Below are 497125 nucleotides of genomic sequence, written 5' to 3' on the forward strand. Positions count from 1 at the left end.
TATAACTGATTTTAGAAAATTGCAATTTATGTCTGTCTTTTTTAAAATGTAGTTTGTTTGTCTCAAACTTTATTATCTTTATTATTATATTATTTCTCATAATATACAAGTATAATTTATGAATCAAAGTTAAGCATTTCTCACATGATTTTAAATTCAATTTGGACTTAAACCTGTACTGAAATTCCCTGAGGTGAGCCGCGTCACTGACCCCGCCTCCTGGGCTCTGATTGGCTGCCGTGCTCCGTGCGCTCCTCCTATTGGCCAGAGCAGCTGCCAGTCAGCCAACTTGACGTGCGGGACAAGTTTACAACTGTATCCACGTGCCGCTGGTGGAGGTGAGGAGAGACCGGACCGCCGGAGGAGGAGGACCGTCCGCTCCGCGCTCTGCTGGAGGTGTGTTTCTGTGTTTGCGGGTGTTGTCCTCGTGCGCGCGGCAGGTCGTCCATCCAGGTGTGCGTCCGCCGCTCCGTGCTGCTCCAGCTCCTTCATGGCCAGAAGACCCGCAGATGTGCGCCTAGGATGGGTCCCGCACCGACCCCCCGCGGACCGCCATGGCTTTTAGCCGCGTGCGTAAAGTGGACATCCTCCGGACGGCGGCGGTCATGCTGGGCTCCCTGCTCGCCTCCCTGCTCCTGCTGCACCTCCTCACCGGCCGCTGCACCTCCGCCGGGCCGCTGAGGACCCGGCGGCTGGTGTCCGGGTCGGACCCGGGCGGGTACGGCGCGGGGAGACGCGCGTCTCGGGTCCTGGCGGACGAGCGCGCACGGCGCGTCATGGAGGCGCCCCCTCCGGGGGTGGAGGCGGCCCGGAAAGTGTCGCCCAGGTTCGCAGGTAAAGTGAGCCCGCTCGGGGAGGGCAGCAAGCAGCTGCCGCAGGCGCTGATCATCGGGGTGAAGAAAGGAGGAACCCGGGCTCTGCTGGAGTTCCTGCGCGTGCACCCGGACATCAGGGCCGTGGGCGCGGAGCCGCACTTCTTCGACCGCAACTACGACAACGGCCTGGACTGGTACAGGTAACAGATAAACACACCGGAAGAACTCTCCTCACGCTTTTATTTAATCATCTCCTCAAAATATTTAAAGTTTAAACAGCTCTGGATTAATTAAAGAAACGTCTTGCGTCAAACCGAAGCCCCGCCTGAGTTCAGTCATTAAATTGTCAGGATGATAGATTGTGTTTTTCCACCTCTTTTTTTCATCACTGATAAAGATTAGTCAACATAATCCAGAAATCTTCACTTCACATCTGGACTTTGATAGAACTGGTCTAATTACTGCAGAAATGCGCGCTGTGGACAGCTCGGTGATTTATTGACGCTCTTTAAGGCCCGTTTTCATTAGATCTTATCTGCATGCTCGTTTTGTTTTACATTTTAGGGTTGACTGACTTTATTTTGCCTTGCTTGGAATCACAGCGTGATTATGCTGGGAAATAAAACAAGAAAACATTTGACTTCATCCTGTGGTTTACAGCTTCCAGTAGAACAGAATAGAACAGCCTTAATTATCTTTACACAGTGGAACACGGAGAGCTGCTGCTCTCAGTGCAAAAGAACAAGATGCACGTAAAAATAGTGTAATGTATAAAAATAATATGTTGGTCGGTTGACAGTAGATGGTTTGGGTTGTTGTGTGTGAATCAGTGAGTGTGTGAATTAAATTCAAATCAACTTGACATCAGGATGAAACTCAAAGTTTTAAAGTGTTTCATGCCTGCTGCAAGTGTCAGAGGAACAAATAACCTTTAAAAAAGGATGAAATGTTCAAATTAAATGGCAATACCTTTTACTGTCACAAGTTTGAATCCTACACATTCAAACTGATGGTCGATTAAAGGAAAAGCTTTGACTGCAGAACAAAGTAGAAAAATGAGTTTTAGCAGATATTAAACTGAAAAGTACAAACTTTGGTCAACAAAAGTAGGAATAAGAATGATTTACTGAGATAAGCTCCTGCCGACATGAGTGCTTTAATATTTTTTCTAATAATTTGGATCGAAAAACTTTAACTCAATTGTTGAATTTGAATTTCAGAGTTCATAAATGTGTTGCTCCAGTTTTTTCCTGAGAAAAGAGAAAGTGTCTGCTCCCCCCTCTTTAGTTTCTCCACTTCTTTACTTCCCTGCATTTTTCTCACTCGAATCGAATTTGTGATTGATTTCATCCGTCACTGCGAGTGTGTGTGTGTGTGTGTGTGTGTGTGTGTGTGTGTGTGTGTGTTTTCCGCAGGCCTGTGGGGAATAATGGCTCTTCCTCTCACTGGCTCTCTGTCTAATGGGGCAACGCCGACATCGCAGCTCTGTTATTAAGAAGGATTAGGGCCATAATGAAAGGTTACCTGAGTGTCTCAGGAGGTATAATTCACCTTTTGATTGAGTTAGCGCCGCACACAGCACCCTCTAAAAGCCCCGAGACAAAACTTTTCCTCTCCCTCGCCAGCAGCTCCCCGCCGGCCCCCGCCTTCCTCCCCCGAGCGCTCTGGCTTCCTCCCATCTCCCGCTCGCTCTCCTCCCTCTTTGTGCCTCTCTGAGAGCGAACATTCTCTTTTCGCCATCACTCTTTCACACCCTTCTGTTTACCTATTCATCCATTGTGGGGTTTTATATCCATGAGGGTCCCATCTATCCCGGGGAGTTGCCAAGATTCCGTGGAATTTGGACCCGGCCTCCGAGGACGGAGCTCAGTGCCGGCTCGCCTCAACGCCGTCCATTTAAAACACGAGTACCCTCCAAGTGAAAGCAGGGATAAATAACTGTTGCGGCTCGGCGGGGGTTCACCTCCTCAGCTCTCCTCCGCCTCGTCTGAGAGCCTCCTGATTGAGCACCGCTCCTCTCCAGTCGTCGTTTTCTTGTTTACCAATCAGCCTGATTGAATCGCGAAAAGTCAAGAGATCTTGGAAATGGACCCGGCGTCCGTGGCGCCGAGTCATCCCGGGTCGTTTCAAAGATGTGAGAAGACTCAGAACTTGATGAAGGAGGATTGAAGTGGAGAGAAGTAGATGGGGAGCTTTAATCATTTCCATTAGACTGGATGAAAAGTTGCTAATTATTTTTAATTTACTCCCTTAGTTATTATTGTTACATAATGTCTTTCATGAGCAACAAGTGAAAACAGGAAAGTTTCTGCCTCTTTTGTCTCATTTCTCTCTGTAAAATTACAACACACCTCTAAGCCGACCACATCTCCTCCTCTCATTTTCCAGCTTTCACAGAATTAGACGTGTCTGCGCAGTTGTAGGAATTTTCCTCCGAAAAATCTATAAAAGTTGAAATTCTCCATAACCGTGTGAACTCCAAGCCTCGCCCCGGTGCGCTGTGGATAAATTCCAGCCCGCTGTCGCACGGCGAGCCGACACCGGGTCGCTCGGTGTTACATTTCTCTACAACCTGTTCGGCTTTTGTTGAGGAAATGGACACTCGGAGTGAACAAGGGGGTCAAGCAGGAGCGCGGCGGCGGCGGCGGCGGCGGTCCGCGCCGCAGGGCGGCCACCACTGCGTTTTCCCGGCCTCCTCCGGTTACTGAACAGCCAGCGTTCACCTGTCTAGACGCCGTTTGAGGGCCGAGGCCGGCTGGATTAGGCTTCACCTGATCTCTTAATGGGTTAATTACCCCGCATAAAAACACGTGTGACCCAATAAAGACGAGGGCCTCCGCCGCCGCCACACACGAATTTACAAGACGGACGAACACAAGTGCAGAAGACACGCCGACTAGAAAACAACACGCTCAAGAAGAGCAGCTAAAAGGGAAGAAGTCACATTAAATTCGGGGTTTCCCTCTTCATAAAACTGGCCCTTTTTAAAAGGAAGTTGGGTAATGGCCATAAAAAAGAGGCTTTTAATGCTGAAAGAGTTGACCCAGTGAGACTTGTGTTGAAAACCGCCGCACTTTAGTGTCCCGGCTGGTATTTCTGTGCCGTACGGCGAGACGGCTTCTGATGTGGATAATTAGACGAGAAATAAAAAGTTTTGTTTGTGCGTCTGTCTAAATTCCATGAATACAAACTTTTGTCTGAGAACTCTTGAGCGTTTCTTTCCTACGTTGGGTTGCCTCACTTGACGGGATTTTATTGAAAAAGCACTCTTGTAGTCGTATTTTAAACGACCTCCAAGTGTCTCGTCTGTTTTCTGAGCGTCGATTAGCTGGTGGTGACATAGTGTTGAAGGTTCGGTCGTTGGGTTTTTTTTGTGATATTTGACTCGAGTGGAGGACGGCGAATGGAAACGGTGACACCGCTCCAGATGGGAGAGGTTCGACCTGAACAGCAGACCTCTTGTTTGTTGTGCGTCGGGTTCGTAAAACTGCAAAGTCGTTACTTGAAGTCAAGCTAACGGAGCCGGGCGAACGTCTGACACGAAACCAGCGGCTGAAAGGCCTTCGCTGTGTGCAACACCTCCACTGCATCCACTTATCGCCCGTGTTTATGCACTGGAACACAGGAATAACGTGTTTCAGAATTTTAGGCAGAGTTTATATTTTCATGAGAAAATGAAATTTTAGTTGTTTTTGGTTCTTCGGAGTCATTGAAAAATCCAACTCTGTCTCTGTGGAAACGTTGTAAAATGCAGCTTCTGTGAAAGGCCGCTGTTCAGCCTGTGTGCCACAGTAAGCGAAAACACAAAAACAATGCATGTTTATTTAAAATGTTGTCGTGTAAACGTAAAGAGAGCTAAATTCATTCTCTTCTCTCTTTGCCCATATTTATAGCTTTGCACGTCATCTAAAACACAAGAAACACCAAAATAGACTTTTGAATGAAGCTCTTACAGGAGTGATTCTTGAGTTTGTTCTAAATTTTAAGAATAAATTGAAGCCATTTCTTTGGATTGAGTTGTATTTTCGTCTCACTGTGTTGATAAATACAGAACATGTTGTGTTGTTTTTTCAATTCGACATGCGTTTTAAAACGCAGCTTCGCCGTTCAGCTTGAGATGAAACGGATGAGTACAGTTTCCTTCCATGATTAGCGCGCGAGGCGGAGGCGGGTCTGTGCAGAGCAGGTGGAGTGCAGGGCACAGGTGGAGGTGCAGGGTTCAGGCTGGGTTTGGGGAGGTCACGCTCTCGGCGGATGTAACGTGATCGGAGCTCCGGCCGGCCTTTGGATTGTGAAAGTGATTATGGTGGGTGTGATTGTAAAACCGGGACGTCCACCTCCTGCTGAAGGCGTGCGGCCCACGAAGACAGCCCCCCCCCCCCCCCCCCCCCCCCCCCGCCCCGCTGAGGCCAACAACTCCTTGACCTCCGACATCGTTGCGTGCCCTCGGCAGCTGACCCCAGGAGGCCCCGTGCAGGGGAGGTCGGTGGAGGCGAGGGGAATATCCAAAGCGGCGGCTGTCAGCAGCTGCCCTGCGGCATCCTGGGAATCTGCCCTCCGATGGGCGGGTGAGGACAGGCGGCAGGTGCGGGGCGGCGTGCAGACACCACCTGGATCCCCGTCAGACGCTCACACCTGATGCGCTCACCTGACGCGGCTAAAATAAGAACCGCCCCCGCCGCGGCGAGGGGAGCGCGGCGGCGGCGGAGCTTTCAGGTGTCGGGGATCAGGGCCTCCCGCCGCTCTGATGAACATGTGCAGAAAGGGAGTGTGATTGATCGCAGGCGGCGGGGTCGTCGCAGAAATGCGCCACTCTCAGGGTTCAGCGTGCCGACAGACGGGACTGCAACTTTGGGCTCGGGTTACATTGTTTCTGGGATTCTGTTGTTTATTCACTTCGGGGTTGATGTGTACTCTGGCCGGCGACCTGCTCGACCCCGCCGTGTCCCCGCCCCGCGCGGCTTCAGCAGCTGCTGGCCTTTTACGAGGCATTAGACTTAACGTTACGAGACGTTTACTCGTCGATTCGTGTTTCAGACGGAGCGCGCGAGGCAGCGTCTTCGCCGCCGAGGCCACCACGCTACTTTATGTCGTCTGGAGACGGGACGTTTGACCTTTAACAAAACATTTGTTTCGCGTCCGAAACTCAGCCCGTTCCATTTTCAGGCAATAAAGCCGAAGCCCTCGACCGGTTCGATGCCTTCCAAGCCGTGCCCATGAATGTCAGTGACGTTTATTTTCCCCCAACTCTGTGGAAACCTGCCAGGTAAGGTTTTCCAGCGTCACAGCGGATCTGCCTCCAGGCACAAAAATAATAATAAAAAAACTCTCATGTTTGCAATTTTCTTCCTGTACGATATTTATGTTTTTTCCCCTCCTTGGCAGTCCAGGCTTGGTGGAAGTTAAGTGTTACCCTTCTTCAAACAAAGAGAGACTGTAACCCTATCATTTGGCACCGGAGAGTCAAGGGGCTTTAGACGAGACTGTTTGAACTCACAAACCACAAAACAACCCCCACAATTCATGCATATTAAGACTCTGACAGCGTTTGCCAGAGCGCTTTAGGATTTCACAGACCTGCAGCCAAAGCCCTGCTATTTGGGCACAGACGGGCTCGGTAAATGATGCATGGACGGAGCATGTACGTTAACGGCCCTCAACGGTGCGGATTGGCAGGGTAAGACCACCGCCTCGGCGTGATGGATCTCCCGCTCCCGTCGCACAGGCTACAGCTTTATCACAGGACGGGGAGACGCGCACATTTTCCACCAGAGAGAGGGAGACGCATCGCGGCGGAAAGCCTGGGAACCAATAAAAAAGAGGAAGCTCTCCCCTCCCGGGTCCTCCGCTTTCCGCTCCAACTGTACTGTTTTCTTTAAAATACTTCTGCCACATATATATTTTGTTGTTTGTTTCTGGCGCGCTTCTCAGTGTTTCAAGTGTGTGCAATTAAAAAACACTGAAGTGTTTACTGCTTGTGGAAGTTTGTCTTCCCAGCCGTTTGTCTGTTCACTCACCAGGAAAACCCTTTTTCTGTGTTTTCAAGAGTTTTTTTTTTTTTTTTCCTGTTAAGCTTTTCCTCTCTGTTTCTGTGCTTAAAGGCATGGGCGCCGTCGCACTTGCCATGTGTGCTATCTGCAGCTGCCTGTGTGGCGATAGCGTGGCACCAAACAACCTTTTTCCTCCTGTTCCATCGGGGGCATGGCTGCTGCCAGCCGCCTTGGCAGAGCGCGGCCTGCAGGCATGGGCGGCAGCCCTGCCAGCTCTGCCCAACCCCTCTGCATGAAAAACACTGAAAACTACCGCACTGGGGTGTGTGTGTGCGTGTGTGTGGCCTCCTATCGTGGTGGGAACGTCAGCCGGATTGAGCTCCTTGACTCTTGCATGTTTTCGGCCGGGCTACGATGTCTTGTCACTTGGTGGTTTGGCGGACCGGAATGGCGCCTCTTTTGGCCGGTCTTTAGTCCACGGGCCTAGTGTTTCACCCCGCTGTACTGACGCCTTGCGAGGATGAAAAGTGACTAAAAGCGTGGAAGCCGGTCTACTGTCGGTCGTACTCGATACGACCCGGCGAGTATCGCGTGTAGATGTCTGTCGGCAACGTCCGATAACGAGAACGAGCGATATCTGGCGGTTGGAGGTTCTTTAATATCGATTACAAAAGTAAAACAGACTATAAATGATGTCAAAATATAAACTGAAGGCAAAACTTAGTTTGTGCCACAGCAGCAACTTAATCACCAGAGACATTCGGACCAACAGAGTTAGCCGATGTTGCTCATTTGCATATTTTTTGCATATATAGTATAACTAAGGCTTAATAAGTTGTGTCATAGGTGCTCTATAGGCCAGGTTATTATTCATACTCACCCTTTAAAAACATATCAGTGTATTGTATTTATGCTTGCCCCTTAAATTGATGAAAACACAGCTGTGTGTAATTAGGTTGAGGTTATGGTGAAGAACTCAGTTGTGATGGTTGAAGGTAGAGAACGTGTTTTCTCAGTGTGTGTGTGTGTGTGTGTGTGTGTGTGTTGGTTTGAAATGGGCATGTTTTTGGCATGGCCAGCACAGAGGCCAACACAGGACGGCCCTCAGATGTGATTTTCAAGCTTTCACCACTTCCAGGGTATCCTGTATATTCTTTCTTTACGGAGAACAAAGAGTCGCGCGGCGGCGATGAGTGAAATAAAACATGCTGAAGATTAGGGTTTGGCAGTACGACACAGGCGGGACCTGAAATACTGAGCAATTTAAAAAAAAAAAAAAACGCTAATAATGGAGGTGGTGAATGGAGGGAGAATGACAGAGTGGCATTTAATCTGCCCTGAGAGGTATTTTATTCAAACAGGAGCGCCACGCATTCACGTGTGGTTTTGAAAAGCTACCTGGTCCTGAAGTAGGAATCCAGCTGTTCAAACAAACGCTGAAGTCAATTGTACTTCAAATATAGAGGGTTACAAGGCACAATGGAACGATTCTCTGGGTTTTAAAACGCGGGGTATCTTTACAAACTATCAAATATAATGTGTCACAAGTGCTTCAGTTCACATTTCATCCAATTGGAGAAAAGATGGCACAAAGATTTCACTTAGCTACCCCCCAAATGTCTGGCGGCGTGATTAAAGACAGGACTGTGTTAGAAAATGAGCGTGCCAGCCCAGACCTGTTTATTGATAGATGGAGTGCAACAGCACAACCTGCGTCTTTTTCCATAAAGATGGAGGAGGGTGATAAAGGGCCGGCGAGGCGGAGGGCCCCTGATGGATGTGCCCACCGGAGGAGAGCAGAGAAGCCACACAGTAATTCAATTAATCTTAACCTGAACACTAGTAATTGCTCCTGTAACTAGTTCTGACTGTACATTAGACAGGAGGGAGATCGCTGTCAGAGGAACACGTCCGGCTAATAGACGGAGGAGAAGGAACATCCTCGCCGCTCTGCAGTTTCACAAAAGAGCTTCCTCTTTTCTCTTTTTTTTTCCCCCCATCATCATCCCTTTTTCAAAAGATGAGGATTTGCATGTTAATGAGAGGAGCATGAAACAGATTTCCTCAGTTGAGGAGCAGTGAGAGATCAGCCGTGGCAGGAAAAATGTGGACGCTGAGGGAAGCTGCTTGTTGCTGCGAGTTTCTGCTGCTCGCTGCTACTTGTCGCTGCTCGACGCCGCTTGCTGCTAGTTTCTTCTGCTAGCTGCTGCTGCTAGCTGCTGCTACTTCTCGCTGCTGCTAGCTGCTGTTGCTAGCTGCCGCTGCTAGTTGCTGCTACTTCTCGCTGCTGCCGCTTCTACGTCTTCGAATGAAGCTACATCATTATCTTTTGTTCTTCTCAATGTTCATATAATCCCAGTCTTTGTGAAACTCCAGTTTCCAGTTAGGAGAAGATAAAAGGATGAAATGATTCTCATTTCTCCTCAACAGGAAGCTGAAACCAGGAACAGATTATCTTCATTTTATGGATAGAGCTGAAAAGTGTTAGAAACCATTTGCCTGGCTCTGTCCTAATAAAATAATATTCATTATGATAAAAAAAAAAAGTCCCACCTTCCAGCTTCTTTGTTCTCTGCTGGTGTTCGATGACCGAACCAGTTCGCTGTTTTTCTGTTCGTTTGTTTCCGGCTCCGATTAAACTCTTCATTAAACTCTTTCTGTCAGAAATCCTCTGAACACACCCTGAGATATTGATCCCATTGTTTCCTGGAGGAGCGCAGGAGTGGTGTGAGGGTGTCCGCCCACAGAGACAGGAAGACAAGACTCCTTTATGGGCCAGTTTTATGCGTCCTCTGGAAACTGGATGCCTTCAGAACGGCAGATAAATCAAGTTTACAGGAAAATCTATTCTTCCTGCCCTCATCTGTCTTTCTGTTTTCCTACACCTCCCTCTTCTCATGTCCATCCCGTATTCGTCGCTGTTACCAACTGAACGGTCTCCAGCCATTTTTTAAAAACCTGACCGTCTTATATCAATAACCTGTGTGTAATTTCGCCGTCGCTACAGAGCGTCTTGTATTCGCAGCTGCTTAGCTCCGGGTCAGCCGCGGTCAGTTTGGACTGAGGGTGGAACAACACTGCGAAGCCTGTGGGACTCGACTTGAGCCCGACTCATTTTAACCGTCAAACATGCGGCGGGGGCCGGGGGTCATTATATCATTATGTTGTCAGGGTGATTGTTTACTCTGACATCTCCGTCTCACACGGACACTTCCTCTCCAGCAGCCGCGCTATCGATACGCCGAGGGAAACCGGCCATTTCGAGCCCGAGCCCGGCCCAGACAGATGTACCAGATACACCCGCTCGCCATCTTCCCCTTGTTCTTTATCCACTGCAGATCTCGCTACCAGCTCCTCGCGCAGGCGCTCATCAATTATTGATGCAGCCAATTAGCATGGCTGCATTATTCACCAGGAAGCTGTGATCACATCCATTAACTGCACTGTCTTTCCTCGTTGTGGCGCTCCCATGTGACGCTTCCACGGCCCACAATTCCCAAACCCGGAGTCCATATTTGACCACAAAGTCCTGCCTCCATCGTACAGAGCACTGTCACTGCAGCGTTTTCCCATCAGCCACTGCAAATACCGTCTTCTGAAGTAGAGAAGGTATATTAAACATCTGGAATTATGGAATCTAAACACGTGAATATATAATGCAGAAGAATGAAAATAAAGAATATTATGCAGCTGTTCGATTTAAAAAAGTGCATGTATTTTATTATGTATTATATGTATTTTAAAATGGGATCCCTGAGTTACCAGTCCATTAAAAATAGTTGCTTGATTGTACAGTTGCAGTATTTAAAGCCATGTTTTTCTGAAACTAAACATGAAAATTCAACTAAAAAAGAAATTAAGAAAAAGATTGCCTTCAATTTAGACATTAATAAAAAGTTAGTTAACTAATTATTGTGTTTTAAAAGGATATATTGGATATACCGGGTCAGTGTTTTAGCTCCTTTTTTTTTTTTTGCAAGAACTAATTTTCAGCTGAATGCAGGACTTATGTTTTTTATGTTGTAAGAAGTCATTTTTAACATGCCATCAGCATCTATCTGCCTTTTCAGGATGTTTTCATGCTGTACAGTTAAAATTTCTGCTTCTTTCTATGCTGTCTGCATCTGAAATAGCCGTTAAGTTCGATGGTGCCTCAATTTGCTTCAAAAACATTCAAATGAAATATATTAAGCTGGTCAAAGGAAAGATTCTTCCTGCTTGTAACGGCTGGTAATGCTTTACCTGCCGATATTATAATAATTTAGTCGTTTTTCAGTGTTACAAAGCCCATCACGTAATAATTTTCCACGAGTGTAATAAGATACTTGTTCCATTATCGTAATTACATTTTTAATTAGAAGGTCCCATATAATACAGTTTTTCACATCAGACTGAAAGATCCATCAACATTCTATTCAAACTGTGTTGTTCCAGCTCTACATCGGCCCTTTATGGGGTCTGTCGCCACACTTTGATAACCACTAATCCAGATGTTTGCAGTCAGACTTTTACCACAGGGATGCAAGCTTTGAGATCTTCATTCAGAGGAAAATCTATTCCATCTAAAGCAGGACTTTGAGGCTAACGCTAGCTTGTTGCTTTCATGGCAGCATCACTGATATCTAAACTCGGGTCTCGGTGTTGTGTTGTGTCCACGACTCGGAAGAACTCTGTTTAAAAGAATCAATGTTTTCTATGTAGTTTTACAATTTGCTTGGTGGTTTGTTGGGCCGGATTGGAGCTTCTTGCGCGCCGGTTTTAGCCCACCAGCCTTATGTTTGACACCTATTAAAGGTGAGACAGTAAAGCTTCTCTACAATAGTCTGTGCAAATCGCAGCAATATTAACATAAGAGGATCACCTTCCTGGATTAAGCAGCCACAGTTGGAGCAGCGGCAGCTGGAAAAGAGTGAGATAATTCACGGATATGGGAGTTTCAGAAAAGGTTTGAGCGAAGGTGAGTCCAGACGAAAACAAACACTCATGAAAACACCACATTGTGAGCATTACTTTAAAAATAAGCGTGTATCATTTCCATCGTCTGTCCTCTGATTCCCACAGCAGCTCTGATGTCCTGTCACGGCGATTTATGGGCCCACAGATTACCGAAGAAAACCACTTCCTGTTTTCCTCTGTGTTCGCCGGACACACAAGCAGGCAGGCGTACATTTGATAAAAGTGATTCATTTTCATCCGCTTATCTGCCTAATTGATGCGTCCCAGACCTCCCTGACAGCCATAATTTCATTACACAAACAACTCAGAGAAGTTTGATTAACTGAGACGAGAGTTCAGGGCGCTGCCGGTCGACGTGTTGCTCTGCTCGCTGTGGCGCAGCCCTTCACCTCGCTCATCAATAACCACTTCTTATCGTAATAAACAGTAGCAAAAGGATTTTAATCACCGCTCTATAGATCACAAAGAAGAACATCCGTCTTGTTTTAATCACCGTACTGTAATTTAGCCTGCGCTCTACACCTTGTTGAGGGTTCAGGACAGATGATGGAGCCCATGTGTGATTTAAAATCTCCTACATTCTCATTACGGCGATTGAGATGCATCTGTATTGATTTTGTTGTTCTGGATTCACAACAAGCATCGATTTACGGCTCTTCTGAGACAACGGAGTAATTAGGCTCATATCGTCGAGGCTTCACCCGACTATCGGTCCTCGTGGTCGAGCCTCCCAGCTCCTCTGCTCCAGCCAGCGGCAGTGTGAGAACTGCTGGAGGGGCTGAAACACTCAACGTGCACGTGGGCAGGTCGGTTTCTGGCCTGACATTCATTGCATATTATTTTCCACTCAGCCCAGCAGCAGTGAATATTCTCCTGCACCGCCCTGGTTTTGCGTCGGTGTTTTTTCTCTGGCGTTAACCAGCGAGCTTTAAAACACGCTCGGCTCTGGCGAGGCGTAAATCCAGCAGGAGGGATTTCCCCCTCACCCACAGAGCTTTTAGTCCAGGCAGTTAAAAACCGGCGTGCACAATTCTGAACTCTGAATGAACACTAAAACTAAAATAAATGGATCCCTGGAAGAGATTTGTGTGTGTGTGTGTGTGTGTGTGTGTGTGTGTGTGGGTGCATATGGAAACATTATGAAGACGTAACATGTTTGCGCTCCACATCCACTCACTGGCATCAGGGATCCATGCTGAATGACTCGTTAATCAGCCGATCAGGTTGCAGAAAGGCTTTTCTGTCCTGGCTGACTCTGGGTCAGGGACACTGGTTGTACTGATGATGGGACGAGGCTAAAACCACCTGAAGACATCCCGACTGTGCTTTCAGAGAACCGAACCCGGGTCATCTGACAGCCAGACCACACTCCCACCGTTCATTTCCCAGGTCCATGATGGCCCTCCAGACCTGTAATGTGTATGCAAATGTGATTGAACAGCGCTGATAATAGCCTCCATTCAGCTGTCATCGATATGAATGGGATTAATACGCGTTCGGTTTTGGTTCTCTTCTTCTCCCCATGAATATCTACGTGTGAATGATCGCGCACGTTCAGCCCCTCCTCATTATTGTCTTTACAATTTATTTATTTTGTAATTGTGATTTGGACAGACTGTATTTATTCAGGGAGCGGCCTCCATCTGTATGTGAGGCACATCCGTCATTCAAGGCTGGGAGAGTTTGACTCAATAACGGTGCAAATATCCCGCCATTATCTCTCTGCCGAGCACTCTCTCAATGTTAATGTGTTTTGAGGACGATTACATCAACGTGAAGTATTGAAAAATATCCTCCTGATTGATAACATGAATCATCAAGCGAGTGTCCCCTCCCCCTCCAACACCTCATTTACCACCGCCCTGGAACAGCGCTGCGGTTGTGGCTTCGCAATCAGCTGGATATTGGAAACATAATTAACGTCCGTTTGAGTGAATATATCAAAAAAAAAGGATTGACCATGACCCCGAGGTGCAGGCGTGGGCGGGGCATGTGACGTTTGTTTTGCAGCCCGCAAGACTATTTCTAAAAAAATGGTGATACAAGGAAGAAGATCAGTTAAACACTTTAAAACCCATTATCATACACTATTAACAATTTTCTAATGTGACAGAGAGGAAGGTATTTTTATTGCCATTAAATTCAATTTAATTTTATTTCTATATTCCCATATATTTTAACCCCGATTCTTATTGAACTTTTCCCTCTGTCCTCTTGTTGACACCAGATAGATTAATGTCAGATCATCCAGTATCTTGTTCTGTATTCCTGTTTTGCTGAGGAAATCCTAATGATTTCAAACATCCCATGTTCACGTTGGAAACACCTGGACTGAATCTAGCGAGCTGTGAGGAGCACTACTGGTTTCTATTGGAAGTGATTTCATGTGTTTGAGTTGGTGTCTTGAAGCATAATGACCAATAATGACTGTCAGCACAGGCTGGATGAAGAAAAATCTATTATTTCCATTTCTGCTGCATGTAAATACACTGATGCTCCAACCAGACGACCAGAGGACGACTGTCAGGCTCTGAATGTTTCTCTCAGCTGCTTCCTGGCTTCAGGCACAAAAGAATCAAATGCATTATTGTCATTTTGCACTCACGTATTTATGCACCACAGTCGGCAGTCCTTATCGGCTGGTCTGAGAACAAGATAAACGCTTTCATCAGGTTTCCCCGGTCGGCTCACCGAGCTGATTGGTTGAGTTGGTCTCAACAAACGAGGAAATAACAGAGAAGCTGAAAAAATGATCGCTGTGTATATATATTTTTTTAAAGCGGTGATATTATTTGTGTTGGCGGTTTCGTGTCAGTTTCATCTCAGTTCACAGAATCACATTTGATTTTCAGCAGAGCAGCGAGGAAGCAGAAACCTCCACTACACTGTGCGCATTGTCCCAACCCCTGCCCTGTAATTACCTTCTATTTCTAAAACCATCCGTCTCTGCCGGCGCGGAGCTGACAGGCTCAAACATTAGCACGTTGTCGGCGCCGCAGCTCTCCGTTACACTTCGGATTATCTTGCGTCCCGGACTCAGCAGGCCGGGGAGGGAGAGGAGGCCTTTTCCTGCTGGTCTCTCGCCGGGGGTCTGCTGAATTCTGGGTCACAGCCCAGCCCCGGGCAACCGCTGGCCCCGCTTTAGCCACGCCGTGTCGTTTCGGCTCCGGTGACATTCCGCAGCCGGTCATTTTTCACCTTTTCTTCCAACGACAACCTGTTAGCGCGGCGGCCCCACGCACCTCAGCCTCACCTGTTCGCCGTGCATGACGCTGCTGCCTCCGCGGGAACGAGCTGCGTGGCGTTCCATTCGGCCCGGGCGATTTGTTTAATGGATAATGCGAGGAACGCAAAATGGAAATCAGGCGCTGGACCGTGTCTTTAACCCCGGCTCCTCCCCGCATGCCCTCCCCAGCCACCTTCACTCAGCATAAATCACCTCGGTAACTTGTTATTACCGAGCTCATTATTTATTCTGCGGGAATGTTTGAGGAGAAGAAAGAAAAAAAGAAAAAAGAAAAATCTCCTGTAAAATATTTAAAGCTGCGAGATGCGAGCGGGGAAACGTAATCTTCATCTGCGTCTCGCTGGCACCGCCGTCCAGGAACGGAGAGATTGCTCGGGCGCGTTTGTAATGAGTTTATGTCAGAGGAGGCGATAAGGGGGAGCATTCATCGGCGCTAATCTCCGCCCCGCTCTGCGTCTCCCGCGGTGGCAGGACGGCGAGGCTTCGCCGGTGTGCTCCGGCTGCGGCTTGGCAGCGAGGCCAGGGGAAGCGCCGTGGCGTGCCAGGCACTTTGTATTCCCAGCCCGGGAGGAGAAGGATGGAGGGAGGCGGGAGGAGGGAGGAGGGAGAGGAGCAGAGCTCAGAGACAGTGGAATCATTTTTACTCTCTGCGATACGACGGTCCGCCGGACAATCGACTCTTATCCTGCGTTCTCCTCCACAGTATCTCACAGCGTCTGTCTCCTGTCTGTTCCCTCTGTCCACCTCAGTCTCAGTAGAAACTGCAGAACCATGTATTTTCAAGAGCTTCTGCCTCTGAGCAAGGCTGTTTTTGAGTCTTGTTAAGTTTTTTTTTTTTTCTCTCAGCCCTCTGATGCCATGCGCTCCTAAAACTGTTTAAAGTTAACCGTCAAATATTTGGGTTTCGTTATTTTACAGCTATCGGGTTTCATATGGAAGTGAGGTTTTACTGCCTGGTGCCCTCCTCCCGTTAGAGGCCCCGAGACAAAGTGAAAACCTGCGAGCGGTTCGGGGCGACGGCGGCGGAACGGAACCCGACACCGGCGCTCCGCCGCGGGGTCGTCCGCCATGACGGTCCGAGACCGTCCGCCAGCCGGCCGGCCGGCTCCAGCTCCGCTGGCGAAGACACTACCTGACTAATTCTGGCTGCGCTGTACGCTCCAACAGAACAATGACTCCTTTTCAGAAGTCGTTCTATTTTAGAAAATCCCAGGCGGTTTACAGTCAGAGCTTCAGAAGTCTGCCAAAAAGAAAAGTTGGGTTTTCAACCTGTCAAGTTCTTGCTTTAATTGTGCGTGTGTGTGTGTGTGCGTGTGTGCGTGTGTGTGTGTGTGTGTGTGTGTGTGTGTGTGTGTGTGTGTGTGTGTGTGTGCAGTACAGCATGATTCTGAGTGCAGATATCACTGTTTTATTATAATTCATTGATATTCTTAGTCGTGAGACGGAAACGCTGCTGGAGATTAAAGCACGACGCAGGCAGTGAGGATGAGCGTGGCGTCAGCTCGGCCGGCTTTTTTTCATGAAGGGACAAACACTTTGATTTTGATAGCAACACACACACACACACACACACACACACACACACACACACAGACCGGATGTAACACCTCGCGCCATCCTTCGATCCATTACCTGCTCTTATTGAGGTTAGTGTCGTGAAAAGCAGCGAACACTCCAGACCAGTCGTCTGTCCATCACGATGTAAATCCACACAACAAATAACCTATTTGAATCATGGGATATTCTGGGATGCTCCTGGATGCACAGTGGGAACATGGAAATTCCACACGGACACCCATCGAACTCCAGTGGAACCAGGGTGTGGCCATAATGGGGTCCTGATAATTCTCTGTAATTTAAACTCATTCACAGGGTCTGATTTCCAGGATGAAGAAGCTCTTTTCCAGTCGGATCACGTTTCCTGACACTGATAACTTCTAATGAAACTCCGATCTCGCAGCGAGCATTTAGAAATACTTATTAAATGATAAAAGACGGCCCAAAGGCCACGGCAGCGCCGGCACATCTTCAGAAATCGAGTGTGGAAGAGTAAATGTCCTCATTGGCGATGCGCACCATCAGTTGGTTACATGATTAACTCCAGAAATATAAGTCAGTTCAGATCTCGTTTACTCGAAACACAGCTCAGTATGACAGTCACCTCGAAAATCTGCTTCTGCGTTCTATTTTTTTAAGGTAAAGATCAATGAATATGTTGAGTTTGAGCACGCTAAAACAAGCTGACAGTTTTCTGAGCTCATTCCATTTCTAAATGTGTCAAATCGTTTCAGGTTTTCATTTTGTTTTAATCAGTTTCCACGAACACTGAAGTAAAAAAAAAAAGAACAGATTGACAGTAAGAACAATTAAAACCACGACGCCCTGACATGCACAAGAGGAATGTCTTGGAGAGTTTTATAGCAGTAAATACATAAATAAATTGCAAAGTGACTGCTGGGTTAAATTTTCAAAGTGCTTCTGCCAGAGTATCAACCCCTGCAAAGAGGAGGAGGAGGAAGAGGAGGAAGAGGAGGAGGAGGATTGTCTTTTTTTTTGCCAGCCCGTCATATTTGCAGCTGTGCACACAGTCGGCTTTTTGTTATCAGAGTTTAGCTTTATTTTTTATTATTTTTGTGAAGTTGAAATCACAAGCTTTCATGGCGTTTCTGTGTGTGCTGGTGTTTGAGTTCCTTCTCCTTTGGACCGGAGCAGCAGCAGCAGCAGCAGCGTGAATAATGTCAGGCAGCAGAAATGTCCCATAACTGATATCTTTTCACTGACAGCCTATGTGGCATATTCAACAGCCTGAAATGTTTATATTGAATGTTTCAGCAGCTTGAAAATCACCATGGCAATGGTCCCAAAGACAAAAGCCGCAGCCTTTTGTCATGGGTAATTATCACAGAGTAGGCCCCTTAAAGCCTCTCATTTGGCTCCCAAGAAATCCACTTTTAATTTTGCTCTCAAGCTTTTGACACAGGGCTTTTATTTTTTTTAAGTTTTTTTTTTTTCTTTTTTGTTTTCAGATCAGGCGTGAATGTGTGATTTAAATATTCATTGAAATGACTTCCATTCGGTTTGACTTTCCCCAGATTATTCCAGCAGCAGGAAGCAGAGAGACGACGATGAGCCGAGGTTTTAGAGCGGCCGCTTCGAATTCCCTAATGAAGAACATTCAAAACACAATACCTTGAAAATGAGCTTTGGTATTAAACCCAAGTTTAGGTGTCTTATCTCTCACAAGCTTCTGAGTCCTTAAAAAAACTGACTTGGCAGAATAAAAAAAAAAAAAAAATAGCACTGAGCTTTTCGCCAAAGCCGATCAGGCTCAAGCGTCGTCTTCACAGGCTGAACAACTCTGAACAAGTGGGTCAGGAAAATATGAAAAAGTAATGCTAGCAGTGTGTGAGAGCCGTGTGAGGCTACGGACACGTCAGACGCTGTGGGAGCTGTATTTAGCAGTTTGGGTTGCAGTAATTTGGTTCGATGGCACGTGAATAGATGGTTGCTCCCTTTTCTGTGGCTTTTTCATGAAACTTCTGACTGAAACAGGAAACAGTAGTAAACACTGTGCTTCTTCTGCACATGCTCAGTAGCGTGACAACAACGATGGCCGCCTCCAGAGTGTCGAGCCGGGATCCGTTGATATTTCCTGAGTTTCTTTCCATTTTCAGACCAATCTTGAATAAATATTAGATAAAGCCAGCATGGAGGATGAATGGATGGATGGCTTCGCTCTCTGTCCTCTGTCACTCTCACCTTCCTCTCCGCCGCCGGTAGAGCTGCCGGAGAGCGTCTTCCCGTCTAAAAGCCTTCGGACGGCCCGGATGCTCCCTGCAGCCTCTCTGCCTCCTTCAGCCGGCCGTCCAGCACAGTTAGGCAGATTAAATAATTCACAAGTCAGTCGCAAGCTTATTTTTTCCCGACCCCTTATGCAATAAACACTCAGCAGCGAAGGAAAGAAAAGGCTCTGTTAAAAATACTGCTGACAAATTTATAAGAACATACTGCAAAGCTAACTCCATAAATTTTTCACTAAATCGCATAGCGGTTGTTGTATGGAAAGGAAAAAAAATGTAGGAGGAAGCCCTGAAAGCTCAGTGGTCAGGCAAGTGTCCAGCGGGAAGATTTATTTACAAGATTTTCAGAGAAAGAATGTTTTCACTGGAGTTGAATGTATAATATTATTCTTATCCTCCTCTTTATAATCAGTAAGAAAATGTAAAGGTTCGGTGTTTTTCTTCTCTCCAGACATTATTTATGGGCTGAATAATGTTCAAGCATGTGTGTAAAAGAAACCAAAAAAAGATTTTCCAAGAGTAACTAGACAGCACTGAGATCAGCCGCATTGGCAACAGGTCGACGTGTATTTTTCACCAGTTGTCTTAATAAGCGTGTGTTTCGGGTGTTTTCAGTCGTCGCCGCTGGACCGTCAGGCGGATGGAACAAGACCGCGCAATCTGCCGCTTTTTTCCGTTAATCTCAGAGAGAAATGGCGGACAGGAAGTTTCATTCTGCGCTGGTTTTGGCTCACGTTTGTCGTTTAATAAGTTTTTAATGATCAGCATTAATTTGACTTGTGATCCTCGAGTTTAACACTGAGCAGTCTTTTCCATCCTCACCTTTATAAACGGAGCTGAACTGAAACTCGTTCATGTTCTGTTCAGTCCGCTGAACTTCCTGTCATTCAGAGGCTTTTTTCTGTCACGTTGAAGTTGTTATCTCATGTATCTGTGGTGTCACGCAGGGTTTCTTTTCCGGCTCTTTATCGTCATTTCCCCGGAGAACGCACGTCCTCCCATTTTGTTTTCCAAGAATAGATGACCCTCTTATCGGGAAATTGCATTTATCTCCGGACTGCTTCCGACCCCCTGAAGTTCCCAGGCACCACTTAGGTTTCTATTCTGGATTTCCAGCAGGACAGTTTCTATAGAACTCGGAATTCACGTCATGTCAACAGAATGTACTTGTATAGTTGTTTACTTGAAAGCAAGGGTGTCCAACATAAAGCCCGTGGGCCAAAACTGGCTCGCAATGGACTCCAGTCGAGTAAGTTTAAGGTCCAGCCTTAAAATCATCGGGTTCTAAAGACGGGACACAGTGCAGCTCAGTGTCTGCCAGCTGGAATACGGTGGTTCAATTCCACGCCAGGGCTTGCTGCATGGCGTCAAACAGGGTTGAACCCAACAGGAAGACCTCACTTAAATACCTTCAGTTGAGAAAGTCAGTGTGTTTGCATTCGGCCTGTAATACACTGGTGACCTGTAGAAGACTCTTCCCTTTGCACGATGTTTGGAAAGACTGGCTTCATTCCATGCGACCTTAATTTGGAAAGAATGGGGACAGAAGACAGATATATGGACAAACTTTTCCTCTGGTCCTCTTTAAAATTATACTTTGATTTGACATGCAGATGCACTCCCCTACAGATTCACCTCAGTCTTTTTTAAAGTGATTTATTCTTTCCTTAAAGAAACCTGTTTAAGTAATTTCGCAATAATTTCTGTATTTTATTTGCAATCCATCCATCTTCTAAAGCCACTTCATCCAGACTGGGGCTGCTGGGAGCTGGAGCCTTTCCCAGCAGCCACCGGGGGGAAAGGCAGACATCCTGGACAGATCAGCAGTCACACACACACAAGCATGGTCCTACACACACACACGCATTCGCCAGTAAAACCCGTGAAAAGTCACAAAACCTTAAAAGAAAAAAGTTTTTGTCCACAGTTCATTTAATATCCTAATGCATGTGAAACAAACAAGAGCTGTGGAATCTATTGTCATTTCGGACGGTTGTAATCCGGAGCAGACATGATGGAGGAGCGCTTGTCTCTCCGGGACGGAGAAGGATTTGAGGCTGTAAAGTGCAGGTGCACAGGCGGAGGTGACACCGTGTGTGAGAACGATAAATCAGCAGAAGAGAAGAAGAAGAAGGAGGTCAGGTCTGCTCATCCTTCAGGGCTGAGGCTCAAGAGAAAACACAAAACCGTCGCAGTGTTTGGGTTGTTCGTTTACACGACAACGCAACACTCCGACTCCGTATCCATGGAGACGGAGAGAAATACAACTTATTGAAAACGGCTCTCAAAGTGGAACTTTTTGAAAGCGTTCCGTCTCTGTGTGGACGGCAGGAACGCAACTTTTCTGAAGACGCTGCTGCTGTTGGAGTAAATGTTTCCAAAACGCCGCTGTGTAAACCCAAACTGAACATTAATTTACTTCATCTGTCCTGATCAGACCTCGCCGTGAAGCTCGCAGGTCGTTTTCTCTGTTTACCCCCGGTCCGGTGAAGCGTGGCATCGCCGCTGCACGCCGTCCCGCCTCCTGCACGCAGAGCGGAACGGCCTGCTGGGCCGGTAAAGGCCTGTGTTGTGGCTGCAGGTTGACAGAGCAGTAAAGCTCTGAGCTGCGAGGATCAGGCTTTCCACACAGCAGCCATTACTCTAAATCACCCCCCCCCCCCCCCCCCCCCCCCCCTGCTTCTTTTCCCCATGACCTCCGCTGGCGTCCACTGACCTGGAAAATATCTGGCGAGGTCCAAGCCACCGAGAGCGGCCCTGGCCCTCGCTCCGCCGGCGAACAGCAGAAATATTGAGCCAATTACAAGATTATTATCTGGTGGCGGTGGCAGGGGAACACTGTGGGAGTGTATTTATGCCTGCCGGGGCTCCCTGCTGGAGGAGGAAGAATGAATCAAAGGCTCTGGGGGAGAAGTGGACAGCACTCATGCCCACTTGCCTCTACGTCTTCACAACTTACGTCAATTGACAGACCCTGGCTCCGCTCCAGACTCCTCTCCGAAAGGTCAAGGATAACGCCGGGAAACGGCCCATTTGGAGCCGGTCGCCTGTTAGCTTTTTTCACTCCCGTCCATACATCATGCTGTCATATTGTGTGCACACCTGATTCACAGTAAATAGGAGCTCATGCCGCATTCAGGCTTCCTTGAGGAATTTTATATAATGTTCAGACATGAGTCACGGCTTGTATGGTTGGATTGGCTCGCAAGTCAAACTTGTAGCCGGGAAAGGAAAGCAGTGATGTATCGGGCTCAGTATTTCAGACCGGTTGGTTTATAGACAGGCCTACAAAAGGCTCATTGAGTGATGTACTGCCTGTTTCTGTGTACATTGGATTTGGCTTTTTTTAATAGAGCAGCCTGAAAAGCTCCTGGCATCCTTTTCTTTCTAGTTAGTTCCATATGAGCGGAATGACGCACAGTTACAACATGTGTTGGGTTCTGTCATACGCACAAACAGTTTGTTGGTTTTATTCAGAGACGTTTTAGTCATCCTTAATTTTTCATTCTTGTTTGTCTTAAGTACTAAAATGCTTGCCAGAGCAGTGAATTGGATTTGAAAGGGAGGCCAGGGTTCATGCGTTGTGCTTCTTGTTGGGTTTCGGGTCTGTGTCTCGTTTCATGAGTGGATCCCGATGTCTTGTGTTTCATGCATCAGTGTGCCCGGGGACCCGTATTTTACCAGCACGATGAAGACATCAAAGAGGAATCTGCAACTGCAGTAAATCTCCGGCGCTCGGGCAGTTTGTCGTCTGTTACGTCGCCCACCGCTGCCTGGAAAGTTTCATTAGCCAGCGCCGAACGCTCCTGCTGTAGAAGAGCCCCAGAATGGTTCACTTACAGGAAAACAGAAATGCCCATTGCTGCTTTCACCAAGAAAAAAAGTGTATTGTTCACTTTCTAATATTTAAACTTTGAAGTTTTTTCATTAGAGGTCAGCATCAGTCCAAATTAAAGATAAATCACTGGAAAAGCTTCAAATATAATAATCATCTTTAGCATGAAACCGTATCAGTCAGTCAGTGGGGAAGTCAAGGCCAGAGGTTTTACCACTGTAAAGCTAGACGGCCACCATTTGTGAAAAATGTCATTTCTTTAAAAGAAAGCAGAAACTGATGGTAAACTCACCTCTCCAGGGAACACACCCCACTGCATTGTGGTCCTGTAATGTTCAAACCGGCGAACATTTGAACTGTTTGGGTAAACGAACGCCTGCGCCGTCTGGTTCGTGTCTGCCCTCCTCAGAAGCACCTGAAACCATCTTCCCTTTAAAATTCACATCAGCCTGAATACGCGAGTGCCGCATGACTTCTGTTTTACTGCCTCCTTCATCGCACCGCACCACACACCTCGCTGACCCTGAAACCCCGCCCCTCCTCCCCCCGAGCGCCTTCGCACCGCCACACCACGGCGGAGAGTGCGTCGACCACACGACCAGCTCCACACTCGCCATCAAATATGGATGCTTCCTTTCGCACAGCCTCATTTCTTTTTCATAGCACAATAATGTCGTCTTTTGCGTCCCGCGGTGGCGGAGCTGCTGTCAGGGCTGCTTGGGAAGTCGAGTCGGTCCCAAATCAGCGTGTTCCCGGTGTCAGCAGGAAGTCCACCTGCCTGCCAGCGTCTTGGATTCCGCCGTTTATCAATATTTAGTCTCTTGCGCTTTTCACCACCGGCTGGTCAGCTCCGCCGCCGCTGACATGAGCCAGCTGTCATTGATTTTGTTTTCAGGCCCGATGGCAGCGCCTCGCTCTGGACTCCCGGAGCGATGGGGCGGAGCTAATGCGAGAGGAAGGGACACTTGTCCCAGCTCCTCTTTACACAGCTGTGAGCGAGGTCGCGGACACCGAGAGGACTCTGGGGGTCAGGTGACGGTCAGCGGTGCCGGCAAATGTCGAGACATCATTGCACCTGTGTTGACACTGTTGCATTTATCGACCGCTTCCTGCTGGTCGCCGCTTGTGCTGACCTTGTGATCTGCTCCTCCAAGAGAAGAGCCACTCAGGAAACCGCGCAGACGGGATGTGTTTTGACATTGGCCTGGAGGTATTGACTTCTGGCTCTTAGCTCGGTCTCACTTCGCACACTGAGCCTGAGCTCCAGCCGGAAACAAACCGCGAGCAAAGCTGACAGAGACGCGCCTTCATTTTAATATTCATGACTCTAAAGCTGGTTGGGAAACTTCAACCAAACTAAAAATAGTCTCAACCTAATGCGTCTATTCTCGTAGGAGTGAAAAATAACATTAACGATAGCAACACAACAGCATCAATTGATTCAGCAACCGCCAAAAACAACACATTTACATTAAAGTGACACGGCGCTTTGATGACCGGAGGAATTTTTTCCATCGGGAGCAGAAAAAAGAGCCGCGCGATGTTTTTCAGAGCCACAAACTCCTCAGACGAAGGTTGAGTGGTTAGAAGGATCAGGAAAACTTTGGACTTTGGCACAGGAGACGACTGGTTGCGCCAATTATAGCATCAAACCATGATCGTCCTCGAAACGAAAAGCGCTATTTTCATGTGTTAGTGTAACTGAGATTAAGCTCAGCGTCCGACTCATTCAGCGTCCTGCTGCCAGCGAAGGCCGAGGCTGCGCTCACCGTGACAGCTAGCATGTCAGAGAGACGCACACTTGTTTGTGTGAAGCAGACGTCTCGGTGCCTTCGGCCTCATTTCGTTCTGTGTGAGTTAAACGGAGCGTGGCTGTTCACCGGCAAGGCAGACGGAGAGCCTGGAAGAGGCTTCGATCCCGGCGCTGTCGGCATTCAGATCGAAGAGCTTCTTCCAGATCGCGGCCCTCCTGCGGGGTCGCGGTGCGTCCGTCACAGGTGGCAGATTCCCTCCGTCCCGGGAGCCGCCCGGGCCACTTCCTGCCGGCCCGTCCTCAAGCAGCTCCAGCCAAGCAATAAATAATTGACACTTGCGTTCTGTACTTTAGTGAATTTTAAAGCTGTATTCTGCAGAGACTCTAAATGGTGGAGGGAAGCCTCGTTAATCATTCATGGGCTGCTTTTACTTGCTCTTCTTAAGGTCACTGTCCTGGAGGCGGCCGGGCAGAAGGGAAGCGGCGACAGCGGGAGTGGAGGGTGCTTGAAAAGAAAGCAGCAAAAAAAATTACTATTTTAATCCACAAACAGATGTCATCTCAGGGCTGAACTCTGGTTCGCTTTAAACAGTCGGGGTAAAGTGTGTTTATATCGCTCTTAATGTCCACAAGTAAAGTAATTCAACCAGCTTGTGTTTAAAACTACAGGCTAAAGTTTGTTCCCCCCAAAAAAATGGTTATTTTTCACTATATGCTGCAAGAAAATAATATTTTTCTGTCATCAATTACACTGAGCGAAAGGCAAGAAGGTATGCCTGCTGAGAAACCCTCAACTATCAATATTTTAAAACCGGCCCTGCCATTGCACACATTAAGACTGACTTCATATCGGAGTGACTAATACCCCCCCCCTCCTCTCAAATGCCCCGCAGGGAAAGCCCTTCTTGATTTCACTGCTGAACCAAAACTGCCAATCAGCGTTCGGTTCCACGTGACAGAAATCAAATAAACCTCTGCAAACAAATAGTTTCTGGGCCGATTCTTGATTGATTGGATTCTACATATTTGATGACACAGCCGAGAGTTCGTCCGCCTGCTGTGTTTATTGTACGAAGCGCGGCTGTGTAACCCTGACAGTTTCTCAGTACAGTCAAATAAATATCGCACTTTTCTTTTCCTCTCTGATTTAACGGTTTTTCTTCTCTCAGGGAGCTGATGCCGAAGACCCTGGAGGGCCAGATCACCATGGAGAAGACCCCCAGCTACTTCGTGACCAGGGAGGCTCCGGCCAGGATCTCGGCCATGTCCCGGGACACCAAGGTGATCGTGGTGGTGAGGGACCCGGTCACCAGAGCCATCTCGGACTACACGCAGACGCTGTCCAAGAAGCCCGACATCCCCTCTTTCGAGAGCCTCACCTTCAAAAACAGGACTACGGGGCTCATCGACACCTCGTGGAGCGCCATCCAGATCGGCATCTACGCCAAGCACCTGGACAACTGGCTGCAGTACTTCCCCATGGAGCAGATCCTGTTCGTGAGCGGCGAGCGCCTGATCAGCGACCCGGCCGGAGAGCTGGGCCGCGTGCAGGACTTCCTGGGGCTCAAGAGGATCATCACGGACAAACACTTCTACTTCAACCAGACCAAGGGATTCCCGTGCCTCAAGAAAGCGGAAGGCAGCAGCAAGCCCCACTGCCTGGGGAAAACCAAAGGACGGACCCACCCAGACATCGACCCGGAGGTGGTGCAGAGGCTGCGGGACTTCTACCGGCCCTTCAACATGAAGTTCTACCAGATGACGGGACGCTTCTTCGGCTGGGATGATTGAACGTTTCCTCATCTTCCACAGAAGAGACGCTCCGTCGCGCCGCGGCAGACTCCCGGAGTCTCACTCCGCTGAACGGAAAGCTCCGAGTTTGGGAATAAAGTTGTTCACTGTTATGAAAATAGAGTCAACATTCAGTTTTATAGACCAGGAGTGTCCAACTGATTTCACTTCAGGGCCACATACGGTGGGATTTGAGCTCAAGTGGGTCAGAATGATAAATAATAGCATAAAAATATGGAAATAACTACAACTACGAATATGTATTAAATACATATTGATATATTATTAAATTCTGATTTATTGAACCATCCAGTCAGAATAACTTTAACGTCATATTTTCTGACATCCAACAAATTTCATTTTATGGCCCGTACTAGGCTCTCTGGTGGGCCGGTTCTGGTCCACAGGCTGTATGTTTGACACCCCTGGTCTTTTGAGAATACAACTGGAAATAAGTCACACTATTCAAATGGCTCTGGAATATTTGGGAAAAAAGTTTAATCTTCATGAATAACCTCAACTTGCCAGTAAAATGTAATCAGGAATAGTTTGAACAAATATACCTCATTTAATCTAAGTAATGTCATATTTTAGAACTATTGATCTATTGTGTTATCATAAAAAAATACTCATTACATTAAGAGTAATTATTGTAAATAAATGACGTTTTATTTATTTTGTTGTATATCTTTGTTGAATTTTACATAAAGGAAGTTTATCTCAAAGATAGGTATACTTTTGTACATAAGAATTATATTATGCTACACCTGAAGCATTGTAAAATAGAAAAAAAAAGATTTTTTTCCACCAATATTTAAATTTTATTACTTTTCTCTTTTGAAAGTATTCATTTGGAAGAGTTTTGACTTATCCTAGAAGAAATGACAAAGAGAAAACTTTATTTTCATAACACTGAGACTTTCTGCTCAAACTTTCAACATTTTCCTCGTTCACCTGTTTTCCTCCTGAACAGTGTTCCTGCATCTCCGTCACCAGTCCGCAGCATTATGCAGCTTTTTACAGGAAGATATGCAATATTTCTCTGGTTTACTCACACAGTGTCGCCTGCGTTCTGTCTCGATGCTGTCCTTGGGGAAACGTCGGCCTCGGGTCTGCCTGCACCGTCTGTGTCGAGTCGGTCGAAGTAAAGATTGCGTTCCGTTTCTCTCCACGAGGCTGAAGTCACACTGTGTCCGGCGGATTTTGATAAAAACTTGTTGATGCCATATTCCAAACGGACGCGGCTGCTTTTAAATCCAACCTTTTTCTAGTGGAGAAAAACCATGAAAAGATGAGAAATTTATGTATTTTTGAAATGTATTTATTCAAGAAGTATGCAAGCAGGTGCGTGTTTGCATCTGGACGAGTTTGTTTTCTGTTCGTTTTAATGTTGAAACGTGCGTCGCGGGAAGACTCGTCTCCGCTTTCGGCTCCAGAGCCGGTGGCTGTTATTTCAGGGGTCGTTTCCCCCAAAACCGCCGGCTAATGAAGCCGGAGGTAAAGACGGCGCTCGCCGTGATCCGGGCAGCGTGGAGCGAAACATGAAAAGGCCTTCCTGAACCGGGACTCAGATTTCCTCAACATGCCTCCTTGTGAACTGAACACACTCCGTGTCACCGGCCTTCCTTTGCCTCCGGCAGCGTGTGTGTGTGTGTGTGTGTGTGTGTGCGGACGTTTGTTTTCAAACCCAGGGAGCATGAGAACAATGTCGGAGTTGTCTTCCTAATTTCTGCCTCCTTGTGTCGTTAAGCCACTTTCTGAAAGCAGATGTGCCTCGAAAGATACACAATCAAGTGTTTTATTGCTTTGAGCATCAGAAAAGAACCTTTTTTTTCTTTTGTTTGGCGGGGGTTTATGTAACCGATCTAACGATGCTGTTCTGACTGTTTGCTTTCTTATAGATGTTGAGGTTTTTAAATCACTTCTTGAATAAAAAAAAGATGTTCTATGAAAACATGTTTGATTTTCTTTCAGTGATTCAACCTTAAAAAAATGGAGTATTGCCTCTGCGTATCTCCGTCCAGCCTCCAGGCCAGGCCGAGCGTTTCTACAAGACACTCCCCAGCATGAAAACCTCATTTCTGGCTGTGATGGCGACTCGGAGCGGCGTGCTCCTCGGATTCTGAAACGTGTGTGAAACCAAATTAAAACAGCGCATAGATGAACTGCAAGAACCGAAGTCGTCAGAAGAGCGCAGACGGATGGGGGCAGGAGGCTCGAACCAACAACCTCCTTTTCCACTGTCTATTCTGCAGGAAAGAGAAAAGAGGGAGTTCCTCCTCCGTTCCTGATGAAAGGTTCCTATGAGGGAGCCATGCAGTCAGAGTTTGAGGTGCTTATCTGTCTCTAAGATAAATTACACTCAGTTCCAAACACTTCTTTGAGCAGGACCCACAGGTGGCTGAACGACACAGAAAAAACTCGGAAAACTGACTTGAACGGTAAAATATGTTCCTTCACTCTGTTGTACTGTTGGGATTTGAATTTGAATTTTACTCATGAAGATCCTGACAAAGCAAAACACAGAACACTTTTCCTCTCTGCACAGACATCAAGCTTCCAGTCGGACAGAAGTCTCCTGTGCATCCAGCAGCCGAACTGATGCGATCGAGCAATCACCATAAATTATCTCCGCCGCTTCCTGACGATGGTTTTATAGCAAAACTGAAAGCTTGAAACATTAACATGCTTCTGTGGCTCCGACTGGAGTCGACCCTAATGTAATAATGTATAAACAGCATATCCATCACAGCCTGCGTCTGAGGACACGGTCACCCTCCTCTACTCCATCATAATCTCTTTTCTCTCTCACCGCGCCCACTGCTTTCTGCTTTTTTTTTTTTTTTTTTTTTCCCTCCCTCAGATGAGCCGTGGCGGGAGGAGGAGACCTGTTGAAAGTCGACACGTCTCTGAAGCCTCCTTATGCCGATTGTCAGCGCGCTGAAACGATGTTATGACTTGGAGGGAAAGCGGAGTCTGATGTGTGTTTGTTGACTCGCAGGGTTTGCTTGTTATTCCTCTCTGAGTGGGTCGGCGGGGCCTCTTCAGCGCCCGCTCCTCTCCGGTAATAAACTCCGACAGCTCTCGTCCCGGCGCCGGAGTCTCTGAAGGGCAGCTCGCTTTGAAAGGGGAAGGGGAAGAGGGAACGGTAACATCTGCTGCGGGGAGGACGCGCAGACCACCCCTGTCAGAGCGCATTCGCCTCAATATCGGCGGCACGATCCTGGGAAGCCGTGGAAGTCCGTCTATTGGAAAGCAACTGACCGCATGTGGGGCTGTTCTCTGTTTTCTGCTGCTGCTGCAGAAAGAGGCCTTTCTGGTAGCTTTACAGACCTCTTTGATCCTCTTTTATGTTCTTATATTTTACGCCTTTATGCCTATTTTACTCATTTCACACACCTGTGTAGAGTCACCTGTTTACAGTTTAACCTCATTCAACCAACAGCGTTTCAGAGAAGTTTCTCTTTTTACAACAGATCCTTTTTTTTTTTTATAAAAGAAACTGTTTGTTTACGCTAAAACAGCAGAAATACTAGAAATAATACTACTAAAGTGTTGTTTTCACCAGCGACAGAGGCCGAGCACTGCGGTGTAAGCAGCCTAAGCTCCCCTCATCCACATCCCTCTCTCCACACGTGACTCCGGGCCTGTTCTTGCAGACAGGATCACGACGTCGCACGGCCGGACTGTAGAACAACAGCTCTCCCCGGCTTTAGAAAAACAAGGCTCCGCTCGTGTTGCACGTCAAGCGCCTGTAGCGTCGCGCCGATGAAGCGATGCAGTGAAGGGATCAGAGCGATCGCTTTGAAGAGGAAAGCTCCTGCACGCCCGGAATAGCCTGAGCATCTTTCTCCGCCGTCTCACACACACACACGCATACACACCGTCCAGACGTGACTACACACTGTGTCATTCACATATGAAATCACTCTAACACACACACACACACACACACACACACGCTGACCTTCCGATTTCCAGGCAGGAGCGCAGCCGCCACCCACCGGTGCCCTGCAGAGGGACACGCAGGGGATCAGACCTCTGTTTTCTCTGGTTCCCAGAAGAGAAGCCCTTAATCCCCGGCCTAGTCTGAGCAAATATCTGCGCCAGGCACGCTCCACACACACAGCTTTCATCAAAACAGCGGCGGCGGAGTCGTCTTTTCAGTTTCAACTTCACTTTTAACTGTCTCGAGCTGTATCTGAAAGAGAGATCTTCAAACTTCAAAACAGAGGATTTAAAGTGGCATCAGGTGCAGCACGGATGGATGGAACCAAGGGAGCTGTTTCTAATTGGCTGCCTGCAGACGGGCGGCCGCATTCAGGGAAAAACTGTGAAAACGGAAAACTTTAGTTGCGTTTAGAGGAAAACAGAACCGGGATTCATGTAAACAGGCTTCAGTCTGGATCCTGTACAACATGGCGCTCCTCGTTTCCACTGAAGTTCTCTCTGAGTATGGGAAGTATTCAGAAATGCTCTTCATCAGATCAGCAGCCGTTTCCAGCTTAACTTTTCATCTGGAACCACAGATGCAGATTTTCCTCGCCGTGACAGAGCGGAGACCGCGGGCTGCAGGAGGCGTGCAGACAGAACCGTTCAGCCACGCTCCGGCAGAAATGTTGGTTTTAAGTCGGGAGATGTTCTCATGAAAATGACCAATTGTTTGCTCCTGATGAAAAAAGGCATTTTACCAACGGGTTGCATGCTAGTAATAAAGCAGGGAGCCACTCTTTGAACTGTCACTTCTGTGCCCGGAGTACAGCAGACAAAACACAAAATTAGCAATTAAGATTGTCTGGGAGCGGGACTCTTTCCAGACATGTGTGTTTTGACTTGGACGTTTTCACGCATCCCTCCTTCACAGACGGTTCTTCAGAAAGGGCTGCTGTTCGTCAAGGCCTGATAATCGATCCTGACACATGACTAAAGATGTGTTCATGTTAAGCTCAAATTTTCCTCCTGCTGGAAGAAGAAGCAGGGTGACAGAACTTTAAAGACGGCGGCCAGCTCGTCTGACGGGCAGAGCCCGGCGTGCCGTGGAGGGAGGGGGGCGCTTCGCCCTCTCTCAGTCACAGAGACGGCGTCGAGCGTTCGGGGGTCTTGGACCGCCTTGTTCATTTATTTGCATGCGTAAACACAGATGCCGCGCTTCTAATCATCTGAAACACTGATTGAGTGGCTTCTGAATAAACTGCAGCGGAGACGAGTAAGGAAAAAGTTCCTCCTCGGTCCTTGGATCGGTGAAGTGCTCTCATTCGACTGCTGCACATGTGCTGCTTTTAGACACTAATCCATCTAGAAAACCGGTTTCTGAGCTGCGTTTGATTCCAGACATGAGTGTTTTTTCCCCTCTGCCATGCCGGCGCTCTCACCGTGAAGCTGTGGAATGGGTGCAGTGTGTTGTGGAGGCTGGATCCGGGCCACGGCGACTGCTGGCTCCGGCCGCCGCTGAAAAGCCCCCGCTCCAGCGGCGCCAGGGCTCACTCGGGGTGTGTTCACACTCGGTGGGGCTGGACTGATTAAAGCAAACCCTTCTTGTGCCATCGTTTCGTGCGATGCAGTTGTGGAGGTAAACTCCGACAACTCCGTGCAAACTCCGACCGGAGCGGTTCTGAAATATAACCAGAGACGAACGACGTCTCAGCACACCAAACACGGACTCCGATACACACAGCAACGACTGTGCACATGCACAGTGGCAGCGTTTCACAATAGTAGTTTTCCCAGTTTCCATGGAAACAGAGTCGAAGCATTTTAAAAAAGTTCCACCTTCCGTTTTCAAAACTTTCAGCTGCTCCAAGCATCAGTGTCATGTAAACAGACATTTAAAATGCAGGGAAGTTTTGCATTTTTCACAGCAGGGAGTGAACACGGCGCCCTCTGGTGGATCGAATGCTAAACGCTCATTCCCACAGCAGTCTGAAGGTGTAAAAACAGAAGAGCATGTGTCTGTTTTCAGAGCACAAATGTCCTAATAAAGCTACAGTCTAATAAAGAGTCGAACAACAAACAAGAGAAGCGCTTTCCTGCGTTCTAACTACCTGCTGCTCATGTAAGACTCGGTTTAATATGTTTCTGTAGTTAAATGAAGATCAGTCAACCAAGTTATTTACCAACATTTTTCATTTGTATTTGCAGCAAATCCCAATTAAAAGATTAAAATGTTTGTAAAATGTTTAATATGCGTAACACTGGAGCTCCTGACAGACGCGGCTGTGAAGTTTATTGTTGAAACAAAGACAGGATCCACCGAACACCAGCCGCCTCGCATAGCTTCTACGTTCAAGGTCTGATGCCCGTCAGGCTCAAGAAATGTGTTTGGCTGGGTTGGAGAGAAGATTATACATTTGTTTTGGCAACAGTTGTCAGCCCTCCGCCCACCCTCGTCCTCCCGCACGCACGCCGCTCGCTCGCACGTAAACACACACGAGTGGCGTCCCGGTCGGGTTTAATTGCTGATGCTGTCATTCTTCTCTGGAGGAAGGTCGCTAAGTGATGTAATTGTGGTTTACGCACCAAACTGCTGCGAGGCTGAGAACTTTAATCCGGCAGAAAGCGTTTAATGCAGCACTTTTTCCGAGCAGCCGGCAGCCGAAGTGGGGACTTCCAGAAACGCTCGTCTCCTCCTCTGCTCGCTTCTCCCCTCGTCGACTGACTTCTTAGGTTGTGATGCAGCAATTATTCCTGCATTAAAATATGAAAGCGGCCGTACAAATTGCTGTGTTTGTTACTTTAAGAACGGAGACGTAGCCGGGGGCAGAGAGGGCAGAGCGGGATGCGCAAGCCAGCGCTCCTCGTTTTAGATGGAAATTAGCCTGTGTGGCCTGAAACAAATAGCGCTAAATAAATCATTCCACACTTATTCCCAGTCAGTGCACTGCCTCTGTTTGGCTTATGAATAAATGAGAACGCGCCCCTGTTTACCTCCTGCTCATTACAGACAGTGGCCCATCACACTTAGAGGTCCCTCACACACACACTCACACACACACACACACACACACACACGGTTTTGCAGAAAAGCATCCTCTGCTTCAAACCGCTTCCTGCTGACAATGACACAAAAACTCTCCAAACCTGAACATAATGATCCATCAGCGCCACATAAACGCGCGCATCCTTAAAGGTTTAGCTGGTTTTTATGGAATCCACACACACACAAAAAAAAAAAAAAAAAAAAATCCCAAAGCGCAGAAAGTACACAGCGAGGCAGGAGGAGCCGGTTAATAATTGAAGCTGTCAGAGTGCCACGGTGCAGAGTGAGGGGACAGCATGCAAACACCACGCAAGTAAAGTCAAGGCTCCTCTCAGTAATTATTTATCACCCGAGGCCAAAGCCGTGGAGGCGAAGTGTGACTGGAGGGAGCCGATGTGATGAAGACGCCTGGAGGAGCTGCAGCCGATACAGTATTATCTTCCAGACGGTGTGTTTTGGTGCAGCAGGTCAGGGCGCACCCGGGAGCTTATTTCATAATAATAATAATAACAAGAGGGATGTGATGGGAGTTCTCCTCATCCGCTGGGAAATGCAGTCGACTACGGTTCTGTTTACGCTCAAGGATTTCAAGTGAAAACAGAAAATGTTTGTTGCAATTTGGGGGTCGGAGGTCGAGGCCACTGGAAACGCAGCTTTTTGAGAACGGCTCACATTGTTCAGCATCCTGTTCTCTTGTACTGTTCGATGCCATGTAATTATGAAACCTTTCTGATACGTTTGCACCTGAAATGTCGCGTAAACGCAGCCTTGAGAAACTTTAGAAAGCATTTATTAAGCCTCTTTCTGCCTTGGCTGCAGTTTGTCTTTTTTTTCCAGACAAAGGAGAGGTCAAAGTGTGAAGCGGGCCTGCTGCAGACCTCCGCTCTCCGGAATATGACGGGCTACAGCAGCCCGGTCCCGCTGCCCGTGGCTGTAACCACATGATGGATCTGTTCCTGGGGATGCCAGAGTAATCAGCGAGGGCGCGCGGAGGATCGTTTACACACCGCTGTCGAGCATTTCACCACACGCTGCCTGTTGTAAGGTGGGTTTGAGTGTGATGTATTGCTGCACATAACGCACGCCCGGCCACTTAAAAACACACATAAAACTTGTGGACGTTTCCTAACATAGTTCTGCGTCGTCGGCATGATTTGTGGTGCTGCTGGAAAATGGTGTTTTAACCTCGTGTTTACCGAGAAAAGCCTCAGTTTAGAGCCGCCCCCGACCAACAGCACTGAGTTACTGACAAGCGTGAAAAGTGCAAAAAGCGAAAGAATCAGCTGGAGGCAGGAAGACCTGTTCGGTTCTGCTTCTGTCCAGTCCGGTAGCGAAAGAAACATTCTGATGGACGCATGGAACAGAAACTGAGTCTGCTGATCGTTTTTAAAGGGACAGATTTGACCTAAAGCAGGCTGCTTCTCTCAGGCCTGACACTTGAATGATCTTTACTTAAACAGCACTTTTTCACTGCTTGTGCAGACTCGATGCATTTTGCATGATGGGTCTCCGTCACACGCCCAGCTGACACGCCACATGCTCACACACGAAGGGTCCGGCGTCCTCCCCGGTGTGTGTGACCGGGAGGAGCTTCAGATTCAGTCCTGCAGAGGGACGGGCGAGACTGAAGACATCAACAACTCCTCAAAACCTCAAAAGATTAACACTTTCTGACTGTTTCAGATTTTTCTGTGAATGAAATCCTTTCTCTTCATCCATCCATCAAGCCATCGATTTATCTGGGTGTGCTGGACTGAACTGCAGCGCCAGTGAAGAACGGGATGCTGTTGGCATCTGCATCTGGATCTGCCGACATGTGCAGGCAAGGCCGTGTGTGTGTGAGAGTGTGTGTGTGTGTGTCAGGTAAGCGATCCAGGTGGACGGGGGCTCGGGTGTCCAGTTTCAGGGAGCAGCTGGTGAGCGGGGCCCGGCCGGGTCACCCTCAGGGAGCTTCGTCCCCCCCCCCCCCCGACACTCGTCCTGTCACCGTCATCTGATCCGGTCCCCTGCATGCCTGGGAACGGCGTGACAATGGAGCTCTTTTAATTATCGGGGACGGCGTCCTCGCCCGAGCGATGACAGTGAAAATACATTTTCCCCGGCGGTGAGACGAGCAGTCCAGGCATCCAGGCATCCGGGCGCGCGGCGTCGGAGGCACGGCGATAATTGATCACGCTGTAGAACTGCGGAGGCAACACAAAGGCCATGTCGGTGCACGGCGAGTTCGAGCTCGGATTACCGCGTTGTCAAAGCATCATCCAGCAGGCATATTTAAATAACTACAGATACATTACAGGCTGTGGACAACGGCTATTCTCCTCCTCTGCGTCCAGCTGTGTCCTGATTCGACCTCCAGATTCACGGCTTAGTTCTTTAGAGAGACATTAAAAACACGTTTTGTTGTTTCAGAAAAGTCACGACACTCTGGAAGCCGCCGTTGTCGCCATAGTCCATCCACTGAGCATGTGCAGAAGAGCTGCTCTGGTGCACATGCTCAGTAGGAGCGTTTCAGAAAAGTTTGTGTTTTCCACCTTGGAAGCCGAGGAAGCGTCTTCTCTGGCCTCCCTCGCCGCTTCGGGAGCGCGCAGCAGTTGGAGAGCTGCCACATTAAACACTGAACACGGTGCAGCTGCTAATAAGAACCCAGGTCCATTTGTTTGGCCTCGTTTCCTTTTGCCCACAATTCTTCCACATTAACAGCATAAAGACAGACGGGCGGAAGAATGAAAGGAGACGGAGAGCGCCGTTATGACAGTTACATAAGGTCAGGCCTTTAAAAACGCTCCCCGGACCCGATCAGGGCCCGGCAGCACCGGAGGGAGCGGCTCAGGCGGATCCCGTATGTGGGACAAATTAAACAGGCTTTATGCTGGGGGTTTTAAAGCATGGCCTCTTCAGCTCACCAAGGAAATTGAGTTTGTGACCGAAAAAATGCACTTTCCTCTTAACCCCCTGACCAGCCGTCACAGACACACAAACTTTCCCTTTGAAGGCTAAACGGGCAGAAACGAGGGAGGATTGGCTGTTCTGGGGAGTTATGGAAGCCCTGATCCTATTACCCGCCCCCCTGAAAAATGTGTCTGCAGGCCCCAGGAGCTTTTAACCTTTCGCTGCTCTGCGCTTTGATTCGCGGGGGCGGCGGCGCTCTCATGCGAGCCTTGCTTTTTTGTCACGATCGCGCCGGACGCTGACGGCGTGGAGCCTGAGGTGAGTCTGCTGCAGGCGTCGGAGGAATCCCGAAGAGGGGGAGACTTACAGAGAACGAAGGAATAAACCGGCATCTGCAGCGGCATCAACCACTCAACCCCGGTCAGAGCGGCGCATCCGACCAGCTCGTAATGAGACATCATTTCGAGAGGAACCCAGGTCTCAGTCCAAATAAATTCTGTAGCGAGAGGAGAAATACACACAGGTATACGTTCAGACGCCGCTCATGGAACAGGCATGTTTATTTAATAGGATTACTCCACGGCTGGTTTCACGCGGCGAGCGCAGGAGTTTGTTTCCAAACACAAACGTCTCGTCAGTCGGTCTTCTGGCTCACGAAACACGCCGCGTTTGTCTGAGTGGCTCCGCTCAGTCAAATCAGGGCCGATGGCAGACAGAAGCTCGATTCCCCGACGGTCGATTTCACTCAACATGTAGCTTTTCTAGCATTTTGGGGATCCGCTTACACGACGACAGAGCCTGGAGCCACTGAAAACAAAACTTATTGAAAACAGTTGGGCGTTGTCGTGTAAATAGACTAAAACAAGACTTTCTGGAAACGCTCAGATTCAAGTACTGCTACTGCGCATATGACCGAGTGTTTTGAACCTCCCATCTCATCTCGCCTCGGCCTCGTCGACGTCGACTTGTGTGGCGGCTCGCGACTCGCCGTGCACCTCGGCTGACGTGTCGGTTCAAATACCACAGAGAAGCTCTGAAAACAGGCATTAAAGTAGCCTAAATCCCCCGAGTAGCTGCGCGCTTAGCGTGGTCTCTGAAAGGTATCCAGCCGTTTATGTGAAACCTAAGCACTTCTTGATCAAAGGCTTTCAGGAGGCTGCGAGGTGAATGCCGAGCCTTGTACAACTCTCCCTTGATTAGCTTTTTTTCAGTCAGCGCAAGAGACAGAGCGTGTGTGTGTGTGTGTGTGTGTGTGTGTGTGTATTTAGTGTCTCTAAAGACAGGAATCTTTCACCAGGGAGAGCGGATTAACACATCAAATCCAGCCCTTCAATCAATAGCGAGGTAATGGAGCGATAGAAAACGTCTTGCCACTGCTTGCCTGTGCGGCAGATTTAAGCAGCTTTCTCTCTTTTTTCTTTTTTTTTTTTTTTTTCCACAACCAAACACACACCGTACTTCATTCTGACAAAATGAGACCAGAAAGGCTTACTGTATGTTTTATTCAAGAATAAGGAGCGTGGCGGCAGATCGTCGTCGGTGATGGTGGGATGAAAAGATGACAAATCGCAGGAACTGGTTCCTCAGCTAATTTTTTCACAACTCGTCAACTGAATCCACTCGTCGCGTTATGAGATATTAAAGAAATGAAGTCAATGCCATATTATTCTGAATAAAAGCTCTGGAACTAAGCCTTAAAACAGAGGTGTGTGGTTCAGTGGACACATCCAGCCCATTTTCCTCCTGACCGGTAAAATAGACCCATAGAAACTTCGAACTTCAGCTGATTCATAAATCACATCAGCATTTCATCCACAAAAATTCTCGAACAGCTTCGAACCTGCTCAGTGCGACCAAACGTTTCATAACCTGCAGGATTTTAAGCCTTTATTGGGAGACAATGGGGCTCTTTCAGGAGGCAATACTGTGGTTAATCTGTCACCGATCAAACACTGGAATCAAACTGTCAAATGTAATCAGATTATCTAATATTTGGTGAAAATTGCAGATGCTGCAGTTTTTTTGTTTTTTTTCTGTTAAATAAGATTTAATCCTCCAAACCTTTTTCTAAATATGAACCTTCCAGAAACTCGACGTCGTCCTGGGATCGTTCTTCCCTCATGTGGATCAATACCGTCCCTCTCGGTTGTTTCTCTGGGCTGAGAGCGCTGATCCTTCACCAGTAGCTCCGACGCCGAGAGTTTGTGTTTGTTTAAACTTGACCTCTGCCCTCCTCCCGCCGGCTGCTGACCCCTGTCTCTGACCCATCAACGAACCAATTTGTCGGCCGTGACCTTTCCGGCCGCCGCCGCTCCGTCCTGCCTCTGCAGATCGTGTGTCTCCCGCCGATCGATGCCACAACTTTGGAAACAGTTAAAGAGCGGAGCGGGCGCGAGCGCCGGGCCATAAATATTTATGCGCACACCGCTTTCATTTCTGACTTGTTTTTGTCCCAAAAAGCTAATGTGCTGTTTAGCATTAGCTTGTGCTGCGGTCAGCACTTCGCGATCTTCTGCCGCGCTCTGAGTATTGACTCGTGTACTTTCTCTTATGAATTTTTTCCGCGGTGTTTCTCTGCGAGAATCCAGGAAATTCAAGCCCTGTAGTGCACCGGCAGATGAGCATTATTTTCTAATTACTGGATCCGTGCACAAAATGAATAATTCAACCCGCTGCTGGACGCCTTGCAGGAGAAAATCCCTCAAAACATTTTGCACGAGTCTGTGAAGTACCTGAGATAGAGGATGAGACTGAGAATAAATGATCATGAATTTAATCTTTTCTTATCATTTTATGAGCAACAAAACACCAGAACTCATTGATATGTTTGAAAAAAGACTTACACATTGTGCTAATTTTACAAGAACAAAACCTTCTGTCTCAAAATGGCCAAAGAGGAGGGATTTACGCAGACAAATGTCTTTATTCTGCACTAAACTTCGACTTGACTTTGAGTTTGAGGGACCCAGGGTTCAAGTCCTGGTTGTGAAATGAAGAGTAAACCAGAAAACTCACCAGTGCATGTTGCAGTGATCTGCTGTGGCAGCCATGTCAGAGGCAGCAGGTCTTTACTCGTGTTTATGATACTTTATTAAAATACGTCTCAGTTTGCAGGAAAACCACTAATGAAGGCCGCAGAACACTGACAGGACTTCAAGATGGCGCCCCAGTTCACTCTGGTTTAGTTTACCGTTTTCTTTCTGCAGTCGGTTCCCATAAAGCATGGGTGTCAAACATAGGGCCCGTGAACCAAAGCCGGGCCCTCGTGAGGCTCCGATCCGGCCGACCAAACCACCAAACAAATGTTAAAAGAAAAGATTTTCAAGGAAAATATTGATTTTTTTTTAAACAAATTGGGGACAACAGCCTGAGCCGTTATGTGCTCACACACACTCACACACACTCACACACACACAGAGGCAGAAAAACATGCAACTGGCCGTGCAGCAGGTTAATGTGGCGCCGGTGCCTCCTTGGCAGCGTCCCGGCGCTCTCCAGCAGGAGCGTGCCTGCATTAACGCTGATGGCGCCGCACGTCTCGGAGGGCTCTCTCCGCCCGTTCTCTCTTTCCGAGCTCTACAGGAAATAAAAAGGCAGCGTTTCAAAACTGCCAGAGCTGCAGAGGGCACCGTGTGAGAATGTGATAAGGCAAAAAAAACAACTGCGCCGAGCGCCGCGGCACCAGGCGAGACTCTGGGAGGTAGAGAAGCAGACCAACGTGAATTTAACTGTCAAGACTCTTTCTGTGTTTGGAGGAAGTCAGGATAGAAAATATAATGTGCATTTTAAAACACTGCCTTCAAAAAAGGGATTTAAATCTGTTCTTTTGAAGGGTGCGTCAAATTTAATGGAATATAAATCCATCATCCTTGGACATGGACAAAATTAGAGTAAGAAGTGAGAGGATTCAGCTTTTCTTTCATTTCTAAAGTCCTGTTTACGTAACCTTTTCTAGCATTTAGGTGTCCGTTTACATGACGATGGCGTTTCGTTGATGAGACGCTGCCTGAATCTGAGGTAAAGACCAGAGAACAATGAAACAGTTTGAAAGTTGTCAAAGTGAGCATATGGCCACGGAGGTCAAGAAGAACATTAAGCGGCGTTAAAAGGTGCAGCTTTGTGTGCGACGCTGGAAGGACGAGTCCAGCAGCAGGCGGGGAGGCCGGGTGCTGGCACCGCCGCTCCGTCCATTTGCTCGCGGCTCGGCCCGTTAACGGCCGGGCAGCTCCCGGCCAAAAAACATCAGGGAGCGCTTTAATCAAAACCCGCATGCATTACCTCGGCAGACGTCTGCGGAGGGGCGGGAGGCGAGCGAGCGAGCGAGCAAGCGAGCGGCGAGGCGAGCTCCGGGGTCCCCGGCCGAGGACCACATGCGCCGCTGGGGGGGCGAGGAGCGAGCAGGGGTCTGAACGCTGAGGTGGGATTAGGCCTGTCAATGGAGCACAGTGTGGCTGATCCTGTCAGGGGTTAAAGACCAGGAAATCACTCACACACACACACACACACGCACACACACACTCACTGAATTAAGGCTCTTACTGACTTTCCTCTGGTGGCTGATGAGGTGTCTTAGCTGATTAATGCCACACAGAAGTTTGGAGGTCATTTCCAGGACTTTAATTAGGCCAGGCACTAACTAAATCACACTTACACAATTGAGTTCTCAGTAGAGTATCTTCAATTAAGCCCGGCAGAAGGCCGGGAAACCTGATTACCGTGCTTACCAGAAGAGTAGTCTCAAATTTAAAGGTCAAGGGGGAATAATGGAATATTGGTTACCTACAGAAAATACTGGAAATTCAGATAAAATGAAAAGTTATGCAGCCTCTTTAGGGCGGTTACAAATGGAGCAGCTGTTTGGGAGACTCACGCGAAGGCCAGACACACCCAAATCAGGTTAACAAGCCAAATATAAGCAATTCTGCAAACTCTATGGAGAGGTTGATCCCATTAGAAGGGAGAGCCGTCCTCTCTGAAGCCTGCAGGAACTGCCTTTTTTATGGCCTCTAATTAATTGAGCATCAAACCTGCCCACCAGCACATCTGTGACAAGTTATCCTATTTGCCGATCCGCGGCTCTTCCTGTTTGCAGAACTTTGTTCAAACAAACCGGGTTTTGTGTTCAATTATGTTCGGCGGCAGAAGCGAGGGAGCTGTCACGCCCGAGGGCAGCGGGAGGGAGCCGCTCTCAACGTCTAAAGTTTCAGTTTGAGGAACAGGGATGGAGGCTGGAGAAAGAATTTACATTTCACCAAAGCCGTTCAGATCTCTAGTTATCGCCTCAAAAAAAAAGCGGCCATGATGGCGATTAGCTAAGCTAACAACGTGAGGTTAATTCTTGATGTTTAAACACGCAATTCTTTAAATTCCTGTCTGTGTACAGGATCCACACACACAAAAATTAAATAAATTAAGAATTAATGTGCTTGTGATACAATTACCAAGACGAAGCCAATATAAGGAGTTCAAGGTCAACTCAAAAAGTGGGATATCCAAACGTTCAGTATGTTTTGTCTTATTTATTAAAAAGTGTAAAACAAAAAGAAAAGATTTGTTATACATTAACATACAAAATGAACGAAATATACTCTGGAATTATGTAATTGATCTGATTGGACGCTACAAACTCCCCAAAAACTAAACTAAACTCATAAGTCAGAGAGATTTTAAACTGGTGATTTTAACACACATCATTGAAACTGGGACCGATGTTCACATGAAAGTCCAGTTTGGTTAAAACACTCTTCTTTAATAATATCTCTGTGGAAAAAGCTCAGTGATTTATGTCTGCAGATCCCATAAATAATTAAAACCCTCCAACAAATGCAACAAGTACCTCCTCTTCATTCTGCATCACCTTATTATTGACTTTATCAAGTCGGGTTAAAAATGTCACATTCTCAGGCTGATGGCGATTTGAGGCGCATTTCAAAGCTTTGACAGCTACGAGGAGAAAGAGTGGGACAGTCTCCATGTTGCTGCTTGCTGCTGATAGCTTGTGTTCGTCGTGTGTTTTTCTCTTGCGCCCGGCTAAAAGCCCAATGATGAATGGAAACTGCCGCCCAGATGCGCGGCGGATTAGACGGTGTGGGTGATGAATCTGGCCAGAAGTCCTTGCGGTGCCTACCTCTGGTAGCCTCTCTGTCTCTGTCTCAGGCCACGCCCACATACCAAAGTTCATCAAGCCCCATCAAAGCCCGCTGCGGTCGGGGGGAGCATGTTTTCTTTCCTGCTTTCACCATTTTACGAGCAACCGCAACGTATTTCCTATGTCTAATCCCTCCGCCTGTGACTCCTCCCTGTCTCATTCTTCTTCTTTTTTCTCTACTTGACTCTATCAGCCTCCGTCACTGGAATAATGCCCCAAGAGTTTCCTAATGTTCAGTTGAATACCGGCATTGTGGTTGAAACAGTCGCTCTTGGGGAGAAGGGATTTGTTATTTACACGGAGAAGGGATCAGGGAGGAAACCAGGAGGAGTGAAGACAGCAAAACATTAGTGCGATCACGGAGGGGTCGTCCGTCTTTCCGAGCAGCAGCGCTTCGCAATGCGTCATGTTGGGACGTTTTAATGAAACTCAGAGGAAAAGCAGAAAACTTAGATTCAATAAATCGTAACGAGTTGGGGAAACATGAAATCTTACTAATACAAGTGAAACCAATAAACGGTAGCGTCACAAATATTTAGAAATATTAAAATTAGCGCTGCAGCCAAGAATGGAAAACACGAATGTTTCTGTGACTCATGTCCTCATAGTGGACGGTAAATAGACCTGTTCTTTAATCACACTATTATTGAGCAACTGTTACAGAAATCTGGATCATCTCTTCCAAACTGACCAAAATCCAAATCACCTTTTAGAGTTCAGAAAGAAACATCAGCCTATTTAACCAATCCGGCCTGGTCTTCATAAAGTAAACTCTACAGAAAGTCTTTCATTCAAAACGTAATGTTTGATGGCAGCGGGTTCTGGAGAGCGCTCGGTTCTGGTTCTACTGGATCTCCTCTGTCTCAGATCGTGTCCAGACAGGATCAAGATCAACAGGCTTTGTTTGGATGACATAGATTACATCCTGTCTACTGAACCCAGCTAACCCGGCCTGTGGGGGACCTCAGGGATCTGTTCTGGTCCCGTTCCATTGTTGCTGTTCTAATGTCTTGCTTAAGGGCACTTCAGCACAGCCAGGTATTCATGGATGGATCTCACTCTGCTGCACAGTCATTAATGAAAACACACCGCGACCCTTCCTGACCCTGAATAACTTCTGATTTTCCTGTTTGATACATAAACTCAGAGCCGACTTATACAATTAAGAAAGGTCCAGAACTGCCAAAGCAAAGAGAAAAAGCCCAGTCACAGAACTCAAACAAAATTAAATAAAAAAAGTTTAATCTTCATCTGGAAGGAAATTTAATAGACAGTAATTCCAGTCTGAAAAATACTTGTCACTTTTTCAAATCTTGTCTTTGCCAGGAGCCCAAGAATACGATGACTCGATGTTTCCAGTAACGACATTAATCACTCATTAGAGGGATGGCAGGAGATCATTTTCCATCTCTCTGATGATGATTGGATCCAACGACCGTCCGGAGCCAGAGATGATCTGCAGAGTCGCCGGCCGGTGAGAGGAGTCAGCCACGAGCAGGTGGAATGAGGAGTGACCGGGCGCCACACTTTGACGAGCGAGGTGTTGAAATCGGACAAACACAAGGTCGAGACGAAGACGACAAAACGTCTTGCAACACTCCGCCTTGTAAAAGTGTTTTCTTGCTCCTTCCAGTCGAAGGTTAACGGCCACATGCCTGTTTTCCTGCCGCCTCCTGGAATTCCAATAAAAAGATAGTTGCATTTGTGTCTGCGCTCGGTCTGGACGGAGGACCCGCTGAGATCTCTCTCACCAGCAGATGGGAACTTGTGGGTCCATTAGGCTTGAGAAGCACGCTTCAGCAGCTCCCGTCAGGAACGCCGCGGATTCTATTGATTCTCCGGCCAAAAGAAAATTACAATCCAGCGTAGACGTCTAGTTCGGGATTCTTGGGGAGCTCGCTGGAGAAGGAGGACTTTAACTCATTGGTAAATACCGCGTGTGGCTTAAAGGCAGAAATGTGACAGATGCGTCGCACATTCAGCCACCTGCGATTCCACAAACACAACAGTGTTGACACGGATCAGGCCTCCATCCATTCAAACACACGCAATTAAACACGCTTGATCCACGCGTCCTGTTGAGCGCCCCGGCAGGCGGCGGCCTCACGCTCGGCTCCTGCAGCAGGGGCAACGGGGCAGAGAGGGAGCGTATCTGGATATCGCAACAGGCCTGTGCAAAGAACTGATTCCCTGACGTGTGCTAAAATAGCTCCCAGAAGAACTCCCAGAGGGCACGATACGGCTAACCACATCAAGCAGCCCCTCTCGGCCCGTTCCTTTCTAAATATTTGTCAACATTTGTATACGTTTGAGTGTGCAGACTGCTAAATGCGCTCGCAAACCCCACATGTATACAGCTCGCAGGTTTTGTGTACGTTGGAAGTTCATGCGTCCATGCTAGCACGAGCGCGCTGGAACGGCTCCCGGCTGTGTGGGGCGGAGAGCCGGAGGCGTCACCGAGCCCGGAGACGTCAGGAGACAACGCCGCAAACAAAGGAGCGGTGCAAAGGCTGAAGATGAGGGTGAACAGACCGAAGTCTGCAGGAACGGTCCCCATCTGGGTAAACCTGTCCCTGAAGATGTCTCTGATTCTGATACTGAACTGGAAAATGATCGATAGGCACAACTTTAGTCGATCATTAAACTCAAAACAGTCATGAAGAAACAACATCTTTACAAGGAAAAGATGCTTTTCGGACCCGTGTTTCTCTACGACAGGAAACACTGAGACTGAGGTCGACTGCATCTCTTTGTGGTTTCTCTTCAAAGTTGTTTTGTAACTCTGGGTCACTTTATGCTATTTTTAATCTCTCTGTGGCTGAATTTTGGGCCAACTTTAGACATTAACCTCCGATTCATGTTGCATTTCTCCTTTATACTCATCTTAGAAACAGTTACTCTCTTGTGTCATTTTTAAGTATCTTCGTATTTTGAAATTTATGACCATTTTTCGTACTTTTTTGGGCGTCTTTACGTCAGTTTATTAATATTATTCTCAACATTTTGCTGGATTATTTCAGTCAAACTGTCTGAAACTGAGGCGTTTGATATATTTCATTTCAGCCTGATGTGATCACAACTGGACTGGTAAAGCATTGACCCTTCTGGGCCACCATAGGGCCACCTTTATTCATCCCCCAAAAGATATGTGTTTGAGAAATATCTGTTTTATTGTCTCACTGTTTCCTGCCCTGCCGATTCTTCTCCTCAGACCACAGAGGAAGAGAAGACTTTTCCATGTTTCCTCACATCTCCTGGGAAAGAAACAGGCGGTGCAGCCGGCCGTGTGGACGAGCAGGAAGAAGTCCAGCACAGTGGGACACGCTGGACGGAGCGGGGACGGACCGGGGGACAATCTGAGAGGACAGCAGCGTGTCCGAGCTGCTGCTGCGACTGAGATAATGGTTTTGTCCGTCCTCCAGGCTCCCTGTCTGCGGAGGGAAACTGGCTGAAGAGAGAGAAGGACGGATGAAAAGATTGGACGGGAGGCGCTGAGCTCCAGGCCTCGGGCGGCGAGCGGCCTCGCGCTGCCTTGATTCAGGCGCTGGCAGCCGAACGCCGGTGTTTCACTCCATGTTCTGCGGTGGAGGGAGTCGAAGTTTTTTGCACGTGTTGTGTATGGATGTTGATGGTGTGCATGCAGGTGTGTGTGTGTGTGTGTGTGTGTGTGCCCGTGCCAGCTCGGCGGTTACCTTTCTATGGCGAACAGCAGTTATAAACCACAGTTCGCTCTCGGCCCGTAAGTCTAGAAACGCTGTGGTGGAGCCTCAGGAGTAAAGAATAATAAATAATTGAAGGGAAAAAAAAAAAGGTTCAATGTGGTTCTGAGTGTTGAAAGTCCATCAAAATCATGAGGAGGTCGCCCATCCATCACAGGGTCACAGCGGTTCAAATAATTAAAAGTTTGTGGAAAATGTGCTTCGGGGTAAAATAAACTTCTGAGGCACAATACGTAGCGTTGACATAAGAAAACATATAGTTTTGATTACAGGAAAATGGAGAGTTGGAAAAAGCATTATGTGTGGAACAAGCACCTTGTAACTTGATCAGAAGTTCAGCTCTTTGAAAAACTCCAGTGGAACAAAAGTCAGTATCACTTAGATGCAACTGTTCCAGTTAAATCCTCCAAAAATAAAGAGAGAGACTTCCATCACTCCCTCCAGAGATGGGCTCAGGAAGGAGCACGTCCACTATTTGGAGGAAATGTGAGAAAAAAAATCCATATTTTCTTGGAAAGTTTTCAAATTTGCTTGTTGGTTTCACCTGACTGGAGCATCTTGCGGGCCAGTTTTTGGCCCACGGGCCTTATGTTTGACACATTGATTTTGAGTATCCTGTATTTTGTCTGATTTTACCAAAAACCAGAAATTGTTGTGAGTTCTCAGATGACCTCTGGTCCCTAGAGGTCACTCTGAACTTGACCGAGGCTTTTCTGTCCTCTGGTCCTGCAGCCTGGAACAACCTGAACGACGCGACACGAACCGATCCCCGTCAGGAAGGCCCAGAACATTCAGACCGATTCGACTGGCGTGTCTAACTGCTTTCCCTTCCAGCCAGTTTGTGATGTTTCGGCCTCCCTTTGTGAAATTATTACTGTATATTTTATAATGTATGTGCTTCATAATGCATGTGTTTTTATAATGTATGTGTTTTTTTGAATGTTTTGAAGTTTGCTCCATGTATGTGTAACTTGGCCAGAGCTCCCTTGAAAAAGAGATCCTGCAACATTAATGGGACTCACCTGGTTCAATAAAGGTTAGATAAAATAAATTAAATACTGTATGATATCACATCGTACTGCATCACTTTATATATTATCAGCCTCTCTGCAGTGCTATTTAACAGCATGCGATTCATTAGAAATGGAGCAGTGACCCGTCCTTACGGAGTCCGGGAGACCCGATCGCCTTCAGCGGAGTGTTTGGGTCTCAGCACTGGCGCAGGCCGGAGCTGCTGGGTGTGGGGAGGAACTGCACAGTGGCCAACGTGCAGCATGCCTGTGGTGTTTCTTCTCACTGACAGAGTACTGGGTGGCGCAGCTGCTCCAAAACAGAGAGGTTACAGCAGGCTGCAGTCCAAAACTGAGGCTAACTCTTACTCTGGCACCAGGCTTTGGATTTCTAGTACAGCATGTGGAAGTGCTTTTGGCTTGGAGGAGATGGAGCCACGAAGAAGAAGAAGAAGAAAAAAAGAAAAAAGAATAGAGCGCCGGCAAAAACAGCCTCTTGCAGAGGGATAAAGGAGCTGGGACAAAGCACATTACTCTTCATTTTTGTCACATCCAGGCTGCCAGCAGCCATACGGTGGAAAAACAACACACCGCAGAATTATGATGAATGCAGTCAGGAGGAGCGAACCCGGCTGCTCGCTCCGAGCAAGCTGCTCGTGTCCAATCCTCAAACTCGCTTTGATTCGGCAGAACAAAGCTTTTGGTGTTCAATCAAGGCACTGCTGCGGTCGGATTAATTAAATGTCCTTCAGTATTTCCCCTGCATGCTGAATGAGACATAAAAACTTGATTTGGCATTTCCCTGGAACAGTTCTGACCTTTGCGGCGGCCGCCCCTCCTGTGGTCAGCGTGACGGGCTTTCAGCAGGCTCAGGGTTATCATCAAGTCCATCCAGCAAGTCTCAAGGCTAATATCAGTGTCTCCGGGGTGTGCAGATAACCATCATTTTCCTCCCTCTAAAGCCCGCCGTCGGTCCCCGGAGTGGAGGCTCCGCCGCCTCCTGGAGCCTGTTTTTACTTCACCCCTCTGCTGTTGTCACAACATTTTCATTACATCTCGGCTTAAAGCCCATAATGACCCCTTCCGAGACTAAACACGGGGTCAGAGCGGCTGCTCCCGCTGCAGAGGCCTCGGCGCTGCGAGCACAACTGACTCCATCCCACGTTTCATTCTGGAAACGCAGCGTCTGAGTCTTTTCACTGCATTTCAACAAATTGTTGATCGAACATGACAGAATGACACTAATAACCACAAAGCTGACTTACTGACTTATCAGGAAATTGGCGGAAAAACAGAATAAGAAGAATTGGAGTCTCAGTTCTTCAGCATTTAGTTCCACACTCATCCTCGTGTGTCCAGTAGACACAAGCTGTAAAAACCTGCCGATGAAAAATGAAAAAACTCTCCAGAATATAGAACTTTAGGAAACATTTGCTAATTGAATCCACTAAATGATGCATTTTACAAATTTCATCTGACTTCAGTGCAGTTTAGTTTCATTACAATCACCAGAAATTTGTTCACTAAATGAAATATCAAGACAAGAATATTAAAATGTTATAAGAGGCTTATCAAATTTTTTTTTTTATTATTGTGGCACAAGGTTGCTAATCCATGGTAGTAATGCTGACGTTCATTCATCAGTTTTGCATCAATTCGACCCTTTGATGGAGCCCAAAAATATTGATTTTCAATTTTTTTTTTCCTATGGATTTGTTGCATCAGTCAAACAAAGACTCGTGCAAAGTTTTAGATACTTTTGGCTTCATGAAATCACCCTGAACTGGTTAATTTCTACCACCTTGGAGGAAATGTTCCAGTTTCAGTTACTGTAAAAAGGTGAAATATGCAGGATTATGTGTCTAAACGCTTGCTTGAATGAAGATTTATCGCAGGCATTTCTCCTGTTTTGGAGGCTTTGAAAAGTTGAGAAACTTTCTCAGAATACTCAGATGTGGGAACGGATCCAGTCGGGGAAAAAAAATGATCCTGTTGAATTATCACAAGTAATCAGGCTCAGTTCGGATTTTTTTGGCCGCGTCGCGAACAAATCTGTCCTGAATTATTTTTGTTTGGAGATCTGTGGTAAATAGGCAGTCCGAACAGAAAAATCTCAACAATTTTTAAAAAAAGGAGATCCCACAACCGCTGTGAGCGCCGGCTGCTCCGCGTTTACCCACGATTCCTTCCAGGGATTGTTTAGAGCGACGCGAACACGAGGCGATCTCAGCTGATTAAACCTCGGAGGTGACCGAACCGGGACCCCCCTCATCAGAAGCGTAATAATCCCCCCGGTGAAGGAGCCCAGCAGCGTCGGTTCGGGCCTCGGCGCTGCTGGTTCCGCCGCCAGCCCTGCGGTTCCGGGTTCAGCAGAGGCGCGAGGAAACCGAGCCCCGGCCGGGTGCGAGTTCTGTCACGTTCGCTCGTTTTCCCACCACGACTCCAAATGTGATGATTAAAAACCGCCAAGGCCGCGAGTTTCATGAACTTGTTTACATTGATGGTGCAGGAATGGGTGGAGGCTGACGGAGAGACACGGAGAAACCGAAAAGGTCTTCATGTCCAGAGGCTGTTTAAGGTAACAGAACGACGAAAGGATTTGGGAGAATGGAACAGAGAAGTGGGAAATATTCCAAAATCAGCGGACGAGTGAGAAGTTCTGTGGGAATTTCACTGATGAACCGTTAACCAGACCCAGAGAAACACATCCGCTGCACTTCTTCTCACCGATGTTTGTTACAAAATGCAAAAAATGCATCTTTTCTATCATAATGTTTCAATTTACAACAGTCAGTTCCATCAAAATATGTTCTAAAAGTTGTATTTTAGTGCAAAAAAAGGTCACTTTTCCACACAAACCCTCCAGGTGTCTTCACATTGTTGGTAAAGTTGTGTTTTTTTCTTCACAGTTCAGAATTTCTGCAGCTCTCAGAGAGTTTTCACAACCTCCGCATCTCAGCGAGGATGTGAGGACTTCCTGTTACCGGAGGCCCAGTTTAACCATCGCTTTTCAAGTGAAAACGCAAAGCTTTGGTAGTTTTCTGGGTGTCTATTTACACGACAACAGTATTCAGTGTCACCGCAACAGCAAGGTTTTGACAACGCTCTAAATCCATCTCTGTGTAAACGGGAGAAAACGCAACTTTTCTAAAACGCTGCTGCCTCTCATGCACACCACTCCTGTAGTAAACAGTTTTTCGACACCTGCTCAGTAGACGAATAATGACAATAATGCTAAAAACCAAAAATATCAACTTGTGAGACATTCATGCTCCGTCGTTTTCAGGATTTCTGCCTCTTTCCTGGAAACGAAAACGCAAAAACTGCGTCCATCACTTGGAACGTCGGCTCCATCCGCTGTTTTCTGTCTCTGTCTGATCATTTGTGTTTTGTCAGGTTGATTCTCCCTCCTGCCTGAATTCACCGTTCACCGCCGTCCTCTGGACGTGGCGCTCGGCGCTCTCGTGCTGACAGCTGACGCCTGCTGTCAGACGTTCCTGCGCCGTCTCTGTTCCTGGATCAGTGTTTTCTGTGGTCCGGGAGACGAAGCAAACAATGCAACCACAAAATCAAAGCTGCCTCTCGCATTTCTCTCATCCTCTCTCTCCGTTTCTGGACAATTTACAGCCCAAACGGAACTTATTAAGGCGACACAGCGGGCCGGACGGCGGGAGGCGGAGTTCAATATGGCTTCCCGTCACTGGACCTGGGCGTGAGGCGAATCCCTCAGAGTTACGGCGCTCCGCGGTGACATTAGCACAGGCATTTTAACAACTTCCAAACAGCTTCAAAACTGCACGCGGCGTTGTAACTGCTTCTATTAATAGAGCTCTTTATGGCGACGGCGCATTTTTTAAACAGCAGAATTCCAGCATCTCCTTTTATTGCGCTCGAATATAACTCCTGGGAGATTTACTGCAATGCCTCTGAGCATTTCCTCCTGCAGATAAGAATTCTTCTCTGGCATTAGGAAGATAAGGAATACTTCAGGGCACCTGCTCTTTGGGTTGGTGGGGGTGGGGGGGGTTTCTGAATCGCCTCTCGTACCTGTGGACTCCCTCCTCCCTTCCTCGGCCCGCCGGCCCGGGCAGCAGATGTTCCGCTGGCCCGCTGACGCAGACGGGCTTGATCCGAGATGATTGGCTGTAATTATCGGCTGTAAGGCGATAGCGGGGGAATAGGGAGCCCATTGACGTGTCAGCGTTTATCAATGCACTCAGGCAGCGTCTCGGACGGCCCGCGAGCTGACGGAGTGACGGGAGGCTCTTAATGGGAACACCTGGAGAGGCGAGGCGGGCCGAACACTGAGAGGCCTGTGGCCGTCGGACGGGGATGGTTCCAGCTGCTGTATGTGCACGGGAACCGCCACAGGTCTGCGTCTGTGGTTTTATTCATGAATCTAAACCGAAGCTGCCAGTCGATACTGTCAGTGTCATTCACTGATGCAGGGTTGTAAAAAGCATCAGCTGATGTTGTCAATTTTAACCTCTTCAAGGTTTTCATTTAAGGACAAAATTATATTGATTATGGACACTGGCAAAAAACTAGCTAAAAATTAAAGAAGAGTGGAGTACAACTCAAATCTACAAATGAGGCCAGATACAGCAGTGTGGAAGTTTCACATCTGTGTAGAAATGCTCCGAAAACTATGTCTGTTTACACAGAAACGGCAGAAAGACTGAAAACACTCTGGTTAGCATGAAGGGCCACGAGTTGGAACTGTGGTTGTTTCTCTAATGAAACCAGACACACATGCTGCAGAGGACACTGGGAGAACACACACATTCATATGGACAGACGACCGAGTCTAAAGCTACCAGGAGAACCTGGGAATTCTGACACTCAGGAGGAAAACACTGTTAGCGTCTACATCTCTTCAGAACTGCTGGAGCGACTGAAGTCGAGCCCAATATAAGGAGCAGGCAGCAGGTGAAGACAATCACACACTCACACACAGGTGAAACGCATCCAGACTGGAGAGACGGCCTGACAGTTTTCCCGCACATCGGTCTCATGTAAACAGAGTCTTCATTTACTCCAAACCGTCGCTTCTATACTGCTATTTGCACGTTACATTGCTGACGCCCCGTTTACACACGTTTCTGAGTCAAAATACAAAACTTTCAAACCATTTTGGGTTCGTTTACATGAGAACGCTGCTGCTGATAGAACAAGTTCTTTAAATGGAAAACATGCTGTGGCAACCGGGATTAAACTTCCAACAGCAGCAGTGACGGCCTCCATGTGAACGATCATCAGCTCCCATTGTTACTGTTCATAGCACCCCCTAGTGGCTCTGCATGCTGACTACATCGTTTTCTCTCTTAAAGTTGTAAGTGGGGCGTAACACACCAACAAATACACACACTGAATCACACGTTATGAATACTCTTCATAACTCAGTGTCTTTTTTCTAATTTTAACAGACTCTTCCCGTGGGGTGACTTTTCTTCACTTCACATGCAGCCCAGTCACCTGTTTCGTTCCGTCCTGTTTCCTGTCTGTATCTTCATTTAAAAGCACAAAGTTTTCACATCAAGGCTCTGCTGTAACAAAGGATGCGCCCGGCCCCGCACGTCATCCTCGTCCTTTCATTTATCTGACGACAGATCCGGTTGGATCGAGACTTTGGCAAACATGACCAGAAATGTCATTTATTTTAATGAGGTTTTTTGGCCCCAGCAGAAAACGGAAGAGTTTAAAAACCTGCTGCAGGGAGCCATCAAGAATCCGCTGCTGGATGAATCATCGGCTCGTCTCCTCGGACTCAAACAAACACGTTCAAGCAAATGATTCGGGGAAGTTTGTGTGGAAGGAAAGGAGAGGACGGCGAGGGAGGGAGGGAGGGAGGAAGGGGGCGCTGTAGGTTGGGAGGCACCTAATTGTCTACTGCAGCATGTAATGACAAGCTTACTTCGCATCAATCTTTCATTATTAAGAGCTATTTCTGTCTTGATGCAGAAGGCAAACAGATTCATCCTCAGGACGGCCGCTCGCCGCTGCAACCAGGAATTAAACAGATGGAAGACAGGAGTGGATTGGTGGAGGGCACTCAGCAGACAAATGTGTAAATTGAACATTTTAGGTGTTTTTTATGATCCAAGGTGGAATGAAACAACCAAATCTGGTGCAAAATGACAGAAAACTTCACCACTTCATCATTTATGCTGGAGAATAAGCTGAAATGACCGCAGGCGTCCTTGGAGATTGCCTGATTATTTTATGCATGTGTTAAATGTGAACATCTAGTTTCCAATGAAACAGGCATCAGGCTGGAAGGAAAGATAAATCCATCAATAAGAAAAAAAATAGAGTGAAGAAATGGGCAGAATTTGACCTGAATGCATCTTTTGTGATGAAAAACTGTTGAATGAAAAGATGTGGCTGAGACAGACTGGAGGAAATAAACAGCATAAACAAATAAATGGAGGGGTTGGTCCTTTTAATCAAGACAAATCAGGCAATTTATGTCAAAATGTGAAACTGAAGGAAAGATATTGACTTTTTTTCCCCTCAATTTAGAGGTACACAGTAAAAACTATTTTTCTTGCATTTGTTTTGATTGAACTAAAATTACACATTAAGATGAAATAGCACCAATATATTAACAAAACAATACAGATTAAATACATTACACCTGCATAAATATACTTATGAATATTTAAAAGAATAAATATACAAAAATAATGATAAAAGAGTGAAAACAGCTCTCACACATTTTCAAATTTGTACCAATGAAATCAACTAATTTGCCAGTAGAAACTACAGAAGCGGTTATTGATGCTGGAAGTTTGAATCAGAACATTAACGAGATGGAGCTCAGAAAAATATTTCTTTACTGTGGCAGCTCTGCACTTTGGCAACAAACACATTAAATACAGATTGAACACAATGACTGACTGGCTGGGAATCACTGATCGAAATAATCAGCACAGAATTTCTATTATTTCCTTCCGTTTACCGGATAGAGGCACTTTCATGTAATGGGTTTATGGAAAGAGGATTTTCAGGATTTTCTCCCGTGGAGATTAAAGTGAGATTTCAAACCGTGAAAGAATTTCAGAATGAAAACCCAAAACAGAAATGAAGGTATTGATCTCACTCCTTATTGAAGACCTGCTGATATGTAAAACCAGATGATGAAATCAAACAATATCTTGATTTTCCTGTGTTTCTGGAGGGACTTTAGCTTTGTGAACACCGCCCCCTGTCTTTAAAAACTGTACAACTTCTCCTCTGCTGCAGAGCAGATGTGGCAGATGAGAGGAGGACGAGAGGGAAGCTTCAGAGAAGCTTCACGCTGCTGCATTCTGCATGTGCTGCACTGCTGCTGCTGTGAAACACTGAAACAGGCAGAGGATGGATGAGACTGAGCGAGCTGGGAGCCAAGCCAAGGCAGGTCGGACGAGGAGATGAAGAGGGAGAGAGAGAGAGAGAGAGAGAGAGAGAGAGAGAGAGAGAGAGAGAGAGAGGGACGCCTGTGTGGATTTGACTCATCTCCATCCTCCTAATAACCCCACTGGATAAAATATGCTTTGAGTGGAGATGATTACCTCTTTATCACTGTTCTCTATATTTATCCCCCCCCCCCCTCCTCTGTGCAGCTTGTCCCCCTCTCCTCCTCCTCCTCCTCCTCCTCATCCTCCTCATCCTCTCTGTGCTCTGAAAATAAGCCTCCGTCTCAGCGACGCTGTTCGCTCCTCTAAAGTCCTGAAGAGATTAGCACTTTGAACTCGTGTGGCTCCGTTCAAACTTTATTAACTTTTTTTTTTTTTTTTTTTTTTTTGAGGTAAAGTACATCAGATGACACAGAAGTGTGCTTCAAAGAGCCAACATCTCATGGTATGGGTTACAAAGCAAACCCCCTCCCCCCCCCAAAAAAAAAAAAAAAAAACTGAAGCCGGAACCGATTCAGTTTGATCAATAAAATGCTAAATCACTGTGAGGATTAACTCCAGGCTGAGGACCAACTCTTCAGCAGATGTGAGGCGCTTTTCTCCGTCATCCAAAACTTTGTGATGAAAATAACTTAGAACTTAGAATTCCTGCAAAAAAATGACTACAATCTCAACATAAAGCCATTTTTTATGAAATGCTCTGGTGTAGAATACCAACAAACATCTCCTTTAGCGGTTGCATTGTGCATATTTTTGCAAACTCACTCTGACAGCGCGGTTTTGAGGCTAATGCTAGGTAGCTAGCTTTCACAGCAGCAGCACCGATTTCTCAGCTCGGCTCTCAGTGTTGTGTTGTGTTTGCTACTAGGAATTATTGTACTACTAAGGAATACTACTAAGGAATTTGTTGTATTTTGTTTTTTTCAAAGATCAGTGTTTGAGTAGAAATTTTTACAGTTCACTTGGTGGGTTGCTGGGCCGGATTGGAGCCTCTTCCTTTTACTTCCTGTTACTTTTCTCAAACCTTGCAGTCCGAGCCGTGCCGTTAGTGCCGTTATTCGGGCACTACTGTAAAAGCGCCTCCGTGGCCTGACTTCCTCGCTGGGCAGGGACTGTTTTCCCAGCTGTCTCAGGCACGCCAGGCATGGGGGAACGATGGAGGAGTGACGGATCCGTATCCCCGAGGATTAGCATGCAGAAGACATCCTGGTGTCGAGCAGCAGCGGATTTAAAAGCACTTTGCTGATAATAATGCAACTCTTAAGTTGGCAGAGCGGCGAGGAGGACTCGCAGGACGAGACCCCCTTCGGAGGGAGGGGGGGGCAGTGCACTGCTGGAGAAAAGAAAACACAACCTCATCCCTGCACTCTTTGAACTGGGAACCACCTGCTCGCTCTTAAAACAACTCGTCTGGGTTTTTATTATTTTTCTGCTGGAACATGCGGCTGCATGGCGGATCGCTTCATCTGCCGCTCAAAGGAAGTTTGTGGGACTTTATTTTCAAAATGTTTTATATTCAAGGCATTTCACTTTCTTATTATGACAAGTGAAATCCATCTTGGTATTTTTCTGTTTTGGAGCTTGGGCGTCACGTGGGTTTCTTTTTTAGTTTTGCATAAATAGACATTTTCATCATGTATTCTCTGCACCTCAATAAATGGCCACGACCAACAACTAAAACAATCTGAGCATAAAGCCACGTTTAATGAAACCTTCTGGTTTGTGGTCTGAAATGTAATGCTAGCCTGCTAGCTCTCATGGCAGCATCACTGAAGTCTGTGTTGTGTTCTGTCCACTACTGTCAAGAAATTGAAGAAATGAATGTTTTCTCTGCTCATTTGGCCGGATTGGAGCCTTTTGCGAGCCGGTTTGGGACCACAGACCTTATGTTTGACACTCGGGCATCAATATTTGCTGAGCTAAACTCGAAGATCTGCTCTGAACTGAAAATGCAAACGGGCATTTTTCGCTCTGGCTCTGCATTCAGTATCTCATGCAATTATTTGCAACTTTTTCTTTTCCCGGTCTTCCACACAAACATCGGCCTGCAGAGGTTGGCGGTGGCCGCTCGCCGCTGTGGGAGTCTAGACGTCTCAATCAGCAGCAGCTCGGCTGCTGTCGGCCAGAGATATGTTCATCCGCCGCATTCATCTCGGCGGGCATCAGAAGCCTCCGTCACGCCACAGGTGGAGGACACGCTGTGAAATGGCACCATTGTCATCTCTCTGTACCATCTGCCTCCCTCTCCCCGCCTCCCCCTCCTCCCCCCTCCCGCCGCTGCCACTTGTTGTCGTCACGGAGCAGCCACAATAGGCTGTCACCTTATAATGAACCCTGTGGGTGCGAGGCGCTGATTTAAAGTCCCATTACCGTCACAATGCCGGGGCACTGCAGGAATGATGGCCGAGCGGCGGCGCTTTCTGCCGGCTCCGAGCACAGATGGTGCTTTTTCACACACTTAAATGTTACAGGGGTAAACTGTGCTGAGGCGACTGGACAATAAAGGTGAAAGCGTGCATGCGCTGCAGCACATTTCTGCTTCTGCTTTTTTTTTTTTTTTTTTTCCGGTCAGTAAAAACACAAGTGGAATTGCAATAATCTGCACCATTGGAGTGGGAAATGAAAAGCAGCATTAGAATTAATTCATAACCGAGCGGCAGGTACGTTGTCGTCGGGCGTGAAGCCTTTGAAAAGAAAAACAAGAACTGGGCTTCTGTTGGTGTGACTGTTGACTCTTGTTGGCCGAGCTGCCCCGAGTCTCCGCTCCCGCCATGTGAGCCGTGTCTGAAAAGGCAGCGAGCAGCGTGAGGCCGGAGCGGCGCTGTCTGCTGCTGTCACATGGCTCCTTTCATCTCTCCGTGCCGCCATTATGGAGGGTCACGGGGTGAAGGGCGCTGCGGTGGCAAGGCATGCTGGGAAACATGGGCTGCGAGGCGCTCTGGGCGGGCCGATGGTGCGGGTTGCCGGGGTACGCTGGCAGCTGCCCCGGCCCGCGGGGCTTTAGTTCTGCTCAGACCCCTGGAGGATGTTTCTCTGCACCTGCATTTCAAGTCTTCATCTGTTTTCACAGCGACGACTCCTGCCGACTCAGATATTACACCCCTGCAATTTGTCTGGACAAGAGACAACTGCTTCAGCAGGACATGTTGGAGTTTTGTTGCTGAATAAACCTCTGAGGGCACGGCCAAGTGGCAAAGGTTTGTTTTTCTTGAAGTGCTGGTTCATTACTTTTGCCGATTTTGAATTTAGAAATAGTTAAAAATGGTCTTGAACTGACAAAATTATAGCTTAATGCTCAAAAAACGTGAAGGTAAACACTGAGCATGTGCAGAAAAAAGCTATTTACTAGTTACAGTCTCTCAGACCAGTTGCACGTTCCCCCGTTACCATGGAGACGGAGTCCGAGTCCGAACACTTTAGAATCATCTGAAATTATTTGAATTCATCAACATTCTTTCTTTAACTCAATACTGACCCCCAATGGACAGAAGTGGAGTTACTTCAAGTTTGCGTACTGGCCCTTTAAAAGATATTTAAGCAGTTTAATTTCTAAAATATTCTGTAAACGTATAAATATGAGGTTGAATAATGACGGTTGGTCCATTTATTTTACCTCAAATTGAAACAACTCGAACTATTTGACTTTCTGTGATGGGATGCCTGCATTTACATATGTGCAGCCATTCAGTCTCTCTTCTTTAGCACCTGTAAGAAACCAATTAAAAATACTGAAAAAGCTATTAAATATTCTGAATAAACTTTTTTTAGTATCTTTGATACAACAGTTTGCATTAGTAATCATACACATCTGTAAATGCGCCAGAATTTGATCAAACTGATGAGTTTTTTTCTGTTTTTTAATTCTGTTCTTAATCAAATGATCATTTTGACACTATATCCTTTATTTTCAACAGTTTAGTTTGTATGGAAGCAACTATTTTTTACTTATGATACATTTTTTAACTTTACTGATGTTTTCTTTTAAAAGACATACTGAACATGATTAAAAATATTCAACTATTCTGTCAGACTTCCGCTCAGTGGTTTTATTCGGCCGATTTTAATCTTCTTTGATCACTTCAAATTCATGTAAAATATAGTAACTAAGTACAAATATTTTGTTTTCATCCATTTCTGGAGGTTTTAAAGCGGCTCACTGGAGAATAGCTTTTGCTTAACTCTGAGTTCGACTCCTGATATAACAGTGAGGAACAAAATTTTAAAAACTGCTTGGAAAAATGTGAGTTTTTGCCTAAAGCTGGGGGGATTTGAGCCCCTCTTTGATGGACATGCTACGTGTGGATTTCCACATAAAAACAGCCGAGGATTACAGAGGCTGAGCTTGTCCCATCACTCAGACTTCCAGCTCCAGCAAACACTTGGATCAAGAACAAACTTCTCTCAGTCATTCCCGGGAAGGACGGAGCGGGAATGACGGAGGGCGTCTCCGCCGATCTGTTCCTGAGCCTGATGATTTACAGTCAACACCCTGATTGGTTGATCTAATGGTCAAACCTGCCGGGTTTCTGTGGGCAGCGTCTGTTTTCAGAATGAAACCACAAACATGATGTGCAGAGAGCAATACCCTGTGAACATTATCAATGGCAGGGACATGAGCAGCAATCCAAGGCCCAGGAGGATATCAAATCACATCAAATCAAATCACATCAAATCAAATCAAATCAAATCAAATCAAATAAATCTTTATTTATAACGCACTTTTCATTTTACAAAGACAAAAGGATTAAATATTAAAATAATAAAACAAAAATCAATATATAATAAGAATATGGACTGGGAGCCATGACACCCTGGAGGGAAACGTTGTTATTGTTCATCCCATTCATGTGGATGAGCTATTTACGACTGTAGGAAAGAGGAAACGAAGTCAAATCATTTTCAGAATAACACGTTTAACCCTGTTTCTACAGAAACAGAGCCAGAGCATTTTCAAAAAGTTGCATTTTTCCTCAGTTTCCACAGTAACAGTCAGAGCATTTTCAAAAAGTTGTGTTTTTCCTCTGTTTCTGTGGAAACAGAGCAAGAGAATTTTCCAAAAGTTTCATTTTCCTCCACTTCCGCAGCAACAGAGTCACAGAATTTTCAAAAAGTTGCATTCCCCTCCATTTCCACAGAAACGTATTTGGAGAGTTTTTTCAAAAAGTTGCTTTATGCGTCATTTCCACGGAGAACGATTCAGTGTGTTTTCAAAAAGTTCCACGTTGGAGGTTGCATTTTCATGAAGTTGCATTTTCAGAGTTTGTCATGTGAACCGTCGCCCAAAACGCAACAAAACTTTCTCGTTTTCCCTGAAACGCTGTCGTGTAAACAGGACTGTTACATCAAATCACACACCTCAGACACTTGAAATGTGGATGTTTCCATGTGGATGTGGATAAATATATGAACTAGAAACTGTTTCAGTCCTGTTTTTGACACAAATTAAAATCTATCTCACACTCAAGATCTGAGCTCTCCTCTTGGTAGCCAGATTTTCTGCGGCTGCTTCCTGGCCGGCGGTTCGACCTTTACTCAGACAAAGCGATAATCTCTGGACAGCGATCCGGGCCGCGTCCACGCTGCGAAGCGAGCGGAGATAAAGAGCGGCGCATCCCCTCCGACGGTAGCAGCTCATCAAGCATGCGGTCCCAGCTGGCACGGAGGCAATATGAAACACATAAACCCTTCTGATATTAATGACTCTGTCGAGCTGAAAGCCTCCGATGCTATTTGGAGATAGGCGCTAAATGTCCCTGAGTACTGGGAGCACAACATTATAAGCATTCATATAAATATCCTCTCATCTCGGCACAACACTCCCTGTCCTTGAGTTCCCATGAAAATAATAAGAGGTGGGCCTCCTGTAACTCAATACCCAGATATTGCCTGCAGTGGTGGCGCCGAGAGATGAAATGAAATCAGAACAAGGTGATGACAATGATGCCACTTGTGGCGGAGTCGGGAGACTTAAGGATTCATTCCCCCTCGTATTTCAGTGCCCCCTTTTAAACTCCACTTTCCCCCTTCGGTCTCCTCCCCTGTCAATACCGCCGTGATCAAAAACAACTTGAAAATCACCTCCAGGAAGCAATCAGAGCAAATATAAAGGCAAACTTTCCCTGGAATCTTAACGTTTCATGTGAAAATTGCATCGTTTTTACATTTTCGGTTCAGTAAAGTTGAGACGCCAGCATTTTAAAAACACGGCAACAGCTGGGAAAGTGTAGTGTGCATATTGGTCACTAGTGGGTGCTGCTGAGCACAGAGAACAAGGCAAAGCATTTCTTTAGAGCAATGCCTGGAAGAGTGTGTTGATCATCATGGTAAATAGAGAATTCTTTAAAAGTGAGAGTTGATGGATAAAAGCGTCGATAAAACCACTGAGCTAAACTTTAGCACTGAAGTGTTTTTTTGCAGGTGTTTTCTTTCTCAGCAGTTCCTAATAGAAATTTCACATCTTAACCATTTCAGAAGTAGTTTCAAAGAATGTTTGGTCAAATCAACAAAGAACTTCTAGAGACTCAATCAAGAAGAAGATGTTGCCTTTTATTTGGACTTTAAATTTAAACTTTCAGGTTTGTCTTTGTCGTGGTGGAATTTATTGCTCATTATAAGTTTAACTTCTTTGTTATTTTCTCTGCTTTTTTTCCTGTGAAGAGCTTCATCGCAAGAATTTACATCTGGGATGAATAAAGCATTTCTATTCTATATTTGGTGAAAATGTCTATAGTTTAACAAAACCAAACAGTTACTACCAGAAATGACTACAATCTCAATATGAAGCCAGTTTTAATAAAACCTTCTGGTGCAAAATACAGTGAAATGTGAAAGTAAATAAAACTGTTGCTTTCTGCATGTTTTTCCGAACGGCCCCTGACAGCTGGGTTTGGAGGATGATGCTGGTTTTCATGGCAGCATCACTGAAATCTCCGCTCGGTTTGTTGTGTCCACCACTGTGAAGAATTTATTTTAGAAATTTGGTTAAAAATAATGGTTTCTTTGAAATCCTTACAGTTTGCTTGGTGGGCTGGCTCCCGGTTTTGTCCCACGGGCCTTATGTTTGACAACCTTAAGCCACACGGAGCAAATATATATCTGTTTTTAATGGAGGAAATATTTCCTCAACTTCAAAAACCAAAAAAAAAACCTCTGGTAGAAGAGACTCTGGGGTATTCCCTAATCAGTTCCTGAGACGGGCCAAGAGGCTGTCATCTCTGGGGGGTCCCGAACGTCCTTTAGCGCCCGGATCTGTCACACAGCTGCCACTGTCTTTTATCGGGGCCGAGAGGCGGCTCGCACACTGGGTCTGTGCCGATGAGACCGGTTATCAGCCCCTCCTGCAGCTCTTCAATAACAACGCCAGTGTCAGGTTCCCCCTCTGCACATGGACTGGGGGCTGAGGGGGGGGCAATCAAAGGCCACTGTTCAACATGAGGGACCGCTGGCCCGGAGTTAACCCTCGCCTGTCCATCTCTGGAGAGCCTGGAAGCTCACGGCAGGCCGGTGTCCGATTTCCCTGCCGGTTTACCCCGTGAACTGTGAGGACGGGCGGGGGCCGAGCCTGTTACCCACACCCCCGGGGGCGGGGGGACCGGGATCTGGACGGGCTCAAGAGATGCTCTGTTTTATGAAACGCCTGTTAGGAGGTGGATTTTATCGTCTCCCTGATGCCCACAGCAGAAGAGCTCCTTCATTTATCTGATCAAGAATCTGATGCACCTGGACCAAAAATAAAAATGAACAAAATGTAATGTCTGTCATCTTATATGATCACAATTTTATAATTATTTTCACAGAGAATAGTTTCTCAGACGCTACAGTGGTTGCTGAGGCCCAAAACTGGTCCACAAGTGACTCCAATCAGGCCCACACCACAAGCAAGTGGTTAAAAAGTCAAATAAAATTGAACTTTTTTTCCTCTAGTAGAAAGCAAAAGACTAAAACCTGACCTGAGATATTAGGTATGCTAACATGAAGGCTAGATACCTGATTGCTCACAAACTAGCATTAGTTTCAAAGCCAAGAGTTTCGAGAAACATGCATGATATAACAGCTAAATACGTTTTTTTGACATTTCACTGTATTTTGCAACAGAAGGTTTCATTGAAATTGGCTTTATGCTGAGATTCTAGTAATTTTCTGATATAGACATAACCCAACCAGATAATGTCACTTTTTAAGTTCCTTATAGTTTGATTATAAAGATCTATGGTTGCACCCACAAGTCCAGCCTCTGGGTGTGACTGACAGATGATGCACACTTGCCCTATTTTTAGAACTGCAATGTTTGAAAAAAACAAAATTACATAATTTGCTGAGGTTTGGCTTCTTTTCCCATCCTGCTTCACCCTTTATTTACTCACATGGTGACAACATGACGATGAAACGTTCATTCTGTGTTTAAGACACACAGCGAACTCACAAAACTCAAGTCCACATTCCAGCGGCGATGCCGAGAGAAGAGGAAAAAAACCCCAGATGGGGTCAGGTTGGGTGGATGGCGAAGGAAACCGCCGCCGCCGCCTCCTGTTGCCCACGGTGCCGCGCCACGGCCCGTCATTAACACGCCGCGCTGCCAACACGTCCCGCTGCCCACCAAGCACAACATCCATCCCCTGGCTTCCAGCCTGCGGTTCCACATTGCTGAGAGGCCGACCAGTCACTTTCCTCACCCACGTACCTGTTTTCCTTCCATCATGAGAGAGGAGAGGAGGAACTGCGGGATGTTTCTCTAACGGCAAGCCTTAAACCGTGGGATTCAGATATCGGCCAGATTTCGGTGTTTTAACTGGACTCTTCAGCCGTTCATGAGACCAAGGCCTTTTCAGGAACACTGGCTGCTCCCGCCTCTGATCGCTGTAATAACCCACCCGGGCGATGAATAAAAAAATCCCCATGTACCACTTGTCCAGGACTATTGCCATACTGAGGCGACTGTGACTGCCAATTCAACTCAATATTAGCCACTTCTGGAAATGTCAAACAAGGTATAATCTTCTCCGCACTGACAAATAATTCCAAGGTTTCCGTTTAGTAATTGGATTACTCCCGCTTGCTATAACAACTTTTACACCCACGCTGGCCCAACAAATCCACGGAATTCAGTTCCGTCGGTGCAGATTGAGAAGAAATTGATGCTCTGCTTGGTTTGTTCTCGGTGACTTCTGTACAATCAGGTAATTCATCTGCTCTCTTTCAGCCCCGAACCCACTTGGCTGAGGTCCGCTGACCAAACCGCAGTCAGACTTAATTCGTGTTATTCTACCATCTCACTCTGCCGAAAGCAGCCCGGCTTCGCAGTTACAGAGCCGGTTTCTACAGTTTCTTTATGCTCTGGCTGAACTTATCCACCACATGCGCTGGTGGCGGAGCGTACGAGGCTGTTATTGACTCAATCTTGCGTCATTTGTGTACATGTGTGTTGCTCACCGGGTTTTTTTTGGGTGAATTTTTATCCCGTGCACAGTGTTGAGAAGCCCTCAGCCTTCATTTCAAAGTGTGTTTTCACTGTCAGCCAGTGCGGCGGGAGCGGAGATATAATTCATAACTCATTTACAGCCTGTCTCATAAGATCAGGATGACTCAAAATTTATGGCGGGCCATTATTCTTATTAGGCTTGTAAAAAGAGGCATTAGCCCGCACCAGGCATTAGTAAAATTCACTTTACCTAACAAGAGGGGCATGCAGGGGTGAGAGAACAGTCATACTCCATCAGAGCTCTAAGAGGTGATGGCCGAATGCCCGTCTTTATGCCCGGCATAAATATTCTAAATTGAGGAATATGACAGATTGTAGTTGGCGGCTGCATAAACGCTACAGGGACGAGTTCAGTGAGGAGACGAATGGAAGGTGGGAACTGTCGAATTTCAATTCGGAGGACCGTCCTCGTGTTCAGCTCGGACAGCATGAGCAGCTGATGGCGTGCGAAGTCCGACAAGCGGTCAAGCCGTATCTTCCACTCACGATATACTAATGCAAGGCAAAATAAAACAAACAGACCCAGAGAGCCCCGATCCGCCACTCGGAGGTCCCACACAGAGCCCGATTCTGCATGGCGGCTTTGGGGAGGACATCTGTCCCCGGGCCGTCAAATCCCACACCCGGGGTCCAGCGGGAGCGGCCCGCGCTTCGCTTTTTCCTCCATGCGACACGGTTCTCACATGACCAGAGAAGCTCGCGGCCTCCGCCGGACAGCTGAGGCGAAGCCGGCCGTCCCGGGGAGGGAACAGGTGGGGGGAGGAGGATGTTCTGGACGGGCGGCTGCCGTATCTGTGTTTGAGGTAATATTAGATTGGTAAAACATTGAGAATGACGCTCAGTCATCTACTCGTGTGTGCACAGAAGCACTGGTTCAGAAAAGCTGCGTTTTCTCTCGTTTCCATGGAGACGGAGTTGGGAGTGTTCCACCTTGGAAGCCATTTTCCAAAAGTTGCACTTCAAGTGGCTCAAACCACCGCTGTCATGTGAACAGACTCCAAACCGTGACCAGAGTTTAACGTTTTCACTTGATAATGTGTCTTCATGCACAGCCACAGAAAATCAACCATCCAGCTCTCAGTAATTATCTTTTTAGAAATAAGAGAGGCCTGTTCGAAGCTTAGACCTTCAAAAATGCATCTATGATCCATCTGAAGTCCCCCTATTTCTTCCCACATCCCTAATGGGTTAAAGCGCCATCATAACCAATAGCAATGACACAGAAATATGAGATTATTACCATCCATTTGGCAAATAACTGTTTTAATTGTGTCTCTTTAAGTGCACGCTTGAACTATAAACCCTCTGGGGAGCTATTAACAACCAGATATTAGACTCCAACAAAAGCAATTAATTAGCATGTTTTGTGTCATGCGTCTGCCTAACCTCCGGGCCGGCGCTTTAAATTCGCGACGACTGCAGCTATCAAATGCATCAGTTCCCCTGCAACTTAATATGATGGGCTCACAGGCAGCGAGAGAGATCCGGTTTCCCCTCGGCTCCCCACGGCTGCAAACGCCATTAAGGAGCATGAATCCATCCCTCTCATGCCATCATCAAATCCACTAAGACTCAAATTAACATCTGTTGTTGTTTTACTCCCATTCGCCCGTGCTATAAAAGCCTCGTAAAATCCAGAAGGATGTAAATATTTTTCCCCTGGAAAATGTAAAATTAAAGCGGCGCGAGCGCTGCGCCGTGATGGCTTCTCCCGCCGACGGTTTCTGATGGCTTCGCGGTTCGACGTCAGTCCATCATCCCCAGCCGCGGATCTCCTCATTGATCCCGCACAAAACAAATGGCAATCTCTGACAGCAGGACACAATGCTTCATCCGGCCCAATCCATTAACCTCCATCACAAAGCCCTCGCTCGCAGAGCCGGAGCGCGGCGGCGTCCCGCCGACAGACGGGCGGAGGCAGAGGACGGCGGGTAAGTGATGAGAGTTCGGCGAGGGGAGAGGGAGAAAACAGGAGCGCTGCGAGTGTAGGTGGATGGAAGAGGGATGGGGGTAACGGATTGAGCTGCCACCGGGGCAAATAAATGAAGGGACTTCCGCCGCGCGACTTGTTTTATCCTGATGCAGTTGTATCACCTTCAGCAGGGATCATCAGTTAGAGCCCAGCTGTGGAATCCAGCTCCGCCTCCTCACTGCAGCGAGGAATGAGGAAATATGTCTAAAATAAGGGGCGGGAAGCAAATTCATTCCGTCCCTGCTTGGTAAGGACCGTGCATTTGTGGGATGAGCGGCAGAGTTCGAGGTATCGTGGGAGGTCTGGTGACATTTAGTCGTGTTTTCACTTGATCCCGAGGTGCGTTTGTCCACAGTGACCTGATGCTCACAGCAGAGGAGGCGGTCGGACTGGGGCTGTCGTGGAAGACGGCGGCGCCGGCAGCCGCCGCGGACGCCGGCAGGCTGTGGAGGACTCGGCGGGTCTTCATTAGAGCCGAGCCGCGGCGGGGCGGAGGTGGAGGGTGGGAGGTGGGACGTGTTTCAACCCCCCCCCACCACCACCCCGTCCCCTCCCCGGCTTTGTCAGCCTTTCTTTGTAATTAGAACAGACCTCCTCCTCCTCCCTCTGTAATTAACAGCAATAGGAAGCAGGCTGCGCCGCGGCCTCCTGCTTTGTCATGCTGATGTGTTCCTGGACCCGGGCTGATACTGGGTGGGCCACATCTCACGCTGCCGCCGCGCTAAATTATGGATCTATTTAACACAACAACCTTTTTTTTTTTTTTTTAATTCCCCGGGGAAATCAAAAAAATATTATATGCAATTATATAAAGGGAAACATTAGTCAGGGATCACAGATTATTACCCAGACTGGGGCAATAGATTAGGGAATACAGGGGGAACTTTGTGTTTAAGAGGGGCTTACGATCTCCGGCGACCCCGTTGTGGTAAACTCATAAAATCTGATGCAATCCAGTGCAAAAGCACAGCTTCCTAATCCACCTTCACCAAACCATAACGGTCAGAGCGAGGCGGTAATTCTCCCGTCAGCCCTTCGCCGCTCGGACTCATAAACTGGAATAAACAACAGAAATACCCTGAACAACGCAGCGGACTCCTGAATGCTGTGTCTGAGTAGTTTTCTCAGGATTACAGTGTATTGATCACGTTCAGTGCAGTTTCAGTTATTCTCTTCGACTGACGCCTCAAACCTGTTGGACCTGGTTTCTCCGTCACAGTCCTGCCGGCGGCGAACGTTCTGACACACCGAGGCTCAATAACACCATCTGAAGAATCCCTTCCAAGCGATCATAAGGGGTGTATCTATTTATTTTCAACTGATGGCTGCGAACAAATGTTCCTCAGTGATTCGGCGCTGACATGTCAGACACAGACGGGCAGGCGGGTATCGAACGCTCCTGTTTGTTCTCCGGAAGGCCAGATTGTCCCAGAGAGACGCCGCTCTCGCGGCAGGCCGGGTGTGTTTGTGAGGTCTTCGTCTCCACGCTCTGCAGATGAAGCATTCGCTCCCGCTTCGCCCGCTCAATCTTCCCTCTCCTAACAAGACCGTGATTGGATGATATTTTTAACCTGTTTGTCCAAAGGTCCTTGGCATATTGAGGGGAGGGGGAAAAAAAGAGAGAGAGAGAGACTGAGAGATGACTGGGAAGAAAGATGAGCCTTCATGGGAACACATTTGTGTCGGGCCATGCAGGACGTGTTGCAGTAATCTATGGCAGCACTTATGTCTGTGACGAGAAGGAGGCATTCATCACGGTCCTCCACGCCGCCAGGAGAATTCCAATGTGACACTCGGACGATGCACATTACTGCGCAAAGGTTTGCGCTTCCGCCGTGCAAAAGAACCCTGGCTCCGGTGCACACGCAGAAAGCAGATCCACAGACTTTCAAACAAATGCATTCATTGATTGACCCGATGAAAGAAGCCGCAGGTCGGAGGCTGCGAACCGTCTCGCTAAACATTAACCGGCACTCACGACTTGGTCCGAGCCGGTCAAGGACTGGGGAAGTACTCATCTCTTCAAATGGCACCGGATCATTTTCACCGGTCGGCGACGTTTTATTACAGCTGAGAGACTCTGAGGTGCAAATTAAATTCTTTTCCTCGAACACGTCTCAGTTTTAAATCCCATCAAAGCGATACACCTGAGAAATCGTCCATCTTTTCCTGATTGAACCATGATTAAAAATAAAAACTAATGTGAAAATGCATGTATCACATCAGTTCTGTGGGAAATGTTTTTAACATGTAAAACATTTTAATTACACTTTATACCATCAGCGTTTCTGCTTAAACAGACATCGTTTTTAAAATGTAAATGTAAAATATTTATAAAACAGAAGTATAAAAAATGATTAGTTTTCAGTTGTGTGAACAAAGTCTGTTAGGAAGAAATCAATAACATAAAGAAGAGAATCCTTCACAGGTGGATTCCCATCAAAACTTTATCAGAACTGAAATCTCGCCCATTAATCGCACAGCAAGATAAAGTTTCTATTTAGCGATAAAGCTGTGAAGATAAAGCAACTATTGCAGTAAATTCGGCTTCTTGAAACTCTCTTCATTTCTCTTCATTTGGGTCCAGATGTTGCAGGCTGGACGCGTTTGGAGAAAATCTCTGGCCGAGTCAAAAAACAGGTTTTCAGGCCGCTAATGTGTGGCGCTACTTGTCTCTGGAGTACGAAAAGTAACCGCTTTTCTCCCGCTTCCACTACTAAGTGGTCAGAGTTATTGCAGGTTTTAAGGAAAGTATGAAGTTTTCATCAAAGACCAATCCCATAATCCCTTTTGGTGGGGATTGTTTTATTAAGAAGTCTGTGTTTCTGGACTATTGGAGTTAACTTTCAAATTTCCCAGCCTCCATAAATTTGCTCTATTCCTCCTGAGACTGCAATAAGTTCTTGTGAGAAGAAAAACTTTTAAAAAAAGAAGCTTATTTAATCACTGTTTTTGAAAATGCACTCAGTGAAACACTGACAGCGGTTCGAGCTTTCAGAACGCCACTGTCGTGTGTTTGAGAGTCTGAAGTCTCTTTCCCTGAAAATAATCAGGTAAAGAGACAAAGTTCTTATAAATGACTCAAAGTTTGACTTATCATTCAAAATAAGCGTCAAATTTAATTTACCTTTATAAAGTCTGATCAAACGCATCTGGAGTGTCTAAAAGTAACTCAGGATTGTTCAACCTTCATGACTATAAGAGACATTTCTGTGATTCCCCACTGAATCAAATTTATCTAAAAACGTGTTTAAAAAAACTACCTTATGTTGCATTTGAGAAGTTTCAGTTACACTTGAGGAAGGTAAACATTTGATTTACTTTCAGCTGATTTTAGCAGTTTCATCCTTCTTTTCAAACATTTTTCAGACAATATTGACAGAATAGAATAAAAAAATTGACTCTCGAGTGTAACTAAAATAACAATAAGATCAAATGTTTATTTCAGGGAGGGCCAAAGAGCCAGAAACAGCTAATAAATAGAGCAGTAATGATTACAAAGTGTCAGTAAAGTAACTTCTCCCTGGAATCCTGGGGATGAGGTCAAGGTGTGATTTGTGGAATTGGTGTTTCAGTACGGCTCTGGGTTATTTGTTCACGCTGCAGCTGAGAGATAGTGCAGCTCGCACTAGACGCAGAGACGATCCGGGGCCGGGCGGAGGACGGCGGAGCGACGAGGGCGACGGCAGGAAAGGCTGCTTCCTGTCCAGACAGTGTGGAAAGAGCCAGAGGCGGATCCCCGCCCCTCCGCACGCCCATCGGGTACAAAGCAGCCCCGCTATGGCGAGCATTTCCTGCTTCCAGGTACGAACGCCACGTCCCACTGCAGCCCAGCTGGAGGATGAAGAGCGTCTCGCTGGGCTGCGGCCTGCAGCTTTACTGCAGGAAGCATTGTTAAAGAACAAAGCTGCTCTGAACTCCGCGGCGAATATTCCTCAACGCTTTCTCGTCATTAGCTTACGTTTGAGTTTCTGCCCTGTATAAATGAGGGATTTCACTTCCACTCATCCATACTTGGCTCCTGCTGATATTAAATCAATGAAAGGTCCATCAGGCGAAACCTGAAGCCAAGCTGAGACAGCACCGATTGAAGAGCGTTAACAAACGGTGACGGAAAATCACAAAAAAACAGATTAGAGTTCATATTGAGTTCAGTTCAACACCGTCTTTCTGTGTTGAGTTTGCATGTTCTCTGGTTTCCTGTGGCTCTAGACTGACCCTTCATGTTCATGTCTACTGTCTTCACATGGCGGCGTGTTCAAGCTTTCATTCTACGCACAAGGTTCCTGTCAGCTGCTAGTTACTGTAACCTCGTCGTTACTGAGTTCAGTTTTATTCAGACGGTGCTGTATAGAACTCAGACATCTCAATTTTTACAGAAAAGCAAAAAAACCAACAACTTTGTTTTTCATTTTTTCCAACTAACACAAACAGTCGTGAATGGTAAACCAATGAAGAAAAATAATTTAAAAAAGTTGGGTAAAAATGTATGGGGAAAAAAACTGTGAAAAAAGAAATATTAAAAATCATTGCATTAGTCTATGGAAACATGAGGAACACTGAACTTTTCGGAAACTCGGCTTCTACACATGCATTCCTTGGTCATAATAAACAGGTGTTCTGCACATGCTCAGTGGAATAACAACAATAACTCCCTCCAGAGTGTCAAGACTTGAATCCATTTTCTCCTCGGGCGTGCATTCTGTCTTGGAACGTTCTCATGTAAACACGCTCCAAAGCTTTTCATTAACACAACACTTTATGGGACAATGTTGAAGAAACCTCACTAATTATACTGCAACATTTCCTCTTTTGTTGACTCAAGCAATTTAAAACGAATGATTAGTTGAACTAAAAGATGCAGTAAATTCAACCTATTTCATCACAATGCGTTTTGTCCTTTATATTCATCTATTTATTTCTGATCCAGACTGCCACACATCCTGAAGGTTTCCCAGGTTTTTCCCCGGAGCTTCAGGTGACTCGACTCCACCGCGGAGGCAAAACAAAGCGGACGGGCTGCCAGAAAGAAAAATGCAAAAACAACCACTGTGTTTAAACACTCTGCGGAAAGCACGTCTCTCTCAAATGCACAGCTTGGGCCGCAGCAAAACATTCTTCTTTTCATGCATGTGACACTGCCGCCCGTCTGCCGCTCGGCTCGGCTTAGCTTGATGCATCTGCTGGTGGGGGGGGCGGGAAACGCACCTGCATATCTCCCTCCCCGCTGAATCGCTCAGAAGTGCTGCCAAGTAGAACCGGACAGATGTGGGGACTGGATCGGCAGCAGACGACTCCATCACTCTCCCCGCTCATCCCCAAGGATAAATCTCTGTCTATCACGGCGGCTGCAGTCGTCCTCCGAACGCCATCAGTTCCTGTCTGCAGCAGAGGGCGTTGGGAAGGGCGCCGGGGAGGGAGCTCGGGAATGTGAAATAGCGCGGGAACGAAAGGGCTGCGACGGTTCGGCGTGCCGAGCGACGCAGGTGAGAGGGCGACTCGGCGGCGGCGGCGGCGTGTTGCCGTCGACGCTCCGGGCTAATGATGTGTGTACTCCGAAAAATGAGCTCTCTTTCAGCAGGGAGTCACTGAAGGAGTCAACGAGGACGAGCTATCATTTCCTTAAAATAAAAAAAAAAAACACCCCCACCTCCTCCGATACGCTGTGTCTCTCTGAAAAGTGGTGCCGACAACATCTTCAGGTGAAAACATAAAACTTGCGTTGCATTTTGGGAGTCTGTTTACACGACAACGGTGCTCAGAGCCACTGAGAACACTCGGATTGTCTTTCTGTGTAGAAGCTGCTTCAACTGAGCACTAAATATCTCTACTGCACATGTTCAGATGCAAAACTGTACTATTCTAGATCCATTCTCATCAGCTCCATTTTACATTTTCCAACTACTAATTCTCCTGTTTTAATGATCTTTTAGCTGTGAGGCAGTTTAAATTGCTTTGTGTGTGAATAAACCCGCCTGTCCTGGTGGTTCATCCTCACATACATGAATGTTTTATTCCTTCTCATGAGAGCTGAATGTCGAGCCGTGTGCTGCATGCAAAACGGCCTCTTAACAATCATCGCCCTCCTCTTCCATCTGTCACGTTTTGTTTGTGACGTACGTCACACACCTGAAGCACAGGCCCGTCTTCATGAAATGATGCTTTTACCACACTTTCTGTGGATTGTAACTCTGTAAACACCAGCATCATTACTCTGATGTGAACCACAGACAGCAGGGGAACCGTTTAGCCTCCAAATCAGGTTTGCTCCTGACTGACGTCGATCATTGTGTAAAGTTGCCACCTTTCATTGTATTATAAATATGCAATAAAACCCAAATCTAAAAGTAATTTGAGCACTAAGTGTAGAAATGGGCTTATTTTGCTGATGTGGCCTCCTAGGAATCTGTTCAGTCTCTGACTGACTGCACAGAAGAAGCAGATGTTCATGTAACCGAGGGGACACGTCTCAAAGTAAAGTTGGGAAATGAAGAATTGCATCGCAGCCTTTTCATGACAGGAGAGTTTTCACATTGTTTCAGGAAGCTTTTTACACGAAGAAAGAAAGATTTGTATTCTGTGTGGATTTCTTCATTGTATCTTTGTTGCATTGTGACTGCTTCGTATGGAAAACACAGTTTCCTGTAATTAAAACCAACTTGTGTGCACATGAAGCATCTGTGGAAATGTTTTTTTGTAATTTCAGAGACACTAAAGACTCCAACAGTAATGAATTAAGCTGTCGGTGGAGATATTTCGAGACGTGACGACAGATAATAATCTTGTGTTTTGGATTTTACTGGCAGAGAAGCGTTCCCGTTCTGGAAAGGGGAGAAGCGACGGCTGGTTTGATCATGTGAACCAGATGTGTGAGATGGGAACACGCCGCCGCTAACGCGCCTGCTCTCCCGCTCTGGTAACGAGGTGATGCTTTTCACATTTTCTGTTTCACAGCCTGTTTGTGAGTCAGTAGGTTCGACTTTTCTCTCTCTGGTAAAAACGCACTTTGGCACTAACAGGGTCCCGTCGGGATAATAGAGGAGGCCGGGTTTCTTGTTAGAGTCTTGTGAATTTGACAATGACATTCTTCACATTACTGCGCTCCGTTAAAGACTCGGTCACTTCTCAGGAGTCTGGCTTTAAGTGGACGATCCTTTGACCCTGATATTGGTTCTGGGGGCCAATAACCTGTGTGTTACATTCCTGCTCACTTCCTTGGCTTGTCACTTGGTACGTATTAAATATTACTGCTGAAGGGTGTGTGTGTGTGTGTGTTTGACTACAAAGATATCTCTGTGAGACAGAAAGTGAATGAAATCCAGATTGGACAGAACCAAAAACAGCAGCAGATGAAAGCTTCGCGTGTCCGGAGAGAAGAGCCTTTCTGGAACGATGAAACGATGCAGCGAAGGTTCTGGGCGCGGCGTTCGGCTCTGGCCATGGTGACGTTAGCAATGGGAGAACTGTTTCCATGGAGACAGAGTCGAAGCGTTTTCCAAAAGTTCCACCTTGGGTTGCGTTTTCAGCAGCTCCAATCACCGTTGTCTTGTAAAGAAACCCCAAAATGCAACAAAAGTTTTTCAGTTTTCACCTGAAACACCTGAGAGGGAAACGTAAGGTCAAGCTTCACAAGCAAATTTTTTTTACTTTATTTTACTTCAAACAAGTCCAAAAAGTGGTATGGTCTCAATATAAAGTGAATTTAAAAGGTGCTTTCTCCCTTGAAACACAGTGAAATGTTCAAAAAGTGGTTCTATAAAAAAGCAGCACTGATTTGAGACTGTTTGCTGTCTTTCATGGCGGAATCACTGATATCTGCGTTGTGTCCCCTACTCCAAGGAAAGTTTAGAAATAATAATAATTTAGCATTTGCTTGATTTGGCGGCCAGATTGGAGCCTCTTGGAATCCACTTTTGGCCCACAGGCCTTATGTTTGACACTCCTGGTTTCACAGCCGTCTTTCAAATAAAAAAATTGCATTTGTAGGGAACGGTCTTAATGGACATTTATGGAATTAATAAGTGTTTCCAGAAGCCCGCGATTGCATGTTTGTGGGATTTAGAGAGGAGAATCACATCCAGCACTTGTTGTTTGATTAATGCGTATTTACACTTACTGTGCAGAAAACACTTCTGTAAATCAATAATCATATTTTCAAATTAACTTTTGTAACACTGCAAAATTGCAATTAAAGAATCCCTTTTCACCCGTTTTTGCAGAGTGTGAAGTGTATGTACAGCAGAGCAGGACCCGGGTCCAGAGAGCATCTGCAGCTGTATATCCGTACGTCCGAGTCGCGCAATTACTAAATTATGAATGTGAAATTAATCAGAAAAAGGGCTCGGTGTTTGTGTGAGGGGGATTAATCTTGTCCTTGTTGAGCCAATGGCTAGGGGTATTATTCATGAATAGCCCCCCTCCCTCTTCCCGCCGTTCCCCTCCTGGAATGAGAAATGTAACTCCACGCCAACAGAAAGCCTTCTCTGTCCAACTGCACCGACCCTGACAAAACACAGTTGTAATTATGTGAAATTATTGATATAAACTAACTGATTAATGGCCACCGCTCTTTCCTTATTTTGCATGAGGAAAACAAAAATAAAAGGGAGTTTTGGTTCAGATTTGGGTGTAGTTCATTTTCCAAATCAATACTGGATAAATATTATTTCATACCGTGAGTATTATTAGGCGAGCAGCGGAGGGGGGAGTGACTGTTAGTCATCGGATGAAGAAGGCTGAAAACGCTGCGGTCAGGAGGCTCTCAGAACTGGTAGCAGCTCTTAATTGAAAGCGTACTGTTCTCGGGAGGAAAAGCGTCTGTGCCAAACGCAGATCTGCTTGGCAGCGAGCGGGAACAGTTAGGGAATCTTTAACGGGCCGCAATCCATTACGGGGAGCCATAAACGTCCCGGGGAATATACACATCATTGCAGAGTGGGATGGGGCCGGACCCTCGCGCAGACTCATCCACATTTATGTGGCCATTAGCTGAGCTTTTATGAGGACTTTGTATAAGTTTGTGAAAGTAAAGCTGAGGCAGGATTATGAGATTTCAAACGTCCGTGGATCATGTCGTGCACGTTCGGCCCGGCACCAGTAAGGACAGCCTCTGCTCTTTCTCCTCTTTAGCATTTAGCATTTAGCTAGGGCCTTTGACTGTTGAACAAACAGACTTCTTTTTGAGTTGGGACTTTGAAAACCTGCCTTCCAAAGCAGTTCAGTGAATCCAGCGAGCTGTTTTGTTTCAGTGTGCATGAATCCCACAGTCCATATAAACCTGAGAGCGCTGCCGTCGATCCCGCTGATATATTCAGACCGGTAACAAATGACTCCCCCAGCGGTGGAGGATGACAGAGGCGTCCTCCCTCTGATTGGTGGGCTTCACTCTCATTTGTCTTTGACGCCCGGCGCTGGTCAGCCGGCAGCGCCATTCATCTCATGTGTCAGCAGTCAGCAGTGTGAAGGGAGACGCCTGGTCCAGCCTACAAACCAGCGGGCGGGTCAGGTGCTTTCTTTTGTGTGGAAATTATGAAATATATTTGCCTTTTTTTGGTTTGTTTAGTCTTTTTGCAGTGCGCCATCACGCTGCACAGCATCCACTGATGCTGATGTTGTGGACTGACTGATTCGGAGTCGGTCTTTTCTCCTCTGTCGGCTCTCGCTGATGCATGAGATCTCTGAGGCAACATATTAACAGAGCACACACACTGCGTGACGGACAGAGGTGTCCATGTGACAAGCCGGAGATTTAGTGAGGCATCTCCTGCCAGTAGATCAGAACCCGGACTGAGACGTGCGTGAACACAAATGTCATAAGTGGCAGCGTCTGTGTTCAGAAATGGTGTCTGGATGGATTCTTTAAGAAGGATAGACTGGCTAGAAGCTAATATTTTCTTGTTTTTGAGGCACATAAATGAAGAACAATGCTTGTTATGCACAAACATTTCGCCAAAATATTAGTAGAAGTGTGTCATATTGTGTTTGTTGCAGCTCAATCTGGTTATAATTTCACAGAAGACTTCTTCCAAGAGATCACTACTTACTGCACTCCAACATGACAGGGGGATTTTTTTAAAATATGAAGTCTGTTGATATTTTCTTGGTTATTTCCCTCACCTCACTGTAAAACTTCATCCTTGCAGCTGTCGCTTTCACTACTGTTTGACCCAGTTGATATAAAACACAGAGTCTTAAAGGAAATGAGAGATGACACCCTGGTGTCTCTGAGAAATGAAAAGTTCAATCTTTTTGAATCACATGTAGGATTTTGTGCTAATTTTGAACCTAGGTACTGTTTACATGACTGTGTTTCAAGTGAGCGTGTGCAGAAGCAGCGTTTAAAAGCAGTTCTGTCTTCTCCGTTTAGAGGTGGAATCGATTTTCTTAAAAGTTGCTTTTCTCCCGTTTTCACAACGACAAGCTCACAGCAATTCAGAAATTAGCTTGGAATGCTAACTGCATCATGAGGGTCAGGGTGGGTCCAGGATGATATGAAATTTCAGCTTCAGTAAATCTCCAAGCAAACGAGTCAAATCTCCTGAAGACACTGTTTCACGAAGCTGGAAGAGAAGAAGAGCTCATCGTTCTGCTGGCATGAAAAATAATGTTCTTCAAAAGGACCACCTTCAGAGCGTCGCTTCTCTTCTTGCATTGCATTCCACTGAGCTGGGGACACAATAGTTCACCACTTTGTGTAAAATCTCTTGAACTCACAGCGATGAAAAAAGCTTTTAAAGGCTTTACAAGGCGATGGCTCGGCTTCAGACATTTGAGCTGATTTTTCACATTAAATTCTGTTAAAACCAAACACTTGCCTTTTCTGTTATTCATCAAAACCTTCTTTGATCCGTTCCTGCAGCTGAACTCCACTTTCACAAAAGCATATTCTGGATTTTACAGGCTCTTTTATAGGCGCACCTGGAAATTGAACCGTATGGGTCACAAATTGGAATATTACAAGATTACAAATCTGCTCAGCACGTTTCGGTCCCGTTGAATAATAAACACTTTTACTTAATTTTGCGCCTGATGTGGATGTGTGAAACACAAAACTTTGTTTTACCTCCTCCAATATCTGCAGTTTTTGTCTCTAATTCTCTCGTATATTTTTCTGTATACTATTAAAAAACAACCTAGCTATCTGTGCTTCTAGTTGAGCCGGAGCAGTTTATGATTGTCTGGATCTCTGCCTGAAAGGCTGCAGTAACTTTTACAGAGTGAAACCAAAAGAGAGAAAAAAAAGCACGTCTTGTTTTTTGAAACCACTTGTTGATTCAGATGCAGGAACCGTCCGTATATATTTGTAAAAAATGTGTCAAATACATCAAATTGTAATATTTACAGCCCGGAAAACAGTCCAAATAAACATGTCCAGCATGAATTAGAGTCCTAATGGCTGCGGCATTAATCTGCGCGGCCGGCAGCTCCATTCATCTGCGGCTTGTTGTCATCGCCCTGTGTGTACTGTATCAGAGGAGGCTCTGGTGTCGCGCCGCCGCCGAGCCGCTGATGGCTGAGGAATGATAAGTAGAGGGATAAACCTTTGTGGGGGTACACAACTGCAAACAGAGCCCCCAACCATTAGGAAGCATCCAGTTTCAGGTCTTCACAGAGTCGCATTCAAAAAGCTCTTTTCTGGCAGACAATCTGGGAACGGGTCAATCACACAGATTTAAACGCACTTTTAGCTCAAGTAAGTTGATCTTTTTATTAACTCTTGAAAGAGTTCCTTTTTTAAATTAAATCAATTAATGTACTCATCTGTTGCTTTGTAAACATCAAACTTTTACCAAGCAAAAACCAAAAAACAATGTCGTGTTAACAGAGCCTTAAACTATTTAATCATTTCTTCAGTGAAAAAAATCTGTCATGGTTCAGCGGAAGAGGGACAGGAAAACCGACACACAACACAGACAAACCAACCACCAGAACACACAGACGACGGCCAGCATGCACCGCAGCCACCAGCTGACGACGATCACACACCCAGGTGAAACACATCAGGGCGTGGAGGAGCAATCAGACACGAGGAACCTGAAACCAACACAGTCAAATCGTTAACACGTGGATCTCTGAAGCTTTATCTTCCAAATAAAATCAATCAGACGGATGTCAACACATACAGTATAATCACTGACCAACAAAGGAAGGAAATCAAAGTTTAAAATCCACAGATTTATCTTAATAAATAAGACGAGAAAACTGTGTTTGACTGCAGCTCTGTCCAAAAAGAGGTCACAAATTTTATTTGTCAGCTGGTGGCTGCTGATAAGAAAGTGATAGATCACAGTGAGCCACATTAAAGCATATTAAATCTGCCTCCTTCATGGATTTTCTCTGGAGTTCTGTTTGCTCTGCTAAAGGCTTGGAGCCATATTTATGTACAATATCTCCAGGCGACTGAGCGCGATGCCCAAATCTGAACGCCGCCGCCCTGACACATGCAAATAATAATTATGTAAACAAAAAAACACGGCTTTCAAGTATCTTTTGAGCAGCAGAGGAGCGGGAAAGCAGAGCGGCAGAGCGAAGGGACGACCTGAGTTTGGGTTTATCCAGGGAAAGTGATCGTCTTCCAGGTCTGACTCCTCATCAGTCACACACCTCCAGGCTCTGCAGCTCACAGGAGTCTGGAAACAAGATCCCTCACCTCCTTTTTATGCTTTATCCATTCAAACCTCACGGTGCGGCAAACAAAAGCGGCACGAGAAGCGTGTCATTGGTATTGTCAGCCGGAGGAAGTACGAGACAATCACTTAATTGGCATTCACTCTCCAGCTTTCCATTTCCTGCTCTTCGCTGTTTGTTTGTGCTGCTCGGAGGAGCCGCGTTTCCATGGCACCTATCTGCATTTTTCATTTGCTGCTTTATCGTGCGGCCGCTCTCCACTTTGTGGGTCTGCAGATATAATTTCCTTTTATGCAGTTGATTTTACGGTTGGCTTTGCTCTCGGGTTTGCCCAGAGGGGCTGTTTCCTCAGAAAGTGACTGTGACTCTGTTTGTCAGCTGGCTATCTCTAAAGGAACCGCGGGCCAGGAAACACTTAAACGATTATTCTGGTTAAGTGTTTTATTAGACGTGCGGATCCAGTCCATCTTTTCGCAACTGTGATCTTGGTGATCATAACAAGAAATGTGAGATTAAAAAAAAAAGAAAAAAAACACCATGTGGAGAACTCACGTGAGCTTCTCTCAAATCCGGTTTTTACTGCCCACCTATGATTTTTCTGTTTGTTTTTTGTTTTTTTTTTTAGTTAATTTGGTTCACATCAAGAAAATAAACAATTGTCTTAGCATACAGGTTGTGTATTGTTGTGTATGTTTCCATTGTCATACCGTTTGAATGGACCATACACACTTCTGGTCCTGCAGGGTTCTGCACTGTTTCCCTGATCTGATGTACCTGGTTGTAATAAGAGACTCATTATTAGGATTTTTGCTTATATCTTCATAATGACACATTTCATGAGATCCAATGATTTAAAGTGAAAATGTATAAATGATGAGCCTTCGATGAAGTTTGTGTGACTCTGATGACAGGTTCAACAACAGAGATGAAAAGACAAAATGTATTTAAAAAAAACTGTTCTGAGAGGTGTTGAATTGCTGGACAATCCCCGGAATATTAGACCCTTTTTGACCATCAAGTGCTTCGGTTTCAACGGCCTAAGAACCGTTCTCCAGCCAGGAAAGTGAGTGCAGAGCTGGCACTGCCCCTACGGTAAAGTACTGACTGCGTCAGCGGGACAGTTATCCAGAACGTAGAACAGTGATCGCCAAGCTTTTCCCCAGAAGATTGCCTATTAGGAAGACTCTGGAAGCCATTTCTTCCCCGCCTGAACATTCCAGTGAAGCCAAACGCTGGTGGACACACCGATACGCAGACCAAAGCAGGAACCTTCACTTCAGCGCTCCAGTTTCAGAAAGCGTCTGATCCAGTTTCTCGTTGAGGTCAATCTAATTTAGACGACCTCGGAGGACACAACGCCTCAGGTCCTGCCTGGGGTCTCCTCAAAGGTGTCAGATTGTTTCACTGTGTGCAGGTCCGACCAAAACGATCATCTCTGCTCCTGAACGGCAGAAAGTCTCCGACTCTGAGTCTGGTTCTGCTGAAAAAAAATACTCCCTTCATCTCATAAGAAGAAGAATGTTGTAACTGCATTCAGCGAAATGTCCATTTAGCGCAGACACATTATCATCACGAATGTTGGTTTCATTTTTAAAAAACCATGAGAACCCTTGTAAATAACTCTTAAACAAATACACACATTTCTGTTGAGCATGAGATTAAACCATTCAGCGTAGCAGCAGACTTTTGTAATGTGTGTATATCCATCCATCCATCCATTATCAGCCGCTATCGTGTGTATAGTGCGTGTTTGTTTTCTAATGGACGGAGACCACTTCCTTTGTGTTTCTCTATCTTGCCTCACAGATCTGAGGTCTGATGTTTGCGCAGATAAAAAATGCCACATTGGTTTGTTCTGCTCTGTCTTCAGGCTCGCGTCTTCCTCGTCGTCTGAAGAGTGTTTATACGTGCTGTTAAAGCGCGAGCGCTGCAGCCACTGACCTACAGCGGATTGTTTATATTTCTGAATGGGAATGATAAGTGATTTTTATCCTTCACTCCAGTCTTGTATATTACTCGCTGCGGCTTGATATGTGTTATTCTTTGGAAGGATGAAATGCCAGCGGGCGATGGTAAAATAAATTCAAAATGATAAGATTGTAAAAAATAATTAAAAACCCCGGGTTTTATTTCTGTTGGCTCCCGGCGAGGGCGTATGGTTTGAGGAGCCATATGGAGGTGAATGGCATGCGTGGCATGCGGGGCTGATCAACAGCCTGGGATCTGGTCCTGCCGCCCAGCTTTCAGGATGTATCGCTCTTAACTCCGCGAGAGGAACGAAAACCACAAGCATCACATCGGAGAGAGAGCAGGAGCTCGCTGCGGTTCCTGAGGAGGATGGAAGCCAGGTACCGGTTTAATAAATCCTGCATCAAGAACAGCGAATCGAACCGGAAAGATTGACGCCGAGCCAATCCCACGTCTGCGAGAGCAGAGCTTCTGCAGATATGCCTTCAGAATGGCGAGAAAACGGATGAACTGTGGACGGAGCAGTCATGTTTGTGCATTTCCATAAAACCCAGACGACTGACCGTTAAGTCCATGGCACCCTCCACACCGGCTCGGTCCAGCAGGAGGATCCAGGCCAAGGCGCCGTATCGCCGCTCAGATCTCAGGTTTGACGGCTGAGTCGGCGCCAGCACTCCTCCCACTGCCTTTCCCTCCGTGTGGGAAAACTTTCCCTCGCAGGGTTTTCGAGGCGTATTTGTTTTCACCTTCTGTCACTTTGACGTCTGGATCAAACCGCACGCCAGAATCCGCCGTCACGTCTCCGTGCCACTCCAGAGCAGATATTTCCAGAGGTAAACGCCGAACGGCGTGGAGCCGAGTACGGAACATTCCCTGTTTGGAGAAATAAAACCGGGCGCTTGTTTGTGTGGCTATCTCCACATCTCCCCCAGATCCCAGATGTGGCCTTTGAGTCGTGGTCCAGCCCGGCACTCTGCTTCTAACCCACTTGGGACCGGCGCCACCGTTTGGGTGCCTGCGCCTCGCGGCCCCCCTTTCTGAGGCAACGCTCTGTTTACACGGGCTTCGCCAACTGGAGCCGTGATCGCAGGCCGCCGGTTTATTTTAATCAGCCGTGGAGAGCAGTTCCGATGGATCCCAGAGTGACTCACCCCCTTTTTTTCAAAACACTCGTCTCCGCCGAGTCCCGCTCTTCCCCTCTGAGGCGCCGCTGGCGACACGGTGCCACGGACGCTTCCTGTCTGCGTGAAAACAAAGCGTTACGGCTACCGGTCAGTTCAGACTCTCTAAATCAAAATCAAGGAAGAAAGCGTCGGCTGAATGCATGATGAGACACGTCCACAGAAACACGTCCAGACTTGAACCCACTATCCTCTCGCCGTGAGGTCGCGGTGCTGAACCGCCACACCGGCGTACCGCGCTACAGACGTCCTAAATATCTCCTTTTTTTTCAGTTTTAACTGTTGCAGAGATCCTCTGGACCCGTGAAGCTTTGAACAAACGGCGGGTATTAGAAACCGGAGCTTCGGTTTCACTCGGCGTTGGACCGAAATGAAAGACTGCGGCGACCGTTAAGTCGACTCAGCGGTATTTGCTTCCATCTCAAAATCCTCACAATCATGTCAAAATGTCGACGGTTTATTTGTGTTTTTCTGCGAGGATTAAAGCTGGTATGACAGTGATTCCCGAGAGAAGACCCAAACGGCTCAAATGTGTTTTAAACGGTTATTTTTCCGTTTTGTTGACATTGTCTTGGTGTCACGGTCGGTCTAGCTCGCGAATATTAGAATAACAAAGGAATTATTTGCCCTGTTTCTTTGTGGAAAACGTTGCTCTAACGATCAATAGACCATCACAATCCCAGAGCATCTCAGCGCAGCTCCGGTTTCCAAATCAGAACTCCAGAAAGGCTGATTCCGTCTCATTATTCTTCCTGTCGTTTGCGATTTGAAACTGAATTTTAGAGACAATAAAACGTTGAAAGCTCCACAAATTGTTTTGCTGTGCTTAAAGGTCGAAGGTTAAGCGGGTGACCGATGGCCGAGCGCTGTCCCGCGCGTCCCGGTGCCTCTCTGGCCCGGCGTCTCCAACGAGATCCAGCTTATCCGAAACACATGGCGGAGCGTGAAACGTCTGATGTGGCCCACGTCGGCGCGCCGAGTACACGAACCCAGACACTCGCAGCGGAGGAAAAGTGCGGTCTGACATTTCCAACTTATCACATCAGGTATCGGCTTTCCCGTCGCGTACACACGCCGTGGCTCGCCGTTTGGAAAGAGCTTAGCGGAATCGTCATGGACTCCGCTTTGATTCCATCAGCCGGGAGATTACACGCGATGGCCGCCGTTCCCGATGCTGCTTTCATTTTTTCGTTGCCTCTCCACGACCTTCGGCGTGTTGTTTCCTTCACACACATGCGCACACACACACACACACACACACACACACACTGGTTACAGAATGTGAGATATGGTGCGCTGACCGTGTGGGAAAGACAACGCCGCCGTGTCGCTCCGACTCCACGCCTTTATTGTTGAAGGAAAACAGCACTCCGGCCTGAGCAGAGCACCTTTTACACACTCGTAACTGTTCAAAAGCCGCAGCTGCAGTGTGTGTGGATCGCTTTACACTCTTTATCTCACCTTATGCAGGTTTCCCGAGCGAGGACTATAAATTTCTCCGCTCAGACGGATCCCTTCTTCCAGACTTTAATTTTCTTGCAGCTGTGAACAGATGTTTAAAAGGGGAGGGGTGGGGGGGGGTGTAATTATTGAAACTCCACAGAGGGAGGTTACATACAACACTTAGGTAGAGAGAGAACAGCCAAGAAGTGCTGAGTTATTTTCCTCCAGAGAGGGAAAACCACTGGCAGAGAAACCGCCGAGATTTCTCTGGTCGAAGCGTTAAATCTCATTTAATCATTAGCTAACATAAACACCTTTCCAGAGATGTAAGAAAACACTCATTAGTGCTTAATATGCATCCAAGTTGGCCAAAAAAATTGAAGGATTTCTAAAAGAAAAGACGAAACTTTGATGTGTGAGCTACAACGCGGCCTCCCGTTACAATTAGAAGCGAATTCTTGGTGGACTTGCTCATGCTGTTTCAAATCGAGCCATAAAATTTCCATCATTTTCTGCTCGGAGTCGCCCGCTAACATCATTTCCCTGCTTCAATATCTATTTCACACTTTCCGAATGCAAATCAGACTCATCGAGCAGGAAGAAGCAGATGTATCTCAGTGTTTCTTACTGCAGAGAGGAAAGAAAATAAAACACTGGAGGACCGTTGAACAGCATGCAGTTAATTCCAGGTCGGCCAGGCAGCGAATGCAGGCGTCCGAAACGTCCGACTCCACAGAAGAATGTCGGTAGTCAGAAAATACTTGACTTTGGTACCACAACAGTTTTCGGTCCCTGACTCATCCAGCCTGGCACGTTGAAATAACAGCCCCACACTGAAACAATTATGGGAATAATACGGGGTGTTTTAACAGCTGTAGACTGGGGGGAGGGCGGGGTGGGGGGGCCGGGCCGGACCGGGCCCATCGCAGTGTTTACTGGTCACAGACGCCAAGGAAGGTTCATTTTCGCCGCTGAAAGATTCTGTTAAAATTCGAAATCCCTGTATTTTTAGGCTCTTTGGGCAAATAAATAGTGAAGCAGGTATTTATGAAGTGTTTTCACGTGTCTATAGAGACTTTCATAGCTCTTTTGAAATGCTTCAGAAGGCCGGAGTTTGATTTCCTCTTGGCAGAAGAAGAAAGAGTGTAGTAATGTGTTGGTGTTTTACTCAATTAAAAGAAAAACTCAACTTCTAGAGGTTGTTTCCTTCTTATCTCTGGCTTGCCTACAAGTATTAAAAACATTACAGATACTTAATAAATATAAAGTAACATGAATGTTGCAGATCACTCTTTTTAAACTTTTCCTTTTCCTTGCTTTGTCTGGATTCTCTTCTCCGCTCCCTCGTGCCTCCAGAGCAGCTGCTCACCTCATCTTCCTCAGCTGATCTTCGTCACTTCGTTCCTTCCTGCTTGTGTTGCCGAGTCTGGCTCACAGTCTGGTTTTCAGTCCCTCTCTGTTTTGTTTTCCCGTCTGTCTTTTGTAAGTAAAGCTCAGGGTTCGGTTTTTCTTTTCTTTTTTTTCTGTGCTTTTACAGCCTGCCCCCGGAGTCACGCTCTCAGGCCCTCTGAGCAGAACTGTAATAAGATTATTATTTTGTTTTATTGTCACCACTCTGGAAGCGGGGCTTTTACTTGCGGAAGGCGGCTGTTCTTGCAGAAAAGGTCTGCAGAACTCACTTCCATGATGAATGGACGGCGGAAGCTACAAGCTGCTGAACACAGAGGAAGGGATTCCTGTAGATTTTATAAAGGTGGAGACACAACACTGTAAAGCTGCTTTATGTAGTGTGACCGAGAGTTTCTCAACTAATAATTTATCTGCACCAGCATTCTTAAAAAAGAAAAATTTCAAGAAAATTTCGATTTAAAATAACCTATTTTTGCATTTTGCTTCATATTCTTTGTCTTCTACATCAGAGCAGCTGGTAACAACTTGCAATTAAAGAAAGATCCAATAATTTGGAGCTCTTACAGCATCTTCTGCCTGTAATTTGACCCCAGCCTCATCCTCATCTGAGGGGAAAACCATGCATTTTAAAATAAATCTGTGGTAGGATTATATAAACATGCAAAAGCGTTTCAAAATAGACTGAAAATGGTGTTACACTCTTCAGATGTGTGAAAAACATGAAAAAAAAAAACTATAATGACTCAGTTTCCTTTGAGTACATTCAAAGAAAGGTTTTGTAAGAGCAATACACCAGCGTTCAAATGCTCATGAGGGAGACGTGGGTCTGGAATCAGCTTCAGAGAGCTGGGAATGTTCTGTTAGGTATCAGCAGAAGTCACTCTTACTTACTTTCCACATTAACGTCAATGACGTTGGATGTTTTGGCTCTGTGTGTTTCAGTTGCTGATAAAAAGCATTTTTTTTTTTCCTTTTTGACCACTTGATAGCTTAAACTCTGTCTGAGCAAACGCCCGTGCCAGACATGTTGCAAATGCTCTTTTTCATCAAACAGCTCGCCGCCTTGTGGCCGCCGTCCCCCCGTCACGCCGCCCGGCCCCGGGAAGAGAGACGCTCCACTCCCTGACCCAAAACATCTGCCGCTAATACGGGTCAGTTTCATCCCGGGAAGGAAACCCTGCGCTCGACAAGCCGGCGAAAAACACCAACGGGATGGATGTGAATCGAGCAGGCGGCGTGTTTTTTCCCCACCACTTGTGTCAACATACACAGACACCTGCTGAGCTGTGAAATATCTAGACCAGGACGCCCGGTGGGCGCCGTCTTCTCCAAAAAAGGCTCTTCCTGATCCGGGGTCACGCAGGGGGAGCTTAAATCCACAGATTATTTACTGTACAAACAGCAGTCGAGCTGTCGTGGCTGGGTTGTGTTATTTGTTGTGGCTGGAATTTAATGGAATATAAAATGATGAGGCTGAAATGACGCGTTGGGGAACTCGGACCCGATGCCGCTCCGGCCGCATCGTCGCACTCGTTCTCAAGCTCCTCAAATAAAAGTGCTTTCACCACGAGCCTTTTCTTATCGGGCGACACGAGCTCTCCAAACGGAAAGAGCGCCGCTGATAGCAGGACTCAGAGGAGAGCAAACATCTGTACCAGACAAGAGGGAGCTCCGGCTCTTTGTCTGCCAGACTTTGACGAAGTGCCCGAGTCCGAGAATGAGGAGGCCGCTGATAGAGGCGTCCATTAGTCGTCCCGATCCGTCATTAAGTTGCTAAAACCCGGAGCTTTAAATAGAAACACTTGTTCTTATCGGCGCTCGCTATCTTCAGAACGTGGCAGAAGATGTCCATGTAGGAAAAGAGCTGCTATTTGAGTCTTTCTACATGCGAGCCTCCGCTGCAGCTCCGGCCTCACTCTGTGACTTCTCCTTCTTCTGGGGCCACGAGGACCTTTTCGTCGTCACGTTTCCATTAACTTTCTGTTCATATGGCGGCAGGACGTCGACTCAGATGCATTTTGTCCTCTCTTTTCCCCCGTCAATTGCCCTCTTGTTCCAAGGTGCCACACTTCGCCCCCCCTGCAGACGGTGCGGGTCCGCTGACCTCCGAATGAGGAAGTTTTATGCGGCTGACCTTTTGGCTCTCGCGTCTCCGCATTTATGTCTGAGAAAATAGTGAGATTGTGACGCTTGAGGCCGTGGCCTGCGTGCGTCTGGAGCGGCGGCGGCGAGACTGTGCGCCGTTCAGACTGCGGGTCAGTTCGTGACACTCGTCTCTCCGGTTTTATAGCTGAGCGCTGAAACAGTAAAAATCTGAGAAATAACACATTCAGATGGGCTGTAAAGCCGCTGCAGTGGCTCCACCCCAGAGTAGGAGGAATCCTGGGTAATTCTCTCATTAATTATGAGGTTACCTCACTAAACATTTGAATGTTCATTTCTAACCAACATCCTGGAGACTGACATTTGAGCCAAGAAACCTACAGAAGGTGTGTTTTCTGTATTTGGCCGTGACATGCCAGCAGGTCTGCAGGTTTCATTCGGCGGTGATAGTTGGCCCCCCAGAGGACGAGAGCTGAACAACCGTGGCAAAGAAAAGACTGACCTCCATGAGCCGTGGCCCTGGTGTGAAAGCAGCGCGCCTCATTTCTGTTTCCCACTGTTTTTGTGTCGGTGGAATGGGTCCCGTGATGGAAAATAATCTCTTTGTAATTATCAAAATACATTCCAGATGCCTCGCTGTGAAAACAGACGGACCCTTGGTGCAATCGGTCAGTTCATAAATGAAAGAGGAAGAAAAAAAATTCAACTTAATTAGTGGAGCACAAACAAAATCAGAAGTGGAGGGAAATGCGAGGGGAAAAGTGCGAACCTCTCCAGTCTGATTACACAAAGAGTCTTTATGGAGCGTTTACACAACTGAATCAGGTGTCGTCTTTTACAGTACGCACCGCCGCTCTGCGACGCCACACACACACACACACACACACACACATCTGAATGTAACGCCCCTGCACAGTCATCGGCTGGGCCCGAGCCTCGAGGCCGGGCGGTTTGCCTTTCATGCTCCTCCAGATGTGCGGTCACAGTGGTTTTCGCTCGGCTCTTTTAGGCTTCATCAAGGAGCCTTGATCCGCTGAGGTCCAGCTCCAGAACGCCGGCGTGCGCCTCTCAGTGAGCAGTCGGGTCCCTTCTTATCTATCTGGACCGGCTGCGTAATGATGCTAATCAGTCCCATATCTCAGTAATGGTGTTCCTGTTAATTGCCTGCCTCGGTTGTGGCCGTATCCTCTTTCACTTATGATCTCTATCTCCAAATGAGGTCAGAAAGGCATATGGATCCTGTTTCCAGACGGCGTCGTGACGGGATGGTTGGAGGGGCGCTGGCCGTGCGGCCTGGCGCTCAGAGCTGTCCTCGGATCGGGGCACTTGTTGTGGCTTGACGTCAGGCTTTGAACTTATTTATTGAAGTCCTCGTTCAACCCGGGATTACCTCCTCTGACGGTTCCTCAGATTGCAGCTTGGTGCCGTGTTTTCCACAGTGGGAACACGTGGAAACCATTTTTCAAGTGACTCAGTTCCCCCCGGAGAACGCCGCCATTTGCATATTCATGGAGCATCTGATGCTGGTGCTGTTAGACCTGGCAACGGTGCGATATCTGGATGGCTTCAGGACAAGTCAAGCACCCGTCTGAGACACATGCAAATCCAGAAGCGATGCAGGATTTGGTTAATCACATTCTGTACCATGACTGGACGGGGTTGACCCGGTTTGGGAGGATGCTGCTGACACAGCATGACAAAAACTGAAAAATTAAATTGACAAATGAACTATGATGCAAATGTGCTTGGGTAGGTGGAGATCTCTGCAGAGCAGAGGTCACTTGGGACAAACTCAATTGTCTTTTGTTGCTTTCTTCCCCACCTCCAACCCTTAAAACCTTTCTTTTTTTTTTTTTTTCCTTTCAGGCCCCTCCTCATGCATAAGTAAAGCGGCGCCCTCCTCTCTTCAGCCAACAGGGAGCAGAAGGTCCAGGAGCATTCCTGCATGGGGACTTTCTCTTTTTTCAAACTTAGCTTTGATTTTACGCTCTTTGTGGAGAGCGACTCCATACCTGACGGAACAATGGGGGGAGCTGTGCTGCCCGGTGTGGCTAAACTGAGCGTGGGGGGGTGCGGGAGGGGGCGGCATTGTCTCCCTGCGCCACGCCACCACAGCAGAGACAGGGGAGACGCCGCTCCATCCAGTCTTCTGCAGACCGAATCAAATTAGCCGCTTGTGAAAGAAAGTGTCTCCGAAGTGGGATGTCTTAACCCAGTCCCAGCTGCCGGGCCGCTGCAGTCAAAGCAGAGGACCTTCTCCCCCTGATCTTCAACCTCCTCACTCCTAATGATGCCCTCAGGCACAAGGGTAAGAAGGGCAGGTGGCGGGGTCAAAGGTCTCTGAGGGGAGGACAAAGTCTTCTCGCTCTGAGGCGACACTTCACTGAGATCTGTCCCTGGATTTACTCTGACTCTGCTGTTTGGGTTTATAGAGAACCGAAAAACAATGTGGCACTGAAAAAGATGTAGCCTCAGGAGAACGTGGACCGGGAGTCCGCTGTGTGAAATTCAACAAAGCCCAAGCTTTTTAAAAATTCCACCTTGGGAAATGTTTTCAAAAAGTTGAGTTTTCAGTGGCTCCCGTAAAGAAACACCCAGAATGCAAAGAGAGTTTTACGTTTTCACCAGAATGACTGATGGTAACTCACCGCTCTGCAAGATGAACTTTCACCCAGAATTTAGAAATAAAAACTCTGATAACAAAGCATAAACCTAAATATAAGTAAATCCATTTAAACAACTAGTATTTAACTTGAGCATTGAATTTTTATTTATTTGTTAAAATACTGAAACTAAACTGTTGTCAAATAAAAATCACATCCTTGAAGCAGACAGTCAAACTCCTGTCTATAGGAAGGGTTCCCAACCAGGGGAGAGGGACCCAATGAAGGGACACTAAAGATAGTTGGAGGGAGACAAAGGCTGTACCTGCTCTGAGGAGATTAAATTTGCAAGTCAAAGGCAGCAGCTGGTGAAACTGCTTGTTTTTTATTTTGATCATTTGGCTTCACTTTGACTTTGAGTCAGAAAGCTGTGGAGACGCTCTGAGAACACTCTGAGGAAAAAAGTTGTGACTCTCATGTCTCAAGGGCCTTTTATTAATCACAAAACATATGATCCAACACTGACCTCTAGTGTACATTTCAGGATAAAACAGCTTCACGTGAAGCTTGATCATAATGATCATTATTTCCTGTGTTGGCATCAAACCTGAATCATCGATGCATTTTTGACAGTCCTCCGAACACCATGGGATTCCTCCTGGACGGTTTCAGCTCGGAGTGCTCGGTCTTCCCCGGCCTGGCGCCTCGCTGCTCTCCTGCTGTGTCTGGAGAGGAAACGCTGGGGAAGATCGGACTGAATCTCAACAGGCACGGATTAGACAGAGATCTGTGAAGCTGGTGCTCGCGCCTCCTCGGCTCCGCGGTGCCGCCCGGCCTCTGGATCGTCTTGGCGGTTTGGACGCACGTGGAGGAGACGCTGCGTTTCGATGCGTTGTCTGGCTTCAGACCTGGCACGCAGGTGGAGGCCCTGACGGCTCGACCTCCGGGGCGTGGGGAGTCCTGAGCGGTGCGGGGAGCCCACGAATCCCGCAGCCTGGCGTTGCTCTCCATGTTGACGCTGGCTTCGTCCACACACTGCGTCTTCTGGACGGCGTTGACCTTGAGCGCGATGCAATCGCGCGTCAGCGGATGGTGAAGACCTCTCTTCTTGATCCGCTGAGACGCCGCCCTCTCGCTCAGCCTCACCGACTCTTTCACTGCTGGGGGGGAGGAAATGAGAACGAGGATCAACTCACTTCAAATCATCTCTCTTCCTCTGAGAAACACTCGCTCGCTCTGACCGTGCGCTTGGCGTTTGGCGGAGGCGGACCGGCCGTGGATCTGCGAGAGCCGCTCAGCTCCATCTGGTTTCACGACGCTGCCGCCGGGAATCCAAACCGGTTCTGAACCGTCTGGCCCGACAGACGGGAGCTCTCTCAATGGAGCCGCAGATTTCTTTGAAACCGACTCGTCCCGAGCGACGACGTGGCCCTGGCCGCCCTGCACGGCGTCGGCGTAGTCCCAGAAGACGTGGGCAAACTGGTAGAGCTTCACACTGGACTGAGCATTCACCAGGATACTTCAGGAATCACACAAAAAAAGACTCTGATAAGCAATCAAAGATTAATAAAACTATAATTGTAAGTGAAAGTCAAGTCACTCACCTGTTATCATGGAAGTGCACGGACAGTATGAGGCCTGCTTCAGCCTCTGCTGTTATGTCTTTTAGACACTCCCCAGTGAGAAAATTAAATATGCGGATCTTTCCATCCACGCAGCCGGTGACGACGCGAAGGTAGGCCAGAGTCAGGGCTTTAACCTCCCTGGGAATTCACCCCAACACACAGCGTTAAAGGACTTTCCTCATTCAGTGCAGCCGCTTCAGAGGTGTCTGTGCTCACTTCGGGTGCCTGAAGGTGACCAGACGCTCTTTGGCTTCGCTGTCGACGCTCCACGCCATGACGGTGCCGCCGGCGTCCCCAGAGAGAAGATGCCTCTCGTCCAAGAACAGACACCTGACCGAGCTCCTGTGGGCGTCGATCACCTGTGAAAACATGGAAACGTTTTATCATCTGCATATAGAGATCACTGAAGAAAGACCTTGCAGCTTGCACTCTCACCCGGAGCAGCGATCCCTTCTCCAGGCTCCACATCTTGACCAGACCGCGATCGCAGCTGCTGAACACCGCCGTTCTGGAGATTTTCACACAGCGGACGGGCCTGGGGTGCTTGAACTTAAGACCCTCGAAACGTTCTCCTGTGGTTAGACTCCATACTGAGAAAACAAATCCATCCGCTTTCAGCTTACCAACAAGTGTTGGTAAACTAAAACATAAGGCCTGTGGGCCAAAACCGGCCCACAAGCGGCTCCAAGAATAGCGGATACAACGAGCTGAGATATCAGTATTGCTCAATTCAAAATGAATCAGGATCACTAAAGCACCCAAAGAAAAACAACACATCCACAAGGAGAACATGCAAACCACAAAATTGGGACTTTTTGAAATGCAAAACTATGAAAAAGAATTGAAAAGGATTTATGTCAATGAGATTTTTGATAAATAACTCCCATCTTCAAAGGTAGATTAGAGTACCTTTGACGAAGCAGTCCCCCGACCCCGAAACGAGTCTGTCCTCGTAGACGTCGAGGCAGTTGACGCTGCCGCTGTGACCGTACAGCATCCTCTCACATCTGTCTGTCATCAAACTCCAGCATCTGCAGGAGAAAGACAGTAAGCAGCGTTTAATAGCAGTGGCTCATTCGCCAGCAGGACTTCGAGGCCTCTGTTCACACGACGCAGTTTTCGGGTGAAAACACAAAAGGGAATGCTGAACCTGATGCTGGCGTCACGGCTGGCGGTGATCAGCAGGCCCCTGTCCGGACAGAGCAGCACGGCGTGGACGCTGCCGACGTGTCCCTTCAGCACGGACACCTCTCTGACGTCCGACGCCACGCGGAGCACACACACCCGGCAGTCCTTGGAGCCCGTGGCCATCAGCGACCCCCCTCTGTAGTCCACCACCCGGTGAGGATCCTCCCTGCAGCAGCGGCACTACGGTAACCTCATTCCAGTGCGATGGGAGGAGTTAGATCAGGGGCGTCAAACACGGCAAGGTTTTCAAGTGAAAATGGTTTTGTGTTTCCGTTGCTTTAAAAACAATGTCTGTTCCCTCTGAAGAAAACTGAGTTTAAAAGTTAGTTTTATTAGAATGTCGTGGATTGGCACACCGGATTGGAGCCTCTTCCAGGCCAGTTTTGGCCCAGTGGCCTTATGTTTGACCTCCCTGAGTTAGAACCAAGTGAAGAAAGGGAGCACACTAACTTGGCGAGCAGCACTTTGGTGAAAAAGGCGCCGCAGTACACATTCCGCTCCTCCACGTGCTCGGTTCTGGTTCTGATGTTCTCGTACGCAGACTGAAACGGCATCGCCTGGAAACACAGTGACAAATGTTCAACATAACGAAGATTCCAGAAAGAAAGCGTCTACTTTAACCAGCCTGACCTTATGGATCGGAGAATGAACACTCTCTTCCTCATCGTCCTTTATGGGGACGAGCACTTCAACGATGTTGGCATAAGTGGGACTGATTCTCCTTTTGCAACTCTAGAAGAGGAAAGAAAAAATGCCATCACAGCAAATTATATTTCTGTATGAATTGCTGAATTTCACCACCACATCATAAAGCCTGGATTTCCGACTCTTCAGAGAAAATACGCTGGGATTATCATGTAATCATCTGGAGTTTCAACCTTCATCATGGCCTTCATTTGATCCTGAAAAACTCTTCTGAACTTCATCTCTTCCAGGGTCTCGTGTGCCGTTTGCTGCCAGGACCGACAGACCTTCTTGCAGTCGTTCAGAGTGTGCTCGTCTAACAGACCTGGCAGACGACAGAAACTCGTCCCAGTAAAAAACTAGAAACATGCTGAATGAATAAATCCAGGACTGGAGTCTTTTGCTTTTGGGCATAAAGCCTTTGGAAGCCTTGGATATTTACTCCGGCCTGTTGTCACAGCACGGCTTGCTTGACGGGGCTTTTTTGATCTTCTATCCAAAGACCGTCCATTTAAATATGGAGGACTTAACAGTGGAGATTAACTGACATCCTCACTGTACTGTTAACTTGTCTCGGCTCTTTCATGTAATCGGTTTTCGGACATGTCGTGACTTCGAGCGCTCAGTGGAAACTCGCCTAAAATCCTCTTGGCCAGATGAACGGGCAGGCCAGCGACGAAGTCTCGGTATCGGCCGACCCCAGACACGGACTTCGATGATCCGGGGACGACCATCAGTGCAGGATCCTCTGAGTCTTCGTCCTGTTGACTCCCATGGTGGCTACTCACTGGAAAGACATCATTGCACTGAAGTATTGGAACAAAAGTCTAAGAAAATGGTTGAAATCATCCAACAGCCGTATCACCAAGCTTTATACTTTATAAATGAAGCTTTCCAGAGAGGATCGAACTGATTCCGGTCTGCATGTTCTTCATGTACTTGTGTGAATGGGTTTTCACAGGTTCACCTGTTCTTTTGACTCAGACGTGTGTGAATGTGAGTGTGTGATACATAAACGACGCAGTCGGCCTTCACTCATGGACAGCGGGGTTGGAAAAGTCGTATCAGCAGTAATCCAGTGAAAAGAATTCTATCAAACTAGCCTCAAAGCCATGCTGTCAGGGGGAGTTTTTAAAAACATGCATCGTGCAACAACTATAGGAGAAGTTATTTTCACATTTCACTGACGGCCTGGTCACAGTCAACATTGACTCCAGGTGGACAGCAGACTAAAAAATTCAGCCTCAACAAACTGTGCCAATTTTTATTTTCACTATACTACAGTTTTCGAGCAATCAGATGCAAAAAAATTCATCCAGTAATCTTATTTGGTAGTAAAATGGTGATCAGTTAAAGATGTCGAGGTAAAATGGGGTATGGACTCTACATTAGCATGACTTGGATAGCATAACAAGACTTAAAACAGATGAAGAGCATCACTACAACTTAATAAACTCAGTTGTTTGTTTAATTTAGTAAAATATATGAACAGAACTCTGCTTTATTGCCCATCAAATGACCACAAAAGACTCTATAACGTGCAAATGTGATGAAATATGTGGAAAATAAATTATCTTTTCTGCAAACTTAATATAAATGTCTGCACATACAATTTGCACATTGCTGGATTGCTGTAATTTATGTTTCTTAACTGATTTGTATCAAATGAACAACAACAACTGCATTATTTCTGAAATCTTGACACTCAGAAGTTTGTAAAACGTCCTATCGGGCCGATGAATCGGCCAATCCGATGAATCGGTCGACCTCTAACTGGTAGTGCAGTGAAATAACATAAAGTCACTGAAATTGTTGTTTAAATTATCTGGCAATTACCATTACCAAATTTACCAAAAGAGAATTTTCCCGTAGCATTATGCGAGTTATTCAAAAAGAGGAATTTTGGAATTCAAAGTCCTTGCTTCGATTCTCTGCGTTAGTTTTCTGTGGGTAAAAGATGTACTTTTAGGCAAATATGTTGTCTTGAGAGTTGTAGATAAATACACCCCTTTTCAACATGCTCACATGTTCCAATAATATCAAGAATTTCAACTTCTAAGTGGAATAACAAAATGCGAGGGTATGGACACTACATGGGGTACGGACACTACAATTGCAAACAACAGATCCCATTTGCAACTGTTGTAATATTAATTGTGTGCACTATATCCACAACATATCATCATTCAAATAGTGCTACCCAGGTATATAAAATAGAACATTCAGCTCAAGCCAAATACATAGTAGGAATGAGGAACTGGATAGGGGTACGGACACTACCGGAAATTCTGGACATCGAGATACTATATTAGTTCAGCCTTTGTAACTTCATAGATAGTATATTGCTGATGCTATTTTTGGTCAGAAACTGATCCAATACCATAATAGATATATTTTAGACATGGCCTTGGCTTATATTGTGCTTATTTAAAAAAATAAGTCTCTATTAAGTCAAAAATCAGCTGAAATAGAGAAATATATAACGAGTTGAGCTTCCAGCTTCGCGGAACACAGCTCGGCCCCCACAGCTCGAATTTGCACGAAACAACCTGCAAAATAAAAGTAATCACATCCATTATCAAAAAACATCACAGTATTTCAATATATTTCTGATTTCCTTTGAAAATGAAGCTCCTAAAATTCAAACAATCTTGTTTTGACCAGATATAACACCCTTTTCCTACAAAAAACCTTACATCAAATCGTCTTGGCGAAGATGATCAATGAAACATGCAGAAATAAATGCATGTTGTTGTTTCAGTAAGCCATTGGCTGTCCAAACACACTCTCAAATGCATTCAAACACTAGCCTACACCACATTAGAAGACAATAACAACACACACAATACATTTCACAGGAAGATTGTGACCAGGCCATGTCCCTTGCACCGTAAGGTTTTGGCTTTATGTTGAGGTTGCAATAATTTTCTCTCAGAATTGTTTAGTTCGTGCAAAAACATAGAAATTTTCATCACATATACTCTTAAAGAAAACCCTGAAAGTTTAGATTTCAAGCTTATTATGGAGAAGTAGGTCGATATGTGGTCCCTCATGAAGGCCTCAGTATACTCCCCCGTCGCCGCCACGGCGTTCCTACGCCGACAACCCTACGCCGCTACTGAACATATCTTGCTCCTGCGTCAAGGGAACGCCCTCCTCTGCCAAGCCGCGAGCAGTCACAACAACAATGCGGCTTCCGTAGCTCCGGCTTTACCTAGACATAGATCTATAGAAATAGATTTCTAGACGTACGTATCTAGACACGCGTGCATTTACCGAACATATATCTGCATATATGACATATCTGGCGACACCGAGCTGTCGTGGAGGAGAGGCATGAGCGGACTGTGATGAAATATTGGTGAAACTAATGAGCTTTTGGACGATTAAAGCCGTTTGAGGAGCGGCTATACACATAGCCCCGTCTGCTAACAGTGCTAACACTGCTAACAGTATAGGGATGTGCGCCGCTCAATTTTGGATCTAAATTTCTCCCGAAGCACTGTTCGGATCAGAAAAGCATTTCGGGTGAGTTCTACTTTATTCTATAAAGAACGCGAAAGCGGACCAATCACAGCCCTCGACGTTCACGTCACCACGCGTCGAAACGATGCGAAGTCACAATTTTCGGGAGGCGCACGTCAAGCCCCGACGTAGCCCGACGTAAGGCCTCAGTATACTTCAGGCCTCAGTATACTCCCCCGTCGCCGCCACGGCGTTCCTACGCCGGCAACCCTACGCCGCTACTGAACATATCTTGCTCCTGCGTCAAGGGAACGCCCTCCTCTGCCAAGCCGCTAGCAGTCACAACAACAATGCGGCTTCCGTAGCTCCGGCTTTACCTAGACATAGATCTATAGACATAGATTTCTAGACATACGTATCTAGACACGCGTGCATTTACCGAACATATATCTGCATATATGACATATCTGGTGACACCGGGCTGTGGTGGAGGAGAGGCTGAGCAGACCGTGATGAAATATTGGTGAAACTAATGAGCTTTTGGACGATTAAAGCCGTTTTCGGAGCGGCTATACACGTAGCCCCGTCTGCTAACAGTGCTAACACTGCTAACAATATGGGGATGTGCGCCGCTCAATTTTGGATCTCAATTTCTCCCGAAGCACTGTTCGGATCAGAAAAGCATTTCGGGTGAGTTCTACTTTATTCTATAAACAACGCGAAAGCGGACCAATCACAGCCCTCGACGTTCACGTCACCACGCGTCGAAACGACGCAAAGTCACAATTTTCGGGAGGCGCACGTCAAGCCCCGACGTAGCCCGACGTAGCCCGTCGTAGGGCTACGACGTCTACGTCGTAGGAACGACGTAGCGGCGACGGGGAAGTATACTGAGGCCTTTCCCCGTCGCCGCTACGTCGTTCCTACGACGTAGACGTCGTAGCCCTACGTCGGGCTACGTCGGGGCTTGACGTGCGCCTCCCGAAAATTGTGACTTCGCGTCGTTTCGACGCGTGGTGACGTGAACGTCGAGGGCTGTGATTGGTCCGCTTTCGCGTTGTTTATAGAATAAAGTAGAACTCACCCGGAAAACTTTTCTGGCCCGAACAGTGCTTCGGGAGAAATATAGATCCAAAATTGAGCGGCGCACATCCCTATACTGTTATAGCAGTGTTAGCACTGTTAGCAGACGGGGCTATGTGTATAGCCGCTCCTCAAACGGCTTTAATCGTCCAAAAGCTCATTAGTTTCACCAATATTTCATCACGGTCCGCTCAGCCTCTCCTCCACGACAGCTCGGTGTCGCCAGATATGTCATATATGCAGATATATGTTCGGTAAATGCACGCGTGTCTAGATACGTACGTCTAGAAATCTATTTCTATAGATCTATGTCTAGGTAAAGCCGGAGCTACGGAAGCCGCATTGTTGTTGTGACTGCCAGCGGCTTGGCAGAGGAGGGCGTTCCCTTGACGCAGGAGCAAGATATGTTCAGTAGCGGCGTAGGGTTGTCGGCGTAGGAACGCCGTGGCGGCGACGGGGGAGTATACTGAGGCCTGTAGCCCGTCGTAGGGCTACGACGTCTACGTCGTAGGAACGACGTAGCGGCGATGGGGAAGTATACTGAGGCCTTGAGTTTGACACCCTGCTTGAGATGAGTGGAAAAAGTGAGCATCAGCCGCTGGATGCTCCTCTGTCGCCCTCTACTGGCTGATAGTGGAAATTGCACTCCCATTGCAAAGATAAATTAAATTCTCATTGGATGTTTCTTTATTCCTTACCACCAGGTTGCAGAAATCCTTGTTTTTTCCGGACCAGGAGGACACTGGCTAAGTTGGAGGCCATGCGTAAAAGCTCGAAGTCGCACAGTGTGAATATGCGGCAGAGATAACCGGATTTGACCCAGTCTGGACTCCTGCTGAACCACTCCCTGATCTCCGGCTCGCGCACACCTGATGGCTTTCCCTCCATCGCTCGGTGGGAGCCTCGACGAGGAAAGTCTGCCGGTGAACAGGGTCTTCTGGACCTGGCGTACGTGCACAGAGTCCACGAGGCGACGTCCAGCGCGCTCTGGATGCTTTCCAGCAGCCGGATGCTTCTGCAGCGTAACAGCAGCGCCATGAGGAACCTCCTCCTGAACTCCTCCGACGCCCTCCACACGCGCTGAACGGCTCCCGGTGGCTTCGGAGCGAACACGCACGACGGACACATCCCGCACCGACTCCCGCATCCCGGCTGCGCTAAAGACGCGGGCTGCATGTCGACCGCGCCGAGAGATGTCCGCGCCGGTTTCACGTCTCTGGCTGCGGGGCAACAAATGTTTTAAAGTTTTTCTTTTCTTTTTTCATTCAACAGTGCTAGAAAAACAACCCAAGTCAGCGCGTTGCCAGGCAACAGGCACGACGCGGCAGCGAGGAACGAGCGCGTGTGATTAGATTACACAAACTGGATTTCATCACTTCGTTCATTTTAAACTATTGTGCTTGAGATGACAATGCTCCACTCCCCCTTCCAGCTCGTGAAGTATTGTGTATATATTTTTCAAACACATATGAAATGAAATTAAATGAAATTAAATTAAATTAAATTAAATTAAATTAAATTAAATTAAATTAAATTAAATTAAACAAAAATTACCAATCTAATATTTTCGCAACACCGTAAAGAGACTGTGTCCATCATGAAAAAGCACCGGACAAACACACATATTAACGCATTTCTACATGAAGCTCGTGGGTTCAGATAACCCACTCAGTAACCAGATCTTGTGGAAGCATCTATTGAAAAACAGCTTATACAAACATTTTAGAGTAAATACTAATTAAAAACAGAAGACATGATAAAAGAACCTCGTGCGCCGCCCGGGAATCGAACCCGGGTCGCAAGAATGGGAATCTTGCATGATACCACTACACCAGCGGCGCCGATGAGATAAGCTCTCGTTAACATCTAATTTAAACACGCTATAGCTGGTTACAGCTGGTTATTGGTGCGATTATTGATTAAATGTGTGATTTTCAAACCGTTTGAAAATTTTGGGGACAACATGTGGCCATTTGATGTTCGCGAACTGAGTTGAAGAACGACGGGGATTCTAGCTAGCTATTTATTTCTTTTTTATTTTTTTTTCCCCGCTCTAACTGTGAGACGAGCTGCATTCACTTCCGGGTCAGCGACCTGGCTGTCTGTCAGATTTGTTTGGATTTTCTAACCTGAACCTCTGAACTAACAGCCGAATATTTACTATCTGGAACAATCGCTACCAAACCCTGTGAGAAAAGCCATCGTTTCACCAGCCGGAAGACGAGAAGCAGATATGCTGAGCGGGTTTAATCCGCGGTTGCCTTGTGGAGCTAGCTTAGCGTGCTAACGTTAGCCGAAGAAACCTAATGTTGTAAGTGGTAATTTACACCACAATCTTTTTAGTTTGTCTTTTTTTTTTTGTCGTCATGTCTGGTGTGGAGTGGGTTGAGGCGACAGAGGAGGTGGTTGTAACGGAGGATCGTCTTCCTCCTGAAAGAATCGCCCACACAGGTAAAGCACCACAACCCTTCAGTTTTTCACATTATGATCAAGTCTTTTGAACTGTGGAAGCTTTATGTTTGTACCTGCTGCCTTTTTCCTTTTTTATATGACTTCATCCTCTCCCCCAGATAGTCACGTTACTGGATTTTCACATATTTATCGGGGCCTTTTATTAAACTTATTTTCTGGCACCGCCACCCACCAGTCTTTCAATATATCAGATCTTTGCAGATGTTTGACTCTTTGCTGTTTCTGTTATTTGAAACATTTCTTAGCATGTGATTTTTCGCAGTCACTATTCATTTTGTGCATTTTGTCGAAGGTGTAACATTGTTGCACTGCATCGTAGCGTTCTTCCCCTTCTCCCCCCTCCGGAAACGTGCAGAACGTCTCCGTGAAAGAATGCAGTTTGACACCCCTGGTCCAGACACTTGAGGGGCTGCGCAGAGATAAAATACGGAATGCTGCGCTGCTTGTTTGGAAGCCTGGAGAACTCGCATATGATTGGCTCTGGACCCCGGAAGTTGAGATGGGCTAGCACCGACCACCGAAGTTGTTCTGCTCAGTTTGGAAGGAAAAAACTTCACCAAGACACTTGATGGAGAAGACGGATTGTTTGAAGCGGTTCAGGGAAACAGCCTGCACCCACTGGGTCCAGGCTGTCTCCTTCAGTCAGTGGATCAGCTGTTTTGATTGATGCCCAGTTAGAAACTGTTTGCACCCATTGAGTCCAGGTTGTCTCATTAGATCAATGGATCAGCTGCAATTGATGATCTGTTTGTAATCCCTCAATCACGGCTCTAGTTCACCGAAGAGACAAACCAGTCCTGACTGTAAGCTTTATTAAAAAGAAAGGTCTTAAGCCTAGCCTTGAAAGCAGAGACTGTGTCAGCTTCCCTAACAGAAACTGGGAGCTGGTTCCACTTGATAGGAGCCTGGTAGCTGAAATCTCTGCTTCCTGTTCTACTTTTAGAGAACCTAGGAACCTCCAGTAGACCAGCACTCTGAGAACGAAGCATTCTCCTGGGACAGTATGGGACTAAAAGCTCTTTGAGATATGTTGGGGCCTGGTTTATCAGAGCTTTCTAGGTTAAGAGAAGGATTTTAAATTCTATTCTAAATTAAACAGACAGTGAAGAGAAGCTGGTGTTATTCTGATGTGTTCTCTCCTATTGGTTCTTGTCAGAACTCTTGCTGCAGCATTTTGAACCATTTGGAGACTTTTTAGCCAGTTGTTGGGCCCCCTGATAACAGGGAATTACAGTAGTCTGCTCTGGAGGTGACACATGCGTGGATTAATTTCTCAGCATCGCTTTGAGTCAACATATTCCTGATTTTAGAAATATTACGCAGGTATAGGAATTCAACTATAGTGTGCCTTTCAGTTAAATAAATCACCTAAAATCAAGTTGAATTGTGTGTCATTTATGTGAAATTGTAAGCCTTTGCAGAATTCCTTTAGTTTTTGTCAATATCTCACTGGCTAATAACAGTTTTGAAATATGCCTGTGCAGTAAAGTCCACTGAGGTCTTTCAGGAAAAAAAGCTTCTTTTTTTATGGTTCTTGTCGATTGTCGGTTGTATTTAAAAGCTTTAAAGTTGACTGAATTATCAAGCATGATTCAGGATTTCATGGTGCTTCTAAATGAGGATTACTGTTTTTGCAGTGATTCACGTTTTGGAGGCAGAAACAACACCAATCCAGAAGCTGCTGGACTCTGTAGGGCAGGGAGAAGCGCCACAGTTTTGTAAGTAAAACTCCTTCCAGTGGTTACAGCCAGTGGAAATGATAAAACGATGCGTGTCCACTTGAAACTTTGTGTAAACGAAGCCTCAGCTGCATGACTTCACATCCTGCTTATTGAACCACGTCACATCCATCATGCGCTCCTTCGTTCTTCTCGTTGCTTGTGTATTATGTGTAACATGTGGGATCGCCTCACCAACATCCAACTCTGTTTTCCAGGTTGTGAGGAGTGTGTGAGTCTCTTCCAGGACCAGAATGATTCTGAAAACATCAGCGGCCCGTCTTTTGTTCTCGACTTTCCAACCAGCCTGGGCGTCCCACAAAGAGCCCTGCTGACGTTACCCTACGGCCTCATGATCGGCAGGTCCAGCATTCCCGACGCCGGCGTCGGAGTCATCAATCACGGACCAGTCGTGTCTCCTGGAATGCATTTTGGACCATTCGAGGGTGAAGTAACAACCAGGGAAAATGCCAGTGAGTTCTCCTGGGAGGTGAGCGAAGAGATCCCCAATTAAAAAAATCTGTATAATAACTCTTTATCCCAATTTAAAAATGAATCTTATCTTTTTTCCTGCAGATTTACAAAGACAAAGATCAATATGAATATATAGATGCAGCCAAAGAGTCACAGTCAAACTGGATGCGGTAGGGAAATGTCCAGTGTTCTTGATTTTGTTTGAAGTTTTTTAACGTACTAAAAGAGGGAAAGACATTAACTGTTTCTGTCATTAGTTGACGTTAAAGCCTGAGCTGCTCGTATCCCCTGCTGCCAAGGATCCAATAAAAGTCAAGTTATAAATGAAAAAAGTCACAGTTTTATTTTATTTATCGAGATGAGCAATGTCAACAAAGCTACTGAGCCAAAAATTAAGAGGTAGAAAGAAAGTAGACCCGTCTGTGTGTGAAGGTTTGAGCTCTCTTGGTTTTTATTCATCCTCTTCTCCGACTCAGGTACATCAACTGTGCTCGTAGTAAAGCCGAGAGCAACCTGTTGGCGGTGCAGTACAAAGGCAGCATCCTGTTCCACTGCTGTCGCAGCATCAGTCCTGGAGACGAGCTCATGGTTTGGCCCAGCGGCAAACTGCTGTCGCAGTGCAGCGAGGCGTGGAGTCAGCGGTGGATCAATGCAGCAGGTAGCTTCACTAATGAGTGTTCATCGTCTGTTTGTCTGACGAGAGCCTGGGTGATTTGACTGCGTGTCGATGTTTGTGGTTTGCAGACAGCGGCATGTCTGTGGCGCCTGCGATGTTCCCGTGCGCCGACTGCCAGCTCACCTTCACCACCGAGGCTTTTCTCCAGAAACACACAGAAGCCTCTCACACGCAGCCCGAAGCGGCCGACGGCCAGAACACTCCCGTGGACGTCGCGGACCAGCCCGCGACGTCTCAGCCTCCGGCCGTGGCGTCCGTCGCTTCAGATGAGTCCAAAACCTGCGGAGACTGCGGGAAGGTCTTCAAGAAGATCCCTCACCTGAGGAGGCACAGGCTCTGCGTGCATTCCAACAAGCGTCCCTACTGCTGCCCGCACTGCAGGCGGGGCTTCAGCCAGGCGTCCGGCCTCATCCGGCACCAGCTGGTTCACCGGAAGCACGTCCTGATCAAAGAGTATATCCCCAGCAAGGCGCCAAGTGAAGCATCCAGCGTCACAAGATTTTCTGAACCCTCGAAAGCTAAAGAGCCGGAGAAAGCCGCGATCGCCGAAGGCTCCCAAGGCGCAGAAGCGGCGCCGACCAACTGCGTAGACTGCGGGAAGACCTTCTCAAACGAAGCCTCCCTCAAAAAGCACAGGATGTTCGTCCATGAGAACCTGCGGCCGTACGTCTGCACGGTGTGCCAGAAGTGCTTCGGTCAGTGCCACGATCTCACCAGGCACCTGTCCAGCCACGAGAAGCAGAAGAAAAATGCAGAACCTGTAAGCCAGGAGAACAACAACTCAGTCACGTTAGCCTTCACCTGCGCCCAGTGTCCGCAGACGTTTCCCTCCGTGGACGTCCTTCAGCAGCACATGAAGGTCGATCACGGACTGGACTCCGCCTTGGCGGAAAATCAGGATTCCAACCCGATAATCGTGGTGGAAATCGTCCAGAATGTTCCCTCCCAGAGGCCCCAGCGGTCCGGGGCCGGATCCAAACTCTCGGCCATAACCAAGCTCCTGTCGCCCAAACGAAGGGCGTCCAGTTCCGGTCAGAGCGGGAAGGGCGCCGCCGAACCAGAAGCAGCCGCGGACGCCAACGGCAACTCCGCCAATTCCAAGTGGTTCTGCTGCACCCGCTGCAAGCAGACGTACAGAAACGCCGCCGACCTTCAGGAACACCGGTGCTCTGCCAAAGTCCACAGGTGCGGGCAGTGCGGCGCCTCCTTCAGCAAGGCGGGCTTCCTGAAGCGACACGAGGTCCTGGTGCACGAGAACGCCAAGTCGCACAGCTGCGAGCACTGCGGGAAGTTCTTCGCCACCTACGGCAACCTGAAGCAGCACCAGAAGCTCAACACCTGCAAGAAGTACCACTGCTCGTCCGACGTGTTCCCCTGCTCCTACTGCCAGTTCTCCTTCACCGCCAAGAGCTACCTGCTGAAGCACGTCAAGCGGCACCACCCGGTGGAGTACCTGACCCTCTGCGACTCCGACCCCGACCCCTTCGGCCCCGAGCCCGTGGAGGAGGTGGTGGAGGAGGAGGTGGAGGTGGAGGAGGAGGAGGAGGGGGAGGGCGCGGATAAAGAGCACGTCTGCCAGCAGTGCGAGAAGCGCTGCGCCAACGCCAAGGCCTTGAAGTCCCACAAGTGTCCGACGCAGGTCAAGCTGCTGTACCTGTGCACCGACTGCGGGAAGGGCTTCAGCAACCAGTACGGCCTGAAGCAGCACCAGCGCATCCACACGGGCGAGAAGCCCTACAGCTGCCAGCACTGCGCCAAGAGCTTCTCCTACGTGGGCCAGCTCAACGTGCACCTGCGCACGCACACCGGCGAGAAGCCCTACCTGTGCACGCACTGCGGCGAGAGCTTCCGGCAGTCCGGCGACCTGAAGCGCCACGAGCGGAAGCATACCGGCGTGCGGCCGTACAGCTGCCAAGAGTGCGGCAAGAGCTTCAGCCGGCCGCAGAGCCTGAAGGCGCACCAGATGCTGCACCGCGGCCAGCGCATGTTCAAGTGCACGCAGTGCGGCAAGAGCTTCTCCAGGAACTACCACCTCCGGCGGCACCACCAGAAGATGCACTCCTAGAGCGCGTCCGGGAGAGAAGGTCTGTGGAAGCATATTGCATTCACATCGAAAAGAAAAAAACTCTTCCAACAAGAGATTATGTATTAACAAGAACTCTGAACTTCACACTCGGAGTCACGAGGAATCAGAAACACTCAAACTGAAGCAGATCAGTTTTTGCTACTGCTTTTTTTTTTTTCCTTTCTTCTAATTTTCAGTGTAAACACAAAAATATCTGCTTAATTCAAAAATGCATAGCTTATTATTTCTGTTTTGACATGTTTTTCTCCACTCAATGAATCGTCCTTTTGTATTTGAATCGCATGAAGAAAGAAAATCTTTCGGTAAGAAGTTAAAACTGTTTTTGTCACAAAACACCATTATTTCACAAGTTACCTGCTCTAATCCGTTATTTTGAATAAATGAGGTCAACCTGAACAGAATCACCAACTGTCTAATTTTTTAGCTTATACTCCCAGTTTTAGGCTTTCTCTCACTTTAAAACAAAACATTATTAGAGGTTTTCTGTAAATGAAACCAAGTCACTTCATATGGAAACCATCGGGTTAATTCAGTGTAAAATGAATGTCTCAGTTCCCTCAGTTAAGAGAAATTAAACTTATTCTTTTGAGATGGAAGAAAAACCTAAATATGGCAGAAAATCAAGTTTAAAAAAAAGTTCCACCGAAAGGTGTTAAATTCGTGATTTAAAAAAACATACGGCCAGGTTAGAGCTTCTCGAGGGCCAGTTTTGACCCACGGTCCTTATGTTTGACACCCCTGCACTAAATGTGTGTCGGCTTGTTGAAAGATCAAAAAAGGAAAAAAAAAAAGAAGCATCTTCAGCACCACTGTTGACCATTTATTCCACAAAACATACAATGCAAAGCATGTGCACTGTACAAGCCTTAATATTATGAAAATACTCATAACCATGCCCATTTTTTTCAATTAATTCATAAATTTTGTTTTTGTAGTCATCCAGATCTACGTTTTCTCTTCTTTTTTTTTTTCTCAACATGACACAGAATAACTTAAGTCTATTGGACGTTACGTTTTGCATTGCTTCTGTCAGTTTTTGTCCTTCTGTTAGCTCATAATTTCCCAACTCGACTATATTATAAATATTAAGTAAAATTCAAATATTTCAGTCCGAGCTGAACTATACAAACATACTGGTATGACCGTTGACACAAGTAGACTTTTTTTTTTCTTTTTTTTTCTTTTTTTACTTTTTTTAAAGTGTGCGTAAACTGAATCAGGTAGAAACCTGGCAGTGTTTGTCCGTGTGCAGCTGCTGGTTGGAGCTGGACGAGCTGGTCCTGCTGCTGGTAGCGTCCCAGTCGTTCCTCAGTAGTCCTCACTAAGACCGGCCCTAACCGTTCTCCGGCGTCCCTTTTCCGGGGGGGGGGGGGGCTGAGGGGCAGGGTTTGGAACCCGGAGGTGTAAAAAAAACACACAAAACACTTCTGAAAGGTAGGCAGCAGGTGGTTCTCAAGGTTACGTGATAAGATCCCTAACGGAGTGGATTCAGTCCGAGCGGATCCTCCAGGTCATCTCCACCACCTCAAATGTACAGCGACCCGCAGCGCTCGCCACTTTTATATTATGTTAAATGTTATACACATTAAAACTTTTTTTTTTTTTTTTTTTTACAAACCGAAGCAATTGTTAAAACCACACAGTTTCACATCTGTACAAAGTCAGAAAAGAAAGAAGGTCACCAAACGGAGAAAAAGGGGGGGGGGGGGGGGGGGAAAGGAGTTCGGGTTTTTTGGCAATTAAAAAAAAAAACCAAAGCAGAGAGCTCGGTCCGACACAAGTCACAAATTAGGGGATTAAATACTGAAAAAAGAAACGGGAAGAGTAACATCTAGAGCTCCACAGTCTTGTTTGTAATGAGAAAACTCTTCATGTTCTCATAAATGTTAAAAAAAAAAAACAACAGAAAGAAATAAAAGCTGTAAAAATGGGATTAGGAGGCTGAGATACAGAAAGCAGACATGAGACTCGTCCTACTGTTAGACTCCATCAGGACAGGTTTTGGATGTAAAACAGGGGAAAAAAAGGCTTATAAAGGTTCAGATTTCAGCTCCTCCACCCGACACTCCAGATCAGCCACCTGAGAGACAGAAGACGCCCCGTCACTGTGAGTTCACCCAGATTTTATCACAACAATCTGTTAATTCCAGACAATAAACCTGTATTTTACACCCAATGAACACACAATGATGGAATGATGTGCCTCAGGATCAATATGTGAAAAGAGACGGAGGATTGAAATGTCTGTAAGAAATCTCTGATTGATTCTGATTCAGATTTACGGCTCAGAAATTCGGCTTTAGCTCAGGTTTGACGTGGTTTCTTCGCTGGCAGGTTGCTCGGTTTATTGAAGTGTGTTTTGCTGTTGCGCGGTTTGGACACATGGTGGCGGTATTTGGACACGGGCTGTTTATATTAGAGGGCAAAGGTCACAGGAAGAGGAGAAAGCAGACTGTTTCTGGTGTGTGTGTTTTGCTGCATCTTACTGATGAAATGATGAATAAATGAAGTTTGGCTGATTTGAACCTCTGTTTTCAGCTTGACGCTCTGAAATGTGGCGGTGGGGGAGAGAAAGCTGCAGAAAGTGTGTGTTCATCTGCCCCACCTGCTCCTGCAGCTGCCCCGACTCCTCCTTCAGCAGCGTGGCCTCCGCCCCCACCTGAGCGCAGCGCTGCGTCTCCTTCTTCAGATACTCGATCTCCCTGCAGAGAGAGAGGAGACACCGCTGAGCTCCTCTTCCTCCTCCTCCTCCTCCTCCTCCTCCTCCGACGGGAGCTGAACCTACTTCTGCTGGTACTCCTTGATGAGCCGCTTGGCCTTGCTGTACTTGCGCTCCAGCGCCTGGTACTGCGCCTGCGTCTCCTTCAGGTGCTCGTCCACCGCCTGGCACAGGCTCTGCGCCTCCATCCAGTAGCCCTCCAGCTTCTCCATGCGCTCCTTGTTCTCCTGCAGGGTGTGCTCCAGCTGGGCCTTGTCCATCCGCCAGCGCTGCTTCTCCTGCTCGGCGTGGTGCAGCTGCAGACGGGCGGCGTTCGTCACTGCTCCCGCTCTGACGGCGGCGGCGTGGCGCCGGGGCGGGGCTTACCTTTCGCTTCAGCTGCTGGATCTCGGCCTGCGTCACGGCGTGCTTGATCTGCAGCTGCGGGGCGGAGACGTGAGGCGCGTGAGCGTCGGGCCGCGGCGGCGGGGCGCGCCCGGCCGCCCGGCGGACTCACCTCCTTGTATTTGTGGGCCAGCTTCTCGGGGTCGGCCTCCAGAGGGGACAGGTCCTCGTTCTCCGCCAGCTCGAACACCTCGATGGCGCTGGGATACGGCGGGCTGGCCTCCTCGTCCTCGTCCTCCTCCTCGTCCGTGCCGTACTCGCCGCCCTGCGGGGGGAAAGGTGATCCGTCAACGCCTGACGCACTGAAGGGGCTTTCAGAGTACTTCTAATGAAGAAGAGAAAATCTGAAATAAAATTAGCAGAGCTGGATTTATGTTATTCTATTTTTACTTTTAATCCCTACGTTTCAGTAAAATACAAGAAATTTCATTTATTTTGTTTGAATGAGGATCATTGCTGATGTTGAAACCAGGATTTATTCATTTCTTCAACGTTTAAATGTATCAACACCTCTGGACCGTGACACTGAACAGACACTAGATGGCGCTGAGCACACACAATCACACACACGCCCTCCTTCAGTTCCACCTCCTGCATGTGAGGAGCCTTCAGTCTGCTCATGAATGGATCATCTTCCTCTCTGACGATGAAGATGAAGATGAGAGCAGTTTCTGAACACACACTCCGGTTTAACGGAGTCGACGAACGAGTGACGAAGCAAAAAGCCGCATCGGGCCGCAGAAAGAGGAAAACAGTCATCCTGATCTGCCCTCATTTCAGAGCTTATTGCAGTGCGGCTTTTTGCTAGGAGTACACACACACACACACACACACACACGTTTCTACACACACACACACCACAACAAAGACGCTCACGACTATACACAATGATCCTCTGATATATTCTGTAATCCTGAAGTGTGTGTGTGTGTGTGTGTGTGTGTGTGTGTGTGTGTGTGTGTGTGTGTGTGTCACCTCCTGCTCCTCCATGTACTGGCTGTATCTCTGCTCCATCATCTCCCTCTGCCAGCGCTCCTGCTCCAGCGTCTGCTGGATCAGCTGAGCCACCTCGCTCTGCTCGCCCGGCTTCTCTCTCCCGATCACGAACCTGCCGACACGCCGGGAGCACAGAGTGTGTGTTTGTGTGTGTGTGTGTGTGTTTGTGATCATTCTGGATTACACACATCGGCGTTTTCCTCTCCTCCTGAGAGTCGTTCATTAAAGCTCTCTGCAGACGACACGCACTTCCTGTTTAGACCTGAACACACTTTCAGAATCAAATCTCACTTCTCCTTGAGCGACAGCGGCTCTGTGTGTGTGTGTGTGTGTGTGTGTGTGTGTATGTGTGTGTGTGAGAGACACACAGCCACAGACGGTTATGACTGCAGCCTTTCAATTTCTGCTGCCCTGAAGGGTAATTAAATGCTCACACACACACACACACACACACACACACACACACACACACACACACTGTCCTGCTCGGACGCTCTTTAACACTCGGTCAGCCGATTCATAATGCAGGAGCTGTCAGGGAGGCGGCCGATCGCCACAAATCACACAACACTAACAATTAGGCCAGCGGCGCCGGCCCCCGGGTTATGAACGAGCGAGGATGACGAAAGGCGCTCGGAGGAGCCGCCGCCGCCGCCAAAACGCCAGAGAGCTGCAAATAGCGCTCTGGCGTTTCAGGAGGACTGCGCTCGATCTTCTCCAGAGCGTCTGGGAAGCGAAGGCTGTAATCACGACCCGTGAGTGCGGAGTCTGGTGGCGTGCACGGGCAGGATGTGGTGGAGCGCCGTGCGCGCGCTCACTGCAGAACACATGTTCTGGTCTTACTTTCTTAATTTACTTAAAAACTGGATTAAGTGACTTTTACTGTTCTCTGATTTAGAACCTTTTTCCTTTGATTTCTTCTCTGCGTGTTGGGAAATACGAGTGGTTTTATTCACTTTCTTCATCCAATCTGACTCTCACTTTACATTTTTGCAGAGTTTATATCAGGCGTGTTCAACCTGCGGCTCTGGACCCACATGTGGCCCTTCAGCAGAACAACTGTGTACTGGGTTATGTGACTCCAGACTAATTCATTTAATGGAAACTCATGAAAATGTCTGTTTTGGTCGTAAAGGTTGCAGGTGTGAAGGCCAACTCTTGTCCTTCCCTGCAGAGAGAGGGCCTGGAAGGATCCGTGTGATTTCTCTGCGGAACAGGAAGCGGCGCCGCTTACTTGACGGTCCCTGAGGTGTTCCTGAGAACGGAGGCGGCGAAGCTCTGCGTCACACCCACCAGGCTGGTCCCGTCCACCTCCACGATCAGATCGTTCACCTGGATTCTGGAGGAGACGGTTCAGGGATCAGCGCCAGCTCCAGGTGAGCCCCGCCTTCCTCCTCCTCCTCCTCCTCCTCCTCCTCCGCTCGACTCACCGGCCGTCCCTGTGCGCCGCGCCTCCTTCTGTCACCGTCTTGACGAAGATGCCCAGTTTCTCCAGGCCCATGTCGGCCCCGGCTCCCATCCCGATGATGCTGATGCCCAGCCCGTCTCCGTCTGACAGAGAGAGGACGTCCAGCGGTCAGCAGAGACGGACTCAACGTCTCACTATGACATAAACCTTGTTAAAAAGCTTCGACGTATCACAAACACGACCAAAATCCAAAAATACAGTTTAAGACGGAAAATATTCAATTAATGTAAATTCTAGGGCGAAACGCACACTAAAGAACTTTAAAATAAGACGTCTGACCTTTGATTTCATCCTTTTGCCATTTTTACTTACACTCAGTTAAAAATAGAAAAACAAACGGAGCAACCTGACACACACCGCATGCATGTTCTCCTGTTTTTGTGTTTTCAAAACAAAAGCAAAAGAGAACAATCTGTCTACAAGGATAAAAACATGATTTCTGATGTTTTAATCCAGAATGAAAATCTGTTCCAGTCAGATTCAGCCTGAAACGCTCAGTACAGTTTGTCAAAGAGGTGCATTTAAATCAAACACGTGGTCCAGAAAAAACGATCTGTAAAATAGTTTTAGGATCTGAAATCAATCCTGAACCCTCCTGGAGGCCGTCTGAGGATCAGGGGTGAATTCTGGGAGCTTCTTTACCCACGGAGCTCAGACCTTGTGGTGAGGAGGAAGAGGAGGATGAGGATGTGACGCCTCCTTCATCCTCCTCATGGTCACAGATGCTCTCCCGTGTAACCTGCCCTGTACACAGCTCTAAATATAGCAGCTCCTCTTATATTAATGCAGCGTAACGGGGAGGGGAAGGCGCGCTGGAAGGACTGGGGGCGAAAGCAGCACTTCTGGGAGGGGGGGGGGCTCACCTTTCTCCAGCTCCACGGGGAACAGGTCCAGCCGCTCCACCCTCTTCTCCAGCTCGTACTCGGCCGACGCCGCCATCGGGTCCACGTCCTCATTGCGCCTGTCGTAGTCCTCGTTGGGGTAGGTGGCGAAAACCTGGAGGGGGGGGCCACAGACCGACGGTCAATACAGACACTATAACGCAAAATACTGTTATCATACCATGAAATACTTTATTTAGGAAAATTCCTCTCAGCATTGCTCCACACAGAATAGAGCTGAATATATATTATATTTTATAATTCGGTGATTTCAGGAGGGAAGGCCGCAGAGCGAGTTCCCTGGAGGTTCTCGGGGGTTTCGTGGGGCCGAACCCTCGGTGGGTCGGCCGGAATCAATCGCAGCTCTCATGGAGGCAGACAGAGGCCGTTTTCAGGGCTCAACTTCCCACATTCAGTCCAGTCTGACAGCGTGAGCGTTTACATAACCGCCTCCAGCATGCTAATGGAGGGCCTGCGCAGCTGCTGCACACACACACACACACACACACACACACACACACACACACACACACACTCACACAGAGTAAGCTGAATCTCTAAAAGCCTCACTTTCAGTCTTCCAAGGTGATTATGTATGCAGCACCTTGCTCGCTCCACTCGCTGCTCTCATTCAGAGCCGGACCTTCTCCTTTTCACACATTCCTTAGATTTAATTTCTAAACTTCTTCTGCTGGAACGCTCTCACACTCTCTCCTCGAGCTTTTACTCCGTGCGCCTTCTCACATCTCCGTGCATTTTTCCTCCATCTCTGGCAGAGAAAATAAAAGTGGCGTTCCGTCGCCTCGCCGCCGCTCAGCGGTTGATACAGTACGGGCCCCGTCTCCATGGCAACCACACAGTGAAGAGCCTGTCAGTCCTGACAGTCGCTCGAAAAAGGAAACAAGCCCCTCCTTCCTCTCATGTATTCGGGATCATTTGTATTTTCGTGCTTCGCTGAGCGCTGAACACACTCCTGCTTCTACTTTTAGGCTGACCGAACCCAAAGTAATGGACTCCGGTGTGAAACACTCCGCTCATCACAGGCTGGAAAACAGCAACGCAGAGCGGAACACGCCGCTCCCGGTTCAGACTGGCCTTTACTGGTTCAGCCGGCGAGACGGCACGATGCCGTCTCAGCAGATCCGGCAGAGACCTGGATCAGACCGGACAGGATGTTCACCGACTGGAGGAATGCAGCCGTTTCTGTGCAGTTGATCTTAGCTTAGCATCGAGGCTAAACAGATAAACAGAAATACAAAATGAGCATAATCACATTGTGTGATGAAAATGAAGACATTTTCACCAAAATAAATCAGTTACTGCAGAAAAATAAAAACTTTCTGGTGCAAAATACAGTGAAATATCCCCAAAAAAACCTCTCCTGTGACTGTTATATTGAGCATGTTTTTAAAACCTTGCCAGAATGTGAGACTAATGCTAATTTGACAGCGACGAGGCGGCTCGCTCCCTGATTTAAAGTGAGACCTCTCGGATGATGTGGATTCACATATATATGTATCTAATGTAGAAAAAAAAAAAAAAAAACAATCCCAGAGGACCTAAATAAGGCAGGAGGCAGAGAGCAGGAAGTCTAATGGCTTTTGATTTAGGTTACCTTTGTATTTAGAGGGATTAACTGAATGTGGATTACACTGTTTGCATCGTGCATAAAACAGCAGCCCTGCGGCGGCAGCGGCGGCGACGCTCTCACGTGGCCGCCTCCTTCAGATGAACGACGAAGGGCCGCAGCTGCCGGTTCAATTCCCCCACGTTTGATTTGTTTGTTTGTAACCCCGCGATGCCTCACCAGATCAAACATGTCGAACCAAACCGCCGTGGGAAAGTTCGACACATCCGGTGTCCTGAACCGGAAACCACCACTTTCTGCCTCCTCACAGACGGGGATGACCTCCGACCCCGCCGGGCGGTAGGTGAACTCCACGAGCAGTGAGCGGCTGTCTTTGGAAGACAAACATTGGGATTAAAGGCAGTGCGGCGGGGTGGGTGGGGCGGGTGGGGGTGAAGCGCTGCTCCAGTTGTGGCAGATAGTAGGTCAGAGGAGCTAACAGATGGTCAGGAAATACCGCCCCCCCCCTTCTGCTGGGACGTCCTACTAAAGCTGTGTGGGCAGCTCGCTGCAGCCACTCTCGCCCATCGGGACTGGAAAAGGCTTCGAACAGCAGCCAGAGAGTCACAGCGACCATGTGACAACGTCACAGCGGCGTGGCTCCGTCTGAACCCCCCCTCCGGCCCCACGCTCCCCCCCACAGCATCCACCGCTGCCTCTCTTTCCCTCCTCACCCCCAAAAAAACACATCTAATTCTGGCCTCGGCCGACGGGACGTGGGGAGGAGGTTTTCCACTCGCCCGGCGTTCTGCTGCAGCCACACTGCTTCCTCCTGTCGCTTCGACCGGTCGACGCTCTGAAGTCCGACCACACGACGCTCTGCACGCGCAAAACAGATGCGACGTTGCACACAGGCGCTGAGGAAGCTGACCCAGGAACAGGAAGCACTGAAGATCGAAGCTGAATAACACATACTGTCTGTTTAGCTTCATGATTGTATAGAACATTTCTCCCATTAGATCCTACAAAACAGCTTGAACATGCACATATGAAGTGTCCCAACGAGTCGACTTATCCAGTTATCCAATGGTGTTGATGGACTTTCCATGTAAAAAGAGTCGATTGTCAAACAAATTTCTGTTCGGTTCCCATAAATAACCCAGTTTCATCCAGAAAGGTAAAAAGGTGCCATAATAACCTTCAGATTTGAACTTTTCTTTGTTGTGAAACTTTAGTGTGAGCGTGCAGTTCTGTGCAGGATCTCGGTAAATCAGATGAGAGATTTAAGGTTTGAGAAAAAACTGCTGGATGCCAGCACTTTTACTTTTAACGACATTAACTGTGTTTGCCGGCCGGCCACGGTTGAACGAGTGGCAGGTAAACTGTTTCCAAATCCTCCTGAAATTGGGAGTTAATCCAGATCCAGATGTGCGGCAGGCGGACGGACGGACAGCCGTGACGCTCGTCCCCGAGCCAATAAAGTGGATATGAGTTCATCTTTCCAAAGCCTCTCTGTTTTGGCAGGACAGTCTTGGTCAGCAGTCCTGTTGGGGCTTAGCGCCGACCGGGGTGGTGGGGGGGCGAGGGCCGGGACCAGAACCAGAACAGGGTCAGAAGGTTCAACTGCACGACCTTAATTATTATGCAGCATCTGAGACATATAAACCAAGCCGGGGGTCTGAAACTCAGTGTGGTTACATGGTGTTTTTAATTCGGAATCGGTTCATTCTGAATTAAGTAATTCAGAGTTCTACTCATGAGCGTCATGTTTACATGAGAAAAACGTAGGATTAAATCCTTTCTCAGGCTAGGGTCTGCGAAGCGTTCTGATTGGACAGGATGGCCGTGACGTAACGTCTCCCGGAAGTAAAGAGCGCTTTTCTCGTCTTTCTTTCTCGATTAACTTTGACGCTCCAGCTTTGAAAATGTCCGCGTTGTTAAGCACCATTCGCTCGTTTCATTATATCCGATTCTTCTAAAACTGCCGTTAAATAAATTGTATCCATACAAGTAGAAACGCGGATTGCGGGCCGCCATCTTGGAAAATTGCGTCATCACGACGGAGCATGCGCAGAATGACCAGAATGAAGTCGCGCCTAATTAGCATATAATGCTGCTTCCAAAGGAGAATAAACCCGCCGGTCTGTGTGGATTTAAACTTAATTCTGAATAAAGTTTTCGGGCGTTTCCATGGTCATTTTAGAGCGGAATTAGGCTTCATTTGGATTTATAGAGGAATGAAAAGCTCCATGTAAACACACGGAATATGTTCTGTTAATGGAAATATGGTACAATAATACAAAAACCTTTCAATTTGAAGGTGTTCTTTGTTGTGGGACTATATTTTCACAAAATCAAACACTTATCAAAATTATCTATTCTATTGTTGTTTCTCACTGTAAGTCTAATTGAGTTGAATCTCAGTTTCTGGCCTCTGAGATTTCTGGAAATTCATACAAGGATGTGAATTTATCTATTTCCTAATGTACTGACTTCAATGGAGAGAAAATGTAGGTTTCCTCCATACACTAGCATATTGTGACAAATGACAGGGTCAGAAACGTATCCTCAGTCTTCCTGCATATTTAAAGCTTTAACCAAACATAAGAGAGAACAGAGTAAGAGAAGTGTGTTTGGCGGTTAACGGTTCCCACAGGAGCGCTGCTGCTGCTCATCCCACAAATGCACACTTCTTAAATATGTGGCACAATTTGAAAATATGTCACAACACAAATCTACCTTAATTACTAACAGTGTCCCTACTTGTTATATCTTGTTCATAACGTCTATAATACTTATCATGTTATAATCAGTATATATGATTATAAATCAGTGCAATAACTAAAATGCAAACATAACAAATAAATCTGGTGAAAATGACACTGAGTTTTGAGAAGAGGAGATATTCAACTAAAATGCTGTGCAGCTGAATGTGTGAGACGCTCTGCTTTACTTGGTTTACTTTAACCTGACAGTGTTTGCATTAAATCTGCAGGGAAGATGAAATTCATCTCGACCTCCTCCTCGGCAAATCCCACCTTTCCATTTCCAATATTTGTCTTCATTTCATTTGATTTTACACAATTTTATTGATGTAGGTCCTTTTAGATCAGGGGTGTAAAAACATGAGGTCCGAGGGCCGAAAGTTGATTCTGCCCTCAGGCTGCTGGACGTTAAGTGTATTGATGAACTGATCTGTCTTTGGTGTTTGCAGCTCGTTCTGGTGAAGGCATGGTTACGACAGAAACACTCGCGTTCAGGAAGGAACACCAACTGTTCATTCAGTTGCATCACATGATATCAGGAAGAACTGAGTTCACTTTAAAGCTCGGCGCACCTCTGTCTCGCTGGCTGACCGCTAAGGTGCAGTTTGAGGTAAAAGCCGCAGTTTCTCCTCTGAAAGTGATCAAAAATTCAACAGTTTCAGCTCACGGTGACGTGAGGACAGTCGGTGTTTGTGGTAATAACACACCGAGAAAGAAAATCATAGGTGTCTGTGAGCTGGCTGCCAGCACTCAAGCAGTGTGTGTGAGTGTGTGTTCGTGGCAAAGGGGGGTAGAAGAAGTGTAAGTGATGAGTGAGCAAGGTGATTCTGCCGCATGAAAAATAAATCAGATTATTTCTGGTTTGGAGGGAACAGAGCGCAAATCCAGCAGAGATTACGTTTTTTTTTTTTTTTCTTTCTTTTTTTGGAGGAGGGACGGTTTTATCACGAAAAGCTCTCCTTCCACAATGGGGTAAATAATTAAAAATCACAACATGCCACGAGGCACCATTACGAACGACACCAGGACGAAGCCAAAACAAACAAGCGAAAGGACTAAATAAGACATGAGAGGCGGCTTCCTGCGCTCGACGAGGAGGCAGGCTGAGGGAACGCAGGACGTCTGCGACCAGAACAATGCCGCTGCTATTTTTACTGACAGCGGCACGACGACAGAAGAGCGCGTCGGGAGCAGCAAAAACAAAAGAGCGCGGTGTCAACTCCACCCAGAGACAGACAGAGGAGCTCCACTGCAGCAAGCCTCAGCTGTGGTCGAAATGTTGCTCAGAGGCGAAATATGCACTAAAAATGGACACTTCCTGTTTGGGAAAAGCAAAAAGAGACTGTGTGCAACTTCAGAGCGTCCACAGATACAGTGGCATGACATTTGAGCTGCATAATGACGCCCCTCCCGTTTGACCTCGAGCCCCCCTCCACCCCTCCTTTCACTCTCATCCACTCCATCCATCTCCATAACAAAGGCCTCACTGATGCTGAGCGACGGCGCTCCGGAGGAGCTGCTCTCAGACCCAGCTCCATCACAGCAGATGAACTGTGACGGAACAGCACGGCGTTTCCTCCTCGTTTCCACCTCGCGAGGATAAAATCACGCGTTCTTCGTGTTGTTCCTGTTTGACATCGATCCTAAACTGACGATGAAAACTCAAAAATGATGCATTTTCACTGGAAACATTGTCGTGCCAACAGGTCCTTAAAGTTTGCACAGCTGTTGCATAACTTACCTAAAGCGACATTAGTGCTGTTGAATAAAGTACCAACGGGCGGTGATTCACTGCACTCATCCAGACACCGCTGTAAACCACACCGATCTGAGCTTTATTTAGTCTCAGTGTGAATAATGTGTCGCTCACGAACACGTTCACCTCAGAACATGCTTTAATCAGGATCCTACGTGAGGTATTTCTGTTTTATCTGCACTTTTGTGACTTAATATTCTTGTTTTTCCATATTGCAAAACCCTGTGCCGTGCAGTTACTTTAAACTAAGAATGTAAATATTTATTGAAAACACTGGTTGTGTGATTTAATGCAGGAGGAATACAGCCGTCAGAGGGATCTGGGCCATTGTACCGTTAATCCTACCTAACCTTAACTCTGTCATGTTTCAACCAGGAAAAACAGTTTCACGCTAAGATTAGCAGTTAACTGCTGCACTAAACACATTCTGCCTTTTAATCTTTTTAAAAATCAAGGTTTTTGATGAGTATTTAAATTATAGCGATCCACTGTTTTGAAGTCTAATCTTATGAGAAGAAAATATAGAATTAACATAGGTGATAACTCAGTTGTTTTATTGTCCGCTTTACTGTTATTTCAAATTGTAACCCATTATTTAATTATTGTATTCAACTACGACTTGTTTTTTCATATCAACAGGTCTTAACCTCAGAATATTCAACATGTTGTCACAATAAGCTAAAACGTATCGAGTGTCAAAAGGGTTTTAACCCCATATAATCAAAATTATATCCGCTGATGTGTGTAATTTTTCAGATTTTTGCTAAACATGAAATTGATATAATCTCAAACAATCATCAGAATAAGACAAGATGGCAGTTATAATAGGTTAGGGGGGTTTTTTGTGCTTAAATTGAGAAGGTCAAAACCTGGCTTCTTCTTGGTTTTCAGTATCGGGGCGTCACAATCCTTCTGACGCTCTGGGTTTCAGGCAGAAGGCGTCAGAAACGTTAACGGGGGCGAGAACTGGCCTGTGGGGTAGTTTCATTCCAAAAACAAACAACAGCCCCCACTAGTGGCCCAACATGCTCACTGACAGACATCATTTAGAAACATTACCGTGTAAACGCCAAACGTTTCTGGAACGATAGCAGGCATTTTTTTTTTAAGAAAATGTGAAATATTGTTAATATTCACTGAAGGAATGAGAAGGTATTTTCCATCTGAAGCTGTCAAACTGTGATTTTGAAGTGTTATTTTGCTCTATTTATCGTCGGTATCTGTCATAACTCTGAGAGAGCGCTTTCAGGAGTTTTTGCTGGAATGCTTTTTGAGCATCCTGCCTTATTTTTAGCTCTGGATGTTGAATTGTCGAACGGCGTCACCAAAGCGCTTGTGGGCGATGTGCAGGAAATAAAAGGGAGCCGTGGCAGCTTGAGTCTGGACTCTCTGGATGTGGGACAGGAGCTGGAAGAGCTTTCAGGGAGATGTGTGTGATGCCCGGTGTCGGGGCTGGAGGCAGAGCGGCGGCGGCGCTGAGCTGGAGAGGATCTGATGCTCTCCTCCGGATCATTACACAAGCCCCAGACTCTTCACATCCCCTCCTCCTCCTCCTCCTCCTCCTCGCCTTCGTCTGTCCTGTTCTCTTATCTCCCCGGCCCGGGAGGAGATCACAGTCGTGTCACACTTCCTCTGTCGTTCTCTCACACACACACACACACACAAACACACGCCATCCCTCACCCATGCACTGCCTGCTGGCCTTTCATTTTCTGAAGCAGAGAATCCACGGCTCTCAAACCGGGGATCATCACGCAGGCTGCGTTGTGATTTTTTTATCTTTTGTCCCTCCACCCCCTGCAGTTATTTACAGAAGCAGCCCCCACAGCGTTCTCAGATAAGCATCTACGCCGTGTCAGCCGCACAGAGGAATGCAGGAGCATCCATTAGCAGGAGGCTAACTGGGAGGGAAGGGGGGAGGAGGGGGGGGCACGGCAGTGTGCAAAGCCTTCTGTTAAAGCTGGGTAAAATCAAAATGTCAGCATGAGTCTGACACCGGCACAAGCTGACGGAGTTCATTAGCAGAAAGCTGACAGTCGCACCACCTCCGACTGCAGCCGGGATAAGCTTGAAGGTCACGTTCAGCCTCCAAACGCAGAACGGGAAACAGAAAGGACTGATGCCTAATCGGTATTCAGGAGCCACACCTCTGCACGGTTATCAAGGCGGCGTTTCCAGACGCACCCTCTCGAGGTGTTCCCGTGCCTCACCTTGATGGGCTCTGCACTGAAGCGGATCTTCCTGGAAGGGGGCGGGTCCTCCTCCGCGGGCAGCGCGGCGATCTCCACGCAGCTGGACTCGGGCTCGTAGCGGTCGTCCTCCTCGTCCTCCTCCTCCTCCTCGTCCTTCTGGCTCCCTCCGAAGTCGTCGCCCACCGCGCTGTAGGTACTGATATCCACAGAGTCTCGGCCCGACAGGTCGTCTCTGAGCGTCCTGTCGTCCTCGTCCTCGGCGTCCTTCTCGCCGCCCTGTGGAGAGCCTTGCTTCTGGGCGGCCGAGTCGCCGTTCTCCACCGAGATGCGGATGTGCTCCTGCTGCGTTGTGCTTCTGGGCTCCTTGGTCCCATAATACTCTTCGGGTTGGACCTCGGCTTTGGCCTCGACGCCCGCATCCGAGACAGTCTTTTCTGTTTTCTGGTTGGACTCTCCGACATTACTGGAGAGTCCAGAGGAGAGCAGGACACCCTGATCCCCGTTGATGCTTTCGGATGGGGGGGTCCCCCTCCCCCGGGGACCCTTCTGATTGCTCATCTCTTCATCCTGGTGGCCCGACGCGAAGGCACTGACCCTCTTGGTGATTATCTTGGAGTTCAACACCCCCACCTTGGCGCTGACGCCCCGGGAGGGCAGCGGCGGCGTGGAGGACAGCCGGTGGAGGTTGTTCCGGAGCTCGGCCGCCCTCTCGAAGACGGCGCTGAGCTGGCTGACCGTCGGGGACACGGCCTCGCTGGTGTCCAGGCTGTCCAGGGACTCGGTGCTGCCGTTGAAGCGGGCCACCACGTCCAGCCGGCCGTCCTGGAAGCCGGAGGCCTTGTCGGTCTTCAGCAGCACCCTGGTGGTGCTCAGCTTCTCCTGCTGCTGCCGCTCCTGCTGCTGCTCGAAGATGCGGCGCGTCTCCTGCAGCTTGGAGTAGCTGGGCGACGAGGCCCGCTGGTGGCCGTTCTCGGCCTTGGGGTCGAACTTGCTGACCCGCTCGGACACCGTGGACCCCAGCTTGAGCAGCGCGCTGTGGTCCACGTTCTCGTTCAGGCTGCCGGCTCTGGGCAGGGACAGGCGCACCGACTTGTCCCCGGTCCTGGCCGCGTCCTCCCCCTCCGCCTCGGCCGGGGACGTGGTCTGCATCTGCTGGAACATGTTCTTGATCCGGTGCACGTTGGAGCCGTACCTGCGGCCCCGGGGCCCCTCCTGCACGTCCCCGTTGGCGGCATTGTCTTTGACGGGCTTCAGGGCCTGCATCCCCGCCTCGTACGCGTTCCTGTGCGGGGATGGGCTCCGGAGCGTGGAGCCGGAGCCGGTGCTCTTGGATGTGGATTCGGTCTTCATCATGGTCGGTCAGGCGTCGCGACGGATGCTCAGCGGCGGCATGTCTGCTTTTCCCGAACCGGCGCTATCCCGGCAGGCGGAGCGCAACAACAACAAAAATAAGAAAAAAAAAAAAAAAAAAAAGCAGCAGATCGCATTAAAGGCCCGCCTGCTGCATCCGCTGCAAAGCTCGTCTGGTGCGGCGGAGAGAGTCAGCGGCACGATGCATCTGTCATGAGCGCGCTGCAAAGCTCCAAAGACGCGGACCTCGCCCGTGCGCGTCCCTCCCCGGCGCTCATTGAGGAAACAGGCGGATTTAGCGCAGATTGCTGACGATTAATCCCTTTTTCCAGGCAGCATCATTTTCATCTCCTCGTTCTGGGAGCTGCAGATTTCTGGTCCTCCGCTCCGTATCGCGGCGGACGCTGCTGCTGCTGCGGCTGCACGGAGCCGCGAGCCCCGGGTCCTAGTGCCCGCCCGCCGCCTGGCTCAACGGCGGCGGCAGCGCCAACATCTGCGATCAGCGCAGATGTTTCTATTTCTGAGGCGATTCTCACAGCTCGCATTTCCGATTCTTGCATTTTTCTGTTTCTTTCACACATTTCCGTCTCAGCCTCAGATCAAAGCAAGGCAAAAATAAATCAGGAGCATTTCTGAGTTCAGCTCCATGACTGAAAAGGAACCAGAAGAAGAAAATCTTATGATACCTGCCCATGTTTTTAACATACATACACAGATAGATAATCTATTAGTCAATTATCAGCACTAAATAGCACGAAGAATCATCTTCATGCACATATTTACAATCTACATGACAGCCATGTTCATCAAGTTCATTCACTCTAAATATTCTATTTGCACAGATGTTCAACCATACAATGAATTCCACAATCTGACACCACATATTGCTCTTTTCCTGACCTCCAGCACAAAAAACAACATTTCTCCACACATTCTGGTAACTCTTTACTTGTTGCTTTGTGCATAACTAATAATCTTGAAGTTTTATAAGTCTTGAAACTGTGTGCTCTCTTTGATCCGCTTTGTGAATAATTCTTACTTCTCTGTGAAATAAACATCCCTCATTTTGTTTCTTATCTGCAATAATCACATCCCTCATTTAATTTTCTGATCTAATATAATCACTTTCCTCATTTGTGTATCTCATCTGTGATAATCACATTCCTGATATTGTTTGGCTTTACAGCACCTTAGAAGAAATTACAATATCCTGAGAGGTCTGTCAGACAATAATCCATAAAAGAAGTTTGAATTCCGTCAGTGGATGGATCCAGTGTAGAGCAGCTGTTGGGTTTGTTGTAGATGATGCAGCAGCCTCACTTGCAAAAGAAGCAAAAGAAAAAAAGCTTTATTTCAGAGGAGGGTAGCTCCATGGTGTCATGGAAAACTCCTGAAATTAAAGAAATCAGCTTGAAAACGGGAGAAGAAATGGCATCAACTCCATCAAGCATGTCATGCGGCCTGGAGAGAATGTTAATATTGCTTGAAACAATCTATAACTAGCATTCTGTTCACAAGTGTGTGTGTGTGTGTGTGTGTGTGTGTGTGTGTGTGTGTGTGTGTGTGTGTGTGATCTTTAACTGTTTTTTTTCTCAAAAGTCAAAAGGAATATCACATTTATTTATTTATTTATTTATTTATTTATTTATTTATTTATTTATGCAGCTCTAGCCACCTCCCGTAGGGCTGTACTGATAACAATAAATGTTAATGTAAAAAATATAATCCATTGAGTGAGGACTAAGCTGTGGATACACGGCGGGCTCGAGGACCCAGCGGCGCCTAATGACGTCAAACCCCGCCGACCAATAAGACACTTCCGCTCCTCACGGGCTACTGTAGCAACTTCCTGCTTCTGCATCTCATGTACAGACTGTGAAGATTAGAAAGTAGACAAAGCATTTCCCTTTTTGAGGAGGTCAGCCTGAACCCACAGGCCGGGCTCCGTCTGCAAGGTCACAGCTGCTGCAGCCGCGGAGGGCGGAGCGCCTCACCCTGCCTCGGTGCTGGCTGTCTCCTCCTCGTACCAGAGGTTTATACTGAAGGACGAGCAGATCAGGCCTGAGCAAGGTGCAAAGGATTAGTCTGGCCTTGTCATTTTATTGTGAGCTCCATTTGCATATAAACACCTCCAGTTGAGCTAAGAGTGGAGAAAAAGGTACATTTCATTAAATCGCAAACAAAAACACAAACACCATCATATGATCTTTCTAAAATTCATGGTGAAGTGCTCTTTACCAAGTCGTGTCTGACTGTATGACTTATGGTTTGCAAGATGTGACCAGATATGGTTAATCAGATCTATTCATTTCAAACATTTAAGAATGCCCTTATATGGTTCCATTTTGTTTATCCAAGCATTAAAATAATTAAACCATGAATGGAGGCTGGACAAACACACAGTTACAATCCAAACTCAAACCCCTGCAGTCCAGGATTGGGGCCTTCCTGTGAGCTTGCATGTTCTCCCTGTGCGTCTCTGGATACTCTAATTTTCAACATTCCAGAAAGGTGTTGGGGTGAATGAGCGATTCTGAAATTACCTGTCAGTGCGAATGTGTGTTTTCCTGAGAAAAGTCCTTTAAACGTGGATATTTTACTCAGATAAATTGAATCTGAAAGCTGATGTTGACAATACAGTTAAATTATTTTAAAATCATCAGCTTAGACAGTAGTTGCACTGGAGTAGATTTTCACTGCTTTCATTTCTGTCCGATCAGCTGAGAGAGCATGAATTCCCAGACTGGGCCACCAGTCCGGATGTTATTGGGTGAGAGAGGTAAAAATAACCGTGACAGCCTCTCGCCACTTGGTCGCGTCAATCACAGGCCCAAACAAGATGGCAGGCTGCGGGAGCGGGCTCTTCTTCTTAACAGGCAAGTTTGCTGCTGAAATGATCCAGATTGAATCGGTCTGACAGCCGTCGGTGGATGTTCTATTCGATCGATAAGGCCCGCATGACTGAGGCCAAACTTTTCTGGTTGATTTCAGATTAAAACAACCGGCCGTGTGTTGAGGGACCTTCTTGTCAGATTTGAGACTCTGCCTGCTGTTCTTTCACTTCATCTGCTGGGTTTCCTCCTGCAGTTTGTGCTGCCAGCTTGTTTGGGGCCAATGCAGAGATCAAGTTCACCATTCCTGTGGGGAAGTTTTTCACGTACGAGCTGATGAGAGAGACTTTCCAGAATGACTTTGAGCCTCTGTCAAAACTTTACGGTGAGTTGGACGCCCCTGGGGGAAGGCAAAGAACACATTCTGATGGTTTTGATAATGTCTCTTGGATTTTCTTCCAGCTGGGTTCCTGTACGACGACCCCATGACTTTTAAGTGCAACCAGCAGGGTTTCCCCGACCTGCCAGAGTGGCTGCGCTTCACCCAGCGCCATCCCTACGACAACGGCTTCCTGTACGGCACGCCAACGTCTCCCGGAAAGAGCGTCATCGAGGTGGGTCACCGCCTGATGCGGACGTTCTTTCTCTTGTGTGACGTGTGTTAATTACGGTCACTTAATCACAGTTAATGCATGAATTAAAAACCTTCCAGAAACCTGAAATATGGACAGAAGAAAAAGACAAAAACACAGGATTAATCCTGAAAAATATAATATTTGAAACAAAAGTCAGCAGTCAGGACAAAAAGTAAAAAATAAAAATGAAAAGTTAAAAAAAAAAATTGAGAGGATTTTCTTTTCTAAAAATTAAATTTTAATAAATGTCTCCAAAAAGTAAAAAAAAATATATATAAAAGTTTGTTGAATGATATCCAAACTCATTTTATTCTACTTTACCCCTTGGTTTGAATTTGGAAATTTACCAACTGATTGTTTTTTTGTTTTTTGTTTTTTTTTCTGTTTTGGAGGCGTGGGGATTGATTCTGCAGTTCTGAACATTCTTCACTTCTGATTGTTTCCTTATTATCCTGATCTTTTATCCCTGTTTAATTTAATCCAGATCAACACTCATTTTGACAAGGAGCAAGTTTCATTTGTGTTTGTTTTGCTTCATTTGAAGCAGAAACTTCGTACTGTGATTTACACAGTGCAACCTGAAGGTGTAAGAAATTGCAAAAACAATTTTTTTGGGGGGGAAAAGAAAAATACCACATTGTTTTACAGAGTAAATGTAATTCCCTTGGAAACCTAAAATACGTTTTTGAAATGAGAAGAGTCACATTGCTAATGTTCATATCCTTCTTATTGTTAGATTGTAAGATAATATGAAAAAAAACACATTTAGTAAGTCTGTTGGCATGCAGTTCAATGTTATAAATTATTCAGTACATTTTTCTTTAAATTGCACATTTAATTATAGTTTGCTCCATTCTGTTAAATGCAGTAGACATGGGTAACACCATTTCTATTAGATCAGTGAATTTCCTTGAAAATGCACGAATAAGCATGAGCTGTGTGTGATTCTTTCTTTTCTTTCACAGATCTTTGCCGTGAACAAACGCAGCTATGAGACAGCCAGACACATCCTGGTGCTCAAAATCACCGCAGGTACAGTGAGAGCTGAGCGGAGCCAGCTGTGAGGCTGTGCTGCAGGTAACCAGCCGGATCATGTCTCTCCAGAGAAGATGCTGCCTTATCAGGCCGAGTTCTTCATCCAGCTGCGGGAGATCGAGAAGGTGCTGCCCCCTCCTGTCCAGGACGAGATCAAGCAGGACCTGCAGAAGCTGTGGGACACTGAAGCCCTGGAGATAGTCAACATGTCCAACGCTCTGGACCGCGGCGGCAGAGTCCCTCTTCCTCTGGCGGGGCACTTTGAGGGGTAAACAGTGTGTGTGTGTGTGTGTGTGTGTGTGTGTCTGCTTCATGCAGGGTCAGCAGCTGGGCCGTAAGTGTGTGTGTGTGTGTGTGTGTGTGTGTGTGTCAGTGTGTACGTGAAGGTGGGGTCCGAGGAGTACTTCTCCGAGTGTCTGCTGAGCGTCTTGACTCCAGAGCACCAGAGGCAGTGTGCGGCCGGGTCAAAGGTCAAGGTCCCCGGAGAATGCAACTTCTGCAACATTCCCAGCAACTGTATCACCTGGTGCAGCACGGAGCTGGTGAGCCGCGCTGCAGAGCCGCCTTCTCCTCCATTTCAAAGTCTGGATCAAACCGATCGATGGTTTCTCTCTCTCTCTCGCCGTCAGATCGACCTGACCCAGCGGGAGCCGGAGCCGCCTGCTCCCACGGTGGGCTCGGGGATTTTGGAGGCCGGAGAGGACTTCAGCCCCCCGGAGTCCCCCCCCAGCAGGGACTACTTCCCGGACTACATGGTGACGGTGATCGTGCCGCTGATCCTGGCCGTCGTGCTGTGCCTGCTGCTGGCCTACATCATGTTCGGCAGACGGGAGGGACTGTGGGTATCAGGGCAGCAGTGCGCCGCGTTGATCCAGCTGAGCAGTAAATCTGAGTCTGTTTGTTTTGTTTTGTTTCTTTTTCCAGTGCAAAACGGAACGCAAGAACGGACCAGTGAGTACACGGAGCTGCTGGATGCTTTATTTTTAATAAAGAACATAACCAACAAATTATGAAACTAATCTTTCCCGTTTCCAGGATTCAGCTGTACCACCACCAGACCATCCACGGGAACACGGATGAGCTGCGGGGAATGGCGGCGAACCGCGGCGTCCCGCCGCCGCTCTCCACGCTGCCCATGTTCAACAGCCGCACCGGGCAGCGGGCGTCGCCGCTGCAGTCGGACAGTCCCAGCATCCCCCTCATCCTGGCCCAGCAGTAAGCCTCACGTGTCCATCACAGATTTCATCTCGCGGGCCCGACTGGACTCTGTGGCGATCAATTTCTGGGCCGCAGGCCGTAGGTTTGACACACAGGCTCAGACCTGATGGTGTGTTCTGTTCTCCACAGTGACCCCTACAGCGACACGCTGCCCAGGTAAACCGGACGGAGGACACACCTGCACCACGGCTTTGGCCACGGTCAGGAAGCGGGAGCAGCGATGGATTCACGGAGTGGAATTCAGTTTGTATCTGCAGTGAGACGAGATGTGTTTGGATTTCCTTTATAGTGTGCTCTGTCTCACACTCGTCTTTGAAACTCTGTTTTCTTTTGTCTTTCATCTCAAATAATAATGTTCACAACCAAAGAATCTGTGAAGGCTCTCATTTAAGTCTCCGTTTCTTCACTCCTGGCTTTGTTAACTTCTGCAACGCTAAATCAAGTTAAAAAAACAAAAAACAAGCCAGTTTAAAGAACATGAAGACACTAGTACAGACACTTTTCTTCACACAGTAAAAATCATAAAAAAGATAAGAACAGATAAAAGAAAATCTACTGAAGTAGAGTAACAAAGTGCAGTTTTTTCCCCTTTACCTGTGACATGGACTTTATGCTTTGACCCCAAAGCAGTTCTCTGATTTTATCACAATCTTTTTTTTAAAGGTCTGGGTTTTTTTTTTTTTTTTTATAAGTTTGCATGTTCTTCCTGAGGTCTTGTGGATTTTCTCTAGATTCCTCCTGCAGGCCAGGGCCTACACCCAGGCCTTCCCAATCACAGCAAGGAATATTTTTTTATGTTTTACTTTAAAATCCAAGATCTACGGATAAATGTTGTTATAAAACGTGTCCACAAGGGGGCGGTGCTGAACAGTCTAGTGCCACAAACTGATCTTGGTGCCTATTTTTCAATGTAATAGGTGTAGTAGGACCAGTTTTCATCTTTTTTTTTTTTCTGTGCACATTTCATAGTGTTATCAGTGTAATTTGTAAAGGAACCCTACAATGATTCTCCAGCTTTGGCCTTGTTTTCACTGCTGCTTTCACTGAAACGTTCAGTGCAACTGTTGTGGAACAGTTGATTCCTAAATGCATGCTTGAAAAACAAAATGTGTGGAGTAAGTCAGATTGTCAGAAGCTTTGCTCTCGTTTTTCATTTAAAAGAAAAATGGTAACATGCAGCTTCAATGGAAATTTCCTGAGTAATGAAAGTTTCACAACAGTTGCAAAACAGGACAGTGAAAACTCTGCCACTGAGTAGACCACTTCACATGCTTTATTTCAGCACCCAAAATAATTAAAAACATCTTGATTTATTATACATGTACAAAATAAGTACAGAATCTCTCTTTTAAACCATGAAAGTGGGTCTGCTTCAAATTCTTTTTTAAGAAACCCTTCGCGAAAAGACATCAACAAACAACATAAACAACAGAGTGGGAGATGTGTGCTGTTCTTTTTTTCTTTTAGTGAAGAGGAGTTTGTTTTGTTTTTTTTTTCCACAGGGGCAAACAGACAGAAGGATGAACACTGAACAAACGGGCAGGGAACCGATATTGAACCAGAGTCACTTGCTTTTATCTACAAAAGACATGATTGCATGCATAACATCTGCAGTGATCACCTCCGTCATCAAACCAGCACTAAAGAAAGAAAACAATTGCACTGCATAGACAACAAGACATGGAGTCAATTGAGTAGCACCAAAGGTTCTGCAGGCATTAGTGGCAAAAATTACAGTATGACAATGAATGTTTCACCATCAAACACCAAATGGACCTTTTCGAACTGGTAAATAGCACCTTTGAATGTTTTAAATTTCCCCCAATTCATGTGAACTTTGTCATAATAGACCGTTTTTGTTGGTTTCGACATGTTGTTATGAGGTAGCCATCACATTTTGCAATGAAGGTGAGCTTCTTTGTCGGGTCTTTGCATCGTCTGACCAATGTTCAGGTGTTTTTTTTTTTCTTTTCTTTCTTCTTTAATGAATTTAGAACAAGAAGACACTTCACACTTTTTACAATTTATTTAACACCAGAAAAATGGTACATATCACTTGTTGTTTTCAATGTCCTTCTGCAGTGGTGGAAAAACGGTCAGAGTCACCTGTGTTTCATTGCGTGAGCAGATCTTTTTGTTTCTCAATCTCCGGGGGAAATTTTACACAAGTATATATTATTTTCTTGTTGCCAGTGGAAACAATAGATTCTTTTTAAAGTGTCCTTGTGGTTGGTTTCGGTCGAAGTTGCAGTCCCAGAAACGTCTCAAACACCGTCTTCAGTAGAGTGGTTTTAAGCATGTGGACCAATGGCAGCCGAATGAGTTTTGAATGCATAGAAAAAAAGGTTTAGAGATGACTGCTAGAAAAAAAAACAACAATGTCATGTCCATATTTCTTTCATTTTTACAAGAAGCAAACAGGGCCAACTTCGACGCCAAATTCCTGATCAGGTGCACCAACATCCATAGGAGCAATATCAATGATGGGAAGGCGGGATGTTTTTGATGTCTTGACGCCCAGGACTGTCTTGCCCCATGAGCCAGTGTGTGACTGTGGAGGGAAGCAACAGGGGTAAAGTTTAGAGACCGCTCGGTGGAAGTGGCGCCGGATGGTATCGGGGTCTCTGAATGCGGGCGACTCACCGTGCAGCCATCCTCACTGACGATGTACGTGAAGCGGCTGTTGCCCTCGGCTCTGATCTCGACGTCGTTGGAGCCCTGGAGCAGCAGGGCCTTCTTCAGGTTGCCGGTGGCAGAGTCCATGTAGGCAATGCTGTTCTTGCAGTGGTATGTGACGTTCTGAGAGGCCTGGTTGGACATCAGGCGCATGAAGGTCATCTGGATGTTGACGTCCTCAGGATCGGCTGCGGTGCTGCCATACTGGAACTGCGGGACGGAGGGGAGGAAAATGTGGAAATCGTCACTAAATGGCGAGAGCGAAGCAGGAAAACCCGGTTTCCGTCTCCTCGCTGCCTCCTCACCTGGAATCCACCGGTCATGGACTCGCTGAACCAGACGTGCTTCTTCTCTCTGGAGTTCTTGCTGAGGTACCAGTTCTTCATTGGGACGGACTCGGTGGGGTAGATGCAAGTCTCACCAGTCTCCATGTTGCAGTGGGCCTGGATGGCGTCCAGACGAGAGCCCTGGTTGGGGTCGACCCAGTACAGGCCTGTAACGCAAGAAATGGATGGGATCAGCTCGTCGTTGGGTCACGTCTGCCCTCTGGAGAACCGGGCTCCGTACGCACCGCTCTTCCACTTGGGGTGGCTCATCTTCAGGTCGCGGCACATGCGGATGGGGCTCTTCTCGCTGCCGTCGGGGCTGCGGATCTTCTCCACCTTCTGGGTCAGGGTCTTGAGGGTGCTGTCGACCTCGTTGTCGCGGTCGCGCATCATGCTGGGCTCGTCGGCGCGGTAGCCTCCGCGCAGGGGATCGGGGGCCTTCTCCTGGAGAGGCTGGCTGACGAAATCGAATCCGCTTCCGGGGGCGCCGGGGATTCCAGGGGGTCCAGGAGGTCCAGGAGGTCCCTGATTTCAAACACGGGCAGTTTTTAAAAAAACACAGTCTACCTCAAAGTGAAGTGCGGGAGGAGAAAATCAAGATTTGGTTGTGTGACTTACAGCAGGTCCCATGTCTCCATTGCGACCGCGAGGTCCAGGGGGTCCGATGGGTCCGGGCAGGCCATTCATGCCGTCCTTACCAGGGGAGCCGTTAGATCCAGAAGGTCCCTGTGGAGAAGACAAACGGCCACTTGAAGGAAAACAGCTGGTGAGGCTCCAGTCATGGTCTCCATCAAGTCATCCTCTAATGCCTGGAGTCAGGTCTGACCAGGAAGGGTTCTGGAAAGGTCTCTTTGGGTCTGTTCAAAGCAGCAGATAGTAAGAGGTGTCCTTACTCTGGGTCCAGCAGGTCCGTTGGCACCAGCAGGTCCTCGCTCTCCAGCAGATCCCTGGAGGAAGACAGGTGACATTGTTCCGTACTGTGTTTCACAGCATTTCAGATCCCTTCCATGTGGAGTGTGATTAGCCTCTGGACGTCTGGCAATGAACTCAACTGTGCATCTTTCATGTCACACCAAACACTAAAGAAAAACCATATGATCCAGGTATTCAGTTGCAAACGACATCCTGCTTACAGGATGTTTGTGAAGGTGCTACTCACGGCAGGTCCGGGCAGACCCTGCATGCCGGTGAATCCTCTGTGTCCCTTGTGGCCTCTGTCTCCAGCCTCGCCAGCCTCTCCTCTGTCTCCCTTAGCTCCAGCAGGGCCCTGAGGACAGGTAGCGAAAGGTCAAGGGTCATGTCTCCTGTGATCAGACAACAGTCTGTCCTCGAGTGAAGAGTAAACTCACAGCAGGACCACGCTGACCAGCGGGGCCAGTAGAACCAGCAGGACCGGCGGGACCCTACGAGGTCAGAAAAGGTTAAAAATTACCCTCAGAAGTTACAAACGTTGAGTAATTCGGACTGATTAAACTTAGGGAAAAGGAGACTTACAGACTCTCCACGGTCACCAGTCTTTCCTGAGGGGCCAACAGCACCGGGGGCTCCAGGAGCACCAGGAGATCCAGGGGGTCCAGCCACGCCGCTCTCACCACGGTCTCCCTACAGGAGCGAGATTACAGCGGGTCGTTTTGAAGAGTCTAAATCTGGTGAAATTTGAAGTTGATATGATGCATTAAGTCAAGTAAGAAGATGTCCACCTTGGGTCCAGTAGCTCCGTCGCGACCGGGGGCACCATCGTGACCCTGGGATCCCTGTGGGAGAGCCATGGGGATCAGTCATCAGAGATTACCAGTGGATTACCAGTGGATTATCAGCGAACGCTGGATTCATCTCAGATAGTGGATGGATGGACAAGAGTCAGAGCGAGAGCTCGTACCTCACGACCAGCCTCTCCAGGAGCACCAGACAGTCCAGGGGGTCCAGCGGGTCCAGGGGGTCCACGCTCGCCAACAACTCCAGGAGCGCCCTGCTTTCCAGGCTCGCCCTGATGGAAGGTCGCTTGTCTTTTAGCAGGTGAATCAAGAATCGATCCATAATTGCTAGCACTGTGAGTGTCTGAACGAGATACTCACTCCAGGTCCAGGCAGACCAGTGAAACCACGTTCTCCACGCTGTCCGGGGAGACCGACCACACCACGCTGTCCAGCAATACCTTGGGGTCCGGGGATACCAGAGGCACCCTGCAGAGCAGGACACGGCAGTCAGTTAGCATGGACAGTTAGCTACAGAGAAAGAGTCTCAAAGGACGTTTTCTGAAACATTAAAAAAAAAAAAAAAAACTCACAGGGGATCCATCAGAACCAGGAGATCCCTTCTCTCCAGGGGGTCCGGCCAGGCCAACGGCACCAGCCTCACCGGGGCGACCGGCAGCACCGGTCTCACCACGAGCTCCGCGGGCGCCGTCTTTACCGACGGGTCCGATGGGTCCGGGAGGTCCAGCAGGGCCCTGGACAGGTTGAAGGGAGTTAAAGCAGCGTTCAGGACGAGCGGCCGGGGGGGGAGGGGGGGGGGGGGGGGGGGGGGTTGTCACACAGGTCCTGGTACTCACAGAGGGGCCAGGGGGTCCAACTCTACCAGCAGGTCCAGGGAAACCAGTAGCACCCTACAGAATCACACAAGAACATCCAAACAGTTCAGAGGAGTGAATTTTAAAAGGGATCAGAGGAAAATACTCCTGGATTCGGGATACTTACAGGAGATCCAGCACCACCACGAGCACCTTTGGCTCCGGGAGGACCAGCAGGTCCCTGTCCACAGAAATTTCATCAATCGTACACAGTTTTGTGTAATAACTAACTAAAAGCTCTGTACATGAACATGTGGGACCATCTACCTGAGGACCAGCAGCTCCAACGGGTCCAGCAGGTCCGGGAGCACCAGCGTCTCCCTTGGGTCCAGTGTCACCAGTCTCTCCCTTGGCACCGGGCTGACCATCAGCACCCTGAGATCACGGAGACAAGACGAAATGTTCCTCAGTGGAAGCTCCAGCCTCTCTGGAAGGTCTTAAGTCTTCAGGGTTCTTACAGCAGGTCCGGCAAATCCAGCAGGTCCGGGGGGTCCGCTCTCTCCTCGCTCGCCCTGTCGGAGACACGGACGTGTTTAATGAAAACCTGCATAACCCGCCTGGTCTGGATCGGTTTGTGTTGCAGGTGCTTTGTTTGGTGGAGGACTCACAGGGGCACCGCGGGGTCCGGTGGGTCCGGCGACTCCGACAGCGCCGCCCTCGCCCTGAAAGCAGCGGCAGAGCAGGTAAGGATTAAGATATTGGTGCAAGACTTTCTATTCAAGGGTTAGAGATCGAACGAGTGCATGAAAGCAAGTTTTTAGGTGTTTTAATTGATGAACATTTAACATGGAAATCACACATAGAACATGCTAAAACAAAATGATCCCGAACTATTGCTGTGCTACACGAGGTTAAAGAGTCTCTCAATAAGAATGCTTTGTTACTGTTGTAGAATTCCTTAATTATTCCACATTTGACTTATTGTATAGAAGTGTGGGGAAATGCATGTAAAACCTATACTGATCCAATTTGCATTTTACAGAAACGCGCTCTTCGTGTTGTAAATGGAAGTGGATGCAGAGCTCATACAAATCCAATTTTTATACAATTAAGAACATTAAAATTTAATGAACTGGTTGAATTTAACGTTCTCAAATGTACGTATAAAGCTCACCAGAAAATATTACCAGAAAACCTGCAAAATAGATTCAAAAAGAGGGAAAGTAAGTATAATTTAAGAGGAACTGATTTTTTTTTTTTTTTTTTTTTTTGTAAACCAAAGTTTAGAACCAAACTAAAGGAAAGGTGTGTCTCAGTCCAGGGTGTTAATCTGTGGGACAGCCTCGAGTGTGAAATCAAAACCTCAAAATCCATCCATTCTTTTAAAAAGAGTGTGAAACTCGGTTTGATGAATAGATACAGAGCGCCATGTAGGACAACTTTGAAATTTGTGTTGTATGAAGACAGCTTGTTTCGTTGTTATGTATCGTATGCAGCGCGCACACGGGAAGTGTACAGGACTCTGAATTGATAAGGGGCAGCCATGACAAGCTTTTGCTTCTTTCTGACACTTTTCATTCATCTTATCTGTGCTGAAGTATGTAGACGCAAGTATGCTGCATTCACCTTTTGTTTTATTTCAATGAATGAAATAAAAATAAAATAAATCAAATCAAGCAGAGACGGAGGGGTCGGATCATCAACGGTTTCCCACGGGTTAACGAACCCGCAGAACTTCCTCTGTTCTTACCTTCTCACCCTGAGCACCAGGAGGTCCGGGGGGTCCAATAGCACCAGTCAGACCACGAACGCCGTCTTTGCCGGGGGCACCATCGCCTCCCTTGGCTCCACCATCGCCCTAGGTGAAGGTTTTGAAGAGTTTCTGGTCAGTTTTTTTTTTTTTTTTTTTTTTACTTTCCACTGAGTGTCACTGAGGGAAAACGTTAAAAGACAAACTCACTCTCTCTCCCTTGAGTCCGGGCAGACCGCCAGCTCCACGCTCACCGGGCAGTCCCTGCATGCCGGGGGCTCCGACACCACCGGGGGCTCCAGCGGCGCCGGGCTCTCCCTGCACAAGATCCACAAAGCTTCATCATCATCATCATCATCATCATCATCATCATCATCATCGTCCAGGAACAGTGAGTCTTTCAGCAGAACTCTTCTCGGTAACACTTTACTTGAAGCCCCCTGTAGAACACATAAGTACATTATAGCTCTGTATAACTGCAGTTATAAACACTCATAAATGATCACAAAGCTGTGATCGTTTATGAGTGTTTATAACTACTTATAATGTGTTGTACCGGGTGCTTCAAGTAAAGTGTTCTCATTTACAGCGACGGACAGTTAATCCGGTCTTGTACTGGGACGACTCTTCAGTTAGGAAGTGTCACAGTGGAGCAGTGTTCAGCACTGGAATCCAAAGCTCTGGATCTTGTCTGTGTGGAGACTTCATGTTCTTCCTTGTGCCACTAAAGAGTCAAAAAGGGGAGTGGATGTATGTGAAGAAGAGAGTCGGGAGGCACGTTTACATGGACCCGTATAATCCGCTTATATGGCGGCGCGGGATTGTAAATGCGTCATGTAAACGCCCGAGTGGATCCGCTTCACTCGATGTGGATTGTATTTCGGAGCCGACCCTAACCCTAACCCCGAATGACTGACTTTCCACTAAATGTGTTACGAATCATGAAATATCAAACCCTGAAAATACTCCAGAAAAGTCTCGTTTGCAACAAAATCTCCCGGTATTGGAGGTTACTTCTCTTCCACTTTGTAGAATTAAGTTGGATTTAAGGAGCCTGAATGGAATCTGGTTTGCGAGTCTTGTCTTGGATGTGTTTTCAGCGTGTCTGGATGGGATCAGTGGGATTTTACTGCACTGACCTTGGCTCCATCGTTGCCGGAGGCTCCGGGGGCACCACGGGCTCCAGCTGGGCCGACGGCGCCGGGAGCTCCGCGCTCGCCGGGGAATCCTCTCTCACCCTGAACGGGAGACGGAACGTCGCATCACTCACGGAACACTGTTTTTTGTTCTTTTTTAAAACCAGGCTGGAAAAGCTTCGGAGACTCACTCTGGGTCCAGACGGGCCGCTGGGTCCAACCTCTCCAGGAACGCCCTGACCAGAGGGAGAGACGGTGAGATGACGGGTGTTTCTTTAATCTACTGCTCAGATTCGGACGATCTGTCTCCAGTTCATACCTGCTCACCGGGCTTGCCAGTCTCGCCAGTAGCACCTTGGGGTCCGGGAGGACCCTGCACACCGATTCGAGGAAAAAGATTAAAGATTAAAGATTCGGCAACAAATATAGAAGAAAATTTGAAGAAAATAGAGAAAAAACTGCAGTATACCTGGAATCCGGGAGGACCGGCAGGTCCCTGCTCTCCCTTCTCTCCAGCGGCTCCCTGAACAGAAACAGGAGTGATGAGAAAGCTACGGCGCGCGTCCCCCCGAGGGGTCGGGACGTTTCTCAGACTTGTGGGATACGTACGGCAGGGCCAGAAGGTCCAGGAGCGCCAACATCTCCGTCTTTACCAGGAGCGCCCTGTGAGCAACATCATCATCATCATCATCATCATCATCATCTTCATCATCATCATCATCTTCATCCTCAGTATTCATCTTTAAGATGTGAAAGTGAAGGGGTACTTACGACAGCGCCGACAGCTCCAGCAGGTCCTCTCTCACCGGGCTTTCCACCCTCACCCTGAACAAAAATTTTTTAAAAATCAGGCATCCGCACGTCAATCTGCTCGAAAAGAGACTTTTCTTTATCGCTGTCTTCAGTTTTTATAACAAAATCAATCTTCTTTACAAACTGATCCTCAATATGTCCACTTTAACTTAGTTTATGGACGGTTTTTGCTATGAATGGGTTAAAAATGTCAGTTTTCACAGATCACTTCTGGCTTTCAACATCTATCATTTATTATTAATTTACTGAATATCTTAAAAGTACAATGACAGTTTTTTTTAAAAAAAAAGGGGGGGGGGGGTAAATATACAGGCTCAGAGGATAAAACAGAAACTGAATGAGAGTGAAAAATATAAGTTTTTGCATTTATATTTTTATCAAATTAAAAGTCCTAATCCTCTGCTTTGCTTGATTGAAGGCAGATAACCTTTCCATTCCCTCCTGTCTTTTTCAAAACCAGTGTTAGAATATTAAAATAATCATGAAAATATGAGAAAAATGACAGCACTGATAAACGTCTGATTGCATGTCAGACATATCTTTGGTTAAACTGACTTGGGGAAAATGCTGGATTTCCATGTCGTTGAGCGTAAAGGGTTAAATCTGTGTGACTCACAGCAGCTCCCTTTGATCCGGGGAATCCCATCACTCCGGGCTGTCCTCTGGATCCGGCGGGTCCAGGGGGTCCGGGGCGGCCATCTTGTCCAGTAGCGCCCTAAACAGTCATCAGATGTATCGATAGAGTCCGTCCGGTCTTGACGCTCGCCCCCCCGGTTTGTGTGTAGATAGAGAATCGTACTCACAGCAGGTCCGGCTTTGCCGTCGGCTCCGGGGCTTCCGGGGCTGCCGGTCACTCCCTGCAGGGACACCGGACCTCATGAGTCCAGGAAACACAGCAGGCTCGCCTCCACCGGCGGATCTGAGCTCGCACTCACCTTGGATCCAGGTGCACCGGGGGCGCCTGGAACACCGGCCTCGCCAGTGGATCCTTGGGGTCCCAGAGGTCCGGGGGCACCGCGCTCACCGGGGGCTCCCTGCGGGCCGAATGGAGAACAGTCAGGAGAAACGGCGACGCCACGGCGATCGCTGACATATCTGGTTATTGAGCAGCAGGAGAGTTCAATGCCTTGCTCTCAGGCACCTTTAACGGGATGGAACTACCGTTCAGAGCGGCTAAAAGCTGCTTCCTTAAATTCCTAAGTACATTTTTAGTTAAATTAATTTCAAAACTTGCTCCTGGACACAAACAGGAAGTTTTGCTTTAATTAAAATTTTTATTTATAATAAATAAATAAATAAATAAAAATATAAAACATAAAATAAATATAAATAAATATATAAATTATATATACATATATATAAATAAATATAACATAAAAAAATATTAATAAAAATAAATAAATTTAAATTTTTTATTAATTTTTGCTCTTCAGTGAATTCCTAGACACCCTCATCGAGGCTAAAATCTCTTTAAATTTTGGTATTAAATAAAAAAAACTGTCTGAAAAACCAAAGGAATAAACAGGAAGTAGGTAGAAAACTGAATTCATGTTGGATCTCGTGGCAGTTCTGGCTCCTGCAGCTCTTCTGGAATCAGGACTTACATCCATCCGTTCGGTCGGAAAAGTTTTAAGCAGGTTTTCTGAGCCGAATGAGAGTGAATTCAGCGTATCGATGAGCTCACCTTGCCTCCAGCACCTCCGTCAGCACCGGGGAACCCGCGAGCACCGGGGGCGCCCTGCCAGAGAGACGGACACCCCAACCGGTCAGTCCCCCGGGAATTCACCCAGCAACTCAATATATCGATTAATCCGAGGAGTGACGTTCAAGAGGGAAAAAGAAAGTGGCCTACGCGCTCTCCGGGGGGTCCACGGGGTCCGCCGCCGCCAGGCTCACCACGAGCTCCTCGCTTTCCCTCCTCGCCAGAGGGGCCAGGAAGTCCCTGAACTCCAGCGGGGCCCTGGAACCCAAAGACCCAGTCAAGTCCTGGTTCTGGTTCTACAGAGACCGAGGTGTTCCGACACTTACGGGCTCTCCCTTGGCACCAGGCTCTCCCTTAGGACCAGGGGCACCGATGTCTCCCTGTGGGCAGAAACGTTCCGTCAGTTCGTCCCGGATCTCCGCAGCGACCAGGTTCACCCGACCGGAGGCGTACTCACGTTGTTACCCTTAGCACCAGGAGCACCGACGGCTCCCTGAGCTCCAGCAGGACCGCGAGCACCGGGGAAACCGGGAGCGCCGGCGATACCGGCGGCGCCCTGCGGGACGAAGCGTCGGCGTGTTTAGAGGACGGACAGAACCGGGTCAGAGCGGAACGGATGCAGACAACATGGATGATACTTACAGGAGATCCCTTAGCACCAGCAGAACCGTCAGATCCAGGAGCGCCCTGTTGAGAGTGGAGGTCAAGAGGTCAACGCTCGTAGAAACATGATTCAAAAATAAAAACAGAGGAACAGGAAGTCGGTAAAACTCACAGCAGGTCCGGCAGCTCCAGCAGGTCCGGGGTTACCGGGCTCACCACGGGCTCCCTGGGGTCCCTCAGATCCACGGCCTCCAGCGGGACCGGTCTCTCCCTGTGGGGGGGTTAAAGGTCAGGAGGGCCGAGTCCAAACCCGGCCGGAGCAGAACCTCCAGTCATGTTTCCTAAGGATCGACCAGTTATCGGCCTGGCCGATAATATCGGCCGATGTTGGGCATTTTTCTAATAATCGGCATTGGACTTTTTTTCCACCGATAGCCGATAAAATAAAATAATTTAAAAATGTGCTGTTTGGATCATATATACAGCCGTCTCTCTCTCTCTCTCTCTCTCTCTCTCTCTCTCTCTCTCTCCCTGCCTGAAGTCACTACTCTGGGCTGTGAATATCGGTTCGACGTATCGGTTATCGGTTTCCCTAAGTACCGATAATCGGCATCGGCCCTAAAAAAGCCATATCGGTCGATGCTTACAGTGTCTCCGTTATGACGAGACGAGGCCTGCAGTTCAGTTCATGGTTCATAATCCTGACTGCTTGATTTAGTCTGAATGAAGTGAAGACCGTCTCTTCACAGGTCAGGGTTTTAGAGGAGTTCTAGAAGCTGCACAGGTCAGAGAGTTCCTGAGAGAGCCAGATTTATTTAATTAAAGTTCTAGATCTCGTTTTTCTGTCGGAGTTGTAGGAATGATCCAAGTTCTGGTTTATGAGCGATTTCAAGAATTCGGGTGTCGCAAATCCTGCTGTGGTTTTAGAATATGTGAGAATTCCGCAGCTCAAAGGTTTCCAGAACGCGTGACGGTTCTTCGCCTCGTGAGATTCTGCCGTTCATGACAGATTCAGGGACGGTTCTAAACCGTGGTTAGAGTTCTAGAGCAGTTCGAGTTCTGCAGAATCAGGAAGGTTCTGCAGGGTTTTCTGGGACTCACAGGATTATTATAAATGATTCCAGAAAGTCTTCAAATGTACAGAAACAAAACCCCAGGATGGAAATGATCGATTACGCAGTTTTACTTTACAAACTCTGTTGGCCTTTAGAGGTCTGCAGACAGAGATGAAATAGTTCATAATTGTTTGTTTTTCCTTTATTTCAGTGAAATAAATCAGGAGTCTGTGGGATGAGCTGCATTAGTGCAGATGTTTCACCTCTGGAAGGCCACATGGTTTCAACCTGAATGGACTGACTGGTTTCCTGCAGAGCTTCATGAAGACGTGTTGCAGCAGGAAGACACAGAAAAGACGCAGAGCCAGCAGAGCACAGCTCGGAAACCAGATTAACGGTACAATCACTGATATTTAACTTCTATCTTCTCTTTTATTCCATAACTTTTGTCATTTGTTTGACTTTCGCCATTTAATCAGATTTTCCAGTATATTTGACCTGTTTTTGCTGTGGTTTTATAGAGATTACATTGTAAATACGCAATATTTGATCCAAACATTTCTATATTCGATTTTAACCATTTTTTTATGTGTTCATTACATACCATCACTTTTCTGTTCTCTTCTTTAATCTAATTGTTTCCTTCATATGAAACAGTGTTTATATTTTGCATATGAGCGTGCATGTGCAACGTGCATGCTCATGTACATGGAACGCTCATGTTAAAAGCACTTTCGGTTTGCAATAATGGAGAATCAGACTGATTAGGCGCCTCCTGGTGCCATCTGGCGGCTGGAGGTCACTCAGGTCGGATCAGTCGCACTGAGATCCGTCCTTCAAACTCTAAACTCCTCCTTAAAGTTCACCGTGTGATCATGTGATCACCACGAAGCCACTGAGGCCGCGGGGACAGTCGGCTCAGTGGCTCAGAGGTGACTGTGGTAATTGAGTCGTGATTGGCTGAGAGTGACGATGACTTGAGGTTGATGAAGTGAGTGGCTCACCTTAGCACCAGCACCACCGGGGAATCCGGGGGGTCCAGCGGGTCCAGTGGGTCCCTGCAGGACAGACAGACATGTTTAGCAGAGCTGGAGAGACAGAGCCTGTCTGGGGAGGTTTGGCCTGAGAGCATCAGGAACCAGGACTTCTGGGATACTCACAGGAGGACCAGCAGCACCGGTGTTACCGTCGTTACCGCGGGCTCCCTGCGGAGAGGACAGACGTCACGTCACACACCTGCACACCTGACACGACGGGGGGGTAGAGAGGCGGGGCGGCGGTGCTTACGGATGGGCCGGGAGGTCCGGGGCGGCCTCTCTCACCGGGAAGACCGCGAGCGCCCTGGAAGACACGAGACGAACCTCAGCTGTGGGACACGTCTCACGCTGTCCTCGCCGTGAAGGACGACCGGCTCAGAGGCTTCAAACCTACCATCGCTCCAGGAACGCCGTTCTCACCGGAGACGCCGCTCTCTCCCTGCAGACGGAGACAGAAGGGAGAAAGACGTCAGCTGGCGGAGGACAGACGCTGAAGCCGGCGTAGAGCTGAAGGCTCTGGCGTTACCTTGGGGCCAGCAGGTCCGGCGTCTCCCTTGGCTCCGTCCAGACCGCTGAAACCCTGTAAACGAAACGGCCGGGCTCAGTGGCGCCTTGGCAGGAGGCTGGCGGCCGGCGGCCGGCTTCCAGGAGGTCTGACAGACTTACTCTGTGTCCCTTGATGCCGGGCAGTCCGGGGGTTCCTGGGAATCCACGAGCTCCCTGTGCGTCGGGGGAGGGGGGGGACAGTCGTCAAATCAAAGGTTAACAGAGAGGACATTTGCTCCCCGTCGCCGTGACGACACTCACCTGAGGGCCAGCAGCTCCGCGCTCACCGGGGCGGCCGGGTTTGCCGGGCTCACCCTGCGGAAGGGAAGACCCAGACAATAAGCTACGTCACACAACAAAGCTCCGTCTGGTCGTACAGCGGCGTCCGCCGCTCGCCGTACAGCTAATCATCTATAAATCACTCACATCGTCTCCGTTCTTTCCGGGGGGGCCGGAGGGACCGCGAGAACCCATGGGACCCTGAAAACAGCGACAACGAAATCAGTCAGCGGCGATTTCATGTCGACCAGCAGAGGCAAGTACTGAACATGAGCTGAGGGCAAAGAGGAGGGGAGGTGAAGGTGCGTTTCTGGGTCAGTGACTCCAACAGGAAGTAGGCCGGAGAGCACTTCCTGCCGGAAGGGATTTCTAACTGAAAAAGTCCAGACTTCAAATCAGAGCTTCAGAACCGAGCTCAGGTCTGAGCTCCATTCTTGTAAACGAGCTGAGATTTGACTCTTATTTGAAGATCGTCTTCGCTCGGAACACACGTTCAGAGGACAATAGCTTTACTTACTGCAGCGCCGGGCTCGCCGGGCTCTCCAGGGGGTCCGGTGAATCCCTGAGGACCCTGAGAGACGGCAAGAGAGGAGGGTCAATCCAGCATCTCTCAGTGCATTCATAAAACATTTGTTAGAGGGTTTTTGGTGAAGAGGAGGACTTACGCTGGGGCCAGAGGGTCCAGGAGGACCACGAGGACCCATGGGACCCTGGAGGTGAAGGCACAGGACGGCGTTTCAGTTTCATCCATTTTGTTTTTGCATCATTATCAAACGGAGGTGTGACAGAGGGAGGCTTTCCTACCATTGGGCCGGGGACTGGGGGGCCGCTGGCCTTGGAGTGGTCAGTGTAGCTCATCTGAGGAGAGAAGTTCTGCAGAGAGAAGAGAGCAGGACTCAGAGGTCAGAGGTCATGAAGCTGAAATCCCGCCTGGAGTGACTGATCTGAAACATTCAGCACGTGAAACCATTCGCTTCCTGCTCGTCTGTCTCTAAAATGTGCACGTTAACCGGGTCCCCATCGAACAGTCTGATCGGAGACGTGTTTGAACTTTGACCTCCCGGGTGACCTGACGTGATGATACTCACTCCGCCAAGGCCAGGGGGGCCAGGGGGGCCGGGAGGTCCGGGCAGGCCGGGCTGTCCGGGGAATCCGTCATTGCCAGGAGGACCGACGGGACCCTGAGGGGAAGGTCAGACTGCCGGTCAGCGAAGCTCATGAGAAATTATTCAGATGAGGTCAGAAATCCTCCCAAAGGTCACAAACACAAACACAAACACAACCATAAATGACATTTATATACAGGGACACAGAAAGAGCAACACGCTTTAAATTATAGAGGAAAATGTCGAGTTATGCTGTTTATCTCTGTCCAGTTAAAACGTTGTTGTTTATCATGGGGGGAAAAAAGGTCAGTGACCTTTGAACTCTCTATGACCTCCTGACCCTGTGACCTAATTATCAAAGGTCATCGACGATATTTACATCAGCGTCATCACCTCAAGGTTAATCTGCAGGAGCTCGCTCGGCAAGTGGAGAATATTTCTACATTTCTAACAGTAAAGTGAAATCTGAGGTCCTCATGATAATAATCCAATGAAACAGAATCTAAAGCATGCAGGGAAAACCGCGGTGCCACAATTTGTCTTTAGTTGCAACAGTGTATCTGATTTTAAGCCTTTAAAGCTTGGATCTCAGTACAAATAACTAAAACTATAAAAACAAAGTTTCATTTGCATCGAAGGACAGAAAGAATACTTTAGTGAAGTGAAACCTACCCTGTCTCCCTTCTCACCAGGACCTCCCTCAATGGGCTATGGACAGACAGAAGAAAAGTGGGTGAGCACATGAATCTGAATGAACCTAAATGTAAGCATGATATCATGTCTGAATGATCGATAATGGAAAGTACCTCCTCAGTGGGTGGCATCACGGTTTCTACGGAACCAAAAGAGAAGAACACGTCAGGAACATCTCAAGAAACACAATCTGAGTCATCTGCAAGTTTTGCAAAAGTCAAACTACTTCGTTCAGTGTAATCCAAGAGATTAATGATATTTGCAATAAAACATGGAGGAAAAACTGGAATAGAGAGCGTTCTCTGGACATGTGATAGATGGAACAGCTGAAACGCAAAATAAATTCATATTTTCAAACTTTGCCAAAGAGCAGGGATAATCCATTTTCTTTCTTTAAAAAAAGAGTGTAATCCGAAGCGATTCTTTTTCAGATTAAAAATCCTCAATCGGACGGGTGGAGGGGCCCGGAGTCCACTTGTGAATGGCCAGACGGAGGAGGGGAGGCGGGACGGAATCGGTACACGTCTAACTGCAAGGCAGAGAAGTGGAAGGGGGCAGTACCATCATCGGGGGTGTCGGTGTCGGGGCAGATAGGGCAGCACTCTCCATCGGGGATGATGGGGTCGGCGCAGTCGGACGTGTCCTCGCAGATCACTTCATCGCACATGACGGTCCCGCTGTCGCACACGCAGATCTGGCATGGCTCTGGTTTCCACACGTCCTTGTCGTTGTACAACTGTCCATCTAATGTGCAGCTGCCAAATGGGCCTGAGGGGAGACAAACAAACCGCTGTGAGTTTCAGGATTCTGATAGCAGACGCTGAAAATGAAGGAAGTGTTGATGTTTTCTTGTCACATCTGGCCTTGATGAAGTGATACTGACATGCAGGGAGTGGCTGCGCTCGGCCTTATGGATGATTCTTCATGTCAATGAGCCAAAAACAAACCGGGAGGAAATCTGGTGTTTAAATACTGAGGCATGTGCTTTGTAATGGCAGTTAAAGGAACTGAAATTGATCTGGTTCTGACACACATGTGACATAAAACGCTTTACAGCCCTGCTGCTAAGATATGACTTCATATTTATTGTATTTACACACAGCCTGCTGCTGATTCTTGGATTAATTCCATTCAAACAGTGTGAGTGGAAACTGACTTTGCGTCAGTGCTACAGTTGGTGGAGTGGGAGGACCCTGGTCTCAGGGTGCAGTTCCAGCAACTCGCCACATGGCGGCGCTGGTGACCTGTAACACGAGGCCTTCCGCGCCCTCACAGATGTGGTGATTAATTGGCGTCTAGACCGCTCCACTGTCGACGTCAGTCCTCAGCAATTTTTCCATGGTCTTTGTTTTTTCCATTTGAACAAATCCAGATTTCTAAATGCTTAAAGGGGGGAAAAAGTTCATTTCTGCAGAAAAATCCTCTGGAAGCATGTTCTGCACGAAAGTTTGACCCTAAAACGACTGATGGCATCTGGATTCGTTTGGTTTAATTACCCAAAGGACTCCTGTCTGCACTTTTAATAGGGAGATTTGGTCGAACTGTTGAGGAAAAAAAACTTTTGGACTTTGGAACAATATTTTGGATAGAGGGGGAAACCTTTTTTCAATTTATTTATTATTTACAGTTATTAATTAATCCAAGCCAAAGTAAAACCTGATTCCCAGGTCATATAGCGACACAGCCCAGACTGGATCTCATCACAATAAGATTTCTTTTTTCCTGTGCGGGACTCAGTGTCGTGTCATTGCGCATCTGCGGCGCGCTGCGCCCCTCGGGTTTGCAGTCCTGGGCAGGAGGACGCACACTGAGCGTGTATCTGCACGCCAGTGAGAGGAGCACAGCATTAAGGGGGAGAGGGAAATCCAGTCTATAGATTCCTATTTCGCGTCCAGATCTCCAAAAAGACCCAACAAAACGCCTCACTGCGTAACAACTTCCCCCATCTGTGCGCTCTGGAGTCCTGTATCCCACTGAGGACGATCAGTTCCTGCACACTGCTCAGCATCCTTGAGGGCTATCCACGTCCTGAGGGCGCCACCGTCCAGGCGAAAAAAAGAAGAAAAAAAAGAAAAAGAAGCAACTCAAATCAATGTTTGGAAAGTGATACTTACTATCATCCTCGCCTTGACCTCTCGCCAAAAGCACTGTTGCGCAGAGCAACAGCGCTAGCCGGATATCCACAAAGCTGAACATGTCTAAATATTAGACATGTAGATTCTTTGCGGAAAGGGGAATCCTCTTTTTCTCCTCAGACACCACTCATACAGGGTAGGGTCCGGTCTGTGCGTAACTCCAATCCAGACCCTAGCAGAAACTCCCTACTGCCTAAACAAATGACTTAGCTTGGCTTTTATATGCCCAAACTTTTTGGGGAGGTCCTGCGCGCAAACCAGAGGACTCGTGCGTGTTGATGGGGCAGTCCCTCCTTCATCGGAGGGCGAAGTGGGGGCCGTCTTAAAACATGTCAAACAAGTTCACGTTTCAGCTCAAACGTGGAAGACGAGAAAACGCATCACTTCACGCACCGACTGCACGCCGCGCAGACGTGTCTGATAATCTCCTCACCCCCGGCGGATCTTCTTTATTGAGACTTTTGCGTCCTTTTGCGCCTGAGCTCTCCATCACGCAGCCTGTGAGAATGCGTCGCCGAGTCATTTGTGGCGGGTTTGGATTTCATTAATACGCGATTGAATTATAGGGAACGCAGATCTGTTTTAAGTGATGCAGGGTCTTATTCCACTTTTATCCTTCAAAACAAATCAACTTAATGGTTTCAGGGGACGAGCATCAGCGGGGACGTCTGTGCGCATTTTACGCAGCAATGAAGACAAGAAACCTATATTGCCAAAATTTGGCTTTTGGAATATTTATAAACTCAATGTAAATAACTCCTTTCTTTACAAAACCCCACTGAAAATGAAAATAAATCTGTTCTCTTTTTTCATCTTTTATGTCACATTTGTGCGCACCTTCAGATTTACTCCAGTATGCAGATTATCGTTTGTTGTTATTAAAAAATATCTGAACATATGAGCCACATGGACCTGGTGCCATCATGAAATGTCACCTTCAAACTCTTCATGCTTCCATTAATGTCTGAAACTCTTCCCCCTCTATAACTTTGATACAAACAAAACATGTATATCACATTTGCAGCGTGGTTGAGTTTCAATGAAGTACAACTTTTCCCAAATGAAACAATCCCATCCCAGGATGAGAGAGACAAAGGGAGGGAGGGAGGGAAGGAGGGAGGGAGAGAAGAAAACCTGGCACATCCACAAAGCAGTCTGGTTGAGCTGTGGACACGTTGCAGCTTCTACAACTACAGTGTGGCCCAGTCTGACCTTCCCTTCGCTCTCTCTGCCGCACATTTCTATTTCTAATCTGAATTCAACCTAAAAAACTGTGACGGCTTCGCTTTCTGAACACAAGGAAGTGCAGGATCGAGAGATGTGTTAATCAGAAGTCCATCATCTTAGCTGTGTTCTAGCTTCAGATGCAGATGAATATTTATTGTGAGTACACAGATTGAAACATTCTGTGTGCTTGAACTCTTGGAACAAACATATAATCACTTGACGAGTTGTCACTTTGTCTGGTCACATTAAACAAGACATGTCACGTCATTAGAACACATATTGTGGTATACACAACATTCAGTGCAGAATGTTCTTATTATCATTTAAAAGTTTGTGCATTTTAAATCATTAATCTGTTTGACATCAATATTGAAAGAATTTCTCAAACATTTTATTGACACAGTGATTTGGTGCAATATTTTACAGTTAATTCAAAGTTTCACAAAATCTACTGAGTGATTTGTGAACGGATTATAACAAACAGGAGTGACATGTAGGAGTTATTAATGTACTTATTTGGTTTTAGGACAGGTGAAACTTTTTTGATTTATGTCAAAAATAGTGAGCCAAGAAAGAAAAAAAATGTGCTTGACTCTGAATAAAATTATTACTCAATTCCACAAAAAGTGGATGACTCAATCTGCTACTGAATTTAATCTAAAGTTCTATCACTGCATGGAAAAGTTACTTTTGCTTCACTCTTCATTTTTTCTAAATTTTTTTCGTGATATTTGCACGAAGTTGCGTTACTGCAGCATCGCATCATCTGAGCTGTCAGCTCTGTGTGGATCCATTTAAAGACCAATTCACTCACAAGTTCAGTCACTGGAAGGAAGACGCTCCATAATCTGGAACATTATCTTAGGTTAAACCAGTCAGACGCTCTATAATCTGAAGGTGGTCTATAATCTGAAGGTGGTCTAAAATGTGAAGATTCTCTATAATGTGAAGATGTTCTAGCTGGATGTCAGCTGAAGTTATACCAATCAGTTGAAGTCAGATGCTCCTGCTCCTCCATCAAACAAGAGTTTGGTGTAATAGCTACTGTTAAGTTTCCGGCAGCTTTGTTCTGCGAGCATCATCAGTCAATCTGGTGACGTGTTTCAGTAAAATGAGAGCAGATTATTCCTGTTTGGAGAAATTCCTTCCATAAGGTCTGTCTTTTAACTTTTCTCTCTTAGTTAGACTGTAGCTGTCTCTACTAGCCATCTTTTGTTTTCATCCATTTTCTGAATGTGCAAAATCCAGAAAATCCCTCTTTGGAGCAGCTTTCAGAGCGACTTTCCTTCAGTGAAATGAAGCTGAAGCTCGCAGCGCAGTATTTAAATAGAAGTGGTAATTTTCTGCTGTTTGCCTTGGACTCAAGTCGCTGCAATCTATAATATCCAGAGTTGAGACTGGTGGTTTGGGTGGAAGCGTTCAGAGCTGACTTTATAGCCTTTCAGCTGCCGTTAGAGATTCTACCATTGTGAGTTTGAAGCTCCATGTTTTTTCTCACCAGTGGATAAGACATTAGGACAGATTCTCGAGTAACAATCCAAACTCCGCTGACTGCCAGTGCAGGTAGTCAGTAGATTTCCATCTGTGTGAGTCTGTCTTTGTGTCATAACACCAGGAGAGCAGAAACAAGTGAATATGAGCCGCCGTGCTCTGGGAAGGAAATTCCTTGTTTTGTCGCTGGCAGCTTCGGGACGGGACACGAGCCCAGGATGTCGCAGGTTGTGTTCTCAAAGAGGATTTAATGAGAATAGAGCAAAAATCAAATGGATGCTTCACGGGCTACAAGGCCATAAACCCCAGTCAGTCCACTGTGAGACGAACTTGACCCTGAAAAAAGCTAAACTGTAAGAAAGAAAACACAAGTTCGAATTTTTGTCAAGAACAGCAGATCGATATTTCTGTGTAATGACGGCTCCAACAATCCAGCTTGGTCTGTTCATGTCAGTGGATGTGAACTCACCATTATCAATGCTTACAGTGTTATCATCTGCATATGATGAGATTCCATTACAAAAACAAACAGAATCACCCACCAGTGGCTCAACATGATAACTATTTTTGGCCAAATTTTCCTGAAACTACAATACAAAAATGATGCGCTTTCACTCAAAACCTCACATCAACTGGGTCTGAAACAATGCACGACTCAGAAATAACAGTCAAAACTCTTCGTCGTATCAGAAAAAAGCCAAAAGTTTTTCGTGCATATATGGAAGCTGCAGAAATCACTTTGCAAAAAATATATGCGTGCTAATTGTCATTTGTTCAGGTGGGAGGGATCTCAAACATTCAAAGATTCAGCTGCTTTCAGACATTTTTGGATGCAACAAACAGATTTTTATAAAAATCTATTGAAGTAAATGAATTCCATCCTGGACTTTCAGTATCTATCGGTTATCATGCTGTCAGTTAACTGACCCGGTCCACTAAAGACCAAACTGGGCTCTGGACTAATGACTTTGACCCCGTGGGGGGTCGTTCACATGAAGCACTTCCAGTGCGCCGAGCTGCCATGAAACAAAAGCTTAGCATTCCCCAGCAAGCCTCTGCGCTGAAGCCAGCAACACGTAGCATCTGCCTGCGTCTGTCCACGTGTTTCTACTTGTAAGACTCCAACTCAAACCTCCTCCTCTCTCTCTCTCTCTCTCCCTCTCTCTCTCTCTCTCTCTCTGATCAGTCCCTCTTTCCTTTCCTGCCTGGGTGCCGTTCCTCCTCCTTATTCAAAGCACCGGGAAGTATTTGTTACTATTATCATCTATAATGCCTCCCTTAACTGAACCGGCATTTTGCAATGATCCCACTATCCCTCGCTGTTAAGTCTTTGTTTCAGGACATTACCACGTTTGTTAATCACTTTCAATGATGGGGCTTCGCACCAATATTTCACGCTTTGCTGAAGCAGGAGCGATCGGAGGCCCACCTGCTGCACACAAATGACAGGGTGCCGCCGGGAAAATTGTACAGTATCGCAAATAAAGTCAGTCAGTGTGAAGTGTATCTTTATATTCTAAATGGCTGTTATCAAGAGAACGGCCCAAACTGTAATACTGCTCATCTGTAGCTCCCCTCAAAAGTTATATGTGCTGATTTTCTGTTCAGCTGTGATGAAGAAAGGAAGAAGAAGATGAAGTAGCTCCACACTGTTCTGCTGACCGAGCACATGAAGTACTGATAACACTGGCATTCTAAACTGTCCTTTCTCATTTTCCTCTTTCTCCTTTTTTAGGGATTTCTCTTCAAACACATAAAAGCCAGAAGGTCGAGGACTCCGTTCATGTTCCGTGAGTTTCTTTTTGCGTGAATGGATGATGGTGCACAGTTTCTGTAATCTGCACACAGCAAACTCCATGTTGTTGGCAAAGTTTATTATATTCATGTTGTAGAGTGTGGATAGCTGCGATTCGTCCTTACACACACACATACACACGATTGGAGAACAGTGCAACATCCTCACCAAAGTATTGTCTAAACACTTTCACAAAATGTGAGCCTCGGGTCGGCGCGAGACTCTGGTATACGTGTGCAGACGGGAAATAACTGGTGTCACCACAGCAGTCGCCTCCATGAAAATAAACCTTCCAGCTCTGCTCCAGACTGTGCCAAGCTCATTCAAAGGAGGAGAGACGGGGGGGAAAAAAACCAGGGACTTCCACGCTGCATTCTGGGTAAACGCTCAATTACAGGGTGAACGCCTGAACCCACTTCTGACTGCGACTCGGAGCAGAGCCTGATGGGAGCTGCAATCATCCCACTGAGGCCAACGTTTGCTTCAGCCTCCAGGCTGGTTCGGGCTTGTTAGCTGAGCTCCACTCTCTCCCTCCCTGAGAAATACCTGAACATTTTCATTAACATGCATCTGGACGGCGAAATGAGAGGATGAATGGAAGCCACATTCACTCACTCATTCGTCACTGACACAGCAGTGTGAAAGCAGCCATGTGAGGTGCTTCATCTCCACTGGGAGAAACTTTTGGTTCACAGTTTTCCCTAAGAAGAAGGGTTCAGAACATGATCTGCTTAAACGCCAGATTAAATATCACATCATCAAGGAAATTGTTCAAAACTTAAAAAAAAAAATACATTTTCTTCCCAATTCTCATGAAAATTCTTTTGTGTAAATGCCAGTTTCTCCTCCATAAAAAAATAACAAAGAACTACAAATGTTATGTTTGCAAAGAAAGAAAAAGACTTTTACCTCACTCACTATAAACAGTGAGCAAACAAGATGTTGTCATCTGCAAATAAGATCACATCGCACTGAAGGTGGTACCTGACAGACACACTGTTGGTTTAACACTTTTAATTTCATGTTTTTGGAATATCAAGCCTGTCTCATCGACCACACAGCTTCACTGGGAAGGGTTTATGCTGATTTAATTCAGTTCAGTTCAATTCCAGCTGATCATCGCCATGCAAACATCAATCCTCTCTCAAACCACTGCGTGGTTCTAGAAATGCACACAAACTGAAAGCCCAAACTATTTGAGTGAGAATGCAATCGAAGGGGAGTTCAGCTCAGAGGTAAATCCTCGTCTGAGAGGCTCCCCCCTCCTCTCTGTGCCGCCTCCTTTTTTGGGGCGTGAGATAAAGCACCGAGGGACCAAACTCAAAGCCACCTCCCGTATCAACCGCTGCAGGGACTTAATAATGGGCCCAGCTCTCGTTCAGGCAGCGCTCTGGATGCTGGTTCTCGTCACAACACTTTTCAGGGTTTATTTGCAGAGCAGAGATGAGTTTTTCTCTGTTAAGCACACAGAGAACACATCCCAGCCGAGGCCTTGTCTCCGTCTGGTTTTCTTTTCCTTTCCGTCTCCTGCATCTGGCTTTCTTCGGAGTCCCAGCCCCCATCCGAGCCCCCGCTCTGCATCCCTCCCTCTTTCTTCGCCCTGCCTCCGTCTTTTCTCCCATCCCTCCGCTCCCCCACCAGCAGACATCCAGTCAGACACCGAGCCTGGATGGAAAATATGACTGGATCCTTCCCTGACTTCAGATAATGTGCAAGACTGCTGGCGAGCGTGGCACTTCTAAAAACAGAGAGAGAGGGGAGAGAGGGAGCTGAGCAGACTCACCTAAAGAAAGAGAGCTCAAACTGACGATACTCTGGCTTCAAATGAGAGCAGACTGAGAACTCCTACAGTCAATCAGCAAGCTCCCGATCTGACAGGATGTATGTGAAGTCTTCATATGTAGTCAAGACAGAGACCAACGAGCCCTGCTGAGCACGAGGGAGTCAAATTTCTGTGTTACAGTAACTCAAACTGAGATCCTGGAGACAGAGGGGGGGGGGTAGCATGAAGATGATGGGGGGAAGTATTCATGAAAAAGCAGGAAAACTTGAGTTTTCATCCCAGACTGGACCGCAATTAAAGGTTCAGAAACGTGTGGCGTTATAGTTTAGTTTTCACCCTGTTTCCAGCTGACCTGCGCTCCTTTCAGGGTGGTTTGACTCCAGGATCCTCACATCTGGGAAAGTTGGGTCGGCCCACTCCTGGACTCTTAAACACCCCCCCCCCCCCCCCCCCCCCCGGCTTTTTTTCTCCCCTTTGCTTTCTTTGCATTTTGCATAATTCTGCAAAGATTATTTGCATTTTTGAATCATCCTCCTTCCATAGTCTGAGCTGTTTTTTGGGGGCGGGGGGTCGTAACAATGCCAAGTAACTTAATTCCCCCTCTGATCCACCAGTTCAAACATGAACCACATCCAAGCCCCGTTTACACGACAGCATTTCAAGTGAAACTGTGTTTTCATTTTCACAAGTTTTGTGTTCACATGACATCGTATTGAAAACCATGCAGCTTTAACTTTGGGCAACTACTGGGCACTGTTGGTTGTTTGTGTAAGGAAACCCCATTTTTCTAAAAGTTTGAAAGCGTTTGAAGTGTTTTCAAATTCAAAAGCAGACGTAAAAAAAAATTCACTTGTTTGTTACTTTTAGAGGCATCTTATTTTCAAAATTTACAAAAACACAGGAAAGTCTGGTGAATGTAACAAGTGGAAATTTCATTTATTTGGCTTGAAATGTAGGCAGTAGAAGTATAAAGTCATCAGAAAAGGGCATGTCTGATAAATCTACGAAGTATCAACACTTTGTTACTCGTCACCTCGGCATTTAACCTCTAAATGGTGTCAAGGAGCCTGAGTTGGAGTCTGAAGTTTACATCTGACACAAAGCGAGCTCCAATCATCGGGAGGGAAATGAGCTCAGAAATCCCGTCTGGAAATGTCGTTACTGCAGCTGCCTGCCTCCCATAAATACTCAGTCCTACAGAGATGTTCACAAGACGAAAGGAGAAAAAAAGAAAGAAGGAAAGAAAGTGGGGGAAGTAGGAGGTTGGAGTATAGAGAGGAAAGCAAAAGACAGAGAACAACAAAGAAAAGCAGGAAGCGGTTTGACGTTGAATATTCGGTTCTAGAAAAGAGAAAAGGAGAGTTTTTAGATGCACATTAAAGAGATCATGGTTCCCACAAACCTGAGAGGTACAGACAGAGAAAGACAGAAGTCAAACTCAAAGTAAGAGACAGTGGAAAGGGAAACAGGGAAGTCTGCAAATATGTAGGGAAAAAAACCCATCTGCTGGATGACTCAGACTCTCCCCTCAGCCACACCGAAGAAATCCAACAGCGTCCTAGTTTTTTTGTGCACAGCTAAGGCAGCGATTTTCAAGGAATATTTCAGTGCATTCCTAACTCCTCGCACTTCAGATGATCTTTAGATCTATAGTTCACATGCATGGAAATAAAAAAAGAAACACTTCAGTGAACTTCTGTTTTTACGTTGCCTGTGCATTTATCCATATCTGTTTCAAAGATGCGAATTGTTGCTGATAATTAGGTCCAGTTTACGCCATGATTTTACTTTTCCACTGAGTCAATTCGTCTCACATCAGATACTCAATCCATCAGGAGCAAGTTAGTCTTTAGATTTGGGGTTTAACTGGTAAACTAGTGTCTCAAAGACAAACCATACCTACAGCAAACACCCCTGGTTTTTGTCTAATTGATTTGAAAAGAATCGATGTTGTGTTGTCAGGGCCGGTCCTGGACTCCAGACCACATTTTGAAGATGCTGGTCTTGACTCGGTCTGTTCTTGGTTTTGGAGGTTAGGGTCTTGGGATGCTCTGATCTCAGGCTTGACTCAGTCTTGGTCTTGGGATGCTCTGGTTTTGGTCTTGACTCAGTCTTGAGTACAAATTTTCAGACCTCTTTCCACCTGAAGTACTTTCCACCATTACTCCAAAGAAAAGTCTTGCTTGTCATTTGGACACGTTTACCTTTTGAACCTGTAACGATCCTTCCTCTATACGTGTGTTTGAGGAAGCCAGTGGAAGCTCTGAGCATGTGCAGAAGGCCGATCCGCTCGCTCGCAGGCTTTGCTGAGTGCTTCAGAACGGCTGAGAAGAAAAAAGTGACCTCAATGGAGAAGAATGCAGTGCGGTCTGCTCTCCAGCACGGGGAAAACTCACTCCTCCCGAGCGAAGCCGCCGTTCAGCCGTGTATACGACTTCCAGCCCTTTAAAAGGCCGCAGCCTCCTTCCACTTCTCCTCGTCACTCTTCCTCCTCCGTTATTGTCACCTCCTGCGTAAAGTTGCCACGTTCGAGGGTTCCTCGCGCTCCCGATGGGGTTGTTCTCTCTCCGGAGACACAAAACAAACAAAAAAACACCAGAAAAGCCGCTCGGATTCTTTCATGGTTTCCTCAAGTCTTGAAAATATGGAGAAACTTTCATGATGCTTAAGGGCTGATTCAGATTCAGCAGAGGTTTTTCTTCATTTATTTTATGTTTTAAATTCAGATTTTACTAGTTACTTCAACAATAATAATTAATTTCTGGAAAATATAATGAAAGTTCTGGATTTATATCATCTTTGTTTACATATCATCCTATTTTTAAATGTATTTTGAATAGAATACAAGCACATAGAAGAGAAAAACTGTTATTCTCAGAGAGAAATTATTTGAAACTTTGCTCCAAATAGAATAGAACCTGAATTATCAGTGACACAAATGAAAAATTAAATAGCTTATATTAAATATTAATATATTTAAGGGCTAAACATGTCTTGTATAAGCATAGAAGAATGAAATTAACAGAAAAACACAACAAACCCATCATATGATCTTATGGCCACAGGAGACTTTATAGACTTTGTTGTTTTCCTGACAAATGTGAATACCGATCATATGATTAATCGATGTATATTTTCTTTAACTCGTCATTAAATGAATCAGTTTAACAGTAGTTGTACTGGAACATATATTCCCATCGTTCCGGTGTTGTCACTGTGATGCATTTCTCCATATTATTAGTCTTTGCTATTTTATTTCTTTTACTACACTTTTAAAACTTTCTCTGTTTGTATAAATTGTTCATAATAATATCGAATTTAAACCATGAATCACAATTAATGATAACTATATAAATGAAGTTATTGTAAAGTTTTTGTTCATTTTGTCACTGTCTGTCTTTTTATTTGTTTGTTTTCTTGTTTGTTTATTTCATTCAAAGCCCCAGATAAACCTTTAAATTTAGGCCACAAAACACAAATTTGATAATATTTCATGGCGATGAATTATTGAGTCATGACCACGAAATCCCATTTTCAGACCACAAAAATGTAATTTTCGGCCTGTACACAAAAGTAGACAAACCAAAAGAAAGAAAATCTCAATTCGGCGTATTTTCACTCCATATCCTGCAGGATAAATGCTTTTAGCTCTGCAGCAAACAGTTTGCTGTGTTTAGATTTCTGCATGGAGGCTTGAGAAGAAGAGAGTTCATGCATGAGGAGGTATGTCGGTGCCAGCCACATGTGCACAAAACCTCTGGAGGAGGAGGAGGAGGAGGAGGGGGGAGGAGGAGGAGCTGAGATTCATGCTCGCCTGTTGTGTCACCCTGGAAGTTTACGTAGCACTAACAGCTTTCAGATGTTTGCTCCGGTGGAGATCTGGGGAAAAGCAGTGGGAGCGAAGGAGGAGTGTTTGACTTTAAGTTTGCAAATTACAGTAATGATTTCTGTCAATGGAAACATCTCCAGCTTCGTGGCTGCAGGATGAGCAGCAGTCAGGGCTTCAGAGGAGAAGCCTTCACTCACATAGAGGGAGTTAAAGAACCATTTGTCAGCGTTTGGCTGATTGTTGCAGGACTTACTCTCTGCCCATTAATGTCATGTGAACTCGTGAATTTTCCAGCTGACTACTAACTCAAGTCTCAACTGCAAGACCTGCAGCTGAGAGATGCTGTTAGCATGGAGATGAGACAGAGATTAACCCTGAAAACCCCTTATACTAAAGATGTTTATTTATGCTTAGAAATGAATGAAAGAATGAATAAGTAAATGAATAAATACATTTAAGATGATATCTTATTTATGTACTCATTTATTTATTTATTTATTTATTTATTCATTTATGTATTCTTCATATGAAAAAAAATGTTCCTCTGCTGATGATTCTTTGCTATTTTTACTGGATTTTATCAGTAGTTCTCATTTTTAATTTCAGTTATGTTCTATCGTTCTTTCTTTCTTATTCATTCCTTAAGTTGTGAAACAATTATTGAAGATCAGTTATTTTTTTAATCATTCATTCGTTCATTCATTCATTCATTCATTCATTCTCGGGCTCTCCTCTGGTTTAGAAAGCTGTTTTATTATCTGAATCTTGTCATTTGCAGCTTTTTGGTTGGAGTTTCGTAATTGTTTAGCACCAAGCATAAGGACTACCTAACTAACTAACTAACTAACTAACTAACTAACTAACTAGCTATCTAGCTAGCTAGATAGCTAGATAGATAGATAGACAGATATATATATATATAGATAGATAGATAGATAGATAGATGTGAAATCCACTTAAATGTTATTTATTTATTCATCTTTAAATTTTATTTATTTATTTTTATTTATTTATTTATTTGCAGAACTGTGTTTTACCTCGATTTTGTCACACTAGTGCAACAGACACGGACAGACAGATCAGATTTTTTCAGAGCGTTGTCTGCTCTGGGAGGGACACGTGCGCGCGCGCGCGCGCACACACACACACACACACACACACACACACACACACACACACACACACACACACGCTGATTATTCTCAGTCAGTGAGCCTGAACAGCGGTTATTGCCGCTGCTGATTGAGACGCAGCTGACTGCCACTCAGAGGGAAGTCCTGATCGCTGAGCGGCGGCTCGTCCTTCACTTTCGGTGACAGCGAGGAGGACTCGGGCAGGCCCACCGGAGAGCTCAGTACTGTCATTAAAACACACAGCTGTAATCTTCCTGCTGCACTCGCTGCACCTGCACATGCATGCACACCTGGATCGCTTCTAAACCAGGTGATTTCACTGACAAGTGCACAGACCCTCGACTGGAGGTTCAGCAGACGCTTCATTTACCGCTGCAGTTCTGCATTTAACTGTATATTAAAACGTCAAATGAATACAAAACAGGCACTCCTGTTTAACAATGACTTTTCTCCTCCAGAGACTAAAATACTCCCATAATCCTCAAAAAGAGAAAACACAGTCAGAGTGTGAAGCTCATGTGAGCAGACGAGTGTGGAGGCCGGCCGGTGAGCTCCAGGACTTTGGCTTTGCTGTGAGACTTCGGCCCAGTAAACTTTCATCCCAAAATAAAATCAAAATTAGAGGGTTCTCGACTGGAGAGAAGAGGAAAAACGTCCACTGGGTTTGGTCTCTGGCCGCACACAGTCAGCCGCTGTGGCCTTTTCTTTCCTGTCTCCTATTTCTCTTGGTTTTCTGCCTGGATGAGTCAAAGGAGTGAGAAGCGAGACGAGCAGACTGAGATAGGCTGGGAGGTGAAAGAGGAGCGAGGAAGACGTCCCGGTCTTTCTCTGATGTGGAAGAATGTCAATAACTGTGGAGGCTCTCAGTCTTTCACGTCGTCCTTCATACTTCTGATTTCAAAAAGACTTTTTCAGGTCGTCATCAGAACTGAAGCGTCTCGGATGAGACGCTGCTGATTTGTTCGATGTATTTTAGACTTTCATAACTTCAGCTCTGAGATGTTGATGACAATAGTTACTTCTCTGTAAGTCCATCCATCTGTCCTCTGTAGTTTAATCTCCTTTAGGGTCTCAGTAAACTGGATTTAAGGAAAAGGCAGATAATGCAAAGATGCAAATTTAAATATTTCATAATAGAACATTCAAAACGACTCTGATATATGAAATAAATGTACTTCACTTATGTAGTGCTTTTCCGCTGCTTGATCACATTCACCCATTCACACACCAATGGAGGCAGCAGCTGCTGCGCAAGGCATTCCGTGGACATGTGGACAAGGGGGGGATGGGGAATCAAACCTGCAACCTTGTGATTGAGAGCTACGACTCTATCACACAATCCACCACAAACAAAACAAACTCAGAACTGTTTCATAAAGTACAGAAGAGAAGATACATTCTTTTCCGTGTAGGAAATTTGAAACAATTAGAAAGCTTGGATTCCAGCACTCATTGTGAGTCTACAACAACAGTTTAAGTCATGAGGAGCGGATGATCTGTAATGTAGCACCGTTAAAACTGATCAGGATCCTAATTTCACTCGTAGCTCGAAATGTGTTTGATTTCACACCAGATTTGTCGGAGCGCAGGTCCAGATTTCACCCAAACACTGCGTTCCTCTCCGGTTCCCCGACGGCCTCGCTCAGATTTCTTTTCCAGTCTGAAGACGGAAGATGGCTGAAACCTCGGCGGAGTCCAAGAGCGACAAAACCAGATGTTTCTGGATGCTGCTGCTGAAACCTGAGCGAACATCGTCACGGCTGCGGCCAGCGGAGGGATCGATCCTCACAGGATGGCTCCAAGTGCTCGTCGTAGAACCACAAAACAATCAGCTCATCGCCTCTATTATCATTTGGGATCCTCCACCATGTCAATGCTACATCAAAGACTTCTGCTTGTTTGAGGGAAAAAAGTGTTTTTTTACACGAGTGTTTAATGGAGTAAGCTGAGATTCTTATTCGAGGGCCCCACAGGAGGAACCTGTTAGTTTAAAAGAGGCTCTTCATTATTTACTAACTGAGTAGTTTAAGGGCCTTTCTAAAAAAAAAAAATGGAGTGTTTCAGGACCCCTGGGTGGGTTATAGGAGTTTCAGCTGCTTGTGTTATTTAATTGGGAGCCAGAAGCCGTTTTAGGGCCCTTGTGCAGCAGGAGGCTGGTAGAGACTGAATCGGGGAAAAGTGAGGCTCTTTTTAATGCTTTACTCTCATAGTAAAGTTTATCCCATCACATTACTGACAAAAGAACGCTGATCGATGTTAGAAATCCTTGTTTTGAATCTGCGGTAAAATGCTTCAGCTACATGCAGTTCAGTTCAGTCTCAACAGAGCCAGGCCAGTGAAATTAAACCACAATAACCTACAAATACTCAATAATCCATTATATTTAGTCAGTTTATGTGGGAAAAAAAAGTACAAATGCATTCAGGAATTCTGCAAAGTGATAAAAAATATTGCAATTCCACAGCATAAGAACAGCAAGTGGATCAGTCGACTGATCAGTCAACAGATCAATAACGCACTGAGACTTCAGCTGTTTGAGACGTTCACACTGAAAAACAAAAAAAACAAAAATATGACAGCTAAATACTGAAAGGCTTTAGTGATATTTGAGTTTTTGTTTCTTTTACTGTCTGATACATAATCAAAGCCCAGGTGCTCCAGATTGAGCCGGCTGCTAAATCTCTGATAACATCCAGGGTCTTGCTTCCTGAGTCGACGGGCTGATTGTTTCCACGGGGCTTTTTGCTGGTTATTGAAGGGATGAAGATAAGTAGCGATCAGGCTCAGTCACTGCCAGGTCTCCATAAAACCGTGAGCTTCGTCTCCGCTAATGAGGAGCGTAGAGCAGGTAGAGAAGACGAGGCGGCAGGTTTTATTCATAGCCTCACACAGGAGGTGTTGTGTTCTTAGTCAAACCATGGACGAGTCAGTAAACAGACTCCCTGCCTCTATCAAACCTCCAGAGCGCAGGGGGCTCCATCTCCATCTGTGACACATAGAAAAACAGCCTATTAGGTTTTATGAGCTGCTGCTGAAACAACGGCATCCATGCAAACTGCTAAAACAGGGACTCACTCACATGTTAGATACTCTGCAGAGAAAACGTGCGGTTTGAGATTCAGGCTCAAATATTACGTATTGTGTAAACAGGCCCTAAATGTATGCTGACATAAAGAGATTGAACTGGATAGGAAAGAAGGAAAGAAGATAAAGAAGGCGCTCCGGATGAACCAGAGTCATGGCTCCACGTCGCGGCTCGGCAGCAGCGCCCTGCAGTTACAGCAGTCTGCAGATTACAGCCTTTTTCCCTCATGATTTCATATTGTTAGATCGACGTCGGGTTCCTTCTGCAGACAGTTGAAAATTGTGTGGTGAGTGAAGATTTGAATGTTATTTGATGCTGCTTCTGAGTTAGAAAATCCCTTTTAGGACCTCGTTGTTGCAGCTGGGTCCGTCTCTGTGGATGAAATATTTTACTTTAAGAACGTAGAAGAAAGGAGAAGAGAAGTCAGAGAGGTCAGAAATCAGATTCTGAGGTCTCCACGTCACACGGTTAACTAGAAGAAGTCCTGGGAGGAGGGTTGGAGGGTGGGGGGGGGGGGCTTCATGGACGCGATACAATGTGATTGGCTCCAGCTGGTTTGACACATTTAGATCAGTGTCAGGTCCCTCCCTGGTCTGAGCTCAGCTGAGCTCCAGAAGGAAAGGTCTCTCTCTCTCTCTCTCTCTCTCTCTCTCTCTCTCTCTCTCTCTCTCTCTCTCTCTCTCCATCACATAATGGAAACTCACTGAACGCTCTAATTGGCACCTTGCACTGACTAGACTGAAAGTTTCACCTCATCAGCTGATCATCAGATCAATAATCATCGTGTATATCAAGTTCATTTTCTTCTTCTGAGTTCTAAAGTACCAAATCCTTTCATTTATCTGCCGACCGAACGTCCCTCCTGGTGGTTAATCAGGTGAAGTGGAAACTCCTCGCTCTCTGACGGAGCAGGAAGGGCATCTGGTGTAAGAATCATCCCAGTGAAGCCTGTGACCTGCTGACCCCTGATGCCTGATCACTCAAACCCTATTTCCTCCAAAACAGGTTAAAACGGGCTAAAGTTGTGTGTGTGTGTGTGTGTGTGTGTGTGTGTGTCTCATGCAGCCAATTCTCCAAAACCTGACATTCTGTGTCATCGTGTTAGCCTTCTTAAACTTTTCTATTTTTTTCTCTCCTCTGTCCACGTTTGCAAGCAAAAGACTAAGAAAAAAAAAAGAAAAGAAAAAAGAGAAAGAAGAAAAGAAGAGGAGTCGCTGCTCTCTGCCGGCTCTCGCTTTCCCAGGCCTGCCACATCAACAAAGGGAGGATACTTGGCTGAGGTGGAGAAGAGGAGGAACAAAACCAGTCGACTCAAAAAAATGTAAGAATCGACCACAGAGGGGGGAAAGATGGGCGGAGTCTGTTTGGGAGAGAAATGAGAGTTTATTGTGATGGTGGGTGAATCTGCACTCGTTTCACCAGCTGCAGACCTGAACCCCCGTTTCCACAGCGTTCCAGATGCAGCAGTGTTCATTAGACGCCTGTTTCCACAAGTTTAAAATGAATCGATGTGCTATTGATGTATTGTTAGTATTTCTTGTTTCATCAGAATTACACTGACCTGAAGCTTTCAGAAAACTCTAGAAGTTATTCATTTTCAAAACAACTTTAAAAAGGGCAAGAAAAAAAAAGCTACAAAATTGATAAGATCAGATTTTTATTTCATTAAAATTCATATTATTTTATATTTCTATTGTTTTTTTTATGCTATTTTCATCCTCTGTTTATTGGGAAATAGTTAAATTGAAAGTGGCCAGGCCCCAGAGAGGGGAGGTTATCATTATGTGTAATGGTCATACTTTACCTGATAATGACCGCGACCACACACACACACACACACACACACACACACACACACACACACACACACACACTCACTCAAGACCGAGTTCACAGCTTCCTGCCACTGCGGTGCCCTCTGACCCCGGCGACTGACAGCAGTAACTGATAGGACAGCAGGACATTCAAAGAACCACCAGAAGCCTGTGAGCTGTGCTCGTGAGGATCTGAAGCCCAGTGAAAGGTTCTCGTCGGGCCTCCAGAGCCGGACTCCTCTCAGTCCGACATGTCGAGACACTCAGAGCTGCATTCCTGCTCTCTGCAGCTTTCCTGGAGCTCGGCGTCATTTATGAGACGAAACGTGGAAATGTGGCTGTGGAAGTGAATCCCCTCTCTCCCTCTCTCCCTCTCTCCACCACCACTGTGTCTCGGCTCACTTTGCGGCTGTGGAGACTTTATGTGACGTTTTGTGGTGAAAGTCTTGAAGACGCTTCAGCCTATAGATCGTTCTCCTTTTAATTTCCGTCCTGTCTCTACCTGTCTCACACATTTCTGAAGTTCTTGATTTCTCTCACCCCCCCCCAGCCCGCCGTTCAGGAGGCGTTGGAGTGCAGCTCCACCTCCTGCTGCCCCCTGAACCCAGCCCCGGTCCCACCCAGCCCCGGTCCCACCCAGCCTCTCCCTGACGAGTCCGGAGGTGCTTTCTTCTTAAAACCAGCCGGTCCTGAAGTCATGCACTCCGTCGGTGTGTCACTGTTTCGGCTCTGGAGTCACGTGCCGAGGTTTTTCCTTTGCTGCGTCGTTCACAGCAGTTAAGTTTAAGAAAAGATTACAGCCCTCGGTCTCTCCTCCCACTCTCTTTTTCCAAATCCCCAAACCTTTTGGTTCCATATTCTTGAAATTTGATATCAGAGTTTTGTGGAATGTCTTTCGTTTTAACTTTAAAACGATAACTGTAGGAGATCTTTTTCTTTTCTGATCCTAAAAGTAGGAAAAGGAAAGAATAGAACCGAAGGAGAAGGGGAACATCTTTTTGTTCTCTAATCCGCACATGAGCTCAATTCTTCAAGCATCTGGAATCATTTAGAGCCTCCGCTCGGCTCTGACTTCAGCTTCGGAAACAAAACCTTAAGGAGGAGAAAAGAAAACAGGCACAAGGCTTTTTGATTTGTCACAGAAAGAAAGAAGTCAGAACTGCTGCATCTTCAGTCTGTCTGATAAAGAAATTAACACCAAACAGTGTTTCACCAGAATTATTCACAGATAGCTTGTGATTGTTGAGACTGAGCTGACTCGCTTCAATTCCAACCTTTTGGAGGAGATTTTAATCTTCTAAATTTACCTTTGAGCTAAAACACACTCATGTCTTGTTGTTTTCGTTGGTGAGCTCCTGTCCTGGTTCCAGTTTAGACAGAATCAGACTGAGCAGAGAGAAAGTGAGGCCGGCAGGCTCCTCTTGCATTGAAGCACCTGGAGGGCCGAGCAAGCTAAAACAAGCCACCTGCCTATTTTAACTCACCTGCAGGTACATACATCCAGACACACTCTGCACACTTCTTTTTATCTTGAAAATGCAGTGACTATTTATTCGGCTTAACATAATGAGCGATTATCATTTAAATCTATCATTTTATTGCAAAGATTCTGTGATTTTAGCTCTATTAATCTTCATATTCTATAATTATTTTGAACTGTATTTTCAGTTTTTATGGGCCCATTTTTCTAAAGAAGTCAACAATTCAAATTATTAATTGTTTTCATGCCTGGTCATTCTCCTCAGAATTTCTTATATTCATTTTTTCTGATTAGATTTTAGTGCATTGAGGTCAAAATTATTGAAATTTCAATAATTTCTGGAAAAACTGCTTAAAGTCAAGAAAAATGTGTTTTTCCATCAGATTTCTTGTCAGTTGGAAAAAAACTTAAACTAAGAAAAAAAGACAAAATTCAGGTTAATCTGGGAATTATTGCACAAATGTGAGATACCCAGTATGTGCAGGCTGCGGGAGACCTGCTCACATTACAGGAAAAACTCCGGACCAGAAGGAGAAAGGTGGGGTCTGTCACTGAGGTCTTTGTCTGTGGTTCAGCTTTTTGTCATCAGAGGAGATTAATCACACTCAGAACCCAAACACGAGTGCAGTGAGGGTGAATCATGAGCCCAGGACACATCTCCAGCTTTTCCTCAGCCCGTCTGATCGGAGATACAGAAAGCGACATTTCGAGTGTGTTTGGAGCTGCTGAGCATTAAGAGAGTAGAAAGCACACCTTTGTATTTTATTGTGAATTTTATTTATTTTTTCCATTTTTTTATCTGACTTATGGTTATGGTTCAGGGACGAACCTGCTGTGAGGCCTCGTCCTCAGACGTGGAGGAAACACGTCCCTCCCAGAGGGAAAGAGCCACACTTCACAGCAGCTCGGCAGGAATTAGACTCAATCACGTCTAAACTGGCATCCTGACATCCTGCAGGACTTTTAAAATAACTGTTACTGTGATGATTTTCGCCGTCTTCCGGCCGACTGTTGCTCACTTCGGTGTCAAGCGTTTCGGTAAACATTTGGCATGTGTGAGGCTCAAGACCCGCGGATGTCTCAGCAAACTGTGGAACACGAATGTGGCGAGGCTGTGTGGTAAAACGGAGTCTTTAAAGGTTTTTCACGTTATGAGGCACAAACTTCATCCAGTCGAGGAAATCATCGCATTTCATCCTTCAGTCCGAGGAGCAGAAACGCCACATAAAACTGCTCTGTGTGTGAACCATGTGCTGAAGAGTCGGAGTTACCTCTGATCACACGCGCACACACACACACACACACACACACACTGAAGAGCCCCCTCTAGTGCACACACACTCACTCTCCTGCGTTCAGCTCACCCCAAGTTCACGAGCTGTAAACACAAGGCAGAAGCAGCAGCGGTGACGAATGCGGACGCCGCAGTCGAGACGCTGGGCTGGAGTGCCGGGGACGGCATGGCGGTGGGGGCTGGACGGTGAAACATGAGACTCGGGATCATGTGTGAAGCATCTGCAGGAAGGAGGAGCTGCAGTCCAGATGGGTGTGAGGGAGCAAGAAGAAAAATTCTTTGATTCAGCCACACTGAATTAAAGACTGCACAATTCCTCAATTATTAACCTGATTACACATCCAACCTTCACCTGACAGCCGTCAGCTTTGAATATTCTTATCCCCCGGTGCCCGCCGTAAACTGTGATCACAGGGCTTCAGGGTGGTGATTACTTTTGTTTTGGTCTCCTGCCTGTTTACTCTGCTGCACGGCTTCAAATGAGGCAGAGGCGCACCGACACCTTCCGGCTGCTTCCCGGGATAAAGAGGACTTGGAAGTGCAGCGGTCCTCGTGTGTGTTCAAGACTAAAGCCGCCACTCTCTCGCCCTTCACGAAAAAAAAATATGACTCATTTCAAAGAAGAAATGTCCGAGGTTCTCCTGGCGGTCTCCTCTCTCTGGGCCTCCCTGCTCGGCCTCCTCGCTCTCATCCCACATGCAGCACAAGTAACGCTGAAATGTGCCGAGCAGCCTCTCGGGAAACACTGCAAACAGCTGAAACAGGAACGTCAGAGGCTCGGAGAGCCGTAAGCCCTGCATACAGCGCTTCATATAGAAGGTGAAGAGCACAAATGAATCAGTCAGCAATCAGCTAATTCATCCATTCATCCAGCAAGTTAACCTCGAAGAGAAAGAGAAACACTGAAAAATGAAGCTGATCCTTGAGGTGACTGTTGAATGAGCAGCTCACAGCTTTAGCTGCTGGTTTAGCTCCCTGCCTGCAGCTGGTCTGTTGGCCTGGTCACCCACTGAGCCATTTCTGCACAGACAACAAGCTGGTTAACACAGCAGGTATCCTCTCAAACTGAACATTCAACCCAGTCTCACGATGCTGTGCTTGATTCATGTCTAAATTAGACATTTTATACAGGTTTTATAAAGTATTTTTGTCTTAAAACTTGAAGAAGTTGGAGGTGCTATGTTCACAATTTCCACAGTCTTAAATTTTCACAATGTTTCAAGTGAAAACACATCATTTTGGAGTTTTTGGCTCCCAAAATGCAACAAAAGTGTTGCGTTGTCACCTTCAAACGTTGTGTTAATGGAGCCTTAGTCACTTTGTGAGTATTCCAAATAGAAGGCAATGATGTTAAAATGAACATCAGTGATTGAACAGTTTCAACAGCCAGGAATGCAGAACTAACCTATACAGTCTGTAACTCTGTGCAATGGCTGCTCTACGGCGAGACATGAGGCCACGTTTCAGAACAATTTTAAAGAAAGAAGAGAACTGGTGCAGCCGCCATCTTCTCTGTATTTTCCATCCAGACAGAAAGTTGGCATGAAGCGTTTAGGTGACGTAGGAGAAGAGGCTATTCATTGTAGGTGGAAGAAACAGACATGCAGAGATCCGTTTCTTCCTTTTTCTACAGTAAAAATCAAGCATCCAAAAGATCCACCTGTGGTGAAAGCTGTAGGTTGGGAGTGTTGGATTCCTGTCACCTGCTCCTGCCTTTAAAGGCCTCTCTGACCCTGAGCGTTCTCTTCAGACTCGCTCTTCCTCCTCCTGAAAGTTTCTTGTGAGAGTGCTCAGATTGGTAGCAGCTGTGGCTTCTGGCTGCGTTCAGGCGGTGGGAGGCTGCGGCCGGCCAGCGGGGAGGAGCTCCAACATCTGGAAAAGAAGGAAAAGCTGGCTGAAGCAGCGAGCGAAGCAGCGGCAAGGCTCACTGGCGCTCGCCAGTGTTTAACTTTAAAAAAGCTCCAGTGCCGTCGAATAAGCAGGGAGGCAAAGTTTCTGTCATGTTCACTGGATGGATGGGCAGTAAAACTGAGCGGACTGTGGAAAGAGGGGACTTCTTTTAAAATCCAACCCTGTGGGCCTCTCCTCGTGTCGGAGCGTGTCGAAACATGAGGGAGCCGCCTGCAGGAAGGGAAAGAAAAGAAAAAAACAGAGGAAAAAGGTTGAGGTAGAGCTGGTCAAGAACAACTTAAAGTCCACAGATATTCAGATTCTATTTCCTTTATCTAGATTAAAGCTCGAACGTTTTAGATTTTCACTGATAATTCCCAACTAAATATGAATTTTAGAGCAGAGGTTTCTCAACCTTGCATGGATTTGATTAATAAAAGATCCAAATCGGGGTCACAGGGTGCTTGGGTCAGTCCCAGCTGACTGTTACAAACTGGACAGGTCATCCCTCCATCACAGAAAGACTGTGGGAGGAAACCTTCAGAAACCCATGCATCTACAGGGAGAACATGCAAACTCCAACGCCTCTTGATAATCCCCCTGCGAGCCAAGAGTGCTTAAAACTCTGTGAAAATAATACAAAAACTCACTGCCCTGAATCTGACGGCAGACCGCCTCATATTTACTGAAATTAAAAGCAGAAGGAGGAAGAATCAGTCCGTCAAACCCAGATTCATCCAATAGCAGCTGAGCTGCTTCAGTCTGGATTAAATTACCGGTCCGACTCCTGAAGCCACGTCACTAGGAAAGGAAAAAAAAAAATAAAAAGATAGCTGAACTTGTTTCCTAAAGTGTTTATAACGTTGTGAGCCAGTCTGCAGAGGAAAGTAAGAGTTACTGTCACGTTTCTTCAGGGCGAAGCCTCGCGCCGCTTCTCGCCGCAGTAATTACACGTCCTGACCTTCCAGTCAGACAGAGTCAGTGCAATTAACTCCTCCCCGACATTTAGCCCACATTTCTTGCGCTGGTTCTAGTTTGGGTCGTTCCGTTACCCTGAAAGAAGCCTGGATGGCGTGTTGAGCGGCGCTGCAGTGAGTCAGGAGCTCTGCCTGGGTCTGGACAGCAGAGGGACGGAGGCAGAGCAGCGCCGGCGAGGCGCTGGCGTCCCACCGAGGGCCCGGACAGAGGGGGCATTCTTCTCCTCCGATCCCCCCGGTCCTCTCCTACAGACCACAGTTTGTCAGCCAATCTTCCCAACGTTTACTGAGGAAATGTTCACTTAGTGTAGGAAGTCTGAGGTTTCCCCCCGTACGTTTGATTTCAGCTGTTAACCAAACAACACCGAGGTTATAAGTCAGGTCAGAACAACATAGGTGGGAATTAAACCCAGAGGGGGTTCCAAGCTTAGTTCACCTGTTGGAAATGCTTTAAAAAAGGCTTCACACACACAAAACAGCCCCCATTTGAATGAAAGATGACTAAAATCGAACAGAATTTAAATTTCTTTGATATATTTTTTAATCTTTGGTAATATTTTATTGAATTCAATGAATGAAAAAAAAGAAGTCGGGATCAACTTGAAGGACCTCACAGGTTTTATTAAGTATGACAGTATGCTCTAATTCTGCAAATACATACATTTATACACTCATACATGTATACATGAGTATCGTCAGGATAAAGGCTTTTCATGCTTTGTTCAGAAAGCAACGAGGAAAGATATAGGATAATTAAGGCTTTTTCTTCATTTCTTTGCAATGTAGCTTACGTTAAGACAGTGTGCACTTAAAAACACATTTCATCAAACTTATTCTCCCAATACTGCTAGGAATAAAGATTCGAACATATAAAATCTTATACGAAACTACAGCCAGTAAAAATAATAATAAAAAAAAAAAGTAATGAGGATATTTACATTTATTTGATATTTAGTTATGACATACTGTATATTTGCTTGGTTCCAAGCCGATTAAGTTAATATGTGAAAAGTAGAGTGAAATTCTTTATGTGCGATCTCTGCCACTCTGGAAACACTGAAAAGAAGCAACCACGGTAAACTCTAACGACCCTAAAATGTGTTGGTTTAAATCCTGTTTTATGTTGTTTGTGTGTATTTTGCAGTGCACCAGTTTAATGTAGTAAGTTTTGCCGATAATACTGAGAAACAAGCTCCGATTCTCAACTCTTTGTGATGACATTTCCACGTTGAAGCCAGGCACAGTGGAAATAACAGGCGGCAGCAGTGTTTCTTTCTTTGCAGCAGGTTTGTGCAGTATCCCAGCCGACCTGCAGGGGAAGAAGAGACTTCTCCCTCACTGCAGCTTCTTCTTGGCCTGCTCTGCCAGCTCTTTGGCCTTCCTCCTCTTCAGCTTCTTCTTGAGGAGGAGCAAGTCGATGTAGACGATGTGGTCCAACACGGTGGAGGCGCAGAGGAGGCCACCGTGCAGCGCTCCCGCTATCCCACAGCTGAACACGTCCTGGCCTGAAAACACACGCAGCACACCGGATCGGACGCCGGCCTTTTGGAGGTGACCTTCAGAGGGTTTTACCACGCTGTCATACCTGAGATGTAGAGGTTTTTGATGGGGGTGTTGCACCTGTTCCTGGCCACTGCCTCGGCCTGGAAGCGCTCCAGGTTGTGCTCGGCGGAGTACATGGCTCCGCGCTGGGCGCCCAGGTAGTGCATGTTGGTCAGCGGGGTCGCAACGTCCTGGAAAACCAACTGGAAGAGCAGATCACACGGGCGTGAGGACAGCTGGGATTTTCCCTCAGAGCCAAAGTATGGTGTGTTTTTGATATGTGGCTGTTTCCGATAAAGCACTACCACCCTGCAATAACACTCATATTGGATCAAATAAAGCATCTTCTATGGCTATCTTCATTTTAAGTTTGGCGGCCATTTTTGAAGATGGCTGCTTTTTTTCTCCTCAGTGGGACATGGTTCAGGAATTTAAGTTAATCCAAGGATAGGTCAGCAGAAATGAACTGAACCCAACAAAGAAACAGTCACAGGCTGACAATAGAAAGTCTTAACAAATATCAGATGGAATTAATGGGAATAGGAGGAATATAAATATCAAACTATTGAAGATCAATAGTTCAATCAAAAACTTCTTTAGGAGAAGTGCAATTTGGCTGCTTTCTTGAAAAATATGATGTTTTATGAATCCATGTGACAAATATGTCTTCAAACTTTAATGTTTTAATTTGAAATATTCTACTGAAAGTTGCTCTAATGGCACAAACATGGCTGAAAGCTGACGAGTGAAGATGCAGGTTCAGGGAGGAGGAGTCACGGCTGCTACCTTGTCTTTGATTTTGGGGAACAGAGTGCAGGCCCAGTCAAAGAGGTTCTTGGCGAATCTCATCTTGTAGTTGTAGTATTCGTCGCCTCTCTTGCGCACGCTGGTGTCCTTCCACTCCTCAAACCACTCGTATTTCACCATTGTCAGAATTGTCATGCAGCATTTCCCTGTGAACCAGGAAACACAAGGATGATCACACGTGGGTGAGATCAGGTTTGATCTGATCCAACTCCATCTTTAACTGGAGGATACTCTTTCCTCAGTGAATAAATTGCTGTTGTTGGCTCGGCTCGTGGCAGCGTGCGTACCAGGGTGTCTCAGTTTGGCCTCGGGGTCTTTGGAGGACGGGATTGTGATGAACATCATGGGGATGTTGTCAGGTGCGTCCTCTTTACTCAGCGCAAAGAAGTCGTCCATTCTGAAGAAGGAAAGGATGACAAACAAAAACTGTAACATTTAGTTCTTCAGGAGTTTCATGTGAATGTGTGGAGAAACCAGAGTGAACCTCTACTCCCCCTAGTGGACAGGACAGAAACTTAAACTTTGGATTCATGTCGATGGTGAAATGAAGGATGCAGGGTAGTTTTGACTTTGAAGGTTTCTTTCCATCTTTTTTTCCTATCCAACAGCGCCCCCCTGTGGTTCTCTGGGAGGCTCCATACTTACGACTTGTCCATGTCGTTGTTCTTGAACAGCCAGAAGTTTGTGGACACGAGGCCCAGCTCTTCTTCAGTGCCGTCAAACCCGGAGAAGACTAAGAAAGACCCCCTGCCGTGCTTCATCATGTTCAGTCTCTCCTGCACGTCTGCACAGAGAGAAGCTTCAGAATCTCCCCGGTGGGGTTACAGTCAGCACACCTCCCTTCTGAAGCAGCCGCTCTCTCACCCTGTTTGACCTGAATCTCCGGGGGAAGAAGCTTCTGGAAGGTGGTGAAGATGCCACAGTTGGAGACGACCACCGGCGCATGAACCTCCACCTCCTCTTGACCCTTTCTCACCTTCACGCCTGCAACCGACCACCAAAAAAAAAAAAAAAACCCCTTCAGGTGCATTCTGACTCAGTAGCATGTTGGAATCAGCTGCTCTTCTTCAGTTCTCACCGTAAGCGGCTCCCTTGTCGTTCACCAGGATCTGGGACACGGGGGCCCTCACCAGGCAGTTTCCCCCGTACTTCTGGATGGTGCGGATGATGTGGAAGGCGATCTCGCTGGCACCGCCTTTAGGGTAGTAGGCGCCTCGTTTGTAGTGGTGAACCAGGAGGGCGTTGATCAGCACGCTGGACTCCTTTGGAGGAACGCCTGGATCGGGATTTCATGATAGCAGTTGTATCATTTCACATGAATCATTTCACTCCAGGCCCAGATGGAGTGTGTCCCTCCTGTCTTAAAGCCTGCGCTGACCAGCTCGCTCCAGTGTTCACCAGGTTCTTCAACCGCTCCTTGGAGCTGTGTGAAGTTCCATCCATCTTCAAGCGCTCCACCGTCATTCCAGTCCCCAAGAAACCCTCCATCACAGGACTGAACGACTACAGGCCGGCGGCTCTAACGTCTCATGAAGTCCTTTGAAAGACTAGTGCTGAACCACCTGAGGACTAGAACAGGACCTCGGCTGGACCCCCTGCAGTTTTTCTACCAGGCAAACGGGTCGGTGGACGATGCTGTCAGTTTGGGGCTAGAACACTGCTGACCAATGCACAGTTGTACAGAAAGCTTTTAGTTTATCCTTTAGTGAAATATGTTTAGTAAAGTTAAGTTTGTCTAGTAAGGTTGTTGAGTAAAGTTTAGTTAAGTCTTGTATGTTTAGTTAAGTATGTACATACTTATACATACTTGCACATATACTTCTTTCCTCCACTATTTAAGTGTACATAGAGAGTTCTATTGTTTTTAATTTTTTATTACATAATGCCACTATGTGGATGCTTTAACTTCGTTCCTGTGACGCGATGCCACCTGCCGGAAACAAATTCCTTGTATGTCTTGAACGTCCTTGGCAAATAAAGACGATTCTGATTCTGATTCTGAAATCATGATTAGATTTTTATAGATTTTGATCAGAACAAGGGTTCTGCTTAGGGTTAGGGTTAGGGTTAACCCCAAGACTGACAAACACAAAAATGTCACAGAGCAACAGTAACTCAGTAAAAATTGAAATGAAAATTGATTTTTATAAAAAGATAATTCTCATTGAGAAAAATAGTAGTGTTTATTTTTCATGTGGCCCTTTGAGAAATGTAATTTCACTCCTTCGGTCTAGCATATTTAGTTTCGACTTTAAGAAAGGGGTAAGACTAAAGTAAGACAATTTATTAGTGAAAAAAACAAAAACTTTTTTTGTTAATATCAGTTTAAAAAAAGTGGCAAGGCTGTAGTAAGACCATTTTTTGTTAAGATTGACAAAAAAAAAAAAAAGTTTTTCTAATTTCAACTCCAAAAGGGTGTGAAGGTTATCGTAAGACTGTGATAAAATTGGAAGAAGAAGATGGGAATCAAACCAGTCACCTCATGAATCAGAGGCCACTGCTCTACCAAGAGAGTGACAACTAAAACATGAATGCCACTGCAAAACTGTTATAAGACCATCAATAAGTGAACATTGGAAAAAAATACAAATGTTTTCTTAATATCGACTTTAAAAAGTGGTAAGGCTATAGTAGGACCATTTTTCATGAAATTGGCAAAAAAAAAAAAATCCTAATTTCAACTCCAAAAGGGTGTTAAGGTTATCGTAAGACCGTTCGTGAGTGAAAATTGGAAGAACACTGCAGAGGAATTGAAAAAGGCATTCAGTCGGGGGCATGAAGCATCAGTCTATTATTAAATGCTTTTGGCAACTCATGAACATAATAACTTGTCTCTAAAAAGATCATGGGACACAGACTTGAACCTTCATTTTAAAAAAGAGGAGTGGAATATGTAAAGAGAATGTCAAGGGAGTTAAGAACAAGACTGGTTCAATTTAAGATCATACACAGAACATACTGGACGCCCTACAGATTGTATAGGGTGGGACTGGCCGATACTCCGTCTTGTTGGAAATGTCAGAAGGATTGTGGAACACTCTTCATGTACTACGGGCGTGCCCAAACATCCAAGAATATCGGTTATCAATTCATAAATTTGTGGAGAAAATTATTGATCAAAATATACCCTTCTGTAGCAGGCTTTACATTCTTGGGGACCCCTCAGTGTTGAGACACTTGCCTTCCTCTCTCTGGCAGTGGGTCCAAACAGCAATTATAAGTTGCTTGTGAGAGAGTGGAAGGACCCGTTGGCTCCTTCAGTCACTCACTGGCAGAGTTCTTTAGGTCAACTCGCTGCTTTTGAGAGATTTTCATTTAGACTGCTGAACAGGGCAGATGATTATAACAACAAATGGTCCAAGTACTTCCTGTACACAGGTTCCTTGGCATCTCCAGCTCATGGAAAAACTTAATGTTTGAAATTGTTGTACGGCTGTGATTGACTGTGCTGTTCTGGAATCTGGATCCATGGCATCTTTAGTTTGCTTCACCTTTTTATGTCCCTCTTTTATGGGTAGTACTTGAACTACTTTCTTGTATATTTTTACTTTTATTTTTATTTATTTATTTTATTTTACTTTCCTTTTTTTATGTTTATAGGGTTATGTTCTTAGATATCTGTTTGTTCCCATGTGAAATCATTACTGTAGAACGAATATGTCAGAACTGATGGAAATGTTTTTATTAGTTTGTAAAATCAATAAAGTTCAAATCATAAAAAAAAAAAAAAAAAAAAAAAGAAAATTGGAAGAAGAAGATGGGAATCAAACTAGTGTCCTCATGGACCAGAGACCACTGCTCTACCAAGCGGGCCACAACCAAGAGAAACACGCCACTGCAATACCGTTATAAGATCATCAATTAGTGAAAAAAGTGGTAAGGCCATTTTTTGTGGAATTTGACAAAAACTTTTTTTTTTTCTTAAAATCCGATTATATTCTGTGTAGCAGCATCGGATGCCGACTCACCATAGAAAAGGTAGGAGAAGATGACCTGCAGGTCCTTGTTGCTGGTCAGAGTGTTCACCAGCTCTGTTGCACACGTGCCGGAAAGGCGGAAGACAGGAGAGACCAGGTTGGCAATGCCCGACTTGAGCAGGAACAGGGACACCCACTGAGGGATCAGCTTCAGCGTGGCCAGGTAGTGAGTCTTCTTCGCTGAAACCTGACGGAGGACGTCGGTAGGTGTGGATGTGTTTGCTGTTTTCATTCTCCGGTGAGAGGCAGCAGTACCTTCATGATGTGGAAGAAGGTCTCGATGGCCTCGGTGTCTTCGGGGAACTGCTTCATGAGGTGGGCCTTCATCTCCGTCTTGCCGGAGAAGATGGTGTACTCTCTCTTCTCGTCGCCCAGGCCGATCTGGATGGTGTCGAAGTGTTGGTGGAGCTCCTGGAACTCCAGCTGGCCCTCGGAGATCTGGTCGAAGGCGATGCGCAGCAGGCTGTTCTCATGGAGCTGGCCGATGTAGTGGAGCCCTGCAGGTGGACCATGCGTCATGTTTGATCAAAGTGTTTTACATCAGGAATCGTCTGGTTCATGTGTCGTTTCAGCAGGAATCTCCTCACCGACATCGAACTCAAAGCCCTTCTCGATGTAGGTGTGGCAGCAGCCTCCGGCCTGGTCGTGCTGCTCCAGCACCAACACCTTCTTCCCGGCTTTGGCCAGAGTGGCGGCGGCCGTCAGGCCCCCGATGCCGCTGCCGACCACGATGACGTCCAGGTTCTGAGGAACCTTATCGGGACTGAAGCCTGCAGAGAGACCAGGGCCCACGTCAGCCATTACATCTCATCACAGAACGCACAGGAAACTGTTGCATAAGTGTAAGTTATGCAAAGCGGTGTGAAGGTTGCAGTGAACGCTTCTGTCATAAACACTGAACCCAATAAACAACAGATTAGCCTGCAAACACGGTCATAATCTCATTTAGATAAAAGGCATAAATGACTGAACAGCCTATCTGTACTCTAAAGTCTTAATTATGGCACAACAAGTAGATCACTGAGGTAATTTTATCTGCATGACATTGTCAAGTTATTGATTTGATGTTTGATTTTTCCACCAAATAATGTGATGATAGTTTCAGCAAGTGTGAAAGTTTCACAGAAAAGTGTAAAAGTAAGAAGATGTTGGTAAAATATGGTAAAATTCTTTATCAACCGGAGTTTCAGTGCAACATTTCCTGAATAAAGCCTGAATAAAGAAAATAAAGAATCACTGTGAGTCATTTAACTGTTAAAACAACTAATTCAATCCACAAATCTAATAAGAAATTGTAAATGATTAAAAAAAATACATCACTAGAAAAAAAGAATTAGAAATAGTTGCATATTCAAATAAAAATTTAACAAAATGTAGTCTTTATCATGGAGCTCTGCACACACGCATTTGTAAATGTGTGGTTTGCAGTATGTTTTGTCACTAGTTTCACTGAAGTGCTTCATTTGGCTATAATTGGCATGTATATCATTATACAAGTGTATTTGGCCCCTAAAAAAGATCAAATTCCGTAACTGTAAGTTAAGATTTCTGACTATGATGAACATTTTCAGTTTGACTTCACTCTGCAAGATTGATGTCTTTGTGTCATTTATACTAATTAAAAACTGCATAACGTCTTGATATACTTTTCTTTTTATGTTATTGTCATTAATTCATTACAGATATTTCAAAACATATAAACTATTTAGATTAATATTTGCAGATGGATGAAAATGAAGAAGTTAAAGGTCTTTGTTCCACTGCGGCTTCCGGAGAGCTGAACTGGTTCTTTACCAGTGAATCTCTTCACTCGGCCACTCCGATTCTTTTACCTTGCTTGATGACCTTGTCTCTCTTCTTCTGGTCGAACTCTCGCGGCCCGGGAGGCCTGACCGACTCCAGGGAGAAGGGGCTCTTCTTCCCAAACAGGTACCAGTAGGAGCCGCCGACCCACAGGGCCAGCCAGGCCAGGAGGATGAGGAGCCACATGCTGAATCGGCGAGGAAGTTCCTCCAGTCTGAGCTCTGCTTCTGTCCTCCAGCTGCTTTTATGATGCCGAGTGGCGAAGGCCCGAGGAAGAGGGGAACGCTTTATCACAAGCAGCCATAAAGATAAAGCTGAGTTAGAGCCACTTCTGAAGGGCAGTGGAGTGTTGGAGTGTTGGAGTGTTGGAGTGTTGCGCCAGCTGGAAAATAAATACATTCAAACCATAACTGAGGTTTTAAAGTCAGATTTGGGCCGACTTGACTGTAAGCCTTTTTGACGTGAATTTTCTGTATTTTCACATAATTTAAATCAAGTTTAAGAGAAAAACTGTGACTTTTGGAGTTGGTTAGCTATAGAGAGTGTGTCCAGCTCTGAGAGGAGGGAGGAATCATTTTATCACTCTCTAAATCATAACTCAGACAAACGGTGTGAGAACGATCATCTGATAACAGGTTGTTATTTAATACACTCATTTTGTGGCATGTCTGCTCGCTGGGAACACACTGATTAAAAATATTCATAACTGCTCTTATCTGATAAGACAATTTAGATAATACGCCATTACGCCTCATCTTAGACTTTCAACATTCAGCGAGCAGCTTTATCGATTTACAACAGAGCAAATGAGCAAAATCACCAAGTTTCAGCATTTCAGGTCCGATAAAGACTAAGCTGTTGTTCCTCTTCAGCAATTAGTTAAAGTTTTGTCTCTCTTCACAAAAAAATGGAGAAAAATCACAAGTATTTTAAACACTGAAACTCATCTGTGAGCACTTTGCAGAATAAATAAATAAAATATAAGTAAATAAAATAAAAGTGGTGAAATGTGAGGTAAACACTTTCAGGCCAATTCATGTAATCTCTGAATGGACTTTGCATCCAGGCTGTATAATCTATACGGTTGACGTTGAGCTGTAGATGCACTCTGTAGGGTAGAGGTGATATAATCCACGTTTATCTGTGTAAAAACTGTGGATGTGGAAAAGCTGAGCTGCAGGTAAACAGCAGTGGATGTGTTCATCAAAACACCCAGCAGGACGCCCAGGTTGCAGCGTCCTGAATGTTTACGCCTTCTTTACTTGAAAAGCAACGAACAAGCAAACTCGACAATGTTGTGCAGGTTGTCTTCTAAACCAGGGTGTTAAACAGAAGGCCCGTGGACCAAAACCGGCCGACAAGAAGCTCCAATCTGGATCAAATTTATGTGATTTTATACATAAAGATTTATGTGTTTCCCATTAATTCTGCCCTCTGTTCGGTTTTAATCTAAGAAATTCCTTGAAAACGTGGTAAACTGCAGTGTAACTTTACACATCTCTTTCAACACTGACTGAAAATGCCTTTGTCCTGTTTTTAAGTTAAAAATGTAAGTCCTTTTAGCCTACTAACATTTTATTTGATCTTGTTCAGTTTTATTCATTAATTGATTGATTGATCCTTTCTATTCTCTCATTTCATTAGTTTTCATGTTGCTACTTTTGAAACTTTGTTTTCTCTTTTGACAGTGAAGTGTTGTGATGGCATTATATCTCTAATCAATATTCAAAATGAATAGAGAATTCAATATAATTTTGTGAGTACACATCAATACAAAGCAGTCTAGATTACACCTCACTGACATATTTCTGACATGTTGCTCATTTTTACTCATAAATCTATAAATTTTTCCAATTTTCCAACAGTCTCATGTTCAGTGCAAAAATCTGTAACAAGTACATCTAATGAAGAATCAATAAGACATTTTTGTCCGTTGTTTTAGTCTGTTTTTATCTGACAAGCAGGGAAATCCCAGTGTGCACCGTGGCGTTTAATCCGTAATCCCACATGACACAATCTTTGATATAGAAACAGGCAGGAGTTACCCCGACGGCTCCAGACCTTCAACGGACGTGGTGTTTTCTGATTCCTGCGTTGAAAACAGGACTAATTGGATGGAGAGCTGGAGCTGGAAGCCGGGATGAAGCGAGGAATAAGCTTAAAGACTTGGACGCAGGAAGCGGCTGTGTGTCGCCCGGCCCGTGTGACCCACTGCCAACGGCAGAGAAATCCTATTACGGCTCAGATTAAGTCGTCGCTGCACGACTGCGGTGACTTTGTGGAGGTGAGGAGTGGCTGTCATCGCTGATCGTCCAAAACGACATGAAAACACAGTAAAAACCCAATAAGCAAGGCTTCCGGGAGCAGAGGTCAATAACCAGAGCAGCCAGGTCAGGTTGAAGCTTTGTACAGCTATTTGCATTTAATTACAAATTGACAAAGAAGCGTTTCCATATCAACAGGTACATACAGTAATCCAGTGATGAAAAGGGTCTCTCGCTCTCTCTTTCTCTCTCTCTCTCCTGGTAGCTTTACAGATTATCTCTCTACTGTACATTTTATCCTGGTGAGCTCTACTGGAACAGCATCACAGCAACATAATCCAGCTCCCGTAAAAAAAGCCACCGTTCCGGGGCCGTCCGTGTGTTATGTGACCACGCAGCCCCCCTTGTCTCCCTTGTAGGGGTTCTTGTCGTCGGGGACGCCCTTGATCAGCGGGTCGTTCGGTGCCAGTCCCTCGACGAAAGCGATCGTGTCGGTGCAGTTCGCACTCACCTGTTGTTTGGAGAAGCAGAAGTGAAAAAAATGACACCGAAAGCTCAAACTCAGAGTGACTCTGGTAAAAAAGTGTGGACTTACTGATGATCTAGGTGTGCTGACTTCCTTCTTCAACTGGTCAAGCTCCATTTTCAAGATTTCCTTATCTGACATGTCCCGAGCCATCCTGACTGTGGGGAAAGATCAAGATCCTCCAGTTAGAAGACGGTAAATATAACAAACATGCTCCAAGTCTTTCTGTTAAAAAACACTCTCCTATGGATAAAGGAATGCTCACCTGCTGAATGGCGGGGTCCCCAACAACCAGAGAAATGTGTCGGCTCCTAAGAGCTCATGGACTGCTTTCCCTGCTGCGGTCAGGCGTCTCCGTCCAACTGACTGATGGGCGCCGTCCCACTGCTCTTCATCCCCGCTCGCTGATCCCCCCCGCCGGGCTTTTGGCACGGGTCGGCTCAGGATTGGCCCTGATGTCACCAATCCCCCGTGATGGGATTAAACAATCAGGAGCCGTAACCTCTGAGCAGGAAGGAGGCGGAGAGGACGGCCCGCATCCTGATGACCTGCAGAGCAGAGAGCGAGGCGCTGAAATAGAAACGACGGGAGCGTCGGTTCGAGCTCGGCCTCGGCTCGCAGCGCTGTGTTGGTGAAGTTTGCTTGTGGTTTGGTGGGCCTTACTGGAGGTTCATGCAGAACAGTTTTGGCCCACGGGCCTCATGTTTGACACCCCTGAGCTTTCATTGCATCAGTGAAAACCGGCTGATCGTTGCGATGGAGTTTGAGTGAAAGCTGGCTGCAGGTGGTGAGGGTGGAGCTCACTGGCGCCCAGTGCCAGCCACTGACTTACTTTAATCTCACTCTTTATCCAATCTGTCTTATCAACGCAGAGTATAAAACGGGGATTTATACTGCAGCCTCCATGATTCAAGGGTCACTTTTCCTCCTTGTATGCACAGGAAGAACATGCAAACTCCACAATGAGAGGCTTTAAACTGAACAATGAAGCCCAGAGAGCAGAGGCGTCAAACACGTTTTAGTTCAGGGGCCAGATTTCATCTTGGATGACTGGTAAAAACAGAACCACAAAAACCTTAAATTCAAACTTTCATTATTTATTTGATGATGATGATGATGATGATGATGATGATGATGATGACGATGATGATGATGATGACAGAAAATAACTACACTCTCAACAAAATGCTGATTTTACTGGAAGCTGCCATTTGAAATACGGTGAAATGTTGAAATAACGTCTCATAAAATTGCTGCATTCTGCGTGTCTTTACAGACTCACCCTGACTGCATGACTTTGCCAGTTTGTTTGTTTTCTCCGGCGTCTCAGCTCAGATCTCTGTGTTGCATTTTGTCTGCTTTCAGGACAGGCCTCCAGTGATGATTCAAACTGAATTTCAGCATTAATTCATGTTTTCAGTTGATTTTAATTCCTTTTGCAGTTCAGTCTGAAGTGAAAACTCCTTAGTGCACATGAAATAATCATTCCTCTTTGAAACTGGTACAATCAGAACGTTATCTCCACTCCTCCACGATTGTTAGGTCTGATTGACGTTTCATCGGAGGATCTACTGATCTTGAGGTAAACCTTCAGCAGGACTCTCACTAAGCCATTTTCAGGATCTGGGTTAGTCTCATCTACACCAGATTAACCTCAAACACGTCACCGTGGATTAACCGCAGCGTTTAGATGCTCATTATCGTTATGAAGGCCTACCTAGAGAGTCACTGGGTGCTTGAGGAAAAACTTCCGTTTTGTCATTCTTGTTCTAATTTCAATCCATTTTAAGTTATAAAAAATATGTTTAACAAATTACAGGTTAAAGAATGTGTTTGTTTCTTTAATTGATTCCACATTTTGACAAGAGGACACAGGAATGACTCTTGTGTTTCACTGAATTAAAATTCTACTCAACCCTCTGAGTAGAATTTTTTAATTGTGAGCGCTACTTGAAAATATAAATCTTCAAATATATTTTATTTTTAGCAGTAAATTATAAAGTCTCTACAACCATCATAAGTGGAACACTTGCAGTTAAGATCTAAAGCTATAAATAGAAACATTTTGACAGTAAATCTTATTCAAGTGCTTCATTCAAATCATTTTTTGTTCTGCTCTTTTCTTATTTATCTGCATCATTGTTTTATTTATATGTCAAGGAATGTGTCATGTAAGAACAAGGTGTGACCTTTTACACCCCCCCCCCCACACACACACACACACACACACACACACCTCTCCACTTTTACATGGTCAACAAAGTCTTTAATCAACTGGGGTTATTTTATGGTTGTCTAGATATATTGTCTTTGATGAGTTCATTCTAATTGCAGTTACTCTTATGATTTTTATTGCAGTACATATTGTTTTGTCCTTGTCATTTACTGTTTCTTTGAGAGTTTTCTTTTTTCAAACCAACTCACAGGGAAGAAATGGATCCCAAAAATGTAACTTGTTTTGAAAAATGAGCTTTAGTGTTCAGAGTTCATAATTACACAAGGTTTCACTGCATGAGGATAAAGCTCACAGAAATGTCTGTCTTTCAGTAGTTGTTTGTGTTTTTCACTAGTTGTGTCTGTCTTTGTTGTCATTGTATGCCCCTCTGTGGTTTCTTCCTGTAGTTGTTTTAAAAATCTTTGTGTTTTTCAATTACTTCTTTACATGTTGTTCTAGAGTTCATCTTTGTGGCTCAAAAGTTGTTTGAAAGCCTTTTTGTCTGTCTTTATGTATGTACTTTGTTTTTTTTAATTCATTTAATTGTGCCTGGTAGTTGTATTTTGTCCATTTGTTTTGTTTTTTTAATCCTTTTGTGTTATCTTACTGGCTTATTTTCTCTGTGTGGTTGTTTGTAGTGTTAGGCTATAGTTATGATGCTCTGGTATGCCCCTTGCTTGTGTCCAGTAGTTGCATTATTTTTTTCCTTTTTGTGTTATTTTCTTCTAATATGAAGCTGTTCATTTCTTCTGTTTCCCCCCCCCCCCCCCCCCCCCCCCCCCCCCCCCCCCCCCCCCCCCCCGTGTGGTTGTTAGTTGGATTGGGTGTGTTGTAATTACCCAACATGTCCTGCAGAGGGCAGTGTCAACTCGGTTTGATAGTGTTTCCTGTTTATTTGAGTGAACCAATCAGCGTTCACCTGGACACTCGACAGTATTTTCAAAATAAGACTTAAACCAAGCGTGTATGAATTAAACACGCCGCCGAAAGAAGCTCGGTGCTATTATTTTGAAACCGGAAGTCATTGATCTGTAGTTCTTGTCGGCGGCGGACAGATGAGCAGGAAAAATGGCAGCACCCAGTAGGAAGCAGATGTTGAGGTTTCTCAGCCAGCTCGGGGCGTTTATTTTGACCAGAGTCGGATTTTGGAACTGCTTCAGTATGTTGATGCTGTTTGCTGAGCGCGCGGACTCAAAAAGGTGAGATTTAAAGCTCGCACTGTGTAGCAGGAGGCTAACGTTAGCCGAGGAGCTAACGGTAGTGGGAGAGGACTGAAGAGTCAAACTTCCTAAAACTACAATCTGTTAACTAAAAGATTACTGCGGCCCTGCGCCCGGACAGCATCTTTTAGTCCTCTGCGTGTCTTTAAAACGAAACGTGGACATCTGGCGGTTGCTTTTACCAGTTAATCAAACCTGTGACAGAGGGTCTGGAACATGTGGAGATGTTTAAATTAAAATGACATGAAGCCTGGTCTGTAATCTGCTCGGACAGCAGGCTGTAATTTCTCCTCTTTAGCCCCGGCTCTAATCTGCTGTGTGTATTCTGGTGGAGTATTGTTTCAGTCTGTGGTGGGCTGGTCTTCATGTTCATCCACACCCTGTAATTACCTCTGTGTGTCAAAAGTGAGTGTAACTGTACCTTATTAGTTATGATTCCTCTGTGGAGGTGGTTTGATGTTTCTACATGGATTCACTGACAGGTTTCATCCTCTGTGGAACAAGTTTTAACACATCCAGGACCCTGGTTCTTCTTTCATGAAAGCTCCTCATGTGTAGGACGCTAGACATAAATGTAAACAGCTGTGCACAATTTAATAATAGAAAGCAACTGATGCCACGTGGTTTGTTCCAGATCCCACATACATTATCAGTGGATTAAGTTATTCTATTTTTTTAATATAGCAAGGCTTTAAGTTGTCTGTTTTGTGTTTCCAATCCAAGTGCAGACCTGTTAGAACAGCGACCATGTGTCGTGATGCAGCTCTGCTCAGCTGATGGTTCAGCAGTGGCTGTATTGAGCTCGGTTCTCTGGTTTAAATTCTCTGTAATCTGCAGGAAACCAGACATCCACGTGCCGTACCTGTACGTGGACATGGGCGCGGCGGTGCTCTGCTCCAGCTTCATGTCGTTCGGGGTGAAGAGGAGGTGGTTTGCTCTGGCCGCCGCTGTGCAGCTGGCCATCAGCACATACGCCTCATACGTGGGAGAGCAGGTCTACTATGGAGACTGGCTGAAGGTGAGTGAACAAGCCACAGTGCTTTGACACATCAAACCCGGACAGAAACAAGCTGCTGGTGGCTGAAAAAGATGATTTTCAGTTTTTTTTTTTTTTTTTTTGGGGGGGGGGATTATTATTTCAGATTACTTTAAAAAAACTGAAGTTAATATATAGTATAATTTTTCCTAGTGAAAAGCAATTTCAACTATAAATGTGTTATAATGTTCTTTGTGTGCTCTCATGTAACCCTTTTTTCATATATTATGAGAAATTTGTCAGAGCAGAAATGCTTTGCTGTAGTTTATATTTAGTTACAAAGGACTTGAATTTGTCTTGCCTCTGTATCATTGCAAATAAGACAGATTTAAATACTTCCTCATATATTAAGATGATTCTTTTCAGGAAGTCATTGTGGTTTATTTGGCAGCTGCACTTTCTTTATCAGTGTAGATTATCATCTCATGTAGAAACTGCCTGTTTTTTTTGCAGAACTCTTAAAATGAGCATGCATGTTCACATGAAAATGAGATTTTTCTGTATTTCTTTTATCTTCTCACTTCATGACATGGAGAATTTCTTGAAACATTTGTCCCTCCACAAACACTATTGAACACAGAAAAGAACATTTTGTCCTCGCCTGTGTTTGATGGAGGATTCTTGTTTCTGCATATTTTCTTCCGCTGTAGTTGAAGTTTCTTTACTTCAGGGAAAAACAAAACTGGTGAACAGATGTCTGTATTTTAGTTGTTTTTTTTCTTTTTAGAACAGATTGTAATCACTGGTGCTGATCAGCAGCGTTTTAGACGGCTGCCTCCTTTCTGGGTCAGCGGCCTGGATCGGCATCAATCTGTGTCACACACGGAGGTGAAAACTGGATCTGGGTCCCGTCAGCGAGCGGCGCTGACACCGTGCTGGAAACATGTCTGAACCCGGTTTCCCCGCAGGTTCGGATGTATTCCAGAGCTCTGGCCATCATCGGAGGCCTTCTGGTTCTGGCCAGCGGAGCCGGGGAGGTGTACAGGCAGAAAGCTCGCAGCAGGTCCCTGCAGTCCACCGGACAAGTGTTTCTGGGAGTCTATCTCATCTGCATGGTGAGAGCCGCCGGTTTACACATTACTGCCTCTTTTTCAGGGAAAACAACATGAGGAGCCAGATTATAATCCCAGTCATTTAGTTTTTATAAACTTTAATGGATTCAATTGACATTTAGGAAGTAATTGGTTTTCTTTTTAGTGTTCTGTTAATCCAAAAAAAAAAAAAAGATAATGAGAGTTTATGCCACACACACACACACACACACTGTAAATGAAGCCAGCAGTCAGTGTGTTGAGGTGAGTGCTGTGCCTCCAGGTGTACTCGCTGCAGCACAGTAAAGAGGACCGGCTGGCCTACCTGAACCACATCCTGGGCGGGGAGGTGACCCTCGTGCTGCTGGAGGTGCTCTTCGGCGTGCTGGCGCTGGCGTTCCTGTCCGGCTGCTACATCCGGCCGGCGGCCCAGATCCTGGCCACCGTGCTGCCGCTGGTCGTCCTCTTCATCGACGGCAACGTGGGCTACTGGCACCACACCCGCAAGGTGGAGTTCTGGAACCAGATGAAGCTGATCGGGCACAACGTGGGCATCTTCGGCGCCGTCCTGATCCTGGCGACCGACGGCTGAACCGTGCACGCTCTCACACACACACACACAGGCTGAGATTGTTGACTCTGTCACCGGCTGACTTTGCACTTCTTCTGTCAGTCGGCGACGCTCAGGATGAAAACAGGCTCCAGAAAGAAAAACTTCCTCTTGTTTTTGGCTCTTTTTTAATAATTTATTTGGACTCATGTTTACATTTTTGTGTTTTTATTTTGCTCTGAGATGTAAAGGGAACTTCTGCTTGAAAAGTCTTAGTTTTTGGAGCCATTCTTACAGTTGTGTGAATAAAACGGGTGGCTGGTGCTGATGGAACGGGAGGCCTTTGACGCTACGACTCCAGACTGCGGACGTGTTCATTAATCACGAAGCTCTGATTTTGTATCTGATGTGTAAATATTCATATTTTATATCAATCATTGAATAAATCATTTCAAGTATTTAATTTCACTGAAAAACCATGTAAACAGTGAAATATGAAAGCTTCATGTTGGTACAGCAGTATGTTTCACATGATCACTGATTAGATATCTGAAATATCAATAAAGACTTTCTTTTATAGTGACTGTTTCAGTTTTTAAATCTTTAAGTGACTGCATCCATAATCAATTTATTGAAATAATGAATATTTATTCCCGTCAGGCAGTGTTTCTCAACATGTGGGGCAGGTCAGTCTGTTTCTTTGGCTTGTCAGCTGTAAATGAGAGAGCATGTCAGGATTTGAGATACAAAGATTGAAATTTTTAATAAGTTTTAGGAGTTTAAGGACAGAATAAATGAGATGTTTGGGAGCAGCAGGCTACAGTTGTTCCAGTCAGTCCTGCTGGTTGAGCCCAAACTGGTCCAGCGGCTCCCGTCCCCCTTCAGCTCGGTTCAGGAGAGTCCCTTTGTCCCGGGTTTTGGCTGCAGGACGTGACAAAACACTTGACTCCTGTCAAACTGGGATGGTCTGATTTTCATATGATGCAATTTCACAGGCTGAAACAGGAACTGCGGCATGTTGAGGTGATGTTTCAGAAGCAGAACCAGCTCAGCTGGTCAGTGGAATCTGAGAAAAGAAAGGTTTGATGGAAAAAAAAAGTAAAGCCTCAAAAGAAACATTCAAACTTAAATAGCTCTTCCTGGTTTTGTTGCATCATGTAAATCTCCATCATGATTTTATTCTCAGTGTCTTCGTGGGCGCCAAACACTTGATTCAGTGGGTATGGAGTTTGCATGTTCTTCCAGTGTGTGGGTTTTCTCTGGGTCGTCCGGTTTCCCATAGCAGAACAAAGCCACGTGTATTAGATGAACTGGTGTCTCTAAACCGACCGATGAAGGTCTTGATCGCACGTCGAGCCCGTCACTCCTCCCTCCTCTGGGAGTCGTCCTCCGGCGCCGCCTGCTTGTTCTTCATGCCGTTGCGTTTGGCTTTGACCAGCGTCCCGATCACCGCCAGCAGCACCGTGATGGTGATCACGAGCACCGACGCCGTCTCGGCGATGCACAGCTGGCTGTCCAGCGAGGCCAGCGAGTTCCCGGCCTGCTGGGCGGGCGCGCGGCACACGATGTCCCCGTAGTCCTCCACGTGCAGGTGGCGCACGCGCTGGATCTTGGCGAAGACGCGCTGCAGCTCGCAGTCGCACGTCCAGGGGTTGGAGGACATCTGCAGCTGGGTGCTGGTGGTGTGCAGCTTCAGGAAGGTCTTGAAGCGGATGTGGACCAGCTGGTTCCCCCGCAGGCCCAGCAGGGTCAGGCTCCGCAGGGGGGCCAGGGCCTCGGGCTCCAGCAGCGAGATGTTGTTGTGTCCCAGCAGCAGAACCTCCAGGCCCTGCTGGCGGCTCAGCAGACCCTCCTTCAGCGCGTTCAGCCGGTTCCCCTCCAGGTTGAGGACGCTCAGGCGGGACAGGCCGCTGAAGGCCGCCGGGTCCAGGGCCCGGATGCGGTTGTGGCTCAGGTCCAGTTTCCTCAGGCCGTCGGCGTCCGCCAGCGAGGACGAGTCGATGTGCTGCAGCAGGTTGTGGTCCAGCCGCAGGTCCTGCAGCAGCGACAGGCCTCGGGAGAAATCCACCGGCAGCCAGCGCAGCCGGTTGAAGCTCAGGCTCAGCCTCTCCAGGAACTGAAGAGACGCCAGAGCCTGACACGAGAGGAGGGAGACCAGACATCTGTTCTTACACCTCAAAAATAACTCATTATTTTAACAAATCAAGATTTTTTTCTTCATTTTTGTTCCTTGGTCTTTTCTCATTATCAAAATACTTTCCTGGCTGTGTGGAAACCAGGTCCAGGCTGTGAGGCAGACTCACCTGAGGGTGCAGGGCGTGGATGCTGTTGTTGGACACCAGGAGGATCTTCAGGGACCACAGTCCCACGAAGGACTTGGCTCTCACCTCGGTCAGCCGGTTCCCGCTGAGGTCCAGCAGCCAGGTGCTGTGGGGGACGCCGGGCGGCAGCCGGACCAGCCCCCGGGACTTGCAGTCCACCAGGTCGGAGGACTCGTAGCAGAGGCAGGCGTGGGGGCAAACCCCGAAGGCCAGGGCGGCGTGCAGGAGGGCCGGCAGCAGCGCCGCCGCCGCCGCCAGCATCATGGCCTCGGCGGGGAGGACAGCTCGGTCCCGCTCAGAGGCATCTCTACCTGCTCTCACTCCTCCGTGTGGAAACAAACTCTGCCGCTTCTCTATGAGCAGACATCGAATATTCGTGATTAGAGGAGGATTATGGGCTTAAACCGATGATCACATAACATGACCTTATCTCTGGGGAGCAAATCTGGGCCCTTTTGGAGCCGCTCCTAAAATAAGGATCTACATCTGCTCCTCTACATGGATGCGCCGAGTGTTTTTTTTTTTTTTTTTTTTTTTTTAATGATAGCAGTGCTCACTTAATCCTTTTATTTCTGCATGAGATTATGTAAGATTCCCATAAATCGTTCCGTGGCGACGATCAGCAGCGAGACACACGGCTTTTAAGTGACTCTCAAGCTAAATGTGGGCTTTCTGCACCAAAACCTCTTTCCCATTAGAGCCTTGGTGATCACTGCGGCACGCAGGGTGTGGTGGAGGCGGGGGGCGGCCGGGCTTTAGGGCCCGAAAGGTTGGAAATCAGCGTTGCATCACAAGACTTTTCAACGAGGATCTCAGAGTTTGTGCCGCAGCAGAAAGGAATTAAATAAATCAGTTTTAAGGAAGGTGGACTAGGAAATGTTCTCCAAAGTTTTAAGTCTTGAGACACACCCCCTCTCTCCCAGCACCCATCAACCTCTTCACCTTCCTGGAAACATCTTCAATAAATAAAATCCTCTCCGCTTCATTTAACTACAGACGATCCATTTCACGCCGACTCGCTGCGAAGAGCTCGTCTTTTCCCCCAGGAGACAAAATGTCAGGGAGCAGCAGCATCATAGCCAGAGGCTTAAAACATTTCAATTATTAATTTGAAAGGATGGCCGCGTCACTTCCTGGTAATTAGATGGATTACAGAGAGGAAAACCTGAGTGCTCCTCTTAAAAACCTGATGTGTGTGTGTGTGTGTGGAGGGGGGTAATGTGGCAGAGTGATCCGAGGTCGAGCGTCAAGGTCACGCTCCAGATTGCGACACACGGCCAGGATCACGTCGCTCCTCACAAACGCCGTTGAAAATTACAGTATTACAGTCAGAATTTTTGTTATTTTTATTTTAGAAAATGTCCTTTAAAGTGTGGCGTTTCAAGTCACATTTTGTTTAAAATACAGAAAATACAGACAGTAGAACATGGATACAGCAAAAAAGGAAACGATGACAGAAAATAAAGCTAACAAGCCTTTCTGACTGCTCTAGTTTTCTCTTTTTGAAATGGAACTGAAGGCAAAGGAAGGAGGGCGGAAAAAGAAAAGGCTTCAGGGACAGGAGGGGGGGAGGGGGGGGCAGAATGAGACAAGTTAGTTAAGGAAACTATGGTTGCTTTTATGGTTCATGTTTAAATTATTCTTTATAAAGTCTAATTTAAGATTTAATCTTTTCCTCTTTCTTTTTTTGTCTTTTTTTTTTCATTTAATGGTGTTTTGATCTTCAGGATCCAGGGCCCTCAGCGCTGCTCCTTGTGGTCTCAAACTGAGGACAAGGAATGCCGACGTCGTCTGGCAGTGGGAAACAAAACCTCCCGCGTCGCCTTCCCCCGGCCGACCCGCGCCGCCAACTCAAGAAGATAAAGTGGAGTCCTTCTGTGTTTGCTGTGCTTGTGAACGTTGCATGGACTTCTGACTTTCCACGTCTCTAAAATGTTTCTCAACCTGCAACAACAACGAAGACGTGATCATTTAAAGGAACAGGTTCAGGTTCTGCTTTTCAACTGAGACACTGAGGAATCTTCTGTTGTCCCTGAACTACTTCCTCACTCAGTCGCTCTCCGACTCTCTCTTAACGCCGCTTCTTTATCTGCAACTTAAACATTAACTGAAACATCAAGGCTGAGTGACCCTGGACAATAAAACCGTCCGGCATGTCAGGCAGGTGAACACAGAGCTGGAGGAGAAACTAACTTTTTATTCACGTTAAGACTGTAGAGGTTTAAAAACCCGCGGCGAGACAAGAAAAGATGGGAGACGAGTCAGGTGAAAACCGGGTGGCGCTCAAAACAACAAACTGAGCAACAAACCAGGTGATGGAGGAGAATATGATCCTCTCCGTGTGGACTGATCTCAGCTCCTCTCAGACTGGGAGAACAACACTCAGACTTTCACAGCCCGTTTTCTGAGTTAAGCTGCTTTAAGTTTGGATGAGATGTAATTTAACGAGCCTCATTCCTCTGGATGTGCCTCGCCGGCCCTCAGGGAATCACTCTAAACTCACGTATACGATCCATTCAGTACTTCATTACATTTAAATGGGGGAATTTTCAGCTTACTGGTGTCTCCCACTGGAGCTAGAAGAACAAATAACTGTTTCCTCGCAAACGTGCTGGTTCACCGTGGAAAAAAATGCACTTTTTATTTAGAAAAATGGAGGACGGGTTTATTTTGTAATGTTTTCTTCTTTTTAAATGCTGTAATACACTTTGTGTTGCTTTTATGTATGAAAGGTGATTTAGAAATATTGATTTGATCAACAGCAGCTCACAGAAACAGTCAAACTGCTTTTTATCAAGAGATTTTCTTATTGAGCAAAACAGTAAATCAAATCAAGTCTCGTTGCTCCACAGCAGTGCTTATTTTTCATTTAATTATCGAGTGTCAAACATTTCAGTTCAGTTTCCACATGCAGCCCAAAGCCACCTCGACTTAGTGGGAGAAGTGGAATAGAGCCAGGATCACCTTTAATTTTAAACTTTCAAAGTTTTTCTTTGTTGCGGCGCAAAGCAATCATGATGAAAATGACTTTTTTCCCACACAAAACAAACGATCACAAAAGAATATGACTAGAATCTGAACATAAAGACAATTTTAATGAAACCTTCGGGTTCAGAAAACTTTTCCTCTCGCTGTTGCAGCCTGGATGTTTGTACAAACTCTCCCTGACAGCCTGGCTTTAAAGGCTAGTTTGATAGAAACGGGTAGCCGTAAAAGCAGCACCACCCAGATCTCAGGCCTCAGTGTTGTGTCTGCTAATCTTAAGAAATTTGCTAAAAAGAAATGTAAAAATCGAAGGTTTTGGTGATTTGGTGACTTAGAGATTTATCTGACTTAATCCAAACTTGAATGAAAGCAAAAAACAGAACGTGACATAAACAAAGTAAATCTGGGACTGTGTGCCGAGCAGGGATGATACTTACTATTTTGCGTACATGACTTAAAGCGCTTCCCCCCTCTTTGCCTTTGCAGTTCTCAGCCTGGTAAGGCGGTGAGATTACAACGTCGTCCATCACAATAATGTTCTTCTCCTGCCATTTACAGTCTTTGATGCTGGGGAAAAAAGAATAAGACAAAAGAAGAAGTGAGAATCCTCTTCTTTCAGAGTTGCAAGTTAAACTGAGGTTGTCAACTTTCAGTGTTTTATTTCCAGATCGATGAGGAGAGTCTCATTCATTGAGAAACATTTGGAGTGATGGTTCGAAGCACTTGCTGAGCAGTGTTTACTGAAGCCGCGGCAGCTCAACACTCACGTTTTGTGAATAGTCTGGAATAGCTGCTGGCCCTCCACAGAAACCCCAGCACTGATTGCATAGGCTTGAGACAGCTTGTCCTCCTTTTCTGTCCGCGCTCGATTGGCAAGCTGTGAAGAGACGTTCACATTTTAACAACCTTTATTTACACGACTTACTCTTCAGAAACAGTCCACCAACACATCGACTGTTCAGTTCATCATGAAAAAAAAAAAAAAAAAAAAGCAAAAAATGTCGCTCAGTTAAGGGACTAAACTCAGATTTTCAATATTGGAGTCAAATTACGTACTGATGCAAGTGTAAGTTTAGAATACATCATTTTCAAGGCTGATTTAAAAGTAAAACACCACGGCGGGACTCACCTTGCTAACATTCAGTGATGCTAGTGGGGGTGGAGTCTCGGTGCGGTCATTAATGATGTCCACATCGGAAACATAGGCTAAGTTGATCAGGATCACGTCGTTGAGGTTTGGCTTACCGCTGGAGGAAGCACATTCTGCGAGGCACTGGGGTCAAGGCACACAACGTCAGAGGAGAGAAACCAAACCACGCTGCATGACAGCAGCAGGGCGGCTGCACAGAAGAGCCCAGAGCGCAGCGATCGCAGGCCGACACTGGAAGGCAGTGCCAGTAACGGCATGTCACAACACAGCCGGTGCTGCCATCTAGTAGCCACACACAGGCAGAAACAGGCTTGCAGCAGATGTGCACAGCTCGGACATTCACTGTCCAATCCTATAAAGAGAGACGTGACTGCGGCAGTTTTCTTTAAACTGAATTCTCTTGAAAATTAGTTTTAACCATTAAAGAGCGCCAGGAAATTAAACACGGAAAGATAGTGTCACTTCAGATCAATTTCATCTGTTTGAAGGAAATAAAATGACTAAAATCACAGATTTAATCATTTAAATATTCAGAAATCAATAAAAGCTCATGATATTACTTGCATGTAAATCCCAAGTTGGATAATTTAAAAAAATATGAACAAGAAGAGCATCACTAAGGAGTCAGTACTGTCTAATATATCATGAAGTCAAAGACTGTAGCCAAGAAATGCAAAAACAATGTAACAAACTGTTGAAACATGTAAAAAAAAACAACAAAAAAGTGTGTTTTGCAAATCCATCTCCAAGCTTTAAATCCAACACCAAGAAGAACACTGAAAACTATTTTAAATGAACGCAGCCGAGACACATCCACCCCTCACACCCTGTCAGTAACACAGGAACAGCTTGTCGGAGTTGTCAGCATGGCTGGCCGTGCCCTGCAGGTTCAGGTGGACCTTTACAGTGTAACTGCTCCGTTTGTTTTTTGGCACGCGAACTGAGGAAAGGGGATTCAAGAGGAACAAAATGAGACAATGATGATGGGAGCAAGAATGACAGAAACGTTGACGTAGAAATTTGTCTGATCTTGCTTTCACCTTGGACTCTACACTATCCCTTATATCGTGAAGTATTTGTGGCATAACCGCAATACTCTGAGTTCTGTGTAAATAATGTAAAATTGCAGGGAGACTATGGGACTACAGGAATATCATACAGATAATAAGAATAAAAAAACACATTTCAAGTCATACCACAGCCAGGGGACATGTGACTGAAGATGAGAGTACACATAAGTCTGATTAACTGCTTTGCCTTTGAAAAATCACACGGGCACCTTTATGAAATTCCTAGTTATGTGAAGTGACATGTTAGAGTTGGAAGATAAAATTTAAACAGTGAAAGACAATTACGGTAAAATTGGATCAATTCAATATATGAAAGCTTGCAAGAGAAATAAAACATCCTAAATACTTTCTTGTGGTTCGTCACAATACTATGACTTCCAAAATTGAAACAGAAAGCTAGTTTCACGCTGATTACAGTATTCATCATCCCCAAAATAGGAAATTAACTGGGGTACCATCTGAAGTTCACCTAAATATGTTCAGTGTAACCTGGCCTTTGCCAACAAACCAAAAGGCCTTCAACAGTCAGCACACTGACTGCATCCATTCATCGGCCGTGCAGATGTTCCCTGGATCATCTGGATCACCGGGTCCAGGTCTGAGGAGGTCACGGGGTGAACACAGCATTCACACAGATGGGTGTAGACCAGCTCACCGGTAAGCTAACGCTGCTGCTAGCAGTGATGCTGCCCCTCCACTGACTCACAAGTCCCTCCACGATCATTCAAAAACTGCAAAGTCACCAGATCCACATGTGAGAAAACCCAGCTGATAAGCTGGAGGACGTTAATGCCGTTAATTGAGCGAGCCTCGCAGCAGCGGCGGTGTGCGAGTGTGTGTGTGACCGAAACTTAGCATGCTAGCCGCGCTAACAGCAGCCTGGACGGAGCGCGGAAGGTTACGGCGCCCATTCAGAAAACACCATCCGCAACACGCTACAAGCAACCCCATCCACAGCTACACAGGTTAACCGCGCGCCCGCCGGAGCCGCGTCGGTGTCCGGGTGTCAGCTAGCTGCTAACTAGCAGCGGTCTGTGGCCATGATGCCTTACGAGGAGCCGCTGCCAAATAGTGATCCATGTTGAGGGCTGGCAATACAATGAGTGAATTCAAAACACATGCACGCCCGAGCAGATACCCTGGAGCAGTTGAACGGACTGCGAAAGGCATCAATGTCTTGAGAGGAAATTATCAGAACCACCAGCAATCTCGTAAAATAAAATACATTTTGAACGGGTAAAGCTTTGTAAGTTAGCTAGCACCAATTACGCCTGCGCGGATCACTATTTGCCATCTTTTCGGTTACCCTACAGGCCCGTGCAGCCAGGCAGGCCAGCGAGCCGCATCCAGCCGCCGGCTCCAAACCACCAAAGGATACTCAGAGTCAACATCTTGGACTGGTAGTCAAACGCGACCACTTCTCCTTGCAGACGTTGGCCCAAGCAGGTGAGGCAAGAGACATGGCTCCCGACGCTGAAATACTCCCCCGGTCCAGGAGCCGCCATCTTCTCCGCCAGGAACCCGGAGCGCCTGCCTTACGTAAAGCGACGCGATGACGTCATGAGACGGCGCCTGGGCGTGTCGAAAGACGTAATGAAAAAAAGGAAAAAGGGAGGAAGAAAATCATAAAACTTGAAAAAAGTAGAAAAAGATAAAGAAAAGAGAGGGGAAATAAATAAAATAAAATAGAAAATTAAACAAGGCAGTAAAAGAACAAGAGAAAAAAGAAAGACATAATGTTTCTCCTTACTTTCTTAAGCAGTCTGTTTAAGCCAAATATGTGACCTTTGAAAATGACAGAAAAAAAGAAGACAGCCACGATTGAAAAAATAAAATTGATCTTATTGGTATTTTTAAATTCTATTTTTTGATTCTTCTTTTTACTGGACTATCCAATAATTTCTCTCCTGGTATGTAGACCTTTCTCTTAAATCTGACATGACTTGATTAATTTTGAAAAATAACACACATTATTTAATTCTTCTTCTTACTTAATATAAATTGTGAGATATTCACCACCTGTATTAAGTTTGCAACTATTGATTGATCAATTAATCAGAAATTTATTTATATATTTTTCGATTTATCATGAAAACACATGGAATCTTTGGATTTGAATTGATGGAGTAAATAAGTGTCCAGTCAAACTGAAGAAAAGGGTCGTTTGTTTGAAGCATTCCTACCTTTCCTTCGTATGAGTGAAGATGCAATGCTGTGGTTCCAGATGTGATGCTGTGGTTCTAAAAGTGCTAAATGTGTCAGCTGATGATGCTGCAGGACCACATGTGATGCTCTGGTTCCGAAAGTGTTGTCAGCTGATGTTAACGTGATGCTGAGGTCAAAGGTGTGATGCTGTGGTTCCAGGTGGGCTGTAAGCTGATGTAAACGTGGTGTCTTTCAGATGTTGTGCTGTGGTTCCAAATGTGATCACGACATGTGGTTCCAGGTGTGAAGCTGTTATTCCAAATGTGCTTTCAGTTGATGTAAGTGTAAGGGACTGAAATGTAGTCAAATGAAGAAAACAAAAACGTTTTGATACAAAACAAACACAAGTTACAGGTTTATTAAGTTTAAATATGAAACAGAAAGTGTTATGGTTTTCTATGTTTTAATATAAAACAGTCAACCCCCCCCCCCATTTTTTTATTATTCATTTTTCTTTTCCAACACAGAGAAGTGAATTAGTGATAAAACATTTCAGTTTATGTGGTGTAATGATAATGAAACATTTCTTTTTGTGGTTTGTGTCTATAAAACACAGTTGAATGTGTACATAATGCACTGTAAGTTAGATGGTTCTGTTCACCAGAGTTCATGTATAACTTTTGCATCAGTTTATGTGATGGAGTTTTGTAATGTATTCTGCATGGTGTTTACGATCTATTTTGGAGATTCGTTGAATTCATGGATTTACTGAGAAAGATGTGAATGTGTCAGAATAAAATGGCGCTGGTCTCATGAACATCGTGTTTTCTTCATCTGCTCTTCATTGATCTACAGATCCACCATACTCAGACTTTGGTGTATCTCATGGACTGGCCCAGAGACCCCTAGCTCTGGCGCCGGTTCCATGAACATGGTGTCTTGGTTTCAAATGTGATGCTGTGGTGTCAGATGTTATACTGTGGTTCTAGATGAGTTGTCAGGTGATGTTGATGTGATACTGCTGTGGTTCCAGATGTGCTGTCAGTTGATGTTAACGCGATGCTGTTGTGGTTCCAGATGTGTCGCCAGTTGACGCTGGTGTATTTTCAGTGGAAGGGCGCCCTCTGCTGGAGGAAGGCCAGTACTGTCCTGTGGTTCTTGTCACTTCCTGATGTAGAAACCATCCACAGCTCCCCTTTGACTCGAATACCCGCCAGGTGAGCGCGTGAGGAGGAGAGGCAGCGGACTGCAGGATGGAGGCCTTGTACACGCAGGGGATCTGGGTCGCTGAACGGCTCCAGCAGCGGTCCACAGGTCGAGAAGACATCTGGCAGGTTGTCACTCACATCGGAGACCCTAAAGCAGCTTTCCTGCTCGTCTTTCCCTTCACTTACTTCTTCAGTAAACGAGCTGGAGTGGCGGTGCTGTGGGTGGCAGCAGTGTCCGAGTGGCTCAATTTAGTGTTTAAATGGTGAGTCCAGCCGAACAATCCATGTTTTTAAGGTTTAGCGGCAACGTGTTAGCATGGAGGCTAAGATGTGTGTTTTACGCCAACAGCCGTCAGTGTCACCCGTTATTTTGGCACCATTGATGCTTCTTTCTTGAAACAATAATTAGTTATCAGATTGAAATGAAATAAAATCACGCGTTTTGTTATAAAAACGAAACGGCGTCTTTGACAACAAGGCAGTGCAGCGCTATAAACCGTCCGACGTGAAACAGAAGAGAGCAGCGGAACCTTTATAAAGGATCGTAGTTTGTTGACTTTCAGTCACTCAGACGGTTTCTAAAATAATGACATTCTCATACTTTAGATGCTAGGTTGTAGTGATTCTATTTGAACTAAATAACAGGATTTCTAACATGAACCACTTTTTTATTCTGATGCCCTTCATCCAGTTTGAAGTGCCCTTTTCTGTTTTCGTTTTTTATAATATTGATAAATGTTTCTGAATGAAGCCTGAAATGTTGGGAAAAATAAGCAGCAGCCTGACAGAAAACATCCTTAACATAATCTTCACTGACAACATGACCTCTACAGATGATTGTCTTGTGAAGGAAATGCATTTTTAACTAATATTGACGTGATTTATCAATGGATCAATTATATAATAAAATGATGTACCTTAAAAAAGTAATAGTATATCAATAAAGTTGACATTAAATTTATTTTTACGTCAGTACATTTCAGAACCAGTTCAGAATTTAAATTAGTCTTTTTTAATTCAACCATAGCATTATTTTTCTAACACAATAATGTGTAAATTTGTATGTTGTGCCATTTATTTGTGTGGCCTTCATGACCACAGGATGGATGGATGGCAGCTGATCTGAATCCTGGTTTTCCACAGGATGCTGTTTGGAGAAAGGCCGTTCTGGTGGATCGGAGAATCACGTCTGTTTCTCCAGAATCAGCCCAGAGTTCAGCAGTTTTCATCCACCTGTGAAACCGGCCCAGGTGGGAGGTGTTGTGTGAATCACGGGCAGTACATTGAGTCCTTTGGTGCAGTCTGAGGTCCAGAGTGGTGGTTCTGTCTCTCAGGAAGCCCCTCGGGACACGCCATGGTGACGGCGGCGGTGTGGTGGGTCGTGCTGTCCTCGCTGGGTTCCTTCCTGTACGCACGCAGTCGCAGGTAAACACAGTCAGGTGAACAAGCGTGACACGATGGGCAAACATTTAGGAATACATGTGGATCTGTGTGTCCTTTCAGTGTGGTGTTGTCGTCTGCTCCCTACCTGTTCTATCTGGTGCTGCTGGTTTCAGTGGGACTCTCCAGGATCTTCATCCTGGCTCACTTCCCTCATCAGGTCGTAGCAGGGAGCATCACAGGTACCGTGGATCAGCTGAAACATGCAGCTCTCAGCACTTTCACTCAAACTCTTCTTTAAAATACCGAACACTAAAAATACATGAAAGTTTTTATAAGGAAAGTGAGCAATTTGCTAACTTCTCTTTCTTCCAAAACAACGAATTAAAGAAAGGAGAGGAAAAAGTTGTTCATATTTGAGAACTTCTGTGAATCGTGGCAACACCTGTAATGAAAGTAACAACTTGCATTTAATGTCTTGATGTGAAAAGAAGCCCAGTAACAAACTATTTGCAAGCTTCTTGCATTTATCTTAAAAATAGGAAGGAAATATAACAAATATTTGCTTGAAAATCCTGAAAACGAATCAAACATACATTTAATACATCTAATAAGTCATATTGATAAAAATATATTTTCGTTCTTGACAAGAGTCAATAATGTCCAGTCAGTTAAAACCTTTTGTTTTCAGAAAAATTTTGGTTATTTTTTCATGTAAATGTGGACTTTCCACCTGTTTGAATGTTCTTTCAATATTTTCATGAACTGATTTCGATAGACTGATTCAGTTTTCTTCCTACTCCTTTTCATTCATGTGAAAGTCTCATATGGTGACAACTCTTTCATATCAATCATTAATTGGATGTCTTCTTTTTTTACATGTTCAAAATAAAGCTTTCAAATCAAATTGTACTTCTAATGTAACTTTTATGCAAATAAACTGACTTTCATTTTGAAAAATGACCCCAGTTGAAGAGTTGAAGCCCCTCCAGTGAAGTGCTTTTTGGTATTTGATCAAATCTCTCTGTAAATGAGAAGCGCTGTTCTAAAGCGGCGTCTTGCTGCTCGGTTCCGCTCAGGCTTCGTGCTGGGCGTCGTTCTGAACCGCAGGGTCCCAGAGGGACGTCCCCTGTCCTTCTTCTTCGGCATCAGCGTCGGGCTGCTGCTCGCCGCTCTGGCGCTTCACGCCGGACTACAGCAGCTGGGAATCGACCTCTCCTGGTAGGAGTCTCTGGATGGCGCTCAGTCACACCAGAGTCTCCTCAGTAATTCGCCTTCTCTCGCTCCTCCAGGTCCATCGCTCTGGCGAAGAAGTGGTGCAGCCGTGCGGAGTGGATCCGTCTGGACACGGTTCCGTTCTCGTCCCTCACTCGGGACTGCGGCGCTCTCCTGGGTTTGGGACTGGCCCAGTACTGGAAGCCCGGCGGGTGGTCCCTGCCCTGGGCTCCCAGGGCGCTGTCGCTGGCCTTCTCCTCCATGGGGCTGTACCACGTCCACCGGCTGCCGCTGCCGGTCCGACCGGAGCTCCTCTTCTACGGCCTGTTCTTCGTCAAGTTCGTCATCGTGCCTCAGATTGTCATGATCCTGGTCCCTGGGCTGGTGCATCTTTTCACAAACAAGAGGAAGAAGGACTGAGTGAGTCGTGTTCTCTGGCTTCTGTCCATCTTCAGCTTCATCCAGGTCAGGGTGGCGGGGCTAAGGGGGCCGATCGCAGCTGAATGTAGGGGAAGGTACAAACAACACTCACAGTCATCATCACCTCTTAACTCCATGTGCATTTTCCAAAAAAATGCACACATGCAGAACATGCAGACTCTGCAGAGGAAGCTTCTCCAGCCTGGACTCGAACCATACTTGCTTTGAGGAAAGACAGCTAACCGCTCCAGTCCCTCCCGGCTGTGTTCAGTGTTTCTCTCCGGTCAGGTCCTGTGTGGAGTCTGCATGTTCTCCCCGTTCCGTCCAGGCTCGCTGGTTTGCTCCTGGTCGAGGTGAAGTGGCGTGACTCGTGAGTGTGTTTGACGTGGTGGACTGTCCAGGATGGATCAGATCTAACAGACGGATGGCACATCCTGAGGTGTCGGGAAAGTAAAACCATTTCTTCTAGATGCAGCGTCTTCTTTAAAAGTGTAAGTTGGAATTGTTAATTGTTAGTTCATTTTAAGTTTACAGCATTTTTGACCAAGTTGTTCGTTCATAGCTGGAGATTCTTTGTTGGGGTGAAGAAGTTCAGTCTTGAAATTTTCAATCAAAACACTAAATGTGCTTTTTGAAAGTGTATTTTAAAAAAAGCTTTTTTGAGGGAAGCAGGTTCAATCTGATGGAATCAGATTAAGAAAATGTTCATTTTGGCTTCCGGGTGCTTGAAGTCTGTTACAGCGGAAGAGAAATGTTGCTCCATGTAAATAAACTTTGATACACTGCTGTGCTGTTGCTCCGTGGACAAATATCTTTCAAACTGATAAAGTTCTGTTGATAAAAATGCATGCCTATCGCTCTTCTTTTTTTAAATCAAGTCATTATAACATCCACTGCCGGGATTTGAACCAGGATCCCTCAAGACTCAACCCGACCGTCGGTTAAACACACACTGGTGAAATAAGTAACCGCCATGCGGGTTGAGTTTACCCGCCGCTACATGAGCTGGACTGCACAGATTACAATCAGTTATCATGAGATAAAAACACATTCTTTTTTATTGTTTTTAATTAAACGTCTTATCACAGCGATCTGAAAGCTCACATTTACAGACAAGAGAACTCTGCTCAGCAAGCAAATACATTAAAAGAAAAGAAAAGAACCTGTCGGTGTGGCGAGGTCTGAAGGACAAATCATAAGGGTAGTCTCCATCCAAACACTGCATCTCACACACACACTCGCGCATACACACACACACACACACCGGGTGGGGCTGGGGGGGCGGGGGCCGGGGCCGGGTGGGGGCACCGCTATACATGTTTCTGCTTGAGCTCATGGAAAGAATAGAACATGCATCAGACTATTTACAGCAAACTAATATACACAGACAGCTTGAAACCACACACCCTCAACTCAAGAGAATTAAATTAAGTATGGTACAGATTCCGCCTTCATCTCGCGTCTCTCCAGTAGCAGGTGAAGGAGGGTGAACAGGAGACGGCTCACTTAGATATTCTTTTATCACACATCCAAAATAAAATGTTACAGACAAATGGTCTATAACCTTTCCCACATATACAAATAACTTGAATATTTTCATTATTCCACATCAACTCTGAATATAGAGCTTCTGGATACTAAAATCTCAGTCTTTATTATTATTATTTTTATATTGTTGTAGCAGTAGATTTGACGTATTTTCAGAATGTGTGCAAGGCCAGCGGATTAGACCGGCGGTTTTTATAGTTCTCTGAATATTTTTAATGATAAGGACTATGATTGGCTTCTTGCTTCGCTAACGAACCCGAGCTGGACAGAAAGGAACATCCCAGCCAGTATGTACAACTTGTGCTAGAAAGTCTATATATACACACACACACACACATCTCAGCGGTTTAAAAACGTCGTTTGCTCTTCGTCTCCTCATTCATCACTGCATTGCAAATAAAAATAATAATAATGATCGTCTGGCATCACCGGTCGGAGATGTGACCGATCACACACACACTGTCTCTGAATCTCAACCACAAAAAACTAAGTAAAGTTACATAAAGTGCACCCTTAGTTAAGAACTTAACAGGCATTTTTAGTGCAGAGGTGGCTGAATTAAAAATGCGTCATGGTTGAAAAGGAAACGGGAGGGAGGGAAACGCCTGGAACCTGGTCGTGTGTGCGTTTTGCTTGCTTCAAGTCGCTGTGCGCTGTCCGCGTTAACCCGTCGTCAGCGAGGGAACCGGGCGCGATACAATCGCCTCCGTTCGTCAGCGATCCGCGTCGTCTGGACAAACAGGAGGTTCACACCGGAGGTTATTACATTCGATTCAGAGGTTTAGGTCTAAAGCATCATTTACCTGAATAATCACGGCAAAGAAAGAGAGAAGAAACTAAAAGTTAGGGAGCTACAGATATAATCAGCCAAAGCACAGCACCAGTCACAGAACTGAAGTCATCTCAGGACTAAAAAAGACTCATTCTGAGTCCAGGAAGTCAAAGTCTGATCTCACTAACGCCAGTTTGGAAAGATGTTTCAACAAAATCCTGATGGTAGAACTTCTTTTAAACACAAACTGCTGATTTCTCCTCTGTTGGTTCACTTTGCATCGTGCTAATAAAATCCTAATCTTTATGACAAGAGACCATAAGTTGTGCCTTTTTCTGTGTTTTCTTCTAAACTGGCTGAGAGAATCACTTGGATATAGGAAACATGAACAGCAGAGACTCTTCTTCAAACCTGACTGATGCATTTATCTTCAAAATAGTAATGTCACAAATATATATATTCAAACATAAATGTTATACTATAATCTAATAAACCATATTTAGTGTTTTTTTGTTTTAGCTACACAACAATAGTCAATGTCAGATCAAGTCTAACTTTTCTCACACGATGAAATATTAGCAGTTTCGGTCATTTTTACGTAATACTGAATCTTGTACCTTAAATTCAATCACACCTCACAGTTAAAATGTTCTTTTTACGCACATTTCAGTGAGTGGCCTCGAAAGGCTTAATTATTCAGGGTTAATTAACAGATTTTAATCACAGTTATAATAATGCATTTTATTCACAGGCGCCTTTCACAACATACAAGGTTAAAAACAAAATGAAAACCAAAAGAAATTGTAACTTTTATGTAACTGCTGTGAAAACAAACAGACTTTTCCATCTAAACGTAAAGCTTCTCCAGTGAATTTAAACCCTGTTTGATCGTTTTCGTGCCGAACGAAGGCTTTTGAAAACCCGGGCCGCACAGCCGACGGGCTGCTTTGGACAGAAATCAGCGCAGCGCTTTGCAGACAGCACGGCGAAGAGCTTCAATTCCGACGCGACAGAGGCGATCGTATCGTTCCAAGTTCGGGCGAATCCCTCGTTTCACTGGCCTGGCTTTCTGTGACGAGCAGCGCGATGCAGAGGAGGGGTCGACGGAGTTAAATTCAAAATGCAAACTATTTCTTTTTTTCTTTCTATGTACAATATATAACTTAATTATAAATATTGTCATTTTTCTCTAAGTACTGAGTTGTTGAGCCTTTTTGTATTCTTCTGAGCAATGTACAGTATTGAACATAGAATATTGTTTTACATAGAATAGAGCCTACTAGCAACCTTGGTTAAGAGCACACTTTGAAAGAACAGAAGATGGATAGAGTCCACAAGTAGAGTCCGATGAGTCGTACTTTCACACTCACAGTCCCGCCCGCTGGGGTCACCTGGGGGGTGGGGGAGGGGGGGGGGAGGGGGGGTCTTTGTGCCGCACATCGGTCTTTGATTCAGAAGAAGGCCAGAAGCCTCCCGTTCTCCTACCTGTGTGCCGAATATGATGATGAACGGTTCCCTTCTCACTGCCAGTTATATTTTCATAGAAGATATCGTCTGATAACCTAAGTGTGGTGTGTGTTTGTGTTTGCGTGTGTGTGTGTATGTGTATGTGCATGTGTGTTCTTAGTGAGTTCTTTAAGCTGGGTTTGTCCATCTCTCACACACACAGGTCACATATCGAGCTAAGTATCGTTTCTCTCTCTCTCTCCATCTCTCTCGCTTCCACTAACAGTCCGAGTCCAACCGTCCAATCAGACATTCGACTCCACAAACGGTCTCTTTGGTTTGATGGGGGATGTGGGGCCTTGGGTCCGGGAGTCGCGGGACAGCTGGCGGTACATGTTGTCCTGGTAGGCCTGCGCCACGGGAAGAGTCCTCGCCACCTTCACGTCTGGGTAGGTGGGCACCTGACTGACCCGCTCCATGATGTCCCCGCTGCCCCGCGAGCCGTTGGCCAGCTTGCCGAGCGACGGCGGCTGGGTCTGGGAGTAGTAGTCCTCCTCCAGCAGGTGCCCGTTCTGGGCGTTGTTGGTCTTGTTGTAGTAGGCGATGTTGCCCAGCGAGGCCGGGGGGCTGTAGGTGGAGCCCTGGTGGACCAGCTGGCCGGGGGAGGTGGGGCTGATCGCAGAATCCATGGAGGTCATGGCCCTGGACCGCGAGGGCTGCTGCAGGTACTGCTGAGTCCGCGCCGTCTTGTCGATGATGCCCATGAAGGGTGTGTTCCGGGAGCGCGTGGGCTCGCCCTGATACAGCCCCCCGCCGCCCTGGGACGGGGAAATGGGGGAGATGTCGTCGCAGGCGCGCTCGTACGTGGCTTGCAACGGGATCTCCATCTGCGGGATGGAGGAGGACGGCCTGAAGCCCGGAGCCAGACTGGTGGTGGATCCAGTGGAGATGTTGTTGCTGGAGGGGGAGAACCGGAGGCCGACGCTCTGAGAGTGGATGAGGGGCCTGGGGGTGGGCACGTGCTGCTTCATCTCAGTAGTATTGGCACTTACAGGGCGTCTCACCATGTGGGGGATCTCCGGAGAGCCCAGCTGGCAGGAGGGCATGGCGTTGGCACGCTCCAGCACGTGCTCAGAGACCGGGTAGTAGGCGGCGGACTGGCTGCGGCTGATCTGCGGCGTTTGGCTGTAACGGATGCCCCCCGGGCCCCCGCTGCTGGCGCGGTAGGCAGAGGAGGGGCGCTGGGGTAGTTCATCCTTCAACAGGCTCGACTCCATAACCCCTCCTCGGCCGCCGTGCTGACAGAGGGCCCCAGAGCTGACGCTGGCCTGCACCTGGGGCATGGAGCGGCCGTCCAGAGAGGGCTGGTACACCAGGCGGCTCTCCATGTCCACCGAGCCGCCCTGGTAGCGACCGCCCATGGAGTGGCCCATCGGGCCGCCGTAGCTGCTGTTTCCCATCACGCTGCTGGGCTGGTTTGTGCGAACGATTTGCGCTATGGAGGGCTGGAGGCGGAGTCCTTGGGCCTGGTGGTGCTGGGAGGAGATGGAGGGCTGCGAGCTGAGCTGGAAGGAGCGCTGGCTGCTCATCTTGGAGAGGGGGGACTTGGGCCGGCCGGGGAGCTGCTCCGTCTGGTAGCGCACGGGCGAGCCGGACTGCGACCTGTACAGACAAACGCTCTCCAGCGGCGGGCTGGCTCTGTACTGAGCGGAGCGGCGTAACGGGGAGGGCGGGGGGCTCTGGTGGTCCCCGGTCCCCATGGGCGGCGGGCTGAAGCGGTAGGAGGGCTGGTGCACGGGGGAGGTGTGCGGAGGACTGTGGCGATAGTGGGAGTTCTGGTGCGTCGGGGAGAGCGAGGGCGACGTGGCCTGGTACGAGCCCCGGGTCGGGGAGGACATGGAGGAGGACGTGGGGTGGTACTCGTACGGCTGACCCATGGGCGAACCTCCGGCCAGGTAAATCTGATCGGGATGTGTGGGGGACAGCGGGGGGCTCTGGATGATGGGGAGGCTGGAGGGGTTGGCGAGGGACTCGGGCGGAGGCAGACCCATGGACATGGCCTCCAGCTCCTGCTCCAGGTAGTCCTCGTCCTCAAACAGGTCCTGCACGGGCTCCATGTCCTCCAGACGGGGCTCCGGGGGAGGGGGCAGAGGCATGGACAGGGACTCCTCCTCTTCTGGGGGAGGCGTAGGAGGAGGGGAGGGCGGAGGCTCCAGCTCCAGGTCCTGCTGCTGGTGCTCCTCCTGGGTGAGCTGGCGACACTCCTCCTCCACCCTCTGGAGCAGCCGCTGGATCTCCCGGTTGTTCGGGCACTGCTTCATGGCTTCGTTCAGGTCCTCTAAGGCTTCAGGAAACTGTCTGTAAACAGGAAACACGACGGAGTCACGAACTGCAGAGATCATTTCTCACCCCGTTTACACGACTGATTGATTTTAAGTGAAAATGAACTTTCGCTGTTTTGTGTCTGTTTACATGACAGCAGCACTGAGAGCCACTAAAAACATCTTTTTGGAAACGCGTCCACTAGTGGCTCTGTATGCTAACTCCAGCGGTTCCAGCGTTTCTACCAATTCCATGTCTTTCTTTGATACGAAGCGTTCTAAAAGCAGCGTACCTGCTGCTACGCTTGGCGCGCGCTCTGGCGTAGTACGCCTCGTACGATTTTGGTTTCAGCTCCAGTGCCTTGGTAGCAAATTCCTCAGCCATCCCAAAGTCCTGAAAACAGATTGATCAGAGGACAAATCGAGTCAATTCATTTCCAAATCAAACTTAAAAGTGACAGAGATTTAATAAAGATCTGCACAAGCACACATCAGATTAGCAATCTAATCATCCAGACGTTTTCCACTCTGCTGTATCCACTTCAGGGTCACACAGGCTGGCAGTGATCCCAATACACACACACACACACACACACACACACACACACACACACACACACACACACACACACACACACACACACACGTAAACCGTCTTTAATTGCCTCGTCTCAGATCACTTACATTCATTTTCCTCCGACATCGGGACAGATTGAGGAAGAGCGATACTTTGAGTTCCCTGAACGTCTTGAGGTCCTCGCTGAAGCCTTCGCGGGGAAACTTTTTCAGAGCGTACTGGTAGCGTTGTGCAGCCTCCTTCACCTTCCCCTTCTGTCGGGGAAACACACGGGAATCCGGTTTATTGACTCGTCGTATACGTGGCTGAAACAGCCTGGTTTGGCCACATGTGACGAAAATGTTTTTCCACAACCAAATGGCCTCTTGCGGGCTGGTTTTGGCCCACGGGCCTTATGTTTGACACTCCTGATATAACTTCAATAACTCACATACATTAAAAAAAAACATCCTTGAATCTAAATGTGAACAAACTTGATAGAAACATTTTATTCCTGCTTGGGTTTAAATAAAAAATAAATTTGCTTCTACTGCAGTACCTTCAGTTTTACACATTTTATTTTTTTATTTCATCACTTTTAAGCTGAATTACAAACCAGAAATTCCTCTGAGTTGCTTTATGTGTGAAACACAGAACATAAATGAAGCTGTCTTGTTAAACCAGCAGATCATTCAGTTCAGCAGTAAGCATGGATTTCATGAAATAACAAATAACTTGCTGTGTGTGCAGAGTGTGTGTGCAGAGTGTGTGTGCGCAGTGTGTGTGTGTGTGCGGCCGCCTGCTGACCTTGTAGAAACCGTCCCCCTCCTCGATGAGCTTGCTGAGTAAGATGATCATGATGTCGGGTTTGGAGGTGGCCATGGCCCACGTGGCTGGACCTGCGCAGCACAGGGGGGAGCAGACGGAAACAAAAAGAGAGGAGGCAGTGAGAGAGGACACAGCGATCAGGCAGGAGGGAGGAGCGACTGGGCGTCACACTACAGACCACAAGAAGAACAGGGATGAGGACAACAGCCAAATATGAGGGATGGAAGAGAGAAGACAGGCAAACCACTGCAAGAGGAAAGATCACAAAAACCTGGCTTTGACAAGATTCCTTTTAACAGTGCTGAGAGTCCCAGGACGATTCGGTGGACTAATTATAGCAAAGCAGCAAGGACGGTTGAGCTTTACTGAAATAATCGATTAAAACAAGTGTCAGATGTGTTTTTGCGGAGTGAAATCTAGTGTACAGACGTACAAATCAACTAAAATTCGACTTGGCTACAGATATAAATAATATCACTTACTATTATTGATTTAATGAAAAGAAAAAGAAAGCAGAACAAAAGGACTTGACTAATAAAAACAAATGTAAAAATCATTCGTTCGTGCATTCCTGACAGGATCCCTGATGTGATTTGGCATCTGCACGACATAAACACACACCACAGATGTGAAGAGGAGGAGGATCTTGCACAAGGAGACACAATCAACAGAGAGAAGCAGGCAGGGGGGGGGGGGTTTAACGGGGCTCTGCAGGCTGAGTGGTCCTCTGAGCTGGAGGCGGGGGGGCGGGAGCGCCGCTGACTGGCCTAGCTGATACTGAGGGAACCACGGACGATGCAGAGTGTCTGTGGCGGCGCAGAGGAGGCACAGAGGAGGTACAGACACATGCATTCCCGCCGAGTCACAACCACGCCAGTGATACTGTGCACGTCCATCATGCATCTGTGGGATGGGAGGTCAACAGCTCGGCACGACGTCGCATGCTGTCAGTAGCGTCTACCTCTAGGCAGTCCCGACTGCATCACTGACCCTGCTAGTGCCAATGCCTGTCATTATCTGTCAGTTTGGGAGGGTTTGGGTAGCTAAACTCGCCTGCCGACACTCGGGACGACACAGACAACACAGAAAGAGGAGATAGAGCTGTCAAAATGCCTGGTAGGGTGAGAAGTCGACAGCCTTGGCTTTACCTCGGGGCCGACTGGGCAGCGTCTGACATCCTGGGGCCGGAGAGAGAGGCGGGGATGGGGGTCAAGAAGGGGTGGGTGTAGGGTGAAGGAGGAGGAGGAGGAGGAGGAGGAGGGCAGAGGGTGGAGGGGGAGGAGTCCCGGAGGAAACAGGGGGTGTGGGAGTGCGTAAAAGCGAAAGGAAAGAAGGAGAAAGAGAGGTGATGGTGGAGGAGAAGTGAGAAAAGGAACACAGGCAGCAGTGAGAAGCGGAGATAATTGCTTCAGCAAAAAAAAAAAACCAAAAACAAACAAAAAAGAAACTAAATCAAAAGATTTACAGATACTCAACACCGCAAGCGCTAATAACAACCTGTCTCTGAGCAATCGCAGAGGAACAGAGGAAGAGGATGTGATTGAGAGAGGAACAGAGAGCGTGAGCGATAGAGACGAACGAGACAGAGAGAGAGAGAGACGGCAAAACAACACGGCAGCAACAGTAGTACGAGGAAAAGGAAGGCGCACGAGAGCCATAAAGAGCCGAGGAGAAGCAGCACGGTGCAGCAGGAGGGAGGCACATCACAAACAGGACGTGGTTTACGCCACATGGAGACACAGACCTGAATCCATGGCTTAGTGTCGCACAGGGCTGTGTACTGAGCAGCAGGAAGTCTGCACTCACAACCAGTGCCATGTCCGCTTCCAGGCCTTCATGCAGCTCATGCTTCAACTCTAGTGCATCAAATACGTTGCTTCTCATTTTACAGCCTGTTGAAGTGGCGCGACGAGGCCAAGACGGCGCACTCAGGGTCCACCGTGTGCTGAGCTGCTCTCCCCCTGAGTCCGACGGCCTCTTCTTACCTATCTTGGCTCCTTTCTTGAGCAGGGCGACCACCACCGACGTGTTCCTGCAGCCCACCGCCCGGTCCAGAGGCCGCATCCCGCTGTAGTCCACGTGCTCAATCATGGCGCCGTGGTCCACCAAGAACTGGACCTGGATCCACAGAGACATGTCGGCCATCACGACATATTACATGACATGAGGATGCATGTATCCTTACTTTCACAGAAAGACACTGAGAGTGTAGCGGCGGAATAGGTGGATAGAAATATCCAGCTGTGAGTAAATATGGAGTTCACATCATTTCAAACCCAAACTGGCTTTCTGAAAGCACGGAGGAGCGGAAAACATGCACTTTCCTTGATGAGGCTGATTACAGCAATCTGGATAACACACTCAAGAAATGTTGTCTTTTCTTTTGATGATGTGCTAAAAATACAAGCAATCGCATGAGTGCTGTGGTTTAGAATGAAACCAACCGAGGCTTTTTGGTTTTGTCCAATCAGCAGTCAAAGCTTCATAATTTGATGCGTCGGCGTTCGTCGCCGCTGCAGATCGCTGAAGCAGCCTGGTCTGATGCCCAGATTAGAGAACGCAGCTCAGCTCTGAACGTACGACGGTGGCAGAAGTGCCTGCTACTAAAACAGAACTTTAGTTTCTTTTCCTCCTTCAATGATCATAAATGCTTTGTTTCATTTGTTTACTTCCTGAAAACACTGATAGATGTTATTATCCTTGTATATTTCTTGCAAGTAGTGCAACATTATGCAGTTAAATCCGAATTTTGGACATGTTGCACACCTTAGCAGCTGCAATAAACTTCTCAGACTGTAGAAGGCTTTCAGATGCGCCTGGACTGGTCTGAGGTTTTCAAGAGGCTTCAGCTCTGAGCAAACCGGCTCCATCAGTCCGATGTTCTTATCTTCCACCTTCCACTCACCACTTCAGAGTCGCCGTAGAAAGCAGCCAGGTCGAGCGGCGTGCGGCCGTTCTTGTCGGCGTGGTCTGTCGTGGCTCCGTTCTCCACCAGGCAGCGGACCACGGGCAGATGGCCTTTGAGGCAGGCCCAGCTCAGAGCAGTCAGGCCCTCCTTATCCATCAGAGACAGAGAGGCTCCTGGGAAAGCAACATATCTCATCATGTTTACTCTGCAAACTTTACATTTAAAAGTTATGGTGACAGTATTTCACTGTCTTTTCTGGGAGATTTTTCCTGAGCAGCTTCTCTACATCTATAAAAAGTGATTTTCTGACATCCATCCTTCAGGTCTGATTCTGACATGCAGGTCATGTTTACAGTGAAGGAGCTTTTTTTTTTTTTAAAGATCTGCACTTTAATCCTTGAAAGCAACAACACAGAGACGCCAGTTTCTTTTAAAAGGCAAAACTTTTAGTCAGTCCTGAAGCAAGACCAAGGACTGGCAGCGTGACTCACGCTGCATTTATTACACCAGGGAATGGCTGCTCATCCTTATCTGTTAATGCCCAGAGTCTGTTTTTCTGCACATAATCCTTTTTTTTTTTTTTAATGTTGATTCAGATTTGGATTTCAGCCAAGCAAAAAAGAAGAAAAACAAAACAAAACTGCTAATTGGTTCATCATTTGGCGTAAAAGTTCAGTTTTGACAGCTGACCTTGAGCTAGCAGAAACTCAACGGTGCCCAAGTGTCCCTCGGAGGCGGCCATCATCAGCGGAGTGCGACCCTGCTTGTCCGGCAGATTAACGTCGGCCCCGTGCGTGAGGAGGAGGTCCACAATCTGCCGCACCGAAACAAAGCATCCGCGTCACAGAAGAACGGAAAACTAACGACTTTATAACCAATCTGTCTGGAAAATGATGAAAACTGTCAGGAGTCTGTCTTTGCATGTTTGTTTTGAGTAACTGTGAGTTGAGATGAAAAGAAACATGATGAGAAAAAAAGAACTATGCTATAGCTGCTTCTCCTTTCAAATAAAGCAAAACCTCTGCCTATCAGAGAGAGCAGTGATGAATGATAATGATAAAGCTCCGGCGGGATCGGGCGCGTCACTGACCTGCCAGTGTCCCTGCCGCACGGCGCTGAACAGCGGAACGATGCCTCGTCTGTTGGGCTGAGCGACGGCGGCGCCCTGCTCCAGCAAGAGGCGACAGACCTCCAGCTTCCCCCGACCGGAGGCTGCAGTCAGAGCTGAGGGGAGGGGGGGGGAGGAGGAGGAGGAGGAGGAGGAGGAGGCGAAGAGCGCCGTGAGTGGGATTTCTCTACCCAGGAGAAATCACATCTCAAGATCCTCTGAGTGCCTTCATGCCGGCGTGAGGAAAAGGCCATCTGTTAAGTCGACACTACGCGGCTTTATGGGCGGCGGAAATGAGACAGTAACATAAAATTAGCATCTCATTGCCCTTTGAGTGTATTTAGCTCACTTGTTAGCAAAAGGTGATCATTAGAGGAGAAGAGCTCAGGAAAGCAAAAGTGCAAGTGACGATTTTACTCCTCTTCACCTGCGATATCGACAATATTTTACTGGAGTACAGCACCGACTCGTCGTTAGACACATTAAATTCACAGATAAATGAGAAGACTTTGATGAAGCAGACTGGTGTGACGCATTTCTAAAGACACAAAAACTAACAATAAACACAAGGTTTCATCCATTGCAATAGAAATGTTGCTGATGGATACACAAATAATCCAAAAAAATCTAGATTAATTAACCTTTACAGCCGCACAGTGAGGCAGCTCTTCTCGATCTCAACAGGAAACGTCTGAGCCGAGAGAAGATACTCCAGTTGAAATGATTAGAATGTCTTTCAATCAGGTGGTGGTGGTGAAAGCTGGAAGGATGAGTCCAACTCATCATATTTATTCCTTTCCATAACGCTGCCTTAACGTGCTGTATTCAATCAGTCTGTAGATACTGATGTTTATATACGGACTCTCCCTCTGGCTCTGCTGAGCAGAACAGCACGTTTTCGTTGACTTATCTACGAACGGCGGAATTAGAAATCATCTTCCAGAGCAGCTGCTCCCCTTCCGATCCCTCATAAACAATAAAAGTGTGGTTGAGCGAGTGCGAGCCGTCAGCTGGCAGCGAGGAGCCGTCCACACGTTTCCACGCCGCAGATTGCGATGAGGTTTTATGGCTTCGGGTTATGACGATACATTACATGTCTCAACACCCTGCCGGGGCGCCGTCCCCCCTCCTACTCCTCCTGAGCCCAGCCCCGTCTCTGCTCCACTGACACCACTGCACTGTCCTCAGCGTCTGACGCACTGCAGCGCTCTGCCGCTCAGACAGAAACCCTGATCTCACTCCGGGTCTCGGGACAAACTGCGTTTGGAGCCGGAGGAGCATTCTGAATCGGCGCTCTCAGCTGCGTTCTCACCCGTCTCGCCCCACAGCGTGTCGAAGTTATTGATCTGCGCCCTCTCCACCTCCTCTTCATCTTTCTCCGGCAGGTCCAGCAGGTAGGAGACAATCTGAGGAGGACACGGATTCATGTGCAACTTTATTTCTACCTCAAAACCTTTTCTGTGACGTGATGGAAGAGGCTGAACTTTAGATGTCAACATCAGCAGCTAATCTGATGGAGACGATAATTAACAGTTTAATATCACTGAGGACGGATTCTCACTTATTATATTAACACTGCGAGAGAGAGAGAGAGAGAGAGAGAGAGAGAGAGAGAGAGAGAGAGAAGCTTCTAAACATGAACACTAATGATTCAGTTATACGGCTGAATTAATTTCACATTAAGTTACTTTTGTGTTTGAGTCACTCTTACTTTTTTATTGCAGCTTTCATAACTGATAAATTGAGATTAAAACGTCAGTAATATCCGATGAGCAGCACGAGGTCGCGTCTGAGCCTCTCCGTCGGGACGATGGAGACCGAACCCGGCCGTACCTCTGTGTATCCCATGCTGGCGGCGGCGATGAGCGCCTGCTGCACGGCGTGGTTCTTGGTGAGGGCGGCCTGCTGCTGGCTCTGAGGGGACTGCTGCTGCGGGGGCGCCGTGCTCCAGTCGCTCTGGATGAGGAACTTCACCACCTCCATGTGGCCCCGGAGGGCGGCGTGCACCAGGGCGCACTGGCCGTTCTTATCCAGATGGTCCACCTGGCGACGGGACGAGAGTTTAATGAGAGGGAGGCTCGCCGCCGCCCTGAATCTTCCTGCTTCCTGCACGCACCTTGGCTCTCTTGCGGCAGAGCGCGGTCACGATGGCCATGTGACCCCCGGCGGCGGCGTAGCCCAGCGGCGTGAGGCCGCTCTCCGACTGGGCGTCGACGGAGGCGCCGAACTCCAGCAGCAGGGCCACCATGTCCATGTAGCCCAGGTGGGAGTGCACGCACAGGACGGGCGCGTTGTTCAGCACCTCCGTTCGGTAGTTCACGTTGGCTCCGCCCAGCATCAGCAGCCGGCTCACCTGGACGAGCGCAGACAGAAAAAAAAAACACGTAAGCGAGAGCAGAGATCCTTCATCTGTGGAATAAACGCAGGAAGTTTTCATTTCTGTTGCAGAGGATTCCGGTCATCTGCCGAACGCAAAAATATTCAAGGGAAGCCAGAGTGACGTCTTGCTTGTAATAATAAATCATCCTGCGTGTCCGGATCATGCTGAAATTGGGTGAGACTCCTCTGTGCGCCGGCTGCCTGTACCTTGATGTTGGGAGTGTAGAGGTTTCGCAGAGACGAGAGCGCAGCTGAAAGGCCCTCCGTGCTGTAGGAGACCCACAGGCCCTGCAAGATGGATGAGGAAACTCCGACTTTCTTACTGAGACCCTTGAAGAGAGAGAGAGAGAGAGAGAGAGAGAGAGAGAGAGAGACGGTGTGTAAATATTCATTACTGCAGAGCTAGACGAGACCACAGCTGTGTGGGGGCGTGCATGTGCACGTGCACGCGGAGGCGCGGAGGAGCGCGAGGACAAATAACGGTATACCTTGAAGATATGTGCTTTGAGGATGTGATGGCCCAGCTCAATCGTCTGCTGCCTGTTCAGCTTGTTCTCCTGCCGGGAGAACCAGAAGGCCAGGAGGGTGTGCCCGCTCCTGCGGAGAGGAGAAACATCGCTCAGCGCGCGCAGACCGAGTCGCCGGGTCGTTACCGAGCGCTATCCGCACGGTCGGCAGAATCAGCTTTAATTACAACACAGGAAATGAAACGTTCCTCCGCCGCCAGATAAACATTATGTACTGTACCTGCAATAAAAAGAGGGAGCTCTCAGTTTAGGCGCTCTGATAACGTTACACAACGCAGTGGGCTGAGGCGCATTCCTGCATGTGGCGCTGCGTTACAGCAACACGTGCTTCTTTCTCATCACTGTGGTGATTACTGAAGCGCTCTGCTCGTCTCCCGCTCACCACCGGCGGGATCATGTGAGCATATTTCACCGAAACTTTAGTTCTAGACTGCTCTATGATGTCCGGGAAATTCTAAAAACTCCCAGAAATGAGACAAAAAAAGCTTTGTGACTATAAACTGGGACTCCATCAGTACAGCTGTAAAATACAGACAAGCTTTGCAGGCAAAAGCACATTGGAAGCCAGAGCTGAAGAAGCAATTCCACACACACGCACGAAAAATCCAATCCAATCAATCCTCTGAAGAAGTAGGTCATTACTGCTCTTAAGCAGAGTTTTCAGGTATCAGATCTTTATCTCAGTATTCATTTTTTCAGCCCATTTTTAACGTTCACTCCTTAAATTTTCCACACAAAAACAGCTAAAGCTTGAAAACACTCAGAAATCCTAAAGGCGAGATACGACATCCGGAAGCTGTTCTGCTTCCTGCTCTGAATCAATCTGGAAATAATCCGGTTACACCTTCACTTCTACAGTTTTTGAACTGACCTGAGAATAGTAACAGAATCTACCGTTTCATTTTCTCTTCTCTGGTTCCATCTCTCTCCTGCCCCGTCCTCACCTCGGATCGCAGAGGAACTTTGTCTTCTCTCCCTCTTCCCTCCAGATCAGCCACTCTCTGAAGGAGGGGTGAACGAACATCCTCGTCCCGTCCCTCCTCTTCACCAGGAAGACCGACAGGTTGTCCACGCGCTGCTGGAAGTCCTCCCAGTCCAGCGTGCCCTGCGACCGCGGACACGACGCCGGCGTCACACAAGCCGAGCGAGCGCAGTTTATCTATTTCCCCGGAGTGTGTGACGGGGAAGGCGTGCCGTACCTGCAGCGAGCCGGCGTTGATGGCCTGGTAGATCTGCTCGTCGTTCAGCGGGTGGAGCGAGGCCACGGCCACGTTGAGCAGGGGGAGCGCCCGCTCGAACGACGACTGCGTGGGGAAGCGCATGTTGCACTGCAGCAGGTACACCTCCGCCAGGTTCACGGGAACCACCTGAGAACAAAACCACGGCAGAACGTCACTCTGACTTCACTTCCACAGATGATGAATAATTCATTTGAATGTTGAGGCTCCGACTATTCCACATGGTCTTCCTTAGAAAGACAGAGCGAATTCATCAGCTGCTATTCTTCAGTCTGGAGCAGCGACTGAATATATGAAATGAAATAAATCTGGGGGAGGGAGATAAAATATTTTACCATGAAATGTACACAGAAACTGTTCACATGCATAATTTATGAAAAAGGTATTGGCTTTATGAACACGGAGGAGTGTGTGTGTGTGTGTGTGTGTGTGTGTGTGTGTGTGTGTGTGTGTGTGTGTGTGTGTGTGTGTGTGTGTGTGTTGGTCTGATGCCTTCCCATACAGAATTTGCAGCCTTATGTTGGATAAAGCGAGAAGACGAACTGATGGCATTTCTGAGGCGGATTTTAAGCTGAGTCATTCGTTTATCTGAGAGGCCACAAAGAACCTTGACTTCAGCCTGTTTCTTCAGAGAAAGCCGTCTGATGAGCCGCCGTTCCGACTCCACCTCTGTTTGAGAGGTTTATCTGGTTGCCAGAGTCTCATGCTCTCTCCATCCATCATGACTTCACCTCTGAGTTCACTAAACAAGAACAGCTTGTTCATATATTGGTAAAAACTCCATGTTCCACTTTAATTCTGTCAAAATCAAGTCTATAAACTGTGTGCAATTGTTTTTTAGTAGTTTAGTAGTCTAGTTTGGGTCTGTTCTAGTTCAGTGGTTGTCAAAGAAGAGGAAATCTGGATGTTAGGATGATTTTTCTCTCTGATTTGTGAGGAAAAAAATGCAAAAACTATAACTAATTCCCAAAAAAAAAACAAATTTTCTCAGCTGTGTTGCCGCAAACACGTAATTGGAGACAAATTCAAACACAGCTGGTGAAACTAGACATGAAAAAAGATGACCGCTCCAGATTATATATAAACACTTACAATATAACTAGAGGTGAGTTATGCTTTCATTTCGTATTAATCCTAAAAGGTGCCAATGCTGTGAAAAACAAGTCTGACATCCAGTCAAAAGACAAAGCGTGTGAGTCTGAAATGTTGGTATTTGTTTGTTCTTTCTTTCCTGTTTGCCTCCAACAAGCTGTTAACAGAGACAATGAGACGGCTGAACGGCTAAACGTCCGCCTCCTCGTTAATATCAGCGGGTCACGGAAGTGATGCTACGTTCAGGCAGGAGCTGCAGTTTCATTCAGAAAAACAAGAAAAAGGCACATCTTATCCGCAACCTGCTGCTGCCTCGAACACACACACTCACAAACACTCACAAAGTCTGCAAACCCGCCGTACCTTATAGCTGGAGCTTTTAAGAACAAGGTAGCCCTTCTCAATGAGGTCAAAGGTGAGTTTGAGGTACAGGTAGGATCCCTGGCTCAGGGCCTTGAGGTGAGCGCTGAGCTTGCCGAAGGTGGTGTTGTCCATCTTGCCGTTGAGCGAGATGTTGTTCTGGATCTCCGGGCTGCTGTGGATGCGGTGCAGGATGTAGCCCTGCAGGTCCTGGTCGATGGCGTCGTTCTCCTCCAGACCGTCCAGGGAGATGCGGTGAAACGGCAGCGCGTTGGTGATCTCCTGCCGCGTGGAAAGGCTTTCTTAGAACTCCGAGGACCAGACGCTGCCATGAAATAAACCGTCTTTCTTCCAGCATGGTATGCGCTGTCTGTTATTTTGTGAATAAAATATGAGATATGCAAATGCAGGCTTTCTAACCCTTTGGGGATTGTGGTTTGAACTCCTGAGCAACAACAACAACAACAACAACAACTCACTTTTAAAAAGCTTTTGTGTTCATGCTCTGCATTATATACATGGAGGAAGAAAGAAAAGGTCACAGACAAAGCAGCTGAGTTGTCTTTCAGAGAAATTCAATATTTCAGTGCTGTGAATAAGAGTCGCTGAATAAACTCTAGTAGCTGAAAACAATGAGGAGCCGCGGTGAATCAGGGCGAAGCTCCACGGCCCCCCCGGTTACCTGCAGCGTGGTTCGGACCGTGACCACCAGTTTGAGCCAGGGAGGGAATTTGTTGATGGTTTTGGTGAGGAAGGACACGATGGTGTCTCCGTAGTCCGGCTTGTGGAACTCGGCCTCGTTGAGGCCGTCGATGAGGACGATCAGGTCCTCGTCGGAGTTGATCTTCCTCTCTGGAAAACAGTCGCGGCGACGCAGGAGATTTAGCGAAAGACGATGATCAGTAGGAAAAACATCATTCACGACATTCTCACACGTCGAAGGTTCGATCCTCATCTGGCTGAAGTGACATTAAGGACTATATCAGAGAAACCAGCTTACCTGTTATCAGTACAGTGAGATTAGGATTAAAAAGTTCAGTTGTGGTTGAATGAGCTGAGATACTTGAGACTAATCCTGACAACAATTGGCTAAATTGTGAGTCTGACAGCTGACTGTGAGCCAAGGTCTTCAGTGAAAGAATAAATGAGACGCTGGTGTCTCAAGAGGGCTTGGTTCCAAAGAGGCAACGCTTTAAAGTGATCAAAAAAGATGGCAACACATTCCGACCAACAAGCCGTCAGATCTGCCGACTGTTTCCTCTTTGGTCTTCAAAAGTGTTTAGCGGAGAAACGAGCAGCACGAAGAGCCGCTCCTGCACCACGGAGGCACGACGCTCCAGTAAGAGTACGAGCAGTACTAGTGTCTGTTCGGTTACTGAACTCAGAAACGTGACTTGCAAAGATTTCACTCGTTTTTACACTTGATCTCTTCAAGATTCAAACTCAAGTCAGCCACACTCAAGGTGTTTGATCATTTTGTTTTTAAATACATAATTCGTTTCAGAGCTAACGCTTAAAATGAAGCAGTTTCTGTGAACTGGGTTCATTAATAAATTAAATGCTGACTCATCTATATTTAGGACGTTACCCTTTAGAATCCGGGGGGGCTTCTCCATCCCCTGTGACTCTTTGAAGCTCCCCAGCTGGGAATCACTGACCAGCATTATAAAGGACTCTACCTTTTTATCTGATGCCCTCTTCCATAAGATAATGTTTCAGCTGCTCCAGCAGATCATGGGCTGTTTGATTCTGCCTGTTTCCGGATTAAAGGCCTTGCTCGGACGCCGCCTCTCGGCGTCGTCCACCCTCAGATTAACCCAACTCTTCGACTGGTGACATTTCAGATCTTACTTTAGAACTCCTGGCGTACGGCGTACCTTTGTAAAGTGCATCCAGGGGCTCGAGGACGCCCCTCCTGAAGGAGGCCAGGGGATCCTGGACGCAGGAGCGCAGACTCAGGACGCTCTGGAGGTGCGGCTCCCGCAGCAGCTGCTCCCTGTAGGCCACCAGGTGCGGCGAGCGGCACAGCAGAGCCGCCACGTTGTGCACGAACTCGGGCACCAGACAGGTGTAGGCGTTATCCGCCTGGCAGTAATGGTACGCCACCACCTGGGGGCGACAGAGGGCGGGGAGAAGGTTGGAGGCAGGTCGCTCCAGCTGAAGGTAAATAAACGCGGTCGCTCTCCTCACCTTGACCAACCTCACGGTGTGAAAACTGGAATGCAGAGGCAGTGTGTGTGTGTGTGTGTGTGTGTGTGTGTGTGTGTGTGTGTGTGTGTGTGTGTGCGCGCGTGACACACTTTTACCAGCCTTTTTTCCCGAGCTCTCGGCGCACAGACAGCTTTCCCAGACTCCACTACAACTACAAGTCATTTGGGATTGGAGTCGACTTCATGGTGGATGATTACAGAATAATGAAACATAATACTTCTGGTTTCACTGCACGCTCCCGGCTATTAATAATTCATCACTTCCGGCTTCCAGGAGAGACCGAGCGGGCGTCTGCACGCTCATGTGTGAGATGACTGTGGCGCTGACGTGCCGGATTTCACAGCTACACGCATGAAGCATGTTCAGATGAGTGGCTGCATGCATAAATACATGAATGGATAAAAGTTATCGTCGCGCTCGTGTGTAGCCGCCTGGAAAATTGTGAATTTTCAGGTAAACAACAACAGCAGCAGGCGTGACTTAGTTCCTCGGGAGGGGGGCGAGGGGGATCAGAAAGAGTGTGGATTTGCAGAGGTGGGGGCACCGATCAGAGGGCAGGGAACAAAAAGACTAATCAGAATGGCAGGCTAATTTTTGGCCACAATGGAATAAAAAGGTTTTTAAAACAAAAGGGGTGAAAAAGGGAGTGAGCTCAATTATTAATGCACAGAGTTAACAAGATCTAATAGCTTGGCTGGGAAATGGCTTTCTGCAGGTATAAATATTTCATAAGGCTCCCTGGCAAAGTTGTTTTTTCTTTTTTAAACACATCTGCATAATGCATCAGGCTGGGACCGGGGATGCAGATGGCTAAGCAGCAGGGAGGGGAGGGGGCCGAGGCGCCGCTTTCACACATTATATAGCGCTACATCGTACTCCTCATCAGGAAACAGGGCTGCAACAAGCTTGAAATGTCATCAAAAATAACGGCAGGGACGGATCTGAAGACCACCTGTTCTGAGTTCCGCCACCTGGGGCTGAAGCCCCCGTTCGAGAGCTCGCAGGTGGAGAAAATGTCCTCTCAATCGCCGGAAACGGTATAATTTCTGACAGAACCAAAGACATGCCTGCACTTTTAATCGAGAAAGGCATTTTCCACACAGAGAAAACTAATTGAAATATTAAAAACGATCTCTGGCTATTTCGATTACAGCGTGACAGGTGTGGAAAATACACAGATAAACCACAAATGCACAGTTTCCTCATAAACTAGAATTACACCCCGAGGTAATTCAATAATACTTACTTGCTTTATTAATAAGGTACACAATGAAGGTCCTTAAAAAAAAATCCAACTGAAATGTTCAAAGTGTTTAATTTAAACAGTGAACTGTCCTCACATTTATTATAAAAACTGCAATATTATATGTTTTTATATTAAATTTTAGTTTAGAAGTCAGAAAAATCTGAAAATTTAAGTCTTTAAATCTTATAACACCTGTATGTAAACACACTTTTTTTCACTGGAAATGGTAAAATGTGTGATTTTGCTCTGTTTCAAGCCGGTTTCTCAGAGATTTAATTGTACAATTTCATGTTTGGGGTTGATAATTTTAATCTACACACTTTTGTAAAGCACAGCAAGATTAATATGAGGCTGAAATTATTACATCACTGTAGAAAATGCTTGAAAATCTTCAGCTGACGTGCTGTTTATGTAGATATTGTTGATATAACAATAGAGAATTTTCAATGATATTCCAATATTCTGAGATGCCACAAAAAAAAAATTGAAAGAAAAATTCATTCACATGATATTCAACATATTTCAAAGTTAATTTTACACAGCTGTGCAAAAGAAAAAAAGAGGAATTGAGGCATGGAGAGGTAGAGATGTCCGTAAGTGGTCTGGTCTCACGCTCTTACCTTCCCTTAACAGACAGCAATCAAATCTGAATCCGCTGGAATTTCATATTATAATCACGACAAGCACACTTATGAACGGCTGGAATAAAAATCATTTGCATTTGTAAAAGCGGGCGATGTCAGGAGAGGTGGTTAAAAACACACCAATCAAGCATTTATCTACAGATAAGTGTGTGGTTGTGTGTGTGTGTGTGTGTGTGTGTGTGTGTGTGTGTGTGTGTGTGTGTGTGTGTGTGTGTGGTACCTGAGATGCCAGCCTCCTCATGGCTTCCTCCTGACGCCGCCTCATCTCGGGGGTCCCGGGACAGCTGCCTCCTCCCAGGGTGCCGTGCGTGGGCTGAGGCTGGGTGAGGGGGAGCCCCTCTCCATCTGGACACGGGACAGAAAAACACAGCTTCAGGCAGGCGTCGCACTCACCAATCTCCCACCGTAAATCACAAGATCAGAGTTTAAAACAACAATTCAGGGAGAGAAATGTGTCAGATTTCTAGTTTCTATAAAGAAATTAGAAAATAAATCAGAACTGCAACAGAAGTGAGAAATTCTGATGACTATTAGAGTCAACAACAAATTTCATTTGTAAGATTTAGTACTTTATGCAAATGCCTCGCCATGTTGCAGAGCTATTGGGTTTGCAGTCAGTGTAAGGTATTTTCCGGAGTCAAGTTAAATGAAGTAAAGCTGAGTCAGAGCGGAGGATGTCTTTAAGGAAACTTCAGGAGTGTGGGAGAAGGTCACATTTCACAAAAGCAAGAAAATATGTGACATGCGAGCTCTGAAAAACCGATACGACATGAGAACAGAGACACAGACTGCAGGATAAGTCACGATATTCTGTGTGAGGAAGCCGTCATCTCTTCTGCAGACAGGATCTGCACTGTGCTGGAGCTGATGGTTCACTGTGGATCAAATTCAGATTCGATTGTACTGGACCCATCCAAGATGGCGGCCGTCGCTTCCTGCAGTCTACCTGTCACTCCTGTGCTTTTAAGGTGGTTAAACTGTCTTTTTTTTCCCTTTATCTCTCATTTTCATGTAGCCTGGGCACCTTTTTAAAGGTTCTTTCTTCCAATAATCAATAAATGAATCAATGCTTACGTTTGGGCGAGGCCTGAGGGCTGTCCGAGGCAATCTGCCTCATGCGGGTGCCGTGGCAGCTGAGCGCCACCAGGCGGGAGATGATGGCCGTCTTGCCGAAGCCGATGTTGCCTACCACCACCACGCCCTGGTTGGCGCCGGTGTTGGGGTTGTTGAGGTAGGCGTCGATCTCCTGGAAGAGCCACTCGCGGCCCGTGAAGACGGAGTCCATGGTGATGCTGGGCACCTCGAACAGCAGGGGCTTGAGGGCGATGTCGTGGGGTCGGTACGGGGCGAAACGCACTGATGGAGAGAGGAACGTGGTGAGCATCGCGGCGGAAACCACTTCCTGATGCCACGATTCATGTTTTCCATCTGACAATAGCGGATAAGGCTTGATGCCTCGACACAATGCGTCTCAGTGTGAGCTGTGGAGTTCGTAGAGATGCCGTATTCACGTCTGTACGCTGAAGAAAGCGACGTGAAGCAGCGCTTTCAGCTGAATTTGGCATGTCAAACATGTTCCAGCTGTATTTTGCTGCGATGTTATTCTAAAAATCATAAAAGCGACTCTCCGGCTGTTAATTTCACTCACTAGAGGGAGTCATTAAACGGAAGTCCTCCAGAGGTTGGGCATCTTTCCCACAGAACATATGGACCATTACAGACTAATGAGGATAAAATGGATCTGGTATGAACTTCTGAAGCCGCCGTGTAAAATGTGGGCTGCTGCCGCCGCGGCTTCTGATTTCAGCTTTGAGAATAAAAACACGCTCTCCTCCATCGGCTGCGTCGCGTCTTTAAATGTTATATCAGTGTGCGTGGCAACCGGGCCACATTAGAGATGTGAGAAGCACGTGAATAATCCACGGCGCTCTGCAGCCGAGCCCGGCGGCGCGTGGAGAGCGCAGCATGGGGACAAATGAAAGGTAAAGGGACTTACGTGACTGGGATTGCCAGGCATGGGTGTTATTTGCAGAAGCTGAGACAAAGGGCAAGCAGAAGAGAGAGAGAGCGAGAGTAATGAGAGAAGGCAGAACAGATAGTGAGGACAGGAATGGAAACCAGCGGCGTTCAGTGTGTCACGGCAAAAAGACAAGCTGCAAGTCAATGAGGGAGGACGCAAGAGCAAGCAACAGTAGCATCGTCTGCATGGCAAGCTGAAGGATCGCAGCTGAACACAGACGTCAAAAAAACATCAACATCGGGCGTATTTCCACGTTAGGACTGATTTCACTTTCATATAAGATACCATAGGACACCATCGTTTGAGGATCCAGTGATCAACCTGCTGAATGTTAATGATCAGAGGCTTGGAGCGAATCCTGGCAGCAGATTTCCATCTCGGGTCTTTTCTGGAGGCAGGTCTTGATCCGCTCACAGTGAGAGGGAGCTGCTGGTCAGCTGATTGCCGGTGCAGCAGTGCCTTTCACACTCTGCAGCATACTACCGAGACGCTCGCTGTGAGTCAGAGCGGGACAAATCATGTGGCGTGCCTGAGAGTGCCTGTGCATAATTTTTGTGTGCTGGCAGAAATTTCTCCACCGTGCGCAGGTATGGTACTGTAAAGAGATGTGGGGCAGGAGAGGAGGGAGGTGTATGTCTCCTGTAAATGACTCCAGTATGCTGATTAAGAGCATTGCTCCATAATATAACGAGCTGATATTGCTCTTAATGTAGTCCTGTACTTCACAGCCCTCCAAAGTGCTGCTGCAAGCATCGCCTCTTTCCCAGGAATGCTAATTATAATCTCAGAATGAAAAGGAATGCCATGATTACGCTCTGAATATTCTGATTTATGCGATCAGCAGAAAACACACGTATCCGAGAGTGGGTGGAAAGGCGCTCTGCACGACCAGCGAGAGCGTTTCACAACACAAAGCAGTGCGGCTGCATGTAATAATTTCAGCCATACTCCCAGGTCGGGCTATTTTAGTGCCAACTCAACAAACACATAATCATACAGACAGGAAGAGACAGCAATAAAAAAAAAGTGACTGTGCAACTGATGTAATCTTCTCGCAGCCAGGTGTCACGTTGAGGAAAGAAAATCAAACTGATGACAAAAAGTAAGCAGAGTAGTGTGCTGACATTTTCAATACCATAGGTCAGTAAAGCAGGGAGCTAAATACCCGGAGCTACTCTGTTTTAAGTGGTGCTAATCCAATTATCGTGAGGGTGACCCGATGCCAAACGTGCCAGTAAAGCTCCTTCCGTCCCCGTGGAATTACTTAACACACCCCTGCACTATCGGGCGCCATCCTCCAGATGACAGGAACAATTACACCGCGCTCAGGTCGAGCAGCCGCCGGGGCGCCGCTGCGTCAGGTATTCGAGGAAAGCATGGCAGCCATGTTGAGAACGAACGGAGGCTGAGGGACTTCTTTCCAGGATAGTGAGAGCCAGTGTGTGTGTGTGTGTGTGTGTGAGGGTGTGAGGGTTGGATGAATGGCAGTTGCTCATAATCCTGCCCATAACGCTCCCCCTCAGGCGACGCCGGGGAAGGTATCACTCCACCTCTCCCCCCCTCCTCCTCCACGGCCAGACGGAGCGAGAGCCTCACACTTTTAATTATTCACCAGGTGAGGATGACTCACGGGCTGGCGAAGGAGGAAGAGGAGGAGGAGAGAATGGGAAGTGGGAGGAGGAAGAGGAAAGTGAAGCTGGAGCGGGAGGCGAGGAAGAGGGGAAACGAGGAGAGAGGAGGAGCGTTTTAGGTGATGGCGCTCCGCCGTGCCGGGCTGCGGGTTACCTGGGGTCAGCTGAAACGCAGCTCTTGATGTATTCCACCTGATGTGGGAGTTTGTGGTTGTAACAGTTTGTCTGAGGTTTCTTTTATTTTTTTCCGCTGTCTGGTTTTTCCAGACATAGTGTTTAAAAAATCTGCCATTTCTTGAAAACTGTGGATGTGGAGATGCAGCAAGCATATGTACGACGACAACAAGGTCTTATATAATTTCTTTTGCATTTGGAGCTGAGTGCCGTACACTGCCTGAACCCTGAATGTGCCTATAGCTAATGCATGTGATCACAAACTGAAAACTGCTGAGGCCTTCCTTCTCACTCAGCTGCTTTATATCAGTATGTTATATAAGACGCTCAAGCCTCCAGCGAGCGATAGGGACGGACAGACAGATCGGAGGGATTCTAACCCTGGGATTGGGACTGGGACTGGGACTGGGAGATGACTGGTTAAACCTCAAAGAGTGAATCTCACACCAGGTTTTGGTTGGAAGCTGGATGTCATTATTTATAACAGCAGACCCACTTTATTTACTTAAAAGTCAGATCAGACTGAGCCCCGGGTGTCAATAGAGACAACAGATAACCATCTGAACCCTGCCGCTGTCAGTTAGCTTGTCTTCAGCCACGTCGGGGTATTGTCATCAAATCTCCACAGTTATCTGATCTATCAACCGCCGCCCGGCGCTGCAGTCTGCGCTCACACTGAGTGTTTACCACCAACAGCACCGGAGGGTTCATCAGCAACAACCTGCAGCTCCAGTTCATTTCAAACCAAATCTCCAATGTTCTTTCTATTAATAACAGATATAAACCAAAACCAACAGTGTCCTGGTTTGGCTTTATGTTGAGATTGTAGATACAGACATTTTCATCACAGTCTGGTCTTCAACGTCAAACCTAATTACTAAATATTAGTCTTCTGTTCATCCATAAAGCTATACATCTTTTCTTCAAAAGCCTCCTTAGATGAGGTTTCATTGACTTTAAAGCTTTATTTTATATGCCAGGAAGTAATTTCATTATGAGCGCGTGGCACAAGAACAAAGAAAAGCCCTGCTTTTGTGTAGCTATCAGCGCATTTCAGGCACCAGCGAACATAGCAGGACGAAAATAACACAACTATAGGGACCAGGCGAGCGAGGAGGAGCTGACCTTGGAGAAAAGGCGCCTATTGAATGTGACTCCTTCGACGGAGAGAAGTAGTGACTAAAAGGCTGAAAGCGAACCGGATAACAGCGACGATCCGGCAGACCGGGAGCACGCTGCTCGGCCAAGGCCTTATTTCAGAGCAACAGTTCAAATTCAGTGAAAATCTGGAATGGACGGATGAACGAGGAATCAGATTCATCCAGTTCAAACCCTCCACTTAATGTCTTTTAGATTCATAAATATCAAATGTTGTCTCTCTTCCACATGCGTTCAACGTTCCCTCACTGGCAGATTAACCCTCAGCTGACTGTGACATGAATGGTAATAAATGCTGGAGTGTGTGTGTATGTGGGAATGTGTGTCTACATGTAAGAAGCTCATATTAACAGTTGACAGCTCAGTAAGACCGGTTTCTTTTTTTCTTTTTTTTTGCTTTTACTTTTGGGTTTCCTAATGCCATCTTTCTTGACAGTAAGTATAGTCGACCTGTAAACGTGCGGCGCAGCGGTGTCAGTCCAGGATGGATGTGTTCATGTGAAAGTGCCTGAGGGCCAACAGCCACTGACGACCTCAATACAAACTATCAAACCATTTCTCTTCACGCCTTATAACAGCCTTTCAGTTATCGGGACGCCATCAGTGACTGGCTGCTGCCGTCTTCTGTGTTGGGCTGTTTGCACACTAGACTTTAAATCAGGAGTGTCGAACACATTTTAGTTCAGGGGCCACAAACAGCTCAGGTTCAACTTGAATGAGTCAAACTGGTAAAATATTTCCATTCACACAATATGATCATGATGCCAACATGAAGTAAGACAGGCTTGCTTGCTACATTTTAAGAATACAGGTCATCAAAAATTGAACTTTGTTCGGCGGGCCAGACTTCAGACTGATGACTTACAGCACTCCGAGTCAGGAAGTGCATATGAGAGTAATAAAACCCTCCAAAGTTGAAAATATTTCTCTCGGCAAAAGGTTTCCACCAGCAGTAAAGACACAAAGCCTGCCTCTGTGTACGGGAACAAAGTCAGAACGCCACGGAGGGAGGGAGGAAGGACAACGAGGGACGAAGACAAAGACACAGAAAGTAAAGATAAATGAGGGGAAAAGTGTGTGTGTGTGTGTTGTGTACAGTTATGTGAGAGTTTGCAGCAGATAGATAAGGTGGGTGGAAAAATCTTAGAGGTAGGCAGGCAGGAGCACAAGAAGGTCCATTACAGTCTGACTCACTCTCCTCAAAACAGCAGCACAGCTTGGGCCTCCGATGGCTGGCATCAAACGACGCTTCCACAAAACCGGCCGTGGAGAGAGCCGCATCTGCCGGCCGGTTACCAGCTGACCGGCACATAACCAGCACTCCGCTAACTCATCTGGAAGTCCGGCAAAAACAACCCATCAAAGTCCTCGTCTGACAAGCCAGCTGTCAAAATATCCCCGTAAGAACGCAGGGTAGGCTGCTGGATCGCCGCGTACGAGATTTAATTTGGACTTGTCAGTCAACAAAAGGTCAGGGGAGGTCATGAAAACATGATTCATCCGGCGAGGGCTCTGAATATTCATGATGAATTTCAGAGCAATCTGGAGACTTGCTGTCTTGATCTGCAGACATGATTCAAAGACAAAGAGCACTAAGAGGGGATAACTCACACGTACAGAAATGAGGCCATTAAACCAAAAGGCTGTTTATACGACGACGAGTTCAAAGGGAAAACGCAGAACTTTTCTGAAACCAGAATGCCAAAACGATGCATTTTCACAGGAAACAACGCATTGCGCTGTGAACACAGCCTCACTGTGTGACTTTAAAATTCAAGGATAATTTGCGTGAACAGACTTGGACTGCGTTCCCACATTGTCCACTCCTCACTTGGCTTGCCTTCACGTCTTGTCTCCCTTTGTCTCATTCTCTGTCTCTCCCGGTGAAACCGCGGGAGCGGCGCACTCGGGGAGGCTCTGACGCTGATCCGAGGAGGCAGAGAGCATGCTGGGACGCAGTCGTTTGGCTTGTAAACACACTTGGCTGCCCTTAGAAGCGGAGAGCTGAAACAAGTGGCTCTGGCAGTGACGGTGGAGCTCCTTCCTGCCGTCTCCCGTCCGTCTCGGTCTCCCTCGCTGCATCCGTCTGTGGCCGGCCGCCCTCGGGCGGCAGAATCACATCGCGGCCCAGCCGAGCGCGCGCTCAGCTAAGTGGGGTCTTAACAGGTGTTTAAAACACACAGGGACGCATATTTGTATTGGCCGGGACGGCGGAGGGCTGCCATTACGGCGCTCATTACCGGCTAAGTGACAGAGGAAGAAGGGCGAGGAGATGCGTAATGCTGTGACATAAGGCCATTTGGCCGTTTGGTAAAGGAGGCTGAGGAGATTCGCTCGATCAGAGCCGCTTGCTGTGCGCTCGTCTTCAGCAGCCGTGCAGCCAAGCAAACACTGGCCGTGAATGTTAAGCACAGAGACAAATTTTGAGCTGAGTAGAAGACACACACTGACAAAATGCTCTTTGTGTACTCCCTCAGCCTCGCTCCTCTGTCTCACAAACAAGGACGCAACATTTGAAAACACCTCGAGTCCACCAGCAGCCGCGGAGCTCGGAGGAGCACGCCGGCATTTGCATCTGAAAGACGCGGCAAACTGCAAATTACCTGTCACCGATTTTCATTTGAATTTTAAAAATAACTCCCCCGTCACGCAGCTTACCGTGCGACGCTCAGCTGCTTTGTGTATTTTGTGGGCATAAAGGCAGAACACAGAACACAGTCCTGTTGTTCTCCTCCAATCTGCATGATGTGACGCTCGACATGCGGTAGGACAAGTTCAGAACATCTCAGAGGTGCTTGGTTCCCGCAGGTTTTCAACAGTAAATGCGAATCCATCGATTCATTTTGCACTTCCTATATTTATGTCAAGCACTTAAGTGCTTTTTGTATGAATCTGATGCTTCTATATCAACACACAGGCCTCTTAAGAGATGAGATGATTGAAGCATCAACAGATGTCCACGTTTAACCTTTTCCTTCGGCGGTGTCAAAATGAAGGCTCGTGGGCCAAAACTGGCCTCCAATCAGGACCATCAAAAGCAAATCGTGAACATTTCAAAGAAAACACTGATTTTCTTGAGAGTAGTGAACACGACACAGCAGTGAGACCCGAGCAGAGATATCAGTGATGCTGCCGCGAAAGATGAAAGATCAAACTAGCCTCAAGGCCAGGCCGCCAGAGTGAGTCTGTAAAAACAAGCTGAATGCAACAGCTATCGGAGAAGTTTCATGATATTTTACTGTATTTTGCAACAGAAGGTTTCATCAAAATTGGCTTTATGTTGAGACTGTCCTCATTTTTGGCAGTAACTGTTTGGTTTTATAAAAATATAGACATGTTCATCACATAAGCTCTCTGCCACGACCAAGGAAAACTCCAAAGTTTCAATCTGAAGGTTATTATGGTTCTACTTCACTGGCTCTGAGCTGACATGTGAGGTGGTGCAGTGAGTAAATGCGACAAACACTAAACATCCGTCGTTCTTCTGCATCTACTTCATCCAACTGGAGCTGAAAGCACCTGAGTTTATATGGAAGCAGGATACACCCGGGACTCGAACCGGGTGTGAGACGGGAAGTGCAAACCACTGAACGCACTCATATAAACACCTGTAGATAGAACGATGGTTGAAGCTCCTGACGAGCGCCAGACAGCGGCTTCAGGAAACAGGAGTGAGGCGGCCCTGCAGAGGAGTGTGTGTGTGTGTGCTCGTGCACGTGCTGGTGCTGGTGCTCACCTCTCAGATCCTGCCCGGAGCGACCCGGCCCGCAGGTGGTGCTCTGTCTGGGCATGCGCAGCGAGGTGCGCAGCGGCGTGTGCCTCTGCTCGTCCAGGTAGGCCAGGTCCTCCAGGTGGGCCGAGCTGGTCGCTGTGGTTCAACGTTTGCAGGCGACAGAGAGAGAAATAACAGTTTCAGCAAGTACACACACACACACACACACACACACACACACACACAGCAAGACACGCTGTAAACAGCCTCATAATACGCACAACACAAAAGTAGGTGGCAAAGGTTCATGCCAGCGTCCTCAGGCGGCTGTCAAGCTCCCGCTATCATCCTAGCTAACTCCTACAGGAAAGAGAAAGTCAGCCCTCCATGGATTCTGTCCTAAAATTCCCTCCTCTCGGTGTCTGTCACGCGGCACGGAGGCAGATGCCATCCGGCCCCTCTCAGGATTAATTAGCTCAGCAGACAAATGTCTTATTCATGGAGCGAGCGCCGTCTGACGCCGGCTGCTGATTGTTCACACCACACAGTGTCTTCGGGGCCGGCGCCGGGAAGCGCTGAATGTTAAATGAGATTAGACGCCGCCGCCGGTGCGAGCGAGCGGCGGACACCTGAACCCCGCGAAAAACCCAGAACTGTCTACCCGACAATAAAACCCTCAAAGGATTAAGAGACTTAACAGGCCAGGGGTCAGCGGTGCCTTCGGCGGGTGAAGGCACAGTACAGTCCAGGCCAAACACCGACACACGCCGCCTCACTGTCACACCGACCGGCTGTTTTAGAGCCACAGTAAACTTTAAAGCTCGCTTTAATTCATATTCTTGCTGTAAGGAGAGAGTGCAAGCCTCTACAACGCCAGCCTGCACAGAAAGGAAGATCACAGAGGGATAATAAATTCAGGAGTCTGGAAACACAGATCACATTACCTGTGAAATCTGTTTTATTCAAACAATATTAAACTTTTATGACACTTTCTTCATTCTTCTTTCTTTTTTATCAGTTATGAAAACACTTTCATCCCCTGAGGTAGTTTCACTGCTTCGAGAAATGCAAGAAGTCAGACAATGACTGGGGCCAGAGTCTCAGACACACTGTCTGAAATACTTTATCTGAAGGGAAAAAAAACAAAAACAAAAACAAATATATCTAAAAAGACGCTCGCAAAGGGAAAAATAACCACGTGTTTCTGAGGAGCACACAATAATAATTCAATAATTCACAGTGATTATCATAGAGCAAGGAAACAAGAAAAACACACACACACACACTAGCCAGTGTGTGTCCCACATCCGGCCCCCGTTCGCATATTTGTGCCCCTAAATGCAATTTCTACAAATGAATATCGTCTCATATTGTTTCACCTGTAATCATGAGATGGTCGGTTTGAGCGCCTGAATTGAAGTTAAGTTTATCTTATGCTAAGAGTGTCAAATTCATACATGTGGGTTGAAATTCAAGAAATTCAAAATCATCCTTCACAATTGTTATTAACCCTTGTGGCAGAAATGACAGAGATATCCTGTCCTGTTAGGCACACAGAAGAAGAATCTGCTCTTCCTTATTCCCCACCTCTGATTATACCTGACACGGTTTGACTTTCTGGGATCCCGAATCAAAGTCAAGGAGGTGGAGAGAGCGCTGCGACCGGAAATCCATGCTTCTGCTGGGAGGAATCCTCAGTGTTTCTCTAAAAAAACTGAGGCCCGGTAATCCTCTCAGTCCGGCATGTAGAACTCAGCAGCACCTCAGCGCTGATCCTCATTCTGCTCCCGCTTCAACGCTAAGCTCATTCAAGTGCTGAGCGTGTGTGTGTGTGTGTGCGCGCCTGAGTCACCACAGCCACGGACCCAAACCCCGAGCCACATGGCTTCCCCAAAATGGAGGGAAATGGCAGCTGAGAATGCCGGCGGTCCGGCCCTGGTGGGAACGGGGGTGCCGGCCGTCCAGCCGGGCTGAAAGCAGAGACATTAATCTGCCGCTAAACCGAGGAAGAGTGACTCAGGGCGACGGGGCTGGCCGAGCTATTTCCTCCACTGCGTTCCAATGTGAGAACTCCGAATCTCGGAGCTCATCGCTGTATCTGCAATGCAGCAGGCTGCTGGGATCACATTCACACTTCCTGTGCCAGAGCGCCGAGGACGACGCTCGCAGCGGAAGGGAAATAAATCGGGAAGAGGAACAATATCGGAGAGAGGGGGAGGTTGAAAGAAAGTGAGGGGAAAGAGCTTCGGGCCGCCGCAGAGACTTCCTGCCCGCAGGACGCTCGGTCGCGCGGCGGCGAGGAGCGGCGGTCCGGAGTCCGGCGCTCTGCACGCCTCACAACCCCCGGAGACGCAACGATACGCAATAAATAATGGAGAGTGGCATTTAAACCATATCTCAGGGTTTAAGAAGACTGAGATGGGAGCAGGAATTTAAAAAAAAAAAAGGAGAAGAAAAGGAAATCAATGACGATTGTCCATCCTCCAAATTGAAAAATGTTATCTCTAGTGAGCCGTTAGCTTAATGCAGTTAATTCAGAGACCTCAGAGTGAGTTGAGCTCCGCTCAGCTCGTCTCCTAAACCCCCCTAGTCTCAGTGCGAGCGGGGATTTCTCCGTCCCCGGGCTGTTACGTAAGGCGGAGCCTATAGATCTTCAGAAAAGGTTACGTCCCAAAGCGGCCGCCAGACTTTTAAAAACTCCTCGTTCCAACACATCATTAGAAGCACTTCAGCACTTTTTGCCGGGTTTATTTTGAGATCAAGTGTGTTCTCACTGGAACATCGTGAATGGGAACCGTTTCCCAGGCGGAATAGTTTTATTTTTCATAGATCACGGTGGGAAACATAAGGCCAGTGGTCCAAAACCAGACCGTAAGAGGCTCCAAATACAGCCCTTTTCTGTTTTTATTCTATTTTCTGTGACATATTTTGTCAGTATCTTACATTTTTATTGTGGGTGACATATGTGTACACCAGAGGAGGGCATATCTATATTAATGAAAAGATATGAAATACATGCAGAGCATCAATCTGATCATTTCACTCAGGTAAACACTGCGTTACATCAGAAAACACTCTCCTCCCACTTCTGCTATAAAACTAAAATCGATTTTACTTCAGTTTATATGAGTCAGGATTGAGAAACTGAATCATTCCCTCTGTGTTTCTCTAATCTCAGGATGCCTGAGTGGTTTTCTATATTCAGCTGACAGTTTGGGCTCAACAACCACTGAAAGAGAGAGGAAAAAAAAAAACAAACATCTGTTTTGTGAGTCTTTTCTACAAAACAACTGGGAAAAAAAAGGACAATTATAGCCTCTGGTTAAAAAAGTAAAGCAAGGGAGATTTTTTTTAAGGTATTTTTCAAATATGAATTTTCAATAAAACAAAAAAATTGTTTAACTAACTGGATTTTTTATTCCTCTTTAGACTTTTTACTTGCTTTACTGAACTTAAATTTACTATTTACTTTTGCCAAATAAAAATCCTTACAAATATTTGCAGATAATGACAAACACAGGTTGATGTGCTGTGATGTTTGCACATGACTCCGCCCAACACCGCCAGAAAAAAGGTTTGAGTCTTCATTAAAATTAAAAAAATTTATTTCAGCTTCTCAACAGCTGAGTTCAGGTGTTTGACCCCTCATAGGGTCGTTCACGAAGGACTATAATGTGTTAATTCTTGAGGTTTTAAAGTCAAAACAGTGTTTTATGGACGAATCCTGAATTGTATCGTTATGAAATATGACTCGAATTATTACTTTCATGGATCCTAACAACCAATAAATCAGACTGCTTGACTGGTGTAAATAAACCGTTGAGACGCTTTGAGCTGAAGTATTACTGATTTCTAATATTCATTTCCTTATAGAATTTTTCACAGCTGCTCATATTCTTCAAACCGTATTAAAACATGATGTATAACGCAGGACTTCAGATTCCTCCAGGAAAACACCGCTTTGCTAATCATAACTAAACCCCACTGACACAACAGAATTTCAAGTTGAAATCAGTCCTTTGGATGCTGATGGTTGCTGATATATTTTCAGAAAGTTTTCAGCAGCTCTGAGCTCTGTTGTCCCGTAAACGGACGCTGGAAACGCAGCAAAAGGTTTTACGTTTTCACTTGAACATGTCACATAAACGAGGCCGGAGCCTGTCTAAAGGAATTACAGGCTGTATTACAGAGTCTTCTGAATACACTCAAGATGCATTATATAACAGATCCTGTGTTCAAATTAACATAAAATTAACATATGACCATCAGCTAATCAAGACAATAAATTGTGTCTCATCCAGTATGTCCACCGGCACCACTTTGTTCAAGATTTGTTTCCAATCTGTATTTTTTTTTTTAAGAAGAGGGAAAAAAAAACATCTCAACTTCTTCTTTTTTTTTGTGACTCCTCTGTTTCACTGACAAGAGCCGTATGAAGGAGGAGGAAAGCAATCCACGAGCTGCCGGTTCCTCCTGTCTCCATCTCCAGCTCGACCAACGCACTTCATTAGGTAACAGAGCAGAGCCCTCCCCTTCCTCCTCCTCCTCCTCTTCCTCACCCTCTTCCTCCCCAGTCGCCTTCTGATTCCACTCGCTCTCTCTCTCTCGCTCTCTCTCTCTCTCCCTCCACACTTCAAAGTGAGTCTGTGTGTCACTCGGGGGGATAGAAACGGTTAATGCCCGGGGCTTTGATGTTCCACTGCTGTGTGAGCCCAGCCAATCCTCAGCCGGCGCTGCGCCTCCCGTCCCTGCATCGTCTAATAATTCTTTGTGGAGGAGAGACGGAGTGAGGACGGGAGATTATGAAACTCTCTTTCACTCCTCTTCCACATCATCTCCCTCTCCTCAATATGGAATTCCTGTTCCTGACAAACACAAACACCTCACGCCTCTCCGTGTCTCTGAATCCCGCCGCCCGTTCTCTGCTCCTCGCCTTCTCTCTCGCGCTGCTGCTTTATTTATTGCATCATCTGCGGCTTATAGCGCGTCTTTTGAGCCCGCTCGGGCTCTCTTCAGAAGATCTGTGAGCGGAGGGGCGGAGACGAGATCCGGGATGGATGTGTACGCCCGGCGCGCCGCCAGACGGCGGCGTCAAATAGCACAACATGACCGGCATGAAGAGAGGGTCATGGCTGCAGTGACAGGCTCTGTCAGCCACATTACAGGGCTTAGTCAAACATGGACACACACACACACACACCTTTTTTTTCCCCAGTAGGAGTGGGAGAATTGCATAATAGAGCCCGTCGTCTAAAACAGATGATGATGAGAACAATAACACAATCAGGCCCATTAGGACGGCCTCCCCGTTACCAAACCGACAATCTTCCCTGATTTATTTACTCTTACTTTACTCTCATAGTGTGGCTTCCTTCCAGCCGCACGATAGTTTCCTTTATTTCCTTCAGAGGCCTCAAAGGTTTCACCGAACCACCAAGATAACCAGTCACTTCCTTAATGTGCTTTAAAAAAAAGCAGTAAATTAGAAAGAATCTAAATGATCACATTGTAAATGCAAATAAATGTCACTATATCAGTGTTTGAATGTGACATTTAAGCAGGATGCAATTTGGAAAGAAATAAAATAGAAAAATAGGCATGACTGTATTAAAACTTCACGTTTGGTAAAAATAATAAACATTATAAAGCGTCTACTTTTGAATATATTCCTCTGGATCAGGATGAGTTTAGTGTTAATGGAGTGAGTTTCACTAGCAGCTCATTCAGGGTCATTTCGCACCACAATGTTTTCAGGTGAAAACGCTGAACTTTCAAAGTGCTCTGGATGTCCGTTTCCACGACAACGGAGCCGCTTAAAACACAACTTTTTAAAACATTTTTGGAAAAACGGCTGCCTCTGCGCGCCACAGCTGTAGTAAATATTACTTCTGCAGGCGCTCAGGAGATGTTTTGTGTCATGACTCTCAGTCCAGGCTCTGCTGGACCTCGTAGCTTTCGAGTTGCAATTCAAACCCAACTTTGTCGTCCGTCCATACGAATGTCCGTGTACTCTGTCAACGCTAGTGTGCTGTTATCTGTGTGTGTGTGTGTGTGTGTGTGTGTAGAAAGAACACTGAAGAACACAGGAGCCATGACAACAGGCGTGTTAGGAGGGGAAGAAAAACAGGCAAGGGAAGAGAAGGGGAGCGAAGAGGGAGTCAGTCCGATCAAATTCTGAAAATAAATTTGAACCCTGAGGAAAGGGGGGGGTGGGGGGGGTGGGGTGGAGGAAGGAACTCACCGGCCACAGAGTTGGGGCGGGGCATGAGGTACAGGGGGATGGAGTGGGCGGAGTGGGAGGACATGCTCTCCAGGCTGCGCTCGGGGATTTTGTTGAGGCTGTAGGTGGAGGCGGTCATGTTTTCGTCCACCCTGTACAGGAAGGAGTCCATGCCTGATTTCTGGGACTGCCACAGCTTCAGGTTCCCCCGCGACCCCTCGCCGTACTTGCCGCCTCGCTCCATGTTCTCAGAATAGCTGGTCAGAGTGGCTGCAACACAAACGGTGACACATTCAGAGTCCATTTTTGTTCCCTCCATTACTGGCTTTGTCTGAGTTTTCTCTGCCCCCCCTGCCGCCCGCCCACACCGTGTGCTTTCACGTTGATTCACGGATCGACGGTGTGTGGATGTCATGCTTTCCTCGCCGAGCCGCAGGTGCTCGGCGGGGCTGCCAGGAAGCAACGGCGGCCACATCCTCAGAACTCCTCGGCTTCGTTCAAACGAAGCACGAACGCCGGCGCTGATGTCAACGTGACGCCGCGGCAGAATTATCCTGCAGTGGGAGTACGGACCGGTTCTGACGGGGAACCATGAGCGCCGCAGGTCAGCTGGAAGCCGAACGCCGAGCAGCTGGAGGACGACTCATCGCTCTACCCTGCTCGCTTTGATTCACCACTAACATTCAGGGAGCCTGTTTTTCTATTGTGTGTTTTTTTTCCCCTCCAGGTGAGAGTCATCAACTGCTTAATTTAAATGAATCTGAGCACAATCATTTCCTTCTTCAACAATAAAATCTTGTCATAGGAAACAACTAATAAGCTCAGGAAACACTGGGTTTGGTTTGTCTCTTTCTTTTTAATTGAAGCACTTTGAGCACGTTTCCTTCAAAAAAGAGACATGAAGCTAAATTATTCAGGCTTTTTGTGTCAATAATTGATTGAGAAACATCTCGTGACATTTTCGACGAGATACTTTAACAGTTTTCGGGGGAAATGATCTTAATTTTTTTCAAACTTATTTCCGAAGCACTCCTGAACCGGATCGCATGTGAGGAGATTAAAGCCCTGGCATCCAGATCAGCGGATATTTAAAGGACAGAAACTGGAAAATTCACATCAGTTCTGGACTGTATTGGTGATTTTGTTGATATTCTGATGTGTGTTACGCCGTGCGGATCCTATCAGAACCACAGACTGCAGCTGGTGTCTGAACGGACGCAGGTCTCACCGATGATGCCGCTGTCCCGGCTCTCCAGCGTGGAGGTGGGGCTGGTCACCGACCCGTAGGCACAGTCCTTGCTGCCCGCCTGGCCGGGCATGGCGGGGGGGAGGGTGGAGCAGGGGCTGCCCGCAGGGGGGGAGGCGGTGCTGCTGGTCAGGGTGGAGCAGGGGCTGATCCTCTGGTTCTGGCCCTGCGGCACACACACACACACACACGGATATTTTTTTTTTCAAGCTTTGTTTGGGTGATGAATGCTAAAGCAGAAAGTTTGAGCTGATAATATCTGAGTCATGCTGAGGAAAATGTCATCTTAATATTGCAGTTTTCAGAAGCTCGCCCCCCCCACACACAACTTGAAGCCATTCGTCCTCAGGATAGTATCTCACACACACACACACACGCACACACACACAAACATAAACATGTCAACATAACTAATCATTTCAAGCGTTTTCAAAAACATATATTAGAGAGCCGCTCACCAATTAGTAGAGGCAACACAGCTTTAAGAAATTATACAGCACTTTCTCACACACACACACACACACACACACACACCCACCAAGGGTAATTAAAACACCTGCAATGACTTTAAAACATAATTTACTGCACCACTGACGAGTCTGAGAGAGAAGTGAGAATCAACGACAGTTTGGCTCAAAGAGTCTGACAGCAGGAATTTTCAGGAAGCATCGACAGGAAACAAGAGGTTGTTCGACTTTCCCCACTTTGCTTCGGATGCTGTCATGTTTCCATGGTGACGTGGGGCAGGTGTCATGCTGATGTTGCTGGAGCTTCTTCACTGCTTCAGCGTCTCAAAGTGCTTTGGCACATCCACCCATTCACACACTGATGTAAAAACACCTTTCAACAAAAATCAGAACTCTGACTGACTGAAAAAAAAGACTACTGTTAGAACATGGATGCCAAACTAGTTCTAGTTTAATGGCCGAACAGTCTGATCTTGTGGTGGACCAGTAAAATGAAAGCAGAACAATAACTCCAGATGTTTCCCTTTGTCTTGAGTACGTCATGAAAAAGTCTTCATATAATCAATATCTGTTCACAAAGCCTCAACAAACACGAGCAATTTCAACATCAAGCCATTTCTTTTTGTTTTTTAAACCAGGCTAATATTCTCACACTGAATATTGCTGAGATCAGAAATGCAACACTCGGAGCTCTGAGCTGCCCGAATCTGCAGAAAGACGTGAAATGTTATCTGCTGCAGTGTTTCTCTTCGGACTAATGTTGGGAACAGCCTGTCACTTTTGAGGAGACGCAATTCCTGCAGCTTTCAGCGTGCATGTTTACAGACGTTCCCCCTGCAGCGTTGCTTTAATGCTGACGCTCCTCAGATGAAGACAAAGTAAGAAAGCAATAAGGCCAGGCTGCAGAACCAGAGCCTCACCCACAAATCCAGCGCTCCCCTTCAGCTGCTCTGACTAGAAAAACAAGGTGGGAGTGAAATCGAATACAAGCTGATGATGTTTTCTCTGCCCTGCGCTGACCCTGTTCTGTGGCTGTGCAGCTCAGGAGACGACGCCACGACAGGGGCCGAAAACAAAAAAACATCCACTGCATCTCATCCCGACACCCACAGAGGTACAGCCATGCAAAACACACACACGTACACAGACACACACACACACACACGAGGTTCTTCCTGAACTGCCGATGAGCCGAGCTCCACATTGTGGTGAATACGAAGAGGAAGCGGCGCTCCAGGACAGATTTAGTCAAGTTTAATTTGCAAGAGGAAGATCGAAGCAACACGTTTAACTCAAACTGAATCCGCCAAAAGACACACACACTCACACACACACACACAGAGTGAGGAGGAGAGGCACTGCTGCTAATGATTATTTTCATTATTGATTAATCTGTCGATTATCTGCCGAGGATCTCCCGAGGCTGGGCTCTGGAGATGGAGCGGATTAATGGCAGGGTGAGTGGTCTGAGCCTCGGCTCCACTCGTCTCCGTGTCCAAGTGTCCTTGGACGAGACGCTGATCCCCGACTGCTCCCTCCGGCTGAGCCTCCAACAGCGTGTGTGCACGGCGGGGAATAAAGAAACATGGCTGAATGAGAGCAAGCTGCATGAAGGGAGGCTATTTATGGAAATCTTAAATACGTTTATTGAAGAAATCTTTAAAGAGAATTCAGCTAAAACTATATTCTGTATGTAATTTCAGATGTTTTTAAACCAGCATTACGTAAGAATCTCATAACTTTTCTCTCTTATTGAATCTATATTAGTTTTATAAACATTAGTAAGACATATGTCTATAAATAAGTGAAAAATAGAGATGTGCTCCAACTTGATATAGTCTGTGTGGCTTCAACCATCATCCCTAAACATTTGGTTCCATGTTCTCTCTCAATTTCAGCTCCATGTAAATTCAGTTTTATTTCTCCATTAATGGCCGCCATAAAATCAAACTGCAGTTTTCACAGGGACAGCGGAATGAACTAACGAATGATGAAAAGGAGGACTATGAAGGCAACATCTTCAATGTAATTTAAAACAGTTATTCTTTCATATTTATGGAATTCTGTTTTAATTTACTTGGATACTGTGCAAAGTGGTTTTTTTTAACAGAGTTGGTGTTCATTAACTGCAATGAAGGAATGAATTGGTGATTAAGATCACTTCGAACCAGTAAGTGTGATCAGGAGACAAAACCTGCTGGATAAAATCCACACATATTCGAGTAGAGTATTACTTTATTAGTTAAAAAAAAAAAAAAACCTCCTGCAATGATTTTAAAAAAAAAAAAGCTGCCATTTTCTTTACCTCAGTTCCATTAATGAGGCGGATGCGCAGCTTTGTCGGTACATTATCAGCATCAGCTGACAGCAGCTTTAAAACAAAATATCAGAATGTGGTTGAAAGACCATAAAATTAGGCGTTCTGCTTGATGTGTGCGATATCTGTGTAGTTAGAAAAAAAAACAATGCTTTAATTATATCTTATGTCTGCAGGGCTGCGCAGCAGTTAGCAGTCTGTCCTTACAGTATTGTCATCCTTCTAGTTCAGAAACTATGTAGAGATTGCATGTTCTTCCTGCGCTTGCACGGATTTGCCAGCGGCTTCCGCTCACATTCTGAAACACGTCAATTTGAGGCTGATTGACGACTCTAAATTGCTCCTAGGAATCAATTTGACAGGAACAAATGCAGCTGGACGTTATCGTGGAATCGTGACAGCGAATTTTCAGAATCGAGGTCTGTCCTTCAACCTGCCTAATTGCTTTGTCTCTATTGAATCCACAAGTCCAAACAAATGAGAAAAGCAACAAATCGTCACACTCGATTGAATTCTCTGCTCTGAACGGACGACTCTGAGATCCACACACAGAGTTCAGGCCGGTCCTGACCTCCGACCTTCCTGCGGCGTGTTTTTGTGGGTGTGCGGCTGATCGCGGGGAAACGGGGAATAACGACTCCGGCTTCCCTCTGCCGCCTCCGTCAGCTGGAGCGCCGCAGTGTCGAGTTCACGGGAATTCGACCGTCACTGAGATAAACACAGGGATGAATCCTGGAAGCGTGTGGACTCACGGCGACGCCGCAGCGCCTCTGTCTGCGGGGTTAATGAACCCCGCCTCGGGAAGGTCTGACCTCCGATGTCAGGCGAGGGCTGGATTGATCTTGGAGCGTTGCATCTATTGGGGCGAGCGAGAGCGAGAGAGTATGAAAGGCAATTAACTGCACTCTCTGCAAGTTAAGGTCACCTTGTTCTCCGGCTGGCGAGGCCTCTGCTGCAGCGACTGGAGGAATTTCACCACGTCTCATTAGGGATGATAGATAAAGGTTTTACAAACACATGAGCCGGAGCCGGGCCGCGCCTCGCCATCACCACTTCCTCTTTTAAACGCGGGCCGATAACCGCCTTCTTTTTTAATTACAGCGTATAAAAAGGTTAGTGACTTACAAACATAAAGAGACTCAAAGGATAATGTTGCTGCTTACAACACCCTCTTCTTCGCCTCGTTAAAATTAAATCAACATCTGACTGTATGCTGACTTCGCCACTCCTTGCTGCAGCGGCGGGCAGATTCAGCAGCGCGGTGTCCGCCGGTTCGATTCCGAGCTCGGAGGGTTTCTGTGTTCAGTGTGCCTTAAAGGTTCCTCTTACAAGCCAAACACGTGCATGTTACGTGAGCGGAAGGCTAAATTAATCATGTGTTCAAGCAGCAATGAAGTGAGGCTGACACCCAGAGTTTCCTGTCTGCATTTTTTTGTCCTCTGAATTTCATTCAGTTTGTTGTTCCAGGCTGTTTTGGAGACTCCTCTAGTCCTGTTTTTGTTTCCCTGGTAAGTCAAGCTGTTATTTTATTAGCTTTACGACATCTCAGGGCTCACTGAGTGGTTCTTTCATTTTTTTTAAAAGTTGTAATAACCTTTTGCAACAAAGCCCTTCATTAAAGTAAGAAGCAGAGACTGAGTCACTTTCAGGCCAATTGTCCCGAACAGGACAGACAAGAACCTGAAACGACAAAAGGAACCCATATAACCAGGATTTGAACCAGTCAATGAACTTCAAACACACCCAACCAGCTCGCCTGTAGGGATGGAGCAACTACAGGAAGGAAAAACTGCTTCTCTCTTTGACTTTTCACCTATTCAAACACATAATGATGCACCTCATACAACAACAATGGCGGTGGCTGCTCACACACCTCAAAGACACTGCACTAAAACTCATAGAGGTCAATTCTTGGATTAAAAAAAATCTCTGATTATTTATGGCATCAAATTAAATGTGGCAATGAAGATCCATAAATATGATTAGAGCCTAGAGACAGCACGGTTTTCACGCTCTCTCCATGCCTGTGTTTCCTCTGCGCACAGGAACTGATTCAACATATTCTCATCTGCAGCCGTCTGCAAAAAAAACTGGGATGAGGATTCTGTCTCAAAGGGAGTGTCAGATTTGTGTCAAACCTCCATAATCATATCTACTGAAGTCCACTGCGAGCTAATAAATCCCGGGCAAATTAGAAAAATTACAACAAAAACCCACTCTCTTCATATCTGCAGATAGACGACGTCTCCAGGCAGTTATTGTCGCTTCTGCTGCTTAATGAATCAAACGAACTTGCAATCCAGAGACTGGTATTTGGGGCAGATATCTAAAATAATAAAGTTTGTGCTGTGTGCATGATGCAGCGGGGTGCTAGCATGAGTCACGTCTCTAAAAAGAGCCGCTTGAATAAACCTCTCTCAATTCAAACACCCCCACTGCTGCCGCAGCGCCGCCATGAAGCGGCAGTCCATCAGTCTAATCGCTTCTCCGCACGGCTTCGGAGCAGCACAGGCCTGCTCCAGCAACAGGTCGGCCCACGGGTGTCAAACATGAGGTCCGTGGGCCAAAACCTGCCCACAATGTTAAAGCTCTTCTATATTTTCTTACTAATAAATATAACCTTGAGACCAAAACCAACACTGAGGCAAGTCATTTTCGGTCACAATTATGAAACGTTTTTTCAAAAACAGAGACATTTTTATCACGTATTCTGTGCCACAACAAAAAAATACTTTGAAGTTTAAATTTAAAGATTATTTATGGCACCGTTTTACTGGATTGACCTGTAAAACTGAACTGTATGTGGTGTTTTGACACCGCTGGGTTAGGCCGTTTCCACTCCGCTAAACAAACTGCCATATTCTGCTTCTCCGTCTCTCCACCTCAAATATTGTTCTTGTACAGTTTGGAAAATTCATACCTGTCAAATCAGGTTTACACAGAGGAAACCGGAGCATCCGTGGCAAAGCTCGGAGCCGGCACGTTGTGCCAGGGGCTGTTTGGAGCACAAGTGCCAAATTCCCAGGTAGCGCTGCCACGCTGCGGGAGGGGAACATGAAAGCCCGACGTCCTGAGTGTCAACTGGAGACGCTCGCTTTCAGGCAGCAAAGTTTGAGCAAAAATTAAGAGTATTTGTGATATAAAAACCTAATTAGAAGGGTACATATTTGACGCCGGCTGAAGAGGCTCTGAAAAATCCTGAATTCAAAGCGCTGCGGTGTCTGAGGGCAATTTGCTGAGGAGTCTTTTGATCTGGCTATCCTGACTTCCAAAGATCTGTCAGAAGCAAATGTAAACAAGAATATTTCGTGGATAAATGTCAAGACAGATCGAATCCGACGGCTGCGTTTGTTTGTTCAAGTTCACAAGCACAATCCCTGGCAACAGAAATGTGTCAAAATCACAGAAACAACGAGACAATTAGATTTGGATAAGCTGCATCAACAGTGGGAACGGAAATTTGCGGTGTGTTTTGCTGCAGACGTTGCTGAACTGACTGTGTGCGTTGGGTCGTGTCAGAAAAAAGTCTGGTGGTTTTTGTCTATGAGACTGAATCTCCTTGAGAAAGTACAAAAGTTCATTCCCTTTTTTCTTTTTCTTTTTTTTTTAGGTGTGGACTTCTTTTGAAAAGAGCTTTTGAAAAAATCCAGGCAAAAAATGAGACACGCAGTCGCATCCTTCAAGCAGAATCGGTTGCGGCGGGTAAAAATGTGGAGTTCATTAGCGAGACCATTACCTGTCTCGCCTCGGGTTCCTCCATGCTGTACTGGGCACCGGCTGGCCCCTCACTCACTTTGTCTCCCAGAAGGAAACCCAGGCGCGTCATCAATGTGTTGGCTGCCTCATCCACCGACGGAGGGGGGCCCAGCTCCTGGCTTGACTCCCCTGCAGAGGCGGAGGGGTGGGTGGAGGAAGAGGAGGAGGAAGGAGAGAGAGAGAGAGAATGTGTGTCAGTGGTGGGCAGAAACAGAGCAGCAGGCAGCTGAATCCACCGCCAAAAAAAAAAACACAGAAAGAAATAAAACCGCCTTTAAAAAGCAGCATTTCATGTCAACAAAATGCTCCAACTGCAAGTCCCTGAGCGCGCGGCGGATCCGCTGCAGTCGCTTTGCATGAGGCGGAGCGGAGAACGGCAGACCCGGACACAGGATACACAGCACACACAGCACCTGCGCTCCGGCAGGCGAAATCAAACACCCTGCCTACCTGAGTTCCCCCGGAGCCCGGAGCTGCGCATTACAGTCACATTCCTCAGCAGCTCAACATTTCGGTCGAGGCGCCTTCTTTACATAAACTCCAAAAATCCCCTTCAGCCGCACGGCCGGCTCGGTTCCTCACCAAAAATAATAATAAAAAAAAAACTCCTTTCAAACTGTCGAGCAGAAGCTTTCCACACTGACGAGAGCTCCTTCCGCACCACCCATCACCACCGCAGCTCCCGTGACGCAATGAGATACGCCCTTCACCTGCATGTGTGTGTGTGTGTGTGTGAGAGAGAGACGGAGAGAGACTTCTCACAACAAAGGCAGTGTGTGTATCTACATCTCGATCCTGTTTACAGAGGCTTCAAGCACTGAAAGGAAGCAGCGAAAACAACTGGGAGAGTCTGCGTGATGATCAGATGATCGAAAACCACACACACAGCTGATTTCAGGAGACACATTTTGAACGGAACACTCGCACACACATAACTCCTGAATGACCTCATGTCATCCCGGGGTTGTCTGGTTTCTCTCCACCCATAACAAACCCTCGTCGGTGGGATGGAGCTGCTTCTAACACCACCGCTCTCAGCTGCAGGTTTGTTCATTACTCACCCTGCTGGTGGGGAAAAGAGTGACCACTGGCGAGGCGGAACTGGATGTATGAGGCTCGCAGATTAACGACAGCGAAAGCAGCAGCAGGTTTAAATAAACAGCTAGTGGCAGAGGCACGCTTTTTTTTTTTTTTTCTCACGCTTTACCTGCAAGGCAGGTCGAACCAGACGGGCAGGTAGCTGCACTACGTCCTGACTGACAGCCATTAGACAGTCCCGGCCGCCACAGCGGCTCCCTGAAGACGGACGGCTCGTCTGAAGCCTGTGGCCTCGCGCTCGGACGGACAGACAGGCAATCTGAAGCCCGGGCTCCCCTCTCCAGTCGCTCGTGGACGAAAGAGGCAGAGCGCTGTCAGGATCCTCATTAGATTGACTGCAACTCCCTCCAAGAAAGTAAGGAAGATAGACACCTTCTGAGGGAGGGGAGGGAAAAAAAAAAAACCCCTTTGAATCGACTGGAGATGACACACTGCGGAGCTTCAGTAAAAACACACAGCGGCAACCAATAATGAGCTTATCACGGCGCACGCTAGGCCCGAAGCAAGCCCTGATGAAATGGATGCTGCTACTTTCCATGCGCAAATCATTACTGAGGTGCTACAATTAGTCAATAAAACTGATTTTCCTGTGTCGTGGCGGTTACCAATAATGTTCCGTCTTCATTTGTCTGCACATCAGCACGTGTCCCGTTGCATTAAGGACGAACGTGAGATCTTCCTCAAACCTCCAGAGAACTATTCCAAAGCTCTGCAACACTGTCACACTTCCCTGTTCAGATCAGAGGAATTATAAATATCTTTATCTTCAACAACTCCAGCGGGTTCTGCCCGGTACACAACACAAACCGTCGCCAGTGCAGGCCAGCCGTTCAGAAGTTCCACCATGGAAGCCGTTTCGAAAAGCACCAACGTCATGCAAACAGACACCCGAAACACATTTCCCATTTTTACTTGGTGAAGTTAATAGAGTTCAGGCTTTATGTCTTCCGACCTTTTAACAGCGAGTCAACATAACCTGCCGGGATTTGAACTCAACGCTGACGCATTTAGATGACTGATAATGATCGTATCAATTCATGGCTATGTTTAGTAACGTGCTGCCTCGAGGCGCCGCGCACATCTGGAGCGCAGCTATTGGTGTGGTTCGCTTCATGTGGATTACACCGACGTGGGCTTCAAGGTCACGGGATCCCTGGAGGACGGCCGCAGTAATGGAGAAGATGAAGGTAGATGGGATTACAGTGCTGCCTTTTTTACAGCTAATATCACAGCTGAGATGCAAAGCTATCAATACCAGAAGATTACAGGAAACTGGCCGGGCTGAATCATATATAAGCAGGGTGGGAAGGAAGGGACAGCCCTCCTGTTCCAGGCTATCTCCTACCTGAATTATTTTTATCTACCCACAGTGATTGAAGCTCCATCGACAGAGGAGAGCAAAACGCACTGAACAGTCATCTCCCCTGCATTATTTCTGAACAGAATTCTGTTCAATGTTGGACATTTGGTGAAGGATATCATTTGGGAAGCGTCTATAACCAGAACATTACATTTTATTTTGTCTGGATTACATTTATTACATCAGTTTGAATCCCTGTGTTTCAAGACGCGTTTCATCGGATTTCCAGACATTTTCACACACCGCCCCCTCCCCAGCCCGTACTCAAACACATCCCCCCCTCCTCCCTTCATCGCTCGGTATGTAAGCGGCGTGGATCTGCTCGCCGCAGCCTTTATGTGCCAGCGTGAGCGGACTCTGGGGCAGGGAAGGTTTCCCAGTTGACAGACTGCTCGTAGTAAGCAGCGAATACATTAGCAGTGATTAGTCAACTGCTCCTGGTGGGTGGGGGGGTTTGAGGGGGGGTTGAGGGGGGGCTGTGGCCGTGACCATGATCAAACAGGGCCTCTGTCTGTCTCTCTCCATGTTCCCTCACTCGCGTCTTTGTCTCCTTCCACGCCCGGTTTTCCAGCTACTTTCCCCCTCTCTGGTGTGTGTTCAGTCGGAGTTCGCTGCTTTACAACCCTGAGCTGTTTCTTTTGATGTGGGAGCAAAATCTCTAATCTGTTTTTTCGAGCCCAGTCACTCCCTTGAGCGAGACACAGGCAATCCCTTTGTACATCCCTAAACTTTCATACAAACACCAACACGCGGCCCGGTCCCCACTAACCCAACTCCTGTCAAGCTAAACCTTAGCGTCAGACAGCTTAAAGATCTAGAAATACTTGCCGACGACCACGAACAAGCTGCTATCAAAGAGGATACGTTCATTATCACGACGCACGGGTTGCATGTTCCTCTCTATTTATAGCTCCACCTTTTGTTCTCTAAATACAGATTATGACAATCGTACGTGCAGCCTCCTAGCTGAAACCGGCAAAAACAAACAGAGATCCCTTCAAAGCGGCACGACGGCAGAGGAAGAAAGAAACAAACAAACAAAAAAAAATCACACGAGCCATCAGGAACTACAGAGCGTTTTCCCCCCGTCAGAGTGACACAATGAGATCCTTCACCGCAAGATTTAAATATGAAGGGGAAAAAAAACACAAAACAGAGCACACCTCTTATTTTCCTGAACCAGCCACCCCAACATACACACACACACACACACACACACACAGGCTTTTCTCCACTGGATTCCTTTAGCTGTGAAGGAGACAGATGGTTGCCATGGCAACTATCTTTGCGCGAAAGCTAGGAATGTGGTTTTCTGTGCGAGCGCATCTGCTTCTGCCCGGCCGTCCGCAGATCTGCCCTCACGCACCGAGCGAGGAGGAAAAGCATGTGTGCCGCGAGCAGGGGGACCGCGCAGGACGGGAGGGTGTGTGTGTGTGTGTGTGTGTGTGTGCGAGTGTGTGTGTGTGAACAGGAGCGGCTGAAGGTAACACACACCGTTTATAGATCAACTCTCACACCTAATCCACAACATCCAAACACACGAAACTAGACATCTAACGGCTATGTTCATCTAAGGGGCACAGTGGAGTAGTGGTTTGCACTTCCATGTTGTTTGATTCCAGTTTGGGCCTTGTGAGTGAGGTCTGCATGTTCTCCCTGTCCATGCATTGGGTTAGACCGGTTCCCTTCAACAGTCTGAAATCCAAAAAGTCTGAGGATGATCTGTGTCTCCAAAGTCCTCGATCACAAGACATCACAAGACATTTGGAAGTGTGTGTGTGTATTCGTCTGTTTTCTTGAACCGTTGCAGAGATTGTTCGAGGCGCCCCACGCCATTTAGTCCTCTCTCTCTTTAGTCTGCTTCCATGTCTTCACATCTATTCGTCACATTTGCATTAAAACCAGTGACAATCATTTAAAAAGGAGGGGAAAAAAAAAATCAAGGCTGAGAGTGAAGACGGCATCAAGAGACAGTGATTGATGTGCACTCAAGGTAAACCTGAGTCTGCAGAATGGCTGTTGACTAACGCAACGGAAAACAAGGTGTTTTCACACTTATTCCAGAGCGTCCGGAGGAACGCAAGCACGAATACCAATGAGTGTTAAATCACTGATACGTCAGAGCAAAGACATCTCCAGACCGGGGAACTGAACGCAGGGGTTGAATTTCACATTTCTGACGTGCAGAGCAGCGAACACATCTGTAACGCAACACCGGAAGGGATATGATGGCATGTACTGCACCTTTTCTCCACAAAAAATCCTCAAAGATGTGATTCTAATCTTTCAATGAGGAATTTTTTTTTAAAGTTATCCATAAGAAATTTGTAATTTTTCAAATCAGTGTGAGAAAGTGATGTGAAATATTTAAAATTATTTCTCTATATCACTCAAAAATACATGAACACTTCATATTTCAGTATCAAAATTTCCAGTGTTTCTATCTTGAGTGGTCACAGAGGAGGCAAACGAGAAACACAGACGCTAATAAAATAATAAAATAAAGCATTTTACAAAAATAACTGATTTGCTCTGTTTTTTCATAATACGCTCTATGAAAAGTGGTCCGACACTTCAGAACTGCATATTCAAATTCAAATAGACATGTTTTGTGGGAATAGTGGTTTTTTTTTTTTGGTGTTCATGATTTCACGTCATATAATTAGTCCACAGCCTGTATGAGTGGAGAACATGTTTCTATTCAGCCAATCAATGGCACATTAAATAAGCATGCAAATGCCACTTTTCCTCTTCTACTAAATAATAAAAAATAATTGACGATGGAAGAAGGAAGCACTGAAGGTGACCCGGCTGCTGCAGCTCCTGTACATGAGAACACTGCTGTGTACATTTACATACGCCGTGACTGTGCAAGCCCTCAGATTTACTGTAAGAAGGCCCGGACGTCATCAGGGAAGCTTTCACTCTGTGATATACGGAGCGGTGAACTGCATGAGCCGTCTCACAAAACACATTCACAAACCATATTTATGAGACCACAAACGCCTCGGCCGGCCATAAAAATCAGCTGATCCGCCGGCTTGCTGCGAGCGAGAGACGGCGGCGGCGGCGGAGTGTGGACCGACTGGCACGCCATCAGATGTTTAAGTCACCGCCCTGCTGCTCCGCGAGCCGGAGAGCCCTTGTTAAGAGCTAAGAAGTCCATCTGTCCACCTGGGAGGCACGAGTCCGTACGGCGGAAGACTCATCCCCGTCCTCCCGGCTCCTCTCAAGTTCAAGCTGTTCTCGAGCAAACGTCCACTTCAACCCTCAAGCGGCGCGCGGAGCGGCTCAGACGAACTCGTGTGACGAAAGCAAGCCAAGACGCCACAAAGAATTCACATTTGAACAAAAAAGCCAGACGATGAAATGGTAATCGGACGTATATCACCTACTTAGAATTCCCATTGAGCAGAAATTCAGCAGGAAGGGCTGACAGACGGAGGCGGCTGGTAGCACTCTCTCAACCATTTTCCCTCCTAAAATCACACCCGTTAAGCCTCCAGGCCCCCCATCACTATTTCTCTCAAGTCCTCATCCAGCCCGGGGGTCCTGCTCTGCCGGGAAGTCCAAACAGCCGCCCGAAGTCGAGCCAACAGGACGGGAAGCTAACACAGCATTTCTCAGTGGCAACAGGAAAAGGAGAGGCCAGATAAGAAAGCAGATACGGGACGACCAAATCTCAGCAGATCAACGGTCCTCGAGTGACCCGCTTTAATGTCCTCCCCCGAGCGTGGAAGGGAGCGGCAGGGGGCGGAGGGCGGGAGGGAGGGAGGGATGAGGGGGATCTGGACTGTCCGGAGGATTACCAAGCAAAAGCCGGCTGTGAAGTTCACAGAAAACAGCGGCGGCTCCTAAACAAGCTCTGCATGCGAGGAGCAGAGCGGAGTGAGGAAGCAGCGAGGGAGGATTAGAGAGGAGGAGGAGGAGGAGAGGGGAGGAGGAAGCCAGCATGGACACAGATTCATTTCTTTACTTTTTTTTCCACACAGCAGACAAGTTCTCCCCTTCTCTTGACTGTACACTCACAGACAGGAAGCAACATGCAAGAAGTAAATGAGGGATGAGCTGGGCAACAAAAAAAAAAAAAAAAAAAAAAAGTGAACAAAACTTACCAGGGCAGTATGTGTCCAGGTCTGGATTCTTGGCAGAGGTGGAGGAATATGTAGGGGAGCCAAGCTCTGAGTGTGGAATGCGAGGGCTCTCCACAAACTTTGCTTTCCGCAGAGGTGCTGGGAGCAGAAAGCACACGACACACACATATAGAGAGGGATGGAAGGAGTGACAGGGACAGGACAGAGAGGGAGGAAGACAGAGAGAGTATGAACTGGAAGCAGCACACTGATAAAATGAACACATCCTAGACCAGATCACGGTGAAGCCTGAGCAGCAGGGGCACACCAGCATCAACGCTTCGATTTTACTCACCGCCCGGCAGCCCAGCAACGGAGCAAAAGCCGCTCGAGTCTGCCCATTATTCACCGCATCATGAAATGCAAACGACGTCCGCTTTGGGAATGTCCTCGCACCTAACTGCGAGCCATCAGATCAATCTCATCCACACGTCATTCAGAGAGAGAGAAAGCCGGGGGCGGCGGCTGTGACACGATCTCTTCCTCAAACCGTGGTCACGGCGCGGCTACAGCAAGCACCACCGGCAAAACCAGCCGACGCTACGCTCAGTCTGGAGGACGCAGCGAGGACGAGAAGCTTTTGTTCCTGAGCATCGCACAAAGGATACGACACACACAAAGACGGCTTTAAGTCAAGAGCACTCTTTAATCAGCGGGACAACGGAGCGAGCATGCCGACGATGCTTCCATGATAAAGTGCTCAAGAGAAAAACGCAAAATTTTCCTTGTATTTTTTTGGGTGTCTGCTTACACAACGGTGCTCAGAGCTAGTGGAAACAACTTTTCACACAACTCTGTCGACACACAGTGCAAAGAAATTCCGCTCGCATCTGCTGAACTCTGAGTGAGGCTCATTTGTTTTATCTTCCTTGTACTTGTGGGGGCTTGGGATGGACAAGTAGCTCAGCATATCTTACTCTTAATTAGCTAATCTGGTTAAAAAAAGGGTTTAAAATAGATTAGCACTATACGCCGCCACTGTGAGCCACTCATATGATGGGTGAGCGCACATGTCCGGGGCTCATCCCGTGTGCGGCGATCGGGAAGTCGCCAGCAGCCGTTTCAACGTACGTTTCTGCGACGACGGACGCCAGAACCAGAGCAGGTTCGCATTACGGCGGATGCCAGTGTAATGTACGCGAGTGAAAAATGACTCCAGGTCGGAGTTTTCTGTCTGCCAGGCGCAGCGCAGACGGCTTCAGTGCCGACGGCGGTCGATGCAAAGTTCATCACATCCTGAACCGAACGCACAGGAAGTGATAGGAGTGTTAAACAAGCCTACAGCAAAAGAGAGGATGTTTTCAAGGCAGGGAATTAAAGAAGAGATAAGAAAGAAAGAAGATGCAGGGAAGAAATAATATCTATTGTCTGCTTGTGAATTTTAAGCACGAATCAAGTAAAAAATCAAAAAATGATCTAAAAAGGACGAGAAGGAAAAACAGAGCAGGACTCCTGACTGTGGAGCAAACGTGTCTGTTGGAAATAATGTTTGTAACAGAGAGAGAAATAGCTCGAGTAAACATTTAGCAATATTATATAACTAATGAAGCAAAGCCAAAGGATGAATTCACCACATCCAGAACCTTTTCTTTAAATAAACTGTGCAAATTTGAAGATGGAAGCTTGAAAAGGCACTTTTTACTTATTGCACATAATTTCACGTGAACTCTGACATTAGAAACATGGACACACATCTTCATCTGTATATTTAACAGGATAAAGGTTTATACCTGGCTATGTGCCCTAGACTATCAAAACTATGTTTCTGATCTTCAACGCTTCAAGTGAAAGAAGTTCCACTTTTTCAGACGCAAAGTTTTCTATTTTACCTTGAAATAGTTATCGTGTGAACAGGGTCTAAGACTAAACAATATCTGTGGCGCTTTGAGCTTCACCTGCATTTAAAATATCAGCTTTTAACTAGGGTTAACGTCATTCATAATGCAGCAATGGGCTCTTTGGTAAATTTAGGATTCAACTAAAATTAAAGTGAGATTTTTTTTATTGAAATTTCTGAGAAGGTTAAAGCTATTACAGGATAAAAAGCATTTCTTCTGCACTGTGACTGAAGCTGACTGAACTACATCAAATAAATGCATTTTAAAATGTAAATTACACTCCTGCTGCAGATCGATCTGAAATCCATTATTACATTAATTTAAACAAAAACATGAAGTTATAATGAAGCTTAAATGCAGTGTGATTCAACTTTTAACTTTCACCACAAATCACACTTCATATAATCAAACTAATATGAAAAGGTTTAAAGGAAACAACCCAATTTTCAAGCACAGAGAAGGTTGGCACTTTGATCCAGATCGGTACCAAACTAATGACTCATTCCTCATCTCGTCGTCTCACTTTGCTCCAATTCAATGCAATCTGTTGACAAGATTTGAGATATTCTGCTCACAAACAAACACAAAGCCCAACAAACAAAAACAAATGCTCCTTGGCAGCGGCAGTGGAGTAGTGCTTCAGAGCGCCGCGCCGCATTAGGACTGTGTTGGTGTGGTCTGGAGAGGACTCCGCTAATTGACCCAATCTAGGAAAAGAGCCAGCGCAGATGCCGGAGCGAGAATCTGGAAGTGACAGCCAGAAGAGGGACGGGACGAGACTTATCCAGCTCTGGATCAACTCCATGACAGCAGCTCTGATAAAGACCACCGACAGGCGCCCTGCTCGCATCTATCGAGTCTGGAAGCAAAGAGTCCAGGTCGAAACGACCAAATGTACTCGCAGCAGGAAGCGGAAGGATTTAAGAAGAATTCAAAATGAACAGATTGAGCAGGTTGGAGATGACGCTAGAGAGGAAGAGGAAGAGGAGCTCAGATTAAATTGTGAAGGAGGACATGGAGATGGTTGGTGCAACAAGCTGGAGGGAGATGGAGGCAGATGATCAGCTGCTCAAACACAACAGAGAAAAAATCCTTAGATTTATGACAGTATGATGCTCTAACTGCCAAATACGATTTAAAAAAAAGCAATAAAACAACTCAGATAAGTAACCGCTGAATGAACCGTCTCCTCTCCTTTGAAATTAAGTGTCATTTGTTGCAACAAACTGGTCACAAATGGTGTGGTGATTATGGCTGTTCATTAAAGCAGTGCTTGAATGCACGCTCGTGCAGAGCTGTGATCGTCCACTTTGCCTCACAGGCAATTTAATAAGCAGCCAAACCCGGTCAATTAATACGAATCTGAAGGAGAGAGGCTGGGGGAATAGATGTTAGGGAATGGTACACAAGGTACACATGATCATTTTATAGGCAGGTTTTCTCAAGCGTTCACATCGTCAGGTCAGGAAAAAGCAACGTGGTGTGCTTTCAGCAAGACCTTTGTTGAGTTTTAGGGTTCGGTTTACACAGCTGTGTTCTCAGAAGTCTGTAATCTGACAAAGGTCATAAAGAACAGATTACACATCAAGAAAAAGAAGAAGGAGACTGAAGCTTATCGAAGCCTTGCTGCTTTTCATCAGGAGAAATATTACAATCGTCCTAACTATTATTAACGGAGTCCAGGGGTGTCAAACGTACGGTCCGCGGCCCAGAACTGGCCCGCCAGGCAGTCCAATCTGCCACCGCTGAGAAATTAAGACATTAACTGCAATGCATCTGTTTGACCACCAGGGGCGCACTTTAGTCGGTATTATATGGCGAGTCAGTTCAGGTGATCAGCATTAATACGCAGATGTCGAAATGTGTCTAAATGAAAAATCATTTCTAGACTTTGACAAGTTATCCTGTTCTTAATATGAACTAACCGGCAACATTTTTGAGCTCCAGCTCAATTTAACCTTTAAAGATGTGAATACTGTGATAAACTGAGGTGTGATATTGTTTGAATTTGCATTTTTTTTTTTTTTTTAATTCAAATTCAGAACGTGAACTGCTTAACGATATACCGGTACTTTGTTGCACTAAAAGAAAAACAGAGATTTAGAATCTGAGTTATTTTCCCCTCAGAAACACGAGTTTTGGTTAACCTACAGTAAAAAGAGGATTAGCATTTCCACTGTTTGTCACTTTCTTGATCTCACCTCCACAAAATGGCAAGAGGAAAGTGTGTATTGGAGCAAATCCCCTCCATGGCGGCGGCTCCAGCAGACTAAATCCCATGGACTCCTCTCCTGCAGTTCTGTTGTCAGCGTGTGCCAGGCTGAGTATGGGTGACAGTGTGATGGATGGCAGCAGGCAAATCCACTCCTCTAATGAGCTTATGAATAAATATATCTTGTCTGCGTGTGCAGATGCACGTGGCCGTGAAATAGATATTTGTTACATGTGCTGGATGTGAGGGTGTGAATGCGAATATGCATGTGACATGTATGCCAGTGCATGAGTGAGATTAGAGGGAGAAAGGGGGCGGGGGTGCAGCGAGACCGGTGACAAGAAATGAGCCTGGGGACATTTTGACAATCTTTAAAGAGATAAGATCTATTGCCAAAATTGTCAGCATGGATACACAGCCTTTGGTGAAGTTATCAACAAAAGAAAGAAAGGAGGAAAGTCAATGTTGTGATTCGGATTCATGCTGCGTTGTGCGTTTGAAAGAGGAAAGCTTCTTTTCAACGTGACAATTCCCTCAGACGCAACCTGGCTTTCAACAAATACATTACAAGATCTGAATATGAATTGGAGCGCCAGTATGCAATGCACATTTTGTCATTTGCAGTAAATAAGTGAGCGATAAGCAAGTGAAAAGAGACGCTTCTCAACCAGCAGAGGCATTGTCTCGGCTGCATCCGACCTCAGGCTTCTCCTCAGACAAAGACACCAAAGCATGCATTAATATACACATGAATAATGTGGGTGAGGACACGTCTGCAACCTAAGCAGTGCTTTTAGCAACCCGAGCACGCTGCTCTGGTCACTATGGCAACAGCAGAGCGCAGGAACTGAGACGCGTCCACCTCGGTGAGGTGACGGGAACGTGGGAGGAGGCCGGCGGCCTCGAACCGCCTCTTTTTATGGACGCTGCAGGTTCAGGTCTCCCCTCCACGTCAACTCAAAGAGTCCGGCTTTCAAAAGCTGCGACGGTGAAGAATGCGACTGTGTGTGTGGGGCGGCTGTCCTTGTTCCGGAGATCTTAATGAAGTTTCTTTGCAAATATAAAGGCACGAAAAAAGGCCTCCAGATACATTAACATTTAACACTTTCAGAATAAGAGCGAATGGGGACGGGTTTGACGTCAATGTTACACAAAATGAATGAAACCTCTCTACGCAGCCGACAAAAATGGAACGAACAGCGCAGAGAAACTGTTAAGTTCAGAATAAATCATTCACGTGTGAATTAAAACTGCTGCATGTTTCCAGCTCAGAGATCACTGCTGACCTGTCGTACTAAACCACGCAGACCCACGCCAGCCAGCAGGGCGTCCATCTGCCTCGCCGCCCCTCCCTGCTTTATGTATGCGTGCGAGCGCGTCTGCACACGAGCACATGTGTATCTATCATTACAGCCCTGGGAGGATTAGTGGAGCAAGGTGAGGCATCGGCAGAATTTTAAGAGGGTCGAGGGAAGGGCTGATTTTCTAAGAACGCTCATTAGCTGAGCTTTCCCAAACGCTCAGAGAAAACCTGTTAATACCGCATTTCACATGAAATTATTAGGGATGGATTAGTGCAGCAAGGGAAGTGCTATCAAAGCTACATTAACATGAGGGCAGGTTTACTCATATGTAAGATTTTGCATTAATATTCTGAGCTGGCGGGTCTATTGAGACGTTCAACATCTGATTGGTTTTTCCACAAAGTTTCACTGTTCGGCAGCAATTTGGCCATTAAAGTCCACTAATGATCCCACAGGCTTTAAAACGCCATTAAAAGAAATCCAAAAAACAGAAAACAACCTGACAGGAACACAATTGGAAAGTCTCACATGAGGGATGTTTGAACCGAGGTGGAAAATCATGTTTTAAAATGTATTTCAATGACAGATATTCTAAGTTTAATGATGATGATTCCACAAACTGGTAATCAATACTCATCCATCTTTAATGCAGCGTTATAATACCACTCCCAGTGTGCTGACCAGCAGAAGGAGCTGCTTGGGTGGGGAGGAGGAAGGCGTGCTGTGGTGGGGGTAACAGTAGAGGAGGCTGGGGGAAGAGATGGGATGGAGGCAGACGGCGTGCTGCAGAGCAGCCGGAGAACGGAGACAAAGATCAGAGTCTGAGCCCCGAGTCGGACACTGCCAGTCCGGACCTTTAACCAAAGTTTTCTCATGTCCTCATTTGCATGAAGTTGGAAAAAAAATCCAACTCTATGCAAATGAGCTGAGGGCAGCTCCGGGGCGCCGCACCACACCCGTCATGCACCGCGGTGCGTTTCACATAGACAATGAATGGGAAGGATGTGTTGGGCAGGTAGCATGGTGGGCTTCACCTCATGACTCAGCTGCAGAAGCACAGCTGCTGCTGTTAACGCTGAGTGTTTGTGACGCTGCTAAGTTGCTTTTTTTCATGCTTTCACGTCTTCAGCGGCGACCATGAACTTGAGCTTCCCGGAGCAGAGCGATGGCGGCAAGCTGAGGAGTCGAAGACGACGGCGCTTTGAGGAAAGTGAGAGTAGCATAATTGCCAAGGACACCACTTGATAGAGTGGTTTAATAATAGCCAGTTTCCCTTCACCTCAGTCCCAGCAGGAGTTCAACCCCTACTGGGGTATTTATAATCTCTCAGCTCTGCTGCACTCCAGAACCACACCCTCGTCATTGAGAAAATCTCTGCTGTTATTGAATTAAACACTCCAAACTGAACAATAAATGAGGAAGCATATGACATATCTAATTCTGGATTCCAGTATTAAGCTCTTCTCATTAAGATGCTTCTGATAATGAGCCACTATCTTTAGCGCAACATAAAATAATCATCACCCACCTCAAAAAAACCAACAACAACATGCTTTCACATCTGATAAAAGCTGTAATCAATTGTTGCTCTTATGTAATCCCATGGACACAGTTAGCAGGCTGGCTGTGTAAATGCAGAGAGTCGGCGCCGTGATGCGGACAAACGGCTTGTAGTGGTTCAGCACCCTGAAATGACTGAGCAAATAAGTTAACAGCAGACAGACAAGTGGCGAATGCTAATACTCCAGGCTGCTGCCATTGTGCGGTCCTGTGCAATAGTCCGTGAGGGTTTGGATACGCATGGACACACACGTACACACACACACACACACAAACACCCGCACGCGACACTCTCCTTCAGACCTCTGTGTGTTTGTGTGAGTATCTCACGGAGAAATGTTTGCTCAGCTTTTCACCGGCAGCATTCGCAGAAAGCAGTAAGGTGGTATATGTAACCCACTGCTCTGTTTTGTAAGCAAATCATTATCATTCCTATTAATAGCACACTGCGGGTTTCTCTTTTCCACTCCACAGCTTTTCTTTTTCTTTTTTCCAGGAGGTACTGCTAAATACCCAGATAAAACTACCCATAAGTAAAAAAAAAAAAAACAAAAACCTAAGAGATACTGAGGTACTAAGATAATAAAACTAAGTTCCTTTTTAAAAGCTCTCGTGCACAGATGCATGAGAAATCCCTTTGGTGTGCTGCACAGAAGAGGATTACAATTAGGAAAGATAAACAGTGAATAACAATTCAAAGCTTATTGCAGACAATAAAATATGTCCATAAAAATGATGAAGCACTAAGAGACTAAACAGGACTCCATCCATCCATCCATCCATCCATCCAACTTCGAGAATGTTTCATCTAATTTGGGAAATTCAGAGTCACCAATTAACCCCAAAGGCATATTTCTTTTACTGAGGGAAAAGCACATGAAGAGCATGCAAACTGGTTCAAAGAAAAAAAAACAACACAAAAAGCACTTGTCTGTTATATTTGATTAAAAAAACTGAGGTTTTTAGGTTTTACAAAACAGGCAGAAGGGCTCACACAGTGCTGTGAGTAGTGTGGGCAAGAATTTTAACACATTTTTCTGCAGCTATGGAATTTCACACTAATTGAATTTCACGCTAAACTGTAACATAAAACGGTTTGTCGTCTGCAAAACATCCCATGGACTGTATCTGCGATGCTTTGGTCAAAATCCCAACGTTGACGAGAGAAAACGCCTCGTGACGAGGCTTGTACCCTCACAGGCAAATTTACTGCTGGGAACATTTCACCCTTTACGCTCGTCCTGTCTCTACTTCTACCGGTGTTTGATATTTTTAAGAACATTCGCCAACTTAAAAATAAAGGCTGTGTCACATTTGTAACATGAGCTGAAAAACGGCAATATTGAGGAACTGCCAAATACTGAAAGTTCAAGTTATCTTGATATGAAAGGCAGAAGGATTCACTCAATGCACGAGTTGACAATTCTATAGACACAAAATCCAAGTACAGCCAGCCAACACAGTAGTAAAAAGGTACATTGAAATGTTTTTACCTTGGAAAAAGTATGAACAGTCACCTGGTGGCTCGATAATCTCTACTGAGCACTGTGGTGTAAATTCAACCTTGTTGATTAATAAAATGACTCAGACTGTGCAGTTTCATTGTGATTGTCTATTATGCACAATTAAAAAAACCCACAAAACTGACTCGATACTTGCTGTTATCATTAAGCTATTCTTCTTCTTTGCTTTAAAATGGTCTACTCTGCTGCCCTCCCCAAAGAGCGATTCAGGTCTGCATGCACCGTAGACTCGGCTCATGTTCGCCCTTCCTGCAGTCACCTGGATCTGAACCCCGGTCCCACACACTCGAAGGCAAAGCTTAATCCGGCGCGCCACCAAAATAGAAATGAGATCGGAAAAATGCTACCGAAGACATGCAGATTGCAGCGAGGCCTGTAATTGCTGAAGTGGGCTCTATCTGGGTGGTTCCTCTGCAACAGAGGGTACATTGTAGCTGTTTCAAAGAGCTTAAGGGGAGATCTCTAATTGTAGGTTGTGACCTGATGTAGATACTGGAAGCTGACTTAAAAGAGCTTTGCTGAACGAGGATCAAGAGGATGACTTTATCTCTGACTGCAGTTCATCTAAACATTCTCACCCCAGATACCGGGGCGCTTCTCACAAAACAGGCGAGACTGTTTCACCTGGAAAACTAGTAAATACCTCAGTGCGCGACAGCAACACGCGTCCAGCAAGTTTTTCATAATTAAATTCCTGCCCGAAACCTGTGGACTGGAGGTGAGGGATTTAAAGGCCAGTGCTGTCGTCAGTGCTTGATTTATGACCGGGGTGTCATGTCTAGCACATACTGTGTCCACCTACCTATAGAGACTCTCAGCGGGCTGCTTTTGTAATCTAGGTAAAGTGCAAAAACAGGCCAGTGGCTGCACTGGAGGTCGAAAGGCTACACAGACACTAAATACTGAGCCGACCTGATAAATTAACTTCACAGCCACTTTCAGGAGCACGGCACATCCGTCCAGACCGGATCCGTCTCACATGCGACGTGTCAGGCGAAGCGGTGCCTTCAAACTGACCCGAGGAGGCAGATTTGAGGCGGCCTGTCATATTTATTTCATAGCTCATCTTAGGCCGACAAGCCATTTGTCGGACACAGGCTCAAGGGATTGCACTGGAGGGAAATTGAGCAATTATATAAATCAATATCACTCTGAACGACTGCAGAGGGTACGGTTTGTACACAGGTAAGTGGGCCATATCAATATAAAAGCCCACAATTCAAAGCCAGGTTAAACTGACATGTGTTGTGAATAAATATGGGTTCCCTGGCATCAACACAGACGACCAAACACTTGAAACACCGAGCAGGAAGCATTCTGACTGGATAGTATCATATATTGTTTTTGGATTTCCTCAGGCTACATGACTCAGACAAATATGAACAGACTCAGAAAACTATGTGCTGCAGGTTTTTCTGATGGCCCGTTTACGCGGAAACAATTTCAAGTGAAAACACAACTTTTTGAAAATGACTCCCGAGTTGGGAATTTCACTCCATCGTTTTCAGAACGTTGTCGTGTAAATGTGAAATATTTCAAAAACTTGGGTTTTCTCTTCAAATTTTCTGACAGCTGTTGCTCAGCAAGACAAAACAACAAAGCCCCTGAGCCTTAACCACAGCGGACGGAACCTGAACCACCTCCACTCCATCAACTTCAAACAGCCCCACAAGGGATCCCCAACCCCTGGAAACACTCCTCCACCACAGCGGCAGTAAACACGTCTACTTAGCCACCCTAGAAACTGAAGTTCCTGGTATCTCTGGCCAACGCACACTGAATGACAGCTGACAAAGTAAGCTCATCAAAACACTCTCCAGGTGGTGATACTAAGTGGTGTGAAAACCGGCTGTAGGCGCCTCATCAAAAACCATTCACCTGAGACCAGGAATAGCAGCTGCTGATGAGGTGCTTCTCTTTTTCTTTTTTTTTCTTCTTTTTTTTCAGGCAGGTAGTGTTATTGAGACATTTTGTTCTGCTCTCAAACACCAGCCCGCTGTCCCCTGGGGGAGAGAGGCAGAGGCGAGGGAGGCAGGAGGAAGCCTGCAGCACTGGAACCAGGAGGAGGATCCACATCCCAGCACATGACAGGGTGAATCTGGTACACAACAACAAGCTGCTGCTGCTGCTGCTGACTGGATGCTGGGGGAGGGCTGTTCCCCACCAACTTCAGCCCATTTACGCAACCATATGCTACATATGACACTGTGCTCTGCAAGAAAAGTGAGACACGCAACAACAGGAACAAGCACCATTAGCCGCCCACAGCTTGTGCTTAGACACACACACTCCAACAGACATATACATACACACACACACACACACACACACACTCAAAGACAATTGAATGCTCACCCACGCTGACGCATGAAACAGACCAGCTCGCCACAAAAAAACACTTACATTATCACACTCTGGTTGATTCACGGGTCCTCGAGCCTACACTCTGATTAGAGTGCAGCCCTTTGACAAACGCATCATTTCACAGAGAGAAACGAGTTTCCTGCTCCTCCCATCAGCCCCATGTCTGCACAGACGTCATTCGGACCGGGGGCCGACGCGGCCGCCAGATCGCAGAGCAGACGGACCTCCGGCCGACCAAAAGGTGGAGCAGCAGGTGAAAAAAAGGGGAGGGTGCACCGGACGGAGTGATGGATGGGGGTGGGGGTGGGGGGGGGGGGGGGGCTCAGACAGAGGAATGAAAGAAGCGATAGAGGGTGTGGCTGGGCTCACCATTCTCAAACCAGACCTGGCATTCCTGAAGGCTGGAGTACGGCACCAGCTCGCCTCCTTCCCCGTCCAGCGACACAAGCAGTCCTTCCTCCCTGAGCGAAGACCAGCTCATCAAAAATAAGGCAAAACAAAATGGAAAAATAAAAAACGGGAGTGAAAAAACACCTGCAGAGACGCAGGAGGAGGGGGGGAGGAGGACGACACGCTCTCCCCCTTTCTTCCCTCTGAGAAAATCTCCACAGGTTTCAGTAGTGATGCTGCCCGCTCACTTCAGTCGCAGTAAATGATACAGAGCCAGGCGGATATGGCACTGACGGGAGGAGCGAGAGAGGAGGAGGAAAGAGAGAGAGAGAAAGCGAGAGAGAGAGAGAGAGAGAGAGAGAGAGAGGAGGAAAAGCGAAGGAGGAAGGAAGAACACAACAGTCACTGTGTCACTGGGGAAAGAGGGGGACACCGAGGTGACACCTCTGCGATGGCAGCACCTCCCTGCTGCTCACAGGTCAAAAACAAAAACAAAAAAAAAAACACCTTCGCCACGTAGAAAAGAAGGAGGAGGGGAGGAGAGGAATAAAACGACCCAAACGGCATGAGGAGCTCTCCGGTGAAAACAGAGAGGTGAGCTCCTCGTTCGCCTCCGTGCCCGCAGCAGCGCTTAGCGTGTTATGTATAGACGTGAGAGGAGCGCGAGCCCAGGTCTCCAGCAGATGAATGGTGCAGTGCTGCTGTTGTCATAGCAACCGCAGAGCAAAAGGAGGAGGAGGAGGAGGAGGAGAAGGGTGGGTATGGAGGCAGGCAAGAAAATGGCATAAAAAGGAGGGAGGGAGGAAGGGAGGGCATTATTAAAGGGACACACTTTTACCAGTTGTGGACGGACACATCATATCATAAGTCTGTGTGTGTGTGTGTGTGTGCACGTGTGTGTGTGTGTGTGTGTGTGTGTGTTTGGCGGGGACAAAGAGCAGCATTACTTCGTAGAAACACGGTTTTCAATAAAAGCCAGTCCATTTTCCTCCTGGGCTCCGGCTCCCCGCCTGTCCTTGTTTTACCCTTGAAAGTGTGTTTGTACAGCTGCAGCCATGTTTTATTGGCTGTTTAGGGGTTCGAACCCGCAGGGCCGGGGGTTTACTGTGAACCCCCTTCACGATCCGTCGGGCCGAGCGCTCACTCCACTCACTGTTTTTTTTTTTTATTAATCTCTTGCAGTCACACTTATTTCCCGGGAGTGACACCTCCAGCCTCATGTTGCCAACAAGCGCCGAAGACACGCTTCGGTTGTAGGTCAGGAGTGTCCCGGTGAACGGAGAACCTGCACGGCCGGTCGGCCTCGTAAAGCTCCGGGTCCGCTTCCAGACCGCCACGTGCTTCCAACGTGCCTCCCCACACACACAAACACAAACACACACCGTGCCTTGTTTTGTTGAGGAGAAGTTGAAAAGTTTACACGGGCGACTTTTCGTTTGCTTTGAAAAAGAAAGTTTTTTTTAAGTGAATTATTGATTTCGTTTTTACAGTCTTTAATGAATTTTTAAAGATCTGACGAGCTGCTCGCTGCTCTAACCTGAAAGACTTTCAATAAAAAAACTGGAAACGTGAAGAACATAAAGCAGAGATTTCTGCTCTAGTGAACTGCTTGTTGCTCTGTTCTGTTCAAATTTCTGTTTCAATGAATTGATTCAACATCAGTCACGTGCATTTATGGTTTTACTATATTGATTCCTGAGCTTTTTGTTCAGTCCATACAACTCAAAACCATTTTCATTGGGAAAGTTTGATTTTATCTTCTTTCTACCTGTGGACCTTTTTATCAACAAGCATGGAACATCAATACTTTCATTTTTCACTCAAAAGCATTATACTAACTAATAGGACAATCATTTTAACAAATATGGTAGTCTATCAGTAATGTTCAGTTTATTTTTCCACATACTCATTTTAATCTAAATTGATTTATTTTGTCTTCCAGTTTTAAACATCATTCTTTCAATATGTGCTTTGAAGCATCAATTTAAGCTGAGCAATGCTTCTTTAATGTTAAACTGTGTAATTAAAACTCACATAAACAAGCGTTTAATCATTCAGCTGTGCTTCAACGTTAAAAACTATGTTCTTTTGTGATTGTGATGAGAAGGATGACTCTTTTGTTTGATGGTTAACTTTTTTAATCCCGGCCGTCAGCAGTGTCACCTCACCGCCAGAAGATTCCCACTTCTGGTTTAAACTGTGTTACACTGGCCTTGAAAGCTGCAGGAGTTTAGAGGAAGGTTCATCTTGAACGGGTTTAATGAGATAAATGGCAAGAATTTCCCCCAGATTGAACATTCTGTCTGGAGTTTGCATGTTCTTTCCCTCTGCAGTCCAATAACATGCATTTGAGGATAACTGGTGACCCTGAAATGTCAGCTAGATGTGACTGTGAGAGTGCTAACATTTTGATTTTTTTGTTTTTTTACAAACAGATATTCAACAGATTTTGTATGAACCCTGAAATAAATCACAAAATGTCCTTTAGTGAAGCTGTGAACTTATCAGGGTTCCAAATGCAAAGAAGTAAACCTCAAGCTCTCTGCAGTGGATGGAAACCCTGAGCGGGATCTCTTTAATCTCACACCGCTGTGATCTTTCACTGTTCTCACTGTCAGCACGACTTAATAAAGTGCAACACACCGTTGATGCCCGCATGCATCAATTCACTCAAGTATGTGACACCCTGTAACACCCCCCGTAAAAGAACCGATGTTTGCCAGCGATGATATTTCACCACTTGGGCCTATTTGCCTGATGACTGAAAGGAAATGACAAGTGTTTCAGTCACAGCACTTAATCCAGCTGCTTCTTTAGTGCTGCTCCTGTGGGCATCGTGCTTACATTTCAATTACGTCGATCTACTTTTAACCTTCGCTCTTTATTTTTCACCTGTGACAACGGCGCCCAAAACGCTGCGTCTCCTCCCTCGGCGGAACAAATGAGTCCGCGGGTCTGCCGCGCCCGGGACGGCCGAGCCAGGAAGTAATGATAATAATTGAAGAACGATTTTCTGGAGGTGCGCGCTGGGCAGGGAAGCGTGGAGATTGAGATGTCCCAAATGTCAGTGCTCATTTCAAAAAATTCGGCGGATGCCGTGTGAAGCGCGAGCGAGCGGGAGAGGGAGAGGCTGAGACCGAGACGTCCCACATGATGGGGCAAGAGACCAGGACACGAGTCAAAAAGAGAAAACCCAGAAAGCAGGAAACGTCCAAACGAGCCTCACTGAGTTACTTCCTTATATGAATAATGCATTTTCACACACGTCTGTCTACATGAGACATGCTTCATCTCAGAAACAGGTACAGCAGACAGCTCATCGCCGTCGCCTCATTAATCAGGTGGAAACTGCGATTAATTAGCTGCAGTTTGATGATGACTTTAGCTGAAATGCACAATTATATCACTATTAATAATCTTGACAAGCACTTTTTTGAATCCTCTTTCTAGAATCTAGTAAAAACGAACGTTTAACTGAGATCATTTACATTTTCCATGGAGTCTAATAAAAAGAAATATATCATTAAAATGACACGCACAATGTATCTTGCTTATTTTTTTTTGTCTTAATTCTTATTGCTAAGTTACAATCATTTCTAGTTCCTGGTACCTGGGTATATGCCATCAGGGATCACTGCATGTCACAAAGCTGCAGACCCACAGAAAAGGAAAAAACTCATCAGCACTATACTGGACTGAGCAGGAAAAATGTTGCATCGCCATGCAAACACAAAACCTTTTTGAAACATAAATGCGAAAGCGATGCATCTGCACTTTAGGTAAACGGATCTTTACACTCAGGTGTGTCTAGTAGTCTGGAAAATAATGTACATATAATTTCACAACAGTAAACCAGAGTTTATCTAGTGATAGAGGAGTAAAACTGCATCCTCCAAACTTTTTTTTTAATCAATGCAGCTGCTAATTAACTGAACACCAAGAGCTTTATATCTCTCAACATTTGGTGTAATTCACTTTTAATTACAACAGCATGCGTCAGTGAGTCTCAAAATACCTCCGATGGTGATTTGTAATGAACGGAATCTTTTTCTCTTGTACTTCTGTCCTCGGCTGACCTTTTCCTCTTTTCTTACTTTTTCACAAACTCTTAAAAAGCAAAAGCAATCATGGGCAAAATGACCCAAAATCTTATTATAGCCCCGAGTATGTATGAGAAAAACCCATAACAAGTGGAACTCTCGCTTCTCTTCAGAGACATTTATCCTGAAGCATCAAAAATGGACCCAAACAATGAAACGGATCCGGAAACGCAACATTCAAGCAAGCGGAACGGTTCTAATGTGGATCCTTTAAGACCACACACACACACAGAGAGCTGACCAGGCGGTTCCTGCACGCTGCGCCTTGTTAATCCCGACCGCAGTGCTGCCGAGCGTTTCTGTGCCCACATCGGTGACCGTTTACAAGTTAGTTCTTTGCGCCGCGTTGCCACTTATCACATATCGCTCCATTACTGTAAGCACCGCCGAGACAATAGACTTCACATGTACTCATATAACTGTGATAATTGCAGCACGAGTGGGTGAAAAATTAGGCGGTGTAATTAAATCAAGGCTCTTCTCAAGTTTTAAGGCCAAATGCGATTTTCTACCTTTATGTGGCAACCCATGGGGAGGCGGTAATTGTATTGATTGCAGCCATTAATTAGGGAAAAGCAGTGTAATCTGGGGAGAGATGTTGAAATAATTCCCTTTAAATGTTTCTGAGTGGTGCAGGGCCAATCAATCAACTGGGGGCGACATCTGTGACACTCGAGCGAGGTTTTTATTAAAGAACAAATAAGCAATCAGAGACGACGGCTCTGAACAGGCGACCGCTGGAGCGCGGGCGTCCATAACTCCAATAATCTGAGACCACTGTGGACTTCAGACTGCAAACACGACCTGCAACAAACCACGCGTGCATTTACTTCCTTTTTAGTCTGAAATTGCAGATTTAGCAGCCGAACACGATCACACGGGGAGGACAGTCACAGAGAAGCCAAAATATTCAAAGTATGCAATTTCAGCTTCCACTTACTGAAATTTTGTTGTGTAAAAAAAAACAAAGATAAGCGTCATAATGCGATTTGTTCTAAAAACGTTACACAAAAGAAGCGTTCTTCTTCCTCGGAGGGAGTCTCCAGGCTCTTTAACTGTAAAATCAAAATGGTAAAAGACAATCTCCTCCAGGGACGACGACCAAGAGTCAAGTCAAGTTTGGGCGAACTTTCAGCCGAAGCAGTCGGACGGAGATACTTTCCTGTGACCGAGCAGTTCAGCCTTTTCCACATCGGAACACAATCTCCCCTGGAGGAATCATCCAGTCCCAGAATATTATTGTTAGCGGAGCTGGATTAAAGATAATGGAACTGTCTGTTTTTATTAATGGGAGTATTACATCCCGAACAATAAGTCTCAGAAATTAAATTAGGACTGATAATGAGAGCTTATATTAAAGCAGCAGTGATATTAAACTATCAAAGATTTAGATTCATACTTCTAATCCAGTAAATGTTCCTCCGTTAAAAGTAATAACGTTTTGAATGGCCTTTGTAAAACTTCGGATCATTATGACGCACGCTCAGTTTTCAGTAGAGTTCATCAATATGAACAGTTTTTTAAGTGCGTGCCCAAATATTTAACCTAAAAATGAGGAATACATTATATTCAGCATAATTCCTGTAGTACGGATTTAAAAAAAAATGGTAGAAAACGAAAACAGTGTTCATAATGTGGTTGAAATTTAACTTGTTAAGCTGCATAGATTCATTTTCCATTCTGTCGTCCCGCCGCAGCAACTAAAGTTTCCCATTTTCACTTGAAAACGTTGAGTAAACGGAGCCTTATGTATTTATCAAGGTGAGTCATTCACAGAGCCTACAAAACATCCAATCAAGTGAAGCAAAAGAAGGAAAACCTGAAGTAGCTACTTCAAAATGTAGTTTTTTTTAGTAGAGCTATCAATTTCTTATCAGAATAAATTGCTAAAAAAAAAAAAAAAAAAAAGAGCTGGAATTACCCAAAGTCTCTCTTGATTTATAATTCCCCAGCAGCATTTTATACATACTGGACTTAATCTTGTCTCAATTAAAGTTTAATACTGACTGAGTAGCTCGCAGACATGCTGAGGCGATCCGGACTGTTGTCCCAAGTTTAATAAAGTTTTGAGGAGGAAAGTTCATTCTTGATCTTAAAAATGGGTTCAGTTGTTCTTCTCCTCCGAGGGCTTTCACACACGCGTCCTCAGAACAAGACGCGTTCCCCGTGTCGTAGTGACGGCTTCACCTCGAATGACCTCAACACTTTATGAACTCCAGAGAAATCCACATCCAGTTCATTTTAAACGAGGAATCATCCAGAATTTAGTGTCTCCTTTAAACATCTGCTTTTGGCTGGAGCGGCTCCCGGCCGACGACGGACAGAAGACGCCGTCAGTCCATCACGTGAAGAGTGGGATTGTCCTGTTTACATGAGACTGAGAATATTGTCCGAGTAGATCTGTGGATCAGTCCCCGAGTGTTTCACGCTGCGACGCTGGCAGTTAGCGACCCGCCGGTCACTAAACGGGGCCAATTTAATCCGATAAGAAAGGTTTAATTGGATTATTTAAGGTCAAGGAACTGCGGCTCATCGCCACATGTACGGGCAAGTTTTAGAGTCGCCACGTAACCTTAAATCAAATCTCAGCTGATGAAATCACACATGGTCACAGGGAGAACATGCAAACTCCATACAGGAGTGAGGATGCTACCCAGGAGCTAACGTGTTAACAAAACAGAGACGAACACCGGACTGCCGGACTGTTCCCTCCTCTTCTGTGCGCCGGAGTCGGCTGTACGCTGAGAAACAGCCGGCGTCATGTTGGTGTGAAGGAAAGCAGCGTCGTGCTCCTGCAGTAAATCCACGTAATGAGTAAACTGTGTCTCCTGGATGCCTCACAAATCTGATGCACAAGTTGACCCTCCGAGCATCCAAAGGCCCCCCCGAGAGTCTTCACACAGGGAGAGGGGATTAAATCACAAACTCAATGATTCTCTAAAAAGGTCAGCGCTTTCATTGCAATTTCATTCTATCAGAGCCTTGAGGTGGAATAACTCAAGTCCTCGCCGCTGCAGCCGCTCCGCCTCCCCGAGGCCGACGAGGAGCGGCGCGGGAGGGCGGAGAGGGTCGGCGGCCGGCCGGGGACACCGAGGGGGATCAGAGATCCGCCGCCGCCGCCGCCACTCGCTCTCTTCATCTCCTCTGACGGGGTTCTGCGACGCCAACTCGAGCTCGGCACCGTCAAGCTGCGCAGGAAGTGATGCTGGGTGGAATTAATTAAAGGGTGAGAAAAGCCAGGGTGGCGGAGGCCGGGTGCAACCTGCTGCTCCATCCCACTCCGGTCTCTGAGGACCCGAAGCACCGGGGACACCTCGGGGGCCGTCCAGCTGGTCAAGGCTGTCAATGCAGGGAAAAACCAGCTCCTCGTACGTCACTTCTGACGGCAATTTTAAAGGAAAAATTATGTGAACCTTCACGAGGGCGAATCAGAGCGACAGTAAAAAAATCAAACTCATCAAGAAAAAAAAAAATATATATATATGAGGTGCTTGGAGCAGAAATGTCACGTCATGCTTCCGCATTCGTTACACAAATACTAAAAATCCCACACAAGCTGCACCTGTTTATCTTTTGTGACTTTGGAAGAAACAGAAGAAACGAGAGCGTTGCTCTCTCGTCCGATCAAAGGTTCAAGTGGAGAATCAAAGTACTTCTGTCAACTATTAGCAGGAGCGGGAACAAACAGACCAAAAAGGAGGTTTTCAAGCACCCAACACCCAGTTTGTGATTTATTTACATCTGTCTTGTGATCGAAACTACTTTTTAATTGAATTTTCTTATAATTAATTTACAAATGATTACAACATTTAAAACCATCAAGTTCAGTGTCAAGCTGTGGATCTTGTAAGATTAATTATTGATGAATAATTGAGTGGATTTTAGTGGTTACTTTGAACTGTCACAATGAGGTTCAGATTGTCCTTATCAATAAAGAAATGTATTGATCTGACACAAACTCTGTAAAGTTAAGCCTGATATTTAAGCCTCATTAACAATTTGCTGTAGATTAAACCTTCTACTCACATGCTGCATCGAAAGACAGGACATCCAGCAATTTAGTTCCCTCATCACCGAGTGAAATATCACACACTTCCTGTTTTCCCTGACTTCAGTATTTCAAACGACAATGCAATCAAATCCGCACAGTGAAGGGATGGAGGATTAACACCGTGCAGGACTAATCCTGCCAACAGTTCCATCTCTGGCCGTCACGCATCCACCTCCTCTGCACGGCGACACTCAGGATGACGAGTGTGAGCGGGCCGATCGCGCAAAGGCAACACAACGGACGAGGCCGAGACGCACCGTGACACAACGGAGGGCCGAGTACAGCGCCCGACTGGTACAACACGCGAGAGCGCCCCCGCTGGTGCACGTCGGCAATAGAGTTATCATGCACGCGTACAAATACACACACAGATGTGTGTTTATGATTGTGAAAAACTCCCTTTGACTCACACGGATTAAAGCCTGCACCTGACAAAAAAAACACTGGATATAATAGAAATTACATGAGCAGAGACGGCTCCTCAGAGCAGAGAGGAGCAGAAAAACTGTGACTCAGAGTCTGAAATCCAGTTTCTTATCTACATAAAGCTCTCTGTAACACTGTGGCACAGCCAGGTACAAAGAGAGGAAACAATGAGGTGAACTTCATCTGAAAGACCCAGGAGAGAGCAGGAACCGTCCTGAATCATGTTAAAAAAAAAACATAGTCCCCACGGCATGCTGGGAAGCGCTAATGATCCGAGGAAGCTGAGAGGCTGGTGCACCCTAGTGGCGGCAGCGGAATCCGGCTCTGGAGGCCTTCACACCCACTCTGCCTCAGTGCGGAGGCTGCTCTAATATTGGGTGAAGCAATGTCAACATTTCATTGGACATTTTTGAAATCCGGTAAAGCGGCGGCGGCGGCAGTAAGCCGCGGATGTCCACACCGCCGTGTGTACCCAAACCACAGCACAGATCAGGGACGTGACACACACACACTCATAATCCAGTTAATGGGGAGACAGAGGGGAGGCAATTTTCCACATTCTCCCAGAGCCAGAGATGAGCGTGGAAGGAAACGATTAGTGGCGGGAGATAAAAAGGAGAGCTGAGTCAGCCGCAGCATTCAGTCCATCAGCTTTTCTTGACACTGTCAATTAGGTCAGACTTTGGTGATTACAAGGACTGGAAATTGCAGTGATTGCCGTCGGCCAGAGCCGAGCCCTGCTTTACACGTCTCCTTAGAATTAGAGGGTAAATACTACGTTAAATGATTAATGCTCATCAACACGCATCGGGGTGAAACATCATCCCACTCCGAGTCGCTCGCTCTTATGAAATCTGCTTGATTTCGATGTGTTTTGACTGAAAGTCATGCCTGCGGTGGTACAGTGAAGGGCGGAAGAGGCTGGATCGGGACATGAGCCTACGGCGAAACCGGAACCGGACTCAGCCGAAACCACAGTCAGAAGTGGATCTCCTTCCAGAGCTGCTGAAAAGAGTCGGACGGTCGTGGCTCCTCCCTGGCGGCAGTCGTGTGTTTACCTGTGAGCTTCTTCACCGGCTGCAGCCGGACGCTGATGGCCTGGTGGGTGAGCAGCGGGGAGGAGGGCAGCGAGCGCGACACGCCCTCCATGATGCGGATGTGCTGCATGCCTTCGGTCATGGAGAGCGGCGGCACGGCGTAGTCTCCTTCGAAGGCACAGTCGCTGTCGATGCTGCCACCTGCAGGACGGGAGGGAACACAGGAAGTCAACGTGAGTCGCATTCAACTGACTGGAACACAGTTACCTGTGGATGAGTCATTTCATCTGTTTACGTCATTAGATATGAAAACCTTCACTTCAGAGGTCACAGGAAGTCTCGTTTGCTGGGTTGAACCAGTAAACTATTAACAAATTAACCTAAAAATAGAATCAATTCCAAAGTTTTCCTGTTTGTTTCAGAGCAAGAACCACAAGTCTGTCATGAAAACGCACAATTAATCCGCTGATTGTCAACTTGTCTGACTTCAGGACCCAGCGCCCCGACACAAATAAGAAAATAAATCACGATGCATATCCAATCAGTTCTGATGGCCTCATTAGACATTTTTAACCTCCTTTGTGTTCAAAACAATGAAATTCCAATCTGATATTCTGTCGTGTTTCATCACGGTTCATTAGAAGACGGGAGTATTAACACACATTAAAGCGCCATTATAACCACCTGCTGTTCAGGAGGGTAAACAGACGACACTACATTGACTTTTCTTTGCCAAGACAAAACGCAGCGTGACTCACTCGAAATGGGCTCCAGACTCTGTTTTGGGTTCTGACCCACCAGTTGAGAATCTATTTCAGTCCACGAGTTTTTTTTTTGTTGTTGTTTACATACAGGAAACTATGTTCAGCATCAGTGCTTCAGTCTCTGGACCGGGATGTCAGCGCACTGCCAGTATTGAATGCAACTAGATTGGCGTGACCCAGAAGCTGCAGAAGCCCTGAAGGCAACACGTGCCGACCCGGAGTCTGCCTGACCTCTGGTAGCTTCACGGAAACACAACACGCCGCCATGCTTTTCTCTTTTTTCATAATAATAAAGGAGGATTTAGAACCATCTGAAATGTGTTTAAACAAGCCGGAAAAAGCGCACAGTCATGACCACGAGAGAGCTTTTTATGTACCCCAAAAAAACCCTCTCACAATGAGCCGTAATTACAGACGGAGGATAAACAACCACTCATTCACTCATCCACCCTCTTTTCCTCTCTTGGTTCAAAAACCACAAATTATGACAACTTAGGGACTTTTTTTTTTCCCTTTTAGCTCAACACACACATACACACGTGCACGCACACGCGCACACTCGGGGACACAAAAGCAACCGGCTGTCTGTAAACACAACATCTATTCATACAAATGGGTTCGGTCTGGCCCTTCCCTATAGACGCAGCTGGAAAACCAACTGGTCAAGCAGCAGCCAGAGAGCAACAGAGAGACACAAACCCATTATCAGACTGCAGCACTGTGACACACACACATACACACACACACACACACACACACACACACACTATCAGACTGCAGCACTGTGACAAGTCCCAGGGGAAGCATGGATGATGGTTTGGATTGGAAGGCACAACGGCTGCAGACTGCAAATATACAAGTATTTAAAAGAGACACACACACACACACACACACACACACACACACACACACACACACACACACACACACACACAGTCAGGCAATGCATTTATTGGAGAATGTTACAGCAAAACCAAAAGAGAAAGAAAACAGCTACATCTTCCCACATTAAAATTCTCCACATGTCTGCAGACTCGGGGTATGAATACCAAAGGGAAACACAGTATTTTTGCAGCAATTATTGGTCGTCAAAGATTCAACTCAGTGTTAATGTGTTCCATTATTCACTGAAAACAAACAACTGCACAGCGATCAGCCAATTATTCTTCATATAGGTAAATAAGAATGGAGTGGAAAACAGTGAAAAGCACAAAATGTTTTCTTTGAATAGAAGAAACGGGGGTGGAGGTGGGATGATGGGGGGGGGGGCGGGATCAGACAGCTGATTCAAAACGCTGCTGCGACAAACGCCAAGAAACTGGACCTCATCAGTCCAGTTCTCAGGTCGTTGCACTGGCTTTGCGTCACACAAAGAATAGATTTTAAAATCATTTTACAGGTCTGCAAATCTCTGAAAGATTCTGGCTCCAAATCCACTGCAGACCTTCTGTGATGTTATGATCCGTCCAGATCTCTCAGGTCGTCTGGATCAAACCTGCTTTCTGAGTCACAGGCAAACATGCAGAAGCTGCTTTTAGTTTTTAACTCCAAATATTTGCAACGAAGCAACCGAAAACTGCAGGATGGCCCCAAAACAAAACACACTGAAGACCTCTCAAGAAAGACAGAACAGTTTGTGCTGCACTTCTTTATAAGTTCTCATTTTGATGTTTGGAATAAATAGTATGGCCCTCCTTTGAAAAAAAGTCTTTTTTGCAGGATTTTTGTAGAATATTTTTTAAAAAAGATGCATAGTGGACATGCAGGATGGTCATAATATTAATGTAGTTTTAGTTTAATCTTTCCTTGCATCAGTATTGAAATTTGCTACACAAATCACCCTGGACTGCCGTTCCACCCATCACCACAAGATGGTGTGTGGCGCGACTCCAACCTTCAGTGTTCAGGATGAAGCAGCTCACTAAACCCTGTCGACTGTTCATTGCTTCTGTCTTGTCAAACTGTAAATAACACATTTAGGGCCATTAGCAGCGGACCACAGCGGATCTGAGCACGAAACCACATTTGGCTTTTAGAAAAGAAAAAGTGCCGTGGTTTTCTACTGCTGGGGATCATTTTCATGCTGACCCTGCAACCTTTCTTTGAGCCTGGTAGATAAATAGCCGCTAATGCCAACATAAATTGGTGTATAATGTAAATGATGATGTTAATCAACTGAAAAGAGGCTGTGTTCGGTGAATGTCCTGACATTTTCCAGTGCTCTGCTACAAATCTCTTCTGAAGAAAGCACAAAATATGACCTCAAGCAGCTTGTTAATATGCAGTGTAGACCAGGGAGAATAGCTGGCTCGATTAGTCATCTCGCGTACGAAACAAACGCGGCACACACAAGTTGCTTGCACAAGTAAATTAGACCTTTAGTGTCACTAACAGCAACGAAAACTGTAACAAGGCACATTGAAATGGCATCATGGACAGGTTTCTGATTTCATAACAGGCCTGAGCTAAGGCAAAGTATAGGATAACAATTTGAATATACTGTTAACATTTAGCTTTATCTCAATAATTTAACTGCAGGTTAGCGGCTCATCTGCGTGTTTCATTAAATCTTTACAATTTTTCAAATAAACCAACAGGAGACCAGACCAAGTATAACCAGGTGGTGCGTTTTCAAATTCAAATAGTCTGACATGTCAGACAAAAAGCAACTGAACTCTGTAATTCTCTGGCTGTTTCCACCACACAGAAGTTCCTTTCAAGCCTCATTTACACATTTTCACAGAATTTTCGGGGCGTTTCGAGGTCCGTTTACCGACAACGGTGCTCGGATTTTTGGAAAACGGCTCCCATGGTGGAACTTTTCGAAAGTGTTCTGAGTCCCTCGGTATGTAAACAGCAGCTTGGGCTCTGTCTCCTTGAAACGAGCTACTGCACACTACAGCTGGAGTGAAAAGTTCCTTTGCACATGTGCCAGGATGTGTTCCCAGATTCTCCAGGACTTGGTAGTTTTAGCGTCGACAGTCATCCAGAATAGCAGAACCAACTTCCCTGTCCGTACATAAGTCATTGTTAATGTTTAAAGCGTATTACTCTCTGCATGCATGCGTGTGGTTTTATTCCAAAAACAAACAACAGCACCCACTAGTGGTCTGACAGGAATTTATAATTTTTAGTGTCTCAACGCTGTTGTCAAAATGTTGCTGTGTTAATGTTAAACTTCTCCAAAATACAAAAATGACACTGTTTACACCGTGCGTTGTGTAGAACGAAGTTTGATCCTTCAGATAGAGAGGTCATGAACTCTGCAGTTCTCTGCTTGTTCCTGGTTTTTCCAGCTCATCTCGGATGTTTCCAGCTTTCTCCCACACGCAGGATCGTCGCAGTCTAGAAGCTTTTTCATCTCAGCAGCTTCATGCTAACAGCTAGACTGATAAGTTCCAACAGATTTCAAAAAATGTGAGTGAAAGCAGAGATTAGAGGGGTGGAGAAGGAGTGCCAGTCCCACTTCAGCGGTGAAATCCAGACAACAAAAGCACTAAAGGGAAAATTACAGTGTTTTATTTTAGGTTGTCATAGGAGATGTGCAGGGTCGCTCCAGGCCTCAAAATACACACAGACACCTTCTCATCAAGGTGTTCGATGGAAAAGAGCGAGACATGAAATTGTGATTGCCTGTAATCTTTTCTTTCAGGCGCTAAAATTCCCACAGTTATATACGGCTTATTTTCCCCAAGAAGTAACTCGAATTTACAGACAAAATTACAAGAATATAAAAAAATCGTACAGTGCTCTGCCTGTAAACATAACTTCATTTCCAGCAGCCGTAAAATTTTCAAGCATAAAGTCAAATAAAATACAGTTCTGCAAACAAGGCCTCCATGGGTTCCTTCAGCAAAAACATTAAGGCAGCGAAAATGGAGGCTGGAAGGAGCTGAAAGCGATGCATTACTGGAAATGACAGGGGAAAGGTGGGAAAACAACTCACACATTTGTTTTCAGAGGCTCGTTTCTCTTTCACATATTCACAACAGCACATCACACCCCACAACAAGAGGCACCGGGACGCTGGAGGACGAGGAGGAGCGAGACTCGGATGCTTACCTTGGCCGATGTGGCTCAGGTGAGGTTCTAGACTGGGCGAACGGGGATCTGCCAAGTCCTCGCTCCCTCCATCTGCAGACGAGGAGCAGAAAGAGAAGGACAGGGAGTGAGCGCGGTGGTGCTGGTACCGGGGCGAGGAGGCCTGAGACAGCAGCAGCGCCACCTCCTCCTCCCCGATCAGCCAGGTGTGCGACCGAAGGACCCCCAGCAGGCTGCTCACACACAGGCCCTCAACGCCTTTCCTCCGCGAGCCCAGGCGGCCCCTCATAGTGGCGAAGGGGGTCCGCACCGCCATGCTCAGCTTTTTTCGCCTTCCCATGTTCATGTTAAAAGCCCCACTGGCTGTAGGTCCTTCCGGATGCTCAGAAAGTTAAAGACATTACGGCCGCTGCTGCGCCGCGACGTTGTGATGGAGCCGCAATCGAAGCGCTCACTGGGCTGGACGGTTCAGCGAGCGAGGGCTCGCAGTAAAACAGTGGGCGTTTCCCCGACAGATCCACGTACGGCTAATGATATGAGGATCAATTACGCCCAGGGGAGCAGGCAGGCAGAATTAGCCACAGTGGATGGAGCTGCAAAGAGGAGGTGGGGGTGGGGGTGGGGGTGTGCAACATCAATGGACAGCGCAGTCGGTGTCACCGGGGGATTGTTTCATAATCCTGTTCAAGTGCACATGGATCTACTGTAAAGTACAAACGGCCAGCAGAGGAGGTGTGGAACAAATGACTTGGAAAACAATAGATCCCAGCAGAATTAAGTGAGCTATTATTAAAATCTGAACCGCGCTACACGCACAGAAACAAGCCCAAACCAATGGATTATCTGCGTGTAGATTGAAGAGAGATTGCCGCATTAAGCAGGGAGGCCCCTTTATCTCGGGAGGATTGTATATTTTGGCATTGTGTTTTTTGAACGCAGGGCTCGCCATCAACCCAGAAAACCCAAACAAATACTCGAGTATTATCTCTCCGATCGCAGATTCACACAGTGTGTGCCAGCAGCCACGCAGCAGGCTCGATTGGCTCGCTGGTGGAAAGATCAAGCTTGTCGATGGACGGATAGAATAAGCCATGGGGCATGATTGTATGAGAACTGGGCCAACTCGAGATTGACACTGATTGTGGGAGGGAGTCTGTGTTTGCTTCATGGCCTCAGCCACCATGTTGAATTATCAGTCGTACCGACGGATTGTGAATCATCATGCGACCAAATCATTTCTCAGGAGCGACTCTGACACAAACGCCTCACATGCGCCACTCCCAAAATAGATTTCCACCTCGTGTATCCGATGAGCCGCATCGTCACGTAAAAATCAATGTGTCGAGAATCGATGGGGGCCATGAAGACGATGAGCATTACTTCCACCGCGAGGTGCGAAAGCAAACAAATGCAAACACGCTGAAGACGTGTGACGCTCAGGCTCGTAATAGATGTGGCGCACGGGCTCCGGCGGTACATCCGATGAGCGCCGGCGGGGACGTTTCAGGCCGTTTGTTTATCGTCACGTTGCTCGAAATGTCGCATCTGAGGCCTTAATAACGGCACAGCCCATCTCGTTCGGATGAGTGGTGATACTGTGTGATTTCAAACACTACAAAAGGGACCTCTGATCGGCACTCAAACCGCACACGCAAGCTAGCTCTGGAAACGAAAAGAGCTGCAGGCTTTGCTGGAAATGAAACAACCTCTATTTGGGTTCAATTAAGCGTTGAATGACATATTTATCTTATATCTATTTAAACTACTGCAGTTTTAGAGGAACCGCACACAGCAGAAATATTTACTTTTTAGGAAAGGGGAGCATATTTCATCCTTTGTTTGACACAGAGTTTATACTTTTCTTAACAGATTCTTCTTTTTAGATAAATACTACAACAGCAGCAGACAATTAATTCTTCAAAGGGGGTCCACAAGAAAAAATGAGATGCATTGTAGAGTACCTCTTACTAAATCTTACATGCACATGAAGCCACCTGGTGACTTTCGCTCCGTCTGTCCTGTGACGGATGTATCCAGGGCGTTGGCTAATGCGCGCACATCAATGTTATTCACCCTTAAAATACCAGGCGGTGACATAAAATGGATAAAACCATCACGGCAAATACTGTGAGAAAAAAAAAAAAAAAAGCAGTGGATTAAAATGTTGCCTGTAATCAGCTGGGATCGTCTCCAGAGCTCAATGATGGATAAAGCTGTTTAGAAAATGGATGAGTGGATTCCTCCAACAGGCTCCATTCCCAGTATAGAGAAACACGCCGCTTCTCATAATATCAACCTTATTATACGTTAGTACTCTAAACATCCCCTGTTCAAACAGTTTGGGACTTTTTCTACTTTCCATGCTGAGTGTAGTTCAGGGGTGTCAAACATAAGGTTCATTGGCTGAAACTGGCCTGTGGAATGCTTCAATTTGGACAAAGTTTTCAATAAATTTTGCAGCAGAAAGTGTAAGATTTGCTTTGGGAGACATTTTGGATTTTTTAATAAATATAGACATTTTCATCACATATACTATGTGCCACAACAAAGAAACATTTTAAAGTTTATATTTCCAGGTTATATTTTATCAGGCAACAACTAAAATGGCCTAGTTTAGTTGCTTCCAATCAGAAGGTATAATCTCTCTACAGTGGGTTCAACCATGATCAAAACAAAAAAGGAAAACAGGTGAGAGAATAATACATTTTTGTTTAATTAAAGGTGAATCTCAGCTAACAGAAGCCAGAAATGTTGGTCTAAAAAATAAACAGACTGGAAATCGTTCTACCAAAACTGCTTCAACCACTGAAAGTCACAAAACACGGCATATAAAAGACTTCTCAAACCAGGAAGAGATCTTAATTTCCCTTTAATCCCATCAGTAAAACAAACACACAGCACAATCACAACCAAAACAGACCCGTTGCACCATCATGTAAGGTCATGGACCATGGTGCAATGGCTTCACGTGTGACACTTTCAGAATCTGAGATGTTTTAGTTCTGGAGATTTGAAAAATCGAATCTTTAAAAGGCAAAAGGCCACAAGAAGCGTTCACATCCCCACTCTGTTGGCAGTTCTTTGCAGCTGTGAGGCTGCATTGCTCTGCTAGGATGTCAAAGGAGCGAGCCAATTTCGCACTTGGACAAAGAGTCATTATGGGAGAAGTCAGCGTGACATCTGATAGTGATCCCATGGAGCACGGCGGAGAGCGCCGCCGCCGCCGCCGCCATCATCATCGCTCAGGCCGACTTTGATGAACCTTCCAGTCTTCACAGTTCAATGTGACCTCTGATCCAAAAAGAGCCTTCTTTCACAGGTGCTGTCTGCCAGTGATTACTACAAATTGTGGTCTTTTAACATCACCCGGTGCGAAGCGCAGTACACGTCTGACAGAGTTAAGTTCCCTCAGTGGAGGCGGGAGGACTGATCAGCAGGCTGGAAACCCAACAAAGTCCAAATAACTAATCTGGCGAAGGGACGGTGGAGCAAATTCCAATTTGAAATGGATTTGGTTATGTTTCTGTGACTGATCAATCACTGCACGTCGAGGAAACTAATTGACTTGCCCTGAAACTGCAATCAATGCCTGTCTCTACTCGAGGGGCAGCGCGAAATGACAACGGCCAACAAAGGAAAGAATTTTTTTTTTTAAAAAAGCAGCTGAGCTGTGTGAAAAGCAAAACATCCTGGATGTGAAGGGCTGAGAGAGTTGCATCCTTCAGCTGAACGACTTCCCTGACAGAGAAATGATTCACGGCGTGGTTCCCTTCCGCTTCCTGCCTCTGCTTATGGTTTCTGTGGGACACTAACGTTACCAACTTGTTGTCAATCCCCAGTTTCTCGCAAGGAAAGGAGGAGAGTTCACTAATTAAACGGCAGCTGCTCTCCACGTCCCAGTGCATTTTTCTCACCATTTATCAAAACAATATGTGATGGGCACTGGGGCCAATAAGTCTTCATAGAGTCCATATATCAGCATGCTTTTTACTGACTGCTCAAAAAATATATATATTGTTTTTTGTAATTCACTTGTGAAATGTCAATTTTTGTGCAGGAAATAACCCTTTTCTGTCAGTGTGAATCGATCTGCACCGTTAGTGGGTTCGAGTCCGGGTCGGGTCATCGGGGTCTTTCTGTGCAGAGTTTGCATGTTCTCTCCCTGGGATGTCCCAAAGCTGCAGCTTGGTGACTCAAACATCCCTCCTGCTCAGTGTTAGGACGTGCCAACACACAGAAAGACTTCTGTACTCGACCATACTAATAAAGATCCAGACCGATGCAGCAGCACCAGCGGCAGTTTGGAGGGAAGTTTGAGGGCAGAGAAAATAAAAAAAATGGACTTTCTTGAAGATCGAGTGAAGAAGTTAACATCTTCATAGACCATCTTTTAGGTGTTAGAATCTGTTTAATAAATCAGGGGTGTCAAACATAAAGCCCGTGGGTCAAAATCGTCCCACAAGAGGCTCCAATCCAGCACACCAAACACCAAATTCTCAACATTTTGAAGAAAACATAGGTTTTTTTTTTTAAACACACTTTTTAAGACTAGCAGGTACAACACAACACTGAGATCTGAGCTGAGATTATCGGTGATGCTGTGACGCTAGCAGACTGACATTATCCTCAAAGCCCTGCTGTCAGGGTGAAAAACTTGCATAAATGTGGCCCCTGAAATCGTCCAGAGGGGAGCTGCCTTCAAACTCAGGTGATCGGCTCCAGTTTCCTCCAATCTTAAACGAGATAAAGAAGATGGATTTCTCCTCCAATCCTCTCAGGCTCGTCTGCGTCCACTTATTATCAGAGTCGATGTTAATTTTATCGCAATCCCGTATCAAGACTGTTGTATCACTCCAATTAAATACACACTCTTCAGATCCCCTAACAGGACTCTCCTCTCTCCAAACCCAACTACTGCAGAAACAGGAGGAGACTGTGTTTAACCAAAGGTAATAAAACTTCCTGACATCTATTTAGCACCCAGTAGCCCACACACTAATAAAAACCAAGACGGAGATCATAAATCATATGAAGCCGTCTTGTGCGAGGAGACGTCACGAGGTAATTTTGCAAAATAGGCCACTTTAAAGAGTGCTGGGAGAAAAAAAAAAAAACCCCAAGAATTTATAATTGAGAAGAGAAAATGCCAAGAAGTGAATCAGTGCTGATTCCTGCAGAGAGCTGCGATCCTGACTGCCAAGCTGCCTCTGCTGACGTCTCCGCAGGAAGAGCTGGGATCCGACGGCCACACAGCAAAACTCCGGCGTACCTCAGCACTGCACACAGCCACACACATTCAAAAAACGCTCAACGGCCCGGACCGGAGTGCCTTTTCATCTAGTTATTAACGACTTCCCCGATAATATAATAAAATCTTCGCCTGGCAAATGGAAATCTGCGCATTCTAGAAGTGGGATTAGGCAAACATTTGGCATCTTTGTTGGACAAATTACTTGAGTGATGATCAGAATTGCTGTTCGCGGTCTGCCAACCTAATTAGCACAGAACTTCTTGCATAAGCTAATTGTTTTATCACTTTGGGAGTCTCGAGTTGCAGCGATGGGAAACATTCAGCTGGCCGACACTCAGCCGTTCCTGTCGTCCTCCATTAAAAGGATCAAGCAATTATTTCTGCATCGGATTCAGGTGTCAGACAAACTTTCTACTCTACAGGTCTGACTTTCATTTAAGCTGGTTTTAATCAGATTCACGGCGAACTGGAGCATCTTAATGAGTCGGTGCGCCGAGCCTTGTGAGACCACACACATCTGCTCAGTGGAAATGTTAATCACTTAAAGGAACAGAAAAATTACATTTTATATGTATGTATGTGCATACACAAGCACACTTGAACAGAAAAAGAATTAAAAAGTACTTTTTTTTTACTGTAATTACTTAGATCTTTCAACTTCAATGAAAAGAAGCAAGAATATTCCTTCGAGAATCAGCTGGCCAGTTATTCCATCACTTATTTCTGCCCTTTTCATCTCATATCAAACATAAAAATCACATTCTCTACTACAATTCGAAAGAAAATGATGAATTCAACCTCAAGATAGAAGTCCTGTCTTATAAAATCCCATGAGAGCAGACTGGAGAGAGAAGGAAACACGCCTGATCTGGAACCAGCTATTCTGAGACGTGTTTTGAGAAATCACCAGTGTTGGAGCGGAGCCGTGTGGAGGCTCAGCAGGGCTCGAGTGGAGGGCTTCCACCACTTCTCCTCCACTACACTGCTTCACCAAACGCTAATTTAGCTTTCCATGTGAAACCGGGCCCCAAACAATCTGCTCCAACTGAACCGTGAAGGTGGGGTTTAATCAAATTTGCACGAACTGCAGGTGTTTGAGTTCAAAAAAAGAAAATACAAATGTTTTCAGCTTCACTCCTTTAATCACGTTTGATTTTGCAAAGTTAAACAAAAAACAGAAGAAATTGGTCTTTGGTAGATTATTTTTCTTTGATGTAACAAAGCTTCTTGGAAATTAGTCCCAGTTTTTGTTTTTCTAAAAACACGAATTTGTGAGATGAGCAGAAGAGCTCAGAACTGCCGGCTTTCAAACGGTCTTCATTGTTACAAATTAATAAAAATCCCAGCTCTTTGTGTGATGTTTACATCTGTGGATTCTGAAAAATTTCACTAATTGTCACAAATATGCTTCGAAGCAGCAAATGAAGATAATTGGAGAGGTGGTGAGAATAATTTGTTGCAGGTGCATCGTTCGTGTTTGCCTTCCCTCGAGCTGCTTGACTCGCATCCATCAAGAGGATTTCACCAATCTGCCAACCCACACGCTGCTGCTCATCCCACAAATGCATTTTAGCATCCGTGTGGCTACGCTAAAGGGTTACTGACAAAAAGCACTGCAACGAGAAATAACGTAACAAACACAATTTGCTGATTTTGTGCAGAGTTTAGACTCCAGGAGTGTCTGATGGAAGCAACAGAAGCTTCTGATGTGCGTTGAGACGGGGCCAAGCCGAGTGTTTGTCAGCGGCTGCATTACCTGCAGTGACAGGCCAAAAGACAATCCTGTCAACTCCTGAGCGGCCTTTCACTGAAGGGAAACAAACTGCAGAGGCTTCCAGCGGACGAGGACGAAGACGCCGCTCTGGACTCTTACAGGTCTGCACAGCCAACAGTTTCGCCATCACAGTGTATAATATGCTCTTTTTTCTTTTCTTTTTCAGGCAAAACGCATAAAAACAAGACCTGTACGTGTTCTGAAGGCCTACTGCCTCCTGACAGGAACAAAAACTGAACTTAACATGCATCTCAGAACCCTTTTACACAAGAACATTTCTGTTTCTTTGTTGAGTGTCTTGCAATAACAATGCGATTTGATCGTCTCGCCACACTGTCCATGTTCTCTCACTAATGTTCATAGTGTTTTCGTACGTGTGTGTGTGTGTGTGTGTGTGTGTGTGTGTGTGTGTGTGGCTTCATTACAAAATAGAACAAACAAACCAGCACCCACGAGTGTCTCGACTGCATCATTTTCAGCATTTCTGTTATTTCTGTTTAAACGTGAGACTTTTCTGAAATGAAAACGTAAAACTAATGCACTTTCACCTGCAACGTCACATTAACGAGGGATTTTTTTTTTTCCTTTAATACTGCTTATCACTTCACCAGAATTAAATGAAGCAGATGATGCACTGGTGTATTTCTATGTCCTTAAAATAAACAAACTCCAGCCTGGAGAGTACATGTCTTACCTCTAAATTGAGCAAAACAGCTCTTCACCTCAGAGAATAAACAAACAGGATTTAATTGCCGCACAGATGATGCAGACGGATCCTTACTGTTGCGTCCGTGGCTCATTTGTTGTGCGTGCACACTGGCTCACGCGCCGAGAGCAGACTGTAAATCAGAGGCATCTACCAATTTACTGGGCTGCAGAGGATGCAATAAAAGAAGAAATATCCCGGCGTCCCGGCCGTGCCCAGAGCGCCACGGGGGGATCTGTCTTTGTCCTGTTATTACATAACTGTTGATTACCCAGTGGCCGCGTCGAACTGGAATCCAGAGCTGTTTTTAGCTCACACTATCGCTGCTGCCGCGCACGTTTTGGTCTGTTTTGCTTCACCTGCGCTCTCAGCTGCAACGCGACCTGCACTGACGGCCTCGTGCTGGATGACGCTGCCGCTGTATGTAAAGTCTCATCTTGGATCACTGCCTGTACGACCTGTACATGCACAGGGGGAACGCTTTGACTCAGGGGGTGCAACCTAAGGCGCGCGGGCCAAGAAAATACTGATGTTTTCTAACAAATTTCTTCAGGGAAAGCCGAGGTATCAGGGTGAAACTGACTAAACATGCATCGATCAACAATTTATAAGAGACGTTTTTTGGACATTTCACCGTATTTTCATCAGAAGGTTTCATTAAAATTGGCTTCACGTTGATACTGAAGCATTTTTCAGCAGTAATTTTTTGGTTTTGTGAAAAAAAAAAGAAAAGACAATTTCATCCTTTACCATTCAAGTGTTGCAGCGTTTTAGCTCTTTTTCATCACAGCGTCATCAATGTCTCAGTTCAGGTCTCACTGTTGCATTTTGTCCGATTACTCTTAAGAAAAAGGCAAAAATATCAAATAAAAAATATCAATCTTTTCTTTACAATATTTACAATTTCCATATTGGCTTGCCGGGCTGGATTGGAGCTTCTTGCAGGCCAATTTTGGCCCGCGGACCTTATGTTTGACATCAACAGAATCATCAGATCTGTGTTACTCGCCTCGGAAAACCACCTGGGATCTCAGCGTGTCTCACTAATCCGCCTTTAAAATATACCTTACAGTGGTATACTTGTCCTGAGCGTGACCTGAAATCCTCTACAGCCACAAGGTCTACTTCCTGGCTGGAAATACTGCTAAACTTCCTCCTCTTGCCTCCAGAAAAGCCCAGAGCCCGTGACCCTGGCCGGCGAGGTGTATCTGGAGGACAGCGAGCAGCACGGCGGTGGCGCCGGGCCAGCGAGGTGACGCACGTGTGAGCGGCTGAGTGCGTCAGGCTCTGGCTGGCAGCACCGGCGCTCAGCGGCGTCCTGGATGGATGGAGGTGTGATGATGGGGGAAGCAGGAAGAGATATGTACGAGTGTAACTGAGAGAGATCGAGTGAAAACAAAAAAAAAAAAAAAAAAAAAAAAAAAGGAGGGGGAGTAATGTGCCCTGACTCCCACGCTGCCATTCGATGCTGAGAAAAGCTGTGTCGCAGCGCTGAGTGGGTGGGCTTCGTTTAAAAAAAAAAAAAAAAAACCAACACACACACACACACACACACACACACACACACACACAGAAATAAGAGAGTCTGGGGAGGAAAGAGAGAGAGAGAGGGAGGCCGCATCAAGCATCTCCTACCTCCAGTCTGACACACCGCTGGGGTTATATCACAGAGCAGGGAAGTGAAAAGCACGCAGCAAAAATAACCACACAGAAATGGAAGTGTTAGAAGGATTTTGCTTCGCCCGTCTTGAGACTTGGAGAAAGACAGTGAGGAGAGGAATTCTAAAAAAAAAAAAAACAAAAAAAAAACACACACACACACACACACACACACAAAACGGTGATGACTCCTGGTCTGCCTCGAGGCGTTTCGGTGAAGAACGACTCTTTTGTCTCTGCTCGTCTTTAATCGCTGACGATGACACACAGAGGGACGGAAAGTCGAGCGGAGAGCTGGAACGCCACCTGGACCGCGTCCCTCCATCCAACACGCTCCCTCCACTCACTGAGCCAAGACAACCGCCCTCAACCAGCTTCAACAAACATGAATTATTTCTCCAATCAATCATCACATTAAAAAAAGCTAATTATAATTTCCAAGAGCAGGATTGATTATTTTGTGTCAGAAACTCGATTTACTCAACACCAAAAACAGTCGCAATGATTTACAAATCATCTTCTCAAACAAAAAAAAAAAGAAGTTGTCGGCTACTAAAGTGCAAATTCATCCACAAGATGAGGCAGTGACATTGAGTTACTGCTAAAATGACTCAACAATAAAAGCGAGAGTTGGAAAGTGGAGCCGGCTCTTTACGGAGGAAGATGAATCCGAGGCAGTGGATCCACTCTGACACCAGCTGCAAACATTAGCAAGCCCGAACTAATGAGCCCGGAGAGCGACGGGCCGGAACATCGCCGCCGCTGACAGGTGACGGCCGAGACGCCGATTATCTCTTCATCCTGGCGTCGGCTGGTGGGTGGGAAACATCGGCGAGTGGCGTTAATGTAGTTAAACGCCGCGCAGCTTCAGCCCCAGTCAGACGAGACGGGCGACACGCGCAGGGCTTCAGTAAACTTACATTCCCCACCTTTTACACGGGGACGGAGTTGTTTTTCCCCCTGTTTCCATGGCAACAGAATGGGAGGATTTTCAAAAACTTCCACATCTTCTGTGGCTCTGAGCACCGTTGTCGTGTCGAGACTTTTCCGTTTCAGAAGAAGGAAATCAAACTCTCCTCTGATAAATAAGGAGTCGTAACACAGATGCTCCACTTACCTAACCAGTATTTAACTAAATATTAATCAAAGCTAATGAAACAGCTAGAAATGACAAATTTGCATTTGACTATTTGACATACAGATTTTGCAGATTACAAAGAATTTCTTTAATTTATGCAATGCGAAATATGCAACTATGAGTCAGCAAAATAAATCCTTCTTTGTGAATAATTTACATGCTAGCTTGTCATTTTCGTTCATGAATGATTGAGAGTTATCCGGATTGACTTGTGAAAGCGCCGTCCTGCAGCTGATCTGTGTAAACACCACACACTGTTTTGCAGCATCACCTGCAGTCCCTTTGACCTCCGGCTGCCAGCGGAGAGGCGAGGGGCGTGTGCGGCTCCTGCTAAGGTTGCAGATGTCACTTCTCGGCACCGACAAAGAGTGTTTAATGAGAAAGCCTCCAGATCCTGATGAATTCACACAGCGAGGCTGGGGAGAGCGGCTCCCGCTGCAGCCAGCGCCAGTTCATTATGGCGGAGGATATTTACTGCCTTTCAAATTACTGCTGTGTGAATGACACTCAGAGCTATTACCATACAGCAGCTTAAAGAGGGAGGACTGCTAAACCTGATCCCGGGTCCCGTCGCTCAGGGCCGCCTCTGTTGTGTGGGATTTGCCGGCTTCGCGGCTAAAACAAGAATTGGAAGTTGGTAATGCACCTTAATCTCGCTTTTGCCAGCTCCGCTGGGAATGAGCCGGTTCTCATGACGATCAGTGAGAGCGACACTCGAGGAATTCAAAAAACATGATCCAACCACACAACAGAAAGTTGAAACCCACAAATAACATCCAGAAAAACTGTCACTGTTATTCTGTTTGTAACTCAGCAGACGGCCCTCGTTGAAAAGTCAGGCCAGCTTGCCTGGAGCACCAATTAGCTTCCCAGTTTTGTAAAGAATCCAATTAATTTTTCACAAGAAACAAACACATTGAAAATGGTGTTTCTTCACATGAGGACGCACGGGTAAGTGCAAAAAGTGACATGGCTTCCAGTGAATGTCAAAGTGTTCAGTTGGACGAGAACAGCAGTTTATTCAGTTCGGTATATTATACTATATAACATGTGGGAGAGAGTCTTAGACTTGCATCACGTTTTCAATTTAAGAGAAAGATTTCGTAGCATTTTGTGTGTCGGTTTAACAGCAACGCTCAGAGCCACTGAAAACACCTTTTTGGAAAACAGCTCTCACTTTAGAACTTTTAGAATACGCAACAACTCTGTCTCCATGGAGACGGGAGGAAACAACTTTTGAAAGCGATCCGACTCTGTCTCCGTGTAAACAGAGGAAAACAACTTCTGCACATGCTCAGTAGAGGGACAGTAGCAAACAACGCTCGCCGCCAGTCCATATTCTACGGCGCAATAAATCAGATAAACAGGTAGATGAAAGAAGAACTCAGGATTTGACACTGTTTAAATGATCACTTCAATGATTCGATCAGATTTTATTTGTGATCGTGAAAACGGGCCGTTCCAAGCTGTGAGTTAAATTCTCCATCTCTCAAAGAGCCGTGCTGAAATCAGTTCTGCTCTTCACCGACTGTCTACCGGGTACATGACTAATCGTAGTGTTGAGTGGCCATTTGGTGATATTCGCTGAAAAAAAACACAAAAGTATAAAATGAGTCATGTTTTGCAAATATTTCATCCGGGGGAATGAACACTCCTAATTTAAAATAGAGGAGAAATGAGACAAGGGTGCACAAAATCCCAGGACTTTCTTCAAATAACACACAACAATCATTTGTTTATCTGTGTCCTAATGACTAAATGCTTCCGATCTGCGGACTTGAAGCACAGTGTGAACCTTCACGAGAGAAACGGCAGCAAAATGCCAAACAAATACCAAGCCAGGCAGGAAGTATCTAAAATATTGTCCCGGGCACAAAAAACCTGACTGGAATGATAAAAAAGCTGCTTGATGGGAAATGGCAGGACGGGTAAAAAGTGTCACCAGGTTTACCTGATCTTTTCCAGTGGAAGTGAAAAGCGTGTTTCAACCGGCAGGACGGGAACAATTAGGACGAGATGAAGAGATGGAGAGGAGGAAGGCCGAGGTGGAGGCGGCGGAGGCCGCCCTTGCCGCCGCGCCCTCCTCCACTGCACTCTTATTATTCTGATCCTCTGCTTGCCCACAGCAAAGCAATAACTCACTCTATTCTCAGTGTCGCTGTGACGATAGTAGAAGAGGGGTTGGGGAAAAAAAACTAAACAAGGGGGAAGAGAAGTACAGGCACACGTGCACAGATTCTACCCGCACGCCGCTTCAGTTGCAGGGGAGACGGGTCTACAACGGCAAACAGGCAGGCCTGAATAATGAAATCCACATTAAATATAAAACAGACGGGGGAAATGTCGGCAGACACCAATACTCACACACGGTGCAGAGAAAGTAGGCTGGAGTGTGTGGCTGGATGTCTTTTATCATTTACATGACAGCTACACTCTGTACTGTGGCGTGCGCGCCACGCCGCCTATATTTAGACGTGTCAAAACATATGCACTTACGCACACACCGCTAACCAGCAGCTTCCAGAGCGTGGGGGCATCAAAACAGTGGCAACAATCTGGGAGTCATGAGGAGGAGCCATGAAGGCATCAGCCCTTTATTGGGAAAGTCAACACGCTTTATAACTTAAAGCAGGAGTGTCAAACTCATTTTAGTTCAGGGGCCTCAAACAGCCCAATCATCTCCAGCGGTTCATGACGTCCTCTCGTCCTTCTGCACCTTGGAAACCTCTGGTCTAAAACTGCGTCTTCCAGTAAATGGCATCAAGAATAACTCGGAACATTCTGCATTTGCCAAGTGTACATTGTGAAACAAACAAGTTCTTGTTGTTTTTTTGTTTTTTTTGTAGTTATTCAATCTCTTACAATTTCATATTTATGAAAAAAATGTGTGTTTTTGTTGAGGAAAAAAGAGAAAAATGCAAATTAAAACCAGAAACAATGCCAGCGACTCCAGATATGGGTCAGTGTGTGTGTATGTGAAAGAGAGACGAGCATTGTTCCTGGCAGATCCAGTGAGCTGGTCTGACATCAATTTTTCATGTACTACTTTCCACTGGGTGCACCTCGTGCTGTTTGGGTGCACGTCTGCTTGTTAGGGGCTAATCTGCTCAACTCCACGGGCAGAAATGAAGGCATATATGTACTTATTTTGATCCACTGCTTCTTCATTATCAACCTTTCAGGTCGCATCTGCTTCATCGCAACGTATAAAGTGTCAACACAGTTTTCCAAAATCAAGATTTTAATTACATTGCAGTGAGCAAAGCACTCCATTGAATTTTCGGCCGGTCTTCATTACGCTGCTTTCCAGCTGCTCTGATTATCCGCGCCGATACAAAGATATGCACATATTTTTAATGCTTAACTGCAAATAAAACGCCGTCTCTGCTGTACTGGACTCAACCTAATGGTATGAGTGAGCTCTGATAGGGGTGATCAGGGAATATAGAGAAGCTACTATTTAAACACTGGTCATCACACTGTTGCACGGTCGTTAAACATTCCATCAAACAGCAATTTAACCAAAGTGACAATGCATCGTTTCCGTTTCATGAAAACGTCGTTTGAATGTATCCGATAGTTTTCATTTCTTGATAATTAGGAAAAAGGCAAGGTAAAATATGGAGTCTAATTACAGTTGGTGTTATTTATTGAAAGAAGAATTTCAAGTTAGTCACAGTAATCAAATAAATCTTCAAAAAATCTTCACCTTGAATTGAACATTAACCAAAGAGCCAGATGATATCAGGCTTTGTGTTTTTATAAACAGCCTGAGAGTCAAATCTGTTCGCAATTAACTTCAATCAGCTGATAGATTAAATGACTAATCAGTTCAGCGGGACACTGCAGTGCGATGAAGCACATCCACGAGACCTGTCAAGGCAGAGGAATCCGTCCGCAGGCCGGGTCGGGAAAACATAAAAAAACTGCCCTTCCAGCGAGTGTCATCAGGAGTTAGAGCTACTGAGAGTGGCAAACATGGCTGCTGGAGACAGGAGAAGAGGGAGGGGGGCTCAAGACAGGCAGACAGACGCACAGACGGGAGGCTTCCGTCCGAAGACGGAGCGAAAACGGCCATCAAACGCAGACGCATATGGACGCACAGCTGGCGCGGGCCGGGCCCACGCCTCGCCCGCGGTTCCACTGAAGCGAGCCGGCGCCGCAGTGTTGTGCTTTGCCGTCTTCATCACGCAGAGCGAAGCAACACAATATCCCTCGGCTCGCGCAGGGCACTTCCTGCGACTCAAAGGCGCGCGGCGTTGAGCGGCAATAATGAGCCCATCCACATCAAGAGGCGCAGTGAAAGCTCTGCTTCCTCACTGGCAAAACAAAACACCGGGACGCCACTGCAGAGGACGGTGGGGGTGGGGGGGGGGCAGACAGGTCCTCCATGGCATCAGAAACCCACCATGTTATTTCAGAGGGATTGGAGCCTCTATATGTGTCGGTGTGTGGAACGTACAGGGAGAGGAAGCCGTGTGACGAAGGATGGCAAATGGTTCGCACCTATAATAATGAGCAGAAGTGGATGATGAATGGGTGGAAAGAGTGGGACTTGACAAAAAGGAAGATGAGGGGGAGTAAGAAAATAACCACTCCAGAAGGAGAGAGAGAGAGGAACGGAGGAGCAGGAGGACGGATGTAAAATAAAGCTGTGATGAAAACGTTGGAGCATATGGATTGATGAAAGGAGCCGAACGGGGAGGAACTGAAGCGGCTGTGATGAATGGAGGAGACAATGATGAAGAGGGGAATTACTCTGAGGTGGGAGCACCTTTAAGGCACGAGGTGGACACGTTTGGTTATGAGATGATGTGGATAAATGGAGACAGAAGGAGGAGGAGGAGGATGGGAGGAAGAGAGGGACGAGGCGGTGGTGAAGACTCATTAGCCTACGCAGGGGCTGGTACATTAAGTCTTCCCTGCTCGACTGTTTCATCTCCCTCTCTTCTCTCTCCTTTTGTTCTCCAGAAATATCTGAGTGGGTGGGAGAGAGAGCGAGGGAGGGAGAGGGAGAGGGAGAGAGTGTGTGAGAAAGATGGAGAGAGTTGCAATAAGTGAAGTGATGACGGAGTGAGGGGGAGAGGAAAGGAACCGGAGTGACTGAGGGAGGAAATGTCGAGGGAGCCGAGCATCTCCTGGAAATTTTTAGAAAAACACCACTTCCATTAAAAAAAAGAAAAGTCAATTATCACCCAGTGCCACTCAACGGAGGATCTTCCCTCATGTTTCACAGGAGCAGAACTTCCCTTTGACCAAGAAAATGAGATTTCACTAACAGGAGGAGATGTGACAGTATTTCTGTGAATTATCCGGCTTGTTAAGATTCGTGGAAAATGAGTTTGGGTGCAACATCACACAGCAGAGGCTCAGCGTTTAATGAGAGCCGGGACTGTTTAAAGGTACAGCGGCACGGAAACACAACTTATTAGGGAAAGAATGAAAACACAGAGCTGAAAGCTCCACTTGAAGCTGGTAACATCGTCACTGAAGCAGGAATTCCCAATCTGCTCAATTAGGGGAGTGCTGCAATCATTTCTTCCGGCTGGTTCTACGTTAAAGAGCCTCCAGAACAGACATTCCGCCTGCTCTGGTTCTCCCACCTCATTTTTCTGATTTCTGACAGTGGTCGTCTCTCAATCAGAGGGTTGTTGAAGCGCCACGGCGAGCGCTCCGGCAGGGGAAAAATGGCATATGAGTGAAAACCATCAGTAAAATGACCGTCTGTGTTTTTTGAATCTTGGATGAATTAAAGCTGCAAGATTAGTCACCTTCAGCTACAAGTAGTAAATGTCTACAATCATCCCTGACCATTCTTATCTTTTTTGGGGGGGCTTTGAGTGACATTAACTTCTAAAAGCTGAAAATATTCAGCTTCTGTTGTATGTAGCATTAAGGAACATGAAATCAAACCATTTATAATTCATTCCTGAAACTAGCATCCGAATCTGGAATGGTGCAAAAATGTTAAAGTTATCATCTTGACTAGACTTTAACATCAAAATAGAAGTGACATTTTGCAGCTATTGCACTGTAACTTTACTATTTTCATGATTGTAGTGTTGTGTGGATGAGGAAACATGTTTCAGGCAAATGAACTCTAAGAGTTTAAACACTTATCTTTGAGGTTCAACCTATAAATGAAAACATCCTAAGTCCATAAATATAAATTAGTTTTCTATTGATGCTCACTTGACTTGAATTTCAGAATTAAAACCTCAACAAAAGCTTCGCGACACCAGGTTTTGCAGAAAATAGTGGGGTTTTTTTGTCCCTTCTCTCTTTCACAAAGACTGTAATAAATTGAGTCCTTGAATTTCAGATATTGTTTGGCTACAAGGAAACACATCAGCTCCGCAATATAATTTGTAGCAGGGAGCATCGCAGCAGCGACAAGCTAAGATGATTTGTGACTGGAACTCGTGAGGAAGAGTCGATTGGAGAGGTGAAAGGAGAACGTCCAGGGCGAAGACAGAGGGGACCAATCACAGAGCAGCGACACGGAGTCTCATTAATAAGCTCAAAGACATTCAATTTGACACATCTGACCTGAAAGACACAGTGAACATCCATTAAGACACGCTCAATCATTCGTCTTCGTCTCTTCAACAGTTTTTTTTTCCCCCCCTCAAGTGGCCATCTGTCAGACACCGCAGCCTCTCCACTTCCCTCTCGTCTATATTTACTCTCCATCCACTGTGTCCGTGCTTAAGGTGTGGCACGATGCCGCCGAGACACTGATTGCCGTGAAAGGCTGGGTCAAGGTGACACCCCGCACGGCGGCCACGCCGGGGGCAAACAAATCAGCTCCGGTGTGGCTTTGACACATGCTGCTGACACCGGTCAAAAAAAACAGAACAAAAAAAAAAAAAAAAAAAAAACACAGACACTCAACACGCCGCTCTTAAATCACACACTTGAACCCTTCACCTCTCAAAGTACACATCCAGACGCCCACACTCTGCCTGCCGGAGCTCAGGAGCTGCTCAGACTTGCACTGCGAGACGGGCAAACCCATGACAAACAATTAACGGCTGAATGGTGCGTTTCCACCACTCCCCACCTCCAGAACTGTTTTCAGAGAAATCTATGCAGCGCATCCATCCTCCCGCCCCGACTCCGCCGGCTCACCTTTTGTCAGTCGAGCGCCCGTCTGCCTGGGCAATAAAAATCCTGCAGCATAGTGAAGGAGGTCCTCAACAAAAAGAGGAGGCTGCGGGGGCACGAAGGGGGGAAAGGAACAGCGCGGGGAAGAGAGGCAAGAAGGGAAAGGACAAAAGATAGAGGGAGGGAAGAGAGACAGAGAGAGAGAGAGAGAGAGGGAGAGAGAGACAGAGGTAAAGAATAACCCAGACAGGCAAAGAGCTCTCCACAATGTGAGCAGCGAGGGAGGGCGAGCGCCAGGTGTCAGTACGCATACACTCAGCGAGCCGCGCACACACACACACACACACACACACACACACAGACAGGCAACTCTCTCTCTCTCTTCCCTCCTCCTCCTCCTCTCTCTTCTTCCAGCCGGTGTAGGATTCCTTAACTCTTTCAAAGCCAATGTTTTCATTTTAAAAATACATTTTTAGACAGAAATTCAGCTACAGTTGACTTAACTAAAAATGTAATTTCTACTTTTAGAAATATCCAAGAGCTTGATTATTCTCACTAGTCGGCACCAGAAATTATAGTCATTTAAATTATTGAGTCTTCCATTCATCTGAGGAACCAACAGTCGAGGCGACCGAGAGTAGATTTAAAACAGCGTGGTCGAAGGCAAACAGGACTGCAGGTCTCCTGATATAATGCAGACCTCTGAGGACCCACAGGGTCAATCAAAGAAAAGAACTGCACCTGCTACAAGGACATGGTTGATAAGTAAATGGCATCTGAAGGAAGCCTTTCTGTTGTCGCTGCTTTGATAGCTGTGATAGAGATCGGGAAGAAATGCAATTAGAGGGACGGAGTAATGTGCAATAAAGGAGCAACCAGCTGGGATTTCCGCTGTGGATGCAGTGGACGTACAATATGCGCCCTAACAATTAAACTCCAGCCAGGAGTCCCCGAACACGGATTAGCTTCAGCAGAGATACGCTGCTTTCTTGTCAAGGTGCAATCCCTTTTCCAAAGTCATGTCAAGACTTTTCTAATCTCCTGTTTCAGTCGGTACATGTAAATGTTTTAGAAAGCGATTCTTAATTTTTTCTACATCACACAACTTACGCAATTACATTCTTTGAATAGTTCATTAAAAATTTTTAAATTGACACTAGCAACAATCCAATTCAAGTTTATTTCTTTAGGCCATCAATCCAACAATTCCACATGAGCAAGCGTAGGAGATGGTGAAAAGGAAAAACTCTCTTTAAACAGGAGATCACCTGCAGAACCAGACTCAGAGCTGGAGGCTTTCTGCTGTTCTGGTTCAAGTTAGGGGATAGACGGAGACATTATGGGGAGGGATTCAAGCCCTGGGTTCCAAACCATATCGAGTTATTTTCCCGCTTTTATGCTGCCATACATAGAATAACATGCGTTACCTGTAAATTCAGAACAGCACTCGCAGCATGTTAGTGAAAGAAGTGAAGTGATTCCACAGAGGAGATGAAATGCTCAAGGCCTATCGCTTTCCACCACCATAAAACCCCGCCAACACTACCGGCCACTTAAGAGGCGATGCCGTATCTGGGTCACAGCAACATCAGCTGCTGAACATCAGTCACACTGCAGCCATTAACACGTAGCCTTATTCCAGCAATTAGCGTGAACACAGAAAAGAGAGTAACACATCTAGAAAAAAAAACGCGAGAAAGACACAATATTTTCTCCTATTAAGTCCACTTTTGTTGCTGAGAGTTCAGCCTGAAATGATGGGAAAAAGAGGAGAAGGCTATAGACAAGAAAATTAGTAGAGCCGGAGGGAAGGGAAGGGAAATGGACACATTGAGTTACCGCTATTGACGTTGTGATCAGAGAAGGAGGAGAGGTTAGACCACGGCTTCTTTCACGACCACGCATCGTGCTGCCCACTCCCGACTGCTAGACCTGAAATACACGACTCCCCGTCACAAAAGAGCTGCATGGGAGAGACTCAGCCGCGGACTCTTGCTCCGGTCTCCATTTAAATGTCACTCGACTTCAACACAGCAAGCGAAATAACACAAAATACTGCAGAGAACAGCCGTCAAACCGCTGGCAATGTCACTGTCAGTGGGACATTGAAAACCCCCGCTGAGGGCTTTCTTTGGGCTGATGGATCAAGTCTTGAATGCGCCGCACCAATTTTAGACACGCATCAGGCCTTTAATACAGACTCATGACAGCATTCAGGCTCCGGACTGCCGAGAACAGAAGGCAGACTGGTGGCTCGACAAACAGACACATGATTCATGCCATCTTTCGCAAATCAGAGTGTACTAAAGCAAAAAGCTGTGAGTGGATGTGCTTCAGTCTGATCACTGCGACAATGGCGATACAAAAGGAACAATGTGAGCGGCTGAGTGCCATCGCCCGCACTGAGGGCCACTCATTACGATAAAGAATGCACTTGACGCTAATGCTTTTTCATCTACCAGCGTCTGTCTTCATGACGTCACCTGAAGTCGTGGACCAGGTTTGAAAGCCAAAATAAACTGGGGGTTTTTTTTCCTGCTTTTTAATGGTGCAACTGAGTGAAAAGACAAAACGAGACGTTTCTGTTAGAATTACGGCAATGAAACAAGGTGGCAGATGTGCTTTATTTACACGGTGGAGACATTTTTGGTGAAGTGGCTTTACTCAATATGTATGGGGGATGGAATCATGCCATCTCTAGCAAATGTCTGAGTGTACCAAAGCTGAGTGGACATGCTTCACTGTGAGTATTGTGAGATGGAGATACAAAAGGAACAGTGTTAGCAGCTGATTATCATCGGCAGCACTGAGTGCCGCTTATTACAGTGGAGAATGCGCTCTGCAGCAACGATTTTTTTTCATCCACCAGTTAGCAGTAACAGTATGATGCCTTCGTGACGTCGAACAAAGTGAGCCCGCCGTACGACAAATCAATGGAAACCTTCAAGCAAGCTGGTGCTTTTCATGTCAGACTGAGAAGGAGAAAGGACTCGGGGAAAGCAAGGCGAGTATGTATGTATGTATGTATGTATGTATGTATGCTGAAAGCTGTCAGAAAGACGAGCGAGTTGATCCATCTTTACACGTCTTTCTCGAAATTTTTCCAAATCTTCACACTTTTTTTTTTTTAATGTTTTCCTAGAGGATGTGTGGAAACAGACAGCGTGTTTTCGTGCTGCTGGTTTCTGCAGTTTTGGTTCCTCCATTACATTTTTGGTGGTTTGTCTGCTGCCCTTCATCTTCCACCACACCAGTGTTCTGCTTCTGTACCGTCTTTGTCTCCATTCTCACTCAGATAGTAAAGGTACTGTTCTGTTTTGTCTTCAGTCCTTCTTAGTGTGTTGTTGTCAAGAAAATTATTTATGTCTTCAAACACAAGAACTTTGATGAGGATGTCATAGTACATTATTCACTTTTTTTCCTAAAATGCTCAAACTTGCTGTTTCAACACTGATGACTGCACGTATATATATTACAAACTGTAAAGATTGGATGTAGAGCTAAGTTGGAGTAATATGATGTGATTTCATGCTCTGATCACAACTCGGGGAGAGCGCCGTTGAAGAGATTTCAGGCCGACGCATTCTTGAGACTGAGAGGCTGAAATGAGGCCATTCAGTGAAGGCGCATGGGCGGCTGTGACATGGGCGGTATGCGCATCAAGTGGCTCCACTGAACCGTGCTGATGGGCCGATAAGTGCCTCCCACACTCCAGCAGAGGGGAGAGAGCTGCCGGCCGACACTCCCGGTGCATCTTCTCCCAGTTAGCCCCCTCCAGCCCCCCCACCAGACAGTCCGTCTCCGGTCTGCATTCACTTTGACCTTCAGCCTGCTCTCATTTCGCCACAGCTTTGTTGCCATGGCAACCCTATGATGAGGAGGAGTTCAAAAGGCTTTTTTTTTTTTTTTTAATGGGGGGGGGGGGCACCAAACAACTTTTTGAGAACAGCTCCAAAGGTGGAATTTCTTGAAAACACTCCGTCTCCATGGAAACAGGTGAAAACGCAACTTTCTGCTCCTGCGCAGGTGCAACAAGGCCATACTTCTGCACATGCTCAGTGGATGGACAGTAAGCAATAATACGTCGTGACTCCCGGTCCATATTCTCCTGGACTTGACAGTCACGCAGACATTGTTTTCAAAATGTAAACGCAAAGCTATTCTGAAGTAAAACTGCAAAAGCTAACCATTTTCTCTTGAAACGTGGTGTAAATGCGTCCTGATATTGACGATCATGATGTGGCAGAGTTCTCTCGCAGACTTTCTACATGGTAATGAGTCTGCTCGAGCTAAAAGGAGAATATACAAACCAATCCTCTGAGGGCAGCGACAGAGTGAGGAGCCGAAAACAAGTACTTTCTGACAGCCTCACAAACACTCCAGCCGCGCTCTGATGAGGAAAACACATTACGGCCGTGCATACATCTACATAAGAAGGCATCTTGTCGTCGTGGCGGAACTCTTGATGCAGCAACTTTTCCTCTGACAGACACTTTGCGATGACGCACAGTTGCTCGGTAAACACCGCATAAAGGCCGCTCACAGTGTCAGCGGCCGGAGGAAGGCGGCTAAACGGCTCATTGCAGAGGAGCTGGAGGAGGTCGCAGACATCAGACTGTTGTTCTTAGTAACCAAAGGTCAGAGCTCCTCTCCACAGCTGTGCACCATATTGATTCGCGGAGCCATTGTCTGCTGTTCTGGCTACAGTCTGAGCCCGCGCAGCATGTTAATGCTCACATTTGAAGGAAATTAAGACATACGGTGGTTGGTTATACACAGTGTGAGATGAAAGATGAAACTCTGAGAGCCAGACAGCAGCAGCAGACACACAAAAAAACAAGGCTGAATACAAATTAGGCCCGAGTTTAATTATTCAACTATTTCACCAGCTGTATTTGAGCGAGTTTTATCAGGAAAATTCACAAATCAAATCAGCATTTCAGGCTTTTTGCTTTGTGCGTGTCTTTCTCTCGCAGTCTGACAGGTGAGAGCATGTAACACATGTACAACTTTGGATGGGTTAACGCTGGACCCCCGCAATGTTCTGGAAAACATCTTAAAATGGGTTAAAAAAAAAAAAAAAAAAAAAAAGAATAACAGGCATACCACACATGTTTGATTTCAAGAGCTTCTTCGGTGTGCTTTGTGTTGTAAAATGACAGAAAATAAAATGCTGCAGTGAATTTGTGCATATTGACATGATTATTACTATTATTATTACACACATGCACCCCCTCATGCACGTGCAATAACAAATAGCATGCCTTGCATTGTGCAGTGTGTTTTCCTCTGGTTGCAGCACCGCAAGGCAACACCACAAATCTTGCCACCACACACAGTACAGCATCATTTTTTCTTAAAGGTCATGAGTGCAATGAACATTTTTTTTGAACGAAAAATAAGAAAAAAGTCATGACGGAATCAAAATCGTGAACTCAATGTGCACAAAGTTACTTAATGCACAGGGAATTTTTCCTACTTGTGGCTCTAAATACTAATACTATTTAAAATATTTGGCCCTGATTTGAATCAGAAAAACATGGAGTCATTGAATACAATGGTATGTAGGACATGTTAAACATGCTGGGGGAGGAAAAAACACTTCTTTTACAGTTATCATTCATCTTAGCAAAACCAGTAAATTTCTAACAATGTCAGTGGATGTGAAGCCTGGAAATTTCCCGCTCTGTTTGTGAATGAGGGGCTACATACGACATGCCTCTGTGGGAGGACTGTGCCGCCGCATGTTTACAGGACCTGCTTGACTGAAATCCGTCCATTCAGATTTTTTTTTCCCTGGGTTCATTAATACAGGAAGGAAGAGGCCACTCTGTGGAGCAGTAGGAGCCAATCTGTCGCTCTGTGGAGATCAGCCAGACTCCGCTGCTGCTCCTCCTGTAGCCGCTTACATCTCTCTGATATTACTGCTCCAGCGTGGTCTGATTCATGTCCGTGCAGTCGGCGTGGTCACTTACGTTAACGGGATATTCCATAGCTTGCTTTGCACGGAGTAACATACATGTAAATGTGCAACATCTGCATATCTCTTTCTATGTAATGCATTTAATAAATTTTTTAAGTACAATGACAACTCAGCAGATGTCATAAATACATAGGCAAAGGCAAAAAATCGACTAAATAATGGATGAAAGAGCGATATGCAAATGATTTATTAACTACAGCTCGATGTAACTGCTGATGTTCAGAGTCTCAGAAGAGGTTACGGGTCATTAGTGTCATATTCTCTTCTTTATCTCATACTTACTATCGCTTGTTTTCAAGATGGATGGAACTGAATTAAAGCTGTGAATTAAACTACTCAGGGGCGAGAGTCCTCACTGTTTGAACCGGCATTAAGATCAAATGAAGTAATAATCTATAAACTATCAACAAAATGTTTCCTCACTTAATTAGTGGTGAAATGCAGTAATTGGCTAAACTGCCCTAACGCAGCCGGGCTAAATGAAAAATGAGGAGACGTGATGGTGGATGTGAAGTGGGAACAGATTCTGACGCAGACATCATCACAGGAAACCAAATCACAATGCAACACTCGATTTGGAAAGGGAAGCGGAGCAGAATTATTCATCCCAGTGAGTCACCTTCACTATCGGTGTCTGTTTCTGAAACATCTCATCAGCCTTCTTCACGGCTTTCAGGGAAACGTGCGCGCCAACGACCACGAGGCAAAGCGGACCGGCTGGACTTCAGCTACCTTCGTTACACACCTCGGGCCTCGCTGCTGTCGCTTCCCGCTCGTTCCCGTCAGCTAAAAGCAAGTTAGTTTGCTGATCTCATGATCTCTAATTAGATTTCTCCGGCACTGTGGAAAATGAGCCATTCATTAGAGCTCCATAATTAGGGGGGACCGATTTGATTCCTGTCAAACACCTGCTGCCTCCAGAGCTGCCGAGTGACTGGAGCTGCAGCACATCGCCGCCGTATTTATGTGATGAAAAGAACGGGACGTGCTCGACATCGCGGTAATATCGTCAAAAACACACACACAATTTTAACTCCCTACTTTTAAAATAAAAACAGGGATTTACTCTCATCCATTTTAAATACTCTCTACTTAGAGGAAAATACCAGTTTGGGAAAGAGTGTCTTCCTCAATTCAGAGAGGCCAGTTTGAGTCAATTCAGGCGCCGCCGTACGAACCAAACACGTTTCCCAGCATTTTAACCTGTTGGGTTCAGTCGTACTCCGGTGCATTCACCCGTTCATTTGCTTCGATTAGGCCGGTATGAAAGCTGTCAATCGAACACCGCCAACTGAAGGTGCCTGACAACACCGGCGTCGGTCTGATGAGATGATACACGATCACCGCATGGCTTCAGAGACAAATCGATACAAAAGATTTGAAGTCATGTCATAAGCATGACAAGGCCTGAGATTAGAGACTGAAATGAAAGCTGATGTTAGAGTATTGAGTGAGCTTCAGTGGATTTGAATGTCGCCCCCTGAAAGACTATTTTCACCCACTTTCAGTCTGTTAATTTGCTGAAAAATGAAAATAAGTGCTCCTAATTATGTCTTTGAGGCCGAGTATGAGTGTTTAAGTAGAAATAAAAATTCTGTTTTGGGAATGGCAGCATAACGTTGAGAATGGCATTTCAACTTTACTCCATTTTTAGGATTTAAGCTTCATTTTGACTTTTTCTTTAGTGTGTGAATCTTTATGTGAATGAGAGATGAACTCTCCTCTGTTAGATACATTTCTACTTTAGCAATTTTTCCACATTGGAGGATAAAACGTAGTTATTTATATTTCAAGGTCATTATGGAGCTTCTTCTTCTTCTTTTTTTTTTTTAAACTGGTCCAGCCTACTCGAGGTGAAACTGGGCTGAATGTGGCCCCTGAACTAAAATGTGTCTGGCACTCCTGCTCTCAACGTTTCCTCTGGATAACTCGTCTGGTCAGGCACCGGCTTCTTGTCCAGACACCAACCTTTCCACCTCATTCCTCATTTTCTAATCAGAGGACGCCACAAGCTGTGATTGCGGTGTCACGCCGTCGCCTCAGTCTCCAGTCTTCCCTCGCCGTCCCTCCTGACGGGAGCACCGAGGCCATGGCGGTCCAAATTTCACCTCTGGTTCTGTGAAAATGAAACAAACTCCTCCACACTAATCTATTTTTAATTCGCACGGCGGCCCAGGAAGTGGAAAGCAACGATGTAATATGCGAGACCATGAGGGAACATTTTCCATCTCATTCACTCCGCAGCTTTTCAGGCGGATGTACTTGAACATGAAACTGCCGCCAGCGACACACACACGCACGCACGCACACACACACTGGTTTAAATCTGCTCTGTGTCTTCGAGAAAAGTCTCATATCTGATATCTAAACACTGCTGCTGGAGCAACCACGAGACATCGCCTCCTATTGTTTCAGCAGCCTGAATCTAAAGGGAGGAGATTATATTGTCTCCAGTGAACATTCTCTTCAGATCCTGAATGGCACCTGATTCCTCAGATTGGTTAAACTGAGAAGAAGGCTAATTCAACATTAATGATAGTGTCTGAGGACAGAAAAAGCCAACAATACCGTGTGACTCCCGGGGAGATAACGGCACATTCGCTGAGTGCTTCGCTATAGATTTGTAAAATTTAGCCGCATCACAATCAGAGCAGCTTATCTGTGTTATTCAATTTAAAAACTGCCATTCACCAGCTTAGCAACGTGGGACTCAAACAGTTTCTCCAGCGCAGATCAAGGGACAGCCAGCTCATCTGTTGTCTTCAGATTAGCGGGTCTATTCCCACTCTGAGCGTCGGCATCCCTGAAACGGCATCAAACACGGAGGACGGTCGACTTATCGCACCATCTCCCATTTGAACCCAGACCAGTTTCAGCAGGCGGCGTGTCTGGGGTAGGTTTTTCGGGGTAACACGTCCTTTACTTGGAGCCAAGCGCTCCTCCCACAGCAGCGGCGGTGGGATGCCGGTTTCTACGCTCCCTGCCTGCTGTACGCTGATAATTCGTCGCTGCTAGAGCCAGGCCTCCTCGCGCCCTTCAAAGTCATGGGGACGCTTGTTTAAGACAAGTCTGTGTCTACGCCTTGGGTATTTTTTAACAAGTTCGTGTGTTTACATACATTTTAAAAAGTGGCGCTGGTGTCAGTGCAGGCGTGTTTCCGCCGCAGAAGACACATGTGCTGCAAGCTGCCGGAAAACTTGAGGATACAGATGTTGCAGCGAAGGAAACAGATTGCAGGAGCGCCGCTCGTCTGCAGGGATGAGCGGATCCTTGCAAAGTGACAGCAACAGATATGAAAACACTGGAGGGGACTCCAGTCACGCACCACTGCTTGGCCTCCTCACCGCTCCACACATAAATACACAGACGCACTGAAGGCAGAGAGCGGCCCCGTTTATCTGCAGAAACTATGCTGGAGTTTGCTGTGAGGATCTGCTTGAAATGCCTCTTCCTGCCAACAGTTGAAGGAAGTAATGTGTTTGCATAACAGGTAAATTAACGCTGTGCCTTCATTACAGCTCTGATAACGGAGCGCAGGCAGCAATCATTGAGACAGCAGGGTCTCTGTCTGGGAAGACAAAGGAGGAAACGGCACCGAAACACACCGACGGCAAGAAGCCAATCATGAGGTTTGTTCCTGGCAGGTGGGAAAAGTCACGCAGCCCGATTCAAGAGAGCAGAGATGAAATCCGGAGCATCTTTACAGGTGTGCGCGAGAGTTCAGAGACGTTTACACGACAAAATATTCAGGGAAAAAAATGCTAAATTTTCGCCGCGTTTCTGGTGTCTCGGTGCTCGGAGACACTGAACTGCACTAAAAATGCTCCGACTCTGTCTTTATGAAAAACATCACTGAGGATATCTGCTCGGGTCGAGAGTGCTGTTAGGCTTTTTAACATGCTTCAATAAATTATGCAGGACTATCAGGAAGGTGTCAGCAGCCAAGAGTCTTAAGGATTATCTTCAGCCACGAGAAGGGCAAGAAGTGCTGCAACAGATGGCGCGAGCCCCGCAGAGTCCTCATCTCGTCTCATCTCGTCTCCACATCATGCAGTCCATCGGGGACAACTGAAGCAGCAAAACGCCACACAAACTGTGGCAAGTTCCTCAAGATGTTCACAACTCGTTCACATAGCAGAACTGCAGGAGGGCGCCCAGGGAACCGCTGTGTTCGCACTTTGCAGGGTTCGTTTCAGGAAAGACAAAAAAAGAAAAAGAGGGGGTTTGGTGTCTCTGTTGCCGGAAGTGTGTGTGTGTGTGTGTGTGTGAGTGTGTGTGTGTGTGTGTGTGTGTGTGTGTGTGTGTGTGTGTGTGTGTGTGACGCCCAATGTGCACTGAGGAAGTGCAGCAACACCTTCTGAGAAACGGGTCCTGATTCACCTCCAAATGAGCTCACATCCAGTTTTGCTCAAGTGTGAAAGCAGCACAGACTAAAAATTGCTAAATGAACCAAACACAGGATGTGGAAGTGAGACGTTCGCAGCAGTTTTTACCCATTAATAAGTCGATAATGAGCTGTCGGCTTGTAAATCCAATAAGACTTAATACAATTCAATGCATTGTTTCCATAGGAAAATCCCTCTGGAGCAACTATTTTGTGCTCAATCATAAATTGACTATATGACAGCCGTCTAAGAGGCACACAGAATAAAAAACACAAACAGTCCAGAACAAACACATTTCAAACATCCACAGTAATCCCTCTGTGGGAAATACTCTAGCATCGCTGTGGAAGTTAGAAAGCTTCTGTGGTAGAACAAACATCATAAAAACATCCATCTGACTCCATGTTTGAATATGTGGTGTCGTCCAACTTCCAAATCCCCCATGATGCATCACTCAGCTATCTATGAAACAGATTGCCAGTGGTTTTCTCTACTCGCCCTGTGATTGGACAGTACTTGCTGGATTTGATTGGTTAATGTCGATGCGTCGATGTCGCACGATAAGCTTTCAATATCTGACAATTCCTCATTTTCACTGTCTGTGAAATGTGCGACACGCTTCTCATTTAGTTTCTGATCAGTGATTGTACGGCGCAGTGCCGCTGCAGGAGAATATCAGGGCTAAGGTGACAAATGGTTCCTGAGGGTCTCTTCAGCAGCTGCTCTGAAGAACCAAAACACATTTCATCTTCTGAGCCCGCTTCCTAAAATACCTCCAGACGAGCAGCCGGCACCTTGTGCGCGCTGACAGGCAGATGCGTCGTCGTTTGCGGCTTGCATCACGAAACAGACTCACCACTGCTGCGGCTCTTGCGGTTGGCCTTCCCCCCCGTCAGCAGCATCTTCAAGCTGTTCCTGAACATGACTGCAGCAGACGTCCTGGACTCCACCACAGAAAAACCTGCTGGAGAAAGAAGAGACAGCACACGTTGATATTTCTGAGGGCGCTTGCAGAAAGACCAGCTGTCTGCCATGACGATGTTAACAGTTACATTTAAAGACATTAGCTAGAAACCATCCAAGTTTACCAAAAATAACATCCAAGTCTGTGGATTGAAGTTGCTGAGATTTGCCGTGGCTGATTGTAAAAGGCAGCTGACAAATAGAGTCACTCAAAGATCTGTTTACACTGTACCTGTCAACACCAGCTATTTCAGAAACACTTATTCTGCACAGACAATAGGGACAGACTGACGAGTACATCTACAGAAAGTAATGCTTGATATGGTGTGATTCCTGTTTTCATGGATTCATGGAGGAGAGTGATGTTTTATCATCATCCACTTCGGTTTTTAAGAACATTCTGGCAACAGTCCTATTCCCTGTGACAATTAACTTTATTTGCAGCCATTTAGTAAATATTTCAGTTAAACTGTGGGGTCACGGCATGTACAAAGTCAACTGTCCCAACAGGTTCAGGTAAGTTTAATCAGTTTTCTGATGGATGGATGATATCAGGTCTTGACAAAGAATGCAAGCATATTCTCACAGAGACTCGACACACACACTCCTAGACAAAGTCAATTAATTATTTAAGAAAGCTAACTGACAGAGCTGTTGTGCCTGAGTCCAACAGTGTGAGGATGCTCTGCAGTATAAATGAAGCTCTTTGGAATCATATGAAAGAACAACAGACCAGGACACAAAAGAAACCTGTGAATATATATATATATATACACAACCACATATTTTTTATATTAAGCAACAGGACACACACCTGCTCCATCCCCCAACAACATCCACATTTTGGGAAAGCACTTTGCTCAATCCGGCTAATCCCCCTCCCCTGTTTTTCCCCCGGCCGGCTCCCCCACCCCTTAAAAGGCACAAATACGTCCGCTGTGAGGCCAGGTGTTAAAAAGCATGGCAGCAGATGTTCTCCATTAGATGAGAGTGACTCAGCAAAGCCCCACAGACCAGCTCCAGCTGAGGAGCAGACTGTAAGCCCAAACAAAAAAAATCTCAAAGAAGAGAACATGAAAAAGCTCTCAAAAAGCCCCCCCCCCCCCCCCCCCCCCCCCCCCCCGCCCCTCCTGCTTTCCTCCAACTGTGCTTAAGTAATTTTTTCACAATCCCCCAGCGGCCTTGAGAGGGGAGTCGAAAGGCTTTCAGGTTCATAAAGCTTCTAACATCATGAAGGACACGAGGGAAACGGCGACGACCGACCGGCAGCTCATGATATGATAGTCAGGTGGGACGAAACTGAGCCGCACGGCGCCCGTCTTTGACTTTATTGATTAATTTAGATATTATCATCATTTCAGCACAAACAGAACAGAAGCAGCGGAGTGAGGGTTATTCTAGTAAATCTAAGCAAGACAGAAAACTGAACGCAGCTCGAGTAGACACCAATTTTCAGTTCAGCACAAGTGCAAAGGTATAAAGCACAAATTACAGATATAAAACCTAGAAATGAAGACAAATTTACCTGCTGTAGCTCCCAAAAATGAGAAAACAGATACAACATAAGGGAAAAAAAATATTTTTTCCACTTGTGATCGTGTATATTTATGGGAAAATTGGTGGATGTTTGTCCTGTAAACAGAAACCCACTACGCAACGAAAGCTTTACGTTTTCTCTTGAACTCACTGTGGTATCATGAACGGGGCCTAAAAGTCGTGGCCAGACGTTGCGATCCCGGCAGATCATAAGCTACCATCTTATCGGGCAGCAGGCTCGCCGGGCGAGATAAGGTTTAATCCCCGACGCGATCTGAAGCCGTGGCGTTCGACCATCCTCACATAGCGACGCCCGACACTGTATCGACTCCAACGTTACCACTACTTTATACACATCTTTTCCAATTTACCAACTGCGTTAATAAACATCCTTCTCACAACAGAATTGTCAGGGCAGCTCGAGGCCAGAACTAATGAGATTTGTGGCATTTCTAATATTTTGTCTTTTGAAGCGAGCTCAGCTCTTCCAGTCCATTTTGCACTGCGGAGGCTAATGATAATCCTCTCATCGAAAAGGATCACTGATATTAAATATGAATATTTTGGACCTGATGTGTCTGGGACAGACTCCCACAGTAAAGAAATAAAAAGACTGATGTGTGTGTCTACAATATCCTGATTCACTTTCACAAACACGCCATTAGCACCTGATACGACGGTCTTCAGCAGCCAGTTAACTCCTGCCGGAGGCAAACGTTCCCTCAAAAGATTCAAAATTCACATGATTTACTCTTTCTCAGCAGAAAGATGTGTGATAAATTAAATGTGCCACAAAAAGGGCAGAACATTTAATAATTTCAGAATTTGTTTAATTAAGCGCTATCTTCATTTTGCCATGCCAAAGGTTAATTTTAATCTTCATTCATAATTAACATGCGTGAAGTGCCTCAATAACTGTATTGAAGTATTTAACACAAAGAGATTTTATTGTCAATAATGGCACTAATAGTGCATAATTAGAAAAACCTTTTCACCTCATTTTATCACAATCCTTCACATTGGTTTAATATTTCCAAGCTTTGCTTTAGATTTTTAATTAGGAGGGCAACTTGGATATTTAGCTTCAGAGACTACAAACAACAAAGAGCAAATACTTCCTCATTTTACCCAAGTAGATTTGTCCACATATCTGTATTAAAGCATTTGTTTTTCTGATGATATTTTTATCTTTGCACATAATTGACTGGACCTTCAACTCAATACAAGTATAAAACCGTTATTTCATGTTTATTAAAAATCATTTTTACATTTTCATACTTGTACTGTTTTGGCAGGAAATCTGTATAAATGCATCTAATGTCATACCTTTATAATGACAGAGTATACCTATGAGTCCTATTGGGCAGAGGCATCAACCATAAGGCTTGTGGTCCAAAACCAGCCCGCAAGAGGTCAGAATCCGGCCCGCCAAACCACTAAGCAAATTGTGCGAACACGGCACAACACTGAGACCTCACTGCTATCAGATGGGCCTCAGAGCCGTGCTGTCAGGCTGACTTTGTAGAATTATTCACAATGCAACTTCTGGAGATGTTTTCTGGACATTTCTTAGTATTTTGCACCAGAAGGCTTCATTAAAATTGTCTTTATGTTGAAATTGTTCTAATTTCCAACAAAAATCATTTGCTTTTTATGTGAAAATAGAGACATTTGTTTTGTGCTACAAAAAAAAAAAAAAAAAACACTTTAAAACTTAAATCTAATAGTTATTTTGGCACTACTTTACCAGAGCAAGATTTCAAGATGAAATCAGGCTGAGCTAAAATGAGTTTGACACCCCTGCTAAAGACAGTTCAGTGCGTTTCAGATCAATGCGTTCTAACTTTAAGTCATTGCTTCTTCATAAGTAAAGAACGTAGGAACTCTGACCGGCTCGCACTGAAGTCGAGAGCAGTGGGAGAGAGCGTGTCTAATCGCGGCAATCATTACATCCGCTTTCTGATCCTGTGACACCAGTGATTCCTCCACCGACCGGAGGGAGACATGAAAAGCCTTCGTCACATCAGACGCGGCAGCGCCGCTTCAAGGTGACGGGGTGCTGACACACTGCGGCGCTCTGTGGGCTGACTGGAATAATCCACATTTGTACCATCTAAGTGTATTAATTAAGAGCCGTTTTCACACTGCTAATTACCATGAACAAAGGAACACTGAAAGAAAGGGGAGAATAGACGAGTGTGTGCAATCTCAACTGAGACTGAAACTAAGACTCATCAGTAATGGAGATATTACTGACATTACGAACAGTCTTGGAAGTCTCCTTATACAAACATACAATACTGAAATTTTTACGGGTCAGTCTCCAGTGGCCGTGGCTGAAAAGGTGTTGTTCCCTCCATAAACGCCGTGGCGGTTTAATCATGTCCTGCCGCGCAGGCCGTTCTGCGGCATGAATCGTGAGCGTTCCTATGACAGGATGTCGACACTGATACCGGAGTGCACGGAGGCAACAGGTCAGATCCATCGGCATTCATGCTCATCTCCAGAGATACAGCCGGGGCGCGGACCGGAGCGTCCGCGCAGCTCACCTCGGCATGAAATATGAGCCCAGAACAGCTTATTACGCCCGGCTCGCTTAGCCTGCGGGCCAGAAGGCATTCTGTGATTATAATACTAAATCAAAACCTTAAAAAGCCATGACTCAGTAAGTACCCACTATAACTTCATGTCAGCCCTCCGTGGTGCTTTTGAGAAGAAAAGGGATGAAATACAGAGGGCTTAACAACCTCGCCAAATAAATGTGCGTCCATATGTGTAACAGTGAGCAAAGGAGGCACGACAACAGCGAGATATTGCAGCCTGCTTCTAAAAGAGGCGATCGCTGTTTGAAATCTTAGAGGACAGGATACTGAGTAGGCACACGGAGAGACTCACAGGTCGCCGGAGAGAAGGAGAGAGAGAGAGAGAGGGAGAGAGAGACGGGCGGGAGAGAAATGTACCCGTATACAAAGCTGAAGCAGTGTCTCATCTGAGGGAGTGAGCATGCACATCTCTCATTCCCACTCTCTCTGACCCTGTGTACCGGCCTCTGTGAAGGGAAGCCAAGAAGCAGCATGCTCTCACAGATAATGTGCGTAAGCGGATGCAGCCCATCTCAGGATCTCCGACAGCCTGTGTGTGTAAAAAACCACTTAAAGGCACATTCACCAGCCGCTCTCATCTGCTCTGGTCACCTCCAAGCGGCGGCAAACACGCCACAGACGCCGCTCGGTTCGTTTGTAGGCGCAGCTCACAAAAGGCAGGATTAACACCTTCCAGAACAGGTCCTTAATGTGCCTTTCCAGCCGCACGGCTACCTGTGAGACAGGCCCTGAACTCGGCTCTGCATGACTCGCCCCGGTCATTAAATATGGAGGTTTTGCTGGGAGAATTGCTTCGTCATGGCATAATGTGGAGGAAGCGGAGTTATCTTTATTAGAGGATTAACTTGGCTCTTTCATACTGCGGCCTTCTTATATAATGAATTACATTTTTAATCACTGAGCCCCCATCTCCATTTTTGAAGGAATCCAGCTGGGAGCAGGTGCAGACGTCCCCCCTCCGAGTCTGAGAAGGAACCCAGAACGGCTGTGACCCTCCATTAATTACAAAGCTTATTTACAATCAATAAAGTAGCCTTTAATGGGGCCAGTGATGGCAAAGGCCAGCGTTTCAGGGCATCCAATAGGATTTATATCATGTTACCCCAGCCTCTAAATTAAACCTGGTCGAAGGGGAAACCGCCGAGACACAATGATAGAATTATAGAGGACACATGTTTCTCAGGGGAGTGCTTTTACTGTGATTACTGAAAACACAGAAGTTACAGCATGCACCGAGGAGGAGGAGGAGGAGGAGGGTCCAAATGAAATGGAAAAAAAAAAAATCCTCAAAGCACACCAGTAAAAAAAAAAAAGTGACCCTTCAGTGCATTCTGGAGTAAAATCAAACTCCTTCATAAGATTTTAATTTTACAACCTTCAAAAATAAGAACATGGGGAAGAGCTGTGTTGACGTCATCTCGACCAACTGAAAAAAAAAATCTAATAATCCTTCACAGCCGAGGCAAGTCCAGTCTTCCTGTTTGTGCCAGATGATAGCATTATTTTTCACTCTGTAGCAGATATTGTGAAAGCATCTGGTTGATGGGCTCACAGGAGATCAATGACGTGTCCACAATACATGAAACAACTGCTTGGGTTAAAAGGCGTTTCAATGCTGACTTTCTGTGGCCATTACAGCGGCGCTGCTGATGCCACTGAGTTCATTAAAGATACTCTGACTAATTTTTGTGTAAATGTTTGAAAGTGCAGCTTTTCTCAGCGGCTGTGAGCACTGCAGCTGTAGCAAACAGTTCTTCTGCACATGCACCAGTGGATGGACAAGAACCGCGTCCAGATTCTCCTGGGACTTGGTGGAGTGACACCACCTTCCCTCAGTGATTCACCGGCGTTCTAGAAAATGCTTGCGTTAACATTAGAGAGGCATCGGCGGTCTCCTCTCTGGACAAAATGATTTCTTTTCTCACAAAGGTCACGTCAGGTGGCCACGAGGGGATCGTGCCAGAAAAGAAAGTTCACAAACAAAAGGCACAGTGAAGCCGGTCAATTTCCAAATGAAACATATCAGATTCACCTTCCCTTCATTAATTCAACTTTATGCCACACCTGGAGAAAACAATCTAAAGGTCAAAGGCCCAAAGGTACACAAATCAAGGCAAAATAACCCAAAACAAATTCAGATTCCTTAAAGACTGCAAGAGAAAAAATCCCTGTTATCTGGAAAAAATAATCCCAAAGCACAAAGAGATTAAAATTAGATTCTTAAATATGTGTTTATCCTACATCATATCACAATACTCCATGTTTTGTAGCTCTGGTCCAGGCAGCAGCCGACTCACAGCAAACTGCTGAAACTCGTCGAAGTTCAACCGGACGACTCACAAGTGCCGCTCAATGCACAACAGTGGTATTAAATAACAATCACCTATTGCTCCTTTAAAAAAATGAAGAGGAATCTGCCTCGAAATGGGTAATTAGGGCTCACCCAAGAAAGAAATACAGATCAATTTCACCGGGGCAAGAATAAAAATCCTTTAATGGCTAAAGCACAGCGAAGCATCAACAGATTGCGAGAGACAAACGGCCACTGCCCTCTGAGGAACACAACTTTTCTTCAAGCAATTACAGTACAATACAGCAGTCTGACTGGGGAACATAAATGTCAAACCTTAATCAAATAAGAAGGCTGGGAGCCGAAGCACACTTTCAGAATATTTATCTTGTAATAGCTGTGCAATTGAAGCTGAGTCATCCTCGATCCATTGATTTCCCCCACCTGCTTTCCCCGGTCTGATAAGAACGGCTGAGGTAAGGAGCAGATGGACCTGTTCATTAAAAGAAAATCCTGCTGCAGAGGTGCATCTCTAAACACAGGAGAGGGAAGATTCACACTACCGGAGGATTTTCAAAAGCTTGTCCAGTCGCAGCCTCCTCCCTTATCTTGCCAAGAGGAGACACCCTGCAGCATCAGACAGGGATAAATCATACTCCCATCTCCAGTTTGAGGATGGCCGGGGGAGCTGAGCTCCATAAATCACACTGATATCAATAAGAGGAAGTGTCAGGGCCTGGCTCACAAGGTGAGAGTTGCACAAGGCGATGCAGAAACCACTTACGGGAGCTGGTAACTAAATTTCACTCCTGCCCCGCGATAGATTATTTATTAATCTAAATGAATGTCCTGCTCCTCTTTGCTGCAGGGGAAGGTGTGGATATCTGTATCATGATGAACCACACAAGACACAGATCAGTCAGAGCTGAGACGGCTCCGGATCCTCTGGGGGGAAAAGTCTGAACGCTTCACGCTTCAATCCACCCTCACTTCAACTGCTTTAGGACAACGTTTGAGTTCCTCTGCATCAAGATCTAAAGTACACTCCTGCAGGTAGATAAACAAACAGCACCCACTAGTGGCCCTGCAGGAAAACTACATCATTTCCAAAACGTTGCCATGAAAATGCGAAACTTTTCTGAAACTAAAACGCAAAAACAATGCATTTTACATGTAAATGTCACGTAAATCTGCAGAAACGGACGTGGATGAAAGAAATAAATACTTTAATGTATGATTCTTTCATTTTGATGCCAGCTGTAAGCAGAGCATGAAAACAGAAGGGGGGGATTTCTAAACCACTGCACAGGATGTAGAGAGGTGAAAGTTCACAGATATAAAGCGCCATGTTTCAGCAGAGGAAATATACAAGGAATATGAAGTCAAAGGTAGAAATGCTGTAATAAACAGTGCTGATGTGTTTGATAACAGATGTTAGAGGTAAAAAGCCTTCAATATTTATTGCTCACAGTTCTGCTCTTCACAACAATCTTATATTTGGAAAATCTGATTTCAATTCGATTTTACTCCTTGGCGTGAGGAAAATGGTGTGCAGTGTGAGTTTCAAGTTAATTGCATGCTCCTCAATCTCACTGTGAGAAAGATGAATACTTTTTTTTTTTTTTTAATACACTTATTTGATCTGTTTTGTCTGGTCTGGTTATTAAGTACCTTTAATCACAACGCAGCCATGATACAATTCATCTACTCGCTGCAGTAAAACATAATCAAACCGGAGGGGGGTACATGGAACAGAAAGAGAGTTTATTCCTGCAAATCGCACCTTGGCTCAAGGAAAATTGTAAGAGTGGAGCTGTTTTTATTAAAATTACCAGAGAAAGAGAAACTCTCTCGTACAGTTTCAGACCATCAATTTCAAAAATTTCAGCTTGGTTTGGGAGAAGAGTAAATGCCCCGCAGCCCCGGGTGCTGTTAACATGGAGTGTGAGGCAGTCACGGCACAAATCAAAACTGCATCAAATTCACAATGATTTGCCGCTGCAGCTGAGCCCGTGTCTGAAAGTAAACATTTAAACTGCTGACTGCTGTGACAAAATGCAATCTACTGGCTGTTTTTTAGCAGAAGACGACAAACAAACCAAATTTTATTAGCCAAAATTGCTTCGTGGGTTTTCGGCATGTGTCTTTATGTTAGCAGCCCCGAATCCTCCAGTCAACATCGATAACTGTCCAGGAGCAAGGATTCTTTCATAAAGCCCCTGCTTTCCACCTCCATGCACAAATTTTAAAGCTTTAAGCATCACATACAGTAAATTACAATCTAATTAAATTTCCAGGATCACTGATTAGAAATTAATGAAGCTCACAATCACTTTTAAAGCATATTGAGTAGATGTCCGGCAGTTTATAACTATTAATGTTGTGGTCAAATGTCCAGAGGCCATTTATGAGCCAACAAACCTTCTTGACTCAGATTAAAGATGCAGATTTAAATTAAAAAAAAAAAAAAAAAAAAAAGATTGAACTGATTCCAGCAGACACAAGCCACCAAAGAACCAGCCTGAGTTTCAATCAATGGATGTTTGGAAACGCTCAGGAATGAAACACAACATGCAGCATTTCAATAAGTGAGCATACTATTAAAAAAAGTTTATGATTTGGCAAGATGAGCTAAAATTATAAAAGAAAAATACTTGAATTATGGGGAAAAAAGAACTTTTTCATTGTTTTTGGGAAATTTGTCACTTCTAAATCTGATCTCCTGCAGCAGAGAAGAGGAAATGTTTCCAACCACACTGATTGACTTCAGTCATTTTAGAGACTTTAATACCTTTCACTTCCTAACCCTCCCCCAACCTTCCGGGTCTTGCAGACACCCTGGAGTGCTCCACTCTCCACCGACACACGATCCGTCTTTCGACCTATGACCTCGACCTGCAATAGTTCAATGCTAAAGAGCAAAGACAACATCTGGCCTCAGTTTCAGGTTCCCAAAAACATTTCCAGCAACACATTTGCCTGTGAAAAGAGCAAAGTCTCCAGCGTAAGACTAAAACCTGCACAGCCAGGAGGAGCAGGTTGTGTTTTCCCACATGGGGTCATTTTAATTACCATGTGCTTCATGGGAAACCAAAGTCACTCCACACAGGCTAACTGTCACAAAGCTTCATTATCAAGGGAGCCAAGACCTCTTCTGCCCTCCTGTTTAAATCCATTCAAAGGAAGCGACTGAAATAACATGTCAACCTTTATTAGAGTCAAAGGGAGCCAAATGTAGGAGAACATTATTCATTGCTTTTTATTTTCGCCTGTTTGTTTTGGAAGATGTCTGGGCAAGACCGAATAATGGGATGAAATACTGTTAGCCACATATTCAGGTGTGGAAAATCCCCCTTGCCAGACCGAGGAGAGAAATAAATCACATAACCCATTTATTCTCACCGAGCTGGATGACCAGACTTTCTTTTAAAGTTCAGCTGAATGTCTTTGTAATCTCTGCACAGAAGTAGGCCTCTGCCAGTGATTAATGAAAAAGTACTTCTCCCTGCAGACATCGAAATGACAACAGCAGCGGCGGCGCTCTGATTTTAATATGTTGTGAACGTGCTACTTTAATGCTCCCTTGCTCTTGTCTGGCTGCTGCTGTGAACAATGGCTCCAGCGCAAGACGGTGTGGATGAGCAGCTCATTGAATCCTCACGCCGAAGCGCAGGCGCTGCAGGAGGAACTGAGGCGAATCTCAGCGTACTCGCACAAAATCTCCCGCAGTGAAGTTTGATTCATGGGTGGGCCTCCTTAAAAGTTCGCCTCTTTCAGAAGATCTGCTGCCAGATGCTGATCCGTGCGCCTTTCAGCCCGAGGAGAGACGAGGCTTTACATGACGGCCGCCTCCTGTCATCTCTCTCTGCTGCTCTGTTCACAAACCTCACTGCTACACCTGCTGGCCGTTTGGAAGTGCTGCTGCAGCGTGTGTGCGTGTGTGTGTGTGTGTGTGTGTGTCGTCACGCCAAGCCCAGGTGCCAGCAGCTGTAATAATCAAATGATCAATCTCAACCTCATCTAAATAATAGCTTTTCATCTCCATTTCTGACATCTGACACCGACACGTGCATCACCCATCCTGGAGAAGACACACTTCTGCATTCATCCTCTCACGCCGGCTCATTCGTATTCATGCCAGCGCCTCAAAAACGCCCAGACAAACAGACCACAGCCTCATGATGAAGACAGAGTCCGGTGTTTGACAGACAGCTTAAAGGGGCAAATAGACTCGTGACACGCGGCTGGAAGGTCGTTCTGCAAACGCCCGCTAACGGCAGGTGATCAGCTTTGGCAGGAGCACACATTTGCATTGAGATAGAGGCTTTTAAAAATCAGCCAGTGTCTGCGGCCCGGGCAAATTAAATCCTCAGAATTAAATAGGATGAGGTCCTGTAGCATCTGATGGTCTCCATCATTCCCTGTTTGCCTTTTTAATAGTGGCTTATATTGACATGAGACCGGGCTCGTCCGGTTTTCCATGAGTGACAGTCGATCACACTGCTGTGCTCGGCGTCTAACAGCAAATAAATGGCGATTTCTGCCACGATCCATGTTCATCGTTATCTAAAATCACAAATGATCCACTTTGTTAGAAGCTTATAAACAGACATTTTATTGAAGATAAGATCACCTGGGTTAGTTTGATTTTTATGTCTGCAATTGGCCCCCCAAAAAATAGAATAACTTCAGCTTTCAAAGAAGTGACCTGGTATTACTGAGTCCTGGGAGCCATTAAACTGACTAGGATATGTTGAATAAAGCTTTATTTACATACTTTATTTGTGGATATCATAAAAGCCAAGGAGTTATGGTTATGAGAAATGTCAAATGCTGTCAGCTGTACAGGAACAATAAAATAGCTCAAACCCCAAATGTGTTCCAGCCATCAGTTTTCTATATGACTTTATTCAACGTGGGGACACAGGGTCAGCAGTCCATCACAACACAAACTCACAATCGCCACCCACTGAACCAACGGCACACGTACAACTGACTCATACCATTTACTTTGTTTCCAACAGCGAATAAGCAGAGACACAGCCAGGTTCATGACTGGAATGGAAAAAGCCGACGAGATCCTCAAGTCCTGTGAGACAATCAGCTCAAGTTTACAAAAAAAAGGACGGCTTCTCGAGGCATGGGAGTCACTGGGGGTCTCCAACCAGAATAAAGTCAGAAAAGTAGCACGCAATACCAGAGGCACCTCAGAGAATTATCAACAGACCAAAGCCGTCTCCACAGGGACTGAAAGGACCCAGTTTAGCACCAACTGGTTGAGTCGGGTTTGCTGGAAGCATGTTTGATAATCATATTTGACATGATGAGAAACCAAGGCAGCACAGTGACTCCCAACCAGGGGGCCCAAAGATCCATGGGGGGTCGTGAAGCCCTCTTGATTTTAAGTGGCGTAACATTTTTTTCATGCAGCCGTAGGAAAAAAATGGGGGCAAGAGAAAGATAACTGTCTGAAAGGGTGTACCAAGAGAGCTACACAGAAAATGGCTTCACACAAGATTAGAGCTGAATGCATCTTTAAGGTGGGAAAGCTGAAAGAAAGTTTGAAACTGCAGGCGGCTCCAGTCCACGTAGCACCTCCAGATGAAGAGTAAAACCAAAGAGTGTACAAGGTTACAATGGTGAAACGCTTGGTTCATCAAGAAAAAGGCTGAGAATCACTGGTGTAGTGGATAACAAAGGTGAGCACTCCACTTTTCTCCAGTCCAAAAAAACCCAAAATATACCTTTGAAGACTATAAATTGCCCCTCGGTGAGACTGAGTGTGTGTGATTGTCCCCGTCTCTGTGTTTGCCCTGTGATGGACCGGAGCACCGTGCCATCGCCCACAGGCGCTCATGGGTAAAATGGTATCGAAGATGGATGATAAGGGCCAGAAAGACAGTGTACTTGGATATTGCCTCGTGTTTCTTATGTAATATTCTAGTTGTGGTTGGAAAAAGAGACAGAGTAGATAATTTTGATTAATTCAATTCAGTTCATACTGAGGAGATTCAAACATGCACTAACTGAGGTTATGCAGTGTGAAAGAAAACAGTAAAAAAAATGGTGTGAATTCTTTTAAATGAGCTTATTATGACAGTAGAAAATGGCTAAAACATCCTTGTATTTCTAGTCTGGCTCCTCTGTGACAAGTATCCAGCAGCCGGCCCGAAGCTGCTTTCACATATAGCCGAGGCTGACTTCCCTCCTCTGTCGGCATTACATAACCTGCGCTAAAAATGAAATGCAGATATTGTGTTTAACCACTTCTGAAGCCTTGCTCAACCACATTCCCACCGACTCTCATTTTGAATTAATGTGTGCATCCCAATTAATTTTCCCTTTCTTAAAATTCATGACTATGTGCCTCTTTAGCCAGAGGCTTGTTGAAGGCTTGTAGTAACTTTGTATGTGTGAGTGGCAAAGCCAGCTACAGTACTGGACCTCTCTGCCCGGGGCTGGTGTGTATAAAGTGCAGCGGAGTGGTTGATAGGCTTAGCATGGCTTCTAAGTGGAGTAATGCCATGGGGGGATTCCTGGATTGGTTTCCCTCTTAAATCGGCAAGAGCAACAAAGGTCTTCATCAGAAACAAACTTAAAAGTGTTCCAGAGTGGAGCGCTGCTGCTGTATTAGATAACAGCGTTTTTAACCCTTTCCACATATATCACAGGCTGAAATGGATCGCAGAACGCAAGTCAAAGCGTCAGCCATCTATATAATAAATGCTTGCACACCGCCTTGCTTTGCAAAGCTCAGCTGTTTTGACTTGCACGGTCCATGTGCTTCAAGAAAATGAAACCGTATCATTTTTTTTTTTTTTTTCTTAGCTCGTGCTGCAGCAGAGCAACTGGCCAATTACAGCCCACCATAAAACAAAATGGTATGCAGGGCTCTGAAAATGTAAAAGTCACCGACGGTGGCATGCTTCAACTTGGAGGACCAGGACTCAGAGGTGGGCAAACCGTTCAGGCAACTGTCATTTCTCATTTCGACAAGCATTGAGGAAAAGACCACAGATTAATTTTAGCTCCGTCAACGGACGGGAATGTCAATAGTGCATAATTCTCCACTCCCTCACTTTCGCCTGGCGACGTTAAAGGCAAGCTACTTCATGCACTGGCAGAACACAAACAAAGAACACAGAATATCAGTCAAGATATGGTCCAGTATGCTCGTAATTACTGTTAGTAATGTTTCCACTTCAGACTCCCGGCCAGCTGAAGGTGAACCAAACCCGACGATGCGAGAAAAATTAATCCTGGATTTTTATTCATGATCCAAATATACAGAAAGAGGCAGTGATTTAAAAACAGAGAATCTTTAAAAACCCACAAGAGGTCCACGTACCCGGCGGATCCCACTGGTCTGAGCAGAAAGCGATCAGAGGCTCAGGCTGCGGGTAAGGTTTCAGAAACCACAGGACAGGAACAGAACAGATCAATAAGGTACTGTGAATCCGAGCAGACAGGAGGGGAGATGTAGAGGCGCGAAGGTATGTCAAAAGGGCATTGCTGATGGCATTTGGTGCAGCCCAAATGACTTTCTCTCAGCGCCAGACATAAAAGCACCAACCGTTATTGAAGACGATTGTTGACAAATGTTTCTGTTTTGCCTCCTTGACGCTCACGGAGACACACAGACCGAGACACGACATCTTTCCAAGAAATGTTTCATGTTTATGCAGCAAAGCTTTGACATCTTTTAAATGGAAATGGCAGAAAAGAATGAATTTTGTTAACAGATAGTTATTACTGTGACTGTCAACTCTAAAAATACCGAGTCCCAAGAGAATCTGGACTCGGAGTCATGACACTGTCCATCCACTTGTACATCTATAAAACTATTTACTACAGCCGTGGTGCTTTTTCAAAAAGTTTCCATTTCCGTGGCTCTAAGCACCGCCATCTTGCAAATGGACGCTAAAACCTCGACAAAAGTTTTGATGTTAACGAGGCCTGGGATGAGAGATGAATGTTTCTCTTAATGAATAATGCATTTTTCCAGTCCTGCGTTACAGCGTGCACATCCACCGTGTGCAGAACACCTCTGTCCACCGTGAATTAACAGCACCTCTCTAATCTCCTCTCATCTCGTCCGCGGACAGCTCGGCTGATGTGTGCGCCTTCAGCATGCAAATTACTTCATAAACGTGAAAATGAAGCGTTCCGGAACGTGGTGTGTTAGATCAGTTTTTTTGCCCGCGGCAAGGCATGAAAATCTTTTTGAGCAACTTCAAAATTACAAACAGAAATAGGACGTGTGCTTCAGGTACGTGAGTCATGTTTACTTACATGTATTTTTAGTTTCTCAGGAATTAATGGAGTGTGCATGAAAAAAAAGAAAGCTTTCTCATCCAGACTCTATTAATTCCGCAGCCACCCATACAATATGCCAAAGAAGGAACGCATTATTACGTCTCACAAGGGTAATGGGACCTTCAGGGATGCTATTTGTAACTTTGAATGTGGATCAGCGAACAAAGGCTGTTGGGAAGCGTGGGCGGGAGCCAGCGAGAGAAAGAACATCTTAAATGACTTGCTCTTTCCAGTTCAGCCCACCACCGGATCGCTGTCTGATCACTGGACTGACGTTTGATTGAAAGCACAAGACAGGACCGCGAGGAAACCGAGACCCAATTAGGGCGCTCGCTAGAAACTGACCTCTGATGGCGATTTGATGACCACCAATAAATGTCTGTTAGAGTCCAGCCGCCATCTCGCCATGTGTCAATCACACGGCCGAGACTGACGGAGCCGAGCTCACTCCCACGCTCACTGTGATCCTGGCTCAAAGAAATCTGGAAACAACACACAGTGATAGTGTGGAAAATCACATTAAGACTCTTGTGGAAATGTTGGCAGTCACAAATGTCATTTTCACTCCGAGCTGCAACGCATTTGATTGGTTTTTAATTGAAAGATACTTATCGTGAATAACTTCAGTGAATTATTTGGATTGTTTTCATGTTGCATTATAATTATTTATCCTCAGTTTAATACGAGTAACTCGGAGTGCTGGCTTGATGAGGCGCTGTTGTGAAAATTAATGAGCTGTTACATACAAGAGAAAGTCTCCGCTCAGTCTGGTTCTCTATTAATTCCACTTAGACAAGTCAAAACATTATTAAACAGGAATAAAGCATCCTCTCTGAACATTACTGTCACAATGCATCTTTATGAAATGTCCTTTTGAGAGCACGTGTCTCTAAACGCGAGATGCAGAACACATGCAAATGCATCACTTAGTTGGAAACATGTAACCTCCAGTGCTTCTCTTCAGCTGAAGGTCACAGACCCACACAAGTGGATCCTCCATCAGGACTTAACGCCGTCCACATTAGCAAGCTGAGCCAGGTCTCTCCGGCATCAGCAGAGGAAGGAAAAAAAAAAAAACAAAAAAAAAAAAGGCTCGGCTCTCTTGAGATAAAGTGTCCCGGCCCCACACACCCAGAGACACGCTATCCATTTTTTGGACTGTGTGTTGAGTGTAAATAGTGCGAAATCAGTGCGAATGTCACGAGGGATGGCAGAGATGAGGTGGAATACGCGAAGGAGAAATATCCCACATGCAGTCAGCAGATGACCCAGTTGGACTGAAGTCAAACTGAGAGTGCATGCATATTTAATTAAACACAATGGAAATTATGAAGTAGCCAGCCGAGAACACACTGCAAAGGTCAACTAAAAGGTGATATCAAACTGTCTGCCCTCAACCTGAGGTTTAAAATTAAGAGGGCCTTCTTCATCAGATCATCCTTTACAGATCATCTCCAACTATTTTACATTATCAAAAAATCTCCCCCTGGTGGTTCACTTGGTTATTTGTCAAAAATCCTCCTTTGTCCATGTTGGCAGATGGCACATAAGGTAACCTAAAAATGTCAAAAAAAAAAAAAAGTCCAGCAAGCAACTATTTCGAAAGATAATTCAAGTGGTTTAATGTACTTTTAAAAACATACTTTATGTGCCTGGGTGTGCTGGTGAGCACTCTGGCATCACAGTGAGAAGGTGGGGAGATTAAAGCTAGGGTCGGCGATCTTGGAAAACTAGCATGTAGCACGAATGTAGCATCTCCCCAAGGCTCCGCCCAGCTCCCACCCCATTGGAGGAGCTCCGTTGGGAGCGGAGACGCAGAGACGTTCCGCGCGCAGCACTTCCGCGTCCAGTGCGTTCCTGGCGTAACCTGTCCTCAGCACTTCGTTTCTTTGTTTTTCTTTATTTGCACTATGCCAAGTATGGCGCACTCACCGGTAAGTAAAGCCCCAAACGTTCTTCTCCGCCATTCTGCAACGACGCTTCGTCCTTCTATGTGCGCACTGAATCAGGGTCAGTGCACGCCATTGACATGTACGCGCAGGGGGCAGGTCGAACGGCGAAGGGATTTGATTGGTTTTAAAAAAGGTGTCCCGTCAAGACGATTGGTTGCTGTTTTTCCCGTTTTACTCCTGCTGTAGATAGCGGATATTTTCCAAACTACTTTAAGAACACGCTATGAATTGTTTCCCATCGGGTCATAAAGATCATTTTAACCAGTATTTAAAAAAATGTATCTCATTCAAATCGCCAACCCTAGCTTTAAGTAGAATTTTGTGCAAGAGGTTGTTTTTGTACGTCTGTGTGTGAGACTATGCATGTGACAGCAACCTGTCCATGATCAGCTTGAATGCCCCACAACGTGAATTATTTAGTCATATGGTCATTCATCCCATATATTTCCTTTAACATGTCATTACTGCACTATCATTATATCACTTCAACATATTGCAATTTAAAATTGAACCACCACCTTTATTCTGTACAAGCGACAGCAAATGGCTTAGAAAGGAGTCAATTGGAGATCAGAATGAAAGGTGACATTGTAATCTTCAGTAAACGTACTGAAGACATGATTAAAGCTGTGCTGTAGGCTCACTGTTCAGTTTCCCTTCTGAACTTTAAAGAGGCACGCTGCCAGGAAGAGAATTCCCTCATAATGGACCTCTGCCAGGAACTCTGTCCACAAACTAACTGGCGGCAGTCCCCACATGTACAGTATGTCTGCTGCGCGTGTGGGCGGGAAGGAGTCGTGTGTGTGTGTGCATGTGCGTGTGTGTGTGTGTGTGTGTGTGTGTGTGTGTGTGTGTGTGTGTGTGTGTGTGTGTGTGTGTGTGACTGACGAGATGGATGCTGGCTGTGTGAAGAATCGAGCTTCTGTTACGGCAGCAGAAACAAAACACTGCATTTTCAAATCACCACCATCCGGCGTTCATCTGTTTCACTCCGCGACCTCAGGAAGCACTGCGGATGTGGAGCGGTCATCAGCTACCGCGGCCTTCCTCAGCTTCCAAACAGCGAGTCCGCGTGCTTGCGGCTCTGGGTCTCACCGCGGTGGTTGCAATTTGTTCTTGTTAATAAATGCCAAGGTTTCAGTTACTTTCTCTTGTAGTCTCCCTTCATGCAGCAAACTTGAAGATTCTTTTGTTTCTGCCGTTTCCATGGAGACGGAAAGGGAACATTGTCAGAAAGTGCCATCTTGGGAGCTGTTGTTAAAATGTCATCATCTAAACAGACCCCCAAAACGCATTGAAAGTTTTGCGTTTTAACTAGAAAACATTATGTAAACAGGGCCAAAGCTTCTCCAGGAGTATTTGTGTCTTTCTGGTCGGAAGAGAATCAGAATCAGAATCAGAATAGTCTTTATTGCCATCGCAAAAAGTTACCGAAGTTACAAGTTACAACAAAATTGCTTGGGTTTTAAAGACATCCAGGCAGCCATTTACGGCGCTCCGACTTCACCATTCTGGGGCAACAGCTGTCACTGGATAACTTGGAACCTGGAATACTAATTACTGCATTTCATACATTTCTATTTTCTTAATATTTGACTTATTTCCAAGTCCTGAAATTCATTTCAGCAGCCGTAGTTGAGACGGTTTGCAAGCCGGGAATGATTAGCTGGTGAAAGTGATTTGCATGTGTGTCGCCCTGCACAGTAATCGCTGTATCGAATGCTTTATCTCCGGGTTCGTCCTCGACTGGTGCCTGACTTGTTCATATCTCTCCAATGAAAAAGGTCAAGCTACAGCTCGCAACCGTGTTAAGGAATGATAAAGACACAATCGTTTTCCTCTGCACCAAAGCGTGCTTTCTGCCTTTTTTGTCTTCTGGTGTATTAGATTGAGGGGGAGGAGGCGGCAGCTGTTCGCTGGGCCCAGCTGTCAATGAAGGCTGGCAGAGATGAGAGGGGAGGAGCCGATTTCAAGCAAACCTGTGCGTACAGGGTCCCAAAGGAAGCTCACTTTAAAGAGTTCCCTCAAAAGCCCAGATGATAGCTGGATGTGTCTGTTTACCTCAGCGCCAGAGACATATTTGCAAACCCAGGCACTCATTAATTCTGCTAAAGACTGTGATGAGGATAAATCATGATTGACTTGGCAGGACGAGGTTCAGCATGAGAGCCGTTGGTAACGCGAGAAACCCACTTTAAACCAGATTCTGACGGCAAACCTGACCCACATCCTTCACGAGCTGCTGTGGTCTTGTGAGCTACGTCCAAACACAACACGCAGAAAATGTTTGGGTCGGGTTGAGGTGTAAGTGATTGAAAGGACCCGGAGTTTTTGAGAAGAGTGGAGGAAAAGAAATCACAGTTTTGACAGGATGAAAATTAATCCACAACAATTTTGCATGTCTCCTTCTCCCGCAATTATTACGCATGAGGTGAAATGAGAAGTAAAAAAAATTGCAAAGGAAATTGCGGTGCGGCTCAGTCTAGACGACAATGCAGATTTGCTTTTCATGCTGTTCACACTATGTTATTTCTCAAACCAGACATTAGCGCAGATTGATTGCGGCACCCTTCATTTCCTGCGCTGGAGCCTGACTGGTACACTGCGGTCACTGTGGAGGCCCTCGAGAAGCTGGGCAGCAGTATACTTAGACATGCCTTTAAGACGGACAATTGCAGTCCACCATTAAAGTGATGGCTTTTAGCAGTACTAACTTTGATTACTCTCAATATGCTGGCTTTTTAGAACATTTTCTGCAATGAAAAACGTGGCAATGAGCATGAAAATGTATGTGCTTTTTCTTTTTTCTTTTACAATTACATCCCACCTATCTCTGTCATATGAAAGCCGGCTGGCGAAATGCACGTACGCATGGCTCGTCTGAGCAGATAAACAGAAATCCTCGCAGGACGCAGAAATAAAAAGGTCTCTCGAAGCCCCTTTCATGTACAACTTCCAATATTTCCCCCCGAATGAGCATTTCTCTGCTCAAAGCCGCTGCAGCTGCCTCCCATCTCCAGCCAGCGAGCCCAGAGTGAACCGATGTGTCCAGCTTCAAAGCCACCAGCGCCCAACGTTCCAATGAGCTGCATGACAAGTAGAGTAGCCTGTAGCAACGCGTTGACAAGTCAGCAAACACTCTGAAGCACTGAAAACACCCTGAGCTGAATCATTAGCTAGCTGGTTCAAGGATAAACATGTCCCCAGTTTTTTTTTAACCTGTCACAAAAGATACTTGAAAGGCAGATTGAGGTTCTTGCTTTTGAAACGTGAAGTCGCCCACCTTCAGCTTTCACGGTGTGGTAACTTGTGCGCGGACTGTAACATAATCCCACACAAGCTTTCCACCGACATGGCAACAGAGACTGCAGTCATGCACGACTACCAGACAGCAAACTGGAGCCTCTGTGGGGAAGAGTTCTGTTTGGTGCTTAATTTAGAGCCACATATTAATGTTATTTTTTGTTTGTTTTTTTTGACAAAAATGATGCACAGAGTCTATCCCAGCAGATGGAGAGGTCTTAACAGATCACATCTTTTCTTGTTTCCTTTCCTATCTTTACTGAAACAAAAGTGGGTCGAAATCTTGTGTGTGCTGCAGGGTTGTTCTTATAACTTCTATATGAGTGCAAAGCTCTACTTCTTTACTGTCCCACAGTTTTTCCGGAATTTTCCGAAGATCATTAACTATTTATAGCTAATGATAGTTAATAGTTATCTATTAACTATTTAACTATTTAGTGATTGTTACTGTTGTTTCTATTATTACGTGACCACAACAAAGAACACAAGACAACTTCTGAAGAGCAATGCAGTCTGCACAGTCAACACCGATACTCCATTAGCTCATGACCACTCAGAAAACCTAGAAAGGAGTCAAAACACTTCAAAAATCAATGCTACAGGATGTTGTTGTGGTCGTCACCTCTGATTTAGCGTAGAGTGAAGTCAAACAAACTTACTGTCGTCTCGTCTGCAGGAGCTTCAGATGCTTGATCCAGTCGGTTTTTTCATAGCAACTTTAGCACTTCAACAAATAAACATCAAGAGCCCATCCACGGTGGTTTCACCACACCTGTGTGAGCGCAGCCTTTATCTAGCTCCAGATATCCGTAGCCTACATGCTATGTCTTTCAGACAAAGCAAAAGCATGAACTCTACCAGCATCCTTTTCTGTGGACATTCCAACAAACTGGAAGAATTTGCTTCATCTGCTCTGCATCTTTGGTGGATTTGTGAGTACAAGTCCGAACAGAGCCCGAACAGATGCCAGCATTTCCTACCTGAAGAAAAAAAAAAAGATCAAGCCAGAGAGGACAGCTCCTCCACGACTCAGGATGAATTGATCTTGCCATCTAAATTGGTTTTCGTCACAACTTGCTGTCAGTGTTGGCGTTTGTGGGTTTCAGTGTGTCATATTTGACACAGCTCCCTTTCAGTAGCTGTGGGTTGTAGCGAACCACCCACACACCCCACTGGGGAGCAACCGTCTTCTTTAGATTTCCCTTCGCCAACTTGACAACACTGATCATTCTCATCATCGTCCCCTCCAGCACCGAGCAGAGATTTACTGGCTGCAGCGTCTGATTGGTCAAAGCTTGAATAATGTGAGAGGAAGAAGCCCTATGGGCGCTCACTGCAAGAAAAAACTGAAGCAGAAAAACATTCTGAGTGACTTCAACGTGTTGGAGAATACGCTGCAAAGCATTACCACCTACAGTCAGCATGGACTCACTGCACTTCACATTCGATGGCACACACGACCGGAGGACTGGAAGTCAGAACTTTACACGCCTGGAGACGTTGTCATGTTTCGACAACTCCACGCCGCTGACCAGCACGAGAGCTCCCACGCCACGTCAGTCACAACCTGACAGATTTCTGCTGCGGGTCAAAGAGGACAAAGCAGGCGTTCTCTTGACCGAGCCTCCAGTAAATAACACGGGCGGAGCTCCTTTGAATAAAACATAATGTACGACATGGAAATCTGTTCAACAAGACAACCTGATGAAGAAGCTTCAAGCACAAAATGTATCCTGGAACATACAGCAGGCCGGAGATGGAGAATTAAGCTTCATGCAAACAAACCCAATTAAAGGCACCAACAAAGAAATTCCTTTCTCACCCTCTAAGATGCGAGTAATGCAGACCTTTAGAGCGGTTTATGGTATGATTATAATTTATGCCACCTCCTAAACAGCACTTGCAAACTGTGTCGCTTTTGTGTGGCCTCGGCTTTACAGCCGCGGACTCTCCGAGGAAGAAAAGGGCCAGTGTCACGCGGTCAGGAGGCATTTTAGTCAGACAAAAAAATTTGTGTCAGCACTTTCTGCCAGCGAGCAGGAGGCCAGCGTTCAGAGCTGTTAGCCTCTTTCTCAGAGGAGAGTCAGAGTTTAATGGGACTGCTCTTCCACTCCATTTGCCAGCTCGCATCTTACAGGCCACACAGCTGCATGCATGTGAGGCAGCGACTGTCACTCTGCATACCTCTCTGCAGCCCGGCGGCTCTGCACCGCCGTCAGCAGCTGACAGGAGCCGCTGGTCTGAGGCACGCACTCGGGAAACAAAAACTGCAGACGTAATACGTGGGAATGGGACTGAGGAGCTCACCGGCAACGGCTGTTTTCATCTCCTTTCATTTATTAATCACAGGAATGATCATGCCTACTGCGGGAGCCGCTTTGGTGTGGGTTTTTTTTAATTTTTTTTTTTTAATCGTGCCAACACTAGAAGGTCTTGCTCTGACTTTGGATCTATTTCAGAGCCAAACAACAATTTCATGGTTGGCTAGTTGCAAAGTAATTACATATGGCCTCGAGCTGACGCATCGATCAGCAGTCGGGACACTTTTTAAAAATAAGACTATTTTTGACAGACAGCTTCTCAAAAAGATGACAGCGCTTCCACGGCTCCTATTGTGAGAGTTTACAACAGAAATAGAGGCCGGCCTCATGAATATATTTTCTGGTAATAGTTTTCTGCTGAGTCATTCTCCAATATCAACTGCACAGGTATGAATTTTGACAAGATTGGAAGAAGACTGTGGGAAAAATGCACATTATTAAGCATCAAAACTAGTTTATTAAAAGGTAAAATCCATTTCTTTTTCCAAGATTTTGATGATATAACACGTGGTTCAATCAGTACTTTTGATTCACTTCAATAGTTAAATATTTACGCCCCGTTTCCCAAAATGCAACAAAAATTTAGCAGTTTTACTTGAAAAAGTTGTGTAAACAGGGATGTTTCTCAACACAAACTTGAAGACTGAAAAGTTCCTCCAAGCTCTGAACACATAAAGCTTGAGGTGGTCTTTGCTTTGAGATGAGGTCTGGAGGGCCTCAATGGGGTTAATGCAAAAAAAAAAAAAAAAAAAATAAGAAAGTGTTATTTACACCACGGACTTACATTTTACACTGGAAGTCTCTCCTGCTGCAGCCAGGAATGAAACTCGGGCCCCACCTACTGTAACTCAAGGTCAAGACTTAAACACCAACAAACAACACAAAGAAATAAGTTAAATAGGTATTTGTACTAAATGTCTTCCTGTCTTGGTAAAAAGTTGAGCAGTGACCTTTTTGTTGTGAAAGTTACTTTCTGTAAGACCTGGCTGTGGAGCAGCAGGAGCAGTAAACCAGCTCCAACTGAACACAAGCTCCATGAAACCTGAGAGAAGACAACAAATCTGGCTTTGAGGGCAGTGAGGTGCTACATTTCTTCAGGCCGAACCACGGGTCCCAATCCCTCTCCGGAGGGGACACCCAACAGTCCTCCACGAACCCAACCACAGTGCAATTAAAAAAAAAAAAAAAACTGTAACTGAAGGCAGGTATCGAACTGAGAGAGCCTTGTATTGACACGGAGCAGAAACAGCAGACATAATCTGACATCCGGCTCAGTGGAGGGGAAGTCTTTGGAGTGGGCAGTCTGGTCTGTCAATGCTCACTCTGTTGATGATCTTTTTCCAGCAGAGAACACAAACAGCAGTTGGCGAGGCAAACAACAGGCTGTGGGACTACAGGGGCTGCTTGTCACAGGGCGAACCCAAACAGTAGGCAGTTGTCACGTTCTTCAGGGGGTGGATTTGACATAAAGTGCTGCCTTCAGAGATGTAAAGTGCCCCTAAGCACTCTCACCAAATGTATCATTATGTCATTAGACGGGTATTTAAAGACGGGGGGAGAGGAGGCTTTGACATGTTTGCCATAAACACTGAAATGAGTGGAGATTGAGGAGATATCACTCGGGCCCTGTCATTTCCATGATGTGGAAAACGTGGACAAGATCACGGAATCAAAGCACAAAAATCGGATTAGCTTATTAGCAGATATTTTGGCGCAAATGAAAAATATTTGCGAGTGTCCAGATAGTGAGAAAAACAATCACTGTAGGCAGAGAAGGCAGCAAGAATGTGGATTAATGATAAAGACTTCAGCTTTCATGTTGTTCATGTCAGTTACAAAGTGGATTGATCACCTCTGGCAAGGTGAGCACATCAAAAAAAATTGAGAAAAACACTGCAGAACACAGTGTTGTTTTCGTTAACGATGACGACGACGAAAATATTTCGTCAACGCCCCTTTTTTCCGTGACTAAAACGAGACGTGACGAGCTAAAAATATCTCTTTGAAGACGGAAATGTGACGAGACGTATCTGTTGTTTTCGTTAACGAGACGAGACGAGACGAAAATGTCAGTAATTTGACTTTCAAAATAAATTAAAACAAATGCGATTCCCCCAGCTTGTTCACGCAGATCGGCAGCTTTACTCTGAAAATCTCAGCAGTTCACGAGCTGCTTCCTGTTTGACCAGCCTGCGCTGCATGCACCGGTGTCGTGCCAAACCGGCGCACTAGAGCGCGTGGAGCAACTTTCGCCGGGTCTCGGCGGGAGGAAAAGACGCACTGATTCATGGATTTATTTTAATCAGAATCCAGCAGAAAAGAAAACAGAACGCCTGGTAGTGGAGACGGAGGATCTAATCCAACTGTTTGACTGCTTGTTCTTACTGTGAAAGTGCAATAGGAGCCACTATTGATTAGTGAAGATTTTTTTTCCCCAAGTACCTAATAAATCTTTACTTCTTCTTTTTTTTCTTTTTTGAAAAATAATTCAGGTGTTGTCTTATTTTGAAGAAATGTATTTTCACTTTTGTTTAAAATTTGTATAGAGAAAATTCAGGTAAGGAATACTTACAAAGTTTATGAAACTCAAGTTATGTTTGTCATTTCAGTTTTGAAGACTTCCAAGTGTTTCAAACCATCAAGTGTACCCAAGGAATTCATTTACTTTATTTCAGTATTTTTAATGCTAGTATTTTCCTAATAACCATCTTAGTATTGGTTTTATCGCTCCTCCAAAAGAATAACAGGCAGTTACTCTTACCAGTTCAAATCAGTAACATAGAAACAGAACAGACCAGTTCAGTTTTAATAAAAGATCTCAGCCTTTATATCAGTATGGACATTATAAAAACAGCTTGAAAGTATCAGCAAAATCCTATTAGTCCTCTCATTCTGTCTGCAGAGCTCATATAAGCACTGCATTGAGTTTGCAAAGTGTCAAACAGTCCAGTTTATTATTTGATATTCAAAGGCATCAATGTGTTCCGTTGTTTTTATGCCATTTAAGTATATTTTATTATGTTTGTTTGGTTTACAATTTTCTTTGTCTTTTTCCTTTTAAAGCTTTTTTATGACTAAAACTGGACTAAAACCTGTTTGGTTTTCGTCGACTAAAACTAGACTAAAACTATTAAGTGTAAAAATGACTAAAACTAGACTAAAACTAATGAGCATTTCGTCCAAAAGACTAAGACTAAAACTAAATCAAAATAGGCTGCCAAAAACAACACTGGCAGAACACATCAGCTGTTCACTGAAAAAGCCTCAAAGTGGCATGTTGTAAAAGCTTGTGTCACTAAAGAATTGGTTTGACGTAAAGAACCTGAAACGGCCTAAAATCCATCCAGAAACTACTGGTTTGTGTGTGTCGGCTGCATGCTATCTACTGCATGGCTTTACTCCATGGACGTCTGAGTTTTCCCAGAGGTCAGACTCAATGACCTCTCCAAGGTGTACGCTCCCATATGGCCTGTGTCAGCTGAGCTCCAGCTACACACACACCTCACCTGGAGAAAACCAGGGCAACAGATGTATGAATGGATGTGATGTCAGATATGATATGGAAACTGACTGGAGTACAGACACACTGCTATATTTTCTCTCTATAACCATCATTTTTAATTGCTTCGATCAAATATGGACTCATTACAGAAACAACAGCATCCACTAGTGGCCTCTCATGCGGACAGCATCGTTTTCAGCGTTTCTGACATTGCCGTTTAGAAAGAATTGATCTTCAAAACGCTGCTGTGTAAATGCAAATTTTTTTTAACCAATGCGTTTTCATTTGAAACGTTGTGAAAACCGGGTCGAACGTGACTCTGGGGTTCTCCCACAGTTCCAAAGCGTGCATTTGGAGCTACTCGGTGACTCCAAATTGGCCCAAGCCCCTCCACCAACTATCCACCTCAAGGTTAATAAAGCAGAAAAGAAGGCGGATGATGGACAACAACACAGGGTGTGTCATTCTGTATTATTTTATTTTAAAACGATCCATAGACTCAATTATTTAGTAGCTGAAGTTGTCCTTTCCAGGTTTAAGTAGCTAGCATTGCTGAAAAGAGGACGTTAGCTGGTTTAAACATGAAGTGATAAAAGGCAGCTAGTGTTTCTTAAACAATGCCGTTAAATGTAACGAGTGCAAAAAGCTGCCCGCATAATTTGACAAAATCCACGAAAGCTTCAAAGTTTCTCCCCCCACCACCACATCTCCCAGCCTCTGCACAGATGACATCCTCACATCTATAAAGCATAACTTGGATGTAAATTTTGAAAGGAGACAGAATGTCACTTCTGCACAAAAGACGTCTTCAGACAAAACTGCAACACAGTAATCAAGTTTTCTCAAGGGTGTCACATGCTTTTTTCTTTTTTCTAATTATAGTTTGCACATTTCTCTCTGCAGGGAACACTTTACAGGACTTAATCTGAATTTTACACCGAGTTGCCAGCACATTAATTAAGCGCAGAAAACCGATGGGGAGTCCAAACAAGTTGCAGCAGCAATAATGAGAACCAGTGAAAGAGCCACTTCCACCGTTCTCATTTAATATCCCAGAAATGTTTTTTGCTTGGGGTTTTGAGCCTTTGAGGGGGAAATTATCTGGCTCCTGTGAACCGGTCCTGAGAGTAAAGCTTTTCTATTTAAAGTGACAGACGCATGTCTGCTAATTCCCACTCGCTGAATCTTCAGGCCCCGTTTTCAAGTGAAAACACAAAATTTTGGTGCTTGGAGCCACTGAAAATGGAAGTTTTTTTTTTAAACAGCTCCAAAGGAGGATGCATGTGTGTGTGGCTTTATCACAAAATCAAACAATGCCTTTTCCCCTTGAAACATTATCAGCCTTGGTAGTCCATGTTGTTGACATTTACTTCCCCTCCTTTCCGTCTCTTCTGTTTGCCGAAGCAGGCTGGAGCTCTGGAGGACTCCACGGAGCGGCACAGGGTTAAAGAAATATGGCAGAGGCTACAGAAAGCCGCTCTCCTTGTCACTCGGAGCTGTAAGGGTCACGCCGGTCGGGCAGCTGTCCCCCCTGTAGATGATGATTAGAAGAGAAACAAGGGCAAAAACAGCCTCCCTGCGCCGTCCTCCTGCTTCTCCGTGATGTAGATGGTTACTGCGGGATCTGGCAAGCGACCTGAAAATACCAGCCATTCTAATGAAATCACAATTATGTGGCAGAATGCTTAAACGATCCGCCCCGAGGCTTCTGTAGTATTAACCGGAAAGGCTGGGAGCGTGATCAAAAAGAATGGAAAACGTGGCCAACAATGCACCCTCATTTCACAGATAAACACGTCGTTCTCGGCGAGCGCTCAAGATTTCATGCAATACAAATTGATCGTCGTTAAAGCGAGCACAGCATGTTTGCTTTTTTACACCAGCTAAAGCTCGACACCGTAAAGAAACCGCTGTTCTCCCCAAAGTGAGAAATAGGGACTGGGATAAATTAGCCCTACTGCGGCTTAAAATGTATCACAGCCTGATTACACCCTTCTATTTGCTGAAGGTGTGTGAAATAAAAAACACAGCACTGCAATTACTTCCACAGAAAATATACTGAATCAAATCCACCATCGGTAATACCACCAGTTAATTTATGTAACACGGACTGCAATATAGGATGAAGAGACTTGGGGAGCTTGTGGACAGGGTGTGATTTTACTTGGACATCGGGTCCGTTTGTCCCCACCACAATCTATTACTTCCTCGCTGTAATTAAAACGTTTTAGCAGAAGACCAGTTAAAACACATCAAGTAGGGCTTTTTTTTTTAATGTGTGTGTGTGTTTTTAGCGGAGTGATTCTTTCTACTCTCCTCCATGCCCTTTTATAATCATATTTTCTTTTCAAAATTACATAAACAAAGTCATTCTGGAGAGGGGAAATCTCACTGTCATTACACTGAGGCCAATAAATGACTGAACACTGTAAACTCAGCATTGGGGGAGAAGAGGCTGGAGGAGCACAGACTTTCTAGAGACAGCACATTAGAATATAAAACATGTTATATTTTTGTTTGAGCTAAATTAATACATCCTGAAATAATCCATTTCGAAGACAGTCGCTGCTAAATACCTAGTGTAATACAAATCTGTACCATAAGGTGGTGTATTGAGTCTGAAGTACTTGGACGCTACACAGTGCTGTATTCTGTGAATGATGTACATATATTACATTTATTTTTAGTTTTATTTAAGTAAAATCTTATAAATTTTTCAGCTGAGATACCCTCCCCCTCTTTAGCACCCAACTTCTATGTGATCCTTGTCTAGATGATGTGAATATCTATTGGATAAGATGTTAAAATTCAACATAAACAGTTTACAGAGACATAAAATGACCAAATAACCAATCTGGTTTCAATGGTAAATATAGACGACAGAGTAAAATAAATACCATGTAAGTAAATCAGCTTTAAAACATCGATTTGAAGATGATGAGTTGTGATGTACAAGCTGATTCGCATAGACGAGAGGTTCTCACATTAACCTGTGCACTGTCATAACAAACAGAAAAAAAACATGATAAACATGAGACTCAAGTCTTTATTGAGCAAGTTCAAACCACCTCATCTAGAACTGCCAAAGGTAAGAAATCTGGATTTGTAAGAGGCAATTTCTAAATTAAATAACATTCGGTGGTTTACAGCTTATAATTAGTAACCTGCAAAGTCTAAAAATGCTCGATCACCTGCTCATTTTCAGCATATCAGATGTGAATCCAGCACAGATGACCTTGCCTACAGACTAAAAACCTGTTCATCTCACACCTACTACTTCTGACACATCTCCACTCACCAGGAGTCACAAGGCTTTTCCACAGAAATGTGTGTGTAAGTGCCACTGAGGCGCTTTTCCAATTACCGCTCAGTGACAGAAATGCAACAGTCTGGCCTTTACTACCCTAAACCGGTGCAGCAGTATTTTTCACCTGCCTCCGCACGCTTAAAGCACAGGTGCCCTTTCACTGCAGGCCCAGAATGAGAAATGCCTCCTCTTGTGTCGAGCCCATAGCTCATTAAGACACACTGCTAATGCTGCTTTGTGGGAAGCCTGCAAAAACGAGCTGTAAAGCACTTCATCCTGTTCAGACAAAGGATTTGGACGGTTTTCTACCTGTAACCTCGATCCAAACCAACGGCCTCCAATGTGCTCACCATTCATCATTCTTTTTTTAAAAAAAAAAAAAAAAAGGCATTGCAGTAGCAGCCTAGCAGGTGTCTCTGCCTTAAGTGGCAGGTATATTTGAATGCTAATATCAAAGCAAAGAGAATTAACAGGGACAGAGTTTAAACAATGCTAACCTCGCTCGCAGACACATGCCATCTGTCTGTTAACGAAGCATGAAAAGTCTGACGCTGCTCTGCAGCGATTGCTATTTTGAGTGTCGGCTTCATCCTATGCAGTGCTGATCAAGATGAATGAAACATTTAGGCAAACATGGTGTGAAAGTCGTCCTGGCAGTGAGGCTGGCGCCTCCAAAGCATGGAGAATGGGATACGGAAAGAAAGCTGGTTTTAAAGTATTGCCTGGGATTAGCCCCTTTCTTAAAAACCATCTCATTACAGCAGTTACATCTCATGAAAGGGAGCGAGATGAAGAAATATGACAGGCTTTTTTTTTTTTTTTAATACTTCAGCGCAAAAGTGAAAAATTTTTCTCTATAGATTCCGGATGTACAGCAGGATAAGGCACAAAAATACACAATCGGGCAAAGCAAAAACACACTGAATAGAAAGTAAGAGCTGCTTTCTTCTGTTTGAAGTGACTTATCTTACATGTGCAGGATTTACCACGAAGACAGAGAAAACACTGACGACTTCACTAACGAACTACTGTGTCATTACTGCAGTGGCTTCATGTTAAAAATGCATGCTTCGGGGCCTTCGGGGCCTTGCTGGCTAAATGCCGAGAGGACATTACATCGTTTCCTCGGAAGTGGCATTAACGCTCGGTGGGGTTTTCAGCTGGATATCAATTAGACGCTCATTAGGCGTTTAGAGACGGCCGTCCCTCCAGCTTCCTGCCACCCGCTGTGAGAGTGGCTGACCCTAACCTTGGGGGAAGGCTGACATACTCTGTGTCTTTTCCCTCATGGAGCATTTGTGTCAGCTCTTCTTCTGGACAGAACACACACGGGATCAGAACAGAAGATTAAGGAAACTAAAGGAGATAAATGAGACGAGCGTCTACCAACTCTACAAGCATTTAGTGGCCTTGAAGAAATTATAACACAGGAACAAACACCGACTGTATCTGGACGACTGGTGGCATAATCTTGAGTGTGGGGGAGGGTTTGAATCCTGGATGAAGCAAAAAGGTGCAAAAACTCGCCGAGTCTAATGTGAAAGCCACCCGTAAAAAGAATGGACAAGACAAGGACAACAAACTAAACCAATGGATCTCACAACGTTTTGAGTGAAAACATCATTTTTACACTTTCATTTCAGAGAAGTGTTGTGTTCACGGGGCAAGATAAAACGATGTCTGCATGTAAAGGGCAGAAACGATGACAACGATTTAGCTTGTAGTTTTCCTTTAGGGCCGCTAATGGCTGTTTGTTTTTGAAATGAAAATAGACACAAATGTGTGTAGAAAACAATAGGCTACAAACAGTAACAATGGCAGCTACACAGACATTTGAATGCAGAGACGACCACGGTGGATAGATATCAAGGTGACTGCCGATCTGAAACTACCAAGTCAAGAAGAATCTGGACTGAGACCAGGACCAGGTCCAGGAGAATCTGGACTGAGAGTCATGACAGTCTGGAGGAACACGTTGTTACTCTCCATCTACTGAGCATGTGCAGAAGAAATGTGCACTGCGAACATGGTGCACATGCACAGTAGCAGCGTTTCCACCATCGACACAGACATGATGAATAGGCCTTTTCAGTTGCATTTACCACCGTTTCCACCGAGTGCTTTCAAAAAAATTCCACCTTGGGAGCCGTTTTGAAAAAGCTGTGTTTTCAGAGGCTCTGAGCACTGCTGTCATGTGAACAGACGTAAACGGGGCTTTAACAAATCAGGCTCAAGGACAAAGATGTGAAACGTGTGGTCTGCAAGCTAGGATTGGCCTGCCTGACGTTCCAAACCAGCATCACCTGTAAAACTAGAAACACGTTCAGGACGTACTGCCTTTTCTTCATTTCATCCAATCCCCATTGAGATTCACGTTTGGTGCACGTGACCTATGAACTCGACAACTTGATTTCGATCAAAAGCAATGGGAAAACATTGTGTGTTGAAATTTTCACTCCTCCCATGCAGGGTGTTGCAGTGAAATGCATTCTGCCGTGTGCGTGTCCTGCATTTCTGCGTGTTTACTCATGCAGCCTCTCTTTATTTCGTGCCCCATTGGTGTGTCGTTTGGGGCAGAGGTGACGGCGGGGTATTTTTAGACGTTCTCAGAGGGGACTCCGTGTCCTGACTGCTAACACAATGCACTCTCATGCCTGAACAAGGGCATATTTTCATGGCTGGAGGCTAAAGCAAGACACCACTCCCCTACCTTGAAAGCAAGCCGCCCTGCCTGGAGCGGACGCTCTCTGTCAACAGGGTCGTTTATCTTAACAACAAGCTAATCCAGGACATTTAGCATTCACACACAAATAGATAGATCTTTAAAATACTCAGCAAGACACTGTGGTCACCATATAAGCAGTGCTGTACGGTGTATAGGTGCATTTCAGCAGAGCTGAAGTGGATTCTTTTCTTTTGCCTGAGCAGCTGCAAGCACTGTGGTCAGTAATGTGGCTTTTGTTTGAACCAAGAGAAATCTCTTCTGAGCCTTCCTTCTTTTTACAATTTATGCTCACAAAGTGCGCGTGGCCTCAGAAAACCAACTTGGACGGAGTAAAATACAAACGTTTCGCTAAAAGGAGTCTTAAAAATAGCCTGCGCATTGTGCCACGTAGCATTAGGGAGCTCCAGACAGACAGTGAGCAGAACAAGAGTCATCTCACTGAGCTTTAATTCATCTGATTAAAAAAAAAAAAAAAAAAAAAAAAAAACATGCTGCTGGAGGGCACCACTTTCACGATGTTCAGTCAAGCTGCATCTGGAGCTTACATTTCACTTTTTCTGTACAAAAATGAAGAGCATAAATCACTATACTTCCATGAGTTGTAGGATTTCTGGTGTTTTACAGCATTATAGTTGATGTAACGCAGCAGATTCTGAAAAAAACTAATGAAAAATTAATGGTGCGAGGAAAATTACACAAACAAATCATGTACACAGCGCAAATGTAGCTTATAAGAGATTAAATAATGACAGCAATGTTTCAGTTTATTAAGGATTATGTGTTAATTCATTATATAACCATTTTACCCTGAAATTTCACAAAATATCAAAAAACAAAGCCAAATGGAATGAAAGGGCTGAAATGGATTTTGTGTCAGAGTAAAAACATGAATTAAAAGAAAAACAAAGCTGAGTCAATTTGCAAAGCGGACAGCTTTAAAGAGCTTGTAGAGACTTTCTTTTTTGGTTTTTTAATGTCTTGTTACCCTGCAGACTCCACAAAGTTTGATCAGTCTTATCGCGGATGTTTGTTTTAAGACTCGGCTGCTGCTGCTAACCAGTTAAACATAGCAATACCAAACAGCTTAAAATGTTACATTCGGCCTCAACTTATTCCCTTCTCTTCCTCAAGTCTACAACAAAGTAAGATCACCTGTTGGCTTGTTCACGCCAAACTTTTCTGAAACAAAATCTCAAACGAAATTAATTCTCACTTGAAACATGATCATCTAAACGGGGCCTTAATTAGAGAAATTATCCATCACGAACACCTCTCAATAAACAATTAAATCAGTTTAGCAAATAGTTGTTAAGATCAAATGGGAGAAAGCTAAGAATGGAAAAAAGAAGTTTCACTTCTGCCAGCAGCAATCACAATCTTGTTTCAAAATGAAACACCTATATGACTCCTTAATCCACTTCATACTGAATTGTTTTCCGCGTCAGAACAGTTGAGCGCGGCGTAAAACCTCCAGACTCTTCAGCTCTGGCAGCAATAAGTGAAAGATAAGGATTTGACATGCAGGTGAAACTTGTGCGTACTCCAGAACACGCCGCTGCCAGCTGATAAGAAACTGATGCCATCACTCACAGGAACGTGAGAATAAATGAAACAAGCCGATAGATTGTCCGATCCCGCCTGCCAGCGAGAGCCGGGGCAAAGCAAGGTCAGCGTTATCGAGATTCAGAGTTGTAGGAAAGTTCCTGAGACTAAAAGATTCTCCATTTCTTTCAAACACTGGTTGATAAAGAGAGCAAGTTATTCTGGGCTGATCATTAAACATGAATGATAACATCAAAGCAGCTGATAAGGGTTTACAATATTGTGCGAGGTCAAATCTGCATCCGTATCGTTATTTGCATGAGGATTTATGATTATTTATTCGCCAGAATTCAATATTACCAGACTTAAAACAATGCTACTTTTCATGGAACCCTTTTCTATGCACTCCTACGCTCGCCATCACACCCTGTTCCATCGCACAAAGCCAATGAACGCCGCCGTACCAACAACAACGAGCGCATTGTGTCGCACAGACACAAAAATGCCTGGCCAATTATAATGAAGTTAACCCATTAGAAGTGCTTCACATCACAAAACTGCAGCTCCTCTCCCACTGCTACATGTGTGTCACACAGAGGCGAACACTGCAGCTATTTAGACACGACAGAGCTCCAGTGTTTCATTGACAGCTTCACACCAGCCCACAGATGGCATCACAAAGCCTCAGAGTCGACCTTCGATGGGTGACATGACGGTAACCCCATGTGTCGGCTGCCCAAGCCGTTACAACACGCAGTTAAACTGCGCCGCTCGAGGCAACGTCCCCAATAATCTGCTAAGTGTGGCAGCAGATGCTGCCGGGGTGAAGGAGGTGACGACGTCTTTGGTGTGTGGGTGTAAAACTACGCGGTTTCAGAGAATTGAGGGTGAGAGGCCGGAGGTCACCGGTTGCCCCGAACAACACTGAGAAGCCAAAGTTGTTGGTGTTATACTGTAGCTGTTGTTCCAACTGTGAGACGCAGCTCTCGGGCACGATGAATACCCTGCCATTCATCTGCCATCAGCAGCTGAGGCCGGCTCAAGCAGCTGGCTAATAGGCTAACCGGGATCTTTGGTTCCCGGGAGGCAGCTTGAGTGGCAGACCGATTGGATGCAGCCACATAGCTGATCTTTGTCATCTGAAAGCCTCGCCATCTTGGCAGAATCAGGTAATGCCTCGTAAATGGAGAGGAGGGAAGACGTGAATAACAGCGTGCGACATTTCTGCTTTTCAAGAGAAACGTGATTCACTTGATTTCATTAAAACTGCAATGCAGCAAAGGCTCCAGTCAAGGCGGTGACTGCCAGTATGATATATATCTGAGCAAACTATGGTGAATACAGAAGAAATGAGTTCCCACACATCTCAGCCTGGGCGAGGTCAGGCTTCTGTTCTTAGGCCACATTCACACCAATACATCACTGTGAACACACCATTACAAGTCAGCAAGTTTCAGGCTCTGCAGGCTATTCAAAGTCGCTCCTGTACATCCACTCTGAAATACCTAAACTATGCCAAAATATCATCTGCAAGGCATTTACAGGCCACGGAGTAGATGGAAGAAACTGTCATTTAATCCTTCTACTGTAAACACAGGTTACCAGAAAGTCTAAAGAAGACAACAGCAAATAAAAACAGACATAGTGTTGTTGGTTCTGTTGTTGTGAACGGCACAAACTAAAGAGGACTGTGACCTTTACTTGGAAGAATTTGTGCATTTATTTATGCTCAATGTTCCTCCAAACCAATTCCAGTAAACTGAGCCAACATAAAAATCAGATGCAGGAGTTAAGGGTAAAGCATTAAAGAATTGAGGTGAGGGAGGTGTGGTGATCAGTAATTTCACCCCACAGTGAGAGAGTTTGAGTCGTTCTGTGTGGAGTTTGCATGTTCACCCTGCTCAAGAGTTTTCCACATGGACTCCAGCAGTGGAGGATAATTGGTGGTTCTTAAGAAACAGCCCAGGAGTGAATCAGGTCCTGTGTTTGCAAGGCAACATTTTGAAAACGGTATCTGCTAACACGGAAACGGCAGAAAACTGAAAATATGCAGTGAGCAGGCCTCAGTTGGATAAAGCCAAACAGAAAATAGGTGGACTCATTAGGAAAGTAAAATCCAAATAGTTGAGGAGTCCTTTGTCAGGTATGGCTCCAAACAGCAGATCTTGTGTCACGGCTCGTCTCCTGGGAAAAATAAACAGTCAAGTCGCTCCTGCGAGGATTTGTCGGCACCGACTCCTGACAGCTGAACACATGCTTCTCCCAGAGGCACAAACCGAAACACTGCGAGGCGCAGGCGGACCGAAATATTAGGTGAAAAAACACCAACCTCAACTTATAATATATTGATGCGCTGCTCTCGCTGTTATGAAACCCTAACTAGGCCTACACAACATAATAACCTCCGTCGGAGCTGGGACGAAAACACTGAAGCACTTTGATCCATCCATGTATTTCTGGTTGAGCTGCCAGATTCTTTTTAAGGTGTTTCCAACTCCTTTGAAGAGAAACAGGCAACAGCATGTACACAAAATACAAAACACTGCTACCAGCACCTTTCTTTGAATATGTTCTGTTTTGACTCCTACGAAATCATAAACTCTTTTCTTACAAAACATCTTTTCCCACAATACTGCTGCTGTGGTTTTTGTCGAACTCGCTCTTCTGCGGTAACAAAACCGAGGAAATCTATATGGAGTGTTTACTTGTGGCAAATAATATCCCAAAAAAAAGCCAAATGTTTGCTGCTAAAGGCTCCTACACATTGAATGATTTTATGAGATTATCTGCTAAACTGTGCAGTGTGAATATCATCAGCTATGTAAGCTTCAATGCACAGTCTTCAGTTCCTCTGAATTGTGGATTCATGAGACAAATGAGGCAAATCAAACCGGTCTCCTCATAACATTCATGAACAGGAAAAGGGCCTGGTGTAGAAGTAAACAGAAAATGTGGACCTGTTCCATCATTTCACCCCTGAGGAAGCTGAAAACTACCGTTTTGGTGCAGCGTTGGCGTCCCTGATCACTTCATGGTGTTCTGTTGCATTTCTATTAGCCGTCAGTGGTGGCAGCTCGCAGCAGCCGCCGCGCAGCGCAGTGTAATGAGACAACATATGTGAAATTTCTGTCACAGTGGTCACATGTGGACACAAAACCACGCCAACTGCTGTCCGTGCCCCCACCACCACCACCACCACCACCCCCCCACTCCGTCTCACTGTACAACACAAATGTTGCGATGCAACAATGTTCAGAACCCTCATGCAAAATTCATCTCATCAAAACCAACGTGATCCATGCAGGTGAGAGATACAGTCAAACGGCACTCAATCAGAGCTCAATGAACGCTCCGGACTCCCAGTAAAGACGAGGAAGGAGAAATCAGCAGCTAACCAGAGAAAGATGAAACGGCTTACCTCAGAGTCCGGTCACTAACAAGAAAGAGCAAACGCAGAGAACACCGCCTTTTCCGCATCATTATTACATAATCAAAGGGCCACGCAGGAACCAGGGCCATGCCGGAGGAGAATCCAGCCCTCATTAAAGGAGTCCAGCACAATGCCGGTGCTTCTGAACCAGCCAATTTCAGAGTATTTTACAGCAGATCTTCATGGACAAATCTCCACATGGTGGACGCTGGTTTTATTTATAAAAGCTTAATATCACAGACAGGCTGCGATTTGTGGGAAAAGCGGAAGGAGGACTGTTTGAGGGGGTTTATAAAAATGGAAGGAAAAGAGATCATAGCAGAAAGAGGGTTAAAATAATATTAATTTCATCAAAATAAAAACTTTACATCTACATGTCTTAATAAAAAAAAAAAAAAATTATGAAAACGCTGTGAGCGTGTCAGCCCTGCTTTACTTAAATCTAAAAAACATTTGTGACTACGTGATTAAAATCAGAGGCTCTCTCTCTCTCTCCTCAGATCGACACACACTTACAGAACCGACCGAGAAATTTACAGTGAGGAGGAAAACCGAGCGGAGCTGCTCCTCTGCTCTGCCTGGCCTTGCATTTCTAATATGATTGCTTGCTTTCTCTTGGGGTATAAATTGAATTACTGGCTAAGAAGGAAATAAATTATGACCAAAATATCAATTTTAATTCCCTTCACATTGCATTTTTCCTAAACTGATGATCATGCTTTTCATGCTATGGTGCACACCCACGAACGTACACGCGTGCACAAAGCATTTCCTGTAACAGTAGGCTTTCCCGGTTCCCTTGACTGCTTTTCCTGATTGAAACGGCATAAATAGTGTCGTTTGGTTTTCTCAGGGGTGTGAATCAAAACATCCCCAAGGACGACACCTTTATCCTCCGTGCGGGAAACAATCTCACGTTTTCAGAGCTGATAAGATTGAGAGAGCAGCACGGAGCGCCACCCGGCCCGGTGGTGTGTGCGCGCCACAAAGCAGCGTTTTACCTCCTCCAATGGCAGATCTTTTCATATCGGGAAGAGCAGTCAAACACTCTGCAGCGAGAAGCCTCTAAACAATATGCCTTCTTTCACACAAGTAGAATATGGACGGACGGATGGATGGATGGATGGATGGATGGATGGATGGATGGATGGATGGATGGATGGATGGATGGATGGCACAGTGTTGTAAGAACAAATCACTCATGCTATGTGGGAGTGTTCCACAAACTGCACCAAAAACAGCGATGTCTTCTCCAGGAAGGGTCAGAGTGACCTTTAGTTTCTGGGGAAGCTTCAGTTATTGAACATCTGTCGGACCATGCTCGAAATGTCTGGAGGCTTTTCTTCTTTGCCACTGTCTGCTGGTGCAGATGACAGAGGACTGAAGAAGCTGATCGTGACGTTAGGGTGGAGCTGCAGCAGCAGTTTCAGGCTGCAGGACACTGTTTAATGTAGCACAGATTCCTGCCTGTGGCCATCAGGCTTCACAACGCCTCAATCTGAACACCGCACACTCAATTCATCCTGTTAATTCTTCTTTGTGAAAAAGCTCTTTTATCTTATTTGTGACTTTTAATGAATCGTCTTTGCACGGAGCGCCTGTGTCATAATAATTTTCCGAGCGACATTTTAACTTTGAGATGATTATTTTAGACATTTCTCTGTTGCTTGCTACCGATTGAGTCTTTCTTTATGTGAATCCGACCTGCAATGGTGTCTTTTCTGGACACTGATTGGTCAAATCTTGACTGTCAGTCATTAAAGCAGCATCGTCTGCCCTACGAGGCAGCGCGACATGCAGGATGGTTTGCAACAGCACATAAAATTTGAGTTTTTCTCTGCTTAGCATGCACCATTTTAAAAACAAGCGTGTCTTCCATGCAGACACCTTCAGCTGGACCTGCCTCGTCTGCTCCTGAATTAATCAGTGATCTTCTGCATTTCCCAGACTGACTCCCAGCGACCCACAGAATGAAAATGTGCTTCAGCATCGCAGCTGTGGGATTAGAGTGCGACAATCAATACCCAGAATACAACGCAAGGTTTTTCCAGTCAGGAAAAAGTGAATTATGTTCCGTCTCTGTCCTCCGAATTCAAGCAGCAGATAAATTGTTTGTATTTTCACCTGGAGAACTATTCATGGGAGATTTCACTGACCTGACACCTCTATCAGCAAGTCTCTATCATTTGTTCGTGCCTTTAGCACCAAACAACAAAAACACGGCTAGAAAACAGAATCTGTTGTGTGCTGACGTTATGGATGAGGGTTTCACTGCAAAAAAAAAAAAAAAAAAAGTTTCAGACGTTTCATAAAAGATCAAACAAGCATTTCGCTGGGATTGCAGGGACCATTGTCATCATGGTCGGGAAAATAAACAAAATTGTGGTTGGTTTGGGTTTGAAATGAGAGAAGAAATGATATTTTCCCATGTTAGAATCCAATATTTTGTTTACTCATCCATCCACCCACTTCTTCTGGGTTCCAATAACAGAGGTTTGGAATGAAATTTAAAGTCTGCATGAAAAGAGTTACATGCTTTCAGATTTCAAACAGCTCTGAAAGTATGTAGCCAACTGAGAAAGAGGAGGAGGAAGAAGAATAAAACAGTAACAAGAAGAAAATATATATATATATATATATATATATATATATATATATATATATATATATATATATATATATACACATATATATATATATATATATACATATATATATATATATATATATAAACGGCTAGAAATGACATTAATCGCTCTCAATCTGCAATTTCTCCTCTTTACATTGGTCCCCAGTCACTGCAGCTCTGGATGTCCTTATGAAGCATCAGTAACAATCTTTGCTCCCCAGAAAATATAAATCTTAGCATCTTTCTTCTCAACGTGACGCAACTGGACCTCTTTAGATTGGTTGAACGTCTCCCTAAAAGCAAATTAACTTCTCACTGCTTCCTCCTCCTCCGGTCAGTAAGCCCATGTAAAGAAGCGTCTCTGTCGTCATGACAACCAGCATGTTACCACGAGAGACTGAGGCTGTGGGACAACAAACAACAGGCCATAAACAACAGGACAAACAACAGAAACAATGGGACAACAAACAACTGGACTAACAGGACCATCAGCAACAGAACAACAAACAACAGGAACAACGGAACCATAAACAACTGGACCAAAAACAACCGAACCATAAACAACGGGACAACAAAGAAAAGAAAGAAAGGAACCAAAAATAACAGGACAGCAAACAACTGAACAACCAAACGGGACCACAAATGTCAAGTTTTTTCCTTTAGTTAGGAGTAAAGTTGTTGTACGACGCTAATCGAAGGCTACAGAGATGCACGGCAGCACTGCAGCAAGAAATGACATACTTGTTGAAAATCTACCAGAAAACATCAATGTCTCATACATTGGTCCGTACGAGTTATTGTTATGGTCATTAGTGATGAAGTACGGTTACCGTACAGCTCTCTCGCCGTGTGGAGGGTGTGCTTTATGGAAATTAATCCAACTCCAACTATTAAATCACCATCGAGCTGATTCAATATCTTCTACTTCACCTCACAAAATACAGGTTTTAATCTGTTATCAGAGTTTGATCACTAGAAGTCAAGCCAAATACCATATCACACATTTAATCTGTCAAAAAGTTCAAGAATTGTCAAACCTTTTACTTTTTTTATTTGACAATGACCTGTATTTCACTGAAGTGAAAGATAAATACTGCTGCCACCTTGGTAATCATGTGATATTAACTTCCCTTCACTGAAATGACGACATACTTCACACAAAGCTGGTGTGAAGGCATGAGGTTTTGCATTTGTGATGTAGATTTGTGGCGTACTGTGGGGGTCTGAAGGATGGTTTATGTCAGCTTAGGTTTCTGAGAACTCCTCGGCTCATTTTCTGCAGCTGAATCTGTTTCTCTTAACCTTTGGCCTGTCAGTGAGCGTGAACAGAGCGGCTGTGCTGGCTCGGACTGTGGAAAACAAGGTCTTGTCTCGACACCCCCACCCCCCCCTGAGCAGCAGAGATAAGCACTGAAAAAGACAAAGAGGGAAAAACTTTAAGGGCCGGTCTTCTCAAACAGCAAAACATCGTGATCTCATGATGGAAAACCTCCACACAGTCAACTCCGATGTGCGTCGGGAGTCGGGAAGCAGAAACTCGTGCATGTCGCTGATGTGATCAGAGAATACTTTGAGGATGACTGTCTTTTATCTACGCTGAGCCCAGCTGACAACCAAGAACTTGGAGAAAAAAAAAAAAAAAAAAAAAGAGTAAAGCGAGACAGCAAGCATCTTCAGGCTCATACAAAAACCATGAGTGCTGGAGCTCAAATCTTACGAGTCTGCAGACCTATTTTCTGATAAATGCTTCATCACAGCACTTCTCCGGAGCTGGAAAAGGCAGAACTAAGAGCGTGCACACACTGCATGCCCTAAAAATGACATTTCTCCACCGTGACTGTTGTGCGATCTTTACAAATCTTCGCCGTGTTAAATGATAAAACACACAACGGGAACAAAACATCTCCAGACAGCTGCCAAAAGTTTTCACGTCTCGCAACATTCCCTGCTGAAGCAGACTTGCTCGTCTCCATATAAAGAGCCGAATGGCGATCACAGGGAAATAAGCGTTTTCCCCTTTTCAAACAACAGGCTTTTATGCAGATTAACAGTCTTTGCTGAAACATACTATTACCACATAAGTCCCTGTCGAGAAGGACCAGATGTCAGATAATAGGCTGTGCAGAGCGAGGTAGGTGCTGGCCTGAAGCCATTGAACATGTAAGAACAGCTTCTTCCATATAAGCGTCTTCACTTTATGGACACCTTGTTGTCTGGGTGGGCAACCCCCACCTCTCACCCCTTTATACCTCCAGACTGCTGAACCCTGGCTGGAGGATGAGGACACCATATGTGCAGTCTTCCCCACAACATGAAGGAGAACTCAGTTGACTGCATGATTGGCCTAACCTTAAAATCAACTCAGCCTGTGAGATACAGCAAGGGCTCCGTTTTAAAATCCGCAATACTGTGGAAGCATGGCAGCTGTTAGGGGGGATGTACATGAATAAATATAACCTATAAAAAACCATTTGATGTGAGGGAAAATCTTCAAACATGAAAGGGATGTAAATGCATCACACATGTTGCAGTCTGCCCACAGAAAGAAAAAAAGCTTGTTACCGTGTGGGCACAAAAGGAGCAGCTAAGTCTATCTCATTAAACACTACTGGGGGTGTTTATTGGCTTAGCTGGGCTGGCTGTGCTTTGCCTATGAGCAGCTGTGACATACAGACATTATAGGCTATTGATTGGCTGACACCTCAGATCCTGATGTTTTTACTTAAAGTGCATTCAAATAAACTTCACAATGCAGACAGAGCAGCGCGGCAGGAGCAGGCACAAGTACAAAAGAGGACTGGTTACCTTTTCTACACTTGAATCTTTGTTTTTCTCACCATCCGTGCCTGGTCTTGCTGCTGTCTCTCCAGCACCGTGTCTCTCCTTCTTGCTGCAGCGCTCCGTGCGTCTCTCCCCAAGTCCGGTTCTACGCGGCCAAGTCCGCACGTTCTCCGCCCGGTCCCGAGCAGCTGAGGAGGCAGCGAGCGACTCTGGAAATAACTGCACCGAGCGGAGCTGCTACGTCCAGTGCAGAGAGCAGGAGGCGGTCGGCCGCTGCACAGCGACACCTCTGGGTGTCAGGCGGCGCAGGCTCGGCGCGGCGTGCTGCAGCGGCGGCGGCGGCAGCGGCAGCGGCGGCGCCTCCGGACTGACGGCTGCGTCTCATCCGCCACAATGTGCCAAGCTGCCGGGGCCATTCACGGCTGCGGGCGCGCGTGTGTGCGTGCTGTCATTGTTGTGCAAGTCAGAGGAGGCGGACGGTGTCCCGGTGCCACGCAGCGCCGCAACACACGGGAGCGCCGCGCGCAGGTCAATGCGCACGAACCGTCCCGCACCGCACCTCCGCCAGCGGATTTCAAAATAATGAAGGGAGAGGGGGGGGGGGGGGGGGGGGGGGGGGGGGGGGGGGGGGAAAGCAGCAGGCGCGAGATCTCGGGGAATTTTGTGTCAAAGCGTGCAAAAATAAATAAATAAATTCCTACTAAAATATACAGAAAATGAGAAGAAGAAAAAACGAAAGATTTCAGTGATCCGTTGCATTTCACCAAAACTAATCAATACGCAGTCTGTCCACCGGCAGGTTCAGGGGTGGACACTGAAGATGGATCCATTATTTGCGCAGATGGAGCCCATCTCCCAAAAGCGCGAGTCTTATTCTCTGTACAGTTTCTTTCTACTGGAACCGACGCAACCGGTCCAATGAATAATTCATGGTGAAACGAGGCTCTAATAACTAAATCATTCATAATTATTCAACAGTAACAAGGTCGATGCCAATCAGTTTCCCATCCCTCTGCTTTGCAGACCATGACATGTGACATTTGAAGTGATAGATGGTGGAGAGTGCAGCCAGTGTCAGACATTATCCTCAATCAGTCAATAACATTACAGCCTTCCCAGTCAGAATGACAATCAGGGATGTTGTACAAGGGTCTCTCAGGTGGCTGACGTTACAGATTACACAACCTCTGGCGGCTCAAAATAAAAAGAATTTGTCTAATATAACAGACGAAGGTTTTCGTTTCTTTATTTGCACAAAATAGGAACCCATGCACCCATCCATCCATCTTCTACACAGCCTAATCCTGTTCAGGGTCGCAGGGCTCTGGAGCCAATCCCAGCTAACTATGGGTGAAGGCAGGACACACTTGGACAAGTGGCCAGTCTATCACAGGATGAACAGAAAACCCACACACACTCAGGGGCAGCCAAGGGTCAACAGTTCACCTGTTAACCTCACACACGTTTTTGGATAGTGGGAACCAGAGTACCCGAGGAAAATCATTCACACATGGGCAGAACATGCAAACTCCACACAGAGACGTCAAATTAAGCATATACTACAGAGCAAGAAGAAATGAATACACTGTGCATGAGAAGGGGCTTAAATCCTGTCCGCCAATAAACATTGCAGTAATGAAAATATGGATAAAGATAAGAGAGTTCCAGAGAAGGTGCAGTTGGCGCTTGTCTTCTGGAACTTGAGATCCTTCTTAAAAATCTATTTTGTATGATTTGATGAAGTGGAGAAGGATGTGGGACAGCCCTGGCAATACTCCAGCATATGGATGGAGCAAACCCCACATTAACATTACTTCATATCAGAAATTACATATCACTGAAAGGTTGATTGTTTCTTTGAAACTCATATAAAACTGAAAATTTCAATCATTGCTGACTGTGATGACTATGTGCTCCAGTTTAAAAGATAAGTACAAGTTTTTTGGGTTTTTTATACTAATACTTTGAGATGCCATTTGTTTTGTTTTCAAGACACAAGCTGAAATGACCGGGAATATTTTAGTGTAGGAGTAATAAATCGAAATTACATGGAAGTTTCACAGTTTGAAATATATTACGGCGGACTGAACTTCTCCATTTTATTGTATTTGTTCAAGATACAGCCTCATAAAACCATTTATTGACCACATTCATTAAACTGAGCACTTCTTCCTGTTTCCTCTGCAGTCTAACACAGCTGCCGACATTCTCAGTGAGGCCGTTTGTTGAGACAGGTCTAGCTTGTGGAGGATTTTCAAGAAATTGTAAAAAAAGATGCTGAGGAGGAGGAGGATACATCTCTTACTCTTAACCAGAACACTTGTTTGATGCATTTAATTAATTAAATTAAAAAAAAAATAGTGACATTAATCATAAAACTAGACGGGTCAGTATTCACACACATCTGGTCAGTTTTACAGTGGAACGTTGGAGTGTACCTGATAACTGAAATACCGTCTGCATCATTTTCCAAGAGGAACCGCTTCACATATAGTATTGAAAAAAATGTGTTATTGTTCCCTAATAATCATCTGATACTGTTCTGAAGCAGCTCACTTGAGCTCCAGCATTCTATTAATGCAATTATGATTCTAAACAAGAAAATAAAAACCATCCGTCATGAAGGTCGGCAGTCAGATCGTCCTGGAATAATGTAGTTAAAGCAGTTTACTGTCTATGCACCACATCAGTGATGATTGATTCTGATCGATCAGCAAATAATTGTCTCTTTATCTGATTATCCAACCCTTACCCAAATAACATAATTCGAGCCTTCCTTTAATTATTCTCCTTTTAAACTGCAGTCACTATTATATAAAATGATGCACCACAACTTAAACTTTCACTTATACTTTTTTTTATCTTGAATTAGAGAGAAAAGAGTGCAAGTTAACTAGGATAGATAGATCGAAATCTACATATCTACGTATAATAATGGTTTTCCCAGCCTAAAATAGGTTTTGATTTGCACCCAGAAGGTTCTAATTACCCTCATTTCACAATTTCACAGAAAAAAATACCTATTTGATCCATCATTATTAGTTGTTAATCCCATCTGTCCTTTTCACCATCACAGCTTTTGGGAATTGCTGTTTGTAGCAAATAAACCTTTATGTTGCAGTAAAACCATCAGATTTGAAAAAAGAGCGACTGTTGCCACAGCAGAAATACGGCATCCAGATGTTACAACTTCACCACAGTCGATATTTGTCCTTTAAAAGTTCATCCTATACAAATGGTAATAACGAATACCTGAGGGAAAGCCTGGCAACGGGGACTTTAACACTGTTTGCCTGTTTGTGTCACAGAGTGTGATGGATGATGTGGGAGCAGACAGCTCAGTGTTTAAGCCCTCCCTCACCTCTGGAAACACATATGCTTCCACTGGCATCCAATCAAATCCTGCCAGGCCTTTCTCGATCCCGGCTTTGCCTCAGACTTCCCCTCTGTCTGAATATAAAGAATGAAAGCGGTAAAGGTGAGCGTGCCGCCCGCTCTCGCTTTCACAGACTGCGGGAGGAGGAGGGTAGATTAATGGGGGCCTAACTCGAGCTTGCGGAGAGATCAGTGGAGAAGTGGAGGAGCCAGAGAGGAAAGTGAGTGAACTCAGATCATCTGCTAATCTACCGACGCTGCCACAGGCCTCGGCCATGCTGCACCAGTGTTTCATAGGATAGGCCAATCAGTCCGACTGCGTGTTTCTTTATAGTTATTCTAGTTAAAACACAGTTAGATTAAACACAACTGTTCATGCATTTTACTGCTTTATCCAGCTCAGTGTTGTGGGGCACTGGAGTTGATCCTACCTGACTACGGCCGAGGGGAGCGTGCACCCCACACAGGTCGCCCGGCCGTCCAGCCATCCATCTTCTTTACTGCCTAATCAATTCAGGGTTGCAGGGCAATGGAGCCGATCCCCGCGAACAGTGTGAAGGCAGGAAACACCTCGGACAGGTCTTCAGGCCGGAGCAGGGCAGACAGAGAAACAGACACTTTCACAATTACAAGCAATAATTAACATCAAACAGTTTTTTGAATTTGAACTACGCACAGGGAGAACATGCAAACTCCACACCGGAAAGCTCAAAGTTGCTCCAGTCGAGACTTGGCACCTCCACAAAGAGGGGAGTCCCTAAATAAGTAAGTCAGCCATATAAAAGAAGAACTCAATATTTAAAGAATGAGAACAGCTTGAACAAAGGGTGTGAAACATAAGGCAAGTGGGTTAAAACTGGCCCACAAGAGGCTCCAATCCAGGACGTTAAAACACCAAGCAAATTGTAAAAATATCACTAAAAACTGCTATTTTTTTAAACAAATTTCTCAAGAACAGCAGACGCTATTAAGTTATTATGGCACTATTTTACCGGTTCGAGCCACTCAAGAGGAAATAGTGCTGCATGTTGCCCCTGAACTGGAACGTGTTAGACGCCTCGACGTAAACTGATTGCACTGATAAACTGGCAGCACCTCCAACGGAGAGCGTCGGCTAGCAGAATTCAGGTCTCCATGGAAACGCATCGTTTGGGCCCAGAGGGAGCTTTGCAGCGGGCAGTTTCACGTCAGCGTCGGGATTCGTGCACCTTTCACTTCGACCGGTTTGGTGAATAAGCGTCTATCCTTCCTCTCTGTCTTCTTTCATCTGGTTTTACAGTTTGAAACAATCTGGTTTTTTATGAAGCTTTAATCTCAGATGTACTATTTCATTTATTCAGTCTGTGTCTTACAAGTTTCATGCATTTCAAAAAGCTGGGAATCTAACAAAGCCTGTTCTTTATGAAACTACTCAGTCACTAGGATGAAAGAAAAATTGTTTACTTAAAAAAAAAAAAACCTTTATACGGAATTATGCATTTCTATTGAAGTACTTACAGGGAGCAGATCTCCAGCAGCTTCGCCGTGCTTGAGATATCTTTCTTTTATTGTGGAGTTCTTGTCCTTGGTGAGACGCACTGCAGTCCTGCACTAAACTGCCTGTAAGTGGCTCCCAACAAACAACGGCGTCTGTGGCAGCGACGTCTTCATGCATCTGTCCGACCTCGCTGCAGGCTTGTTTTCAGCAGGCTTCCACCTGACACTGATACCAGCAGCTTTACACCTGATGCTATCGAGGCCCCTCCACACTCGCTGGCTGCCATCTGTTGTGTTGTAATTGTGCCCCAGACAGTAGAAGCACCTTTGTGTTTCAGGCAGGAGTGGGAGCAACAGGACGCCTGAACAGCGCCCGGGATGTTAAGGACTCAGAGGAGACGGCTTGGTTTGGACCACGGGGGTAATGAGAGCTGCACGGCACAGATGTTAACACGGCAAAACTGTCTATATTACACTAATCATTTATTGTTATTATCTTAACCAAATTTCCACAGAAGGCTGCAACAAATTGCAGCTTAAAAACATACAATAAATTTAAACCGTTTGCAGCGAATTATTGTCACCACCCACTTTTCCAGTTTCACATTCTGAACACCGTGTTTCCCCCTTGACTACTGCTGCCTTCCAAGATGGTCTGACACTCTAAAACCTCTTTGCTCGCCACCTGCAGTCGTCCCCCTGCAGCTCTGGAGAAAGTGCTCCATCCGAGCCGGCGAGCCAGAGCAACAAAGGCTCAGTGTCCTGCCTTCGAGCGATCTCCAGCGTGACTGCAGAGCTGGCTGCGGCTTCAAAGATTCCCCGCCGAGGAAAGCACCCCCTGGCATCCAGACGGAGGCTTTCGAGGACAGACTTTGTGCCACAGGTTATTGCAGAGTCCAGTTTTCTTACTACCTGGTGTTATTTTTTTTTTTCCTTTAGATCCCATAATGTCAACCTGATACTTGATATCTGCAGTGTTTTTATTGCAGGCCAATATGTGTGATTGTTTTTCTGCAACACATCTTCTCTGCACCTCTGTTTCTAATTCCCGGCACAGTATGATAACAAGCACAGGTCTGAGCATGTGAGAGAGCGAGTATTAAATGGATCTACCCATAGGGAAGGAAGCAGGCAAAACACACACTAAGCCAAGACATCCTGAAGAGCGAGAACAAGATGAAACAGCTCTTCAAGAGAACAAACAGAAGAGAAGCTTCCTCCCAGTCCCGGGTCTGCGCCTCACCTCCACCCACAATTAATGCACTGTCTAGTGAATCTGCAAGAAATGAGGCAGCTGTGGACCCAATAAGCCTGTTTAGTGGCGGTAATTGAATCACTGTTGAGAAGCCAGTGTGTCAGTCAGGCTTTATGCTCGCCGGCCTCACCACTCTGTGGACTCAGCAGCTTCAGGTGGAGCGCGTGTTCGCGGTGATGGATGCAGTTTCACTCCTTCCCCGAAGCAGAGAGGCTCACCTCACACGACACCGCAGCCACCTGACGGAGTCGGCGGGGGCTTTTCGACTCCTGGTCGATAGTCTCGGACGCGGCTCCTCTGGACGGCAGCCTGCTCCGGTCAGAACGGAGGAAGAAGCTTTTCAGGGAGGAATGAGCGACACACTCGACACTCAGCCGTCCTCAGACAAGGCCCGCGCTCCGGATGACTCTGGCACCTCTGATGTTTGACATTTTGTAATTTGGAGGCACGAGAGCACATTCCCACAGGCCAAGCAGCAAAGGAGAAGAATGAAGAGCCAGTCTTCTGACTTGAAGAAAGGCAATCACAGGTTCAAGATCAGCATTCGAAATTAACAGAGTGAGTAAGAACTCTGACCTGAAGCATCAGCTTGGAAACAACAATAATTGAACTGTCATAAGAAATTGATCGTCATTGTCTGAAGATGTGAACTTTGCATGACGGCGCTGATGCTGGATCCAGACACATTCATCTGGGCCGATTATTACAGAAGACACTTGAGGCCTGAGGTAAAACTGAGACTGAATCATCTATCTATCCACCCATCTTCTAGACCTCTAAATCTAATTCAGGGCTGCAGCAGGCGGGTGCAGATCCCATTTGAGTATGGATGGAGGCAGAGCGGAGTCTGGGCAGGGTGCTGGTCTGGAACACGCCAAACCCATGAGAACATTTCAGGTCTCACAGTGAAAGCTTCAAAACGTTCCAATGTCATGTTTGTCCATTTTTCACAATTTGGAAAGATATAGCAAAAAAATGAAATGCTCCAAAAGTATATTTATTTTATGAAATATTTCACACGATATATAAAATGTTGTTGGGTTATTTCTGTGACGGCTGCCATGTGTACCGTGACTCTTCACTAAGACAATAACAGACTGAGGAGACTCAGAGAGCATGAAGCCATCAACCGGTGGGGTTTTGGACTTGATCCTCAATTCAAGACACATTTGAACGCCCTGACCCGCAACAAGAAAACATTACAACACATCGCAACAGAAATCTGAGGCAATAGAGTGGATTAAATAGTCAAACTGCTTTAATAAGGTCATGTGTCTAGACTCACTGTCTTTGCTTTACATATGGAAAAAAAAACACATTGTTTATATAGCAGCTGAAGAATTTAAGAAGACTAACACCGTGTGGGCAGCTATCTTTCCCCACCGGTTCAACAGACGTGCACAGAGGAGATCCTGCACTAAAGCCTCCAGAGTTACAGGAGCGTTTAAAGAGGTCGCGGTTTGGTCTTAATGTGCTGCAGAGTCACATGAGCAAAGTCCCTGATGCTCTTCTGGGAGATTCCCGTGATGTGGCTCAGCTCTCCGACCACCTGCAGAGCAGTCAAACAGAGCAGCTATTTCTAAAATGATGTTAATTTGATGTTTTTACTCAAAACAATGCAACAAACCTTAGGAATGTAAAGTATTTCTGACAGACTGAAGCCAGCAGCTCATGTAGCACAGACGGCTTTCGGCTGCTTTATCAGCTGATATATTTTGGGTTTTGTTTTGCTTTTCATTGGTGAAATACAGCAGTGCAGTTGTGTGTTTGAACAGTGTTTGCTGTGAATGAGTCTTGCCGGAGGGGGAACGAGAACAGGTTTAGACCACGCTGTGTCATTTGAGCATAAACTGTGAAGTTAAAACTGATACGCTGAAACTAATTTGGAACCACGACCAAAACAAATGCAGCGCAAAGAGTCAGAGTTCAGAATACGTGTGAACAGTGAGGAGACAGAGACTGAACGAGGGTTTGGGAGTGAAAACAAAAAGAAAAAGAAAAAGAGGAACTCAGAGTTTGGGGCTAATGTTGAATATTAATGTTCACTTTAAGATAAATGGCTGCTTATTGCAGCCAACTCATGGTGTTGAAGTTCAGGTATTTCCAGCAGATGATATTACTACTCAAAAAATATCCTTCTAAGGCAAAAACAACCCAAAATTCACCTCAAGTCCAGATTAAAATAGCATGAGTGCAGTAGAATTACAATTATCATCACCACTGGAGATTCTGCAGAATTATTGTAACTGTACATAAAGTTCAGAGACTCTACGTACCTGCAGCCGCATATTAAGCATATATTAATGTTTTTAATACTGCTTGCAGCAGCATTGAGCAGCCGCTCAGATTCATTCTGCTCGTTATTTCATACACGTGGCAAATTCAGTGAAATTAAAGTTGAGTCTAAATCTGAATGATGTGTCCAAACAAATCATACACATTCACCCCTGAAAGGAAACTATCAATGCCTATGTCAATGTAAAAGTAAAGAACTCTTAACAGCTGCATCGAAAACCGTCAGACGTTTTACCTGCTGCCACCTTCTGACATGGAGGATGAACACAGCCACGGCGATGACGGTGACGCCCAGCAGCATGCAGTCCTCTGTCACTGTCATGAACTTCTCTCTGCGTCAGCAGAAACAACACAGGCAGCATTAAGCAGGTTCTATCACGCTCAGTGTTAAACATGCATTTCTGAACAAGACTAATCAAGATTATTGAGTTTTGTTTAAAACTGCAACAACGAAGAAATCAGGAAGAGACCAGTGTGGAAAGCTTCATTATCAGCTGCTTCATCCAGCTTTTCTTTGTGAATCGTCATTTAAAACATGAGTTTTAAGATCCCACACTGGAAGGAAATCAGATTTCCTGTTTAAATATCAGATTTTTTTATGCGACAAGATGAAAGAGCAACGCAGCAGTGAAATTATCTACATCAAACAGCATTATTATGGAAGCCGCTGAAGGTAGATGAGTCAAAATATGACTCCTGTGGATCATAAGGCTTATTTCAATATTATTCCAGAAAGAATAAAAAAGGTTTTCAGATCTTTCACAGTCAAATCATTTATTGCATTTTTTTGATGAAACCAAATCATTGAGCATTTGTGAAAGTGGCAGGAACAAACAGAAGCAGCTGCCCCAGTACCTCTGCTCCCTGGACGGGCTGACACACTGAACGGTGGCCTTCAGCAAGCTGTCGTAGACGGCCGTCCTCTCCAACGTGACGAACTGGAGGACGTGGTGGCACAGGTGGTGCAGGCGCTCCACGGGGACGGACGGCTCATTGTGTCCTACGGCAGTTCGGTCAGTAGCTGCTGGGTGGAAACGGTGATCTCCACGTGTGTGTGAAGTCTTACCGAGCACTTCCAGGAGTATTTCTGTGTATGTCAGTGGATTTGGGACGTTCAGCCTGAATTCCAGCCCTTTCAAGACCATCAGCTCTGACTCCAGGAGCGCCTGCTTGGAGACGCTGTGGCCAACTGAGCGCAGGAAGCGCACAGCAGTGTCGCTGTCAATCATCTGGAGAAGGGAGCGGTCTCACTTTTAATCACAGTTCAGTGAAGGAGCGAATAACCTGAGGCGCAGACTCAACTTACGCGACTGTGGATCGACATCTTGCTTGCGAGCTGCACGCAGGAGAAGACGATGAGGGGAAGTCTTTCCTTGAGATTGTCATAAATTGCGTCTTCTTGACTTTTCGGATGATCGGCAGCAGCACCTGGAGGAGTGGACGCGGTGAGCAAGTCTGCGAGCTGTTTGACCATGAACCTGCGAGAGATAATCACTCATGTAAGAACACAGCTGAAGTCAAAAACACATGAGAAAGAAAGCCAGTGAAATGTGCAGCTCACCGCTGAAGCAGTTCAATGGCGTGATATCCAGCCAGTGGATCAAGTCTGAGCTCCTTAGTTATCAGGAAGACATACTCTGAGTCAAGCAGAGGAGGAAATGAAACAGCAGAGAAATTTGTAAAGATGCTTAAAAAATACACTGCATCCAGAGACGCCAACGGAGACTTGGATTTCTATTCTGTAGAGTGTGTTGTCTTTGATTAGTGCTGTGAAAATAAAGATTATTATTCATATATAATCTTATGGACAGCATAACAAAAAATAAGACTGATAGGAGCAGATATTCCAGCAAAACCAAGAAATTGCAATATTTGTATTTCAATTTAAAGACACAATTTTTATAGTTGCTTAGTTTTTTTTTCATTTAAGACTGGCTTTGAATTATTTGACAGATTAAAGAGGAGAAAACATTAAAGTATCTGGAATTATCGACCATACTGACAAAGGAGCGGGTCAACAGCACTACGATACCTGATTAAAACACACTTCCACAAAACTGAGCCAAACAGTGTTTTAACTAAGGTACAACAATAACTCCTCTTCTCCAGAGCTGGCAAATGTACTCATAGTCTACATTTTAAACTTTTTTTTTTGGACTCTGGTAAAAGTCAAATCAGTACTAAAGAACATATTTTAGTTGTACTCATTTAAAGGGAGAAGTGAATATGCTTATTCCAGCTTTCTCCATTCATGACGCCTTTTTAAACGCATACTGAACCTTTTGCTTTGGTGATGGTAAACTTATGATTATGGTAATATAAAAATCAATCTGTTCTTTCAAATTTTTAAAATGTGCTTGGTGGTTTGGCGGTCCAGACTGGAGCCTCTTGCAGGCCGGTTCATGGCCCACATGCCTTATGCTTGACACCCCTGGTTTCAGTCCTTTCATGGTAACTGAATTGTTCTCATAGAGGTCAAAAAGAGGAATGAACCACTTTGAAAATGGCAAGAAGGAGAAATTACAGAGATCTGTCCAAAAACTCTTGGACAAATCTCTGCTACTTGCTCCCTCTGCCCAATTCTGACCAGCTTCTCGTGCTAAAGACGCTGTTGGCCGGTGAACTCTGCCACCCTGAAGAGACTGGTCAAAGAATTGACCTCCCCAATGACAAGGCTCTCAGGTCCAGGTGTGTGAAGCATTTGAAGATAAGAGAGATGACAGGGTGCAGCCAGGCTTCGTGAGATGTTCAGAGACACACTCCTGCACAGCTCAGCCACTGGAAACTGACAAAAAAGACACTTTCATCCCTAAAATGAGAGAATTACAGGGCTATAACGCAAAGTTCGCTGGAAGTTTGGTGATAAGAGCCAAGAAAAGGCTGTAAGTGCATCGACCCACCACTGAAAACACAAAGAAAAATGACTCTGGGCAAACACCAATTACTCCCACCAAGAGTAAAGTGTAAAACAGTCACTGACTCCCAAATTCACCCCAAAAAAAGTTTACTTTTATTACTCTGACTTAAGTAATGTGATTACTTTAGCAACTCTTGGTTAATACTTTGAATTTTATCCCAGCAGTTAGCATTTTTTTAAAACTATTTGTGACAGCTGTGATTTTAGCATGATTTTACCTGTCGCATCTGCGCTTAATTAATTACGTTGCCTGAAAACAGGAATACTGGTTTATTCATTCCAGTTTATTCGTCAAATAAAACGAATAAAGCGTGATAGAAAAGGGTGTAAAACGAAATATTAAAGATTAAAATGCCGAATTCTCTTACCTGTGAGTCTTTTTTGTTTGAATTTTCCACTATATTCAGACAAACTGTCGAGGTTTAGCTTGTTTCCGGTATTGAGGTTGATTAAAAGGTCGTTGAGCAGGTCGGAATCCGCAAAACCAAACATCAAATGTGGTTTTGGAGAACAAAAATGTACTGTGGCCATTGAAAGAGAGTGAAACAAATGATAACCCTTTCCAAAAAATAAAAAAATATATATTCCATCGGAGTTTTAATTTCTCTAACGTCCAGGAGAGGGCGCTGCTGTCACAGTTTTTATCTCGCGATGGAAACAACAGCTTCCTGCACGTTTCAGTTTTATTCCATTTTATTATTTTGAGGACATTCAGTGACACAAAGTCCTTCCTTAACCATTATACATATATTGTTAGGGTCTTAATTGAATAAATAATTTCAATATTTGTACAACTGTATTTGTATTGCACCCGTGAAGCAAATTAATGAAGGGCTTCATGAGGATGGATAAAGTGTTAACAAGAAGATATAAATAAGTAAAACAAATTAAATATTTATCTTGACGCCATGTCAATCACGACAACATATCAAGCCGGACATATAGTTAAAATTAAGGACTCAGACCTTAAATTCAACAACCACTCTAAGGAACCAATGCTACTATGGGGACGTGTTTAAATGTTGCAACCACATGCGTAGATCTTACAACAGCCGGATGAGCCACACACGCTGCATTCACGGACCTGTGAATTAATCATATGTTTTGAAACTCACTGCTGCGGCAGCACCGAGTGACAGAAGACATGGCTGACAAGAAGGCAGAGTCTCCTTATGCGACCAGGGTAGACCCGACCAAAGAGGGTCTTTCTCCGGAGCAGCTGCACTTCATCAGGCAGGTGGAGCTGGCCCAGTGGAAGAAGAAAACGTCCAAGCTGCGGACGCGGAACGTGGTGACGGGACTCGCCATCGGAGCGCTCGTGCTCGGGATCTGTATCCTTCCTTATCTCATATCAACACAAGGTGAACTATGTAACGTTAGCCTAGCATGCTAACTCAACCGGATGTCTTTTAGTTTAGAACTTCTAGAAATGTTTATGACACTAACTGGAACTGCACGTTTTTGAATTAATTTAAATATATCTCTTCTGAATGGGTGATAAACATACAAGCATGTCTAATACTTGGGTAGGAAGCGAGTAAATGAACCCCTCTCATGGCTTGGTGTTGGTCCTTGAACGCACCATCTGTTATTGAAACTTATTAGTGGTCTATTTTAAGTCCTTATTTGGGAAGATCATAGCAAATTGTCACATTTTGCATAGTGTTTATATGGAAAAATTCCAAATATTGCTTTTACACAGACATCTGCACCTTCCATTTTAATTGTTTAGCCTCTGCATCTCCTCTGCTTATCTATTTAGAAATTGTTCAGCCCCTACTTGTCAGACCCCCCCCCCCCCCCCCCCCCCCCCCCCCCCCCCCCCCCCCCCCCCCCCCCCCCACACACACACACACACACACACACACACACACACACTTTTCCATTGTGTTGAGTCCCAGCTGTTTGAGGTCTGGGGGGGGGGGGGGATCTTCTCACTGAATTCATGTTCTCTCTACTTTTCCATGCTAAACCACCCCCTTGCTCTCCTGACTTATTTAAGGCCACCCATCCCTCTTCTATACAGCTTTATCCTGATCTCATCATGTAAGGCCCTTTTCCCAGAACTTTCTAACAACACGTGTAGAATCAATGTGCATCAGTAGTCATTTGCAAGATGGTTCAATGTGTCACCAAAAGGTTTCAAAACTATTTCTGAAATAGATTTAGCTGGCTTCAGTTCCTGAAGTGTGCATGCAGTCTATATGGTAGAAACATTTTGTGCATGCATTGAGGGGGGAGTGAGGCTACCCCGGGGCATCAGTGTCCTACTTTTTTCTGCAAACTGAGTTCCTGAAGAGCTGCTGTTTGGTTTCTATTTTCTGCAGGATTATTTTTTTGTTTAAATTGGACTTTCACCCTCTGACTCCATTGTTCATAAAGATAAGGAGAGCCATAACTGTCCATTGTGCAATGTGTGTCTGTGTTTTTATTTCAGGATGTAAAAGAGTTAACTTCCTTTTTTCTAATTGGAAATTTTGAGCACACTGAACCATTCTCTTCACTTCTGTGCCTGTTTTATATTAGTTAATGTTCTTGATTCTATCAACTAGTCTCTGTTATGAAGCCAGAAAGACTGTGTGACGTTCTTCTTGACCTTATAAGCCCTTTGAGGAACTTCTTTTCTAATCATGTCATAGCTGTAAAGTTTCTGTTTAACTAAATCATGCTCACTGTTATGGCTGATTGGTGTCTGTCTTGCAGCAGATTGCAACTAATCATGAGACATGCACTTCCACTTTTCCCTGTAAATATTCACCTTGACCACTCACTCCCGTTCAGACGGCTACACATTCTACTCCGTCTCTCAGGAGCGGATCATGGATGAAATCGACGAGGAGGCCAAGCGTGCCAGAACGCAGGGACCAAAGACGGGCGCCAACTGAGATGGCTGTGTTTCTGGCCTGTGGTTGGACTTTACAGCACTGATCTTTGTTCCATCGACTGTGCTGCAAGTGTTCTTTTTTTTTTTTTTTTTTATGTTGAGACAGACTGGACGCTGCTTTTAGTTTTTTCTTTTCTTGAAACTGGATGCGTCGTCTTCATCAAACTTCCTGCGGCTGGAAGAGACTGATCCACCAATCTCAACATGCAACGCAAAGGCTCAGACTGTACGACACACACACTTTCCTCAACGAGTGATCCTGCTCTGGGCTCGCAGCATGAAGGGAAAATATGAAATAACAAGAGGCCTTGTAACACTGCAGAAGATAGAGATCAACTTGTTGGAACCTGTTATTTATGGTGATAAAGTGATGATTTGTAAAATAAAAACTCTAATGTGCTGCAGTTTTAATGTAATACTTTCTTATGTGGGTGCAGGAGGGAACAAACGAGCCACTGGTATGTACAATTGCATTTATTTTTGTTCAAAATTTAATACAGAATCTGATCTAACCACCAATTCTCAAGAGTAAAAATATAAAGTAAGACATTGTCAGGGGAAAGGCACAGATTCAGCATGGCAGGACAGCAGCTTCAGAAAGCACAATTATATATTTACATTCAAATTTTAGAAATGAAGGGTTTCTCTTTCTCCAGATATTTTAGGAATATTACAAAAGTGACTGATTCAGTGAGTGTTTCATAAGGCAACAGCTACAGATTCACAGCTTGGACTGGTTTGTCTGTGCCGCACAACGAGAAGTGTGGGAGCACAGAAAGCCATGACTGCGATCAAAGTGGAGGGAAGTGGAAACGAGTCCACTCTCCTCTGCATCAACAGTTTTAACCACACGTGATAAATGGAGAGAAAAAACAAGATTTACTAAAGTGCACAAGGTGCTTGATCTATGTAACAAGCGACAAATGTGATTTCTGCTGAGAAGAGATTTAAGGTAGTTGAAATATTTAATCATAGCTTGTAAACATGATCTAAAAATGCTTTTGATTATATACATATGTACAGTCCATGGCAATGCCAGTAGTCTGGAACCTGGGTGGATTTTTCACAACTAATTAATCTGTTTTCCTCCTGTTTTAACTCAAGATTTAAATATGTGTTGTATCGACACAATCGAATTCAACAGGTTTTTCTTCTGCTCAAAGATCCTACAGGCCAACATATCTGACTTTGTGCAATATTTCTCCTCTCTGAAGTATCAGCATCTCCATGAGTTTGTATTGACAGCTCCTTATAATACTAACAGACTGGGAAAAGTACATTTTCACCATCTATAAACGTCGATTGTGTCCCAAAAATGAGTTCAGAGAGTACCGTAAAGTGTCCAAATCCCTATACCAACTAAAGAGTTACATTACAGCAACAAGTTCAGATTGCATAAATGAATCAAAGTGTAAAATGAAAACTGACAACCGGTTCCAAAGTGCAAAGTTGAGGAAAAATCTGTGGGCTGCTGAGATGTTTGCTTTTTCTGATCAGGAAATAAAGGTTAAAACAAGGACATGTGGAGAGTAACACTTATGAAGCGTCACATTTTTAAATGAGATTCAATGCAGCTCTATAACAGCTGCAGGCTGCATATGAAGGCTTGGAGATATATGGAATAAAAAGCAGTGAACCTGCATGAGTTATGCTTGAATTCAGCCTAATTTCATTTGAATGGGTAAAATGCCATAATAACCTTTAAACTGAAACCTGCTTTCTTGTATTTTAACACCCACAGGCGGGTGAAATGTGTCTACAGCACGTTGAAAAGCTCTGTTATCCACTGTTCTCGGCAGCTCCTGGAAGGCAGCAATCACAGCTCTACCTAAAGGGCGCATAGATACCAACTGTACAGTCAAAACAAACTACAGCAAATGAACAGAACGGAGTGGAACAACCGTCAGTGAAAAGAGTGGGAGCCTCGCGGCGGCTCACGTTAATGTGCTCGGCTCCATCAACAGCAGTGAGACAGACAAGCAGGAAAACTATTCTGTGTCAAAATCGTGGGAAGTGCCGCAGCGTGACAGCGCTCCGAACCACGGTTTGACTGCGTTAAAAGTTTAAACTGGTTTCGTTTGAACCGTCGAATGGAAGGTTATGTACAAGAGAACGGAGGTGAACCGGCGCAGACGAAGCGCTGAGAACCAGACACCCGGGTCAGTCGCGCTTCACCAACGACGGTTTCTGTACATTTGAGGTAAGAGAGAAGTTTGCCGGGTGGTGAGCCAGTGAAAAGGTTGAAGCGATCCGTCTCTGACCCCTGCAGTCACTCTCTGATGAGGTAGTCCAGATGTACAGCGTGCTTGAAGGAGAGTTTCTCACTGCAGAGGAGAACGGCAATGAGATCAAAGTGTTTCTGTTACGTTGATGAGGTGAAAACCACTTCCTGAACACTCACCATTCTACTTATGTCCGTGGCAAAGGTCACACCTTTGCTGTGTTTATCCTGCGAGCCGCTGCTGCTGCCGCCAAGAGAGTTTCTTCTAATGATCCCTTTAAAAAAAATAAATAAAAAATCCAGGCTCATGGAAGACTGGAACACGTGACTGCTGCAGTGCGGCGGTGATCGGTGATACCTTGGAGGGGAAGTATGTCCAAACGCTGCAGGCTGTTTCTGCGAGACGAGGGGAAGCCGCTGCCCTTGGAGAGGCGGCGCTGTCGGCTGGACAGCATAGCAGCGGGAGACACGATGCCGGGAGGAGGGACCTTCCCCATCCTCTCATACAGCTCCTCGATCTCTCTCTTCTGGGTGGCCTGCAGGGCCTGGACCTCCATCAGGTGCCTGAGAAAAACCCAAATCAGCTCAATACACGACCTGAAATTTTTCCAATGACAGGAATTACTGCTTCTACCTGAAACGGAGGTGAAAACATAACAGTGAGCAGCAGATGACAGAAAAGCTTGAAGCAAAGAGTTCAGCGATACCAACAAGCCTCGGGCCACACCAGTAGACGTCAGCCTCATTTATATCCTGACCAGAGTAAGTTGTGTAGGACAGAATATTCCTCGTCAGTTGTGAACGTTCTGAATCGACTCACTTCTCTCGGAGCTCCTGAAGCTCCTCCAGCATCTCATCGTCCTCGCTGTCCGAGTCGTCGCTGCTCAGGTACGGCGCGTTGCGGCTGTACGTCGTCATCCACAGGTGGTGAAGGGCGTTGCCGTACTGCGGGCTTCCGGCCGCGCCGTCCCACAGCCTCCCCTCCATCTCCGCCGCCGTCACGGAGAGCCCGCTGTCCGCCGACGTCCCCATCAGGCTCAGACTGTAGGCCCTCCTGCGGCTTCTCTTCTTCGCCCTCAAGCGTTCCCCGACAACCTCCTCCTCCTCCTCCTCATCTTCCTCTTCGTCTTGATGCTGCTGCTGGTCCAGGCTCACGGCCCACCCCGCCTGGCCTTCGCCCTCCGGCGGACCCCCCACTCCGGAGCCTCTGTGGGTGTGTGGGTGAGGGGGGGACATGGTGAGGGAGGTGCCCAGGCTGGTCTCGGACTCCGCCTGCTCCTCGGTGCTGCTCTCTGATTGGGTGCTGCCACAGTCCGCCGGTGGAGGCGCAGCAGGCGGCGCAGCAGGCGCCGGCGCCGGGGGTCCGGGGATGTCCATGCTGGGGGTCACCTGGAATCGCCCGACGGTCACTGGCGCCGACTGAACCTCTGGAAGGCAGCAGAGGAAACGCTGCTCATTAGCAGTAGAACATTCACAGAGACATTCTGAAGCAATCCATCCAGATTCTGATGCATTAAAAGCTCATAACGTTTCTTAGAACCACATTTAATCTGTGTACGAGTCATTTTTCTGTTCCAAAAACACCACCGCCCTATTCTGTGATTTAGATCAACAATCTGCAGTGATGGATCAGGACACAGTGAGATGTGGACCAATTTTTCTTGTTTTAAATGGAATTTCACAAAGTTAATTTCCAAGATTGAAACAGAATTAAAGAGTCTGCTTTCAATACTGACATCCCTGTGTTCTTACAGTCAACCTCACAAAAATAAAAACAAGATTTCATGAAAGTTCACTTCAACAGAGATGTGAATATAGAGAGGAGTTACATGTGACCAACGACATAACTTTAAAACTGTAGAATTATTGTGATTTGTGAATACTATTTATTACTAATTATGATTTTTAAAGGCTTGTCGTGTTCTCTATCATATTTATGGTCTCAGGGAGTCACCAAATTTTTGTTGTGGGTTTTGAGCAGAAAAAGTTTTAACGACTTCTCAACCGTGACAGCTTTGTTAGAGGGTCCAGTGTTTAATGTGTTATGAACACATTCATTAGGCTTCATAATGCATCTGAAGTCGCCACTGAGTGATGCGGTGTTCAAAACTGTAACCTCAGCGTGAGAATCTGTCCAAACTTGGCTTCCTGATGTGGTGTTTGCATATTTTCCCTGAGCTCTGCTTAACTCTTGCAGTACAAAAACATGCGTTTGAGATTAATGGCTGCTCCTGAACAGGATGAGGCAGCACTGAAGATGGATAAATGTTGGGTAAGTAAGTCATTACTGACAAATGCAATCTTAATTTCCATAGCCAGAGATTTTAAAAAACAATAATGTAATCTTTAACGTGTTATTTCATAAAAGTTTCTCCTCAGTCTCTGACACTTCTCTCCTACTTCCCATCAGTGTGTGTAAAGTGCTGCAGTGCCTCAGTCTGTCCACTGAGTGTCCTTCCAGTAAACACAGCCAGCGTCTGGGACAGTGCCCGCTCAAACAGAGGGGCTCTGTTTAGCGTGGGCTTCTGAGGAGGACATAAATACTGTCAGGTGTGGATGTGGGAGGAGAGGCCTGTAATGAGCCGGGCCGCTCGCCGATTGGTGCATGGCGGTGGGCCGGGCCGCCATCACACCTACGTTTGTGGCTATGCTGAATGGAACATTACATTCGGTCTCCCGCTTACGTAACGGCTCCACAGGCAACACTAATACTTGATAATGTCGAGAAGGACAGAGCTGGAAACAACTCAAAAAGTTAATTACCCACAACAGATACGCTGAGAGATATTTTGACTTAATACACTGGAAATGGGAGGAAAGAGAATGCAGTGTGACCAGGGGTGTGTTTGTTTGTGCGTGTGTGTGTGTGTGCATAAGCATATGTGTGGGTTTGTGGGAGGTGAAAACATAAACATGTCATTTTTCCAGCTTCCCTGCTCCTGGCTTGTAACACTCATTATGCAACGTGTTAATGATACGGATCTGTTTTGGAAAAACTAAAGCAGAAAGTCAGAAAGTCTTACCAGGCTCAGCGGACAAGACTTTAGGATTGGGGATAGTTGCCTTTGTCTCAGGTGTAACAGGGTGTAACTGACCGCTGAAGGATGACAACTGGAAAGGGAGAAAAGACAAAAGCATTAGTGGTAAAACTACTACTATCTAAAACACATTTTAAATAGTTAAATGATTGAACTGAGTTTGATGTAACACAGACGGAGGCAGTGAGTTTGGAAAATTGAACAAAAGCTTTTTTTAAATTCTATTCTTTAATCAAAGTTGAATTTTCTGGGGAAAAAAGTCACAAAGTTGTGAACTTTCTGAACCGTGTGGTAATAAATGACTCCAGCAATCACAGTCAAACTGAAGAATAATTGATTTTGACGCTCATCATTATCATGCTGCAGCTTGTTTGAAGGAGTGAACAGAATGAGGACTCACGGAGTTTTTGGGGCTCTCGGATGGTGAAGAGGAAAGATCTGACGAGGAGCTGGAGGTGGACGCCTCTGACGCGGGGGTCGCCCGGCCGGGGATCTGGGCCGAATACGGGACCGCACACCCGTCATGGTGGGCGACGCTGGGGGAGCTGGGGTGGCCCGCATGCTGCGTGGGCTCCAGAGGAGCCAGTGGGGGCGTGGAGGACAGCGAGGGGGGCGACCAATGGCTGCTCTGCTGGAAGGCGTCTCCGTGTGCCTGAGGCGCCTGTTCCGGGCCGTGGTAGGCGTTCTGCGCCGGCACGCCTGCCGCAGGGTACGGGGACTCCGCCGCTGTGGTCTGGTAGTGCTGGGGGTAAACGGAGGGGTAACCAGCCTGCGGGGGCATGTGGCCGGGCAGCTGGGGGTGGAAGCCGGGGTAGGAGGCCATGCCCTGGGTGGTCAGGCTGGCAGGAGGGATGAAGGACTGAGCCATGCTCATGGCCATCGAGATGACGTTGGCCAAGGAAAACAGGGGCTGTGAGTGCGGGGGCCACAGGGCGGGATGCTGGGGGGCCGGAGGGGACATGGCGACGCTCTCACTGCCGCTGGGGCTCGGGGTCTCGCTCTGAGGAACGGGGGAGCCTGGGGCTGGCGAGGGAACGGAGAAGGCGGGGTTACTGGCCACGCGGGTCAGAGGAGCGTGAGTCCCGGCCGGCTTCGGGGAACCCGGAGAGCCTGGATATGGGAACGGGAAGTGGGTGTGGCCCATGAAGGGGACGTGGTAGTGCTGATGATGGGGCAGGAGGGACGCAGGGTGGTGGTGCTGCTGATAGTGGAGAGGAGAGCCTGGAGGACAAAAGAAGAGGCCATTAAGCATGCACGAACTGTAAAAGAAACACACAAAACGTTTATCAATGCCATCATCTGATTAGGACGATTCGCAACTTTCCCCAAAGAGACAAGTCAGATGATTCGACCCTTCTGTCTCTCACTGTCTGTTACTGCAGCCTTCTGCCAAGAAACACGCCCTCTGGAGCCCACCTCTTTCCCGTAACTTCACGTAATGGGTTGCCATGGTTAGCAAAGATGTTTTGTTCGCAGCGACATCACACTTTAACTGCGTTAGTAAGATGGAGCCGCTGCGCTGCGGGTCTGAGATGGCTGTGAGGGATTTAGCATCAGTGGAGCGAGTGAGGCTTTTGCAATTTAAAAGAGTCTAAACAGTATGTGTATGTGTGTGTGTGTGTGTGCATGCATGTGCATGTAAACCAGTTTTTCGTGCTAATTGCGAGATTAAAGGAGTCACTACATCACTCCTGGCAGGACGGTTAAACATGCCAATATCCCAGCCCCATCCATTGATTTGACATTTTCTGAAACAATGGCTCCACAGTTAAAAAAACCACTCCTCCTGTTGCTGATGATGCAAACCAACCACGACTTTTTCCACGCTGACGGAAACCCGGGTTAGGCAACACTCTGCAAAGGTGGCGGGCGGCCAAGAGGCCTTGCGAAAGCAGCCATGCAGTGGATGTGCGGCGGGGAAGAGACACACACTACCGGAGGGGGTGAGGAGGATGTTCAGAGGGCAGCTGAGGCTGGAAGTGCGGACATATGGAGGACCTGCCCTCTTACACTGACTTTACATGCACCCCCTGCAGAGCGGGGGTTGGGGGGGGGGACGGACAATGACGTGGGAGGAGAGTTTCTTGGAAATTCTGCTGCTGGTGCTGGCAAACAGATGTTGCAGTAACGCGGCGCTAGAGAAAACCCCGCGCTTTACAGCGACGGCATTCACGGCTTCCCTCAAAGCCAGAAAGTGTCCTCCAGGTGAGGTAATTACCCAAGAGGCCCTGCCGCAAAGCAGACACAGACGAAAGCTTTGAGGTGCGGGCACGGCGGATGGCGCCATGTGAACGCCTGAACAATACCGAGAACGGGCCCCGAGGAGGGAGGCAGGGCTTTATGAGCTCCCTGAGCTCTGCTTTGACTAATTCTTTGCCAAAAGGACTCCAACAATTTTTTCAGTGTGCTGAAACAGTAAACAATGCCGGGCCTCTTCACACGGCGGCCCGAGGGGGGGGCGGAGGACTATTTACCTGGGGCGTTGTGGAAAGACTGTGAGCGCAACAGAGGTCGCCCAGGTGAAGTCATGTCTGCACTGAAGACCTCTCCTTTGGGGCACGGGGGAGAGCCATGTCCCCCTGTGTTCGGGTTAGCCATACTGTAGTCTTGAGACACACACACACACACACACACACACGCATTAGTAAAGCCGTGCACACAGGACAATACACTCAATCATCAGTCATGGTGGAAAATGGAAGTTAATCTTGCATGTATGAGTTGGGCAGGGTTACACTGGTTACATGAGGGTTGGAGGAAGCCGCAGGAGGTTAATTCATTTCTCTCTATTTTATCATCCAGTCGTTGAATGAAGTGAATCAAACCACGCGGGGGGGCTTACCGGGCAGAGATGAGGACGAGTGTGTTCGGGGCAGAGTGTGACTGTGCAGGTTAGGCTGTAAAAAACACACATTTGACACAACTCAGTTCACACTTACACATTTTAAATTACAGTGAGATTCAAAGCCACCAACATCAAAATGCAGCAGAGCTGCAGCAGGGTGAAGTGGAGCTCAAGCTTCTGCATATTTAAACTGAGGTCTGAGTTTGTGGTGAACTCTAAGGTGATATCTTCTGGGTGATCATATTAGACGACAGACGTTTTAACGTCTGCAGTAATTCCACATAAACCGACTCCTCCACGTGAAATCCCTGTAACGACCCTTTAAGCACTGTGTTAACACCCCGGATGAGGCTGGCGACCCGGAGACATGACCTCAGGAGTTAATGTGCCGAATGTATTAGGCGGAGAAGAAAGATTCCTTTCTCTGAATACGGAGAAGTCCATAAAATATTTATGGAGACCTGTTTCCATAATAAATCCCGTGTTATGAACCAGTCAACATGAGCATTACTGTATTTTCATGCATTTACACAAGGTTGTTTTACTGGAAGACTTTTAACCTCCATAATCTGGAGAACTGGCTGCTGTAATCTGTTCTATCTACTAAATGCTGAAAAAACAAGCCTTTTTCCCTCCTTTCTGTGGATGGAAGGTGAAGTCTCTCATTGTAGAGCTGAATTCTATCGAGGTTGGTAGTTTTATTAGACTGGCATGAATAATTTACTCTCAGGATGAGTCCAGATTCCTCAGTATGTCTTTTCTAGCAGCACAGGATAAATAAGATTAGGAATTTGAAAGGCATTAGTCATGAATTATGGCTGAAAACTTAAATGTTTATTGATTTACAATGTTTGAAGTACAACAAACTAAATCCTAATAAGTTGATTGAATTTATTATAACTGCAACGTCTCAGACTAACTTCCTGATGGTTTGGTTCTGAGCTCGGGGGCTTTATTGAGCTACATTTCTCAAACACCCGAGGTTTACTCCCAGTTCACACACACTCATCGTTTGGTGATTTACATTTGTCTTCTGTGGACTGGCTCCACAGCCACAGGATGATTAGAGAGACAGCACCTCTGATCTACATCGGCACATTAGGAGTGTGACGGAGTGTGTTTGAGCATGATTACATGATTTGGAGTTTGTTCACTTTCTTCTTCAGGTAGAGGAAACTCAGCAAAGCGCCACAGCTCTATTTATAGAACCTGAGAACAGATGTGCTGCTGATAGACGACTCCCTGAGCCTGTCACGATCTTCCTGAGTCAACGAAAACAGCCCGTCCTTGTGATAATGAAGAGTTGGAGCAAAACCAGAAGAGATTTGTCTCATGTGCTTTGGATCAATTACGGAGTCTAGACGCCAGATATCAAGTGGAAAGCTGTTCTCTTGTTTGACGGCTTCAAGTTGCAAACAAACATGATTCCTTTCTCCGCCATTTATAAACAATGTATTAATTTTAAACCAGAGAGCATGGGAAGAGTGTGTTCTGCACGTCCCATAAAGAGGAACACGTCTTGGCAGAACAGACGTCCTCTTTCCCGAAGCGGACGGACTGTATCAGAGCAGGCATTGGGTCATATCTGCTACAGGATGGCACCGCTCCCAACCACTCTTTCTTTCCTGGAAGTTCATTTTACTGCTTCGCAGAACCGAAATTTATAAAGGCCTCGGCATATCCAAGTATAAATTATTTTACCCATTCAGTGTGGGCAGATAGGCTGGAAAGTTCATTACGTTGTAAGCACTGAAGCACTGGAAAGGATTTGTAGGCTGTGGGAACAAATGGGCATGAAAGAAAAAAAAAAAAGAAAAAGAAAAAAGGAGACGTTTTATGACTTTAATGACACTGGCGCTTTTAGTAACATGATGTTCTAAGCGAAGGCTCCACCTCAGGTGGATGCAGGAACACTTAACCTTCTGTGTGTCAGGCCAAGTCTCAGGAGTATCTGCGGACGCCACAGAAAGCACTCAGAGGATTTTCTTTACTGCCAGTGTAGGAAGAGACTCTCTCCATCCTTCCATTTCAGCTGGATTTATGAGTCTGTCTTCTGCAGGCGCAACACATTAAAGCTGACGTGATTTATGGCGAGCAGACAGTTAAACACACGCTCGATAACATCGCTTCCTCTTTTTTTTTTTTTTTTTTTTAAGCTCGCAGGGGTGCGTTGTGGATTACAGGAGAGGAGCGGCGGTCGCTGCTCACCTGTGACGACGATAATGAGTTAACTCCGCCGTGGAAGGCCGGCTGGGCCAGTCGGAGTCCGCTGGGATGGACCGGCTGCTCTTTGGCCATCAGGGCCTCGGCCCGCTTGATGATGTCCCCCATGCGGTGGATGAAGCCCTCTTTCTCCGACGGCAGGATGAACTCATTGTGCACCTAAAAGGAGAGAGACAGCGATGAGGAGAGCACAAATGAAATGACTAGAAACCTGAAATCAAGCCCTCTGCTCATCTGCTCAGTCTCTTTGGGGTTGGTTTTCCCCACTTAAACACTTTTTCTTGCTTTTTCCATTTCAAAAGGGGCCTGTGAGTATAAAAATGTAACTTCTAATTGGAAGGGATGACTCTAAAGTTATGGCAAATGATCTTTTCTATCAATATTTGCACAAAACATAACGACTGAGTTCAATAAATCAACAATAGATTTTGGTAAGAATCTTTCAAGCCAATATATTTAATGACAAAATGTATTTTGGCCAATTCTCAGTTAATAGTCTTCATTTAAATATTTTCAACATCTATTGAAAAATGATGATTAGAAGAATTAGAATAAGATAAACACTAGTTTCCCCCCAAAAAAAAAACTACCTCGAGGGTACAAATACAATTAAATCAACAGACAACAGTTTAAGTCGGGATTCAGGGTTTTGCTCCTTTGAAAAGGTCAAAATTAGATTTGCACATGTCAAATTAAAAAGAAAAAAAAACACCTTATGAAGAGCATGCCTGGAACATGACTGTGTGTTTCATATGAAAACTCCAACCGTTCCAATATTTAACTGCAAATTGAATTTTCTCACTTAAGAAATAGTTAAATCTATAAAAATGAGGTCTATTGCAAGTTTTTAATATCTGACAACATTTTGTGGTCAAAGACCAAACATCATGAAATACAGGTACCATAAACAGAAAATAGGTCAACTCAGAGCTGCAGCAGGAGGAGAAAAAGTGCTTCTAATTGTTTTTTATGTCTGTCCACATATAAAATCCATCCAACTCAACTGTTTTCAGCCAATGCTTATTCTCAGGGAAAAACAGACAGATGTAAAATCCGTGCTGAAGCAGGGGGTCCGAGGCAGGTTTGCATATTCATGCACTTTTGAGAGCTGCTGTGAATTGTGGGTGTGAGCGCGGTGATTGCTTCCTGACGACGCGGCGTAATTCGGCTCAATTAAACCCCTGCGCTGAGAACCGCAGAGGCTGCAGCGATGCCAGGCGGCCCCCGCTGCGCCGAGACACGCCGAACAAAAGCCCTCTGTGTTTTCCAGCGCGCCGACAGGACAGGTCTGCCTCCATCACACAGCGTCCGGCCGCCGAAGACGGCTTCGGGGCGGCGGCCGCACATCTGTGCCACTCACGCCTCTGCTAACTGGAGCGAGATGAATTGTGTACGTTCAGCTGAGACGGAGACAATCTGACAAAGTTATCAGCTGACAGTCCGTTTCCGTCTGTACAGAGTGTAAAGAGGAGCAAGTGTGTGTGTGTGTGTGTGTGTGTGATAGCGCTTATCAATAATGTTTTGTGTTACTTGTGATTTGTTGCACCCTGAAGGGAAGACGTGTTTTGAATCACACAGAAAGCTTACGCAGCTCGCAAAAGCACACACACTATTCATTTAAGATGCGTAAATACATGTGGAAGGATACGGATGAGGAGTTAGGTGATGGCGCAGTGTGGATGTAATAAGCAGATGAGACAACTACAGGTGTTCAAACACACCTCACACACACAATTCAAAGGTAAACTGATCAAAACAGCAGTATAAAAAAAGAAAAAACCTCTGAGAAGGTCTGACGTCAACCAAAAATTGTAATTTGGCTTAAAAAATCTTGAGTATTGTTGATCAAACTTCCCTTTCATGACAGTTCCATCACTTCTGACGGACAAACAGGTCGTTCATATCTGAGATTAAGGTGATCGTTGAGAAATGTGACGTGCTTCCATGGTGAGATGAAAAGCAGAAAGGTTTTCACCTCTGCCTGGCTGGCTTCGCGGTCACGCTGGCATTTTTACCGTCGGCCCAGAAGATATAAACGCAGCTCATCCATGACAGCTGACGGTTCGTTCACTCTGCAACTTAACCTCCACAACAATGCTGCCAGCTTTGCTCGATGAAACACAATACATGCTGGATTACCGCGGCCGCTTTTATTTTTACCAGCTGGGAACTCACTGGCACTCTGCAAAACGTACGACAGCAGGAATTTCTCTGTTGTGGACATCAGGAACAATCTGGTCAACTTGGATTCGTCTGACGGGTGGTCTGATGAGCCGCAGTGTTTGGATGGAAACACTGACTCCGCCGGATTCTCTTGAGGTGGCCCAAACCTGGGCAATATACTGTCTGTGGGCCACATCTGGGCCTTTAGTCCCTGTTTTAGCAGCTCTATATTTACTGTTGGAAGTTCAGAATTTCATTTTATTAAAGACCATTAAGTACGATTTCTATCTGTTTTTAAAGCCTGTCTTGCTTGAGAAGCTACATTTAAAACATTTGTTTCATTTATGACATGTTACAGATCCAAATGAATATCATTTACCATTTGAAAGAAAGAAGGCATGACTCTGTGTCACTAAGATTTCAGCATAATGTGACATTAATACGCGTTATCGGTGAATCACTTATATTAAAAACAGTGCTCGGGGTTTCTCTGAATCAATGAAAGGCTCATTGAGGTTAAACTGTACATGGAGACACATCTCCACACTTACTTAATTACCGCATTGATTTCCTAACAGATGAGTTTCTGGGTCAAGAAACCACAAAGCTGCATCAAATCTGCAGTAAAGGCTTCACGGCTCACCATGACGGCAGCGATGTCTTCTGGGTTATCTCCATCCAGGTCGAACTTGAAAGTCACCATCTTGTCGTTGTGCGTCTGCAGCTGACACTCCACCACCCGGTCCACCTTATCAGAGAGCTGCAGAGACAGAGGAGGTCAATGGGAGTGACGGAGCTCCGTTTACTCCTGAGCAAAGTTTAACACAGGTCAGCCTGTGTGTGTGTGTGTGTGTGTGTGTGTGTGTGTGTGTGTGTGTGTGTGTGTGTGTGTGTGTGTGTGTGTGTGTGTGTGTGTGTGTGTGTTATTGTGCACTCTTTGCACCGCTGCATGCACGTGAGGTTTTGCAGGATCTCTGTCATTGCCTTGAACTGAAACCACGACGCGTCCCGATCAGAAGACTGAAGCAACGTGCTGCTGATGACGTTACATTATCAGGGTGGAGCTCCTCCGCCCCACTGATAGAAACACTCAGTAAAATGTGCCAACGTAATGACTGTTCTCCTCGTCGTACCCCCGTGATGCGGAGCCTCGACCGCGCTCTCCTCTTGAACAGCTTCCCCGCCGTTCGTCTGGCCGTCGTCCTCTCGTTCTTCTCGGAGAGGCCCTCGTAGCCGTCACTCAGGCCGGAGGTCACGTCGGAGGCGTAGCTGCAAAGGAGTGAATCGTGAGTGCTCCTGGTTCGAAAAATAAACGAAGGAACCACCAGAGGATTCCTTACATAAAACAATTTCCTAGTCTGTCGAAAGCCGAGCTGACAGATGATAATAAACGACTCCGACATGTCAAATAAAGCGCGTTCTGTGTTGCAGAAACATGCTTCATGGGTGGAAAAGGTGCAGCTAAATAACTTGAGCTCGGCGTTCCTCCAGAGGAAGCCGTGCGTCCGTGTGATCTGCGGCGTTTGTCAGGTTTTGGAGAACATGCATCGTACTTTATAAAAAGCTTTGGTGAAGCTAATTCCATCTGTGGGGCCTTTTTGGCCGGCTGCGGTCACACACTCCCTCCGTCCGCCTCCTCTGCACAGCCAGCAAACATTTACAGGCCTGCCGGTTGGCAGCTCCCTCCCGTCTATTTAAAACCCTCCACCTCGTGGGTAACTCCGGTCCAAAGCCTTCAAACTAATGGAAATTAGACTAAATGGACATTAGTGTTGATATTTTAAACATTTGTTCCGTTAGTGAGTTTTGAAATGCGGCTCTGCTCTTTGATGATAAAAGGCCGAATTAAGTCAGGAGCTTGTTTTGGATCCTAAATAGTGCGTGACAGAGCCGGTCCGAAACATGAGCCTCCTGACATTTATTTCAGTTTATTAGGAGTCAGAAGTTGCCAGTTTCTTCCAAGTCACTGAAGTACACATTGTCTTTAAACAACAGAACAACAAAAATAATGACTTTTTAAAACCAGTGTTATGAAGCACAACACTGCAGGAGTAGCAAGGAGATGGGAAAACTCCATTTAAAAAAGGAAAATATGAAACAGAGCAGGACTGGAATAAAGTGTTTAGATTGTAAGATTAAAAGATGGGATTTAAGACATCTGAATTGCAGAATCACACTTTAAGTATTTCCTTTTGTTTCCATGGTTTTTACATTCCCTGCATAATTAATTTTGGTGATTTTATAAATTTCTCTGGTACGCTATCGATTCTAATACCATCATTTCTTTAATCATATCTACATTGTGGACACTCATTTTTGATAACCTAGAAAAGAAAAGGTTTCCTGACTAATTTGGAGGATTTCATATTCGATGACTCAGTCATTAATCAAGGCAAAAGATGTGAAAGAGAATAACATCTTGGTTTGACACACAGAGGATCCACTGGTCCGTCGCCTGCTGAGAGCAAAGCCGCTCACGCTAACATCCCACCAACATGGAAAATAAGGCCTCTGCTACATCTGAGCGGCGGAAAGCCGCGAGGTTCACCCGCCAAGCCTCCGGCTTGTTGTCGCAGCCACACAGATGTGGAGGCGGAGCCACGGAGGGAAGGCGTTTCTACCAGATTCACATTGATCCTCCGGGCCTGTAACCCGAATGAGGAAGGGACTATCGAGTCCCCGGTGTTCCGAGAATGAGGAGCGGCGGAGGAGCGGCGGCTGCAGAACTTTACCTATCCACAGGGGAGTTGCAGCCACTCGGGGGGCCGGAGTTCACCAGCTCCGAGCTGTTGGAAACCGCAATGCTCTAGGAACAGAAATGACAGACGTGGTGAGGAGCACATGCAGAAAGACTCTCACTGATTTCTTTGAAGCTTTTGAGGATTGTAGCATTTGATTCACTTCTGAGTAGAAACTATTTGAGCCAATATGTGTATTAATTTATTGATGTTTTTGAATGCTTGTACACACACAGTACACACACAACAATTTTTTTATACATAAAAGGAAGCATGGCTCCATAAACATATATATAGAGAGATTATATCTGTTGACATTAAATTGGAAGTTCTATTCAAGCCTGTGATGTTAAGTTGCAACTGGATTGGTTTAAATGCGCCCCACTGATTCACATGATGCTTTTACAAACCGTTAAATTCTACATCTGTCGTCCTGCAGCTTTGAGGAAAAACACCCAATCCAGACACATGGAAAACTGTCTGAAATATTCAAAGTATTCACCTCATAAACTAACAGCACACAATAATTTAGTTCGTCCTCAAGTCAGAAAAAGTACCTTCTAAATTTCAGATTTCAGATCTAGTAATAGACTTAATGAGGAGGCGTCGCTGGTTCGAACTGGACGATGTCGAAAGACAGACGTCCAATAAAGTTCCAGCCCTCCAATCTGGACTGTGATAAGTGGCTCTTTTAACATTTTAATGAAGCCACTGACTCACCGAGGGGAAGCGGAGGGCCGGGATGGGGAGGCCGTTCACCGCGGGGGGGCTGGTGTGTGTGGAGGCGAGGGTGGCGGCCTCCAGCGGATCCTGGAGCCCGGAGGAGCTCAGATCGCCGTCCGTCTCACAGTCAGCTGTTACAACAAAAAGCACATAAGCCCGTTAGCATGCGACCAGCTGCGGCACGGCAAACCACACACACACACGATCTGCACGGAAATACACACCCCTAATGAGCCCACACTGAGATACAGCACACACACAAACAAAAAACAAGAAAACAATGCAGAGGGATTCATGATGGATCAACTCTGATCTGAGCTGAATGACGATACGTCACTTGACCCTGAACAGGAAAGTTGGGCTGAGGAATTAAAAAACTGTGAAACGTTGGATAACTACGGCGGAGCACGCGCACGCAGCATGAGACGAGACTTACAGGGTCTGAATAATTCAGATTTCCAGCTTCACATTTCACTGTATCTCTGCCATGAGCTGCCAGAACTTCACTGCTTTTGTTCCAGGAGTTTCTGTCCGTCTACTGTTTAAACACTGCATATAGATTTAGGAAAAGGTGAGTTTTGCTTCCCTTATATCTTCTATTTATCCAAACAGAAGGCGAACAGGCTCATCTATATGTCAGAGGAGGGCATTCACTGCCTTTGTTGGTTTTTCCCTTCGCTTGGTTTTGTGAAAATAGTGGCATTTTCATGATCTGTACACAAGAAAAACTTTATAGTAAAGAAGTCAGAAGCAGAATGTGGTCGAGGCAGAACTCGCTAACACCACAACAACAGACAGACACGGCTGAAGAAACTCGTGGAATGGAAGGAGAATGAATGAATGAATGAATGAAAGAAGCGTCGGTGTGCTCACAGTTGGCAGAGGACAGGCTGTTATGGCGGAGGTGGAAGTGCTGGTCGGCCTCGGGCTCCTCCGGCTCCGCGGGGTAGCTGGAGCTGACGCCGGAGTCCACGGAGCTGGTGACGGGGGACAGGATGGGGGCCGGGGGCGTCAGCGCCGGCGTCGGGGACTCCGCCGCCCCGACGCCGCTGACCCTGGGCGAGGGCAGCTGCAGCTCGGGCTCTTCTTCGATGGCCTCCTGCGCCTGCTTCTTCCTGCGCTCGTCCGCCTGCCGCCTCAGCTTCTCCCTCTGCCGCTTGATGGCCGTCACCCGGTCCCGGATGGCCTTGGCCACCAGCTTGAAGTCGGCCTCGCACACGAAGCCGAGCACCACCTGCACGACAGCAGACGGACGAGCCGTCAGGGCACAACAGGGACACGCGCGGCCCACGCCGTGCTGATGTAACCTCATGCAGGTCCGTAACGCTTTAGCGACCCGCACACACAAGCGGTGACATTAGCGGCCCGTCTTCTGTACCAACATTCGTTTCATAAAACCCGCACATGGACCGCATTCCTCCGCCGTCCTCTGTCCCGTCCAACACAGAGGGACACTCAGTCCCCAAACGCCTCTCAACACCTAGTCAGATTACAGCCGATGGGCCGGACTCGATGTCCTCGCCTGATACCAAATTTGATCTTGATGAAAACTCCCACAAAGGAGTAAACAGCTAAGGAACTGTGGCTTTTATTTTCATTAAAAGTGACCTCCACAGAGGGCCCGTCTCATAACGAGCATGAGGGCCATTATATTATTAAAGACGTGACTTTGGGCCGCTTCCTGAGACGCGCTCTCACATTTCCAACCAGCCATGATTAAATGTTGAGCCGTGACCTTGACACAGTGCGCAAGGTGTTCACTTTACGAGCAGCAGCAGATTTCACCGCTCCTGCAGCCATAACAGCACCGTAGAGGAGCCATAACTATGCTGGGGTGCATTAGTCAGGCCACTTTGGGGGTCAAGGGTCAAAAGATGGCAATCTTAAAGGAGTTTCTCTGGAAGTAGTTTTAAAATATATTAGTTTATCGTATTAAAACTTTATAGAATGTGCCAATTGTACATTAAAAATATAATGTCAAGATTTATTCATCCATGCATTCATTTTTATGCAGTTTTTTTTTTTAACTTGAGAATACAGGAAGTTGCAGTTGCAGCTGATTATAGCAGACTTTAGTTAAAGGACGGCTGGAGGGGGAAGACGTTATTAAAAGAAACTCATGCATGAAGAAAAAAACATGAAAACTTCACACAGAAAGGCTTTTAAGCCCAGACTGCGAGGCAAGACCGCGAACCACAACAGCAACTATCCAGCCCTCAACTTTGAATGATGGGAAATAAACCTAAAATTGTCTCTTTAAGTGTTCTTGTGTCACAGTGAGTCCAGTCTTGAGTGCACTGGATCCTGCTCCTGCTCGGTTAGTGGAGAGTAACACTGCTGTGTGGCTGATAAATGCATTGTGAGAAAATGATCCATAGTTTTGGGGGCAGACATACACATGCAGGCTTTTCTTTCTGTACTTTGACACGATCAGTTAAAAACCACTTCTCACATGTGGCTCTGATGGGAAAAGCTTGCAGATCGTTCGAGCTCCGAACGAGATCAAAGACACGAAGCGCGATTCGGCTGCAGAGAACATGTGGAAGCCGCCTGCCTCTGTCGACCTGGAACCATTTAGCCCATTCACGCTCTAATGGCTGCTACCGACTGGGTGATAAACTCTGTGACGGAGGACTTCACGGGGGCCGGCCTACCATCTCCTGAGCCACCTCCTCGGGCACGTCTTTGTAGAGCTCGAAGAGGAACTCGATGGCGTTGTTGTCCTTGTACTTCCCGTGCAGCTTCTTGGTGTCGTCCATGCGCAGCCACAGCTTCAGGCCCGGCTTCACCATGTCGTCCTCCTCAGCCAGCTCCACGTGCACGCCGTTGTTCTCCTGGAAGAAGGGGTGATCCAGGAGGTCCTGGATGGTGTACCTGCAATTAAAAACAAATGATAAAGAAAACACACACAATACTGGACGTGTAGGAAAACGGGAAATATTGGCACTTCTGAGATTGTGATGTTTGCTTTCAGCTTTACCTTTCGTCTTTGTTCATCCGAATGCAGCCCTCAATGATCTCCTTGAGCTCAGGGACTTTGACTTTGTAGAAGCTGTCGGGTTTAATGCCCTGGGGAAGCAGAGGAGAGCGCAAGGTGTCATCTTCAGGGTTTCGCGAGGAGTTAACGGCGACTTTGAAGGAAACTGCTGTTTGGTTTGGTCTGATACAGTAAACAGTCGCTCCCTCCTGCACAGCATGCTGGGATAATCCCCCGCCTGGTGGCATCTGCTGCTCGCGAGCATCAAATGCAAACATGTCAACACGAGAGCGGAACAATGCGCCCGAGAGCTCAAAGCAAATCCAGGACGCCCTGTTTCTGTTCACCTGATCACAACGCAGCCACACTCTGAGGTGCATCCGGGATCCCTGCTGTGTGTGTGTGTGCACGCATTTAACTCGTATTGTGTACTTTTGAAACATTTTACATTCACCCAGTCACACACACTCACACAGGCAAGCCGCTCGACCTGCACTGGAAGGCATCTGGAGCGGATCAGCTTGCTCAGAGGGACTTTAACTCTCAGACAAGACAAAGCCACCGATGTTTGGATCTAAAGACGGCTCACTTTACCTGCCGAGTCAGTTTCCACAACTGATGCCAGCCACATGCTGACACTGTCAAACCCTGCGTGTTTGTGCATCGTCTGAAACTCATTTGCTTTCTATGTTTTTTGCAATTCACATCACATTTAGGCTTTTATGGTATGACTGTTTATAAACTTTTCTTCCATTTTTAAAAATCTAACAACTGCAACATGCACGGCGACTACAGCAGTGCTTCAGTCCTTGAGAAAACACTGATACAAAAGTTAGGATATGGAAAAAAAAAAAGCCCAAGGCTATTTGGTTTATAGATACTTGTTCTGGGTCAAACACCCAAATAATGTGACTGAGCAGTAAAGAGCTGAGTCCCTCGCTTTGTTATCGCATTCAAATGCTGAAATGTCAAACAGCAACTCCTTTTCTCTCTGCTATGACCGCAAATCTTTTCCCAAAGATATTCCTGTAGCCCACAAGTCAAAGGACAGAGGAGGGTGAAAAACTCAAAGAGTGTGTCCGTCTGGCGCTGTACAATGTGTGTGTTACATCACAAACGTCAAATCACTACTGATCACTGCAAATCAGATGACAGACAAATACGAACTAAAACCCCCCAAAATCTTGTTTGCAGGATATTTAGCGCGAAACACTGAGGTTACCATTCAGGCATGTCTTCTCTGTCCTGTCCTCGCATCCACCTCTCAGAAAATGACACTGATCTAATTTAGGCTCTACTTCCTTTTCTGTGGCGACGGGGGCCAGGGCGCGATCTTCAGAGAAACCTGGAATTGTCCTGACTTTATTTAAATGTCACATTTGAATAGTTATCAGTCCCTCCCAGACTGTCATCCTCTTTACTTCATTCCCTTTAATGGCGACTAATTTAATGTTGGACCTCTCAAGATTTAAGAGACGCGCTGCTATACTCTCATTACTCAGCATCTTCAATAACAAGCGGCTTCAAGCTCCAGTCAGTCATTTAAAAATAAAAAAAAAAGTGACATTTACCAGGTTGTGGTTAATGTGAAGGATTTCGGTGCCATACCAATAATCGGACACGTCATCTGTGCCCCATATAAAATATCAACAGCTCATGGAAAGCACAGCAAATGTGATTTCTTTTTCTCATTCCTTTCAACCTGCGGCGTGACGGCGCTCGTCTGTCTGCAGACGGGGCCTGACTGAGCCGTCCTGTTCGCCGAGGTGCCAGACCCACGGCGGCCCGTTGGCATTGTCACTTTCTCACTTTCCAGCCTCCGTCAGACGCTGTTTACCTTGCGTATGTGACACACAAGGAAGAAACAGCTCTCTTTGTGGAGTAGAGCGTGAGGCACTTTTTCCAAAACATATAATTCGACTGTGGCCCGCTGGAGCCCACCGTGGCGTCACTGCACCTGGTTACAGCTCCAACACGGCATCGTGCAAGCATGGCTTTCATGCTGCATTTTAAACTCTAACATTTAATGACGGATCATGTCTTTTAGAACTGGGAACATGTCGTCCGATTCAGCTTGGTATTGGCTTTAACCCCTCACGGGCCTGACTTCAGTAAAGCAGGTACTGGACTGATGGATACAATCAAAATCCTGCTTTACGTCCATGTTTTTAATTGCATTGTGAAGTGCATGTTTAAAATTTCAAGGCACTTTTAAGCGCAAAATGTGAAGCATTCATCTGTTCCTCCACGAGGTTGCGATGCTGGAGTTTCAACAACCAACCTTGGTTAAATTATGCGCAACTTTGCAAATTTGTCAAGTTGCGGTGATCCGAAATATCAGATTCCTGGAGGGAGCGATTTCGTACCAGAATGTCTTTGTTAAGAATCAAATTAACACAAAGAAAGAATTTCCTTTTTGACCTTTTTGAATTTTCTTTAAAAATAAAGTGCCATGTAGACAAACGTAAAACAATGTCTACTTCAAATACAGCTTTCAAACAGGAAGAAAAAAAAAATTCTGTGATCATTAATTAATCATGATTAATGCAATTAATTCTGACAGCCTTGGTGAAAATATAGTCATCGATAATGCCTTCACGAGATCTAAAGGTTGGCAACTACTGATCTAAAGCAGGACTTCAACAGATTTTACTTCTAAAAACATCTTTTATGGAAAGCTGTTTATTTTTCAAGGCTAAAACATCCCCGACATCCAAAAAATATCAGCTCCCTCTGCTTTCTATTGAAGCCTTGTAAAGTTGGGAAAAATGATATAAAGCAGCTGGATCTGGCTCAGATCTCTGCCCCTCGGTCTGAAGACCATGTGCAGCCTGCGTCATGATTGCAGGAAAGTGGTCAGATTATGGCGCAGTTCTGCATCCTGAGCTCGTAATGGATAAATCTGATCCTGCTAATAGGTACAACCAAGCTCTCATGCCACATGTGCCCCCTGTCCTTCTGAGGATTCGGGATTTCCAACAGAAGTAATTCCGCTTCCTCTCATGGAAGAGAGCGAACAGATGTGGGCAATTATGTGAACCATGGAGGAGGAGCCGAGGTGGTCCCTTCCCCCCCGCCGCTTCACTCACACTGGTGACTTTTCGGTAGATCTGCGCGGCGTTTTGGCACTCGGAGTACGGGTACTCAGAGGTGGCCATTTCCAGGATGCACATTCCTAAGGCGTAGACGTCCACGGCTTCGTCGTACTTCTCCTCGTACATCTCCGGAGCCATGAACTCTGGCGTTCCTGTCACAGTTCAGGAGAAGGGGCACAAGTCAGTAAACACTTCCACTTCCTCTTCACCAACATTTCCATGGATTCAGAGGAGAACGAAAGCATCACACACTGAATAGGATCAAATCAAGTGTTGAATCATGTGATGAGAAAGTCACCGGGACTCGTCTCCATGTCCACAAAGCTGCATTTATCTGCTTCATGGGACTAAAATCTCCAGATATCATAATTCAAAACCCAAAGTACAAATATAAAGTCTGTTAGGTTGAGCTGCATATGAATTTATCTCTTATTAAAAACAATTATGTTGAGCTACTTCAGCATGAAGCATCAATGTTTTGTGTTTCTTTGCACATTTTGTCAAAATGCATGAAAGATATAAACATTTTCTTTCTTTTATCGTTGCTGGAAGTAAAAATTATGACTGAAAACAAACACTGCAAGGACATTTCCTTTTAATGCGACTAACTGAAGAGTTAAAAATAGAAGCTACAATTATAAAACACACAATAATCAACTCAAGAAAAACAAGGGAAAATACACACACGTGCTGAGTGCATGCTCCTTTGAAGAATGGTTAAAGGCCGTATGATTAATCTGAATCAGGTGAAGTGACGCTTGAACTTACTGGATTTCATTACTCGGTTTTATTGACTTGATTCATTCAAAAGTTTTAAGTTTGGACTGACTCAAGACATGATGCTGTGATTAGAGTGTAGAAATTAATTTCCAACACAAGCACACAATGAAGGAAGTAAAGTGAGCAATATGAACACTGGGACTTGGATGATACTCCTGCTGATCGAGATTTTAGAGTTTTTTTCAGATGGTTACAGAGGAGTCACACTGAAATGAAGCAAACAGGCGACCAGAGAAACTCACCAATGACACTTTTAGCAAAAGAGGCACTTTTGAGAGTGGCCAGCCCCAGATCTCCGATCTTGACGGAGCCCGTGGGGCCGGTGATGAAGATGTTGTCGCACTTGAGGTCGCGGTGGATGATGGGAGGAGTGCGAGTGTGCAGGAAGTGAAGCCCTTTGAGGATCTGACGACTCCAGCGCTGCAGCAGCTTCAGCTTCATCTCCTTGAACCTCTTCAAGTAGCTGAAACAGAGACAGGAGAGAGTCTCGACCAGCTGCACTTTGGTTTCATCTTAAGTTTAAAAGCAGAAAAGAAGTAGACAAACGTGGTTGGAAGTGAAATTTAAGAACCGATCTGAATGCACGGACTCACGTTTTGAGCGTTCCTGACGTCATGAGCTCCGTCACCAGGATGATGCACTTGTGGCCCTTCATGGTCGACTTCCAGGAGTCGTGGAAGCGGACGATGTTGGGGTGCTGCAGCACTTTGAGCATCTCCACCTCCTCGCTGAAGCGCTGCCGCTCGGCCTTGGTCAGCTTCCGGGTCTGCAGAGAAACACACACACACACACTCGAATAAACCCACCAAACTGCCAATATCATATTATACTTTTTTATATTTTGCAACACATACATGGGACAAGTTACGTCATTCAATGTTAGAAAATATATGAAATATATGATGTAAAATTAAGCATCTTTCAAATTATTTCCTCATTTAACAAGATTTTTTCTTCGGTATTTCCAACAAAATGTAGTAAACCTTCATTTTTACTGCAGCAATAGAGAATTTTCTGTTTTTTTAGTGGTGAAGCTCCATAATAGAATAAATACCTGATGTTTTATCTATGTTAAAGACAGAGTTGAAGGTCCTCTAAAATACAGCTGGCTCTCTTTTGTAGCCGGCCAGCGTAAAGGTCGCTGGGGTTCATTAATTACTTGCTTTTCCACAGCTAACAGTGTCATGAAGACATGTTCTCTGTCTGCTTTTATTCATTTGACTTCCTCAAAATTATCTGAACTTTGACTGGAATCCTTCTGAAACAGTTTAAATTCATTTCTTTGGCCAATAATGTACTTTTAAACAAATATTTGCAAGTTGTCCTTCAATAAAAGGAAATTTACAATGCATAAAAAAGAGAATGACAGCTCTATAACCAACTGAATGGACCTTGGGTGTGATTGCTGCTCTGTTCACCCACTGTAAAAAAAGAAAAAAAGCGGCGTGGTTGACAGTTGAGTTGCAGCTGGATCAGGTTTTAATGCGCTCATGCTCCGGTCCTGTCAGAGTTATGTGCGGTTACGTAAGTCGGTAGCAATAAACACGCTGTGCAAATACACAGAGGCCAATTTGATAAATCACTGTTACTTCAGCTAATGAGCCGACGGTGGGGCTGGAAACCGCAGGCTCATCTGTCCGGAGGACGCCCCGCGCCGCCGCGTCCAACAGCAGTTACATAACCACTCTCGGTTTCCTTTAAGGGAAGCTCCGGCCTCAAAGAATCGACGGTCAATTTCCAAAACTGAACCAAATGTTGCAATCACATTACACAAACAAAGACATTTTTATGCTTCTTCTGGGATGAATGGACCAATTTACATGTGCCTGTGGTGGGTGGCTGCTGGAAAACTCCAGGGAGACCGGGACCATGAATCCTGCATTGAGGCGGATTTCTGGGGGAAAAAAAACGCTCCACATACGTTCATGCTTACAATCAGCTGGACTGGCGCCCGCTCCCTCTTTCCAGGAAGTGAGGAACAACACAGGAGACGGGCTGTCTGAGGGCCCGGCGCAGGCTTACGCCGGACAAAGCTCACCTGCGTCAGTCACCTGTCGCACGGCCACTCAGACCACCAGGCTGTGGGGTCAGAGGTGACACACACACAATCCACCGCTCTTTTCGAAGGGGATCTTGTTTTTAGTAGATTAGATCAATGTCACCTGTAATCCTCTTATATACTGTTGAGTTTGTGCCAAACGTGCATTTGTAGCATGAGCAGCAAAGCCGAGGATGTGAATTCACCCATGAAAAATGTACTAAATTGTTTATGCTGCCATGATCTGGAAACAAGACAACTGCGGATTAACCATTCCTTTATTTAGCAGACAGGCGTCTCGGCTGTCTGTGGAGGAAATATACCAACAACACACACCTGAGCTGATTACACAAGTGTTGACTGAGTTGATGCGACGGCTGCCAGGTCCATCACAGCACGACGGATTTGGCCTTTTCCGTTTTTTTATCTCGCATCTCTTGACTTTGATCATAAATCTACAGACTTCCATAAATGTTACGATTCCAGGTTCCAGGAGCAGTTGGGATAGATGTTTGTGAGAACAGTGCAATCTTTTTAATAAAATAGAGTTTATATTCAAATATGTTCACATTTGAAACCACCTCTCCTCGCAGCACAGCTCAACTCAAACACAACTTTAACCTGTTTTCTCAAGTGAAATTCAACACTGTGACTTTTAAAAATCAATTTTTTCAGGCAAACTTGTAAATCCACCAAATAATGTACCCAGTGAGTGAGGATCGTCATATTTCCAGTAAATTCTGCAGCGTTGCTTTATAAACATGTTTGATTAATTGAACTGTGAGAAGCAGAGTTTCATAATGTGGACCAGAAAAATAAAAAATATGTGAAAAAAGCATTAGCTAATCATAAGTGTTATCAAAGTTCAAGAAAAACTCTTAAATCACACTAAATTTTCATGCATTTTCTGAGTTTCCAGTTTAATCTCATTTCCTCTGGAAACGCTTCATGTAACTTTATAGACTCAAAGGTTTACAGCTGCAGTGGATCACAACGCCCTAAGAAACAAGGAAACGCACAAAATTCGATAACAAATCATGATGCAAAGGTAGGAGTGTGTCGAGTTTGTGTGCGAGAGCCAGGCTGAGTGAGTCAGTGGGTTTACGGGTTGATGTGGATATTTATGGATCCGAGCGTGATAGCATCGGACTCCGGAGCTCCAGGCCCGCCTCGGCTCCTGCGGACTGTTGTTGGTGCAGAGGAATGAAAGTGCAGCCCGGCTGGAAACCTCCAGATTTGCAAAACTTTGCAAATGCAGCATATCAAGAAAACCCTGCTGCACCAGCTCTCTGCGACGTGACTCATCCAAAGCCGTCCTCCATTGTCCATTTAGACAGTCGGAAATGCAAGAGGGTAAGGCAAGCGCAACAAAAGCATATTGTGAGCGGGACTCATATTGTGATGCGGTTATCTGATCCCACATGGTTGTTGATGCTAAATCGCAGAACATACCAAGCCTCCTCCCATTAAACACACACACACACAAAAAAAACAAACACACAGAAGTGGGTTTTTTTTCACCGAGTCCAAAAAACAATACCATTTGATCAGAAAAAAGTCCAATAAAACTGCTGATTTGTTTGATTATTAAAGACTACAGCGGTCTGATACAGTCTGGTCTTTGTTAAATATTTCCTGGAGAAGAAAAGCTCAGTGTGTGTCGCATCAATCTGACTTTTTTCCGCAGGATGTTAGAGAGCGTCCATGTCTGAGCTTTCCTCCTCCCTCCCCCCCTCGCTTTGAAAAATGAGGACAAAAAAACACTATGTAACTCTGGAAAAGGCAAAGCAGGGGGGGAACCCACAAAAACAAACCGTCTCTCTTTTAGAGAGGACAAGCGGGGAGATCCATGAAAAACAAACCAGAGTCGGAGGTGTGTAAGTGAGCCTAAACCGCCATCTCCTCCAGCTGGATGGCTTATTCTTAGCCACCGGGAGGTGTGTGTGTTGAGCTGGGGGGTCTGCAATGGCTGGGCTTGGAAAATACTTGGGCTCGGTGCCACATAAGTGGAGTTACATAAGCAGTGTTGATGGTAGATGAGCCACTGGCATTAAGAAGTCCCTGTCAGCGCCCCTATTATGACAACCGGGACGCGGACGCCGCATGTCAGCCGACGATTTGCGCTCGCTGTGGCCCGGAGCGGGGAGCAGCGGCGCCCTGACGCCGCAGACAGATACAGACAGTCCGCACCGGGTTTGGGTAACGTCCAGTCGGCGTGGACCGACTGCGGCGACTGCAGGAATCTTGACTAAAAACAGAGAGGAAAGTAGGCCAAGCGGAGAAAAAATAGATCCAGTCATACTGCTTATAGCTCGCAGGAATGTGTGCTAAGGGTGAGAAACGGAGGTCCTGCTTCTTATTTTCAGAACCAACTCTTGAACAAATGAAATCATTCCAAAGACGATGACAGCAAAAACCTAAACAGTTTCCAAACTTAATCATCCGTCCATCCGAGCGTGTGTGTGCGCTCGCTATTGTTTGTGTTTAAAGTGCATTGTTTTCTGCGTGTGTGTCGTATCAATACAAAACCAACCAGCAGCAACCAGCACTGAAACAAAAACACAACAATTCCATGTTTTCACTGGAAACGTTGTTGTGTAAACGGAGCTTAAATTACTGGAGGGTTTTACATAATATACGGCACATTTAAGAAAAACATGAAACCCTTTTTAGAATACATTTATTTTTTTCATCTCCCTTTTCAAGTTTTAATTTCTACTGTTTAAATATTATATAATTAATTGATAATAAACTAAAATGATTCAATGATGTCAAAAAGTGTCACACCAAGAAATGAAAATAACTGGATGAAGGATATTAAAATAAAACCATTTCAGAAAGCCGTCGGTTACTGAAACAGTTCACCAGATAACTTCTTGCTTGAACCGTCTTGCAGGCCTCCGTGTCTCTTTAAAGTACTATTGACAGCGCTGTTAGCAGCTCGTAACGCCGGCGTTTTAAGTGGCGACAGACAGGAGCCTCCAGACGAAGACCAGAGTTCAGCTTTTAATGACAGGAGAGACAAACTCCTCAGAGGCCCGCCGAGATCTGGGATTGAGGTCAAAGGCAACGTGGGAACGAAAACGGCCTGACCCCGCAGCTGGACCGCGGACATGCCCACCGCCACTCGCACCGACAGGCACGTAGGCGCGCACAGTGGCACTGTGTTGCATTTCGATGTTTGCAGGTGAGAACTGAGGCGGCAGTGTGCTCTTTCCAAGAAAAACCAACCTGACGTGTTGTGTAAATGGAGCGGCCAGAGGGAGGTGAGCCATTAATCTCATCAGGATTGAGGACTCAAACCGGCCTCTGACTGCTCTCACTCCGACAACCTGACTTGACTCGTGGCGCCCGGCTAATTGCCGCCGAGATGGAGGATTACAGCATCTCTGAGGTGTTTCAGTGGTCATCCATCAAGCAGGTCTTTGTCAAGTCAGTTCAACACGTCTTTATACATAAACGTAGAATTTCGGTGATTCTACTGATATTGAACAGAGCACTTTTGATCCATGCACTTTTATGTTCCACTGCAGTTTAACGTTGCATCACCTTGTTTGACGACCGAGATTGGCTTGTTTGACAGGATGACAGATCCTACACTGTCTGTTTACATTGGTATTTTTAACATCTCTTAACCCGCCTGCTGTTTGCTTTTGATGGCTCATTGAGAACTCGGTTAACACTCCTGAATATGCTCTGTATTTACAGTACGGAGCTCCTCGCCTCTCAAAACTTCTCCCCTCTGATAATCCTCTTGCCTTTTCAGCTGAGCACTGCATTGCACAATTGCCCCATCTAATGCCTCCCTTCCCATGCATAAACGCCGCGACATTGAATTTTGCCGCGCCTCTTACACGGCAGCTTGTGATTACGGCGCCGACAAAGGACTTATTCTATGGTTGCCTGTCAGCACAGTAAAAATCAATACGTAAGATGTCTAGGGGACTTACCCAAACTGATCACAGACTACAACTTATCAGTAATTCATTAACAAAGTCCCCATTGTGGCTTCACACTTGACTTGGACGGTGTGTGCGTGCATTAAGTGAGGGACCGGCTCCATCTGCAACATTCATGTGACCCCTGGTCCGACTTCAAGTCGAGTCAAACTGAGGCAAAAAGACATTCTCGAATCTGAACAAGCCACACCGGGGAGGTGTGTGAAAGGAATAAACTCTGTGCGACTCCGGAAAGCAGCAAAACCACTAAAAGATCACAAGATGCCTGAGGTGCATCACTTGTCGGCGCATTGTCTCAAAAATACAGCGGAGCGGCTCCACGCGGCAGATGAAAGGAAGGGCGAAGGGCCCGCCTCAGAAACCAATTTGGTTACGCAATATCTGTTAGCACGACAAACATTTTCGATAATGGCCATGCTGCGCAGTAAAATCCAACAAAGTGCTTTTTTTTGATAAGCTGTACTAATAAAGTTTAAGTGGATTCCTTGTTACAAGCCGGTGCTCCTTGTTAGAGACCAAATGAGACTGTGTGCAAAGCTGCTGTGAAAAGCCTTTTTAATTCAAGCAGCTGTGTGTGAATTCAATAAACAAGTAGCGCGTCACATGAGATTCTTGCACTTCCATAAATAAACAGCATACTGTACATTTAGCTCGCTGACAGATCCTTATTGAAAGCGGTGTGTTTGGCCCCAGTGGACACAACACAGCGTCATGTCACAGCTTCTTAAACCTGAATAAACTGAACCAGCTCTGGGCATACATTAACGCAGCATTGAGCTCTCAGGTCAGAAACACTGAGTGTATGACACACGTCACACCAGCGCTCCCATTCAAGCAAATATCAGCACTTTAACTTGACCTGAATCACCACTGATCGCTTCCCAGCAACAGGCTAGTATTAAAAAAGGAAAGAAGCACTATTTTAATCTTCTGAACACAAAAACAAAATGATCGGATGCCACTTCAAAGATGACCAAACCAGAGTTTGTTACCGCAGGGCTTAACTGGGCTCTCACTGTTTGGAAAATGTCGAGAGGAATTGTCATTGAGTCACAAAAAGCTTCAGCAGGTTTACGGCCAAAACACACCTGACTGGTTTTCTAGGTTTGTCCCTCCTGGGTGGATCGTTTTTACTGTACCTGCTCGACACACGGCTCCTTTACATCCAGCCAAGTCAATTTCTCACCAACGTTTGGCTCAAAGAAGTATGAAAATACAGAAATTCATACTTTAAACCTCTACAGGCAGCTTGAAAAAGATGGAATATAGCAAAAGACAAAGTCGGAAATAATGAAAATGTTAGATTTACATCAGATGTGACCACTTCATTCATCATCATGACTTTATTTATTCATAATTCATCCTGAAATGTGCTGAGTCCTGCGAGCTCCAAACAGTTACAGGAAGTCTTTCACAGCCGGTGAAGTGTTCTCTCCTCTGGAACGTGCCGAGCTCTGCAGGAACTTACTGTTTGACTGTACCAGGCCGGGAGAGCGGAACAGTAAAGCCTTCAGAAGCAGTTATGACCCGAGGCTCTGTAACCAGCCAGTAGCAAAGACGCTTTCATCTCAGGGCACTTTTCTCCACTTTATTATTACTTTTTGTGAAGCCGAAGCTGATAAAAAAAACCCACGAATACCTCTTGTAATTTCAAATATGTGGAAATAGCGGTAGAGATCTGTTATTCACGTCACAGTTAAAGGACGTGTTTTGTACGGATGATTCCAGCAGAGTCCTCCTGAGTGAAGTGAGGCGCAGAAAGCATGTGCTCCATAAAAAGGGAAGGTCTGGAAACTGGCTCATCTGAACCCGTGTTCAGGACTCGCTGCAGGAGGGGAAGCAGCATAGTGTTACGGTGACAAACAAGGATATGATATCGAGTGCCGCGGGGAACCAGGACCGGATACACTTTACGAAGTGATGGTATGTAAGCAGTGCCCTTGTCACAGGAAGGTAGAGCCATGCATGATTTATGAATCCTCCGCCAGCAGCTGAACTGTGCGCAATAAAGAGTCAATTGGACGAATATTTTGAGCGCCTGAAAGTGAGCGCTAACTTTAGAAACCCACATGGTTTCAGAGAAATTGTGACTTAAAACAGCTGCATTTACGTCTTCCACTCATATTAGTGTTTTCTGTTGACTGAGAAAACACATTACAGTGTGTGCTGATTAAGTATTGAGAAGTGGCAGACCCCAAACAGGCAGTACTGTACACCATTGGCCAATTCATCTCTGGACTCACGTGCGTGTACACTCCTGACACCTCCGTCCTGCGCGCTCCGACACACACGGCCAGTTCAGGAATGGCCAGAGGTAACCTCGCCGAGCAGCCTGCTCCCTGACCAACTATGGCTTCAGAGCCCCAACAGCCATTAAGGCTTGAGGTCTCTGGTTTGTTTAGGAAGCAGGCCCCGGGGCCTCGACAGGGCCCGGGCTGCAACCAGACCACATGTTTTCCACCAGAGAGGCCGTACAGTCACACACTGTCAATACACAACCAGAAGTACCTCAGGAGAGATTTTCCCCAATGTTTAATGAAGGATTTTATCTTTTAAAAGGCCCTATAAGCAGTGTCTGACACAAAAACTAGTTAAAAAAAAAAAAAACATTCAAAATGTTAAATGTCAAGCAATCAATTTCAAACTCAAGAAATAAAACATTTTTCAGCAACCACCTTTTATAAAACACCAGTTTTGTGAAGTAGTTGCTAGTCAAGATGCTAGGCATAACCAATAGAGCAATAATGGCCAACGAGTAAAATGTGAGCATTTTAGATGCTAATAATAACAGAGACGTTCATTTGCCACGCTGAGGGCCGGTCAAACAGAGCTGAAGGCCCACATCTGGCCCCCGGGCCTTATGAAGGTTGGATGCATTCAGTTATTGTGCAGTCACGGTAGTGTGTATACAGCCAACATGTCAAGGTTATGCTTCAAATGCATCTAAAGAAAGGGCAAAGTATTAACCTGACATTTACAGAGGAATTCTGGAGAAAAAAATAAGTACATTTAGTATAATAGGAGCAATAGCAAAAAATAATTCTGAAAAAAGATTTACAGTCAGTGTGGTTATAGTAAATATCAAAGATTCTTCCAGAGGAATAGATTGATGTCATTTTAAAAGGATTTCAGGGGATAAACTTAAAACTCCAGAAACAAGCTTAGCATTGAGCCTCATTTAAAAAATAATCAAGCATAGAGAGTGACAGCATCAAATATGGGTCACCACAATACTGTTACTGGAACCTGGGAAGCCTTACACAGACCTGAGCTGCTTACTGAGATCTCACACACAAAGAATCAGTCCGCTGTGGGAAGTCAATAAGAGGAGTGACTCAGCACAGACCGGAGCTTTGGGCCACCGGCACTTTTTTTTTTTTTTTTTTTACATGTTTTAAAAAATGTTCCAGACCCCTCAGTGAACACATACAACAGATGGAAAACCACCTTCTAATCTGTTCGTTTCACTTTCTGCTCTCAGTGTTTTATCTCGCAGGGCGACATACATCCGGCTTATCAGCTGGAAGCCGACGACCAGCGTCGTCACTGCGATACGAGACAAGAGGCAGTTTCTCCTGATGTGAGAAAGAATCCTGTGCATCGAGACAAAAAATGATGCATTTCCTTGTAAAGTGTTCTAAATGGGACGGGAAGGTAATTTATTATCATCCAAAGAGTTACTGCAGCTCATTGGATTACTATCCCAGGCAGCGCAGTCCTGCATGTTTTCAGACTCTTCCTGTTCCCACATAATTTAATGAGGCGTCGTCCTGAAGCCTGCTGCCAGCCGCTCATCACAGTGAGGTGTGCTGCAGCGGGGATACCTGGACCTCCGGGAGCAGCGGCGCCGTCACGTGCGGCCTCCCGCAGCACGGATCAGGTGAGCCGTCACTACTGTATCGCGGTCAGGGCGTATAGAAAAACACTGCGCTTCTGTGCATGTTTTCAGTGGAAACACGCAAACACGCCGCAGCGGCCTGGGGACCCAGGATCCGCTGATATGTGTCAGGCCAACAAACGCCATTATCTGGTTTCAGCGTTGACCGTGCAGTGTGCGATACAGACGGGCGGTATCTCGCTGCACAATCGCCAAACGAGCGCACATCCAGTACAGCAAGAGCTTTATGTTTGACCTGATGTGCTCTGGTTTCAGGAGCGCGCCGCGCACGGCCGCAAACAAACAGCCATCACGTCACAGCGACGCGCTGCCGCGGGCTCACTGTGGGCCGCCGTCACTCCCTCCTTACAGAACATTGGCGAGTCATGATAAGCACAGGCGGTGTTGCTGTTGGCCGCAGAGGAAGCGATCGGGAGCTCGTCACCGAACTCTGGACACATTCAGACAAAGGTTGCACAGTCAGGTTTGTACCACAGAGACGGGGAGGCCACAAAAATCCAGGGTTTGTGCCAAACTAGATTTATATCTTCTTGTCTGACTTCATCACGGCGAGCACTCACTCCACTGGCACAGCAGTGAGGCTTCAGCAGGATTTTACAGCTCTAATTTTCATCTGGTTCGCATATATGAGCTTTAAAGCTCAAGCGTAAACAGAGCGGCGGCCAGTTTCTGAGCTCACTTCCACCGTCCGGCTCCAAGTGCTACTGAGCAGGGTGGAGGCGAATCAGCCCGGAGAACATGAGCTTCACACCGACTCCTTATTTCACTCATTCAGTCTCACAAAGGCTGGATGGGCCCTATACTGAGGGGTTCAGCTATTCCTACTTGATCTGCACAATTTAAAGCCAAACTGTTCCTGTGATATCAACATGTAAAATACACACGTCAGAAAACTCTGTCTGAAATGAAGTTTTAATCCACCCTGCATGCATTCTCTGCATGTTGACGCATTTCGGTAATGGCAAGAAAAGAGTTTAATGATAATGATGATAGAAGAGATGGAAACAAGCAAAGAAATTCTGGGTAAGGCGAATTCCTAAAACTGACCGCCTCGCAGCTCAAGCTATAATACACGGTATATTTGGCTTTTTCATTCTCAAACTTCTCTGACTTCACCAAATCAACCATGAAAACTAAACAAAAACATTAAAAGCATTATTAGAAACTTAGTAAAACATGCACGTCATTAAAATAACACTAAACTGCAGCAAATTATACACAAATCAATACTTTGTGAGCTGAAAGCTGCATAAAACAAGGGAATTGTCCTGTAATTATATACAATAAACTCTGAGGAGACTGCAGCTGAGATGTGTGTATTATAGCCAGTACTGTAAAAACTTCCTTATAAAAGCATTTTAGTGTCATTAAAAAGAAATAAGGTACAAACACACCCTGGATCATTTCCACATGTCTTCCAAAGAGGAACAAAACAAACCACGGCCCCGTCACAGTGTGTGTTCATCAGGGGGGAGGAGAAAGAGCACTGTTATTTAGAAGAACAAATCTCAGAACACATCACATTCACATCTTGTACTGAACTGTTTGTATTGTAGTTATCAAAATATTCAACTTTATCACATGTTTACCTGATATCACCCAGCCCAAACCTCGGCCTCATTTAAGTCTTCACTCTTCCATCTAGGGTTCAGTTTTTCTTCAAGAGCAATTTAATTTTGAATATTACTTGAATTAAACTGAGTCAATTTAACAAAAAAACGGTGCATTTCCTATATTTTTCTGTTAACTGAACAATGTGTTCACTTTTGCTACTTGTGGGTCCCTTGAAACCCGCCGTTAATGTGGGTCGCAATTAAAACGGTTAAAGGCAACGGGCATCGATAACAGGCGAGCACAAAAACACAGCACTGAGACGCAGTGTTAAGAGTTTTATGTGTTTCACTGAAAAACGCCAAAGCCAACAAGTTCTCTCAAACAGTATGTGACCATCAATAAAAACTATATAGTGCACTAAAATGCACAATTTGAGTAATATTGTGTGCTAGAAACACTCTCAGCTTGTATTTATGCATCTAAATAATTGTAATTAAATGTTGCAGCGGTTTTAAATGCACTAAGGCGGATCTTGCATAAAGCATGGCCAACTGAGTCAACAGCAAAAATACAGGTCAAGGTTTTGAAGTGCAACACGGTTCACGCTGCTCAATTAGAGCATGATTGAGGAGTGAGCGTTGTTTTGAAAAGAAAAAAAAAAAATGAAACATGAGAGCTGCGAGTGTCCAAGAGGAGCTGCTGGAGACTGTTGAATAAGATCAGGTATTGTGCAACCGCTGCCCTTTAAAGGCGCTGGCCAAAACGGATACGCGTGTCAGTGCACTGGTTGCTGTCAGTTACCGGGTCGCTCAGCTGTGCTGTTGCATCCAGTCAACAGAGCGGTACAGATGCATGTACTCATCATTTATCAACACTGGTTTCTGTTTTTCTGCAGCTTTGAGCACAGAGCAAAATAATAGTAAAAAAAATTAAAAAATAACCGAAGGCTGAAGGTGGATGAGGCCATACAACAGATCATCCATTTTTTATCACCTCTGCATTACCTTCAAAGATGGCAGCCACCTCTCCTGAATGGACCTGTGGGGGTGGGAGGTTGCTAGGTAGCTACCACCTGGAAAGTGACTGCCAGACAGATCTGAAATTACAGCCTGACATCGGTGATGCATTTACTATATTCCACCGGAGTAGTGTGTGGGATCATCTCCGGAGGTGTGTGTACGCAGAGGAAAGGAAGCGGAATGAACACGACTGGCACCAAGCACCAGCGGCGCAGTCAGTCCGTCGATTGATAAGCAGTCATATTTAACTGTTTTCATAAAGTTGTTTGTATGGATCAGACTCGCGTACTGTACAGGATGTTTACGTCTCCCGGAGTGTGTGCCATCCATGCACTGGCACGGTATGCTTACACGAGCTGGGATTTCACCGCGCGGTTGTTTTTCTCCTGGATGAGAGCGGACTTCATGTGAGCGGCGACGGGAAGCCCACTCCGGCATATTCCGCTATGTCAGCCAAGTGTTTGGGTGTTACATGTCATGGAAGGGTCTAAACGTTTTGTTTACCGTGTGTGCGCTAGCACAAAACGTTCCTGTCGGCTTCACACAGAGAGAAAGACCTGCATTCAGAGGAACTATATACAAAAGAATTATGATTCACACAATTTAAGGTCGAGGAAATCGGGTGTAGTAGAAGTTTAAAGCGCCTTCACATCTCGAGCGGCGGCTCTTAACTGCTTGCGGATTACAGCGCAGGCTCGGTAATACATAGTTAGGAGAGCTTAAGGCATTTTCTTCCTGATTTATAATGACGCACCTTCCACTGCTGCTCCGTCAACATTACAGGAGCGATTGTGTTTAGCCACCAACAGCCAGCTCAAAGCATCAGGGGCACGGGGGGGGGGGGGGGGTTTAGTCCAGAAACTCCACTTCAACCGAGCTGCTTTGAGGTTAACTTATCACAACAGTAACCATATCAACAATGGCCACCTTTAAGCTTATTAGGGGCGATTATAAGAGCTTAACTGAGCTCTTGTCTCCAGCAAAGAGATGAAATAGCATGCTTTTTTTCCCCCCCAACACCACACATGAATGCAGAAGCCCGAACGTCTTGTTCTTCCCTTCGTGCTAAAACGAAGCGCATGCTTCCAAAATTAAATCCACAAAGGCTGATTGAGGAAGACTTGCTGCATCACGGCTCAAGGTGCAGGTCGAGGCCCATCTGCCCGGCAGCGACTCATCGGCCTCCAGCGAACAGACACCTGTTGTGTGAGCCGACAGGTGGGCTCTTGAGGCAGAAGTCTCCACCTGTTGGTGCAGGAGCTTGAGCCTTAAGGGCAGATTCACTTTACCCCCTGTGTAATCCCTGAATGTGTCCACTCATGCGCCTTCTGCCGAGCTTAAGTGAAAGACGAAGGCGACCTGTGTGCAGCTATATATCTTAAAACAGCCTCTAGTTCAATCAGACACGATGCTATCCGACGATCAATGACTGTTTTGACCCAGTACGGACTTTACTGTTTGTCTCGGAGGATTTAATGAGGCGTCCAGAGGTCGTGAGGGCACAACTTTGTACCACAGAAGGCTCATATGGCTGCCGGAGGCCGACACCACTGCGTCACACACAACGGCAATTAAGAGTGGACTTAAAGCTTAAATCTCTAAATCCACCACTGTGCTATCAAACCATGTAAGCAAGAGAAGCGGCAGCTGCTACCCAGGCTGTCTGGCTCCTGCATGCCAATCAGGGCGGCACCAGAACGCACCGACACCTCTGCGCTTCATGTTTACATGTTCCACGTGAGGCCGGGTCATCAAGACGGACCCGATCTCACATGCCGGGATTCCTTCAAAAACCACAAGCGCTTCCGTTGCGACACACACAGCTTGTTGGTAGGTCACATGAATGTTCCCTCGCCTCCGAGCTGTTCTTGGTTTGCCCGTGAGGCTGTTCAGAGAGACATGGTGTCACTGGTTGTTAATGAAAACAGAGATTAGAGGGCTCGAGGGAATCATGGCAGGCAGGCAGGCAGTTCACCCACAGCTGACTGCTAACAGGATGACCTGGGTTACGTGCGAGGGTTTGACACAGCTAGACTCAAGGTCAACTAGGTTTAATATACAGAAGATTAAGTGCTTCATCAACCCGATGCCCTGTGGGGGGAATTAGAGCTGAGTGGGGCAGTAAAGCAGGGAAAGTATCTGACTCAGGTAACTAGGCTGCAGTTTACAGGTGAACACAACATGAGGGGAAATGTGAACATTAAAGCATCACTGGACTGGTTAGAGATGTGTTATCTGCCTTTTTATATCCAGAAGTGTGATCCAGTAATTTAAAGCACGAGGTTTGGTGAAACCCTGTTGATTTTAAGGGGTAAAACATGTTTTTAGAACAGATGAGTCAGAACTTACATCAAGTTTTAGCATTTCTATTTGTGTCACAGATGGACTATTCATTTAAAAATGATCAAAAAAGTGCATTACAGTAGAGCAGTGGTTAGTGCGCTCTCATCACAGCAAGGAGGTCATGGGTTCAAACACTGGAGCAGATTGTGTAGAGTTTGCATGTTCTCCTCAGCACTAAAACAAAACCATGTGTAAAGAGAGAACTCATCATGATAGAACTTGTAAAAGAAAATGCATTTTACAAATAGTGTGTTATGAGGTTCTTTAAACTTTTCTTTCAGTAACTGTACAGGGTGCTGTGGGGGGATTTTAAAATCTGGATGACTCAGGTTGAAAGTTGGGAACCATTGTGGTTCTGGTCCACAGGGAACTTTCAGAGCAAGTCCTCCTACCTGCAGCTCACACCAGGCCACCTCCACCGTGGTCTCCGTGTCCAGTCCCTTATAGACCGTCTTGAACGAGCCCCGTCCGATCTCGATGTTGAACTTGAGGTACCTGCCGTCGGGGGACGTCGCCACCGCCTTGGTCTCCACGTCCTCCTTCTCCTCCTGCTCCCACTGGCTGTCAAACGCGATGCGCGGCGAGACCTTCTGCTGCCTGCCGTGCTGCTCGCCCTCAGAGTCCGAGCTGCCGTCGTGAGTTCTGGGCACCGGGCCCCACTGGGTTCCTCCCATGGGCCCCGCGTCGGGCTCCTGGCTGCGCGGCGGCGTGTCGGAGCTGGAGGGGGGCGACAGGGACGGCGGGGTGTCGCCGCTCTTCTCCTCCTCGGCTCGGGACTCGGGCAGAGTGGGGATGTTCTCGGCGGACCAGGACAGGGCTTTGGAGAGGACGCCGCCGTACAGAGGCGAGTCGAGGTCCATGCTGATTTTCTGCAGCCCGTAGGAGTTTCTGCGCGCGCCCAGGCCGTGCGTCCGCAGCACGGAGGGGACGCGGGACAAGCAGTCCTCGGTCATATCCACAGACAGGCCCGGGAAACCGCGTCCTGCTATCTCGACCTGCGCGTGGGACATCGTGACAGGTTCAGCGCCTTCTCCCCGATTCACCACCTAAATGTTGGGATGGCATTAAAGACAACGGAGTGCCGTTACTTGACGCTCCAGATTACTTTTCCACGATGTCAGCCTGAAAAAGAGAAACTTCTAAACTAAATAGACATGTAAAATACACGTAAACTGATCAAAAAGTACAATATATGAAAGTCCCAGAGCAGAGGTGGACTTACTCATCACAGCCAGTTTACACAGCAGGTCACTCTTTGGCGCAAAGCGCGCCTGAACTCATCGCTCCTGTCCGGTAACCTGCTCTGCTCTCTCTGCCCGTCTTCACAGAGACTTCAGCCATAACCTCCTGCGAGAGGACGGAGCTGCCAATATCAACACACAGCTCGGGAGGGCTGTGCGTCCTGTGCGCTCCTGGTGCGCGCTCCAACTCCGCCCCCGGAACGCACCACCGCGAGGCGCAATTCAATTAGGATTTCCAATAAAACTCTTCATTCACAGCTGCTTTCCATTTGTAATTACTGAGACAAACAATACGTAATAAATAATTAAGTTAATGCAAAACTGACTGGCACAAGAAGACACTGAACCTTTATTGTTCTCTCAGAAACTGCTTGAATGAGCAGAAGCCAGCGTCCATCTGCGCGTTCTTCCCCTAATGAGGAGGGAACAGGATGTTTCCTCTTCTAATTGGCACTTCATTGATCGGGACACCTCCCACTGATGTTTCTCTGAATTATCGGTGCGTCTTTTCTTTCTCTTGCACCCGGAGCGGGAAGGCACCAAGTGGGTGAGGAGACGTGCGGGTCTCCGCCTGCAGAGGGCGCTGCTCTGTAGTGGAGTGCGTCTGAAACAGGACACCATTATCATCCAAGGCCACACTGGAGGCCCCACCTGTCTCTCTCTCTCTCTCTCTCTCACACACACACACACACACACACACACACACACACACACACACACACATAGAGTTTTATCAGCAAACACACGATTCCCCGGAGCCTCCCCCACAGGCTGGAGAACACACACACACACACACAGCACATGATGTGCACCGTCCGGCACACCAGTCATTCAGTGCAGCTGCAGCCAGGAAGCAGATCATAACATCTCCGTCGCCATGGCGACTGCACACCACACTCACACAACTCAAGTCATTCAGAAGAGAAAACAACAAAAACAAACAAGCCAATATTATCAAATTTCTATTTTAATGTCCTGCGGGCTTTGCAAAAAAGAGGTTGGATATAGACGGAGAGGGAAAACAGGAGTGTCACAGTAGCTACTGCACAATAACAAATGACAGCAAACTGTACATGAAGTGGACTGTTGGTACAGGCAGCGGTGAGGCCGGACGCCTCAGGCCCGCTCTGTTCCTCCTCTGGAAGCATTTTCTCTGGAAATGACACAGGTCCCTCTGGTGTTGCGCTCTGGGATTTTCTTTGGGATGTGTGTTTGGAACAGAGAAACAACAGCCGAGCAACGCTTCGCTCCAAATTGTACACTTGAAAAAAGAAAAAAAAAAAAAAGGAAAATGGGAATAAAGGTAGTTGTATTTACCACGAAGAAGTAAAGTTACAGCTGATTGGGGAGAGATTTTCCCCGAAAGTATTCAGACGTGTCAGTATTGTGTCCCCTGATAGACTCATTGCATGTTTAAATGGTAACAGATGTCACCTCGAATGTTTTCCTCCCCCCGAGACGTACGTACACGTTAAAACGATATCAGTTCTCTTCCAGTGAGAGAAGGCTTTCGCCCAAAAAGGCCGCCGGGCTGGGCATTGACGTCCAGCTCGCGCCGCCTCTCAAATGGCTGTTTCTTACAATTTGCCTGTACGGTACAGTGAGGAGGGCTCCCAGACAGAGCCGGTGGGATTCCAGCACCGCGTTAGAAGAATTTGACACCTTTTCCGTCATCCATGGAGATGATCTCTGCCTTGCCGTCTGTCTGCAGAGCCTGGAGCGAGCGCAGCAGCATCCACTCCTCCAGGCCGTGGAACTCTGCAGGAGCAACCAAAAACACTGAATGGTGAGAATTCGCTTTCGCCAGAGCTAAAACTGAGACGCTGCACCCGAACCATACGAGACAGACAATAATCATCTTTATAAAAATATGTTTTGGATCAGGTGGCTTGAAGCAGTGTTTAATTTACTTAATTCATTGACAAAAGAAAAAAAAAATATTACAAAAAGTTTACATTCAAACTCTAATATACTTTTAGAATTAAATAAAAAAAATTCTTCAATAAAGTCCTTTCTGTCTGCAAGTTCTCTGTCCGTTTTCTCCGATGGATGCTCTGACAATTAAAGAAAAGTTGGCACTAACAGCATGTTCAATTGATCTGAATTACCCATAAGCAATCAAAACTCTGCGATCAATGAGCTCTGAGGAGGAGAAGCTGCTCCTTACCTTCGCCTTCCGTGTCGTCTCCATTGGACAGCTCATACAGCGTAAACACCGAGTTCACCATACCGTTTTTGGAAACCTGCCAAAGTTTGACAACAGAATAATAAACATTAACAAACACAGCAGGATTTTTTTCCTTTTAAATCTATCTAATCTTAAATGAAATGAAAGCGGTGGGTTTGACTGTCGGTCCGGTCTATCGGGGGTTCCAGGAGGTAAAGATGAGGGTTAAACAGTCCTGAAACCAAAACGGGATTAGACCTGTGAGAGAATATTCAGGGTTTCCAATGTGAGTTTACTGTCAAGCCAGAGATACTTCTAGCTTTGAGGAGGACACTCTAGATGTGGCATATTTCTGTTAAAGCCATACATTTAGCTTTACTTCCACAAAATGAAGAATATCTTTAGTGTGTTACGACAGCTGGGGTGGAAGGTGGGGGCAGTCTGCTGCAGGCTTCAGTGGCTCATTACTTTATTTCAGAAGGAAAAAATGGACATGAGGCAGTAAGAAATCACATCGCTGCTGAAATCTGACGATAAAAAGTGACCTAAAGAGGCTGTAGAGTTCGCGCCTCTTCGGCCCGATCACTCACCCACTGGTATATGAGTTTGCCCCATTCCTCCGGCCGCCTCCACATGACTAAACACCGAGACTTGTTTTTGTCCAGCCACTCCAGATTGCCTGCAGCGACAACAAAGAGACGAGACGAAAACATTTTTTCCATATCTGCAGAAAGTGCAAGGAGCTTCTAGAAGACAGAGTCCTCTGGATTATCACAAATAATGACGGATGAACGCCGAGAGATTAGAAAGAGACACAATGACACCAGGACAACTGTGGAGGGAAGGAAGGAACACACTTTACCTTTTTTTCTCAGCTCCTCAAACACGACTTGAATTGCTTCCATTGAGAGTTTTCCTGAGATTTCATTAAGGATGAATCAAAAAGTTTGGATTAAAAAAACCAAACAGAATTAATCGAGAATCACAATAATACACAATGAGAAATGAGCCAAGATAAAGATAAAATAAGAACTTGAAACATGAAAGATGATGAAATGCTCAGTCTCCAAGCTTGAATGAAGAGGGAAGGCTAAGATTAAAAATGACCTGAAGTTAATGATGGCAGGATGCTGCAGTGGAGCGAACGAGGCAGCCACGGCGGTAATGTGGGTCATCATTAATGTCCTTTTATATCTCCATGAAGGAAGAGGTCTATAAACGCTCAGGCATCTCCACTCAAGCGGTGGCTTTCAAGTCACGCTGCGGTGTAGTGGAGAGCTCTCTCCTCTCACAACAACAGGATCCTCAGGCTGAGTCCGGACTTGACAGACACATTAGCAATACTAAAATAAATTGGTTCCTTGTTGAGTCAGAGTGAACGTCTGATGACAAGAGGAAAAAGTTATGAGATGTGTCTGGAGGACTTTAGTGAATTTACACATAAATAAGCTCGTTTGGAGAATATTTTAGATTAAATTGGTAAAAGCTGAAACTTTGTAAACACAGGTGCAGTTTACGCTTGGCTTCTGGAACATGAGATCATTCTTATGAATCTATTTAGTGTGATCTGATGAAGCTGAGCAGGATGTGAGGCAGTCCAGACGATATGACAACATGTGAGGTACAGATGTACTGAAGTACAGTGCAGCGGTATTAGACATGACTCATTTCATGAATGAGATTCTCTTCAGGATTTCATATTTTGATTCAGACAAAGTTTGGGATCAGGCTGCGTAACGCACGGTAAGAAGCTGCGCCTGAATCAAAGGCGTGTCAAGGATACGTTCTATCTTCTTGTTGTTGAAAACGGGGCTTTCCTGTGCCTCCATGACGTCCAGGGTGTAGAGCTTGTGATGACGGCAGTAGGACAGAGCCAGGGAACACCAGGCCGCCAGCTGCTTCTGTCTCGTGTCAACATTGGGCTGTAGCCTGTCCGGAGAAAGACGAGCAAAAGACATTAAGCTTACAGCGGTGCAGAAACAGCCCGGCCATCTGGAACAATACTGAATGTGGAAAAAGAATATCCAGCATGTTTATGCTTGGAAAGAAAATCTTGGATCATGCAGTCTCATCTCTCTGGTTGTCTTATGTATTATTTTCAAACTTGATTAAAAAAATTAAACGGAAGGCAATCGTGACAAAAATGAATTTCCAAGTCTGAAAGCGAGATAATGTTCATCATTTTACAGTAACATTTAAATTTACAGGAAAAACTCTCTACCACCAACTACCAAATATGGAGGGTATTCCTCTAGAGAAATCCAGTTTACTTTTATTATTAGTCCAAAAACAAAAAGCAAGGATTCACATGTCTAACAGGTGTGCTGGAGAAACTGTGGACATTTCGATGTGGATCATTATACGTTTTTGGAACACTTCCATAGCACTTTTTAGTGCCAGAGAAAAATTTTAACAAATATTTAGATACGAACTCCCCAAGAACCATTTGGTCCTACATGTTTGTAAAATCCCAGACATTGTCTGAATGGAAAGAAGAGAAGAAGCACAAGAAGCACAACTTCAAAAAAAAAAAAAAAAAATGAAGGAAATGGACTGTACACAAGACTGAAAAGGAAAATACAACATGAGCATGAACAATGATCAGCATCTGTCTGGAAGGCCAGTAGAACAGGAAGGCATGTTCCAAGTGACAATGGTTCTCTGGTTGAAGCTTTGCACTTATGATTGTCTGTAAATAAATTGTTGTCTAAAACAGATTTAAGTGTAAGAAGTATTAAAAAAATAAATAACATTTACAGTCACTCCCAAAACACATTTTAAAAAAGCACAGTGAAAGATTCTAGATATCCAGGACTTTTTAAGAAAAACTAAAAATATCTGAAACTGCTGCATCATATTTCAATGGAGCACTTCCTCGTAATACAAACTACTTTATTAGAAAGACGCAATATTTCTGAAGAAGCAGTGCCGAAAGAGTAAATGTGCTTATCTTATCACGTGAAACAGATTCACAGCAGGCAATAGCAGCAGACTATAAGTAACTCTTATCAAGTGTGTATGTGCTGCACCATAATTTCAAGTAGAGTGAAAGCGCACTTTAATCTATCAAGAGCACAGAAAGTTCAGTTGCTATATCAGCAAATTTCCAAAGGAATTTCACAGCAAATTTAAAAATATCTGATAAAAAAATATAGCAAGTGAAAAGGAATTGAAGAATTGGGGTAAAAAGAAAAAAATATCGTGAAAGAAATCGTAAAGACAAAACTGACACGCCTATGTCAAGTACAATAAGTAGAACTAGAAAAAAAAGTGCAGAAACCTCAGACATTATAAACAAGCACAAAATAACAAGATCTAAAATGAGCACACAGTGGCAACGTGACACACAACAATGAAAGAAATACAATTAACCATCACAAAGACACACCGCATGAAGACAAAAACATGAATGAGAGAGATTTCAACACAAAATACACAACAACAAAACAAATATAGCAAACAGTTGCTTCCCATTCAGCACACCAACAGCAGTACCAGGCCCCCAGCAAGTCTTCATCCATAAAACTATCACAGCAAATTGAAAGGTCACAAATACATTTCAGTTATTCCCTCTTCACAGTGTCATATCAGTATTATGTCAAAGAAAATACCCCCATGACCCCCTGTAGTTTGTTTTAATCTCTTTGACACCTTTATGTAGCACTTTGATATTCTGCATGAATGAAAAATGCATTACAAATAAAAGGTATTAATATTACCATTATTACAGTTCTCCATATCATCATTGATCCTGGCCAACATTTGTTCATACGATCCTGTCGGTATGGTAGATTCTAGTCTTTTCAGGTATCAAAGGACCATTCTGGCAAATGCGATCGTTGCCACCTTCAATACAGTAAAATCGGAAGGAGTAAAGTAAACCATTTACCATTTTGTACTGAACACATTTTGAATGGGTGGATTTAATTTACAAATCTATCCCCGGGAGCAATTTGACAAATAATCATGCCCATGCCCAAGAAGATCGCGCACAGATTCATAACCTCGCATGGAGGATCTGTAACAGATGTTCTACATGTTTAAGTTCAGTGGTTTAGCCGCAACATTGACATAATGTTAGCTTCCTTTAATACAAGTGACAGCGGCTTTATTAGTTCTCTGGAATCAAATGACAAAGAATAGATTCAACTTGCATCCAATGAGTCGCTGTGGTTTAAAACCTCAAGAAGAGCTTTATAAACCAACTTTATAAGCATACTTCCTTAGCATTCTGATTCGATTAGCATGCTAGCTGGCTAACAGTGCCAACGCGGTTTGATTCACTAACACGCCAACAGCGAAGACCAATAAATATGTTCAAAAGTTGTCTTCAAACGTACTGCAAGGACATTTTACTCACGTAAAAAACGGTGGGAAGTTGTACTGCCAGGGCCACTCAAAACTCATCTCAGTCGATACGATGCTAACAGCTGACACCCTCCCGGAAGTGAGTCCACTCCTCAGATAGGTCCGAGTGGATACAAGGACTGTACAAACGTCAAAATCGTGAATAAAAGTAGTTCATACTCAGGAATAAAACACATAATGGTAATAATAAGGATAAGAATAAGAATAAGAATAAGAATAAGAATAAGAATAAGAATAAGAATAAGAATAAGAATAAGAATAAGAATAAGAATAACAAGAATAAGAATAAGACTAACCTCTATTTGCTGTGGATGATCGCAGTGTTTTTATTTCGAAGTGTTTCTTTGTTTGCAGCGTGCAATTAGCTGAAAAGGACTTCCGCTTTCGGCGTTTCATGCATTTATTTTGAAGACGCCGCTTTCTATTTTGACGTTCGGCAGGTTGCTTGACGAGCACGGAAGTTGAAACATACCGGAGAAAATTCTATCATATTTTTTTCTACTTTGTATCATTTTTTTATTTAGTAGCTTCCCTGATAGCGGCACAATGTTTGTCTATATTTCGAGTACTTTGCATATTAATTTGTAGCACTTTGTTTTATTCTTATTACTTTTTGGAGTGTCTTTAGGTTTAAGTTAACGTTATAACATCACCCCAGTCACGTTGAAAGCTATTACTGGAGCACTCTATTGTCATGACTCCTTGTTGGTGTAAAACAACATTTCATCAATAATTTAAATGGTTGTTATTCATGATTTTTCTGGAAGTTTAAGAAATATGTATATATTTGGAATATGGCGAATACATTATTTTAAAGGTTGAAGCGATTGTATATTTGTATACTGATTTTTTTCTATCATTCTGATTAAATTCTTTTAGCTCTTACAGTGTGTTCACTGTTTACCTAAATGAATAGTTTTTCATATAATAATAATAATGATGATGATAATAATAATAATAATAATAATAATAATAATAATAATAATAATAGTATGCTTCACTCCGTAGTTCTGACTTAAATTAGGTTAGATTTTATTAATATGACACCTGAAAAAAGTTAAACTATTCCACAAATGATTACTACAGTGTTCTACTTCATGTACAATCTAAACTATATGAAGATATTGGACATTAACCCATACGTTTTCATGATGCAAAAATGAAAATCAACAGATGCTTTTTTAAAAGAAAGTTATTTTATTATGGAACTGTGCATTTTCACCAGGATTCAGCATAAATATGCTTCTATGTCTATTTACAGATCCCAAATCTCTTCTTATACCCTCTCTCATGATAACAGCTCCTTCTCCATTATTGCTAGTTTTTTTTTTTATTTCTATGATGTTATAATACATTTTTCAAGTACAGCATGACTCAAAAATGACGCTTCACAATTCAGCAGAGATAATCTACACAAGTATCCTAAGTCACTTCCTACTGCACAGCAAGTTGTTGGTATTAATATTTATGTTTTTAAACATGTCTATATAACAACAAAGTAAAGGGGTACCAGTAATTCCAGTAAAATAAAACGCTATGTTAGAAATCTGTCTCAGTTATTGCCATATATGATAAAGTCCAAAACATTGCAATAGCTTTAAACTTCCTCAAAAACAGATTAAAGTGAGTCTTGATCATTCTGTAAAGAGGATTTGAGTGATTTCACCCATGTTTGACTTGGGTTTTAATTTCACTGCTGTTCAAACCAACTAGAAGAAAACAAAAACATTAATATCTCCAGAAAGTGACTTGTGAATTTTCGATGCCTAAAAGTCTCGGGAACTGAGACGGCACTTTGAAACAGTCTCTCTTCCACCAAAGAAACGAGCTTGGTAGATTTGACACAGGAAATGGCGCTGCACCTGTTCACAAGAGTGCAGCTCCATTTCCAACCCTTCAATACTGTCACAGATAGTCTGAACAGCGTGAGCCTCCTATGCAGACAATCCAGACAACACAGTGTTTAAACAGGCTTCACATTATTATTACAGAAGATCCCTCATCTAGTCTGGTTACACATGAAGGCCCCTTTATTAATTTTTTTGTCTTTTTTACTTGTCAACTTCAGACTTTGCAGCGAAGCTGCTGAAGTGCATTGCAAAGGTAAACCGAGCACATGAAGTATGGAGCATTGACACGCTTGCAGACAGCTGCAGCTGCAGTGGAGCCCTGTGACGGCTTTAACTGGAGTTGAAGATGAGCTCATATTCCCTGAGGATGAATTCCACGATTTGATTCTGGTAGATCATGTGCATGGCCAGGTTGGAGGACTCCATCTCTGGCCGGAGCAGCGTCGGGCCGAACACAATCGCCACGTTTTGGGCCGTCATACGATTGTTTTCACCATACTTGATGAGCCTGTGAGAAAAAACAAACAAAACTACTGGCGGGACACAACTACTTCTTCTTTTTCCTTTAGTATCTGAGTTTAAGTGTCATCAAAAATAAATCTGTGTCCCAACAAGTTTTAAACAAAGATCTTTCCAGGTCACTGAAATGTTGAATTGTATTTACTTCTGTCTTTGTACAATGTGCTTCATCAAAAACTTGATGTAAATCATCACTGACATCAGATGATGGAGCTGTGCGAAATCAGATATGATACAAACCTGTTTAAATGCCCAAAAAGAAGTTTCATGGTATCATGGTTTGAAGGAGGAAGACTTTGGACCAGCTCGATGATGTGAGACAATTTTGTGTTGTAATCAGGAATTTCTACGAAAACACAACAAAAGATGATCATTTAAGGTGCTGAGCAGTTAAATATTCACCAGAGATGGTGGATTCAACCCTAGAAACACGAAATTGAAATTGGATTTATGGATACAAAGATTCACCCACTGATGGCTCCGATGAATTTATGAAAGTGGCTAAACGGGAAAAGTGGCTCAGGAAGCTCTCGGAAAAACAACTTTAAGGCTCCGGTGATGACGTGCACGTCCTCCCACTGACCGTCCTCCAGGTCCAGCTCCTCTGAGGGAACACAGCACAGGCACAAACTAGTTAAACACAGCAGGGGGCACCGTTCCCTCACGGACTGACTCAGTGGTTTGGGTGAAACCTGTGGACAGTGTCTGGACCAATCGGCTTTACCGTGATCAGCCTTGAAGCGAAGCTTCTGAATGACCGCGAGGTTCCCGCTGACTCTGTAGAGGCCGTCGATGTCTAATCCTGTCAACACAAGAGAATGAGCGGGCTGGAAACACGCCGAAACGATTCACCGGTGACAGAAATGAAGTGCATTACCTCTTTTCTCCACAGCTCGAATACATTTCTCCACAAAACTAGGAACTGTGCTCTTCTCAAGCGCACACAGTGTATCCAGATGGCAGCCGAACACGTTGTCTGCAAGGAAAGAAAGCACAGCCATGAGGAGGACGTCTCTTTACATGAAGTGAGCCAACAGCATTTCCAGAAAGAATGAAAACACAATTTTATATAAACTCACACCTTTTTTTCTTTTTTCCACACACAATATGCCTCATGATGAAAATGTGAAAAAGGCTTTTTTGAAATGTTTTAAAATGTATTAAGACAAAAAAAAAACAAAACAAAAAAACAAGAAATCAGATGTACATCAATCAGCCGCTTCATCCTCATCTGTCCTGCATTAGATGGCGCTGTTGACTCATTTTAGTCTGTCCTTTGATTGGCTTTCACAGCATCAGACCTATTTTAGTTGATAGTTTCTGTGATGAAGATTTGGACACAGTCCTGCTGATTCATAAGATACACAGCAGTTTAGTAGCCAAGAGCATCAAAAACTGCTGTGTTTGAGTGACTCCAGGCACCATCTATCATGTATTTAAAAGACTAAACGCGCCGTGACTCAGATGATAGCTTGTTGACTTTGGTGGGTAAATGAGCAGCACATCACAATAAATCCTGAAGAAAGTATTTCAATTCTATTCGAAACCTGACTTCAATCGTGGCAAATTTAGATGCACTCTTTCAAACTAGGCCTGCTCTTCTTCTTCTTCTACTTGTGAGACACGTTCAGATATCAGCATCTATATTATCGTTTCAAGAAAATTCAAGATGATACACAGCTTAAATGAAAAAATATAATTTAAAAACTTTAATCTGGGGGGCATTTCTTTGATAACGGCAGCAGTAGCAGCTACCAAATCATAGCAGAAGTAACTTTAAGATCAGCTAGAGAGATTCCTTCATTTTTAAACATTTACATAATTGTACCTTTAGCCGCACATGTCAGCAGGAATCTGCCGCTGTCTGGGTAACAGAGTTATTCTTCCCTTCTGACAATTCTCCATTTGCTCGTATTCAAATCAGCCACAGCGGAGCAGGAACTCACCTCTGATGTAACCTTTTTCCTTGACGGACTGCAGAGTCGGCCGCTTCAGCAGGAACTTCATCAGCTTGGTTCGGACTTTCTTGGGGTCTGTGTCTGCTGCAGAGGTGGAGGTGGAGCTGGTGACGCTGGGCCTGGAGGCTGAGGAGACGGACGGCAGACATTTATAAAGGTTCTGACTGTGTCTCTCAACGGACACACTGATGTTATCTGAGTGGGACAGAATGATTATTTGAATCAGGACACAGCAGGATGAAAATGTGGTTTTGTCAGATCACCTCTCCGCTTGGCGTCCAGGCCGACTCCCAGCTTCTCCTCTCGCTCTACGTTTCCAATCTTTTCATACAAATCTGTGTCCTCATCCTCAGAGTGATGCTGGTCCTGGTATTCCTGATGGAGGCGGAAACAATAAATACATGCACAACATCGGCACATTTCAATCAGGAAGTCAAAAACTACATTTTTATTAGAACAAAAATCTCTTTGTTGATTTTCTCTCTTCTACAGTTACATTAGTTTACATGAGTTTTGCTTAACAGGAATTATCTCTTGAAGGAAAGCTCTACAAAAAAAAACATGATTTTTATGATCTCCTGTTGCTCTCTGTCACTTTTCCTTTCTCAGTCTTTGTCTGGAAATCAAGACTAAATTTTTCGAAACTTTTAGATCAGTACATAAGTAAATGAAAACTATATTTTTCAATTAACCGTCTTTGTATTTTACTGTGAAATATTCATTTTGAGAGGCAACGCTTGCTAGCACTGCAGAAAAACAATGTAATCATGGCCAATAATGTGACAAATGTGACTATCTTAGATGTAACAAAGCCAGGAACTCCCAGGAAAGACCACATCTTTCAGTCTGTAAAGTCTAGAATAGTATTTTATCTCATCTTCACTTATAAACAACTAAAATTCATCAGTTCATCCAATTTCAGCCCAGCTATTATACATAAAGCTAAACATAAAATCTGCCTTTATAATCCTACTCATACCACACATGCACATAAGCATCTTACGGAGCAGATACTGATATTCGGACGCCTTTATTTTGATAGAAGGACTCACAAGTTGCCGTATGGTGTCCACTAAGACTTTGTACCAGTCGTTGATGATGCTTTCAGTGTCGTACTGGACCAGAAACTCCATGCCGTTCTTTCCTTTAAGCTGAAGGAGAGGAAACGACACATTGGACAGGAAGATTAGCCGACAAATGGCAACCTGATCCCTCACTTGTTTCAAAACCAGGAGTATATTTTTGTGATTAATTGACACAGTGAGCACATTTGACTTTTTCCAGAATTGGAAAGCACCGCCTGAAGTGTCAGCCGTCCACAAACACACCTCTAAAACATTCTTTTTGCTTGATTTTTCCTTCGAGGCCCAGCTTATCGTCGCTCCTCGCAGATCCACTGCAACTTCCGGAACAATCTGATTGGTCCTGTTCTGCATGGTGACAAAAAAAAAAAAAAAAATCCAGCTGTTTACGAAACTGCCGGTGCTGCATTCCTGGAGACGCTGAACAAAAGCTCTGACTGTCCCTGGCAGCTCGTGACCCGAGGGCTTGTCTGTGCTCTCATTGCTCATAAAGGTGACACACTGGCCGGCTTCACGCTGCAGCTTAGTGGCTCGCTGGCTTTCTCATGTATGCAACACAATGCCAAGGCTGAGACTGAACGCAAACAAGAGCCGTGTGTTTAAGCTGCAGGATGAAAAAAAGAAAAAAAAAAAAAGAGAAGGTAAATCTGGTCGGTAGCCTCTCAGAAAGTCGCCGCCATGTGAGAAATGTACAGAATGCTCAGAGAGCAGGAATGCAGCGTCACAGCTTCTTATCGACACGTAACGAACACTTTCCTCTCATGTGCACGGTTACAACAAACGTGACTTTTTCCAGAGCGGGCGCGAAGGGCGAATCGTACCAGCGCCCCCGTCGGAGCAGATTTGGGGTCTTTATGGAAGGTCAGCACCCCTCCGTGGAGAACCGTCCACGTCTGTGTCCAGTTTTTCCTGAAATGAAGGAAATGACGAATGGATCCAAACTCATCCAGATTCAAACACAAACTGTCTGTCGCACATGTGGAGGAGAAGTCTTCCAAAGCAATCTGTCGGCTTACCTTACTTTCTTTCCATTCTCACATACTTTCGTTTTATTAAGAATTCCAGCTTTCTCCAAGTTCTGCACCTGAAATCAGATAAGACGGTCATTCTCTGGCTTTTCTTCCAGTTGCATTTAGTCAATTAATCTGATGAACACGAATTTCTGTCATGCATACAGTTCATGATAAAACAGACACATTGTTCCCTCTAAGTATGCCTGCAGATTTTAACCATCAGTCCATATAGGTCACACTGATGACCTTAATATGATCAGAAAAGCAGAAGTTGGAATTTATTGAACTTGCGTTATCGCAAAATCTGATTTACAGCATTAAGCTGAAGAACGGGAAGAAAGAGAAACTATTTCAAAGGCTTTTCCCTGCAGTGACATAGTTCAGATTTGAGATGCTGCATAACGATACTGTTCCCATAGTAACAATATGTATGTAGGAAAAGAACGAGGGAGAGAAAATAAAGGTCTGACAGTTTTCATTCAAGCTGCAGACAAACTTTTAGGAAGTAAAAAGCAGCAGAATGAAGAGTGTTCCTGTTCCTGGAGAGGAAAGGCTGAATTTCACAGACAAGATGGGTGAGTCCAGTATATACATATGCATATTATATATATAAAACCCTCTTGAGCAACGTGGAGTCATAGATAGTTGCAGCTATCTATGGATGGAGCTCAAGTGAGCCTTATGAACTAACAACCCACGTTATACCGCAGCCACCGCGAGGTCAGATAATAGGGCCGTCTCCAGGGCCTGAACCCAGTCGCCTTAAGAGAGGGACACAGAGCCGCATTCAGACACTACGGCCGGCCAGCTGCGCTCAACAACTGGCACTTTTTCCATCGCTAATCGCTCCCGTCAGACAGGAGCAGGAGGAGGACACTCACGTTGTGCTGCGTCTCCGGGGAGTTTCCGGTGCTGGAGCTGTCGCTGCTGTAGTCTGACGTGTTCCTCCTGTGAGTCGGGACGAACCTCTAAAATGAGAGAGGATGGAGGGTGAGCTGAGGCTCCACAGGTCATCAAACGTTGAAGTTCAATGAAGAATCAAAGAAAAAAAAAAGCAGATCAAATCAGCATTTCTTTCTGAATTCAAACAAAATTCAGTTCAGGGGCCACAAGAAATCCGACCTCTGAGGGCGGCGGCCCTGCTGTGCTCGGGAGTAAAAGTTCTACTCTAACAGAGTTGTTTAGCAAGAACAATAAAATAAGAACACACACACACACACACAAGCTCCATGTACAAATGTCTCCCTCCCTTCATCCTGTCATGTTCGTCGTCAAGCTGTCTCTGTCGATGAGTGCTGAGGATTTGCCTTGCTAAATAAGGGTTAATAACAGAGACTTCTCCCTCCAGCTTTGGGTGTAAGCCGGGCGGACACGCCCTGGATCTGGGACGCAGCTTTTTGCGCCCCGGTTCAGGACTGAGACGGGTGCCAGTGTAGGTGGGAGGGTACCCCGTCGTCTTGGGAGGAACCGAGCTGGACCGCTCCCATGCTGTGTCTCCAGTTCTTGAAGATCGAGGGGTTTTCAGGCTCCACGCCGTTCTCCTCCATGTGCAGTCCGGGACTCACCGGGGCCTGGAGGGACAAAACACAGTGCCGTTTAGTGCCATGCACAGAAAAATGAACAGAATATATGAACCTTGTAAAAAAAAAATTAGAAACTACTTTTTACATGCAGCCATCTACTCCCAGACACAATCTCACAATTTAATCTGAAAGACGATCGATGAATGTCCAAGCTAAAAAAAATGTCATGCAAACGACAGAAGCGAGGGAATCTGTTTACCTCGGGCAGGCTCCACTGGGACTTGGAGCCATCTCTCAGGTAGTAGTACGTCTGACCTCGATCATCCACAGACTTGATCCACTGTTACACAACGAAAATTACTTTGTTAAATATGTCTCAATGCTGCATGTTTTCCTTGGCTTCTCTATGCAGCGATTGCTTCAAGATAAAACATGGAATAGTTTTTTTTTTTGTTTTCAATCACAACATCACAGCTTGACCTTTATTTAATAAATCAAAATATGCGCTCTTAAATCATATTATTGTTACAGAAACTCGTGTTTTGCAGCCTTGTAATACTCAGCATGCTGTAACTGTTCTGTTGTTTTTAAAATGTAAAATAAAATTCATAAATCAATCATCACAACCATTTTTCAATATTATCTCTGGAGCTCTATTCTAATAATAAAAGGAGTGCTTTACTCCGATGACCTCTGGAGGATGGATAAAAATACTTTCTGCAATCAAACTTCAAGGTATCTTGATGGGAAAACATCTCCTGACGTCAGTGAACAGTTCCTAAGTGCTTCAGAAACACTGGGTAAATCAATCAGATGCATTCTGACGTCTTGACCCTGGACTGTCATGAATCAGGCGCACCTGGTCTGGGGAGTTTTCACTGGTGAACACCCACATCCCGCTGGGCTCCACGGTCAGCGTCCAGCCGGCCGGCGTGCTGCGGTCCAGGTTGGCCCGGGGGATGATGGTCCGGCCCACGTGGCTGAAGGTGAACTCCTTCGGGAGGGTGGGGGGCCCCGTGGCGAGGAGCTCCTCGGCTTCCGGGGCCTCGGCCGTGGGGTAGTCCTCTGGGGGGTAGTCCTCTTCAGGAAGGGTCGGCTGAGGACCAAGGCACGGTCAGTATGGATAAACCACTGATCACTCCTTAAAGACAGTGGAGCTCCGCAGGGCTCCTTCCCGGGCCCACTTCTTTTCAACACTGAAAAGCTTTATGTGGATCAGATTCTGAAGAATAACAGATCCAATAATTCCTGTTTAATCAGTCCCCCGGTGTGTTAAAACTTTATGCCGTCTCACTCTTTGCCATTGGCAGACTACTCTCTAACTTCCCACTGTGACTCTGATCCACTTTTTCGTGACTTTAACGTGACTTTCACAATTCAGTCACATTTCTTTGACCTCAAAGTATCATTCTTTCATGACCCATTATTGCTGTTTCTCATCTCAGGGAAGTTATCCGAGGGGAAGAAATGGGGACGCTTGTAAATTAGAGTAAATTAATGAGATATATATTGCAACAATGAAAAATTCAACATATCTTCCGATCACATGGATAATCGGCACCTATAGGTGATTTAAAATGAGGGCGGATGTCTTTGTTGTGAGCACTGTGGAGAGATTCTGTGCTGGGCCTGTGAGCTTCCCTAATGAAAATGAGTCCTGTCTGCTATGTAGGTGCAGGAGATTTAATTCCATTAAAAGCAGAGCGTATTTACAGCTTTCCCCTGAGTGAAGCTAAAACAGGAGCTGGAGAGAGGCTAAGTGGAGCAGCAGCCGGGCTGTCCTTACCGGCCCGTCCTCATGGAACCTGTGCACGCTCATGGGCTCCATCTGAGGGGTGTAGGGGCTCGGCTGCTCCGGCGGCTCCCAGGACGTCTCCCCAGACATCGGGTTGTAGAAGTACGGCAGACCACTGGTCGCATCCACCAGCTGCTCCCAGTCTGCGGTCCACGCCGAGGGGGAGGCCGTGGACTGAGAGAGAGCGGGCGACTGAGGGGGCGAGCACAGCTCCTCTGCAGGCTCGGGGTCCGTGGGGGAGTCGAGGAACGGGTTGTCCCAGGTGGTGCGCCCCGTGGCAGGGTGGTAGTAGTACTCCTGTCCACTCTCCTGGTCAACATGCACCTCCCATCCCTCTGGCTCAGGGTAGGAGGCCGGTGGGGGGGACTCGGAGAGACTCTGGCGGAGCTGAGCTACGTTGACGTAGACAGCTGACTGGAGACTTTCATTCTTCCCCTGAGGAAAAAAATAAACACAACAAAAAAAATGCACGTTATAAAAACAGGATGAGGATTTCTTATGGAGAAGATGAGGGTCTTTTATTCAAAAACTAAATCAACTTTCAATGCCTCACATTTGTGCGTTTTTCTTTTTTATTGTAAATCCATCCATCTATCCATTGCTTTAACTCTGTTTTGGGACTTGTTGTCTCTGGACTTACAATGAACTTGCATTACCGTAATTCGATCAAGATCACACTCAACACAGCTGATGGAGAACGCCATCTTTCCACAAGACTCTTTTTTGGGGCGTCACTGCGATGTTAAAGTTTCAGACTTCAGTCCAAACTGCTTGGAACAATCGATGGCTGATCTCAGGAAAACTCTGACCGCCGTAAACCCTGGCCTTACGAAAAATCCTGCACAGCAGCAGCTCCACTGACGTGTCTATGGATCATGGATATATCAGCACTGAGCTCTGGTGATCCGTAAAGGTGGATTGGCTCGCAACCAAGGAATCCAAAGAAGAGGAGTCCAGGAAAAGATCTGCTCCTGGAGCTTCTAGTGACTCTAAGGAGGACAATGAGACAGACTCACTGAGCTCAAGCACCACATTTCATTTATTTGGATAAAGCCGGAATCAAAAAACTGATGGATGGAACAAGAATTTTAAGCTGCAACTACAATGGTCATAAACAAATAACAAGAGTAGGTCAGAACTGGATGCGACTATACGAGTGTATGAAGAACAAAAGGGTTTCAATTTGAAACAGAATTCGAAACAAATCCTGAAAAGTGAGTCAATCTGCTACGTTTTAACTCCAACCACAACTTTCTTTATGTCGGCTCTTCAAAACCAAATGATCGGCTTCGGCCAGCTTTCTTTTAACACACTTTTGAAAAATGAAACTAAAATCAAATCACATAGTGTTTAGCTGGTTTCAAAATAACTACAAAACACGTTTTCCATTGGGAGGTTTTGTTTTGTTTCCAGGGGAATTTACATACATTTCCCTAGCTGGGAACAGCTGCAACTGCATGTTGCTGAGTTGCTGCAATTAAACATAGGCCAACTGAAACACGTGAAAAAGACTGTTTTCTTTGGATATCACTGAACACACAGCCAACTTTTTCTATGATAATTTGTATATATCTGTCATGCAGCAGCATGTGTCTCAGAAGTGAAACGACAGTCTTGCTCTGTCTTCAACAGGAACATTGTAGCGGCGTTGAACTTTTTTCAGCTGACTACTTCCACTGCAGCGGCAGCATGTCAGTCTTCCGCATCTCAGTCAGGAAGAAGCCTGCAGCTGAAAAAAAAAAAAAAACACCCAACACACAAAGGTCCCTCCAACAGCGTTGATCAGTGCCTAATTCTGGCGCACAAACACACACCCACACACAGAAATTCAAGCCCCAAAACGTCGAAACGACACACAGAGTTCATATCTGATTTATACAAAAAAAATTTATATAAAAAATTTTAATAAATTTTAAAATAATTTAAAGTTTTAAAATCAATATCACAGGTGTAGAAACCATATGAACACCAGCACGTAGCCACAGACTGACGTTTGAGGAAATGAAAGTCATCACATTTCGCCATCGCCAATGAAGCATCGACTTCAAGTCCCCCATGTTTCATGACAATCTCCTCCCTGCACGGCAGGAAGATGGCATGCAAATGCTCATTTGGTTAGAGATGACCGAAATGAGGGAGACACTCGGTGTGATCGAAGGTGTCTGTCTTCACTTCAGCTCAACGTCCAGCGTCACAAACACATCCGAGGCAATCAGCGAGGACAATAAAAACAACCACCCCTCACCTGCGCTCCACTGTGAGCATCGCTCTTCCTTGTGAGAGTCCTGCAGAGCGTCTCTTGCGCCATGGCAAACACAAACACAGCCTCTTCTCTGTTTCATTCTAACTATACCTCTGCAGTCATAGCGAGCCCCGTGCTCTATATTTACCCTGACCTGAGACCTCTGTGGCGTGTTTCTGCTGTGAGTAAAATGTTTCTGTTTCTCCTGATAAGGCATGATAAAAAAGATCATGTGGAGACCACAAGGTCACTCGTAGAGGAAGAAAAGAAGCAGAGCACACCAATCAAAATCTTTAAAACTTTGAAAGGTTTATGGAAATATGATGATTTTGTTTGTCAGTCTTTTAATACAGCAGTGAAAAAAAGTCATCAGTATATTGCAGTTCTTTAAGCAATTCTTTGAACAGTTCGATACTGTGTGTGTGTGTGGGTGTGTGTGTGTGTGTGTGGGTGTGTGTGTGTGTGTGTGTGTGTGTGTGTGTGAGACAGACCACATTAATACATTAATTGCATCTGTCAAAAACGGATCTGAGCCACTTAAAAAGTTGCATTTTTGCATCATTCAAGTCAATGAATGAATGAATGAATGAATGAACAGAACAGAAGTGCATCTTTGATTTTAAGGTTTCAAATCCAAAGGGTCAATTACGAGAGTGACTTACTGACATGTTTGCTGCTTGATCTACTTATAAAAGAAAATATGTTACTTGTAGATATTTTCTTTTCCTATATTGAGACACACGTCTCCTCTTTCACCAGGCTGAAGCTTCCCTGTTGAGTTTTCTTTTGGTTCCAGTACAATCAGAGAAGTTTCTCTTCAATCTGATTGTTGGTGTTGACAGTGGAAAGGTCCAGCTCTCAGTCCCATGGCTATTTGCCCTGTTTAGGGGTTGAGGAGTCACTTCAGCAAAGACATTAAACACCAAAAGAGATCCCAATTTGCAAGGCTTTTTATTTTTTTTAACAGTGGAAATTTGACCTAAATTCATACTATTAATTCACCAGCCGCACAATTTAAAACAGCTTGAGGACCAAACGATTAAGTTTGAGATTAGAAGACATTAACACTATCAGCCGACCCTCGGATGTGAGCTGACCACGGCTGCTGCTTCCTGCGACCAGAGTTTGAATAAAGTGGGTAAAGAAGACCGATAAATCGACCGCTGACGCCAGCAAAATCATTAAACTACAAAGATAACAGATCCCAGTCACGTTTTCTGCTCAGTGTGTTAAATTAACAAATGTTTAAAGTAAATTTCCATTTTCCAACAACAGACTCAATGTTTCTGTCGCTGCCCGGGCCAAATGTGTGATAATCAAAGTCAGCGTAGCATTTGTGTGAATTACTGTGTCCGCATTATCAACCAGCCGACTCTGCTTCATCATTGATCCCAATTTAAACATGAGGCAATCGACGCGGCCAGCCAGACGAGTGACCCCTGGAACAGATTGATCCCTCGCAGCACCACGAGCGCTCGGAGACAGACGGGGAAACGAAAGAGCTGGATCATTGATCTCTGAAATAACAACAGTGGAACGCCCACACGCCGTGGAACAAACCATGAAATCAGGACAGAATAGAGACACTTCAAGAGTTCTTAACAACTGCACACACACACACACACACACACACGCGCGCGCGCGCATTACTGCGTGACCATGTGATCGTCTGTCACCTTTCTAAAGATGATATCAGCGGCTGTCTGCAGCAAATTAACATTTTGAGATGCTCACATTGCTGCATTTAAATAGCATTTTTGACTCTCAAGTATCAATTTTTTATTTCTACTTTGCTTCTTTTTACATGGAATCTGGTTTGGTAAATTTAAAATTATACTCAGTAATGGATATGAGGAAAAAAACGATTGGTATTGCTTGATTTATGCCTACATTTAATGAGAAACAATACCACAGTGTAAATTATCAATACTTCTTCGCCTTAGAAATGTACTTTAAATGTGCAAATAAATGTAAACTGAATGGATGTCAAATGTTAGAAATTGCGCTGTAGTACCAAAGCCAGAGCTTCTCAAGAAAGATTTGTACTTATAATTGGATATTTCTAAAACCTTTCACATGCAACTGAGAATATTTACTCTTATACATGTGAATATAACTTTTAGTACTTTTACCTTACTTTCCTGATTTCCATTATTTTAACACATTTAAGCCGCATGACTTGCACTGTTTACTCCTTTATATTTGACTTATAACTGTACACGATTGTCACCCTTTAAGGCAGCTGAGAGGGATTTTTTTTATAGTTTGATATAAATGATTTCAGATCACTGACTTTGATTCTTCCGTCATCAACCATTATTTAAATCACTCTGCTACTTTTAGGAAGACAGAGCAGCACCACAATACACCGAAGAAGAAGACTGCAGCTTCTGATGTGGTCATTTTGATACAGACAAACCTTTTTACCCTTAGAAGTGACTGAAACACAAAGATGTCCAATTCAGTATTAAACTCACGAGGCTGTTGTTGGTCAGAGAGAAAAAGAATCGAATTTCTCCCAAAGTTAAAACTCATCGCTGACAGAGAAACATCTGTTTATCGCACTTTGCTCAATGCAGGAAAAGAAGACAAGTGCACAGGCACTTTCGTGTTTACACGAAACAGGAAGTACGGTCACACACAACAAATGCACAGATGTTTGACAATGCAGGAGTAAAAAAAAAAGCGGAGCACCGAGGTCGGCGCGGTGGCCTACCTGAGGGGTCACGGGCAGGGTCAAGCCCCGCTTCGCCCGCTGATTGGGCCAGATCCGGGAGTACATCTCCACCATCTTTCTATCCAATTAATCCATGAATCCACCGCGATTCAACTGTGCGACCACATTGACTGAAAAGCTGCGGCGGTCGCACTCAGTCAGCAGTGAACACACCCACGAGCACACATCCTCCTCCGGCAGCAGCTGAGACACACACAGCCCGGCAGAAAGGAGAACTGCCAGCTTCAATAAGGCAGGAAGGGGCCGTGTGTGTGTGTGTGTGTGTGTGTGTGTGTGTGTGTGTGTGTGTGTGTGTGTGTGTGTGCGTGTGTGCGTGTGTGTGTGTGTGTGAATTCCCCGCACACAGGACAGCAGGGTAGAGGGTAACTGTCTGTGTGAGCGAGCAGACCAAAAGCAAAAAAGAGGAAAACAAAGTGGGTGGAAGGGTTCGGGTCAGCTGTGTCAAACATAAGGCCCGTGTACCAAAACCTGGCCGCGGGGTGACAGTGCAAAGTGTGCAAAGCACAAAGAAAGTGACACCACACCCACAAATTTGATTGCGGTATTTGTCTGTGTAAAAGCTGGACTTTAAACAAAAGAGTTCTCATTGAGACCCATCAGTGATGAAGCAAGGTGAAAAAAAAAAAAAAAAAAAACTCATCGGCTCGCCTCGACTTCCTGAGCAGCAATGGAAACAAAGCTTTAAATAAAAGTCCTTTAGGTCACACTCAAAGACAGGACACCTCAATCAGAAAATGTTTTCCTCTGTATGAGCAACATCTTCTCTAAAACGAGCCGTGCTCCTTTCGGAATAGGTCACTCGGCTGAATATGAGGACTGAAAAGAGGAAACAATCATTTCCCACTTTGCTACTTTTGACAGGCGAGCAAGACGAGGCATTGTTTTGATAGAAGTGCAGTCCATGAGGGCGAGCGCCCGAAACAGGAAGTCCCTCCTTTTTTTTCTCTCTCTCTCTCCTGCTGCGGTTCAATTGTTCAGTTGACGCTTACTTCAACAGGAGACAAAAATAACCAGCCAGAAGGCCGAACCGTTTGTGGTTATTTTCATGGAGGTTTTACAGAAGCGGTTAGCTGTTTGGGTTGGTGTTACCAACGTCAGCCTCGATGCAATGTTGCTTTCGACAAATTGAAGCAATTTTCTTTTCAATGAGTCTTAAAGCCTTGAAGGCCTGCTGGCTGCATCGTTTCCCGGTTTCGAGTAGATTTTTGCCCCAGTCAGTGGAAGCTCTCAGGCCGTCACACCTCCAACCTGGGATGGCTGAGGCCCTGTTCACGCGTCAATGTTTCAAGTGAAAACACATCACTGTGTACGTTTTCATTTCAGAAACGTTTCGCATTCGTGTTTTTAAAAGTTAGACATGCTGTGCAGCTCCAGATCTGTTTCATCCGGGGAGGATTTGAGCTCTGCGATGTGAGAACAGCCACGCCGTTATCGCTGCTGTGGCTGGAGTGGAAATCCTTGACTGTGGAGCAGAAAACCCTCCGGCTCTGCATGAAGCAGCAATCTGCTTGATTACTTAACCACATTAGCACTCGTCCAATCCGACAATGGAGGACCGAATTGGGGCCCAAATCACGCCACAAAGCACACAGTCGAGCTATTGAGTCAGTCTGGCTGCCCTCCCTCTTACGTCACAGACCATCATGGTGCAGAATCCAGGATGAGCGTGGAAATCAGCGGCTGATCGCCATCTCATCTGAGCGCTGCACGCCGGCGGCACGCTCCCGTGCTCTTTTAGGGAATGTAAATATCTGCCACTGTGCCAGATGTTTGAGCGCAGCAAGGACAAAATGTAAATGAGCTCAATGAAACAGGAACCAGCTTCACATTCAGGTACAGGTGAAACATCAACAGACAGGTGTGAAATCAATCTGGACGGCTCCACGGAGCAACTATTCAAAGTAAGAGGAACAAAAGACATTTTACACATACTGAGGACACAAAGACATTCCTGAGCGCATGACGAACGCAGCTCGACAAAGCCGAAGCGCCTGTGCGCAATATTCCTGCTCGCCTCTGCGAGAAATCAACTCGTCCGTCGAGATGGGGTGAAACTCAAACGACAGGAGTTACGGAGAAAATCCGTCTCTGCTTTCATTTGCAAACTGATCCTCACGACACTGCATCAAAGACACAGATTTATATTTCCTTCATCATGTCTCAGCTGCACTTTGTGCTTTGAAAACACTCGTATCATCACTGCAACAGAGCGACCAAGCAACTAAACTACATTTTGGAAAAGTACAAATCAGGAATATATGAACTCTTAATTGAATGAATTGAATCAAATAACCTAAACTTTGTCCTCAAGTTGTTCCACTGATCACGGCCTTGAGGCTCCAGAAGCCTACTGTAGATCTGGAGTTCACAGGTTCAATTCCCACAGCCGATAGGTCACCACTCCGGCTGCTTGAACTTGACCTTTGACCCCCGGCAGCTCTAATGTGGCGGCCCACATCCAGATACATGAATGGTAAACCCAGCTGAATAAAACTTTGTCAACATGAACTAAACAGCTGCAAAAGCGAAACAAACCGGGCGCTGCAGTGACTCACTCCTCCCTCCTTCTGCACACAAATACCATCAATTAAAACCACCGCTCGCCCAGGCAGCCCAGCCCCGACGCCATGCACGAGTATTAAGTAAACAGCAGGTTCAATCCTTTAAACACTTCATTCACAAGGGTTTCTAATTAATCGTCACCAAGTTCATCCACTGCATGATCTACAGACTAAAACTACTAATTGCCAACAAAGAGATGCAGCAGCCTGATGAATGACTTTCAGTTATCTCAAATCGAACTGCAATTTAGAGTAGATGCAAAGTAGAGCTAGTTTATCCATCACAAAGTCACTGCCTTCCAGGTTACAGCATTGAGCCCCTTTAACTCCTCGCACTGGAAGATTTTAACAGTATATTTATCCAGAGTAACTATAAAAGAAGTGATAACAAACAGATCAGGGACATGTTGAGCCACATTTGAAGCAAATGACACATCGGAATGAACCAGCGGTACTGAATCATTTGTGACATGTGTCAACAAGAATCCATTACATAAAAATACATCAACTTCAGTCATATTTTCAAACAACAACTCATGAAATGTGATCACTTTTAAACTCATTCCACTGATTAAATGATAAAATAGGCCTAAAATTCAGTGATTTGGTAAAAAAAAAAAAAAAAAAAAAAAAAAAAAATAGATGAACATTTGGTGAGAATGAAAGGCCTTGTGTCACCAGGAAGCACCATGCACCTGCTGATACAGACTTTATGTGCATGTGTGTTCTGTACAGAGAGACAGAGAGGTCTGACAGGACACTCACACTACCTGTTGGAGCAGTTTCTTGGCATCTGATGTTGTCTATCCCACATTACAGGAGAAGAGCTGTGCTCGTGAATGTAATGTGCTGCTGAGGGAACTGCAATTCATTTGAAAATAGATTACATTTTTCCCTGATACTCGATTTAATATATCAGAACATGATATTTTCAAGGCACTGAAGGATACTTAGTGTAGAAGCAAAGTAAGCCAGACTGAACTTTAGCCTCCTAGTGGCAACAACTGAGCTATTAGTGTCAGACTTACTGTGCGTGTTTCAAGGTTTTTAGATGTTCAACAAGTTTGTTAAAAAGAAAATTACAGATACAACGATGGAACATATAATTCAGGAAGTTTGAAAAGTGCACAATACAACCAAGCAATCCAGAATCCAAATGAAATACAATATATATCTAAGTTACAACTCACCAAACTTTACAGTTTGAGCTTCTCAGCTGCTTCCCAAACTTAATGTTCCCATCTGAGTCCACACAACAGCCTCCATGCAGTAAGTGACCTATATTTGGGCTAATTGCAAGTCCTGCGCATTACGCATGCACACACAGGCGAACTGCATGGCAGCACTGGCACTGAAAAGCCCCAAAGCCCTGCTCCAGACCCCCTCACATCACCATGGAGATGGCCCTCTATTGTGGCCGAAGAATTACTGCACTTGAGGGGTCCTGGCACATCCACAGCCCTGTTCCCAGCGCTGGGGATTCATTCATCCCTCCACGGAGGAGAAGGAGAAGCACACCAACTGTAATCATCTCATCTTAGAAACACACCTGCTACATACATGTGTTACAGGTTGTAAATACAGTGTAACGAGGCGCACAAAATCACTGGTTATCCTGAGAGAGGCTGCAACCAAAACATGACTCAAAGTGGTAAACACCCAGTTTAAAGTGACCACGAACACTTTCTCCTTCACTCATCCCGCAACAACCTTGCAACAGGTGCACAAACCAACCGGGATCTGTCCTTAAACTTACCTGAATCAAAACTTTCTGCCGTTTACATTCACAAATCTACATCCAACAGGGAGGGAAGAAGGCGACCCGCATGTGTTTTTCATCGCTCCCCTCAGTGCGCGTAACCATAATTCCCAGGATGGCCGCTGGTGCTGGAGAGACCAGGTAGCAGCTGGAGGGTTAGGGAGTGGCTGTCAGCTCACACTTTAACTCCTTCCTTTCCTCCCACACAACCTGTTCCTAACCTGTTCTGGAGTTGCGTTGACAGCACGCTGCGTCTTTACGCACAACAAGCCCTCCGGTGCGATCCGAGAAACTGAAGCTCCTCTCTAAACTACTCACCGAGTCCACAGGGGGCACAGGCAAAGAACATAAACTGTACACACCCGGTAAGGTAATAGCAGTTCAACTCCCGCAGAAACTTCGGCTGAAATGTGAGATCTTGGATCAGCTGCTTTAAAAAAAAAAAAAAAAAAAAAAACTCTGAGAGAATCTAGAAACACGTCTTGTTGCCCATTGAACTGGCATGAAGGGGAAGAACGGGCCATTCATATGCAGATGAGCTGGCACACTCTGAACTCAAAGGATTCCGGCAACAAGTGGTTCAATCTGGATTTAAATTTCAAATCCAGATTTTCATTTCTAATCCAAACATTGTTTTTAAATCAAGAGAAACTACAAATTACAATTAAAGATAGTTCAACGCATTTCATTTTAAAATGGTGCCACAGTTACTGCATTTGTGGGATGAGCAGCAGTGTGATAAAGTCAAATCTGGGTGATGGATGTGATCTACAAGCTTCAGTGATCAACACACAGTCCCTGTCCACTAACAGATGGAGCTCACCGGTGAAGCTTCATGTCTCCGAGTTGAAAACTGTATGTTCTGGAGCCGAAAAAATAAACAAGAAAAAAATAAAAATTTCAGGAAAGAAAGTATCACAAATATATTTTTCGCCTGGTGTGCATTGTATTGTTGACACAGTAGTATCATTTACATAAGTTTAGTTGTCGTTCTAGTTTAATTTGACGTGTTGCTGTGAATTATGAAGCTGAATCCTCAAAAAGGTTAATTTTTTTAATGACTACCTGACATGAGGAGGAGAGGGTTGCAACCACAGCTGCCTGTCAGTATTCTGGCATTGGCGGTTTGCTTAGTTAATAGTTACTGAATACATCTGCACACATGTGAAAGTGTTGAGTTTATTATTCAATATTCAGTTGAACTGTCCAAATGCTGTGTTTTAGTACTCAGTTCTGCACCACACGATTCAAATGTGGCTTGTTGACTGATTGCTCGACATATATCCAAATGCTTTCTTTTCACATAAACCTGTTTCTGGCTACAAAATCCTTTTCCAGCTTAATAATTTAATTGCTACATTCATCCTCAAGTAGTGTTACAGCTCAGCCCGGCACTGGGTTTGGTTCCAACAAGTGTTTTTCATTTATAGCACACAAATCTGGGCAGCATGAGTCAAAATGTGAGATCTGGAGGGGAACAAACAGCCACTGCTGCACTTGCTAAAACAAAAAAACGTTATGTTTTCTACAGAAAATCTCTGAATTCAGCAAATCAAACAGCTCAAAGTGTCGCTGCAGGTTCAGAGAAGGTTTTGCCTCATCTGGATTGCTGTTGATGATTGTGATAATGAAGGTGTGGAGTAGAAAAATATCCTGAAATCCCTGCTCGATGTCCCAGAGCAAGGAGCTGCAGAGAAAAGTCCAAAAACCCCTGAAAGGTTGCATTTCTGCACGTCCAAGTCTCACAGTCAGTGGGCTTTTCAGCACCGGCTTTCCCTTGAAATAAGTGCACGAGTTGAGAACAGCCTCACATTTTATATGCAAAGAAAAAGACTTTACAGAATCTGAAAGGAAACTTTGCGTCATGATCTTCATGTGAAGGAAGGAAGTAACTCCTTGTAACTTTTTTTTGCCAAATATAAAGCAGCTTATTGCATTCTTTCAGTTTGCTTTTGATTGCCAAGAATAAGTTCCTGTGAGCAGCACATGCTCAGTAGACTCCTTGTTATGCAATGTTAATTGAAAGTGAGTAGTGAGAAGTAAAATAAAACTGAGGTGTGCTATCTAAAAAGACTTCTGCAGATGACTTGCACTTCCTGTAAGCAACACACTAAGCACAGTAGAGAAAGGTTCTAACCCCATCTAACCCCAGAAAATGGACTTTTCAGTGTTTTCTTTCTTTTCTTTCTTTTCTTTTTTTTTTTTTTTTTTTTGCATCCCTGCAATAAAGAAATATCACAGTAAGGTTTCACATTTTTACACAGTGCCAAATTGCAAATTTGACCTGAGGATAAAGAATTCATGAGAAATGGGAGATGTGGAGTTAAAAAAAAAAAAGACAACAAGTAATCCCTGCTTGAGGGCAGCAACTTCAGCCAAAACGCATAAGAAGTGGTGCAGGAAAAGTTCCAAACGCTGAGAAAAGGATGCATTTCTGCACATCCTGGTCCCACAGTCCCACAGCCTGCCTGGGAAGTTCAACAGACCCCTGCTGCCAACTAGTAATCCCTCTTTGAGTTCCTGTCAATTGCTTCTGCCACATCACACCGAAACGTAAATTATTGTAGGAGCCAGACCCTAAAAAACGACGCAGTCCCAAAGTCTCACAGTCAAGGGGCTTTTTTACACTGCCTGGAATCAGGAAACGAAATTAAAGTTTAAAAGAACCCTGAAAAAACGTTAGAGAACAGTTACGATGGGGAGATGGCGCCCTCTGCTGGCTGTAGCATCTCGATCATATATTCTGTGAGAAGGGCTGGGGAGTCCTACCTGCTGGTTCCAGGACGCCTCTGGACTCAGACTCCGCCGCCTGGAGGTCAAAGGGTCAGCCGAGTCCAGACAAACGGCTGATTCAGACTCAAACTGTGTGACGTTGATCTCCGGGATGATCTCGAACATGTCTGGAGGAGGTGGTGGGAAGTCCATGTCCTCCATGTCCTTCATGTCCTCCGTGTCCCCTCCGCCTCCCTCGTCCCGCCATGAGGCTCCTGACTGCTGCACTTTGACCTTTGCCTTGAGGTGAGGCTGGGCGTACAGCTGCAGGCCGTCGTCGCGCGCAGAGAAGGAGCTGCTGCGCGTTTCAACGTGTGTGTCATTGACATCCAGAGTGTGCGCGAAGCTGCTGCTCCTCCGCGCGCCGGGTGTGTTTTCCCAGGAGCCAGAAGCAGAGAGGCGGCTCTGGTGTGGCGCCGTGGACGCTCGAGGCCTGGCGTCCGGCGTGCGGCCGGCCTCGCCGCCCGCAGAGGCGGCTGGAAGCTCCTTCACGTACAGCGCCGGCAGGTAGAAGGGCCTGCTCTGCGGGTCCCGGCGCACGTGCCACCAGTGCTCGGTGGTCCTGGAGAGCAGGACGTACGTCTCCCCGGGCCTGATGCACACACGGCGGCCGTCCCTGGCCGCGTACTCATATCCATACTTCACCGTCACGTGCTCCATGCTCCACGGCGGCGGCGGCGGCGGCGGCCGAGGCCTCAGTGTGGACTCGGCCTGGACATGTCGGAGCTGGGAAGGTCAGCAGGTCGAAGAAAGGAAGAACACACAAACACACACTTCTATGAGCAAAGGTTGATCATGAAGAAGAATCTTCTCCTGCCTCTTCATCTCTTTAATAACTTTTTATGATATTTCACAGTTACTGGTTGTTCTTTGTCCTCATTTTCTCTTTCTCTGTTGCTCTTTCGATTCCATCCTCCGGCTCTTTGTCAGTCTGTGTCTCTCGATGGAGGAATCGAGGGTGTTTATTTTGAGGCAACTTTTCGTCCTTTTGTGATTGTGCTTTGCCTTTCGTGTTGTCCTGACTCCCTTTATGTGATCATTTCTGTGAACAACCAGTTTAGTCTCAACTCGTCGCCCCGGTACTCCTTGTGTTCTTATAACTGTAACTTCTGATCTTGTTTCACTCTAAATACATAAATTAAATAGTTCCATTTGGACACGGTCATGACAAAATCGATTTCTGGGGAGGGCTGATTGAAGGTTGAGAATATGGATAGAGCACTGCATGCACAAGTCGACAGGAAGCTGCTTTCCATCCACTGCAAAGCTAACAGACCACAAAACAGGAAGAATGCACGAACCTGAGCCCAGCGTCAGCCTGACGTCGCCGCACAATCTCAGTTTGCCTTTTCGGGCTGGGTTCCGTCTGTTTCCAGCGCTGTGTTCACACCTAAGTCACATTTACATTTCAAACAATATATCAAATCTCAGAAAATAAGAATTATGTCAGGAAAATTCTGCTTTACATTTGTGCACAACTAGAATTCTATAAGAAAGAATGGTTAACATATGAAAATAGATAAATAACATTACTCATTTAAGAGTTTTCTTGTAATATCAAGTCACATTAATACCCTATAAACAGACAAATTTAAAATTTGGATCATTAAAAAAGTGGGAGTTGCTTGATACAGCTCAGATGAATGGGAATGCCGTCTAAAACACTTACTAATTTAAGAAATCCCCTCCTTGAATATGACACCCTGACTGTATGGATGGACAGAATGTCTCCTCACCCGGCTGATTGTCCAGTAAACGTCCCGTCCTCCGAATGTCTTTAAAGCAATCTGGAAACACAGCTACATCCAAACAGACAAACACAGTGCAGAGTGCTGCTTGCTGTCTGCCTGTCAGTCTCATTTCCTGTTCTGAGTGTGTGTGTGTGTGTGTGTGTGTGTGTGTGTGTGTGTGTGTGTGTGTGTATAAGGGGCGATGGCTGAAGCATCACAGCTCTGGAGTCACACCACAAATGGGAAGTCTGATATTTTCGTGATGTACTTTCTTTTTAAAGCGCCTCACTGAGTGGTGATTCACATTGATGTAACATAGAAACCAGTTAAATTTAAACATGTTTACACTCACCAGAACAGAGATAAGGTTGATTATAATCCGCACATGCAGGTTATTTGACAGTTTTGATCACTAGATAACTATTGGACTGGATAATCGTGTTTTAATCTCCCATCACACGTACTTCTGGTCTTTATTACCTTATAAATTGTCTTCTATGTTCAATTGTCTTCCTTTTACATTTCATATTCATCTATACACATTTTATGTGTACGATTTTTTTTCACTTTTTTTAATTGATGCAAAAAAGGAGCAACCCCTGTGAAGTTCATATGAGAATGAGACGTATGATAACGCTATTCTATTCTGTTTATTTTCCAAGAGCGAGAACAGTTGAGCAACACTTGAGCAAAAAAAAAAAAAAAGACAAACAAAGAAAGAAAGGAAAAAAAATATAGAAAAAAAATATTTGAGCGTTTTATATTAAAACTTTCAGCTAATGGACGCACAATAACATGTTTCGTTATTTTTTCGATAACAAATATGAAAAGAATAAAATGCAAACAATTGGCTGCACGAGTGCGGCCTCTGCTGGACACATACGAAACTTACGTTTCCAGCAGAGGTGGTAGTAATAAACAACTCACTGCAGTGTTTTATCAGATTTTACCCATCGAAACTTTTAGAAAATTCAACACATGAGTTTGTGGAAACACAATCACAAACTTAACTCAATCTTTACATGCATACTAACAGCTTCTGCTCCGCCAGCAATGTTAGCTGGCGCGCATGCTCATGAGACGGCACGGATCACTTCCAATTTCATGCAAATTCATTCTGATTTTACTTGACAGTGAAGGAAGCCCCGCACGAGGCAGGGCATCAAAAAATTAGTTCGAACTCATATTGTTCCTCTCCACGGAAATCTTTAGTAAAAGGCGAAAGATTTATACGATCTGAAGAGAAACATGAGTGTACTGACTTGGTGTTCCTCGACTGAGGGGAGTCATTGTCGAGGACACACTCTTCAGTGGCGGTGAATCATTTCTTACAACCGCAAAACAATGCACCGTGTTCATATGACACTGTTCATGTCTGTTTACGGGTATCTGTATCGTTGTTGATAAATCGGTTTCTAAATGTAAAAAGAACTTTGATAAACGTAAGCATCACCGCGCGGTGCATGATGGGATACAGTGCGGTGATTATTAGATAAACAAACTGACTTTTTAAAGTTTCGCTGGCTTCGTACGGTTTGGGAGTGACAGTAAAGAATGTAAAGTGATGAGTGACAACGCTTTAGTTTTTGATAAAAACACGAAAGTCGATGTTTTAGGTCAATCAACGGAGTTTACGTTCCACGCATGCGCACTTAGCTCGTTGAATGCGAGGTGCTCTTCCAAATATGTCCGACTTTGCTCACTGATCTTCGTCTCAAGTTCCGTTGTTCTCGAGTAGTCTTGCTTTGGTCTGTAAAGGGTGGAAGTAGCCTCAAGCTTCATAAAATGCCTTATTGGAGGATTCTTTTTCAATGCCTGTGGTTCCGTTTGTAATTCACAGTTACTTATAATAATCCTTAAACGGGCAACATCAGAGCAGTACCTCTCATGGCCCGCCTTTACCACACTCTGATGGGCTAATTCTTAGACTTGTTCTGTTCAACCGATCGTAATTAAGTATACAGAATTATTTTATTTTTTCATAGACTCCAACCATCTGTACTGTATCCACTGTAAAAACAAATTCAGAAACATAACAAGTCAGCTTGTTTGCTGGGTTTTTTCAGCGACGCTCTAACCATCAAGTATTATGAACAAAAGTCCACGTGTAGTGAAATCAAATTATCACCATAACAGTTCAAAAACATTATCAGACTAATCATCTCTCAAAAAGACTCAACTAAATGACTGTATGCATGAGTTTGCCATGTTAATTATGTACCCTGGCTCCATAACTCATAAAGAAGGAGGGTCATTGAGTGATACACATTTAAAAAAGGTACATGGACACAGCGCAATTGAGTTGATCCACAACATTAATGAGGTTTATTTGTGGCGAGAAGTCACATTCTTGAAAATAATCTGAAAAATTACAAAAGTGAACTGAAACTATGGTTACCAACACCATGTTGTAATTTAAATTATTCTTCATTAAAGTACACAAAGCACATCAAAATCCAAGCATTAGAAGAACAATGGACAAATGGCAGTTTTGTGCAAAAAACATTAACACTGGACATATTACAAAATATCATGTCTGACATCAAACCAAACGCAGACAATCTAACCGGTTTCATGCAGTACAAATGGCACTCTGAACACATCGTAGTTTGAGTTTCTTCATCTTGTCAATAAAATTAGAAAACAGATGTGTCTGTTGTAAACAAACGCTCTTCGCAGATGGACGTTCGGGGCAGATTGCTAAGCTATGAGTGCATTCAGACTGTGCTCTATGACAGAAATCGCCTCATCTTTGGCCCACACTGTGAAAAAGTGTTTACCTTGGTCCACCTTGATCCAAAAGGACTGATTGGTATTATCTTTTGGTCATCAGTTTCAATATAAATATAATTTTATACTTTAATATAAAAAAATAAGGCAATTTTTCTTCCTTTTTTTTTTTTTTTTTTTTTACATTTCCATGGGAGCAATGAGCCCGCTGCAGTTTTTTTTTTTTTTGTTACTGTACACAAAATGACACGTGAATAAATTTCATGTCGGTGTAGGCTGCCCAGGCGAGAGAGAGAGAGAGAGAGAGAGAGAGAGATTGTAAAAGAGCTTATTTCAAAGCGTTTGTGTGCAGTTTTGGTTCAGATGGCCTTGACATCGATGAGGTGGCCGGGCTGGGCCCCCTGCCTGAGGGTCTTGATCCCTTGCAGTTTGCGGCCGTGGAGTGTGAAGCGGGACCAGGCGGCCAGCTGGAGCAGGGCACAGGTGATAGGCACGAACACCAACATGTAGAAACAGCCCAGGCGAAGAGGCGGAGTCCCTGAGCTCAAGGCGGCGTCGGACACCAGAGAGTTGTCCCTCACGGGCTGCCTGTCGAAGATATCGTAGCCTGATGGAGGAAGGAAAAAAAAAACATTTCCTATGAAGTAACCATAAATGATATTGGAAAAAATGAGAATGTGCAGGATGTGGTCAATATAGCTCTGTTGTGTCAGTGCATCTGCCGTCAAAAATTATATTTAAGAGAAATTTTTGAAAACGGAGAAGGAAACAACGAATGGGTGCAATTTCCACCACATGGACCAAAAATCTCTGGTCCTGAAATGAACACCATTCACCGGATGTCTGCTGTGTACCTGTGTAAACACAAAGCAGCCATGTGCCGATGAGCGGGGCGAACGTCTGGCCGGGTTTGGTCAGCAGGGCGACCATCCCGAAGAGGAGCGCCGAGGCGGCCTGCTGACGGCGGTTCACCACGAAGTCCTCGTCCACCAGGTCGGAAACCACCAGTTTGAGCAGCTTGCAGGTTCCCTCGGTGAACACACGGTTACTGGAAGGCAGAGAGGTCGGCTCACGGTTACCAGGAGAGACACTGCGTGGAGCACGAGCTGCAGGGCGCTCGAACATACAGAACGCTGGAGGGCGCAGTAAAGCATGAATTTCTTCAGACAGAACCAAAGTCAAGTGTGAAAAACAGGTTCCACTTCAGAACTTCTGTGTGAGATGACACTAATAATCCCCTCAGTAATTGTCTGTAATGTGCCTGAGGACATTAGACAAGTGTCACTCATACAGGTTATTGGCAAAAACAACCCTGACGACAAAGACTTGTGTTCCTGAAGTGAGGGATGAAAGCCACACGGAGCCGTTTTAGTTCTGATTTCAAGTCACCTCAGAGTCTGGTTCTGCAGGTTTCATCCTGTTAAAAAAAGAGTTTTGCAGAATCGTTTCGTTTTTTTTCTGTTATAACAGACTTGAAATGACTGCTGTGTTTGGCACTATATAAATAAAATTGAATCAAGCGTTACAAAATCAGTGCTTTTAATGTTCAGAGCTGTTGTACAGATGAGAGGTTGCTGGAGGAACTCCGTCAGGTGGACAGCAGAAAATCAACGTCTGCTGCAGTAAAAAAAAAAGAAAAAACTCCAATCCCCGGGGTTACAGTATTTAACAGGGACTGCAGCTGAACGTTAACAATGATTTGTGGCGCACTCAAGTCTGAACTGCCCTCAGGATACTCGCCTGTTTTAAATCTACGAACCAAAACATCAGGGCTGCGGCAGCAGCGGATCTCCTCTGCTCCTGACAGCTGTTTGAGATCTAAAGTCTGACGGAAGCCAAAAGCAGCTCAGAGTTCCATCGGAACGTTTTCTGCACTATTGACCAAGACGCAAGGTGACAAAGTTTGGACGCTGCAGATTAACCACATTCCTGGAGTGAAAAGTAAAAGTAAATCCACGTGAAGAAGCAGTCGATCAGTTTGACAAGCAGGCGCAGATATTTAGACTGACGAGACGACAGACTGAAACGTGCAGTATTCTCATTCTTTACACGCAACGTCCACAGAAAACTGTATCCACCTGACTTCTATTAACAAAAGAAAACTAATTTCGATATTTTAATCACATCGCATATGGAATAACAGCTCCGCACATGTCGTGATGGGAATGCCTCCCAGATAATGATTCTGATTTTGTGTGTTTTTAAAATAATAAACCTTATGGACAAAAAGAAAGAAAAAAAAAAAAGCAAGCAAAAGAAAATCAGTCACACATCGGATCTGAGATGCGTGTGAGGACGTGTGTGCACGGCCGTACCTAGCAATGAAGATGCAGAGCAGATAAATGTGGTCAGCCCCTGCTAGCAGCATAGCCACACTAAGTCCCAGCTTGACCATAAAGAGCCAGCGGATAACCTGGTAAACCCCGTATCGCTGGCACAGAGTCAGGAAATACAAGTTGTTCAGGTGAGGGGCAATGTAAGAGATCCCTGTGAGGGGGCAGAAGCACATGTGGATTAAACCAAAACTTCAACAGGAGGGAAATCAAGTGGGGAGCCACTCAATTGCAACAGAAATACAACAAAATGCAACGCAAACTGTAAAAAAATGGTGTGGATGTATTCACACATGCTTTCAAATCACAGCCAGAGTGAAACATGCAGGCAAAGTCAGTATTTAGTGCATCAGTCATGGGAAGATGAAGAAGGGCTCCTGTGAACCTTCGATGGGTCTTACCAAGTAAGACTGAACCTGTGGAGGCGGAGATGTGATCAGACAACAGATGCTCCAGGAACAGAGGAAAGAAGTTGCTGTTGAAATGGCAGTGGAACACCTGGAATGGAAGAAAAGACCGTAAGGACAGCATGGGGAGCAGGGCCGACGGCTCTTCATGACACATTCACGCTCATCTTCAAACCAGGAGTGTGACATGCCTTCAGCGGATTCAACAGTCGTACCTGGATCAGGTTCATTGACACGAACCACATGAAATTTTTGTGTCTGGCGAGCTGCTTGAGATACTGTCCAATAGTTACAGGTTTTTCTGGGTTGGTAAGTGGAGCGTGGCCGACACTCAGCCTGGAAAACAAACAAACAAGCGCAACCGAGTGAGACAGGAAAATACCATCTGACGTTTCTCGATCCTCTTTTCTCCGAACAGATCTTACTCTTTAAGTGCCGACGCCTCATCGTGTTTTGGACGGACTTCCTTTGTGAAACGCCGCTGCAGCAGCCGAGAAACTACAAAAAAGCCGACGATGGAAAAAGCTGCCAGGGTCACACAGAAGACACGGAAGGAGTAGAAGTCCTCCTTATCCCAGAAAGAGTAGGACAGGAACACCGAGAGCGAGCCCAGGGCGCTGAACACCGAGCAGTGGAAGTTGAGGCGCGTGCGATCGGCGGCCGACACGGCCAGGTCGGCCAGCAGGGCGCTGTGGTGCAGGTCCACCATGGTGAGGAAGCCGTCGTACAGACACAGGCACAGCAGGAACTGCAGGCCCGGCCTGGCCCACGCCACCCAGAAGGCCAGGAAGGAGAGGGAGAAGAGGGGGCCATTTGTGGAGAGAGCCTTCAGGCGCTTCAGCACCACTTCAGGAGCCGTGATCTGAGATCCAGTCCTGGGAGGGAGACCAAAACACATGGAGGAAATCTGCAGCAAGCCAGCTGAAACAGAATCACTTCTGATAACTGAAGGCAGATGGTCGCTCCTTAAAAAGCCCTTAAAATATGGGGAAGTCATTAGAAAGACATAAAGTAAAACTGTCAAAATATAGTGGAACTTAGAGCAATTATGGCATTAAACACTGAAATGTGAATATATGATAATGAGTAAATGATCCAGTGATGCTTCAACATATGCAGAGCCTTTAATGAATGAATGTTCTGCTTGCCATGTGTTGCTTTACCAGCACACGTTTTCAGGTTGTGAAAAGACAGAAAATAGCCGGAAGGCAAATGAGGCTGCGTCACAGCAGACAAAGACAAAACAGGTAGAGTCAGTGGTGTCTCTTTTATAGACTGATACCGGCTGAAAGGAGTCCAGGAATGCTTTACTGGAGCGGCTCGCAGCTATAGCTGAACTTATTTCAGAGGTGTATTCCACAAAGACAAGATTGACAAGATTTCTATATATTTTTTTTTTTTTTTTTTACCAAGTGTTTACATGATACAATCTAGAAATTGAGTTTATTAGTTAATTTTTTGCAAATATGAAGTGAATGTGTGATCCATCAGCCATACTGCTGCTCGATATGAACATGAACCATCTATACAAGGTAACTTGTAATTATCCAACATTTAAAAACACGCAGCTGTTGCTTCATTGGTTTGAGGTCAGAGAATAATCTCCATTGTGCTTTCTGTGCCCTGGAAGGAGGAAGAAAGGAGACTCTTACTGAGGAGAGCTGAGGAAGGCGCGGTCACTCAGCCAGCCGAAGAGAGGGTCGTTCAGGCTGTTCCAGATGAGGAACACCGTCTGTGGAGCAGCACAGAAAGATGAAGGGAGATTACACTGCTGTGAAATCAGTGAATAGAGGGTGATGATAGCTCATCATGCACATGCTGTAGATGCAGATCAGTGTTGTGTCTTGATTCTCAGTCTATTTGCTCTGCAGCTTGTACTGCAGACTGATGCAAACAGACTCAACATTTTAAAACTAATGTTATAGTAAAGCCATCAGATCTGATTGTAGAAAGGGTCTTATTTTTTCTTCTGACAACCTCACGGCAGAAACATGAACCTTCGCTGGTAACCACAGACCCCATTTCGGAAATGTCTGGTTTATCAAATATCTAAATGCACAGATTTCACTACTATGAAGTTTTCTGGTTAAATATTTTCTCAGACACAAATCAAGACAACTCAACAAGCTCATTAATCAGGAACCTGCTCAGCAGGAAATCCAGACTACCGCAAACTTTCAGCACGCTCTAGCCTTGGCCGACAGTCTGAAACTTCTTTTCACTCACCTCCCCAATCCAGAAGGAGACTTTATCAATCTTGTATACGGAAACGAATGTCTCCACGTAGTAAAGCAGGAACACATTGTGGAGGATGGAGGTGAAGAGAGCCAAGGAGCCGTAAAGCACTGCAGTAGAGACCACGCCGTGACAGCAGCCCCAGGCGCTCCTTCCCATTCTTCTCTCTCAGTCTCTCTGCTCCGTCGTTTCTCTGTGCCGAGCTGCACTCATCTCACGGCCTGGCGGGTCCAGGGTCACCACCTCATCCTGTCAGCCTGTGAAAACACAGAGCAGAGGGATGCATTCAGTAAACTTATTAGGCAAGGCAAGTTTATTTGTACAGCACGTTCATACACAAGGCAAATCAATGTGCTTCAAGAAGGCAAAGAAATATGGAAAAGTGCTTTAAACTCAGAAATAAAACAAGATATCAAGAAAACAAAAGCACTAAAAGACAAAACGTAACTAAAACAGGAGATTAGTTAAGAAGTTCAAATGAAGGTCACAAAAAAAGCATTTTGAATAGTAAAAAATATTAGAATGATTACAAGGAGTGATGTTTTGAAACCACGACAATGCTGCACTGACTACTGAAGTTGTCAGCCCTGATTTAGCCGAGAGTATGAGCAGACCTCCGGTGTTCAGAACGTTTGTTCCACAAGAGACGAGCACATAAACAAAATGCTGCTTCACTTTGCTTGGTTCTGCAAATTAAGTCAGACAATGAGAATAAAAAGTGATCTCAGAGTTGTGTTTTCATTAGAACCAAATGATGAGTACTTGTTAAGCGAGACTGTCATTGCTTCTTTAATTTCTCACCCATACACAAATGGTTAAAGTGGTGTGCTATTTTCTTTTCATATTTTTGAGCACTCCTCTTATTGTTCTCAGGAGAGAGAAAGAATGCCCTTCTTGACTGCAGGAATAAAATGAGTCATCCGGTCTCGAGTGTCTCCGCTCCATATTAGAGCTCTTACGGTGACATTCACCGACTGAACTGTGACTGTGCAGCGCTGCCACCATGAGATGATGTTTGAGTTGGCAGGGGCTTTATTCCGGATGTTGTTTCTTATGCAACCCTCCGTGGGATTTCAACCCTGGCCTTCCAGGGACGAGCCTGCTGCTCTCACCTCAGTGCTTCTCAATCCTGCCCCTCAACAACCACTGTCCTGCACACACCTGACTCAAATCAGTACGTTTACTCTCTAAACTTGTCTTGGTGTTGTGAATCCTACGCATTGTTTCACTTCCCTCCTTCAGTCCTAAACAAACTGTGACACGTAGCTGCTCTGAGGGGAAGGAGGGAAGAATCCCCGTGAAAGCACGCTTTACGACGACGAGCTGAAACTCGTCCTGATTTTGAAAACACCTGTAAAATCTTCCTCAGCGTGCCACTGCAATTGGATCATTTTTTTCTGCCAGAGTAATGTTTTCAGGTCCTGTTTCAAAGCGTCAGTCTACGAAGATCACACTCAGACAGCAAACTTGAACATGGTAATCTCTTAAGAATGTAACAAAAAGCCTGTCAGTCCTGGCCCCATCAGATGTTAGCAGTGAAGCATGATACCTCTGAACTGGATGGGACATATCTCATCTCTCACAAGTATGTCTTAAGTTTTATCTTACAAAAACAGCAGGCAACAGAGTGAGAAAACAGTTCAAATCCTTTCAGCGGCAGTCGTTTCCACCTGTGGAGCAGGTTCTCAGATGAGATACACAGATTTAGCCTGTTGTGTTTATTCAGATATATTTTCATCCACATATAAGAAGATATTCTCATCTGAAAAAAACAAAAATACATGAGACCAATGAGCTTTAACAGCATTACAGCCCCAGAGCTTCTCAGGAAGACTTTTTAATTCCAAGACAAGACGACTTAGTTTCTCAGTACCAACAAAAAACACAATCATACTGAAAAATGACCAGGCTGCAAAAGCTGAAGTTATCTTGGGGGGGAAAAAAAAGGTACAATCACTGACTCAATGCCCTCATTTTTTACAAATCCAATATAATCTAAACAGAATTCCAGAATATTAGTGGAAAAGGGGTGGTGGTATTTAACTGTATTGGCCCAGGTCCAGTTCAACATGCTTCTAGCAACACTCAGCCCAGATCCCTTTTACACCTAATGGTATAAAAGGTATCTGGGTTAAAAGAGGCTATTCCTCTTAAAGAGGCATAGCCCGAAGATACTGAAGATTTAAAGCTGTAAGTAGACAAAAACCGAAACATATGTTCCCCTTTGGTGGACAGACTATAACATATGTTCCTCTCCTTGAGGTACAACAGTAAGATCACCATCAAAACTGATCAGATGCAATAAGTGGATCAATTTCCAACTAGACTAAACATCAGGGACCACTGGAGGAGACTTCCATCAACATGTTTCACTTGTTGCACACAACATGACCCGGTTAATAAACTTCCAGACTGCTCACATGGACATAAAGAACCAAACGAGCAGCATGGATGCTAATTCAGAACTAGTCGAAAAAGCTTCTATATTATATAAAAACCTCGATAACTGAAAAATCGCATAAATCGTATAAATATTTAGAAGCAGACAGAATGACAGAATATGCTAAAAACACCCCATAGTTCCACGAAGGTTTAAACCGCTACTGACGAACATCACCGCTATCATTACCAGCTACGTCAGTTACCTCAGTTAACGTTTGGAAATGGAGTGAAGCTATTTCCTAATCAACTAGTAAAGGACTAAATCAGCTGGCGACGGGTCGTCGGTAAAGGCTAGCACGAGCTAGCGCCGTAAAAAGGCTAGCATTAGCGGGTGGAGGCTGCCAACATCGACTCGTTAACCGGGTGAATAAACCAGATTAACGAGTAGCTTCAAGTGAAGTCACGGCAAAAGCACAAAGGTTGTCACGTACCGAGTTCAATAAAAGCTGCGGCGGAGAAAAGAGACGTTAACGGAATCGCCGTGGAGCTGACTTGCCGTCCGCCTCCGGTGAACAGCCGCGTCTCAGTGCCAGACTGACCACGTCATGGTAATCACCGCCCGGGTAGTCAGAGCCGTGACGACCCGAGCCAGCCCATGAACCAGCCTCTCAGCACGGAGGAGAATACTGAACACACGACGCAGCGCCCCCGTGCGGCCATAGCATGAATTGCAGCACCATCTGCGGCCACATCCGGAAATCCAGCGCCCTCTGTGGTCACAGCGTGAAATGCAGTCACGACCCAGAAACAATTTTCAGAACAAGACACATTTCCAGATGAAAAAAGAAGTATTCCACATGATCAAACAAAGAAATAGATACATCGATAAAAACTATTCCTTTATGGGATTTGTAATTGAAAAAAAACTTTAAAACATCTCTGAATGTCACTCTGCCTTCTTTTGAACAAAGTGAATTGATGTGAATATTATTCCAGTATGACCAATATTGAATGATGTCGAACCTGAGTCTCATGGTGGTGTGTAAGTACTATTTTGCCACAGTCTTTATTAAAATATATGACTTGTCATTAGAAACAAACGCAAAAGAGATCAACAAGATTGGAAATTTGGTTTTTCCAACCTTTATCCAGCAGAGGTCAGTCACGGATAACCCGGATAAACACACCAAACAGAGTATGGAGTTCCACATTACTGAGTGAACCAGTGAAAAAAAGAACAGGAAGTAATTGTCCCTTCAGATAAAACTAAAAAACAATATTGCATAATGTGTAACTCCCAAGTTTCCCCAAGCACTCACAAAGTGCTATTCAAAGCATATTAAAGTTATTTAAACAAACAAACAAACAAACAAACAAACAAACAAACATACAATTGAATCATGCAAACCACTGGTGACATTAGACCTTCAACCTGTGTTCACAGACCAAATGCTTTACATTTAAATTGTTAATCTCAAAATAAGAGGAAGATGTCATCACTTATAGTGTGCATTTTTCCCCACTGGTAAACAGTTTGCCATAAAATATAATATAAATGTTATTTTATCGTTGGCTTGTCTTATTCAGTTGAATGTTGCCCGTCAATCATCCCGCTGATGACATTTGACATTAAAAGATAAAGCTGTACATTTATTTTTTTGCATCTTGCAAACTATCACATTTTTTATGGTTTCATCATTACATTTCTAGCAAAAACTTTTCGAGTACAAGAGGACATGGGACAAAATACCTTTGGTTAGTCTGTTCTTCTGTTCATATTGACATAATCAGATTTCAGAAATGGGTCCTGTTGCCCTTTTTTCATTTTTGTCCAACAACAAAAACATGGAAATTCAACTAATTGTATTGCTTTTCTGTCCTGAATGACAAAACAGATTTATTCAATGTTTCCTCATTTAAAGGTGGGCGTGGCTTATCCCAAATTTTACTCTCTTTATTCTAAATAATATTCCTCTAAGTCAGCACTCCTCAAATGAGTCGCTTGTGTGTTGTTGTAATACCTGTATTTCGCCATCAGATGACGCACTGACCTCCATGGTGCAATAATCTTTGCTACAGCGGTTGGAGTCCAGCCTCAATGGGTTTTTTTCTTTATTTTCATCCTGGCAGTGTCAAAAAACATTTAAAAACTAAACAAACTTTAATTAATCCTACAAAAGTCATTTCAATCTCCATCTCCAGGTGTGGAAGTGTCATGTTGCGATATATGGTTTACCAAGTGTCCCTGTGGGGGTAGCCAAGTGGTGCTGTCACCTGAACAGAGGAATTACAGTCTCCAGAGCCAGAGGTTTGGGTCCAGCTTGATATGAGTCGCAATGCCACATGCTTATACAAAGACCTGAGTGGAAGTCAGGACCACACTTCCTTTTTTTTCTTTTCAATTTTCTCAACGTTCCATGGACACTCAAACCATATCAGGAAGTCATCATACAACCAAATTATAATATCATGCAATTAACATTGTGCAACTACTGGGTACCATGCAAGGAGTCTAAACAGAGCAAATTCAAATCATGTTGAGACAGGGACTGTCTATAGGCAACTACTTTCTACTGAATCTATGCAGGAAGGGGAGCTTGGATAACAGGTGAAGAGTACTGGAAACAGTAAACTTGAGCATCATGCAGAGATTCTGTTGGTCACTTCACACAAAACACCAGGGACGTGGAACTGCAAGAATGCAGAAAATTGTTAAAATATATCCAAGTAAATAAAACCCCACAAAATTGCATGTGATTTCAAATTGATTGAAATGGAACCATGCAAATTTGGCTCTGTGAAATTAAACTGAGATAAACTCACGTTGGGTCAAAACAGACTGAATCACCTCTCTGGTGGGCACTGAGAGTGATCCTCAAAGAAAATTGGACTTTACCAGAACTGGATGCTGAATTCTCCAAAATGCCCTAAAAAATGTGGATTCACAGGTGACTGCACACCTGCATACCTCCTGATTCATGCAGGAGTCTCCCAACCTGCAACCCTTTGTCCTACCCTGTTGAGGGTAGATTTGATGAATCCAGTGCAAACATGCACCAATCAGATGCAAGTCATGTTCAGCCCCAGCAATATATCATATCCATTTAACAGAAAGAAAATCCAGCAAAAGGTACCTTGTTTGCATTTTATTTAAACAATCAGCAAATTAAAACAATGAATCCACGACTTCTTCTTTCATTTCTCATTTTCCCCACACTCTTCAAGCAGCTTATTACTTAAAATAAATTTCAAACCTCTTTAATAAAAATATTTTTTAAATTTGCTCCCTTTAAATTTGTGATCGAATGTTGAAACTGTTCAAAATGAACTGTTAATGAATAAACAATAATAATAATTTGAAAAAAAAAAGTCATGCTATGTGAGGCAATGAGCGCGCGCGCGCGCGCGTGTGTGTAGGGGTGGGGGAGCAGGGTAACTGCAGCAGCGGCAGCAGCAGCAGCGGGCAGATCGTAGTTTGGTCTCGCGGAGGACGGCTCGCTCGGAGGAGGATTTCTGTAGAAGGATTTCTCACAAAGAAAAGCACAGGATGAGTAAGTCATTTCGGTTCTGTTTTAATGAGTATTTTCCACCTTTCGCCACTCTGGGAGCCGCGTCTCTGCGTTTCTTCCACTTTTCCCCCCCACTCCGTACAGAAACGCGCACCCAGGTGAAGGTGACCAGGCGCGCGCCGCCGCCGCCGCTGCTGCAGTCCGGGGCGGACAGGTGCACATGGGCGGGTGTCCTCCCGGCTCGCGGCCGCAGCGCGCCTCCCCCGGGCTGCTTCCAGGGTTTTACACCGCTCCCACTCACGTCCGTGTTTTACAAACTTACGAGTCTCGAATAATTAATTTTATTTTTATTATTATTTTTTTTTAACAAACTGTGGGTTGCTGATGGTTTCCAGTTGACTGAAGCTTAAATAACGCACGAGTTCTGTTACTTTTGGGAGAACCACAGGTACATTTTAATTTTAGTTGTATAATGGTCAGTGCTGTCGCCTCACAGAGGGATATAGGCTACCCCAGTTCGAAGCTGGTTGGTCGCCTTACTGAAAACTCGACATATCCACAGTAATTTTTGTTCTACTTAAGTATTTATTACAAAACAAATTGTCAAATAGAAACAAATCCAGTCGTTGTTCATAATCCTGCTGCCCTTTTCAATCTATACAGTCTATTTCCTCCATTTCTTTTCCAGTTGTGCTTCTTTTGGAGTCTCTTCCAACATTTCTTCCAACAGCTTCACTGAGCTTTTGCTGGTGGAGTCATGATAGTTTTAAACATTATTATGTAATACTAGTGCTTAGCACTGTATCTCTTATCAATGCAGTCACTCCAGAAAGGTTTTGCCCACAGCTGTTTAAGTTACATTGATTTTACACTTAGAAATATAACCCTTCCGATTTATGAAATATTAATTCAACGGTGTGTGCTTTATTATCAAACTCTAAATTGTTATGATCCAAAATATACTGAAAATGATCCAAAATTCTTCTGAGTGGAATGATTTTTGGCAGCTGGGTTGTTTGTATGACTGCAGCATTCACACAGGCGATTCAACCATGAAGTAATGAAGTGACTAAACTCTGTCTGGTTACAGCAGATAACATGATTTTTTTCCCCCCCCTCTGGTGAAAAGTGGAATCTTTGCCATCTTTGTAAAGTTTTGAATGTATTGTGAGAATATAAAGGCTTTCAGTTACCACTTTTCTATCATTATGATTTTTCAGTTTCCTCTGCTTACATACTGAGGAGGTAAGTTCCTCATTTCTCCAAAAGGAAGGCTGAGCTCTGAGTGTTTGTGGTTGTCTCTGTCAGTGTTTGCCCTGTGATGGACTGATGACCTGTTCAGGCTGCACCTGGGGCAAAAACACACCAACACACACACAGAGAAGTCAGAAGAGTTTTCCAATAACTGGTCACTCCTACCTCTTCAAAACTTTATTAGAAAATGTAATAAGCTGTAAACAGCTATGAGAACTTGAGAATTATGCAGTCTATGTTCCACAAATTAGGAAACTGATGAAAAAATTAGTATACATAATTCATGAAAGAGGCAGCATCATGTTTCCACTGTACATAGGTCAGGTTTGTGGGCGAACTTTATGCTATCTTGAAATTTTACTTTTTGAATTATTATCATATGTCAAGCTATGTCATGAACTATAAAGGATCTGAGTGAAACAGAGTACAAAAAGCTGCTTATCAGATTTTAAATTACTTTTTTCTTGTGAGATGTATATATTGAGGAAGATTGAGTCAAACTTTGGTAGTAGACTGCACAGTTGTCCACGTGGTCCACGTGCTAAAATTACTTGCCCTCTCCTTCTCAAAGTTGTCTTTAAAACCAAAAAGTAGTGTCCTAATTAAAGACCAATAACCCAAATCCTTAATTGGAATACAGTACATCAGTCAGTTTTTGGATGCTTGTTTTAATGGAAGAATGTCTTTTTACTTGAGATAATTCTCTGTTTCATAAGCAATGTGGAAAAATATTTCACTTTACGTTGAGTTAGTGTGATTTTGAATGGCTGAATCTACAGATTCTATAGCAATACATGTTGTTTGACTGTAGCATGAGTCATGTAATGTGCATCTGCGAGTGCATACTTTAGTATACATGCATACATGATGTGTTGATGTATATTTTGGATGTATTTTTAATTACATTTGCAAGTACACAAATTAAGAAAGCTTCTCTTCAGAAGGATAGCAAATTAAATGAAACTACTGCAAGCTAACACTGCTTGAAGAGTTATTTTGACCTGCTGGTAAAAGGACAAGAAATTTGCATCATTGGATGTCAGTAACGTAAATGTAGCTATAGAACATTTATTATTAGATAATCAACTTTTCATACAGGTTTTTAAATTGAAGAGATAAATCGTGATGCTGGTACAAGGAGTACAAAGAAGAAAATCACTCATGTGAATGTTGAACCTTCTGTTTATTGAGCCACATGAGTCTCAATAACTCATTCAAAGTTTCCATATGAAATGGCACTGGCACGACTCTACCAAAAAATAACGGTGGGTCCATAGTCTGTGTATAGAGTTTGAGAGAAAAAGCAGATTATTTATGTTTATAGTCACATCGCTGTGCCGTTGGCTCATGGTGGTGAACCCACTCAGTTTATTGCACAAGTAATCGCATTTATGGTTCAGCTGCGTGCCAACTTTCAGTAGTTTGGAGTGAGAAGACAGAAAAAAAAAGATAAATATTATGGAGAAGTGTGACATGTAGCATATAATGCATGACCTTTTAAAAAGCTGAATCAATGTAACGTGGAGAGCTCAGCATTTTAAATGGCAGACATTGATGAGAAGCACCAGAGAAGCTCACCTGTGTTATTGATCTCTTCGCAGAAATGTTACACTGATTATTTAGAAAATCATTCTGCAGTGCCTGGCAGATGCTCACATTTGTACCATTTTATATATCTGTAGACATATAATGATTATATTTCAGCGTGCTAGATGAGGACAAAACAGCACCGACACTCGGCGACCGAAATGAGAGTGGAGAGTCTCCCAGAGGTCTGCTTGGCTCTGCGGATCGATCAGCAGGGAGACACTGAGGTGTTGTGGTCACCGTTCGCTGTTTTGTTAAAATTTTCTCGCGTCCCATCATGCGTGACACACTCTTTGTGCCGACGCCAAGGCAGATGTGTTTGTCTTTCCCTCCTGGAGTTATCTGCTTTCGTGAGTCTGGCAACAGCACACGCACAGCCAGACAATGGTGTGTTTACTGTGTGTTACGTGACGGCAGCATATGACGGAAACACAACACAGGGCTGTTTACTGGCATCCGCCTGCTGCTGCTGCTGCTGCTGTCTTTGCTGATCTGTATTTTGCCAGATTTGGTGGATCTGGAGGGACGCAACACATTTGGAACCGTCATGAAACAAGGCTGGCGTTGCACCATCGCTCTCTTCTGCGGTGTCAAAGGCAAAGTGCTCAGACTCCACACATCAAAGTCTGTTTACAGGACAGGATGAGCTCTAATGTATATGTGAGGAAGTTTTCTTGGATCCAAAAGGAACTGTGTGGAAACTTGCCTAGATATGTGAGTGTGTCATTTGGGTTTGAGGACTTCAAGCTCACAAATGTCGAAGTATGGAGGTGTGGAGTGAGAGGAGAGTGAGGTTTCCAGATCTGTGCAGCGTATCCTCCTTTGCAGTGTGAAGCCAGCAGTGGAATAGTAAATAATAGCGTGAAATATAGATACAGTATATCATATTTGATTTTTTGTAAAACTAATTAAGAATTACTATTTAATTTTTCGATTTAACCAAATGTGATACTTCAAAAGAAAAAGTTTCTACATTTCTTTAGAAAAGTTTGTCAAAGCAATATGAATGTGTAATGAATGAATAGATTACATTTTAATCCTGTCATTGATGGACACACACGATGCAAACTCTTCCTCATCCCACCTGTGAGTTTCTCTTCTCACAGGTTAAGTTTAGGATCTTATCACCCAAACTGCGAACGGAGAGGTCATTAGCCTCATCGTGCTTCGTTCTGAGAGTCATTAGCAGCTCCGGCGGCAGAGATTAGGATTGGAATTCTCTGGTGCCGCTGCGCAGCAAAGCGGGATTCTCAGTGCCGACCCTTTGATCGGTGGCAGAGCCGGAGCGCGGGCAGCCAGCCGGAGATTGTGCTGATGGCACACGGCCTAATCTCCAGATTATCCATCATGCTGCTTCAGTGTGCAAACAGCTAATTACCAGACTGAGTTGTGTGTGGCAAAAATGTTGTCGCAGGAGGACATTATTTAGCTCCCAAACTTTTTAAATGGTCTCTTATTAACGCCACCTTTTTCTTCTGCTAACCTTGCAATCATGCATATCAGTGAGTAGAGACTGTCAGGTGAGGAGTTTATACATGTTGTCTTCTACTGTGGGGATATAATTAAATGATGTCCTTTTTTTTAACCATTTGTAAAAAATACTAAAAAGTCAGTGTCTGGTCACCAGACCAGCTCGATATTGGTCTGGTGACCAGACACTGCAGCTCGGCACATCTGGGAGCGGCTACTGGGGTAATCCCAGCTGGCCTGGAGGATGGCGCAGAGCACATGGATGCACTCTGAAAAACGCTTGGGTATATTTATTCAAGCTCGGTACTGAAGTCACTTTGCTGGATACACAGTCGAAGATCAACATGCAGTAGATATCCTGAGGCTCAATTAGTCTCCTTTGATTTTTTTAATTTAATAAGATAAAAGTACAAAATGTTTTCATGTTTTTTTGTAACTTTTGTAGCCATCCGTTTTTCTATAGTCACCATAGAATACACGCTTATTTTGTAACACTTGTAGATTTTCATTATGATACAGTTATGGCGAAGTTCCTGCTTCGAACGGACTGAATCCTCTTTGCATTTTTATGCAACAGCTCAGTGTTTTTCATGTTGGATCATTTCTGTGTTGTTAATACAAATTGTTCTCCTCTTTCTCTGCTGAAGGCTTAGAGTGCGCTCAGCTGGAAGATAATTGAAGAGCCTGCGTCTGCTGGTCCAGAGAATCCGGAGGATACACACTTTGCACACACACATTTTCTGCCTACACCAACCTGAGTGCGAGCGAGGCGGTGCTTGGACCCAGGTCGGCGCGTTAAACATGGGAGATCAGACGTCCGTTCAGCCGTTCCTCTTCCTGTTGCTGCTCCTGATGCTCCTCAGCAGGCTGTCGCAGATGTGGGCCTTCCCTTTCAGCCCGTCGCTGGACCTGGACGTCACTCCCAGAACAACAGTCTTCTCTAAAGGTGAGGCGTTCGCAACAGCTTCTTGGGGGTCACGTAAACTTGGAACTGAAACCTCGCGAATGCTAAGAGTGGAGGTAGTGAGGGTGGATGAGTTCAAGTATCTGGATAGACCATTAAGAGCAACTGACAGGGGACAAAAGAGCCTAAGAAGAGAGTTCAGGCAGGTTTCAAGGTGGAGACGAAGATCAAGGTTGATGTGTGACAGAGGGACAGCAGCAGGAAGTGAGACCCGCTTTGATGTGTGGTTTGGAGACAGTGGGTCTGTCCGAAAGACAGGAGGCTGAGCGAGGAGGGAGAGGTGAACAGGCTGTTATTTTCATTAGGAGTGAGGGACAGCTAAGGTTGAAGAGTTTAGGGATGGCACGAGGGAGGCCAGGCTGGGATGGTTCAGACATGTGTGAATATATTGAGCTGTGAAATAGTGAAACCTGGATTCAGAACCTGTCCTCCAATCTGGGTCCCACTCTCACACACTAATGGTGACAGAAGCCATACAAGATGCTCAACCTCTATTTGAGCTACATTGGCTTTTTTATTTTTCTTTGACAAATATCTGTGTAAAAAAAAAAAAAGACTTAAAAATATGCAAATTCAAGTTTTTCAGTTGAATACAAATAACACTAAAATGTGCAAAAGTAAAAACTTCAAATGTGCTTGTTTTCCACTCCACTGAAACCATTTTTAATATTCTGCTCCAGTTACATCCTTGCAAACACACGTGAAAACGCGCTCTAAAAACTCACCTCACTGTCCTTATTTGCTGCTGCTCCGACTCCTGCTTCCTCCTCTCCCCATTAAAGAGGTGGCACAGTTTTCGAAGTTGGCCCCAAAGACGGCTCCTTCATGCTCCGAGTTATTAATCGCCTCTCTCAAGCCCTGTCCTAGATCACACGGCTCAGCAAACACTTTTAATGAAACAATAGACAGGAGGCCTTCAGAGCAGAGGGCCTGAGCACAGAAGGCCTGATTAGTGTCCGCACTGTAAATATTGCTGAATGGGTGTATTTTGGCAGAGGGTGGATATTTACACACATCACCAGCACCTCTGCCTCACACCTTTCCCCTCCCTCTCTCCTTACGCCCCATCACTGCGGCAGATGCTACCGTTTGCAGTTGCAGCAAGAAGGGAACTCCAGACTTGGATAGCTGTGCTCTTACCGCCGCTCCACCCCTCTGCACTCCTCCTCTCCAGTCCTCTGAGGATGAGTATTATTAGCGGACGGGTGGAGTTAACAAGGCTCCGCTGCCGGCCGGCTCTCAGGTGCAATGTCATAAGAGCTGTTGAGAGTATTGAACTGTGAGACGATGTTAGGGAGAAGGAGGACGTGTCGTTTGAAGCTGTGAGCCACAGCATCCCTGCGAGATGAAACTATACCAGAGGGGCAGATGTTCTCCACTCTGCTTCCACTGATTTTGCTGCATTTTCTCCAATCCACCTTGATTATTTTTACTTGCGTGCGAGGAAATCCTCCTTCAGAGTCCAACTTTTCCTTCACAGTGAGCCGATTTGCGGCGCTGCAGAGAAAAATGACTGAGAAATATTTATGGAAGACACTGCAGACCTAAAAATGTGCAAATGCCGAATGTGCCATGACTTTTCCAGTTTCTGTTTTAGAGCTGTTCACTGCAGGCTCCAAATCCTTGTTCCGATTACTATTTTAAGTTGTCGGAATCAGACGATGCGCCACATATCATGCTTGTAGCTTCATTATATGAAGAATTTCTCGTCTGTTCTGAGCACATCTTCACAACTGTCATGCTTCTTGCTATTTACATATTTCAACATCTTCCTCCTGCACACTTTCCTGTGCTGCAGGCAGCGCCACTCTATCATTTCAGATTTTATTTTTCTCTTGCCCTCGTGGAAAGTTGTCCTTGACCTACTTTCAGTTCATCAGGGGAGGCGTGTGAGTGCATGTGAGAGTGCAGACTGTGCACGTGTGTCAGCACGCGTTTCGTCAGTCTCTGCGCACGCCTCCAGAGTGTGTGCTGCGTCTGTGTGTGTGTGTGTCTGTGTGCCTTGAGTGTCGCGTAGAAATCTCCTCACATGCATTTACTTTCTCTGTCCCTTCCCTGTCGAGATGCACATCAGCAGAGAAAGCGAGGAGCAGGTTCCTTCCCATAAAGATGATATGTGGGTGTCATTACCTATGGGAGACTCTGTGGGAGGACTTACATTGCTTAGCAGGGGTGAGGGGGCGCTCATTAATTTACAGTATGCTTTCCTGCTGGCCTGCGTGAGTGGGAGGACAAAGACATGCTGTATCAGACCAGAGCTCAAATTTCTAGGAAAGAAAAATGACACCAGATGACTTGACGCACTCCAAGATGGAAATCTTGTGGGACCTTTGCATCAGAAAAGCTGTCAAAAATTAAATGAAACAAGAAACAAGCATAGACAGGAGCAGAGTTGTTATTCTTCTGAAATCGCATCAAGCAGGTCCTTCCTAAAGCCGCACGGTGGTAGAACGGTTTGCAGCCTCATCCCACAGTCAGAGCATCCTCACTTCAACATGTATTTCTGCATTTCCTCTATGTGCCTGCATGGGTTTCCATGAATACCTGGTGCACATTGTTGAGCGTTTAGAAGCCGAAAAGTGAGCTAATTCTCTTCAGAGTTAGTGCAGAGCAGAAGAACGTAGAACTTAATAAGCAAAGTCAGCCTTGACTGTGTCAACATGTGGCCTTGACAGCTGAGATTTGTGTATCGCTTTGATCGAGGTCCGAAGCATCACAGTCCCACTTGAATGCAAATCCAAATTTGCATTGGCTTTTATTTCTTTGCCAATTTGAAGGCATGTAGAATAATTAGCGATTCGACAGGCTTCAGGTATGAGTGCATGTTTGATTTTCTGTCTTTCTCTTCACCGCAGAGATGGACTGATGACTTGACTGATGACACTCAACTATGTCCCCAGCAACTCTCCCAATGCATATTGAGATTGGCTCCAACCCGCGTAACGAGGACAGACTTGAGATGTTTAGTTATTCTGCTGTTTCTGTCTGTGTTACCAAATGCTCCTGAACTGATGAAACCACAGCTGAGCTGTTTGCACGTCTGAACTGGCTTCTCCTGCCTCCGCCACCAGACCTGAAGTAATAGCAAGCTGTGAAATATTGATGTGCTGTAAGCTGTATGGTGCTGCTCCGTCACATTAAGGAGGTGACGGAGGTGGTGGTAGGCAGGTTCCTTGTAGTTTGGCACTGCTATTGTGGAGGCAATGACCAAACCCCACCCCCATCCTCTGCTTGATGCCTTTCTGTAGACGAAGATCTCCTGGGTTAATTACAGAGCTGAATAGACAATCGTCAGTTTACTGTTGAACATTCTGTTGTTGTCTTGCCAAAGAGCTCGAGGAAGCTGCATTTACTGCATTTTTAAACAAAGATACGACTGATTGTTCAGCAACGTGAGCAGCTTGGCCATGCATGAAATGATTGATGCTGTTTAATCTGTCCTTGTGGCAATGCTGTTACACCATGCTGGGAGTGTTTATTGTCATTTGAAGGCGAACTTTCAGGATTTGGACCTTTAATTCCACCAAGACTCCCATGACACTGTGATGGTGTTATCCTTGGCTGGCACTGATGAGCAACTGCAAGTGAATCTGGTGGTTGATTCACCGATAGCATCTAGTGAGAAGTGAAATAGCACAGCGGCTTTTGGATGGCTGGATGTGGGGGGGGGAGGGAGGGGGCTGAGTTTGGCTTTATTCTGAGAGATGAAAGCCTCAGATGTGGTTCGTTTCATTCTGCACTCTCTCTTCTTCAACAGAGTCCTCTAAAAGTTTTGGCTCTGACACAAACTCTTAAAAGGCAGCGAGGCATTGTGTTTGCATCACCAGTAATAGTGTGGTAAATATAGGTCTTGAATGTTGATGTGGTATTTTAACGAGTGACGGTAGCTAAAGCTGATCAAACAGACCAAAGACACCAGGGAAAACATTTTCCTGTCTGTGGGATGCTGGAAAATAATCTGATTGATATCAAAATAATGCCAGTTTTCTGCCGAGTGTTACTGAAAAACAGTAATTCTAAAAAGGTTTATTCATTCAAACACACGTGGTTGCACTTGACCTAAGAGATCATTTGTTTTTGTTTCCTCATTTTCATATTGGTAAAGTTTCCTCAAAGTGGATTAAGCTTATGAAAGTCTGTCTTTTGCCTTGTTTGGTCTCTATTAATGCTGGTTTAGATGTGATCCATCAGTTATCAGTGATATTCAGGTAGTGCTGATTCAGCCCCAGAGACAAACCCAAGGCACTGGTTACATCACAACTTTTCAGCTGAAAATCCATCATTTTTGCATTTCCCTTTCAGGAAAGTTTCATGTTTACATGGCAACGTTCTGAGATGATGTCTGTTTCCAAGGAAACAGCAGAAACACTGAAAACTATGTAGTTTCATGTTGGCCACTAGTAGGTGCTGTTTTTTCTTTTATTTAGTGAAACCGCACGCATGAACGGAGCACAGTGCTGTTAACAGCGGTGAATTCATGGACATTCGTATGGACAGACGGAGTTCGACTGTTCTTACAGTGAATGTCAACTCTGTCCAGGAGAATACAGACTGGGAGTCACAACACTCTGGAGGAAAACGGTGTTTGAGCATGTGCAAGATGTATTTACAGCGACCATGGTGCGCATGTGCAGAAGCAGTGTTTCCACTGAGATGGAGCACAGGAAAGTTGCATTTTTTCCTTTTTACCTGGAGTCGGAGTGTCTCTGAAAAGTTCGACCTTGGGATTCGTTCTCAAAAAGTTGCATTGTCAGTGGCTCCGGTTATGTTTGTCAAGGAAACAGATGAAAGTGTTGCGTTTTAACTTGAAAATGTCACACAGACAAGCCCTAAAGTATGAAGTTATTGTGTTTTTCTTCAGGTGAATCAGGAGCAGAAACACCTGACAGGCATGAATCACAACAGCAAGATCTGGGTTTGCCGTCATACCCGGGTTCTCAGGGGAGCTGCATGCTTGTCCTCTGCAGGGTAGATGGATGCTTTACATTTTTATTTTATTTTAAGCGTTTGAAAGCATAAATTGAATTCCATAAATTGAAAATAACGAACAATTTAGCTTTGTGGCCATTATGAATGTTTATCATATTTTATACAATTAATACAATCTGAAATATATTAATTCTAACGTGAATGACAAAATAATTACATATATATTGTTTAAAAAAATAAAGAAAGAAATCACAGATTTTTATGGATACAAATAAATTTGTACCATATGAGATGGTGTTTTGGGGCCCAATTGCACTTTTAGACAGACCTCATGTTTCATATTCAACTCTGGTTTAATTTTCGAGTGATGATAGTGAAAGCTAATTCATGTACAGTGGCTTCATTCCTCTTGAGCTTTTCCATATTTTCTCACTTTAAAACCACAAATGTCATTGTATTATATTGGGAGTTTGTGTGATGGACCTGAACATGAAATGAAAGGATAATAATACATGGCTTTCAAAGTTTTTCACAAAAAAAGAAAAGTGTGGCGTGCAAAAGTATTAATCCAAACTGAATCAATACTTTCTAAAGACACCTTTGGCAGCAATCACAAGTCTTTGCAAGTTTGGAGTATGACATTTTTTTGAAGATTTTTAATTAGATGAAAGGTCTGAACTTTCACTTTTCTAATCTAACAAATTAATATAATCATAAAATCCCAATAAAACACATCTATGAATACTTTTGCAAGCCACTGTTCCTTCCTTGTAGTACACAACATATTCTTCCTCTTGTACTTGACAGACACCATTCACGCACTCCAGATACCAAATTGTCCTTGAAATTATTCTCATTTGATCAAACTGAAAACAAAACTATTTTGAAAGCTGTAGTATTTCTTTTTACATCTTAATTCAATCATCATCATGAAAAGCTGAATGTGAAGCTGTGAGTTTTTAAAAGTTAAGCTGATAAAAGTAAAGCTTTCACCTGGTGGATGAGATGGCTTGAGGAGTGCAGATGGATTGGAGATACTTCGGTGCACTTATCCATTGTGGATGCAATAACACTTAGTGCAGAGAAAGACAACTTAAGTCCTCATATATGCACCTTTAATGCTCTTTAATCTGATATCCTGCCAGCTGGAGTGTTTGTCTTTGGACTGCAGAAAGCTGTTTTACTAGCAGGAGTTATCTCATTTTAACTGATTTACAACGCAGAGCAGTGACACTGCACACAGATGGGGAAAAGTACAAAATCAAGGCTTATTTATAAAACTCAGTCTTCCAAAAACACAAGACTACCAGGAAAAACGGAACAGGGAACTAAGATTTATCACAAAATAAAGATGTTGACCTGAACTATACTCACAATGAATGAGCACCAAGTGAGCAGAATATAATACAGAATTCTAACCTGCACAGAACAAACACACACTTCCAAACAACAACTGTAATACAAAGTTAGGGAACAAAAACTGAACAACGCTCATGATTAGAGCAGGGAATTTAGCTGCAGGATGGACTGAGAGGGCAGATGCTGGATTCCTGACACTGTCGGATGACCATACCTAGTCTGTGATGTTTGCGATATCGACTGTCGTTGATCGTCTCTCTACACAACTTAAGATCTTGGATTCAAGCTGCAGTCGAGGACATCGTCGTAACTGCTCATCATTGGTCACCCACAGGAAAGCTTGCACAGTGCATGCCGGCATTAACAGTTTGATCTCCACTTCTGCATTCTGATCTTGCAACTGCAGGCGGTGTGACGCTCATAACAACTGACTCAGCAGATTACGCTCATATATTTACATCAGATTGATGCTTTTCACGTGAAGACAGATTTCTAAGTTTGATTACATAAGTCAAAAGTTGCCTGCGCAGATTCACGAGCTTGGTAAAGAAATACAGAGATGCTTACATAATGGGAAGAAAGATGACAACAACTGACAGCTCTGACACTGTCTGAAGACGTTAAGTCACTCTCTGCTCCCAGCGTTGGTTCCCATATCTTATTGTGAGCACGTGCATGTGTATGCGTCTGTGTGTTTGCATGTGCAGTCGTCACATGGTGGGTCCAGTGATCACTGAGTCTCTCTCTCACACACACACACACACACACACACACACACACAGAGTGGATTTACGATCATCTCAGACCCCACATGAGGGATTACAAATATGTCTGAGCGTGAGTGTGCACATTCTGGCTGCAGCACCTGTGACGGCTCAGTTGGGAAAACACAGTCATCTTTGGCAAACACACACACACACACACACACACACACACTCTCTCTCTCGCTCAGATCCTCTGACTCACTGACAGACATGTCTTCACTCTCACAAGGCAGATGATGGGTGAAATAAGTGTGAAGTGTGGAAAAAAGTGACAGATGTTCCTGAGCGGCCGTGGCTTTGACCTCCTCCATTCATCGAGCGGTGTGCTCTGAACATACGCACAATCCGGTCTGCATTAACACACTCGCACGCATGCACGCTCATGCACATATATACAAGATGACAGCAGTAAATAGAAACCAGCCAGCAGGCTAAGAGACTTCTGGCACACCTCGCTGCTCTGTTGACTTTCCTCATTGATTTTGGAGCCGAACACAAGGTACAGTCGGTGTGTGTGTGTGTGTGTGTGTGTGAGAGTGTGTGCTGTGCATACACAATTGGGGGCTTGAGGGAACATTCAGTTGAGATTTGCTTGGCTCTTTCTTTGATTAACTCTTCGAAAGTACGGTCACGGTGCGAAAAACAACTCAAAATGTAGCTTTGACTTTGGTTCCATCCATCTGTAAAGATGCAGAAATCATTTTTACAACAATAGATCTGATGACTCTGTTTAAAGTGTAAACCTGAATCATGTAGTATTTAAAACCCAAACAAAGCCGTTTTTATAACCCTCGTAAATTTGTCCGAATCCAAAGATTAGCACACTTTCGTCGTACTGTTGGTCGGATTGAAATGTGTAGGTGTTGCTCTGGAGGAGGAAAATATGGATCAAGTAAACGTTTATGTAGATGATGTGGGGGTGTACTTTTACCCATTTTTTCGTTGCCGAGGCTTCAAGATTGAAACCACCGCTGTCAGTGAAAATATCCCAAAACTCAAGACAAGAAATTTACTTCACAGTCTAAATCACTATGAGAAGTGATGTGGTTTCATATTGACAAATATGAGTAAAACCTATGGCTTGGTTCCCCTCACATTAGTTTCCCTTGTCCCCGCCTCAGAAATATTAATTCCCCCCCTGCTGTTCTGGAGGATCGTGTTTCCACTTTTTCATCCAATCTGAACTTTGCGTTTAGATTGATTTGTGATCGCATCGCCTTCGACTTCTGCTTCTGGCGCTGAAGTGGAGAAGTGTCCTCATGCCTGAGCGTTTCATGTTGCTGAAGATCAGGAGGCACACAGAATAACACATGATTGCGTCATGCCACGTCTCAGGCCAAGGTCGCTCTGCCTGCCGTGCCTCAGGGCCGGGGACGCTTTGTGTCACCGTACTCTTTCTCATCAGCGGCGCGCTCGCTACATGGCGCAACGACTATTTTTCTAAGATAGAAACCAAGGCTTTTGCTCACTCTTGGATGACTCACGTCGGGCGGGCGCTCTACGTCGCCTTGGGTTGACTTTGAGTTTGCGTAACTCGTACGTTGGCATGATCCCAGAGAATATGCTTGCATGTTCTCGTGATGAGGACAGTGTCCAAACTGAGGCATTGCTATGCGTCCATGCGTGACTTTTCCGCTTGTTTTTGCATTCACTTCCCCATCACGCTCCCCTCTCATCTCTCACCGCATCATATGTTTAGGTTTGCGTTTTGTTGCACGCCGCTGTAGGCGGGTCTACGTGAACGTGTGCCGGTGCGGGGGTGGTGTAGTGGAGACCCTGCTGCGGGACGCTCGGCCCTTATCGCCGCTGCACCCCCAGCCGCCCTTCAGATGAGTCCCCCCCTCCCTCCCCCTGGCGTGTCCTGACCTTTGGCTGCGTTGGAGGAGTTGCTCATTGCTCACTCAAATCTGAGGCTGACTGGCGATGAGAAATAACAAGTGACAGTCACACAGGCTTCTCTGTGGATTTCACTGAGACTCACGCCAGTTTTGGCACCGTCGGCTCTATAGGATGCGGCAGCCATCATTCTTAGAAAGTTTAGTTCACAGAATGGAACTTTTGAATTTGTTTTGACACCGAAGCGCAGCAGCCAGAAAGCAACACAATTTCAGCACTCCCAGCAAAACTTTATTTCATTAGAATGTTTCTAAATTTGTTTTAAAAGGTTTACGTGCACAATTTTAATAATAATCTGTGGAGGCAAACGGTAAATATCTTTCAAATTGTTTTATTTTTCCTTTGTTTTTGCCCAGACTGTTTCACCTTCCTGTCTATTCTACTGCAGCAGTATCGTTTCCTGCGTCATGCATTTCATCTTCTCTATTTTTTGGAGTCTCGTTTTAAGCCATGGTCTTTGGGTTGTGGCGGTGACTTCCTGCAGCTCATCCTCAGGGACGCTGACCTGGACTGGACTGGCTGAGAGCTAAAATAGCTCCAGCGTGTCCCGGTCCTCCCTCAGAGGCTGCTTCCCCGCCTGGTGCACGTTCACTTTAATAGCTTGACGAGGACGGACAGAAACAAAACACTGCTCAAGCACACAAACCATATCCACACAGACTACATTAGATGAAAGAGACAAACAGAACAGTGTTATTGTATAATAGTGTAGTGTGTAATGATACCAAATGGTTCCATTGAGCAGAGAAATTAAAAACCATGAGAGCAAACGTCCTCAGCAGTGTCCATCCATCTTCTATGCTGCATTATCCTGGTCAGGGTCGCCAGATGCTGGAGCCAATCCCAGCTAAACATGGTTGAAGGCAGTTCACCACTCCACCACAGAACAGACACAGTGAGAGCCGACCAATTTCAGGATCTGAAACTGTTAGTTTCAGGCTCCATTTTTCCTGTTTATAACAGGATTTCTTCCAAAACATCAGAGGAAGTAAAGTCATGCTGAGAAAAGTAGTAAGTAATAACAAGTGGAGGAAGTCTCAGGCTTTACCTGCTGCGTCTTTCTTAACTCTCCTCAAGTCCTTTCAGGTGCTGCGTGTGAATCCAGCGGCTTGTTTACAGAAAACAACAATCCTGTGTTCGATTTCATTCAAGTTGTTTTTTTTTTAAAGCTGTAGAGCTCAAATAAATCATGCTGTCCCTTGAGATGATGATTGAGTCAGGCTTTTGTGTATTTGTTTTCAGAATAATCACACCAAACAATCCTCCTCTGCAATTTAGGATGTAACTATTTTCTCAAAATTATTGCTTTGGCACTAAAAAGATGTAGGTTTGAAGCGTCACACCTCTCAGTGACTGTGTGTGTGTACAGTATATATATAGCTGTCATGCTTAGACTGTGTCAGATTGGCAGTATGAGCCAGTATGATAATAAGCTCATTATTGACCAGTGAACGGCTGCGGCGGTTGTGCGGCTGTCAGTGAGAGAAGCAGACAGGAAGGAAGGTGGGTGGCGAGGAAGACGGGAGTCTGACTCAGCCTGTGGTCTCCTGGAGAGACGACTTGCTGTCATCACCCAGCGTGTCCATGTGACACCGAGACGAGCAGACAGTCATGTGGAGCAGAGAACGTCCCCCGTGTGATTTTGAGGAAGCTCCCCGTGCTTTTCATTGAGTCGCGTTAGGCGTAATCGAACGCGCCGAGAGGCACTCCGTCATCGGCTGTGAACTGGAGGTGGTTGTGATAGTATGGAGGGGAGTCGCAGCCGTGGCGGCAGTGCCTGTTTGTTTTGTGTCTTACATAAACATGAACTCAAGTTTCAGTTGGGATCATCATTTAACTGGTTCGGCAGGATCTCACCACTGTCTCCACAGTTTGCAAAAACTTTTCTCAAACTGTTTGCAGGTGAGAAGAAAATCCCCAGTAACAGAACTGACTTTACTTTTTGTATTGACGTCAAACTGAGAAGTCTGACATGTTCACCAACAATTTAACAAAATGTTCTTTTTGACTCCTGAATAATCGTTTTATCTAATTTTCTCTTTGCCGGCATTCAGATACAAAACGTGCGAGTCTGAATCCGATCTTGGGGGGACTGCTTGGGATTGTACTCCAGTTTCCTCCCTCATGAATTTATGGTTAATTGTCCTAATCATCATTAATAATGAAATAGTGTATTCAGGAGACGCTCTTCTCTGTAATATATCATATGGATATGATTTCTGTCTACAAGCTTGTGCAAAACATCACTTTGAAACAATCTGGTAAATGGACTGAAATATGCAATTTCTTCCAGTTAAACTAAAACTTTGTTCTAATTACATAATTCATTTATTTTAGGGATTGAGGCGTAGGCATTAGTTTCTATCTCTCTCAGTCACTGATAAAGTAGCCCTGGATTGTCTAATCAATCCCATTAAGTGAAGTTTTATGATCCATGGTTTCGGCCTGTGTTGCTGGCTAATCATGTATAATCTTACAGAAGTGATCCTGTTGTTTTCCAGCCCTCTCAGCTATGCTGGAGTCTTTCCACTCGCTCAGATGTACAATGAAAGGGAGACTAGATGAAGTGCGACAAGCATGCCGGCCCTCACACCACACCGAATCGATTGGCTGAGGGTGAATACAGGTTGTCTTATTAGAGGGAGCAGGGACACGCTGCCATCACTTCACCAGGGGAAGAGGAGACGGAGAGTCAGACAGAGAGGATGTGAGGAGATTAATGTGGCCATCTGCACTCTGCTGACTCATATTCCTCAGTGTAAAACTACTGATACCTCCACATATTCTGTTGTTTCCCGCTGCTGCGTTTTTCTGTGTCAGCCTTCGTCATTAAGACATTAATCTGTTTTTAATGAAATGAAAATCGGAGCTGGGTGAACCTGTTTCCGCACAGATCTGCTGTGTCTACAGGAATAAGATGTCCTCCTTTTCTCAGTGCTCCCTGCCCCCATTTCCAAAGGGCTACATCTGGGTGCACTGAAATATTCAGTTTAATTCACAAGATCAATTATTTGTTAATTGAGAAATAGTCTTGTTTGTCTGCAACGGTGACAGAAGATCAAAAAACCGTAAAATCACATGTTTATTTTACCAATCTAACACACGCGACGAGTCGGTGACCCCCCGTTTGGCCCACTTACTGTATGAGTCTCCCTCCCCCATCACCCTCATTCACACTCTCAGCCTGAGATGACGTTGATGTGGCGTCGCCGCTGATGTGTTTTGGCAGTACTGGGGCGCCATTCCTGCTGAATGCCCGAAAATTTCACCTCCCCTGTTGCCCCCATTCCACTTTGTGCTCCTCCACAGGCTTCTCAGCCTCCTGCGACGCCCCCTTATATTCCACATCTTGTTGTTTGGGCTCAAGAATGATCGTTTTTGGGTGTCTGCAGTGGGAAGTCTCATATGAAAAGCCTTTATCCCAAACAGGTGGACCCGCTAAAGCATGGCATGTGTTTTTGATTCATTGGATTCAAATCATTCCCAAGTCAGCTCTAAGCACATCAGATTGAAAAAAAAAAGAAAAAAAAAAGAAAAGCTTTTCAGAAAGCTCCACATACTTCATATATTTATATTTGATATATCTAAACTGGGGTGTCGAACATGAGGCCCATGAGTCAAAATCAAACCACATTCAAACAAATCATTGAATTTTGATGACATTTCTTAAGAGTAGTGGACAAAACAACGCTGAGACAGTCGAGCTGAGATATCAGCAAAAGCCAGCTATAAATTTTATGAAAATATATTTTCATCACATAAACTTTTGCCAGGACAAAAATTTAAAAAAAATTATATTTCTATTTTACTGGCCCACTCAAGATGAACATTTCGCTGTGTGTGACCTCTGAACCAAAATGTCTTTAACTCCCTTGAAAATAACAGATTCAAAGGAAAACCTTCCATGTCTAACGCTGACGCTTCCTATGTGTCTCCAGGTATGTTGGGCACTGCTTGTTTCTCCGGCTCCTCACAGAATTACAGCACCTTGCTGCTGGAGGAGGACGCCGGGCTGCTGTACGTGGGGGGCAGAGGGGCTCTGTTCGCCCTCAACTCCTCCAACATCTCCACACCTGCAAACCTCACGGTGAGTCACTCAAAAACCAACACAGAACCAGCTCGACTGCTGAGGATCAATTTCAGTGAACTCTGTGACACAGTGTCTTTCTTTGAGATGGTCTATGGTCGTCTGATGCCCACGAACCAGGATGTTTTCTGTCGTCTCAATCGGTCCACATTCCTCAAGTTTTCCTCCCATTTCCTCCCGAGTGTTGAAAAAGGAAGAAACTAATAATAACCTCAAGCAGATTGAGCAAATCCCATTGTGTTCTTCCAATTTTATGGATATCGGATTAAATGCACCAGGCGTTTATTCAAGAGTCACGGAAGAGAGTCCGGACTTAGTGACGCAGCCAGAAAATGAAGTGTGCTGTCCTGGTCTTCTCTCTCTCTCTGTTTATCAGAGGCAAACACACTCTGCTTTTCTTGTCTTTCCTGCTTCCACCTCTGTTGTCTCTCAAGCTTTCTATTAATCTATTTGCCCCTCTTCGGTTTTATTGAAGTAACTGAGTCATACTTATTACTTCCAATTATTTTCAGATTGATTGGGACGCGTCTCTTGAGCAGAAGAAGCAGTGTCTAAACAAAGGCAGAGACAATCAGGTACGAGGCGACAGCTTCACGATCTTACTTTATTTTCTTTCATAATGCCCTGAAGCCCTAATTATCTAGTTATTACTTGAGACATAAATGAGTCCCTTCAGCTTTGTGATGTACTGATTGCTAATGACAGCAACATTTCAGCTCCTTAGCAGTTTACTTTTCTCAAACACTCAAGTAGGAGCTGGACATTTATGAGAAACCACACTCATTCAGGAGTGACTTGCATGAAATACCCTGCTCTGCATGAAGTTCTCCAGCTCTGGCGGCTTGCACAGCCAGAAATAACCTTCTGTTTTCTTCTGCTCTGTGCAGACTGAGTGTTACAACCACATCCGCTTTCTGCAGCGATACAACGAGACTCACCTGTACGTCTGTGGAACCAACGCCTTCAGACCTCTCTGTGCTTATATAGTAAGCTTTCGTGTATTTTAACCGCGGCACAGCAGCGACTCTGACGTAGATTAGATGATTAACCACTTGTCCTCTCCCGTCCTTCTGCCAAGGATGCGGAGCGGTTCAGCTTCACCTCAGGCTTTGAGGAAGGGAGAGACCGGTGTCCGTACGACCCGGCGAAGGGATACACTGGTCTCCTTGTAGGTATGTCTCCCAACTCTGCATTTCATCTGTTTGTTAAACACTGCCTTCTATTGAAGACGTGCACGATGAGGCATGATGCCAATAGAAGCTCCCGCTGATCATAATAAAGAGCCCAGCATTGATTCCACGCTCAACCAATGAAGCAGAGGAAGAGGAGCTGTTGCATAAGAGATACTCATAATGCATCATCAAACAAGACTTAAAGAATATGAGTTCAGAGCTGCTCCAGCAGAGCTGTGAAGCTATAATTAGGCACAGGAGTACTTAGAATAAACGCTAACGTCATTGTCCTGAGTGTCTGCAGAGATCCATCCACCAGATGATGGTTTATCCACAGCATCAAGGCTGGATTAGACGCCAAGATGCTCACCATCACACTCAGGGCTGAAAAAAAAGAATGTCTTCACCAAAACTTTAGACGATTTCCAGCTCTGAAAAATGGTTGTTCATTGTTTATGGTGTAGTCGCGTAATCACATGACAGCCAGTGATGCAAGCTCGAACACGAACACCAACTGCTGACAGTGAGAAATGATTGCTGACGCTTTTTAAAAGTCACACACACACTTGTGAAACTGGCATCCCTTATGTTATTCATGCTTCACCTAATAACATTGCAAATGTCATTGTTGCATGGAGTGATAGGTCACAATGTGCAAATGTGGTCACTTCATGCTAATTCCTTTATGTGTGGTTTCAAAGTTAAAGTCAAGCGATTTAAATGAGTGTGTTTAAGCAGAGTTACTTTTAGATTTGTAGTTTGTTGTGTGACTTTATATTTTCCTACAATGTGCCATATTTTGCCATCAGTGTCGGCTTTTATAGAAACTAAGTTTTCTTTTATTGTCTTTCATTCTCAACCTGTCGTTGACCAAAACATTTTTCTGTTCTGTAAATCAGATGGCGAGATGTTCACGGCGTCTCAGTACGAGTTCCGCAGCTCCCCCGATGTGCGCAGAAACTTCCCTTTCCCCACGCTCAGGACGGAGGAAGCGCCCACCCGATGGCTTCTGGGTAAATTTTAACATCTATTAATGGTGGCAGGTATAAAATAGTAGCAGCTTCGGCTGCATTTTCCCACTTAGTGTTTCCCCACTGCTAAACTGACCGGACCTCGTTGCCACTTTTCATTCTGTTAATATTGTTTTGTTGCGACAACAAAAAGCAGATTCAGACTGAGAATAAAAGTCACACCAAAAAATGAATAAAAATCGCACTGCAGTGCAGCAGTAACTGACTTGGTTGCTGTGATTCAATCATACTTAAAAGCTCCGTCTTTAGTTTCCAGGGAGACACTTCCCAGGCTGCTAATAGGTCTGTGTTTGGACTCGTTTGTGTGTGCGTGTGTGTGCGTGTGTGTGTTTGTGTGTGTTTACAGAGGCAGATTTTGTGGGATCTGTGCTGCTGAAGGAGAGCATCAACAGCTCCATCGGCGACGATGACAAGATTTACTTCTTCTTCACCGAGCGGAGCCAGGAGCAGATTGCCTACCCGAGCCAGACCAAAGTGTCGCGGGTCGCCCGAGTCTGCAAGGTCAGAGTTTTCAAATCGCTGAAAGACGGGTGGCTGTGATCGTAATAGCGGTTTGCAGCGTTCTGCAAAAGAAAAGCGGAGCTGCAATAAGTGCAAGGTCGCTGGAAGAAAGAGAAGAAAGTCTTTCCGAGTGTGAAAATGGTGGGCTCAGCTAATGCTTTAAAAGATGAATTTCGGAGGACTTTCTGTTCTTGATCTCTTTCTGAGCGGCTGCTCTCCTCAATCCGTAATTTCAGCTCCGAATCAAGTAGCAGTTGGGCGTCTGTAATCACAGTTTCTTCACTGGCTGTGGTTCTTTACTGTTGCCAGGCAAAGTCCACAAACCTCCCCCTCCAATGGTAAACCCCCCACCCCACCCCCTCTCACTTTATGGCCTTATCACCCTCTTCCTCTCCTCCTCCTCTCACCTCATTTCATTTGCGATCATCACGGCTGGTCTAGACATGATGCCCAGCAGCCATTGCGTGAGCTCTGCCTCCCCCCAGCTTCCTTTCAGCGGTCCGCGGTGGTGTAATTACTGTCATAGTGTGCCGCTGTATTGAAATTGCATTGGCAGGGAATAAATGAAGTGAGTGGGTTTGGTGAATGAATGCTGCAGTTGTATTTCACCTTGAGAAAGGTAGTGAAAAAGATTTCCCTGAATGCTGGAGAGGTAATAGAAATGAACAGAGCTGAGCAACCACTCCAAGTTTTAACACCGAAGAATAAGCTCTAATATCCAAATCACTCCATGAGTCGTTAGCGGTAATATTACCCGCTGTAAGTCATGACTGTTCTCCAGTGTTTCAAAAAAAGACTAAATTTTTCCCTCAGACAAATCAACAAAAAAACTGTAAGGATGACTTTATATAATGCATATATACTTCCTGTCTGAGCTCTTCCCGTTTCCATCTCAGGTCCAGTTGATGTGATGCTTTCAAGGAAAAGCGCAAAAATCTGTTGTGTTTGAGAGTCTAATTACATGACAACGGTGCTCATTGCCCTTCACATTTTTTTTTTTTTAGAAGATAGTTTGTGAACGTCTCTCAGCCTCATCTTCAAAACTAACAAGATTCTTTCTGCATCCAAATGAAGTGATTTCTTGGAAATGAGGCCCAGGCTCAACTCTTCCCCCGTCTTTCTTCAGCACCGTGGAGTTGTCGGAGCAGTGAGGAGTGCCGTAGCGCAGCCTGAACCAGGCCACAGCAGCTCACGCAGATGTGGAGCTGGTCCCCAGCTTCAGCCGTGTGGATGCCAGACTCCCCCGCTGGCTGGGGGCAGATCCACAGATAGTGGAGCCTCTGGCCCGAACACACTGAAAAGCTGCCACTTCTGAGCCCAGCAACCAGTTGTCCTCTTCTGCTTTTCACTTCCCCGCCAGGCTGCAGTGACATCCTTGCTAATCATGACCTATTTTCACTGCGAGGGGACGCCGTGACATTAAAACGAGCCCGTTTCAGCGCACAATTAAGCTGTTTGGACATTATTTCACAGGGGTGTTTCAGACATCTCCAGCTGTGTGCAGTTGTCTTTTCCTCACTGTGTTTTCTTCGCGGTGCAGTTTGCGTCACGTTGTCAGGGGTTAACTTTCCCCACGGGCTCGTCTCTATGGCGCTACTCTTGTATTCTTTGACTCTTATTCCCTTGAATTGACCTCCTGGCAGTTCAGCGACCCTGGCTGAGCTTTAGTTGACTTAGATTGTCATCTGAGAGTGTGACCTGTTCAACATTAGCGTGGTATCACCTCTATTAATATTAATGCTGTTTGATCAGTTCAGTCTGTCTAAATCTGCTTGTCTTATTTTTGTTTCCCATCTCCACTCTCCATCCGGGTCTTTTCCATGACGCTGCCATTGTCACAGGAGTCTGATTTTCAGATTCAGTATTTTAATAGACTTGCGGGTTGAAGCCATTACGCCTTCCTGCGTGGGAGGCTGAGGCAGGCTGAGCATCTTGATGAACGACAGATGTCACCTAAAGACATAAACAAAGAAAGATGAAGCACCGGCATGCAGGCCAACAATAGGAGGAAATAGTCTGTCTATTTTTTTCCTCGTTTCATCTGGATGAGGTGTGCTAAATCACTCTTTTAGGAGAGAACTCTTGCCGACTCCTCACACTGCAGCTGAATGCAGGAGTAGGCAAACACTGCGTGAGCGCGGCTTCCAGCTCCACTCCTCCTCTTTCTGTGAAGAATCCCAGCCGTCCACTGGACATGTTTGCACTTGGTCTGAATTGACAAGATGAATTACAGTGCACTTGCTCTGTTAGTGTGTTTCATTAATGGAGGTATGAATGCTATCAGCCAGTTTCTCCCTCGTCGAGTGAGCGTGATAAAAGCCCTTCAGAGAGCCGGCTTGCCCTCTCCTTTGTAATTTTTGAGGAAGAAACACAGTGAAAGAGGATTAAGTGAAGTTTAGAACTGATTTGAGAACATAATGTGACACGACCTGTATGATAACTATGAAAATTAATTTATATACAGGTAGTGCTTGTATGAAAGTATTAGCATAACATTCCCAAAGCTTTATGGAGAGACATTAATGCTTCTTCACAGTAATGTTGCTGATTTTTTCAGAGTGCATGTGAGGCCTAAGAGTAGTTACATATACCGGTAATGTGTTATGAATACACAGAGAGCATTGAAGCATGAAGCGAATGCAGCGGACGAGTTTAATGTTAACTGGCTGACTTTCATTATTGAGTTGTTAGCCATCCTTTAGTCAAGGACCATGGACAGTTTAGCCAGATCCTGGCTGATTGGTGAAGTGCAAGATAAAATCCATACGATGTGAGTGTGTGTCAGATCCCCAGCATTAACTCAGAAACACAAGAAGTGGATAGAAGACTGAGGCGTGTGCTCAACAAAACACACAACAGATGAATGGTTAAGACAGAATCTAATCTCAACCTAAACCAGGACGGAGGAAAGACACACACTCACACACACACACTCAGGGGAACATGCAAACTCCTCTCCAAAAGGCCCAGTGTCCCGAATCCAACAAGTTTATGTTGTTGCTGCAAGACGAGAGTGTTTATCCCTGACGCCACTGTGCTGCTGCTGTGCACAGATGAAAAACCATCAAGAGGCAGTAGCTGCTGCCTTCGTGCGCTTTTCTTTGTCGGCGAGAGCAGAGCTATTCAAAACTCACAGTGAGTTCTGAGATGGTCAAATTACCTCAACAGCAATCCTCTGAGTGCATTTATTCCAGCACATTACATTGTTGAGGAAGTTTAGTGACCTCTTTTGCATAATGTGCAGCATGAACACGTTCGGCACGTCGCTTGTTGTATTCCACAATGAATGCAAAGCAAACCCAAACTCTCTTTTCAGTTGTGTTTGTGTGATTTGAGCTGAACTGACTGACTTAATGGAGTCATCCGTCGTCTGTCGTCTCCTGTGCCTGCAGACGGACTGGGGCGGCCAGAGGACCCTGCAGAGGAAGTGGACCACCTTCCTGAAGGCCAGAATGGTGTGCTCAGTCCCCGAGTACGAGCTGCATCTCAATATCCTGCGCGACGTGTTCGTCCTGCAGGGGAGAGACGCTCACAGCAGCATCTTTTACGGAGTTTTTGGTCTGGAATGGTGAGAGATGATGCTTAGTTGATCTAATTTATGACTCTTGCTATCCAGTCAACAGGCAACTCTCTCTTTGTCTTTGAATCTGCATGATGGTGGCCTGTTACAGTGGCCACTTTCAGCTATAAATGCTGTAAACTGGAACGAACGTTGTAAATCTTATGATGCCATAACGCATCTTCCAGTTCATGTAAATCCCACAGTTGGTCAACTTATTTCTTGTTTGCTTAAAGTGCCAAACACTGACATCAAGACTTTAAAAAGCTGCTGCTCCTGCCAAGAAACTGTTTAATGGGAATAACGTTCAGCTGTGCGGCATGAGTTTGAAATTTATATGCATGGTTTAGTAATCAGGAGCTATTTTGCTAATCAAAATCAATCACCGATCAATTCTACTTGCATAATTGCAGATTTTATTGATTGCTCAGTGTGATACAGTGCTCGCCCTATTTGCTCCTTTCCTGTTCCCGCTGATAGGATCCAGCATGCACACTTCTCATAACCAGAACTCCCAGAGCATTCATGATATCTAGAAAATTCAAACACCACCAGAAAACAGAGAAAAGGAGCTTTGTGTCAATACAGAAGTCATTACAGCGGCCGTCAGCACTTCCTCAGGATGACTGCTGAATATGCATTAGGGCGTCACATGTTTGCTGCGTGCGATTTCCATCAGAAACTGCCAGATACTGAGAGTTGGATGTATCCTGGAATATGTTACAGAAGCATTTACTCATTGCACATTGATTCCAAAGTAAATCCAGTTGTTTCAGTAGTAAAAGTAATAGTCCTTTTGATTACAGTGCATTCACTGTGTGTTGGAAATTCAATTGAAGCATCAAGTCCAAAGAAACTGTCATCGTCGATCGAGACTACTTTAAAGTGTATTCCATTTGCTGTAGCTCACACTCGTGTGTCTCCTTTGCAGAAACCAAAAGATAATAATAATAAAATTCATCAGGGTGATTTTAGTATGAGTGTGTAACATGTGAGAGCAGACTCTCTCTGCAGTTGAACACAGAGCGGACCATTTCTGCAGTCTCACTTGTTTTTCTTGGCTTTACTGTGGACAATTATTCAAACTAGATGGTGATATTTTAGTTCTTACTGGAAAAAAGTGGCCTACTAATTTGCAATTGATTGATTTAGCTAAACAATATGTGATGAGATGGTAGGAGTCTGGAAGAATTACTCTGTTCTGCCAAGATTATGTGAATTTCCAGCTCACAAGGGCTGGAGGCAGGGGACACCTTGCGCATGCAAACAGAGATACAAACAAAACACACTCACAGTCTGGGAGGAAACCAGAGAAACCCCCATGTGTGCAGGGAGAACATGCAAACTCAGCAAAAAACAGACCGAAATCCAGACTAGAATAGGGATATTCTGGTGAACCTCTCTATCGCCGCTGTCTTCTCATTTTTGATATTTTGTAAACATCATAAGGTGAGTTCTGGTCTAAAGAGAACGAGCCGAGCTGCAGCTCCAGCTGGTGTGACCGCGTCAGAAGGACGATGACTGCCGGTGGAGAATCTGGCAGGGACGAGACTATTTCTGCTGATCTGCAGAGTCATCCTGCATGAACACCGTCCCATGGCTGTTATGCTTTGATGGATAGAGTAGTGTCGCAACCAGCATTTAATTTGACATATCCACCTGATGCAAAGTTGCCCAATTTACAGTCCCTGGTTTATTTTTGATTCAAATTTTACTATGGAGTTTTAACACAGGCTGGTGCTTGAATAAATTCACTTCACAGCCAAACAAAGAAAGCTGCCAGTGACCAGAAATGGAAAAACTGAAAACAGTTTCAATAAACTTCCCCTCTGGTGAGCTGCATAGCTCTTTGTATATTTTTCTGCATGTGGTCCTCAGTTAAAACAGTTCCCCTGCTTTAATGCCTCTTCCCTATTCCCCCACCGTTTGACTTCCTTTGGCAGGTATTTGACTTTGAGGTGTGTTTTCTGCCGTAGTAGCCGTCCAGTGTCAGTCTCCCCTCTCCTAATGCTTCCTTTAAAAAAGTAAAAAGAGAAGCACACCTGTGTGAGCAGCAGTCATCACGGTGCGGTGGAGACTCAAACGTGCGAGGATGAGTAAGCCCCTGAGCGATGCTGCTCACCACTTCTGAAGACAGATTCTGGTTTCACTCCGTTCTCATTTTTCTCGCTTGAATGCTTTTGAAGATTGAGCCGAGCGCTCAACGGATGTAAGAATGTGACGCAGACATTTTCCCCACATGACTAATCTCGGCTTTGGTGCTTAACAATTAGGGTCAGCAGACTAAGTCGTCTTTATCCAGGTGCACCACCAAAACTATGAGTGGGGCTTATTTTTTTAATTTATGACTCACGGGAAGTGGGCCTTATCGTCCTTTGAGCTGAAAGTGGGGAAATTACACACCTGTCAGTGACACCACTCTCACGTTCCCATTCAAGACACACCGATGAGTTCCAAAAGTCAAAAAAATCAAAACTCTATCAGCGTGACGCCCACAGTTGTCTCCAGATAACAGCAGCTCTGTAACCTTTTCACCTGTCAGTGGCTGCTGAGGATCTGCATTGTGACTGAAACTCAATCTGGGCGGCCGTTGCTCCCCAGGTGAAACCCTCCGTCACTGCTCATTCAACTTCGAATCATTAATCCTCGCCGTGTCCTGTGCATGTGACTCTCTTTCAGGAAGAATATCAAAGCATCTGCTGTGTGCCAGTACGCGTTCTCAGATGTCCAGAAGGTCTTTGAAGGGCCGTACATGGAAGTGCAGGACTCGAAGTGGAGGGAGTACACAGGGAAAGTTCCAGAGCCCAGACCGGGATCTGTATGTTGACTCTGTTAAATCTCTTTCAACCAGGGGTTTTCTATTTTTTTTTTCCACTCATTCCTGTCTTCCTTTTAGTGCATCACAGATCTGCACCGGTCCCACGGCATCAACTCATCTCGAGACCTGCCGGACAGCGTCCTCACCTTCGCCAGAAGGCACCCGCTGATGGCGAGCCAGGTGCACCCGATCGGCGTGCGCCCGCTCATGTTCAAGAGGAGCGTCAACTACGTGAAGATAGCCGTGCACAAGGAGCCGGCGCTCGACGGGAACATCTACACGGTGCTCTTTCTGGGAACAGGTGACTTCCTGCTGGCAGATGCCACAAGCTGAGGCAGACCTGGAGAGCATGCTCACACACATCACGAATCAAATGAATGAATGAATGAATGAATTCATGCTGAAGATGGCATAATCTGTCAAATGGAGACTTTGTTCACGTCACTTTAAATTTTTTTAAAATATGTTTGTGCCTCTTTGCGATGGAAAACATCTGGAGTTTTTGAAAAATAACTCGTACTAAAAAGCTACGATGCCATTAATAAAAGTCGCATGTGATATACTGATCAGAGCTGAATGGAAGCCATGGTGCTACACAGTAGTTTTCATGTAGCCCCCCGAGGGAAAATTAATTGCCCACCCTTGATTTGAGGTCTGATATATCGTGTTGTCGTGCCGTAGATACGTGTTATTGTTCATCAGTTCGTGAGAGCCACATTCCCCCTGCATTGCTTTGAGGGACACGCTAACTTTAGCGGCTATCAGCAGCTGTCAGCCTCGCTCGCCGTCTCGCCGTGGCGTGACGGGGGTCGTGTCTTCTCTTGCAGATGACGGATGGCTGCATAGAGCCGTGGAGGTTGACGGAGAGATGCACATCATCGAGGAGCTGCAGATGTTTAATGAACCGCAGCCCATTCAGAGCATGGTCATATCCTCCGCTCTGGTAATGTACAAGTGAAGTCACGCTCATAATGTGGTGTTAGAGGGGCATTTCTGCAGAAAACACAGCTGCATGTCAACAAATGGATGGATGGATGGATGGATGAGTGAAGCAAGAAGAGCAATGGGAGGGTCAAACAGAAAGACAAAAGTAAAACCAAATGGAATATATGAGTTAAAGATACACCATAAAATGATTGATTGCTTCAGAAAAAGACAGCAGCAGACAGAAAACCTTTAACCTTGTCAAGAAACATATCAACAAGGACTTCTACACACAGACAGGAAAATAAAAGTCAAACACAGCAACCTCAACTCAGTGGCAACAGAAATTACAAGTTATTGACTTCAGTCAGATAGTTCAACCTTTTCACTTCTGTTCTGTTATCAACAACATGATCTAGCATACTTCACAGAACTTTTCCACTCCTGAGCTTTTTCTACTGTCTAGAAAACTCAAAAACTTGCAGAAAGACATTTGTGACATTGGCTTTTCAGCGTCTTCAAATACGCAGTTATAACGAAAGAACTGCCAGATACTGAGAGTTGACCTGGAAAAAGAGAGACAGGAGCACTCAACGCATATTTTCTGACATTTCTACAGCCAAAATAATCAATCTAAAATCAAAATCAATCCAAATGAGAACACAGAATAAATCAATTGGTCTATAGTGCAAGTAAAACTGTGGAGTTAAACACATATTACTGAGTTTCTTTTGGTGATCAGGACTCAGAATCACCACTGCGCCGCGCTGAAGAGGAGTGAATGTCGTTATGACTCTCTTTTCCCCTTTGCAGAGGAGCGTCTACGTCGGCTCGCACTCCGGAGTGGTGCAGGTGCCGATGTCCACCTGTCAGAGGTACACGTCATGCTACGACTGTGTGTTCGCTCGGGACCCCTTCTGCGCCTGGGACGGGAAGGTGTGTGTGGAAATCGCTTCGCGTGCACAGAGGTGAGGGAAAACACACACCTGTGCTCTCAACTAAATTCACACGTGTGGGACAGAAATGGCGTTTCCAGCGTGGAGCACATGCAGACGCAGATGCAGAGTGTTTTCTGTGGAATGTGCAGAGCTTGTTGACGCAGCACAGGCGGCAAACAAGGGTTAGAGAGATTCAGCTAGAAGCAAACCAGACTTTAGTTTGGAGTGATAGATTTGCATTTCTGTCATACAGATCCTGAATATGGTTTTCTCTGCTCGTAATTTTCACACAAAATTTAATTTACCTCTAGTTATCTGTAAATTTATCCTTTTTTCTATCAAGGATATAAAAAATAATAATCCATTTTTTGTGTGTGTGTGCATCACGTGACCTTTTTAAGTCAATGTTTTTTTTTTCCGTTCTGCGCCCAACAGCGATATCTGAGCGTGATTAATTATTCAAGCGTTTTTTTCGTACCGCTCCAACCGAATTTCTGCGAAAGCAGGTCTAAGACAATTTGGCTGACCTGGATTTTGCTCATCGGCTTGGTTCGGCTCAGCGGGGGTTTCATCTGCAACGGGAAGGTTTGCATTTCAAATGAATGCTCGTCTGTTCATTAAAAAAAATAAATATTGGACATACCGGCAACATTTATGGGACTTTGCCTGCTCTTTCAGTAATATTTGCAAAGCCTCAAATTTATCCGCATGAATTAAAGGAAAAGCTAAAATAATATGTAAAGCTGAAATATTTATTTTTATTATTATTAAAATTACAACTTTTATACGGGGTGGATGGTTATATCTTTCACTGAGGCCACATGAAAAACTGGAACTGCAGTGGAAGCCACAGTTTATATTTATTTCTCATTTATAATATAAATTTACTCTTATATAAACAAACATTCATTCATATTAAAACACACATGGCTTTGAAAAGCTCTGCATCATTCCAGATCGTGTTTCTCTTTGTGCGTTTTGACAGGTAATGGTAATTCTCATTGTAATCTTCCAACACCGTGAACAGTATGCTCTTAATGGCAAAACCAAAAATCCAAAACACCAAAAATAAAGTCCTCAAGAAGAAGGAGGAAGCATGAAGAGACACTGGAAAGTTCAGATGCAGACTCCCAGAAACACACATACAGGCTAATTTCATCTTGAGTGTCCCAGACGGGTCAAATCGTGCCATAATGACCTTTAAATTCAAACTTCACCGTTATCACACTCAGATCCGTGCAGCAGAAACTCCTCGTGTCTTTTTTCCTCATCAGCTTATTCTTTTGGTTTGTTTTGACTCGTTTTAAGTCCATATAATCTCATGCAATCTGTGCACTGAGTGATTGCTTCTGCTTTTAGTTCCAGAACAATTTCAGCTTCAGCCGTTCTTCAGCATCAGAGTCATTCGAAATAAATTGACATTTCAGCTTTTTGAAATGGCAGTTCTTCAAAATGTCACTATATCAGTGTGTTTGTGATAGTACTCAGAAGCTGGAGCTACAGATGTGTGACAGGATGGGGAATCATATTGAGATTATACTGAAGAAGTCTGGAAGGGCACTGAGATGTATATGAGTGGAAAGCTTTCTGCTAGTTTTTGACTTCTTTTCAGTTACGAGAGCCAAATCTTACCAGCAGTCACAGGATTAGAGGTAAAACAGTTAATACTCATCTTTTAGATGGAGTTAGAATAAAACCTTGAATGTAGAAATAATTCTCTGGCTCCCGTTTGTGGGTTGATCCCAGTTTGCTGCCCTGTTTTGTGTGCGTCACCTTCATTAAAAGGCTTTCCTGCTTTAATAAAGGCCATATGCTAATTCTTGAACTTCATCTCTGCAGGTCAAACCTGACCCAGGATATCTTCAGAGGGGTCAGAGGCTGTAAGGAGAATTCAGGAAACGGTATGTATGATAATGCACTCACTGTAATTATATAATTCATCTCTGAGTCGAGATTTTGAGGTTAAAGAAAGTCCAGCAAATACTCTTCTTTCTACGTTTGAAAGCTTGATTTCATTTGGTGTATCGCTTCTTCCCCTTCCCCCCGAACCCCAGCGTACCCATTTTAATCAGTCGCTCCTCTTGCTGGAGGTCAGCCGGTGGGGCGTCTTGCTGTGGGTCTCACTTCACTTAAAGAGGATTATAAAATGTGACAGGAAATGATGTGAAGACAGCGCAGATCGCTCACCTGCGCTCCTGACCTCAGTGACCTCTCTCTCGTTCCCAATCCGTTTATCTTTCTCCGATCCGGCTCCTTCTCACGTCTCTTGTTCTTCCTTTCTGCCTCTCAGTGGTCCATCGGAGGCGTGCGGTGATGTCGGGTGACGACGTGCTGCTCCAGTGCGAACTGCGCTCCAACCTGGCGACCCCGCGCTGGACGCTCAACGGGAAGGAGCTGCAGGGGTACGGCCTCAGTTCGGGCTACCGCGTCGGCACAGACGGCCTGCTCATCATCGGCGCCCGCCCCCAGCAGAGCGGCTCCTACCGCTGCTTCGCCGTGGAGAACGCCGTCTCCGTGCTGGTTTATCTGTACACCGTGAGGGTCCACACCGACCCCTTCTTCCCCGTGGAGCCCACATCCACCACTGACCCCACCACGGCCTCCAGCCCGACCGCGTTCTCCACCGGCGGCCCGACCGAGCAGCCTTTGCCCTCCCCCCCGGCCCCGGTGCCCGTGGGGCCCGAGTTCCAGACCTACAAGCACATGGAGGCGGTCTACATCTCCCTGGTGGCGGTTCTCGGGGGGCTTTGCTTGGTGCTGACTGTGGTGTTGCTGTACATCAGCTTCTGCTCCAGACAGGCCTCTCAGGAGCGCAAGTTCTCCCATCAAGGCCTGCAGGTCCTGGGGGCCTCGGAGAGAAAGAGAAGCTCCCACCTGGAACTGAAAACCATCTCCAGCCACTGCAACGGCCGCCAGGGCCGCCGCTCCATCTCAGTGCCCACCTTCGGGGACTACGGGGACAGCTTCCTCCAGATAGTCCCGGGCGAGTGCCAGCTCTCGCCCTGCAAGACGCCTCCGCCGGCGCCCCCCCTTCCCATGCCGCCGCCGCTGCCCGACATGGACTACGCCAACGGGATGTCCGCCACTCTGCCCAGCGTGCTGAGGAAGATGAACGGGAACAGCTACGTGCTGCTGAGGCAGGCCGACCCCGAGGGCATGTCGCCGCTATACCACTCCTTCACAGAGGAGCTCAACAGGATCCTGGAGAAGAGAAAACACACGCAGCTCGACCTCCAGCCGGACGAGAGCTCCATCTAAGCATTGGTCCCCAGGTTATTTATTCCTACCCGTAGCTGTGGGGAGAACTGACCGACCGTTGTGTGATTGGCTGCTGTTATTTCCCCGGTGTCGCAGTCTGTACCCGATCTGAAATGTGAAGCCTCCTGTTTCTCCTCAGACGAACGGTCCCTGGTTTCATTTCAGTAGAAAACTCTGCATGGAGACTGTCATTCAACAAGTGGAGCTGTGAAAAACGTTTCTGTCGCCCTGATGTGTTACGAAGACGTTTTGGAGGGTCTGAAACGACACGGAGGGAAAACGCTGCAGACCGGTCGTGACGGTGCATCTTATGAAGTACGGAGGCGTTGAAGAGGTTCTGGTACCACGTAACGATGGATCTCTCCTGATCTTAAAGTGATACTCCGTCCAAAATGGAACTTTTGTTCGGAAATGAAATGTTGGAGAGTGTGAGGTATGTTTCTTTTCCCATTATGCATTATGAACACCCCCCCCCCCCCTTTTTTTCAAAGACACTAAATTGTGTAAAGCATACCAACAATAATTTTAACAGGTATGACATACTTCCCTTTTAAATATGGATCCCAACAGCAGCCACCAACAAAATGCTGGACTTCTGTCTTTAATTTTCTCTGATCTTAATCTTTGAACTGCGATCGTTTAATGTGTTTTATCCGGTGTGCTTGTCAAGTCGCTTTAAAGAACAGCTGCATTTACATGCTGGTGTTTTTATGGAGTGTCAGAATGGATTCAACCAACATGAGAATTAGAAAGCTGTTAGTGAACTGAAGCCGTCGGCAGCAGCATAATGAGCCTCTGTCGTGAGGCTGCTGGTGGAAGTTTCAGTGGTTTGAGGAAGAAGGATGGATGAGAAAATTCACATCTGTGTTACACAGTCTAGAAAAAAAAACAAATCCCACATTTTTATGCTTCGGGGATAAACTTTGCAGTCATTAATGATTAAATTAATGAGGCATGCTCATCATGGGCGCAGCAGCGTTTCAAATGAGCTGCATATCCATCTTTTCGGTTTTTTTCTTCTCAACAAACAAAAACTCGATTTTAAAAAATAAGTGCATCAGATGAATAATATTTTTGGTTTTTAACTACTTCGTAATGATTTGAACATGGAGACTTAATTCACCTTCTCGGGTCAGAATCTGAATCCTGCAAATGTTTTGGAATTTTTTAAAGATGAACAACAGCTTAATGTCGTTTTCAGATACGATTCAGACCAATAAAAACCCTGCAATAATCGTGATGTTCAGAAAAACACAATTTTTGATTGGAGTATCACTTTAAGATCTTCACACGGTGCATGAGAGCACAAAGTCAGTCATTTCACTGTATTTATTTAAAACTCCCCTTTCTTCATTCCCCTCATGTAAATAGCAATAATTGCCACTGTTGCAGCTGTTAGTTGCTGTGCGTGTTGTGCCGGTGCCAATGGACATCCCTCCAGTAAACCACTGTTTTCCTTCTTGAAGCTTTTTTTTTTTTTTTTTTTTTTTTTTTTTTTTTGCCTGGATGTGAGATGGGAGATAAATCTGTCAGAGAGGAAGCAGGTGTAGCCCATTAAAGGAGCAGCCAGCGTGAGGTCAGGTTGATTGATTTCACCGATCAGATTCACAGCTCAGGAGTCTGAGAGGAAACCACAACACTCACTAAAAATAAGATGACCGCACGCTTTAAAGGAAATACTCCAATTTGCCGTTTTCTATTTCTACACTTACATGTATTTAAGCTTCTTCTTTGTCCCACTGAAGCTCTATTTTTGGATGAACAATGGTTTTTTGTTTCAGACATCAAGAGAGTAGTGAAAAAGGATGAAAACAAACAAGAAGAAAGGTGTTTTTATCTGTCTCCTTAGTGACGGATGCTGATTTAGAAGCTGCTTTTGGCCAGTTTCCAGACGAGAGAGGAGGAGACCTTCACATGTGTCGGCAATGAAAGCAAACTCACTGGATTCCTGACATTAGTGCAATGGCACAACGACAAGAACTGCAGAGCTTGCAGTGTTTCCAAGGCAAGGTGATCAGCAGCGGGATTAAATATCAGCGCCGTGATTGACGAGTGAGTGCACGCATGACGTGGTTGAGGAGTTACGATCTGGACGCGTCTTTTCCTGCAGGGCCTTGACTGGGCTATTGGAGGTGACTTGCACCGGGCAGCGTTTGGCTCGCCGCCACAGCTGAAAGGACAGGAGCTTTCTGCTCAGTCTGCAGCAGGCGCGCTGCAGGTGGAAGCAGCTACAAAACGTTTGACCCGTGTGTCCTGGCCGGCCGTGCAGGAAACAGACGATGATACAAATAGACTGGAAAGAGTTTGCACTTGCAGGTTTTCAGACGTCCTCTCTCGTGGCTTTCACTGAGGATATTTTCCAGTCTGTGCAGAGTGATGGCGATGGAAAAGCCTCTGTTTGATCTGCAGAAATCTAATTTGCAGTAGGTTTAGTTTTTCTTTTCTGCACAATAGATGTCACTTTATGTATATACGACTGTGGGAAACAAAGCGAACAATGCTGAGGACAAACTGTACCAAAGTGTGGTCGAGTTTTCTCCCTTTGGTACAGTTCATAGCATCTCTTTCTGACATTTCTTCCATTTAAAGTATTGTGTTTTTGTTTTAGAAATAATAAAACTTTAAAACCCACTTACAGGTTTGCTTTTATGTGTATTTGGTTTGCTCCCATCCGGAGCAGTAAATTGAAAGTGTTGTCTGCTTGCTAAGAGTCTGTTCATCCATAATTCATTTAATAAAAACCTGTTTTTTTCCGTTAAACTTAAAAACTTGTTAGTGAACATCTTTTTATGAGTAACTGGATTGGAAATAATGACATTTATCAATCTTGGTTAATTCTGTGAGGATCTCCCTCCTGTATGTGACGCTGTGGTGAGGTGGATGGCACTGGTTTTTGTTCAGGGTTCAGGGAGTTTACATGTTATCCCTGTGATTTTATCTGAATGCTTTCCTCCCACTGTCCAAAAACATGCCCTTGAGGTTAACTGGGGAGTCTAAATTGCCCGTAGTGTGAGTGTGAGTGAGTGTGGTTCTCTGGACTGGTGACCTGTAAACGGTGTTTTCCCATAATCAGCTGTGATCTTCTCAAAAGTGACATTAAAAAATACAGGTATCTTCATCATCATCCCTGTTCTCATCCTTCACTGCCTTTTTGCTCTCTCTGTCTCATCACCTCTGTGTAACAGTATCATCTGTTCCTCCCTGCACCTGCAGTAACGATCTTTCAAGGTCCAAACGACCCCCTCATCAATTAGTGCCACTTATCCAAAGAGCACTTAAATTTGTAATTCCTTTAGATGTTAAAGTACAGATATCAGTATCTGTTATATTTCTTCCTGTTGCTTTTAGTGCACTAATGAAGTCTTTACATTAGTCTCTCCACTCTTGGACTTTAATGTCCTCACGGCGTTGAGAGGATCAGGAATCAGACGATCAGTTTAAATCTGTGTATGTTTGTAGCTTTTTGTAAGCTGGACTCAAAATTTCACTGCAACTTTAAAACCTCCTCTCAGTAGTTGCTGTACTCAGGTGTTTGTTCTGTTATCAGGTTGTGGCCATCCAGTCACAGAGGAATCACAAAGTCTTCCATGTTTTTAAATGCTTCCAGTTGCTTAGCTTCATCATCATACATGCAACTACATCAGACTGTCTGTATATTTCATGTAATTGTAATCACTTATGTTGTCTTTTTACCAGTACTTTGTTCAGTCATGTAAACTGTGACATTCATCCACTCGGTTCATCCTGGATCAGTTTTGGGCTGGATAGTTCTGTATCTCAAAGAATATTAGTTTGTAAAATAGTTCAGCCACCTTACATCGTCATATGACTGTTTTCCCTGTTTGTTAAGAAAAAAAAACTATTTGCCTTATATCATCAGTGTGAAAAGGAAAAAAAAAATCAGTGTCAAGAGCCCTGAGGGGAAGTCATGAAATAACATGCAGAGCATGTTCACACTGAGCCCTGTTCTCCAGACACCCGGTGTTTTTAGCTTGTGGCGGGTAGCAACCGCGCCGTCCTCCACCGGGAGCGGATCCCACAAGATCCCAGAGTCATTTACATACATGCACGAGTCTTGACAGGGGCAGGGGGTTAACACAAGCAGAGAGAGCGAGGAGGGCAGGGGGGGCGGCGGGGGTAAAAAATTACCATTTTCAGAGCAGGCTGTAACTTAGCAACAGCAACTTTATTTAGAGTCTTGAATGTCCTTGCATGGGTCAGTCTGCGCCGTTTCCCACTGGGGGGGGACGGGTGTGATGAGAGCACAGTGGTTGTGATATTGGTAATAGGTGCCATGGAGAAATTAATATGCAGGAAGTGAGCATGACACACCAGAAACACACATCCAGGGATGTTTCTGGATCTGCGCTGTCTTTTGAAAACGGCTAAAACAACCAACCTGGTTTAAAGGTCTGAGATGTTTGGAACAGTAGATTATCGTCCAAAGAAAAAATGGTTCTAAGAAATACAGTGCAAAATCCAAAATAGTATGGTGGACTGGATTGGAGCCTTATGCTTCAGACCCCTGAATTATCGTCTCTTTCTTCCATAAATCCATCTTTCATAGTGAACTCCAGCTGGACTGAGGATCAGTTCACACACACTGACAATCTAAAGTCACCTGTTGGGCCCACGTGCTTGTTTTCTGACTGTGGGAGGAAAGGAACGTGTATCAAATCTGTTGTGAGCTTTTAAAAGATCTTCAAGGTATCTGACAATGTGGCAGATTTGAAATAATTGCTGGTTTCTAAACAATGCGAGCAAAATAAAGTTTTCGAGAATGTTTGAGTTTTATGAGAAAATCGACAAGCTGGCATAAAGTATTGGTTCTAAAGTGCTTTAACCCACAAACAAATCCAAAGTGATGGCAGAAATTTGCCAGACATGGGAAAAAGTGTCCCCAGTAAGCTGGATTTCTAAAACAATTTGCTCCAGAGCAGGAAAATTAAATGCAAAATCAGCACAGTAAAACCAAAAAACTGTGAGGTATACTGGAGCATGAAAAGAGCTTGTCAGGAGGTGAAATGATGGTGGTAGAAAGTAGAAATCTTCTGGTTTCAGCCTTAGAAACAGGCAGTTTACTTTACAATCATCCTTCTAACTGATAACTTTCCAGCACTGATGATCCCAAGAAGACGAACACAGCCGGAGAGTTTGCTTAGAAAGAGGAAAATAAAAGACGTAAAGATGAGATCTTTTAACACTGATGTAGAAAATGTACCAAAAAATTACTCAGAGCAGAATGTGCACTTACGTTTCAGCTCTGTCGATTGTTTTTTTTTTTTTTTTAAACAAGTAATTGCTTGGAAAAGGCTAATTACTGTGTTCAGGGACATCACCCTTGTCTGAAAGAAATACTTGAAAGAAATCTGTGATGATTGAAAAAAATATTCACGATTGTAACAGCAGAGCTGCTGCAGAGCTCAGCTCCAGTCGCATCAACATCCTCTGCAGTCATGTCACTCCTCCACTGAAAAAAAAAAAAAAAAAAAAACTCTAACAGTTTAACCATTCCCTGTGGCCAGAATTATACTGTAAGTGCCAGCAGACTAGTATCCATTAATCAGTCCTGAGGGCCCCTTCACTTTCCCGCCTCGTAACTCTGCTCATTTGTATTCACGGGACGACCAGCGCTCTGTTGTATGTATCTGTTTTTATTGAAAATAACACTAAGGTCAACTCTGAATGCCTTTAGCAGTCAAAAATGATGAATTCAGAGAGGGAGAAAAAAGAAGAAAATGGGGGAACAGTTTGGCCGGCGTCCACCATGCTGAATGTGAACAAATGACTTACTGGGGGGAGTTTTCAGTTCCTGTTACGGCCCATCCAGAGGACGAGTCACACTTGAAGGTCAAAGGTTGTCCCTTAAGCTATCAAACAACCATCTGTCATGTTCATTTAAGCTCTGAATCATTTAGTGATGTTCAGCAAGGACACCTTCAAGCCTTATCAGTTTAAAATTGGATGACATGCACACACTCCCTGCCATGCGTCTTCAAAACGATGATACCTTCCTTCTCACAAATATTCCAAATCCTGGTAGATCAGTCGCCCTCAGCTCCACTGCACAAAGTTGTTCTCTGCTGAACTTTTTCTGAGAAGTAACACAGAGGGAAATCTAAATTTGAACATCAGGAACAGATTTTGCACATTTTTTTTTTTTATTGAATCAAACTCAGAAGTGCTGCAGAGTGCTGCATTCACTACACACACACACACACCTCCAAATAACAGTTATCTGCTTTTCAGAATGTCAGCTGAGGAGGATTCTATTGAAATGTGGCATTCAGAGTCTGCCAGCAGTGAGCACGGATTAGAAATATAACAATAGTATTTAAAATGACGTCATTAATTTACAGACATAGCTGAAAGAAAGAAAGAAAAAACTTCTTCAAGACAAACAGAAGACGACAGGTCATTTCTGGAAACGTCCATGAACGTTAACTGAAACTGTGTTCAGTCCTTCAGTGGTCTGATGAGGCCGATGGAGGGAGGCCGGTTGACGAATGGATGCCACTGGCCCTGGATGCTGGGGCTGTCCGTGTGCTGAGGTTTGCGGATCCGGATGATGTCCAGGCCAGACTGGTTGGACAGTTTGGTCAAAAGCTCTGAAATCTGTGCAGATGTCTTGTTTGTGACGATTTCTTCCCTCACGTTCCCATTTACTGCAAGAAGCAAAGGAGGAAATCATCAAGAGTGCGTGAAACAGGAAAAATACAGTGTTATACTGCCCCCTACAGCATCTCAGGGAGTGTTTGACACTTGACATGTTTGGTCCCATTAAAATGGACCCTGGTGTGATAACTGTGTCAGTTCAGGCCATCTGTGGAAGTGAGAAAGCTGCCATCTGAACCCTGGTGCATTCCAAATGAGCACACTGAGGCAGTCAGAAATGCAACGTCTCAATGAGGGTTTAAAGAACACAGGCGCCATGAACAACCATGAAATTTAACAAAACATGACAACAGAGAACTGCAGTTTGGCTCTGGTGTCTGGAATAAACACTTAAGTCATGGATACTCACAGTACTCTGCAACTATTTTAGGTATCCTGCGTGGCTGAGGAGACACATACACAACAGTTCCAGGATTTTTCTTTGCATAATCCACCACTCCCTCCTCAATAAAGTCTCTGAAAAACAAGAAGAAAAGTGTTTCCTGTAAGTAGCATCACAGCAGTACAGATTATTGTCCTCTCTCTCTGTCTCTCTGTGTTTGTCCTGTGATAAACTGGAAACCTGTCCAGGGTGTGTTTAGCTGGAATTAGCTCAAGCACCCAAGAACGCTGAACAGGACAACGTGGAACAGAAGATGGATACAAAACAAGTATAAAATTGTAAAATAAACAAAAAAAAATTTAAAAGAAAGAGAAGCAAATCTAAAATAAAAGATGTGCACAGTGAAAAAGCCAAGCAAAAAAAAAAAAACAATTAAAATCTGTCACAGACAAGACAAACAAACAAACAAAACAACAACATTAATATACATAATCAATGAATGCAAGCTGCAAACAGGAAGCACAACTACAGAAAGACCCATACACATCACAGACACACAAACAACATCAACATAAAGGCCCAAAATAAACTGAGAGGCACAAAAAGCCCCCAAAACAGAAAATGGCACAAAAGACAAACACAAGCAAATAAAAAGGAGATAGAAGTCACCTTTGGGGGGGGGGGGGGGGGGGGGGGGGGGGAACACTAGCAATTTGACACATCTACAACCACACAAGTGACAGAGGTGCCCCACCGATTGCGCTGTGCAAATCAGGGATTCTCGCTTTGCTCAAGCATTGACCAAAGGCGAAATTAGATTACTGAATTATATTCATAGTTAAAATACTATTGACACAATAGGAATGTTTTCGAAAAAAATCACTCAGTAAGTGTATTTATTATTGCTCAAGCTCAGTTAAAAACATAATCATGTTAAGAATTATGACTGCTTTACAGAATCCCCCGTTTTTTCTCACAGATCGTGCACTGCATGCATACCCTGCTAGTGATCTCATTGCATCGCTGGTTGGTCGTTTACCTGATTCCCAGTGAGCTCTGGGCGTTTTTGGAGAAGATGATGGAGACTCTCTTCAGCTGACACACGTAACGACCCACACCGTTCTGAAGAACGCTCTTCAGGAAGCGACTCGGCGTCCCTCTGGAAGTCATCCTTCAGCTGGCGGCTAAAAAAATGCCTATGATCTGCCGTCAAACTGTTTGGGTGAAAAAATAAATCAGATAAAGAGATGAAACCGAAGAAAACTATCAGAGGACGATATGACGGGCACGCACACCGCGCAGTCCGCCTTGAATACGATCCGGAGTGAAACACCAAACCCATGGCAAATCCGAACAAAATCATTTTGAAAAGATCCACTCGTACAAAAATCTTATCATACGAAAATTGGATGTTAATTTTGGCTTTTTTAAGTAAATCTGTGAAAATCTTTAGTAATTTAATTTTGTAAATAGAATTTCCCTTCTAGTTTTAACACAACGTGTTTCACACGGACTTGTTTTGAAACCGTACCGAAAAGCCCGGGTCACACATTGGAGCACATTGGGGTGAAAATGACGAGCAGATAAAAACAAAAAGGTAATTTTTTTATGTTTTCAGTTGTGTAAATTGTCTCTGCTTTAAATGGCGTTCATACTATTCTCATTGGGTTTTTTTAATGTACCGTCTGTCTAAAAGCTCTGACACAGTTATTTGTCTCCTGTAGGTCACCCAAGCTAAACTCTGCAGCTTTGTGACTCAAAATGATGTTTCCTTTTTTGTGTTATCCTATCTTTTGCAGGCTAAATGTGCTAACCAGATAACCAATGTGGGGAGGCTTTCTGCTGAGGGGCTCCACCTGCCTTCTCCAGGTGGCTGCCCCGAGGTTTCTCCCCCACCACCATGTTTCATCTGCTTGTTTGAGAGTCCTCCACAAACCACCTGATCAGGCCAGTCGGCTCTGTGCAAAGGTCTACATCTCACCTCCCAGCGGAACCAGAGGTTATAAGAAGGACTCCAAATCCACTGTAGAGTTTCCTGGAACTCCCATCACAGTCACAGATATCAAACAGTACATCCGGTCCAAAGACATCCAGTTCCATGATGGCTACAGCTGCCTCCACATCCCCAGCATCTTCGTCAACGTGGCCTCCAGGAAGGACAGCTTCTCCCTGTTCGTGGACAAAACCACCGGGCAGTTTCTGTGCAAAGACACGCTGGTGGAAGGCAGCTGGGAGGACCTTCAGGACTGCCTGGAGGTGATGCAGAAGGAGGAACAGGACTTCCTGAGCCCCCAGGTGCTGCTGGGGTATCCAGAGAGCATGGAGGAGCAGGAGGAGAGGGAGAGGGAGCTGATGGAGGTGCAGAGGATCTGGTCCAGCTCGGTGGTCTTTAGTGACCTGCCAGAGGATGAAGCTCAGCTCATTAAAGCCATGTTCCAGGTAATCTCCAAAGAACAACTCAAGTAACTCATGATAATATAATAATCCCCCTGGGGAAAACAAGGTATTTGTGTGTGTTGTTTTCATGGCATCACTACCATAGACTGTTTATTTGTATGCCGGTATTACATTCCTAATACCGTCAATGATCAGTACACAGGCTTAAATTTACTTGCCATACAAAAGTGTAGAAGATAAGGCTCATGGGCCAAAACTGGTCCACAAAAGGCTCCAGTTCAGCCTGCTAAACCACCAAACAAATAGTAAAAGTTTCAAAGTAAACATTGATTTTTTTTTTTTTAAAGCAAATTTAAGATTAGCAGATCTGAGTTGAGATATTAGTCATGCTGCCATCAAAGCTTGCTACCTTGTTGCTATTAAGGTGGGTTTGCAAAACAAGCATAATGCAACACTCACTTCTTGACATTTCAATCAATTTTGCACCAGAACGTATGATTAAAACTGGGTTTATGTTGAGACTGCTGTCATTTTCTGTAATGACGGTTTGCTTTTGTGGAAAAGTAGACACTTCCATCAAATATACTTTGCACCACAACAACAACAAAAAAAAAACATTGAAATTTAAATTTAAAGGTTATTGTTTCACTCTTTTACTGCTGTGGCCCACTCAAGATAAAATTGGGCTGTATGTCATAGCATGTATGTATATCAACTGAAATGAGTTTGACACCACTGCTCAGTTATATCAAATCATGGATTGCGTCAAGTGTTTTTTTTTTTTTCTTTTGAGTGTTGAACTCGACAGGAAATATAATGGTGTGATTCAGTTTTTCTGGATTTTTTTCTCCTTGACAAAGGTTCTCTGGTTGTCAGTGTTTTCAGAATGGAATGATTCAAATATCATTGGCATGAGAGACCAAAGGGATTCTGCTTTTGTTGATCAGCTAGTGCCATCATGGTGGCATTGCCACGTGGGAATGTTTCTGCAACACAGATGTTTAAAGGTCATGGGGGCGTTGTGTGTACGCTACATGTATTTTAATCTTGATGAGAGAATCTTTTATGGTTCAGCCCATAAGACTCCTTGAGGCTGATTTTAGTAAAAATGCCATTTCTCAAGATTTTTAATTCATGTTCTGTTTCAGATCACAAAGGTATCGAATGTAACCCTGAAGAAGTTTGGTGTGAGACTCTTCAAGCCCACAAAAAGTCTGGTTTTCCCCTGGTTCGGTGGACCCGAGTCCTCCTTAAAGGGCCTTAAGCTTCTGTCGGCACAAGGAACAGAAACAGACAAAGTACTTTATAATGAAGCGACAGTTCCCAAGTCCAGCTCCTATTACAATCTGTTTGGCCTCCCCCTCGTGGGCCGGATGGACTCGGAGGTGGTGGTGACCGGTCACGAGCTGGACGCCCTGGCTGTGCATCAGGCCACAGGACTCCCCAGTGTGGCCCTGCCTCGAGGGGTCAGCTGCCTCCCGCCCGTCCTGCTGCCCTACCTGGAGCAGTTCAAGCGGGTGACGCTGTGGCTCGGAGGAGACATCCGCTCCTGGGAGGCCTCCAAGATCTTCTCCCGCAAGCTGGGACTGAGGCGATGCTGGCTGGTGCGGCCCGGGGAGTACCGGCCGAGCCCGGTGGAGGCGCTGGCCCGCGGCAAGAACCTGAGTCACATCCTCAAAGCGTCGATCCCAGCCGCCCACAAGTCGATCGTATCCTTCAAGCAGCTCAGAGAAGACGTGTACGGAGAGCTGGTCAACACAGATCAGGTGGCTGGAGTGAAGTGGACGAGGTTTCCGGAGCTCAACAGGATCCTGAAGGGACATCGCAAAGGAGAACTGACAGTCTTCACAGGTACTGTGTCTTTATTATTATTACTAACTTTAAGAACCAGGGTGGGCATTATGGGGTTTGTTTGTTTTTTTTTTTCCTCAAGAAAATCAAAAATGAATAAATTATGATGCTTTTTACTTTTTCAGTCTATGTTTAAACAAACCTTTCTGAGAAACAGAGGTCTACAGATTTCCAGTGCCGGAGAATGCAGTGGATTTCTGTTGATATGAACCTTTTCTGTGTGTTGATGTGCAACTCCCTGACTCTGATCCTCTGTTCACCAGGCCCCACGGGAAGCGGGAAGACCACCTTCATCAGTGAGCTGGCCCTGGACCTGTGCATGCAGGGCGTGAACACACTGTGGGGCAGCTTTGAGATCAACAACGTGCGGCTGGCTAAAATCATGCTGACGCAGTTCGCCATGCAGCGGCTGGAGGAAGACCTGGAGCGCTACGACTTCTGGGCGGACAAGTTTGAGGAGCTGCCTCTTTACTTCATGACTTTCCACGGCCAGCAGAATATCAAGTGAGTGTGGAGGAATCCACCCGGTTTGTCCTTTCTGTCAGCGGCGGCACTCAGTCTGACACACTCCTCTGTTTGGGCTTCAGGACAGTGCTGGACACAATGCAACACGCGGTTTACCTTTATGATATCAACCACGTCATCATCGATAATCTGCAGTTCATGATGGGACAAGAAAACCTTTCCGTAGACAAGTGAGTAGAAGTTACCAACAGAACTATACAATAATTGTTTTTAAATGGCTGTTTGGTATTTATAAGCACATGCGTTTCATTTTTTTAATGTAATCCAGGTTTGCCGTCCAGGACCACATCATCGGGGTGTTCAGAAAGTTTGCGACCAACAGCTGCTGCCATGTCACTCTGATCATTCACCCGAGGAAGGAGGAGGACGACCGGGAACTGCAGACTGCTTCTATCTTTGGTTCTGCGAAGGTCAGGCTGGAAAATGTTTCCTGAAAAAACACATTTTGGTAGCAGCAGACGAGCTGCATGCAGTAAACCAAGTGTTTTTCAGTTCATCTGATACGCAAACATTCACACAGTTATTAAAATCTGCGTTCGATTTAGAAACATTGAAAATGTTTTTAAGATGTGGAAGGAAACCGTAGAACCCTTCATCTAGAATCAGTCAGGAAAAAATCAGTGTTGAAGGTTAACCGTTTAAAGAAATTCCCTTTGAGATTATTCAAGTGTTTTCTATTGTAAGGTGGATATTACTGACAAAACGATGCACCTTCACATCAACTTGTTGTCTTCTGCTACTTCAGTGTAGTTTTTATTGCATCAAATGCACCTTTCAGTGTGGTTTTTAGAGTTTAACCTTGAAGGTAATGCTCTCCTGTGTAAAAGTAAACGTAATGCCTCTTTTCTTTGCATGGGATTTTTCATGTTATGTTTTTGTTTCTCACATGATGGGAAAGTGTCGGTGGTGTGAGTGAGACCCGTGTTCCTCTCTAACGCCTCGCAGGCCAGCCAAGAGGCCGACAACGTGCTCATCCTGCAGGAGAAGAAGATGGTGACGTGTCCCGGCCGCAGGTCGCTGCAGGTCACCAAGAACCGCTTCGACGGAGACGTGGGCATCTTCCCGCTGGACTTCATCAAGTCCTCGCTCACCTTCGCGACTCCCCTCAAAGGCAAGCACAAGCTGAGGAAGGTCGCGGCGAAGCCGGAGGGCGAGGGCGAGGCCGAGGAGGCGGAGGGGAACGCCGCCACGTCCAAGAAGGACGACGTTAAAAAGGAGAAAACGGCCAAAGCTCCAAAAAGCCAGCGGACTGCAAAGAGCGCCTCAGGCGTACATGAAACCGCCCAGAAGTGATGAAGAGTGTGAGTTGAAGGGAGTGTGAGTCGCTTTCTCTGTTGATCAGGGATCACATGGAATGTTACTTTTCTGTCTGAGCCGCTGATAAGCTCAACAGAAACCGACAGGCTACGCACCAAAAAGCAAGGAAGTTTGTGTTTGTAGATAAAGACAAGTAGTTCTTGAAAAGAAATCCACATGATTGTGGTTTGTGATGAAGCTTTTTTACAATCCAAGTGGACTGAACAAAGGATGTCAAAACCAGAATGTGAAAGAACAAAGCGTTAAACTCCTGTTTAGGCTTTAAAGCGTTTCTGTGCGTTAGGACTGATTCCTCCGTTAAAACTGCTGCAGTTTCTAATCCACTGTGACCCCAGCTGCTTGTTCCAGTCCTGCTGGTCTGTGTTTCAAAATGACACTGGTGTTTTCTGCTTGTTCTCCTCAGGCTGTAAGCAGCCGCCGCTGTCAGTGTTTAACCTTTTTACTCATAACCAGAACCCATACATACAGTGTATAATGTCTATTAAACTAAAGCAACCAAGAGAAAGCAGAAACCTATAGAGCTTTACCTTCAGTAATCCTGTAGTTACTCCTGTGGCCACTACTGACTTTTTCTACAGTGTTTTATCAAATAAGCTGCCTTTAAAACCCAAAAAAAAAAAAAGTAAAATACTTCTGATACACATTTTGTTGTGGTTTTGTGTGTGATCTATAGGGGGCAGTATAAGCCAAGCCTTCTATGAACCTTTGTCCAGCTGAGAAACACTGAAGCAGATTCCAGCTGATTGAGTGGAGGCACATGTCACCTGTCAGTCACATGGCAGGTACACACACACAAACACACACCACTGCACCTGGATTTTGAATATGTATTTCTGTACTTTGTATTTTTTTCCCATGTAGAGGGAGAACATGCAAACTCTAACCAAAGCTTTCAAAGCCTATTTTGCAGCAAAAATTACTGCATTTAAAAAAAGAAAGCTTTTAAATGTCAGTGTGAACATCTGGATCTCATGTCTCCTGAGTTTCAGGTGGATCAAGCTGTAGATGTTTTATATTTTGAGGCAGTTAACAGCTTATCAAACGTCAGTGACTGAACTGTCCCTGGTTTGTGTGTGTGTGCGCTCAGCCTTCACACGGTTATGAGAGTATGAAGAGGAAATAGAAAAGTGATTGATGGCTGTTGGCTTGGAGATCAAGAGGTTACAGGCTTCCTTTAGCCTCCCCGCTGTGAGCGAGCGCCACTTCCTTTGAACACAGTCAGTCACGTGAGATCAAATTACTTATTAACGTTAACGAGGCGGCGAGGATCTGCAGGTTTGAGCACACCTGTCTCATCCCGCTCGCAGCATCGGGTTACACCATCCATTATTCAGAGGGAGTGACTTTTGATAAATGCAAAGTGTTTGAAAACATCTCCGCATGAATATTTCATGGCGGGAATCGATGGCGGCGGCGTGGCGTTGCACTGCGAGTCAGCAGCTCGGAGCAGTGAGGCCGTCGCCGGACAGCAGCCGGATGCAGAGCTATGCTTCATCACAGCCGCTGCAAACCCCAGTGAATTTTAGATTTATGACGGAACAGAAGCGGCCCGGTGCGCAGAATGTGAAAGTGCCCGCGTGGTTTATGTCAAGGCCTTGGATGATTTGCAGCCATAACTGGGAATCAGACTTTTTCAGGACTTCTTGGGATTTTTAGACGTGTGATTTCTGATTAAGACGAAATCCTCCACCTTTTACTTTTCAATCATTGATCCTCAGAGCTGACGAGGTAATTCTACATAAGAAAAAGTGATCAGTCCATTGATCTGATACCTCATATCTTTAGAGTTCCGATAAAATCACTTCTTTTCAGCTGCGTCTTTCAGAGTTTGTCTGGCGTTTGCTGCCATCTGTCTCTCCGTGTCTTGGCCGCCCGGTGTGGACACGGCAGACTGTGGGGCCTCTCTGTCTGCCTCTGATTCCTCTGCTGGCTCCGTCTCCGGCAGACCGGTCCAGGGAGGCTCACGGCACCGGACTCGGCTTACAAATGGTATGTGGGACCCCGAGCTGCTTGGATCGGCGAAGCGGCGAAATGTTGTTGCAAACCGCAGGAATAAGCCCTTTGTGTATTTGATCAACGTAAACCATCGCAGATGAGATGGCAGGAGGGAGACAGTTCCTGTACAGATGTGAGGATATCCAGTTGTTTTCCTTTTTCCTCCGACTCTACGTGTTGTTTTTCCATGATGGCTCCAGGCTGTGTGCAGTGCGGACCCGGCTGTCCCTGGGACTGTGGGAAATGGCTTCTGGGGCCCGTGAATGGGACTCTTTGTGTTTCAGGCATTACTTCATGCAGATGATGGCAGCTTCGTCTCCTGCCAGCTCTCCAGAGGACGCAAAAATTACAACAAATGGCATGGATGCAAGGAGACATCTGCACGCACCGTTTCAGCCATGTTTTTCTTCATGGTGTACGGAGCTTCATCCAAATCCTTCCCTCAGGGGTAGAAAAAAAAAAAAAAAAAAAAAAAACTAACAGTATTTTGGCCAGTTCCGTGTAAACTATCATCACTTTGAAAATGTTGCAGTGTGCACCAATAGAGAGGTTAATTTTGGATCAGGGAAGTTCTTTACTTCTCTATTAAATCACATTCAACCACAGCAACAACATTGCAATCTGTTGCTGTTCAGATGTTCAGATATCCTGTTGATTATTGAGCTTTCAGAAGTCTTAATAAATCAGTCTGTTTGCTCACATCGCAGGCCCACGCTGGACATTTGATTCTTTACTTTTCTTTCCAATGGCCGACACTCATCAGAGCTTTGCATGCCTATTTAAATAGTTTCCATGTGGAAAGAGGAAGAGATGAAACGACTTGAGTTATGCATCTTTAAATCAACACAAAAACAAACAGCGCTGAGACCAAAGGAATTCCTCCTCGTCAAAACTTCATCAAACCGAGCAGAGAAAAGATGTTTCAGCTGCTGATAAAAACGTCTTTAATCCCACCAGATCTGCTGAAAGCATCGCCGTCGTGCTTCGGTGAACTTGGGTTCTCCGTCCACAAACATTTAGGAAGGAGTTCCCACATGAAACGCCATCTGCTCGCTTTGCTCTCTGCTCCATTAGCGGCCGTTTATTAGGACAACTCTCCGGCCGAGTCTGGAGGTAGTTTCAGGAGCTTCAGCCGTGATGAGAGTCGTGTTTTCATGGGAGAGAGCTCTCTTTTTGAAACGTTTCTTCGTTTTTTAAGTTGGAAACTGGGATCCAGCCCAGGATCACTACACCTTACATCTCTGTCCTCCTCTCATAAGTTATTCCACTGATTTTAATTCCAAAACGTTCAGGAGCACGAGGCACTCGCTTCATTTCTCTGCGTATGAGAACACGCTGAAGAAACACGCTGCTGCTAGGAGGCAGACCAGAGGCCCTCTGAGACTTAAAGCAGATTCAAGATGCTCCTACTGGCCCCTTAATGTCAGGATGTGAGGACTGTGGGGGGGGTTTACTCTGCCGAACTCACGTGCACGCAGCACGTTTGACCCACATTGCCCAGCATGCCTGCTGCTGCTCTGTATATTAATAATCGTGTGCACATCCTGCTCTGTGCTCCAGCCAGAAAAAGACTCATTTTTTCAGCTCATTATATGAAACTGTTCTGCACTTTTGTCTTGAACAATATTTTTCTGAACTCATAAAAGGCCACGAGCCGGCGCTTTATGTTCTAAGCCGGTTTTGACCTTTGACCTTGCTGAGGTGAGCTGATGGTGAAGTGTCCCCCGTGTGTCGCCGCTCACCGCTGTTCCAGTCGGCGCACCTCGTGGACCACACGGGGGGACGCCGCGTCGCAGGAGCCGAACCGTCACGCCCATCCACGCCTGCCGACCGAGCCTCACTGTAAACGCCGCTGCTCCTCTGGCCAAGTCAGGCTTTTTAAAAACAGCTTTTCAGAAGCAGCAGTGAGCCTGGGGCGATCAGTTATGTAACGCCTAAATCTGGCCAAAGAGAACGCCGAGGGGCTTAATCTGCACTGGCACCGTGTGTGTCCAGCCTGCAGAGAGTGGACCATCTCACATGGTCGCTCTGGCTCTTTTAAACACTGGAAACCCTTTAAAGGTGGGCGGGGATGGAGATGGGAGGGGACTAGACAGGCGAGCTGTTAAATGGGGCCTTAAGTGGAACGCATCCCTGGTTTTAATGAGTGAAGGGGCCCAGTTCTTCAGCAGCAAGTGCTCAGAGTAAAGCGCCCCACTTCAGGGGACAAGCGCGAATTCTGGCAAAGCTCCAGCACCTCACACCAGACTTTTTTTTTTTTTTTTTTTTTTTCTAATTTGTTCTGAAAGCTAGAGGGAGTCTGCGACGCCTCTACCCAGCAGCCAACCAGGCAAACTCCACGGCCGCGGCCAAAGAAAGTGGCCATTCACGCTCAAATTAGCCCACTGCATGGCCGCCTTCAAAGGAGACCCCTCTCTGCCTAATCTTCTCAGACTGTGTGCACACACACACACACACACACACACACACTCACACACTCACAGACTGTCTGCTTCATGGGCGCCTGGATGCTGGAAACCACAGCGGTTAATTGAAGCATTATCAGAAAAGGCACGGGCAGTTAAGCTGATTGATGGTCTGCTGTCCTCTATCAAGACAGATATGAAAATAAGGCCAAGCAGCACGGAGCATGTATGAAATCAGCATTTCATCTTCAAGTTTGTTTGCGTCTGTTGGATATTTCTTTAGTACGATGCCAAAAATGTTCAGCGGCAGCAGCAGACGACAGCTTGTTTCACACCTGTGAAATTATTGACCCATAATATTTAAATAATAGCAACTTCGAATGTTTTCCATTGTTTTAGAGCACAAAAAAAGATACACCATTATACACCAAAGATATAATTAAATCTCAAGTGGCTTAAAACTGACTGAACTCACATATTTCACAAGTTCTTCTGGTAAAAACTTGAAATAGCCTCTATTTCCCCCTTAAAACGTGTCCATAAAACATTGTTCCCACATGAGAAGCTTGACTTATAACACTTATTGTGTAAACTTTAAAAAAAAGAGTTAGTTTCCCAAATTGTTCAAATGTTTAAGATGACTCGTTCTATTAGATAACCTGCATAAAGCATACAAACACTGCAATACTTGTGCTATACCACACAGATAACACAATATCTAAATCAGCACAACTATGTGAGATTATATTTTTTTTCTTTTTTGATTTGTATTTTTGTAATTTCAGTTCATGAAAAACCAGAAACACTTTGCCAGGTTACCAAAAATGATCTCTTTTCCAATAGGATGCAATTCTATTAGAAAATAAATAAAAGTCTTGATTTAGTTCTAGACACCATATGTTTGACTGGGTTGGGGATTCAACCTGAGGGTAAAAGAACCTGAACTTCTACTAATAATTTGCACTGAAACATGAATTCAGACTTGTAGTGATGCCAGTTTGCTCGTTCTTCTCTTTAATAAAAAAGGTATGTTGAAAGCATCCAGTACGGATGATGGTAAATGTTTCACAGAAAATCAAGAATTGGGCAAACTGCAGGCACGAAAGACGACATGAGAAACAAAAAAAACCAGAAGGCTTAAAAAAAAATCAGCTAAAAATACTTAAAACCTATACTATGAAAACTGTCAGTGAATCCACGCAAATTCCTGTGAAATCAATATTCCATATGACCTGGTTCATACACGTCTTCCTCTGTCAGTCCGTGGCTGTTTAACAAACATCAATCTTCAGAGGAAGATTTGCAAGCATATCTTAAAGCAAAAAAAGAAGAAAAAAAACAACAACTATGGACCTTTGTCAGGTGAAAAATGCTTTTCCTGCCTCATGCCTCATGTTATTATCAAGGTCTTTCTCATAAAGGTCTGGCAGTTTGCCCTTTTTTTATTATTAACAGTACAGGGTTTTTTTTCTACGCTGTACTCTGCGTGATATTATTGTGCTTTTTTTAAATTAAGCTCCTCAATTACAAAAGGACAGTGTTTGATAATGAGGATCAAAGTGAGAGCACCATTCAGTGAATGACAAAGGGCCTCCCTTGGCACACCGATGCTGAGATTAGATGGCTGAGGGAGTCTGTGGAAGCCCGCGGCTCCAACCGGCAGCCACAAAAGAAGCTGAATTCCAGAAGAAAATGCTCAAGTAGAGCCAGTGTGGAGCCGCAGCGGGTTTTATAGCGTCAACATTTCATCTTGACGATCCGTACGAGTGTGTGCAGGGGGATTTTCTTAATATCAAAGTGCTATAGAAACAAAGTTTGATTTGATTGTTGAAAATAGTTATTGGGGATAATGAGTAAGTCTGTTTCGAGCATTAAAACAGTGACGAACAGGCTTTTTCCCACATCTCATTCTAATTCTTAACTACTGAGTGAACCTGGCTTCATTCAAAAACTTTAAAATGTTAATATTTATACAAACTGACACGTTCTGACTGAAAGTTTGAAGGCACTCCAGGCTGAATACTTTAACATATTGCTTCTGTATAACATTTACCTCTTACAAAATTACTGAAGATGTGAGGGGACGCAGGCAGGACGCAGGCAGGACGTTACACAGCGCTCTGGTATTAACAGCACATATGGAAATATGATTTATAGCTGACCTGTCCTTGATTAGGAGTATCATTAAAACCATATGCTGCGCTTAGCTGAAGGACAGTCTCTTGAATGTCAGTGACTTAATAGCACAGCTGACTGTGCAGCCCCAGTGGGAATACACTGAATCCCTCCACTCCATCTGTTGTCCATCAGAGGTTTCATTAGATCAGCTGCCAGTTACTGTCCGTGTTCGACTCGTTCTGGAAGAGGCTTCTGTTGAATCTGTCTGCAGTTCGACTGCTTTCATGTTGTTGTGAAGTGTATTGAGGTTGTCTGGGATTCATGGAGTGCTTCTTTTGTAGAACAGTGAGATATGCTTATTGACAGCTGAATCGAGCAACAGTCGACAGGCTGTAACACTTTAATGGAAATGTCAAAACTTTCAGTTTCAGCTACTCTCAAATCAATCAGAATTAAACAGAATATGACACAAAGATCAACATGTCACCAGAGCAACACACAAACAATATGAGAGGTTGTGACGGAAGTGAAACGCAAATAAAAAAAAAGAGATTCCTCAAAAGAAGACAATCTTGTATTGCAGCAAAACCTTTATTGACACAGGACATTATTATTTTTCTACCTTGAATGCAGCATCGTGTTGTTGCAGAGTCTTCATCTTTGCGTATTGAAGCGCGACAAAAATGTGTTTGTGTGTCGCTGTGAGTCACTGAAGGTTGACATCTTGCAGCCAAACGTGTCGTACAGATTTCTGAACTCCTCGTTGCACAGTGTGTCTGGTAATGAAGACTGCTTCATCTCCGAACATCAGCTCTCTCTATGCTGCTCATTTCTATAAACTTCCGACTCTCTTCTCTGTCCGTTGCTCTGGATCATTACTTGAACACCTCCAGGGTCCAGCCTCCACCTGCCTCATCCACATTCACACACATCTCCACTGAACTTCAGCCGCTCCAGGTTTTCTCTCCCACCAGCTCTCCACCCTCACCATACAATACAGTGTCATCTGCAAACATGAATTTTTGATACTAAACGTCTGTTTTATTGACCGTTCACAATTCTCAGCTCCAGCAGCTGTAGCTTTACAAAACACATGTATGAAATTGGATGGTTGAATACTTTTGTAGTGTTTATAATAATTTTTTTAAGTCTGAAGTTTGGATGGCAGAAAAATACACACAATATATTTGACATGTTTAAATGAGTCTCTTTCCAGAGTTTCTAACATTTAAAGTAGTGATCAATGTGAAAGACTCATCATCCCCTTTTCTCCCACCTGGATGCAAATAAGATGCTTCTTTTGCTTCCTGAATCAGCCTCATATCTGCTGCTCAGCTTTTTTATTTTTTTATTTTTGGTTCATTTCTATTCTACATATAATTTGCACCATTTTATAACTCATTTGAAGTCATGATTATACAGTTTTATGCACCTTTTAACCTTGTAAGTTTGGAGAAGCAACCTGGGGAATAACTGCAGGGAGAAGTTAGGCAGGTACACGTGAGATCCATGCAGAAGTTATACAAACACGGGAACTTCTTGTGCAAATACTGCACAGCATGTAAATCAAATGCATAATGCACAAATGGGGATTTAAAATAAGCACACAAATGCCTTTATGCTTCACCTGGGAAAAACCTGAAGAATGTCTTTTCCTGGCCTCCTCTGCACACATCTAATGTATCATAATGGTGAGTACTGCAGTTTCACGTTCAGGAAATGGACTCTCAAATAGCCTGGATGTATGGGCCATTTCTGAGTGAAATGAGTTGCCACATCACTGACCACTTACTCTTTGCCAATTATCTCCATCCGGCATGTTTAGAGGGGGAAAAAAATGAGCTCACAGTGGACACGGAGGGCTTATTATCAGCCAACACAACATAATTATCGTAGATGGGCTGGCTGATTCCAGCAAAGATAGGCATCTTGAGCGTGCACACCCAGGCCGGGCCAGAAGCAGAGAGCAACGAGAACATGATGTCCTCATGCTCGAGTGGCGAAGAGCAGCCTTTGAGAGCTTTGATTATTTTGGGGGGGGCGGGGGGGGGGGGGGGGGGGGGGGGGGGGGCATTATCAACAGGCATACAGCGTTCAACCCACACGCGCAATTATCAATTATGGTCACAACTCTTCTCAGGTTCTCTGGTATTCAGATAAGCACAAGACGGTTTTCCTTCGTTCCCATCAGGCCACGATTGCACAAGTTCCAAAGAGCTTCATAAAGCTCAGTAAATCCAATTTCTGTGCAAATAGAGTTCAGCTCTGTGGGAAGTAGGAGAGATTTAAGGAACACACAAACAGTCAATACCACTCTTTTTTTTTTTTCCCTAATACTTTCCGGATCCCAACAGCTGTATTCTGCAACTGTATGATGCAAAGAGTCAAACCATGTGGTGAGAGAGCTTGTGTTTGAGGGCTGTGGGCACACACACACACACACACACACACACACACACACACACACACACACACACACACACACACACACACACTTAGAACCTCTGCTTGGAACATGACATTTGTTAATGAAATAAGTTGCATTAGCAGAGATCATCTGTTTTCTTTATGTTACTGCTAGTAGAATCTATCTATCTATCTATCTGTCTATCTATCTATCTATCTATGTGTGAAATTCCTTCAGCTTTCATAATAAAATCCAGATGTCGAGATTATAATTAGTCTGATTGTTCTTAGCAGCATTCGTTGCGCCTCCTAATTTAGCCCGGTTTATCCTTAAGCTCGCCTCTCAGTGGGACTGTGTGCAGCCTTGTTTTACTCCTCTGGAGCAGAAAGGCTTGTCTGAGAGCTTTGGGGTTAGTCAGGTATGACCTTGTTCTACATATTTAGAATACAGGCCAAAGAACCGGTTGTGCTGGAACAGGCTGTGAATCTAGGGTATGTTATCTTCCTCTCCGAGCGCCGTGCGGGGAGCCAAAGTGATTGCAACCGAAGCACACTGGTTCTGTCGCTTTACTGGACACAAAGCTCAAATTAGAAAGTGGCGTGATCACACTCTTCGGTGTGGTCGTCCTGTATTTTTATCCCTCATGCTTGATGAGGAGTTTGTTTGTGTAACTATGGCTTTTCTCAGATTCACTGCTGAATGATCACAGGCTCGTTTGTTTTCTAATCACTGTGAGTAAATCTCTGTATGGTGGAAGTGTGTATGTGCAAGTGCGTGTGCACGTGGTGAAAAGAACTACTCAGAGACAGGAAACAACAAGGAAGCTTCAGAGTTGCCTTCAGAATAACAGCGCATGTGCTCGAGCATGAATTGTAGACTATTTATAATCAATGAATCATTTGCATCTGACAGGTTCAATCTAATCTTAAAGAGAGCGTACAGTGTACACTGCGGGGAAGTGGTTAGCACTCTGGGCTCACAGCGAGAAGGTCATGGGTACTAACACTGAGTGGAAGGTGTGTGTCGGTGGAGTTTGCATGATCATCGGTCAGTTTCCTCTCACAGTCAGAAACATGAACACGGGGTTAACTCAGCAGCGGGCGACTAATTGTCCCAGAAGGCCACATGACCTGAACCAGCTGAGTTCAAAATTTTGACATAATTTTATGAGCTACA

General features: G+C 45.5%; 22 protein-coding genes, 1 long non-coding RNA gene and 2 other non-coding genes across 39 annotated transcripts; 9 read left to right on the plus strand and 16 right to left on the minus strand.

Annotated features, from left to right (window-relative positions):
• The first annotated feature begins 379 nt into the window (after positions 1-379).
• LOC115393170 (heparan sulfate glucosamine 3-O-sulfotransferase 3A1-like) lies at positions 380-28065 on the plus strand. Its single transcript, XM_030098025.1, has 2 exons — positions 380-1015; positions 25566-28065. Exons 1-2 carry the CDS (start codon positions 555-557, stop codon positions 26185-26187), a joined length of 1083 nt encoding a protein of 360 aa, XP_029953885.1. The 5' UTR covers positions 380-554; the 3' UTR covers positions 26188-28065.
• Positions 28066-89723: 61658 nt separating this feature from the next.
• fbxw10 (F-box and WD repeat domain containing 10) lies at positions 89724-98332 on the minus strand. The gene is given in 12 exon segments (XM_030098787.1): positions 89724-90409; positions 90461-90630; positions 90716-90874; positions 90953-91095; positions 91172-91326; positions 91646-91767; positions 91887-92090; positions 92375-92481; positions 92555-92656; positions 92803-92933; positions 93246-93395; positions 97858-98332. Coding segments are annotated over 12 exon segments (2604 nt in total).
• LOC115393769 (histone-lysine N-methyltransferase PRDM9-like) lies at positions 92908-105008 on the plus strand. Its single transcript, XM_030098874.1, has 8 exons — positions 92908-92922; positions 95554-95556; positions 99247-99607; positions 101266-101346; positions 101565-101836; positions 101923-101990; positions 102297-102478; positions 102565-105008. The coding sequence occupies exons 3-8, from the start codon at positions 99523-99525 to the stop codon at positions 104559-104561; spliced, it is 2685 nt and encodes an 894-aa protein (XP_029954734.1). The 5' UTR covers positions 92908-92922; positions 95554-95556; positions 99247-99522; the 3' UTR covers positions 104562-105008.
• On the minus strand, positions 98927-98997 carry trnag-ccc (transfer RNA glycine (anticodon CCC)). Its single transcript has one exon. It is a non-coding gene; the product is annotated as a tRNA-Gly (tRNA).
• A 381-nt stretch (positions 105009-105389) lies between the features above and the next one.
• LOC115393185 (neurabin-2-like) lies at positions 105390-121062 on the minus strand. Its single transcript, XM_030098045.1, has 11 exons — positions 120969-121062; positions 119329-120711; positions 111013-111145; positions 110112-110232; positions 109916-110020; positions 108661-108793; positions 107798-107950; positions 107668-107721; positions 107368-107597; positions 107188-107284; positions 105390-106662 (listed from the first exon to the last, which is right to left on the minus strand). Exons 2-11 carry the CDS (start codon positions 120661-120663, stop codon positions 106612-106614), a joined length of 2412 nt encoding a protein of 803 aa, XP_029953905.1. The 5' UTR covers positions 120664-120711; positions 120969-121062; the 3' UTR covers positions 105390-106611.
• Positions 121063-122603: 1541 nt separating this feature from the next.
• Positions 122604-126734, plus strand: sgca (sarcoglycan, alpha). The gene is made up of 12 exons (XM_030098046.1): positions 122604-122818; positions 123381-123536; positions 123748-123876; positions 123954-124105; positions 125092-125158; positions 125231-125429; positions 125535-125703; positions 125791-125999; positions 126086-126112; positions 126197-126376; positions 126509-126535; positions 126585-126734. The coding sequence occupies exons 2-12, from the start codon at positions 123500-123502 to the stop codon at positions 126637-126639; spliced, it is 1251 nt and encodes a 416-aa protein (XP_029953906.1). The 5' UTR covers positions 122604-122818; positions 123381-123499; the 3' UTR covers positions 126640-126734.
• A 902-nt stretch (positions 126735-127636) lies between these two features.
• Positions 127637-144936, minus strand: col1a1b (collagen, type I, alpha 1b). The gene is made up of 51 exons (XM_030097912.1): positions 144725-144936; positions 143172-143378; positions 142724-142749; positions 142590-142625; positions 141900-141992; positions 141616-141684; positions 141477-141521; positions 141329-141382; positions 140959-141012; positions 140794-140847; positions 140653-140706; positions 140513-140566; positions 140381-140425; positions 140237-140290; positions 140110-140154; positions 139954-140007; positions 138067-138165; positions 137934-137978; positions 137749-137847; positions 137618-137671; positions 137442-137549; positions 137274-137327; positions 136525-136623; positions 136393-136446; positions 136206-136304; positions 135548-135601; positions 135386-135439; positions 135246-135299; positions 135096-135149; positions 134968-135012; positions 134780-134878; positions 133851-133958; positions 133641-133748; positions 132559-132612; positions 132409-132462; positions 132218-132325; positions 132078-132131; positions 131933-131986; positions 131669-131830; positions 131457-131564; positions 131261-131368; positions 131082-131135; positions 130876-130983; positions 130731-130784; positions 130541-130648; positions 130275-130328; positions 130000-130107; positions 129627-129906; positions 129361-129548; positions 129023-129265; positions 127637-128930 (listed from the first exon to the last, which is right to left on the minus strand). Exons 1-51 carry the CDS (start codon positions 144804-144806, stop codon positions 128784-128786), a joined length of 4359 nt encoding a protein of 1452 aa, XP_029953772.1. The 5' UTR covers positions 144807-144936; the 3' UTR covers positions 127637-128783.
• A 22942-nt stretch (positions 144937-167878) lies between these two features.
• On the minus strand, positions 167879-174858 carry LOC115393497 (inactive all-trans-retinol 13,14-reductase). The gene is made up of 11 exons (XM_030098503.1): positions 174702-174858; positions 173457-173639; positions 173125-173366; positions 172861-173056; positions 169971-170168; positions 169757-169876; positions 169538-169676; positions 169180-169289; positions 168872-169038; positions 168129-168288; positions 167879-168048 (listed from the first exon to the last, which is right to left on the minus strand). Exons 1-11 carry the CDS (start codon positions 174856-174858, stop codon positions 167879-167881), a joined length of 1842 nt encoding a protein of 613 aa, XP_029954363.1.
• A 2392-nt stretch (positions 174859-177250) lies between these two features.
• gngt2b (guanine nucleotide binding protein (G protein), gamma transducing activity polypeptide 2b) lies at positions 177251-177843 on the minus strand. The gene is made up of 3 exons (XM_030098480.1): positions 177728-177843; positions 177532-177620; positions 177251-177447 (listed from the first exon to the last, which is right to left on the minus strand). The coding sequence occupies exons 2-3, from the start codon at positions 177613-177615 to the stop codon at positions 177319-177321; spliced, it is 213 nt and encodes a 70-aa protein (XP_029954340.1). The 5' UTR covers positions 177616-177620; positions 177728-177843; the 3' UTR covers positions 177251-177318.
• Positions 177844-180723: 2880 nt separating this feature from the next.
• On the plus strand, positions 180724-184093 carry tmem101 (transmembrane protein 101). The gene is made up of 4 exons (XM_030098145.1): positions 180724-180876; positions 181735-181915; positions 182842-182988; positions 183248-184093. The coding sequence occupies exons 1-4, from the start codon at positions 180746-180748 to the stop codon at positions 183554-183556; spliced, it is 768 nt and encodes a 255-aa protein (XP_029954005.1). The 5' UTR covers positions 180724-180745; the 3' UTR covers positions 183557-184093.
• Positions 184094-184874: 781 nt separating this feature from the next.
• Positions 184875-186290, minus strand: LOC115393679 (insulin-like growth factor-binding protein complex acid labile subunit). The gene is made up of 2 exons (XM_030098788.1): positions 185818-186290; positions 184875-185648 (listed from the first exon to the last, which is right to left on the minus strand). The coding sequence occupies exons 1-2, from the start codon at positions 186097-186099 to the stop codon at positions 184875-184877; spliced, it is 1056 nt and encodes a 351-aa protein (XP_029954648.1). The 5' UTR covers positions 186100-186290.
• An 876-nt stretch (positions 186291-187166) lies between these two features.
• lsm12b (LSM12 homolog b) lies at positions 187167-192620 on the minus strand. Its single transcript, XM_030098850.1, has 5 exons — positions 192419-192620; positions 189950-190083; positions 189588-189697; positions 189258-189387; positions 187167-187779 (listed from the first exon to the last, which is right to left on the minus strand). The coding sequence occupies exons 1-5, from the start codon at positions 192543-192545 to the stop codon at positions 187687-187689; spliced, it is 594 nt and encodes a 197-aa protein (XP_029954710.1). The 5' UTR covers positions 192546-192620; the 3' UTR covers positions 187167-187686.
• Positions 192621-194348: 1728 nt separating this feature from the next.
• On the plus strand, positions 194349-198236 carry g6pc3 (glucose-6-phosphatase catalytic subunit 3). The gene is made up of 6 exons (XM_030098065.1): positions 194349-194656; positions 195537-195643; positions 195728-195818; positions 195897-196015; positions 196853-196994; positions 197066-198236. Exons 1-6 carry the CDS (start codon positions 194439-194441, stop codon positions 197406-197408), a joined length of 1020 nt encoding a protein of 339 aa, XP_029953925.1. The 5' UTR covers positions 194349-194438; the 3' UTR covers positions 197409-198236.
• A 212-nt stretch (positions 198237-198448) lies between these two features.
• Positions 198449-344738, minus strand: tanc2b (tetratricopeptide repeat, ankyrin repeat and coiled-coil containing 2b). 12 transcript variants are annotated; one of them, XM_030098225.1, is made up of 31 exons: positions 344722-344738; positions 302354-302461; positions 273516-273587; positions 268711-268890; positions 247867-247983; positions 241274-241422; positions 234736-234919; positions 233529-233777; positions 227312-227443; positions 220589-220627; positions 219667-219948; positions 218813-218937; positions 216369-216600; positions 215174-215343; positions 214495-214773; positions 213001-213168; positions 212746-212906; positions 211763-211871; positions 211482-211604; positions 211012-211248; positions 210729-210938; positions 210208-210301; positions 208878-209011; positions 208478-208601; positions 207785-207960; positions 206865-206997; positions 206028-206057; positions 204859-204950; positions 204180-204326; positions 203789-203889; positions 198449-203532 (listed from the first exon to the last, which is right to left on the minus strand). In XM_030098225.1, the coding sequence occupies exons 2-31, from the start codon at positions 302418-302420 to the stop codon at positions 201480-201482; spliced, it is 6369 nt and encodes a 2122-aa protein (XP_029954085.1). In that variant the 5' UTR covers positions 302421-302461; positions 344722-344738; the 3' UTR covers positions 198449-201479. The 12 variants fall into 12 exon arrangements, with proteins under 12 accessions (XP_029954085.1, XP_029954084.1, XP_029954087.1 ...); XM_030098224.1 differs by lacking the exon at positions 344722-344738 and adding an exon at positions 317551-317612; XM_030098227.1 differs by lacking the exons at positions 220589-220627; positions 344722-344738 and adding an exon at positions 317551-317612.
• Positions 220593-241480, plus strand: LOC115393312 (uncharacterized). Its single transcript, XR_003931943.1, has 3 exons — positions 220593-220665; positions 228137-228142; positions 241465-241480. It is a non-coding gene; the product is annotated as an uncharacterized LOC115393312 (long non-coding RNA).
• A 6253-nt stretch (positions 344739-350991) lies between the features above and the next one.
• Positions 350992-356507, minus strand: cntd1 (cyclin N-terminal domain containing 1). The gene is made up of 9 exons (XM_030098790.1): positions 356384-356507; positions 354660-354735; positions 354405-354576; positions 354165-354327; positions 353954-354098; positions 353334-353430; positions 352271-352352; positions 351460-351484; positions 350992-351112 (listed from the first exon to the last, which is right to left on the minus strand). The coding sequence occupies exons 1-9, from the start codon at positions 356505-356507 to the stop codon at positions 350992-350994; spliced, it is 1005 nt and encodes a 334-aa protein (XP_029954650.1).
• A 502-nt stretch (positions 356508-357009) lies between these two features.
• Positions 357010-359283, plus strand: coa3a (cytochrome C oxidase assembly factor 3a). The gene is made up of 2 exons (XM_030098239.1): positions 357010-357346; positions 358797-359283. Exons 1-2 carry the CDS (start codon positions 357160-357162, stop codon positions 358898-358900), a joined length of 291 nt encoding a protein of 96 aa, XP_029954099.1. The 5' UTR covers positions 357010-357159; the 3' UTR covers positions 358901-359283.
• A 75-nt stretch (positions 359284-359358) lies between these two features.
• wnk4a (WNK lysine deficient protein kinase 4a) lies at positions 359359-398145 on the minus strand. 2 transcript variants are annotated; one of them, XM_030098237.1, is made up of 21 exons: positions 397736-398144; positions 396906-397559; positions 382296-382468; positions 381945-382165; positions 380917-381074; positions 377831-377919; positions 377505-377724; positions 375724-376084; positions 374848-374981; positions 374122-374195; positions 372523-372658; positions 372033-372149; positions 369212-369385; positions 367001-367055; positions 366633-366764; positions 364559-365379; positions 364144-364231; positions 361941-362547; positions 361479-361684; positions 361301-361395; positions 359359-361223 (listed from the first exon to the last, which is right to left on the minus strand). In XM_030098237.1, the coding sequence occupies exons 2-21, from the start codon at positions 397521-397523 to the stop codon at positions 361221-361223; spliced, it is 4482 nt and encodes a 1493-aa protein (XP_029954097.1). In that variant the 5' UTR covers positions 397524-397559; positions 397736-398144; the 3' UTR covers positions 359359-361220. The 2 variants fall into 2 exon arrangements, with proteins under 2 accessions (XP_029954097.1, XP_029954098.1); XM_030098238.1 differs by lacking the exon at positions 366633-366764 and having other exon boundaries at positions 397736-398145.
• Positions 398146-398714: 569 nt separating this feature from the next.
• On the minus strand, positions 398715-404408 carry vps25 (vacuolar protein sorting 25 homolog). Its single transcript, XM_030098076.1, has 6 exons — positions 404282-404408; positions 401705-401850; positions 400784-400837; positions 400512-400600; positions 399922-399997; positions 398715-399512 (listed from the first exon to the last, which is right to left on the minus strand). Exons 1-6 carry the CDS (start codon positions 404326-404328, stop codon positions 399400-399402), a joined length of 525 nt encoding a protein of 174 aa, XP_029953936.1. The 5' UTR covers positions 404329-404408; the 3' UTR covers positions 398715-399399.
• Positions 404409-405531: 1123 nt separating this feature from the next.
• On the minus strand, positions 405532-427986 carry arhgap27 (Rho GTPase activating protein 27). 2 transcript variants are annotated; one of them, XM_030097426.1, is made up of 19 exons: positions 427837-427986; positions 427402-427490; positions 426098-426826; positions 414021-414464; positions 413094-413330; positions 412494-412574; positions 412160-412282; positions 411593-411679; positions 410715-410782; positions 410520-410607; positions 409945-410046; positions 409669-409767; positions 408880-408991; positions 408605-408742; positions 407536-407634; positions 407383-407460; positions 407131-407262; positions 406899-407004; positions 405532-406647 (listed from the first exon to the last, which is right to left on the minus strand). In XM_030097426.1, exons 3-19 carry the CDS (start codon positions 426758-426760, stop codon positions 406470-406472), a joined length of 2835 nt encoding a protein of 944 aa, XP_029953286.1. In that variant the 5' UTR covers positions 426761-426826; positions 427402-427490; positions 427837-427986; the 3' UTR covers positions 405532-406469. The 2 variants fall into 2 exon arrangements, with proteins under 2 accessions (XP_029953286.1, XP_029953287.1); XM_030097427.1 differs by lacking the exon at positions 427837-427986 and adding an exon at positions 427770-427788.
• Positions 427987-428971: 985 nt separating this feature from the next.
• Positions 428972-429086, minus strand: LOC115393871 (U5 spliceosomal RNA). The gene has a single exon (XR_003931979.1). It is a non-coding gene; the product is annotated as a U5 spliceosomal RNA (small nuclear RNA).
• A 1635-nt stretch (positions 429087-430721) lies between these two features.
• Positions 430722-438543, minus strand: mfsd13a (major facilitator superfamily domain containing 13A). Of its 2 annotated transcripts, XM_030097429.1 has the most exons (9): positions 438409-438543; positions 435527-435792; positions 434953-435032; positions 433726-434175; positions 433516-433636; positions 433295-433391; positions 432876-433047; positions 431415-431608; positions 430920-431167 (listed from the first exon to the last, which is right to left on the minus strand). In XM_030097429.1, exons 2-9 carry the CDS (start codon positions 435692-435694, stop codon positions 430920-430922), a joined length of 1530 nt encoding a protein of 509 aa, XP_029953289.1. In that variant the 5' UTR covers positions 435695-435792; positions 438409-438543. The 2 variants fall into 2 exon arrangements, with proteins under 2 accessions (XP_029953290.1, XP_029953289.1); XM_030097430.1 differs by lacking the exon at positions 438409-438543 and having other exon boundaries at positions 430722-431167; positions 435527-435694.
• Positions 438544-441390: 2847 nt separating this feature from the next.
• Positions 441391-477062, plus strand: sema4gb (sema domain, immunoglobulin domain (Ig), transmembrane domain (TM) and short cytoplasmic domain, (semaphorin) 4Gb). The gene is made up of 15 exons (XM_030097428.1): positions 441391-441468; positions 446385-446683; positions 459588-459736; positions 460249-460311; positions 460624-460722; positions 460815-460908; positions 461808-461921; positions 462286-462440; positions 465833-466008; positions 468679-468817; positions 468896-469118; positions 469645-469760; positions 470555-470709; positions 472519-472580; positions 472970-477062. Exons 2-15 carry the CDS (start codon positions 446539-446541, stop codon positions 473935-473937), a joined length of 2658 nt encoding a protein of 885 aa, XP_029953288.1. The 5' UTR covers positions 441391-441468; positions 446385-446538; the 3' UTR covers positions 473938-477062.
• Positions 477063-479570: 2508 nt separating this feature from the next.
• Positions 479571-482260, minus strand: mrpl43 (mitochondrial ribosomal protein L43). Its single transcript, XM_030097431.1, has 3 exons — positions 481974-482260; positions 480962-481068; positions 479571-480602 (listed from the first exon to the last, which is right to left on the minus strand). The coding sequence occupies exons 1-3, from the start codon at positions 482102-482104 to the stop codon at positions 480394-480396; spliced, it is 447 nt and encodes a 148-aa protein (XP_029953291.1). The 5' UTR covers positions 482105-482260; the 3' UTR covers positions 479571-480393.
• A 200-nt stretch (positions 482261-482460) lies between these two features.
• On the plus strand, positions 482461-487625 carry twnk (twinkle mtDNA helicase). Its single transcript, XM_030098959.1, has 7 exons — positions 482461-482531; positions 482734-483373; positions 484480-485182; positions 485446-485686; positions 485770-485877; positions 485976-486117; positions 486653-487625. The coding sequence occupies exons 2-7, from the start codon at positions 482759-482761 to the stop codon at positions 486998-487000; spliced, it is 2157 nt and encodes a 718-aa protein (XP_029954819.1). The 5' UTR covers positions 482461-482531; positions 482734-482758; the 3' UTR covers positions 487001-487625.
• Positions 487626-497125: the final 9500 nt, after the last annotated feature.

Source organism: Salarias fasciatus, chromosome 8 (assembly GCF_902148845.1).
Source record: "Salarias fasciatus chromosome 8, fSalaFa1.1, whole genome shotgun sequence".
NCBI lineage: Eukaryota > Metazoa > Chordata > Actinopteri > Blenniiformes > Blenniidae > Salarias > Salarias fasciatus.

Bases quoted from the DNA above. Each gene is read 5' to 3' on its own strand.
- LOC115393170 (XM_030098025.1), top strand. From the start codon at position 555: ATGGCTTTTAGCCGCGTGCGTAAAGTGGACATCCTCCGGACGGCGGCG. The intron at 1,016-25,565 runs GTAACAGATAAA...TTCTTCTCTCAG, and splicing joins AACGGCCTGGACTGGTACAG to GGAGCTGATGCCGAAGACCC.
- LOC115393769 (XM_030098874.1), top strand. From the start codon at position 99,523: ATGTCTGGTGTGGAGTGGGTTGAGGCGACAGAGGAGGTGGTTGTAACG. The intron at 99,608-101,265 runs GTAAAGCACCAC...CTGTTTTTGCAG, and splicing joins TGAAAGAATCGCCCACACAG to TGATTCACGTTTTGGAGGCA. The intron at 101,991-102,296 runs GTAGGGAAATGT...TCTCCGACTCAG, and splicing joins TCACAGTCAAACTGGATGCG to GTACATCAACTGTGCTCGTA.
- LOC115393185 (XM_030098045.1), bottom strand. From the start codon at position 120,663: ATGATGAAGACCGAATCCACATCCAAGAGCACCGGCTCCGGCTCCACG. The intron at 107,598-107,667 runs GTAAGCCCCGCC...GCCCGTCTGCAG, and splicing joins TCCAGCAGCTGAAGCGAAAG to CTGCACCACGCCGAGCAGGA. The intron at 107,285-107,367 runs GTAGGTTCAGCT...CTCTCTCTGCAG, and splicing joins ATCAAGGAGTACCAGCAGAA to GGAGATCGAGTATCTGAAGA.
- sgca (XM_030098046.1), top strand. From the start codon at position 123,500: ATGGCAGGCTGCGGGAGCGGGCTCTTCTTCTTAACAG. The intron at 123,537-123,747 runs GCAAGTTTGCTG...TTCCTCCTGCAG, and splicing joins CGGGCTCTTCTTCTTAACAG to TTTGTGCTGCCAGCTTGTTT. The intron at 123,877-123,953 runs GTGAGTTGGACG...ATTTTCTTCCAG, and splicing joins GCCTCTGTCAAAACTTTACG to CTGGGTTCCTGTACGACGAC.
- col1a1b (XM_030097912.1), bottom strand. From the start codon at position 144,806: ATGTTCAGCTTTGTGGATATCCGGCTAGCGCTGTTGCTCTGCGCAACA. The intron at 136,447-136,524 runs GTGAGTGCGAGC...GTGTCCCTGCAG, and splicing joins CCGGTGCACCTGGATCCAAG to GGAGTGACCGGCAGCCCCGG. The intron at 134,879-134,967 runs GTGAGTCTCCGA...TCTCCCGTTCAG, and splicing joins GCGGCCCGTCTGGACCCAGA to GGTGAGAGAGGATTCCCCGG.
- LOC115393497 (XM_030098503.1), bottom strand. From the start codon at position 174,858: ATGTGGCTCCTCATCCTCCTGGCCTGGCTGGCCCTGTGGGTCGGCGGC. The intron at 170,169-172,860 runs GTGAGTCGGCAT...ATCCCGATCCAG, and splicing joins CTTCTCCTACCTTTTCTATG to GCGTTCCTCCAAAGGAGTCC. The intron at 169,677-169,756 runs GTGAGAGAGCGG...CTCTCTGTGCAG, and splicing joins GGAGATTCAGGTCAAACAGG to ACGTGCAGGAGAGACTGAAC.
- gngt2b (XM_030098480.1), bottom strand. From the start codon at position 177,615: ATGGCTCGGGACATGTCAGATAAGGAAATCTTGAAAATGGAGCTTGAC. The intron at 177,448-177,531 runs GTAAGTCCACAC...TCCAAACAACAG, and splicing joins TCAGCACACCTAGATCATCA to GTGAGTGCGAACTGCACCGA.
- tmem101 (XM_030098145.1), top strand. From the start codon at position 180,746: ATGGCAGCACCCAGTAGGAAGCAGATGTTGAGGTTTCTCAGCCAGCTC. The intron at 180,877-181,734 runs GTGAGATTTAAA...TGTAATCTGCAG, and splicing joins GAGCGCGCGGACTCAAAAAG to GAAACCAGACATCCACGTGC. The intron at 182,989-183,247 runs GTGAGAGCCGCC...CTGTGCCTCCAG, and splicing joins GAGTCTATCTCATCTGCATG to GTGTACTCGCTGCAGCACAG.
- LOC115393679 (XM_030098788.1), bottom strand. From the start codon at position 186,099: ATGATGCTGGCGGCGGCGGCGGCGCTGCTGCCGGCCCTCCTGCACGCC. The intron at 185,649-185,817 runs GTGAGTCTGCCT...CTCTCGTGTCAG, and splicing joins TCCACGCCCTGCACCCTCAG to GCTCTGGCGTCTCTTCAGTT.
- lsm12b (XM_030098850.1), bottom strand. From the start codon at position 192,545: ATGGCGGCTCCTGGACCGGGGGAGTATTTCAGCGTCGGGAGCCATGTC. The intron at 189,698-189,949 runs GTGAGTCCCGCC...GTCTCTTCACAG, and splicing joins CATCACTGAATGTTAGCAAG to CTTGCCAATCGAGCGCGGAC. The intron at 187,780-189,257 runs GTAAGTATCATC...TTGTTGTTGCAG, and splicing joins TAAGTCATGTACGCAAAATA to GTTGAGAAACATTTTAGAGA.
- g6pc3 (XM_030098065.1), top strand. From the start codon at position 194,439: ATGGAGGCCTTGTACACGCAGGGGATCTGGGTCGCTGAACGGCTCCAG. The intron at 195,819-195,896 runs GTAAACACAGTC...GTGTCCTTTCAG, and splicing joins CTGTACGCACGCAGTCGCAG to TGTGGTGTTGTCGTCTGCTC. The intron at 196,995-197,065 runs GTAGGAGTCTCT...TCGCTCCTCCAG, and splicing joins CTGGGAATCGACCTCTCCTG to GTCCATCGCTCTGGCGAAGA.
- tanc2b (XM_030098225.1), bottom strand. From the start codon at position 302,420: ATGTTCAGGAACAGCTTGAAGATGCTGCTGACGGGGGGGAAGGCCAAC. The intron at 211,249-211,481 runs GTACAGGCAGCC...GCGCTCGTCCAG, and splicing joins TCTACACTCCCAACATCAAG to GTGAGCCGGCTGCTGATGCT. The intron at 210,939-211,011 runs GTGCGTGCAGGA...TCCCGTCGCCAG, and splicing joins TCTGCCGCAAGAGAGCCAAG to GTGGACCATCTGGATAAGAA.
- cntd1 (XM_030098790.1), bottom strand. From the start codon at position 356,507: ATGTTTGGTTTTGCGGATTCCGACCTGCTCAACGACCTTTTAATCAAC. The intron at 354,577-354,659 runs GTGAGCTGCACA...TATCTCTCGCAG, and splicing joins GCCATTGAACTGCTTCAGCG to GTTCATGGTCAAACAGCTCG. The intron at 354,328-354,404 runs GTAAGTTGAGTC...TCCCTTCTCCAG, and splicing joins AGATGTCGATCCACAGTCGC to ATGATTGACAGCGACACTGC.
- coa3a (XM_030098239.1), top strand. From the start codon at position 357,160: ATGGCTGACAAGAAGGCAGAGTCTCCTTATGCGACCAGGGTAGACCCG. The intron at 357,347-358,796 runs GTATCCTTCCTT...ACTCCCGTTCAG, and splicing joins AGCGCTCGTGCTCGGGATCT to ACGGCTACACATTCTACTCC.
- wnk4a (XM_030098237.1), bottom strand. From the start codon at position 397,523: ATGTCCCACGCGCAGGTCGAGATAGCAGGACGCGGTTTCCCGGGCCTG. The intron at 365,380-366,632 runs GTAAATAGTCCT...TTTGTCCTCCAG, and splicing joins GTCTTTCCACAACGCCCCAG to GCTCTCCTCTCCACTATCAG. The intron at 361,396-361,478 runs GTATCACCGATC...TTTTTTTTAAAG, and splicing joins GGACATACTTCCCCTCCAAG to GGATCATTAGAAGAAACTCT.
- vps25 (XM_030098076.1), bottom strand. From the start codon at position 404,328: ATGAGTTTTGAGTGGCCCTGGCAGTACAACTTCCCACCGTTTTTTAC. The intron at 401,851-404,281 runs GTGAGTAAAATG...TTCTCCGGACAG, and splicing joins AACTTCCCACCGTTTTTTAC to GCTACAGCCCAATGTTGACA. The intron at 400,601-400,783 runs GTAAAGTGTGTT...TTGTCGCTGCAG, and splicing joins TGAGGAGCTGAGAAAAAAAG to GCAATCTGGAGTGGCTGGAC.
- arhgap27 (XM_030097426.1), bottom strand. From the start codon at position 426,760: ATGGAGCACGTGACGGTGAAGTATGGATATGAGTACGCGGCCAGGGAC. The intron at 407,005-407,130 runs GTGGGTGAATCT...GTGTTTTCGTAG, and splicing joins TAAATTCATCGGAGCCATCA to AAATTCCTGATTACAACACA. The intron at 406,648-406,898 runs GTTTGTATCATA...TTTTTCTCACAG, and splicing joins CTTTTTGGGCATTTAAACAG to GCTCATCAAGTATGGTGAAA.
- mfsd13a (XM_030097430.1), bottom strand. From the start codon at position 435,694: ATGGGAAGGAGCGCCTGGGGCTGCTGTCACGGCGTGGTCTCTACTGCA. The intron at 433,637-433,725 runs GTAAGATCTGTT...TTTGTTTTCCAG, and splicing joins GAGGCGTCGGCACTTAAAGA to GCTGAGTGTCGGCCACGCTC. The intron at 431,609-432,875 runs GTACGGCCGTGC...TCTGCCTTCCAG, and splicing joins CTCTGCATCTTCATTGCTAG to TAACCGTGTGTTCACCGAGG.
- sema4gb (XM_030097428.1), top strand. From the start codon at position 446,539: ATGGGAGATCAGACGTCCGTTCAGCCGTTCCTCTTCCTGTTGCTGCTC. The intron at 446,684-459,587 runs GTGAGGCGTTCG...ATGTGTCTCCAG, and splicing joins AACAACAGTCTTCTCTAAAG to GTATGTTGGGCACTGCTTGT. The intron at 460,312-460,623 runs GTACGAGGCGAC...TGCTCTGTGCAG, and splicing joins ACAAAGGCAGAGACAATCAG to ACTGAGTGTTACAACCACAT.
- mrpl43 (XM_030097431.1), bottom strand. From the start codon at position 482,104: ATGACTTCCAGAGGGACGCCGAGTCGCTTCCTGAAGAGCGTTCTTCAG. The intron at 481,069-481,973 runs GTAAACGACCAA...CTTGTTTTTCAG, and splicing joins CAGAGCTCACTGGGAATCAG to AGACTTTATTGAGGAGGGAG. The intron at 480,603-480,961 runs GTGAGTATCCAT...TGCTTCTTGCAG, and splicing joins TAAAATAGTTGCAGAGTACT to TAAATGGGAACGTGAGGGAA.
- twnk (XM_030098959.1), top strand. From the start codon at position 482,759: ATGTGGGGAGGCTTTCTGCTGAGGGGCTCCACCTGCCTTCTCCAGGTG. The intron at 483,374-484,479 runs GTAATCTCCAAA...GTTCTGTTTCAG, and splicing joins TCATTAAAGCCATGTTCCAG to ATCACAAAGGTATCGAATGT. The intron at 485,878-485,975 runs GTGAGTAGAAGT...AATGTAATCCAG, and splicing joins GAAAACCTTTCCGTAGACAA to GTTTGCCGTCCAGGACCACA.